The sequence below is a fragment of the Sorex araneus genome, chromosome 3 (genome assembly GCF_027595985.1).
Source record: "Sorex araneus isolate mSorAra2 chromosome 3, mSorAra2.pri, whole genome shotgun sequence".
Taxonomy (NCBI): Eukaryota; Metazoa; Chordata; class Mammalia; order Eulipotyphla; family Soricidae; genus Sorex; species Sorex araneus.
The window spans coordinates 197,824,444-198,363,680 of NC_073304.1; the positions used below are offsets into that span (position 1 = coordinate 197,824,444).

General features: G+C 45.9%; 4 protein-coding genes, 2 non-coding genes and 1 pseudogene across 9 annotated transcripts; 3 read left to right on the forward strand and 4 right to left on the reverse strand.

Moving 5' to 3' along the window:
* Positions 1–8,391: 8,391 nt before the first annotated feature.
* Positions 8,392–8,464, reverse strand: TRNAK-CUU (transfer RNA lysine (anticodon CUU)). The gene has a single exon. It is a non-coding gene; the product is annotated as a tRNA-Lys (tRNA).
* Positions 8,465–8,786: 322 nt separating this feature from the next.
* PSMD11 (proteasome 26S subunit, non-ATPase 11) lies at positions 8,787–55,473 on the forward strand. 2 transcript variants are annotated; one of them, XM_004608568.2, is made up of 14 exons: positions 8,787–8,935; positions 11,101–11,202; positions 20,753–20,877; positions 30,931–31,002; positions 31,437–31,494; positions 35,627–35,821; positions 42,476–42,620; positions 43,716–43,776; positions 48,467–48,529; positions 51,316–51,441; positions 51,912–51,947; positions 52,205–52,256; positions 52,558–52,700; positions 52,811–55,473. In XM_004608568.2, the coding sequence occupies exons 1-13, from the start codon at positions 8,845–8,847 to the stop codon at positions 52,698–52,700; spliced, it is 1,269 nt and encodes a 422-aa protein (XP_004608625.1). In that variant the 5' UTR covers positions 8,787–8,844; the 3' UTR covers positions 52,811–55,473. The 2 variants fall into 2 exon arrangements, with proteins under 2 accessions (XP_004608625.1, XP_054985986.1); XM_055130011.1 differs by lacking the exon at positions 20,753–20,877.
* Positions 28,367–28,472, reverse strand: LOC129403872 (U6 spliceosomal RNA). The gene has a single exon (XR_008629530.1). It is a non-coding gene; the product is annotated as a U6 spliceosomal RNA (small nuclear RNA).
* Positions 55,474–58,627: 3,154 nt separating the features above from the next.
* Positions 58,628–62,865, forward strand: CDK5R1 (cyclin dependent kinase 5 regulatory subunit 1). Its single transcript, XM_055130012.1, has 2 exons — positions 58,628–58,788; positions 59,020–62,865. The coding sequence occupies exon 2, from the start codon at positions 59,162–59,164 to the stop codon at positions 60,083–60,085; it is 924 nt and encodes a 307-aa protein (XP_054985987.1). The 5' UTR covers positions 58,628–58,788; positions 59,020–59,161; the 3' UTR covers positions 60,086–62,865.
* Positions 62,866–64,092: 1,227 nt separating this feature from the next.
* Positions 64,093–442,802, reverse strand: MYO1D (myosin ID). Of its 2 annotated transcripts, XM_055130005.1 has the most exons (22): positions 442,462–442,802; positions 343,449–343,657; positions 340,871–340,964; positions 338,473–338,638; positions 334,394–334,447; positions 332,230–332,325; positions 327,495–327,611; positions 324,390–324,593; positions 320,747–320,892; positions 320,558–320,672; positions 315,830–316,000; positions 309,854–309,924; positions 306,441–306,515; positions 299,018–299,150; positions 273,958–274,124; positions 268,994–269,201; positions 222,365–222,588; positions 216,297–216,441; positions 215,675–215,779; positions 204,296–204,409; positions 164,152–164,306; positions 64,093–66,005 (listed from the first exon to the last, which is right to left on the reverse strand). In XM_055130005.1, the coding sequence occupies exons 1-22, from the start codon at positions 442,554–442,556 to the stop codon at positions 65,849–65,851; spliced, it is 3,021 nt and encodes a 1,006-aa protein (XP_054985980.1). In that variant the 5' UTR covers positions 442,557–442,802; the 3' UTR covers positions 64,093–65,848. The 2 variants fall into 2 exon arrangements, with proteins under 2 accessions (XP_054985980.1, XP_054985981.1); XM_055130006.1 differs by lacking the exons at positions 64,093–66,005; positions 164,152–164,306; positions 204,296–204,409; ... (4 more) ...; positions 273,958–274,124; positions 299,018–299,150 and adding an exon at positions 306,770–306,936.
* LOC101544159 (cytochrome b-c1 complex subunit 7-like) lies at positions 327,025–327,358 on the reverse strand (annotated as a pseudogene).
* Positions 442,803–474,427: 31,625 nt separating the features above from the next.
* On the forward strand, positions 474,428–528,017 carry LOC101544415 (transmembrane protein 98). 2 transcript variants are annotated; one of them, XM_055132541.1, is made up of 10 exons: positions 474,428–474,520; positions 477,042–477,345; positions 478,608–478,739; positions 479,799–479,832; positions 482,440–482,555; positions 486,078–486,137; positions 521,649–521,878; positions 522,631–522,789; positions 523,441–523,519; positions 527,912–528,017. In XM_055132541.1, the coding sequence occupies exons 2-10, from the start codon at positions 477,215–477,217 to the stop codon at positions 527,976–527,978; spliced, it is 1,008 nt and encodes a 335-aa protein (XP_054988516.1). In that variant the 5' UTR covers positions 474,428–474,520; positions 477,042–477,214; the 3' UTR covers positions 527,979–528,017. The 2 variants fall into 2 exon arrangements, with proteins under 2 accessions (XP_054988516.1, XP_054988517.1); XM_055132542.1 differs by lacking the exons at positions 521,649–521,878; positions 522,631–522,789; positions 523,441–523,519; positions 527,912–528,017 and adding an exon at positions 487,818–489,138.
* Positions 528,018–539,237: the final 11,220 nt, after the last annotated feature.

Genomic DNA, 539,237 nt, shown 5'->3' on the forward strand with positions numbered 1-539,237 from the left:
TTTTGTGTGTTGCCTTTTAGTTGAGGAGGGGCCACACCGGGCAGTGCTTGGGGACTATTCTTGACTTGGTGCTTGGGGGACATGTAGAGTGGGTGATTAAACTCGGGCTGTCTACATTCAGTTTCAGGTTCCAGCCCCTTGAGCTCTCTCCCAGGGTCTGCCTGAGTGCTAGGTTTTATTAACCCTGTTTTCCAGATGAAAAAAAAAAGATTAAGAAAATTTTAAATGTGGGGCCAGAGTGGTAGTACAATGGGTAGGCTGTTTGCCTTGCCCACTGCTGCCCCAGTTTCGAACCCCTGGCATCCTATATGGTCCCTTGATCACCTCCAGGAGTAATTCCTGAGTGCAGAGGCAGGAGTAATTACCTCTGAGCACCTCTGGGTATGGCACCCTCTTCCCGCCAAATGTATTTAAGTTATAAGCCTTTAAGTGTTTGGCCTGAAATTTGAAAGCAAGGTTGACACTCCAAATATTACAAATTTTTCTTTCATTGCATTTTTTTTTTGTTTGGTTTTGAGGCCATACTCTAGTTACTTCTGGCTCTACATTTAGGAATCACTCCTGGCGGAGCTCGAGGGACTTTATGGGGAGCTGGTGATCGAACCCAGGTGAGCTGTATGCAAGGCAAGCATCTTACCTACTGTACCATCTCTCTAGTCCTTTATTGCATTTTTTTGTTTAATGTTGTATTTGGAAAGATTATGTAAAAGGATAATTCATAATCGGAGATCACTATTGAATTTGATGTAAAAATAGGAATCAGTGGGTGACCAGGAACACAATTGACAAAGTAAATCTATGAGACTTGTATCTATGAGGCTCTGGTTATTATAACAGTACCCTCCCCCAGCCCCACCCAAAGAGGAAATAATTAAGGGCAAATGAGGAAATGAACTGGGTAATAATCAAGTCTAATCTAGCTCCTGAATTCTTGTGTCTCCTAGGCAATCCCTACGTAGCTCCAAATTGCATAATCTAAATCTAAATCTCAAATTCAAAAAACCCTTTTTGTTATTTTTGGGCCACACCCTGTGCTCGCTCCACATCAGGGCTCACTCCTGGTCTGCATTTAGGGATGACTCCTGGTTCATGTCTTAGGCAAATCTAGGATTTTTTTTAAGTCATTTGGTGCTCTTGGTATACCAAAGTGGGTGCTAGTGATTGAATCTGGGTCAGGTGTGTTCTAAGGAAATGCACTACCCACTATACTGTCTCTCCAGTCCCTTCAACATCTTTATGGGCGGGGGGAGTGGAATAGGGCATGCCTGTTAGTGCCAAGGATCAAACCTGAGCTTCCTACATAAAAGCCCTCCCTATACCTAGACCTTGGAGCTGTCTCCCTGACCCCGGTTCAAAATATTTTAAAATGTGAGAAAATATTGGAAATTTAAAAAAAAAAATTTTTTTCTTTTTGGGTCACACCCAGCGATGCTCAGGGGCCACTCCTGGCTCTGCACTCAGGAATCACTCCTGGCAGTGCCTGGGGGAACCATATGGGATGCCGGGCATTGAACCTGGGTCGGCCGTGTGCAAGGCAAACGCCCTACCCGCTGTGCTATTGCTCCAGCCCCAATATTAGAAATTTTATTTTTCTTTTTTTATGGGGGAGCGGGATCCAGGAGAGGTTGGTGTGCACACCCATCAGTGCTCAAGGCTCACTCCTGACTCTGCAAGGCTCAGGGCACCATGTGGGGTGCTAGGGATCAAACATGCATTGGCTGGGGCTGTAGTGATAGCACAGCAGATAGGGCATTTGCCTTGCATGCGGCTGACCCAGATTCCATTCCCAGCATCCCATATGGTCCCCCAGCACCGCTAGGAGTAATTCCTGAGTGTAGAGCCAGGAGTAATCCCTGTGTATCGCTGGGTGTGATCTGAAAAGAATAAAACAAACAAAAAAAACACACATGCATTGGCTGTGTGGAAGGCAGATGTCCTACCTGCTGTTTTATCACTCTGGCTCGATATATGGAGTTTATAACTGAGAGACATTTTCAGGGATAAAAAATCAAATATTAATCCGTTATGAGGGCTGGGCTGGGAGGGTGGAAGAATCCCTTTGGATACCTGAGGAACTGAGGATGACGCTGTAACAGGTATGTTGAAGAACCTGATTTGGGTGAAAATGAAATTCATTTCCCTTGGATCTTTCTTTCTGTCCTGTGGATCATGTCTTAGGCAAATCTCACTTCGAAGTCATTGTGTAATGATTAAAAGTCCAGTCTTTCAGCTCAGTTTAGCTGTGGGTGTAAAGTTGCTTTAAATAATTCAGTTTAGCCTCAACCAAAGCTTTGTGCTTGGGTCCAAAGAGTGCTCAAAGGGCTGCCAGAAGTACCACACTGGGATCAGCCTCCTGCACCACTGCTCTTCAAAAATATATGCATATCTCAAGGATATGAGATATCCTAAGAGGTAGTAAAGAACAGCACGTTTAGGAATGTGCATTAGACTATGGGGGGGGGCGGGGGGAGCGCACACCCAGTGGTACTCAAGGCTTACTACTGGATTTACTCTTAGTGTGGTTTTATATATATATATATATATGTGTGTGTGTATACATATACATACATATATATACACATATATGTATATATATTAAATCACGAAGAGCATCAAACAAATCACAAAGAGCATCCAATTGATGCTCCAGGGATGAATGGAGACGTTACTGGCACCCGCTCGAGCAAATTGATAATCAACGGGATGACAAATGATACAAGTGATGAGATAAGTATATCTTAAATATTAATAAAAATACACATTTTACACACACACACACACACACGCACACATATATGGACTGGAGCAATAGCACAAGAGTATCCAGCCCACACAGTAGAGCCTGGCAAGCCACTCGTAGAGTATTCGATATGCTAAAAGTAGTAACGGGCTGGAGCAATAGCACAGCGGGTAGGGCCTTGCACCTGGTTGACCGGGGTTCGATTCCCAGAATCCCATATGGTCCCCTGAGCACCGCCAGGAGTAACTCCTGAGTGCAAAGCCAGGAGTAACCCCTGTGCATTGCTGGGTGTGACCCCCCCCAAAAAAAAAGCAAAAAAAAAAAAAGTAGTAACAAGTCTCACAATGGAGATGTTAATGGTGCCCGTTCGAGCAAATTGATGAACAATGGAATGACAGTGCTACAGTGCAGTGCTGTATATATATATATATATATATTTATACACGCACACACACACATATATATTAATGAGGCCAGAGACAAGCCAGTAGTACAGTGGATTAGGCATTTGCCCTGCATGTGGCCAACCCGGGATTGATATCTGGCATCCCATATGGTCCTCTGACCACAACCAGGAGAGATCCCTTAATGCAGAGTCAGGAGTAAATCCACAATGCAGTGTGACTCAAAAACCAAAACAGAACACAAAACAAGTCACAACAACAATAAGAAATATGAGGCCAGATAGATAATCAGGGATGTTGCTGACCCTAGCTATTATAATTCCTTACCCCAAGTTGATATACAAGCACCACTGGTAGCCACACCTGAACACAGAGCCAGGAGTGACCCCTGAATGAGCACTGCTGGGCATGTCTCAACACCTCCTCCAAAGCACCTTGATTTTATATCTTATTTAAACAGCTTTCTCTCTCCATCTCTCAGGCAATTTGTGATTAGAATCATGAGGTGACTTAGTGGGCACTTCCCAGCATTGTAGGTTCCCTAAGAACAGTCAGGTGTGCCCTGCCCTCCCACCCGTCCCCCCCACCCCCCGCAAAAAAAAATTGTGTTTTTTGTTTGGTTGGTTGGTTGGTTGGTTTTGGATCACACTTGGTCTACTCCTGGCTCTGTGCTCAGGAAGGAGCACCTTCTAAGAGGCTCGGGGACCATATGTAATGCAGGGATTAAATCCTGGTCAGCTGCATACAAGGCAAATGTTCTACCCAATGTACTCTCTCTCTGACCCTCACATTTCTGAGTGGCCTTTTCTATCTTTCTTTTCTTTCTCTTCCCACTGTGGTTCTCATATTTTGGGGTCTCATCTAGCATTTTTTTTTTGTGTGTGTGTGTAGTGTGTAGTGTGTGTGTATGCAGAGAAGTAGGGTGTGTAAACACACAGAAAAGAAGGGGGTACCACACCGGGCACAGGGCAGCAGCGCTCTATCTCTCCCAGCGCCCGCGTTCGGTAGTCTTCAGCTGCTTCCCCCCACCCCGGGGAGGTGGATGGCGATGATGAGGCAGGCGAAGGAAGGAATGAGGGCCAGGCTGGTTGGTCTCAGTTGCAGTTTATTCCATTCCCATCTCCATTCTCCTCTGATTCTCCTCCTGCTTCTTCCTCCCCCATGCTACTTCATTCTCCTCCTCTGGATCTGGATCTGGATCTAGCTTCTCCAGATCTGGCACTGGGACTGGCCCCAAGCCCACTCTTACAGCCTAGTTAAATCCCCAAGCATGAGGGTTGGGGCTTACACATAGGTGTGGTCACAATCAATAGGATAAAGTTCTTTCCCTCAGGGGATGCTTCTTCTAGGACAGATTTTCTTTCAGCAGGACACCCACCCAAGAGTGGAATCCCATGGGTGTGTTTCTCTTCTCCTTGTCCAACTATAAGTATTCATAATATTAATCATTTTGTATGGACACAGCAATAGATGCATTAAGCTTATAGAATTGCTCTCCTGGGGTCATCTCGATCTCAGACTACAGTGCTCAGGCCAGATTAGTCTTTCCTATCCCTAGCAGGGTCCTAGTCTCATCAATGCTTTTGGATCATGACAGCAGTTGTCCATGACCAAGCTCTTAACTTATGGTTAAGCATTAGGCACTTTGGCCAGTCCTATCTCGATGCTAGGGTAGCACATAACTCACCTCTTGCCCTGGGTCCATCCCATCCCTCGTCGGGACCCTGCCTTTGGGGGTGCTAGGAAGTAAGGGTAGCTGAGGCTTAAGTTGAGAAAGCAGATGCCTGGGAGTGAATAATATTCGAAGCCAATTAAATCCCATGTTACAAAAGCATATTAACAACTGTCTTTCTTTGCCCATACAAAAAGGACATTGCTTTAAAGTAAACTATTCAAAAGACACGAGGAGAGGAGAAAGGCAATATTAACTTACAATACAAGTTCAGTGTCCAAGAAAGGTCTGACCTTACATATTAACAGAGTCTGATTAGGGGGAAAAGCTGATTAACTGGTTGGGGAAGAGAGCATAGAAGTGGTTACAGATAGACAAAGGAATAGGAGTGACTCGGGAGCACTTTGATGGGTGTGACCCGATATACCTAAGCTTCTTGTGGCAAGGAGAACAGGGCATACCAATGTTGTCTTAAAATGTTTAGAGATTATTACCAGATAAGCCCAAACTCTGTGGCAAGGGAGAAAGGACAAATCAATGATATCCTACAGTAGGGATGATAAGAAAAGAAGGGGCTGGATAGATTGTTCAATATGCACCACAAATTTCCCTCACTGCCACTGTGCGTTACTCTGAAACAAGAAAATGGAAAAAGAAAAACAAGAAGAAATCAGCATCTATTTTGTGACCTATGCCAGTAGGGTTAGAAAGCCAGGTCCTGAGTGTGGCTGTTGTGCTGCATGTTTGTTTGTTTGTTTTGTGGCCACACCTTAAAGGGTTACTTCTGGCTCTGCACTCAGGAATTAGTCCCGCCAGTGCTTGGGCAACCATATGGAATGTGCAGGATAAAACGCAGGTTGACTTTGTGCAAGGCAAGTACCCTACCTGTTGTACTATCTTCTGGTCCGTTTATGCTGTGTTTCTGAATTCGCTGTAGACTCTCACTGCCAGTCTTGCTTACTCCAGCCATTGCTTCTGCCTCTTATTCCCAGATTTTACCTTGGAAACAGCCCAGATGAATAGTCCTGAGTAGTTTACCTGGGCATCATCACATGGCTCAGGGGGCAATGTGGGGTTCCGTGATTGAACCTGAGTTGGCCCTATGCAGGTTGGCCCTATGCAAGGCAAATGCTCTACCTACTGCACTATCACTCTGGCCCCTCACTACTTTTTTTTTTTTTTAATAAAGAAGATCAACATTGCCCTCCTCCTGGGTGATGGGTCCCTGTCCTCTTATCCTTCACCAGCGTCCTGGAAAGAAAATGCTATTTACTCACCTTCATCAATGAGAAAAAGGCGGGGAGCGTCTAAGTGACCTGGGGAGGTTTGCATCATAATTCTGAGATCTGGAAGTTAGGGGATATGCCATGCAAAATCTGAGTTGTTGATGGGGAATTGGATTCATTGGGTTATACACACATTCCTGAGGGATAGCGCATTCAGAGAGGGAGAGCAAAGGGCTGAGCACATGCTTTGCATGCAGGTCAGGGCTAAATCCTCAACACCACATAGTCCCCTGAACACTCTCTGGAATCATCCCCACTGGAATCAGGGATTAAGTAGCCTTTGACCATTACCAGGTGCTGCATAAATCCCACTGCAGTCCCCCAAAAGAGACATTCCAGGGCCTTGGGTGTGACTTGAGTGGAGGAGCACAGGCTTTGCAAAGTCTATGCAAGTTCTGGCTTTAATCCCTGGCCCTCTTTCTCCCAGTACCAACAGAACTGGTGCAGCGGTTTCCAGGGACAACCAGGCACAACACCTCCCAGAAAGTCTCCACAACAATTAAAACAAAACTTGGGACCATAACTGCCTGTGCTCAGGGCTTCCTCCTGGCTCTGTGCTCAGGAATCACTCCTGGAGGGGCTCAGGGACCATAGGGGAATGGGAATTGAACCTGGTCCAGCCACTTGCAAGGCAAACACCTAACCTGATGAACTATCTGTCCTGAAAAATTTTAAAAAGCCACACCTCCTCTTAAGGTTGATGTAAGATTAACATGTTGATTTAGAATTTTAACTATAGAATTTGAGATACAAAAACATGCCATAAGTAGCTTCATCTTCTGAAGAAGAGCTATCAGTGATTTCTCTAAAGAATTTAGTAAAAGTGGTTAGAGAGTTTTTTGTTTTTTTTGTTTTTTTTTGCTTTTTGGGTCACACCCGGCGATGCACAGGGGTTACTCCTGGCTCTGCACTCAGGAATTACTCCTGGCAGTGCTCAGGGGACCATATGGGATGCTGGGATTTGAACCCAGGTCAGCCGCGTGCAAGGCAAACACCCTACCCACTGTGCTATCACTCCAGCCCCGGTTAGAGGGTTTTTGGGGCAGGGTGAGGTGGGGTACACAATGAAGCAGTGCTTGCAGACCATGTGGTGCTGGAGGGATCTAGCCTGGGGTTCCTGCACAGACACTTCAAGCCTTTTTTTTTTTTGGCTTGCTTTTGGGTCACACGCAGCGATGCTCAGGGCTTACTCCTGGCTCTGCGCTCAGGAATTACTCCTGGCGGTGCTTGGGGGACCATATGGGATGTTGGGAATCAAATCCCAGTAGGCTGCGTGCAAGGCAAGCACCTTGCCCGCTGTGCTATTGCTCCAGCCCCACACTTCAGCCTTTGGACCATCTCCCTCGCTCTGTTGTGGGAGCGTAAAAGTGAACAGGAAGGAACAGAGAGATACTACAGAGAGGCACTCCCTTTGCTGTGTTTGATCCTTCAAAGGTGGACACAATATAACAAAAAACCAGGGATCCGAGTGATCGTGCAGCAGGCAGGACACTTGCCTTGCTCACAGCCGACCAAGTTCAATCCCCAGATGGTCACCTGAGACCACTAGGAGTGTCTGGGTTACTTCTGGGGGGGGGGCTACCACACGGATGCTGGGAATCCAACCCCACTCAAGGCAAGCACCCTGCCCTCGCGGGCCCAGAAAGCTCTTCCTTATATTGAGAATTGCTATACATCTTGAGCACCTTCTTTAAGCTCAACACAATTGTTCATACCGAATGTCTTTTTCCTTTCCCCTGGACAGACTTTCAGATATCCGATTTTACTTGAAGGAACTAGAAATGCTGGAAAGAAAAATTGATGTCATTGCCTTTTTTTTAAGCCAGGGAATTCCAGTAGCTGTTAAAATTTTTGCGCGACTCTCCCCTACCCGCTCGCTTTCGGAAAATGGATTTATTGAGTGACGTGGGCGAAGATATTTTCCTTTCAGAATAAATAGACCAGCTTTGTCTGACATTGTTTTCATCACAGGCTGGCTGGGATTCAGTAGGAGTGTAGTTGAGAGTGTGGGTGCGTGTGTCTCCCAAGGGTTAGTTACTTGACCCCCTGAACACATTTTGTTCTTGGACACCGCGTAGTTAGTTGTACCGAATGAATGAATGAATGCCTTCGTTTCGGTCCACACCTGGAAGTGGGTGTGAGATCTGGGTTCGGGAGACCACACTCAGTGCCGGCCGCGGATCGGACTTTAGGACAAGCTCCTCACTCTCTACGCGGTACACTAACTAACAGGGGCCCAAAAGAGCTTTTTTGCCTTTACGAAATCGCTTGCGAAGTAGACAAAACTCACGCCCAACGTGGGGCTCGAACCCACGACCCTGAGATTAAGAGTCTCATGCTCTACCGACTGAGCTAGCCGGGCAGTTGATGACTCAGCCGATCCCCATGAAAGTTACAGAGACTCTTTCCCCGAATCGCCGGCACTCAAAAAAAAAAAAAAAAAAGGCTGCAGAGTTTCTACTGGGGTGGGCGGGGACTGACTAGCCTTGGCGCCAAATTCTGGGCGCGGCCTCGTACGTCGTTCGCGCGCCAGTCGCTGGGTGGAGCTGGAGAGCTCGCCGCCCCCGGGGCAACGGGACGCCCCAAGTGCGGCCCCGCGGGGCGGCGGGACTACAACTCCCGTGGTGCTTCAGACTCGGAGGAGGTGGGGCCCCGGGCGAAGGCGGGACGCGAGGGCGGGCCTTCCGGGAGTGTGTTTCCGGCGTCGGAGGCCGCGGCCGGGCGCAGTGTGAGAGCGGTAAGATGGCGGCGGCGGCGGTGGTGGAGTTCCAGAGAGCGCAGTCCCTCCTCAGCACCGACCGGGAGGCCTCCATCGACATCCTGCACTCCATCGGTAACGGCCGCCGCGCCCCCTCCGCGGCCCCGGCGGCCCGGCCGCGCCCGTGCGGGTGGGCGGCGGCGCTGCGCGGCCGGGCTAGCCGGCTCCGCGGCTGCTGACTCACTGTGTGTGAGGGGGGCCGGGCCGGGGGCACACAGGCCGCCCGCCGCTCGGGGCAGCGGCCCGGGCCCCCCGCGCCGCCCGCCGGACGGCTGCTGACTCACGGCGCCGCGCTCCCCGGCCGCGGCGCGGGGGGCCCGCGCGCAGCCCCGCTCGGGACGCGGTTGCTTAGGGGCGCAGCCCGGGCCGGGCTCGTCTCCCGGCCGGAGTTTCCCTCCCTGCCGCTCAGGCGTCCCGGCGCCGCGGCGAGACGCGCCGGCCCGGCGGGCGGGCGGGCGGGGGCCGCCGGGGCCGAGCCGGGGGGCCGCCCGGGAGCGCGTGTGGATACGCCGCGGGGGGACGCGGGCGCGGCGCGGGGAAGCGCGGCCGGGCGCCCCGGCGGCTCCGCGGGGTGGCCGCCGTGCCGACGAGGGGCGCTTGGCTCCCGCGTCCCGGAGAGTTGAGTGCGGGCGCTGCCCCGCGCGCGTCCCGCCGGGCTGCCGCTCCGTGCACTTTGCCGGGGTGCCGGGCGGATCAACAAGTAGGGCGCGGGCGCCCGCGCGCGGGGGGCCGCCGGGACCGGGGCTCGGACGGTGACCCGTCCCTGAAGTTTGGTTCCTCCCCACGGGCCCGCACCGGAGCCCCGACGCGGCATCTCCGGGGGGTCCCGGCCGAGGGGCATGTGGGTGCTACCTGACCTCCGAAAGGCGGTTTGGTTTTGAAGTTAATGCTTCGGGCTTGGACAGTTCAAGTTCCAGAGCCAGTGACCTCTCAGTCACAGTGCGAAGTTAACCTCCGTGACTTTTGTTTTTTCTTTTTCCTGTTTTTGGGGTACATCCTGATCACTGGGAGAGTTAATGTGCGAGGCATGGATTTTGTGTGTGTGTGCGTGTGTGTGTGCGTGTGTGTGCGCGCGTGTGTGTGCGCGTGTGTGTGTGCGCGCGTGTGTGTGCGCGGGTGTGCATGCCTAGTATCTGTCTAGGCATATGTAAAAAGTGGAGATTTTGATACACATTACAACGAACCAGAGCTCTCTTGCATTCTTCCAGTGCTAGGGGAAAGTTCCCTCCGCTGTTAGAACGAGCTTGAGTCATGATGGTTGACAGCTTTACTTTTCTCGACTCCATCATGGAGTATCAAAATCTTGGTTTTTGTCAAGTCATGATGCTTTGTTAGAGAAGTCAGAACTAGTCATGCACACAGAAGTTATCACTGCAGACTTGGGGAGGATAGTCATTGTTTAAATATGGTAGAATAGTTTTAAACAGTGGAAAGTGGGAAAGAGCACAAAGTTCTTTTAGCAGGTCCCGGATTCCTGAAAAAGTGGCAATCCTTAGTGAGACTGAGTGGCGCTGTGACCGGTTGGCTTTGTGAAGCTCGTAGTCCAGCACACCCGTAGCTCAGACTTTCCAGACTTAAGATTCACTGAGGGTTGACTTTGCAGTCAGTAACTTTTTTGTTTGGTTTTTAGTTTGTGGCTGATGGTGTATACTCAGGCTTGTTTCTTTTTCTTTTTCTTTTTTTTTTTTTTGAGGGGCGATGGGGAGGGCCACACCTGCCTGATCTCAGGCATTATTCTTGCTCTGTGCTCAGGGGTCACTGGTGGAAAGCTTGGGGGAGCACATGGGGTGCTGGGGATTAAACCTGGGTCGACTGTGTGCAAGGCAAGCACCCTACCTGTTGTACTCTTTGACCCCATATTTGTTATTTTTGCATAAATTAGTGCTTAGCGTGGAAGATTTAAAAGCACAATTGTGAAGAACATATACATATATAATATATATATGTATGTATACAGTGTTGCTTTAATCCGGTGACTGCAACAAGAATTTCAGTGTACATAGGTAAGGGAAATTCTAATTGATAAAATGAAAAGGCACATTTACAGTCAGTGGGCAAAATCTCAGTGATTTACATAGGACTTGTCTAACAATCATTTTACTTTACCGGTTTTAGATTTAAGCTCTCTGGAAGTTGTCTTTGACTATGTTTTAGCTTGAAATTGAAGTTGGTCTTTTGAGGGAAAATGTCCTCTTTATTTTCTGCCAGAGTTTTAAGAGGGTTTACATTTCTCCCCCCAGTGAAACGTGACATTCAGGAGAATGATGAGGAGGCAGTGCAGGTCAAAGAGCAGAGCATCCTGGAACTGGGGTCTCTCCTGGCGAAGACTGGACAAGCTGCAGGTATGTGATTGTTTCCTCATTTGCCTGAAATGCTAGGTGAAATTTTGATTCTCCTGTTTCTTGGTGATAAAATTCAGTTTTATTTCCAGCCTGCTGAGTTTACTGAGCTTTAAGTTTTTTGTTTTGTTTGGACTATGCCAGGAATTAAGCCCAGGATTTCAACCATGTAAGTGCCCTACCATGGAGCTATATCCCAACCCCAAGTTTTGGATATTTCAGCATGAAGTTATGTTCCTTTAATCTCAGTTATTTTGTGGCAGAGTTTTCTCCTGTTGGTGAATATAGAGCTACTTCCTTCTAGTTTGAATATTCTGTTAAATACAGGCAGGAGGTCTTCACTACGCAGCAGTGATGTACGTAAGGTAGATTGTGATTGTAAGCCTGACTTGAAAATGACTAGGTATTTGTATCCAGGGAAGTGACTTGTCCTTTTTTCCCCATATATGGAATGAGTAAGACATGAAATGGAAATATTTCCAGGATTTCGCTGTTGGTACCTAGAACTTTGTGCATGTCATTCCCCAAACATTCTAGTAATTGAATCATTGACTTTCTTTGCTAAGATGAAAGTCTGAAGATGGGCAGTCCTTGGCATGAGAGAATCGTGCTTATCAGGAAGGACCTTTGGCCAGTAAAGTGATAATCATACTTTGAGAAAAATGCTTAAGCCCAAAATGGATGATTTTTGCCAATTTTAAAGTGAATTTAGAACTTTTCTGATTAGTGTGGATTTTAAATTTCTGTTAAGTAACCTCGTGAATTATTTTACCAGACCTTATGCTGTTATTTAAGAGAATGATGGGTTTAAGTAAGCTACACTTTGTGAACTTTGAGAATTAAGCTTTCCTAGTTTATAGTGACTTTTTTTTTTTTTTTTTTTTTTGCTTTTTGGGTCACACCAAGAGATGCTCAGGGGTTACTCCTGGCTTTGCACTCAGGAATTGCTCCTGGCAGTGCTTGGGGGACCATATGGGATGCCGGGGATCGAACCCAGGTCGGCCGCGTGCAAGGCAAACGCCCTACCCGCTGTGCTATCGCTCCGGCCCCTATAGTGACTTATTTTTAGGCTAATTAATAGGAAATTGAGCAAAAGATGTATGAACTTGGGACATATGTTTATATAGGTTGTATATTTTATTGTAGGGCTTGGGTGCTGAGAACTTGCTTCTGGACTATACATACAGGGATTACTCTTGGATCAAACCGGGGTTGACTGTTTTCAAGGCTAACATTTTTACCTGCTGTTCTCTATGGCCCAAGATGTCATATTAAAATACCTATAATTAGGGCCCAGAGAGAGTACAGTGGACAGGGCACTTGCTTTGCATGTGGTCAACCCAGGTTCAATTCCTGGCACTACATATGGTTTTCCCCCATGCCCTGCCTAACGTGACCCCAGAGCACAGAGCCAGGAGTAAGCCCTGAAGGTGTGGCTGCTCCCCCCTCAAAAAAAAAAAAAAGAAAAGAAAAAGCCTGTGATTAGAAAAACTATACCTGTTTTTCAGTGCTAGCTACAGACTTGTTACTATTTTGTTTTGTTATTTTAAGTTACTTCTGACTCAGTTCTGGAGGACACCATTGGGTGTGCTAAGGGGACCATGTTCATGTTCTGGGTTGCTTCCATATGCAAAGCATACGCTCCAACCCTTTGAGTTATCTCCCTGGCTCATAAGTATTTTTTTTTCCCCTTTCCCCTTTTGGGTCATGCCCAGTGATGCTCAAGGGTTACTCCTGGTTCTGCACTCAGGAGCTACTCCTGGCAGTGTTTGGGACATCATATGGGATTCTGGGGAATAGAATCCAAGTTGGCCATGTGCATCCGGGTTGGCCACATGCAAGGCAAATGCCCTCCCCATTGCACTCTCACTCTAGTCCCCCTGGCCCATAACTGTTGATTGTGTTATGCACAATTTTTTTTTAGTTTCCTTTTAGGGGGTACCATACCTGGCGGTGCTCAGGTCTTACTCCTGGCTTTACTCAGGAATCATTCTTTGGCAGGGTTTGTGAGGATCATAAAAGATTAAACCCAGATTAAACCCCTGGGTTAGTGTGTGCAAGGCAAGCACCTACCCTGCTGTACTATATATCCAGCCCCCAAAACAACTTGATAGGATAGATACTATTATCAAGTTTTGCACTTCAGGAAACTTAGCAAAGATGAATAAATTACCCAACGGCACTCAGCTGGTACGTAGTATACCTAGGATTTGAACCCATGGATATCTACTTCAGAATTCATGGCATGATGGATACTGTTTTCCATAGTTATCCACTTGTGGAGTCTAAGTGGGAGTTGGTATTCTCTTTTTCTTTTTCTTTTTTTTTAAACGTTAGACTGAGTTTGTTATATTATTATGGATTTCTCTTTGAATTAATTTATTTAATTTTTAGGGTTTTTTTTCTGCCACATCCTGTTTGGGTTTACTCCTGGTTCTGTGTTCAGGGGTCACTGCTGGCAGGCTCGGGGGACTGCATGGGGTGTCAGGGATTGAACTTGGGTCCGCCATGTGAGAGGCAAGTACTCTATCAGCTCTACTATTGCTCTGGCCTCTACGCTTTCAATTACTGTGAACCTAGAAGTTGTAGAATAGTTTTGAAAATTTATTCAAAAGGTAATAAGGCAAATTTCTAGAAACTTAAGAGAACCAAATAATGATTCAGAACTTTTCTATCAGATATCTAAATTTTTCTTGTATGTGTAATTAAAAACAGCATGTAGTATAGTATTATCTCAGAAAAATTACTCAAAAACATTAATTTGTTTAAAATTCCTGTTTTACGCTTTGGTATCACTGAAGTTGATTTTTTTTTTTCTTGAGGGTGGTGGGGGGCTATACTGGGTGGTGCTCAGGGATCACTGCCAGGGTTTGGGGGATCATGTGGGGTACTGGGAATCAAATTTGAATTGGTTGTGTGTAAGGCCTTACTTATTGTTCTGGCCCTATCACCTTTGTTTTTTTTTTTTTTTTTTTTGGTTTTTGGGTCACACCCGGCAATGCACAGGGGTTACTCCTGGCTCTTCACTCAGGAATTACCCCTGGCGGTGCTCAGGGGACCATATGGGATGCTGGGATTAGAACCTGGGTCGGCCGCGTGCAAGGCAAACGCCCTACCCGCTGTGCTATCGCTCCAGCCCATCACCTTTGTTTTTATCCTTACCTTCTAGTCAACAGTTAGAAGTATATACTTACTAACCTGTTGGAACTTGGCAGATATTCAGAAACTTTTCCAGTTTTATTACTGTTCTCTGAGAGTTTGATGAGTTTATATAGAAAACAGAAACTGGGAGGGGGGGTGCTGGAGCGATAGCACAGCGGGTAGGGCGTTTGCCTTGCACATAGCAGACCCGGTTCGATTTCCAGCATCCCATATGGTCCCCTGAGCATCGCCAGGAGTTAATTCCTGAGTGCAGAGCCAGGAGTAACCCCGTGCATCGCCGGGTGTGACCCAAAAAAGCAAAAAAAACCAAAAACCAAAAAACAAAAAAAAAACTGGGTTGGAGAGCTAGTAGGGTGTTTGCCTTGCATGCGGCCGACCTGAGTTTGATCCCCAGCAGTAATTCCTGAGTGCAGAGCCAAGAGTAATTCCTGAATGTACTTAGCTCATGTAGCCTGGTATAGCCCCCCAAAACAAAAAAACAAACAAAAAATAAAATAGAAATGTAAGCTAGTCTTTAGGCTTACTTTTTTATAAACCTGTTTTTGATAGGTTTTGTTGTTTCTTTGGATGTTAGGTTCCTGAGAATAGAAAATATTTTTGTTTCCTTAACCTTCGATTTTGTTCATTTATTTATTGTTCATTTATTACTGTAAACTAGTAGCAAGTCCCTACTAAAGTTTGGGGATTTAGTGCAGGGCATATGTCTGACCACTAGTTAAATCTCTGATACCACATGGCCTTCCTGGCACTACCAGTTGTGACCTTGGAGGTTCATGAGCACTGTTGGTGGACCCCTGCTTCTGCTGCGCCTGAGCAGTACTGCATCCTCAAGCCCTGGCACCGAACTGGCACTGAACTGCTGACCCGGGTCCCTGGAAGCGGTGCTGGGCTCCCTACGCACTGGTTAGGAAACTCCTCCTTTCTCTCCTCAAAAAGATGGTCCCTGACCGATGGTGGTCATTGGGATTTAGTGAATAAGATGTCTGGTGGATAATATTGATTGAAAGCAGTGCTGAGCATCATTGGATGCTTAGATTCAGGAGCTACTGTTTTCAAACCCTAATATTGAGACACTTAAAAGAATTATGTTGAGTTCTGTGAGGTTCTGAAAATCAAGTTTTCATTATATAATTTGGAAGTAATTCTAGTGAGAGGAGGAGTAAGACAGTATTATTTAATGGAAATTAAAAGGAACATTATTTTGTGTATAGATGGAAATAGAGAAGATAACTAAATATAAACAAAACCCCAAAACAGTAGTAGACTAAGATAAAAAAAAATGTAATTAATTCTTCTGAGAAGTGTGGCAGCTGAATGGTCTTTTGTTTTTGTTAGAGTAAAAAGACAACATTCAGTCCTTGAAGGAAATACTGTAATACCACCAGGTGCTAGAGAGAAAGGCAGACTGCTTAGCTCATGTTTCATTTCTGCCTTTTCCAGGAAGGAAAATGATATTCAAACTGAAAAAGATAGAAATAACGTCAGGAAAGAGAATTAAAGTCAACGTAGGTGAGAGAAGAAAGAGCAGAGAGTTCCTTAGATAAATTCAACTAGACTATGGTAATTACTCTTAATATTCTAAGAGTAGTTTTAGCAGATAATAATTTATAGAGCCACAATAATTCTGAGAAAAATAATGGAAGGTGGACAAGTTATAACAAAAAAAGTAACAAAATATGCCTTGATACTCAGGATAGGCAAACAATGCACCACCAGTTTTTGGGTTTTTGGATCACACTTGGCAGTGCTCTGGGATCTGGCTCTGTGCTCAGAGATCACTTCTGGCAGAACTCATGAGAACATATTTGGTGTGAAGAGGTGAGGCAGAGGGGGAGATGGAACACAGGTCCTGTGCAAGGCAAGCACCCTACCTGTTGTATTATCTCTGTGGCCCCTGTTGCTCCATTTTTTTAAAAATCAGATGAAAACAACTGATTTAGATACTATAAATTGTTAATCAATAGAAAAGTTCTTAAAGGCATTGTTTGGTAAATGGATATTATTCTCCTCTCCCTTGTCTTTAAGAAAAGTTCTTAAAGACATTGTTTGGTAAATGGATATTATTCTCCCCCCCTTTTAAAAAAATTTGTTTTTGAGCCATACCCAGTGGTATTTAGGGCATACTCCTGGCTCTGCACTTAGGGATCACTCCTGGCAGTGCTCTGGGAACTATATGGGGTGAGATGCCGAGGAATCAAATCTGTGTTGGACATGTGCAAGGCAAGCACCTTACCTGCTATATTGAAAATTCCTCTGGCACCTAAAGAGTGGGTTTCTGAACAGATTATTCTAAACTCATATCTCTTTAGTTACATTTGTAAGACTCATAGATTTGCAAGGTTCCATCATGCTCAGGGGTAACTCCTGGCTCTCCACTTAGGGGTCACTTCTGGCAGTGCTCAGAAGACCATATGTGGTGCCAGGGATTGAACCTGGCTTGGCCGGTGCGCGACAAGCACCCTACCTTTGTACTGCCTCTCCATTCCCTGCCTTCTGTTCTTGTAAGTGATGGTTTATAAAATAAAGCCACATTCACTTGTTTTCATGTTGTCTCTGACAGATTTTTACATTGCTATGGCAGAGTTAGGTACCTGCCACTGAGCCCAGTTAGTCCACAAACCCAAAAATGTTCACTTGTTTTCTTTATGGAACCTCTTAGAAAATGTTTTGGGCTAGAAGAATAATTTCATTTTATTTCTGACGTAATTGGAGTATTTGAACATTTGCCATGGCATTATTGTTAGATATGGATTGTGCTTCTCTAACAGCAAATAGATCATTTCTCATCCAGGAGGGATGCCTAGCATCGTGTCACAGGAATCTGCCCTTGCTCTGTTCAACACATCTGACATTATGACTAAAGTCCTTTCAGTAAATGTGCTTTTTTTTTTTTTGCTTTTTGGGTCACACCCAGTGATGCTCAGGGGTTACTCCTGGCTTTGCACTCAGGAACCACTTCTGGCGGTGCTTGGGGGACCATATGGGATGCCGGGGATTGAACCCGGGTCGGCCGTGTGCAAGGCAAACGCCCTACCCGCTGTGCTATCGCTCCGGCCCCAAATGTGCATATTTTTTAGAAGATTAGTGCAGTAATAAGTACAATAGAGGACACAATTACGAAAGTTTTTGCCAAAGCCAGCAAAGTTGAATTTGGTTGTGGTAAGGAGAGCCCGGCAAGCTACCAAGTATCTTGCCTGCATGGCAGAGCCTGGCAAGCTACCCATGGTGTATTCGATATGCCAAAAACAGTAACAAGTCTCACAATGGAGATGTTACTGGTGCCCGCTCGAGCAAATCTGTGAGCAACGGGATGACAGTGACAGTAGGATAAAGTTAGACCCTTAAAAGTATTTATCAAAACAAAGGAAGCTGGGGCAGAGATAATAGATAATAATAGAGATAATAGTGGGTAGGGTGCTTCCCTTGCAAGTGGCCAACCCAGGTTCAATCCCTTGTACCCCATATGTTTTCCCAAGCCTCACCAGGAGTGATAGCTGAGTACAGAGCCTGCAGTAAGCCCAACTAAAGGGGAATTACTTGTGTGTGTAAAAAAAAAAAAAAAACCTTAATATCTGACCAAAGAGTGCTATTAGAAAAAGCAAAGCATACTATCTTGTGTTACGTGTAGTCAGATTAAGAGAACTAAATCTCATATTTACTGGTCAGCACTACCTTGAGCATTATTTTCTTCCTAAGCTCAGAGTAGGTCAAATAAAATGATAAGAGAAAAAATAGATAACGAATCTAGAAACCAGAACTTTAGAAGATGTGTTGAAATAGAGAAGGCTTTTTTGTTTATTTGGGGCCATACCCTGTGATGCTCAGTGATTACTTCTGGTGCTACACTCAGGAATCACTCCTGGCAGTGCTCAGGGTATCATCTGGGGTTCCAAGGATTGAAGCTGGGTCGGCCATGTACAAGGCAAGTGCTCTACCTGTTGTACTATCACTCTGGCCTCAGCATTACACTGTGATTCTATCAGATAATTAAAATTTACATGACTGTAAAGTGATTTGAGGGCAGAAGTCAGTACAGCTTGGAGGTAGCATTGAAAGATTTCATAGGACTGTAATTGGATCTAAAAGAATATTTTGTATTTACATTTATTGAGAGCATGGAGAGAAATTCCACACGGAAATGCAGCATGAATGAATCATGAAAGCAGGAGTATATAGATCATGTAGAGGTAAATGGTGGCAGAATGGGAAACAATTTTTGGTTTTTTATTTTGGACCACACTTGACAGTGCTCAGAGCATTCTCCTACTTCTCTGTCCAGGGATCACTAGCTGTGCTGGGGAGAACATAGGGGTGCTGGGGAACCACCCTGGGTCTGCTGCATAGAAGGCAAGTGATTTCGCTGAACTCTGGCCCTGAATTAAGAGGTGTATTTTTTGTTTGTTTTGATTTTGGGGCCATACCTGGTGGTGCTCAGTGCTTACTCCTGGTTTTGCACTCAGGGATCACTTCTGGTGAGCTCAGGGTGCTGGGATTGAACCTGCGTTGGCTATGTCCAAGGCAAATGCCCTACCCATTGTACTATCCAGTTTGGCCCTGAATGAAGTTTTTATATAGTGATTCTGTAAGAATATTACTGGATAATACAAAAAAGGCTGGTAATAAAGTAAATCTTAATAGATTTATTTTTGGCTTTTGGGCCACACTTAGCTTTGCACTACTTGTGGGACTTTGGGGACCATATGGGGTGTAGGGGATCCAACCTGATTTGACTGCATGCAAGGCAAGTATCCTGCATGCTGTGCTGTACTATTTATCCCCCCCCCCCGCGGGTTCTAAATATTTATCTTAATTTTAATACATTTTTTACATTTTTTAAATGAATCAGCGTGGAGTACAGTTACAGACTTACGAACTTTTATGCTTACATTTCAGTTATACAGCGATCGAGTACTCATTCCTTCACCATTGCCCACCCCATCCCCTATACCCCACCCCGCCTCTGTGACAGGGCATTTCCTTTTGCTGTCTCTCTTTATGGGTGTTGTGGGTTGCAATAGAAGTGTTGAATTGCCATCATTCGGTCTGTAGTCTACTTTTAGCACGCATCTCCCATCCTGAGCGGGCCCAAGCACCCCATACTTGGTGTTCCCTTCTCTATTTGAGCTGCCATTTCCCCCTGCATGTGAGGCCGGCTTCCAAGCCGTGGAGCAATCCTCCTGGTATTCATCTCTACTATTCTTGGGTGTAAGTCTCCCATTCTGTTTCTTTATATTTCACAAATGAATGCAGTCTTTCTATGTCTGTTCCTCTCTTTCTGGCTCATTTCACTTAACATGATGCTCTCCATGCTGTACTGTTTCACTGGCCCCTGTGGTTATAGTTTAAGATAGATGATGCAAAATAAAAATTTTAAAAGGGTACAGAAGAGCTTTAAAGGGAAACTACCAGAACTTTTTTTTTTTTTCCTGACCATATGAAATGATACTCAGGGCTTACTCCTGGGTCTGTTCTAGGGATCACTCCTGGTGGTGCTTGTGGGACCATATGAGGTGCATGCAAGGCAAGTGCCCTAGCCATTGTACTATAGCTACTTTTACAGCCTCAGTATTGTAACTTTTTTTTTAATTCCTGGTGGTGCTCCGGGGATCATATGGGATGCTGGGAATCAAACCTAGGTTGGCCTCACGAAAGGCAAATACCCTACCCGCTGTGCTAGTGCTCCAGCCTCAGTACTGTAACTTTTATGTGTGAAGTTTCAGAGGTTCAAGGAAGTGAAAATGCTAAAATGCTAATTATACTGGATAGAGTTAAGTATTTTGGGAGGGGAAAAAAAGAGGGAATCTAGAACTGAAAAACTATTTTATTTATTTATTTTGTTTGTTTTTGAACCATAACTGGTAGTGCTCAGGGATTACTCCTGGCTCTGTGCTCAGGGATTACTCCTGGTGAGGCTTGGGGGACCATATGGGATGCTGTGGATCAAACCTAGGTTGTCCAGTGCAAGGCAAGTGCTCTATTTGCTGGAGTATTGACTAGAGGAAATTTTTTTTAATGTTTATAGCCTGATATTTGTTGGTTGTGGGAAGTTATGTTGTCCAAAGTGGGCAAACACAGCATATTTCATGATTCTTGAAACTTTTCTCTCAAAGTATGAGTAGCTTGATGTGTGTCTTTTATTAAGGTGGATATGTGAGTCAGAGAGCCAAGAGCCTTTTCCACACTCTTATGGTGGGGATATGAATCCATTGGTGGTATATATAACGTATTTGCTATTCTATTACCTGCTAGGAATGCTTTAATTTCCTGCTGTTTCATGTCGAGTGATTCCAGTGGCATGAATGTTTTTATGATCTTGGATCATTTTTCAGTGAGTATTTTTATCCCTAATATGGATATTTATTTTTCCTTGTCTGCATTGCCTCTCACACAGAGCTTGGAGGACTTCTGAAGTATGTGAGACCCTTCTTGAATTCCATCAGCAAGGCTAAAGCAGCTCGTTTGGTCAGATCTCTTCTTGATCTGTTTCTTGATATGGAAGCAGCTACAGGGCAGGAGGTAAGCTACTTATATGACAAATTGGAAAGAGTCTGCTTCAGGGAGAGAAGTACTTTTCTGCACTTTGGTGTTTAGTGTGGAAGCCACAGCTTGGAGGATAAGACAGCTCAGGACTGGAACATGTCAGTTTCTTTGTTACAGGGCATTTGATACTTTGGGTCTGTTCCAAGCTTTGCTTTGTAAGTGGAGATTGTCAGTGGTCCCTGGAATCCTCATTACATCAGGGTCACAGACTGATTCTTGTCTCTGAGGTGTTATATTGCTGCAGCTTTGTAATGTTTTCTGTGTCTATGGTACCTTTCATCCTGTATTACAAAGCTCCTTCTGAGTATAATTAAGTCTGTGGCATCTTTTCTTGGCTTATTTTGCACTGTGTGTATACCTTTTGTGTAGGATGAGCACTCAGCCATTTGTGTAGGGTCTTTTTTGGGGGGAAGAGCATACCCATTGGTGCTCGGGGGCTTACTTTTAGCTTTGTGTTCAGGGATCACACTGCTGGTGATGTTATGGGGACCATAGTTGATTCCAGGAATAGAACCTGGGTCTGCCATTTATAAGGCACATGCCCTACTTGGTGAACTCTCTCACCTGTCCCATCCATTTGTATCTTGCATACAAGGTAAATGTCTTTTGCAAGCACAGACTAGAATCGGAGGTCTAATATTAAAAGAGTGGTTTACCAGAATCAATGAACCACTTCCCATTTTTTCTAAGATAACTGTACTTTTGCAGTTAAGCATGTGATATTACCAAAGTTAAGAACCATTCTGGATTGGAGAGAGAGTTCTGGGGTTAAGGTGCTTGCTTTACACATGACAGATCCCAGTTAAATTCTTGCTACTGCTTATGGTCTGCTGAGCACTACCCTAAGCACAGAGGAGTAAACTCCCAGTATCTGGCAGATTTCAGCATAATAATGTTTCAGTTGTTGTTTCCTTGTTTTGGGGCCACACCCAGCAATGCTTAGGGGTTATACCTGGCTCTGCACTCAGGAATCAGTAGTGTTGGTGCTTAGGGACAATATGGAATGCCTGGGATCCAACCTGAGTTGTTTGTATGCAAGGCAAGCACCCTACCCACTATATCTCCGCCCCCCCCCTTTGTTTTAAATATTGTTTTGCACAAGTCTTTGATATATATAAAATAGATAATATTATTATTATTATTACTATTATTAGACTGGGAGAGGGTTTTTAAGAGCAGGATGAGGACCTAAGGGAACAAGGAAGAAGAAACACGAGCTATGCAAGGGTAGAGATAGTGGTAGGCCTACAGAGACAACTCTTATTCCATAGGTTGGTCTTTTTTTCTTTTTTTTTTGTGATACACCACATAGGACTGTACTCAGGGTTTACTTCTGGCTCCACTCTCAGGGATCACTTATTACAGTGCTTAGGGGCCGTATCAGGTCCTGGGATTGAAACTGGGTTGGCTGTGTGCAAGATGAGCAACCCACCTGTTGTATTAGTGGTCTCGCCTGTTTAGACACTTAGATGCCTGTTTTTCTTTTATTTTTGGAAGTGCTCAGGGATATCTCCTGATTTGTTGCTCGGGGATCAACCCTAGTGGTGCTTTGGGGACCATATTTAGTGCTGGGGACTAAATTAGGGTAAACTGTGTGCAAGGCAAGAATCTTAATCTCTGTACTGACTCTCTGGCCTTAGATGACTGCTTTCAAAACCAAAGCAGTGAAATTCTTTTTGTGAGCAATTTTTTTGTGTGGGGGAGGGGATCAGGGGCATACCTGGTGGTTCTCCTACCTGCTGTACTATCTGGCTCTTTGTGAACAATTTTTTTGGGGGTCACACCAGGCGATACACAGGTGTTATTCCTGGCTCTGCACTCAGGAATTACTCCTCAAGGGACCATATGGGATGCTAGGAATTGAACCCGAGTTGGCTGTGTGCAAGGCAAACACCCTACCCGCTGTGCTATTGCTCCAGCCCCAATTTGTGAGCAGTTTAAAGGAAAATGTGTTTTTTTGTTGTTGTTTTGACTGAGCCTCAGATTTATGGCATCAATACATGTGAAGCATGTGATACACCACTGAGCTATGTTTTTGGCCCTGAAGAAATGATTTTTGGGACTGCTACAGTGCTCAGGTATTACTCTTGGTTTGATCCTCAGGAATCACTCCTGGTAATGCTTGGGGGACCATATGTGGTGCCAGGAATCGAATCTAAATCAGTTGAATTCAAGGCAAGAGCCCTATGTTCTATACTATCTCTTTGGCTCCCCTAAAATAATTTTCTTTTATGGTTGTCTTACCTAACTTATTAAAAAAATTGTACTTTGTTTCGAACCCAGGTCCGATTCCTCCGTCCCTCTCGGAGAGCCTGGCAAGCTACCGAGAGTATCCCGCTCGTACGGTAGAGCCTGGCAAAGCTACCTGTGGCGTATTCGATATGCCAAGAAATAGTAACAACAAGTCTCACAATGGAGCCGTTACTGGTGCCTGCTCAAGCAAATCAATGAACAGCAGGACAACAGTGCTACAGTGCAGTGCTTATGTTTGACATGGCAACCTTAGATTGGCCTGACGTGGGGTCCAGGGCTGGAATGAGAGTTCAAAGGGTTCAACACAGTTTAGCATGTATGCAGACCTGGGTTTAGTCCCCCATCCCTCTACCTCCCCAAGGAGCACCTTTGGGAGAACCCCCATTCACAGAGCCAGCAATAGTGGCTCCTCCCTCCACCCCCAGCCCTCCTTGCTGGGTATGGCTCCAAATGAACAAAAATATTTAGAGACCTGAATAATAAATGCTAATTGAGATAAACTAGTAAATACTACCTGGAACTATTTTTTTGGGGGAAGGGTGAAGAGGGGACAGGTTTGGGGCCTCAGCCAGCAGTTCTTAGGGGCTTTCCCTTCCTTGATACTTGGGGTTGCTTCTGGTAGTGCTCTCGGGATATAGGGTGATGGGGATTGAACCCAAGCTTGCTGCATAAGAAAGTGTATTGAAATTAATTGAACTATCTCTCTGGCCTTTATCTAGGTCTTTATAAACAATTAATTCTGTAAGTCACTTCTTGGTACTCTGAGGTCTCTGGAATTTGTCTCTTCCCATAGAACTGACTTGGTGGGTAGAACGGCATTTATTTATTTATTTTATTTTATTTTATTTTATTTTATTTTATTTTATTTTTTCTTCTTTTTGGGTCACACCTGGCGATGCACAGGGGTTACTTCTGGCTCTGCACTCAGGAATCACCCCTGGCAGTGCTCAGAGGACCATATGGGATGCTGGGATTCGAACCTGGGTCGGCCGCGTGCAAGGCAAACGCCCTACCCGCTGTGCTATTCCTCCAGCCCCAGAACAGCATTTATTTTATGAACAACCAGTTTTTCTCCTTTTAGGAAGTCTAACCAGATCATGATTTTAAGTGTTCTGTAGTTGGTAGTTGGATTTGCTTCTACATGTGGGTCTGTCTGGTTAGGCCCTCCCTTTTTATTTTACTGTTGTACATTGCTCATATCATTTATTTATTTATTTATTTATTTATTTATTTATTTATTTATTTATTTATTTATTGGTGCTGGGGACCCAACCTAGGATCTCACACATGCAAGGCAAGTGCTCTTCCATTGAGCTACAATTCCAGCCCCTGTACAATCACCTTTTTTGTGAAGGAGGGTGTTTGGGTCCCAGCCAGTCACTTCTGGCTCTGTGCTCAGGGATATCTCCTAGTGGGTTCAGGGGACCATATAAGATGCTGGGTGTCAAACCCAAGTTAGCGTTCTTCTCTCTCTCTCTCTCTCTCTCTCTCTCTCTCTCTCTCTCTCTCTCTCTCTCTCTCTCTCTCTCTCTCTCTCTCTCTCTCTCTCTCTCTCTCTCTCTCTCTCTCTCTCTCTCTCTCTCTCTCTCTCTCTCTCTCGCATGATTGGTAGTTTTATCTTCTTACAAAAATTTCACCCTGCACTACTTCTTTCCCTCGCTTTTATTATTGCTGTGATGGTCTTCTTCTTTTTTTTTTTTTTTGCAGCTTTTTTGGGCCACAACCCACAATGCTCAGGGTTTCACTCCTGACTTTGCACTCAGGAATCACTCCTGGTGGTGCACGGGAGACCATATGGGATGTTGGCCATGTGCAAGGCAAGCGCCCTACTGCTGTACTGTTGTTCCAGCCCCATTTGGATTGGCTCACTTGGTTGAGATACTTGTGCATAATTGATTTCAGTACTTACCGGGAATCACATTTTTGCTTTGATATACTTCTGGTTGTCGTGCTCACTGGTAGACACGCAGTACTGCTTGGGTGGGGATTGCTTTTTTCCGTGTGGTGCTTGGTTATTTCGTTGCTGCATGCACACTTCTGTTGTGTTGCTTGGATTGTAACTCAGCATATGGGCTGTGCCTGGGTGTAACTCAGCATATGGGCTGTGCTTGGGTCAAACTCAATGGCTGTGTGTCTGTAAGGCCAGGTGCTCTGCTACATCTCTAGTCACCCAAGAGCTGATGTCTTCATCCATGTCTTCTTTTAATAGTATTTGTGAATTAAAGTAATTAGCTAATTTTGGGAGAAATTACAACTCATCTAAACTCTTCCATATTATACCTCAAACTGAACATAGCAAACCTCAGCATCCAATCACTTACTAAATTCTGTTATTCAGGTTCACCGTCTGTCTCTTTTTGGGGGTGGGGATAGGGCAGTGCTCAGGGATTTACTCCTGGTAGGATTCAGGGAACTATATGTAGTGCCAGAATTTAATCTGGGCCTCTTGCTGCAAAGGAAGCACCCTACTTGTTGTACTGTCTCTCCGGGCTCGCTCCTTCCTTCCTTCCTTCCTTCCTTCCTTCCTTCCTTCCTTCCTTCCTTCCTTCCTTCCTTCCTTCCTTCCTTCCTTCCTTCCTTCCTTCCTTCCTTCCTTCCTTCCTTCCTTCCTTCCTTCCTTCCTTCCTTCCTTCCTTCCTTCCTTCCTTCCTTCCTTCCTTCCTTCCCTCCCTCCCTCCGTCCCTCCCTCCCTCCCTTCCCACCTTCCTCCCTTTTTGGGTCACACCCAGCGATGCTCAGGGGTTCCTCCTGGTCTGCACTCAGGAATTACTCCTGGCGGTGCTTGGGATGCTGGGGATTTAACCCGGGTTGGCCAAGTGCAAGGCAAACACCCTACCTGCTGGACCATCGCTCCAGTCCATCCTTTGTTTCTTTGCAGCAGTAATAACTGGCCCTTTCCCCATAAGCTTTTATGTTTACGGGACATTTTCATGTTATCTTTGTTGTTCTCAGCCTTATACTAATAGGATTTTTTGGTTTTTTTGAGTCACACCCGGCAATGCACAGGGGTTACTCCTAGCTCTGCACTCAGGAGTTACCCCTGGCAGTGCTCAGGGGACCATATGGGATGCTGGGAATCAAACCCAGGTCGGCTGTGTGCAAGGCAAACGCCCTACCCGCTGTGCTATTGCTCCAGCCCCACTAATAGGATTTTTAAAATTATTATTATTTAAACTTATTTTTTAATTAGTGAGTCACAGTGAGGGTACAGTTACAGATTCACACATTTTCATGCTTGTTTTTCCCTCATGCAATGTTTGAGAGCCCATCCTTCCACCAGTGTCCATTCTCCACCAATGAACCCAGTATTCCTCCCACCCCCCAATAATAGGATTTTTTAAAAATATATATATTCAAGTCTTTGCTTACATTTCACTTTTTTTGAGTTCTTCATCTCTTTGAACTCCCAGGCTTTGTAGGGAGTGATTGCTGAATGCAGAGCCAGGAGTAATTCCCGAGAACAGCCAAGTGTGGCTCCAAAACAAAAACAACCCAGAAAACAGCTATGAAGTGAGCTTATGTATGTGGGAGTAAAGGAATGTGATGGGAGGAGTGGGAATGATGGTAGTTGCCAGTGGAAGTAGGGGAAGAGTTGGGATAAGTAGGGGAAAAAGAACATTGAATTAGATCCTTTCTAAATAGTGGTCTGAAATTTCAGAATTAAGCTTAACCTTCAGGAATCTTAGGGAGTTGCCCTGGGAAGCCATTTTTTTGGTTTAGTCTTTGCAACTAAAGCACAAAGCACATTTTAAGAAACCTATGTTGAAATTTTTGTTAGGGACCCTACAGGTTGGATAGGGTTGGGTTTGATCCCTGGTCCCTGGCCTTCTGAGCATCACTGGGTGCAGCCCTGGAGACCCCTGAGCACCATGGGGTGTGGTGCTGGAGGCTTCTTACAGGGTTGGAGCAGTGCTGTCTCCTCAGGCTTTATCACTGAACCCCCAGTCGGGTTCGCCAAGGGTCACAGGAGTGACCAGGCTCCTTGGGCAGCGTTTGGAAAAGAAAATTTTGTTTGAAATAGCATTTAAACAGAGAAGGGGGTTTGAGTAAATTGAGCCAGGAGTTTTGTTTGAAAGTACTAGAACACATGCTTCGTAGGAGCCCTTCGTTCCATACCTCAACCACATGGTTCCACAGTATCAAAAGTAGTAACTTGAACACTGCACCAGGAGTGACTCTAGTCCTGTTGTATGACACTCACCCAAGTAAAATTTCTTTTTTTTGGCGGCGGGGGGGGGGGGGTAGTGTTTGTGTGAAACTTGGCTGTCCTCAGGATCCTGGTGATGGATGCTTAGGGGACCATAAGCAGGACAGAGGATCTAACCAGAATCAGCAGCATGCAAGGCAAGCACCTTAATCTCTGTACTAACTTTGGCCCCAAATATCTATTTTTGTTTGTTTATTTGTTTTTGAGCCACACCCACTGTTGCTCAGGATTGCTTCTGGCTTTGCACTAAGGAATCAATCCTGGAGGGCTCGGGAGACTATATGGGGTTCCAGGGATCGAATTTGGGTTGGCTGTTGTTGGCAAGGCAAGTGCCAACCTGCTGTACTATCTCTTCAGCCCCAGGTATCTAGTTTTTGCTACAACCTTTTATTTATTTATTTATTTATTTAAGTAACACATTTTATTTAGAGGTTTTTTTGAGGGAAGGAGGAAGGGATAAGTGGGAGAGAGAATAGTAAGAGTAACGCGCTCGGCAGAACGAGGGCTTCTTCAAGGGTGCAGAGAGCTCTACACACATCTTAGCACTAGACACAAAACTATGAGAGTACACATCTCAAGAAGGGAGATGCGGGCGGACACATGGGCTCAGGCAGCAGATGTGCCACAACATTTTATATGCAAGGGCTTTCTCCAAAAGTATTTGCTTCTAATACATTTCTTTCTGTTTTTTTTTTTTTTTGGGTCACACCCAGCGATGCACAGGGGTTACTTCTGGCTCTGCACTCAGAAATCACCCATGGCGGTGCTCAGGGGACCATATGGGATGCTGGGAATCGAACCCGGGTTGGCCATGTGCAAGGCAAACACCCTACTCGCTGTGCTATTGCTCCAGCCCCCATTTCTTTCTGTTTTTTTTTTTTCTGGTTTTGTTTTTACTTATGATGTTGGTGGAGAGTTACACCTGACCATTCATGGGCTATTTTCAACTGGGACTCAAGGGAATGACTATATGTTGTTGTTTCTTCTTTTTTTAATATGGAGCATTAAAATCTGGAACACATCATGAATTTACATGCGTCATTCTTGTGCAGGGGCCATGCTAATCTCCCTATCATTCCATTTTTAGAATATGTGCTGCCAAAGTGAGCAGTTAGGGCCCTGTACAGTGTCAGGGATTGAATGCTGGCCTCTGGGATTGAATGCTGGCCTCTGACATCTCCCTGGTCTCTTACATATTCTATATTCTTTATCAGTCATTGTCATCATTAACAAAGCACAAAGACTCGCAAACAAAATAGCTGTTGTAGGCTTTAAATTTTTTTGTACGACCAAAGTGCTTTATTTAAAAAAATATATTTATCAATTAGTCTTAGATAATGCAAATCGTGTACTCTGTTACTGATAGTAGATACATAGTTGATTAAATTTTTATTTTCCTTGATAAAAATGTTTTTGCTTTAGGAGAAATTTTTTGCTAAGTTCAGTATGTTAAGGCTGGGTTGAGGTAGAAAGAGCATTGGAGGTAGGGTAGAGTTAGTTCCAGCAGCTGATACGTGATCTTAGGTGAGTCACTTTTCTGATTCTCAAATAATTGAAGGCAGGTGAAATTATGTAGTGTTTCATTAATAGGAATATACATCACATTGGCCAAGTTCTAATCTAGAGTTGAATCAGGAGCTTATACATATGTTTTTGTATTGATTGGAAAATTTCTCATGGGTTGGAGCAGTATTACAGTAGGTAGGGTGCTTGCCTTGCATGTAGCTGACCTAGGTTTGATACCTGTCATCACATATGTAACACCCCAGGACTACCAGGAGTGATCCTTGAGTGCAGAGCCAGGAGTAAGCACTGAATTCTGCTGGGTGTGTCTCTGTCTCACCCAAAAAGGGGAAAAAACTAATTAAAATAAAATTGGTGAACATGTTCGCTGTCAATAGACACTTGAGAGCAAAGACTTATATTTTCATTGCTAAAGGTTCTCAGCAAGGTGTTTTCAGTTCTAGTCTGCTGTGAGTTTGACTTTTCAGAAATAACCAAAAACACCTGAAATTGGCTTAATTTTAGTTTTTGTAGAATTTTTTTTTTTTTGAGGTCAGTTGAAAGTTGGAGATTAAGTAGCCACCAGAGGGCTCCAGTAGTAAAGATTTTACTGAATCTCTTACTGGCAGTGAGATTTCTACAAAGAAAATGTAGCATAGTTCTTGTATTGAAGATCGGCTCTTTAGACAGAAGACCTGTGAGTTTGGGATGTCTCTTTACAACATCTCTTGGAGAGCTTTGGATTTTCCTTTAAAAATTATTCTATTGCAGGCAGAGATAGTATAGAGGTTAAGCTGCTTACCTTGCATATAGTCATCTCCAGTTTGATTCTCATTATATAATGGTCCTTCCAGCACCACCAGGAGTGATTTCTGAGCACAAAGCTAGGAGTAAACCCTAACCCCCTTTTGCCTTTGAGCACTATTTGGGAGTCCTCCCTTTCCTCCCCCCCAAAAAACTACTGTTATATTTACAGTTACTTTTGGAGGCTGAAGAGATAGCACAGTGGGTAGGGGTTCTTGCCTTACACGCGGCTGACTTGGTTCTATCCCTGGCACCCCATATGGTCCCCCAAGTCCACCAGGAATGACCTCTGAGTGCAGAACTAGGGGTGAATTAGGTGTGGCCTAATCATGCACTATACTACTTGGATTATATTGACCTGGGAGTTCAGAGCACCTTTACATAATATTTTAAAGCTCTATTAAGGGTTAGCTAGTTTTAGTTACCTTTTAATTAACTTTTACCATTACTTATTTTTATTTATTTTATTTCATTTTATTTTTTGCTTTTTGGGTCACATTTAGCCATGCTCAGGGAACACACTTGGCAGACCCGGGGACCATATGGGTGCTGGGGTTTGAACCTGGGTCAACCATATGCAAGGAAAATGCCTTACTTCCTTTACCATCACTGAGCACAGAGACAGGAGTAAACCATGAGCACCACTGGATATGGCCCCCAAACAAAAACAAATCAAGCAAAAGAATACAATTTTAAGCACAGCTACTTTGTGTGTAAAAAGCCAAGTTATACTTCACTATGGTAAAACCATTTCACACTGAGATACTATGGCTCAAGACATGTCCCTTTGGGGCTGGAGCGATAGCACAGCAGGTAGGGCATTTGCCTTGCATGCAGCCAGCCCAGGTTCAATTCTCAGCTTCCCATATGGTCCCCTGAGCACCTCCAAGGGTAATTCCTGAGTGCAGAGCCAGGAGTAACCCTTGTGTATCGCCAGGTGTGACCCAAAAAGCAAAAAAAAAAAAATAAAAGACATGTCTCCCTGAGTTACTAAATAGACAACAATAGTACTGTATAAGGAAGAAATTAAAGCTGTTTTCCAAAATAAGGTGTTTTGGGGGAGGCTCAGTGGTGCCTGGGTCTATGCCTGCCTGGTTATTGGAATACTCCAGGCATTGCTCTGGGGAATTTGTGGTGCTGAGGATCAAATGAGACCTCTTACAGCCCTTTATTTATTTTGGGTCATACCTGGCAATGGAAGCAGGGTTTATGGAAGGAATGTGAGAACATAATGTTGCTTGTATTGTCTCTTTCTGGTGCAGGTCGAGTTGTGTTTAGAATGCATTGAATGGGCCAAATCAGAGAAAAGAACTTTCTTACGCCAAGCTTTGGAGGTATGTACCTAAATTAGTATTACTTCAGGTCTTGAGGAATTAGGTTTCCTGAATATAAGTGACATCCTGAGTGAACATGTTTTTAGTAGTTTTGTATTATCGAGGTACCCATAGGTTATTGAACAGTTTAGTTCCTTCATGGAAGTCTTGCTCTGGTTGAAATTTTGGGACAGAGCTGGTATTTGATTCAGAGGAGTAATCAGCAGTATGTTAATAATTATCTGCTAATGGATAAAGTTAATGATCTGTCTCTGGCCATGATTGGAGCTAATACTGTAGACTAGATCACTGTAGGCTGAATTTGATTCTATGATGAGGACTTCCACACTCACAGTTCTGTGACTGTCAAGCTTTGATTTCTTTCTTTGGCTCTCCTCCCCTACAACCCCCGCCCTCCCGCCCTTCCATCAGTCAATGCCTTTTCTCTTTCCTAGGCAAGACTGGTGTCTTTGTACTTTGATACCAAGAGGTACCAGGAAGCATTGCATTTGGGTAAGTAAGCTGGTAGAAATGAGTAAGTCATGGTTGCTGGTTAAATGAATATATTCTGAACTTGGCTCTTACTGCATATTAAGTTTTGCCCATTTCTAAGAATGGCTTAATGCTCTTAATATTTATTCAATATAGAGTCTAAGAGATAGAGATTAAGACCCTTACCTAGTTTAATTGCAGGTGCAAATGTGGTCCCCTGAGCATAGAGCTAGGAGTAAGCCTTGAGTTCTAGTATTGTGTGGCAATCTTCCCCCCTCCCCCCCAAACTCCCCCATATAATATTTATTCAGTCTGTCATGGAAAAAATGCCATTTAGGAATTCTAAGAACTAGGAGATTCAGAGGGTCAAATGCGAAGATTTTACCGAGTGTCACTGTAATTCATACCATAGTCCCAGTTTGATCCCTGGCACAACATAGTCATCCAATACTAGGAGCAACCTTGAGCACTGCCAGGTATGGCCCCAAAACACCTCCCCAAACCAGCCAACTAAAAACAAACCCATAAATCTATTCTAAAAATTAAGAACTTAAATGGATGGAAATATATGTAAGCTGGAGCGGGTTGACTAAAGGTTTTTCTCTTTTGTCTGTTGCTTTAAAAGATACATATTAATGAGTAAATCTAGGCTATTTACCTGAGATGTAAAAGCATAATTTAATTTTCATAAATTGAAAACAATTTTTTTTTTTTTTTTTTGCTTTTTGGGTCACACCCAGCGATGGATGCTCAGGGGTTACTCCTGGCTTTGCACTCAGGAATTACTCCTGGCGGCGCTTGGGGGACCATATGGGATGCCGGGGATCGAACCCGGGTCGGCTGCATGCAAGGCAAACACCCTACCCGCTGTGCTATCACTCTGGCCCCGAAAACAATTTTTTCACAGAGTGAAAAAATTTCCAGTACTTTGTATCCTGAAAATAAAAGTTTTATATAGTTCAAAAAGTATCTTTCAGGGGCTGGAGTGATAGCACAGTGGATAGGGTGTTTGCTTTGCACGCGACTGCCCTGGGTTCGATTCCCAGCATCCCATATGGTCCCCCGAGCACCACCAGGAGTAATTTCTGAGTGCAGAGCCAGGAATAACCCCTATATATCGCCGGGTGTGACCCAAAAAGCAAAAAAAAAAAAAAAAGCAAAAAAGAAAAAAAAGAAAAAAGTATTATTCAAGAAAAATATGATTTATATATTTTTGGCTATACTCAGAAGTACTCAGGGCTTAATCTTGTTGCTTTTAAAAAATATTTTAGGGGGCTGGAGCAATAACCTAGCGGATAGGCCGTTTGCCTTGCATGCGGCCGACCCGGGTTTCATTCCCAGCATCCCATATGGTCCCCTGAGCATTGCCAGTAGTGATTCCTGAATGCACCTCTGTGCATTGCTGAGTGTGAACCCCCCAAAAGGACACACACACACACCCCACCCACCCACCCACCCCACCCCTGAGATAGAAATACTTGACTCTCATAAGTTGAAAAATTTGTTATTACACTTATTATTTTCTGCAAAATAAGTTTTATGTGGTTCAAGTAGTAGCATTTTAAGAAAAAAATTTATTTGCGGGCTGTGTGCTCAGTGGTACTCAGGTCTTACTCTTGGATCAGGGATGATTCCTGATAGTGCTTGGTTGTGAGCTGTGTGTAAGGCAAGTGACCTACCTGCTATCCTATCTCTGGCCCCTTAAAAAAGTTTTGTTGAGGCATAATCCACAGACCTAAACATTCACTCATACTTTTTGTTTTAAATTGAAGCTTTAGTAACATATATGTATATGTAAAGCATTACTTTATATTCTCAACAAAATTTGATCTGATACTTAATTGAACCCAGGTTGGGTTCGACTTGCTTGCATGGCAGTTCCTTACCTGTTGTACTCTCTCTCCAGCTTTTGCATTTTTTATTTGAAAATACCTTTTGAATTTTTTTACTTCTATTTAGTCACTGCGAGTTACAAAGTTACTTATATTTGGGCTTTAAGGTGTACATCATTCAGCACTATTTCCTTTATTCGTGTCTACTGCCCTCTACCAATGTCCCCAGTTCCCCTCCCACCTCCCAACCTGTTTTTATGACAGGCACTTTAGTTACACATTTTAGGTAACACTTGAGGTAACTTTTTAGCATCCTCCTCCTCCGTGGTGACCACTTCCCTGTCCTATCTATCAACCACCATCGCCTTTCCACAGCAACAAAGTTCTGCTGAAGTCAGGTTCTTGTGTTCTTGGTTTCTGTGGGCTTTGGGCATTTGTTCTTTCTCAGCTATATTTCTTTATATCCCACAAATTAGTGAGATCTTTCTGTGTCGGTCTTTTTCCCTCTGACTAACTTCTATCAGCACGATACTCTCTGGATCCATCCATGTAGGAGTAAATCTGTTTTTATATCCATATAATATTCCATATGAATATGTACCATATACTATATTCTGTAATTTATTTGTCCAGTTATCTCTCTTTGGGCATTTGGGATTGTTTGCAGGTTTTGGCTACTTCGAATAGTGCTGCAGTACAAATGTACATAAGAGTACAGATGTCTCTTCTACATTGTTTTTGATTCCGTGAGGATATATTCCAAGAAGTGCAATTGCTGGGTCAAATGGGAGCTCAGTACTTAGTTTTAAGGTGTGTTCATATTTTTCCAGAAAGGCTGGACCAATCAACAGTCCTATCAGCAGGGAATAGTTGGTGATTTTTTAGTCACAGACATTTCAAAGGGTGTGAAGTAGCATTTTATTCTGGTTTTGATTTTTCATTTCCCTAATGATTAATGAGCACCTTCTGATGTGTTGAATATTTGGAGAAATGTCTTCAAGTCCTTGTTTACTTTTTAGGTTATTTGCATTTTGTTATTTGGAATATAAATCTGTTCATGAATCCTTGATTTTTGTATTTCTCCCATTCTGTAGATAGATTTTCTCATTTCCCTGATAGTATTCTTTGATGTACATTTAAATTTTGATTAAGTTCCATTTATCTTTTTTTTTCCTTTCTTTTGTTGCTTGTGTTTTTGTTATATCTAAGATATCATTGTGGTGAGATCAAGTGCCTGTCTGAGTTGTATAGATAATTTCAGAGTTTTCTGAATGGAAATCTTTACTTTATCTGTTTTTCTCTTTTTCTTTTTTTGTTTTTGTTTTTGTTTTGGGGCCACACCTGCCTATACCCTTGGCTCTGCACTCAGAAATCACTTCTTATAGTGCTTGGGGGACCATGTGGGATGTAGGGGATTGAATTGAATTGGCAGCATGTAATGGTAAGCACTCTACCTGCTGTACTATTGCTCCGGCCCCTGTATCTAATTCTTAGAAGTAATCATGTAGTGGACTGGAGCAATAGCACAGCGGATAGGGTGTTTGCCTTGCACACGGTCGACCCGGGTTCAATTCCTCTGTCCCTTTCAGAGAGCCCGGCAAGCTACTGAGAGTATTCCGCCCGCATGGCAGAGCTTGGCAAGCTACCCGTGGCATATTCAATATGCCAAAAACAGTAACAAAAAGTCTCACAATGGAGACGTTACTAGTGCCCACTCGAGAAAATCGATGAACAACGGGATGACAGTGCTACAGTGCAGTGCTAAGCGTGTAGTACTCTGTCTGTCTCTGTCTCTGTCTCTGTCTCTGTCTCTCTCTCTTCGCTTTTTGGGTCACACCTGGCGATGCACAGGGGTTACTCCTGGCTCATACAGGAATTACTCTTCACGGTGCTCAGGGGACGATATGAGATGCTGGGAATGGAACCTGGGTTGGCCACATGCAAGGCGAACACCCTACTTGCTGTGCTATTGCTCCAGCCCTGAAAATTTGATTCTTAAAAATAGAAAATCTCTAGGGTAGGTCGTTTGCCTTGCACGTGGCCAACTCAGGTTCGATTTCCATCATCCCATATGGTCCCCTAAGCACCGCCAGGGGTAATTCCTGAGTGCCAGGGGTAATTCCTGAGTGCAGAGCCAGGAGTGACCCCTGTGCATTGCTGGGTGTGACCTAAAAAAGGAAAAAAATAGAAAATCTCTTTCTCTCTTTTTCTTTCAGGTAAGTTTCTTCATTCTGAGCATTCTTATGAGGGTGTGAAATGAAATGTTATAATAAGGTAGTTAGATTGTGGATGACAAACTAGTATGTTATTCTCTTTTCCAGGTTCTCAGCTGTTGAGGGAGTTGAAAAAGATGGATGATAAAGCCCTTCTGGTGGAAGTACAGCTTTTAGAAAGCAAAACCTACCATGCTCTGAGCAATCTACCGAAAGCCCGAGCTGCCTTAACCTCTGCTCGAACCACAGCAAATGCCATCTACTGCCCCCCTAAATTGCAGGCCACTTTGGATATGCAGTCAGGTAACACTAAATATTTAGGAGTGTGGTGTTTTTTTTTTGCTTTTTGGGTCACACCTGGTGATGCACAGGGGTTACTCCTGTCTTTGCACTCAGGAATTACCCCTGGCCGTGCTCAGGGGACCATATGGGATGCTGGGATTTGGACCCGGGTCGGCCGCGTGCAAGGCAAACACCCTATGTGCTGTGCTATCTCTCCAGCCCCGGTATGGTGTTTTTGTAAATTTTTTTTTTGGTGGGACTTAGGGCAAGTTTGGGCTAAACACATGTTGCTCAGCAGCTACTCCTGGCTTTGTGCTCAGGAGTTATCCTGACCGTTAGCAGGGGACTACATGCAGCAGTGGTGATGGTGAAGGAGTTTGAACTGGGATTGGCTGTGTACAATAAGCCTGCCTTAACTCCTGTACTATTTTTTATTCTGCCCCATGAGTTTTTTTCACACCCATCTTACCTAATAAGTGGAAAGAATAAAGGTTATGTGGCTTGAAAATAAAATTGCCTGATTTAGCTCAAGCTTCTTTGGAGAAACTGTTTAGAAGGTTACCTAACTAGCAGTTCCTTCTCTATCAGTTTGTTAGTAGTTACCTGAAATATATTAAGAATGTGCTTTTTTGTGCTTGACTAGAACAGTGATTTTCAACCGCTTGTGCATGGACTTGTTCTGGTTTGCAGCTTGTAAAGGTTGAAAATCAGTGGGTTTGGCAACCTGATTATATTAGAGATGTGACTTTAGAGATGTCTCACTTAGGTTTCCAGAGGACCCACAACTTCTGCTTTAGTCACTTGGCAGTCTGATAGTCCTTCTCTCCAGCATTGGACTAACTCAGTCTGTTGTCACTTGGAGACCTCTGTAAACTGGACTTTTTCAAAGGTTCTCAGATTAGGAAGAATCCTCTCTTTCCAATTGTATTCATTTTATTGGGTTTGGGGACCATATCTGGCAGTGCTCAGGGGTCAGGGGGCCCATATGCAGTGTGGGGGATTGAACCAGGTTTGGCTATGTGCAAGACATGTGTCTTAACTGTCTCTCCAGCCTCTGTTTGCTTTATTTCGGGGGCCACAGCTCATGGGACATTCCCTATTGTGCTTGGGGTAACTGTATGGTGCTAGAGACTAAACCCTGGGCTTCTGTACATAGGCAATGCTACCAGCCTATGTGTCATTCTCCATTTTACTTGAGTTTATTGGCTAACCTTATGATGGAATGTTTGGGCTCGGAACCCATGTGTAGCAGAAGACCAGTAGATAGCTGTAGGTAGGTGTTTTTTTTAGTTAAAATATTTCATTACCATTATTGAAGAACACCAGAATTAAGGGAGATTTCTAATTTGAGCCATGGCATTACCTCTCTGCATACACCTGTATTAAAAATAGCAACTTCCTGGCCAGTTTGCCTCATGGATAAATTCTGAATATCAGAGTGGCATATTTTGTTATTCACAGGTTAAGAGCAGATGCTCTTGAACCATACTTTACTACTTTCTGCCAATTTTTAGCTGTGTGACTTTGAGCAGATTATTTAATCAATCTTTAATTAATCTATGAAAATGTGATAATTATACTTCCCCATAACACTGGTGAGGATTAAATGAAATTACGAATGTTAAGCTTTCATCTAAGTACCTTATATTAACCAAATATTTTCACTTTCTTTAGACTGCTATTCTTTACATCTTTCCTTCATGATCAAGAAATAAATTTGCCTCTTTAGAGAAAACTGAGCCCATTTTCCTGTGAACCTGTTTCTCTTTTCTTCTTTCTCGTTTTTGTTTGATTTTTGCTTCTTGAGTTACACCTGACAGTGTTCAGGGTTACTACTGGCTCTGCACTCAGGACTTATTCCTGGTGGTGCTTGGGGGACCATATAGGATGCTGGGAATCGAATCCAGGTTGACCAAGTGCAAAGCAAATGCCTTATCTGCTGTATTATCACTCCAGCTCCTTTAAAAAAATTTTTTTGTACCATACCCAGTGTTGCGCAGGGATCATTCCTGGCAGAACTTGGCGGTCTGTATGGGATTTGTAGATCAAACCCAGGTTGGCAAGAACCTGGCCTGCTGTACCTTCACTTCAGCCTCTCTACATCTGTTTTGGGGCCACACCAAGCTGTGCTCAGGGGTTAACTCCTGACTCTATTCAGTTTCACCGTTGGTGGGCTCAGGAGACCATATGTGGTAACAGGGATTGAACCCAGGTCAGCCATGTGGCAAGACAAATGCCTTACCTGCTACAGTATCTCTCGACTCCTCTACCCTTCTTTTCTCATCTACAGTCATTGCTCCAATGAAGGTTAGACCACTGGAGTAGTCTGTTACTGATGTAACTATCCGTAGTTACCCGTTTCCCACCATGCTGATTTTAGTCATGTTTAGGAACTATACATTTGGTTATGTAATCTCTTTGTTAAAAATTTTTCCATTGTTGGGGCAATTTTACATTTACTCTCTAGATTTTTTTGACTTATTTTTCCCTAGCTCTTTACTGGGAGGTATGGGAAAATGGATGTTGTCTTTTCTAGTTTTTGGTTTTGGGCCAAACATGAACATATCTAGGGCTTACTTCTGGCTCTGTAGTCAGGGATCTCTCCTGGCAGTTTTGGGGGGACCATTTTTGGTACTTGGATTGAACCGGGTTGGCTGCATGCAAAACAGGTGCCCTATCCACTGTACTATGACTCTAGCCCCTATCTTTATTTATTTATTTGATTTTTGTTTTTTTTGGTCACACCAGGCGATGCACAGGGGTTACTCCTGTCTCTGGACTCAGGAATTACCCCTAATGTTGCTCAGGGGACCATATGGGATGCTGGGAATCGAATCCAGGTTGGCCGCGTGCAAGCGAATGCCCTACCCGCTGTGCTATCACTCCAACCCCTCTAGCCCCAATCTCTTTTTTTTAAAATTTTTTTAAATTTTTTAATTAGTGAATTACTGTGAGGGTGCAGTTACAGATTTACACATTTTCGTGCTTGTGTTTCCGTCATACATTGTTTGAGAACCCATCCCTCCACCAGTGCCCATTCTCCACCACCATTGAACCCAGTATCCCTTCCACCCCCCAGTCCCATCCCCCCCACCCCATCCTGGCTCTGTGGCAGGATATTCCCTTTTGTTCTTTCTCTCCTTTTGGGTGTTGTGGTTTGCAATAGGGGTATTGGGTGGCCATCGTGTTCAGTCTATAATCTACTTTCAGCACGCATCTCCCTTCCCGAGCAGGTTCTCCAACCACATTTTACTTGGTTTTCCCTTTTCTCTCTGAGCTGCCTTTTCCCCCAGCATGTGAGGCCGGCTTCCAAGCCATGCAGCCAACTTCCTGGTACTTACTTCTACTATTCTTGGGTATTAGTCTCTTACTCTGTTATTTCATATTCCACAGATGAGGGCAATCTTTCTATGTCGGTCTCTCTCTGACTCACTTAGCATGATACTTTCCTTGTTGATCCACTTATATGCAAAGTTCATGGCTTCATCTTTTCGAACAGCTGCATAGTATTCCATTGTATAGATGTATCAAAGTTTCTTTAACCAGTCATCTGTTCTCGGGCACTCGGGTTTTTTCCAGATTCTTCTAGACCCAATCTTTAAAACTAGGGTAACAAAAAAAAAAAAGCTGGGGTAACAGTGTTAATTTGTTGAGGTGAGGACTTGGAAGATTGATATTCAGTGGCTTAAAATGTTGTTTGTCAAGTAAGAGGCCACGAGGTCAATCTTGGTGCCAGAAACATACCCTGAGCCGTCCTTCCAGTTCCACGTGTGGGAAGCCTACAAGGATCCAGAACATGGTTCAGTGACTTATGCAGTGTTCAGGGCAAGTGGACACTAATGTCACCACCTTAAATCCCTGGTGCTACATGTGGTCTGGAATCCCACAAGAGGGATTTTTTTTTTTTTTTTGAGTGGGCAGCAGAGTATTCATGAGGGAGCTCTTTTGTTCTTTTGGTGGTGTTTGGGATTAGACCCAGTGCCTCACATATGCAATGTAAGTGTTCTGCTGCTGAGCCATATCTCTGGCCATGTCATGAAATTCTTATTGCTGCCGCTAGGGTTGGATAATAGTAGTAGTGGGGTGCTGGAGCCATATTACACATGCCTTTCATGTGGCTTACCCGGGTAGGATTCCCGGGTAAGCCACATGGTCTTACATGGTCCCCTGAGGCCTGCCTGGGCAAGCCCTGAGCACCACTGGGTGTGGCCTTCCACCCTCAACCCTCCAAAAACAAAACACCAAACTTTGAGCCTTAGAGATAGTAGATTGGGTAGTGGGTCTGGTGTTTTTCTTGCACGTGGCCGAACTAGATTCAATACCTGCCATCTCAATGTGGTCTCCCTAGCCTGCCAGAAGGGTTCCAGAGTACAGGTCCAGGAGTAACCCAGTTACTGCTGAGTGCAGACCCAAAACAAAAACAGCATAAAGAACAGTAGGGAACTAGAGAGAGCCTCAGTAGAGTGAGAGTGCATGTTTTGCATGTCTGAGTCCTAGGTTTGACCCAAAGCCAGAGCACTGTATGTTTCTCTGAGTACAGGTATAAGTATATTTGAGTACAGATATAAGAGCTAGATATAAGTAACCCCTGTGCATCACCGGGTGTGACACACACACAAAAGAACAGAAAACCCTGAGTATTCCTGTGCCAGTGTGACCGAACCAGCTCTTATCCTCCTCCCAATAGTAGTAGAAGGATCTGATTGCTTCACTTTAAAAATTTGAGACTTCACTTTGAAATACTGGCACATATCACTCAGTAAATGGTTATTACATCAATTTCTCAGCCTGCATGTGAGGCATACAGTATGTGGAAGGTGGGTTAAAAGTGTGTCAAAACATTGGTCCATTGAGGTCATGAATAAGCATTTTTATCTTATATCCGGTGTTTTATTTTATTTTATTTTATTGTTTTTTGTGTCATACCTGGCGATGCACAGGGGTTACTTCTGGCTCATACCCTCAGGAATTATTCCTGGTGGTGTTTGGGGGACCATATGGGATGCTGGGAACCGAACTCGGTTGTCCGAGTGCAAGGCAAACGCCCTACCCACTGTGCTATTGCCCCAGCCCATATCTCAGTGTCCTAAATACTTGTATCCTGATGTTAAGAATATTTGGAAGCACTATGGTAAACAGATGGATGGGACTCAAGTTTATATAACATCAAAAGTAGCTAAGGTAAAGTTTGAACTGATATGTAGACTTTTATGATTTAAGTAACTCCCAACTTTGAAAGAGCTTATTTTTCTATTATCCCAAGTGATGGTATACAGGTTGGGAGTAATAGAGGAGCAGTGAAAGGTCAGCTCATTGTGAGCAACCCAGCTTCTAAGTAACTAGACAATTGGTTAGATGAACTGTAGGAATACTGCTTAACAGTTCACAGGTGTGCCATTATGTGCTATCTGTATACTTGACAGCATTTAGATGAAAGCAAGTACAATATATCTGAAATAAAAAATCTAAGCTGTTTTTTATTTCTTCTGTGAAAGTTGCTCACATACTGTCAAGCATAGAAAAGGTCTCAAGGAATTAGCTGATGGTTGATCTTATTAAGATAAACCATTCAGGCAGTTGTGGCACGTTTAGGTCAACTTCTTATCATAAAAGCTGTGTCATGGGGGCTGGAGCAATAGCACAGCGGACAGGGCGTTTGCCTTGCACGCGGCCGACCCGGGTTCGATTCCCAGCATCCCATATGGTCCCCCGAGCCCCGCCAGGAGTAATTCCTGAGTGCATGAGCCAGGAGTAACCCCTGTGCATCGCTGGGTGTGACCCAAAAACCGAAAAGAAAAAAAAAAAGAAAGCTGTGTCATGGATGGTAAACTGACCTTCGATAGTGACTCCAAAATATAGCAATACCGGGGCTGGAAAAAAAAAACAAAACCCAAAATATAGCAATACCAGTGCTGCATTGATAGTACGGGGGTAGGGCACTTTTCTTTCATGCTCCCTGGCCCTGGTGCCCAGCACCACATAGGTCTCCCGTACCGTCAAGTGGTCTCTGAGCACAGCCAGGGAAAAGCTCTGTGCACCACTGAATGTGGCCCAGAAACGAAAACAGGACTGGAGGGCTGGTGAGAAGGAAAGTGGTGCATCAGTGTGTTTTTTAGTGTCTTTTTGGGGTTTGCCCTTAAACTTCTTGGAATTTATATGGGTAAGAGGACAAAAATGACATTGAACTTGGGGATCCAAAGAATTGGGGTCTGAATTCTGCTTAGAATAAATTAGCGTGCCCCCCCCTTTTTTTTTAACCTTTTGAGTCATACCTAACATGACTCAGGAATTAATCCTGGCAGTACTTAGGGGGTTGAGGGAGCATATGGGATGCTGGAGATAGAACCCGGTCAGCTGTGTGCCAGGCAGACATCCTACCTGCTGTACTATTGCTCAGGCCCCCATAAGTTACCCTTTATCTTTTCTGATCTCATAAAGAAGTAAAGAAGTAAAAGCACTCAGGGCTTAGTCTTGGCTTTGTACTCAGGGAACATTTCTGGCAGGGATCATGAGGAGTGCCAGGGTTTGAACCTGGGTCGGCTATGTGCAAGGCAAGCATTCTCCCCACCATACTATTGCTCCAACCCCTGGGATAGATTTCTGAGAGCCTTCACAGTGCTGATTCTTTGTGTGTCTATTATTTCATACAGTTCTTAACTTCTTTTCATTGTCCAGGTATTATCCATGCAGCTGAGGAAAAGGATTGGAAAACCGCATACTCCTATTTCTATGAGGCTTTTGAAGGTTATGACTCTATTGATAGCCCCAAGGCAATTACATCTCTGAAGTACATGTTGCTGTGCAAAATCATGCTTAACACGTAGGTACTCATTAACTTAGGGTATGAGAACTCAAGTTCTTCATCTGAGTTGTGCTACAGTGGCAGAAATAGCTTAGCTTGGTGTTTGGCTAGAATAGCAGTAGCTGTCTCTGTGGGTGATTGAGGTAGGTGTGGAGGATCTTTGCTTGCTGTTCTTTTAGAACTGGGGAGACAGATTAGAACTCTCCTTTCCAGATTCTCTTGGATTGTTCTCCTTTTTTTTTTTCTTCTTTGTGGTATTTGGGCCATACTGGCGGTGCTCAGGGCTGACTCTGCTCTTAGGAATCACTCCTGGTGGGCTTGGGGAACCTTGTGGTGTGGTGCTGGAATCAAAGCCGGGTTGGCTGTGTGCAAGGCAAGCACCCTACCCACTGTACTATCGTTCCAGCCCCAGGACTGTTCCTCCTTTAACCAGCACAGGTGGCACTTTAATGAGACAAAACCAACTGTGCTGGGATCTGACTTTCATTCTGACTGTTGGAATACTTTTGGTAATCTTTTTGTTCACTTTTTGTTTTGTTTTGTATTTTTTCCCATATTTTTTGGGTCACTTCAGCAATATTCAGGGGTCACTACTGGCTTACACTCAGGAAATATTCCTGGCATTTCTTGGGGGACCATATGGGATGCTGGGGATTGAACCTGGGTTAGGCGTGTGCAAAGCAAGTGTTCTATCCACAATGCTATACCTCAAGCCCTGGTGAAGATTTTTTCTTTTTTGGCTTTCTTTTGAGCCACATTCCACAATGCCCAGGGCTTACTTCGGACTCTGCAGTCCAGAATTACTCCTGATTGTGCTTGGGAAGCCATATGGAATGCTGGGGATTGAAGATGGGTCGGCTGCCTTCCCTCCCAACTGTACTATTACTCCAGCCCTTCAGTTTTCTTTTGTATGTTGGTGTTCCCTCTTTTGGGCTGATTGGAAAAATCCTGGGGTCTGTAGTGTTTGACGCATGTGAGTTTAGGGGTGAGGATTGACAGCATCTTTGGGTAGAAATGTTCTCATCAGAATTTTGAGAAATAGAACTGTGCCTAAACATGTAATTAGAAATACAACATCCTGGAGCAGTTCACCAAGGATGTCTTTTTTTCTAGCCCAGAAGATGTCCAGGCTTTGGTGAGTGGGAAACTTGCACTTCGGTATGCTGGGAGGCAGGTAAGGAATATTTTGACTGCAGTTCTGATCTCTCCAGTCTCTGAGGCCAGCATGTTACATGTTAAGATCTCTGGTGATATCAGTGCTCTTCAGGCCTCTGTTATACTCATTGTTTCTCTCTTTTCTTTTCCTTAGGCCCATTCAGTGTACTATAGTTGCATATCATGTAATGTTTAGAGCTCACTGTAGCATTTACAGTAACTTAAGTTGCATGTAGCTTCATTCAGAAAATCATTCATGAGCTTGACAAGTTGAGCATGTGTAGAATATATGATTCTGGATCTTCTAAGAGTATGGATCCCTGTAAAATCTGGTACATGTGTGTTTTAGGGAGGTTGAATTTCTTGTTACAGAAACTAGGGTTTTTTTTTTTTGTTTTTTGTTTTTTTTTTTTAAACAGGAGAGGGTGACAGTTACAGTAAGAGACTTTGGCGATTAGTAAATCTATTTGGGTCCCTATTGTACTTGAATAGATATAGGTGTGATCTGTAAAAAGTAGATAGCTGGTTTTTATACATTGCTCGGTTATCACTAATAAAGTTTATTTATTTATTTATTTATTTATTATATATATATATATATATATATTTTTTTTTTTTTGCTTTTTGGGTCACACCTGGCGATGCACAGGGGTTACTCCTGGCTCTGCACTCAGGAATTACCCCTGGCTGTGCTCAGGGGACCATATGGGATGCTGGGATTTGAACCCGGGTCGGCCGCGTGCAAGGCAAACGCCCTACCCGCTGTGCTATCTCTCCAGCCCCTATCACTAATAAAGTTTAAAAAAATAAAATTTTATAATTTAAAATGTGTGCTGGAGCGATAGCACAGTGAGTAGGGCGTTTGCCTCGCACGTGGCCGACCCAGGTTTGATTCCTCTGTCCGTCTCAGAGAGCCCGGCAAGCTACCGAGAGCGACCCACCCGCATGGTAGAGCCTGGCGAGCTACCTGTGGCGTATTCGATATGCCAAAAACAGTAACAGCCAGTCTCGCAATGGAGACATTACTTGTGCCCGTTCGAACAAATTGATGAACAGTGGGATAACAGTGCTACAGTAGTTGTTTCCAAACAGACACATCGATTATCTTACTTTATCTTTAGAATGGACACAACAAATGATTTAATTCTTCTATCAGTACTCCTAATTAACTTTCATCAGAAAATGATTCAGATCAACTCCTGGTTTTGATTACAAGAGTATTTGTTAGGGCTGGAATGGTAGTATAGCAGGTTGGGTGCTTACTCTGCATTTAGGTTTGATCCCTGGGACTTCATATGATTTCCTGAGTGCAGAGCCAGGAGCAAGCCCTGGGTACTACTGAGTGTTCCCGTTGCCCAGCCCCAAACAAAACAAAGTAAAGCAAAACACCTTTGTTATTATAGGGCTGGAGAGATTCAGTACAGCGGGTAGAACGCTAGCCTTGCATGCAGCTGACCCAGGTTCGATCCTGGACACATATATGGTCACCTGAATGCCAAGCCAGGAGTCACTGCAGAGTATCCCCTAGTGTGGCTAAAAAAAAAACAAAACAAAAAAAACCCAAACCCCGCCTCACCTCCCAATAAACCGACCTTGTTATTATACTGAAAGACCCACTACTCTGTCTAGAGTCGGAGTTGAAGATTGGCCAAGACAGGTCAGATATTCGGGACAAGCCCAATTGACTAGTTAATGATGGGGCCAGACTTTAAATTTGGGGTATCTGAAGTTCTAGACTTCTCATAACATTTATTCTTCTGACTTGTCGAAAGGTGAAGATGAACTGCAATAATGATTTAGTTATATGTGCACCATTTTGACAGTCTGCTGTCAGACTATTATCTTTACTTAAGTATGTAAGGTATAAGAGGAACCTTTTCTAGTTCTTTGTGCTTTTCAAACAGGTGTCAGGCAGATATAGAATAATTTAGGTTTCTGGTGGCATTGAGACTTGAATTCTTGACCAGGTGCCTTTTATATCTAAATTAGAAGTTGCCCTCAACCATTGAGTGTACTTTCATCACTCAGTGTGTGGCTTTGACATTCAGTGTGATAAATAGGCTTTGCTACCTCAATCCTGATGACATTAGATCTTGGCAAGTGCCCTGTACCAAAAATAACAGTATGAGTCTTGTTATTTTTTTTTATTTTTATTTTTTTTTTTTTGGCTTTTTGGGTCACACCTGGCGATGCACAGGGGTTACTCCTGGCTCTGCACTCAGGAATTACTCCTGGCGGTGCTCAGGGGACCATATGGGATGCTGGGATTTGAACCCGGGTCGGCCGCGTGCAAGGCAAACGCCCTACCCGCTGTGCTATCTCTCCAGCCCCAGTATGAGTCTTGTTAAACAACAGGTATGATCAAGTTTAGGGAGTTTGTTTTTTTTGTTTTTGTTTTTGCTTTTTGGGTCACACCCGGCGATGCACAGGGGCTATTCCTGGCTTTGCACTCAGAAGTTACCCCTGGTGGTGCTCAGGGGACCATATGGGATGCTGGGAATCGAACCCGGGTTGGTTGCATGCAAGGCAAATGCCCTACCCACTGTGCTATTGCTCCAGTCCCAAGTTTAGGGAGTTTGAGAGTTGTGGGTATAAGGGAGTATTGGCAGAGGAGGAGAAATCAGCTGTCTTTTATTTTTTTCTCTCATCTTTGCAGAATGCTGGATCAGGGTCTTTGGGGGGGAGGAATATTTTCTATTTTCTGGTATTGTCTGGTAGGTTACTCCTTGAACAACATGTGTTTGAACTACTGGGTTCAAAATTAGATATAGATTTTTGTTTGTTCTGTTTCTTCTTGTTTTGCATTTGGGCCACATCTGGTGATTGTCAGGGGTTATTCCTCTCTGCACTCAGTAATTGTTCCCGTAGGGGACCATATGGGATGCTGGAGATTGAACCTAGGTCACCCATGTACAAGGCAGATGCCTTGCCCACTGTTCTGTTTTTTGTTTTTGCTCCCCATGCAGCGATGCTCAGGGCTTCGTCCTGGCTCGCCACTCAGGGATCATTCCTGGACTTGGGAGACCATATACGAATGGTGCTGGGGACCAAACTTGTGTCAACTGTGTGCATGGCAAGTGCTTTACCCTCTCTTCTGTCTCCTCACCCAGGCATAGATTTTTTTCCTTTTTTTTTTTTTTTTTTTTGGCCTTTTGGGTCACACCCGGCGATGCACAGGGGTTATTCCTGGCTCTGCACTCAGGACTTACTCCTGGCGGTGCTCAGGGGACCATATGGGATGCTGGGAATCGAACCTGGGTCGGCCACTTGCAAGGCAAATGCCCTACCCGCTGTGCTATTGCTCCAGCCCCGGATTTTTTTTCTAATAAAAATAGTTGGGTCTTCTTATCTTTGGGTTCCACATTCATATCATCAATCACCAGTAGATATCAGTTGGATGAATCTGTGGATACAGAATCATGGATATGGAAGTTAATAATGAGAGATTTAAACATTTGTGGATTTGGTATTCACAGAGGGGCCTGTAACCAATTGATTATAGTTATTTTATTTATTTATTTATTTTTTTCTTTTTGGGTCACACCTGACGATGCATAGGGGTTACTCCTGATTCTACACTCAGGAATTACTCCTGGCGGTGCTCAGGGGACCATATGGGATGCTGGGATTCGAACCTGGGTCGGCCGTGTGCAAGGAAAACGCCCTACCCGCTGTGCTATCACTCCAGCCCCAATATAGTTACTTTTTTAAATCATAAATTATGTGTGAATTTTCCATTGCAGGGGAAGGGGTCTCATTGTCATTTCACCTATTTTCCCTTCTGTTATCAAGGGGAGGTGGGTGGTTTTGGGTCACACTTGGCTGTGCTGAGGGCTTCCTCCCAGCTCTCTGCTCATGTTATCATCATTTCTGGCAGGCCTGAGAGACTACATGTGATGCCTGGGTATGAACCCAGGTTGGATGCGTGTAAGGCAAATTCCTTAGCTGCTGTACTTTCTCTCTGGCCTTGTCAGTTGTATTTTTATGTCATTCTAGATTTTTAAAAAAAAATGCTGCATGAAAGTCAGGCCCCCTACATGCTATACTATCTCTCTGGCACTAGAGTATTGATCTTAATAATTTTTAAAAGTTTAGTTTTGGACTGGAGCGATAGCACAGCGGGTAGAGCATTTGCCTTACACACAGCCAACCCAGCTTTGATTCCTCTGTCTCTCTCTGAGAGCCTGGCAAGCTACCAAGAGTATCCCGCCCTCATGGCAGAGGCTGGCAAACATATTTGATATGCCAAAAACAGTAACAACAAGTCTCACGATGGAAATGTTACTGGTACTCACTCGAGCAAATCGATGAACAATGTGATGACAGTACTACAGTGCTAGATTTTAAAGGAAAACTGATTGGCCCACAGTGGAATACTTCTTTTCCCCTCACTTGGAATTTTGGGTCACTGGCAGTGTTCAGGACTTACTCCTGACTTTGTGCTCAGGGTTCGTTCCTGGCTATTCTCAGAAGACCATATTTGGTGTCAGGGATTGATACTAGGTTGGAAGTGCGCAAAGCATGGGCTCTACTCGCCTTATTGCTCTGGCCCCAGCAGAGGTATTTATTTTTTAATAACTGGAGAACAATGGTGGGACAGGGTCTTCCTTATATCCAGTTATATGAATATAACATACTGCTTATGACACTTGTTAGTAGATTGTGACTGTGTAGAGTAGGTCATTCTCACTTTTTCTCTTTGTTTGTAGACAGAAGCATTAAAATGTGTTGCTCAAGCTAGCAAGAACAGATCACTGGCAGATTTTGAAAAGGTAAGCATGGTATTGTTTTATTGGGGAATTGGTGAAGGAGAGTAAACATTAAGTACTTTATTTTACTTTAGCTGTAACATTTTTGCATTATTTATAAGTGCAATTAGGCAAAAATCAGGAGTAATTTTTCAATATTGTTTGTAAACTCAAATTTTAAGATTCTTTGGAGCAAAACAGACTTGCAGACTTGCATAGTTTCTGAGTTGCATCAGTTCCTTCTTTTTTAAAAAAAATTTCCTATATCCACCTTCCCCAGTTTTTAAAGTAATTTTTAAATTTTATAAAGTAGTTCACAATATTTCGTTACATTTAATATTCAAACACCAATCCCACCACCATTACACTTTCCCGCCACCATATTTTGGGTGTTTTCATCCAAAACCCTAATCCTTGCCCCAAAGCAGAACTGAAATAATATAATTTGTATTGTTTGTTATGAAAAACCGCTGAAAATACTACAAAAAAAATCCTTAGAGGGGCCGGAACGATAGCACAGCGGGTAGGGCGTTCGCCTTGCATGCGGCCGACCTGGGTTCGATCCCCGGCATCCCATATGGTCCTCCAAGCACCGCCAGGAGTAATTCCTGAGTGCAGAGCCAGGAGTAACCCCTGAGCATCGCTGGGTGTGACCCAAAAAGCAAAAAAAAAAAAAAAATCCTTAGAGGAAAGAGGGTGAGAATTGTTGATTTCCACCCAGGGGCCATTAAACCCTTCTATAAGAGATCACTAACATGTTAGAAGTTGAGCCTTTTGTGTTTATATATATATATATATATATATATATATATACATATATATATATGTTAAGATTTTTAAAATATAAATATATAAATAAATACACACACACACACATACACATATACCTCTAAGGTTGGTTGCCTCCTACTTTGAACTCCGTCAAATGTGATGCGGTACTCTTTTTTTTGGGGGGAGAGGGGTTACTCCTGGCTCTGCACTCAGGAATCACCCCGGCAGTGCTCAGGGGACCATATGGGATGCTGGGAATCGAACCCTGGTTGGCCGAGTGCAAGGAAAATGCCCTACCCGCTGTGCTATTGCTCTAGCCCCCATGCGGTACTCTTAGAGTATGGGTAGGGAGGGTGTGTGGTATGAAGTGTTGTATAGCTGTGAATGTGTTTGCATGGTCCAGTAATATGTTCACTCGCAGGTGAAGCTCAGCCCAAGTGTGTGGAGAGCAGCCATGAGCGTGGCAGTGGTTGAGTTCTTGAGGTTTTCAGCTCCCGAGGCTGGGTCCCTTGGGGCGGGGAGGTTTTCACCCGCCCCCCGCAAGTGAAACAGCCTGATGCGGGGTCTGACAGCATGGTTCACCCTACTCCCCCTTTTTTTTCTTTGAGGTCACACCTGGTGATGCACAGGGGTTAAGTCCTGGCTCTGCACTCAGGAATTACTCCTGGCGGTGCTCGGGGGACCATATGGGATGTGGGGATCAAACCCAGGTTGGCTGCACTGCAGCAAGGCAAATACCCTACCCGTTGTACTATCACTCCAGCCCCTCCTTTTTATTTTTAAATAGTTTCAGGTCCAGCATGATAGTACAGAGGGTAAGAGTGTTTGTCCTGTACTCGGCCGACCGTGTTTAATCCTTAGCCTCTATATGGCACCCCAAGCCCTGTCAGGAGTGGTCCATAAGTACTGCTAGGTGTGGCTGCCCTTGTCTTCCACCAAATCAGTTCCACCGTATGGTAGAGTGATTCTATTTGCCATTCACCCAGTTTTTTCCAGTGGTTACATCATAATTACAGTGGACTATCAAAATCAGGAAGTAAACACTTCACAGTGAAATTTGCTGAGTTGTGGTATATAATATCTTTCAGTTTCAAAACATTTCTTGTCCTTTTTCCTTCAATTTTTTACAACAGATTGGTTTTCATTTGATGGTTGGAGAAATTGGCGTTTTCAGGCAAATAGAAAATGGATGCCTGAAATCACATAGTTAGTGTGTATAAGGGTTTGATTTCAGGCCTAGTGCTTGTTCACATCTTAGTTATTCCTTGAGCTCCAGAAGTGCTTTGACTTCTCATCCTTTGTAGTAAGAAGAGGTCTTGATGTGTCAGCATGTATGGAAAGGCACTTCCTTATGATGATGTTTTTACTTTGTTCCTTTTTGAGGGGCATTGTCACCTGCCAGTGTTCAGGGGTTACTCCTGTCTCTTCTCAGAGACCACTCCTGAAGAGGCATGGATGACTCTTGGTACCCGGGATAGAACCCGGGTCGACTGTGTGAAAGGCAAGTGCCCTATCAGCTAGCTGTTCTATCGGCCTCTACCCCAAATCTTATGATATTTATTGGAATTCTTCTCTTAGGGGTTCCTTGGGAAGCTGTTTTTGATATTTGAAAATTGCAGTGCTAAATAAAATCAGAATATTTATTTTTTTTTAACTGCAGGGTTGTATTATGTTTTTGTTCTTTACAAAACCCCATGAGCTAGCTGTGGAATTTAGCACTGCCCATTATTTAAGTTTGGAATATATTTTGATCCCCAGGGAGACTCTTCTGGGGAATAGCTTTTGTGAACTGCTTGAATAGTTCTTTGGATTCCAAGCTGAGCTACTCCTAGTTTGAGTTATCAACATGAGGCTTTAGGTGGAGAGATGGTGGTGCCTTAGTGTGTCTCTATTCTTTTAGTTCTTCATGTTTCTTATCCCTTTTTTCATGAGTTTTCTCTCAGAATCTCCCAGAACTTCATTGACCATGTAGCTCCACGCATCAGTGGATTTAGGAACTAGGAATAGCATGCCAATCTCTGTTACTTGCTTTTTGCTAGGCCCTGACAGATTACCGGGCAGAGCTCCGGGATGACCCTATCATCAGCACACACTTGGCCAAGTTGTATGATAACTTACTGGAACAGAATCTGATTCGAGTCATTGAACCCTTTTCCCGAGTACAGGTAAGACTCCTCCTGGGAACTCTAGCCCTTCTAGTGGGGGAGTTTCTGGCCAGGCATCCTCACTGTGACCCCCTTCCTTGCATCCCAAGTAGGAAATTGGTTTTTGTTTTCTGTGCCTGGTAGGAAGGAGGCCACCAAAAACTTGGGGTTTTCATGGCAGGGAACATGAATCAGATAGAGTGATGTGGTGGGCTTGAGACTGGTCTGTTGAGCCTAGTCTTCTAGAGTTTGTAGGTACTGAACTTAGAGTAAATATTTTCTGTTCTGGGTGGGTGGGACAAGAGTTTTTTTATTGTCCGTAGTGATGAAGCATAGCAGATGGACAGAGCTCAAGAGACCTGAGTACAGTCCAACTGAATCTGGTCCTATAGAGACATTCGCAGGATTGCAAGAGATACAGCAGTCTCCCCTCCCCCACATAGAAGGCAAAAGTAAAACTTTCAGTGTTGTTATCTCTACCTTTCTTGTAGATTGAACACATATCTAGCCTCATCAAACTCTCCAAGGTAAGGAGTCTTGAGCTTGTCTTGAGGGTAGTGAAGGGTCAGGGGGGTATGTGGCATGCCTGCTCTTCACACTGATGGATGTTGTTAGAAGCTCTCAAGCTTCTTGGGGACTGGGGACCCATGGGCTCAGCTGGGATTACATTGTTGCAGTTTTACTTGGAATCTGTTTTCCCTATGAGCCTTTTATACAGGGCCTTCCTGTCAGTGTATCCCTGTCAAGTGGATACTGGTCTCTTTAATCATGTCTTTACTTTTAGGCTGATGTGGAAAGGAAATTATCACAGATGATTCTTGACAAGAAATTTCATGGTGAGTAACAGTTATAACAGGGAGGGGGCTGGTGGTGGGGACTTAAGTGGCTGAGGAAGTATCACTCTTTGGTCTGTCTTGAAAGAAGAGGATCCATGTGTTTCACATGGCGGTTCCCTGGGATCCTTGCCCCTCTTCTCACTGTAGTGAGAGTATATGCTGCACATGCCCAGATGGAATGGGGAGACCTTCTTTCCCCCTCCTGCTGGGGAGAAGGAGGCAGTGAGGGAATGGACTGCTTCCCAGGTGTTCCTGTAGCTAATCATTTCTTTTACTTGGCTTGCCCTTTTGTTTCCTGCAGGGATCTTGGACCAGGGGGAGGGTGTCTTGATTATTTTTGATGAACCCCCAGTAGATAAAACTTACGAAGCTGCTCTGGAAACCATTCAGAACATGAGTAAAGTAGTGGATTCCCTCTACAACAAAGCCAAGAAACTGACATAGGTGAGTGCTGGCTCCAGGATCTGGGGCGGCGCTGTCTTCTGCCTCTCGAGACTGAAGCCTCCTGCTGGCCCCACGGTTCCCGATTGACATTGCTCTGTCTTCTCTTGCAGAGTTGGATCTGTAGCGGTCCTTTGGAGAGTGTGTGTGGCGGGCGAGTGAAACCTTTGGGGGAAAATGCTAGGAGATTCTTTTTTCTTTTTGTTCTACTTTTCGCTCGGAAAGTTTTTAAATCCTCATTTGGTGCATCTGTATTCCAGCCAATAGGTGTGCCAGTTTTCATGTAATCTTTACTGGCCCAACTTGGGAGTGGGGAAATTGCTTAAAAAAAAAAAAAGAAAAAGAAAAAAAAAAGGTTATACTAAATAAAAGGAAAAAAGGCTTACACTACCTAAAGCTGTGCTCTCTGCCTCTTGGGAGAGGGCCGCAAAGCCAGGCGACCGCCAGCCACTGGGGCACCTAATCCACCTGCTGGGCGTCACCTCTCCTCCTCTTCAGAATTGGGTGTTTGCCTGACCATCAAAGCAACGACTTTTTATTCTGTTTGTACTGAACCAAAACAAACAACTGTGTATAGACTGCTGTTTTCTTTTTTTATTTGAAATGAGGCGTTTCGGTGTTCTTTCCCCTGCCATATGGCCTGTCCACCCACCTTTCCCCTCAACAACGGCTCCAGCAGACTGGCCGAAGGTCCTGTCATCGCCGCAGCCGCAGCCGCACAGCTCCGCTTCGTCCTGTGAAGGAATGGGGACGAGGCCAGGAGCTGGTGTCCACCACGGCCACACGGGGAGCAGTGTGGGCCCTCATTGGGCCTGCTATGCATGTGGCTCTTTTTAACACAGTAAACTAGGTTAGACGTCAGTGTTTTAATTGCCCTCTCCTCTACTCTTTTCTCTCTCCCTTCTCTTTCCCCTTCTCAACCAGGAGACCATCCTTTGTCTCTTTCCCTTCTTCCCCCATGCCAGGGGAGTCCGACTCTGAAATCCAGCGCTCTCCCTTCCCCCCTCCTGCTGTCAGATGGATTTATTCCTTTTTTAAACAGTGAACATCGGAAATGAGACTGTGGGGTATTATTTTATTTTATTTTTTATTTTGTTTTTGCTTTTTGTTGTTGGGTGTTTTTTGAACAACCTCATGTATCCCTCCCAGGGAGCTTCTTTATTTACCTCTTAGAAATCAAAGGGACGGGAGGTAGAGCACTGTATTTCAGCATGCTTTGTTTTATGATGAGATTACATAGCAAGGCTTTCGTGCCATTTGGGCAGGTAAGCTTTTGCACCTTTGTTGTGCTCAACTATATTTCCTTCTTCCTCTCATCTCCTCTCGTCTCCTCTCTTTTCCCCTTCCCTTCCTCCGTACCGCCTTCCTGCTGGCCTCCTTTTGTCTTTCTTTCCCTTTCTCAGAATTATCCTTCCAGGTTTTCGTAATAAATTTATATTTTGTAAAAGAATTTTGTTGTACCAGGTTTTGCATCCCCACTGAATCCGACTGGCTTTTATTTTCCTTTCTAAAATCAGGTTTTTGTTTTCAACATCTCTCCCCATCATGTCCAGTCACTGTTTTGGTTTTGGCACCATCAATATCAAATGTACAAACGGTTCTTGCTAACCAACACCAGGTATATCTGATGTTCAGATGAGTTCCAATAAAAACAATTTTTTTTTCAAAAAGTGTCCTTTCTTGAGTGCTGGAGGACTCCTGACTAAGCCCAGGCAGCCTTGTGTAGCTCTCTAGACTCACCAATGCTCTACTGTTCACAGGCCTAGTGGGATCTTTTAGAAGTGTAGGGCTTCGGGTAAGAAAGTTGGTCTGTGGGGCTGGAGCCATATTGCAGTGGGTAGGGCACTTGCTTTGCACAGCCTGACCGAGTTCTGATCCCTGGCACTCGACACAGTTCCTCAGACACTGCCACTACACAATTCCTGAGTGTAGAACCAGGAATGACCCCTGAGCATCACTGGGTGTGGCACAAATGCTAAACAGAATAAAAAAGTTGGCTCTGTGAGGTTTGAAATGGAAAGTGGTTTTTAGATATTTTATTTTTCCAAATTATTGTAGCCCATTGAGGACATGGTGTCTGGGTTCTTTTCCTCAAGCACATTTTGAGAATGGTGCTGCTTTGGTAGGTAATTGTGTAGGGGTTATAGGAAGTTATTACAGCAAGTGCCTGGAGAATCCTGATATTCTGATGTGGTTGTTTTTATGTAGAATTTTCAGAAGCAGTTATTTTTCACAGTATGTCCCTCACCCCTCCCTGGGAGTAGTTTCGAGGGGGGCTATGGGGCTCAGACCCAGGGAATGAGTAGAACTGAGGACTCTGGGGCCACTTGGGAGGGTGAATTCCGGTTGTCTATTCCACTTCCATCCCAGCAGTACTGCTCTTCTCTGGTGTATGCAGAGTTTTACTTGCAGGAAGAGTTTTTGCTTCAGTGAAGGACTTCAAATAATATTCCAAAAAGATGTAGAACTGGAGCATAGGGGAGGACTTCCCCAAGCTGGGGAGAACCTGAGAAGCCAGATGGGGAGCAGCCGTCTCTGCTCCGGGACTCTGATGGATCCCTCGAAAACTGCACTGTCCACTAGGTAGCCACGTGTGGCTGTTTAGGCCTTGAAAGATGGCTAGTTCCAAACTGGGTTATTACTGCAAATGTAAACACAAAGCAAACTTTGAAGACAAAATGAAAAGAGAAAAAGAATGTAAAACAGCTTAACTTTTTAAGTATTTTGAAATATTTTAACCATATTGGGCTAAATAATAAAATGTTACTGAAGTTGATCTGCTTGTTCTTTTTTTTTTTTTCAATGTGGCTCCTAGGAATTACCTATGTGGCTTGCATCTGTCCTTTTTTTTTTAAAAAAAAAAAGTATATATATATATATTGGGGGCTGGAGCAATAGCACAGCGGGTAGGGCATTTGCCTTGCAAGCGGCCGACCCGGGTTCGATTCCCAGCATCCCATATGGTCCCCTGAGCACCGCCAGGAGTGATTCCTGAGTGCATGAGCCAGGAGTAACCCCTGTGCATCGCCAGGTGTGACCCAAAAAGCAAAAAAAAAAAAAAAAAAAGACTTAGTTATGATTGGGGCTAGAGCAATAGCACAGCGGGTAGGGCGTCTGCCTTGCACGCAGTCGACCTGGGTTCGATTCCCAGCATCCCATATGGTCCCCTGAGCACCGCCAGGAGTAATTCCTGAGTGCAGAGCCAGGAGTAACTCCTGTGCATCACCGGTGTGATCCAAAAAAAGCAAAATAAATAAATAAATAAAAATAAAATATATGGCTCCTAGGAATTAGTTCCTATGTGGCTTGCATTTCTGGCTCGTGTACTGTGTTTTTTGAACAGTGCTGCTCTAGAACCTTAGGCCTGTGTGTCTTTGTGGCCTCAAACAGTCCAGGCAGAGCTGAGGCAGGTTCTGGCTGTGGTGCTGGCCGTGTGTAGGGACCTTTCCTGATACCAGTTACGGTGCCAAGGGTTTGAGGGTTCATGAGACTCTGCTGGTGCTGGGAGCAGAGGCTGGGGCGCTGGCGCTTGGGCACTGCTGCATGCGTTATGTAATCTGTGCTGCCCAGAAGGGCCACTAGATGCTGCTCTGTGATCCCTGAAAGAACAAAGCACGACTTCCTCCAGAACCAGGGCTCAGCCCTACCACAGAACATTCTCTGGAAACTAGCGTGGCTTTCTTACAATGGCTCAGGGGGTGACACCTGGGCAGCCCACCCCTGCACTGCAGATAAAGCAGCAGTCTGCCTCTTCGACAGCCAGAGATAGGCTATAGGAGGAACAGGTTGACTGGGGGGTGGGTTTTGGGTATCTTCCCTGCAAGACAGCTCTATCAGCTGAATCTGCCTTCTGGATCATTGCTTCTCTATTTCCCCGCCCTTCTGCCCCACTTCTTTTCCCTTCCCTTCTCACCATGCTGTTCTGTGTGGGGCCTTGAAAATAGGGGTAGCACTGCAGTTCCTGAGGTATCAATGAGGTTGGGGTTGGGAGGGAGCAGTGACATCCCATTCATGCTCTGCTGCGTGTGTGACTGCTTTGACCAGTGTGAGGAGGAGATAATCCTGCCAATAGCTCTTTTGAAGGTGTTATGGAACGGCAGCTGAACTGGGCAAGAAAACACCAAACTGGTCAGGTTGTGAAGACCCAGGCAGATGGATGCTTTCTTGGTTTGAATGGATGAATTGCAGCTTGGTACTACCCACCATGAACTGAAGTAGCAATAAACTGAAATTCATAGAGCTAATTGAACCCCGATATGGTGGGTATATGCCTCCAAATCTCAGAAGTGCTTGGGGAAGCATTTTAACCTCTGCTCAGCAGAAGAATCTGAAGGGAACCTTGAGACGTAAGAAAGGCAGTGTTGGGGCTGGAGTGATAGCACAGTGGGTAGGATGTTTGCCTTGCACGCGGACGACCTGGGTTCAATTCCCAGCATCCTATATGGTCCCCTGAGCATTGCTGAGTGTAGCCCCCCTCCTTCCCCATCCACTGAGAAAAGGCAGTGTAGTCATGGGTTTACTTGGGCTACTTCATTAGGGACTGGTAAGAGGGGTCGTGGCAGGAGTTCATCTGTGCCTGGGAAATTCACTGCCCAGGGAGCACAGATACAACTTTGAAGGGGAGGAGAATAGGGACCACAGCAACCATACTCACGGGCCTCCTGGTTCTGGTCAGGACTAATCAATCCCTGATGGTGCTCAGGGGACTATGGTGCAGGGGATTTAACTGAGCTTGACCGTGTGTAAAGCAAGTGCCTTAATTTGTGCTACCTGAGGTGACTTCTTAAAGCTTACTGTAGGAGGAGGGTTGAGCATAGTTCTCTGAAGAGTCTCTGGACCCAGCGACATAAAGACAGGCATGTGCCGAGTTAGCTCTGGGCCTGCCTTTATGGAAATTGAGGATGGCTGCTGTGGCTGTTTCCCAAGGGCTATGGGAGAAGCTGCCCTTGGCCCAGAGCCCTGCTCCACTGGGTTGTCACGACACGCAATATATAGTGAGTGCCCCCACTGGGTGGCATCTCAGCTGTTAACAGCACACAAATTGTGGGAGAGGGCAGAGGCTGACCACCTGGGGTGCTCAGCCCCCTGGGAGTCATGTAAAGATCCTATGGCCTCTCTGGGTGCCACCGACTCCTTGACTCCTGTGTCTCTGGGCTTGCGAACGGAATCTTCAGAACCAAACACACGAAAGTGGCTTTTGTGAAGAACCGGGGTTTTTTTTTTGCTTGGCCGAGGAATAGTTCTTAGTAATAACCAGACTTTGACTCAGAATTGTGTAATTTTACTAGCACCCCGTCTCTATAAGTACCATGAGACACCCAGAGCATGAGAGGCCGCGGGAAGAGCCGCGACTCGGGTTGGGAGACTCTGGTCTCTGGGTACGTGAAGGCCGTGTTCGTGACGGGCCGGGGCCCTGGGTAGTGGCCAGACCCCGGTCTGGTCCCAGGTGTGGTGTGGGAAAGCCAGTCACCGAGGAACGGCCCAGAGCTTGCCTCCGCCTCTGCGGCCTGTATTTCTCCGCCCTGCCCCGGCCGCGGGCGTGGACCGGGGGCCGGGGGCGGTCGGGCCCTAGAATCCAGAAGCAGCCCCGTGGGGCCGCGCGCGTGGCCAGTGCGGGGCCGCGGGCGGGCGGGCGGGCGGCAGCTGCGAGCGGCGCGGCGGGAACAAAGGCAGCACGTGTCTGGGCGGGGCGGCGCCGGCCCCGCCCCCACCCCGCGCCCCGCCTGGCCCGGCCGGCCGCGCGGGTGCCCGGGACTCGGGCGAGCGCCCGCCGCCGCCGCCGCCGACCCCGGGTGCTGCGTGGGCCGCGGCGAGGAGGGGCGCCTCGGGCTCGGCAGCGCGGCCCTGCCCGCGGCGCGCGGCGTCGGCGGCGCGATCCCCGGCTCCCCGGGCGCGAGCAGCGCGCGCGGCCCCGCGGTGCGCGCCGGGCCGGGAGCGCGCGCGGCGGCGAAGGCGGCCGGGCGGGGGGCGGGGCCGGCGCCTGCAGAACCTTGGACAGAAGCTCCGGAGCCGCCGCCGCCGCCGCCGCCGCCGCGCGAGCCCCGCCGAGCCCCGCCGAGCGCCGCCGGGCGCGGGAGCCGCCTTCCGCCGGGTAAGCCTGGGCTTCGGGCCGCCGGCGTGCGGGACCGACCGTGCCGCGGCCTCGCGCTCCGCAGCGGCGGGGCCGGGCGGGGGGTTGCGCTGCGGCGGAGGCGGCCGCGCTGCGGCGCGGGGGCGCGGGTGGGGCCGCCGGGCCGAGGGCTCGGGGCCGGGGCGCAGAAGCCCGCACCGCCAGCCGCACTGCCCCGGCGGGGTGCTGAGAACCATCTTGTTTTCCACGCAGATCCGAAGGGGCCCGCCCGCATCCCGGGAGCGCCCCCGCCTCGTCCCCCGGGCCGCCGCGGGCTCGCTGAGCCGCTCCCTTCCTCCGGCCGGCAGGCTGGGCTCGCAGGGGCGCGGGTCCCCGCGCGGCGCGCAGCGGCACCATGGGCACGGTGCTGTCCCTGTCCCCCAGCTACCGGAAGGCCACGCTGTTTGAGGATGGCGCGGCCACGGTGGGCCACTACACGGCCGTGCAGAACAGCAAGAACGCCAAGGACAAGAACCTGAAGCGGCACTCCATCATCTCCGTGCTGCCCTGGAAGAGGATCGTGGCCGTGTCGGCCAAGAAGAAGAACTCCAAGAAGGTGCAGCCCAACAGTAGCTACCAGAATAACATCACGCACCTCAACAATGAGAACCTGAAGAAGTCGCTGTCGTGCGCCAACCTGTCCACCTTCGCCCAGCCCCCGCCAGCCCAGCCGCCCGCGCCGCCCGCCAGCCAGCTCTCGGGCTCCCAGACCGGGGTGTCGTCCTCCGTCAAGAAGGCCCCGCACCCCGCCGTCACCTCGGCAGGGACGCCCAAACGGGTCATCGTCCAGGCGTCCACCAGTGAGCTGCTGCGCTGCCTGGGCGAGTTCCTGTGCCGCCGGTGCTACCGCCTCAAGCACCTGTCCCCCACGGACCCTGTGCTCTGGCTGCGCAGCGTGGACCGCTCGCTGCTGCTGCAGGGCTGGCAGGACCAGGGCTTCATCACGCCTGCCAACGTGGTCTTCCTCTACATGCTCTGCAGGGATGTCATCTCCTCCGAGGTGGGCTCCGACCATGAGCTGCAGGCCGTCCTGCTGACCTGCCTATACCTGTCCTACTCCTACATGGGCAACGAGATCTCCTATCCGCTCAAGCCCTTCCTGGTGGAGAGCTGCAAGGAGGCCTTTTGGGACCGCTGCCTCTCGGTCATCAACCTCATGAGCTCCAAGATGCTGCAGATCAACGCGGACCCCCACTACTTCACACAGGTGTTCTCCGACCTGAAGAATGAGAGTGGCCAGGAGGACAAGAAGCGGCTCCTGCTCGGGCTCGATCGGTGAGCCCGGGAGCCTGCGTCCTGGCTCCAGGATTCAATTCATTTTAAGAAACAAAAAATTTATTACGATACCAATCAGATTTTGTGTACAGTATCCGTCTAGCGAAGCCGCCAAGGGCCTCTCTCCCTCCCCACCATCTCTCCCGGGGGGTTCTCTGCAGCCCTTGCCAAGAATTCCGGGCTCCGTTGTTGAACTCCCGCGAACCGTGTGCGAAACCCAGAAGATGTATACCCCAGCCGCTCAGGCCCCTGGCCTCGCCCTGCGGGGAGCTGGAAGGCGTGAGCCCCCCTGGCACCCCTGCACCCCTGCAGGCTGGAGAAGGGCCTCTGTCTGTTTGGGCCCCAGAGGAATGGGCCTTTCTGCGCGCAGGCCCTGCCCTGGCTCCTGTGTGGGGCTGCGTTCTCTCCCCGGGGAGCCAGCGCCCCTGACTGAGCCGCACCAGAGGCCCTCTGCACTCTTCAGCCCGGAGATGCCGGCCTGGGGCTGGGACTCTGTCCTGTTGTTGGGCTGCGCAGGACCCTGGTTTGCTCTTTTCTTTTTTAGGGAGAAGGGCTTTCCTTTAGTGGGGACGTGGACCATGCCCGACCCCACCCCACCTGGCCCCCCCATCCCCCCCCCCCGCCTGGTCCCTTTGTCCCCGCTACCAGCTGTGTTGGTAGTGTTGGTTAATGAGCTGGTTTGACTCATTAAGTTCTTTCATTTTGGGTCCCAGCTCAAGGGGTGGGGTGAAGCTGAGGACAGCTCCTTTCCTGGGTGAATCTGTCATTTGAATAATGCAGCTTAGTCATCCTGAGGGGAAGGCCAGGACAGCTGCAGGTGCCCATTATCGACAGCCCGCCTGCCTTCTGGGCGGGCGGGGGCGCCCTGCCTGCCTCTGAGCCGGGGCCTGTCTCAGGGCTCAGGCTTCTTGGTGGTGCACATGACAATTGTCCTGCAGACCTGGGGTGGGGGCGGGGTGGGAGGGAGCAGAATGGGGGCCCGGAGCAGGCATCACGGTGGTGTAATGCCAGAGCCCTCTGTCCACCCCTGCTCTCATTTAAGCTGTTTCCTAGCAGCTCAGTTTCATCTGATGGTGGAGCCTTTGCCCTGCAGGGTCCAGTGGGACGGCTGGGTGCTTGGAGACAATTCCTGCCAGCCCCGGGAATCCTGCGGATCCGACAGCTGCAGCTGCTGGCCTGGGCTTCCTCCTGGCCCCGGTGGCTGCACTGTACCTCGTCCCGTTTTCTTTCTGCTTCTCCCAAGATTGGTGGCTTGGGACTTGGGAGAACATCAGAAAGGAGCGAGTCTTCTCCATGGCCCATCACTCCAGTTTCGGGGAACAAAGACTAACGTGAAGATGCTACAGAGAATTCTCTCTTCCAGTGCCAATCCCCTGGGGCTGTGTCAGAATATGGGGGGGCGGGGGTGCTAGCTGGGGGTGGGAGCAGAGGGTGGTGGTTTTACATGGGTTTAGGTTCGAGGGGGCGGCTGGCTTCAGCACAAGCACTACTGAAACTCTCCTGAAAAAAAAGAGAAAGCTGTGAAATTGAGCTTCCGGTTTAAGAGGCCTGGAGCCGAGCTTGATGGCCTGAGCTGCTTCCCAGACTTAGGGAGGAGGGCCAGCCCCACTGAGCGCACTGGCCAGGGCCCACGCCCGGCCCGGACACACCTGGAGGTGCCCACCGAGCGCCCCGAGCAAGACTGGCAGCCAGTCTGCGACGGAGCTGGAAGGAGGCTGTGGCTGCTGGCGCAGACCTCACTGCGGAGCCTCTTCTCAGTTCAGATTCTGCTGCCACGTGTGACCTGAGGTAGGAGGGCCCTGGGGGCAGTGGCCCGGAGGCCCGGCCAGAAGCGGGAGGCTGGGGTGCTGAACTCCAGAGGAGGGGGGCACACATTTGTGCTCACACATGGCGCTGGCTGAAACTGCGGTGAAGTTGCACCCACAGGATTCCAGTTTTGCGTGTTTCCTTCTCTTTCTCCATATTTATTTTTTTAATCTTTCTGGAGGCGGTGCCCATGTCAGGAGTGGCTGGGGACTAAGGAGACGCCTAGTTCCATCAGCGGGAAGCCACGGCCGCCTATCCCCCATGCACTGGCCGTCAGTATTGTGTAAAGGAACAACCGATATACTTGAGTGTGCAAGCAATGATCCCATTTGACATGCTGCTATGAAGACTACTTTTAGAACAATTAAAAAAAAACGAAAAAAAAAAACAACGTACAAAAAACCCCCCACCTTATTCTTTAATTGTTGCTTTTACAGTGATATTGTGCATGCAAACCGGGAGCATTTTGTGTCTTAAGAAAAATACTCTTTAGAACAGATGGCTGTGAAAATTACACCCGTGCACAGAACAAGTCACAGGAATAATAGTTCAGGATTTGGTTTTTCTCTTTTCCTTGTAAACCTGAAGGGTTGGTATATTCTTTCCATGCAGTTCTTAGGATTTCGTTTTGTTCCAACAGTTGTTACACTTGCAATGAAAAGAAAATGTGCCATTTTTTTCACTTGGAATTATTCATAGCTGTATATTTGAAACTGCTAATTATACATGTGCGGTGTATGTTGGTTTTTTAGTGCAATTTCTTCCGTAGCTATTTTTTGACCAAACCGTGGGTATTGTTAAAATATTAATTTATCTTTGTCTCATTTTGTATGTGTGTGTAGCGTGTTTGTAGGTGTGTGTGGTTTATAATCTGACAAGGTCATGAAGCTCAGTTTGGCTGTAATTTAATTCCCCTTTCCTTATTTTTATTTATTTTTGTACTGTGCTGATTAAATAAAATGCACTGACCATCCATTACCTAGACTTCGTCCCTTTTTATAGATGATTCCTGCACTCAGAAGGTGATTGGATTTGTGCTTGGGGGAGGGGAGCGGCTTAGAGCCTCCCTAAGGTTAAGGTGATTAAGGATGCAGCCCAGGTCACGCCCGCTCTAGTGGAGCTGCTTGTGGGGAGGGGGCGGGCACCTCTGCTCCTCAGAGGTCCCCTTGATTTGTGGTGACTGAGGTTCCGGCAGAGGCGTGGCCTGGAAAGGCTCTACCGAGGGAGCCCCGGGCCGCTGCCCCATGTCTGGGCCTGGCCCTGCTCCCCACTCACTGCTTCGGGGTTCTCAGGGGACGGAGGTATCTGTGGCCCAATCCGGCCAAGTCAACTCTGAGCAGGTTTCCAACCCTGCTGCGCCCAGGTAAGCAGATGCCCAAGCCTGTAACTGTGATGAGGGTGGCACCCCCTACTGGTGGTCAGTACTGTGCAGTGCCCGCTCATGCCACCAGCCTAAGCCTCAGGAACCTGCAGGGCTGTAGGGACTTGGTTCTCCTGCAGGACCTGTGTCCCATGGCTGTAGGGACTTGGTTCTCCTGCAGGACCTGTGTCCCATGGCCCCGAGCTGCTCTGGGCACCAGGAAGGTGCTTCTGTACAGGCTTCCCCTTGGGAGCTGCCGGCCACCGTGTCAGGACTCTCCAGTTCTTCCCCATCAGTGGCCGGTGGTTGGGTGGCATCCTGTGGCTGCAAGTTCGTGCGTTCTGGGGGTGCCTGTCGCCTCTCAAGGGCCTGGCCTTGCTTGACTGCAATCCTCCACCTTGAGATACCCCAATTTCTTGTTGGCGCATCTCGCTTGCTACCCGCATTGTCCCCTAAATAGCCAGAGAGGTGCTGGGCTGCCGGCACTCAGGCCCCTCCCCAGGCTGCCGCCGCAGACTCAGGCTTTTCTTCTTAAGTACGTGCTTTGATTTCAGGAAGCAGGAGAGCGAGGCCCACTTCCGCCAGCATGCCAGTCTTAAAATGGTGGCAGAAAGGGTTTGGATTTAGATTTACACACACACACACACACACACACACACACACACACACACACACACACTTTATATTTGCGTTGGAAAGCTTTGGGGAAAATGAGCTTCCATTTCATTGTCTTTGCCTTAATGCTCCTTCCACCCTCTGGGAGAACAACTGGTTTTCTGCAAGCTACAATTCCATAATTAGAGGGGCTAGTTTTCAATTACAGATCAGCAGAACACCTTTAAAAATAAGATTTAATGCTTTATTGCTCTTGATGGTAAATCAAAATATGCTTTAGAAATAAAGTTAATTTAATGGAAAATAGGAATATATGCACCAAACCATAAAACTGCATTTAATTAAATCAAGAGAAACACTTCATTGCATACAATCACTGTGTCCTCTGGCTTCCCTCTCAGCACCCCGGAAAGCATTACTGCTTTCACACCCCAACTTCTTGGTCCAGCTTCAGTTGCCACGTGCTGTGACTTCTTTTTAGGACATCGTGAAAAAGTGCTTGTTGCCAGCCAGTCCCCGGCCCTCGGCTGGGAGGCCCCCCACACTGCGGGCCCCCGGCAGCCCCTCCTGTCCCAGAAAAGGCACTCATTTGGCATGTTCTGTTTTGGTGTGTCTAAGACAAACATCTGCGTGTCTAGTGCAAAGCGACATGTTTGGGGAAATAAAGTGACAGGAGAGGGATGGTTCCAGTTAGGTGGTTCCTCTAGTGTCTACCAGTGATTGGCAAAGTTCTACACGGTGGTGGCACCATTCACTGCACGGGCAGCTGGTTGAGCTTCGAGGACGTGAACTGGTAGGAGAAGATGCCAGTGGGAGTCTTTATTGCAAATGGCTGCAAGCTCTGGGGCCTGGGGAGTGGGGGTGGGCAAGGGCCAGGCTGCTGGTTGGCGGGCACTTGGCATGTTCTGCAGGGCCAAGCGCAGCTTCGGCAGAAAGTGAAGAGAGTGCCAGCCTGGCATCGCCACTGTTGCACCTGCCAGGCTGTTGCCCCTGTGCCTCCAGCCCCCAGCGGGCACCAACTCCTGTCCTCAAGGCTTCGGGGTATGGGCTCTCGGCTGAGGCTGGGGGTCGGTGGCCTTGGGAAGTGTCTGAAGTGCACGTGCTTTCTGCCCGGCGGAAACTGGCAAGACGGCAGTCTCTCCTGCCATGAACCCCAGCGCCCCAAGTTTGGGGGCTGGGGGAGTGCAGGCATCCTGGCCTGGCCTGCAGTGCCAGGACCCCACTTCGTTTCCCATCATTCCAGTACCCCCACTCCCTTGTGCCCGGCCCCGGGCCCAATCTAAAGGTCTGCACAGGAGCATGAAACCCAGGAGCTCCAAGGGGAAACTCAGGGGTCCTCGACATCCCCTAGCTCTCGCTGGGTGCTCCTGCTGTCGACGAGGGTGCAGTTCTGCTGGGGTCGGGGGCACAGGCGCACGTGGAGCCCTGCGGGTAGACCTGCTCACCTGGAGCTTTGATGTGTGTGTGTGGGGGGGGGGTGGCAAGGGAGTGGGGAGGGGCGCTGGGTTCACTTTTGGAGAATGGCCCATGGGTAGGGTTCATGGAGAGCAGGGGGCTGTATTCCCAGCTCCTCCCCAGCCCCCAGGGCAGCTCGTCTTTGGATGGGGCACTGCACCGGGCAGGTGCTGGGGACCAGGCACGTGGACTTGGCCTGGCCATCAAGGGGGGCCGGCCCCAGGGGCAGGTGCCTATAAGTTGGGGTGAGGGTGATCTGGATGTCAGCTGGGGGAGGCCTGGGGGGGACACCAGGGTCTTTGGTTTGTTGAGCGGGGACTGCAGAAAGTGGGGACAGAGAAAGACGGACACCAGAGGCAGAAAGCCAAGAAGTCGCCCCCCAGGGGTTAGGTGTCCCAGAGAAGGCGAAGAGGGGCACCTCCCCAGGGCCCTGGCAAGCTGATTCCTAGTGGGAGGGGGGCAGGGAGGTGGGGGAACAGGGAGCCCCCCAGTGGAGCGGGAGGATGGGGCCGGGGGCGGCTGGGCCTGCGCTCAGTTGCCCGGCACGCTGAGGATGAAGCCGGAGCGGTGCTTGGTGAAGTCCGGCTCGGGCTGGTTGAGGCGCGTCTCCACGGACACGGTGCATTTCTTCCCGTGCAGGCTGCACTGCACCGGGTTGGTGACATTGACTTGAAGGTGGCGCTTCTCACTGGGGGAGGCAAAGAGAGAGGGTGACCCGGCGGTTAGTAGGAGTCAGAACTGTCACCCCTGTCGCCCTCCTGGCGCCCCGTGCCAGCTCCCACAGGTCTCCAGGTTCCAGGGTGCCCAGGGGAGGCTGCAGAAGAGGCCACCCCAGGCTGCGGCTTAGAGACGGGCCGGAGCCCCAGGGCTGGCTCCAGAGACCCCGTGTACTGAGTGGTCCCGGCAGCGGAACCCCAAATCCCCACATCTCTGACCTGTGCTGCGGACCTCGCCGCTGCCCAAGCTCACATGGCCGCAGGGACCGGTGGTGGAGGGTCTTTCCTAATACTTAAGTGTGGGGTGGACAGGAGCCTCCCAGTGTCTGAGGGGTCAGTGTTCAGGCCCGTGGCAGGGCTCAGAGGCACCCCCCGGAGGTCGGGGCTGGGGGCTGAGCTGCTGGGGGGAAACTCAGGCTCCCTGCAGCTGAGACCTGTGCGCTCGCCCTGCCTGGCATGAGTTCCAGGCTCAGGGAGGGTCTGGCACCGACTGAGTTTTGTCACTGAGCCCCACAGCTCTGCTGTCACCCCAGATTTGAATCCAGGTGGAGACTGGGGCAGTGAGTGCTCACGGGGCGGGGACCTTGCCCATGTTGGTGCCGCAGCCCTGCACCTTAAGGAGCCACAAACCTTCGGCTGCTCTCACAGGCCACCCCAGCCCCACGCAGCACCTTGGCTCACTCCGAGGCCAGCTGGGGGGGTGGGGGGTCAAGTGCCCAGCATCAAGCTGCTCCCTGGGTGGAATGGCTGAGCCCTGCCAGACACGTGTCTTCCAGGTACCTGCTACCCCGAGAGCTGTCACCTCCGCTCTGTCCCCACAGACAGCCTGGGGCCGAGAAACTGCCAGAAGGGGACTCCACAGCAGTGACCCTGGGAGCCTTTGTGTTCACACAGGTCCCAGACCCCACGAGGACTGAGGACTAGGTCTGGGAAGGGCTGGGAGGTGTCCTGCAGGCCAGGCATCCCTGCTGTCCATCTGGTGCTTGCGTACGCGTGCACACATGTGTGCACGTACACACATGCACACACACACTTTTGCTTTTTGGGTCACACCAAGTAATACTCAGGGGTTATTTACTCCAGCATTCAGGAATTACTCCTGGTACGTGGGTCGGCCATGTGCAAGGCAAAACGCCCTATCCCTTGTACTACTGCTCTGGGCATCTTGAAGTCTTGTGAGCCACATCGAAAACCTGGCCTTCAACAATTTTTTTCCCCTCAGCCACACCCAGCAGTGCTCAGGGCCTTATTCCTGGCTCTGAGCTCAGGGATCAGCCCTGACAGGTGTTTGGGAACCGTATGGGATGCCAGGGGATAGAACCTGGGCCAGCTGCGTGTAAGGCGAAACATCCTCCCTGCTGTACTATCGAACCAGGCCCCATCCCGCCCAATAACTTTCTTTTGCTCTATTTTATTCCGCTTTGGTTTGGGCCCACGCCCAGTGGCCCTTGGTGGGGGTGAGGGGTCGCACCACGTGGGGCCAGGGCAGTGCATGTGCCGGGTGTTGGAGCTCTGGCAGCTATTTCTGAGCTGACTTGAACATAAAAATAGTCACGGCTGTCAGAGGCGTGACTCAGGCACTTCCCCACCTGACCGCATGCCTGTGGAAGCCGGCTGCTGTGCGGGACGGCGGGGGGGGGGTGCACAGTGTGGGCATGGGGCTCGGGGTGCGGGGCACCGGTGAGTGGGGTGGGGACACAGTGGGCGGGGCACGGGGTGCGGGGCACGGTGGGCATGGGCTTCCTGTAGCCCACTGCACTGACTTCCTGCTCTGCTGCCAGCACCTTCCCTGCGGGACCCAGAGCTGGGGTGGCCTCCCTCTGCCCTCTCTGCTCCACCTCGGCTCCTGCTGTGGGACCTGTGTGCCATGGAAACCCCCAGGGGTGCAGGGGAAGCTCCCCTCTGACCCCACAGGGGCCTGGTGGACGTGTCCTTCCACCCTGCAGCACTCGTGCCCATTCTGTGCAGCCTGCAGGGCGCTGGGGGGCCCCGGGGCCTTGGCCTCAGCAAAGGCTGCTGTAGGAGGGTCGCCATTCCCAGTCAGTCAGTCTAGAAAAACTCATGGGATGGGCCGGATGGGGATCACGAGTTCAGTCCCCACGCACGACGGCTCATGCTTAGACTACCCCCCTCAGCCAGGGGGACTGGCTATTTTCATGAGATTCCTTCCAAAATCAGGACCCCTTTCCAGCCACTGAGTGCTCCCTCTTTCTCCTCCTCTTGGACTCTGGGGCACTCCAGGACCTGCTCACGGTGGGGGGGTGCACTTTAGGCTGGGCGGGGGGAATGTTTGCAGGGATGTGAATGCTCTTCTGAAACGGCACCTCAGGATAACCAATCAGGAGCGGCTTTGCATCTAGGGGGGCCCTTGTTTCGTCCCCAGCACGACACAGTCCCCTAAGCATCTCCAACAGTGACCCCTGAGCACCACCAGTGTGACCCCCAAACACAAGCAAGATGTGAAGCATTCTATGTGGGGGCTATGTTGTACTCTCACTTCTTTTCGTAGGAGGGATTTCGCTGTGTTCTCAGTTAAATGCTCTGAAAGAGGCGGTGCAAGGCGGGTGGTGACCCCTGAAGCGCTTCCTGCAGATCGCCCCTTTCTGGCTTAGTTCATTAACCCGCAGGAGCGTGCTGGCTCTATCCCTGGCTGGGTGCTTCGAATCTCAGCTCCTCCTGTGGCTTTCGTGGTGCTGGTCTCCCTTCCCCTTCCCAGAGCCTACCTTCCCCGGGGGCACAGAGGGATCCTCCTCCTGTGTTCCTAGGCAGGAGTGTCCAGTCCCCTAAAGCTCCGGGCTTCTTCTTCTTTTTTTTTTTTTTGCTTTTTGGGTCACACCTGACGATGCACAAGGGTTGCTCCTAGCTCACACACTCAGGAATTACTCCTGGCAGTGCTCGGGGGACCATATGAGATGCTGGGAATTGAACCTGCGTCAGCTGCATGCAAGGCAAACGCCCTACCTGCTGTGCTATCGCTCCAGCCCTGGCTCCGGGCTTCTGCGGGGACTTCTGATAGGGCCTACATGCCAGGCTCTCCCAGCCCCGCACTCCCCTTGGGCGCCCCCGACTCACTGAGGCCTTGGAAGGAGCAAGACATGAGCATGCTCCCTGGGCCGCTGGACATGCCTGGGCCGTGGTGCTCATTCCAGAGGGCATACACGTGGCCATCAGCAGGGAAGGCGAAGGCAGAGACAGGCCTGCTCATTCGCAGAGGCAGACTCTGAATGGCCGCCTGAGGGGCCAGACCCAGCCCGCTCACCTGCTCTGTTCTGGCCCTGCGGCCCTGCCAGACACTTTTCAAGGATGAGGAGTGGCTGTGGGGTGTGGGCAGAAGAGGGGGCTGAGCAGCTACCTGTGCGGAGTTCACAAGAGAGTGAGGCGGGCTCGAAGCAGCAGTGCTGTCTGGTGGCCAGGGCAAGGCTAAGCCACTCTTGGCAGGAGCCTCGTCCAGACACAGAAGCAGAGGAAGTGCCGACACAGGAAGGCAGGGGTGAGGCCGGGGGGTACCTTAGCGAGCGCGATGTAGAAATATTGCCTGGTCCTGCAGCTGCACTCTGGGATAAACTCCCCGAGGAATCAAAAGCAGGTGCTCAGACAGAAACGACACAGGGATGTTTCTAGTAACTCAGGGACGTCCTGAGGAACTGTGGTATATCCATTCAACGAAGTACCATTTAGCCACGGAAACAGAAGGATATGCTGGCACCTGCTCCCATGGATGAAGCCGGACATAGAGACGCTCCATGAAGGAGGCTGGACACCAGAGCCCACAATCTGCATGGCCCCAGCTACTACATGAAATGTCTAAGGGAGCAGATCTGTGGTCTGGAAATAGGTAGGTGGTTGCCAGGGGAGTGGGGCTGTGGAGAGACTCTTGGATGGGTCAGGTCGCCTTGGGGGGTCTGCAGGCACCCTAGAGAGCGGCGGCTGCACCACACCGGGTGAGTTGTGTGAGACCAACAGTACATTTTCTGTTACTATGATTTTACGAGCATCACAAAGGGGACTGATCCAGGGCAGCGAGATTAACCTTTCAAGCCTGGGGCCTGGCACCTGTCCTCAATTCTGGACCCTGGAGGACCATGGACCAGCTCTGAGGAGCAAGGGGGCAGAGAGGTGGTTTCCAAGCCTCCTACACCCACGGGCCAGCAGCGGACAGTGCTGATCTAAAGGGGAAAAATAACTTGCTCTCAAATCAGAATTTCTTTTTTCCATTTCATGTTCACCCCCAATGATTATTTTTTTTTTGCTTTTGGGCCAAAAATCCTAGAGATGCTCAGGGGTTACTCCCTGGCAGGGCTCAGTGGATCATATGAGATGCCACTGAGTCCACTGCGTGCAAGGCAAGGGCCCTGCCTGCTGCATAATTTCTCCAGCTCTAGGCCCAGTGACTTTCAGAGCGACAGTGGGGTTCTGGTGCCCAGTGGGGTCTGTGGCAGCCATGGAGGCGAGGGGCCATTCAAATGCCATCCTTGCCTGCAGAGCTCTCTGGGAGCAGCTGTAGCTTTTTTTTTTTTTTTTTTTTTAAAGAAGAGAGCAGTATAGGGCCAGAGGGTCTCTCTCTCATCTGCCACAGCCCCTGCCAGCTGCCGGGGTGGGAGGGGGCTGGGGGTGGGGCTCTTCCTTCCCCGTCTACGGTTACAGGCTTTAGTGGCTCAGCAAACTGGAGTTTGGGGGCTTTCATCTTGCTTCATCTGTTCTGAGCCATCACAGCAGGCAAATGGCCTTTATCAAATTACCCTCCTTCATTTTTCACTCAGACACCAGTCCCTGGCTCCTGGGGGAGCGCTAGGGGTCAGGGCCAGGCGGGCTGGATGTGGACGACAGTCACAAGCTCGGCGCGGCGCCCTGTTAGGACCTGTGCAAAGTGGAGGTCCCAGGGGAGCCTGGGGGAACAAATGGCGCCTCCTGCAAACGGAGCCCAGGACCCTGGCCGGTGCTGGGAGAGCTACTGTCTGTTCTCCTGGCTCCCCTGCTGGGGGCCTGACTCAGGCTTCAAAGCGGGTGGGTGTACGTGCCCCCGGGAGAAGGGGAGCCTGGTGCAATGCTCCACGTTTACTCATAGGATGTGTGGGGGAGGGGCGCGCGGGGCCTCAGGCGCTGGGGCCAAACAGGTGCTTTTCAAAGCGAGGGCGATGAGATAAATGCATTCGGGGCACCGGGGGAAACCCCGAGGCCCAGGCCTGCTGCGCTTGGCAGCTGCCGTGGCCAGGGACTGGCTGTCGGGCGCGTGTCTGCCGCCCTTTCACTTCCCACAGGAAGCAGCTCCGCTCTTTCAAAATCCTGCCATAGGAAAGGCAACTTTCATCTAGGTCAGGGTCAAAAGGGCCCTTTCACCACAGCCCCTTTGAAAGCCACTGTGCAGGCCAGTCCCTGAGGGGGGTGGGGGAATGGGGCAGGTGGGAACATTGGGTCTTCCTGGCTGTTGATGATGGAGGGGCCACACTTTTGTTTAGAAAGATCAAGCTTTTTCGGGGCTGGAGTGATAGCACAGTGGGTAGGGCATTTGCCTTGCATGCGGCCAACCTGGGTTCGATTCCCAGCATCCCATATCATCCCATATGGTCCCCTGAGCACCGCCAGGAGTAATTCCTGAGTGCATGAGCCAGGAGTAATCCCTGTGCATCACCAGGTGTCACCCAAAAAGAAGGAAAAAAAAAGAAAAATCAAGCTTTTCTTACCATAGAACAGTTGTGGAACCAACCTCACTCATGAATCTGGCTCCCTGCTTCGCCTTCCCGACTCTGCTTGCAGCCTTTCAGCTGCCCCCTCCTCCCGTGGCTCTCCCCACCATCCCCTCAGCGCCCCTCTTTGCAGCTACTGGTAAGCACCTGGGCGAGGCTGGCCACGGGGAGCACTCCCAAGTTCACAGACAGCCCGTTACCAGCTTGTGATGGGCGAAGGAGCTGGGCGCGGGGGCAGAACTGCCTGTCCACACGGACAAGCGGCCAGCGGGAGCAGCAACGGGCCAGAGTTCTGGCTGGCCTTCAGCTTCTGCACTTTGCAGGATGTCTGTGTCCCACGGCTGTGGTGACACGCCTGTGGTCTACACAATCAGCGTCCCCTGTCCGGGCAGAGATTCCAATACCTGAAGCCCCTGTACCCTCACGGACAAGCAAGTCTTTGTGTGTCCCACATTGAGGTGGCTTCAGGCCTTCGTCCCCAGGCAGCTTCTGTCCCCCTGTGGCACCTGCTGAAGCCCGGACTCCCAGGACAGCCAGCACCCTTCCCTGGCACTGCCCAGTTCTGCTCTGCTTACTGCCTCTCTCCACAGCATAGAACCTGCCTTCTGTCTTTGGCTACCCACGGAGCCTCTTTGTTCTGCCTTGGTTTTCCACACTCTGCTCCAACCTGTCCTTCACTCTGTCATCAGAGACAGCTTTTGTGTTAAAGGTACCAGAAGATCCTGTTGTTCCCATACAAAAAATTCCTTCAGTCACTCCTCAGAACTTTCTCGAACCTCCCCATGCCCAAGTCTCCAGCCTGCCACAGGGCTGCCTGCTCCTCTGCCCTGGGTTCTCTCTTGACGGCTCTGAGTAGCCAATCCTCTTGGCCCAGCAGACGACACAGATGTGATGGGCTGGAGCAACAGTACAATGGGTAGGGCGCCTGCCTGGCGCGTGGCTGCCCTGGGTTCTATCTCTGGCATCCCATATGGTCCCTCAAGGCTGCCAGGAGTAATTCCTGAGCTCAGAGCCAGGAGCAAGCCCTGCGCACTGCTGGGTGTGGCCTTCAAAACAAAATAAAAGAACGCAGATTTGAACACTCCTGTTACACGGAGTCTTCATGCCACTCAACAATTAGACATTGCACATTATTCCCAAGTACATAAAGCAGACACAAGACCATAAAAGGAAAGTTCAGTAAATACCAAAGAATCAGCAGCAGACATACACTGTCTTCTCTGACTGTAACATAATACAAATAGAAATTAAACAAAAGGAGACTATAATAACAACAGGCAGAAAGCACACAGTGCCTCGTATTTTACACATGTTGAGCACCGAGGTGACCGCTGCTTCCAGAATAAAGCCCTGAGGGACTGGAGCCAGAGTACGGCTGGACTCTTGCCTTGCATGCAGGTGACAGGGGCTTTATCCCCGGCATCCCATAAGGAAACCCTGAACTCTGCCAGGAGAGATCCCTGAGCACAGAGCTAGGAGCAAGCCCTGTGGCCCCTAAACAAAAACAAACAAAAATAAAGACTTGAGAGGCCACACTGGGAGTTGGATCGGATATCTGGGCAGGATGTTAGATTTTAGTCTGAGGGTGGGGACAGGCCAACATCCAGAGACTATAAAACCAAGCTCCCGGAAGAGAGCGACAGAGTCTCTTGCCCCCATGCCTGGCTGTCTTCACCCGGTCCCCTCGGAGGGGGTGGGCTTCAGTTTCCCTCCCAGCCCCAAGCAGAGCCCCTGCAACTGAAGACCTCCGGAGCCCTGCCACCAACCATGCTCGAGGCCCCTCTCCACACGTTCAGACGAGCCTCATGCATGAAGGTACCGGCAGAGGAACCCAGGTGTGTGGGACTTGGGGCTGAGATCTCCAAGCCTGCTCGGATCGGGACTGGGCCTCTTCCGCCCAGATCCCCCATTTTCTAGTAGCTACACAGTCACACCCAGGGACTGCCCCGGCGCCGTGTAATCCCACCAATGGCCAACATCCAGAGACTATAAAACCAAGCTCCTGGAAACTTATAGCCTAGTTCTTCCTCTGGGAGAACCTTGCAAACTCCCGAATGGGAGAGCTTTGCAAACTCTCCATGGTGTATTCATATGCCAAAACCAGTAACAATGCTGGGTCTCATTCCCCTGACCCTGAAAGAGCCTCCAATGCGGCACCATTGGAAAGGACAAGTAAAGAGAGGCTTCTAAAATCTCAGGGCTAGGATGAATGGAAACATTACTGAGACAGCTCGAGAAATTCGACGATCAATGGGATGATGATGATGACGATGATGGTGGGGACAGGGATCGGCCTCACTCAGAGGTGCCACTCCTGGAAGTACTTGTGAAGTCCAGGTCGGCTGCATGCAAGGCCTATGCTGCATGCCTCATCCCTAGATGATCTTTCCTGGGAGGGAGTCTTGGCCTCCGTGAGACCTAGTCAAGCACTCCAAGTGTAGAATCTGCTTAAACTCGGATGGAGTTGCATCTATGTCTCTAGAAGGAAGACATTGATTCTCTTTATTTTTAATTTTTTGGTTTGTTTTTGGGCCATACCCAGCAATGCTCAGGGGTTACTTCCTTCTGGCTCTGCACTCAGGAATTACTCCTGATGGTGCTTAGGGGACCATCTGAGGTGCCAGGGATCAAACTAAAGAGTTAGCTGCATGCAAGCGGAGTGCCCTACCCACTGTTCTAACTCTTGCCCAGGGGGCACCATACGGGGTACTGAGGCTTGAGCCCAAGTCTTTCGTGTGCAAGGCCAGCGCCCTACTAGCTGTACTACTGCTCCAGCCCTGACTTGAAGCTTTTGAGTCAGAGAAAAAAAAGCATCTGGAAGTTGCCGTGGTGACACCGCGGACTGGGCATTCTCCCCTCCACCCACCACCACGCGTATTCACCCCTTGTGGATCTCTCTCCTGGACACTGGCTTTTTTCCTCATCCTGGTCTGGAAGACATCATTCAGAACGGGGTGCTCTCCCGGTGCTCAGAGAATACGTGCTTCTTTGGGACCACTCCCAGGGACCTGGTAGGGTGCTGACTTTCCAGCCAGCAGCCCTAGGATGGTTGCCCAACTGATCACCCCCTGACTGGAGAGGCCCCAGCAGTGCCGCACTTCCCCGCTACCAACGTCCGAGACAGAGGGAGCCAAAGGCACCACGCACCTTTACGTCGTTTTGGAATCCAGACTTTTTAAAGGCTAAATTGCTTTTGTCCCTCCTAGGATGTCCACACCAGTGCTCCATGCTCGGTATAATGAAACCTCTCAACCCCAAACCCATAGACAGCTCCCTCAAATACGAGCAAGAGTGAAACACAGAAGCAACACAGCAAAGCAAACCCAAACTCAGCTCTGAAACCAAAGGAATAGCGCCGGGAACTGGCTTCACCCCAGGGGCGGGGTGCTGGTGCCTCTTTAGAGGGAAGGGGCTGCCCAGGGGCTCTCGTTATCTCTAAGAAGAGGGAGTCCAAAGCCCCCTGGTAACTGAGTCCTTCCCTCTTCCTCTCTCTCTCTCTCTCTCTCTCTCTCTCTCCCTCTCTCTCTCTCTCTCTCTTAAAGTTTATTTGTTGGTCTTCTTCACCCTCTGCCTCTTTCTCTTCATGCCTCTCCCTCTCCCTTCTCCCCCTGTACTGTCTCATCTTGATGCTTTTACTCTAATGTCTTTGTGGCCAAAAATATCTGTTCAGGAGATTTTTCCTCTCTGCTGAGTTGAGCTGCTGCTTTTTCTTCTTTTCCTCCCCCTCCCCTTCTTTCTTTCTTTTTTAACATCTTGACTGTTTCCTGCTTACATTTCTGCTTCTCCTAGCTTGACACTGGTGTGAACAGCACCTCCAAAGTTAGCCCCATCTGTGAACACTGCTGTTTATTTTCTATTCACATCATTGATGAAGGTGCTAAGTAAGAACTGGATGGAACATGAACTGGGGTCCACACTTGCCTCAGAACAGATGATTTTCAGGGGTCTGTCTAAAACACCATTCTCGCTCCGCCTGATTCCCTCCCCGTTCTCAAGAGGGCCCTGAGCTTGGACCTGCGCGTGCCTGTGTGTCACTACAGAGAGACTAACCGGATCCCAGTGGCTGTCGGCTGAGGATGGAGGATGGAAGGCAGTTAACACCTACACACAAACACCCTGGGAATGTGTATAATAAAAAGAAAGTCATCCCAGGAATGCATAAATAAGGCTGATTATTTCCACTGACTCAGGGTTGGAGGACGAATTCTGTTTTTTTGGCTTCTGGGCCACCGATTGTGTTATTCCTGGGCCTGGTGCCTTGGGCTGGCTCCCCAATATATTCAGTGGGCCTAAGGGGTGCTGGGGATCAGATCTGGAGCTCCAGCATGCAAAACGTGTGTTCCAGTTCTTTGAGCTTTTTTCACAGTCTAGGATGATCTCTCTCTCTCTCTCTCTCTCTCTCTCTCTCTCTCTCTCTCTCTCTCTCTCTCTCTCTCTCTCTCTCTCTCTCTCTCTCTCTCTCTCTCCCTTTCTGACTTCTTTCCTTTATTTTGGGGGGGTAGGGTGGAGGGTGAGGCCCAGGGGTTCTCAGGACTTGCACTGATCTCAGGAATCATTCCTTGCAGTGTTCAGGGGACAATATGAGATACCAGGGATTGAACCCAGGTCAGCTACATCCAAGGCAAATGCCTTGCGTGCTGTGCTGTCTCTCCTGTAGCAGGATGATTATTTCTCAACAGAGCTGGAAACCGAGAAAAATAAATGTTGTCATGAGCTCCGGAATTGCTTGGCGCTTGGCTGTGTGTTCAAACGTGTTCTGCCTGGGGCTTTAGTGTTGAAGAGGCTGGTGAGAGAGCTCAAAGGGCAGAGCGCATCCTTGGCAGGGAGGATGCCCTGTCTCCCATCCCTGGCATTGCATACGGCCTCCCAAGCACTGACAGGGGTGATTCCTGAGCACCAAGTCAGGAATAGCCCCTAAGCACCACTGGGTGTGATTCCTAAACCATCCAAGAAATCACAACTCAAACATCCGAGTCTAAGGCTTTAAGATGTGAGAAAAATAACACAGCAGCCTCCATTCTTCAGGAGAGAGTTGCCTACTTGTCAACAATAGGTGGGAGAGATTTCAGTCAGCACCACTGAGGGGCTAGGGAAGAACCAGGCTGGGGCCGGAAGGGGGGGGCGCCACCCCTACAAGCAAAATGAGGGATCTTTTTGGCCACACCAGAGGAGGCTCAGGGATCACTTCTGGCAGAACCGTATGTGGCGCTGGGGATAGAAGCCAAGCCTGTCACATGCAAGGCAAGAGCCCTACATGCTGTGATATCCCTCTGGCCCCTGGAACTTCTTTCCTGCTGCTGACACGTCATCTGAGAAGGCTGGGCTCTCAGGCCCCGGGTCTAGATTCTCACGCCCAGATTTCTCTTCCTCCTGAGATTACCCAGACAGGAAAACACAGCACACTTGCCCGGTCATGCCCCTGGTCATCTCCCAGATGGAGGTCTGTTTTCTGATTATTGCTTGCTTGGGGGGTCAGGGGCCCGCGTGCTGCTCGGGCTTGAACCTGTGCCTCCCACCTGCAAAGCATGTGCCTGGCCTCTGTGGCCCCTCGCCTCCCTTCGGTGGTGAGTGAAGGCTGCAGGTCACAGAGGGAGTGCCGTAGGGAAGAGGGCCAAGGTGGGTCTAGGCTGAGAGGTAGTTCAGCGTAAGGATTCAGGAACCGGAGCACCTGTCCCCGTGCATCCAACCTGGGTTCGATTCCTAGCACCCCTTATAGTCCCCTGAGCCCCACCAGGAATGATCTGTGAGTCTAGAGCCAGGAGTAAGCCCTGAACACCGCTGGGTGTGGCCCCCAAACAAACAAGATAAAGTTTGAAGTGCTGCTGGTGTAAGAGCTCTGTGACAAGGCCCATGATTCAAGGTCCACGCGATGTCCCTACATTTCCTCCTGGGGCATGGAGAGAGACGGGTATGAGCTTGGCTTTACCCCACGTGGGTCCCGGCCCTCTCTGGAAAAGGATCCAAAGGGCCTCACTCCCCATACAGAGACTGTGCACACGAGTCCTTGCTGAACCCCAGGAACGAGACGCGCCACCCAGTAAGGTCTATCATAGAGCAAAGTGACTTCACGATATCCATTCTGTAAGCAAATGCGGTTGTAAAATTGATATTGATTGGGTGGTAAGGGAATAGGCCTGAGGGCCAGGGAGCCTGGCTCTCCGGGCAGGGATCCCTGCCTGGCATGCAGAAGGCTGGGAGCTGCCCCTGGACACTGCTGGGTGGGGCCCCAAACTCAGAAGAAAACAGGCAGGTCTGGAATGTGGAAATTTAACCTTGAAATGGCAAGGGCAGCAGTGTGCAAGCCGGTGTCGCGGGTTGCTCTGCCCCGTCACCCTTCCTCACTTCTTCCCACTCCTAAGTTTCCACTCATGGTCATTCTTCTATGCTTCTTTTTACACTCTTCAAGGCACTTTTCTTTTTTAACAGTCTCTGGAAAAATGTCGGGGTGGGGGTTGCCCACTTGGCAGTGCTCAGAGCTTACTCCTGGCTCTGCACACAGAGATCATTCCTGGTGGTGCTTAGGGGACCATATGGGGTGTTGGGGATCGAACTGAGGTCGGCCATATATAAGGCAAACATCCTACCTGTTGTACTATCACTCCAGCCCCTAAATTTTAAAGCAGTTGTATCTAAAAACCCCTAAACTTTTAAAGCAGTTTATTTTTTCTTTTTGGGTCACACTCGGTGATGCTCAGGGGTTACTCCTGGCTCTGCCTCAGGAATTACTCCTGGCAGTGCTCGGGGGACCATATGGGATGCTGGGAATCGAACCCAGGTCGGCCATGTGCAAGGCAAACATCCTACCCGCTGTGCCCTACCTGCTGTGCTATTGCTCCAGCCCAGTTTTCCTAGGGGGCTAGAGTGATGGTACAGCAGGTAGGGTGTTTGCCTTGCACATCTCACTCCTGAGTGCAGAGCCAGGAGTAACCCATGAGCATTGCTAGGTGTGACCCAAAAAACCAAAACCAACCAAACAAACCAATCAACCAGCCCCCCCCCCCCCCAAAAAAAAAGGCAGGGGAAAAAAAAAAGCAATAGCAGGAATTCCTAGCAGGAACCATGTAAATCAGTAGGAAAAAAAAAGTCGAATCTTCCTTTGCAAAGGGCAGGTCATGCTCTTCAATGCTGTGACACCCACAGGAATCTGGAAACAGGTCAAATGTCTCCTGACCACCAGCAAAGGGCAGAGGTTTACTGAAGAGTCCCGGCCTGGGCAGAGCCCGTGAACACATCACCCTGCTGGCCGGGGCTGGGGAAAGCGCTTTCTCCCGGGAGCTAAGCCGTCTTTCGGAACCTTGGCTCCCACACACCCAGGAGTCAGACATTCCAGCTGGCAGCAGCAGCAGGAAAGGGCTGGGGACTGGGGACTTCCAGGTTCTGTGTATTTCTAGGAACGCTGCTTAATTGAGACAGGAGACAATGTTGGGGAGAGAACCAGCAGGCCAGAGGTAGGTCCCAGTACGGCACCTCTGGGTGGCCCGTGGAGCCGCTGAGGTCCAGCTTCCTTAGCTGGGATGATGGACAGTGCCTACTTTCTCTTCTAGAGGGTTCGGGGAGAGTTCCAGGAGAAAACATGGGGACCCAGGAGAGAACTCAAAGGGTTGTGGTAAGGGCCGGACTGTGAAGGGCCCTGGGCGACGAGGCCTCCAGCCTTAAGGTACCATCAGGTGTGGCCCAGCTGAAGTCCCTCCCCGCTGCCTGAAGGAGCGCGCAGAGAGAGGCACAGAGGCTAGTGCAGTGTCTGCTCCCACTTAAGTGGCCATTAACATTTATTCCGGGGTAAAGCACTTGAATAAAGGAGGCTCTTATGTCGAGAACATCAGTTAAAAGAGTGATAAAAAGGCTAAAAGTGCCTGCCCTTGTGTCCCCAGGCCCCTGCCTTGGCCATGGAGAGCCCCTTAGGGAACCGCACTGTGTCACCTATACCGGCGTGAGCCCCCTCACTTTCCAGAGGCCCTTCCACCTGCTTCCGGCTACTTCAAATGCATTTCATCTGATAATGGATGAATGTTTACTTCTTGCATCGATGACACAGTTTTGTTGCTGTTGTTAAAAACATTCTTTTTTTTTTTCCAACTCACGTTCACTAAACCTTGTTGCTCATCTAGACAGCTATATGCCACCCACAGCAAAGAGTGTTTGATTAGGTAGCAAGCAAGCAACCAGGGGTGGTGGAAAAGGGAGAAGGTTGAAACGGAAGCTGCAATCTCAGTAAGCCAAGGCCAGAACAATGGGACAAGAAGAAACAAACTGCCTATTTTCTCCCACCTGTCTGAGAACAGAAGGCTCTGGACTGTTACCTTTGCTGAAAAAGCCCCCTCGCCTCCTTGCGGGAAAGAAGACTCTGCCACATGAATGCTCTTGATGGAAAAATCTATCCCCTGCTCCCAGCACCCTTTCATGCTGGCAACAACAGAGGCAGAGCGGGCCTCTCTATCAATATGTTCTGCACACTTCCTAGCTCTGCTCTTTCTATTCTGCATTTGCTATTTTAAGCGAGTACATAATGCATCAATTTTCAGACTCTTACTCAATGCCACTGCTACAGAACAGAGAACTCAGTAATCTTGTCAGGCAGCGCAGAACAATATTCCAACAGATGAAACATTCCAGGCAGCCTTATTTCCTTTCTCCCGGGAAGGGGCAGCTATTTCGGGCCCTCTAATGAGAGAGGAGCCAGTGGCCTTGGTCCAGTCCTCCTTGCTCAGGAATCCCACATCACAGAGAACTCTCACCAGGCGGCTGCCGCTCCACACATCAAAGGGCCCAGCGAGGTCTCGAGTCTACACAACTGCGCCCTTATTTTTCATTTTAAGTTTCCTGAGATGGGTCGTTTGGTTCGGGGCTGGAGCTGACAGGCTTAGCGACGAGAATGTGGGTTCTCCCGGGGCCACGCGGGTGCTCTGCCTGCCTGCCAGCCTGCCTGCCAAGAGGAGATCCCATTCTTCTCTTCCATGATCGCTAACTTGATTTCAAAGCCCAAGAGTAAACTTTATTTTATGCAACTCTCCCCGCCCGGTCTTCCATGAGATTTCACCAGATGTGTCCCTCTCCCTGCCCCCCTCCGCCCCCAACCCCGTGGCTCCCTGAGCACAGACACAGGGCTGCAAGCACATCCAATCGCATCGGGTACCTGGGTGGACAGTGGAGGCGGGGCTCCCTGCTGTGTGTTTATGGCTTTGGAGGTTTTCTAACCCAGACTTTATTTGCTGCCACAGTGTGACCTGGAAGACAGTAGAGCCGAACAATGCCAACACCTGGGGCTCATAAAGGGTCAGTCACATTGCCCAAAGACTGACTCATTCTACCTGGCTGGGTTCAACGGGTCGGACCACTTCCACCAAGCCCTTCTAGCTGCCGCTCCTTTTACCTCTATCAGTTAAAAAAAAAAAAAAAAAAAAAGCACAGCAAGTTAGACTTGAGTGAGTGTACAAGTGATTCTACTGAAAAGTGAATAATTCAATAATAACTACACCACTGTTTTCCGTCTAAAGAACGAATTCATTGCATCAAATGATTCAGCCACATCCCAATGGGGACCTTGAATTACTGGCTCAACTTCATTAGCATGAAAACAATCAAACCAAAGGCACTCTCCCTCGGGCTGGGAGTCAGACACCCTGAGTAATATTTAGGTCACTGCTGCATGGCACGTCTGGAAAGTGGTTTGTGCCCTGATTAAACAACATATATATTTGTTTCAAGAGACTGGCAGAGGAGGCGGCACTGCAGGCTTTCATTAATTTATATTTACTCTTCCAGGCAGGGAGAAGTCCTAGGGGCAGTACACAGACCGTTGGAAGTCACAGAGGCAAATGCTCTCTGTCTTAGCATCAGCTGGACAGCCAGAACTGACCGTCTGGCTTGGCTGAGCATCTTTCCACTTCCCCATCTCCCTTTCTGGAGCCACCTTTGATGGCTCATCCGAATTATCTGAGGAGTATCTGCGAACAGAGGTCCCAACAGTGGTCTGTTGCCACTCCCAGAAACAGACTCAATCCCTCTATGTGTGGTGTCTGGCGTGTGGGATCTGGGCTGCGGGGCCCTCCTCCCAGTGTTGGGAATCGCCTTTGAGAGGAATGGCTGGAAAACAGGCAGGCCCTGCTTTCCCTCAGCGAGTGCCACCATCAGTTGCTGGGAGACCTGGTTGGCAAAGGGCAGGGTTGTCCTTATCTTTTTAAACTTTACTCTGGAGGCTGGGGCCACACCCAGCTGTGCTCAGGACACCCTATTTCTTGTCCACTTCTCGTCTCTCTGCTCGACAGACAGAAGCACTGTGTGCTGGCCCCAGCGACAAACCGGGGTGTGTAGAGCCCTGTGCAGTCCCTGCGACTGAGGTGAGAGGGTGGGGTGCAGACTCATGTCAGCATAAATCACACCACACTCGTCTCGTTCTTCCATCAGTCTGTGACAAGCTCCACGGGTGAGAAACACAGTGTGCCATGGACTCAGGGCCAGGGAGTGGCAGAGATCACGCCTAGCATATACGAGGGCCCGAGTTTAATCCCTGGCACTGCAAAAATAAAAACAAAAAAAGCAGATGTATGTGCTTTAAAAATCACAAGACAGGGACTCTGATCCAGTCTCATCTGGGGGGCTACTGGGCACTTCCTTTTGGAAGCGATCTGAAAATGTGAATATTCAGGGCTGGAGAGATAGCAGAGAGGTTAAGGCTCTTGTTTTGCACATAACTGTGCAAAACAAATGCCTTATCACTTATCACTCCAGCATCAACTGGGTCTTTGGGTCCCAGCATCAACTAAAGTTCCTTGAGTACCACTAGGAGTGACTTTGAGCACAGAGCCAGGAGTAACTCCTGAGCACTGCTCAAAACACATATGGCTCAAAAACAAACAAAAAATGGAGGCAGTCACATAGGGAAGGAATCCTTGGCAAAGAAGATCATAAAGCCAAGACCTGATCAAATAAGGAGATAATTCTGCCTTGTCTCAGCCCGAGGCTCCCACCTTAAGATGACCCCTCAGGAAACAATTCAAGAGGATATACTGTTTGCTGGGCCACCTCTGTCTGGTGCCTGGGAGCTACACCTGCCTCAGAGCTCCCGAGCGGTTCCCTGTAGTGCTGGAGTACCATGCAGTAGTGGGGTTCTAACTGGGACTTCCTGCATGCAAAACATGTGCTCAGTCTACGGAGTAATCTCTACAGGCCCCGTGATAAGATTCTGAATGAAGACAACCCACTGGAGGTGAAAGTCATAGGTAACCTGGCAAAGAATTCTAGTTTTTTTTTTTTCCTTTTTGGGTCACACCCAGCAATGCTCAGGGGTTCCTTAGTCCTGGCTCTGTACTCAGGAATTACTCTTGGCGGTGCTCAGGGGACCATATGGGATGCTGGGAATCAAACCCGAGTTGACCGCGTGCAAAGCAAACGCCCTACCCGCTGTACTATCACTGCAGCCCCCACTGGCAAAGGATTCTTATCTGCATGGACAGACGTCGGGCCAAGGTGGCTTCCGCGAGCAAGTCCATGCAGGTCTTCCCAACACTGCATGGGGGCTCCTCCGCCTGAAGGAAGTCCAACGGGTCAACCGGAGGAAGCTGCTGCTTTACTTTATCGGAAGCTTTTCCCTTGCTCCTATGTCCTTAATAAAACGATTTTGCTTCACTAGCTTTTCTGGAAATTCTATTTCTGTTTCTGGTATTTTGGCCACACCTGGTAGTAACTCAGGACCCACTCCTGGCTCTGTGCTCAGGCAGTGATTGGGGGACTATCTGGGGTGGCAAGGATTGAACCCAGGCCAGCTTGTGCTAGGCAAAGCGCCTTGCCCTCTGGACTATCATGGAAGTTCTGTTCTGTGATGACAAAGAAGTGAAACAAGTAGAGATGGGAGATGATGACGTTTTTACATTTCCTGTAAAGAGCTTGACCTTGCCTCAAATTAAGATCCGTGATTCCCAGAGAACTTGGTGGTAGGGATGTAGGCCACGTAGATCAGGTAGGTCTCTAATCAACTACATCTCCGAGCCTCCCTCATATTTTAGTTTTCAAAAGCTGAGAAGGGGGAACCAGAGAAATAATACTGCAGGTAAGACTTTTTTTTTTCTTCTTCTTGGGTCACATCCGGCAATGCACAGGGGTTACTCCTGGCTCATGCACTCAGGAATTACTCCTGGCGGTGCTGGGGGGGACCATATGGAATGTTGAAAATCGAACCTGGGTTGGCCTTGTGCAAGGCACACGCCCTATCTACTGTGCTACTGTTCTAGCCCAGCAGGTAAGATTCTTGCCTTGCACGCAGCGGACCTGGGTTCAATTCCCAGCATCCCACATGGTCCCTCAAGCATTGCCAAGAGTGATTCCTAAATGAATGTGGCTGAACTGGGTTCAGTCCCCTGTGCCCTTTGTCCCCTGCCAGAAATGAACCCTGAGCCAGAATCAGGAGTCAGCCCTGAGCACTGCTGGCTGTGGCCCCCAAAACAAACAAACAAAAAAGTAAGTTTACCTGGAGTAACACTCAGTATTCCAGGGTCTCTATATCGAAAGTGAAGGTTTTCCCTGCACTGGTTTCCTCTGGCATTTGTTCTCCTCCCCACAAACAGCTCCCCAAGTATCAGCCCAGACAGTGCTCTGTGCGGATACAGCAAATATGTGTATTTACGGGTGGGGGCTAGGGGGAATGGCATGAAACTGGAAACTACGGCCCTTGGGCCCCACCTTAAGGGCCTACTTTTCATTTTTTCACATAGGCATGACAGCAACTGGAACCAAGAACGTCACTGCGGGGGCTGGAGCGATAGTACAGCGGGTAGGGCGTTTGCCTTGCACGCGGCCAACCCGGGTTCAATTCCCAGCATCCCATATGGTCCCCTGAGCACCTCTAGGAGTGATTCCTGAGTGCATGAGCCAGGAGTAGCCCCTGTGCATCGCCGGGTGTGACCCAAAAAAGAAAAAAAAAAAAAAAAAAGAACGTCACTGGGCAACACCTGGCTCGTGACACACGGCAGGTCAACACTGGCTGCTGCTCAGCATTTCTCCATTAAATATCAGATGTGACCTTCCAAAGCTTATATTTTGTTTGTTTGTTTGTTTCTGGGCCACACCCAGTGGTGCTTGGGCATCAGTCCTGGAGGGGTTCCGTGTCCAGTGCTGGGATTTGAACCTGGTTTGCTGCATCGAAGGCAACTGCTTAAACCTCTGTATTAGGTCTTACTTTTCACTGAAATGCCTCAGTGCTAGATATGGCTGGTATTTAGGAAGTGATTTTTAAAATTTTCTTTTTATTTTAAAAATCTAATTCAATCACTGTGTACTATTTGGGGGGGCACACCCAGCGGTGCTCCGGCCTTCCTCTTGGCTCTGCACTCAGGAATCACTCCTGGCGGTGCTGGGGTTGGGGGGGCACGAAGCTGGAAATGAGGTGCTGGAGATGGAACCCGTGTGGGCTGTGTGCAAGGCAAGTGCCTTATCCACTGTACTATTGCTCAGCTCCCCGTGTCTTTTATAATGCCTTTTTTTTTGGGGGGGGGGGAGGCATAGGGCCAACTAAACGTGACAGGCATTGCCATTAGCACTGTTTCACTCATCCCAGGACAAAGGCGGCTAACGGAGGGGTGCCCCTTAGTGATTCCGTTAGAGACCCTCCCTTCTATTCTACCAGTGTACCTGAACGGTAACAATGGCGCATTCTGCTTACATTGCAACCGTCCCGTCCCCTTCAATCAAGAGTCCCCAATCCTGAGGCCCTGAGAATTGTGATGTGGGGGCTGCTCCTGAACAGATGAGCCAGGGGAGGAGCTCAGCGCAGTATCTGCACTGTGGGGGCCCGCAAGGGGAACAGGGGCCGCGGGATGGGGGTCGGGGGGTCGGGCGGCCTCTGCGCGTCCTCTAGGGACACCACCAGGCCTGGAGCCCAGGGGCCTGGCCCTTCCACTCAATCCTCTTTCTCAGGAACTGGCTTCAGGGGAGACATCGGGGTGCTGAAGAATAACAAACAGGGCCGGGGGTGGGGGCTCTGCGGGCTTGATCCGGTTGGATGGGGAGGGGCTGGGTCCTGGGCATCCCCGCACCTGCAGCCGAGCAATGTCCCGGGGGTGCCCGGCGGGCAGCAGGCCCGGGCACGTGGGGGTGCGGGCGACAAAGGAGCGGAAGGAGGAGGAGAGCCTGGGGGAGGGGAGGGCGGCGCGGCGCGCGGAGACAAAGAGAACCCGCGCCTGCCCGGGGTGGGCTGCGGCGGGGGAGGCGGCACCCCGGCAGAAGCTGCCGCTTTTAGCCGTGCCGCCGCACCGCTCCTGCGGTCGCCAAGGCAACGGGGGCATTAGCAATTCCATCTGACACCGACACATCGCAGCAGCCGCGGGCCGGAGTGGGGGTGCCGTGGCCGGCTGGGAGGTAGGAAGGGACGCGCATCCCTGGAGATCCGGGTGTGCATCGCCCCAACCCGGGCAGGCGCGTATGCGCATCTCCCACCTCCCCCCAACCCGCCCCGATGCACATCCCTGCATCACCCCCCTCCCCCCCACGGAGTTTCCAGCCTGGGCGCGGCCCGCAGAGCCCCCAGCTGCCCACTCGGGCACTCCGATCCCGCCTCCCTCCTTCCGGCCCCTTTTGTTGGTCTTTCTAGAGAAAGTGATAATTTGCGGCTTAGGTCATCCGCTGGCATATTGACGGGCTCACCCGCGTTGCCGAAAAGAAACGGGAAGTAGGGCTAATCGATTTGGGTCAGCTACTATTGGTGATGACCAACAAGAAATATATGTATGTGTGCATATATATATATCACATTAAGACATGGAATATTTGAGAAAATAGCAGGCTTGCTTTCCCCCTTTTTTCCCCTTTTCAAACCCAGGAATATGTATTAGCCAGAAATCATTAAAAGGAAAGGGAGGGGGAGAGGGCTACCCCCGCAGACGTGTGAAACAAGATTAGCGGGAGCCCAAGACAGGCCGGTGGGGAGCCAGCCCAGCTCTGCCCCACGTGACAGCCTCCCCGCTCCCATTCGGGTTCCAGAAAAAGCAAAGCAATCTGTGCGCCTTCTCTCTCTGTCTTCCCTTTTGGCATTTGACGCCCAGTCTCATGGCTTTCTCTCCCCAACGCTTATTTCTGCGGGAACAGGGAAAGGGGTGAGAAGATGGGTGGACGCTTGTCCCTGTGCACCCAGGCCCGGGCGGGGCTCTCCCCACACCAGGTGAGAGGACTGGCCAGTGGAAAGCCACGGGACTTGCCAGGGGAGTCCCCATAGGCAACGGGGGCTGAGCCCAGAAACACTGCTGAGAAACCCAGGGGTGCAGCTGGGGAGTCCCTGAAAACTCCGTAAAAAGCAAACCCTGGGCAGGAACCTGTGTTTTCCCCCACTGCGGGGACCCTCGCCTTTCTGATGCATCTCTCCCAAGCCTGAGGGGTCTCAGGCAGGAGGGGAGGAGGCCGGTGAGTAAGAAACAGGTGACAGGCGCCTGTAGGGCGCTGGGGCTGGTGGAGTTCACCCTCCCCAAGCTCTGCTCACCTGCCTACCAGGAGGTGGCATTCCTTGAAGTGGGGGTGCCAGGCCCGACACCAGGGGCCACCTCTCCACAGCAGGCGGGTCCAATCCTCAAGTGCCCTTGGAGGGCTGCTCCCCAGTCCAGCATGCAGCGGCTTCCTCTTAACCAGGCCAGTGACAGAAACACGGAGAACCACTGAAAACATGGAGTGTTCGTGGCTCACTCTCCAGAACCTGTGAGCCGCTACGTCCACTTCCCGGCCTTCTTGGGAGAAGAGGCACGAGGAAGGTGAGCAGCCCTGGTAGGACCAGGGTCCTCTCGATCAGCTGAGCTTGATGGTGATGACTGCACTACCTTTCAGAAGGCTGTTTCTTGGCTTACACCCAGCGATGCTCAGGAATTGTTCCTGGTGGTGCTCAGGGGACTATATGGGATGCCAGAGATTGAATCCTGGTTGGCCGCATGCAAGGCAAGGGCCCTTACTTGCTGTGCTATCACTCTAGCCTGGCCCAAACAATTAACCCCTCCTGACCTCCTACACACACACCTGGCTGTGCTCAGGCCTTACTCTGGGCTCTACACTCAGGGATCACTCCTGGTGGACTCAGGGGACCAAATGGGGTGCCACGAATGGAACGTGGGTTGACTGTGTCTGACAAATGCCCTACCCACTATACTTTCCCTCCAGTCACTAAAAAGACTTTTTTTTTGGTCTTGTTTTTGTTTAGGGGCCATGCCCAGCTATGCTCAGGGCTTACTCCTCGTTCTGTGCTCAAGGATCACACTGAAGGCCTCTGGGTGCTGGGTGTGCAAGGCAAACACCCTAACCGCTGCACTAACCACTGCGCTCTCTCTCCAACCCCTCCTTTCAGAAGGTTTATCCAAAAGACCAAACCTCTGCTCTGGAAACTTTGAAGTCTATAGGCTGGATCCTGAGAGGGGAAGTGAACATGAATTGGGCTGTAACACAGTGGCACGTGTACCACCAGTGGCTCACACTTGAGTGGGGCCTAACGGGTACACGTTGCAGCAGCGGCATCCACAATGTGAAGCAGGGAACACATCTTTAAAAACTCTGTCCGGCAGGCTGTGTGTGTTTCCGGAAGACCTCTCCCTGGGGGACAGATGGCCAGGCTTCCCCCTCAAACTTCCTGCCTCCCGACAGTGAACTCCTAAAACCATGACAACCAACCTACTCCTTGGAAACACCTAAAATAGGGCTGAGAAGGCCCGAGTCCAGCACATCGCTTCTGTTGTCTAAAAGAGGAGAGCGGTGAATGTGAGCTGCATCAGCTGAGGGGGTGCAAAACGTCCCCCTGATTTCCACAATGATGACCAAATAAAAGACAAGGCCAGGGAGGGGAAAGGGGCATGTTCAATGCCTCATCTACACGCTCTGCTGCTTGGTATCCAGAATGTTAGAGTGTTCCAGCACAGAGCCTGCTGACTGCAACTACAAGGGAAAATGATTTGGGTGGGGGCGGCCGAGGGCTGGAGCACGTGCTTTGCATGTGGGAACCCCCACACCACTCCTGGCTCTGTGCTTAGCAGGGTCCCCTGGACACTACTAGGAGTGGTCCCCCTCCCCCACACTGCCGGTATGCCTCAAATAAACAAAACAAAACCAAAAAAAGGATTTGGGAAAACATTCACCTGCTGAAACCTGAGTGGCATTGGCTTCTCTGTCAAATGAGCCAACCTGGATTACATAAATGTCTCCCTGAAAAATCTGAAATATTTATGCCTGAAAAAAAAAATCTATGGATCCTCTAGGAGCAAACATCCTTTGATGTTCTGTGGTTAGAAGACCAAGTAAAAATAGTAAAGGTATCCAAGTCTCTTCCTGGGACATTCCCTGACTTCCATCTCAACACGGATGGCCAGGTATTATCTGCTAACTATGAGTAGAATTCCATCAGGGCGAGAGAGCCTTTGGACCCCAAACAGATGCCCAACTGGTAGCCAGAATGAAGGAATTCTGCCCCAAATCACCCTACTTTTTCTTTTGTTCTTGTGCCCAGTGGTGCTCAGGGCTCACTCTGTGCTCAGGAGTAAGTACTGGTGGGGCTTGGGGGACCATAGGCAGTACTGGGGGTCAAACCTGGGTGGGCTGCATGCAGGCAAGCGCCTTAGTCACTGTACTATCTTTCTGGCCCCTATTCTGTTTTTTTCAAGTCCTTCTTCAGTTTTGATGTGCTAAAGCCTTACAGTGCGTGAGGAGAAAGCCGGGACACAGAGCCAGGAAGATGTGATGCTAAGATGGGAAAGTCAGGAGGGGGTCAAGGTGTGAGCTAAGTACAAGGGCATGAATGATTAGGGGACCAAGGAAAAGCTGAAGCAGGCCCGAAAGCCCAGACAGACGTTTGCTATGCATCTGAGGAGGGCCAGCCCTGCTGGCCTGTCCAGCTCCTCATTATCTCAGAGTCACCCAACCCTGCAGACCACAGTGCACCATCATACTACTTCCCCTGCCCAGCTGCCATGTACAAGACAGAAGCCCAGTGCCCCACAAAGGCAGGGCCAGGGGCTTGCTGGTGGTCAGGAAGGGAAGGGAAGGGAGGTCCTTAGTAGCACAGGAGCAAACCTTTACTATAATCCCCCAACTTCATTTCACAGATAAGGGCTGGGGAGGCCGTGCATGATCACTCGGGTAGTTAGTGGCGGAAGTGAAACTCATCTACACTTCAGGTTTCTCGCTCGCACCCATTCATCTGGTTTGTGAAAGTAAAGGAAAGGGTAGAAGAACCAGAGATCACCAATAGTGAAAGAGCTAAATGCAAATGAAAAACAGAAACTCTCCACAGGAAACTCCTGCGACGTCACAAATCAGCTCCAGTTAGTCTTTGTGTCCAAGGAATAGGACCCCAGGCAGGTGGTAAGCAAGAGTATGTGTACAGCATTGGGGTGGGGGGATTTCTAAACCTCTCCAAACCTCAGTTTCCTCTTCCTGAAATGGGGGTAATTACATCAATCACATACAGAGTTTGTGAAGATCAAAAGATAACATTCCTTCTGGACCTGAGAGATGGCTCAGTAGGAGCCTGTCCAGGCTCCACCCCTGGTCCTGTATGGTCTCCCAGCACCATGGGGAGTGACCCTCAAGTACAGAATCAGGAATACCACCTGTGTACCACCAGGTACCAATTAGTCCCTGAGTACCACCAGGTATGGCTCCCCAGAAAGCAACCCCAAAAGGGGCATTTTGCAGAGAAATTGGGTGGGGCGACTCCTAACCTCTTCATTCATTTTTCGAACCTTTTATAAACCTCAAAGCTCCCTGGAGAGTATGTGTACAGCATTGGGGTGGGGGGATTTCTAAACCTCTCCAAACCTCAGTTTCCTCTTCCTGAAATGGGGGTAATTACATCAATCACATACAGAGTTTGTGAAGATCAAAAGATAACATTCCATGGCAAAGCGCTTTCTCAGCAAGTACTTGATAAACATTTGCTATTACTATAATGATGTTTACTGCATAGCTATTGTATTTACAACAAGGGATAAGTCTGTTTTCCTTACTAGAAAAATGCAGTAAAAAAATCTTGGTTGTTGCTTTGCTATGCATGGGAAACCACATCTATTTCTTTTTTTTCCCCCCAGATCTAAATGAGTGTGCAAATGTATATATATATATCTTCTTTGAATTTCACACAGTAATAAAAAAAAAGAATCTTTATGATCTTGTCTTTGGTGGCGTATGCTTCCTTCTGATGCCAATTTTACTTTTTCCCCTTTATTGGTGAGAAAGTCCCAGTCTCGGTTTCATAACTAAAAAAAGGTTCATTTCTTAGTAGAGCACCACAAACTCTCTTCATGGGCTCAGGCATGCAGTGGAAACAATGAAGTGACTTTCTTTCTCCATTTCATCACTTGTGTTTTCCTTAGGAAGTAAACTGGACATGTGTTAGGCCCAAGCTGGGGAATCTCCAAGGGGACAAGGTTATCCAGATGCTTTCGTATCATCTGTGAAAAAGGTACCACAAGGTACAGTTAACTGAGAATTTTACATGCAACAGTAGTGAAAGGTCTGATGGTAGAAACACCTGGCATATGGATGTACCGGGGTGAACGGAAAGGTGGTGCGGGCCAGAGGGATGATATAGCAGATAGGCATGTTGTTGACCTGGGGTTAATTCCCAGCATCCCATATGGTTTCTCCCCTAAATCTCTAGGAGTGATCCCTGAGCACAGAGCCAGGAATAAGCCCTGAGCACTACTGCTTATGACCCCAAAACTGAACCCCCCCAGAAAAATGCTGGGGTTGGGGACATGACTGGGTACATGCTTTGTATGCAGGAGGCTGGGTCTAAGATCCTGGTCCCACCTGGTCCCCAGGACCACTAAAACCCAGTCAGGAAGAGTCTCAGAGTGCTACAGGATGTGGCCCAAAAATTTCAAAAAAAAAAAAGAAAAAGAAAAAGAAAAAGAGCGAGCCTAAGGTTGCAGGATCCTGGCATTAGCCTGTCAGGGAGCATGAAGGCTGAGCCCCAGGGTCCAAAGACCCCCTCCCCACCCTCGGTCTTCCCCACAGGGCAGTCTGGGGGCAGCTCTTTCAGAGATCTGACTCCTGGGGAATTTGACATTCTTGGCTATTTTTAGCCTCATTGGGCTTAAAGGTTGAGCCTCAGCCGCCACATGGCGTGCAGCTGTGGAAGGCAGCTGCTGCTCGCTCCACCTGAGTCAGGGTTGTGGGACATTTCTCGCCAGGTGATTTCAGGTGATTTCTGCGATGCCTGTATTTCTCTCTGATGACCTTAGGAGTTTCCCGCCCATGACCCCTGTCGGACATGGGAGGTCCTTGCTTGGGGCGTGGGCTGGGGAGGCAGCAGAGCCCTGCTGGGAAGGTAGGTTATTTTATTTTTATTTTTTGGCTTTTTTGGGTCACACCCACCCCGCAGTGCTCAGGGGTTACTCTTGGCTCTGCACTCAGGAATTATTCCTGGTGGTGCTTGGGGGACTGAACCCATATTGGATGCTTCTGAGGCAGACACCCTACCCACTGTACCATCTCTCCAGCCTCTCTGTTTCTTGGGGCAGGACCATGCCCAGCGGTACGCAGAGCTCTCACCTGGCTCTGTGCTCAGGGATCACTTCTGGCAGGGCTGGGGGACTGTAAGGGGAGTTGGAGACGGAACCAGGCTTGGCCCTGTGCGATGTCTCTGGCTTCCTGCTTCCTTGCTGCTGTCCCCCCTCGGTCCCTATGCATGCTCACTAGCCCTGACAGGTCACACAGCTTCCTGGTCTTTTGGGTCACCCACCTATATGTATCTGCCACGAAGTGTTTTTGTGTTCACGCCTATTGCTTTTGGGCCTGAAAGACTCTTGCTCCCCATTCCAGATTGGCTGCTATTTGTCCTTTGGTTCTTAATACTGGCATCATGTTTGGGAGTCTGTCCTCATCAACTGTCTCCTCGATACACTGAAACACTGGGCTGGCATTACCTGTCTATGCCTGCAGTCCCTTCCCTAGGCTGTACGCTCCTGGGAGGGGCCTGGGGGCTGTTTGCTGTCCTCCCCCTGCTTCCGGCACCTGGTTGGTATTTGCTGGATAATGTTCCAGATGACCAGAAACTCCCTCCCCCTCAACCCCCATATGTTATAGGCCATATCAAACTGCGCTTGCTCCTTTCAGTTTTGGAACTACCCCTGGCGGTGCTCAGGGGACACTCCCATCACGGCGCCCAGGGATCACTCCTGGGGGGAGACCTGGCAACTGACGGGGATTGAGCCAGGGTTGGCATCGGCAAGGCAAGTGCCTAACCCCCGGGCTTTCTTTCTCTCCAGTTGACCTGCTGAACAATACAAAGCGTTTTCTCCTTCCTTTTTCTTTTCTCTCTCTTCCTCTCTTCCTCTCTCTCTCTCTCTCTCTCTCTCTCTCTCTCTCTCCTCGCTTTTTGGGTCACACCCGGCAATGCACAGGGGCCACACCTAGTTTTGCACTCAGGAATTACTCCTGGTGGTCCTCAGGGGACCATATGGGATGCTGGGAATCGAACCTGGGTCGACCGCGTGCAAGGCACACGCCCTACCTGCCGTGCTACTGCTTCAGCCCCTCTTTCTCTCTTTCTTATAGAACCCGAGGCCTCACACCTCTAAGACCAGTACGCCACCCTTTCCCAGGCCCACTTAACTCCTGTCATGGAGCATCGTTCCTAAGCAAGACACACCACCGTCCATGGGCCATCTGGAACTGTTTCCCAGGTCCTTTCAAGACAATCCTCCCAGCAGAGAGGAAGTTTCAGTTAGAGGCTCTCTCTGCGAGCGTCCCCACCCCCGTCTGCTGCTGGAAGCAGATAGGAGCCAGCGCCCAGCAGCAACGCAGACTTATCGGTGGTGACATGCAGCAGCCCCGCGCGCGCGCTTTTTCGTTCTTCCCTCAACCCTCTTGACACGGGGGGATTTGCTACTGCAGGATGTTACGTGCCTTTTGACACTTGGCCCCATCTTGGGCACCAGGGTCAACTTTCCGGGTTTTACAAGGGCCACGAGGTCTGCACCCAAACGTCAGTCTAGAGAATAACCCAATGTTGTCTGGTGCAGCCAAATCCTCCCTGGGTGTGGACGGGCAGCCGGCCATGTGGCTGTTGGGGTGTCTGCAGAAAGACAAGTGATGGCTGAGTGTGACGCTTGAGGGACGGGGGGCCTGGGCTGAGGCTCTGCTTTCTGAACAAGACACCTGTCCCAGTCACAGCTAAGCTTCTGGCCACAAAGCCTGGGACATGTTCTACTTGGGCACTTGAGGGGAACGGGACCCCCAGCATTACTTGAACAATCTACTATCTCCTCACCTGAAGTCTGTCTCATTACAGGTTTGTGGCTGTCCTGCCAGATTCTCATGGTGACAATTCTTTACATACCTGTCACCTAGGGTTTCTTTTTTTTTTTTTTTTTTTTTTTGCCTTTTGGGTCACACCCGGCGATGCACAGGGGTTACTCCTGGCTCATGCACTCAAGAATTACTCCTGGCGGTGCTCGGGATGCTGGGATTCGAACCCGGGCCAGCCCCATCCAAGGCAAACGCCCTACCCGCTGTGCTATTGCTCCAGCCCACCTAGGTTTGGTTTTGTAACCACATCCAAGACGTGCTCCGGGTACGCCATTCTCTGTGCTCAGGAATCACTCCTGGCAGGGATCCAGGACCATAGGTGGGGTAACGAGGACTGAACTGGGGTTGGCTACCTGCCAGGTAGGTGCCTTAACCCCCGGTCTATCTATCTCTGGGCCTGTGTCTGGATTGAAAAATTATTTCTGGAACCAGAGAGCTAGTATAATGGGTAGGGCACTTGCTTTGCCTGTGGCTGACCCTATATGGTTCCTGGCACCCTTTATGGTTCCCCAAGTCCTGCCAGGAGTGACCTCTGATTGCAGAACCAGGAGTAAGCCCTAAGTATCACTGGGCATGGCCCCTAACCAAAACTAAAACAAAATTCCATTTGGACAGGGAGATTGCTCTAGAGTGCATGCTTTGTACGCAGGAGGTCTGGCTTTCATCCCTGGCACCATGTGGTCCCAGAAAACTGAGCCAGGAGTGGTGTCTGAGAACCACTGGACGTGGCCCCCCCAACAAGGAAACACAAATCCACTTTTTTTTTTATTATTATTGTTGATGGGGAAGGGCGACTGGCATCAACGAGTGCTACGGGACACCTGATCCCGGGCCCCCATTCCAAACTTCAGCTGCTGCCTACAAGACTGCAGTCTTGCATCTCAGGGGGACAATGATCTGGACCCTGTTCCCTGACCTGCCTTCAGTCTAGGTGTGCACAACATGACCTAAAGGTGGCAATCTGCGGCTGCCCTTGGGGTCCATGTATTTTGGAAAAGGACATGGAAAAGGTTTCTCTTTCCTCTAGGTTGCCGTGCTGGCAAAATGCAAGCCTGTAGCTACCTGTGACCAAGCTTTTTTATCTTGCTGCAGAAAAAGGCTGGAGTAGGACAGAATGAGGCCAACACAGAGAGGGGAAGGGCTAGAGGGAGAGAGTGGGGTCAGTGGAAGAAAAAGAATCTGGACTCGATCAGTCCTTGATTCTGGTGCTGAAGTCCCCAGAGTCCTACAACACTCTCCTTCCGGGACAACCCATTTGGGGTTTAAACTGGTCACTTCATCCGGAAGAATTCTCATTTATATATTGAGTATTACTCTGCAATCCTAAATAAATATGAAGTGTGAATAAAAATATTGTTGGCAGATGGAGAGATAGTACAGGGATGAAGGAGTTTGTCAACCAACCCTAGTTCAATGCCCAGAACCACAGGAGTCACCTCTGGGAGTGACCCCCCCCCCCCCCCAATCACTACCAGGTGTGGAAACTCCAAGATATATTATTGGAAAATGATTCTACAAAGGACATTATATTTTCCGGGGTGGGATGGAGAGGTGGGAAGAATCAATTCAGAGATTAAAAAAAAAAATCCCCCAGTTTCTAAACCTGAATGAGCCTTAATAGCTTTCTCTACTAACCATACAGAAAGGTCATGTGTATGCATAATGATGAATAACCAGAAGCAACATTCAGCGAAGACTGAACTACTAGATTTTAACACCTGACAAGCATGATCAGCCTGGAGAAACAAATTCAAAATACAGAAAGATGATAATGATGAAACGTGCTGAAGAGTGATCTGGGATGACATTTAAGCTTCCAGAGTATTTAGTGTGAGTTATTAATTTTAATAGTTTGCTTACTGAACTGGAAAAACTCATGTCTCAACGGTAGTATCAGGAGTCACAGAATGATACTCGTTTAGAGGTCACTGCATTTTCAGCTCCTACTCAGTTCTTAATGGCTGCATCAGACTCTAGCTGCAGAACTTCATTAGCGAGCAGCCTGGTCTGATTTGGGGGTGGTGGTAAATCCACTGTGAGCCCACCAGCTAAGGCTCTTTTGAGGTCCTTCCAGGCTCCATATGGTCACTGAGCCTTTCATTGACAGCCTCCAATGTAAGCTGGGAGAAAGTCCACCGAAACACTTAGCAGAGACAAAGGAAGGATCAAATGTCCCTTCTGTGAATCCCTTTCTGATCACCATCTTCCTTTGATCTTTCAGTCAGAATGGATCTGCCTTTTGAATCTCTCTACAAGCTTCTATCTGATACTAATGGCCCCACTTTCGGCTCCCAGCTCAAAGGTGTGAATTCAGAAAGGAAAAGGGGTCCTGGCTCTAAGGCTGGAGTGCATGCTTGGTTTTTTTTTTTCTTTTTCTTTTTGGGTCACACCTGGTGATGCACAGGGGTTACTCCTGGCTCTGCACTTAGGAATTACCCCTGGCGGTGCTCAGGGGACCATATGGGATGCTGGGATTCGAACTCGGGTCGGCTGCGTAGGGCAGGGCAAACGCCCTACTCGCTATGCTATCGCTCCAGCCCCTCATGTACTTTACTCCTGAACTGGATCCTCAAACCCCAATTTAAGTGGTTTTTTTTTTGTTTTGTTTTGTTTTTGCTTTTTGGGTCACACCCTGGAATGCTCAGGGGTTACTCCTGGCTCTGCACTCAGGAATTACTCCTGGCAGTGCTCAGGGGACCATATGGGATACTGGGGATTGAATCCAGGTCAGCTGTGTGCAAGGCAAACGCCTCCCCGCTGTACTATCGCTCCGGTCCCAAAGTGAGAACTTTTAAGATCTATGCTCTCAGCAGTTTCCTCCAAGACTGCATTTTGTGTCTTTTTTCTTTTTTTCTCTTTGTGGTGCTGGAGACCAAAGCCAGGACCCCACACATGCAAAGCAAAAGCCTTCTACATCCCTGACCCCACATCTGATCTCTTGCTTGAAACTCACTACCCTCAAGAGAAAAATCTGAACTCTACCTGGTGTTTCTGTGATGTGCTTACCTCTCCAGTTTCCAGGCTTCTCCCTCCCTCCCAAACATCCTTTCCTTCAGTCCCACTCAGCGATTTTCAGTTCCTTCATGCCCCGTGTTTGCTGTTGCCCTTCCCTTCGCTAGCACACACTTTCCTCTTACCCCTTCCCTATTCTAAGTTTATCGCGGGAAACAATCTGAAATGCCAACACATATTTATTACAGATTCTCATTAGTGGACAAATTACATTAAGAAATCAAGCACTGTAGCATCGATTTGCTTAAGCGGGCACCAGTAATGTCTCCATTGTAAGACTTGTTACTGTTTTTGGCATATCAAATACGCCATGGGGAGCTTGCCAGGCTCTGCTGTGTGGGTGGGATACTCTCAGTAGCTTGCTGGGCTCTCCGAGAGGGACGGAGGAATTGAACCCGGTTGGCCACGTGCAAGGCAAATGCCCTACCCGCTGTGCTATCGCTCCAATCCTAAGAAACAAAAAAGTACCAAAAAGCCTGATAAATATAAACATTTTTTTGGGGGAGGGCAGAGGGCCAGAGTGATAGTACAGCATATAGGACACTTGCCTGCACATGGCTTACCTGGTTTGATCCCCAGCATCCCATATGGTTCCCCGGGCACCACCGGGAGTAATTCCTGAGTGTAGAGCCAGGAGTAACCCCTGAGCACTGTCAGGTATGGCTCCTAAACAATAAGCAAACAAAATTTGAGGATGGGGAGCTTGAGCCATACCCAGTGGTACTCAGGGGATATTATTTCTGGCTCTGTGTTCAGGAGTGAGTGACCGCTGGTGGTGCTCAGGAGGGATCATTATATGCTGCTGATGTTTCAAACAGGGGTGGGTTGGGTGTAAGGCAAGTGTCTTAACCACTGTCCTATTTCCCCAGCCCTCACAACTCCTTTTGGATTGCCCAAGAGGTGCGTAAGAGGCATGAGGATTCATCAGTGGTTCTCAGCCACCTGGTCTGGAGTTTGATGCAGGGTCCTGAGGATGTGGTTTGTTCAGGTCCTCAGAGATTGGTTGGGATTACTGAGGTGACCCCCGTGGTTCTCTGGGGATAATCAGGTGCTGGGGATTGAACTGGGAGCAGCTGAATGCAAGGAACACACCTTCCTTCACCCTTGTACATGTCTCTGGCTCTAAATACAAATCACAGGTGAGGGGCTGGAGCGATAGCACAGTGGGTAGGGCGTTTTTGCCTTGCACGTAGCTGACCCGGGTTCGAATCCCAGCATCCCATATGGTCCCCTGAGCACCGCCAGGAGTAATTCCTGAGTGCAGAGCCAGGAGTAACCCCTGTGCATCGTTCAGTGTGACCCAAAAAGCAAAAAAAAAAAATCACAGGTGACTAAAATTTTATGTTAATGGAAAATTATTCACAATGTTACATGAGATGATAAAGTTATGAAACTGTCACAACTTTACAGATACAAAATCAAGGTAGTAGTTATTTCTACATGGTAGAATTGAAGGTAATTAAAAAATTATTTTTGAGTCACATCCAGTTCAGAGTTTACTCCTGGCAGGGTTTGGGGACTGTATGTGGTGTTGGGAATTGAACCTGAGTCCGTGGCATGCAAGGAAAGTGCCCTACCTGCTGTACTATCTCTCTGGCCTGTGGATTAAAAAATTAAATAGGTTTTTTCCCCCCAAAGTTTCCCCATCAGCATGCTCATAGTAATTTCGTAACAAAATTTTTTTACATAATGAAGACCCCTGGCAAGGCACTATGAAGGCTGATGGAGAATAAACAGTAAAAATTCTAATTCTCAGGGAGAAAGGTTTTGTGTGGAAAGCTTAAATCTTTCACTGCAGGTGGTACAGTGAGTAGGGCATTTGCCTTGCATGTGGCTGACCTGGGTTCTATCCCTGACATTCATAAAGTCCCTTGAGCACTGCCAGGAGTGATTCCTGAGTGCAGTGTTGGGAGTTACCACTGAGCATCACTGAATATGACCCCCAAAAAAACAAAATGAAAAAAAAAAAACCCTTTCACTGGGGGACTGGAGAGACAGCAGTGAGTAGGGCACACACCTAGCATGCAGCTGAGTGGGGTTCGATCCCCAGTACCCACATGGTTTCCTGAGCCTGACCACGAGTGATCCCTGATCACAAAGCCAGGAGTAAGCCCTGAGCACTGACGGGTGTGGCCCCAGAACCAAACCAAACAAACAAAAATACCCCCGTGGGGGCTGGAGCGATAGCACAGCGGGTAGGACATTTGCCTTGCGGCCGACCTGGGTTCCCAGCATCCCATATGGTCCCCTGAGCACCTACAGGAGTAATTCCTGAGTGCAGAGCCAGGAGTAACCCCTGTGCATCGCCAGGTGTGACCCAAAAAGCAAAACAAAACAAAACACCCCTGCACCCTCCCTGCACCTCCAACCTTTCACGGGTCCCTAGAAACTGATCAGCAAGTTCTGTGATAACTGGACGCAAAGGGTGAAGGCAAGAAACAGCTGAGACGGGCGGGGAAATCACTCCTCTCCACTGACAAGCGCTCGGGCTAAAATTAAACTCCTCATTTGGGGATGTATGTTTCCATTACCAAATAGCCCCGTGCCCCTCTCCTCCCCCACCCCACCCCAGTGGATGTGGGCATATGCTGTGGTATTGCTGAGCCGGATGGGGCCAGGCGGAGGAACAGAGATGCGGGTTGGAGTCTGGTTTACTCTCCCCTGCCCCGCAGCTGCCGGGCTTGTCAGCGGGTACAACAGGTGCCACGCTCGTCAATCTCTGCACGCCACACGGGCGGAGAATGGAAAATGAGCCCGTGGAAGTTCTGTGCTGCAGAGAAATGAAAACCACTCAGCCGTGTCCACAGCAGTAGCCGGGGGCCCTGTGACAGGCGTCTGCGGCCTGGCAGGAGACCGTGAGCTCGGGCTCGGAGTCCTGCCCCGGGCAGGCACGGGCGCTCGCTGCACTCGGATGCTCCTTCCCGTGTTCATCAGAGTTAAAGTCGAGGGTCTGAGCAGAGGATGGCGTCCCTCTGGGCAAATGAGACTGAACTTTCAGCTTTCCTGGGAAAGCCTAAGATTACAGATACAACTCACCCTCTGCTCACTTGATTTGAGTTTTCACTTTGTGACCCAGCACATAGCATTGTGTTTTGGGCTGCTTTGCTCTGGGGGTGCTCCTGGCGGTGCTGGGGGGAGTACCACGCGGTGACTGAACCCAGGGCCTCACACATGCAAGGAAAATGTGCCCCTATGAAGCCACTGCCTTGGCCTAGCATTTGTTGCAAAGAATATATTGAACGACTAAGCAATCAAGTATCTAACTTATTTATTTCTGCTTTGGGGGCCTCACCCGGTGGTGCTCAGGGCTTACTCCTGACTCTGCACTCAGGAATCACTTTCAGCAGGGCCTGGGGTGCTGAGATTGAACCCAGGTTGGCTGTGTGCAAGGCAAAAGCCCTACCTGCTGTGCTCTCTCCAGCCCCTCAAGTACCCAATTTAATAATATGCATTTGGGGGCTGGAGCAATAGCACAGAGGGTAGGGTGTTTGCCTTGCATGTGGCTGACCCGGGTTCGATTCCCAGCATCCCATATGGTCCCTGAGCACCGCCAGGACTAATTCCTGAGTGCAAAGCCAGGAGTAACCCCTGTGCATCGTCAGGTGTGATATGGTATGCCAGGATGCCAGGGACTGAACCTTGGTCAGTCAAGTGCAAGGCAAACGTCCTACCTACTGCACTATCTCTCCAGCACCCTCTCTTCCCTCCCTTTATTTCCAAATACAATTGTTACACTTGAAAAAAAATCACACAACCAAACCATACCTTTAGATATCAAGATATCTTTTTAAGAGAAATAATGAATTACACTTACAAAATAGATACATAATACTCTAACGCTAAGACACTATCCTTTTCTTGGTGGGGGTATGCACACCTATGGGTGCTCAGGGTTTACTCCTGGCTCTGTGCTCAGGGGTCATTACTGGTGGGTTCAGGAAACCATATAGGGTGTTGGGGATCGAACCCAGGTTGGCTGTGTGCAAGGTAAGCGTCCTGTCTACAGTACTATTGCTCTGGCCCCAAAATGTGATCTCTGAGGATCACAGTGCTCCCTCAGTAGGAACAAGACTACAGCAACTGATGGAGAAGCGTCATTCTCTCTCCTGTTTAACTCGTGGGGAGTGAGAGGTGTCCCAGGCTTCCTGCCCACACATTCTGATTCCCACCGAAGAATGGAACAGGAAATCACAAGGCCTATCTTTACAGAAGTCAACAGGAGAAAGCAAAGGTGATACTATTGTGTCAGGGCAATTTTAAACTCCCAGCTGACTGTTATTATTAGAGCTGGCTAATGTGAGTTCTTATTGGGTTAGGTAAATACAATAAACTCTAAATATGACTGTTTGGGTTTCAGTACATGAGGTGTACTTAAAGTGTCCTGATTTTCAAGTGGATAATTCTAAAGGCAATGCCAATTTATTACTTTTTGAGAATTAAAACTAGGGGGTTGGGGGAAAATAGCATGAATAAGAAACATTATTCCATGTATATTTCATTTTAAAGCTTGAATTATTTCCTGGAATTTGATCTAGGTCATAATCTGTAGCAGTTTTCCATTTGACACCCTTCGACATTGGCGGCAGGCCAGCAATTGTTACTCCTTTTAAGCTTTGTTCGTTAGGATTTCATATTGGTAGCTTGAAAAAGAGTCCCATGAATTGCCTCCTTTCACACTTGGAAATTGAAGGGGTCACACTCCTTGTTGGCAGGAAGCAGAGGTTGGGAAGAATTCTATTTTTAGAGTTGAAAGGTCACCTCTGACCCAGAAATGTGTGGCTGGACAAAAGCCATTTTTCTGTTCTGTCTTATTTGATTTACCCAAGGAACGGAGAAATGCTGAGACTGCTGAGTCAGCACACCCGCTTCCTCCCAGGCTCTGTAACCCATCATCACCTTGTCTTAAGGATCTCAGACTTTCACGTTATTTTTTTGTTGGTTTTTCTGTTTGGGTCACACCGGGTGGTGCTCAGGGGTTACCCTTGCCTCTGCACTCAGGAATCACCCCTGGCAATCACGCCTGGCTCAGGGGACCATATGGAGCGTTGGGGATCAAATCTAGGTTGGCAAGGTAAGTGCCTACTCGCTGTACCCTATTCTCTGGCCCTGACTTCCACTTCCACAAACAAAAAGACTTTTGTTCTGGTCTGCTGTTGTTGTTGGGGCTGGGATATCAGGATCTACACCTGGCAGTGCTCAGCCTATTTGTCTGATGCTCAAAGATCACCCCTGGCAGTGCCGGGGTACGTCATGTGCTGCTGGCGTCTCAACCCTGGCCTCCTTTCATGCAAAGCCTGGCTCCCGCCCTCCGAGCCATCACCTCCCGGGTCCCTGTATTTACATCTTGCATGATCCACATCACAATCATTTGAATGTGGATCATTTAAAACCTTTCAAACAGAAATCTTGACTGGCTTCCATGATATGACGATTGTCTACGGCCATACCACCCTGAATTTGCCTGATCTTGTCAGAATTTATTCTAGATCAGGAGTTGGCCAACTAGGACCCTAGGGCCAGACCTCACTGGCCACCTGCCTCTGTGATTAAAATTTTAACGGAACACAGGCCTCTTTGTTCATTTGCATATACTGTCTATGAACGCTTTTGTCCCACAATACAGTACTTGGAACAGAGATTGGATGGTCCACAAAACCTAAAATGTTTACCATCTGGCTTATTATAGGGAATGATTGTTGATTCGAGGTCCAGATGATTTTTTTTTCTTTTTGGGTCACACCTGGCGATGCACAGGGGTTACTCCTGGCTCATGCACTTAGGAATTACTCCTGGCGGTACTCCACGTGAGATCCAGATGAGTAATCAAGGAACTAGTGAAAGGGTTACTGAAACAGTGATGTTAAAGAGAAGAAAAGAGAAGAGCTCAAAGCACAAACACCTAGTTTTTTTTGGGGGGGTTTCTAACTGCTCTGTTTCATTAGCACATATCATCAATGACAAAGATGTTAAAACTCTAATTATGACAAATACTCCGAACTGTGTGCCTTAACTTCTAAGGAACATAGGAGTCTGTGGAGAAGAAAATGAATCTTCAGAAAAGTAGAATGGTAATCTGAGTATACTCCTAGTCTTGGAAGAAAAATGATGTTTAGGACTGGAGTGATAGTACAGTGGGTAGGGCAGTCAACCTGAGTTCGATCCCCAGCATCCCATATGGTCCCCCAAGCACTGCCAGGAGTAATTCCTGAGTGCAGAGCCAGGAGTAACCCCTGAGCATTGCTGGGTGTGATCCAAAAAGCAAAAACAACAAGAACAAAGAAAAATGATGTTTATAAAATCTAGGCTGAAAAAGGGAGAGAGAGTAAGAGGGAATGTGCCTGACACAGAGACAGGGAGTGGGAAGTGGTGGGAGGGATACTGGGAACACTGGTGGTGGAGAATGGGCACTGGTGGAGGGATGAGTACCGGATCATAGTATGACTGAAATGTAAATCACGAAAGTTTGTAAGTTTGTAACTGTATCTCATGGTGACTCATTAAAAAAAACTTTTCTAAAAAAAAAGTGGGCTGAGAGACAGCAAAGGGGTTAAGGCACTCGCCTTGCACGCACTCAACCTGGGTTCCATCTCTCGCACCTCAGATGGTTCCCTGAGTCCCGCCAGGAAAGATCTGAGTGCAAAGCACTGCCCACTGGGTGAAGTCCCCCAATCAATCAAATCACAATTATCAGTTGTCAGCTTTAGAGTCAATCATCCATGTACAATATAAATATTAGCACTGACGTTGGTTGGAAAAGTAAAGATATGGGTGCTAAAGTTCACGTCTATATTCCTTCCAGATAGTGGTTAAGAAAGGGCACTGGGTGTTGACGGGGCATGGAGAAGAGAGGGTTAATTTTGTGTTTCATTGATGCCAAATTGACATTTCTCTATTTTTAGTATCTTTGGAACTGAAGCGTTCCTTACTCTGTAAAGAATATGAGTGACAGTCCTGTTTTTCTTTAGTAGAATATAAGATAATGGTGCATCTTCTGATAGTGGCATACTAGTTTGGAGCAGTAGACTCAGTTATGAAAGTAACCAATAACAAACCAAAGACAGTGGACACAGACCACAGCTGGAGGGAACAGGCTAGCATTTCCGACAGTCAAAGGTCAACAGATAATGTCTAGACACAATGTGTTTTATTAAAAAGCCGGAGTAAACCTGTTATTTATGTAACCTTTCATTTAAAACCATTCCGCTATTTGATTTCCCCCTCCCCCACATACATACACACATCCGCCCCCACAGCTCCAAAGTCACATCACATTCATTTCTGGTGACTGATGGGCTATGTGACTGAAAACATAGACACTGGGGCAAGTGATACAGCTTAACAGCCTGAGTGCATACCTTGCATGCAAGCCTGAGTTCAGTCCCTGGCACTGTACCTGAGCACTGCCAGGAGAGGGTTGCCCCTGCCCCCAGCACTGAGCTGGGAGTATGGCCTCCAAAACACAAAAAGCACATCAGAAATTTATCCTCATAGTCCTGGAGGCCAGAGGCCTCAAAGCAAGAGGCTGAAAGGCCCACACTCGTTCAGAAGCTCCAGGCCGCCCGGTCACTTCCAGTTTCACAATGGACCCGCATCTCCATCTTCACACCCCCCTCTTCAGTGTGTGGCAAATCCATCTCCCTCAAACTCTGGGACCTTCTTGGGACAGGGGCAGGCAGATTCCCCCTTCTGCCTGATACCCTCCGACACAGAAACAGTCCAGCTCCACAACTGAACCTCATCAAAGTGCCAAGACGCCAAATTGCCCCAGATCTGTAGTTCCTGGACCACGTGGCCACATAAGCATAAGTGGCCACAGGACCCTCCAAATTTCACAGTGCTGTCAGCTAGCAGGATCACACAAATCTGCTGGGAAAATTGCACAGAAGACCCCCAAGCTCAACGAGCCTCAAAAACACAGAAGGCTCAGCCAGCACCAACCAGCACAGCAGACCCTCAGACAATGACTTTATTACATCACTGTTGTAACGATTATCGTAAACTGATTCCTACTGATCTAAATTTTGATAATTCCATTTGTCTTTGTGTTGTCACAAATACTATGAAGTAAATTTGTACCTGCAAGGGGGCTGGCTGGGGTGGTGGGTGGAAAACTGGGGACACTGGCATAGGGAAGGGCACGCTGGTGGTGGGGATGGTGTTAGAACATTTAAAACAACTGTATTATGAACAACCTGGTAAATTAGAACAAACAAAAAAATTAAAAAAAAACTTAAAAAATCTATCTCCCTCATTTGTAATGGCGTTTAGAACCCACCTGGATAATCCAGGATAATCTCCTCACTTCAAGGTCCTTAGTTATATTTGTCAAGAACCCTTTTTCCCAAATAAGTGACATTTACTGGTTTGGGGATTAGGACATGGAAATATCTTTCTGAGCCGTTATCAGTCTACCCAGGCATTAGTCTGCTTTTTTTCCCCCGTCCTTAAATATAAATCTTAAGTCATTCTACCTGAAGTTCTTTAGTGGTTACTCAGAACTTCCCGGATCAAATAAAAAAATAGTCTCTAAACCAGAGGTTCCTAAAATTATTTGGTCTGCAGTCTCCTTTCCAGACAGCAAACAAACAAACAAACAAACGGCCACTCAGCAAACCCCTTTGTTTTCTTTAAGAAAACAAAGAGAAGCATCTCCACCCTGCACCAATTAGCCCAGTTAATCTAGTGCTCGGGTGGGGATATGCATGGTATCACCAACCTTTTTCTGGGCAGGGTACTGCCAGTGGTGCTCAGGACTTACCTCCTGGCTCTACACTCAGGGATCACTCCAGGTGGGCTTGGGGAACCATCTGGGATATGGGAAATCAAACCTAGGTTGACTACGGGCCAGGCAAACATCCTACCCACCGTACTATCACTCCAGCCCCATGTGTCATCCATCCACTTTGGGAAACAGAACTTTAAGCCAACAGCATCAGACACAAAAGAAAAACTGATTAACTGATCGAACTTCAAAAGTGAAAACCTGTACTTCAAAGGACACCATCAACACAGTGAAAAGACTCACAGAATAGGAGAAAATTGGGAGTGGGGAGATAGTACAGTGGGTAGGATACTTATATTGCACGAGGTCAACTGGGTTTGACTCTTGGCACTCCATATGGTCCCCTGAGCCCACCTGGAATGATCCCTGAGTGCAGAGCCAGGGGAAATTCCTGAGCACAGTGAGCTGTGACCCATAAAACAAACAATCCCCACCCCGAATTCCACCCCCACCCATAGCCCTTCTTCTTTGTCTTCAACAGATTAACTGCAAAACCATTAAAAAAGAGTAGGGAAAACTGTATCGAGATGATACAAAAACCTCTTAGAATTCAATACTAAAAGAGCAATAGAATTAAAATATGGGCAAAGGACTTTCTTTTAAAGAAGACATAAAATGGCCACTAAGCATATGTTCCACATCGCTTTTCTCAAGGGGCCCATATTTCAAGGGGGCCACAGGTGAAAAAAATCTCATCCATGGGGAGCCAGAGCCCAAGACTAGGAGAGCACCTGGTAGGACAGGAGGGCCCCAGGGAGGGGCCAATGTGGGAAGGGGGACATAGTCGGTGGAGGTGGAAACTGGTCTATGTCACTACTTGTTAGAGAAAATATAAATCAAAAGTACAACAGTTAGGATGACTGTGATAGAGACAAATGACAAGTTTGGCAAGGAATAGAGAAATGGGAGCCCTCATATGCTGCTAGTAGCAAAGAAGATGGGAAATAAAAGGACAATTCTTTAAAAAGCTAGACATGGAGTTACCATATGTCCAACAGTCTCACTCCTAGTTATATACAACCCAAGGAAAATGAGATAAGCCGACATGAAACTTAAACATGAATGCTCATAGCAGCATTATTCATGATCACCCCAGTGTGGAGACAACGCACGTGTCTGTTCACTGGTAGACGGACGAACAATGTGGGTTGTACCCTGAGCAGTGTGTCCACAGGTGAGCTTGGCATTGTGTGACTGTCCGCCGGCATCCACATTGACCTGGATGGTAAGACCTCTACAGGGGCCACCAGTGTGTTAAGCATCGCCAGGAACCAAAACGGCTTTAGAGGAGACAGCCTATGGTGGCGCATCCACACACTGGACTATTGTGTGGCGCTAAGAAGGAATGGGGTTCAGAGGCCAGCAATGACAGAACAGAGCCTCGAGAACATTCTGCAGAGTGAGAGGTGCCGGTTACAGAGGATGACCACTCCATCTTCCATGAGAAGGCCTGTCCAGAGCAGGTGACTCCACATGACAGATAGCTGATGACCAGGTGCTGCTGGTGGGGGAGGGATGTGAGGGAGTGGGGTAGTGACAAGGGGCCCAGGGCTTCTATCTGGGGTGATGCAAAGGCTCAAACTGTGGTGGAAGAAGCCAGAGCGGAAGTACAGTGGGTAGGACACTTGCCTTGCATGCAGCCGACCCAGGTCCTACCCCCAGCACCCCATACGGTCTCCTGAGCCCCACCAGGAGTAACACCTGAACACAGTCAGGACTAAGTGCTGAGCATCGATGGGTGTGGCCCCCAAACCAATACCAAACAAATAAACAAACAAACAAAAATGAAGTTAACTGTGGTGATGGCCGCAGGATTCTAACTATACTAAAAATCATAAGCTGTGGTGCTTGATTTGGGTGAATTGCAATGAATCGCACATGTCTCAATAAAGTTCACACTCTCTGGCTTGCTTCCCCATGAGACAGTCTATAAAATCAATCTTTTGGGGTGAGGGTCTCCACGTGGTGCTCGGAAGGTCTGGGGGTGCTGCCGGCTATTCTTGCACAATCAGGTGCGTGGATAGGGGGACCCTAGTCCCTGCGGTGCTGTGGGGACCCGGCCACCTTGGCACAGGGGGAGGGCCTGCTGGGCTGCACTCAGCAACACTCGGTGGACCGCGTGTGTGGTGCTGGGAATCGAACCCGCACCCGTGAAAGGCTGCTCCAGCTCCCGGCTGCCTGTGCTTGAGCCTGTACCTGGGCTCGCTCTGATGACTGACTTGGCGTTTGAGGCTTGGTGGGACTCAGAAAACAAGATGAAGGATTCAGTGTCCCCCTGGAAATCTACTTTAAGTGAACAAAAAGTGCACCCCCCCCCCCACTGTAACAGAGGTTACTTCTAGCCAACCCCCTCCACTGCTGTTGTGGGGAAGGGGCAGGAGGGGATGGAGAAATCCCTCCCTCCCACCATGAGCTCGTGTGGCTCTTGGCACATGCGCTGTGGACAGTACCGACACTGCTGCCTGCACATGTCCGTCGGCCTCAGGTCTGACCCATCCTTATCTGCCCAGTGGCCAGCACAGGAACAGAGGGAGGAGCCGGAAGTGTTGAACAAACCAGACCTGAAGACAATGAGTGTGGTACCTGGTGGGGGTGGGGAGGGGGGGAAGAGACAGAGAGAGAGAAAAAGAGACAGAGATAGAGAGACAGAGAGACACACAGACACACACAGAGGCCTTAGAGCCCCTCTCTGTCCAGATGGAGGCGCTTCTCTGTCCCTCTGGGAGCTGGGGGGTGCTGTTTGCCATCTTGGGTGTGCACACTGCCTGCCCGCCTCAGTCCCAATCCCCTTGGGATGTAGAGTGAGGAACTGCCTCCTCCCCTGGGCAAACCTTATTCCAGTCAGTTCGTTAGCTCCTTGCTGCTGCCCAGGCTCAGATCTGCACAGACAGAAAGGAAGGGACCCCTCGAGGGCAGAGCCTGCCTGGGCTCACACCTGCGGCCCACGGCACACACATCTGCAATCTCTGGGGGTGGTCGGGCTCCAGGGAGAGACAACAGCTTGGGAATAAGAAAGAAGCAGTCCAGGTATCACTCCTGGCGGTGCTTGGGGGACCATACGGGATGACGGGATGCCAGGGCCGAACCTGGGTCGGCCTCATGCAAGGCAAGTGCCCTCCCTGCTGTACTACGGCTCTGGCCACCCTCCCCCCCCCATTTCTGTTTGGTCAGACAACATGTCTGGAATCAGGATTCTGACACATGAGACTAAATGAAACATTCCTCAGAGGTGTCCTATCAGAGAAGCTGTTCTTCTCTATCTTTAGGAAAACAAGAAGGTACCACCCAGGCATGCGTGCACACAGACACACTCTTTACCCTGATAGCTCCTGAGCACAGAAAACGTACTGGCAGCCAGAGAGATAGCGCAGGGGTGAAGGAGCCTGGCTTGCATGAGGCTGACCCCGATCAATCCCCAGCACTGCATGTGTGGCCCCTGGGCACTGCTGGATGTGGCCCCTCAACACCTAAAACTATATCAGTAAAATACCCATCCTTTTAGCTGATCTGTAAAAATAGTTGGCAGAAGATAAAACGAATTTTCCTTTTTTAAAATTCAATCACCGTGAGATACACAACTAGTTACAAAGCTGTCCGTGCTTGAATTTCAGTGAGACAATGTTCCAACGCCCATCTCTTTACCAGTGTACATTTCCCACCACCAATGTTCCCAGTTTCCCTCCCCAGCTTCCCGTCCCCAGCCTGCCTCTACGGCAGACACTTTTCTTCTCTCATGAGATTTTTCTTTTCAGTGTTTTTTCTGTTTCCTCTCTTCCTTGTAACTGAGGCACACCTGTGGGATAGGGTCCCTGCTCAGTGAGAGGGAGCACGGACACCCACACTCTTAGGGGCCGATGGGGTCTTGGGTCTTGGCCCCCACCCCCACCCTGATACTATGGCCCCAGGGACCCACAGAGACCTACAGAGGTAAGAGAGCCAGAGGAGCGAGCACAGCCTGTGTGCAGTGGGTACCACTGGAAGGCGACACGGCCTCTCTGGGTCTCAATTTCCTCATCTGAAAAACGGGAGTGAACCTAGCTGTTAGGGTTCTCAGGAAATGTGTGATATAAAGAAACTTAATGGTGGAATAACGAATACCCAAAGACAACGGGAACAAAGATGATGAGAAATGGGCTTCAGTAGGAAACATGCCACTTGAGGGGGCTGGGGGACAGGACAGGACGGGACAATGACTGTGGTGGAGGGAAGCGTTCCACTGAAAGGAGCAGGGGCTGCTGAGAGGGTTTATGTAAAGTGTTAGGTATGAAACCCTATCAGAAACAGCACTGTAAACCACAGTGCAAAAACTTACATAATACATATATTTAAAAAGCGCTTCTCATAGAGGAAGGTGGGCAGGAGGCGAATGGGGTCTGGGAGCACTGGGGACACTGGTGAAGGTATGGCTGTTGAAACATTGATGCCTGAAACCCAACTGTGAATAACTTTGCAATTTCACAGTGACTACATTTGAGAGAGAGAGAGAGAGAGAGAGAGAGAGAGAGAGAGAGAGAGAGAGAGAGAGAGAGAGAGAGAGAACTACTGAGGTAAAGCAAAGCTAGAGCGTTGTGGTAGCTTTGGGCAGGCAGCCAATGAAAACAGCGGATTAGTTTCTTGTGTTATGCATCCTTCTGCACTGATTCTGTCTCACTAGCTTGCAAATACTCCAAGGGCTCCCATATTTATTCAACTGGGGGGCTTGGGGGAGGAAGGTGGGTGAGAGATGCCAAGTCCAATGCTTCCTAACAAAACAAAGCGCCTCAGAAGAATCATGATGCTGCCTTATTGCTGCTGCCCTACTGGCCCCAACTAATCCACTAAGAATTAGATAGCAGATTTTTCCTTAACAAAAACTGCAAGGTGGGATGGCCAGTTCAAGGTACCTTTTCTTTTCCTTTCTTTTTTTTTTTTTTTGCTTTCTGGGTCACATCTGCAGATGTTCAGGGGTTACTCCTGGCTATGTACTCAGGCATTACTCCTGGCGGTGCTCAGGGGACCTTATGGGATGCCGAGGATTGAACCTGAGTCGGCCGCATGCAAGGCAAACACCCTACCTGCTGTACTCTATGGTTACTTTTTCTATTTTTTGCCAGTGCTCATGCAGTCCGGGATTCACTCCTAGACTCCTAGAGACCTTCAGCTAACTGGGCCTGAGGCTCAGATGCAAAGGCTGGAGAATGGGGTGCTGCTGTGGGGACCACCCTGGCTGTGCTTCCTGTACCTGGCTATGCTTGAGGAACCACGTGGTGTGGGGCGGTCAACCTGGGCAGCCGCCTGCAAGGCATGTGGCTTAACCTCTGTGCTGTCTACACTGTGTCTCTGGTCAGTCAGGATATATTCTTATTGCACGACATAAACGTTTGGCTCAGATCTTAGAGTCAACTGACATTTGAAGGGCGTTCTGCTGATTCTGCAGAGCTCCAGATGACTCATCCTGAAGGGCCGCCATGTAAATGACTGTATTTTACTGAAAAATAGGAGCAGGGACACCCTTTTCCCCTTTCCTTCCCAGTGTATTTTATTTGAATTTGAGGTAAGCTTCTTCTATTGACTTTTTTTCCCCCTCAAGGTCTAGGATACTTGGGGCTCATCTCCTGTGATTATCAACAAGGGCTTCCAGGGGTGGCTCTTGTGACTCTTTCATGCTGCTCCTTGGGGACTTTCCAGACAGCGTGACTGTGTTGGCAGATCCAGGCCTGGGGTTCCTCCCCTCTGCACACCTGCCCTGAGGGGGCCCCAGGGGGCTTGTGTCACAGTCTCTGAGCAATGCTGAATATTGGAGCCCACTGCCTGGCTCTAAGGATCTGGCACTCTGAGGACGAACAGCAGCTCATCCACTCTGCAGTTTTTCTTTGGAATCCAGTAATGAACTCATTAAATCACCAACTTGTTGTGACAGGAAGTCATTCAGATGCTGATGCTATTGCCATGGAAACGGTCCCTCCGCAGGGAGCTCAGTGGGTCTCTGCGGTGGAGCACTCTGGCTCCGTAATTACTGTCATCCCCAAATCACACTGAGTGAGTCGGAGTGAGTCCAGGAGCAGGACAGAGACACCAGTTCTGCCTTCCCATGAATACTTGTGGATTTTTGGTATTTTTAGCATACATTTCTGTCTTGTACCAGTTGTCATTTTAAATTTCTACATGCTGGTGTCTTTTCAGCACCTTTCCTAGAGAAGCAGACAAAAGATTTTTTTTGGGGGGGCGGGGGAGAGTAACTGTCAGGGATGCTTGTTTAAAACGAACCTATTGTTCCCCCAAACCTATGTATGTATTTCTGAGTATGGAGAAATGAGTTTTGGCCTTTAAGAGAGACTCCAAGAATGAAGTCCCAGGTTCTGTTATCATCCATACCTATAAAACCTAAGGGCTTAAGGAGAGACCCAATCATGCCCCTCAACAAGTCAGAGATACATTTCAAAGCCACGTTTAAGGAATGTTTGCTCTATTTTGGGCGTGTTATCTAGGCTACTTCACAGTGCCAATATAAAGGTCCAACAAGTCACAAAAGAGAGGACTCATCCAAACAGCAATCAAGCCTTTTCTGTATATTGTAGCACCTGGTAGGCTGAGAATCTTAAACATAACTGTCACTTAGCACCTGACAGATACTGTACCAGGCATTTTACATTCTGTTTCATGATTTAAATTAATCTGCATGAAAATCCCACGTGGCAGGTATTTTTATCCCAATTTTTACAGCTAAGTAATGTGAAGCTCAGAGTGATTAGGTAAATTAAATAAATGCTTAGCTCCTTCATACTGCCTCGTAAAACATCCCAAGTGGCTGGCCTCCGCTTGAGCATCTCCAGTGATGGCGAATCTACTCGTAAAGGCCCTTAGGGCTTGGGCAGCCCGGCTTGAAAGCTGCTCTTGAGTTGGTCTTAAATGAAAAATGAACAATCATTGTTGGGGTTTCCACAAAGCCCTAAAGAGAGGAAATCTGTCTTTGGCAACAAATTTCCCCCTTAGAATATCTATGCTAGAAGGAAGAAGAGGGAAGTGAGAAGTGGGTCAGGTGAGTTGGCCGTGCTGGGGCTCAGAGAGACAGTACAAGGATTAAGGTGCCTGCTTTGCACGTGGCCCATCCTGTTTCATCCCTGGCACCACACTGTTCCCCTCAGTGCAGCGGGTGTGGCCCAAACCCCTCACCGTTACCCCTCCCCCCAAAAAAAAATCCAGGAGAGTCCCAAGAGATCATTGACTCTATGAACACTTACTCCTATAGAAAATAAACCTGTTTCCCGGGGCCAGAATGACACAGTTCAGCGGGTAGGGAGTTTGCCTTGCACACAGCCAACGTGGGTTTGATTCCTGGCACCCAACATGATTCCCTGAGCCCATCAGGAGTGATTTCTGAACACAGAGGCAGGAGTAAGCCCTGAGCATCACTGGGTATGGTCCAAAAACTGGGGTGGAAAACATAAAAAAGAAACGGTTTCCACCCCCTCCCCCCAATGCCAGTGTGAAAATTGCCATTCTGGGTGAGCCTCAAATGTAGGATGTCTGATCTTCTTATTCAGTTATCACTTTGCACACACAGACACAGACACAGTCATACTTAGACACACACACACACATACCGTGTGTATATACTTATGTAAGTATGTAATGTTTATACATATACATATTATATACTGCCGAAATACACACACACCACAGACTGCACACTTGTCTGCTAATGAACATAAATACCAACACTCAAAGATGTGCAGTAAGCAGAGATGCCTGGGTCACATTATGGGATGTTGGCGAGGTCCCAGGAAGGCTGTGACACTGGCTTTCTAGCTTTCTAGCTCCAGTCGGAGTGCTGGCAATTTCGTTTTATTCTTTCTTTTTTTTTTTTTGGGGGGGGGTCACACCTGGCGATGCACAGGGGTTACTCCTGGCTCTGCACTCAGGAATTACTCCTGGCGGTGCTCAGGGGACCATATGGGATGCTGGGAATCGAACCCGGGTCGGCCGCGTGCAAGGCAAACGCCCTACCCGCTGTGCTATCGCTCCAGCCCCAATTTCGTTTAATTCTTGAGAATGAAATTTACTCCTGTTGTTGCTGTTATAGGACCACACCCAACTGTGCTCAGGCCTTATTCCTGGCTCTGAGCTCGGGGATCACTCCTGGCAGAGACAGCACCTGGGTGGGCCGCATCCAACGCAAGCACCCTAGCTGTTGTACTATCTCTTTGGCCCTGAAATGTACTCTCTTCAATGTCCACTGGTTTCTGTTTCCAATCATGACTCTTTGGTGACAAGGTGTGGAATATATGCAGATGCCAGAGATCTGTGTGATTTGAGGAAAGTCTCTAATCCAAGAGTGCCACTTTTTCCTCTGCTGAAGGAAGGATAGTTAACGCTTTAATCTGCCTTGTAATTATGAAATAATATTGTGATGTTAAAGAATAGAGGAATACTCTTTGTTTTCTTTTGTTTTTTGGACCACACCTGGCATTCTTCAGGGCCTTATTCTTGGCTCTGTTCTCAGGGATCACTCTAGTCAGGGTTCAGGGGACAATACTGGGTGCTGGAGATCGATCCTGGGTTGGCTATGTGCAAGGCAAGTGCCCTACCTGCTGTACTATTGCTCCATCTTCTAGAGAAATAATGTTACGAAAAGTATCCAACCTACAAACATGTGCTTAGGTTAGTTACCTATGTATTAGATATTTAAAAATAAACAATTTATTTAAAAGTACAATATTAATTATATGTTATATTGTCTACAATTGCCATGAAAACAAAGCAATTTTCAAAGCTTTAAGCAATGACTCATTTACTTACTTTTTTTTTGGCCACACCAGGAGAATAATCACAGGGGATTAGTAAGACCTCTGTAACACTGCATCGTTAAAGATGAGCAGATCACAAACTTCAATGCCTTTTAACTCTGCAGTTGAAGCGATAGCACAGCGGGCAGGACTTTTGCCTTGCACGCAGCTGACCCCGGTTCGATTCCTCTGTCCCTCTTGGAGAGCCTGGCAAGCTACTGGGAGTATCCCACCCGTACAGCAGAGCCTGGCAAGCTACCTATGCCATATTCGATATGCCAAGAACAGTAACAACAAGTCTCACAATGGAGACTCTACTGGTGCCCGCTCGAGCAAATCAATGAACAATGGGATGACAGTACTACAGAGCTACAGTTTTAAAAAAAAGGCACTTGTGTATACATAGCATCCATTTCTGTGCTCAGGGGTCACTCCTGGTGGACTTGAGGGACAATAAAGGTATTGGGGATCGAACTCAAGTCTTCCACATGCAAGGCAGGTGCCTTGTGTCCTTAAGCCAGATACAAGCTATTTCTAAAGTGTTTGGGGGATAACCTGCAACTAGAGTGGTAGAAATAGGGTTGGAAAGAGGGTTCAGGGGTTAAAGCTGCCTGGCATGAGGCTGACCCTGGTTTGAATCTTGGCACGCCATATGGTTCCCCGGGCACCATTAGGAGTCATGCCTGAGCACTGTCAGGTATAGCCGCAACTGAGCACTGATCTATGGAACGGAGCTGACAATAGAAGTGAGATGCGGGGGGTGGGGGGGTAAGATGGGGATGTTGAGGTGGGGTATGTGTGTGTGTGAGAGGCCCTGAGACTGGTGGAAACAGGCACTCTGGTGGGAGGTGGGGAGAGAATTGTGTTGTCGAGATACCATATGCATGAAACCCTACCACTGATAGTATTGGAAAGCTGAAAATCACTGTGGCTAAAACAAGTCATCTTGCAACCATTTAAAAGAATAGATTTCAAAACATAGAAACAGTTATCTCAATATTATCGTGTTACAGTGTAACAACAGAAAATGCAGTCATTTGAAAATATTTTCATGGAATTCACAGTCATAACTGAGTTACAAAGGAGTTGTTACAGTTTCTGACTGGTAACATTGTATCTCCTGTGACTTCCCACAGCGCTGCTCATGCGTGGGGCGGGGTGGTCTGTGTCACAGCCCCAGCTGTGGACTACAGGAAAATGGACACGGTTGTGACTCTGTGAAGTGGACGGAGTCAGCGTGTGGCACAGGCCCGAGTGCAGGTCTGGTTTCATTGGGATGGAAGTGCCCGGCAGAGGTAGGAAAATCGTACAAAAGGGAAATGAGTCACTCACTGGAGACCAGAGATGCTCCGGCCTGCCAGCTATACACTCAGCCCTGTGTTTTCTGTTCCCGTTTCACTTCTGTATCCTTGAAATTACCGCCGAGCCCGAATCTCAGGAGAGAAGCGATCCCTGCCAGTGCACGCCCAGCATGTCCAGCCTTAAGTGGACACAGCTTCTTCTCCATGTCCCAGATGCACGCAGTGTTTCCAGAAGGCTTTGAAAGACGTAGCTTTCCCCCCCAACCCCCCGCAGCAGCCTTAACTCCATAATTCTGTTTGACCTAGACAAGCATTCCAATATTTTGCTCCTCCTGAGCGAGCATTAGTTGGCACAGTTCCTCGCTTCACTGGGGATGGTACCATCATACTGTCTGCGCCTCGACTTCCTGCTGGGTTAAAAGCACCGGAGCTATGCTTTGCTCACTCCCTGTGACAATGACTGGCACGTAGCTGGGACTCAACACCACTTTCTTCCTTTCTTCTTTTGTTTTTGGTGCCACGTTGAGCAGCGCGGGGGGTGGCTCCTGGCAGTATGTGAGGGCCACAGTGTGTTCCTCCTGCCTGCAAACTAAGTGCCAGACCACTGAACCACCTCTCTGGCCCCTCAACTAATATATCTTGAGTGGACTGAATAAATAATTTTATTCTCCTCTCTGCTAGGCTTTCTCATTTCCCTCCCCCATAGTCTAAGCATGCTTTAGTCTTTCCCTTAAATGAAAGGCCCTCCCACCCCCACCAAAAGTTTATAGTTTTCTTCTCCATTCTCTCGCAACTGCTCCTCCATCCTTCCATATTAAACTCTTTTTTTTTAATGCTTTTTGGGTCACACCCAGCGATGCTCGACGGTTGCTCCTGGCTCTGCACTCAGGAATTACTCCTGGCGGTGCTTGGAGAACCACATGGGATGCTGGGGATGGAACCTGGGTCGGCTGTGTGCAAGGCAAACGCCCTACCTGCTGTACTATCACTCTAGCCCCTTAAACTCTTGATACGGTGAGAGCCTCCCAGGCTTTCTCTCCTGCCAAGCCGTCTGTCCTGCCCATTCACCCTTTCCTCTTTCCATTTGCACACCCCCCTCCATTCACTCGCTATCCCCTTCTGTGCTCCTGTAAACGTGTGGAATACCTGTGACCCCACGTAGAAGAAAGTTGTTTGAGGTTGCATGTGAGCTGGTAGTTGACACATGTACGTCAAAATGTCTTAAACGGAGGTGCACCCCCCCAGACAGTCAGCCGTGTGCTACAGAAGTGAAGTGAAGGAATAAACATGGGTAAAGTTCCTGGAGAATCAGCTTTACTGCACAGTAAGTAACTGACACACTGAACACTCACATTAAAGTCCAGCCTTTAGAATGAGAGGATGAAACAGAAAAACTGTTCAAATAATACATAGGACTTGGGGGAAATGCCACAGATTGTTTCAGGAGACGGTCCAGTGAAGACCATGGGCTGGGGGCATTTCCTTAGAAAAGCCGGGAGAGAAGCCTGCAGAATAACCAACACATTCTGGGCTGGGACGGGCAGTCACCTTTCCAGGGGAGGTGCCCTTTGAGGTGGCTCCTGAAACACGCGGTGGCCCTGCTGGTGTGTCACGGGGGAGTGGTGGCAGAGAGGAGACAGTCACTGTCAGCAGAAGCCACAGGATAGACACTGACAGGCTTGGAGAGGAACGGGAGGCTAGCAGTAGCTGGAGGAAGAGGCACGGCCAAAGGTCCAGGGAACGTGCTAGAAAGTTCCAGAGCTGGAGACAGTTCTCCAGCTTGGCCCTTTCTTTGCCTCTGAGCTGTACCCTGGTGCTCCTGTTCCCCTCACACCTTCACCAAGTCTAATTCCCTGGGCTTTTCTTTCCCTCTGGAATGAAAGGAGCTCCCAGGGGGTCCTCCTCCTGTTCCACACTGCACTCTCACCCCAGACTTCCGCTCTGCCATTCCCCACTGCAGCCCTCTGGAGCCACCCTCCCCGCCTCGCCTGGGGCTCTCACCCTGAGCTGACCCCTCTCTCGAATGAATGAATGAATAATCCTGAACAGTCGCTGCCGCCTCCCCGGCTGAGGCTCTGACTCGGCGGCGGGTCTTTACAGTCTAGGGAAATGGAACCCAGACCCACCCAGGCACTGGCGGGCGATGAGCTCAGGAGAAACTGGGCAGGGCGCCTGGAAGCTGGGGCTTCCCCAGAGCTCTGCCGGCTCTGCATGTCCTCTCCTCTCCCCCCTGCCAGGGATACGCGGGCGTTCTCTGAGTCCTTCACCCCGGGGCATCACTGAATCACGCTAGGGAATGAGGTGGCTGAGGGGCATTCCTGCTGTGGGGCCGTAAAAAGAGATCAGGTGGGGTAGGAGAGACAGCACAAAGCTTCAGGCATCTGCCTTGCATGCCTCGACCTGGGTTCAATCCCTGGCACTACGTAGGGTCCCCTGAGTCGCACCAGTAGAAATCCCTGAGCATAGAGCCAGGAGTGACACTGCTAGGTGTGCCAGCAAAACAAAACAAAACAAACAAAAATCCGGGATCAGAATCACTGGCCCAGCTCTGGGCTTTTTGGCCATTTGCAGTGACTAATTACTTAGACTCTATGACATCAGCTCTTCTTCTTTTTTTTTTTTTTTCTGTAAAAAGACAGGTATATTTATTTATTGACTTTTTGGGTCACACTTAGGGATTGCTCCTGGCTCTGCACTCAGGAATTACCCCTGGCGGTGCTCAGGGGACCATATGGGATGCTGGACATGAACCCAGGTGGAATGCATGCAAGGCAAACGCCTTCCCTGCTGTACCATCTCTCCGGCTGATACCAGTTCTTTTGTCCTTAAAAACCTCTTCCACTACTCTGCAGTTGCCTTCTTAATAGAGAAAACAGATTAAAGATGAATGTTAAAGTTATAAAAGACAAAATGATTATAGAATGAGAAGGAAATATTAATGACTATGCCAGATTTTTGTAAAGGTACGCTTCTTCTATTCTTATTTGTCTTGGTGTTGGGACTATACCCAGCCCACTTAGGGGCTACGGTGATTTGGTGCTCAGGCTGTTATATGGCACCAAGGTCCCTGGGATTAAATTTGAGTGCTCTGCAAACAAAGCATGTGTTCAGCCCTTACAGTCACTTCTTCAGCTCTAGATAGATTTTTTTTATTTCCCCGGGGGGTGGGGGTGCAGGGTTACAGCCAGTGATGCTCAGGGATTACTTCTGGTGGTTCTCAAGGGACCATATGCAGTGATGGGGGTTAGATCAGGTCAGACTCATGTAAGGCAGGGCCTTCACCCCTGTACTATCTCTGGAGCCCTGCTAGATAGACCTTTTATAGCATTCGTACAAAGGCTAAAGGATTTGACCCCATAAAAACACATCCTGGCGCCATGGATGTGGCTCAGGCGGCAGAGCACCTGCCTTGCATCTGTCAGTCTCTAGGTTTGATTCCAGACACTGTAGGACCCCCCCCCACCCCCAGTACCATTTGGCGGCACCCACAACTAAAAGTTGTGCTGGAGAAGAATATGCGGATACAGGAATGAAAAACTGGATGTTCATTCAAGGAAGATAAAAAACATTAACACTGGTTGGAAGACAGGCTCACTGATCTTTTTCTTCTTTGTCCTTTACACATATCCTAATGTTTCCACATATATAGCTGCTTCTGTGATGAGGAAAAAAAATGGGAGGGGGCACACCTGGCAACGTTCAGGGGGCTTTGCAGTCAAGAATCACTCCTGGCAGGCCCAGAGGGGACCATAAGGGATGCTGGGGATTGAACCCGGGTCGGCTGCGTGCAAGGCAAAGGCCCTACCCACTGTACTCAGCACCCCGAGGGGAAAAAATGTAACCTAGAAACCAAATTCCCTAAATCCCCTAGTTTTGGCTGCTTGTTGTCTCCTGGATGAGACCAAAACAATCCTCTGCATCCAACCTGTCTCAGTCTGACTACCCCGTGGCACACTTATTTGTTCTTCCTTGTCACAGTCCAGACTTGGGTTCTACTGAGTCATGTGCCTGTCCACAACCAGCAAAGGCCCTCCTGGGGCAGCCAGGGGCAGCCACGCACCCCTTCCTTTCCCTTGACTCACAGGCTCAGTCAATTCCACATGCTGTGAAGACCTTCAGGTGTTTCCATTCCCTCCGCACACCAGGTACTTTTCTGCCTTTGCACTAACTATTCTCTTGCCTGGATTTTTTTTTTTTACATGATTCATTTCTTTTCATCTTTCAAACTTAATTTTTAATTTTACTTTTTGTTCTTGGGCCACATCTGGTGGTGCTCAGAGGTGGAGGTCACTCTCTGGGAGGAGGGGAGCTGCTTGAATCTGGAATTTTGCATGCAGAGCATGTGTGCTGGTGCCTTGAGCCATCTCCCTGGCTCTCAGATGGCATTTAAATGTCACCTCTTCATATGGTGTCCTGGGACCACTCTATTCAAAATCAGTCACTCAACTTCTGTCTCAGAGCCCTGATGTCCACGGTGGTGCATGTTATGTTGGAGAAATGTTTTTATTCCTTTGTTCACTGGGCTTTAATGTGTTTGTCCTGCTTGAGAGTAAGCTCTCGGTGACAAGGGCAGCAATCTGTTTAAACCAGGGCCTCACACAGTTATTTATGGAACTGACTGACAATTTAAAGGCCAGCTTTCCCCCCAGGACTTCCTCTGTGTTCCCCTGGGACGCATAAGTTCATCAGCACCACTTTTTTCTTTCCTACCTTTTCCTAACCATTCACTAGAGCTGTCCCTGAAATGGACTGTAGGGGGTTAGATCAGGGTCAAACTCATGCAAGGCTTCGAGATGGGAGAGAGGGTCAAGAGACAAGGCCAAGTAACCGGTAGGTGCCTAACAAGTGGGCTGAGGGAGTGTGTGTGTGTGCGCGTATAAATTGTGTGGTGGGGGTAAGGGGCACTGCCAAGGGGCTCCACATGGACTTTCTGTCCAGAGAAAGTCATTCTGGGACTGAACAGTTGAGATAATACACACATGATGAATCCTGAGGCCTTGGGGTCATTAGGAGAGGGAGGGGGTATGCTGGTGATGACTGTGGTCCTGGAATTACATGCATAAACAAATAAACTGGGGCTGGAGCAATAGTACATCAGGTAGGGCACTTACCTTGCAAGCAGCAGACCCTGCCTAGTTCAATCCCCGGCACCCCATGTGGTCCCCTGGGCATTGCCAGGAGTAATTCCTGAGTGCAGAGCCCTTGAGCATCACCAGGTATGACCACCACCCCTCCCACCTCCCACCAAAAATTTTGGTGTGGGGGCAGGAGTGATTGTACAGTGGATAGGGTGCTTGACTTGCATGTGGCTTAAATCCAGGTCTGATTTTTTTTTTTCTTTTTGGGTCACACCTGGCGATGCACAGGGGTTACTCCTGGCTCTGCACTCAGGAATTACCCCTGGCTGTGCTCAAGGGACCATATGGGAAGCTGGGATTTGAACCCGGGTCGGCTGCGTGCAAGGCAAACGCCCTACCCGCTGTGCTATCTCTCCAGCCCCAGGTCTGATTTCCTGTATATAGTCCCCTGAGCCCATCAGGAGTGATCCCTGAGTGCGGAGTCAGGAGTAAGCCCTGAGCAGCATCTCATGTGGCCCCAAAACAAAACAACAAAAAATTCTGTGATTTGATATCCCAATAAATCCACAGAAAATTGGGCAGACGAGAGGTTTAAGGCTATAAAAAGTTTCATTACATTTGAAAATAGATTATAATAGGGGCGAGAGGGTTTCAAGGTGCTTATCCTGCATGCGGCTGACCAGAGTTTCATCCTGGCCATAGCATATGGTTCCCTAAGCATCACTGGGGTGAACACAGCCAGGAGTAAGCCCTGAGCACCACTGTGTGTGGCCCAAGACACAAAGCAAAACAAACAACCCTCCAAAAAATAAACAAACAAACAAAAAAACCCAACAAACAAAAAAATTACCCCCCAAGCCCCACAGAATTGGGAAGATAGGTAGAGCAGAGAGCTCGGGGGTCTGTCAGATGAAAAAATTGTGCTCCATCCCTTAATTAAGAAATTTATGGGATCCTTGTAAAAACCACAAATGAATGCTCTCAGAGACCTCAAATGCTTTGCCAATAATAAAGGCAACCACGCACACCAGGGTAGCCTAAGCATGACATGATCAGATTTAAGCGTGATGAACGTAGAAAATGGTTCGAGACCTGTGGGAACCAAACGTCCAAGCGGAGCTTAGCAAACGTGGCCCCGCAGGGGTCTGAAGCATGGTGCTGCGACGAGCTGAGGGGGTGGCCAAGGTTTCCGGCAAGGAGTCAGATACTGAAGGTTTCTGTGTTGCAGGCTGCACCATCTGGGCTGCAGGCACTGGGCTCGAGCCTGGCCCCTGCGGTGTGGGCATAAAGGGACGGCCGTGCCGCCATACACTCTTTATCAATGGACAGTGGAATTGGGTCTCATCTCCTTTGCTGGTGTCACCAAATATTCTGTTGCTTCTGAATCCGCCCCCCCCTCTGCCCCACCCCAGCCCCGACCATTTGAACATGTGAAACCATCTCGGTGGGGAGCTAGACTGGATGGGTGGGCCAGTGTGCTGGGCTCGGTCTGTGTGCGCGGGCAGTTTGTGCGCTCGGGCAGCTAAGGGAGAGTGAAAAGAGACAGTGAGGGCCGGGGGGATGCTCAGGGCCACAGGCGCCGTCTGTGAGCGCGGCGGCGCAGGAAACAGGAGCGCCACACAGCTCCCGCTCATCCGCAGGCAGAGCAGGCGGCGGAAGTGCCTTCGCCCGCAGAGGTGAAGAGTATTCTCGGAAGCTTGATTAAGCGTTTGACTTCGCGCTTTCTGGAAGCGCATTCTATTAGTGCTTTCTTCCACGGCAGGATAAACAGAAAATAAGGGACGCGCCGCTACCATGACATGCCTGCACCTGTGGTTTCAAAGCCCAAACAAACCTCTCTCCCTTCAAGGGCTCATTGTCCCATAACCAGCTGCCGGTGGCAGGAGCCCCAGATGCAAGGAGAAAAAGGCTCCCTCCGCAATCCTGGCGAGTTTTACTCTACGGTGGGTTCCCGGGGAGATGAGAGGGATGTCATCAACAAGGGCCATCCCTCCTCGCCCCTCTCATTTCCCATTTTTTTCTTCAAAAAAGGGAATATACAATTTATTAAGTATTCAAACTTCATTAAGACATGTGCCACATGGCAATTTTATTTAGTAGGGGGGGTTTAACCCCACTAAAATAGGATTATTTGCTGGGGCTGAGCAGGGGGTCCTGTTCACACTTAGCACTAATACATTTTCTATTTAAAAAATGTGCTTCTCGTCTAAGCATTTCACCCCCTCTGTTCTGAACAGTGCCAGGGCCTTCCATCTGAGAGGCGGTCTAGTTTACAGATGCTGAGGCCAGACCAGATGGGCACTGGTCTGTGACTGATTAGCTGTGATCTGGAACAAGTTACATGATCTCTCTGTGCCTCAGTTTTCTCAGCATAAAATGGGACAATAACACTACTCACTTTCTAGAGCTGAGAGGTTGATAAGAATTAGCATATTTTTTTTTTTTTTGCTTTTTGGGTCACACCCAGCAATGCTCAGGGGTTACTCCTGGCTTTTCACTCAGGAATTACTCCTGGTGGTGCTTGGGGGACCATATGGGATGCCGGGGATCGAACCCTGATCGGCCGCGTGCAAGGCAAATGCCCTACCCGCTGTGCTATCGCTCCGGCCCAAGAATTAGCATATTTTTTAATGAGGGGGAGGACATGCTCACCCTCCCTTTCTCCCTGGACTCTCTGAACCTTTTTTTTTTTTTTTTTTAATGGGGAGATGCCATACCTGGCTGTGCCCAGGGCTTACTCTTGACTCTGTTCAGGGATCACTCTTGATGGCAGGCTCAGGGGACTCCTTGGGGAGTCGGGATCAAACCTGGGTTGGTGCATGCAAGGTAAGCGCCCTGCCCACTGTACTATCTCTCTGGTCCCTTAACCTGTTTCTTAGAGAAGATTCCTCTTTGCAGAAACAGGAGGCATCTGGATGCCTCCCGGTTTGTTTGTTTGTTTGTTTGTTTTGCTTTTTGGGTCACACCTGGCGATGCACAGGGGTTACTCCTGGCTCTGCACTCAGGAATTACCCCTGGCCGTGCTCAGGGGACCATATGGGATGCTGGGATTTGAACCCGGGTCGGCCGTGTGCAGGGCAAATGCCCTACCCGCTGTGCTATCTCTCCAGCCCCTTGTTTGTTTGTTTTTGTTGTTTTGGCCACTCTCTCGGGATGCTCAGGGGGACCATGTGGTGCCAAGACGGAATGTGATGTTCCCACATGCAAAATCTGCATTTAACCCATCTTTCTGTATGACAATGCACTTCGCACACCTGATTCTGCAAGACCTCAGCCCACAGAAGTCTGGAAACAAGATGAAGAGCAGCGACTCCGATTCTGGAATCTCTTCAGTCCCTGTCCCCTGTGCCTCATCCCATGGCTGCTACAGACACCCACCCATCCAGGGCGGAGCTGGGCCAGGCTCCCACCCAGCAGCCAACACTCCCACGTACTGACATGTTACCTGGGGCATCTGAATGGGAGTCCACTAAGCACACATGTCTTGGAGTTTGTTCATGATTATGATCAAACACATTCCATTTTTGTGGAGGAAAGCCATCCCTCCGAGATAAGCAATCCTGCGCTAGCCTCCTTAAATGTGCAATCATCATTACTGAGCACAAGACAAGTAGGAACACAAAGTCTGCCATATGAAATGATCACAGCTGTTGTGGAACCCCAAAAAATGTTACACTACCCCAAATTTTTTTTGCCTTGTCTTGCAAAGCAAAACTAGGGTGCTACTAGATGCCATTGGCATGAGAACTTATGGCCTGCTTGGGGAAGGGGCTAAGAAGGGTAGCACTGAAGCAGAAGCCTAAAAGAGCTGTGTGTGTGCGTGTGCATGTGTGTGTGTGCGTGTGTATGTGTGTAGAGTTCCCAGCATGGGGCACAGGATGTGTGTCAGGCAGAAGATGGGTGCATGTTTGTTTCACGGACAGGCAGGGGAGGACTGTGGTCCTGCATGTGAGTGAGAAGCAGAAGAAAAAAGCTGCTGGCCTTTGGGGGAGGCTAGTGGTAAAAGCATGGCGGACTCAACAGTGATTGAGGGTAAGGGGACGACACTGGGAAAGAATTTGATAGTGACAAAGCTCATAAAGAAGAGGTGAAGAGGCATGTGTCTGAGGACCCCACCATCAGGGATCTGGTTTATCTTGTTCAGGGCTATGCCCCTCATGCCGAGAACTCTGCCAGCATGTTCTATGTGCTCAAGAAATCTGTTGAACGAACGGATTTGTTTCTATCCCCTGTGGGGAGGGGGCGGCGAGCAGATTCTGTAATGATCACAGGGACAACAACCTTGAAATGAGCCACCATAGGCCATGTAGCTACAACACACCACGCAGGGCCTTGGCCAGACCAACCCAAATCCAACCAAATGCAGGGCAGGCAGTGCCATCCCTGTCTCACTGACACGAACGAGGGAAACATAAGAAGAAAAAGCCACCAAGGTCTCAGAGATGGACTCCGAGGCGGGCCAGCCCCCGTCTAAAGGCGCTGCTCTCTGCCCTGTGGGACTGCGGGGCGAGCAGCAGCATGCCAGGGCGTCTAAGGCTCCAGGCCCTTCCAGATGACGTGGCCACAGCCCCATGTCTCGCTGTTGTCCTGCTGAATCAGGAACAAGCACCCACCGGAAGTAAGTGACGGTGAGTCTGCAGGGAGAGCTCACACCTACGAGGCGCAGTTCCCGACAGCGCCCGGGTAACCAGGCTGTGCCACTCGGGTCCTGGTTACAGGCTCAGTCTCCGAGGCCCATGAGCTCAGCTCTGTGGCTTAGGGGCACACCCTGAGCCAACGCAGCCGGCTCGGAGATGCATTCACTAGTTTCAGAAAGGCTGGCTGGGAAGAGTGGGTGGTTGGAAAACCTGTTTGTGAGAGGGAGAGCGATTCAAAAGGCCTTGCTCAATAATAGGCAGCGGCTTCCTTCAAGGAGATCGTGTAATCCTCTGACCCAAACGGGGGTGATCAGAGCACCTGGACATTGCTAAGACCTCCTCTCCAAAGGAGTCAGGATGGCCCTCCTTCATCAATGATTCCCGCGGGGGTCACACCCAGCTGTGTCCAGGATTTACTCCTGGCTCTGTGCGCAGGGATCACTCATGGTGGGGCTCAGTGGACCATAAGGGATGCTGGGAATTGAACTGAGGTTGATATGGGATGCTGGGGATTGAACCCGGGTCAGCTGTGTGTAAGGCAAGTGCCTTATCTGCAGTATTACTGTTCAGACCCCAACCACCAATTTTCTTTTTTTTTTTTTTGGCTTTTTGGGTCACACCTGGCGATGCACAGGGGTTACTCCTGGCTCTGCACTCAGGAATTACCCCTGGCTGTGCTCAGGGGACCATATGGGATGCTGGGATTTGAACCCGGGTTGGCCGAGTGCAAGGCAAACGCCCTACCCGCTGAACCACCAATTTTCTTTATATTGCTGAACTATTGGTAACTCAAAAGGCAGCTTGGTAGACCTGTAGCCTGTATTATATCTAAAAAATAAATTACTAATACCTTAAAGCACGGAGAGACACTCTGAGAGTATATGCAACTCTGATGCTGCTCAAAATATTCCAACTGGCAACACATTTTTTATAACCAAACTTAGGCGAGCATGTATTTAGAACATGGTTACCCAATATATATTATTTTTCAAGACCAGTAGAGTCCAAGTCTTTTCTTTTTTGGGGGCAAAACTTTTTTACCTCTATAAATTGTTACCTCCTTGTGCTGCTAGTTATCGTCCCAGAATATGCTCCGTGGACCATATGGGGTGCCGGGGATGAACTACTTTTGAACACTTATTTTAATAAGGCCATAGAGGTACCCAGTGGGTAGGGTGCTTTGCCTTGCACACGACCAACCTGGGCTTGATCCCTGGTACTCTATGTGATCCCTGAGCAGAGGCCCAGGAGAAAGCCTTAAGCATTAAGCACTGCTGAGTGAGGCCTGAAAACAAACAAACATGGATCTTGAATACAAGGGTGGGTTTTTTTTTTTTTTATATCCTAATTGCTCAGTAAATGTTTGCTGCTAATGACTCGGTAAATTCCAGACAATCTGGAAACTTTTCTTTTTTAACTCCAAAGTTGACCGGTGAAGGGGCTTACAGGATGGGCAGCTGAGAGGCTTATGCCTGAGCCCCAGGGGTCGAGTGCAGGACAACACCATGGCCAGCCCCGAGAATCTGGGGGGGATCTTAAAGGACTGCATTGCTCTCTGGGCTGTAAATCAATGTTCGTGAGAGCACTGTTTTGTTCCAGGGCTCCTGACTGTCCTGGTATCACAGAAACTACGGTGGATTTCCACCTAAGTGAGCACGGGGAAAATCACATTCTATGAGCAATTTGTTTTCTTAGTGAAAACAGTCAGAGGTGTATTTCACTTCCGGCGTTGGCTGGGGACAGCCCTGCTCCAGGCCAAAATGCTGAACCTGCTGCGCAGTGACTAATCTGAGGCTCTGAGCTCTGCTCCGCCCGCCCGGAGGGGCACAGGCCTCCTCGACTTGGCTTTGCAAGTAGCACTGTGGCCCGCCACACCGGAACTTGGAGGCTGCAGAGAAGGCGTGGATGGAGGTTCCTGCACGGCTCTTCCCGGTCTAACTTGCTTCTTACAATGGAGAACAGAGTCCAGAGAAGCGAAAAGGAAGCACCCCAGACTGGGACTGGGAAAGTGTGTCTTCTCCCGTCTTTCCCCTCGTAGAGTGTGCATCCTGGAGGGCTGAGCGAGGACAGGGCCGCTCCTGTCTGGCCCACTCTGCATTTCCAGCTCCTCTATGGCCGCAGGAAGTCAGTGTAAGCCAGGAACCCACCACACCGCCCCCAACGGGCTTTCCAACTCCTGATGCTTTGTGCGGATAATGTGAACACATGAAAGAGCCAGAAAACAAGATCCATGAGTAAGGAAGAGTGAAATGGTCAGGAGACGAGCGGATGATGGTATCACTGGGCGAGTCATGGACGGTGACGGCTATTTCCCACACCCACTGAGAAGCAGAAGAAATCACAGCACCGGAAGTTTTCACCTTGGAAATGAGCACAATGCTTAAGATGACCCAATAAACCGCGCAGGGAGCTGTGGCCAGCACTCCTCTGCAGCCTGCAGAAAGGAGCAGCAAATAAGCAGTGAGAGGCTGGCTTGGCAGCAAGCTGACCACAGCCTTGAGCTGGCCGGACACTGTGAGCTCTTCCCATCCCTCCCGTCTCAGGAGACCCCACCAACGGCCTGTGAAAAAGGAGCAGAACTCAGAACCAGTGGGGCTTGAAGAACTTTTCAGATTTGCTCCCCATTAGCATGTAAGATGTTGTTTTTTGGGTATTAGTAAGGATGAAATGAAGTAATATCCTGAGTCTTCTATCATTTTCTCACCTTGGGCTGGGTTGGAGGGCGTATCTCAAAGGGTCGGCACACATACCTTGCAGGAGCGATTTCCAGGTTCTATCTCTGGCACTTCATGGTCCCCCAGCCACTGCCAGGTACGGGCCCCCTCCAAGCCAGATGAAACCAAATGAAACCACTGCCCCTTCCCCCACCAAACATACAAACGGAAAATTCTAAGACTTCTCATGGCTCTTGGCTTTAATTTTTCTTTTCCATACTTTTAAAGCCACTGTTTTAAGTTTCAAGAAAATCAAAGAGACTGGGTGAAATCTCAATTTGACATGATAGTCTGTGCACAATAGGATTCTAGTTGAATACAATTTTGAGAACCTGAGGGATGGAATTGGGATGAATTTTTCTCAGTTATGCTCAGGGAGCCTGGGAAGCTCCCTGTGGCGTACTGGATATGCCAAGCATAGTAACAATAACAGGCCTCATCCCCCTGACCCTGAAAGAAGCCTCCAATCATGTGGGGAAAATGAGTAAGGAGAGGCTGTTAAAATCTCAGGGCCCGGACAAACGGCGATGTTACCGGTGCCCGTTTGAGTACACTGATGAACAACGGGATGACAGTGATACAGTGATGCCCAGGCATCCCTCCTGGGGGGAGCTGGGAGGGAGCACATGCAGAGCGCATGATGAAGCCTGGGTTAAATGCAAGGCGACTGTCTAACCCGCTGTACCGTCTCGCTGGCCCCTGGATGGAGTTCTAAAACTCCATACTCGGGCTCCTCATGTAGGTACGTACAAATGTCCCCAGGTGTCTTTTAAGGGCATACCTATTCCTCCCTGAATACAGGCCACCTCCTGGCCATGTTTGCTGTTGGGGAAGAGGGAGGGGAAGAAATAGCACCAGCTCTAACCTGAGCTCATAAAGATGCTGCCACCAGGGAAAAAAGGGTCTGGGAGGGAAGAAATGGAACAGAAGGGGATGGGGAGCCCCAGGGCCAGTGGGGCTGTGCGGGGTCGGGGGAGGTAATGTGCACCCACAAGGCGATTCTCTGTGCTTGGATATCCCTGGGCAGAGGCCTACAGGAAAAGGCTCTCTCTCCCCTTCCGGAGACAATGGGGGAGCTGGCGTTGGCTGGTGGGGCTGGAGAGAGATTAGCAAGGCAGCAGGGAGCCAGGGTGGAGAGGCAGGGAGGTGGGGCAGGAACATCTTGTTCCCCAGCCCAGTGCAGACAAGAACATTTTGTTGACAGGTAAGAGCTCCATAAATTGACTATCGAGTTCAAGCTAAAATATATACGTGCTACACTGCATAGGTCACTCCCTCAGCTGTCACTCTTTTTTTGGGGGGGAGTGTGGACTCCCAAGTGATGCTCAGGGTGTAATGGGGTTGCTAGGGAAGAATGGCTGAACGCTGAGGGCTTGAGGGGATCTCTCTCTCTCTCTCTCTCTCTCTCTCTCTCTCTCTCTCTCTGCTTTTTAGGTTACACCCAGTGATGTTCAGGGGTCATTCCTAGCTCTACACTCAGGAATTACTCCTGGGGGTGCTCAGGGGATCATATGGGATGCTGGGAATCAAACCCAGGTCGGCCGCATGCAAGGCAAACGCCCTGTCCACTGTGCTACTGCTCTGCTCTCCTCACTGCGTCTTTCTTAAGCGGCTGTTCCTGTTGTTGTCAGCTCTGGCTGCTGCCTCCGCTTCCTGCCACACATCTCCCGTCCTTCCCCGGAACTCTGTATTCCATTCAGTTTGACAAACAGCCCAGAAAAACTGTGAATTCTGGGAAGGGAGAACGTGGCTTTCTAGGAAGCATGAGAGGAAACAGAACGGGGATGAAACTCAGATTAAAGCTAGAGACAGTCCAGGCGTGATGGTGCTTGCCATGAGCGTGGCTGACCTCGTTCCGTTCCTGACACTGCATTTAGCCCCCTAGCACTGCATGGACTGGCCTGCCTCAAGCACAATCCCTCCTCCCTCACAATAATAATGATAATAATGAAGCAAAATTTGAGTTGAGCTGACTTAGAAATGGTGATACTTCTCTCAGTGAAGAAAGGAACTTAGAACCAGTGAGTATGATACCTGGTAGCATACTCACTACCACCTTCTAGCACATTTAATTGTTTTCTTTTTGGTTTTTGGGTCACACCCTGTGATGCCCAGGGGTTACTCCTGGCTCTGTACTCAGAAATTACTCCTGGCAGGGCTCAGGGGACCATGTGGGATGATGGGGTTTGAACGCAGGCTGGCTGCCAGCAAGGCAAACCCTACCCACTGTACTATCTCTAGTACATATTAAAATGGAATAAACTCTTGATTTTGAAGACACAAGACTTCTAAACACATTCTCCGCTCCCCCACCCTGTCATTTAACTAATTTTGAAAAACCAAAACATGTTCATTCCACATGGATGGAGCTAAAAATATTGTCCTTTTATTTTTTAGTGTTTTTTTCTTCCCTCTTTTTCTTTTTTCCTTTTTGTTTCTGTGCCACATTTCAGCAGCAATTAGGGGACCACGCAGTGCCAGGGCTCAACCTGGGCTCCCCACCTGCAGTTAAGCATGAACTTCAGCTTTTTGAGTTATTTTACTGTCCCCTACCCTTTTATTCTTAACAAAGTAGCCCACACAGACGCTTAAGGATAAAAACAAAACAAAACAAAACAAAACAAAACAAAACAAAAAACAACCAGAGTACGTGCACCAGCCCCTTGATCCATCCCTCGATCCATGTTCCCTTATTTCAGACTTATGTTGAATAGCTTCTGTTATCAGTTCTTGGACAGTTAATTCCAGTCACTGAAAACATGATTCTACTGTCCTGTCTTAGTCTCTCTACCTTAGGTTTGGCTCACTGGCTTCCAACATTTTACATTTCTGTAATAACCTCTCTTCCTCACCCATGTCTCACCGGCCTGTTACTTTTGGTGGTTTTCATTACACTATGAAAGGTATGTGCAACCTTCGTTTTCTGGCCCACCGTCACCAAGCCATCTGTAGCACCCGCTGCAAAAGGAGAGATGATGACATCACCCTTCCTTTCAGCTCTCCCCTTCCTTCTTCCCTCCCCTCGAGGTTCAGTTACCTCTGTAACATCTCCCTCCCCAGGGCACCTGCACTGCCGGCCAGTGCTGCCCTGTTTACCAGCCAGAAACGAGTCCTTGCCCCTTCGTCCCACACCTGTCCTATTACTGCCGCCACAAAGAACCAACTCACTCTCTCCGCTGCTCAGACGCTAGTGCAAGTCATCTCCTCTTGCCGAACCAGCCACTCTTTCTCCTGCTCCAATGCGTTCTCTGGGAAATGGCCCGTGTATGCCTGCTGAGCTATACATCAGATCATATCACCTCCCTTGCCAAAGAGTCTGTCCCTGTGACCCTCGAGGGCCTTAACGACCCGAGTCGGCACTGCGAAGTTCCATTCTCCTGTGCTCTTACCCAGGCCCCCGTGTACCCCGTCACGGTTTTTGCTGGACAAGCCCCTTATCTTTTCGGCTTTTTTGTTTGTTTTTGCCTCGGGAGGCACACCTGGAAGTGCTCCGGGCTTACTTCAGTGTCTGTACTCAGGGATCACTCCTGGCAGAGTTTGGGGGGTTGGATGCTGTACCAGAGATAAAACAATGGCTGGCCGTGTGCCAGCCTCACCCCCTGCACATCTCTCCGGCCTGAGCCCTTATCTTTGATGGCCTCAAACTAATTCCTGTCTTAGGGCTTTTGCTTTGCTGCCTGGTAACGAATACCCCAGATCTTTTTTTCTCATCCTTTAAATCCTGATGTAAATGTTTCTCCCTCAAAGAGGCCTTTCCTGGCAGTGAAAGCACCTTTGATGCCTGGCGAGGGTCTGGCAGATCACTCTCAAAAAAACATTTAAAATTTCATTCGGGTTTATGTAACATGGCTGCAATGGTTTACGGTTTTAGTGTATAAAATTATTGCATCCCTCCCCCACCAAGGTGCCCGAGGCTGCCCGCCACGGTCTCCATGTCTCTCTCTCATTCCTGTCTCTATGTTGCTTCTCCGCCTTTCTAGAAGGGGAGCTCAGAGGGTGCCTTTGTCACTGCCTGCATGGCCGGGAACATACAGGCATGAAAACAAAATGCACTCAGATCCGCTTTGTGCTCTGGAACACACCTGAAGCTAAGATTATTTCTAAAAGCTTGGAATCAAGCAGTGTTTTTATTACTGCAAGCATGTAATTATTATTCACTAGTTAAGCAATATCGCCAGAATATGTTTTCTTAAATGTTTTCCCCACACCATGGAATTTGTAATTGCCTTTTCTCTTTCATGATCTAGCCTGCCTCTCTTTCTTTTTCCTTCCTTCCTTTCTTTCTTTCTTTCTTTCTTTCTTTCTTTCTTTCTTTCTTTCTTTCTTTCTTTCTTTCCTTTTTTTTTTTTTTTTTTTTTTTTGCTTTTTGGGTCACACCCAGCGATGCTCAGGGGTTACTCCTGGCTTTGCACTCAGGAGTTACTCCTGGCAGTGCTTGGGGGACCATATGGGATGCCGGGGATAGAACCGGGCGGCTGCGTGCAAGGCGAATGCCCTACCCGCTGTGATATCGCTCCAGCCCCCCTCCCTCCCTCCCTCCCTCCCTCCCTCCCTCCCTCCCTCCCTCCCTCCCTCCCTCCCTCCCTCCCCCTTACCTCCCCCCTTCCCTCCCTCCCTCCCTTTCTTTTTGGTAGTGGTGGGGCACACCAGGCAGTGCTCAGAGCTTCTTCCTGGCTCTGTGCTCAGGGCTCAATCCTGGTGGGCTTGGGGGGCTTGGGGGATTATATGGGGTGCTGGGGGATGAACCGGGCAGCAGTGTGCAAGGCAAGGGCCGTACCTGCCACACTATCCCTCTGGCCCCTCAGGGTCTGGACTTTTAAGGAGCCGGTGAAACCTCCTGAGCTGCCGCCCCTCTCCCCACAGATCTCTTCCCTCCTTACTTTGGGCGGACTGTTCCCCACTCGGGGAATAGCCTCTCCATTATCTTTTAACATCCTGTATAATCATGAAAAAACAATAGCGGGTCAAAAAATTCACACACACATGCACCCTTTCAGCTATGATTTTAACTTGATTTCCTAGAAAGGACATTCATAGGGTTGGCAACATGGCGCAAAGGGCTGGAGCGCAGCTTTGCATACAGGAGCCCGGGTGGGATTCCTGGGCCAGATTACCACTGCCCCTGCCCTCAGCTCGCTGGGAACAAGCCCAGAGCACAGGCCGGGGAGTGGTCCCCAGCACTGCTGGGAAGAACCCCCCCCCCAAAAAAAAACAAACCAGACAGGGGATGTTTATACTAGACAAAGAACACACAATTGTACTTGCAAAGACTGATTATTCAGATTGATGCTTGCTCGTTAAAAAATGTAAAACCGTGCTGATTCAAATTAAATGGATGAATTTAAAAGGCAGTATGTTAAGTAAAGAAATTCAATTTTATTTTTTCCAAATATAAGCAGAATCTCCACAAATTCAATTTTTGATCAAGCTGAATACTGAACAAAGGTTTCCTGAAAAACCTTTTCCTAACTGTTTTCACAGGTACCTTTTAGTTTACCTTCGTGGTTCTCAGAGCAATTTTACTTCCTTGTGTTTTTTTTGTTTTGGGCTACATTTGCTGGTGCTCAGGGACCACTCCTGGCAGTGCTGTGAGGCCATGTATGGTGCTGGGGATAAAACTGGGGTCAGTGGCATGCAAGGCAGGAGCCTTAACCCCTGCTCTATGTCTCAACCCCAAAGTCGCTGAGTTATCTCCCCTGGCTCATTTCTTGACTGTTTTTATTTGGGTTTGATTTTGGGGCCATACCAGCTATGCTCAGGGATCACTTCTGGCGGGCTCAGGAGACTACACAGGGTGCTGGGGAAAGAACCTAGGCTGGCCGCCCACTGCACTATCATTTTGGCTTTGTTTTTGATGGTCATAGGAACTGAACCCACATGAAGGCCATGTAGCTTTACTGCTAAGCTACATCTCCAGTCCCGTCTAAGATTAATTTGTAAATTTAGTCCGGTAAGGAAGTGTCTTGGGGTTGGACAGATAGTACAATGGATAGGATGGTTGCGCTGCATGCAGTCACCACTAGGTACCACAGGTACCACAAACGCTGAGCCCCACCAGGAATATCCCCTGAGAAGAGAGCCATGAGTAAGCCTTGAGCAGTGCTAGGTGAGATTCCAAAGCTCAAAAACAGATAAAAGAGCATCTTGCTTACTACTATAGTTCTGACACCCTGCTTTACTTACAGAAGGCCTGGCACCTTTTTTCTCCCCTGTTTATTTTTTCTTTTAGTCCTACCTGATGGTGTTCAGGGAACCATATAGTGGCAGGAATCAAACCCAGAGCTTCCACATACAAAGTATGTATTCTTTCCTTTGAAAATTCTTCCTGGTCCCTGACAGTTTACCAAAAAAATGGGCCCCAGCAGTGTTCAGGGAGGGGATACTGAGGGACACTTCTTGTGTTGGGTGGGCAGCAGGCTGGCGTTCAGTGCTTGAGCCCAGGGAGTCTGGGGGTTATCAAGGCTACACCCTTGGGTGCTTGGGGCTACTAGGTTCTACACTGGGCCACCAGTCCTTTAGGTACTGGGTACTCAGGGCCTCATGTACACATGGAATGAGCTCCACCCTCTTGAGCTGGTTCCTGGCCTCAGTTTGCTTTCTTAGGTTGAGGCAGGGCAAATGATATAGAAGGTGAGGAGAGTGAAAGCCCTCTGAGAGTCAAGAAGCGTGATCCAAATTGGAGCACTAGTACAGCAGGGCAGGGTCTTGCCTTGCATGAAGCTGACCCGGGCACCCCATATGGGTCTCTGGAGCACTGTCAGGAGTGATCCCCAAGCATTGTTGGGTGTGGCCCCCAAACAAACAAAAAATAAAACTGTTAAAATTTTTTTTGAAGAAGGATGTATGATTCTGTCTAGGCTTTTGGCTCCTAGTCCTAAGGTCAAGAGAGCGGTGTCCAGGGTCTGTGGGCTTGGGAGTCAGAGAAGCTGGGTTTGCATCTGACCCTGCTCCGCTATGTAATCTTGGGTGAATTACTTATAGCTGAAACCCAATTTCTTCACCCATAAAATGGGGATCAGAATGTCAACCTTGCAGCAGGAGACTGAAATCTAAGTCAGATAATTTATGTAAATACATGGGAACGACAGCAAGATCTCACAGAGTAGTTACATTATTATCATTAACAAAAGCAACACAACGTTGATGAAAAGAAATAAAACCCAAAGTATGAATTTTGATGGAAAAAATCTAGGCTTTCTATACTATGTCAGAAAAGAATCTAAGCACCATGAAAATATTCTAAAGCGAAATTGGATTAGCAAGAATCGAGGTCTGAGGCTCCTGTTGGTCCAGCCCGATGTCCTTCATGCTTCCTGCAGCTTCACCTGACCACAGCTGATTGATCTTGTCTCAATCCATTAAAAAATCGATAGGAGCCTCAGGCTAGTCTTGGATGCTGCTATCCTATTACTCACCGAGGAGTAATTCTGAATGAACAGAAATAGAAATGAGTAAGGTTTTATTATAAACCATACATTTATAATGCAATGAGAAACATGCACATGCAGTTTGGTAACAGAGGATGGGGAGGGGTTTTCGGTCTGACTTACAGAGAGCAGCTCATTACTTTGGTTCATTAGATGCAGCGAGTTCTCTGCTCAAATGCTCCTGCCGCTTCCTGATGCCATGGTGGCCATGCATCGTTCTCTCTGGGATGGGATTATCCCAGTTAACCTTTTCGGGGGGTGGGACTGGGCTACACATGTCTCAGGGGACCATATGGTGTCGGGGACTGAGTCTGCAGTTCCAGCATGAAGGATAAGCCAGCCCTACCTGTGTTTCTTTTTTTCTTTTTTTTTGCTTTTTGGGTCACACCTGGTGACGCACAGGGGTCACTCCTGGCTCTGCACTCAGGAATTACTCCTGGTGGTGCTCAGGGAGACCATATGGGATGCTGGGAATCGAACCCGGGTTGGCCGCATGCAAGGCAAACGCCCTACCCGCTGTGCTAATGCTCCAGCCCCCTACCTGTGTTTCTTATAGGGCCACACCTGGCCATGTAAGGGTGAAGGGGGCTGTACTACCAGTGATGGGGTTCAGGGCCACGTCCATGAGAGGTCTGAGCTTTATCACTTGAATTGTTTTCCCAAACCCACCTCCAGTACCTTTTCCCCTGTTTTTGTTTATTTTGGGTGGTAACTGGAACTGAACATGCAAAGCATTGCATTTCACTGCATAATTTTCTCAGATCACATGCCCTACCCACCCCCAACTTTTTTTTTTGGCAAAAAAGTGGAGTATGATCATTTTGTGTGTGTGTGTGTGTGTGTGTGTGTGTGTGTGGTGTAGTGTTCTGCGATTACTTTAAAAGAGGATGGAACGATTATGTGGTGAAATCAGGCAAGTGAGCCCATATACCTCTGGGCCATATCTCAGGCCTTTCCCTTCACTATCTTCTGGGGAATCCTGTTTTTTTTTTTTGACATACTGACATATTGCTCTTCCCAGCAAGAAATGGAAGCCTGAGAGTTGGGAATAAATCCACTGCACTGATGCCAGAGCTCTCAGGATGAGTCTCTGTTCGCCTGCCCCAGGTGTCCTGAGTATGCCATGTGGAGCACCCCCAAGGCAATGGATGAGGAAGCAGGACCTTAACATTTTTACATTTAATCGTTTTTGGTTTGGGGGTGCACTTCACTGTATTCAGGGCTTATCCTGATGGGGCTCTGGGCCCATATGTGGTACCAGGGACTGAGCTCGAGTTGGCTGCATGCAAGGCAAGTGCCCTGCCCAATGCACTATCTTTCCGGCCCTGAAAGCAGAACTTTTAATTTTTTAAAAATTTATTTGTGTGTATGTGTGTGTGTGTGTGGGAGGGCAGTTTTAGACCATATCTGGTGGTACTTAAGGGGACACTATGGGGTGTTGGGGATTGAACTTGGGTCAGCCACATGCAAGCTACAAGCCCTACCCACTGTACTATCTCTGGTCCAAAATAAGACTTTGTAAAGGTGGTTTTCTACTAAGCTTCTTACCATCAGGTAAGTATTTTTCTACTTTGGTCAGTCAATCCCCTCGTCTGTGAGTGATGGCGAGAGCAGAGGTGCAGAGAAACAAGGCAAACAGGAAGCTCCAATGCTGCAGTAAGCCTTGTATCTGACTGCATTTTACCTACCAAGGGGAATCCACTAATAGAATCTGAGAACAAAATTGCAATAAATTTAGCTCATTGTTAGGGAGATCGGGGTGAGTCAGGGAGGAGGAAAAGGAAGCATGTCAAAATACCTATTTTCCCAAATGTGCAAGACAAAGAACTCTGCAGAACTGGCAAGCTTGCTGTGCTGCCCTATTTGCTATTTAGGTTCCAAGTACTGTAACTGAGGACAAGGTTTTAAAACATAAGGCTGTATATTTAAAGCAACCTGGGTCTCCTGACCTTCTTACTAGGTCTATTGAGGATGGAAGCAACGAAGAGCAGAACATTTCAGAAATGTGCATTAGATGCTTCTACCGAGACTGACTTCCCAACTCGAGACTTTCATAAGGTGGGCCAGGGAGAAAGCTCAGAGGACTGAAGGGCATGTGGTGCCCTGGGGTTTGGATCTCCAACCCTGCATGGTCACCCAAGCAATTAAAAAAGCAAGATGAAGAGGTCTTCTGAACAGTGCATAGAGGAAGCTCCAGAATACACAAGGAAAATAACCTACACGTTGCTCAGAGCACTCACTAATCACCTAAATGTAATCAATGGTGGGGCAGTGGGGCATGGGCCTAAAAAAACGTGCTTCTGTGAGTTATCCTTCATATCCGCTCACCTGGTAAACATAAGCTTTCAGTTATTACTTCTTTTCTTCAAAAATGCATAGAGGGGACCGGAGAGACAGTACAGCAGGGAGGGCGCTTGCCTTGCATGTGATTGACCCAGGTTCAACTCCCAGCATTTCATATGGTCCCCTGAGAATTACCAAGAACAATTCCTGAGCATAGCTGAGTGTGGCCCCAAACCCCAAAAATAAATTAATAAAAAGATTATAGATTTGGAACACGGGCACTGTGTAACATGTAACAATGAGTTGGTGCCGGTCAGGTGCTCAGCTGTTCATAAACCTCCCTCTAGCCAAGGTATACTTTCAGTTTGAGTTCTGCTCTTCTGCACAAGGGGTTATCATTCAACTAAGAGCAATGCTGAGTATATTTACCAAGGGTTCATAGCAGATATGAATTTACTATGGATTCATAGTAAATTTAGCTTTACCTTTCATTAGTGAAAGCTGAAATGCAGGTTAAAGGGTCCAACAAATTGAACTTGGTTTGTTTTGGGTCATTCTGAGGGCCTACAGCTCTGTGCTGGAGGATGTGGGGTGGAGTTGCTGCCGGTAGGGTTCAGGGGACCAGGTAGTGCTGGGGATTGAATCTGGGGACTTCTGCATACCAGCTGTGTACTCAGCCCATTGGGTTATCTCTCCTGCCCTAAAGAATAGGATTTTAAAGATTCAGTACCAAGCATCGAAGAGTTCCTAGAATTAGCTATTAGAATGCTTAGGCATATAAAATGTAAGAAATGGCTGGCAGGGGGCTGGAGTGACAGTGGGTAGGGCTTTTGCCTTGCATGTGGTCAACCCAGGTTTGATCACCGGCATCCCATATGGTCCCCAGAGCACCTCCAAGAATGATTCCTAAGTGTAGAGCAGGGAGTAACCCCTGAATATTGCCAAGTATTCGCCGCCACACCAAAATAAATGGTTGGAAGGTATTTTATTTATATATATGTGCATTAATACACACCTATACACATACAATGTGGCAGTAAATGGCTTTGCAACCTTATATACATAAAATAAGTTACTTGGTACATGTATATATTACTAAGCTCTTTTTCAAACCTGTATGAGAGGTTCATTTAACTACCATCAAATAGCTGAGAGTCACAGGGCCAGGGAGATGGGCTACTGGAATCCCTATGTCCATAAGGCTTGAGAAAGTTGTCTCAGCCTCAGTCCTACGTCTCAGGGCTCACACTCAAGAGCTCAGCAAACTCTCGCGTGAGAACCTGGCTCACTGGGGATCAGCGTTAGCTGGCTGGGTGCAGAACAAACTGACAACTGGATTTTCAGGTTCCTACCTACAAACAGGTTATCTAGGAACTCGTTTTCTTAAATAAGTGTGGTAAAACCTAAATGCTGGAGTTTAGAATTACAGACCTTACAACAGAAAAAAGGTATGTTGATATTTTAAGGTATATTTTTAGTAAAATATATATATGTATATAATATACACACATACACACACACACACACACACACATATATATATATATACATATATACATATTTTGCAAGTGACTCAACTGACATCCTCAAAGGGGCTTTCAAAGGCCACCAAGTCAAATGGCACTTCCTGTTCTTAGTCTCCTTGCATCCTGAGGCATCTGACCACTTTTTCCTCCTTTTCCTGGGAGCTTTCTTCACTCCAGTCTCCTGCCTTTGACCTCCCATCCATGAGCCCAACCCAGCCTCCCTGTTCCATGTTCTCTGTTCTCCGCTGACTTCCTCTGGCTCTGGCATAAATTCCCACTCATCACGCTGCTTCCCGACAGTCTTGGTCAGACCTGCACACCTCTCTACTACTTCACACCCCTCCCTTCTGTTGTTTCTCACGGTGCTCAGAGGAGGGCCGGGAATTCCAAACGTGTCACTGATGGCTTCCTTTCTCCTGCTGTTTCCTTTTACCTCAAAGGCACTGGCTCTTCAGAGGCTCCCAGACTTATCTTGCTTACTTTCCCCTTTTTGGGGGGTAGGGAGGGAAACACACACACACACACACACACACACACACACACACACACACACACACACACACACATTACTCGGTGTCTCCTGGAAATCTGCCTTTTAAATAAGCAAACAAAGTGTGCCCTGGTTGTTCCTAAGGCTACTATCACTGTATCACTGTCATCCTGTTGTTCATCGATTTGCTCAAGCGAGCGCCAGTAACGTTTCCATTTGTTCCTGTCGCATGCTAGTGTAGCCCAATAGCATATTGGGGGCTCTTTCAGGATCAGGGGAATGAGGACCATCATTGTTACTGTTTTTGGCATATCGAGTATGCCATGGGTAGCTTGCCAAGCTCTGCCGTGCGAGGCTACTATAGCTCTTCTGAGTCATTCCAGTGCCCCAAGGGCAGGTGGTGTCTCGCACTTGGGGAAACACCGCCCCAGATTCTGGTCCCAAGCTTATGACATTATTGAGGCATCACTGATATATGATACACTGCACATATTCAAAATATACAGTGTGATAAGTTGGAGATGTGCAAATACTCATGAGATCATCTCCAAACTAAATATGCATGCATATACACACACATGTAGGCACATGTACACACACATACATATACATGTCTCATATATCATCCACTCCCCAAATTTTCTTGTACCCCTTGGGAGTCTTCTTCCTACCCTCTCTACCTATGATCTATTCCCAACCACGCATCTATTTCCTCTTACGTTATCTTGATTCTCTGTCATTCTGTATAAATGGAATCATACCGTATGTATACTTTCCAGCTGGATTTCTTTCACACGCAAAACTATTTTGGAATTTATTCGTGTGGCAGCGTGCATCAAACATTCGTTCTTTTTATTGCTGCGTAGGAGGCCACTGTATGGCTCTATCATAGTTTGCTTAACTTTCCACTTGTTCCTGAACATTTGGGCTGTTCCCAGCTGGGGAGTTGTAACAAAGCTGCGACATATATTTGCAAATGAGTCTTTGAAAAACAAAAATCTTTCCCTTCTCCCTTTTTGCTATTGTTCTTGTTGCAGTGACACCCTGGGGTATCCCTGGGCCTGGTGGTGGTGCTCAGTGGGGTTGGCACGCTTTAGCTGTACTCACAGGCCCTTGCTGCAGTGCAGACATTGCAACTCCCGTGCAGTGCCAGGCCCTCAAAAAGCAGCACATCCGGGGCCATGCTTGGCGTGTACAGACAGCAGCGGGAATCAAATGCCCGGCCTCAAGCATGCCAGGCAGGTGCTTTTACCACAAAACTATCTCTGTGCCCCTGAGAGCTCTGTTTTTCTTGGGTTTTGATTTGGGGCCACACCTGCCGGTACTTAGGGGCTACTTCTGGTGGTGCTGGGAGACCCTATGCAGGGCTGGGGCTCAAACCCTAGCTTCTGGCACGAAAAGCATGTGCTCTAACCCACTGAATTAGCTCTCAGATCCTGGTGTTTTCTTAGGTTGGAAATAATATGTTGCTGGAGGACTAGTACAGTGGGCAGAGCGCTTGCCTTGCATGTAGCCGACCGAGGTTCGATCCCTGGCATCCCATATGATCCCCCAAGGACTGCCAAGCACCACTGGGAGTGATTCCTGAGTGCAGAGCTGAAAGTAAGTACTAAGCATCATTAGGTGTGGCCCAAAACAAAAGCAAAAAAAAAAGAAAGAATGAAAGAAAGAAAGAAAGAAAGAGAGAAAGAGAGAGAGAAAGAGAGGAAGAAAGAAGGAAAGAAAGAAAGAAAGAAAGAAAGAGAGAAAGAGAGAAAGAAAAGAAATGTTAGATTTTGACAGACATTTCTCCTGCACAAATGGAGATGTCGCATGGCTTCCCTCTTATTTACATGGTGCACCCCATACAGTGACATTCCCGCTTCCCTTCTCTCTGTTGATGAAGAGAGGGGATGCAGTGGTGGGGCTTGGGGGGGCTCATCAGGGTTTCCACTGTAAGAAAGTTTTAAGAACAAATTCAAGGTATTTTTTTTTGTTTTTGTTCTTTAGACAGAGGCAGCTTGATCAGGTTTTTCTGTGAGCTTTGTTTGGTAGTGTGTGTCTTTCATGGTACTTTCAAACACGACTTGGCCGAGCACAAGGCAAGCGCCCTCTTCACTGTACTTTCTCCAGCCTACCCCCCCCATTTTTTTCTTACATGTTACTAATTTATTCTCTGATCTTTGTTTTCTTGTTTTCTGTGGCTTACTTTGCTCTAATTTTTCTAGTCTTGATGCAAATTCTGAAGTCTTCTATTGAATTTTTTTTTCTTTTTTTGGGTCACACAAGGGTTACTCCTGGCTCTGCACTCAGGAATCACCACTGGCAGTGCTCAGGACCATATGGGATGCTGGGAATCGAACCTGGGTCAGCTGCGTGCAAGGCAAACGCCCTACCCGCTGTACTATTGCTCCAGCCCCTTTTGTACTGGATTCTGTACATTCCCGCCTAGGATTACTTTAGTACCATTACACAAATTTTGATATGTAGTTTCTTAATTTCTGTGTAGTTCAAAACACTTTCAAGTTGTTCTTTTAAATTACTGCTTGACCCATGGATTACTATGAAGTGTGTTATTTATCTCCAAATTATACAGGTATTTTTTTCCAGAGATCCTTTTGTTATTAATTTTATTTCACAGTGGCTATCTTGAATGTTTTAAATGTGACTTATGCCATGGCCCTGAATATGGCCTATTTAGTAAATATACACTTGAAAATAATTTTAATGTGTATTTTGATGTTAGGTAGAATTTGTTCATTTTTGGGTCATGCTTGGCCGTGTTCAGGGCTTACTCAGTGTTCGTAGATCCTCTGTTTGGTGATCTGGGATCCAATCGGGTTAGCTGCATGCAAATCAAGCACTTTAGACCCTGTGCTATCTCCTTATCCCTAGAAGTTTAATATTAATAAATGAAAACTAGGTCAATTCAGTTGATACTGCTCAGGACTTCATATGCTTACAGGTCTCTGTTGACTTGTTCTACATATTATTGAGAGGTATTAAAATTTACAACTATAATTGTAAGATTTCTGATCTTCCTTGTTCATTAACCAGCTTTTTCCCCTAACATATATATATGTCACTATCACTGTCATCCCGTTGCTCATCGATTTGTTCGAGCGGGCACCAGTAACGTCTCTGACTGTGAGACTTATTGTTATTGTTTTTGTCATATCCAATACGCCACGGGTAGCTTGCCGGGCTCTGCCGCATGGGTGCGATACTCTCAGTAGCTTGCTTGGGGGTTTCCTAGAGGGGCGGAAGAGTTGAACACGGGTCGGCTACGTGAAAGGTGAGAACGCCCTACCGATGTGCTACATTTAAAAAAATTGTTTTTTGACCCATACTTTACTGTGCTCAGGGTTAACTCTTGGATCTGCACTCAGGGATCATTCCTGGAGGGCTTGGGGCACCAAAGGAGGTGTCAAGAATTGAACCTGAGTCAGATGTGTGCAAGGCCAGGCTCTGCACTATCACTCCAGCCCCTTCATCATATATTTGAAACACTATTATTATTATTATTTTTTGCTTTTTGGGTCACACCTGGCGATGCACAGGAGTTACTCCTGGCTCTGCATTCAGGAATTACTCCTTGTGGTGCTCAGGGGGCCATATGGGATGCTGGGAATCGAACCCGGGTTGGCCTCGTGCAAGGCAAACGCCCTACCCGCTGTGCTATCGCTCCAGCCCCTTGAAACACTAATATTGCAGACATAAATCCTTGGGTTTGTTATTTTCAGGAACTAACCTGTGTTAATTTTTCTTATTATTGATTTTTTTTTCAACATACCCAGCAGTGCTTGGAGGGTGTTCCTGGCAGTGCACAGGAACCATCAGGTGTCAGGGACTGAATTCAGGTCTGCAAGTGGCAAAGCATGCCATCAGCTCACCGAGCTATCTCTCTGGCCCTGTTACTATTCTTTTAAAAAAATTAACTTTTAAATAGAAGGAAAGACCCATAATCACCCATGCAGCAATTATTTCTAGTGATCTTTATTTGTAGAGATCTGTTTATCCACTAGGTATACATATATTTGCATGAAAGGACTTGCAGTACTGTACTGCATCTTGGAAATGAATTGTACCAGCTTCTATATGCCTGAAAAGTCAATGATTTACCTTGTTTGCTTCTTTCTTCTTCTTTTTCCTCTCTCTTCCTTTTTGCAGAGCAAATGATTGAACCCAGGGCCTCATACATGCAAGTCAAGTGCCCTACAGTTGAGCCATATGCCCAGACCTCACCTATGCTTTTGAAATCTGTTACTGGCTCGTATAGAATTGTAGACTGCACTTTTATTCTTCTCTTTCATTACTCTATGCTGCTGCTGCTCTGCTTTCTTACTTGTATTGTTTCTGGCAAGAAACAGGCCCTAACCCATATTCAGTCCTTTGCATAATACTGTATATTTCTCATAGAGATAATTTTAAGACCTTACTTATATCATTTTGAGAAGACTTCTGGGGACAGAGCTGGCTCCCAAGAGTGCTCAGAAAGCCCTCCTGGCAACTGGGCCAGTGGTACAATGTGAGGGGCTGAAGATGTGGTGCCACCGGGGCCCTGTGCTACCAGTGATTATGCCAGCTACTCTGGTGGTGCCAGGAGATTGAACTGGGATCAGCTGCATGCAAAGCATGTGTTGTAAACTCTGTATTATTTCTCTGACCAATTTTTGGGGGAGAATTTTGTGGTATATCTATAAACTTGTCACTGTCATCCTGGTGCTCATCGATTTGTTCGAGCAGGCACCAGTAACATCTCTCATTGAGAGACTTATTGTTACTGTTTTTGGCATATCCAATATGCACGGGTAGCTTGCCAGGCTCTGCCGGGCGAATAAACTTGTATTCAATCTTTTTGTTCCTATATTTCTGGCTGGGGATTTTATATTTACATACATTAGGTCACTTGAACTCATCTCACAGTTCACGAATGATCTGTTCCCTTGCCCCAAATTTCTTCTTCCCTCTGTGCTTCCTTCATATTGGCGTTTCTTTCTGGCCACACCCAGAGGTGCTCAGGGCTTACTCCTGGCTCCGGAGTCAGGAATCACTCCTGGAGATCTCGAGGGACTGTATATGGATGGGATTGGGGATTGAACCCGGGTAAGCCACGTGCAAGGCAAACACCCTACCTGCTGTACTATGGCTCCAGCCATCATTTTGGAGTTTCTATTGTTGTGTCTTCATCTTCATTGTCTCTCTGCATGCAGTGCCTAATAAACCGCAGACCTCATTCATTGTTCCTGTACTGGACGCAGTTGTTTTCATTTCTAGAAGTTTGGTTTGGGCCTTCTGGATATCTTTCATTTCTTTTACAGTAATTTAATGTCCTTGCTAGCCATTTCTAACATCTGTTAGATGTCTGCTCTGGGTTGACTTTGATTGATTCTTTGTCTTGTAATAGTTATATTTCCTGACTTCTTTGCAGGCCTGCTAATATTTAATTAAATGCCAGCCACGGTGAATTTCACCTACTCGAGTACTGGATGAATTTGCATTTCTATATATACTCTTGTGCTTTTTCTGGATTGCAGTTATTTGGAAAATTTTTGATCCTTCTGGGTCTTACTCTTCAGATCTGTGAGGGCGGTGCTCAGTCTAGGGCTAATAATCACCCGCCAGTACCGAAGCGGACCCTCTGGGATCCACACTCACTGCCCAGGAATGACATGGTTTTCCCATCTGGCGGCTGGAAACAGTCAAGATTCCTTACTCTCTCAGAGTGCCAAGACCTGCTTCCTTTCATCTTTCTGTCTTGCTCTTGTGTCCTCAGCAACTTTCCTCACATAATGTGCCTCTCAGGATTTAGAGGGACATGCAGCAGGGATGCTCGCTGGCCTCCTGGGTCCTCGGTGCGGCTCTCTTTCCATTACTCTGTCTTTCAGACTTGAGTGAAAATCGTCTCCCGAGCCCCTAGGGCTGAGACGCAGTGCCAGAGCCTGGATATTCTCTCCAGACAGTGAACCATGTCCCTCTGATGAGGCGCCCCCAGAACATTCCCCCTGCTTCTCACTTCTGTCTAAAGAGCTACTCTGAGCTTTAAGCCATTTTCCTCATATTTTTTTTAAACGTTATTATGAATCATGCAGTTTGTTTTCCCTTGATAGATCACAAGACTTCTGATGGGAGGAGGTAGGGCTTTGTATTTAAATGTGTAAGCTAATATCTCGCACATGAGTCAACCTCAAGATATATATATATTTCCCCTTGTATCCACACAGCTGATTAACCAATACTTTCATTCTTACCACCAGAACCATTTTTTCCCTCCTTTCTTTGGTCGCTCTTGTTGACCTTTGGGGACTGTTTCCTACAGTGCTCAGGGGGCCACATGGTGCTAGAGAGAAAACCTGGGGCTCCCACCTGCAGAGCATGTGGCTCCACCTTTCGGAGTGATCTTTCCAGCTCACCATCCTAACCATTTGCAAACCTACAAATTACTCAGTAGTACTAAGTATATTCCCACTGTCGTGAGACAAATTTCCGAAGCTATTTCATTATGCAAACAGAAATATATTTAAAAAACCAAACAAGCAAATTTAATGCAGCTTTTTAATCTTCAAGATAAATCAAGAAACCTCCCTCCCCCCCCCCCCATGTTGATTTGCTCAAGGGCTTACAGCTAGCTGTTGGTGGAGTTAGGATCAAAAGTCATCCTGTCTGTTTCTTATCAAATACTCATTTCTACTAAATCTGTTAATTCAATGCATATGCTCAAAAGAGGAGGCCAAGAATTGCCATGCATCAAAGAAGCCTCAGATGTGGAAAGTCAGAAGTTACTAATTCTGAATGGCATCATTTAACTAGTCTGGACTTGGACGTTTTTCATTTGTCTTGGTTAGCAAGCAATATAATATCCTTTAACAAATTGTTCCCTGATTTTTCTTTCTTTCTTTCCCCCTGAGATGGGGTTCTCTGAGTTATTCAGTATAGCAATGCTGCTCTTCCTTTCATATTTATACTGAGATTTCTTTTCTTCATCTACTCTCAGTCCAATCTTTTCATTGTCTAAGATCTCCAGGCCTGGTATCTTTATCCTAACAAATATAACTCTTTGCTGCGTTTAGTAAAGATTCTCTCTTACCAGGGATGGTTGCATAGACCGAGTTGGTTGTTTTCCACTATGAAAATTCCATGTTAATTTACTGGTTACTACTTTCTCTGTTTCTGGAAGAATAGATATTTAAAAATAATCTTGCAAAGCGAAACTCACAATCTAGAATCTTTTTATGTGATTATTTTTTTCCGGTTAAAAAATATGGAAATTATTGAAAACCTGGTATCCCAAATGTTGGAGAGGAGTTCAAGAAATCCAAAACAAAGGTATCAAATGCAAAAAACATTTTTTAAAACTATAAATGTCACCACAGCTATTTCTTTGTGGTCTGAAGATACAAAGAAACAGAAGCCTGGAACAATTTTTCTATATGTCAAAGAGAAGTCAGAGTAAGTTACCGATACTACTTTTTTGGGTTTTGTTCTTGCTTTGGTTTTTGGGTCAAACACAGTAGTATTCAGGGCTACCCACTCAGGCATCACTCCTGACAGGGACCAGGGAACCATATGGGATACTGGGAATTGGGTTGGTCGTATGCAAGACCAGAGCCCTACCCACTGTACTATCTTTTTAGCATCACCACCACTTTTTAAATTACTGGATGAATTTTGAATTAAAAAAAATTCCCTAGAGCTACCGAGGGGATGACCAGTAGATATACATGCGTATGTCTGTGTATGTATATACAAGTGGGAACAACTGAACAAAAACCAATAATTTGTTTTCTGAGGCTCTGTCAGCGTGCTGCGCTCTGGAAAGTACTTTGCCCTGCCTTCCGGAAGCTGAGGGCAGAAAGAGCTCCTAGCTGATCCCAACGCATGCTCAACCTCCAGTGATAACTTTACCTGCCCACTGGCACTGCCTGTGAGTGGGAGAGTTACAAACTCGAGTGTCCTGGGGACTCAGGTGGAGAGGCTTCTGATGGAGCCTATGTGCCAATGGCCTTCCGGACCCAAAGGCAGCACTTTCCACTTGTTTTATTGTGTGGTTCTTTCCTCATCAGTCTAAACTTGTCAATCTTCTAAATCCTGCGTCTGTCATCTGGAATCCCAAGCCAACCTTCCTGGGCTGACGTCCTATGCAAATCTGGTATGTCTTTATCCATGTCATTGTTTAAAGGAAACCATTGAAGGTTCATTTTATTCACTGTCTTTGCAGGGAGCTTAAGCTGTTTTTCCCATTTAGCCCCTATACATTATGGCCATTCATTTTAGAATTATGCTGATTTATACCTTAGCGAACAAAACTCATTTTTAGATATTTTCACACAGCTAGGCTTACCTTTACCTTATCTTTTCTTTTCTTTCTTTCTTTCTTTTTTTTTTTTTAAGGGAGCAGCATTTCAACCCTTCAAGGCTGCTCATGACCGAGGATGGACAGGGCTTCACATAGAGTGCTCTTGGCTCCCAAGTATGAGTTTCCTGACTGGGAGATTTGAACCTAAGAGCAGAAACTGTAGGTCTCAGAAGAGGAAACTGGGAAAAGAAGTCAACCAGTCTTCTTTCATTCCACCTGGGCTTTAACATCTCCCTAACGCTTATTTACTTTTAGACTTATTTCTTGATGTACAAAATGAAATTTTCTTCCACTAATATGATACTGCTTTTGGGGGCTGGAGACATAGTACAGGGGTTAAGGTGCTTGCTGTGCACACGGCTGATCCAAGGTTTGACCTGTGGTACCACATATGGTTCCCCAAGCCTACCCAAGAGTGATCCCTGAGTGCAGAGCCAGAAGTAAGCCCTGAGCAGAGCCAGGCGTGGCCCCCCAAATATGATACTGCTTCCCCCAACAATGACCTCTATTTCTTCTTGCTCAACCCCTCCTTCCTTTTGAAGTTTTGCTTTGGGGCCATGCCAGCTGGTGTCCTGAGTCACTTTTGGTAGAAAAGAGAACAGCTCCTGTGGTGTCAGCCATGGACCCTGGGCTTCCCACAGGCGCAGGCCCCTCGGGGCCCCTCGCTCTATCTCCCCGGCCCCATCTCCTCTCCTTCATTTCCAATATCCCTTCCCTCAAGACTCAGCTCATTTCTGATCAGTCTTCTTGACAGCCTTTGTACAGACAATTGCCATTTTTTTTTTTTATCATAGTGTTAGCTAATACCTTCCCCACCCCCTTCCTTGGTTTTCTTAAATCTGAGAAGGTTCTAGATTTAGCCTTACCAGTTTCTTTAATGTCTTCTGCTACTTGCTAAAATAAAGGTACAGAGATATGTCTAAGAAAACTTATTTCCTGAGCTGTTTTTTTTTTGAGTTTAGTTATGAATCAACATTTTATATTTTTGGTGTTAACAAAATCTACTCTCTGAAGTTCAAAATTTGGGAGAGAGCTTAAACGGGTGGAGTGCCTATTTGGCAAACTCAAGGCCCTGGGTTTGAAAACTGGCACCATAAATGTATTCTCACCCCAGATATAGCTCTGGAGGCTATATCAGAATCAACTGGACCTGAGCACTAAACTGTGAGTCCCCTGCCTAAGTATCATACCCTGAGCACTACTTGGAAGGCCTCTACCAATGCCTCAAAAAGTCAAGAGTTTGGGGCCAGAGAAATAGTACAGGGGTTAAGATACTTGCCTTGAAAGCAGCCTATCCGGTTAAATCCCTAGCATCACATATGGTCCACTAAACAATGCCAAAAGTAACCCCTGGACACAGAGCCAGGAGTGATCTCTGACTACAAAGCCAAGAGTAAGCCCTGAGCACAGCTGAGTATGGGTCAAACCCTCTTCTCACCCCATCTAAAAAAAATCCTGGAGTTTGGCTATCCTTAAATTTGCCTCATGTGCCATCACAAGATCTAAAACAAAGTAACTGTCTTAAAAAGGCTTTTATTTTACGTTTATTTAAAATTATTTTGATTTTACTCCATTTTTTGGGCAACACCTGGTGGTGCCTAGAGGAACCACTGGCCGGAGACTGAACCTGGGCCTCCTGCATGTCATTTAAAAAAAAGTTTCTAGGGGCCGGAGCGATAGCACAGCGGGTAGGGCATTTGCCTTGCACGTGGCCGACCCGGGTTCGATTCCTGGCATCCCATATGGTCCCCCAAGCACCGCCAGGAGTAATTCCTGAGTGCAAAGCCAGGAGTAACCCCTGAGCATCGCTGGGTGTGACCCAAAAAGCAAAAAAAAAAAAAAAATCTATAGGAGCCAATGCAATGTCAGGGATCAAACCCAAGGCCTCACATGCACTACACATGTGTACTACCACTTGAGCAATACCCCTGGCCTGACAGACTCGAAAATCTATTTCATTTCAATTAGATATTAAATTTTTTCATCCCTGAGGAAAAATGAAAATAATGCTGGAAAAAAATAATTTTAAGCAGGCAGATAATTGAAATTCTTTGCCTCTGGGTAGTGCTATTTCAGTAAAATAATATTTAAAAACCCCACAGAGAAAAGAGCTGGGGAAAAAAATTCAATTATATATGTTTGACAATGTTGACACTAATAGAACGATTAAAAATTCCAAGTCACCAGTGTCTTTGATTTTGATGCCCAGAGTCAAAGAAAAGATGACAACCTCCAGGGCCAGGGAGATGTTCAGAGTATCTGTCTTACATGTGCACTTTCCCGGGATTGGTCCCTGTCACTGCAAGCAACAAGCAGAAAACACCTCAACTTAACAACTGGCAGATTCTGAAGTTTTTGTTTAAGCATGTTCACAAAATCCATGAAGTCACACTGGATAAAATCCATGCTCTCAGGATTGACTTCATAAAGAACATGTTTCTCTCTCTCTCTCAAAGAAAAAAAAAGAACATGTTTAAATATAGAGTTCAACCCTCTATTCCTCTGAAAACTGAAGACTTCATTAAGATGTTAGAGGTAGCCAAAATTGGTATCTTTGGGGGGTAAACACTAAATTCTGGTACTCAAGCAGCATCGACCAGGTTCACTGAACCCCAGCAACCTTTGCTATCTTATTTATTGGTAGCTAAGACATGATCAGAGCTGCTGACTTAGAGGACTTGTTAGGATTCTTATGTAGTTGAGGACAGAAGCCCGATTCCCACTAGCCTAACGGAGCCAAGGCAACTTGCTATGGACTAGGACAATTCACCGATGAAGCGTTGAGTTGCCAAATGGGGAATTCTGCAAGGGACCAATCTGCTGAGTGACGAACCTGCCAAATACACCAAATTTGCATACTGAACACAGCTGCTTTCTGCTGACTGAAGTTTTACTGGGCGGCTTAGCAGGCCTTTACGTAGGGTTCTTGGGCCTTCAGATTTCCCCCCACTCCTCTTGGGTTCCTCTCTGTGGACTGGCAGCCAGGGGTACTGGATCCACCACACCCCATCTTCCATGCGCCCCTCTGCTCAGTGGCCAAGTGGCCGTTGCAGGTCCCAAGCTCGTCATTTTTTTTTTTTTTTTTTGCTTTTTGGGTCACACCCAGCGATGCTCAGGGGTTACTCCTGGTTTTGCACTCAGGAATTACTCCTGGCAGTGCTTGGGGGACCATATGGGATGCCGGGGATCGAACCCGGGTCGGCCGCGTGCAAGGCAAACGCCCTATCCGCTGTGCTATCGCTCCGGCCCCGAAGCTCGTCATTTTTTAACTGCTTCACAACCACTGTTGGGAAAATGGAGCAATCAAACCACATGGAAATTCTCAGAAGCCATCTCAGCTAATTTTATAAACTTAAAAAAAATTTTTTTTGATGGAAGCAAATATGATAAATATGATAAATCTGGCAGATCTGGTAAAGGAATACTATATGGCAAATAACTAAAGGAGGATCTGAAAAATTAGTCTAAACTAAAATTTCCCACAGGACACGCAAACACTGTAGAGGTTGATTCTTGCCATTTTAGGTATTGTTTTTGAGAGGCCCAGTGGGTAGGGCACTTGCCTTACGTGTGGCTGACCCAGGTTCAATCCCTGGAACTCTATATGGTTTCCTGAGCCCTGCCAGGAGTGATCCCTGAGCACAGAGCCAGAAGTATGTCCTGAGCACTCCCAGGTGTGGTCCAAACCGCACCCTCGTCCACCAAAAGGAAGAACTTATTTTGAAAGGTGTGTAGTGCTGGTTCTGAGGAAAAGTGTGGGTCAGGTTGTCCCCAATGCTGGCTGCCCGTTGCCCGTCGTGGCAGCTGCTTGGGAGACGCCTGTCTTTCCTCGGTGTCACGGGAGTTGTGTTTGCAGGGAAGAGCACCAGGCTGGCTGGTTTGCAGAAGCATCAGAGAACAGGCTGTCTTCTTTTGCTTGACATTTCCCTCCCCACCCAAGAGTTTTTCTTTGTGCCCCATTCTCTCTACTATCTTGTCAGCCCTCCATCCCTTTAAAAAAATATTTTACTTTTAGTTTTTATTTGAGGCAATGTGATTTATAGTACTATGAGTGCTAGGGTTTCATGCATCCAGCATCCCAACCACACCCTTCACCAGTGTCTACTTCCCTCCACCACTGACTTAGCGATGCCCTACGCTCCACCACCCCGAGGTGGCTTGATCCTTTGTAAAGAAATGCCAAACAACCTATCTCCGTTCAAGCACAGTCCATTTTTCTTTTTTCTTTTTTTTTGGGGGGGTCACACCCAGCAGTGCTCAGGGGTTACTCCTGGCTTTGCACTCAGGAATTACTCCTGGCAGTGCTTGGGGGACCACATGGGATGCTGGGGATTGAACCCGGGTCAGCCGTGTGCAAGGCAAACGCCCTACGCGCTGTGCTATCGCTCCAGCCCCAGCACGGTCCATTTTTCTGTGAGAATTAAAAATCCCGAACCAACCCCTGAGCCTCGGTTTCTTCAATCTGAACACGCCTTCAAAATGCTGCCAAGACGAATAATATTCCACACAACCAGTTTTTGGATAATTTGCCAATTTTGGCAGATCCAGTAAATTGGCCATTTGGCAAAAACTGGTTTTTGGCAAATAGATTTTTTTTTTGGACGGGTTGCAGTTTTAAGAAACAGAAGTCCCCCTCCAAATGCCACAACATAATATTCACCCTCCCAGCAAGTTCCATTTCCCAGCAATTTTGCTGTCAACGCTTGTCCACTGGGGAATGGACACTGGCCAACTGCCTGCTTCACACGAGGGAGGATTTTAGTCCCAAATGAAGCTGCACAGCTCAGAGCGCACATGGCAGCCAACCCTGCCGTTAGCGACCAGCAGGTCTCCATTGAGGCCACGTCTCTGCTTCCTGCTGGCGCCCGATGCTGCTCTTTCGGAGTCCAGCCTTCCAGTCTCGGACCTACAGCCCCCCAATGTCTGGTGAGACAGTGACATGCAGTGACATCCGAGGGCCAAATGGGCTGAGGAAGAGGAAAGAGGTTCCGTGTGCTTCTGGCGCCACCACACACGCCTCAGCCCTTCCCGGGAGGTGGGTGAGGGAAGGGCACGCCTGGGTGCAGGGACTTTGGGGATGGTGACCGGGAGACAAAGGGGGGCTGCGGGATGCCAAGCAGCTCCCCACCCCACAGTACCTCCTCGCTGCCTTTGGTATTCTCATCTCTCTCTCTAACATGGTAATCTTCCCACCTCACCAAAGCTGTTTGTGTTGTGGGGGGGTTCTCAGCCTCTTATTTGTTCCAAAAGGGAAAATTAAGAAAAACCAAAAACACCAAAACCCCAAATTAGGTCTTTTTCATCTCAGGAATTTGTATTGCGAATAGCTGTCTATTTGGGGTAGCCAACACAGAATACATCAGGCACGTAGAAAGGCTAAGGAATGTTGTTATAGCTCTCAGGGCCTTTGAGAACTTTTGATTTTATTAACCTTGACATCATTTGCTCTTTCTGTTTTGGGGGGTCTGGGGCCCACACCTGGCCATGCTCAGGGCTTCTCCTGGTTCTGCGGTCAGGGGAGCCTGCACAGTACCTGGGAGCTAACCAGGTTTTGTCTTACTAGACAGTTTGTGTGTAACCTAGAGGATAATATTCACATTAGCTGGTATGGGGGTATTTTTTTTGTTATTTGTTTTTTTTTTTTTTTGCTTTTTGGATCACACCTGGCAATACACAGGGGTCACTCCTGGCTCATGCACTCAGGAATTACTCCTGGAGGTGCTTGAAGGACCGTATGTGATGCTGGGAATTGAACCCGGGTCGGCCGCATGCAAGGCAAACGCCCTACCTGCTATGCTATCACTTCAGCCCCTGGTATGAGGGTTTTATAAGTCCTGACCTCAGTTACTTCAGCTTACCAAGGTTTTGGCATACTCTGCTGCCCATATTTGGAGGAAATCTTAGCCCCTCCCCATCTGATAGAACCTGAGCCATGCCAAGGACCCAGGTGGACGGCTCCCTGCCCTGTCAGAGCTTTCCAGACTTGTACATGGAGCCAGGTCACGTCCCACAACCTTCCAGGCTTTGTCCCTGGCTTTGTCCCATGCAGTGTCGGGGATCAAACCTGGGACACCCACACATGCAAAGCATGTACTAGTCTAGCCCTGGAAGCCATGTCCCCAGCCCAGTAATCATAATTTTTAAAATATAAGCTCCAGGGGCTGGAGGGATAGCACAGCGGATAGGGCGTTTGCCTTGCACGACTGGGTTCGAATCCCAGCATCCCATATGGTCCCCTGAGCACCGCCAGGAGTAACTCCTGAGTGCAGAGCCAGGAGTAACCCCTGTGCATCGCCAGGTGTGTCCCAAAAAGCAAAAAAAAAAAAAAAGCTCCGATGTTTCAATTTATTCTCTTCTTTAATTTTGGGCCACTCTGGCTGTGCTTAGAGCTTACTCCTGGCTCTGTGCTCAGTGATCATGCCTGGCAGTGCGCAAGAGACCAATAATATATGGGGCTAGGGACAAACCAGGGCCGACTGTGTGAAACCCAAGTGCCTTTCCTGCACTATCTCTCCTGCTTTTAAATTTTTTTTTTTTTTTTACACAAAAAGAAACTACTTTGATATCACTGGCTTCAGGAAAATGTCACATAAATACGTGTGGGCCAGAGCGATATGATTAAGATGCCCACTTTGCATGTGGCCAGCCGGGTTCAATCCCTAGCACCCCGCTCTCCTGGCAAACACAGCCAGGTGCTTGAAACAGAGACAGGGCACATACTCGGAGGAAGCTGCTACAGAAAGGAAGCCTGTCCTGGCCTTTCTCATGCCAGTTCATGGAATGGAAATATCAGAAAAGACTCTACTGCTTCTCTGGATGGTACAATCACCAGCTCTCCTCTTTTAGGAAATGCTGGTTCCACACACATCACTTCTACGATCCACTCACTGTTGCCTCTCCCTCTCCCCAGATGCGTTCTTCCCTCTGGGAACGGCAGCCCAGCGAACGTGGCCCTGAATTTCTTATCCTGTGGCTGGAGGAAGAGCCGTTGGAAGTTGTTATCAGACACTTCCAGCCACGCGGGGGAAGAAACTCTGAGAAAGTGAAGTTGCAAGCAAAGAGAAAGCAGAGACAAAGGAGGAGACCAGAGAGATTTGACTCACACAACTGTTCCTCTTCAAAGAACCCCCAGCAGTCGACTTTCTGAGGCTCTCTCTGAGCCTCCGGCCCTAGTCAGGCCCTGGTCTTTTCTCCTCCAAAGACTAAAGATGTGGCTCCACTGGATTCTGGCATTTACCACTGAGAACTGAGCCTCAGGCAAACCTTTTCTCCTTTTGGTTCCTTCCTTAAAGTCTTCCTACATTCCCTAAGTTGGGCTTTTTCGGTGTGTTGGTTCTTTGTCTATGTGTGTATTTTGGCGGGGAGTAGGGAGCCTCTGTGCCACACCCTACAGTGCTAAGGGGTTCTTTCCTGGCTCTGTGCTCAGAGTGAACCTTGGCAGTGCCCAGGGGACCATGTACAGTGCAGGGGACTGGGCAGATTTTTTTAAAAAGCAGGTACATTACATCTTCAGACATGTTACTATCAGGACAGGAAGATTTCCTCCTACTATGTTTGGAATGACAATATTTTATTGAATATGATGTTACCTTGAGCTGAAGCAATAGCACAGCAGGTAGGGTATTCGCCCTGCACGCGGCCGACCTGGGTTCGATTCCTTTACCCCTCTCAGAGAGCCCAGTAAGCTACCCGTGGCGTATTCAATATGCCAAAACAGTAACAAGTCTCACAATGGAGATGTTACTGGTGCCTGCTTGAGCAAATCGATGAGCAATGAGATGACAGTGATAGTGATAGTGACAGTGATGTTACCTTTGTAAGATGTCCCGGTATTCTGTATATTGCTGAAACTGGTGCTACCATCTTAACTATAAGAATTCATCAATTATAAATCATATTCCAATAAAGAGATACTAGCATTTAAAAAATGCATTTCGAATCAGTGAAATTGCCTGTTATATTTTCTGCTTGTTTCTTAAAAAAAACACCCCCAAACCCCAATAAGTTAAAGTAAACCATTTTAGTTCTTTATGTCTGTCAGTTCATTTGTCGTCATTCTCTTCCTTGGCTGACAGACCTTCTTAAGCAGCTTTTCCTCCAAATCAGTTCTATATTCTGCAATATTATTGTCATCTGCACATTTTATATTTGTTAATATCCTTTCTTCATTAAAATCACTGAACACTTCTATTTCTCAGCCCACACACCCTTCTCTGACCGCTCTGTAATATTTGTTCTGCGTATGTAGAACCTACGCTTTCTTGAATCGTATACAGAGTGCAGTTTCTTTAATGGAAATTTTGCTTGGGTCTTGCTCAAAAAATATGCTTTCCATTTTCTGTAGTTTGCTTCTTTCTTACGGTCATTATCTTTCTTCAGAGGTCTCAGAACTGAAGAGCCATCCTGAACTTTCACAGAGAATGGGGCTCTGGACCCCTCTGGGTTACCCCTTCCAGTCCACCTGTTTGTAGTTAGAATCTGCTTCTCTGCTTTGAAGACTGAGAGCCGGCCTATGTGCACAGCCTCTAGTTGTGGTTTTGAAGTCTCCTTCTTGTCATAAAGCTGCTGTCAAAGCAGGAACCCTGACATCTTATTTCTTTGACAGCTTACTGGGGGAGGAGTCTGAAATAGTTTATAGTTCTTTCATTGGTAATAAATAAATAAAAGGTAAACAAAAATGGCAACCCCTGGCACACAGCAAACTAAAGGGCTTCTTGCCCTTTTTTGTTGCTGATTTAATACCCTGACATAACTTTTGACTTCCATTCCCCAGAGCAGTGCACTACTTACAAGTGTGATTCTGGAACCGGTACAAAAATAGAGGCATCTGGGGGGAAGGTTTACTGTGGTTCTTGGTGGTAGAATATGTGCACTGGTGAAGGGATGGGTGTTTGAGCATTGTGTAACTGAGACTTGAGCCTGAAAGCTTTGTAACTTTCCACATGGTGATTCAATAAAAACAAACAAACAAAAAAATAGAGGCATCTGTAAAAGAAGACTGTAAAAGAGTGTTTCCCTTGCCCCCACACAGGACGGGGAACATATTCACCATTTTTGGGGTGGAGGGCAGGATGTATGTATCGGACAGGGAAGGGCTAGAAGCATCCTGTGGCACAAGGACCCCATTGGCTAGCCTCAGTATTCAACAGGTGTCTACTGGGTGTTTCACAAATGCCACGTGCTGTTCTGAATGGCAGGAAAACGGCAGCGAGTCACAGACACGAAGGTCTGTGAATGTAGAGCCTCTATTCCAATTAGCACACATGCAAGTAAGAACCGGTGACAGAGGGAGAGGCGAGAGCCATGTGCTAAAACTCATCAGGGTGGGGTGGCTGGGCGCAGAAAAGTCAGGTGGGCGGTGTGAGCAGACGGGCAAGTGTCCTGCTTGGTGGCCCCTGGTGGAGTTTAAGCTGTGGAAAGCTGGCCTCTCCGTCAGAAGGCAGAAGAAGATGAACTGCAGTCAGTCAGTATTCCGGCACCCCACATCAGATACCTTCAGTAACCATTAAACGGCCCAGGTATGCCACCAGGGATACCCTAATGTAATCAAACATTCCCATATACTCATCAGCTTTACTTTCCACCATCTTTATCTCACGTTACGTATTTTCAGTAGGAGTGTGAAGGATGATGAACAGCTGGGCATTCCAGGCCAGCAGTTTACGAACACAGATCAAGGCCAGCGAAAGATGTCTTGGGGGTCAGGGGTGGAGGAGCAGGAGCGATTCATGGGAGCTGCACGGAACACTGGACAGGGAGGGCAGGCAGTGGGGAAAGCTCGGAGTCGGCCACACCCCCCCGGCCCCCGCCTGGGTGTCCTGGGCCACACCCTGCCCATTGGTTGGAGCCCAAGTCTGGTTTTAAGTGTGAGTTAAAAAAGGGAACATACCTGGATTTCACTGCGTAATCAGCACACAGGTTTTATTACCATTATTATTAGTTTGGGTTTTGGGTCATATCCAGCTGCGCTCAGGGCTCACTCCTGATGGGGCCTGGGGGACCACGTGAGGTACTGGGTTTCAAACCTGGGTCCACCATATATAAGGCATATGTCCTCCCTACTGTACTATCTCTTCAGCCTCCCACAGTTTTTGTATCTATTATTGAATCACCGTGAGATACACAGTTACAAAGTTCATGATTGGGTTTTAGTTATATAATGTTCCAGCCCCAGTCCCTTCATCAGTGTAAATTTCCCACCACCAATGTCCTCAGTTTCCCTTCTGCTATGCCCCTTTATTTTTAATTTACCATTATTATTATTTTTAGGTTTTGGGATCACATCTGTGATGTTCAGGTGTTACTCCTGGGTCTGTGCTCAGGAATTTCTCCTGGTGAGCTCAGGAGAGCATATGGGGTACCAGGAATCAAACCCGGGTTGGACACATCCAATGTAAGTGACCTACCCACTGTGCTAACTCTCAGGCCCCAGTCCCCACACTGTGTTTTAAAATAATACCGGGGCACATGGGCAAACACTTAGAAATACACACACACACACACACACACATACACACACAGATGCACCACTTTTCACATAATAGTCACACATCACTTTAAAAAATAATTAAAAGGCATACAATCTGTGATAATTATGCAGTGAAATGCAGTAAGCAAACTACGACAGAAGCAGGTCAAATGCTCACTTAAATTCAGTAATAGTGTTCGTTTAACTAAGCAGATATTAAAGATACTTCTTATATAAAACAGCAACAGCAACAACAACAAGCAGATGGCAGAGACTTCTGGCTTTCATCCACAGAAACGGAACAGGGGGGGAAACAAAACAGGAAATTTCTAAGCCCGAGGTTGGGGTGATGCTGAGGTTTTCAGCATGCAGACAGGCACAGGCCTGGACAGCTGCTCAGGGCAGATGGGTCCTTTGACAGCTGAATATTGCAGCATCGCTGGTGACTCCGCAGTGAGGGCCGCGAATGGGAGGCCATCTGTCTGCTAGCGGGCAGCCACGCTCGCTACCAGCAGGTAGTCGCTGCGGAGAATGAGACACAGACCCAGTGTCGAGCCAGGCTCTTTCAAACCTCTGCAGAGCACGCGGGGCTGCCCGGCCCCAGCGGGCCCAGGAGAGGCTCACGGCGCGAGTCAGGGCCCGGCCGCCAGCACTGCAACTCGGGGCAGCCTTTGTTCAGAACGGTCAAATGCCCTGAAACAGACTGTTCGTGGAGAACGCTCTTTTTGTTCTTTTCTACTTACCTCAGCAGGAAATGGAAACAGTCCATGAATTCAGGATCATCTCTAATACACCTGAAACTAGTGGCCATTTATTACAGAAATATAAAAAAGATGGTAGATAAGTAACATATAATAGGTATTTTGTAGGTTAGTGAAATATGTTTGTTGTAAAAGGTTTATAGTGAGAAATAAATATATCTCCTTCCTGTCTCTGCCATCCAATTTCTTCTCTCCTGAGATAGTTGCTCATTTCTTTTTCTTTTTAAACAGATCTTATTTTATTTTAAATTACTATTACGATTATTTTTTGCCTTTTGGGGCATACCCAGCGATGCTCAGGGGTTACTCCTGGCTCGCACTTAGAACTTACTTCTGGCAGTGCTTGTGGGAACCATATGGGACACTGGGGATTGAACTTGGGTCAGCTGCGTGCAAGGCAAATGCCCTACCCACTGTGCTATAGCTCTGGCCCCAGTTACTCATTTCATACGGATCTTTCTACAGTCTATTATGTATTTAGTTGTGTGTGTGTGTGTGTGTGTGTGTACACGTTAGTAAAGGGGTCACACACAACCTGCATGTGTGAGGCCCTAGGTTTGATCTCTGGCATTGCATTGTCTTCAAGCATTGCAACAAAGATGTTATAAGGAGTGATAGATATATACTATATGGATAGTTATGATTTTCTTGAGGGGGGAATTTGCACACACCCAGCAGTGCTCAGAGTTACTCCCAGCTCAGTGTCTGGCGGCCCATGTGGTGCCAGGAGTCGGCAGGGATTCCTACATGCCACACCTGCACTCCAGCCTGTGGAGCTGGCCTCCTCAATTTTGCTCCCACTCTCTTTCCTTCCCTCACTTACGGCTATCGAAACCTGGGGTCACATGCTGTGGCTGTGGGGCTCACATACTTTGGCACTGTGCTCATACACCTTCATGGCCATCAGGGCCTGGGCTGGCAGTGTCGGAGACCATACACTGACGCCGTGCTGGGGTTCCCAGACGGGACAGCGCCCAGAGCTGTGCTTGGCCCAGGTGGGTGGCACCGGGATTTGAACTTCTGGCCTCAGGCTTGCTCTGCAGGTCCTTGTGGCCACTGAGCCATCTCCTGGGCCCCATATCCATATAACTTATTTTTTTATTGGTTGTACTTTAAATGAGCCAAGGCTTATTAAGGGCACTGAAAAACACTGCAGTTAAAAAAAAACAAAAAACCAGAAAACCTGGTTAACTTCATTACAAATCCTCAATGTATTTGACCCTAGGTGACCTCCTTTTTCTCTCTGATGTAATTTCTGATCTGTGGACTATGGCCCTGACTTGCTGTGGCGCTTCCACCCCCTCTCATCCTCAGAGGTTGTTGTGAGCAGCCCGTGAGCTCAAGTCTGGGAAGGACTGGCCCCAAGCTGGGCGCTTCAGGACATGGGGCTGCGTCCTTGGAGTGCAGGACCCTTTATCTGGACGAAACTTGGCCCTGGGCAGGGGTGGCTGAGGCCCTAGCTCCCGTGGCTCCTTCATGGACTCCAGGGAGAGGGTGAGGAAGGCTGCAGTCAGGAGGGAAGCCCCCTCATAGCTTTCATCATACCAATGGCCCAATTCCACTGCTTCACAGCTAGTCTCTACAGACAACAAACTGATGAAAATTCCAGGTACACAGGATTGCAGGCTGAGAACTCTGGGGTCTTCTGGGAGTGAGAGCAGGACCCCCCACCCCTCACACTTCTGGAAGCCTGGCAGCCACACCCACATCCCCCAGCTGCCACCACGTAAACTTATCAGCTCAGGTCTATGGATCCTGGAGTTCTCGACACCTCCAAATTCCACAACACTGACATCCCAACAGGAGCGCAGCAAGTTAAAGGACTAGTGACACAGACACCAGCTAAACTCAATAAACAAAAATAACAACAAAGACGGCTCAAGTATCAATAGTTTAGTAAAACCCTTAGATAAGGACTCAGTGAGAGATGTAACAATTTTCACAATTTTTCTATTTATACTAAAGTATAGCACTGTAGCACTGTCGTCCCGTTGTTCATCAATTTGCTCGAGTGGGCACCAGTAATGTCTCCATTGTGAGACTTGTTGCTGTTTTTGGCATATTGAATAAGCCACGGGTTGCTTGCCAGGCTCTGCCGTGTGGGCAGGGTACTCTCGGTAGCTTGCTGGACCCTCCGAGAGGGATGGAGGAATCGAACCCGGGTCGGCCTCCTGCAAGGCAAACACCCTACCTGCTGTGCTATCGCTATAATTCGATTAGCCACTTAGTTGAAACAAATAATATAAATTATTTTGTGCCTGCACAGGGGAAAGGCTTGGGGGTGGTTGGGAAAAGGGGGACAACATTGGAGGAAAGGTCACACTAGTGGTGGGATTGGTGTTGGAACACTGAATGCCCTTAACAATTGTATTATGAACAAGTTTGTAAACCATGGCACTTAAATAAAGTAAAAAAAAATTAAATAAAAACTTCTGCACCAAGTTGAATTGACCTATAATTTTCTTTTGTTTTTCTGGATTAATGGAATAGGTTTCTTTTTTTTTTTTTTTCCAAAATATTTACTCCCTTTGCTGTTTGGTTGAAATTTTGCTCATGCACTTTAAGTATTAAACCTTTCTCTTCATAAATTTTTTTGTGGTGCTAGGGATCAAACCCGGGCTCTGAGGTCCACTTTCTACAGCGAGCTACATCACTGCCAGTTTTTAATTACAGAACTTCTTAGGATGTATGCAAAGGACATTTTTCTAGAAGATGAAGAATTGGTCTGGAGTTGAGTACTTCACCTTCTGAATTTCCATAATTAACCCAGGCAAAAAATAAGATAATGTGTCACAGCATCATTCTTGCAAGACCTAAGTCATGCCAATGTTATGACACTTGAAAATAAGGGAAATTGCTAGAAGAAAAAATCAAATTAACCTTTCTCCAAGAAGTCAACAGCAAGGTGATGATTAGCACTCTGAGTCAGAACTCTAAGACTGAATTTTCTGGGGGTCAACCTCTAAACACAAGTATAAATTTAAAAAACAGCATTATGATAGCTTTCTTTTACTGCTATTTCTAAAACTAAAAGATATTTAGAATTCTTAGACACGCTAAAGATAGGAAGGATGCAACTGGGAATGTATCATGGAACACGCACATGAGGAACCAAAATGGCTGAAGGATTCCAGGACCATATCACCCATTCCTGTCACCCAGAGAGGTGTGGAATGATTGACACTTTAAACCCCCTCAACTTCCCAGGAAAAATGCATTGCGAATATGGGCACCCAGATTAAATATAAAAAACTAAAATTCCTTTATTTGTCCATACTTTGTACAAGAAAAATAAGTCTGGTTGGTTATTTGACTTAGAGACTTAATTGGAGTAATGCTTCTTCCAAGCCTTGTCCATCCATTCAAAACTCTTATTATTTCTCTTTGCTTTATAGTTATTTTGAAGACAAAAGAAATGTTTTCACATACATATACACACACACACCAATATATACTATATATAAAATATATATGTAGTTCCTTAAGAGTCTTAATTTTTTCTACCAGATGGATATTAGATACATTCAGTTAGAGAAGATGTTTATAAATAACTATTTTTCTAGAATATGAGGTTTAATAATATAAAACATACGGCCTGCACAACTCACCTCTAAAATTATATTTCAAACATTTGTCCTCAAAAAAGAATACAGTGGAATTAGATATGTGGTTATCAGATTCCATTTAGAGAAAGCAAAATCATATTTAAACTTGAGAAAATCCAGAGTACTAATAAGGAATGTATTGCAACCACTTGGGGTAGAGAGGAAAGTCCATTTGGCGGAAGGAAAGAATCAAAACTTTGGCCCATTCCTCCACCTCTGGGTTCTCATGAGTGCTCTCCAGCACCAAGGGGCAGGGGGCAGAGAAAGAGAGTACCACAAAGGGAAGACAGTCTCATGTTAGAGTCGGCGCAAACACCATGACCTCCTATGGGAAGACAAGCCCCATCTCTAGAACAATTCCAGTAAGTAATCAGAGGAAGGTTGCCTTTCCTTACAACTGCCATTGAATAGTCTCAGCATCGGCCTCCCTGTTCATAGCTCTCCCATCACTGCGCGCTGCACCACATACAAAAGTAGCCAGGTCATATTCACTACTACCCTGAAGTTCTCATGTTCCATAGGACTCCAGGTTTTTGTAGAGGATGCTGCTTCACATTCCTTTGCGTAATTCCAACACCCTTTGTAGAGGATGTCACTCCACTGAGTCTTCCTGAATCTACACATGCCTGTTCTAATTGGTTTAAATTCAGAGTAAGCACACAAACTGGTTCCTATTCAAACAGACGTACTCACTGGAGTGAGAAGCTGTGACGATAGGATTGTAAAGTAGTTTTTCTACAAATTTAATTATCTTTGGATTGGCTGCAAAGAGCCACCACTCAGGAAATCACTCATGGAAGCCAGAAAAGCAGAGGATTCTCTTTGGTTTTGAAACTAAGCCTGGAATTTACTTCTGCTCTCATGAAACAGATGATTTAAGTTCTCCTTATGAAGGAAAATAATTCAGATATTGCACAAAACAAGTTCACTGAGAATTATGTTAGAAGTTTCCAACCAATATATGTTACAAAAAGCAAACTTTACCTCTTGAAATGATTCGCTAGAACTCCAACAAGTTCTCCAATTCGACTCTCATTGGTTGGCTGTTTGCTGAAGAGGCAGACAATGAGGTCTTTGTTGTCTTTTGTGTGGAACACAACAAGTTGGTCCTTTCCATTGGAGACACTTAGACCCGTCAACTGCAAAGAAACAAAACATGGAAAATATCAGGGTGGTTCTCAAAAGAATTATGAATATACATAGTGCAATGGTTCTGCCCTGTAACTCTGATGACTCTGATCTTGATCAAAGTTTCATGGAATAGGGAGATAAAAGAGATAATCACTGTATAGCTGTATCACTGTCATCCTGTTGTTCATTAATTTGCTCAAGTGGGTGCCAGTAACGCCTTCATTCGTCCTAGCCCTGAGATTTTAGCAGCCTCTCTTTACTCGTCCTTCCCAAAACAAAGCTACCAGAAACGTGTGGCCATATGACCTCTTATTGTCTAGTTCTTCCTCTTGGAGAACCTGGCAAGCTACTGGGAGTATCCTGCCCACATGGCAGAGCCTGGCAAGCTACCCATGGTGTATTTGATATGCCCAAAACAGTAACAATGATGGGTCTCATTTCCCCTGACCCTGAAAGAGCCTCCACTGCGGCACTGTTGGGAAGGACAAATAAAAAAAAGAGATAATATGGAACAAAAATAATAAAACAAAAAGCAGGAAATAACAGGAAAAAAAATCAATAAAACATTGAAACACTTGAAACATTTGTTCTTAAGGTCAATAAAACTGCTAACTCTCCAGACTGAAGGAATGAAAAGGAGAAGGCATAACTAAATGACTAATTTTAGAAATGAAAGAGGAGGTATTACTACAGACCACACAGACATTAAGAAAATAATGATGGAATTAGAAAAATGCTATTTGCGACACCATGATTTTCAATATTATTAATGACAATATCTCATTCACACAATGTTCCAACACCTCACCTTCCACCAGAGGATTTGCTTCCCTCCACCAGTGTCTCCCGGCCCTACAGACTCCATTTAAGGAGTACTTTCAGTAACTTAGACAAAACCAAATAATTTCTTTTACTTTTTTTGCTTTTTGGGTCACACCCAGCAATGCTCAGGGGTTACTCCTGGCTCTGCACTCAGAAATCACTCCTGGCGGTGCTCAGGGGACCATATGGGGTGCTGGGAATCGAACCTGGGTCGGCCGTGTGCAAGGCAAATGCCCTACCCGCTGTGCTATCACTCCAGCCCCCCAAATGATTTCTTGAAAGTCACAGATTACCAAAACTCAACTGAGAAAATAGAATATCTGAATATAGTTACATCTATTACATCTGTAAACAAAAGCCATTCTTAAAAGAAAATGTCAGAGCCAGAAATTTCACTATAAAACCTACCAAATGCCTAAAGAATAAATAATAATTCTTCAAATCTCTGGTAGAAAACGGAAGAGAATGCAATAAGTAATTTTAGGACGTTAGCATTATTTTGACGCCCAAAATAGGCAAAGATAGTATAAGAAAAGTTAAAAATCATTATCTAACACTTCTTATAGAAGTGAATATAAGAATGTCAAAATATTACTAGGTTGAATAAAAAAATGTAAAGAAAATACACCATAACCAAGTAATTTTTTTTTCTGCTCAGGTGAAGAGTTAGGGGATCAAACATAGGACCTCACGCAGCAAGACCTGTTACTCTGCCACTAAGATACATCCCAGGGCCCTGAGAGCAGCTACTTAAGAAGTACAAAACCAATCAAGTATTAAAAAAAATTAAGCAATGTAATCTATCTTAGCAAGGGAATGATAAACATTATCATATAATTGATACAACAAAAGGTCTTGACAAGAGTTAGGGATACGATTCAAGTAGTGAGAGCACACGCTCAGCATGTGAGGCCCCGAGTTCAGGATCCAGCACCCCAGTGATCCCCTAAGGTCTGTTTGGGAGGCTCCGCAGGCCCCCCAGGCCCCTTAGAAAACCAATATTGGAAGAGAATGCAGCATAATAAGTGGCACATACAGAAACATCACTGACATTAAACTTAGTGGGAAAAGCTAGATGTTTTCTCCAAAGATGGAACATTAAGACAAAGCTTTCCATGCTCACTACTGCTCACACCATCCCTGTGGAAGTTCTAGCCAGCAAAGAAGGCAGCTTACTGAAATTAAAGGGCACACAGAGTCAATGGGAAGAGATTTAAAGGTGTCCATTTTCAAATTACATTGCCACATTGATAGAAAATCTCAAGGAATCTATAAAGTGGTGCTTAGAACTAATACACAGTTTAGCAAGATCACTGGCTACAAGGTCAACATACAAAACTACTTGCATATACTAGTAGTGAACAGTAAGAAACCAATAAATTTAAAAACAAAATCAATGGCAACAATTTCAAAGCCCAAAATCCCCTTCCCCCACCAAGTCCCATGGTGCTTGAGGCTCACTGCTGGCTCTGTGCTCGGATCACTAATCCTGGCAGGCTCTAGGGTGCCAGGGAGAGAGCCCGGGTTGGCTGTGTTCAAGGCAGCACCCTACGCGCTGTACTATCTCTTCAGCCCTAAAAGCAAAAGTGCTTTTATATTTATAGCTCTACATACACCTAATAAAACGTGTAGACTGGTATGTGGAAAATTAGGAAATGTTGATGAAAAGAATAAAAAAAACTTAATAAACAGAGAAATAATGTGTTCAGAGATGGGAATACTCAGAATTGTTAAAATGCTTATCTCCCCCAATTTGATGTGTAGATTTAATGCCATCCCAACTGAAATTCTAGCAGGATTTTTTTTTTTTTTTTTTTTTGCGGTAGATACCAACAATCTGATTCTAAAGTGTTTCTAGAAAGACAAAGGCACTGGAACGACCAACAACAATTTAAAAAATAATGAAACTGGAAAAAAAGTTGTTGATCTAACTACAAAGTATTTAAAATATTTCGACTACAAAAATGAAGCGACAGTGATCAAGACAATATATTGCTCTAAGGATAAAGTCAGATCAGTGGATCAGAATGGAAAGTCAAAGATGGCCCCACACAAATACTGCCAAAGTGATTTTTCACAGAAGTGCAAATGCAGTTCAGTGGAGAAAGAGTACTCTGAACATCTGAATAACCTGAAACCTTCGGACATCCTCATGCAAAAAAAAAAACCAAAAAAACCCCTTCAATCCAAAGCTCAAACCTAAGAAAAATTCATTCAAAATGGACCACAAAATCTAAATGTGAAATGTGAAACTAGCAAACTTTTAGAAGGAAACAGAACATCTCTATAACCTAAGATTGAAATAACACATAAGCACAATTAAGAGTCAAACAATGTTGGACTGAATTTGTTCAACATTTTTCTCTGAGAAAGTCAATAGGAATAGAAGGGAAAGACAGGCTAGCCACAGAGTAGGAGAAAATATCTGCAAGATAGCACTGTTGTCCATCAATTTGCTTGAGCGGGCACCAGCAACATCTCCATTGTGAGACTTGTTGTTACTGTTTTTGGCATATCGAATACGCCACGGGTGGCTTGCCAGGCTCTGTCGTGCGGGCAGGATACTCTTGGTAGCTTACCAGGCTCTCCGAGAGGGATGGAGGAATCAAACCTGGGCTGGCCGCATGCAAGGCAAATGCCCTACTTGCTATGCTAATGGGGGTTGGGGCCACCCCCAGATCAGGGTTTACTCTTGAGCCTGTGCTTAGAGATCACACCTGGCAGTGCTCTGGGATCCATATATAATGCCAGGGATTGAATCGGGGTTGGCCATGTGCAGGTTTGCATGTAGGGGGCCCAGGTTTGATCCCTAGTGATGCATGGTCTGTAACCACCACCAGGACTAATCTCCAAGTAGTCCCTGAGCACTACTGGGTGTGACCCCTCAAACAAAACCAAGAGCTACAGGACAAGGGGCCAGGGAGATGGTGCAAATGGTTAGAGCTCATGCAGGAGCACTGAGTTCAATCCCGGGTACCACACAGTCCCCCTTACTCCAGCACTGCGAGGTATGATCCAACACTGCTCTTCCCAGCCCCCCAGAAAGAAATGAATCACAGACTTGAGGTAACTTCACTTAAAAAAATCGTTATTAGGGTGGCAAATAAACACATAAAAAGATGCTGAACAAAACTAGCCATCAGAAAAAGGTATATTAAAATTATAATGAGTTTCCACCACACGTTTCAAAATGACCCAAAGCAAAGTTCAGCTAGAACCAAAGCTGTTCATTGCTACACAATAGCAAATACTGTTGAGGATACAGGTAAGTGGAACTCTCGTGTACAGTTGGTGGGAATGTAAAAATGCTACCTTCACGGGAAACCAGTTTGCTGCTACTCTGAAAGGTAGAATTATAGACCCTGCAATCTCTTTTATCATTGGAAAACAAGACCTTATGTAAACGTTTACGGATGTCCTACATACAAATGCCTCCCAGCTAGAAACCACTAGACTATCTACCAATAAGTGAATGGATAAAACTGAAGCAATAGAAAGGTCTTCAACAATAAGAAGAACGAACCAGTGTTAGAAGTGACTGATAAGTAATATCAAGGACCCATTTCAAAGGTTTTATGCTAAGTGAATGCCACCAATTCTAAAACACTGGATACTGTGGCTCCATGAGTGTGACATTCTCTAGAATGTCCAAAAGGGTAGTCAGGGTTTAGAGGAGGAGGTTTATGACACAAGGGAGTTTTTCAGGGTGAGGGAAGGACTATGGTGATTACAGTAGCATTAAAAAAAAATCTATGTGGGGGCTGGAGCAATAGCACAGCGGGTAGGGTGTTTGCTTTGCATGCAGCCAACCCAGGTTCGATTCCCAGCACCCCATATGGTCTTCCTGAGCACCGCCAGGAGTAATTCCTGAGTGCAGAGCCAGGAGTAACCCCTGTGCATCGCCAGGTGTAACCCAAAAAACAAAAACAAAAAAAATCTATGCATATGTCAAGAATCACAGACATGTATACCATCAATACCACCAAAAGTTACTTTTACTTTATAAAAAATTATCATTCAAAAACATGTAATTATTAAAAAAATTTTTTTAAGGAGTTACTCCTGGCTCTGCGTTCAGGAACTACTCTTGGCTGTGCTCAGGGGACCATACAGGAAGCTGGGGATTGAACTGGGGTCAGCTAGTTCCTGCTGTATTGTCTGGGCCCTAAAACCAACCAACCAACCTACCTTCCTTCCCTCTTTCCTTCCCGCCTACCCTCCTCCTACCCTCCTCCCTCCCTTCCTCCCTCCCTCCCTCTCTCCCTTCCTCCCTTCTTCCCTCCCTCCCTTCCTTCTTTCCTTCTACCCCCTCTCTCACCTTTCCCTCTCTCTCTCCTTCTCTCTCTCTCCCTCCCCCCCCTCTTCTCTTTCACAGCCAAAGGTGCTCAGTGCTTTCTCCTAACTCTGTGCTCAGGGATCCCTCCTGGTGGACTCAGGGACGATATGTGGTGCCGGGCTTCAAACTCAGGTCAGTCATATGCAAGGCAAGTGACTTATCTATTGTACATCACCCCAGCTCCTGTACTTTTACTCTTTATATGTAAACTTTAAAAAACAGAGCTCCTTGGACATTTTCATCCCTCAATATTCACTGTGGTCACTGAAGCCGCAGTCCCGATTATTTCTCATCCTTTGGTTGGCTCTACTGCAGAAAACACCAAGGTGCCACCTCCTGGCCACCACGGGCGCTGTCAGTTGGTCCAGCAACCAGCATGGACAATCCCCGCTTGGGGCACCTCTGAACATCCCACAGACGTTCAGAGGACAGACCCTGTCTTTCTGGGACTCAGATGTTTCTTAGGGGTTCACAGTCCTGCTGAATCAGTGGACGAGACAAACGGTAACATGAACACGTCACAGTTTACCCACTCGGGAAGCCTTTTCGCTCCGTGCACACATTTTATAGAGAAGGAAGCTGAAGTTCAAAGCGGTGAGCTGACTTGCAGACCTTTGGAAGTGGAATTCCGGCCTGCAGATGACCGGATTCATGTTCATTCTATCCCAACTGGCCTTTGCGGAGAGCAAGGACAATTGGCCATAAGCGGCATCAGAACCGCTCTATGCGAGTCTCCATAGGCAGTGAGTTTTTAGGGTGAACTCAAAGAGCACTTCGAAAACACGCTGGTGTGGGGACTGACCCTAGCCAGCAGGTGTCCGAAGTAGGAAGTCACAGTCTCTCTTATCCCGCTGAGAGCAATGGTTCCCCACTGCCAGTGTGCAGGAGGAAAACCCCCGGTTTCCAGAATGTAAGGTTCGGGCTGAGAGGACGCCTCACAGGGCTGGGGTCCTGCCGGGTATAACCCAAACAAAATAAGAATGCCAGGCTCAGTGATGATAAAGAGGAGAGAAATTTGAAATCATTTCACAAACCCACAATTGTAGACTTTCTGGGGCTTCTGTTAAAAGAATCTCACTTTTTTTTTGGGGGGGGGGCTGGAGCGATAGCACAGCGGTAGGGCGTTTGCCTTGCATGCGGCCGACCCGGGTTCAAATCCCAGCATCCCATATGGTCCCCTGAGCACCGCCAGGGGTGATTCCTGAGTGCATGAGCCAGGAGTGACCCCTGTGCATTGCCAGGTGTGATCCAAAAAGCAAAAAAAAAAAAAAAAGAGTCTCACTTTTTAAAAAATTAAATTAGAAGGGAGGTGCTCTTTAGAGATGCTGAGGAGGACCCAGGGTAATTCCTGGTGATTCTGGGACACCCATGTTGATGGCTTAATACTTGGGTCCTGCAGTGCTGGGTATTACTCAGGCTACCCCAGTGGCACCGGAGGGGGAGGGGGGCTCCAGGGCTATACTTGGAGAAGCAAGTGGGGGGCGCTCACCAGGGGCGAGGGACTAAACCAGGCTGAACTGCCTCCAAGGCATGTGCTTTAACCTCAGTACTATCTTTATCTGTCTTTCTGGGACTCAGATGTTTCTTATCCAAACAATTTTGTATAATTTAATTAGAGGTATCGTTTTTTTTAATTAAAAAAAATTTGCCTGAGATGTTTTCCCTTCACTTATTTGTTATGCAAAATTTGAAGTGTTATAAAGCACTTCAAAGGAGAATCCAATTTAAATCTAATATGGTGAGAAATGTGACAGTCGCCTGTCAGCACATGCCCGCATGCACATGAGCCGCAGGGGCTCAGGAGAAACAGATCCAGCAGTGGACCCCGAGGCCCTCAGTAAGGGGGGGGTGCTGCAGGATGCAGCTGGGCCAGAGGGAGGCACCTATGGCTCTTCTCAGACACTGTCCCACCTTCTGGCCGCTCCCTGTCCCGCCCCCCAGGGGAGGCCTCATGCTGCTGTGTCTGCCCAGACCTGCAGGCAGGCCAGGAAGAAAAGTGGGCGAGCACCACCCAGTTTCCCCTGCTCCAGGACACACACAGACAAGAAAACAAGCGATGAAATATATAATGGAAGATCAAGTCCCCCTGGCGGCCAAGGCAGGACAGACTGCATCCTGCACGTGCCCCTGTGTCCAGGGAGAGAGGAGGGAAGGGAAGGGACCAGCCCAGATGTTCATCGGAGACTCAGCCTCGCAATCTTTAATTGCTGAATTTCTGGGGATACTCTTTTTCTGCAAAGTCAGATCACAGTGGGTGGCTTGTCTTGAAGCAAGATGGTGGTAAAGATCAAACTGTCGCAAAGGAGGGGTGTCAAAGATAAATAGGCAAGACCCCTCCACTAACGAGGTTTCCATCCTCTGAGAGGCGATGCAGCCTGGTCTCTGGACAACTATCTGGCAGATCCAGGCGAGAGAAGAGGGCTGGGGCCAGGACGCGGCTGGCTGTCGGAAGGGGCCACAGCCCTGCTTATCTCACAAAGCCACAGCACACAAGCAAGTTTCTTTGAACTAAAGCGAAACTCCTTATCAAGGCTCCACCCTGAGAAGCTTTTTCTTTTTTTCTTTTGGCGTTTTGGGTGATACCTGGCAATGCTCACGGGTTACTCCTGGCTCTGCACTCAGGAATTACTCCTGTTGGTGCTTTGGGGCCATATGGTATGTTGGGGATCGAACCCTTCTCAGATGCCCTCCCTGCTACACTATTGCTCCAACCCCCAAGTGGCTTTCTTGTCTCATAATTTGCCCTTGTAGTGCTCCAGCCAATCTAAACCTTCCTTTTCTTTGGTTTCAGAGACTGGAACAGGGCAGATCCCATCCCTGACTGGATTCCATCTCATCTCCCCCAGGGCGCCCCTCCACTGGGAGGACTCACAGCACATTCTGAATCAGCAAAGACCTTCTCTCTGCACCCCTGCCCTGCTTCCCCCACCCCCCACATACACTTAATTTTCAAATTTACAACAGAGGTGGACTGGAGCGATAGCACAGCAGGTAGGGCATTTGCCTTGCACATGGCTGACCCGGGTTCGATTCCTCCGCCCCTCTCGGAGAGCCCAGCAAGTTACCGAGAGTATCCTGCCCGCATGGCAGAGCCTGGCAAGCTACCCGGGGCATATTCGATATGCTGAAAACAGTAACAACAAGTCTCACAATGGAGATGTTACCGGTGCCCACTCGAGCAAATCGATGAACAACAGGACGACAGTGCTACAGTGCTACAACAGAGGTGGCAAGACTGAGGACACAGGGCAGGGGCCCTCTGGACAGAGGCAGTACAAGCAAGCTGAGCAAACAAAGAGAGGAAATCTTTATTTTTGGGCCGCAGCTGGCAGTACTCAGGGATTACTCTTTGCTTTGTGCTCAGGGATCATTCCTGGCAGTGCCTGAAGGGGGCGGGGGCATATGTGGTGCAGGGACTGAAGCCCCAGGTTATTGGTGTGCAAAGCAAACAATCTTGACCATCTAATTTCTTGGCACACCTTCTCTTTTTCTGCAAAGTAAGATCGCAGTAGATGGCGTGTCTCTATACAAGACCTCACCACTGTACTATCTCTCCGGCCCACGAAAGGCCATCTTGAATCTTTATTCTCATCTGTAAATGTAAATGTAGAAAAGACTAATACTAGACAAAGAAATGTCTAAAAGACAGACGTGACAGATAACACAAGGGAGGCAGCAACAACACACTGAAGAAAAACAAAGACCAAAAAAGATGTCAGAAAGACGTGAATCTCTCGACAGAACAGCGTTACAGGTACCAGCCCTATTCAATCACCAGAGAAGCATACAGATATTTAGCTCAGAGAATTCAGAATTTTGCATGTCCACATCTGGTGGTGCTCAGGGCTCAGTCCTGGCTCTGTGCTCAGGGATCACTCCTAGTGGTGCTGGGGATTCAAACTTGGGTCTGCTACATGCACGGTAAGAGTCTTACCTGCTGTAGATTTCTCTGATCCCCCTGATCTTTTCTTTTCTTTTTCTTTTTATTTTTTTGCAATTGTTGTAGGGGCCACTCTCAGGGGTGCTGGGGCGGGTTGTGAGAGGTTGAAATGTAGTGCCTGGAATTGAGCCAGGGCCTTCTACCAAGCATTGAGTTATATTCCCACTCCCAGAGAAAAACTAAGTTATTTACAGAAAAATAAAACTCAGGTTACATATTCAAATTTTTTTGGTCTGAAAATGTAGGAAGGTGTCAGACAAGGAGACAAAGGAAACACGTTCATTTTTATAAGATTCCCAGTAGGAGATGAATGAGATCATTTTACTCTCAGTACTGATTAAAACAGAGCAGTCAAATTCTTTAAGAGTAACCAATATTTGAACTAAGAAAAATGTACATCTTCCTAATAATTTCTAAAAAGGTATCTTTGAGTTTTTTTTAAAGCAATTAGAATAAGAGAAAAAACAAAGAAGCATAAAAAAGCCTTTTAAATAACAATTAAACTTAGAAAAACATATTGTCAGTTTCTGTAAGAAATGCTAATGAAATGCAAGGTTCACAGGGTTGGCCAAGAACAAAATTTAGCTATACACAGTTAATAAAAGATGCATCTAAAACAAAAAGGCAGACAAGAGAGAGAGGACAGACAAAGATATAACCGGAAAGTGGAGGTGGGATTAGTAATAACAGATAAAATAAAATCCAGGGCAAGAACATGAAACTTCTTATTGTTTTATACTGACACAGTATAGCTTAAAATGAAAAACTATCAGTCTTCAAGGATCAAACACTGTGGTGCTGACACAAATAAAACAAAACCCACTTCTAATACGAGAAGAAATGGACTGAGTCATGATTTCAGTGGGTGACCCAGTCTCTGGTTTATGATGTAGACAAAAAAAAAAAAAAAGCAAATGAGTCTGAACAACCATGAGATCAAAATAGCAGCTTGTGGTATTTTAATATACATTGATAACATATGTATTATTTAACACATATATTATTTATTTACTTAATTTATCTCGGGGAGTCTTGGGGTCATATCTGGCTGTACTCCAGGACTATCCCTGGCTCTGTGCTCAGAAGTGACCCCCGGGCGGTGCTCGGGAAACCGTATAGGACTTGAGGACTCAAACTGGGGTCCGAGCATGCCAGCCAAGTGCCCCCACGTCTACCTTCCAGCCCCCATTCATTTGGCCATAATGTGACACTTCTCTTCCCAATTACAAAGAGTAGGATATGCATTATCATGGCTTGTAATCTCAGCACAAAAAAACAGAAGTAGGAAATTACGAAAGGTCAGTAACAACATTCCACTGTTATTTCTTTCTTTTTTAAAGTACCTAATTGGGTCGGTGAGATGGCTCAAAAGGCTGGAGTGCAGACTTGGCATCCATGAGCCCTGGGCTCAAAGACTGAAACTGCATGGTCCCCTGAGCACCAGCAGAAGCAACTGTGAGTACATAGGTGGGAGCAGACCCTACCACTGCCAGCAGGGCTGGGTGTGCCCCTCACTGAGCACGGGACTGGGAGCAGATGCCCTGGCCAAGCACTGCCAGGTATGGTCCCCAAATAAACAAACAAACATAAAAGCATTCCTTTAGTCACAATTATAGTTAACAGATAAATGAGAAAGAATCTACACATCAACATTTATGGATACATTTATTTTTAAATACTTTTATTTATGTATTTATTTTGGGGGGGTCACAACTGGCAGTGCTCAGGGGTTACTACTTAACTCTGTGCTGAGGGATCATTCCTGGTGGTGCTCGGGGGACCACATGGGATACTGAGGATGGGACCCAGGTCAGCTGCATGAAGGCAAGTGCCCTATCTGCTGTACTATCACTCCAGTCCCAAATACTTTTATTCTTAACTAAGAAAGAAGAGCACCATCTCAAAGAGCTATAAAACAAACATTGAAGACTAATTAAAATAAAAATAAATGAAAAGCACTTGAGAGGTCAGGGATGTGGCTGATCATCCATGGTATGATTTCTTAGCACAATAAGCTGATCAATATCACTGTATCACTGTCATCCCATTGCTCATCGATTTGCTCGAGCAGGCACCAGTAACGTCTCCATTGTGAAACTTGCTGTTACTGTTTTTGGCATATCAAATACTCCACGGGTAGCTTGCCAGGCTCTGCCGTGTGGGCGGATACTCTTGGTAGCTTGCCGGGCTCTATGAAAAGGGTGGAGGAATAGAACCCAGGTCTACTGCGTGCAAGGTAAACACCTTACCCCCTGTGCAGCTGATCAACAGGAACTTTCATTATTATTGCATCAGAATAATATTGATTTAAATATTTTGATAAACACCCTGTAATCTTTGGCAGCAAGCACTGTGGGAAGAAGAAAACAGACTTTCTCTTTTGTATAAATTATTATAGGACTGGGCTGCAGTGATAGCACAGTGGGCAGGGCATTTGCCTTGCATGCCGCCGACCTGGGTTTGATTCCCAGCATCCCATATGGTCCCCTGAGCACCACCAGGAGTAAATCCTAAGTGCAAAGTCAGGAGTAACCCCTGTGCATCGCCAGGTGTGAACCAAAAAGCAAAAAAAAAAAAAAAAAAATTATTATAGGACCAAAAAGAAGTGTCAGAGATTGAGTGTAGAGACTTTTCTTTTTTTTGAGTCTCTTTAGAGGTGCTTGGGGATTGCTTCCAGCAGTACATGGGGGACCTGTAGTGCTGAGGATTGAACTCGGGCTTTGAGCTGTCTCCATGGCCCTGCAAAGAGGCTTTTGATTGGGTCTTTTTCTTTTTTTTTTCTTTTTAGGTCACACCCAGAGATGCTCAGGGGTTACTCCTGGCTTTGCACTCAGAAATTATTCCTGGCGGTGCTAGGGGGACCACATGGGATGCTGGGGATTGAACCCGGGTCAGCCGTGTGCAAGGCAAACGCCCTACCCACTGTACTATTGCTCTGGCCCCAGATTGGGTCTTTTAATGCAATGAAAAGGAAAGTAACAACTAATATAATGTTAACAGATATCTCTACCTGTTAGTATTGTTTATAAATAGCATGGGGAAAGAAAGAATTAACTGGAGGTCTGGAGAGATAGCACCTGGGGTATTGCCTTGCTTGTGGCCAACCACGGTTTGACTCCTGGCACCACGCACAGTCCCCTGCAGTGACCCCTGAACAATGCCAAGAATAGTCCCTGAACACCACTGAATAGCACCCAAATACCTTTCCTCCCAAAGAATTAACTAAAAATTAAAATACACAATCCGGGGCTGGAGCAATAGTACAGCAGGTAAGGCGTTTGCCTTGCACTCGGCCGACCTGGGTTCGATTTCAGCATCCCATATGGTCCCCTGAGCACTGCCAGGGGTGATTCCTGAGTGCAGAGACAGGAATAACCTTTGTGCATCACCGGGTGTGACCCAAAAAGAAAAATAATACACAATCCTACTCCACCAAAATATTTTGTACAAATTGACCCATAAGTCAAACAGGAGTTAAGACATGGAGTTATAATGAAGATACAATAAAACTGCCATTTAAAACACAAAAGTAAGGTCTAACAGGTAATAAAATTCACATAGTTTAAAGTACAGACATGGATGATTTTTTTTTTGATCCAAAACAAGATATGGAACATTTCCATCATATCAGTTCTCTCTCATTGCTTGCTCTTTTAAAATCTTGGTTCTAAATCTGTAAGTCAAAATGGTATTTTTTTCTTTCAGCTTTTAAGAGCTAAGAAAGCCCACTGCTTAAGATGTAGAAATCTAGGGGTTCACTGTAAAACTGCAACTCCTGAACTTTCTATCTTTTCTCTGCTTTTGTGAGTTATAAGGATATTAGAAGAAACTGAGAAAGAAAATAACCTCTGAAAGTGACATTCTAGCCCCATGCTGTCTGAGTACCTTACAGGGACCATCAAAACCGAGGAACACAGTATTAAAAACTGCTTGAAATAGAAGGTTTAAGGTCCAACAGCTTTTGGTTACCTATATATATATATATATATATTTTTTTTTTGCTTTTTGGGTCACACCTGGCAATGCACAGGGGCTACTCCTGGCTCTGCACTCAGGAATCACCCCTGGCCATGCTCAGGGGACCATATGGGATGCTGGGATTTGAACCCGGGTCGGCCGCGTGCAAGGCAAACGCCCTACCCGCTGTGCTATCTCTCCAGCCCCCGATTACCTACATATTTTTAAAGTAAGATTCTTCATGGTTGAACCTGACTTCGATTTTTCTTATTTTGTGTTTGCGCCATACCCAGCAGTGCTCGAGGCTCTTCCTGGCCCTGTGGTTGGTCCTAGAGGTACTCAGGTACCAGGCAGTCTGGGCAATCCCCTCCGGGCCTTCTGCATGCTCTCAACCTGCTGTGCAATCTTTCTGGCCCCTCATTTGATTTTTATTAACAGACTGAGTTGGTTTCAATTTCCAATAATTAAATACAATTATTTTGAGACTACAGACTGTATGTCTAGAGTTGGAAAACTGCTATCTGAGGTCTCTCAAGGTCAGTGATGGGGTAAATACTCCCCCAAAGTATTTTTGCACTATAATTGTGTGCCATTTTGCTTGCTGTGGGTTTTTGGCTTCATATTTCTCTTTATTTCTGTGTCTGCCACCTATGCATATGCTTTGTCAATGTAAATTGTAGGGCCTGAAAATGCTAGCTGTAAATTTCAAGAACCCAAGCAATAATTTCAAGAACCTGCAGATTTCTCGAGAATGTGCAAATCACAAGAAGAGACTGACATTTTATGACAAAAGACTTCAATAATGTAAAAGGCCATGTGAATTCTCATTATTATTATTATTATTATTTTTTAAAAGGTTAATCTTAAGGGGCTGGAGCGATAGCACAGTGGGTAGGGCGTTTGCCTTGCACATGGCTGACCCGGATTCGACTCCCAGCATCCCATATGGTCCCCTGTGCATCACCAGGGGTAATTCCTGAATGCAGAACCAGGAGTAACCCCTATGCATTGTTGGGTGTGACCCAAAACACCAAAAAAAAAAAAAAAAAAAGGTTAATCTTAAAACGACGATCAACTCCCCTAAAACCATCCAGACTCCAGGGAGAAGGCACGCCTCCCTTCTAGAGCTGAGTCCAGGCCCCCTGGCCTTTTCTCCCACACTTCCTCCCAGGTCTTCCTGAAAGGGAAGAGGACTTCCCCTCTGTGGTCTGTGTGGTCTGTGTCACATCGAAAGGACTTCATTCACCTGAATGGTTTCTGCTAGACCGGAGATGTGCCATGAACTTAGAGTGGTCACTTCATATCTGCAGGCATCTGCTTATATTTTGATATATACACTTGGCCCAGAGTTACAATATTTATGCTCTTTCAATCTTAATTAACAAATTGATTTGGCTGCTCAAGGATGGGGAACATTCTGTTCATTCTGCTTTTTTTTTCATTCAGAAACTTGGGAGACAGATGCTCTGGCGTTTTGCAGCATGTCTGGGAACTTTCCTTTTTCATATTTTCTCTCTGTTCTCTGTTCATCTGTCTTTCCTAAGTACGCTCCTTCTTTTTCCCCTCTCCCTCACCCTCTACTCTCTCCTTTCCTTGACCTGTTGCCCTCATCATTGCCTTATTTATTTTATTTTATTTTATTTTTTTGAAATAAACAGATTTTATTTAGAGGCTTTGGAGGATAGGAGGAAGGGGTAAGAAAGAGGGAAGTAAGAGTAGCGCGTTCAAGAGAGAATTAGGGCTTCTCCAAGGGTGGAGGAAGCCCCTATACATAACCGAGCTTTAGACACAAAAGTATGAAAGCATGAAAGTACACATCTCAAGAGGGGAGATGCGGGAGACACGTGTGCTTGGGCGATACATGTGCTCGGCCTCGTGGGTGCAAGCAGCACATGGGCTCAGGCAGCATATGCGCCTTCATCGCCTTATTATTTTTTTTTTCTTTTTGGGTCACACCTGGCGATGCACAGGGGTTACTCCTGGCTCTGCACTCAGGAATTACCCCTGGCGGTGCTCAGGGGACCATATGGGATGCTGGGATTCGAACTCGGATCGGCCGCGTGCAAGGCAAACGCCCTACCCGCTGTGCTATCGCTCCAGCCCCTCATCGCCTTATTTTTAATCATCATCACCATCATCTAATTTTTAATCATCACCGTCTTATTTTTTGTTGTTGCTCTTGCCAGAAATTGAGCCCCAGGGCCTCAAACATGCAAGGCATATGCTTTACCAGTGAGGAATACTCTTTTGTTTTTTTTTTTCAAGTAAAACAAATTTTATTTAGAGGCTTTTTATTTACTTATTTATTTTCTTTTTGGGTCACATCCAGCAATGCACAGGGGTTACTCCTGGCTCATGCACTCAGGAATTACTCCTAGCGGTGCTCGGGGGACCATATGGGATGCTGGGAATTGAACCCGGATTGGCCGCATGCAAGACAAACACCCTATCCGCTGTGCTATCACTCCAGCTCCCATTTGGAGGGTTTTGAAGGTGAGGTGGGAGGGAAAGCAAGAGAAAAACACGCTCATGGGAGAATGTGGGCTTCTCCAAGGGCGGAGAGAGCCCCTGTACACACCCCAGCATTAGATAGGAAAGTACACATCTCAAGTGCTCGGGCACCACATGTGCTCAGATACGTGGACACAAGCAGCACATGGGCTCGGATAGCATATGCGCCTTGATGAGGAATACTTTCCTTTTTTTCTCTTTGAGTCACACTCAGCGATGCTCAGGGGTTACTCCTGGATCTGCTCTCAGGAATTACTCCTGGCAGTGCTTGGGGGACTATATGGGATGTTGGGGATCCATATGGGAACTTGGGTCAGTTGCATGCAAGGCAAACCCCTACTCGCTATACTATCACTCCAGCCCTTCCATGAGGAATATTCCTTTTTTTTTTTTTAATCAATCACTCTGAGACACAGTTACAGACTTACAAACTTTTGTGATTATAGTTCAATCATACAATGATCGAGTACCCATCCCTTCAATAGTGCCCATTCTCCACCACCAATGTTCCCAGTATCCCTCCCAGCACCCCTACCCCATTCCCTACCTGCGTCTGTGGCAGGCACATTCCCTTTTACTTTCTCTCTCTCTCTCCTTTTGGGTGTCACGGTTTGCAATACAGGTAGTAAGTGGCCATCATGTTTGATCTATAGTTTCTACTTTCAGCATGCATCTCCCATCCCAAGCGAGCCCTCCAGGCATCATTCATTTAGTGGTCCCTTCTCTATCCTAGGTGCCTTTTCCCCCAGCATGTGAGGCCGGCTTCCAAGTCGTGGAGCAATCCTCCTGGTCCTTATCTCTATTATTCTTGGGTGTTTGTCTCCCAGATGTTACTTTATATTCCACAAATGAGTGCAGTTGATGAGGAATAGTCTTGACCTCACCTTGTTCCCTGCTGGTCTTCAGGCACACTAGGTATAACTTAGAAATCCTAAGTGGGTGAGCGCATCATGGAAATAACCCCTGGTTTTAAATACAGTCAATACTTGAGAGCATGAACTTGTGTCCTGAACATCTATAGAATAGAAGCTGGGGCCCCCTGGCTACGAGGAAGCTCAGACTCTCAGAGGTCAGCTAGTAGATGTTCTGATCCCTTGTCCTGGTTGGTGTCCTCCCAGCCCTGGTGCCAGACCAGTGAGCCTGTGAGGCATCTACACTGTGTGACTCCTACACATCTACACGAAGTGACTCCAGGTCTCACTGTGCCCTTCGCAACTTCCCAGCCAGGGAGTGAATGAACATTGTAAGACTGTCTGATTTCCTGCAGGTTCTCTGTGGTGCCCCTGTTAGCCAGCAGCAGTCACTGGTATAAACATCCGGAAGGAGGGGCCAGGGATGAGGCTTGAAGATAGTGCATGTGTCTTACATGTGCAAGGCCCCAGGTTTGATCTCTGGCACCACAGGGCCCTCAGAGCATGCCCAGGTTTAGCCTGGTAGTTTCTGAGCAACTGATGGGTAAGGTACCTACAACAACGAAAAGCATTTTGGTAAAAGTGAGGCACTATTGTAACACACCCCTCAAACAGTTGGCATTGGCTTATGGAAGCAGGTAGATGCTGGGAGAACTTCGGAGAGACTGTGGGAGAAATCCAAATGGGGTATATGGAGGCCTCGAGTAGGACCTGGAGGAAAGCCAGAGAAATATTACTTCAAGCGGGGGTGTGTGGTGATGGTGGTGTGGTGGAAAGGGATCTTTGTTAGGAAGTGGCAGAAAATTTGATGACACTATTGCCTGGGGGGAAGGCAGAGAACAGAAACTGTACCGAACAAATCCAATAATCTAAATAAGGAAATTTCTAGACAAAATACTGAAAATGCCATCTGGCTTCTTGCTGTCTATGAAAAAAAAAAGTGAGAGGAAAGAAATGATCGTAATGTCCCATGTTCGTGCAGAATGCAAAAGATGATAAAAGGAAGTTTGAACTTGGGCTTGAAAATAAAACTTTCTTATTCCCAGCTTCTGTACATGGCAAATGATTCTTAAATTAAGAAATGGCTCAGCTGCACAAGCGTGAATCCAGACCCAGCAAAACCTCTTTCGGCGTGGGCAACTCCTCGCAGAATGTCTCCAGCCTGAGAACTAAGCCTCGGCCCCGTGCCCGCCCAGGAGGGGAAAGGTATTTCTCTCTCTCGCCTCTTTCTCTCCGGGGATGAAGGGCGCGGTGGCCGCCATATTAAGACGACCACAGATTGGGTTTTCAAGCCTGCAATTATCTAATATCTGGAAGAAATCTCCCTGGACTTCTTGTTAAAGTACAGAAATTCAAAACTGTGCGGCCGCTACTGCGGCCGCGCGACCTTATTTGTCTTCACAGTAGGTCTGAATCTAGTGGGGTACTCCTAACAACAATAGTGAGGTTTGTGTTGAAATATTGAATGTAACCAAAGTAAACAGAATGTAAAACGAAACTTATCAGTTACAAGGTAGGGGGTGGGTGGGCGGGATGGGAGGTGTACTGTGTGGGTTTTTTTTTTTTTTTTTGGTGGTGGTATATGGGCACTGGTGAAGGGATGGTTGTTTCAGCATTGTATAACTGAGACCTAAGCCCGAAAGCATTGTAATCTTCCACACGGTGATTTAATAAAATAAAAAAAAAAATTAAAAAAAAAAAAAGAAATGGCTCAGATCCGGAGTGGGACTCTAAAGCCCTTTGTCCACACCTCAGAGAGCTCTAAGGCACGCTACTTACTGCTGTCTAGACGGATGAGACCCTGGAGAAGAGTGTCTCTGAGTATCTCTGGAGTATGCTTTTTCCATTAAATAGGCTCTTAAGAGCTTTATGTGCCTTGCTCTATTGCAGCTCACAAGGAATCTAAGGGATGGAAGAACTTACCTGGTAGGAGTGTCTTTTGATCTAATGCAGGGGACTGAGGGGATTGTAAATGTATGGTGAATCCACCAACTTTTCAAATGAAAACTTTTCAGCAAAGGACCCAAAAGATCAGCTCTGAGAAAATGTGATAAGCCAAGAACTGAGTGTTGAAAGCAGGTAAAGTGATATACATGATAACCTTTTAGCATCTGTAATGCAAACCATCATGCCTAAAACGAGAGAGAGACACAGAGAGAGAGAGAGAGAGAGAGAGAGAGAGAGAGAGAGAGAGAGAGAGAGAGAGAGAGAGAGAGAGAAGAGGAGCCTGCCATAGAGGCAGGCTAGGATGGGGGGGTGGCTTGAAAGGGTGTGAGGGAAACTGGGGACACTGGTGCTGGGAAATTATACTGGTGAAGGATGTTGGATGTTGGAACACTGTATGACTGAAACAGAATTATGAACAATTCTGTAATGCTCGATCTCACAGTTATTCAATTAATAAAAAAAAGATGTGGTAAGGCATCTGAGCCCCCAGTCTTTGGTGACTTAGATGCAAAGGGATGGTCGGTGCTCTGTCTCCCGCACCCTTCTCTGGGCACAGAGAAGGGTCTCTATGGTAGCATCCTATCCTTGTGTCACCATTGTTTTTGATTTTGGGTCACACCTGGTGGTGCTCAGAGCTTATTTCTGGCTCCACATTAGGGATCACTCTTGGCAGGGCCATACATCAGATCAGATGTGGGGATCCAACTCAGGTTGGCTGTGTGCAAGTCAAACACCTAATCCACTGTACCACCTCTCTGGTACCACCCCCCGTGCCCCCTCCCGTCACAATATTATGTGGAGTATGTGAGACAGACAACTTGTCCTTTTATTTATTTATTTATTTTTAATTTTTTTTTTTTCTCTTTTGGGTCACACTTGGCGATGCACAGGGGTTACTCCTGGCTCTGCACTCAGGAATCACCCCTGTCGGTGCTCAGGGGACCATATGGAATGCTGGGAATTGAACCCGGGTTGGCTGCGTGCAAGGCAAATGCCCTACCTGCTGTGCCCTGTCCTTTTATTTTTTAAAAATTATTAAAATAATTTTGTTTTGGGGTTATGACACCCGGCATTGTTCCGGGTTTACTCATGCCTCTACAATTAGGGGACAAGAGGGAAGGTCAGCTGCGTGCAATGCAAATGCCCTACCTGTTGTACTATCACTCCAGTCCCTACAACTCGTCCGTTGAGTTCACTGGTTTTCAGACTGAAGGAGTTTGAGTTGAGAGAAATACGCATGGACTGACAGGACTCTGGACACCACACGGGAATGACACCTTCAGGCTATCTCAGGAGCAAATAACTGGGTTTTTCTGGGTCAGACTAACAGACTAACCTGGGCCTGAGGGCAGACGGGGAGGGTTTAAAATGGTCTTATACATTCTTTGTTGCTCCTCCTGCTGGCAGCAGGGGGTCTCTGTCTCCCCCTTTTATAGCTGGGCTAAGCATAGAACTTGCTTTCAGTCAGAAAATGCAGCAGAGTGGTGCTGAGTGGAGGGTCAGGTTAGTCCTGGAGGGATGTGGCCCCCGCGTGGCTCACTGGCTCACTTGTGCTGTGTGTGTGTCCTTTCAGTGACAAGGCTGACTGACAGGGGTCACCACAAAGGAGGAAGCAGCAGGGCTCTGAGGGGCTGACAGGCGAGGCTCCCCACTCAGCTGAATCAGTTCTCAGGGCCTTTAGCCACGCCCCTCATCTGTGGAAACAGCCTTCCAAAGTCACTGGCGACCCTGGAGTCTTCTCGGTAGATACCCCTGCTGGGGGAAAGCAGAGACAAGCCATCTGCTTCGCCCTCTCAGAATTCCTTTCCTAGAGGATCGATAGCCAGCAAGGGTTTCCGGTGCCACCCGGCATACTGAAAGAATTCTCTTTCTTAATTCAGAGGGTTACAGTGAACATTACTGAACAAATGGGTCTGAAAGCAGATGTAACTTGGAAGCTTCTGAATTTAGCTGACTGTATGGACGGACCCCAGACCACACATTTCAACAATGACACCAGTACATGTGTCACACCAGTACAGGCCATTTGATTGGTGACACAAAACCTCTGCTACAAAATGTGGGCCTTGAGCAGTACCAAAAAAAAAAAAAAAAAAAAAAATTCAAAATTTCTCTAACAGACTCCAAGCACCTAAATACTACTTACTGATCGATAATATCCAGGACAATAAATCAGGCGAATAAAGGAGTAAGTTGCTATCTCTGATGACTTTCAACCCAATACAAACTTGGTGAGTGCAACTCAGAAAAACTCTCCAATAGTTTAATATCCATTAACCTAATTGCACTAAATAAATGAACACCTCCATGTTCAACTTCAATTTCTTCTAAATATTACATCCTGATAGGGATCAAGGGCACCCTCAAGAGGAAAATTTAAAACCGAGATAATATTCTCATCGCAAATGAGCTTCATACTTTACAAAATGAAATACAAATTCCTCTAGAGAGAGACATGCAGAAAGCTAGGTCTGCAATAATCTCCTCCATGAATATTTTTTTTTTTTGTTTTTGGGTCACACGGCAATACACAGGGGTTAGTCCTGACTCTGAACTCAGGAATCACCCCCGGCAGTGCTCAGGGGACATATGGGATGCTGGGAATCAAACCCGGGTCGGCTGAGTGCAAGGCAAATGCTCTACCCACTATGCTATTGCTCCAGCCCCTCTCCTCCATTAATTTAAATGCTTGAATCATTTATTCCTTTTGTTGTGAACACCTCATTTATGACAAACCTGGCTTTTCAGAAAGGTGGTTAGCACCTCCGAGTTCATGGGTATCCGCTAAGTGGCTAACTGTTATTCCTTGCTAAAAATTGCAGATAGGTTTATTGGAGATCTTTCTTTGAATAGGTGGTAGTTTCTGGATTTGACTTGCAACGTGGAATTTAGGGGTTTTGCAGACACACACAAAAATTCAATTTGAATTCTAAGAAAGTCCTCTCTGAGGAAATAGCTAAAGAAATCACTTCAAGTTTTTAATACCAAGCCATCTAGTGAAATGGAAATAAATCTCCAGAGCCTCGCTGTACTTTCAGTTTTCATATATTGCAACTATCAACATGCCTGCCTCTAAGAGACGGACTCCCTTTTAATTACTGTGCCAGATTTATTGTGGTGGGCTTGGGAAACAGATAATCAAATTAATCACCAGAGTATGTGAAGCCAGACAAATGGCCCAAGAGGGCACTCCTGTAGACAGAGCAGGAACAATCCAGCTCACAGAACAGTCCTGTCTGTGTCGACGACTGAGAAGCTGTAAAAGTTCTCTGACTCAGAGACTCTATTTATCTTCTCTGGTCATTCAGGTCCCGTCTATCCGCCCTGGGTGCTTATTAAGGTCGCTGGCCATGTTCTGCAGTCTGGGGCCATGCCGGCACTTGGCCCTCTTCAGCGTTCTTCACTCGGAAGTGGTTCTGAGAGAGAGCACCTGCACTGCGGCATGAGGCTGAGCCTGATGCCTGGTCCTGCCCTGCAGGCTGAGCGCCAGACGGCACTGCCCCAAGTATGTCATTCTCCCCTACCCCCGGCAAAAAAAAAAAAAAGCCAGCAGTGGGTGAGCACGTTGGGTGCTGGATGTGACGGTGACTGGCTGTGGTATCTGTCCCCCTCTGAGGACTGCTTGGGCTGACCTGCCTGGGCAGGCAGCTGTCCCCTTCCTCCTTCACTGCGCTATGTGGAGCTGCGTGCGTGGCTGGAGAGGACGGCCTGGCCCAAGCAGAGACAGACCATTCCGGGGTTTGTGCTCCCCTGCTCGAACCTCCAAACCGGCGCTCACAACCAAGTGTGGGACTCCGCTGAGCCTCACAACCAAGTGTCCATACCTGTCACTGCGACATAAACAACAAAGGGGTAGCGATGGGGCAAAGAAGTATCAGGACCACTGACATAACTGGGGAAACTATTAAATAATTGGGTTCTAGAAAGCAAAGCTGTTATTTTACAAAGCTAATTGTTTTACTAATGGAATCATTTTATGCTACCAGCAAAATTTTTTTTTTCCTCCAGCAAAACCATCATTTTACAAAGTTAATTGTCTTACTAATTGAATCCATTCTATTATCATTTAAGATTTATATATATATATATATTTTCTTTCTTAAAATATCAACTTCATTAAATTGCTTTCCTTATAGACCTTTTCATTTGAGTTTTTCTTTTACTTTAACAAATCACTGATCATCTCAATATATAGAGAATATTCATTTCTTTAAAAAAAAATTGGCTTTGTGGGCCGCACTTGGTAGTGCTTAGGGGTGACTACTGGTGCTCAGGGGATCATGTATGATGCTGTGCATGAAACCAGAGTCGGGCACATGCAATGCAACTGCCCCCAGCCTTAGAATCTCTACAGCCTGAGAATATTCACTCTTCAGTTTAGATTTACTTTCTTTTTCCTACCTCTGTCCTCAAGTTGAATCTGTGCGCTGCAGCACTGTTCTATTTTAGGGAGATGATATCTGTCTTCTCTTGGTCATTTGGGATGCTGTGCTCTGAAACTCTGGGTCTCATTTAAAGACGGTGGCAGCTGCAGCAAACACGGTTCAGCAAGTAGGGAAGCACGATGGTTAGTGGGCAGGGTGGCACTTGGTCTCCAGAGACATTGCCCTGGGTGGGGGGGCAGGGGTACCGCTTTATCCCTGGGTGGGGTTTATGACTCCTCTTTGAGTCACCTTGACACCACATCTGCAGGGATGGGAGAAGGGGTCTTTTCCACTGCTAGCAAGAAGATAGGCCTGGGATGGCGGGAGATGGACGAGCCCACTCCCCCCTGATGCTTGTGCCTGTCTGGAGGTAAGTGTTTCCGGCTCACGAGGCTTCTGTCTGGCTGGGCTACTCAGGTCCTAGTCCTCTGTCAAAAGAGCAGGGCCTTCTTGTCTCTGCCTTGTCATATTTCTGGGCAACAGGGGCCTTACCAACACCCAACCTGGGATACAGAGGAGACCAAAAGGAAAGCAGGGAGCTCATGGCCGTGATGCTCTTTGAGTCCTGAGGTCCCTAGCTCATCCATCCTCTCTCCAGCAAAGGCATCTCCCAATGTTTGGTGCATAACACCAGGTCCAGAGCGTGCTGGCGCACTGAGTGAGAGGGAGAGGAAGGAACGCAACTGTTCCACCTTGCCCAGCGCTGGAGGCCCCACCTGGCTCTCTGAGACTGCGCCCAGATGAATGAGAACACGGTGATTTTCTCTGCAGGGAGCACAGAGTGCAGCTGTGGAGTCAGGAAGCCCACAGCACAGGGACGGGTAGCATGACGCTCACGGGGGCAAGGACTAAGAACTGCTCTCCTTCTCTCGGAGCCCTATTTCTTCTACTAAGTGTCACCTGTCCTGCTGTGTCCCGAGTCCCAAAGACAAGTCTTCCTGATCCTTCCCACTCATCCATTCTCAACCAGAGACAGCACAGAATGGCAAGGCACAGGCTCCAGGGCCAGGCTGCCTGGGCTCCAACCTGGGCACTGCCCCTAACTACCTTAGGCCCTTGGGGAACACCTACTAATGCACAGTGTCACAGTGTCTCCGTCCAAACTGGGATTAATGCTGGAGCGATAGCACAGTGGAGAGGGCATTTGCCCTGCACATGGCTGACCCGGGTTCAAGTTCTCCGTCCCTCTCGGAGAGGCCAGCAAGCTACCGAGAGTATCCCACCCACATGGCAGAGCCTGGTAAACTACCTGTGGTGTATTCGATATGCCAAAAACAGTAACAAGTCTCACAATGGAGATGTTACTGGTGCCTGCTTGAGCAAATCAATGAACAACAGGAGGACAGTGCTACAGTGCTACCTACCTCCCTGTTAAAAATAAGCTCTCCATTAATAAATGGAGAAAACCAAACTCGTGCTTGGTGCAGAGAACACATTTAACATTTGAAGGCAACCACTTACAACTTGCCTCTTCTATCTTGGGTGCCACTGTCTCTGCTGAGATCATTCCCTGAGAGGAATCTCTCTTCTCATTTCAGCCTATGCTTTGCAATACTGTCGGAATTAGCTTCCTGAAAGACAGACTTCATCACGCCACTTAAAAATCAGTTGCTTTGGTGTCTCCCTCCCCTCCTCCACTCGAAACGGAAAAAACAAAACAAAACAAAAAGAAAAAGGAAAATCTGTTGCTTTGTATGATGCCTAACGCAGCAGATCACACATTCATTTAAGAACCTGAAACAGCTGCCTGGGCTCAGTGCAAAAACACGCAGGCACGGGCCTATACTTAGGAACTCCTGAAACGCCTCCTCGTTCTGAGAAGCCATTTCCATCCTCCTCAAGCTCCTGCACAGCGACTGGTGCTGATCCGTGTTGGCGTTTAACAAGTGTGGCTTGGGCTGCCGGTTCTATTGGCTTCCCTCCCGAACACAAGGCCAGGTCTTCATTTCCGTCCCCCTAGCACAGGGCCAGATGACCACAGCAGAGAAGAGGTGAGCATATTTTACTGAATACACGGACAGCGTCATTAGAAGGTATCAGAAGGTCCTCCTGGCACAGAAAACTTTGATGGTTCCTCTGTGTTCCTGATTATCACGACAAAGCCCAGTTACAGCCTGATAAGCCTCGTGGTGGTGAACGTAGAGGTATTTCTCCTTTCTCTCCTTTCCCTCCTCCCTGGATGACCTAAGCCACTTTCATGGTTTCAACCATCCTACATGAACGGCTCTGAATCCTGAATCTATATCTCAATTCTAAATGATTCTTTAGACACTTCAGATAAAACCCATTTCGGATGACACTTGCTTATTCCACACCCTTCAACCACAGATCTACATTCCTGCTTCCCTCCAAACCCCCCTTCCCCCCACACACACCTTTTTCTATCTTGGTTAGAAACCAGCTGGGTGTGGACCAAAAACCAAAAAAGAAAAAAAAAGTAAAGGAAAACAACACAACAACAGCAACAATCCAAACCTCCAAAGTGGCAGGTTAACAATGAAAACACTCCTTTTTTTGTTTTTCCCTGGCCTGTACCTTTTCCTACATGTTTCTTCTTGGCTCAGACAGGATTGCAATTAAGAGAGAAACAGCTGTGCAAATAGAAATAGAAGGCGGCAGCTGTTTTCTAAGGAGCTGTGGCCTGCTTTCACCATCACCAAAAAGGAACAGATTTTCTTCTTTTGTAGCCCTAATAGTCTGTACCTTGAGAACCCTTAACATACAAAAACATGGCCCCCACCATGTACTAGCCTTTTTTTTTGTCTTTTGGGGTCACACCCAGCAATGCTCAGGGTTTTCTCCTGGCTCTGCATTCAAGAATTACTTTTGGAGGTGCTCAGGGGACCCTGTGGGATGCTGGGGATTGAACCTGGGACTGCCGCATGCAAGGCAAATGCCCTACCCGCTGCTTTATTGCTCCAGTCAAAACAAACTAGTCTCAACTATGCAGTTTTCAACAGACTCCAAAGGGACTACAAGTCATTTATTCCTCGAAAGGTTAAGATGAAATCCTATAGAAAGAGTTATATAAACAAGGGGAGGGAGGGAAAGGGAAAGAGAAAGAGGGGGAGACACACATATATACATATATACATATATGTGTGTGTATATATATACCTATGTATGTATATATATATATATATATAGAGAGAGAGAGAGAGAGAGAGAGAGAGATTGAGAACACATCATACAGGAATGAAGCCAGGAGGCGCCAAGTTTTCTGGTGCTCTTGGGCTCTTCTGGTGTTGTAGAAATCTTGCACTTTCCTGAGAAATCCCAATCTCCCTTCATTTATAAAACAATAACGAATTTCTTGAGGAAGACAAAAAAATGTAGACTATGTGCAAACCGCTCCATAGATGCCTGTTATTAGGAACACAACACATGTTGATATACTGTCATTTCAACAGGATGTCAGTGGTCTGTGTTCCTTGTTGTCACAGGGGACAGTGGGAGAAGTCACAGTTGGGTCTGTAATTTCAATGGTTCCAGGTCAGACAGGCTCAGGGCCCGTGAATGTACCGACCTTGGGAACTTATGCGCCTCAACCATGTTCTCTTGAGACAAAGGGTCTCCATCACCTGCACCAATATGGCTGCTATGGGGAGGGACCCAGGTGTCTGCTGCCCAGCCTCCTTCACTTCGATGCTTTCTCAAGGGCCTCAGGAGTCAGGACTGGGGGTGGATGGGAGGCAGCAAACTCTTCCCAGAGTAGGTCCAAAATGCTTGCTGCATGGAAGAGTGATCTGGCAGCACACTTAGGAGGAGCCCAAGCACCACCTTACCTTAGAGACATCTGTCTCTGCAAACGCAGAGATCGTTCTGGTCTGGTCTATTTTAAAAGGACTGTGTTTCTGGCAATCCGACCTCTGGATAAATACTGGGGTGCATGGATTTTTTTGTACTTTCATTTCTTAAAAAGCTCTTTGTTCTTTAATAAGGTATTTTGGTGGCGCCAGGCCTCAGACCCAGGATCTCATACTCCTGAAGCATACACTCTACCACTAGCCACATCCCTGGCCCCTAAGATAACTATTTTTTTTTTATTTGGGGGAGGGGGAGGTTACTCCCTGTGATGCTCAAGGGACAAAGTGGTGCCAGGAGTCAAACTCAGGACTTCTGCATGCAAAACATGTACTCCAGCCTCCTGAGAAACCTCCCTAGCCCCTAAAAGACTTTTCTCCCCAATGAGTTATAAATTGACTTAAAAAGAAAAAAGAATTAAATTTAAAAATAAACTGTATGATTACTGCTTCGGATACTGCTTTGCTAGATCTTTTACATCTGTAATTAAATTCCCAAGCACAGTACTCACGAAAATATATTCTACCTATGCCCTGAAAGCACTGATTTTTGATATTATAAACTGGTTTACTTACTACTGTTTAATACAAGCAGAGGCCCCTAACCAGTACAACAAAAGGCATTCACTTCTAAACATGTGAGAAAAATATTCTATAGGGTAGTTTGGAATTCTGATGTTTTTCTGTTAAAAAGAGAGAACGTGGCTACATGTTTTTGCACGGGGTGTGGTTCTGGGCCACATCTGGTGATGGTCAGGGCTTACTTACAGGGCTTACTCCTGGTTCTGCCCTCAAGGATCACTGCTGGTGAGCTTGGGGAACCTATGGGGTACTGGGGAATTGAACCCAGGTTGGCTGCAGGCAAAATAAGTGTCCTACCCTCTGTACTCTCTGCCTGGCCCCCTATAACTTCCTTAATTATAAAAAAAATTAAAATCAGTGAATGCTAAAACAAATTATAGAGTAGGTAGTTTCATTGCCAAAGTCATCAAAACAAAAAACTTTTCTGGAAAACACTCCAGAAAAGTTAAGCAAAAACCTTAACATTCATATCGCTTAAAAACCTTTCACTTAGGGGGCTGGAGTGATAGCACAGTGGGTAAGGCGTTTGCCTTGCACGAGGCCGACCCGGGTTCGATTTCCAGCATTCCATATAGTCCCCTGAGCACTGCCAGGAGTAATTCCTGAGTGCATGAGCCAGGAACAACCCCTGTGCATCGCTGGGTATGACCCAAAACAAAACAAAACAAAACAAAACAAAAAAAACCTTTCACTTAGGCGGCGTTTTTAGTTTTTAGGAACATGGCTCCCAAGTATTTAACATTGCTAAATATTTTTTTTTTGTTGCAACAGTCCAAATTATAAATGTGTGCACATGATATTCAAAAGAATAAAGCTTCCAGTAACTGCTGAACATTAATTAGGGAGGTGAATTTATGATCTAAATAAATAACCCCGAGTGCTACTCAGTGTCTGATGTTAAGGGTTATATACTTCCTATCACAGAGGACTAATAAATATAGTGTAAGGGCTTGAGGGAGGAGTGAGAGAGGGAGGGGAGGGCTGGAGCGAGCTAGCTCAGGCGGTGCCAGACATCAGCTGACCGCCTGCATTGAGATTACCATGGAAACACCTTCCCCTGGGACACTGCCATGAGGGTAGGAGCTTTGGCAATGGTGCTGCGGAGCAGAGCCGCCAGCGGCCGCCAGCTTTCAGCAGGATTCATCTGTGTACACCCTGCAAGGACAATCTATCATTCAAAGGAAATGATACCTTTCTCGAGAGCCGTGTCAGAGAGAGTCATAAAGCATGAAGCCTGACATAATTGCGATTCGTTTACCTCCACGGAACAGTTACATCGGTTCAGATAATTGTCTCTTTCTCTCTGCGGCTCGCTTTAGATTCGGCACAGAACTAAAGGAGGTATTTGTGTGGCTAATCGGCTACTTCCTGAGCCACCAAGCCCCCACAGATTAAAAAGGGGCCCTCTCAGACAACATTAGTGGGCAGAGTCAACATTCTCCAACACCATCAGGCTGAGATAACACAGAGCATAAACAAAAGGGCAAGAGGCATTCCAGCTGGGGGGGGGCGGGGGGGTCAGGTTCAAGGCTTCCGTTGATGTGGTCCCACTTCAAACCAGTGAACAGATTACATGTTTACGCAAATTACACTCAACCTTGGCAACTGGCTCGAGAGCGCTGGCGGGTGAGTGATGTCTGCGTGCGTGCCAAGGGCGGAGGCAGGCTGATCCAAACCCTGCATCTCAGCCTCGGGGCGCAGGCTTTCCCACCGACCCATAGGGGCCTCCAGGGGGATTTCCGGAGAGAAAGGACTGGCAATCGAAGTTTTAGGCATAGTGCTGCTAATTAGGCAGGTTGCAGCTCGTCTTTGTTCTTTTTATAGAGCCTCAGCCGCTGCAAGGCTCCAGGAAGTGGGGGGGGGGGCTTTGCAAAACAAATTTTAACTCTGCTCGACCCGGTAAAAATGTTAACGTGACAACTGCATTGGAATTAACACTTTAATTTTATACTACAACTTAGAAAGACAGTATACAGAGTGACTCAAGGGGGATTATACTCATTTGCAGCAGCACAGCTGGCTGGAGCCCTAACCTACCTCTGATCCCTACAGGGACAGTTACTTGAATGTTTCCTCCTCAGATGTTTACTGGATGGAGTCTCAAAGATCTGTCATGGGCTCCTGTTTTTCTTTTCTTTTCTTTTCTTTCTTTTTTTTTTTTTGTGAAGGGCAAGTGGAACCCTTGTTAAGTTATAAGTTATTAGAAAAATATTTGCTAAGAAGAAGGAAAAGATAGTGCTATACTTACCTTTTACTTATACAGTGCTTAGATTGACATAAAGATAAGTCTACCAGGGCACAAGTGGATTAATGCCAGAGAATGGAGGGCGGGGTCCTGTAGGTAACTGTGAATGGGGACGGTGGGGCTGGCTCAGTGGGCCGGGGTGCAGGCTGTGTGTGATGGAGTCTGAGTGTCCAGGAATGCCCTGTACCAAGCACACCAGGGGATGGCCCCCAAACAAAACCGAAAGATGGAACGGAGACCTCAGTGTGTGCTGAATTATATAGTTTAGGGCAACAGAAAAATACATGATACTGCCACATACTGGTTGAAATACTTTAAAAACCCCAACAATACCAAACTGGTGAAGATGCAAAGTAACAGGAGCTCTTTCATCCATGGCTGGACGAAATGCAAAAACGATATATCCACTTGGGATATAATTTGACAGTTCTTATAAAGTTAAAATTAGAGGGCACCCTCTGTTGGCTAGAAGGAATTCTGTCCAGTCAGTACATTATTTAATAAAATCAATGAAATCTTCGGGGAGAAAGTCTAAAATTTGTCTTATCACATGATCTGATAATTGCATTCATAGCTATGTGCCAAATGACTTGAAAACTTGTATCCTTGGACTGTAGACACAGTACAGTGGACGAAGTACCTGCCTTACATAGACTTGCCCTGAGCCTCACCAGGAGTGACCCCCTGAGCACCGAGCCAGGAGTTAGTCCTAAGCACCACCAGGTGAGGCACCAAAAGCCAAATCAAACAAAACGAAAAGATACCCCAAATTTGTGTCCATACAAAAACTCACAAGTGAAATACTCATAATTACTTAAAAACTGCAAAAAACTGGAAAATGGCCTTCAAGTAGGCAAATGCATATAGAAACTATGACACATTGATGCAACGGAATATTATTTAATGAGAAAAAGAAATGAGCTACAGAGTCATGGAAAAACCCTAAATAACCTATTTCTAAGCGAAAGAAGCATTATGAAAAGGCTCCAGTGCTGCGTGACCCTGGTTGTGTAACAGTGTAGGATAAAGACACAGCTGGAGAGACAGGAAAATGATTGGTGTCTGGGAGGAGAGGGGAAAGGCTGGCTACACCAGGAGATGCTCGGGATAGTCAGATTGCTGTGCGTGATGCTATAATACGGATACAGGACATGACGCAGGTGTCAAAGCCCACAGAGTTTTATACCAGAAGAGTGAATCTTAATCTTAAGCACCTAAAAACAAATCACTTAGAACTCTGAAAGATTCCAGAAAAGAACAGAGAATGTGAGAAGTGAATCTGACTATACTGAAACAGTCTGAAACGACCTCAGTCAGGGGGTGGGAAGAAAAGTTGCTGATTTAAGTAACACGGGAAACAAGAAGAGTCTGTGAGGTGAAAAGCAAAAGAATCTGCACATTAAGTTCTTGCCAACATTGTGTTCTACAGGGGTTCAGGGCAACAATTCTAGTACTGCTCTACATGGATACTGGAAATAAAAAATTAAGTAAATGGACAGCAAAGGGGGCAACCAGGTTTTATACTGTTGGATTGAGAATAAAAAAATATTCTCAAGGGAAGGTAAAGTGAGACTATTCCTATGTGATAAGGGATTAATCAGAGATGTCAGTATGAAGTCACATTTTAATTAAAACACACAATATAGTTCTACATGAACTATTTGTGGCGAGGTTGAACACAGGGACCAATGCACACATACACAGTTCCAACTGTACAGTTCCAACTGGGAGGACCTAAAAGAAACAGAGCTAGGACCACCGGAACTGACTTAATTCCAAAAATCAGGGTTCCTTGGAAAAGTGGGAAGTTCCAGGACTGGGGCATGAAATATATAATACCAATTTGGAATTTCCTGCAGTGGCAGGAGGAAATGCTAACCAACCACCCGAACACACCATATTCCCCTGTAAATGGGAGTGTTTTTAAGGAACACTCAAAGAGCTTCCAGTGGCCCAACCAGGAACAAGGTGAACAACTAAGGCAGTATTCGCTTAGGACTCAGATCACAAAAGAAACCTTTGTTCATCCTACTGACATAAATAAATGACTGACTAAACTAACAAGTGGGGCGGGGGCGGGGAGACAAACCGACCATGAGGAGGAAGGAACCCCTAACAATTCACACAAATCCACCTTTCCCAAGTGAATGGAGTCTATCTGACCCCTTTCCCAAGAGAACAACTTGGGAAGTAGAGTGAGAAGGAGGAGGAATCCCAGTGGAGAAACTTGCCAAGTGCTACCTCAGCCAGTGAACCAAGGTCAACAGGCAATAGCCAGAAGTCAGCTGGCAGGATGTATCCTGGATAGCATCTGGCGAAAAACATCACTTTCTCTCTGTGCTCTTCTGAGATTTCTGCAGTGGGCCCTCCAACAGGCCTCCCAACGATCAGTGTCATCAGAAAGAAGGAAATCTGAGAAAAAGCCACCATCAGGAAGCGAAAGGGGAAGAATAACTAAACTGAATCAACATAATATGGGATCCTGGGTGAGGAGGATGACATTAGCTAAAACCTAGGGATGTTTAGTAACAACATCAATACTGGTTCAACAATTATAATAAGCATACCATAAATTAAAGCAAAAATTTGTTAAACGGGGAAATTGATGTAGGATATAAGGGCACCCTTTATGCATTCAGTGTGGAGTTTCTGTAAATCACACATCTTGGGGGATCATGTGCTATACTGGGAGTGAAACCCAGGTCAGCCATGTGCAAGGCAAGTGCCCTACCTGCTGTACTATGGCTCCAGCCCTGGCCCCAAACAGTTTTCATGCTAAACTACTAAGAGTGTCAGGAAGATGGAGGGAAATCTAATCTACATGAACTTAGAAACAGGCTACCATAGGGGCAACATATGACATTGGCTACAATAAGATGACGTTTTCTGAAGATGATCCAGAAGATAGTCTTAGCTGTGTGTGTGCTGTTTTTGTTAAGATGCAAGGTATAATTTTATTAAGTATGTGGACGCGTACTAAACAAATAAAATTAAAACTTCTGATTTAACTTCCAGTTTACAGAAAATACAGGGGTAGAAGAATAAGTTAAATGAACCATGAGGAAACAATCAGACCGACCGAGATGAAACCAGTCCCAGACACTTAAAAAAAGTCAATGCTGCCTGCAGGCATAACTTGAGGGATTGTGTGCTCCCCCAATACCCTTGGGCCCCTCAAAACTGGTCTCTAAGCACTGCCAGGGGTGTGTCCCAGAAAAAATGAAGCGGTCACTGCGCAATGCAAAGTGTTGGTGGGGAAGCAGAGGATTTAACACTCGGATACTACACAGAATGTAAAATGGAACCGTTACCCTGGAAAGCCATTGGCAGTTTCTCACAAAGTTCAACAAGTGCTATATTATGGCAGCCACACTGCCTCCCCAAGAGAGATGACATGTGCCCCAAAGAAATCTGTGTGTGAGTGTATGTAACAGCTACACACCCATTAAAGCTGGAGAAATGCAATATAGCATTTCATGTCAAAGCATAGTCCATGGCAATGAAGCAAACTACTGGGATATGAAACAAGGATAAATCAGAAAAAAAATGGCATGATGTGGAGGCTAGATATGAAAAAAAAAAAACGAACTCAGCATGTGATTCCAAAATTATGAAATTTCTATAAGGGGTTGAACTATTGGGATGGAAAGAAGATCCATGACTGTCTAGAGCTGAAGCTGGGGTGGAGACGCATCATAAATGGGTATGAGAAAACTTTCTGGAGGAAATATTCTAGAAGTAGCTAAGATGATAAATGCACAGTTACATAAATTTACTCTCAATTACTGAACTGTACTTTCCAAGTGGTGAACTTTATAGTAAGTCAGTGTCTTTGTTTTCTAGGGCATACAAAGTACCATAGCGCTGGCTTAAGTAAACAGAAAATAATTTCACCACTGTTCTGGAGTCAGGGTCTAGGAATCAGTGAGTGGAGTGGTTAGCTTTTTCTCCATGGATGTTAAAAGGTTGCCTTTACATCTTCACACGGCCGTGTGTGTGTGTGTGTGTGTGTGTGTGTGTGTGTGTGTGTGTATGTGTGTGTGTGTGTGTGTGTGTGTGTGTGTGTATTTCCAATTGCCTTTTAAGGACACCATTCATAGGAATTGACCTCATTTTAACTTAATCACCTCATCAAGCCCCTATCTATGAATAGTCACATTTTGAAGTACTGGAGTTATGGGGCTGGAGCGATGGCACAGAGGGTAGGGCATTTGCCTTGCATGTGGCCAACCCAAGTTTGATTCCTCCGCCTCTCTCGGAGAGCCCGGCAAGCTACCGAGAGTATCTTGCCCGCTACGGCAGAGGCTGGCAAGCTACCAGCTACCCGTGGCGTATTCGATAGGTCAAAAACAGTGACAAGAAGTCTCACAACTCCATTGTGAGACATTACTGGTGCCCGCATGAGCAAACTGATGAACAACGGGATGACTGTGCTACAGTGCTGTGCTACTGGAGTTATGATACCAACAAATTGTGATTATACAAAGACAAGCATGTATGGTATCACTTAATATGTGGAATCTGAAAAGTCATATTCACAGAAATAGAAAGTACAGCAGTATTTACCATGGGACAGGGATGGGGAAATCAGGGTGGTTATTAGCTGAAATGTGCTGACTTCTAGTTATAGTGGAAGCTTGGATTAATGCAGAGCAGGGTTACTGCAGCTAGCACTGTATACCTGAAAACTGCTGAATAGATTTTAAATGTTCTTATAACAGAGATGGTAATAATGAGATGAGATGAAGATCTCAGCTAATACTACAAGGGATTATTTTGCTGTATACAAGTGAATAGAATCAATACATTGTACATGTTAATCACTAAAATGCTAAGTCAATTATATCTAAATAAAGCTGACAAAAGACCCCATAATGTCTAACTACCATATTCCTATAAGAGGAGCTAAAACCCTAAAATCTGTCAGTACTTTGTGTTGGACAGGAATTGGAGCAACTAAAACTTTCCTACCTTTTGAATGGAGTTATAAATCAGTACAATTACTATGGAAAACTGAGATTACCTACTAAAATTGAAGAACATTTTCACTTCAAGATATCAGTGAAGGGGCTAGAGCACAGCAGGTAGGGCATTTGCCTTGCACGTGGCTGATCCAGGTTAGACTCCCAGCATCCCATATGGTCTCCCAAGCACTGTCAGGAGTAAAATTCCTGAGTGCACAATCCAGGAGTAACCCCTGCGCAACGCCAGATGTGACCACAAAAGCAAAAATAAAAATTTAAAAAAGATTATCAGTAATGAATATACACAAACAACAAAAGACATGCAACAGAATGACTGAAAATTTCCACTTGTGAAAAAACAAATGTGGTACCTATTATCACAATGGAATGCTGCAAGCTGTGAGAATGATCAGGCTCAAATGATATGAGATAATAGATCAATCTTCAGATTTGTGCTTTTATTCTGCACCCAGAGCACATTTTAATAAAAATGCTGAAATACTCTCCCAGAAATGAGGTTGTACTGTATGTTAGTGAATTATTCCAAAGGCCTGGCAATCCAAAGATCTATTTCACTTAAAACCACCCCAACCATCACGAAAAAGTTTGAACATCATTATTCTAATGGGATGCTGTCAACCCCAAATGACTCCAATGGCAAAGACATATTAAGTTCTAGCTCAGAAACTCTTTTCTAAAAAGAAGTGGTGCTAGAAGTATCTTATTTATTTTCCTTCCTTTTGGTGTTGAACTAACTCAGCAGGACTTGGGGGTGACTCAAGACTCTATGTCTGGGGGGACGATGTGGTGGCAGAAATTGAATCTGGGCCTCCCACATGCAAAGCATGCTTTTGCTTTGCAGGCAGGCAGTCAATTGAGCTAGTTCCCTAACTCACTATTTTTTGCTTTTTAATTTTTCATTGCTGTGCATGGCATAATATTAGTGCTTGGGCGGGGACCAGAACCACACCCAGAGATGTGGGGGTTTGAGCATGTAGAACCAGGGATAGAACCCAGGACCGCACACATGCCATGGATCCGCTCTGCTATTTGAGCCACTTCTTGACCCTATTTTGTTTATTTATATGTCAACAGAAATACTGCTTTGACCTATGAGAATGGTGATGAGAGTAGACAACAGGAAGTGGTAAAAAGAGAAAGATTTCTAAGTCATAAAATGAATAGTTAATTTTTTTACTTTCTTTTGTCTTCAAACGTCCTCTTTTTTTTTTTTTTTAATTCTGCAATGTATTTTGCTCTTAACAGAAACTAGTCAGGATAATACAAGATAACAACCTGATAAATTCTTGTATTTAAAACACTATTTTAGACATAATGCCACAGCAATAGACTGTCAACTATAGGGTAACAGCTTCACGTGGGTATTACATAAATTAAAAAATATAAGTGAAACAAATACTGTCTCATAAGCAATACAGAACTAAAGTTTGTGGACTCTCCCCAGAATATATACAATATACATTGTAAACACATATGCAATACACTGAAAAACACATATACAATATACATATATGATACATGTATGCATGCACAGGCATGCACTATAAATTATTTTGCATATAGGACACAGTTTAATCCTGTTTGACAAAGACTGGGATTCCAGCCATTGGGATGATGACAGGTGAGAAGAGTTCAAGAAACTCTGATGTTGGATGAACTGGACCTATGTGAAGCTTTTTCCTCCTCCTATTCCTCCCACTGGGGGCACAACCACTCACCCCAATATTCATCACAATATTCAGCATGTTCTGTGAGACCATGTCCAATATAACCAGGGCCCAAGTGTGTCCTGGATCTAAGGACAGCTATCCCAAACTGTAGAGGGAAGAGGTCAATTATGCCTAAATAAACTGCACTAATTAACTACCATATTAGGAAACATCAGGAAAGACTGCATAGGTTTGAAAGTGTTTGATGAGGAAAGAACGCATCGGTCTGCATCACGCAGTACTGGAGGCTGTGGCTGAGGTCTTATCTGAGGCCCTGTGGATGAAACTCTGACTGTTTGTATGTAAGCTTGGCTGGTCTGGACCTCACTCCAGCGCTGTCTGCCAAGGAAGCTGACTGTGGGTAGAAGAGATACACAGAAGTAGAACCTGGGAGAAAGGCAGACATTTAGGTCATGTGAGTGCTCCCCTATCGTGCTAGAGAGGGAGCCAGAGATGACACGACTTCTCAGACATGCCTTTGAATAAAACGGGAACACTCCCTGGGTTCCTGTAAGCGTCCTCTCCATCACTACCACGTGCAGTCTTACTGAAAATAAAGCCAAAATGTTACCCAAGATGACATATAGTCACATCTGGCTCCTTGGAATCAGAGAAACCTAACTAAAACAGGAAGGCATCCCATGCAAAAGAATTTAAAGAGTAGAGACGTAAAGAACAGAGAAGGAGCCCCTTAATTATATGTTATTGATTAGATTTCTGAAAACTTTCCAATTGACTGTAAGATACAGTATTCCCAAAGTTCCTTTCCTTCCCAGAATAATTCATAACCTTATGGAACTGAAGAGACTAAAGCCCATTTAGCATATTAACAAAAGATGAGCAGTCACAGGGCCACGAAGAGACTTCCTTTCTATTCCATTTCTTTCAACGCTTCTCCTTCCCCACCATTAACCATGCATATTCTTGAATAATACACTCCTCCTCTCCCTCTACTCTCATAATTAACCTCTAATTATATATATATCCATCTTAAATTTTTATCTGAAAGGCTGAATTCTCCCCTGCTACAACATTAAGCTTCTAATTATCTATCAAATAAATATATATATTTAAATTTCACTAGCATCTGTAACTCAAAGTGGCTAAAATTGAAACTATTGTCCTTCACCCCTTCCCAGGTTCTTCATCACTATTATTAGGGTCATTTTATTTATCTTTTTGGGTCCTTGTGATGCTCAGGGGATACTCCTGGCTCAGTGCTCAGGATATCGTGAAATGCCAGAGAGTGAACCCAGGCCTTCCTCATGCAAAACATGTTTTCCCAACCTTTAAGCTGTCTCCTTGGCCTGGGGTCATGCTTTTTTAAAGCTTTAAAGTCTTACACTTTGTATCTGTGTGCTCAGGAATAACTCCTGGCAGTGCTCGGGGGTCCATATGGAATACTGGGGACTGAACCAGGCTTGGCTGCATGCAAGGCTTACCCACTGTACTATGGGCTCTGGCCCTCCAATTTTTCTTTTTATTTGCTTACTTTTTTGTTTTGCCATATCTGGCAGTGCTCAAGGTTTACTCCAACCTCTGAGCTCAGGGATCACTTCTGGCAGTGCTCGGGGGACCATATGGAGTACCAGTGATCGAATATGGGTAGACTATGCAAGGTAAGCACTCTACCCGTTGTACTGCTGCTCCAACTCATCAGTTTCAAAATATTTTAAGCAGACAAAAGTATGAAGTAACACCTTTGTATGTGCATTAAGCAGATTTCATGTATTGCCAGGCTTCCTACACACAAAAGCATTCCTGGAGACCCAGTTTTGAGTCTCTCACCCCCACTCAATTTGCTCTCCCGAGGGGAAGTCGCTCAGAAAGGAGGGCTGCTAAGCGAGAGCTGATCTAAGAACATCGAAGTCAGGAGACAGGGAGGGGGAGAAGGCAGCCAACGACCCATTCTCAAGCCAGGCAAATGCCCGATATGCTGCATGAGCTCTGTGGGCACCCACAGTTCTCTCCTGCAGAGCAGCTCCAGGAAACCAGGGAAAGCGACCTTGGAACTGTTCTGGCCAATGAGGGACGGAACTGGAACTTTGGGATTCCACGCCCACTCGCCCTGGCCGGGCAGTTGGTCCCTTCCTTGTGTGAGGGCAGACTGGGCTCTGGCAGGCCGAGGGCAGCTGGATGATGAGCATGTGGAGAGCTAATGTCTTGCTGGGAGGCAGAGAAATGAGAGGGAACATGAAGCAACACAGGCTGAACCATTACAGCATTTCTAAACGTTTGGCCATTCTGTTGACCTTAACTATCAATACTATTAAATATCATTAATCTTATTCTGTTACACATTACTGATACTGCCAACAATAATGATGGTGATGATAAAGGGGGACGCAACTATGAATATACACCTGTCAAAATGAAAAAGGGACGTGGTTTGGGAAAATATCAGTTCAAAGAGTTTCTTAACTACTTTCTGAATTTATATTATGCACCTGATTGAACTCTACTTAAGAGAAATAAAATGCATACCACAGTTTGTTCTTCTTGGGCCCCACACATTCACTGCAGGGTTATTAGACAGTAAGACTGTCACCAGTCATTGCAGACAAAATTATAAACAACTAAGAATGTCTTAGAATATCATTTCCTCTCTATTGAAAGGGGAAAAAAAGGGGTGGGCAGAGGACAGAGAAAATATGAGAGAGAAAGAAAGAGAAAGGAGAGAAAAAGAGGAGAGAGGGGAAAAAGAGAGGAGAGAAAAGGAGAGAAGGGAGAGAGAGGGGAGAGAAGAGAGAAAGATAGAGAGGATGGATAGAGAGGATAGAGAATGCGTGCACAGTTGAGTTAAATCTCAGTCTTAATCAGGACAAAGAGCTTGCAGGGATGCTACAAATCACTTAGTCAAAGGTCCTATTCTCTTTTGCGGAGATCAAAGGAAGTTATAACACTCCTTATAAATCCCACTATTGGACAAAACCCAGAACTCCCCCTTTAAGAACTAGCAGGGAAAGATCACCAACACGGGAAAAGGCCCACTAGTCCAGCAGAATATCTCTGAAGAGTCAGAAGTTACTTGTAAAGCAGATGAAGAAAAATTTAACTCTCCTACTGGAACTCAAGGAGACATCCACAAATGCACAGCAGGAAGGGCATCTGCCTTGCACCCGGCCGACCTGGGTTTGATTCCTCCGTCCCTTTCAGAGAGCCCGACAAGCTACAGAGAGTATCCGACCTACACGGCAGGGTCTGGCAAGCGCCCTGTGGCATATCTGATATGCCAAAAACAGTAACAAGTCTCACAATGGAGATGTTACTGGTGCCTGCTTGCACAAATTCATGAGCAATGGGATGACAGTGACAGTGATACAGTGATACATGACAGAACACAAAACCCTATGGAGACAGAACAACTGAGGAGAGTCAGAGACCACACAGCCAGTAGTTATGTGTGTGTAAACATTGGTAATCATAATTTCTAGAAATAGCATACATTTCACATTTAAAGGAGAGGTGATATTTTCCTAAGACAATTCTCTACAATTTTCTACCCGAGTGTATGAAAATAAAGAAGCAGCTCTATCCCTGGTCACCACATTTAAGTAGAGAGTTGGACAGAGAGAGAGAAAGGTCACTGAAAATAGAGAAAGAATGCCAAGTGCTTATATATATATATATATATATATATATATATTTAAAAATGCTTTCACTAATCTACTGAAAGCTTTTAATTATCCATATGGAAAACATTTGTATAAACTGTTCAACTGACCCAGAACTTCAGTAATTTGTGAATTTCCCAAGACCAGTGACTCACACATGGATGGTCACTGAGTAGCAGGGCAGGGACCCTGGAGAAGCAGAGACACTCACGTTATACAGAGGGATCGTCTTCATCACCTTATACTGCTTAGTGGGATCCATTTTATACAGGTGGCGATCAGTGACAAAAATTGCTCTGTCTTCCACCTTACTGAACCTATTCACCTGTAAGAAAACAAACCAACACATGGTCATGGAGTATCAACAAGGAAATCAAATTCTCTTGAAGCACATAAGGGTAGTAGGCAGCCCAAGGTCGAACTCTGTAATAGATGTACTATGGATGAGTACTTTAGGCAATGTAGATCAAAAATAAATAACAATGTTCTGATTTGTGAAACTGTGATTTCAGTTTTATAATGCTGAGAGAATAAAAACACAAGAATTAAAGGACTAGAAACACATAACCTAGATAATTGAAAGACAATCCACAAATCAGGTTTTTAAATTTTGTAAATCATATCTATAAAAGGAGTTGTACCTAAAATATATGCAGTATCTAAGCATGTGACTCAATAATAAATGCAAAAACTCAACTAAAAATGGGTAGACAATGTGCAAATTTCCAATAAGCACATGGAAAGATACCAGACACTGCTGGCCGGGAGGGAAGTATAAATCAGAAGTATAAGACGACATCACTTCATAGGCCCAGAGGAATAGTGAAGGGGCTCACAGCACCTTCCTTGCAAACATACAACCACAGGTTCAAATCTCCAGTGTTCCACATGCAGCAGTATAAACATCGTTAGTTACTACATTAAAAGATGACCGATCTTTTCTCTGAACTATTTCATACTTAACACTCAATATGATGGGGCTGGAGTGATAGCACAGCGGGTAGGGCATTTGCCTTGCACGTGGCCGACCCGGGTTCGATTCCCAGCATCCCATATGGTCCCCTGAGCATGGCCAGGGGTAATTCCTTAGTGCAGAGCCAGGAATGACTCCTGAGCATCGCTGGGTGTGACCCAAAAAGCAAAAAAAAAAAAAAAAAAAAAAAAAAAAAAAGACTCAATATGAGATGGCTCAAAGACTGAAAGACAAGTGTTGCGTGCAGGAGGCTTGGGTTCCATTCCTGTCACTGTGTGGTCTACTGAGCACTGCCAAGTGTGACCCCATGCTCAAATCAACATATATATATATATATATATATATATATATATATATACATATATACCTTTTACATATACATGCATGTAAGAAACAAATTAATGTTGAAACCAAAGGGCAGAGGTAGGTGTGTATGTGTGTGTTGTTTGTGTGTACAGTAGGAGGTACTGGATGAAGTGTTAGTGTCAAGCCGTGGATACATCATTGCTCTTTATTTGGAAAGAAAGGGAAGAAAACTGAATGAGGTTTATGAACACCAAGAAATTAAGTTACATCTAGATGTTATATTAATCTTCTCAATTCTAAAACTGAGTTACTATCTACATCTCTCTATTGAAAAGGCAAAACTTTTCATTTAATAACTGGTAAGTCTTGATAAATTTAAGTACAAATTGACCTGCAAGTTCTAGACTATGTATGTTTGCGATGAAAAAATACTTTGTTAAAACTGTTGTGTAGACACTGTGTTTTTTAACTTAGAGTTGATGCTATGTTCGGGGAAAGAGTGGTTGATTTTACTTATTAATTGTGTGGTAATTGACCTACTAACTATCGTCTTGCTAATCTAATTCTAATTAACGCAGCCAATATAAAACGTTATACAAGTCATCTTCAAATTGGTAGTACATTAAAAAACTGGTCTTTTTGAAAAATAGCTCCAAATAAAACTTATTAATAAATTGACTTGATAACAAATGAAAAATGTCATGTACAGATTTGATTCTTTTTTTCAAACCAAATTAATTATCTTAAGTCTCAAAAATAGGCTATGTGTGCTTTGCCCAAAATCTTGCCAAATTTTACAAAATCATGCTAATAGTAAACAGGTACTGAAAACTGACTTCTGAGTCTTGTGCACATATGCATACATGCACATATATACCCCTCTGTCAGTGTGGGAATGTACCACATTTATATACTCTCTTCCAGATTGTTTTTGGAGGCTATTACATTATAATAGCCTCCTATAATATACTCCCTCTCGGAGAGCCCAGCAAGCTACTAATCGTATCCTGCCCTCACGGCAGAGCCTGGCAAGCTACCCGTGGCATATTCGATATGCCCAAAACAGTAACAACAAGTCTCACAATGGAGACGTTACTGGTGCCTGCTCGAGCAAATCGATGAAAAATGGGATGACAGTGCTACAGTGCTATTACATTATAAACCCATCAAAGATTTTTTTCCCATCAAAGATTTTTAATTATTTAAATGTTGAAGTTTAATGTTTTAGTGTAGGATAAGTTAAGTCCTTACTTTTTCACTGTTTTAATATACAGCATTTGATTGATTTTTTTTTCTTTTTGGGCCACACCCGGTGATGCTCAGGGATTAGTTACTCCTGGCTTTGCACTCAGGAATCACTCCTGGTGGTGCTCAGGGGGACTATATGGGATGCTGGGAATTGAACCCAGGTCAGCATCGTGCAAGGCAAATGCCCTACCCACTGTGCTATCACTCCAGCTCTCTTTAATTAAAAAATTTTTTTAAAAAAAATTTAAATCTTGAAAGAGATCAAGAAGTTGCAGAGATGCTTCTGGACCCCACTCAGGCTTCCAGACCCTGTGCCAGGCTGAGTCATCAGGGGCACCCCAGAGGGGGATGTGGGTGAGCCCATCATCCACCCAAACAGAGCCCTGCAGCTGAAAACCTCCACACTCCATTATCACTGCCATGCTCATGGCCAGACTCCACTGCTTGGGATGAACCTCATCCAGAAATTGATCTGTTGAAAAAAATCAGGTATGAGGGTTTTGTGACTGAAACTTCAGGTGCTCAGAGAGTCAGGGATGGGCTACTTCCCCCTATCTCCTTGTTCTTCTGGAAGCCTTGGCAGTCAAAGCCCATGAACTGCCTCTGGTGCCAAATAAGCTCGTTAACTGCCATGATTCAAAGACTCGTAAATAAATCTCGAAAGAGCTGCAGAGACACATCTGTACTCCCTGCCAGGTTGAGTAATCAGGGACACCCAAAGTCACTATCCAGTTAAAAATTTAACTCCAGCTATATCATCCCATTCAGTTTTTGAATTCCTGGAGCATGCAGCTACATTTGAAGCCATACAACACCTCAGACTCTACACCACTGGTAAAACAGGAATAGTACATTACATTGGATGGAATGTAAAATAAAAGGCAACCAATCTCAATTGACAAAATGTAAACACACAAGGCTTAACCTGTAACAACATGTTAGTTGACAGGACTGTGACTTACAGCAGCGTGTGTGCTAGTCTACAGCCACTCAAGGATCTACTATATACCTGTATATACATCTTAATATAAACATGCAGACAAAACAATGGACGATCTCAAATACTCATGGCGGGTTTCTGCCTTATTCTGGAGGTAGAAAACCCAGAATGGAAGCTCTGTGGTGACAGTGCTGCAGTCTTGTACCTCAGAGCTCCAGCAGAGACGTGGGAAATACACAGCATTTCTCTTTGAATCGAACTCACAATAGGTTGACAAGACTATATATATATTTTAGGGTTACAACTTCGTAGTTTAAAAAGATGGTTTTGTTACTTGTTCTGATCTTGGATCACATCTGGCGGTGCTCAGGGCTTACTCCTGGCTCTGTCCTTAGGGGTCACTCGTGGTGGTGATTAGGGAACCACATGGGGTGCCAGGGGTTGAACTGCATGCAAGGCAAGCTGTCTACCTGCTGGAATATCTCCCTGGTGCCTTTTGTAAAATGTTATCCACACCATACCCACTACCAGACCTCTTCCTCCACAGTGCAGGGACTGCTTTGTCCCTCTGACCTCCTTCCCTGCCTTCCTTCCCCACTGAATAACCCTACTTCTGAATAATCACTTCACTGTCCAGTGATTTTTTTTCCTGTACTGTTGGTTCTCCCACCTTGCTTCTTGGTATCCCAAATCCCATATTCAACTTTCCCCTCTGGTTGACTTTGCTATGAAATCCAGTGTTTGTCTTTCTCCTACTAGCTTACTTAGTTCTATCTAGGTTGTTGCAGAAGACAAGATTTCATCCTTCCTCATAACTAAGCAGTAGTCCCTGTGTAGAGCAGATCTTTACCCACTCATCCTTATTGTGTATTTAGGTTGTTTCAGATCTTGGATATTTAAATAGCATTGCAATGAACACAAGTGTGCAAATTATTTTTTTCCAACTAGTATTTTTGTGTTCTTTGGACAGTTACCTAGGGGTGGAACTGAGAAATCATATGATAGATTATTCTTCTTATTATTATTTATTATCTTGAGAACTCTGTTTTTAATCTTATAGGATTACTTCCAAAATCTTCCTCCCCACACAAGACAGTGCTGCCGACAGGAATTCAGTGGGGCATGGTGGAAGAGGGTGGGAGCCACTAGGGAAGTCGCACCGTTTCCAAGTGGTGAATGAAAACACAGTTGCTTTGTCCAATTTGATCTTGGAAAAATTCCACTTCTGCACCAAAGAAAGTGTTCTTCTATATTCAGAGGCTAGAAGTGATTTTTTTAAGAACATTTTATGGCAAGTTCCCTAACAGCATGCACTTGCAATAGTGCATGGGTTACTGATTTGTGATGATTAATCCCCCCTGGCTAGGATCACTGAGATCGATTCACACATTTTTCTTTTCACTCACAGAGTTCCATTCCTGGGCAGAAATTTCTCCCCCGTAGGGTCAGACCTTCTTGAGCAGCTGGCGCACAGCGAGACCCCACACTCAGACTTCACAGCCCAATGAGAGGGATGAGGGGGTTGTGCCAGAGCCTGTCGGGTCGTATGATGTGCTCCTTTATAAGCTATAACCTTATAGCACAGACTCATAGCTCTGATTAAAAATGGCATCATTATAATCAGAAATTAGAATTTTTTTGAACTTTTTTTTTTGTTGTTGGGGCTGGACTGAGCTACCAGGGCGAGCCCATGTAGACTGTACCGTGCTACGGACAGGAACATAGGGACCCATGAAAATGGGCGAGACTTCTCGTGTGTCCTGACTGGTTTGGATGAAGCTGAACATTTTCCCCCTTCAAGCTGCCTTCAGAAAAATAATTTCAGAATACTGAAAAGAGCAGTTTTTCCTTCTCTCACAGAAGCCCGGCTGGTCTTTGACATGCAGATGGTGTTAGCCAGGCCTGACCTTTGATATTGTAAATTGTAGATTTCAGGTGCAAGCCCAGCTTTGTCTTTGGGATGTAAATCCAGGTGCCTGTAGAAGGTTTCAGTTTTGTATCTTTTCCTTCTCAGTTCTGTATTCTTTTCCCGAGGCTATAGGCCTACACATACAAGGAAACAATGTTTCCATTTTCTCAATGTTCTCCCTGTAACATTTTTTGATGCCTTTGGTGACGTCACTGTATTGTGCCCTTTAGAGGTACCATGATCAATAAAAGGAGGTCCACGAGGCTCTCTGCCTTTGCTAAGAGCCAGAGCGAGCCTTAGTCCTCCAATCAATGCATTTCTTCCGCGTTCCTATCTGAGCGCCTCCGATTGCACGAACGTTCACGCAACATTTTTTGGTCCACATCTAGTGGTGCTCAGGTGGGCTTACTCCTGGCTTTGTGCTTAGAGATCACCCCTGGCAGTGCCCAGGGACCTTATGGGGTGCAGGGGATCAAACCTGGCTCAGTGTGTAAGGAAAGTACCCTACCCACTGTCCTACTGCTCTGTCCCCTAAAGGTATCTCAGTTTTACACAAATGTAAATACTTAAATCAACGTACAGAGCACCAATGCCACAGTCATACTTCTCAGTGACTAGAAGAGACAAGAAAGCAAAGAAAAAACAAACACCAGGAAGCCTCTCTGAGCTAGGACTGGAGGGCTCTGTTAAGACCTATAAGTCCCCCAGTGCTGCTCCCAAAATCTTATTTCCAAGATGCAAACAAAGATAGTAGAAATGAATCTGAAAATACAGCTAGCTTTGGTGGGATACACAGCTAACTATATCTGGAGGGTAGCAGAGGGAGAAAATAGTAGTAAATATTGTTACAGGTGGGACACAGCAAACTAACATTCAAATTTGCATTTTTTTCTTTTGCCTCACATTTCCTTTATAATCAAAGTATATATTTCAGTCTTTAACTTGACAAAAAAATCATATCTGCGATTAAGAAGAGAGTTTATGTGTTGAAATAATTGTCAGTGATTATGTCACATAGCAGCAATTTTGCCCTAGAGAAGGGTCACAATCCCCAGACATCGAACCAGGAGTAGTCCCTGAACAGCAGTTGGCATGGCACAAAAAATATGGGATTGGCACTTGACACTTGTCATGGTATCGGAAACAATGTAGATTTGCTATATTTGCATTCTTTTCAGATTGTTTGACAAACACTACCTGCTAGTGAATCTTTGTGCAAGAAGGGGTTCCAAATCAAGTAGTTGGAGAACACCGCAAACCACAGCTGGAGTTCCCTACAGTGGTCACGGGCCACGATGTATTCAAGGTTCTCAGAATTCTGCACTTAAAGAGCATGTTTAATGGCTTAACTCACTGTTTTATCCCATTACAGTTAAATGTATTTCAAAAACTCACTGATATTTAACAAAACGCTGGTTTGTGAAACTACTGTTAGAGAACATTATCCTTTATGTTCATTTTAAACTATGGAGAATAAGACAGTATCAAACATGGAATATGAATAATAGGCAGTGCTCCTCACCCTTTGTAAAATCATACTGAGAAATACATGAGTGAGTTACAAAAGAATTTTGGGGAAAAAAAAGGTCGTGTTTCATCTTTTCACAAGTTCATCAAGATCTGGACAACAGGTGCCAGCAGTCAAGGGGGAACAGGGGCCTTTGTAGGGAGATTCACAAATTTATTTGGAAACCAACACCAACAACAACGAAACATCCTCCAAAACGGCAGTTTTAGCGGAGCTTTGCTCAGAAGCTAATTTCTAACGAGAACAGGTCCTGAGCAGTGCCACATGCCTGGGCCAAGAGCTGGTGGTGGATGGGGCCCTGGATCTTGGGAAGCTCCCCCACTTAACTGTGGCAAAAAAAAAAAGAACACCACAAAAACTATTAATCAAGTGAGGGGGAGGAAATCATAGACAAGGATAAGGGTTGAAAACTGCATAATTTAGCTCTATCAAAATGACAAAACGTTTATATGCATAAGTAAATTTGTATATCTCGGGTTAAAGTAACAATGGATAGAAATGCTATTTTTTCTTCCACTTAAATTCACAAAGAAACTTGCAAGGAAAAGAATCACTCAGTATTAGATTAGATCTCATCTTATTTCTTCTGTTTCCCAAGCTAAAATCCTCAATAACCCAAGACAAATTCCTAAAGAACCTGAGACAAATTGTTCTCCTCTAGCCTTTCCCAGGCCACTACTCGGAGTGATCTGTTTACAGGTTTAGTCAGCACCACGGGGTTGGGGATCAAGATTCCCTGCAGACTTAAGACCAGGAGAAAACACTTAAAGGCTGAGAGGAGCTCTCTGCACAAGTCTCTCACCTTGAAGGGCATTTAAAGCGAAGGGAATGGAAAGTGACTCTTTCAAAGGGAATCAAAACATAAAGGAAGGGCTTTACTGAAATTGTACGAAGTTTACCTTAGGACTGAAAAGTTTCTACAGAAGACACTATCTGAGCCACTGTCTTCCCGTTGCTTATTGATTTGCTCAAGTGGGCACCAGTAACATCTCCATTGTGAGACTTGTTGTTACTGTTTTTGGCATATTGAATACACCACGGGTAGCTTGCCAGGCTCTGCCGTGCGGGCGAGATACTCTTGGTAGCTTGCCAGGCTCTTGGAGGGGGTGGAGGAATTGAACCTGGGTTGGCCTCATGCAAGGCAAATGCCCTACCCACTGCACGATCGCTCTAGTCCATCTGAACCACAGGGGAAAGAAATTCTGTTTTGCCTTGAACCTGTAGATACAGGAGCTCCTGAGCCATCTATCTCAGGAGAAACATGCTGTTGAATATACAAATGTCATCCTGTAGAAGCAGAATCGGGGCCAGCAGGGTTCTCTATTTCAGAAGGCACAATTCACAAAATCATCCAACTTCCTTTGAGCAACAGTGCTGGCTCCTCATCTGACTTTGCAGATGGCCTGATGCAAAAAACAGGAAGCATTCTTCGGGAGGAGATCTGAGGGTTCACCAAGATGGTATAATTCTTTTATAAGTTTGCCCAGGGAAATTCTAGCCTCTAGAATTGGGTTGGCGTGTGGTTCTGGTTCACAAGCCATTTTTGGATGGTATAATCAACTCTAGATGCAATTCTAAACCAAAACCTGGAAACTGAGAATTTTACTCTGGACTTGGGTAACTTCCTCAAGATACTGCCAGTCAGCTTTAAATTAATGATGTTTATTTCATTCTAACTTTAATACAAGCGGTTCTTTATTTTGTTTAAAAGTCTATAATACACTGTCATGGTGCTCAATAAAATAAAATTTGGAAAAAATATTAAATGAACTTAACATCTTTTTTTATTCTTATTATTGAATTTTAATTTGTCTGAGTCACCTTCTTTGTCCAGAAATATATGTAGACAGAAAGAACAAAGTAAAAAAGGTAGTATGGCAAGAAGCTTGTATAGATGCACACAGATATTTTAGTGTCTCTAGCTCTCTTTAGTTCTTGTCTAGAATGGATGATTACTGTGTCATTTTATGTCCTTGTGGCAGTCCTTGCTATAAAGAGCTTAACAACTTTAAAAAATCATCTATAATACATTGAGTTGATCTCTTATTTCTTATGTGGGTAGCACACTAATTTTATAAAAAACTTTTTCACAGATAAAATTTAAAGTTCCTCTACAGTAATTTATGATCAGTCTGTCTAAGAGTTTGTAAAAGTTTTTGATCCTTTGTTGGGGTTGTTGTTTGGTTTTGTCCACACCCAGTGATGCTCAGGGGTTACTCCTGGCTTTGTGGTCAGGAATTATTTCCGGCAGTACTCAGGGGACAACATAGGATGCCAGGGATTGAACATGGATTGGCTGCGTGCAAGGCAAGTGCCCTATCTGCTGTGCTATGGCTCTGGCCTCTGTTTTCTTTTTTTTAAATCTTTAATTCCTCCCGCCATTGTTTTGTTTTCCTATTCTGCATTTTATTAATTTCTTCTCTAATTGTCAATATTTCTTCCTGCTTTCATCTGGGTTGAGTTCACTTGTTTCTCCAGTGTCTTAAAATGTTAAACTGGTTATTCATTTCTTGCAGGGAGAGGGGAGGATGCACTATATTTCCTTCTAAACACTGCTCGAGTTGCATCCCGTAAGGTTTGGTGTGTTGTTTGGAAAGGTCTCATTTCCACGTAGACCTTTCTTCTCCAACCACTAGTTACTCAGGAGCGGATTATCCAATTTTCACCTATTTGTGCAGTCTCCAAACTTCTCTCTGCTTCTCTCTAATTTCACTTCATTAAGTGGAGAACATACTATTCTACAGCTTAATTCTTTCAAGACTGAAGCTTGTTTTATTTTTACTTTTGTTTTTTTGGGCCACACCTGGCTGTGCTTGGGATTTATTCCTGGCTCTGTGCTCAGAGATCACTCTTGGCACTGCTGGGAGCCCGTCTGTGGTGCTGAGGCTCAAACGCGTGCTGGCTGCACGCAAGAGAAGCACCTTACTCACTGTGCTCGCGCGCCGACCTTGAGGCTTGCTTGATGACTAAGCATCTGCTCTTACTGGAGAACGGACATTTGAGAACAATTATTTTTTTCTCTTTTCTATTATTTATATTAATAATTTATATTGTAAATTATATATTAATAATGGACGGAGTGATAGCACAACGGGTAGGGCGTTTGCCTTGCATGCGGCCCACCTGGGTTTGATTCCTCCATCCCTCTCGGAGAGCCCGGCAAGCTACCGAGAGTATCTTGCCCCCATGGCAGAGCCTGGAAAGCTACCCGTGGCGTATTCGATATGCCAAAAACAGTAACAACAAGTCTCACAATGGAGACATTATTCGTGCCCGCTTGAGCAAATCAATGAATAATGGGACGACAGTGCTACATTAATAATATATTAGATTATATTATCTATATTGATATATTATATTTCTATTTATTATTCTAATCTAGGGCTGGAGCGATAGCACAGAGGGTAGGATGTTTGCCTTGTATGCGGCCGACTGGGTTCAATTTCTCTGTCCCCCTTGGAGAGCCTGGCAAGCTACCGAGAGTATCCTAACCGCACAGTAGAGTCTGGCAAGCTACCCGTGGTGTAATCAATATGCCAAAAACAGTAACAACAAGTCTCACAATGGAGACGTTACTGGTGCCCACTCAAGCAAAATCCATGAACAATGGGATGATTAATGCTACATTCTAATCTAAATTAGTTTTAATTTTATCTTTTACACCTAGGTTCTTTTTTTAGAGAGTGAGCACACACACTCGACAGTGCTCAGAGGCTATTTCTGGCTTGGAACTATGCAGCACAGGGAATAAAACCTGAGGCTCCCACATCAAAATATATGTGCCAGCCCTTTGAGCAACGTCCCCTTCGGCTAGTGTCTTTCTTCTTCTTTTGGTAGGGGGTTTGGCGTTAGGGCCACACTTGGCAGTTACAAGGGGCTAATCCTGGATCTGTCCTTAAGAGTGACCCCTGGAGCTTTTAGGGACAGAGCCAAAAAGAAAATCATCCCTGAGATGTGGAAGTCTACAGTCCCCATCGTGCACCAGAACTAAGTGGATAAGCATCAGGAACTCTAGTAACAGCAACAAGTAAGTTGTGGAATTTAATTAAGTAGTCTCAGCATTTAAGATTTTGATACATTTGCCAAATTGGCTGCTTAGAAGGACTGTTGTGTATTAAATACTCCTATCAATCCCATTTCTCTAAACCCTAGCAAACGCTTGGTTGTTGGTGACATTTTACAGTTTGCCAAATTCACACTTGAAAAAAATAATATCTAGTTATTTTGACCCTGTAGTTATGTAGGTTTTTTTTTTAAAGGTCTGAAGCATCTTCAAAATTGCCTAAACTTGGACCATTGTTATAAGGCAATTTTGTGATAATTCTCCTTTGGATACTGACAATAGTTCTGTGATATCACATTAGGCACTATTTTCCCTCAAATTCACTCATTTCACTGCCAGGTTATAAAGTTCGTGTATAAACAAATATATTCACTGCGTGTAATTCTTCCCTTCCCTGTGTATGTCCTCCTTTTCCCAAGCAAAGCTCTCCTTCCTCTGCCTCCTGGAGCCCGCAAGGCACTCTAACAAGCACTAAATGATCGGGAAATGGCAGCAGCGCTGGGGTGCATGGGAGACTCGGGGGGCCCTTTCATGGCCCCAGTCCTGCTGCAGGGCGGTCAGGCTGCGGTGGGTGGCATGAGAAACAGTCTTTTCTGAGGAGGCAGGATACAAGCAGGGCCTACCTTCCGGACATGACAGGAGAAGAGGATATTCATGTATTTGTCCTTCCGCTTCAATTCATTAGCCACGGGGACAAATGTGCCTGAGGTCTGCGGAGTATCTGGTTTCTGGAAGGAAAAGGGAATGTGGAAAATGAGTCTTCTTCTCGTCGTGGATGGAAAGGTAGCCTCCTGCCCAACTCTAGCTATACTCAAGGAGCTTCACACGTGGACCCCGTGTCTCCATTCCCAGAGGGCAAGTCACTCAAGGGCTATTTTGACGCCAAAGTGCCTTAACCAAGGAACAGGAGAGAGGGTGAAATGGAGCTCGGGTATAAGCAATGTAAAGGTGGTGGTAACTGAGTATAGTTTCTGAAGTTTGCAAGGGGAGATTTGAATGCCAGGTTGCAGAGTGTACCAAGAAAAAGAACCCTTTCTATGGGGAGCTGTAGAGCTGGAACAGGGGACGCCACATTTCTTAAACTTCGAAGCAGTCGAATCCTTCTGCTTAGTACCTCTCATAGAACTTTCCTTTCTGAAGACATCAGTCCTTACAGATGTTTTTTTCTTTTTTAAGAGAGAAAAGGTCTTCTCTTTCTTTGGAAAGGGAACAGGAATAGATTCCACTTGGTTCTCCTAGACTTACCGAAGCGAGATAGTTGCCTTCCCACGCCCTCTGGAGCCCAAGATCAGCCCTTTGGCCCTTCAGCATTTCCATGGCTGCAACTTTTGCCCTGACCTGGGGTAGGTCTGAGGCGGGTATGCTCTTGATGAGCTGGGCGGCTCTCCACCTAGAAGGAAATGAACAAGGCGATTAGATTTCAGTGTTTATCGTCTGCAGTGCTGGAGACTGAACCCCTGGCTTCACGCATGCAAGTCACACGTGCTAGGAGGCTTCAGAAACCCAATTACACACACACACACACACACACAACCCCTTCCCCCCAAAGCTGCCATTAATTAGAATTAGACCAAAGTACCTGTATGCCACCCTCAAAAAAAAAAAACAGTAAAATGCCTCCAAAATATGCACAGAAACTGCTAAATTACATATGGTTTTATGTGAACAGATGATTTTGTACAGCTTGCTTTGTGGTTGCTTTGAAAGCAATGAGGACTTGGTGAGCCGCAGGCACAGGACGTCAGGGCACAGGAATGCTGGCGGCATCATCCAATCACTCGACTAGGGGCACCTGCACACTCCGGGGGCTGCTCTGCACAGTGGCGGCACAGCAATTAGTGGGCCAATGAAGGCCCTTAGAGTGGAGGGAGCGGGGGGCCTCCACTTCAGTGGGACTCTGATGGCTGTGTGGAGACAGGTCAGGTGGGGTGGGATCAGGATGTCCCGAGAAGGCTCTTTCCATAAGGTGAAGGCCAGGTGTGTGTGGTGGGGGGTGAGGAGGGTGAAGACTGATGCTCGATCAGGCACGGGGAGCAGGTCTTGGTGCTGGATCTGTCCTCAGGTGGCCCATAAGGGGATACTGATGGATCAGAAGTGGGAGCCAGAGAACAAGGAGGATCTGAAGATGATACCAAGGATCTACCAGTCTTGTTCCGGAGACTCATAGACATACCTCGAAAGAGATCAACTAGCAGCAACAATCTCTTCAACTCCTGTTTCTGACTGAGACATCTGGGGCACTCTTGGAAGAAGCCCCACAAATCCACTGCCATGGTGGCACGCTTGCCACATGCCTCCAGTCGGACTTGCCTCAGGACTGAGCCTCACAGAGAACTAACCCTGCTGAGAAACTCAGGTACCTGGGTCACTGTGGTTGAAAACTCCAGGGCCTTCTCGGAGTATGGGTAGGCTACCTCTCCACATCGCCCTGTACTCCTGGGAGCCCCCACAACCACGTTCACGAACCACCTCCACCACCATGTAAGCTCATCTCCACTCTGTTCTGAGACTCATAAATCAATCTTGAAAGAGATCAACTATTTGCAAGAATTTCTCAGTCCAGTTAAAAATTTAACTCCAGCTGGGCTGCCCAGTTAAAAATTCTGGATTTTCTGGAAGGTATGGCTGCATTTATGGCCGCATGACATCTCCAAACTCCACAACACCAACAATGCAGTAGAAGCACACCAGACTGGATGGGGTACAATGTAGAAGCCAACTAATTTTGATTAACAAAAACATTAATACAGAAGGCTTAACTTGTAGCAACATCTTAGTAATCCCTCAGACAGCCTTAATGCCCCATGATGAGATACAATTTCCACAATTCCTCTTCTAGAGGAATGCTTTTTGATCATTCTGTTAAGCCATTTATTGGTATCAATAAATGTGGGCCTACTACAGGAGCAGGCCTGAGGGATGGTTGGGAAAATGGAGACAACGGTTGAGGGAAAGTGGGTAACAGTAGTGGTGGGATTGGTGTTGGAATACTGGATGCCTGGAACAAATCATTATGGATAACTTTGTAAACCACAGTGTTTAAATAAAGTGTGTGTGGGGTAAGGTGGGGAAAGAAGATGACACAAGATATTTTGGTCTATGGACCAGAAAGTATAAACTGGAAAAAAAATCTACTCCAAAATTAAAAAAAAAAGTAATAGGTCATTTAGACTTTTAGGGGCACCCAAACTCTATGGGAAGCTCTATAGGTAGAGCAGACAGAACTTTACTACATCAGAGTGGGAGAGTGGGTGGCTTTACTGCATCAGGGTGGGTGGCTTTACTGCATCAGAGTGGATGGCTTTCAAACTGCTTTCACAGAACACTAGCATGAGATGCAAGTACAGCGGAAAACTGGTGGTTGCTTCTCATTTAATGCATAAAATGTTACCAGATGCTCTTCTTATGATTTTCCTGAGACATGATGGTGACTTGCACCTAAGTATTTGATTTTCTCTCTTAAGTTCCTACCAAAGAGGGCCAGAGAGATGGTTCAAAGGGCTGGCACACCCACTCAGCATATGGGAGCCTCAGGTTCCAACGCAGCACTGCCTGGTCCCCTGAGCACTGTCAGGAGAAGCCCCCATGCACCACCAGGTGTAGCCTTCAAATATCCCCCAGGTTTCTATCAAATACATTTTACATAAATATATTTGCACATCATAGATTTATTTAAAAATTATCACCAAATACAGAGCGGCAGCGGGTAGGGCATTTGCCTTGCACGTAGCCAACCCGGCTTTGATTCCTCCGCCCATCTTGGAGAACCTGGCAAGCTACTGAGAGTATCTTGCCTGCACAGCAGAGCCTGGCAAGCTCCCCGTGGTATATTCTATATGCCAAAAACAGTAATAACAAGTCTCACGATGGAGATGTTACTGGTGCCCGCTTGAGCAAATTGATGAACAAAGAGATGGCAGTGACAGTGACATATAAGTAGTATAGGGACAGAATCTAGAATAGCGGCAGAGTAAGGATGAGGTCAAGGAGCTGGAAGGCGTGGAAGCTCTCTGGGAGAGAAGAGGCAGACGGGAGAAGCTGCAGGAAGAGCGGCTTGGTGCTGAGCAACTCAGCCAGCAGGGAGGTGGAGCTCCTGTGGCAGAGGGGGCCTGCATAGAGAGTCCGAGTGAGGTGCTCCACAGGGGGGAGCTGGCGCAGCCCCTGCACACAGTCTGGGAAAGGTGGGAACCTGCTGAGGCAGACTGGGTCAGTGTAGGAGACCACTGCAGCCACTGCTGACCAGGCTCCACCCAACAGCGAATCCCATGGCTCTATGTTAATGACCCCAGCAACACGCCAGTAACACAGACCGTCTGTAGAGCATTCCAGAAGCAGCTGGAAGAATGACATGCTGGGAGTCACTGGTGGTTGAGATCAGGACACAGGGCACCAGTGTCCCCAAGTGCCTTGCTGGGCAACCTGTCCGCTTGACCCTTGAGTCCAACTTTCCTTCCCGGTGTGGGGGAAATCTTGGCTCTGTCTGCTGGTGTCCAGCCCACGGATTGGGTCAATCTGAATCTCTTTCACTGTCCTGGTTCAGACTGGGTTCAGAGCTGACTATGCAGTGTGCCCAGGGACCCCAGGGGTAGACCACACAGACATGGGGCGTGCACAGCAGTCTCATCTGGACGGGGCTGACAACCCTGGCCACAGCTGTCACTGTCACTAGCCTTGACAACGTTTGCGGAGACAATGCAGGGGCGAGGCTCTCTGCACTCCCAGAACAAAAATCAAAAATGAGTTACGAGGAGGTCCGGGAGTGGCTCAAATACATTCTGAAATGTTAGAAACAAACAAGCCCAGAGTCATAGAAGTGGTTTTGTTTGTTTGTTTGTTTTTAAGTGCACTTGGCTCAGCAGTCCACAGACTACAAAACTTCAAGAAGAAATCAGGGAAGAGAGTGACTCCCTCAGGGTTGGTAAATTATAGCTGGGGCAAATCTGGCCCATGTCCTGATGTCACATGATGCTCTCTAGCTACAAATAGTTTTCATATGTGCAACGACAACAAAACAACACGAAACAAGTGACAAAAGCTATCTATATAGCCAACCAACCCTACAATATTTACTCTCTGGCCCTATACAGAACAAGGTCTGCCTGTGGATAAAATGAACTGATAAGATTCATCCAGTTTGTGTGTGTGTGTGTGTGTGTGTGTGTGTGTGTGTGTACATGTGTGCACCCAGTGAACAGCAGGTGTGCCCCTCAACACGCTCCTGTGACTAAGAGGCTGGCTCTAACCTGGCTCGTGAGCACAGCCCTTGGGACATAGCTTGGAAGATGCCTCACAGCAGGTGTGGAGTGAATCCACACTGAACAAATGAATGGAATTATACAGAGATTTGCTCTAGACGACAGAGGGGAAATCTTTGAAAACGAAATCTAAAAAGGTGATAAAGGCCACAGTGTAACAGCATCGAAACCAACTCTTTGTGTCCATTAACAGTATTACTTAGACCTGTGGGGCCGGAGAGATGGGATGGGGGTGAAGGTGAATGCGCTGGCGGCCAGCCTTGCACGTGGCAGCCTGGCAGCACACACGGTCTCCTGGGCACCGCTGGGTATGGATCTCCCGCTGCCCCCAGAAGGTGTTACCTAGTTCTTCCTGTATTGTCATGGTGCATCTTTAGACTTTATTTCTAAGTAAAGTCATAGAATCATACCTATAATCCTACCTGCGTGAAAGATAAGGGGAAAAAAGTCCAAGTATAGCTGACTGTGCGTGCAGACACACTCACAGTAGGAAGAAACATTTCTACAGTGTGGGGTATGCGGTAGGTACCATGGGAAGTACCTAACCTCATTCTTTCAATAGCCCTATGGGCTGACTTCTTAATAAGGCTGTTTCACAGAGAAGGAAGCGGAAATCGAAGAAGTTATGGATTATACTGTTTGGTACCAGAGTGAAAACAGAATTCTGGGTTTGTATTCCTTTTGCTGTTTTGGGGGTCATACCTGGAGGTGTTCAGGGGTCACTCCGAGGGGTGTGTGGAGTACCATATGTGGAACCAAGGATCAAACCAGTGTGGGCCACACATAGGGCAAACACCTTAATCTTTGAGCTAAAGGTTCATAACTTCCATCTCATACTGTCTTTTACACAGACACAGACTCAGAAGATCTGAGTATTTGATCTGAGAATTGAGACTTGAGGAATTCTTTACTTTTTTGATTCTTTCTTTTTAATGAGATGTCATTCTAAAAAAAGACAAATGAGACACATATTAAAAAATTCTCTTATGCATTGTCTTAGCTCTGATACCTGTCACTGATTATGCAGAACAAAATCTAAAGGGAGATAAGATCTTATTTTGCACAGAATTATAAATTAGTTCTTTTATATTCAGCATATCAATTACTTCATGATGTTCTTTGTGGAATACTGTGATGCCAAATGACCTCATATGAGAGCCATTAGCTTAGTTTACATGTCTGGGTGGCTTCATCGGAGGTACAGCTAAAAATAGCTGGTGTACACAGGCAATAAATAAACTGAAAAAATGAGGAGAAAGGAGCTATGCATAACTACAAACTCAGATTCAAGGTGGCTGTGAAAAAATGAAGGTCAGTTGGGAAGGTACTAAAATTTACATGGACTCTTATTTATGAAAATAAATCTTGCTCCTGAAATAGCAGTTTCTCCCTGGAACTTTAATAATCATGCAGACACTTTAGAAAGGACCGAAGCCTGGCCACCCCCCTACCCCCACCCCCACATCAGCTCTACTAAATAGAACATTCCAGAGATGGAACCTGGGCATCGGTATGCTTTATAAACTCCAGTGCGTTGTATGTTTTAGAAATTTTGTGATTCTAAGGCACAGCGGGACCAACACCGCTCTCCAATGAACAAATTTTCTAGTGAGAGATATACCTGATTTCAATAAATGTAATTAATATTCCTTCTTGCTAATTAAAGGGAGCAGAGATAGCGAGTCTCAAATAAGCTTCTCTTATGAGCTCTAAGAAAATAGCTTACCGCCATATGCCTTGCGCATGAGCTGTGGCACCATGATACCATCTAACGCAAGAAAGCTCCGTGGGCAGTTCCATTAGGACTGCTAACCTTGGGGGCGGGGGGAGGTGTCGGGGGTGGGGGTCACCCCCATGGGCTCAGGCAGGAGAAGCTCATACTCTCTTCCCAGGCACCACCACTCCGAGTGATTCTGAGCCGTCGACAGATGCGCTTTGAAAGGGAAATCTGCACCACACGGGCAGAAGGTGAAAAAAAGCAAACATCGAGACAGCAGCCTGGAATCTGTCCTGCACAGGCACCAGTCTTACCTGCTGAAGCACCCAGCAAGGTCTCACCTGTTGAAGATGGCCTGCAGGGCCTCCTCGAACCGGCGCAGCACCTTGGGAGGGGTGGGCCACTTGACGTGCTTGCCGTGGTCCCGCATGCTGCGGACGCCCTGGAAGCGCCGGGCCACCTCCTGGATGTAGGACTTGACTTTGTAGCGCCGGTACTGCCGGAGGATGGTCAGCGCCGCCTTGGTCCTCTTGTAGCGCATACGGGCCAGCGTGCCCCGCCACACCTTCACAAGGGCAGAGAGAGACGAAGAGGTTGCTGCGGGGGAGTGAAACGACCTGGGGGACCACAGAAGCGCTCCTGCTTCCGCCCGCTGGAAGAACTTCCCCGGGGCAACAAGGGAAACGCAGCCAGAGCCGAGGCCTGGGATTCCGGCGGTCACCTGGCCCGAGCTGCTGGACTGACCCTTCCCTATGCTGGCCTGGCATGTGCGGAAGCAGGAGGAACAGTCTGGCTTTACCTTTAGGGTCGCAAAACGAAACAAACAAAAGTACAAAACATCCCTGGAGAGGGGGCCAGAGAGACAGGAAAACGAGGAGGGCGTTTGCCTTGCATGTGGCTGACCCAGGTTTGATTCCCGGCATCTCATATGATCCCCCAAACATCTCCAGGAATGATTCCTGAGTGCAAAGCCAGAAGTAACCCCTGAGCATCACCAGGTGAGACCCAAAAAGCCAAATATATATATGTATATATACTTATATATACATATGTATATATATATGGATAAATATTTGAAGACTGTTGAAAGGAAGCAAGAGTTTTTCAAATCAAAAGGCATCACAACATATCATTCTCTTATTGAACCTCATTTTATACAGATGATACACTGGCCACTAGGGGAATGTCAGGGTGGATTTGCAAAGTGCTGAGCAGACCACCCTCCCTGCAGCTCTCTCCCCAAGTGCTATGTAAACTCCCAAGGATTTATTTGTATTCCTGAGGAAAGGATAGGAAAGATGATGAATATCATGTGAATCTTTTTTTTAAAGGCACTCAGAAATCAACAAGACAACATATAAGATTTCAGCGCTAAGCTTTAGCCAAATTTGGTGAAGTCAGAGATACTTATACGTTTCCAGGTACTTGTCTCAGCTTCTGGAACCTGGGGGTAATCGTCATCATGGGTTCTTTTCCTTTTAATTCCCCAGGACGAAGCCCTGTCCCTTCTTCTTAGCTGGGCCATCCTCCCAGACCCCGCAGATCTCCTCCTGCTCCCACAGACAGACACGCAGCACGCGTGGGTGGGCACTCGCAGCAGCTGCCTCACTGCCCTGAGCTTTCGGCCGGTGGGACGCTTCCCTCCCCGTCTCTGGCCTCCCAGGACAATAATCTCCAACCCTGAGCTCAAAGCCCACGGCAGGGGCTCTCTGGACTCCCTCCCCAGGCTCCTTTCATTTCTCCTTGCATCCCCATCTGCGCCCACTCATTTTCCAGAAAAGCGCACGCCGTGCCTCTTTGATTCGGTCACCTAAGGTCTGTCTTCACGCAGACTTGTAACTGGCACCGCGTGCTGGCACGGTTCTCCTTTCTCAGCCCACGGCACGAACAAAGATAGATCTGTTTGTACACTCCCCGGGAGGGGATCATTAAGGGGCCCCAAAGAGGATCAAGTGGGTCCAGGAAAACCATGGCACCAGAGGGAAACATGCCATACAGGCAGTTTGTATGTGTGTGCGGAGGGGGGCTAGCAATTGGTGAGGGGGACATAGACAAAGAATGTACAAAGGCAACGAGGCAGCAAGAGCCGGCTCACTCCCGCATGTGGCATCAGCACCACAGCCTTCTCGTCAGAACACCGCTTCCTTGTAGACGAGCCCATGGCGCAGATGGTTTCGTTCCGCCTCCACCCAAGTGCTAAATTAAAGGTCCCTTCTTTAGTATCTTAAAAAACCCAAAGAATACAATTAGAGGGTGGAAGTCTGTGATTCAATTTCTGAAACAAAACACATCTCTAAAGTTTCAAACCCTGCTTTTCTTTTTTTCTTTTTAATAAGAGGAAAGACATTAAGACCCCTCGGGGCCACATTTATATAGGAAATCAATCTTTAATTTTCAAGGAGTGTGTGAGAAAGGGAGATTTTATTGAAATGTTTTCAGTTAGAACCTTTCATCTTTGGAAAAAATTACTCAGCTTTTTTTTTTAATTGGGTAGGTTTTTTTTGTTTAAAATTTCAACTGTACAGCTGGTTTACTTTTGGTAGAGTCAAAAATTGTGTAATATTATATATGCGCTGTAGCACTGTCATCCCATTGTTCATCGCTTTGCTCAAGTGGGTATATATATATATATATGTATATATATATATATATACACACACACACACACATATTTGAAAGACGGCTGCGTTCCCCCTTGCTAACCCAAGCTCCCCTTTTTGTCCTGTGGTCTCATTTCACTAAGTGACAATTGCTTCTGGTATTTACTGTCACATTTATAGATAAGATACAGCATTGTTATTTCTTGATCCTTTTAAACACTATGCAAAATACAGAAATTGGTGACTAAGTCCTCAAACCATTATTCTTACCTCTCCTCCACATCTCAGAAATATTATCAGAAAATTCAAGGCTGATAGTATTGGTATTATTACAGAAATGGTTTCTATTACATCAAAATTTGGTTTATTGCTATGCTAAGGCATGGCATGGCTACCCTCCCTTTGCTTTGCCATGTAAATTTGTTTTCACCTGTTCTTGAAAAGTTTGCTTTATTTTCATTATGCCACCTGCAGATCTTTGCCAAATGGGCTTATGGCCCAATCAAGTTATAAGCAGTAATTCTCCCCGCTGTAAAGCGTAGGGAGGATGCTACGCGTTGCTTTGCTCTGCCCATGTCCTCAGGTGCTCACGCCCACTGCACATCTTCATTCTGGGTCTTGGTGATGAAACTTCCCTCATGGGCCCCCAGAAGCCTGAGCTGACAGTTTTCTTTTTTTCCCCTCTGGAAACTGCTGAGAAAGGGTATATGAACTTCTATTATCTTCAACTTTTCTTGAGTACAAAATAGTTTTTAAGTGGTATCTCTTTTGGGGGTACAGGAGCAGAAGAGTGGGGGTTCAGGAATGCCTGTGTTCAGATCCTGCCCTACCCTTGCTGGGCAAATCTGGAAAAGCTTCTTCACCCCCAAGCCTTAATCTTCTTATTAACTGGGGTGAGGAGGGTGCTTACCTTGCAGTTCCATGTTCTAGAAGCATCGGGGGCACCCACTATTTGTCACTCCTAGGTTATGTTATTGTTCTTTTCCAGGATATGCGCATTTTCTCCCCTTTGGCCCCATGTCATCGTGCCTCAGTAAGTCTCTCATGAATGTGTGTCATTTCTGCTCAGCCTGTCCCAGCGAGTGTTGGATACGGTACAATTCTCTTCTTCCATCGATAATGTACACTGGGTAGTCATGGTTCACGTGTCTTGTAGCTGGTCAAGAGGAGTGGGGACCCTGCTGTGGCTCTCGGGAGCTGCTGAGACCCATTTTTGTTGGGGGAGGGAGGAAGGGATTACTGGGTCACATCTGGCAGTACTTAAGGGTTACTCCTGGCTCTGTGCTCAGGGGGCTATACAAAGGCTTGGGATTTGACCCAGAGTCAGTGGCATGCAAACAAAGTGCCTTACCCCCGTACTATCTTTTTGCATTCCTTCATGGATGCAAATGAAATAGATGTAGCAGAAGTTTGTTTTATGACATTCTGGAATGTACTGTAGGTGTTTGGCTTGGACGGGAGACATGTTTATTGATTTGTTTTTGCTTCGCTTCTTGGGTCACACCAGCAATGCACAGGGATAACTCCTGGTGGTGTGGGGGGAAGGGGCAGGGAGGGAGGGGAACACCATACAGGATGCTGGGAATTGAAGTCAGGCCGGTCTTGTGCAAGGCAAATGCCCTACCTCCTATGCTATCGCTCCAGCCCTGAGACATGTTCTTTAGTCCATGTCTTATAGAGCTACTCTCGCCTTGGCTGTAACAGTTATTCCTAGAAGATGCTTCCTCTGTTCTCTGTCCACTTACTGGCATTTTAGGAGCAGGAAGAAGGTACCGTTTCTTGACCAGCCTGCCCCAGGGAAGCCTTCCCAGGGGCAGAAGGAGGCCAGCGGGGATGTGGGTTATTCCAAGCTCCCTCTGGTGTACTCTGTATTTAATGCAACACCTTCCCTAGTGGTGAGACGTGAGAATTCTTTCCAGCTTCTCCCCAGGTTCTATTCTTTGAAGAATATGTTCCATTTAGCTTCTGAGCATTTTTCTTTCAGTTTGGGTCATCTTTTCTTTTGGACTCAAATATGACTGCTCTCAGAGTTTATGGAATTGAGGCTGTATCTTTTCTTGGTTTCAGGATTTGATGGTGTGATATTCATTATTTTGAATTTTTGATAAATTTCAGGGCATGGGGAGAAACGGAGTCTTGTGAGCCTGCAGCTATACCAAGTAAGTTTACCAAGAGCTCCACCTGGGCTTGGTTTGCTTCACGGTAACAGAGAAAAGAGAGCCCTGAGAAGCTTCAGAGGAAATCATGCAACGTGGAAGCAGATATGTGGATCCTTCTGTCTGATCTAAGCACGTCTAAGCAGACAGGTTCCCACAAAAGTCTGTGTGTCTCTATGGTGGAAGGGTTGTTGCTGATCTCCCCCCCAAGGGTCTGCAGGCCGGAACTAAAGCTTTAAGGAAGATTGGTTTTTTTCCCATTTCCCTTCTGCTTGAAAGATGCTTAAAAATGGCCAGGTTTTCCAGGTGCCATGCAAAGCTTAATCTCTATGGCTCTGCTGCCTGATGATGGCGTGTCAGAGAGCAGAAAATTAAACGTTATATCCAATAAGCAAATGCCTAACACCATTTGCATGTGCCTTGAGAGGCTCAGTGGGCCAGGAGCCCAAACCTCCCCCCTCCCCTCTGCACAGAAATGATAATAACAGTTGGCGTGGAACCAATCAGCTCTGGTGCTCATGAGGGTGACAGCCAGGAATGGGAGGTGGCCTGCGGGGGAGCAGGAGTGGTCAGCAGGCAGTGGGCACATCGCTGAGGGGAGCTTGATAGGCCTGCCCGTAGGAGTCCCTAGTGAGAAAGGGTTGGAAGATGACTCTTGACTACAAACACTCCAAAGATAAGCGTGAGGTTCTGAGTGTAAACCCTGGTAATCCTAACAACCCTGGGGTCTGGGGCGCCTAATCACTGTCATCACTGTCATCCTGTTGCTCATCAATTTGCTTGAGGGGGCACCAGTAACGTCTGCATTGTGAGATTTGTTACTGTTTTTGGCACATCGAACTGGATAGCTTGCCAGGCTCTGCCGTGAGGGCAAGATACTCTTAGTAGCTTGCCAAGCTCTCTGAGAGGAGCGTAGGAATCGAATCCAGGTTGGCCGTGTGCAAGGCAAATGCCCTACCCGCTGTGCTATCGCTCCAGCCCAAGGCGCCTGATAAGGTAGAAAAATGAAAAAATTTACTTTTTTAACATTTTATTTTGGGTAAGGTGCTTGCTTTGCACACAGCTGATCCCAGTTTGATCCCCAGCAGGTCCCCTAGACACTGCCAAGAGTGACCCCTAAACACCAACAGATGTGACCCCCAAGTTCATTTGCCCCTTCACACCCCAAATTCACCCTGTCTCCACATACTTCTCTGCTTCTCCATCCTTCCTGTGATGCTATTTTCTCTCTTGCCTCCAGTACCTTCTATGGATTTACCCAATGCATGCTCATGGGTTGCTTATGTTCTGCCCCACGGGAACTGAAGCTCTCCTGGACCAGTGATCCCCACTGCTCCCCACTGCCTGGAGCCACTCTAAGGCCTCTGCAGCCGCTCGGCAGCCATTAGCCCTGTGAGTGTTTGTTCAGTTCCATCTTCCAAGCCTGACAGGGCATCTTCTGCCCCAGCTACTGATTTCCAGGTTTAGGAGCTGATCCCTGGTCCCTAATAATTCATTTAAAAGACTCCTGTTTTCTGAATGGAGCATCTTATCCTCTTGAGTGTGGAGTGCGTGGTTTGACTTTTTATTTTTTTTGCATAGCACACAATAATCCTGTCACCTCTGGTCTTTTGATCTGGAGGTGTAGGTGGGCATGTCTAGGGAGCCTCGGCTGCCTCCCTTGTTAGCGTGAAGTGCCTCTTGGAGGTTGCGTGTTTCGTGAATGGTGGACTTCCCTTCATCCCTCTCCATCCTGGGGGATGGCAGCTGTCCAGAGGATACCAGAATCCCTGCCTCTCTCTGGGGAACACAGGATCAAGCCTACGGAGCGTGCTCTTCCCCTGAGTCACACATCCTTGGCCCCAGAATGTCTTTGCTGTCTGAATTCTATGTGAAGGGGAACTTGGGTGGGGTGTGTGTGTGTGTGTGTGTGTGTGTGTGTGTGTGTGTGTGTGTGTGTGTGTGAGTGAAATCTTTAGTATCTAAATGTTTCCTTAACTCCCTTGGACTCAGTGGGGTGTGAGACTTCTCTCCTTCTCTGTCTCTGGCGTCCATCAGCCCAAGACTTGTAGAGTTTAATTTCCATTTTTCTACAAGACTGGTGCTGACTCAGCACTGGGAGGTCTGGGAGGCGACCTGCAGCCTAATTGCTCCTTACTGAGATTTCCAACCCGCCTCTTCCTTCCCTACAGGGCGAGCAGGTGTCGCTCAGGACTCTCCCTACAGTCATATCGGTTTCCACTCTCTCCCTTTATTCGGGGACTCACCACTTGCTCCCTTATTTCCAAAATTAGGTTGATGTTTCTTGTCTGCTGCTGTTTCCATTGTGGCTCTCTTTGTCCTTGTGGGTTTATCCCATTCTTATCCCTTTATTGCTCATGTAGGGATTTTCGAGGGAGTGGGTGTAAGCACTGTGGCTATAAACAGTCTGTCCTGTTTGACCAGATGTTCCATAACGCCTTCTTCATTCTGCCCTCCTTCCTCAGCTGCCTACTTCCCCCAGGGTCAAGAATTTCAAAGCAACATCTGGCAGCCATTAGCACAAGATACACTTTGTAAAAGATGTGGGATTCTAGGTTATACCCTATTAAGAAGTAGGTCAATTATATATTTCAGTTCAGTCTCAGAAATAATCACAGGTCAGCTTGCCACTTTTCCCTTTTCTAGGTATTGTGGGTGCCGAGGCCTTGCTGTTCTGAGCTCATACAGCTCTCCAGTGCCAGCAGTGGGCTGTTCTCTGGGTTTCTAGAACTGGAACCCTTCCAGCTTCCAGTTACTAAGGCACTGCACGCCTTGAGACAAGTTTCGGAGCAGCAACTTTCATGTATTTCGATTCCAAAGTTTTCCATCTTGCTATCCTGCAACCTTCTGACAGGTTCTGCTTATGCATGAGTCACCACAGAAATTATTTAGGTTGAACTCTAAACAAACTGTAAGCTCACCAAGTCTGTCATTGGCATTCAGGTGCCCCATCAAGTGCAGGATGTGGCAGCTGCATCCTATATGGGGTATTTCATGATTAATGAAGGTGCGGTACATTTTAGGAGTGATTTTCAAGGAAGATTCAAAGACATAAAAATTGTCCTGGGTGATTTATAATTTCAATTTAAATGTCTTGATAAGGGACAAAATGAATAAAAACTAGAGGTGCTATGTTTTAAATTACTATTTTGGCATTTTGGGTCATACATCTAAAAGTGCTTAGGGGCTACGCTGGGCAGTGTTCAGGAGACCATGCGGCTGGTACCCAGGTGTCATGTAGGAAGAGCATGCATTTTAGCCTTCCAAGCCATCACTCCAGAACCAGGACAGTATACCATTTTGGACCAAGAAAGTAGGACCATGTGTATATGATTTGTAGGTTCTTGTGCATAATGTTTTTTTTTTTTTTTTTTTTTGGCGGGGGCATGGTGCTCAAGGCTTACTCTTGATTTTGTGCTTAGGAATCACTTTTGATAGAGCTCAGGGGACTTACGGGTGCATGGGGTGGGTGTGTGCCTGGTGGTGTGTAACTTAGAAATGGTCACCCTGTGGGCAGACTTGCTGAGCGACATGACGTGTGAACCTCTCACTGAGGACTCATAAGCTCTTCATGTGACCCTGTCCAGACCTGTGAGCCGAGAAATGTTTTTCTGCACACACTGTTGCTCATTTTTCACTATGATGATATGATCTGACAACCTTGTACCTTCAGGAAATATATACTGAATTTGGGTCAATTACTGTTACAACTCATTATTAACTCTTATCAACCTGCAATTATTCTGTAGGCAAATGAAAACAAAATTTCTCCAACTAACAAGTGGATCCATTTGGATGGGCCTTTCAGGATTCAATGCGCTGTCGCACTGTTGTCCCGTTGTTCATTTATTTGCTTGAGCGGGCACCAGGAACATCTCCATTGTGAGAGTTATTGTTACTGTTTTTGGCATATCGAATACACCACAGGTAGCTTGCCAGGCTCTGCCATGTAGATGGGATACTCTCGGTAGCTTGCCGGGCTCTCCAAGAAGGACGGAGGAATTGAACCCAGGTCGGCCGCGTGCAAGGCAAATGCCCTACCCAATCTGCTATCACTCTAGTTAGGATTCAATCCTGGTAAAAAAGGAGGCACTCTGTGGAGCTATACTGAAGAGATTACTTTTTTTGATCAAGTGCTGGGGGCCTGGAGCAGACCCAAAGAGGCATCAGGGAACTTTTCAGTGCTCTCAATTGTGTCCACTGCCACCACCAACCCAGGTATGCTGAATGCTGATATGGCCCATTCTCTGGTCAGCAGACAGGCTGGGCTTTATACCATGTAACTAACGTGTTTGCTTTTATTCTGCAGGTCTACCAAAACATGTAAAACACCTTCAAAAATAACCCAGCACTGGGAATATGGCTCAACTGGTAGAGTACATGTCTGGCATGACCCGACCGAGAGTTCAATCCCTGGGACCTTATGCTACCTGAGCACAACAGGTGTGGCCTGGTGGTGCCCAAGCATCATGGCCTGAGCACTGAGGTGCCAAGGACGCACCCCTTGGCAGTGGCCCCCGTGACACAGATGAACCCAGTGCACCTTTGCCACAAATGTTTGCAAATGATCTGTTTTTAATGGCTTAATAGGTTACCCCAACTTCAGGTGACAATGAATATTTGAAAGGACCAGCCAAAGGTCTATCCTACATGTTCACTTCCACAGAATTCCAAAAGTGAATTCCAGATGACAGGGTCTGTAAGAACTCCCCAAGAAAAAACTTCCATTAAAAACAAAACAAAACATTTGGGAACACTATAATTCCTTTTCAGAGATTCATGAAATATATTAACATAGTGAAAACTCTATGTTCTATGTAAATAAGCCTAGCTTGACTTTTACTCAACAGAATTCACACAACATACTGGATGGCCAGCTCTTCTGCGACACCGATTAGACAGTCAAATGGAAGATCAAGATACGTCACTCCTAGAAGAATTTCCCCAAACTCAACATCATGTGAATGGTTTCTATCGGGAATGTACAGGAAAGCAGGACAGCCTAGGAAAAATATAAGGATGTCTATGAGATAATCAAGAAAGGACTGCAACAAGATCCTTAAAAAGCAAGGTCTGGTAGAAAGCCACAGTAATGGGACTCTCCGTGCAAGAAGCCTGCATGCCTCCTCCAGATGGAGGCTGCTGCAGGAAAGTCCAGCACTGAGGGAGGGACAGCTCCCTGCTGGCGGGCGAGGGTGGAGGGGAAGTCCTGGGCTGGAGGGAGAGGTGGTCCCAGGGACTGTGTTGTACCAGATGGTGTGTAAGAGCACACCTTGGTATTACACCATAAGGATGGATAATGACTGAAAGTTTTAAAATGTTATTTAAAAGATTCTTTGGCTGTTCAAAGTCCGTGTGCAACCAATAACCCCTAGCTCGAACTTTTATCTACTTACATCTACGGGAAGGAGAGAAAACATGGCATCATGATTAGGTGCCAGGACTTGTGCTCGACACTTGTCATACAACCAAAACAGGTATGTAAAAAGCATTTAGGTGTTTTTAAAAATTGAGCTCAGTTTTAATTTGTTTTTTGGGGGGGCACACCTGACAGTGCTTGGGGTTTACTGTTGGTTCTGCGCTCAAGGATCCATCCAGCAGGTCCAGGGGACCATATGAGGTGCCGGGGATATGACCCAGGCTGGAAGAGTGCAAGGCAAGTACCTTACCTGTTGGACCATCTCTCTGACCCCTTGATTTCTTATTTTTATGTTTGGTATTAGTTGACAATGCTATATCTAGTATTGTAAAGCTATGTAGTAAAAGTAGCATTGGAAAAGCCCTGATTTATGGCATACAGATGTGCTGGGCTGTTATTCTGCTCTTACTAATAATTCACTATAGAGAAGGCAGGGAAGGGAGAATGGGGGGGCAGGAAGATGCACTCTCATTCGGGACCGATACTACGATACGACAGTCTAGTTTACGTAGCGTACGTTGAACATTTTTTTTTTCACTTTTCACTTACTAATTTCATTATTTAACTTTTTTATTAGTCACTGTGAGAAACACAGTCACAAAGTTGTTCATGACTGAGTTTCAGTCATACAATGCTCCAACACCCTTCCCTTCACCAGTGCATATTTCCCACCATCAATGTCTTCAGTTTCCTGCCTGCCCCACCTCCCCACCTGCCTCTATGGCAGGCACTTCTCTCTGTCTCTGGATCTCTCTCTCCTGGATATTATGGTTTGCACTACAGGGGACTGATAGGCTATCATGTTTTCCCTCTATCTCTTTTCAGCACTCAGTTCTTTCTTTCTTTTTTTTAATTGAATCACTGAGAGATAGTTACAAGCTTTCATGTTTGGGTTACAATCACACAATGATCAAACACCCATCCCTCCACCAGTGCACATTCCCCACCACCAATAACCCTGGTATACCTCTCCTTTCCCACCCTCCCCCTGCCTCCATGGCAGACAATATTCCCCATACTCTCTCTCTACTTGTGGGCATTATAGCTTGCAACACAGACACTGAGAGGTCATCATGTTTGGTCCATTATCTACTTTCAGCATGCATCTCCCCTCCCAACTGGTTCCTCCAGCCATCATTTTCATAGTGATCCCTTCTCTATTCCATCTGCCTTCTCCCCTCCGCTCATAAAGCAGTCTTCCAGCTATGGGGCAATCCTCCTGGTCCTTGTATCTACTGTCCTTGGGTGTCAGACTCATGTGAGGTTATTCTCTACTCCACAAATGAGTGCAGTCCCTCTATGCCTGTCCCTCTCTTTCTGACTCATTTCACTTAGCATGATACTCTCCATGTCTATCCATTTATAAGCAAATTTCATGACTTCATCTCTCCTAGCAGCTGCATAGTATTCCATTGTGTAGATGTACCAACAGCACTCAGTTCTTACCCAGAGTGATTAGATCATATCCAACTATCACTGTCACAGTGATCCCTTATCAATCCTAACTGTCCTCCCACATTAAACATATTTTGAATCTAGAACTGTGAAGACTTGAGCTGATTATGACTCAGTTACAAAGAAGTGAAAAATATCCCCCAAATACAACGGAATTACTGGGTTCCTGATTTCTCAGAATCATGTGGGAGATGCACATGACTGGAGTTCATGCTGAAGTAACACTGTGGTGATATAGGACGAAATGTAGTATTTAGAGAAAAACGGATTTGTTCAGTGATGAGGATTCTACAAATATTTGCACACATTTGTATACAAATATGCACACATTTTAAAACACTTGTATACAACTCTTTTAACTATTTTTCTTACTGAAAATTACATCAATATGCAACCCTGTACCATATATCTGAAACATTCTATTATTTAAATCTATTTTTTCTAAGAAATGTTTTTAACATAATATTAAAAAATTACGGTTTCATAGTTATATACCAGCCAAGTAGAACACATTTCAGATGCCATTAACAAGAATATGATTTTTCAACTAACCTAGGACCTACTTAAAATTTGTACTTTACAGCCACTTTATTTTTTAAAAACTGCGTATTTCTGTTTTTTTCAATCCACTTCCCCTGGGCTGTCTTTTTATTGATTTCTGTATAAGCTCTTTATAAGTTATGAAAGCCCACCCTTTAGTTACTGGTTTTTAAGGGCTTTCCCCAATGTGCCAATGACATATTTGTGGTACACTACCATAGAAAAGTTAATTTAAGAGAACTATGTGGATGAGCATATTTTAATTTTTCCTCTTTGGTTCTGGGCCACGCCCAACAGTGCTCCAGGATCACTCCTGGCGGGGCTCAAGGGACCGTATGGGGTGCCAGGGATCATACCTGGGTCAGCTAAGGCAAGTAACCTATCCAGCTGAGCTGTATCTCCAGCTCTCTATTTTACTTTCTTTTATAGTTACATTAATAATTTGTACAAAACTGAGATCACAAAATAGTAAGAAAATCCTTTGCAATGCTTTTTATTTGATTCGCTGGACACATTTTCCAATTTGAGGTTAATTCTGCTACTGTTTCTGAGGAAGAAAATCTCACACTTTTCTGAAAGAATGTCCAAGAATTTATAGAAATGACTCCTTAAACATGGATTTAATTTCATTTGCTCACAAGCTGAATTTATTATTGCTATAAAAAAAACACAGCCAACTCAAAAAAAAAAAAAAACAACCACCAAAAACACATGGGTCATCCTGCTTCCACAAGGGGGAGCCAGACTTAGACTGAGATACTTCAAGAGGCCAATTAGAGAAGTTTCCTCTTGTTACTCTCTATTTTTTTCTCTTGCTCACTCTCACTCTCTTGCTCTCCAGATCCAGCAGTGAGGACCCAGGGAACTCTGCACTGCTAGGGCTCAAACCCAGGCTTCCTGCGTGCAGAACATGTGATCCAGCCCACTGAGCTCTCTCTCTGGTCCCTTGAACCACACTTTCTTTTCTCCTTGCTAACTGAACATACTGGAATACATTGATAAATATTTTTTGGAGAGTGAATTTTTAACTGTTTATGCAGGGAAGCCAACCCTTTTTACCCTTTACAAATTCTTTAGCTGTTAAACCTAGAATGGACTTTGTACATAACTTCAATCTACAGCCATTCCCCATACAATCCGAATACACCTGATCTTGTCTACATACACTTCAGCCAGAACAAACCACAACAAATGGCATATAGAGCAGATGAGAGTTGACCTGTCTTCTGATTTGCAAAGCTGGAAAGCATGCCTTTCTTAATGTGTTTTTTTTTCCCCATTGAAAGGATGATTTACTCTTAACACTAACACTAAAAGGAAGGCCTTCTCTCCCTTAAAATCAAATGGGTGCACGTAAGATGAATCTGTTAAAACATAAGCACTATGGGGCGGAAGTCACTCTGGGCGGGCAATTCATTTGACAATGGTTTCTTGGCTGGTAGGAGAGTGTGTCTGTTCTAGTAGATGACCCACCATTAAATGTTTGAAATGCCTATGAGGTTCTGGATTCTCTGAGCAAAATCTGTCAATAAATATAACTCTGTGTGTGTGTGTGTGTGTGTGTGTGAGAGAGAGAGAGAGAGAGAGAGAGAGAGAGAGAGAGAGAGAGAGAGAGAGATGGTTTCAAGGATTGAATCCACAGCCTCAAAGAGGTTAAGCATGTATTCCCGGGCTTCATTCTGGCCAAAAGAAAATGTATCTGTACCAAATTACATGAAAAGACTAAGTTAGCTCCCAGTTGGTCAGGCATTAAGGAGTGCTAAAAAGGGAAATCTTCTTGAGGATGTCACCTCTAAAACAGAGATGTAAAAAGCCACTGGGAAGTAATCATATATATATATGTGTGTGTGTGTGTGTGTGTGTGTATATACACACATATATAGACACATACATAATATACATGTATATGTGTGCATACACACACACACACACACCTCTCTGCACCCACAGAAACACAGCACAGAGACATGCACACACATTTCATGTGTAATTACTTGATTGCAAAAGGCACAGACTACAGTGAAAAGGGTATTTACTGTGAATTTTAATAGGGCAATCGCAATGAATCAGCTGCTTCATGCAGAGTCAGAACAAGCGTATCTTGAATTCAGAGAGCAAATGAGACTCTCCGAGGGCCCAGTAGCACTCTGCCTACCAGCTCTCCATCTGGGTGTGGCCTTGGGAGTGCTTTAGGGTCATTTAACTTCCCTTGCTCACGGCTTCTTTTCATGCACCTTGACTTGTGCGTAATGGCTATTTCATGGCCGCCTTTTGGTTGCCTTTCCAGAAAACAAAAACCCAGGTGACAGACATTTGTCCTGCTGCCCTAACCATTGCAGAAGTCAAGGAAAGTGACAGATGCAGAGATGTGGCAGCGATGCTGCCCAATCCTCTCAAATGTTCCTGAGGTGAGCCTGGTCCCTTCTGGAAGGGCAGCTGCTCTGCTGATTGCTTCCCCTTCCTTGACTCTTTTCTCCTTGAACTCTTTTTTTTTTTTCAATTTTGTCATTTTTTTTAAATTTATTTTTTTTATTGAATCACCATGTTGAAAGTTACAAAGCTTTCAGGCCTAAGTCTCAGTTACATAATGCTCAAACACTCATCCCTTCACCAGTGCATATATCCCACCACCAAGAACCACAGTAAACCTTCCCCCCACTCCCGCCCCCCAGCCCCCCACCCCGCCTGTGTAGTTGATAAATTTCACTTTACTTTCTCTTTACTTTGATTACATACAAACAAAAAAACTCACTATTATTGTTTGGAGTTTCCCCCCCAGAGTCGAACTTGCTGGAAAAGAAGCATTTGATAATTTATTTTCCATTGCTGAGAATGAGGAGATATGAGGTCGTGTGGCCACAGAAGGGGCTGTGAGGTTCTAGATTTCTGTATTTTAGTATTTTAGTGACTAAGTCCAGAGGGCTTTCTGCCAGAGGTTGCATCATTGCTAGCTTGTACCTCTCTGCTACTTTATATTCCACATATGAGTGCAATCTTTCTGTGTCTTTCTCTTTCTTTCTGACTCATTTCACTCAACATGATACTTTCCATGTTGATCCACTTATATGCAAATTTCATGACTTCATGCTTTCTAACAGCTGCATAATATTCCATTGTGTAGATGTACCAAAGTTTTTTTAGCCAGTCATCTGTTCTCGGGCATTCGGTTTTTTTTCCCAGATTCTGGCTATTGTAAACTATGATGCGATACAGGTGCAGATGTCATTTTGACTATACTTTTTTGCTTCTCCGGGGTATATTCCCAGGAGCGGTCTCCTTGAACTCTTCCTGCTGTCATATCCTTCCAATTTTTTAGGTCGCAGCTGAAGATCGCCTCTTCCTGAGACCTTCTCTGACCACTCTACCTACATGATGCACCAACTCTGCACTTCCTTTCCTTCTCTGAAATTATTTGTTGAATTATTTGCTGACTCGTAATTATCTGTTCACTTTTTTGTCTCACTCTTCCATTAGAATGTAGGTGCCATGAAGACAAAGACGATGTGCTTATTATGTTTTTGGTTTCTGGGCCCCACCAGGTGTTGCTCAGGACTTGCTTGTGGCTCTATGCTCAGGAGTCACTCTAGCAGGGTTCAGAGGACCTATGGGGTACCAGAGATTGAACCTGGCTGGCTGCTGGTAAGGCAGATCCCTCCCCATTGCACTCTCTCCTCAGCCCCAATTAGCTATCATAGTCATCGCTGTGACTAGACAGCACCTAGTAAAACAGATACATTTGGCAAGTGAATGCTTACTGACTTAAATAAATAAAATGTCTTTGTTGTAAGTTTAAAAGAAGACTGCAGATTTTTTTCAAGCCCCACGGAAGGCTTTACATCTAAAATTCTGGGTCTAGTACCCTGAGTTTGGAGCTTGCTTTCTAGAGCTCCTCCTGTTACACAACTGTGAAGATGCGCTCGGCAAATAAGAAAACATTTCTGGAAGAGAGACCTGGCAGCTGCCACACAGTCCCTGCGTCTTAAAGGGATTTCAGAAATCACTCGTGAAGGCTGGTAGTCCTAGAACAGTCTAGCGTGCATAGGCGCCAACTCGAAAACACTGCTGCCAGCTTGCCAAAGGGGGCATCTGACGAGTGAGAAAGTCTGGTTTCCAGCGAACATTCCCTCCGCACGTGAAGAACTTCACTAAAAACCATAAAATCATCTAAACTACTCTTGTTCTATCATGGCTACGGAAAAGTGGATGTTCGGTTCCAAAATAAGTTCCCACTCATGTGCACATCCCCCCCCCCTCTCTCTCTCTCTCTCTCTCTCTCTCTCTCTCTTTTTCTCTCTCTCTGTGTCTCTCTGTCTCTGTTTCTCTGTCTCTAACTCTCTCTCTGTCTCTCTCTCTGTCTCTGTCTCTCTTGTCTCGGTAGTGCAAGAGCCCATAAACTCTACTGTGCCGTAATGGGCCTGCGAAGAGGATGTGATTCCTCTCGCAGGATGAGACAGACTGGACAGGGAATCCAATCCAAATCTACAAATACTGCCTGCTGGTCTCAACAACTGGATTCCAATGAAAGTCTGAGGCACCAACTCGTGTGTGGTTAGCTGTGCTACTCCAGCTCACAGGCCCGAGAGACGTGACAAGGGCATGCCATCAACCGTATCTGCTGGGGCTTTGCCTTTTTTTTTTTTAATTTGTTTGTTTGCTTTTTGGGTCACACCCAGCGATGCTCAGGGGTTACTCTTGGCTTTGCACTCAGGAATTGCTCCTGGCAGTGCTTGGGGGACCATATGGGATGCCGGGGATCGAACCTGGATCGGCTGCGTGCAAGGCAAACGCCCTACCTGCTGTGCTATCGCTCCGGGCCCTGGGACTTTGCCTTTTTCTCAGCAAACCCTGGGCATGCTCTGCACTTGCCTCTTGTATAGAGGTCTGCCCAAATACTCCTTTTTCCCCCAAAGGGGCAGAAAGTCTTCATTTTCATTCCTCCAAGAAATCCACTGAGTCACAGTGCCAGGAATCAGGCATCCCAAATAAGTCTCAGGGTTTCCAGGTAAGTGGAGGTGTGTAACTTAAATTTAAAAAAGCAAAACTTGGTTGGGGGTGGGAATGGGGGCGGGGCGGGGCTAGAGCAATAGTACAGCAGTAGGGCCCTTTGCTTGCCACAGGGAGTCCTGTCTGAGCACAGAGCCAGAAGTCAGTCCTGAGTATCACTGGGCATGGCCCCCCAAACCAAAAAAAGCACAGAAAGAAAAACCCAGGCACATGTTTCCTACTGTCATCACTGAGATCACGATAGACAGAGCTCCTTGACTTAACCATCAAATGGGAATCACAGAAGACTGGCTTACACAAAACAGCTTTCCTTTTTCCTTTTTTTTTTTTTAATTTTAAAGAATATTTGCTTTAATCTGTCTATACCTTCTTCCTCTTCTTCCTCCTCCTCCTCCTCTTCCTCCTCCTTCTCTCTCTCTCTCTTTGTTTTGGTGTACAGGAAATTGAATTCAGGGTCTCAACCAGATTTAAGTGCTCCTCCTGCTGAGTCACATCCCAGCCCTCTTTGTATGCTTTTAATTACAGCCAAATTTATATAGGAAAATGCTGCCTCACCTACCATTCCCGCCCCCGCCCCTCCCCATATTCTTGTGCTGGTGTTGCAAGTTCTCTCTCTCTCTCTCTCTCTCTCACACACACACACACACACACTCTCTCTCTCTCTCTCTCTCTCTCTCTCTCTCTCTCTCACGCGCGCACGCTATTACTAAATTCTGACGATACACAGCAGTGTTCAGGGGCCACTACCACCTCTGCTCATGTCTGCTTCCTGCAGTGCTCAGGAATCAAGCGGTGCTGAGGATTGAACCTGAGCCTCCTGCGTGCAAAGCATGAGTCTAGCCTAGTGAGCTATTTCTTTGGCTAATTCTTTTTTTTTTCTTTTTGGGTCACACCTGGCGATGCACAGGGGTTACTCCTGGCTCATGCACTCAGGAATCACCCCTGGCGGTGCTCAGGGGACCATATGGGATGCTGGGATTCGAACCCGGGTTGGCCGTGTGCAAGGCAAACGCCCTACCCTCTGTGCTATCGCTCCAGCCCCATTTCTTTGGCTAATTCTCCTTGAAGTTTATCAAATGTACAGAAAAGGTCACAGATCATGGGAAGAGGTCAACAAACAACAACATGGGAAGAGTTCTATCCCAATGACCCTTATCATGCTCTCTACTATTACTAACTCAAGCAAAGCCCCTAGCCTGATGTCTAACATCATACATCTTATTTTGAACTCAGTGATAGCACTTCATTCTTCAAGATGAAAAAGAAAAAACCTATTAACTCTTTAGTGGAAGCTTATAAATTAAAACAGAAGGCAAGTACAAAAGTAACCAATGTCAAGACTGAGAAAAGAAACAGTATAAATGACACAAAATAAAGGTAATGAAAGAACATTATTTAAAATCCCAAATGGACAGTATGGCACATTATGTAAAAGGATGAAGTCTTACATTATAATAAAAACAAAATTTTAAAGAATACTCTAAAATGTCACTGTTGAAAAGCATTTTCAACAGAAGAACAAAATAAAAATAAAGAATAACATTATTTTCCCAGAAGAATAAAACAGAATTCAGAGACTCAGAATAGAATATACAAAATACTTAGGATATAATGTAAAATTCTTCAGTAAATGAAAGATTAAGACTGAGATTAAGTCTTATGATAAAGATTAAGACAATATGACCCATAAAAAAAATCCAAATCAATATAGACCAACTCTGTCTTGAGCCAAATGATGAAATGAGGAGAAAAATATCAAACATCTATTATAACTACATTCAATGATGGAATGGAAAATTGACAAAAACATATGAAATCTCACTAGAGAAATGAGATCTATTTTAAAAGAATCAAAGAGAAGTTCAGAACTCAAAAAAGATTATATGCTAGAATTAAAAGTTCTCTAAACAGGAGAATGGAGATAATTAGGAAAGAATCAGTAAACTAGAAAATAGAGACCTCATTATTATCCCTCTCCCACATTTTATAACACACGCCCAATCTCCGTAAGATGTTCTAGGCCCTGGACTCTGGGTATTACCCCATGCAGCAAAAAAAGTAACTTTGGGATGCGATTGGGTTAAAGCGTGAAGTGGGTATATTATCCTGGGTTATGTAACTGGATTCCAAATGCAGTCACGTATATCTCTGTAAAAGAGAAGCAGAGGGAGATCCAAAGACAGGCAGGAGGAGTCCGTGATAGCATGCAGGCAGGACTGACGCCAGGCAGGGGGTTCTGACAGCTGCCACAGTCTGGGAGAGGTAAGAATCGATTACTCCTGAAAGCCCAAGGAGCAAGGACTTGAGGACTCCTTGATTCTGACCTAGTGAAATAGACTTCAAACTTCTGGTCTCCAGAACGGGGAGTAAGAAAATTTGTGCTGTTGGAAACCCCACAATCTATGATGACTTACAGTGAACAAAGGAAACAAATATAAGTTATTTGTAGCAACAGTTAATAGACACAAACCCATATTAAAACCATACCAATGAGAATATCAGTATTAATAATATCAGAGTCAATAATAACAGCAAACACAGTATTAACTATTGTGTTAGGTGCTATTCCTAGCATGGGAAATATATTAATTTACTTAATATTAAAAATCACTCTCTAGGGGTGAATACTGCTTTATTTCTCTTTTCTGGAGAAGAAGACTGAAGCACAGAAACTCAGAGAGTATCATCCCTTAGTGATGGCACTGGGATTAGCAACCAAGTGCCTATGATTAACTGTACCCCAAAACTACTTGCTAATTAGGCAGCAGTGGAGTCTAGAAATTAACTTGAGTAGGGAGAATTTAACTCTGGCTATAGAGTTACAACTTAAAGATTTCTTTCCCAGTTGGGAATAACTCTTGTGCCTACTAATTACTACTTATTATTTGCTTGGTGGGGTGAAGGTGCCTCATTTAAGTGCACATGAACAGCTCATAGGCCTTAATAGATATCTTTGCTTTCACATATAGCGCAGCTAATAAGAAACTTTATGAGCCCCAGAGTGCCTAGGACTGAGTCATGTTAATATGATGGCATTTTTGACAAAATACCACCCAGTGCTTCTGCGTCACGAAGCCCTGCTAGGGAAGAAAACAAGTTCAAGAGTTGTGACTTCCTTCAACGGTTTTGAATCTTGTTGAGGAAATGAGATAAATGTGTGAGATGAACAGAGGATCCAGGACTTCATAAATCAAAGAGTTCAAAAGAGATTCTTTGCTTGTTTTTTGGGCCACACTCAGTGATGCTCAGGGGTTACTCCTGGCTTTGCACTCAGGAGTCACTCCCGGTGGCTCAGGGATCCATATGGAGTGCTGGGGATCTAACTGGGTCCCGTAAGCAAGGCCAGCACTGTGTCCACTGTACTACCGCTCAGGCTTCTCGAAGGAGATTTCTGAGTGAGGTCTTCCAAGCAATCCTGAGAAGTGCCAACAACAACCCTGCTGCCAGCACCCCTTACCTATCTACCCTATTTGCAGAGGTGGGGCAAACCCTGAGGCTTGCTTTCACACCCAACTCAAGATTTGGGTGTGATGCTTTATAGAAATAACCTCAAATCAGCTCTGCTTATAAGATAATTATCTTGTGTGACTTATCAGTGACAAGTTACTTATAACTGCATGCTTCATGTCACAGAGGTGCTCATGCCTGACCCTGTATATAATTTTACAGATAAAGAAAGTGAGGATGCCGGCCTTACCCAAACCTAACAAAGTGAAGAGTAGGCGCGTGGTCCCCGCCTCCCACTGAAGCAACACCTTAGAGGGCCAAACACTATATTAACTTAATATCCCGGTGAAAAAGACAAGAGACTCATGAACAATATATGCGGCTAGACAGGCTCCACACTTCCTAGCACGCAGTCTCCTGTGAGAGGAGGAGGGACCTAACCTGAAGATGACTAAAGGAAGCGCAAGCAGTGGGTGGAAAAACGTGCATGCAGACAACTGTCTTTGGGAGTGCAGTGGGATAGGGAAAGACCTTGCTGGCTGCATCTAGACTCAAAGATCTTGCCTTCGTTTTTGTGGGCAGCTCAAGGGCTTTCAATCAGTGCAACCTAAGACTGTGGGGGGACCAGAGAGATGGCTCAATGGGCTGAGCGTTGCTTAGGTTGTTCTTATTCATAATCCATTTAAGGCACAATAAAGCTTTAAAGTTGCAAACAAAGTACTTTATAAACCTATATTTAAGTGGAAGTTCCTCAAGGTTATTTGCCACCAACATATTTTCTGTGAATGTCTGGTTTCTCTGAGTGTTTGTATCCACACGAATACAATTAAAAAACCAACTCAGGACAGATGGCTGGTAAACATCTTATTTTGAAATTATATTTCCTTAAAAATGCAGACTCACTGTGGTACTAAATTTGAATAGACTAATGATGTTTGGCAACATCAAGACTTTATGACAAGAATCAGGAATATAAATAGTCTTAAATATTTTTGAGTTATGAATAAAGCTCCCCCCAAAAAAGAATGACTCACCAGTTCCTCCTTCGTTTATATAAGGGGTGTGCGTGTGCATGTCTCTGCACAAATATTTCTAGAATTAGCAGTCTGGTTACAAAGGAATCATACTGAACTTCTTGCTTTTTAGCATATTTTGACATTACATTTATCACAAACACTTCTGATTTCTTAAAGTTTTTTATATTGTTAATAGCTGCTTAGTTTTCTATTGTGCAGATATACCATTATTGATGTAACTAACTAAATTCTTACTGTTTTTTTCTCAGCTGTTTTCTTACTTTATGAAAAATTTACAATAAAATCCAAACACAAGTTTGTAAGAATTTCTTTTTTTTTTTTTTGCTTTTTGGGTCACACCTGGCGATGCACAGGGGTTACTCCTGGCTCTGCACTCAGGAATTACCCTGGCCGTGCTCAGGGGACCATATGGGATGCTGGGATTTGAACCCGGGTCGGCCGCGTGCAAGGCAAACGCCCTACCCGCTGTGCTATCTCTCCAGCCCAAGTTTGTAAGAATTTCTGAAGCATACATTTCTAGACATATAACTGCTAAATTAGAGGAAAACCGATTTAAAAAATATTCTTGACAACATCAAGTTAAAATACTCTCAAGAGAGTATCATGCTAAGTGAAATGAGTCAGAAAGAGCGGGACAGATATAGGAGGACTGCACTCATTTGTGGAATATAAAGTAACAGAATGGGAGACTAACACCCAGGGATAGTAGAGATGAGGACCAGGAGGATTGCTCCATGGCTTGGAAGCTGACCTCACATGCTCAGGGAAAAGGCAGCTCAGATGGAGAAGGGAACACCAAGTAAAGGATGTTTGGAGGGCCTGCTCAGGATGGGAAATGTGTGCTGAAAGTGGACTATAGACTGAGAATGATGACCACTTAATACCTGTATTGCAAACCACAACACTCAAAAGGAGAGAGAAAGTTTTAAAGGAAATGTGCCTGCCATAGAAGTGGGGGTGGGAGTGAGGTGGATGGTGGTGGTGAGAGGGATACTGGGAACATTGGTGGTAGAAAATGGGCACTGGTGGAGGGATGGGCACTCAATCATTGCATGATTGAAATGTAAGCGCAAAAGTTTGTAGGTCTGTAACTGCACCTCATGGTGATTCACTAAAAATAAATAAATAAATAAATAAATAAATAAATAAATAAATAAATAAATAAATAAATAAAATAGAGGGCAACCACCATCACCACCACCACCAAAAAATACTCTCAAGAAAGTTCTCTCCCCTTAAAAAAAAGGTTTCGGGGCCAGAGCGATAGCACAGCGGGTAGGGCATTTGCCTTGCACGTAGCCGACCCGGGTTCGATCCCCGGCATCTCATATGGTCCCCTGAGCACTGCCAGGAGTAATTCCTGAGTACAAAGCCAGGAGTAACCCCTGAGTATTGCTGGGTGTGACCCAAAAAGCAAAAAAAAAAGTTTCATTAATTTACTGTATGTTTTTTTTCCACATCTGGCAGTACTAAAGGGCTATTCCCAGCTTGGTGCTCAGACGGCCCTGTGATGCTGGGGGCCACAGGCCAGATTCCTGCAAGCAAAGCATGCATTCCATCACTGGGTTACCACTCCAGCCCCCAATTCTGACATCAGGAAGACCTCCCTTTTCAGGAAGAGGTGAAATAATTTTTTAAATATCTTGATTATTTGAGAGGAGGAGATAATTCACTGGTATTTTATTTTCTGGCAATTTTCATTCATGCACTTTTCAAAATGAACTGTTCATAACTTGACTTAATTTCCCAGTGTGATATTAATTTAATTTCTTTGTATGTCAAGGGTAATTATATTCTGCACTCTCTGAATTTTACAAATGAGACTAAGAATACTTTATATCTCCCCATAAAGAAAGTGAAGGCTCTAAGTATATGCAATAAAAAATGACCATGTCCCACAACATGTTGAATATTTTATAAACATTTTTTTGTTGTGAGCAGAACTTGTCCAAGCAGACTATGTTTAAATGTGCCATGACAAAGAGTCTGAGCAATTTCTGGCAGTTTATTATCTTAGTAGCGATCAATATTTGCAATAATAAGAATTAAATAAACTTTCACACTGTAGTACTCACATTTAAACCTTAACTATTCCATTACAAACCTAGACCTGCAGACACAATATAGTCTGTTACCCATTATGTTTCTTAGCTTAATAAAAATGGTACAGAGGTACAGCAGGTAGGACATTTGCCTTGCATGCAGCCAACCTGGGTTCACTCCCCGGCATCCCATATGGTCCCCCAGCATTGCCAGGAGTTATTCCTGAGTGCAGAGCATTGCTGGGTATAACTGAAAAAGCCCTCCCCCCCCCCCAAAAAAAAAGGTACAGAATTTTTTTTCTTTTTGGGTCACACCTGGTGATACACAGGGGTTGTTCCTGGCTTTGCACTCAGGAATTACCCCTGGCGGTGCTCAGGGGACCATATGGGATGCTGGGACTTGAACCTGGGCTGGCCGTGTGTAAGGCAAATGCCCTACCTGCTGTGCTAATGCTCCAGCCCCTGGTTTTATTTTTTTAAGAAAAATAAGGTGTGAAAAATCTTTACTGTTTGGGGGTGATATTTTACATTAAATGCTAGCATTGTCACTAAGTGGTAGATGCCCATGATAATAAAAATGTTTCATCATTCCCATATTTGCCACCCCATTATTTCCAAAGGATCAGAAGGAACACATAAAGTTGCTTTGGCAATAGATACAACCACGTAAGGGAGCTTGATCATGAGAAAAGGTGGGTGTGGGGTAGTGAGGAAGTCACCATAGAAATTCCAGCCAAGAAGGGATCCTGGGTTCGAGCACAAATCTAAGCCCCAGAACTTCTTGGTAGCTCTGGGAGATGGGGAACTTCATGAATTGCACAGCTTTCCTGAGGCTGATAGTTAAAGTAAATACTCCTAACACCCAAATACACTCTTTATTTACTGTTTGGTTCTAGGGTCACACCCGGCAATGTTCATTTACTCCTGGATTACTCCTGGCTCTGCACTCAGGAATTACTCCTGGCGCTGTTTGGAGGACTATGAGATGCTGGGGATCGAACCCGGGTTGGTCATGTGCAAGGCAAGCACCCTACCTGGTGCTGTACTGTATCTCCAGCCCCATATGCTATTTATTTTTAAGCAATAATTTCTGCTGCAAAGGAAGAAAAACAAATTGCTCAGCAGTGGTTCGAGGGCATTTTGGTTGGCTTGGCTCTGCACATCTGCATTACCTGTGTAACACGGTCTTCCTCCAGACAAGCGCCTGGCAACTCCACACCCCAGCTATATGAGCGGCCATTTGAGTCTGGGCTAACAATCCTCACTGAATTGTTCAGAAGTTGTTTTTTTTTTTTTTAATTTAATGTAAACATCTATTCACTAAATTGCTTCCCTTTCGCTAATTAATTCCTTACACAGAGTAAATCTCTTGAGCTTCCAGCAATTAAAAAAAAAAATTCAGTGAAAGGTTCCCCCCCCCTTACTGCCACCTATAGGGAGCAGAAAGGGTTGTCATGGAGACAACAGCTGCTGGGTTATGAGTGACAGGTCTCAAGAGAGAAGTGTCTTGGAAAGGGAACATCTCAAGTTCTAAAAAAAGTGGCAAGGGAGAAACCAACGCAAGCTTTTTTTTTTTTTTTACTAAGCATAGTGAGGGAGCTTGGTGGAAAGGTATATATTTAAGCTAGCAGAGAATGAAAGCAGTATTTTTTTCCCCCTTTCTTTCATCTAACAGAGGAAATGTTTTCTTTCCAAAAAGGAACAGATTTCTTTTAAGTAAATATCAAGCATATGTACATATCCTGGCATAATTACATCTTAAAATTGGGATTCACACTGATGCACCAAATTGGTTGCCTTAGTAATGAGATATCACCCAGGCAACAGATTTGCTGCTCTTTCAGGAGAGCAAATCATCTGCTTCCAACTTATGGGGGAGAGGGCTGGAGCAGAGGCGGCAGTGGAGTCTCACTGGCAGGAGACGAGAAAAGATAAATAAGAGACATTATTTTTGAAGTTACCATTATTTTTCAAACATGTTTTTCTTTTATATGTGTCAGCTGGCTGGGAGGAGGAAAAGAGGGGAGAAGAGAAAGGGAGAGACAGGTGCGAGGAAGAGAGAGAGGGGGAGAGGGAGGGAAGAGGCGAAGGGGGCAAGGGAGGAGAGAAAGAGTGTGTTTGGCTGGAGTGTTTGGCTGGAGGTGTGTTTGGCTGGAGTGATTTTTGGTATAAACGATCCTTGTGTTTGTCAACATGCAAATACTAAATGACATCAGCTATTGGCTTCCATTATAAATAATAATAGAAAAAATATTTTTCACAATAATAAAATCAATGACTTGAAAACACAGTAAATATTACTGTAATTGTGCTGCATTGTAATACACGTAGGGGCAATGCTCAGTGCTCAACAGCCATGTAACATCTGTCTTAGAGATGGCAAACATGCTTTGGTTTTTCAGTTGGTATATACAGCCTTGCCCCAAATGATTTCTATTAGCATGACACACCAACACTGGTATAGGATGCTTTTTCTCACAAAAGGGTGCTGATACCTGGAGTTCACCTTTTCCCAGATTCTGCTTATCTTCATGAACTTTAGTTATGATAAATCAATGAGTGCCTAATTATCAGATGAAGTAGACGCTCTATCTTATTTAGTTAGAAGTTTCAACAGTAATCTAAAAAATTTAATTTTCTTAATTGTAGTGCAAGTGATATGGCTACAGCATGTTTGTGGTTTTAACATAGTTATTGCACTGTCACCACCATCAAATACGACTTCTAATACTTCTTATGGGGAACTTGCTACTTTTTTGCTTCGTGTCTCCATCTGGTCATCTCACCTCGAACGTCACACAGATACACACTGAACACAGCGCATCCCAAACTGTTAATTTCCTCCATTCAAACTTGTTTCTACACCCTCTTTCTCCATTTCAGTGAGTCACAGGAATCGAAAACCAGGAACCCAAATTGGAAACACAAGCATTACTGATTCCTGCTTCTTCCTAGTCCCACACGCAAAGCGCTTTCAATGCCAACTTCTACCACCCAGTGGTTCTCAGATTTCTCCCCATCTCACCCTGCACTTTAATTTAGGTCCCTCTTAATTTTCCCCCACCTGCAGCCAGGGGTTACTCCTGGCTCTGCACTCAGGGAATCACTCCTGGTGGTGCTCAGGAGACTATATAGAATGCTGAGGATTGAATCTGGGTTGGCCACGTGCAAGGCAATAGCCTTACCGACTGTACTATCTCTCTGGCCCCATGGTTCCTCTTAGTTTTTTCCTGAGATTTTCCTTGGCCCTGCTACTTCCTTCCTAAATTTCCTGTGGCAAAGTTTTAAAACTTGAATACAGACTACATTACTTCTTTGAGTATGGCTGGAATCTGGCAAAAGGGTAACCTGATTATCCCTACCTGGGGAAAAGGGAACAAACACACCCCATGCACAGTTGAGCTTGCAGGGAAGGAACTCGTACCCTTAGGGATTAGGAGAAGGCTGGTCAGGAAGTAAAATTCTGACAAATAAATTTCCAAGAATTGGGAACAACAAACACTCTTGTACGTGGGCATACTATTATCTCTGGAGAGACGGCTGGGGCACACCCAGTAGTGCTCAAGTGTCATACCTGGCAGTGCCAAAGATTGAGCAAGCCAGGCAAGCACGTCAACCCCTGCACTATTTCTCCAGTCCCTCTTCTGGAAAACAGCCAGGAAAATTTCAGTCGCCTGACCCTGCAATGCAAACTCTGGTCTGTCGCCTACCCCAGCACAGCAGACATGGCCTGGAAGGCCACAGTCTAGGCGAGCTCCTTGGGGCAAAAACTAATGTATGAAAATGCCCACAAATTATTCTGTAATCTTTGACCTCTCACCAGTCTGGAGGGTTCCCGAGGGACCCGATCACCCTGCCAGCCAACAGAAAGTATGCTTGTATACTCTTGGATACTTTCTAGAATTTACCAAGGTGAGGGTCCTGAAAATTTGGGAACAGTCACTCCACAGAAACTTACTCATCTGTAGACATGGAAATGCATACGAATATTCATTACACTGAATAGCAGAATGTGGACAATGGAATCGTTATTAGGAAAATCACTTTGTGAAAATAATGTAAATACCACGATGAGATGAAATAAGCTTGTGAGTTGCAGCCGTGCTTCCCAACTGGGCCACGGATGAAATTATGGCCAGAACAATAGTACAGCAGGTAGGGGCACTTGCTTTGCACATGGCCAACCTGGATTTGATCTCTGGCATCCCATATGGTCCCTGGATCTAGTCTGGAGTGAACCCGAGTTCAGAGCCAGGAGTAGGCCCTGAGCACCACCATGTGCGGGCCCCCCTAACTTTCCCCCAAACCACCCCAAACTGTTGAATGGAAAACAAAATCAAGTCTCAGAACATTATACAATATGCAATGGAAACAGAATACTAATGTGAGCCACGACAAAAATGTTTAATCAAGTCAGAGGCTACCAGCCTCAAACAGCTGTGATTAATGAGGGGCCAGGACAGACCAGGAGTTTGTTGACCCAGCTGCTTGGGGGACGAAAGTCCCATTTGAGCTCTTCACATCTGGTTAGATAGCAAGAGAAAGGTCAGTAAATATTTACATGCTTGCTATGAAATTCAGGTTTGAGCTCACTCTGATCATCACTGTTACACCGCAGTCATAGGTTTTGCCTTTGGATGACCCACGTGGTTCTGTTCTAAGGACAAAGAACTTCCCTGTGATACCAACAAAGCTGCTTTATTAATTCCAAGGTCTGCTGTGGAAAACAACATTTGTCTGCATATTTCTATAGGAAATTCTGCTCTCTATATGTGTCACAGAAAGTTAATCACGCCCACAGACCTTAGTGGCAATTAACCCACTGTGCTGTCCCTGATTCAGCTGTGATAAGCTCAGCCTCCATAAATGGTTTATGAAATATGGATTAAGATCTGTTCTCCTGCTTGAATCTGACCGAGTGACACCCAAACACTTGGCACATCTTTTTCCCCCCACCTCACTCTGGAAGTCAGACCCTTCTGGGGACCCCCAAGAGCCACTGCCTACCCAAGAACCTCACAATGACCCCACCATAGGACCCCTCAGTAGTCATCTGAGTGCCAACACATTTTCCTCCCGAATGCCGCCAGCTTCTTCCTGTGGGACCCTGTTTTTATTCATCTGTTATCCTTATTCAGAAATGATGAGACAGATCCACATTTATGACTCATTTCAAAGTGCACATGAGCACGACTGTCCTATACAGCCACTTATCACAGAGTGCAAAAGAACACTTGCTACTTGTTCATTCTCACCATGTACTGAAAAGACATACAGTCAATGGCCAACATTGATGGAAGGCATGCCTTCCTTTCTTTCTCCCTCCTTATCTTTTTTTTTCTTTTTTGGGTCACACCCAGCAATACACAGGGGTCACTCATGGTTCTGCACTCAGGAATCACCCCTGGTGGTGCTCAGGAGACCATATGGGATGCTGGGAACCGAACCGAACCTGGGTCAGTCGCTTTCAAGGCAAACGCTCTACCTGCTGTGCTATTGCTCACAGCCCTGCTCTCCTCCTTATCTTTTTGACCATTAGTATTCCCCATGAAAATCAATCCTTCCTTCCTTCCTCCTTTCCTCCCTTCCTTCCTTCATCATCCCCCCCTCCCTCTGAAGCATCTCTTTTGACCATTAATATTCCCCACCAAGAAAGCTTTGTCTGGACTGACATTGGGACAACCTCTCATTGACTGCACATCAATGTCCTGTCCCCTCCTGTAATTGTTTATGCCTTGTCAATGGCAATTCAACATACCTTTTCTTATCAACTCATGGTCAAATCACTTTTACTAACACAGCACAAATATCTACTACTGGAGTAGATATTCTTAGTAAAAATACAGTCACTGCTGATTGATATTTTCAACATCAACAAGTGTTTCTTTGCAACTTAGTAAAAATGTATCTTAGTTCATATCCTTCGTAGAAAATAACTTTGACATCTACCGAGGTCATTCAATATAGGAATTTTGCCAACTGCCATTCTTCTCCCTCTGAGCAGGATGCCCTCACCCCCTTTGTGGTGGGCCTTATCAATTTCCCTCCAGCAGCATGCACCGATCTGTTTATCCTGCAGAGTCCCTCTGAACAATGCCACTGTGGTGTGAACGAACAGCATCTATGAATGTGTGTGGATGCACGCCTCAGCAAGCACTGCAGAAGTGCATGTGAGCAATGCAACAGACCTGTGACACTTCTGACCCCTTGTCATCCCAACAGCAAGAGATAATTGGGGAATAACAAAGAAAATTAAGTTTTGTTTTCAAAGGACCAGTGAAATATATTGGTGAAGGGATGGGATGGGTACTACTGGGACACTGTATGACTGAAACCCAATCATGAATAGCCTTGTAACTGTAGCTCACAATGACTCAATTTAAAAAAGAAAAAATTAAGTTTTGCTTTTAAAAGAATGTAGGCAGAGGGCAGATATTGCTGGGCTCAAATTCAGTAACTTGAATTTGAACAAATCCCAGAAACAATTCCATTCCTGGGCTGCATCATCTGGGACCTCCAGAGGTGACCCAGTGACTCAGGAATCCGTTCCCTTTCCTTGTAAACAAACAGTGATAAGACACCTAACCACGGGGCTCTTAATTAACAGATGTAACTCCGCTGGTTTCTCAATAAAGATGAGCTACATATTAATGCCTTTTTTTAAAATTTTAAAGGAAAAAGTAATCAATTTTATATGATCGTTATTTTGCTCTTAGTCTGAGAAATAAAATACTTGATTGGCTTCATTAAGAATCCCGTGTACTTTGTCTGAAAATGAGGACATGTGCACCCTCTGGCTTTATGCTATGACTTGACAGTTTTGCATTAAATAATACATCAGGGAACAGGGGCAAGTGATTAACTATACCAATAAAAGCCAATTTTCAAATAATGATTCTATTCGCACTTTTTATTTTGGCTGAGTTACAAAATTATTATGCTCATCTCTGTTAACTTTTGAGACTACTTAGATTAATAGCCATAATATTAGTACCAATTTCAAATTTTCACTGTATATTTGTGTTTCGATGAACCAATTTTAATCATTCACAAGATCTTGTAACTGGGGTTACAACCCCAAAATGAGGATGCAAGAGGCAAATTAAAAAAAATCAATACAAGAACATACACCCTAAAATTAAGTGGTTACTTAGGAAAAAATAATCAGGCAGTTCTTATGATATAGAATCTGTTTTTAAAATGTAAATTTAAAGATTTTTAATTAACTATTTTTGTCTTTGGGCCACACCTGGCAGTGCTCAGGGTTTACTCCTGGTCTGAAAGTGCTTGGGGACCGAGGTGATGGGCACTGAACCTATGCCGGCCATGTGCAGGGAAAGCACCTTGACCACTGCACTCTCCGGCGCTGTGTGAATGTTTTAAGGGCTGACATGATGCGCCATGGAAAACTACTGTTTATTAAATTAAAGACTAGGTGTTCTACCTGCAACAGGAATTCCAGAGCTCCAACCACCCCTGACCATCTGTGGAAATACATTTTGAAGTCAGCTGGGAATAGTAAACACAAACTGCATCAGGTAAGAATAATATTAATTGTACGTTGTATGATTATGACACACAAAAGCCCTCATAGAGATTATACTGGAATGCAAGGGCAAAATGATGAGACATCTGGGATTTCCTTTTAAATAAAAATCAAATAAAGCAAAGTGAGCAAGAGGCGGGAGCAACAGTACAGAGAGCAGAGTGCTCGCCTTGGACAAGGCCAACCCAAGTTCTATGCCTGCCACTCTGTATGCTTCCCTGAGCAAGGTCAGGAGTGATCCCTGGGTGCAGTCGGGAGGAAGCCCCCAAAGTGACTATGGGTGGTCGAAAAACAAAAAACAGGGCTGGAGAGATAGCACAGCGGGTAGGGCGTTTGCCTTGCACGCGGCCGACCTGGGTTCAAATCCCAGCATCCCATATGGTCCCCTGAGCATGGCCAGGGGTAATTCCTGAGTGCAGAGCCAGGAGTAACCCCTGTGCATCGCCAGGTGTGACCCAAAAAGCAAAAAAAAAAAAAGAAAAACAAAAAACAAAACAAAGTAACAAACCAAATCCAAACAACAACAAAAACCTCAGTGAACAAACCACACATAAAAACATGAGGTGAACACTAAAGAAAAAGAAATGGCAAAATGCTAATGATTACTAGAAATGGGAGATGGAAATATAGGGATTGATTATTCTTTCTACTTTTGAGAATACTTGCAACTTTTAATAATAAACATACCAAGAGTTAAAGATACCTTCTTTCAAGTTATACTAAACAAATGATTACTTAATAATTCCTCCAAATTCAGAAAAATCCAGAAGCTAGAAAGGATGTATTTAACATTTTATATTTATGATGCAGTAAAACATGAAGTAACAAAAATAGAAAATAAAACAAAATACATAAAATGTTTACCAATGGAAATGATTTTTTAAAAAATTAAAATATTTTTGGGAAAGCTAAACATAGTAAAATAATTAAATGGTAATGCATTGGGTTCTTATAGATATAGCTAAGTAATTTTCAGAATAAATTCCACTGTTCATCAGCAAAAATGTGAACGGAGGGAAAATTCTCTTTATGTCCCAAGAAAAGGAGAAGGAATTAACAAAGATAAAAAGCAAAAGCAGTATATTGGAAAGAAAAGAGATCTGGTTCTTTGAGAAATATTAAATGAGTGTGATTAAGAACAACAGTGTGCTCGAACACCCATCCCTTCACCAGTGCACATAACTGAGACTTAAGCTTGAAAGCTTTGTAACTTTCCACATGGTGATTCAATAAAAAAAATAAATAAATAAAATTTTTTTTTAAAAAAGAAGGGAAAACAACTAATAAACACATAAAAGCTTCATATTTGATTCTTGTAGATACTCTGGGAAGAACAAATAAATCAAGAAAAAGGGAACAGGAGCAAGTGAGAGTGTGTTTTGTAGAGTGGTCAGGTAAGGACTCGTGGTAAAGATATTTAAGCAGAGACCTGAGGAAGAGAGGTGGCCATCTGCATGTCTGGAGAATGATTGTGCAAGGAATAAAAGACAGTAAGAGCCAAGGCCCTGAAGTGGCACCATGTTTGCTGCTTATGTATTGAAGAACTAACCAGGAAAATGAGGATAGAATAATCAGAAGGTATAATAGAAGGAATATCAGAGAAGCTTCCAGATACCACCTCATTTTAGTCAAATAGACACCTTAAGAATAAAGATGTTTATCCTTAAGAAAGGAAAAAGCCATTTCAGAGTGAAGAAGAGGTTCGAGGTCTAATTGTTCTATTGAGAATGGAATACACAAGTTAAATCAGAAGAAACTTAAGAGGTAGTAGCAATAATACAGATAAGAGATCATGCTACATTGGACAAAGATGACAAAGGCAGAAATGTGAATGAATTTTAAATATGATTTCAAAATAGATGGAGTTTGCTTTTGGACTACATTTGGGGTTTGCAATGAAGGAATTAAGAATGATTATGTGATTTTTTAAAGCTTTTTTGGGTCACACCTGGCAATGCTCAGGGGTTACTCCTGGCTCTGCACTCAGGAATTCCTCCTGGTGGTGCTCAGGGGACCATATGGGATGCTGGAAATTGAACCCGGGTCAGCCGTGTGCAATGCAAACGCCCTACCCACTGTGCTATCACTCCATCCCGATTATGTGATTTTTAAGATAAAAGATAGGAAGGCAGGTAGGGACAGCCATGGGAGCACAACAGTGAGACAAGACTTTATGTCACAAGGCAAAGGAATCAGTTGATTATATAATCTAGAAATTTAGGTAAAAATATGGAATGGAGATATATGCTATATATCACTGGTGTATTAATTATATAACAACCATGAGTCTCAGAAACAAATCTCGGAACCCCGTGGCTTTTGGCAGAAATCCCTCCAGAGTTAATTACTAAAATTCCAGAATTCCAAATGACATCCTATGCTATCCATAATCAACAATAGAAAACAAAGTGTCTAATGTTGCCTTTTTGGCAGATCTAGGTGTTGGGAAAAAATCTCAAATAACAATGGCAGGGCTGGTGTCGAAATATTGAATGTAATCAAAGTAGAGAAAGAGTAATGTGGACATCATTTCTCCCTCTGGTAGGGGGAAGGTGTGGGATGGGGGTATACTGGGGTTGTTGGTGAAGGGATAGGTGTTTCATTATTGTATGACCGAGTCTTAAACCCGAAAGTTTTGTAACTGCTCTCACAGTGATTCAATAAATAAATTAAAAAAAAAAAACACCAAAAAAAAAAAAGAACAGTGTGAACATGAATCAAATATGCAAAATAAGCAATGAGGAGGAATGACTAAAGATACAAGGAAATGAACCAAAAAAATCATAGGAGGTGCTGGAGCAATAGCACAGCGGGTAGGGCGTTTGCCTTGCACACGGTCGATCCGGATTCGATTCCCAGCATCCCATATGGTCCCCTGAGCACTGCCAGGAGTAACCCCTGTGCATCACCAGGTGTGACCCAAAAAGCAAAAAAAAAAAAAATCATAGGAGTTTACTTTGATCAATTCTATTCAATTAAATTTGAGAACCTTGGTGATTCTCTAGGAGAATATGCTACTAATGCCAGTCCCACTAAGTTGCCATAGCAACTACACCAGGGAGTACAGAGTGCTGTTGAGCAGTTCTGTTCCCAAATGACCTCTTTCAGATGTCTTAGAGGGGGGATCAGCCTGGACAGACCAACTCATGCCGTTAGAACTATTTCAAAACAAGGAAAAAGAAGGAAGAGCATCTGTGCTACCTTGAGGCACAACGTAACTTTGATACTAAATTATGTAGTAGAAATCACTCAATTAATTGCTCAAAAGAGAAGAAAAATTACTTGAGCATTCTAATACTGCGAAAGTCAGTTTATTCTTTTTTTTTTCTTCTGCTTTTTGGGTCACACCTGGCGATGCACAGATACACAGAGGTTACTCCTGGCTCATGCATTCAGGAATCACTACTGGCAGTGCTCGGGGGATCATATGGGATGCTGGGAATCGAACCCGGGTTGATTGCGTGCAAGGCAAAAGCCCTACCCTCTGTACTATCGCTTTAGCCCTGGTTTATTCTTGATTTTAAAAGCACTCTGCAGACATAGAAGGATTGCACTCATTTGTGGAATATAAAGTAACAGAATGGGAGACTAACACCCAAGAATAGTAGAGATAAGTACCAGGAGGATTACTCCAGAGCTTAGAAGCTGGCCTCATATGCTGGGGGAAAAGGCGGTTCAGATAGAGAAGGGATCACCAAGTAAAGGGTACTAGGAGGACTCACTCGGGATGGGAGATGCATGCTGAAAGTAGACTATAGACCGAACATGATGGCCACTTAATACCTGTACTGCAAACCACAACACTCAAAAGCAGAGAGAGAGCAAAAAGGAATGCCCTGCCTCAGAGGTGGGTTGGGGTGGGGGGGACGGGGTGGGGGTGGTGAGAGGGATGCTGGCACCACTGGTGGTGGAAAATGGGCACTGGTGGAGGGATGGCTACTCGATCATTGTATGACTGAAACGCAAGCACAAAAGTTTGTAAGTCTGTAACTGTACCTCATGGTGATTCACTAATAAAAAAATAAAATGCATTCAGACTAAAATAAATAAATAAATAAATAAATAAATAAATAAATAAATAAATAGATAAATCGCACTGTCATTCCGTTGTTCTTCGATTTGCTCGAGTGGGCACCAGTAACTTAGTCGCCATTGTAAGACTTGTTGTTACTGTCTTTGGCATATCGAATATGCCATGGGGAGCTTGCCAGGCTCTGCCGTGCGGGCAGGATACTCTCGGTAGCTTGCCTGGCTCTCAGAGGGGCGGAGGAATCGAACCTGGGTCGGCTGCGTGCAAGGCAAACGCCCTACCCACTGGGCTATTGCTCAAATAGATAAATAAATAAATGAATAAAATAATTAAGCACTCTGCACACAACTGCACTAGATGGATATCCTGTTCACAGCCTCAAAAGCATTGGTCTCAGGATCGCACAGAACTAGAAACCACTAACCATGCTACCATTAAATTCAGGACCATTTCAAGAATGTCCCAGGTCACCAGTTTAGGACACTTCCCAAAGAGGCTTTGTAGCAGCATAAGCCCTCTCCCCATAATCTGGCAGCTGCGTTAAGGGCAGAGGACAGGAACAGTACAGCTAATCACAGTACAGGGACAGAAAAACCTTTCTCCATGGATCATCTCAAAAGAACACTGGGTCTACATGCCTCTGTTGACCAGTCGGTAAACATGCTGTGCTTGGGAGCACTGCCCACTCAGTGGCAGAACACGGCAGTCCTATTTTTGTGCCCTCTTCTTACCATAGTAGTCTGAAGCGTGAAATGTCAGATATCTATTATTTTGAATTTTCTGCCCTCCAGTTTCTGAACTCCACACACAACATGATAAACAACACTCCCACGTGGTTTTCAGCCCATATTCCGAATGGCTGGTTTCACCAGCTCAAGGTCTTCTCAAACTTCCTCACCTTCATTATCACCTTTGTTCCCTCCACACATTTCCCACGTTTTCATCTCTGTTCCTTTGTTCTCCCATATCCTGCTTTTGAGGTTGCAACAATTTTGCTAGGGCCTAATAATCAAACTTATATCAGGAAGCTGCCAGAGGAGCAAAAATTAAATTTTAGGAGCCAACTGACCTGAGGTGAGGTGGTCCACAGATATGCACACTTAGAGACCAGACTTCTCTATTTTTAAAAAAATATATAAAGAGAACTGCAATTTCATGCAACTACAATGACAACAAACTTTTGACTCAAGTTTCACTATGGACCCCAGAGTGCATAGGGTCATAGGTGTAAGAAGTTTCGAGTCCCCATCCAGTAATAAAACCTGTAAAACTCAGGGTATGAAGTGTGGAGCAGATTAGAGCGTGATTAAAATTTCCAAAGAGATGGAAACTTGTTGTTATGGAATTCATGAGCTATAACTATAATCCCAGGTACCCACCAATTGCCTGAAGATAAATGATTAGCACTGTAAGGTACGTTTTTAAGAAAGAAGGGTTGAAAAGATACTATAGGAAGTATCTGCTGCTCCTTGCATGCAGCAGACCTGGGGTAGATTCTCACACCCCCTATTTTTCCTTGAGCCCTACCAGGAGTAATCTCTAAGCACAGAACCAGAATTAAACCCTGAGATGTTTGGGTGCTGTCCCCCACCCCACACACACATACAAAGAATAACTAGGGGCTGGAGAGATAGTACAATGCATTGGGTGCTTGCTTTACATGGTACTAATCCTGGCATTGCATATGGTCCTCCAGTACCACCAGAAGTAAGCCCTGAGCTTTCTGGGCATAGAGGGAGAAAAGGAATGGAAGGAGGTCAGAAGGAAAGGAAGGGAGGGAGGGAGGAAGGAAGGGAGGAAGGAAGGAAGGGAGGGAGAGAGGAAGGAAGGAAGGGAGGAAGGAAGGAAGAAAGGAAGGGAGGGAGGGAGGGAGGAAGGAAGGGAGGGAGGGGGAGGAAGGAAAAAAGGAAGGGAGGTAGGGAGGAAAGAAAGAAGGGAGGGAGGGAGGGAGGAAGGAAGGAAGGAAGGAAGGAAGGAAGGAAGGAAGGAAGGAAGGAAGGAAGGAAGGAAGGAAGGAAGGAATGCCTGTACCTTCACCACACCAAAGTGCCCAAGCTTTTTCACCAGTATCTATATTAATTCTAGTCCATCTCTTCTTTTCCTCCTCACATTCTCCTCCCTCTGCCACTGCTTGGAATCTCAGTTTTGTAATCAAAGCACAAGGGTTAGTCATGATTCAACACTGTCTATTCCCTTGTTTTGTTTTCTGTATACCACAGATGAGTGAGACAGCCAGTATTTAGGACCTTGGCTTCTTAACTACACTTGGAAGGGGTAATCCCATTCTCAGAGCAAGTATATAATTTAGTGACCAATTAGGATCTGTCATTAATTAATATGGTTTTCCTTTAAGAGAGATAACTCACCTAAATAAAGACCCAGTTCCAAGCGAACCTACTTGTCTTATATAGGTCAAGAAAGCCACTTTTCAAATCCATCATCCTATTGCAAACTTGTCAATAACCACACAAAAGATAAACTCCCTTAATACTTTTCCACCTTCCTTTGAAAACTTATCTTTAGTATCACCTTACGTGACAATTATGAGCTTGACATGATTCTCTAGGATAAGAATACAAGTTTAAAGCTGCAGGCACAACAAGAAATGAAAAGAATATTTAAAAATGGAAAGAAAGAAAAAAAGGTTCTTTTTTCTTTGTTTGCTTTTGGGTCACCCCCATGTGGTGCTCAGGGTTTACTCCTGGCGATCCAGTCATGGATCACTCCTGGTGGGCTTGGGGTATCTTATGCAGCGCCAGAGATGAAATCCGGGCTGGCTGCATGCAAGGCAAGTGTCCTATCTGCTGTACTATCTCTCTGGCCTCAAAAGAATATTTCTTGAGAGATGACATCCCATTTTTCCTCCAACCAAAATATTTTAAAGTAAATATATACAGAATATTAGAGAATAGTTACTCTTTATAAAGTATTTGGTGCATTTTGATTAAACATCAATTATCAACTAGTAAGTGCTGACAGTTAAAACTGTATCTTTTAAGGATCTCTCCAGCTATGCAACATTCTAAGAGTCTTGTTTTTCAGGAATGAGTGGTGTATGACACAGAGAAGACAAATTATAAAGAAGTTAAAACCAGGAAGGTCCAGTTTGAAGATAAGAACTTTGAAGATGGACAGTTTGAAGATGGACAGAATCATTGTGGACAGAACTGCCACCAAAACACTTTAACTCAGTCGTGTGTGCTTGCAGATGAACTGATTTCCTGGTTTCTCAGCACCTCACTGCTTAAAGCTGTAATTCTGAAGACTTGAAATGGTTTTCTTTTGGTCCTGTCTAGAAATAGGATCTTATTTCTCATTAAAATGTACCATAAGGAGCACACATACAAACTCAAAAATGGAGGCTGGTAAGAGACGCAATTGTGTATTATGAAAGAAAGAGAAGAATGACCTTTAAAATGACCTCACTGGCTACGGGCACATTGCTTTCAATTTATTGAAGATGTGAATGCTAAACCAGGGCTTTTAATTAAATGATTCTTTCCAATATTTTGGCAAAGCATTCATGTTTTAGGTCATACAGAAGGCTGTTTATAAGTGCAAATGCCTGGAGTGAGACAAGTGCTTCCATACACCAGGGAGCTTAAATTGATTGGTACAATCTTTCAGGAGCCCATTTGAATATGGGTATAAAAAAATCCTGAGAATGAGTCATTTTTAACTATTTTGTGATTTTATGCCTGAGAATTGACTCTCAATAAGGAAAACAATAAGAGCATTTACAAATACTTTGTAGCCAGCAAAGGCCGAAGAAATGGCTCAGGGTTGGAACGTTGTACGTGGAAGCCCTAGGTTCCATTCCTGTACCACAAATTCACCTGTGCCCTTCAATGCCAGCAGGCCCCAAGCACTGCTGGGTGTGGCCCTCCCCCCCAACAGCAACCACAGCAGTAGCAGCAGTAATAACGGTAGCTAACATGTGTTGAACTTGGCAAGAGATACAGCTCTGGAGTAAACAGATGTGGACTGCAATTAAACCCTGGAACCTGTGGGAATGAAAAATTGGAAATAATCTAAACACTCAGCGAGAGTAGACTGAGGACACTCTAGGAAGTCATATCTAGGACTAAACCAGCCATATAAATATGCAACTAAATCTGTACACGAGTAGAGATAAAACAAATAAATAAAAAGCATTAGGAAGGAATGGTATGCTATAAGCTGAATTTATATATAAAAAAGATGAAGTTTTACTTTAAATGAAATTTAGCTATTTTTAAACTTTTGGACATGACCTTGCACTATTACTCCTATACTACAAAGCCAATTACATAGTTTGAAATCTAAATGGCTCTTTCTCCTCAGCCCCCAGTGTTACGAGGCCCCAGCACTGAGCCACCTGGCCCCGCTAGCAGCCCTGGGCACTGTTTGTGAGACTGAACATATAGAAGTAGAAAAGGTATGATTTCAATTTTGAGAAAGCAGTTAAAAAAATTAAACAGACAGAATAGCTGATTATTTACCTGAACTAAATAAACTGTGGTTGGAGAGATAGTACAGAGGGTAGAGCACTTGTCGTGCATATGGCTGATCTAATTTCAATGCCTGGTACCATGTATGGCCCCCTGAGCCCTGCCAAAGGTGATCCTTGACCACAGAGCCAGGAGTAGTAGGCCCTGAGCACCACTAGGTGTGGCCCCAAACCAACCAAACTACACACACACACACAAGTCATACAAAATAAAGTTGGACACCAAGTCACACTGTATAAAAATATATTACATATCTATAATGTTTAAAGAAAACTAAAAGCTAAGGGCTAGAATAATAGTGTTGGGTTGGGTTCATGCCTTGCATGCAGTCAACCTGAGCTCAATCCCTGGTATCCCATATGGTCCTCTGAGCCCAGGAATGATCCCTGAGCACACAGTCAGGAATAATCCCTGATCAAAACCCTACCGCCTCCACAAAAATAAAACCAAATGAAAAGATGAGATGTATTTCATTATATTCAGTGAGGAGTTTCATGTGGAAGAATATACGAAGACCTAAAGCCAACTGACTCATGATAGCTCCGGAAACACAACTGCAACACAAAAAAGTCAATTAATATACACTATATGGATGACAATCCCACAGATTCACAAAAAAATTTTGGTGGGGGTCAACAGAAAAATGGACCAAAGATAAGAAAAACAAATAGGAAAAGAGACCATCCAAAAGAATACCAGAGACAGCTCCACGAGTCATCACAGGAAATGAAATACTGGGGTGAAAATAGGCGCTATTTGTTACTAATAAGGACTGGGAGTTTCCGTGGTGGGGGGCAGTAGGCACGATGGTGGGTGAAAGTACAGTCCCTTTGCACCCCATGCCATAAAGGCACAAAACTACCGTCATCATTTTAGTGATCTAAACTACAATTTAAAAAAGAAAAGAATGGGAAGTTCAAGATCTCAGCCAGAAAATCACCATGGTTAGCAAATAAATAATTAGGGAAAAGAATTCTGTACATTGTGGACACAAACGTGAACCATTTGCTATTATAAACGCTTCAACCGCCGTGCTTGACCATGGGACTTCGTGCACGGGGAGGAAGGCACTATGGCTGTACTGAAAACGATGGGAAGCCTGACGTGTCTGGAGGAGTCAACGCACACAGCAGACCTGAGCCCGCCCTGCGGAGAAAGCCCCCTCCCTGCAAGGCTGGCCCTTGGCCGGGGGACTCAGCAGGAGAGCTGTTCCCTACTGTGCACAGAAGTTCCCGAGTGACCACAGAGGCCCAGTGGGTCAACACTGCTTGCACAAACCATGTGGTCTGTGCTGAACAGCTGGTTTCTGTCCGAGAGCCTGAGATCTGAGTGCGTGACGGCAAGAGGTGCCAACATGAGCAGTCTCGATAAACATGTTGGGACCAGCACGTGCGGACAGCACTCGGCAGCAGCTGTCTCGAGTCACGGTGGGAGGAAGCAAGCCTGTTCTGAGCTCTGCACAGGGGGAAGGCTCCGGGAAGCTTTCTTCAGTGGCTCCTCTGAATATCACCCCTGGGCCTGGCCCCCTTCTCTCACTTTGCACCCTGTGGGGGGGCATTCATCTCACTTGTGAGGACAGCGACAGGCCATGCGGGTCCTGTGAGTCCTTTCTGAGGATCCCTGAGGTGGGGAAGAGTGGGGGGGGGGGCAGATAAAGTGAGTGTGGGAAAGGGTGACGAAATATTGCAAATATAAGAGAAAGATGCCCAGGGAAGCCACAGGGGAGCTTCGGTCTCAGCCTCTTGGCAGTGGAGCCACAGAACGATCCGTGTGTACAGACATGCAGGGATGGACAGTGGGTTCTTGGGAGCGCCCCACAGGTCCTGCATGTGTTTCTATATTGTTTGACTTTGTTTTTACACTGAATCTGCTTTAATTAGAAAACCTGCTTTTTGGGTCACATCCAGCGATGCTCAGGGGTTACTCCTGGCTCATGCACTCAGGAATCACTCCTGGCGGTGCTTGGGGGACCATATGGGATGCTGGGAATTGAACCTGGGTTGGCCACATGCAAGGCAAAATGCCCTACCCGCTGTGCTATCGCTCCAGCCCTGAAACCACTATTTTTGATTTAAGAAGAAAAGAATCACCTGTCAATCTTTATTTAAAATCCCTTGTCCTACAACTTCGGAAGGAAAATGTGTGCCTGCCCCAGGCAGGGGGGCAGGAGGAAGACAGGGGACACTGGTAGAGGGTAGTGGACACCAGTGAAGGGACTGACATTGGAGCACTGTATGCTTGAAACTCAATCACATGTATCTTTGTAGCCTTATAATTCACGGTGATTCAATTATAAAATAAAACAATTAAAATGACCTTTCTGATGCTGCCTCTCCTTACATCCTATTTGCCCTAAAATGGACAGAGGAAGAGTGGAAACACATAGTCCACGGGAGGTTAGGTGACTGATGAGCTGCTCCCAGAAGCTGACAGGAATTTCCTCTCATTTTATGGCTTTCAGAGTTGGTCTAGAGAACATAATATGGAGATCACATCTGTCACTGCCTGCAGTGGTCAGGCTGACAACTGGGAGGAGGAACCTGATTTTCTACTTCACTGCCCAGAGGGTAAGAAATGCAAGCACTATAGGAGCAGACAGGACAGCTTTTGCTCCATGGCAAGTCGGGTTATTTTTTGTTTTTAAATTTTTTGGGTCCCACTTGGCGATGCTTAGGGGTTACTTCTGACTCTGCACTTGGAATCGCTCCTACGGTGGTGTGGGGAACCATATAGGGTGCTGGGGATCCTAGCACCTCAGATTGGATGTCTGCAAGGCAAGCTTTTAGGCTTTCTCTTCTCTAAGTAGAAACTACAACCTCTTACCAGAAAGCAAATAAGAGCACCGGAGAAAGGACTGAGAAGGTAGAGATACCTGGAATCATGCACTTTTATGTATGAGTTCAGCTGTGTTAAATACAGCTCCTCACATCTGACATGGGGCGTGGGTGAGGGGGCGGTGAGCAGGACTCTCTTTGGCTTGCAGACACGTGAGAGAATTCTGTGGCATACTGACAGCAAGAAGGCAGAAGGTGAATGCAGAGTAGGGTGCATTTAGCTGTATACAGATATTATTCATTATTCATTCATATTATTCATACTAGAACATCTTTTATTTGTTTGGGGGCCACACCTGGTAGTGCTCAGGGTTTACTCCTGGTTCTGCACTCAAGGGCTTGCTCCTGGGGTTCTCAGGGAAACCATATGAGCTAGTGGGGATGGAACCTGGATCAGACATGTGCAGAGCAAGCACCTGACTTATTGTACTATCACTCATGCCTCCACACTGGAACACTTGAGGGTGAAAGGGTTGTACTGATAGTTACAAGGAACAATGGTTATAAACCAGGACCAACCGTCTCAAGCAAACTAAGAGGTATGGTCACCGTGGTTCTAGGTCACACACTGAGTAAAGTCAACCTCTTGGGTAGATATAAGTGTCATTATCTTTTGGGGGGAGGGCGGGGTGAACCTGGTGTTGCTTAGGGCTTACTCCTGGTTCTGCAATTAGGAATCACTCCTGGCAGTGCTTGGGGACCATATGGAATGGGGATCGAACCCAGGTCGGGCCCGTGTAAGGCAGTGCCTTACCCACTGTACTATCGCTCCAGACCCATCATTATCTTTCTAAAGATAATTTCTGTTGTTGTTTTAAAACAACAACAAAGCAACCATAGGAAGTACTGAAAGGACTTGAATATACAGAAGAAAAGATGTATAAATATAACTTACTATGACAGCGATGCACCCTTCGAATTTACACGCTATCTTAAGGTACTGAATTAAAGCCTACAAAAGGTAATTAACAGGGGCCTGAGGATGTGGCTGAGCAGGGGCGTCCCATGTCTTTCATGTGTTCGGCCCTGGGTTCGATTCCCAGAAGGAGAAACTAAAACAAAACAATTGCTGAAGAAAGATGTTTCGGGAAGAAACACAATTTAGTCTTTCAATCCAAAAGATTTTTTCTGAGTTTCAGGCAGAATAAATGGAAGAATCCAACACCAACACGTCGGAAGTTGGAAGAGAAGAAAAATCTTAGAATCAACAAATATGAAGAAGAGTTTCATTCTGGGTACACGTAAACCAACACAAACCAATATAATTTCTCTGCACCAGCTCTGCCATGTAGAAAACATACTAAGAAATTAGTAGCTCTTGAAGCTAGAGAGATAGCTCCAAGGGTCGGGACATGCCTGGCACGTGGATGCCTGGAGTTCAATCTCCAGCACTGCATGGTTACCCGAACACCCCTGCCGGCCCCTGAGCACCGTCCTGGGTATGACCCTGATGGCTCCCAGGAAGGAGCACGAGGCCCAAGCAAGTTTTGTATTCACTGGGTCTGAACATTCAGCTGACACCCCAGTCCCCAGAGCACTGTTTGAGGTGCCCTCCCCCCCAAATCCATAGCAGCAACAAGAGCAATAAAATATGTAGGAATTAACCATGAATTCATAAGGACTCTTCATATCTAAGGACCAATGAAATAATTTAAAATAAACTCTTTTGTACTTTTAAGATGAGCTGTAAAATGTAATCACTGTAAAAAACTGCAAAAATGTAATCACTTCAAATTAATTGTAAAATTCAACGTATAAATACAATCCTAATAACAAATACTGTTGGATTTAATGAACTCAATAAATACATATAAAAATTTATATTGAAGAATGAAGTTTTACATATAGGTTAATCAATTTAATAAAGACCAAGTAGAAAAGATGGGTTCAACCTACCACTGAGTAAGACACACTGTAATAAAAACTATAGCTTCTATGCAAAACCAGGCAAATAAAAAATGGAAAGAAAAGAACATGCAGTAAAAAGACTGCAAGTGTGTGTGTGTGTGTGTGTATACACACCTGGGAATTAAATGACAAACATTGTAGGACAAGTCAATGGGAAAAGGAGTGGTTATTTAGTAGGTGACATTGAGACAATTCACCTTATTTAATAAAACAATACTGCATCATTATTTATTTAGTTATTGCTTTTAGGTCAAGCCCAGCTGTGCTTTGAGTTTATACCCGGCTGTGCACTCACGAATGACTCATGACAGTGCTCAGGGGGCCTACCGGTGCTAGGGAGAGAAACTGGGTCTCTGTGGCCCTCCATTCCTATCTAAAAACCACAATCATAGATGGATTCTAAAAGAACTAAAGACTCAGTGTGAGGGGCTGGAGTGATAGCACAGCGGGTAGGGTGTTTGCCTGCCGGGTTCGAATCCCAGCATTCCATATGGTCCCCCGAGCACCACCAGGAATAACCCCTATGCATTACCCAAAAAGAAAAAAAAATTCAGTGTGAGAGGCAAACTTGTAGAGTCCATAGAAGAAAATAAAAAACAGGATTTCTGTGATCTGTACTGTAGCACTATAGTATTGTCATCCCGTTGCTCATAGATTTGCTCGAGTGGGCACCAGTAACATCTCCATTGTGAGACTTGTTACTGTTTTTGGCATATTGAATACACCACGGGGAGCTTGCCAGGCTCTGCCGTGCGGGTGGGATAGTTTCGGTAGCTTGCTGGGCTCTCCGAGAGGGAGCCACGTGCAAGGCAAACGCCCACCTGCTGTGCTATCCTCCAGTCCTCTGTGATCTGACTAGAAAAATCCTCCTCACCAAAATTCCAAAGGACACATGTAAGGCAAAAATTGAATTCAATTGTGTCAAATTAAATGCTCTTCCTCAAAGCATATTATGGTTAAAGTACCTTAGAATGTCTGAGGAATAAGAAAATACACTTATAAACCTTAATGGATTAATTCTAAAATATTCAAGCAGTTCCTATAAGCAACCAGAAAATGATACTAACTCCGTTAGGAAAATGGACCCCAGTTATGAATAGGCAATTTACAGAAAAACCCTAAAAGCAAATACATATTAGATGCTCATACTCAATGGTGATCAGAAAAGTATAAGGTCGAAATGAGGGATAACCATAGCTGTTAGTCTGGTACTATAAACTATAAAGACAACTGTAGGAAACAGTGAAGGGCATGGGTACACTGTCACCCCATGCATAGCTGGTGATGAAGCAAATTGCAGGCATGCTAGAGAGGAAGCTGAGATAACTTAAGCCCTGTTATCCAGCAACTTTCCTCTTGGTTTATATCCCCACAGACATTTTCATAGATGCACATAATTTAGAAAAACATACAGATACTTGAAAAAAACATTAAAATGACTCGTATGAGAGCCAGGGAGGTAATATAGAAGGTAGGATGCTTTTCCTTGCACATGGCTGACCAGGGTTTGATGCCCAGCATTGCATATGGTTTCTGAGTATTGTCAGGGCTCACTCATGAACACAGAGCCGGAAACACTCCTAAGCATCACTAGATGTGGCCCAACACTTACAGCCCATTCACAGCCCCCACTCCCAAATAAAATGGTTCATATAATCGGTATGGAAACCAAAGTGGTGGAATGAATGAAATACAGAAAGGAGAATGAAATAAGGGGTTCTGAGCAGATCTGTGACGACAGACACCACCATCTAAAGAGCATCATTCAGTTCACACCTCAGTAAAATGCTGATGTGGAAAATGGTGGGTAAGGGAAGTGGTTTCTAACATGTTGCCCAAACTTTTGATACAAGATTAAAAAAAAAATGTACAATACATATTGTCCTGGGGGTGGGGATGGGGAACTCAGGCATCATTCCAAGTACCAAGAAACCAAAATGCTTTCTGAATGCAGAGTCTAAAATAACTGAGTTTATACAACTAAGTAAGTTTTCCATGTGAGAGGGCAAGGCTCTAAGATGTGCGCAGACACAGCAAGCATACCATTCTGAACACTCGAATCAAAGAAAGCACACAACCTAATTTTTGTGTACTAAGAGCATGCAGGGGAGAGACCTCAAAGGGCTGGAGGTCATGCACTGCATGTAGCAGCTCTGGGCCCAAATCCCGGCATCACCAGGAGTGACCAAGCACTGAACTGTGAGTAACTTCAGAGCACCTGCCAAGTGTGAAGCTCTCCTGCATCCCCCAACAAATAAAACATAAAAGCAAAGCCTGTCTTCGATTTTGGTTTGGGGCCACACCTTGGTGGCTCAGGGTGGCTATTAAGGCTTGGGGGGGGGGGTATGACATGATACTGGGAATTAAACCTGGGTTGGTTGCATGTAAGACCCGAATCCTGCCTGCTGTGCCAGCTCGCTGACCTCCTAGGACCTATCTTTAAACATAAAACGCGTCGTTACCTTTTGCAGAAAAAGGACAATCCTCTGGAGCATCTGGGAACGATGTTCTTCCAAGGTAAACAATGTTCGGGGTGTTCGGATGAAAATTTTGGTCTTGCCATAGGCCACATCATCCTGAAAGCCACAACCTTCAATCAGCTTTTTAACAGCCTCTTTGTCTGAGGGGAGGTCATGATTGGGCCAGGTGAACTCAGAGATCATCTTGTACCTGGGTGGGGAAAAAAAAATCAAGGATCAAATTATGGGAGTAAAACCACACAAACATGATAAAGGCAGAAAAGCTGTTCAGTAAAATTTAGGTAGCATCACAGAAAGAAAAGGACCAAAGCTTATGAAAAGACTAGAAATAGAAGTAAAATTTATTAGCCTGATGAGACATGAAGAAAAAGCTTTTAATAAGATGCAACACTCTTTAAAATAACTAAACTGGGAAACAAAGATACTATCTTAATTTAATAAAGTCTGTTTACCAAAAACTAATACAAATAGCATTTGTAAAGAAAGAGTAAAGGCTGGGAACATTCTCCTTTTTTAAAAAAAGATTATTATTTTTAAAATAAGTTTTATTGGAATAAAAAATTATTTTTTAATTGAGATTCTGTGGTTTACAATGGGGAACATTCTCGTCATAAACAGGAACAAGACAAGGATGCCTGTGTCAGAGAGACCAATAAACTAAGCGTTTAATGAGGGAGGAAGAACCTAAACTCACATTACTTGCCAACAAGATGACCGGCTTCAAGGAGATGACACAGATCTTCAGACAGATTATTAGAATTAAGAGAAAACTGAGAAGTTAATTTTGCATGGAGTAAAATTCTAAGCCTGAACTTTATTTTCCTTCACTGAATCTGTATAATGCTTTAGGCAGGATGATCATTTTAACAATGTTAATTGTTCTAATCTATGTACATGGAATATTTTTTCCATTTCTTTTTATCTTCTGTAATTTCTTTTAGCGGTGATTTATAGTTTTCACTAAATAAGTCCTTCACCTCATTTATTAACTCCTAGGTATTTGATTTAAAAATATAATTGTAAATGGGACTCAATTTTTTTCTTTCTCTGTTACATCATTATTTGCATATGGAAATGCAATAGATTTCTGTGTACAGATTTTGTAGTCTGCCATTTATAGGCTTATTGTTTATAGGTTTATTGTATTGGTTTATTGTTTCGGTTTAGGTTTTATCATACAGGTTTAGGTTTTATTGTATAGGTTTCATTGTATAGGTTTACTGTTTATAGGTTTATTGTTTATTGTACAGGTTTACTGTTTCTAGTAGTTTTCTGGGAGGAGTCTTTAGTGTCTTATATATAATAGGATGTGCGTATAATTGCAAAAAGCAGTAGGACTTCCACTATTATGTTTAATAATAGTGGTGGGAGTGGATAACCTTGTTTTGTGCTTGATCTTGAAGCAAAGACTCTGGTTTTCACCCCTGTGTTGGCTGTGGGTTTTTAATGGTCTTTATTTATTGATGTAGGTTCCTTCTATACCCATTCTGTGGAAGTGACTATTTTGTTAAAAAAAAAAAAAAGTTGGGGCCCGAGCGATAGCACAGCGGGTAGGGCGTTTGCCTTGCACGCGGCCGACCCAGGTTCGATCCCCGGCATCCCATATGGTCCCCCAAGCACCGCCAGGAGTAATTCCTGAGTGCAAAGCCAGGAGTAACCCCTGAGCATTGCTGGGTGTGACCCAAAAAGCAAAAAAAAAAAAAAAAAAGTTAAATATTTTAGTGTCTGGAGATGTGGTTCAGTGGTAGGTAGTCTGCTTTGCACACTTGAGACCATGGGTTTGATCCCCAGCCCCCCTTGCGCAGTCCTGAGAGGCTCTCTCCAGGCATGTGAAGCTCCTTTGAAATGCCTTGCTGGCACTAAACTCTCGCTTTTATCTTTCCTGACTGCACACCAACCTTTGATAAAGTAACTGCACATTTCCTCTTACAACACTTTCTTCTCCTGGTTTCTGTAACATCATACCTGTTTCTTTTGTTTGCCTTGGGGATTTGGGGGCCATACCCAGCTAGGCTCAGGGCTTCCTCCTGATTCCATGCTTGAGGATCACTCTGGGAGATGCTCTGGGGATATGTCATGCCAGGAATCGCACCCAGGTCAGGCATGAGCAAGGCAAGCACCTTACCTGCTGTACTGTCTCTCCAGCCCCCATAGTCCTCTTCTGATTCACCGGCTATTCATTCTCTTCCCTGATTTCTTCATGCCAGACCACAAGTCTGAATTTTGTTTTGTTTTGTTTTTTTTGCCACACAGAATGATCCTCAGGGTTTATTTGTGGCTCTGTGTTCAGGGATCACTCCTGGTGGGCTCAGAGAACCATATGGGGTGCTGGGATCGAATGTGGTTGCTGTGTGTGAGGCAAGTACTCTACCTGCTGTACTACTGCTCCAGCCCCTACAAACCTGAATGATTTTTATTATTTATTTAAAACTTTTACTTTTGATTAAATCACCGCGAGATGCACAGTTACAAAGTGTTCATGATTTGGTTTTGGTCATATAATGTTCCAACACCCATCCCTTCACCAGTGTAATTTCCCACCACCAAAGTCTCCAGTTTCTTTCTTCTTTTTTTTTTTTGCTTTTTTTTTGTGGGGGTGGTCACACCCAGTGATGCTCAGGGGTTACTCCTGGCTCTGCACTCAGGAGTTACTCCTGGTGGTGCTTGGGGGACCATATGGGATGCTGGGGATTGAACCTGGGTCTGCTGCATGCAAGGCAAATGCCCTACCCGCTGTACTATTGCTCTGGTCCCAAAGTCTCCAGTTTCCCTTCTTCCACCCTCCCACTCAGTCCACTTCTACAGCAGGCCCTCTCTCTGTCTCTGTCTCTGTCTCTCTGTCTCTGTCTCTTTCTCTCTTTCTCTCACACACACACACCTCCTTTTGGGCATGATCACAAATCTGACTGTTGACTCCAAAATTCAGTCTCTCTTTTCAACCTGAATTTCTCCCTAAAATTCCACGTCACTGTTACTGTCACTCCGCTGCTCATCAATTTGCTCAAGCGGGCACCAGTAATGTCTCCATTATGAGATTTGTTGTTCTTTTTTTTTTTTCCTACATATTGAATACGCCACGGGTAGCTTGCAGGCTCTGCCGTGCAGGCGAGATACTCTCAGTAGCTTGCTGGGCTCTCTGAGAGGGGTAGAGGAACCGAACCCGGGTCAGCTGCGTGCAAAACAAATGCCCTACCCACTGTGCTATCGCTCCAGCCCGAAATTCTACTTATGAAGATCAAATAGCTTACTTAAGATTTCTACCTAGCATTTAAGTAGGCATTGGTCAAGAGGCAAATCTTGATCCATCTCTACCCAGTTCCATCCATATCCCCTCCTCAAACTTCTCTTACCTCATGTGCCTTATTCTCAACATGAGTTTCATGCTTAATCTCATGCTCAAGCCAAAGTATACTGCCTTTCCTTCCATTCTTTCTACTCTTCTCTCATCGAGCCAATCCATAAGAAAGTCTTGTCAACTTGCCCCTAAAATGTACTTAAATCTATTCACTACTCTAAGATCCACAATAATCCCCATTTCTAAGCCACTAACGTTAAGTCATCTCCCCAGGATCCTCCTTGCCTTCTAGTCCCATAGCACACAAAGGAATCTCTCAAATATCCTCTCTCAAACATCAGGCTGCTACCTGACTAGAATCCGTGTCTGTCTAGCAGACTTCGCCAAAATCTAAACCATTTACGCTGGTTCACAAAGTTCAACATAATCTGCCCATCTCCAATCTTGTCATACCACTGCTCTGTCACTCAGCACTTCCGACTACACTACTAAGGATCGAAAATCCACTTTTCAAAAAAATAAAATCCACTCTTCTATTGCAAGACAGCCTTTCCCCTGTGCCTTGTCAGCTCATTTCTCTAATCTTCTGAGGCTAGAGAAACTGACTTTTTCCTGTCATTATTTTCTGTCATTATTCCTGTCCTTATTATCCCCTTAGAGACTATTCTTACCAACTAATCTATTTTAATTCCTGAATTTTCCAGGTTTTTTATTTTAAATGGGATCACTCGTATTTTATGTTCATTTAAGACACAGAAAATATTCTTAAATATTTAAAACAAATCAACAGATGGAATTTAAAACATTCATATACGTTGACAGTTATCATTATCACAAATAACAGCAATGATCTCTTAGGTGACTTCTACTTGACAGATACTATTATATCTGTATCTGTGCTTGTGCTTGTGTGCGCGTGTGTGTGTGTGTGTGTGTGTGTGTGTGTGTATGGTTTTGTTTTTCGTAGCCATACCAGCAGTGCTCAGAGCTTATACCTGGCTTGACACTCAGGAATCACTCCTGGCAGGGCTTAGGGGAGCACATGAGGTGCCACGGATTGAGCCTGGCTCAGCCACATGCAAGGCAAGTTCCCTAACTGCTGTGCATTCTTTTAGCCCTTCTAATTGCTTTTTATATTTATTAACTTATCTATTTCTCCAGCAACTTGCTAGGTAGTGACAATGATTATTCTTATTAAACAGATGAGGAAATTGCGGCACAGAAAGGCTTTGTGATTTGCTTAACCTCACAAACCAGGAAATGGCAAAGTCAGAATGCAAGCCAGGTAGATTTCAGTCTACACATCACCTATGCACATCTACAGTGTATTTTATTATTATAATCACTACTATTCATTGTGATAAGCAATATTAAATATCTATTATCTGCTAATCATTGAGGCTTTGAAGTTAGCTGAATTTAATCCTTACATTCACAGCTTCATGAGGGAGGTGTGTACCTACACTCAAAGTGAGAAGAGACTGGAAAAACTGAGTGAAATTGAGCCAAAGTAGTTCAATTTCTGGCCCAACCTGGCACAGGAAAGTCTTTCATATTGGCTGTCTTACCAGAATGAAAGTGCTGCTGTGTGCCCCTGCACGGGAGAACCCCATGCTTCTCAGCACACTTTCAGGCCTCCCTGGTTTCTTACCTGTGAAGAAACTTCTCGTACGGCTGACGGAAAGCAAAGCCTGCACGTCGCACCCTCACGTTTTCCAACAGTCCAAGATACTCGACTTGGTGTCGACAGCGCTCAGCATCAAATATCTGTGGGGATTTCTTGTCATTGGGTTTGATGCAACGCACGTAATATGGTTCCTAAAGAAATAAATCCGCAAATGGTTAAGTTTCCCCAGAGAAACAGCCGAGATTTGGGACACTAACATGAGGTGATAATTGTGTCACTTTAAATTTTCTGCCTCTAGCTTTCCAGGCATCAGAAAGCACCTGTGAACAATGCAATCTCCCTCTCTTTTCAGGCTGGAAGTTCTCATGCATTCATTCAGTTAAAATCTTATTGTTACACTCCAGGGTTCATCCGAATTAGCAGAAAGGGTATTAAACTAGGGAGGAAGTAAATATATAAATATCAAGTAGCTTTTTAAAATTTACAGAATCATGAATAAAAGTAATGGAAGAATAATTTAATAAGAAGAGATGGCAGCAGTGGTTAAGGATGAATCAGGATAATGAATGCAAAGTGTTAGGCATCTCTTTGGTACATAGTAAGTATCCAGATGTCATTATTGTTACCACTGCATTAATTTGTGCTTTTCAAAAAAGAGATGAAAACTTATGAGTAGTAAGAGAAGTTACAAAATCGCTGTAGGTGTTAGTGAATCAAAGGAAGACCCTAGGGCGGGAGAGATAGTACAGCACATAGGGTGCTTGCCTTGTATATGACTGACCTGGGTTACACCTTGACACCTCATCTGATCTTCCGAGCCCACCAGGGGTGATTACTGAATGTAGAGCCAAGAGTAACCCCTGAGTACCGGTGGGTGTGACTCAAAAACCAAAAAAACAGAAAAAGAAAGAAAGAAAGAAAGAAAGAAAGAAAGAAAGAAAGAAAGAAAGAAAGAAAGAAAGAAAGAAAGAAAGAAAGAAAGAAAAAAGAAAGAAAGGAAGAAAGAAAGAAAGAAAGAAAGAAAGAAAGAAAGAAAGAAAGAAAGAAAGAAAGAAAGAAAGAGAGAGAGAGAGAGGGAAGGAAGGAAGGAAGGAAGGAAGGAAGGAAGGAAGGAAGGAAGGAAGGAAGGAAGGAAGGAAGGAAGGAAGGGAAAGGAGAGAGGGAGGAAGAAAGAAAGGAAGGAGACCCTAGCATAAAATTCTTCCCTCTGTGCCAGTTAACTTCTGTACCATGCAGTAGGCTACAAGTCTTTTTCAAAATAAAACTGAACTTGGTATATATCCTGGTATAGTGATGATAACAAATTATCAATGAACGAACCACAGAGATCAAATGTATCTTATCAGAGTAATGAGTTATTGTGCCTTCTAGGAGTCACTTTAAGAGAATTCTCTGTTGTTAAATAAGGCAGTGTTGAGTTCCACTGGAGGTAAAAAAGGAATAGCACATAACTTGAGGAGGAGCAACTGACAGGTGAATAAACTTGCATCTTTAAGAGTACCCAGCAGCTAAGCAGCAAAGCTCATCCATCCACCTGTCATGCTGCCTTCCATGGTAGAAAGCAATACTGGGTTCTTTTTTCCCCCTCTGAGCCCTGCTATTTGCTGCTGGGACAGATTGCAGCGGATACAGTAGCTTAAAGTAAAGCAAATGTATTGCTAGACAGTTCTAAAATGAGTCTTCCTGGACTAAAAAATCAAGGTGTCTGCAGAACAGTTACTTCCTGGAGGCTCTTCAGGAGAAATAGTTTTTTTAAAAAAAAATCTTTTCTGGGTAGGAGAAGTGAGCTCAAAGGGCTGGATTGCCATACTTAATCTCTGCCACTGCAAGCTTCCCAGAGCACCCCTAGACATCCACCTAGGCAAAGAGTGCTTGGGCAATACCAAATGTGATCCCAAAGAAAAATGAAACAAATAAAATCCTTTTTTAGCTTCTGGACTGCCAGCATTCCTTGGCTAGTGACTTCCTTCTACCTTCAAAGCCAGCGATGAACATCTGAATCTTTCCCATGAAAACCTGGTTCTGACTCTTGAAAATCTCCTGAATTTGCACTGGGCTGACCAGAGCAGGCAGGCTAAGTTTCCATTTTAAAGGCAGCTGTTTAGCATCTTTAACTCCCATGTACCACTTTCATCTCACATCACCACGTAAGGTAACATGTTCATAGGATCTGAGGATTAGCAAACAGGACACCAGGAAAACCCCTTCATGTGATTAGAGGATGGAAACTTTCAGCTGCCTCATCTCTGCAGCCAGGTGGAGAATAATCCCCGGAGCAATGATTTAATCAATCAGGCTTATGTAACGGAACCCTACTAAGGCAGTCATGGCACCAAAAAGCATCCTGCTTTGGGATCATGATGTACTCTGACTCCGTGGGGACAGAAGCTCCGGCTCTTGGGAGCACCTAGGCCTTCCGGACTGTGCCACTCTGTGCACCTCTGTATCTGCTATCCTGAGTAGTGTCAGAACTGAACGGCAGGAGACCTAGCAGGTGACAAGAGAGCTGGAGGTGGGATGTACGGGTCATTAGCCGGCCTAGCACACTGACCTTATTCTTACTTTTTTTTTTTTTTTTTTTGCTTTTTGTGTCACACCTGGCGATGCACAGGGATTACTCCTGGCTCATGCACTCAGGAATTACTCCTGGTGGTGCTCGGGGACCATATGGGATGCTGGGAATCGAACCCGGGTTGGCCGCGTGCAAGGCAAACACCCTACCTGCTGTGCTATCTCTCCAGCCCCTTACCTTCTTCTTCTTCTTTTTTTTTTTTTAATGAAAAAAACATAACCACAACCATTTGTAGCACCTCCCCTCATGAGGAAGGCTTTCTACCCTTGTCCTTGAACACAGGCTGGCCTTGTGACTGTTTTTTTTTTTGGGGGGGGGGAATACTCAAAGGTTACACGTGACTCTGCAATCAGGAACCACTCCTGGTGGTGCTTCGGGGACCATATGAGATGCTGGAGATCAAACCCAGGTCAACTATATGCAAGGCAAATGCTCTACCTGCTGTATTATAGCTCAGGCTGCCCTTGTGACTGTTTTAATCAATAGAACCTTTAATTGAGTTACTTGTGGAGACTCAGCCGCGAGAGGCTTTGTCCCCTGGGAATACTTCTTCCATCGTGTGAAGAAACCTAGAACTGAAGTCTAAGATGAAGAAAGGCCACATATCTCAGCCATTCAGCCACTGTACAAGTTAAATGCCACTGCCCAGAGAGGTGAGCCCTAGTTAACAGCCAGTGACAGAACTGGACAATCAACTCAGCGAATCACGAGAAATGGTAAATTTGCTACCCTAAGCACTACATTTCAGAGGGCTTGTTATGCACTAAGAAGTTACAGATAATTCTTCCCTCTTCGGGAACATCAATTCTTGGCTTACAGATATCAAGCACATGTAGAACCTTAGTTTGGAAAATGGTAATGAATGATCAAACATCAACTAAAACCGTAAAAATTTTTAAATGGAACACTTATATGGGGACATTGTAGCACGTTACTTAAGAAGGGTTACTACGAATTTAATACAAACTTCATGATATGGGGAAATGAATGGTGGAGGATGTTCACTGAGGATTTTCCTTCAAGCTTCTTGGGCCAATAAGAGGGTCACTGGCTGGCAGAAGAAAGAAGCAGCACTGGGTACGTGAATGCTAAAATGCCACTAGATCTAGCCATTTGCTTTGGTACAGGTGTAACAGAATTAACACGACACAGAATTAGGATATTTGGGTCTTCGTTGTCTCTGCTCTTAATTAGCTACCATCAAGTCCCTGCGGACCCAATACTCTAATTTACGGAAGCAGGATATTAGGCCTTCACTTTACTAATGACAGACTCGGTAATTTGAACCAACAGTCATGCTGGGGAGATTTAGAATACACAAACAAGATACAGAAAACCTGTGTGTAAGGACATTTGAGCACTAACAAGCAGGTGGAGCATTAAAAAGCCAGAATTCAGGAGTGGAAGGAAGCTGTGGAGGAGCAGCTTGGGTTTGAGGTTATCTCCTGGGGGAATTTACTGACTCCTGGGGGGCGGGCTCCGTGTGGAGGCTTTGACAGTCTCATGGAACTAGCGGGGAACTATCGGGGAACTAAGACCTGACAAGGAGGAGGACACAGGCAAACCACTCTCCCTTGGGACCCCAAAAGGCTGCCAGTAGCAACATGGGTGAATCAGAACCAGGCAATTTGTCACAAGGGACCTCAGTTCAGCTTAAAATTACTTTCGTGCTTGGAATCAGAGTCACTGACTTAGAAGACTACTACTCCTAAGTGACTAAAAGCAGCACAGATAAATCTTCTCTGGAGAAAAAAAAAAAAGTTGCACCTACTATTGTTTCTAGAAATGTAGTACTTGGAACAAAGGAAAAAAATAACCAGACATATATGGAGCCAAGATAACTATCATTGTCACTGTCATCCCTGTTCATTGACTTACTCAAGCGGGCGCCAGTAACATCTCCATTCATCCCAGCCCTGAGATTTTAGCAGCTCCTCCTTACTCATTTTTCTCAACGATCGGAGGCTCTTTTCAGGGTCAGGGGAATGAGACCTGTTACTGTTACTGTATTTGGCATATGGGATATGCCACAGGGAGCTTTCCAGACTCTTCCCTAGTACTACCAGGAGTAATCCCTGGGCATCACCCAAAATCCAAAACACACAGCTGGAACGATTATTATAGTAGGTAGGCCATCTGCCTTGCACATGGCTGACTGAGGTTCAATTCCTGGCATCCCGTGATTCCTGTGGTCTGGACCTGGCACATGATAAGGCTTTTCATTGCCTATACTGTGTGACCTGCAAATGTTCTAACTATCCAAAGAGGGAGCTTGCGAGAAAGCACAGCAGGCAACACTCTTGCCTTGTACACAGTCAATGCAAATTAAACCCCAGCACCCCACAGGGTCCTGTACGTCCCCAGGAGTGAACCCTAAGCGCAAAGCCAAGAGAAAGCCCTGAGTACAGACAGGTGTGACCCCAATCAAAACAGGAAAACGTAGAGAAAACATACACATTCTTGAGTCTTTATTACTTAGATAATTAAAACCTAGCTTCAGTGCCTGCAAGACAGTACAAAGGACTGAACATTTGCTTTGCATGGATGAGGCTCAGTTCAATCTTTGACACTGCAGTGAACACCACCAGGAGTGACCCTGACCTCTGAGGTAGAGGTAGGCCCTGAACGCTGCTGGGTGTGTACAATAAACAAAAACAAAACAAAACAAAACTGCTTAGGACTTACTCCAGGCTCTGCACTCAGGGATCACTTCTGGAGAGGTTCACAGACCACCTGGGATTGATCTACCTATGAGGAAGGCAAACACCCTACCCCTGTCCTATTACTCTGACCCCTGACCTGTTAATTCTTTTATAGCTCCTCAGTTGTTGACTTGTGATGAGTAAAATAACAGTTTTCTAAAACTTTTTTATCCAGAAAATAATAACATATTAGGTCCATTTTTAGCAGTTTCAAAAAAAAAAATGGAGCCAAGATAACATGAATTAGAAACAGCAAAACAATCTACAAAATAGACAGATGTGCAGGGTCCAGGTCTTCTGGTTCTGAGAAAGTAATACTTACATATGTTTGCTAAGTTCAAGATGACAAAGAATAACATTAAGCAGTACAGAACTGGGGCTGGAGCGATAGCACATCAGGTAGGGCCTGGCCTTGCATTCGGCCAACCTGGGATCGAATCCCAGCATCCCATATGGTCCCCTGAGCACCACCAGGAGTAATTCCTGAGTGCAATGCCAGGAGTAACCCCTGTGCATCACCGGGTGTGATCCAAAAAGAAAAAAAAAAGTACAGAACTAGTAATGACACAAAAGAAACCAAACCAATGGGTCACTAGATGAGAAAAACTTGAAGGAAAAAAGGAAACGTGAGCGGTTTGTACAACCAGTCTGTGGATCACTGTGTAAACTGCAGGGATAGAAAGGTTCTAAAGCAACGGTAGTGAGTTGTGTGTTGAAACATGGAATATAATCGAGATAAGGCATAAACGAAGTGGAACTTATCATGTACAAGGGTGGGGACTGGGGAGGTGGGAGGGGGCGGCAGGTATACTGGGGGGGTTGGTGATGGGAGATGGGCACTGGTGAAGGGAAGGGTGTTTGAGAATTGTATAACTGACATAATCCTGAGAACTATGTAACCCTCCACATGGTGATTCAATAAAATTATTAAAAAAAAAAAAAAGAAAGGTTCTAAAGCACCATGTGACAGATTGGTAGCACTGCACTGTAGCACTGTCATCCCATTGTTCAATTTGCTCGAGCGGGCACCAGTAATGACTCCATTGTGAGACTTGTTGTTATGGTTTTTGGCATATTGAATACACCATGGGTAGCTTGCCAGGCTCTGCCGTGCGGGCGGGATACTCTCGGTAGCTTGCCGGCTCTCCAAGAGGCCGGAGGAACTGAACCAGGGTTGGCTGCGTGCAAGGCAAATACCCTACCCGTTGTGCTATCGCTCCAGTTTTTGGACTGGACCGGAACAGGTAAGAAAAAATTTATGGAATCAAGTTTGGTGAGGAAAAAAGAAAACAAGTGCAGTTTTAAGATGCACTGAAGACAGAAGCGCTGGAGAGAGAGCCCAGAGGTTATGGTGCCTGCTTTTTACGCAGCTGGCTCCGGTCGAATCTGCTGTGGGTGACTCTGATCTGTAGGATGTGGCTCAACTCCCCCTGTAACCCCCCCACCACACAGCTCACCTGAAATAACAGCAACAACAAAACATCCCAAAGAAAAAGCACAGAAGACACTGAGAGACAGATGATCCAAGTAACTGGAGTCCTGAACGTAACTGGCAGAAGCAAAACATGAGACCAAAGACCCAAGACCCTTCCAAAACTGATGAAAAAATAGTTGTCACCAACCGAATATACCTGACCAGTTCGATGCAGGACAAAATAAAACTGAGAACAAAGGAAAACAGCCAGAGAAAAGAAAATGCTTGGGGCCGGAGCGATAGCACAGCGGGTAGGGCGTTTGCCTTGCACGCGGCTGACCTGGGTTCGATCCCCGGCATCCCATATGGTCCCCCAAGCACCGCCAGGAGTAATTCCTGAGTGCAAAGCCAGGAGTAACCCCTGAGCAGCGCTGGGTGTGACCCAAAAAAGCAAAAAAAAAAATGCTTATAAAAGAATAAGTTTCTTTTGACTTCTCAAAAGAACAAGTATCTCTCTCTCTCTCTCTCTCTCTCTCTCTCTCTCTCTCTCTCTCAGAAACACATACACAGAAGAATAGGATTAATCTCTCTCTTTTTTGGGGGGACCACACCCCGCAGTGCTCATAATTTATTCCTGGCTCTGTGCTCAGGGATCACTCAGTTGGGCTTGCCAGACCATATGGGGTACCAGTGATTGAACCCGGGTTGGCAGCATGCAAGACAAAGGCCCTATCTACTGTACTATCACTCTGGCCCCAAGAGTCGTAGCTCTAGAGTGCTGAAAAAAAAAACCCAGTCTAGAGCTTTCCATAGAGAAGGCCGGGGTGGGGGGTGAAAAGTACTGAGTACAGGCTTTGAATGCAGGAGGGCGGGATTTAATCCCCAGCACCGCACTGTCCCCCAAGTACCACCAGGAATGATCCCCAATCACTAAGCTGGGAGAAAACTCTGAGTACTGCCAAATGTGGCCTCCGAACCAACAAGGAAAACAGGAAGGAATTTTACACAAGGGAAAAACATTCTTCAAGGATGCAAACAGTGGGGCCACAGAAACATCACAGAGGGCAGGTGCTGAACTTCCATGTGGCTGACCAGGGTTTGATCCCTGAGTGCAGAGCTAAGTCCTAAACACAGCTAGGTGTGGCCCCCGCAACACCCTCCCCCACAACGCAAACACTATACAATATATTCAGGTAAACAAAAGCAGAAGTTTGTCAACATCAGATCTCAAAAGTGCTCTCAGACATAGGAAGAGAGGAAAAATAGAATGATAAATGAAGAAATCTGACCAGATACTCACTATGTGCAATAGTACTAGTAGTGTCATCATTTTTTTGTTTAAATATGAAATGCAATACATATACATATTACATATGACACACGAGAAGCAGGCCCTCAAATATATCCTTTCATTCAATGTTGTTTTGTTATAAAACTGGTGAAAAAAAAAGAATTCTGGCCCCCAAACATTATATGAGGATTGCCTTTGATTATATATGATTTTGCTGAAAGTCACGATTTCCCAGAACCCATCACTTACCTTATGTGAGAACTAACTCTATAGTTGATTAAAACACATGACCAAAAATAAAGTTGGGAGGAAGGTGACAGAACTAAAAAAAAAAAAAGCTTTTATGATAGACTTTTTAATGAGCAGGAAAGAGGCAAAAACAGCAAATAATATCATATTTTTCCATTTAAAAATAAGATTGATCAAAAAATGAGAAGAAATGAACAGAAACTTCCTCAAAAAAGAAATTCAAATGGTCATAGGCACATAAAAATATGCTCTATATTGCTAATCATCAGGGAGATGCAAATCAAAACAACAATGTAGTATTATCTTATACCAGAGACTGGAACACATTAATAAGAACAAGAACAATCAGTGCTGGTGCAGATGCAAGGAGAAAGGGACTCTCATTCATTGTTGGTGGGAATGCTGACTGGTCCAGCCTTTTTGGAAAACAATATGGACATTCCTCCAAAAACTAGAAATTGAGTTTCCATATGACCCAGCAATAACACTCCTGGGAATATATCCCAGAGAGGCAAACAAACAAACAAAAAACAAACAAAAAACACAAACCCCCCCCCAAAAAAACCCCCCAAAAAAACCCCAAACAAACATAGTAGAAATGACATCTGCACTTGTTATATTTATTGCAGCACTGTTCACAATAGCCAGAATCTGGAAAAAACTTCAGTGCTCAAAAACAGATAACTGGTTAAAGAAACTATGGTATATCTACACTCTGGAATAATATGCAGCTATCAGAAGAGATGAAATCATGAAATATGCATATAGTTGGATGGACATGGAGAGTATCATGTTAAGTGAAATGAGTCAGAAAGAGAGAGACAGACATAAAATGAATGCACTCATTTGTGGAATATAAAGTAGCATAATATGAGACTAACACTTAAGGACAATAGAGATAAGGGTCAGGAGGATCACATCATGGTTTGGAAGCCGGCCCCACATGCTGGGGGAAAAAGCAGTTGGGATGGAGAAGGAACCACTAAGTAAATGATGACTGGAGGGATCACCTGGGATGGGAGATGTGTGCTGAAAGTAGAGCAGGGACCAAACATGATGGCCTTTCATTCTCTGTAATCTGTACTTCAAATCATAACACCCAAAACTAGAGAGAGAGTAAGAAGACTTGTACCTGCCACAGAGGCAGGGAGTGAGATGGCCTGGGGGTGGTAGGAAGGGTACTGGAAACAATGGTGGTGGAAAATGTGCACTGGTGGAGGGATGGGTGCTCAAGCATTGTATAACTCAAATGTAATCGTGCAAGTTTGTAACTGCATCTCACAGTGATCCAATAAAACTTATTAAAAAATAAGACTGAAATAACTCGAGTAACCACTAAAACAATATTAATAGACAAATCTTTCAAAATAGTGAAGGACTGACTGGAGAGATAGTACAGTGGGTAGGGTGCTTGTCTTGCATGAAGCCAAACTGGGTTGAATCCCCAGCACCTCAAATAGTCCCCTGAGTCCTGAGCACAGAGCCAAGAATAAGCCCCGAGCACTGCTGGATGAGCCCCCACCTCCCCCAAACACACACACTCTCTCCTAAATATAAAAATGGAAAATAATTAGCTTAAATTGCCCTACTGAATGGGGAAGTGAGAGAAAGAATTATTTCCACTAGGTTTCTATCTGAAGGTTTAAGAGCAATGCATATTCTTCCAAAAGACAATGACTGTCAGAATGGATAATAACCCCATTATCTAGCTAACTAGGTATCACTTAGAAGACATACTGAAGAAATCAGATGGAGAAGGACTGAATGCAAAAGGATGGGAAAATTACATTGTGTAAACCTAGCCCTCCCAAAAGCTATCTTATTTATGTAAGTCAGATTATGAAGGCAAAACCAGTATAGAGATAAAATAATAAAAGACATTTTGTACTGATCCATGACTCAAATGCAAGGAAGAAACAACAACTCTAACTTGAATAGGTCTATTATTCCCCAAATATTTAAACCAGAAATTGAAGGTTAAAAGGAGAAATAGACAAATTCAGAATTAAGGTGGACTTGTAATCAGTAAGACTGGGGGTATGGTGCTGTCATCAGGTCAACCTATACCTGGGGACAAGTGCATCAGCAGCCTGATGGTGCCTTCAGGCTTCCTGATACCCCAAAACTGCTGCTGTGCCTTTGGCCAGACCCCATCAACTTGGGGCCAAGTTTATTATGAAATTAAATGGCCAAAAAGTTAGAGCCCCTGGCAGCTGCTTGCTCCCACAATCCAAAATCGCTGCCATGCCCCTGGCCTGACTGTCTCAGGATATATCTCACCGAGACATAATCTGCTGAAAATTCGGAAATGTGGTGACTGAATCTCCAGGCTTTCTCGGGGTTAGGATGGGCTACCTCCCCCCAACTCCCTGTACTTCCTGAAGCCTTGGCAGTCACATCCACACTCCAAAGTGGCCACCTAATTGAAAAGCTACTCCAGCCTTACCATCCCAATAAAAATACTGAATGCCCTGAACAAACACCATGACCTCTTGGCACCTGTACTGCAAACCATAAAGCACAAAAGGAAAAGGAGAGAGAGAGCAAGAAGGAAAGTGCCTTCCATAGAGGGAGCCTGGGGATGGAGAGGGGGGAGCTGCGGGGTGGTGTGAGGGAAACAGGGGACATTGGTGGTGGGAAATGTACACTGGTGGAGGGATGGGTGCTGGATCAATGTATGACTGAAACCCAATTATGAACAGCTTCGTAATGGGCCATCTCACAGATATTCAATTAAAAAAATTTTGATAAGAAGTAATGTGGAGTTATGCCCAATTCAATCAGCTTAATCAATGGCTGAATAAATAGCAGTACTCTTACATTTAAAAAAAGTCAGTAAGACTGCAGAAAAACTGGAGAATATGATTAGCAAGCTTGATCCAATGGGCTTTTATGGAATATTAAATATAAATTACTTTTATATGTAAACAAAACATGGAGAAAATTTAACAAATTTCTTCTTCTTTTCTTTTTTTTCTTTTTGGGTCACACCCAGCAATGCACAGGGGTTACTCCTGGCTCTGCACTCAGGAATTACCCCTGACAGTGCTCAGGGGACCATATGGGATCCTGGGAATCGAACCCAGGTGGGCCGTGTGCAAGGCAAACGCCCTACCCGCTGTGCTATTGCTCCAGCCCCAATTTAACAAATTTCTAAGGACTGAAATATTGAGGAATATATTCTCCAATGAACATAAGCTAGAAACCTGGAGCAAAAAGGGAACTAGACACTTTTTTTTTGAGATTAAGTATACTTCTAATAATCCTTGGATAAAAAAAGAATTATAATGTAAAAATGTCTTGAACTCAGTAACTTTTTGCTTTTTGGGCCACAGCCAGTGAAGCTCAGGATTACTCCAGGAACTGAATTCTGGGATCACTTCTAGTGGGCTCCAGGATATGGGGTGCCAGGGATTGAACCTGGGTCCCCTGCATGCAAGGCAGATAGTCTACCCACGTACTATCTCTCCAGTCCCTTATACTTATAAAACAATTACTTACTACTTATAAAACAATGTATATAAGTAATCCCAGTACAAGCTACTGTTTGAATAATGTGACTAAACTAACAAAATACCAGCTGAATGGAATTTTACCAGTATGACTGATTATGCACAGGAAGTGGTAGCGCAGGGTTGACTCTTATGGCCAACTAAGGGGTGCAGGAAACCCTTTTCCTCTGTTTAGTAATATAATAACCTTCAGATAAGAAACCCAGTGGAAATACTTTCTCTGTATTTAATCAGCATTCTGCCTCAATTTATAAATGCCGCCTCCTCTCTTTTATAAATATCCACACTGACTCAACCTAAGAAATCCTACATCTGACAAACTGTGTGTGTCTAAAAAAGGTTAAATCACAAAAGCAACAGTGATCTTATTTTTCCGCACTACTTAACCTTGCTTCTCCCACTATTTTTGTGAAAAACAGCAGTCAGGATGTATCTCAGTCAGAAGACATTTAGATCTTCATCTATTAATCCACTTTGTTGTACAGGCAAAAACAAATTCAGGTTCATTTAATAATTTACTGGTTTGCTGTTTGAGTTATTTTACTGGGTTGTCAAAAGATTAAAATTAATAGCTCTCATTCTCTATATTTAAAAGACAATCTAGGCTTGGAGACTATACCTATTTTAAAAACACTGGGCTTTGGGTGGGCTAAGTGGCGCAGTGGTAGAGTGCCTGCCTTGTGCAGTGAAGCCCTGGGATCCATCCCTGGCACCAAAGCGCGGGGGGAAATCAACAAAAAACACTGGGTGGATTCTGAAGAAGTCAACAAGTGAGGAGTGGGGACTTCCAATTCTGGTGATGGGAACTAAAGAACTGCCATCAATCTTCCTGACGAAATCACTGAGATGAAGCACTGGACAAATTATTTATCAAAGTGCTAGGAACACAGCCATGATTGAGTAACACTAAAATATGGGCGTGTGTGTGGGGGTTATGGGGTATATATGTGTCAGCTTTCTGGGCTGTTTTCCTGTTATGGTTGGGTTTCATGAATATTAATGGTAAGATTTGTTCCTTTACTCTGAGTTGACATTTTTAATCTATTTACATTCAACGTAATTACTAACAGATTTATATTTATTTTACATCTGAATTTGTCTTCACTTTACATTGATATTCTTAGATAAAATGATATCTAGTTTCATTTTCCCATATCCCCTTGTCACAGTAATCTTATGAAGTAATCTGGACAATGGCCTGCCTTCTTCCCACCCTCTGAAACAGTTTCTTCGGCCTGGAAAGATAGTACAGCAGACAGGGTGCTTGGCTTGCATGCAGTTGACCTTGGCACCCCATATGGTACCCAAGTTTGCCAGAATTCCTGAGCACAGTGCCGAGGAGTAACACCTGAACATTACTGGACATGACCCAAAAATCTAAAAAAATTTTTTAAAAAGTGAGACAGTGGAGCTGGAGCGATAGCATAGCGGGTAGGGCATCTGCCTTGCATGCAGCCAACCCAGGTTCGATTCCCAGTATCCCATATGGTCCCCCAAGCACCGCCAGGAGTAATTCATGAGTGCAGAGCCAGGAGTAACCCCTGTGTATTGCTGGGTGTGACCCAAAAAGCAAAACAAAAAAAACAAAAAAAAACAATAAAAAGTGAAACAGTTTTTATACAATAGGGCTCTGAAGGCTTTGTAAAACACACACATGTCAAACCATCAGGGTCCTAACCTCTTTGGAAGAACAGGAGCAGGTGGCCTTCTGAATAGGGATTCAGAATTGTTCAAGTTACTGATTTGCTAAAGATTTCAGTCCTTCTTGAGTTTTGCTAACATTTCACTTATCTTCATTTTCAGGGTTTTTTTTCACACATTGCTCAGGGGTTCCAAGGACCCTTATCCCAATAGTACCAGGGGCTACCTTGGTGATATTTGGGGGACCATGAAATTGAACCCAGGGCATGCCAGGCTTGAGCTCCAAACCTTAGAGCTATCTCCCCCCGGCCCTGGTAATATTTATTTTTAGAAAATAAAAATTTAAAATTCAGTGGCATAATATTTATACCATTCTGGTACTTTTTAAATGTCTGTAATATATGAAGCATATTCCATCTTTTGTGCAGAATGGTTTTCACTTTAGATCGATTTTATTAAAAGCTTAAGATCCAATTGTTACCTTGAATATTTGCTTTTAAAAAGATAGTCTCCGGGGCTGGAGAGATAGCACAGCGGGTAGGGCGTTTGCCTTGCACGCGGCCGACCCGGGTTCAAATCCCAGCATCCCATATGGTCCCCTGAGCACGGCCAGGGGTAATTCATGAGTGCAGAGCCAGGAGTAACCCCTGTGCATCGCCAGGTGTGACCCAAAAAGCAAAAAATAAAAAAAAAAATAAAAAGATAGTCTCCTTACTTCTTAGGTTTTCTTTGAAGTTCTTTTTCTGGATTCTTGAGTTGGAGTTCAACCAAGTACCAATTCATTTTCAATTTTTTTTAACTTCACTTGAGAAAGCGTGTGTGTGTGTGTGTGTGTGTGTGTGTGTGTTACTCAATGCTTTTGCTCCTGGTTCTGCACTCAATGGACCTTACTGGCAGTGTCTTAGGGACCTTATGTGGTACCAGGGATTGAACAGGGTCAGCTGCAAGTAAGACAAGCAAGCCTTACTCTCTCCAGTCGAGAGTAAAGAAATTTTATAAAAAGGAAGAGAAAAAAAAAACATGCTCAAGAGAGAATGTGAGAAAGGAGAGAGACCCATGAGTCAAAGAAATTTCACTCTGGCTGGGATGCAGGTGGTTGCAGAGTTTCAGAGTGCAATGCCTCTCCCTTGATACCTTGATTAAGGCGAACCAACTGGTTACTTTAGCAGGATTTTACAAATTGTGATCAACTGCCTGTCATGCAGTTCAAGATACTGCATAACTGTCATTGTGGTTTCCTCCTTAACCCATCAGTTATTCAGAAAAGTAATTTTTTTTTAATTCTCAGACAAAAGGAAGCCCATCCCAAGCTTCTAAGGTTGATTTTTATTTTGCTTGCTGTAAAGACAGAGTGTCTCTGCTCAGACACTTGCTAAATGTTCCATGTACACATGAAAGGATTACTTCTGAATCCTCTAATGGGACTTCTTTTGATTATAAAAAAAAGATAAGGTTTAAATCTGGCTTTTAAAGTTCCTACATTCTTACTAAGTTTCTGTTTGATCCATCGGTTTTTGATACAGTTGGTTTAAAATCGGCTGTGGGCTGCAGGTTTGATCCCTCATCCTCCAATCAGGTTTGATCCCTGGAGCCACCCCAGGGCTGCTCTGTGAGTGTAGAGCAGGAGTAAGCCCTGAGCACTACTGGGCGTGACACCCCACCATCCCCCCAAATAATAAAATCTCCTGCTGTGATTCTGAATTTGCCACATTTTATTTTATTTTATTTTATTTTATTTTTAGGTCTATCTTTTTTTTTAAAATTTATTAATGAGTCACTGTGAGGTTACAGTTACAGAGTTTTGTGCTTGTGTTGCAGTCATACAATACTCGAGTACCCAACCCTCCACCAGTGCCCATTCTTCTCCACTGATGTCCCCAGGATCCCTCCCACCCCCCTATTCGGTCCCACCACCACCCCACCCCTGTGACGGGGTATTCCCTTTAGTTCTCTCCTTTTGGGTGTTGTGGTTTGTAATGAAGGTATTGGGTGGCCACCATGATCAATCTATAGTCTGCTTTCAACCTGCCTCTTCCATCCCGAACGGATCCTCCACCACACTTTGCTTGGTGTTCCCTTCTCTATCTGAGCTGCCTTTTCCCCCAGCATGTGAGGCTGGCTTCCAAGCCATGGAGCAAATCTCCTGGTACTTATTGCTACTATTCTTGGGTGTTAGTCTCCCATTCTGTTGTTTTATATTCCACAGATGAGTTCAATTTTTCTATGTCTGTCTCTTTCTTTCTGACTCATTTCAATTAGCATGATACTTTCCATGTTGATCCATTTATATGCAAAGTTCATGACTTCATCCTTTCTGACAGCTGCATAGTATTCCACTGTGTAGATGTACCAAAGTTTCTTTAACCAGTCATCTGTTCTCAGGCATTTGGTTTTTGTTCCAGATTCTGGCTATTGTAAACATTTTAAATTCAAACTTCTTTTTTTCCTCCCCGCTATAGAATTTGTGCATAATTATGACTATGTTGCTGTTGGGTATCTAGCTCCAAGTGGTTTTATTGTTTTGGGTGTCTTTGTTTTCACTTTTGGGCCACAACTTATGGTGCTCAGGGCTTACTGCTGGCTCTGAGTATGGGTGTCACTCCTGGTGAGGTTCAGGGGGACCATATGCAATGCCAGGAGTCAAACCCGTGCCTTCCTTATCCACTGTACTATTCCGACTTGGGTATTTTCATTTTATTGTTAAGAATTTCTTAACTAACTTAATACTTCTTTGCTAAATACAATATTCTCTCATGTTAATATTGCTTTTAATCATTTTTGAGAGAAGACTGATAAACTCTCATTCAGCACTTTTTTTTTTTGCTTTATGGGTCACACCTGGCGATGCAGAGTTACTCCTGACTCTGCACTCAGAAATTACTATGGAATTAGATTATTATTATTATATATATTATTATATATGTATATATATTATATGTATTATTAATTATATGGGATGCTGGGAATCGAACCCGGGTCAACCGCATGCAAGGCAAACGCCCTACCTGCTGTGCTACCTCTCCAGCTCCTGCTCTTTGTTTTCTAACCTTTCTGCATTGGTCAGTTGTCTCCAGAAATAGCTCAAGGATGGATTTCCTACCAATCTAGTCTGTTTAGACTACTTTGATGGTGAGCATACCACCCATTTAGATTCCCTTATGTGATAGTCTCTTGTATTTTCTAAACACAACATTTTCCCTTCCTTGTCCCTTTTGCTATTTTCTATTGAAATTTGTCTCCTTTTTAGCGCTCCCTGTCACTGCCTTCATTCATACCCACTCCCCAACCTTCATACACTTATGATTTGAAGAGTTATGCAGGGACAGCTGACTAGTTGTCTACCTCATATTCAGTTTTTCCCCCCCTACATTGAAATAGGTTTTTTGTTTGTTCTGGGGTCACACCCAGTGGTGCTTAGGACTTATTCCTGGCTCTGCACTCAGAGATCACTCTTGGCAGGGACCATGTGGGATGCCAGGGATTGAACCCACTTCTGCTGTGTGCAAGGCGAACACCCTAAGCACTGTGCTACTGCTCTGGCCCTGACGTAGAATTCTTGTTCCTAGCTTGGTGCAGCTCCTGACTAGTGTAAACATACCCTTGCCAGCTTCCCTGGCAAATAAGATACAGCAGAAGTGCTAGTTCTATCACCTAATCAGAGAGAGATCAAAAGGGAATGCCCGACCATAGTGGCAGTGTGGGGTGGGGGGAGATGGGACTGGGGAGGGTGGGAGAGATGCTGGGTTTACTGGTGGTAGAGAATGGGCACTGGTGAAGGGATGGGTTCTCGAACTTTGTATGGGGGAAACATGAGCACAAAAATGTATAAATCTGAAACTGTACCCTCACGTTGATTCACTAATTAAAAATAAATAATTTATTAAAAAAAAAGAAGTGCTAGTTCTAGGAAGTCACTTTTAAACGGAAGATGCTGCAGCTACCCTCTTGGACCAGGGGAAGGGAACATCAAACACTAGGACTGTGGAACAGAAAGACAGAAGGAACTTGGGTCCATAATAATCTCAAAGTAGCTATACCCATCTTGTGATAACTTCTACACCTCTTTTATAGGAAAAAAGGAATAAATGTCTCTTAGGCTCACGCTACTAATTAGGGTCTTTTGCTAGCAGCTGAGTGCAATTCCTGATACAGATAAAATACATGGTTCTAGAAATTTAATTTTATAGATATACATTCAATATCATTTAAAACCTAAATAGTCTCTGCTCCTCCCCAACTGCGCTGCCCCTGTCCTGCTGGTAATCAGCCCACCGTAAACTCCTCCTACTGGGCTTTGGACGGCTCTCACGCGGGCCCCACCTTTCCCGGCTCTCCCACGACCTCCCAGACCTGAGCACTGCCAGTGTCCCAAGTGGTTACTGTGGGCGTGGCCTGTATCTCAGGGGCGTGGTCTCAAGGGGGCGTGGCCTCCTGCCCGAGCGGCCGCAGTTATTATTACTTTTTTTTAGCATACTTTGTATAAACTGCTTCTTTGAAAAATATCCTGGCCATCTCAATCACTATGTCAGTAGTCTATTAGCTTATTCTAACTTCACAAAAACTATCCATGAACAATAGAAACTTTGCAAGGAGAGCATAGCCTTAAACCTTCACTAGAGGCCCCACATAAATCAGGATGAATGTTTGAGAGTAAGGAAAAATTCTAGAATAGGAACAAGGCTACCATTATCAATTTAGCGCAAACAGAGCCCCTCCTCCCACAGCAAGAGGGAATAGGGCTAGACAACTAGAACGTTCCAACTCTATACTTCCATACCAATATGAAGAAACTGAAAATCCCCTCCACGAAGAGTGGATGAAGAAATGATTCCGGAAACCTCAACAGGGGCTACCCACCTATATGACCTTTCAGAAAAAGAATTCAGAGACGAAATCTTGAGGAGAGTTGATGCACTCCAAGCAACCATGGAACATCTAAACATCCAATAAATTAAGGGAGGATATAAATAAAGTATTGGATCGGTCCACCAAGAAAATGCAGGAAGAAATGAGAGGAGAAATTTAAAAGCAATGAACGGAAGTCACACAAATAAAGGAATCGGTAGATGAATTAAAAATCTCAGTAGGAGCCCTCAACAGTAGAATGACTACAGCCGAAGACAGAATCAGCAAGCTTGAAGATGAGCTGCACAAAGCTTGCAGGCAACAACAAATAACGGCAAAAGATCTCAAAATGGCCCTTGAGTGAATCAAAGTCCTAGGGGATGACCTCAAGAGGAACAATATAAGAATCATTGGAGTACCAGAAGCACAGGGAAGTAATCCCAATGAAAAAAGCACAGTGAAAGACACCATTGCTAAGAAATTCCCAGAGCTGGAGAAGGCAGGCATCCAGATCCAAGGAACCCGAAGAGTACCAGCAAAAAGAGACCCGAATAAAAAGACTCCAAGGCACATCATAGTCAGAATGATGGATGCTGTGGATAGAGACACACTACTGCAAACAGCAAGATCAAACAAGGAAATCACATACAAAGGAGCACCCCTTAGATTTACAGCAGACCTATCAGAGGAAACCCTCCAAGCCCGAAGACAATGGTGGGACATAGTGGAAAAAACTCAACGAAATGAACGCATCACCAAGAATACTTTATCTGGCTAAACTCACACTCAAACTTGAAGGAACCATACACTATTTCTCAGATAAACAACAGCTCAGGAACTTCATAGACTCAAAACCAAACTAAAAAGAAGGACTAAAGGGGCTATTGTAAGACAAGGAAGAACCCCACAAGAACAACAAACCCCAAAGGAAGATGACACAAAACCCCATGACAATAATCTCTCTCAATGTCAATGGCCTAAATGCACCAATTAAGAGACACAGAGTGGCAAAATGGATCCAGAAACTAAACCCAACATTCTGCTGCCTTCAAGAAACACACCTGAACAATCAGAACAAACACAGACTCAAAGTCAAAGGATGGAAAACAATCCTGCAGGCAAATAACTCCCTCAAAAAAGCTGGGGTGGCCATACTAGTATCTGACAACATAGAGTTCAGGTTGAAAAAGAATAGAAGGAACAGTGAAGGTCATTTTCTATTTATCAAGGGATATGTACAACAGGAAGAAATCACACTCTTAAATGTATACGCACCTAATGAACGACCGGCTAAATACTTAAAACAACTCCTAACAGACTTTAAAGAGGACATCGCTAGCAGCACAATAATAGTTGGAGACTTCAACACTGCCTTATCACCTCTAGATAGATCGATAAGAACAAAACTCAGCAAGGAAACACTGACTCTGAAAGAAGAAATGGAAAAGAGAGGCCTAATAGACTTATACAGGGCTTTACAGCCCAAAAAGAAAGAATACACAATCTTTTCCACTGCACTTGGAACATTTTCCAAAATAGACCATGTACTGGGCCACAAAACATACCTCAATAGAATTGGAAAAACAGAAATTGTATCAACTATCTTTTCAGACCACGATGCGCTGAAGATAGAAGCTAACCACAAACAGACACGGAGAACCAAAGCAAATACCTGGAAATTAAAAAGCTCGGTGTTGAACAATGAGTAAGTCAGAAAGGATTTCAAGGAAGAAATCAAGAGATACTTCAAAACAAATGAGAATGGAGACACAAGCTACCAAAACCTATGGGACACAGCTAAAGCCATGTTAAGGGGAAAATTTATAGCTCTGCAAGCATTCCTTACGAAGGAAGAAAGGGCCTACATAGATAGCTTGACTTCACAGCTCCAGATCTTAGAAAAGGACCAGAAAAGGAACCCAAACCTGACCGAAGGAAAGAAATAATAAAACTTAGAGCAGATATTAATGACATGGAGACCCAGAAAACAATCTGAAAGGTCAATGATACCAAGAGCTGGTTCTTTGAGAAAATAAACAAGATTGATAAACCACTAGCAATACTCACAAAGAAAGAGAGAGAGAGAGAACCCTAATAAACCAAATCAGAAATGAAAAGGGGGACATCCGACAGAAGCCAAGGAGATTTAAAAGATCATCAGAGACTACTTTGAAAGTCTGTATGCCACGAAACAAGAGAACCTAAAAGAAATAGATGAATTCCTTGATTCCTACAATCTCCCAAGACTGAACCAAGAAGACCTGGAATACCTGAATAGACCCATTAATATCAAGGAAATCAAACTGTAATCAAAAATCTCCCCAAAAACAAAAGCCCAGGTCCAGACGGATTCACTGGCGAATTCTTCCAAACATTTAAAGAGGACCTGTTGCCAGTTCTCCTCAAGCTTTTCTAGGAAATTGAAAAAACAGGAACCCTCCCAAACAGTTACTATGAGGCACATATTTCCCTAATACCAAAAGAAAACAAAGACACCACAAAACTATAGATTAATATCCCTGATGAATACCGATGCGAGGATCCTCAACAAAATATTAGCAAATAGAATCCAACAAGTCATTAAAAAGATCATACACCATGACCAAGTGGGATTCATCCCAGGGATGCGAGGATGGTTTAACATTTGGAAATCAGTCAACATAATCCATCACATCAACAAAAGTAAAGATAAAAACCATATGATCACATCAATAGATTCAGAGAAAGCATTTGACAAGATCCAACATCCGTTCATGATGAAAACTCTCACCAAAATGGGGTTTGGAGGAATTTTCCTCAAGATAGTCAAAGCCATCTACCACAAACCCACGGCAAGCATTATCCTCAAAGGGGAAAAACTAAGGGCCTTTCCTCTAAGATCAGGGACAAGACAAGGATGCCCACTCTCACCACTGCTGTTCAATATAGTACTGTAAGTACTTGTAATAGCTGTCATGCAAGAAAGAGATATTAAGGGCATCCAGGTAGCAAAAGAAGAAATCAAACTCTCACTATTTGCAGATGATATGATACTATATCTAGAGAAGCCTAAAACCTCTACTAAGAAACTCTTAGAAGCAATAGGCTTGTACAGTAAATTCGCAGGCTATAAAATCAATACCCAAAAATCCATGGCCTTCCTATTTGCAAACAATGAGACAGAGGAAAGGGACATGAAAAAAGCAATCCCATTCCTAATCGTGCCCCAGAAAATCAAGTATCATGGAATAAGCTTAACTAAAGAAGGATCTCTGCAAAGAAAACTATAAAATGCTACTCCATGAAATAAAAGAGGACATGAGGAAATGGAAACATATCCCCTGCTCATGGATAAGGAGAATCAACATTGTCAAAATGGCAATACTCCCCAAAGCATTACACAGATTCAACGCGATCCCTATAAAAATACCCATGAAATTCTTCAAAGGAATGGACAAGCAATCCTGAAATTCATATGAAACAATAAATGCCCATGGATAGCTAAAACAATTCTTGGGAAAAAGATGATGGAAGGCATCACCCTCCTCAACCTCAAACCCTACTACAAAGTGGTAACAATTAAAACAGCATGGTATTGGAACAAAGGCAGAGCCGCAGACCAGTGGAACAAGGTGGAATATCCCTACAAACAACCTCAAATGTATGATCATCTAATCTTTGATAAGGGAGCAAGAAATGTGAAGTGGAACAAGGAAAGTCTCTTTAACAAATGGTGCTCGCATAACTGGACAACCACATACAAAAGAATGGGCTTAGACCTCGACCTGACACCATGCACAAAAATCAGATCAAAATGGATTAAAGACCTGAACATCAGACCACAATCCATAAGGTACATCGAAGACAAGGTCGGGAAAACCCTCCATAATATTGAAGCTACAGGTATCTTCAAAGATGACACGCAACTGATCAACCAAGTGGAAACAGAGATAAACAAGTGGGACTATATTAAACTAAGAAGCTTCTGCACCGCAAAAGATACAGTGACCAAAATACAAAGACAATCTACAGAATGGGAAAGGATATTCACCCAATACCCATCTGAAAAAGGATTGATATCAAGGGTATATAAAGCACTGGCTGAATTCTACAAGAAGAAAACATCCAACCCCATCAGAAAATGGGGCGAAGAAATGAACAGAAACTTTCCCAAGGAAGAGATACGAACGGCCAAAAGGCACATGAAATAATGCTATGCATCACTAATCATCAGGGAGATGCAGATCAAAACAACTATGAGATATCACCTCACACCACAGAGAATAGCATACATCCAAAAGAACAAAAGCAACTGCTGTTGGAGAGGATGTGGGGAGCAAGAGACCCTTCTACACAGCTGGTGGGAATGCTGACTGGTTCACACCTTTTGGAAAACAATATGGACGCTTCTCAAAAAATTAGAAATTGAGCTTCCATTTGATCCAGCAATACCACTTTTGGGAATATATCCCAGAGAAACAAAAAAGTATATTCAAAATGACATCTACACTTATATGTTCATCGCGGCACTGTTTACAATAGCCAGAATCTGAAAAAAATCCGAGTGCCCGAGAACAGATGACTGGTTAAAGAAACTTTGGTACATCTATACAATGAAATACTATGCAGCTGTTAGAAAAGATGAAGTCATGAACTTTGCACATAAGTGGATCAACATGAAAAATATCATGCTAAGTGAAATGAGTCAGAAAGAGAGGGATAGACATAGAAAGATTGCACTCATTTGTGGAATATAAGATAACAGAGTAGGAGACTAACACCCAAGAATAGTAGTATATAATACAAGGAGGTTGGCTCCATGGCTTGGAAGCTGGCCTCATAGGCTGGGGGAAAGGCAGCCCGGATAGAGAAGGGAACACCAAGTAAAATGTGGTTGGGGATCCCGCGCGAGAAGAGAGATGCGTGCTGAAAGTGGACTAGAGACTGAACACGATGGCCACTCAATACCCCTATCGCAAACCACAACACCAAAAAGGAGAGAGAACAAAATGGAATACCCTGCCACAGAGGCAGGGTGGGGTGGGGGGGGACAGGATTGGAGGGTGGAAGGGATACTGGGTTCATTGGTGGTGGAGAATGGACACTGGTGGAGGGATGGGTTCTCGAACACTGTATGAGGGAAACACAAGCACGAAGATGGGTAAATTTGTAACTAGCCTCCAGGTGACTCACTTATTTAAAAAAAAAACCTAATGATACTTGCCTAGCTATCAATGTATCACTGTCATCCTGTTGCTCATAGATTTGCTCAAGCGGGCTCCAGTAACATCTCCATTGTAAGAGTTGTTGTTACTGTTTTGGGCATATCAAATACGCCACGGGTAGCTTGTCAGGCTCTGCCATGCGGGTGAGATACTCTCGGTAGCTTGCTGGGCTCTCCGAGAGGGACAGAGGAATTGTACCCAGGTTGGTCACATGCAAAGCAAATGCCCTACCCACTGTGCTATACATCTAAAATATTTTGTACACATACATTTATATGTAATGTGATTTATTTATAAATATTTTATTAATAACATCTATTTACATAATTATGTGTTCAATTGCTTCTCATATCTAAACTTACTTTCCCTCTTACTGGATGAAGCTTCTTCATGTAGCTTCATGTCAGAGAACAGCTTACATCTAAGAGTCAAAATTCTAATGGTGCTCTAGTCATTGGTTCCTATGTCCCTACCCCTGCTTTTCTAGAGTCTCATTATGTAAGCCAAGAAACTGGCTTATCTCTTGTCACTTGAGGTCAAGGAATACTGGAAAAAGAAAGAGAAAAGCTACTGAATTGATATTGTGTGTGTGTGTGTGTGTATGTGTGTGTGTGGTGTCAGCCTAATTTAACCAGAGTGCAGTACCTAGATATAGTAGATTTAAACGTTTAGTCAGAAAGTTGATTTGGAAAGGGAAAAAGAGACAACAATTAAAAAAAAGTAGAAAGTAAAGAGAGCAAAAGTGAGACATAAAAATGAAGGAACTAAAAATAATGAGCTCCCAGAATGCTGCCTAGTTTATCAAGCTTGTCAACAGTAGCAGTTAAGAGCTGAAATCTGTTCTTTAAGGAAGAATAAAACAACCCAAGACTGACCTAAAGTTATCAGGCAGTATCACTGTCACTGTCATCCTGTTGTTCATCGATTTGCTCAAGCAGGCACCAGTAACGTCTCCATTGTGAGACTTGTTGTTACTGTTTTTGGCATAATGAATACGCCACGGGTGGCTTGCCAGGCTCTGCCATGTGGGCGAGATACTCTCGGTAGCTTGCCGAGCTCTCCGAGAGGGGTGGAGATTCAAACTCGGGTTGACCACGTGCAAGGCAAATGCCCTACCCGCTGCGCTATCGCTCCACCTCATCAGGCAGTAACAGGTCTTAAAGAAAAAATTAAAAAATACTAGACATAAAAATCTTTAAATACCCAAGGACAATACTTAAATATTTAACTTCTTAAAACTCTAGTTACTATGCATCTAATTACAATAAATGGATAGATGATTACAAACTGATTCACAATTATTTTTGAGGCTTGGCTGTCTTCAGAACAGGGCTGATGTTCACTTAGTCAGGCACAAGTCATATTTTATACATATGTATTTTAAAGATCAGAACTTTATCCTTGACTACAATAGCAGGATGAAAGTTCAAATTTAAGAAAAGCATTTCAACTGAAACACAATTATTTCACTTAGTTGCCAGTACACAACGTTTTTACTTAAAAAAGCCAGGAACAAATACAAATACTTTCATTTTCACTTTAAATACATATTCTTCAAGTAGATTTAGTTATCTTATAAACAAAATCAAACATTATATAATTATAAGAGAGGATCTGTGAATTAAAACAGGCATTTAGAAAAAAAAATAATTACCTTTGAAGCAAGGTTGTCTACTAATGCAATCATGGAATTCTTAAATAAGGTGGCAGCAGTCAGAGGTCGCTTGGTCACCTCTGTAATACTCAATTTGCCTTCAGGCCACATATTTTTCAGAACAGGATTTGAACTGAGAGGCAGAGAAAGAGAGAGCAATTTAAGTGTTACATTCAAAAAAGCTGAATAAAAACTGGTAGGCAATCCTTTATCCTGGCAGTCACAATTAGGTGGCAGTCACAGGCCAAATTGGAAAATTTACTCCATCCAGATATTATGCTGGAAGTAAAATGACAGATAATACACCCCAGATTGAGAAGATGTGTCCAAACTATTCAATATCTTAACACTGTATTTCCAAGTCTTGAACCTTTTTGAAAGTGATTTCCACATTATTATCATATAGGACCCTCAAATGGTTAATACGGCAGTATAAGTTATAAGAATGTAGGCAAAGCGCAAGTAGGGAAATGACCCCATTGTCCTAGCGGAAACCATGAAAGTGAAGATTTTCCTACTGAAACAAATATTCATGCAGACTAGGTAACACTACAAATCCCCAGCTCTTTCTAAAAATAGAGGAGTACAAAATGGCCAATTTTATTCTGTCTTAGAAAAATTCTTTTCTGCAGTTGAATTTATGAACACATTTATAAGTAGCTTTGGCAGTTACAGTATTTTACTGCTGAGACACTAAGACTTTTGTAGCCCAAATCTTAAAATGTATTTTAGGCCACTTTCCAGGCTGAATCAGATATTCTACTATTTGGTTCTTAAAAGCCATTTTAAAAAAATTTTGAAGATTAAAAAAAGTTCTTAATTGAGGGAACACTGGTTTGTGAAAGCACAAATATTCATACGCTTCAGCAGCACAGTGCCACCACACCCTCCCCACCACCAAAGTGCCAATACCCCGCCATACACATCCATCAGGGAAATTTTAAAATCGACGTCTGGTGACTTTTGCTCTGACTTCTGCTCTGACTTCCTTCCTGCTTCATAGCTGGTACTTTTGATTTTAAGTTAATTGAAGCTTGAAATATTCCTGGAAACTATACTCTTGTCTTATTTTTTTTTTAATTGGGGGTTTAAAAAGAGAAAGGAGCTAGCACGGATATTTCTTGCTAATTTTGCTTAGTACTGTCACCATATTGCCCACATTTCTTTCTGTGGTATAAAGATTGAAAAAAACTTATCTGGTTCTCCAAAATATCTAGTAAGTTTACATAGAGACTCAAGTAATAGCTGCAAAATGCCAGAGTGAATGACAAAGGAACACGGGAAGAAAAAGGGGGAGGACAATGAGTGGGCCACCGAATGATTCTCCCATCCCCCAGCAATGTCCACTAGCAGTGTCCACCAGCATTGAGAGTGCCTGTAAAGCAATGCAGTGACCTACGGCAGATGGACGCTATTACCTGAGATTCTCATCCTGAGACTTTTCAATGATACATAGAGAAACAAAGATAACCATACAACACACTGCTTTCTCTCTATGCTTCTATTCTAACCTTCAACAGAGGGAGAATTTAAGGCAATGGTTCCAATCTTTGGTGCACAGGATGCCTAGATGCTGTCTTTTCACCCACGAAGCAGAATTTCTATAAATCAGAGCATGTGTACTTGAGAAATTGTCACGCATGCTAAAGATTGAAAATCCCTGGTTTGGGGTCTATGTAGCTCCCTACCCAATATCTTCTTCCACCTTATCACTGTGGACCATATTTCCAGACTAGTCTGAACTCAAAAATATTCGAACATTTAATATACCAAAACTATCTTATTGAAAGGTAAGCTTATTAATCCATACACCCACCATGTATAATAGTGAGGCAGAACTTATTAACCTACTAAGAGAAGAAATCCATCCAAATAATATCTAGGAGGATGGTCTAATTCAAAATAATTTAAGGATTTCTGATGTCACTGAAAATGGAAATGTATAATAAGAATTATGTATGGACATATATAATTATGAAGTTATATATTTGTTATATATGAACTGTACAATAATAATTTTCTCTATATATAATAATGTATTATTAGACAGCTTCATATGTAATCAGTATCACTGTATCACTGTCATCCCATTGCTCATCAATTTGCTCCAGCAGGCACCCGTAACTTCTCTATTGTGAGACTTGTTGTTACTGTTTTTGGCATAATGAATATACCACGGATAGCTTGTCAGGTTCTGCCGTGTGGGCGAAATACTCTCGGTAGCTTGCTGGGCTCTCGGAGAGGGATGAAGAAACTGAACCCGGGTTGGCCACGTGCAAGTCAAACACCCTACTCACTGTGCTATCGCTCCAGCCTGTATAATCAGTAATATATATATATATATATATATATATATAAACATATATATATATAAATCTATATGTATATAACACATGCAATAAGTTGCAGCCAACAGATTTTTAAACTTTTATATCTTTGGTAAGACCATCCGTATTATAAAATAATTTCATCTTAGCCTGATGGCTTTAATGATTAGATTGATTTAAGTTCCATTGTCCTGATTCTGTGTTTACCAAGCAACTAAGCATTCTGGATTTTAGGGATAATATTTTTTCACTGTCAATTACTAAATTAGAATTCTCACTGCTATCTGACTTTCCAAGCATGCTTTCTAATAGAGAAAAATCTTGTAACAATGCCAGAATTCTCTCCATATGACTTACAATATTTTCCTTGGAAATAAATCCATAAGCTACTTGATTTCTCTCAGGCCTGTGAGCTTGGGCTACATGAATCCACCACTGAAAGGTGAAACTGTTCGGGGCTGGAGTGATAGCACAGTGGTAGGGCGTTTGCCTTGCACACGGCTGACCCGGGTTCGATTCCCAGCATCCCATATGGTCCTCTGAGCACTGCCAGGAGTAATTCCTGAGTGCAGAGCCAGGAATAACCCCTGTGCATTGCCGGGTGTGACCCAAAAAGAAAAAGAAAAAGGTGAAACTGTTCTCAGTGAGCTGTCCCAGCCATGATCGATTTATGAAAGTGATGAACACCATCTATGGAGTCTTCTGGTCCACAGCCTGCCCACCAGACCTGTCACACAGCCCGCGGCCAAATAAGGCAATAAGGCAATCTTTCCTATTACATTTTGTACATGGAATAGTGGTGGACTGTCATTTGTCCCACAGAATGGGTGCATGTGACAGATAAATCAAGCACAGATTTTTTTTTTGGGGGGGGGCGGGGACTGGGGGACAAACCCTGTGGTGCTCAGGGGTTACTCTTGGCTCTGCACTCAGGAATCGCTCCTGGTGGGATTCAGGGCATATGGGATGCTGGAGATTGAACCCAGGTCGACTGCATTGCAAGGCAAGAACCCTACCCGCTGTACTACCTCTCCAGCCCCAGAGAAATCAGGCACTGACACACCCTCAGAGTCCTTATGAGCAGCTCTCTCTCTTGATGGTGTTCTCAGCTGAGCTTGCAGTTACACTAACAGAACATTCTGCAGCAAAAATTAGAAGAACTGTTTAAGCACAATGTCTCCACATGCTCATTTTCTGTCTTCTCTTGAACCCACAGCAACCAGCTTCTCTCCGCAAGTCTAAAGGAACTGTGCTGCCATGAAGCCCTCTGAGCTGCACGTGAGCAACTCAACGTCTCCTTTACTTACTCTCCCCTCCTTGCTCGACTCTGAACTCTCAGGATTAGTCCTTTAACCTTTTCTCACTTTTATTTCTTCATCTTCGTTCACCTGGATAATTCCACCCAGTCATAGATTTCAATACTGGAAATATACAGATTGAGTGAGACTTGATGACTCTGGTTCCACCTTTATCCTCAGTTTCAGAGGCATCTTACAAACAATTGCCTACTTGGCTTTTTCTAACGGGATGTCCAACATGCACTTTTTTTTTTTTAATTTTATTGAATCACTGTGAGATAGTTACAAGCTTTCATGTTTGGGTTACAATCTCACAATGATCAAACACCCATCCCTCCACTAGTGCACATTCCCCACCACCAATATCCCAGGTATACCCCCCCCCCCTTTTCCACCCTCCCCCTGCCTCTATGGCAGACAATATTCCCCATACTCTCTCTCTACTTTTGGGCATTATGGCTTGCAACACAGACACTGAGAGGTCATCATGTTTGGTACATTATCTACTTTTGGCATCTCCCATCCCAACTGGTTCCTCTAGCCATCATTTTCTTAGTGATCCCTTCTCTATTCCATCTGCCTTCTCTTCTTCGCTCATGAAGGAGTCTTCCAGCTATGGGGCAATCCCCGTGGCCCTTGTATCTACCATCCTTGGGTGTCAGCCTCATGTGATGCTACCCTACACTCCACATATGAGTGAAATCTTACTATGCCTGTCCCTTTCTTTATGACTCATTTCACTTAGCATGATACTCTCCATGTCTATCCATTTTACAAGCTAATTTAATGACTTCATCTCTCCTAATAGCTGCATAGTATTCCATTGTGTAGATGTACCAAAGTTTCTTTAACCAGTCATCTGTTTTAGGGCACTCGGGTTGTTTCCATATTTTGGCTATTGTTGAACAGTGCTGCAATGAATATATAGGTACAGATGTTTTTTCTACTGTGCTCTTTTGCATCCTTGGGATATAGTCCCAGAAGTGGTATTGCGGGGTCATATGGAAGCTCAATTTCTAGTTTCTGAAAGACTGTTCATATTGTTATCTAGAAAGGCTGGACCAGTTGGCATTCCCACCAACAGTGAAGGTGCATCCCTTTTTCCCCACATCCACGCCAGCACTGGTTGCTTTTGTTCTTTTGAATGTGTGCCAGTCTCTGTGATGTGAGATGACATCTCATTATTGTTTTGATTTGCATCTCCCTGATGACTAGCAATGTAGAGCATTTTTTCATGCATGCATTTTAAACACCACATATCCCAAATAAAATTCTTGATTTCCCCAATAAATTACCTCTACCTGTAGTCTTCCTCACATTAAACATCCCTTCCTCACTGCTCAGGCATCACTGTGAATTGTTATTGTTTTTCTTTCATGACTACAGTCCTACCCATCAGCAAATCTTACTGGCCCTACTTTCAAAACAAGTACCTAATATAACCACTTTTCATAATCTTTGCCACTTCCCCCAGATCTCAACCTGGACCAGTAACTGAGCCTTCTGAATGACCTCCCTATTTCTACTCTTGCCTTTTGTGGCATGTGCTTTAACACTGCATTTGACACAGTGCCTTCTTTAGAATACACACTACGGCAGATAAAAGTCCAGTGACTCCCCGGCATTCTTCTCCTATACCTCGCCTCAAAGATTCTTACTAGTCCAGGCCCTGTCTAGTTCTCTAAATTCATCTGCCACCTGCTTCTCTGTCCTACAAAACTGTCCTCCAGGCCTCAGAACTCGTCATTCCTCTGCCTGGTATGCACCTTCTCCACCCATTCCTGGCTCACCCCCCAACTCTACTCAGGCCTCTGCTCCTGTGCCCCTTCTTTGAAGAGGCTCAATGGTGGAGTGGGTGAATGAAATGGGTGAGGCCTGGGAGATGGCATGTTCTCCCATGCACAGAACAGAATAGTGCGTTTCCATTAATAATGAACTGTACAAGGAAACTCAAGGCAGGTGCTCCTCATCCATAATGTCAGAGAAGGCAGTTGAAGGAAACAACTGAAGGAAAGGCTGGATGATGTTTTGGAAAAAAATCACTAAACCACTCATGACTAGTTTCAGTGGACGATATACAGTGGCTACCACTAGCGTTGTCCATGCCTGCAGATAATTTGTCCTCTTGAACAAAAAGACATTTGCACACCCCCGAGGACAGAGTGGAGGAGCCAACTTCCATCGCGAGGACTTTGTATTGCAATCCTATTAAACTCAGGATTTCAGCGCCTGCCTCCACCAGCTGAGAAGCAGCAGCCTTTCTGTGGAGAGTGATAATACCTGTATACAAAGCAGGAAAGGTCTACTTGTTTTAGACCTTTGTGACAACCTTTGTGTAGTAACTTATCTAAAGACGAAACAGTGAAGTCTTTCTGACCCCCACCCTGTGTGTAATGCTTCCCCACCCTTTTCTGCTCTGTCCACACCTCCCATTTCCTTATAGCACTGAAGTGTGTGATCCTCTGGAAGCTTGTTGATTATTACCGTCACCTTCATGAGAATAAAAAAACCCAGGAGGTTGGGACTTTCACACTTTTTTCAGAGTCATATGCCAGAGCCTCAGGTAATAAGTAACAAGGCCCTGGGCTGTGCAGGATGTTCTGGATGAGCTTCTGGCCATTGACTTGAGCAGAACGAATGGACGATAAATAACAGCACTGGAATTGAGAAGAAGCTGGCCAAGAATCATCTGTTCTTCCTCAGCCTTCTTTCCAAAACTCCGACTCTGACACTTGCCTGGTATCAACTCACCATAGTCTAGCCATATTTTCATTTTTCGCATCCTTCTGTCCCATAGTTTTCATGGGCGCAATGACTCAAGGTTCACACACACTTGGCTATGGTGCTTGCAGGGGTCACACACCTGGAGGCAGCGCTTGCACCTTCAGCTGGGTTGCACACTTCATTGAGGATGCTTGCGCACAGCTGGGCACTGAGGGGCACAGCCCCAGACAGCGGTGTTGCTATAACACTCGCTCGGTGGATGGGTAGATGGGGATGGATGCTAATACCACGATCAAACTCATGGCCTTATGCTTGCAACACAGATGGATTTGGCCCTTGTTCTTTTTTCACATATTCTTGGAAGGCTGAGAGTCCAGTTCACTAGGTCAGGATCTGTCGTCATGTTCATTATACATCACTATGTCATGAGAGTGATCTCTTAGTTGGGGACCAAGATACTGACATGGAACTCTACACCAAGCTTTCACTTGGGTTCTGAGTTATCTCACACCCTCTGCGCCCCCATGGCTTTTGGGCTAGCCTGTGGACACTAGTAGGGGTGCTGGGAGGATGGCAGCAGTAAACAGAGAAACCGAGACAACCCAAGTGAAATAAAGAGAAACAGTGTTAGAAGATGGTCTCTGCTCTAAGTTTATACATTTTTGTCATCATATAGGAATATTCTGGGCTGGAGCGATAGCACAGCGGGTAGGGCATTTGCCTTGCATGCTGCCAGCCCGGGTTCGATTCCTCCGCCCCTCTAGGAGAGCCCAGCAAGCTACCAAGAGTATCTCGCCTGCACGGCAGAGCCTGGCAAGCTACCCGTGGTGTATTCGATGTGCCAAAAACAGTAACAAGTCTCACAGTGGAGATGTTACTGCTCGAGCAAATCGATGAGCAACGGGATGACAGTGATGATACAGTGATATAGTGATAGGAATATTTTATTCATTAAGTATAATTTAATGGAACTAGAAAGTTTGCCATAAATTTATTAAATTATCACATAAAAACAACTATATGCATACATGTCAGAGGAGCTTAATGTAAAGATGATCTATATTTCATTCCTACCTGTTATACATGAGGCGCTTGAAATCTTGAAACAAGGTGTCTTTATTTTTGTCAATAAAACCAATGACAGAATAACTAAAATAAAATAGAAAAATGTATTATTCACAATGCAAGATACATTTACATTTTTCTAGAAATCTACAAGCCCTTCCAATGTCAAATATGCAACCAGTCATCTATAAAGCTCAGTGTCCACCTTGTTCTGTGCTATAAGATAGCAAATTTACCTGCTAAGGAGAACAGATGGTTCCTATTACTCAAAGGGAACACACATAGCAGTACCATAATTATGATGAAGAACAACATTTTTCTACTGGTTTGATGCTTACCTCCGGAAGAGATGACTTAAAAAGAGAGCTGTGCTTAACATTCGGCATCCCTAAGATCAAAGCAAAACAGCGGCGGACAGGAGCTAACAGTCTCAGCCGTAGGGAGGTCAAGTGGCTCGCCTAAGGTTCGCTCACTGGGTTCAGAGTGGGATAAAAGAATCCAAGAACTGCAAGGGATGGTAAGATTCAGATAAGCAGAGGCAAAAGGGAAGAACAGGTCACACAGGGAGACGTGAAATGAATGCTGGAAGCAGGCACATGCATGGGGTTACTGAGAGAAAAGAGAAAATGAGGAGCAAATGTTCTCGGTTTGGAGGAAAGGAGGAGAGTGAGGCGATGGAGTTCCAGATACAATTCCAGGGAGCATCCAGGAAGCGAGAGAGGTAGGGAGGGGAACCGTTCTGCTGCAGTGACTAGAGGAGTGAATTTGGGACTGGGAATAAAGGTGACTGAGGAGAGGCCAGGGAGCTGGGAGAGACAGGGCCCGGGGTTCAAGCCTGGTGCCTCAGGCCCTCCCAAGAACTGCCCATAGGTAGCCCTCACACTCCCCAGGACCCCTGGAAAAGGGCCCCTGCAAACAAAGTAATGAAAGTTTCTGTGTGACTGAGACAGGACTTAGGATGATGGGGAAACAGTCACTTTAGGTGGGGCTGTTCCTTCTAGCTCTGCTCGCTTACCTATGTATATTTTCATTCTTTCTGTTTTGGGGGGTCACACCTGGTTAGTCGTAGAGGCTTACTCCTAGTTCGATGCTCAGGAATCACTTCTTACAAAGCTCAAGGGGACTATATGGGGCGTTTGGGGTCAAACCCAGGTCAGCTGGTTGCAAGGCCAGCTCCCTGCCCATGGTACAATCTCTATGACTCCCTCCTTCCTTTCCTTTCTTCCTTCCCTCAGCACTGTGGTCATGGTTTACTCCTGGCTCTGTGCTCAGGGATGACTCCTGAGTCATCCTGCATTTGGAGGGGCCACATGGGGTACTGGGTCATCCTGCATTTGGAGGGGCCACATGGGGTACTGGGGATCTAAACCTGAATCGGCTGCATGCAAAGCAAGTTGCCCACCCACTGTACTATCACTCCAGCCCGTTTCCTTTCTTGATAATCACATCAATTTGAGGAATTCTCATCTCTTAAACCTTCATTCCAATCTGTTTGTCTCTCCCAGCTAAGCTCTCCTTCCTATTGCCTTTAAGACACCTCTGTTGGAAATTCTGAGTAACCTAATTCAATCTATTATAACCCCGAAGAATCAGACTTCAGGCTCCTCGTTTTGGCCCTCAAGACTCACTGTCTTCGATTTCAGTTTGCTTTTCCAGGTAAGGCTACTTTTTTTATGCTCTAAGAAAGAGACACTGCAGTCAAAATGGACCTAGTTGCTATTTCCTAAATATTTTTAGCATCCTTCCCACTTCTTCCTATGAAAATAATTCCTAGCATCTAAGAACCAGCCGCAGCCCTTTCCTGGGTTGATCACACATAGTTTAGAAGCAGTGTATCATTTGCTTATTTTGAATTCTGACACTTATTACTCATATGGCAATTATTTTATCTTATTGTTAGTTTTTAGCAAGGAGAGTCACTCCGGGCCATGCTCAAGGGACCACGTGGTGCCAAGGACATATCCTGGGGTTCCTGCAAGCAAAGCATGTGCTCCAGCCCTTTCGGCCACTTCCCTGGCCCTCCCCAAGAACCTGTGAACAAGATCTTTGGTGGGAAAAATATGCAGTTCTAGGAAGCATCTTCTGCAGAGAAGCCTGTTCTGTATTTAGAAAGCTCCTCAAGGCCCAAGGAGGGCAGTTTTAGGATGAGACCAAGGGAGATTTCACACAGACCCGCAGTGGGCAGCGGCACTGACCACAAGCGGAGGCGACAGCCAAGTAGCCATGAGTCAAGGCATGGCTCCGGCTTCCACAGAGTGGAGGAAAAGCAAGAACAGTCCTCCCCGAGAGCTTCTCAAAAACCCGGGATTCAGAAGAACTTGAGAATATATTTATTTCTCTTCCTTTGGGCCATGAACTTGTGGTAATTTATCATAGATAGTAGAATGGGGCCAAGGAGATGGCGCAAGGCGCATGCAAAGCTGGCTTTCCTTGCATGGCCCTAGAAATATGCACTGCTGCGCTGAGCGCGCTGAGCAGTAGCAAACTGCAACATCAAGAATTGCTGGGGATGGTTCTGGGGATCACCCCTCAAACAATTTGTTTTTTGGCCCATACCCAGAAGTGTTCAGGGTGCCATAGAGAGTGCCAGGAATGAAACCCAGGTCAGCTGTGTGCACAGCCAAGTATCTACCCACTGTGCTATCACTCCAGCCCTTCAATTTTTTTTTAAACCTCTAAGGTGTTTCTATTTTTAAGTTCAATTTTATTATCAATTTCTCCTTGTAATCAGAATATGTGACTGGCAAGAATTGTACTTTTTCAAATAATATTTGAAAAGTAACATGGGATAAGAGGTTTCTGCTTATATGGTTAACCCAGTTACTTGAAGTTCTTCACGTGGAGAAGTGATTTTTCCTCTTTGGGACTGGAGGCTGCTGTCTCTCACCTCTTCCCCTGCTTCTCTTCTTCATTTCCACTCCTGATTGAACCTCCTTCGCCCTCTGAACTCAGCGTGGGCATCCATTCCCCAGGAAGACTTCTCTGTACTCCTCATTCTGGTTGAATGATTCTGCATCAGTATTCCCCAAACAGCCTGTCCTTTCTTTTAGTGACTTACGATGTGTCCCTTTTGTATCCTTCCCTAAACCATGAGCTCCTGCAGGGGGAAGCCCATCTCACCCATATTTCTATCCCAGTCATTAATTTAAGTTCTTGTCTTACTTATTCGTCAGCTGGTTTTGACTGAATCCTAGAAAATGTGCACGGCCTCATCTTTTGTGCTCAATAAATGCTTGACAAGCAAGATATGAATGACACAATGCCCATTCTTTTTTCAGTGAAGAGATGAAAATAGATTGACATGCAAAATGACTGAATAATGCAGGCAAGCAGGAAAACAATTTAAACTTTCCCTGGTTATATTTTCCTGCAGTGAAGCTGCATGCCGGTCATCGTGTGAGGGGCTAAAATAAGATACTCACATGACATCACCTGCATAATGTCGGATCCGAAAATCTCGATCAAATTCCAGGATTTTGTCTGTGGCACAGAGCTAAGAAATCAAATAAGGAGATTGTTTTGAAAACAGACATTTTCACGGGCCAAAAAATATATTCCAACTTAATATAACATCAGAAATTATGGTATCAGTGTGGATGAAACATAGTGTGGGGGGCTTATTTAACTACCTGTTTTACATGGTAAAGACTAGAAGCAGTCCCTATAAACCCAATCAACCAGACTTCACTTCCCAGTAATCTCTGCAGTTGGATGTGGCCAAAATGACCAGGTTCTGGACAACACCAGGTAGGTGAAATGAATGAGGTGTGACTACCTCAGGTCAAAGCAAGTGATAAACTGACAATCTTCCTGATCCTTCCTTGCTCCTCCCATAAGCTGGAGGCACAGAGGATCATTTCTAAAAGGCAGAAGTGGTAGGGGATAGAAGAAGCCCCTGAGAGAGAAACAGACCTCTACTGTCTTATGGTACATAAAATCTTAACTGCATCTTAGAGAGCCCAGTTTTGCCCACCTGAGAGGTTCTTCTCCCTGTTGTCCCATTTAAGGAGAACCATATCAAGGGCTTTCTCTCTGCTAGGCACATAGCTCTCACTCACTCATAAAGGATATAGAAGAATTAAAGCTCTAAGGCCCTGGAAACAGCTCAAGGAGTGCATGCTTTGCATGCCTGAGTTCCAGATTTGATCCCTGGCACCACAAATGGTTCCCTGAGTACCACCAGGGGTGACTCTAGAGCTCTGAGCTGGGAGTAGGCCCTGAACACTACAGGGTGTGACTCAAAGGTCAAAAAACAGAAAGTAAAAAAATAAAAGAACTAAGTTTCTATTATGCATACAAGGGAACCGAGCCTCAAAGAGACTAGGTAGTTGGCCCAAGGACACAAAAATGTAAATATTTACAAAAATGTAAATAGTCCCTCTACAAAGAATTCCTAGGATAGAATATGATGTCTGGGCTCTCCCACACACATGACACTTGTCTTCTGCTAAGCTAGGACGTCGGGTGTCTCATTTCACAGAAGAATAACTTTCTGCCACTCTCTTCTCAATGCAGGGAAACACTTTATGGGAAAGACCGTTTCTATAAAACAGAATTGCACAGCTTTCTGCAGTTTCCCCTCTCACAGGAGCACCTAGCTCTCCTTTGTCTGTTCCATAAAGAACCATGTGATACTCTTCAGATTCTAAGTAGCCGCCCAAGAACCCATAAAGCATTAAGTGCTTAGGCTTTTAGTGTTAGATAACAACAACCCCAGTCTGGCTGGCTCTATAATGATAAGGAGATTGTCAAAAGATTAATTTGTCCATTAATCTAGTAGTTATTCGTGTATGAATGAACTGAGTAGTGAATAGTTCAGTATAGGAATTCAGAACTAACTTTCCCAGGTTCAAGTCCTGACTCTGGAATCAATTTGCTGTTTCCTTTATCAATGATTTCAGAGAGCTACTCTGAAGGTTAAACTATGGAGACCAAGTGTTTAACATACTAAGGAGTTTCCAGTATTTCCAAAATACTTAGCATCCCTCTCCTTTTCCTTCTATAAACTATTTTTTAAGGCACTTTTATCTAAAGCCTCCAAAGGAAAAGGACCCAAAAGATGGCCAATGGGTCATGCAAGGGTTTAATTCTGGCTCTGTGCTGGGGGGTACCTGGGGCACCAGTCTAGACCTGCTAGGGAACTCCAGTCCTTTGAACCATCTCCCTGGCCCATAACAATACTCTTTTGTTAGTTTCTTCACATGGATTGACCTTCTAATTCACGATGTTGAGTAATGAAAGGAAAACATAAAAGGATACATATGGTATTAGTTAAATTTTTAAAATTGGATTTAGATACTTGAGGTTTTCAGGGTGCTGGCAATGTCCTTGACAATGTCCTTGGCAGTCTCTTGACTTGGCTGGTGGTTAGACCAATGTTCATCTTACGATCATTAGTCGGTCTGAGCATTTGTATTCTATGTACTTCTCTATATATGTGCCCTACTTTTAATACACTATAAAACCGGAAGCTGACATGTTATAACCTAGTTCTCCCTCTCAGAGAACCTGGCAAGGTACCAAGAGTCTTCCTGCCTGCATGGGAGAGCTTGGCAAGCTCCCCATGGCATATTCATATGCCAAACACAGTAACAAAGATGGGTCTCATTCTCCTGACCCTGGAGAGCCTCTAATGCGGCACCATTGGGAAAGATGAGTAAAGAGAGGATCCTGAAATCTCAGGGCTGGAACAAATGGAGACGTTACTGGGCCTGCTCGAGCAAATTGAGGATCAATGGGATGATAGTGATAGACTTTTAATACACATTTTAAAAAAAGATTAAAGCAGCCTCTATTTTAACAGAGGCAATATCCTTATATTTAAAGACTGCAAAAATTCAACTGATCTGAATATAGGAGGCTTAATATTTTTCTTTTCTGTAATAGCAGTTTTATATTATCATTCATTCAATGGCACTGGAGCGATAGCACAGCGGGTAGGGCGTTTGCCTTGCATGTGACCAACCCGGGTTTGATTCCTCCGTCCCTCTTGGAGAGACCAGAAAGCTACCGAGAATATCCCGCCCACACGGCAGAGCCTGGCAAGCTACCCATGGCATATTCGATGTGCCAAAAACAGTAACAAGTCTCACAATGGACATGTTATTGGTGCCCGCTTGAGCAAATCGATGAACAATGGGATGACAGTGCTACAGTGCTACAGTGCATTATCATTCAACTTTAGATGTTAATATTTTATTCATTTACTTTTGGACTTCAGAAAGCAGTACTCAGAGGACCCAGGGGCACCTCCCGGTAATTTCCAGTCACCTGGGATGGCAGATTAATGTGAAGGCCCAAGGTTGAGGGTTGCTCAAGCCTCAGGTTGCTGAGGATTACTTAGGTTCCCTTGGAGGCCTGCAGGGTCAGTAGGGCCACACCTGATGGTTCTTGGGGGCCTCCAGGGTTGTGCCAAGGGATGCTCAGGAGACCAGGTGGTGCCAGGGATTGAATGGGGGTTGCGACATGCAAGGCATATGCCTTAACCTATCTGTCTGGCTCCACATGTCATTATTTCAAATAGTAATTTTATGACAGTTACATGATTCTCCATAACAATTTTAATACATAAGGAACAACTTAGCCCTTAAATAACAGTTACAAGCCACAAACCTCTAATTTAGCCTCAACAGCCCTATCTAATCCGAAGCCAACAACAAATAAAAACACCTGGCTTAGCATACGGGACAGTAACATTATTTGACAGAAAGATTCACAGTGGTTAAAATATCCTGACAGCTTGCTTATTTCATTCCTTTCCTTCATTAGGCAAAAATCCCAGAGAAAAACACACTTAGTATTCGTCTGGGGGACGATGCTGGAGGAAGGAGCCACCTGGCCTGAGAGTTCTGGAAACTCAAGCTCCCACATTAAAAAAAAAAAAAATCTCATTCCCACAGAAAAATTACTATTCAGCATCTCCTCACTGATGAGTAGCAACCTTTTTAAAGTACTAAGTACACTTGCTATCTTAAGAATGCGATCACAGGGAGACGGGAGGTACCGCATGCCTTGCAGCTCAAGTCTCCACCCTTTTCATCCCTAGCACCATATGCTCCCCGGAGCACAGCCAGGTGTAGCCCCATGGCATCAGCTGCACCCTGGGGCCTAAGCAGCACCCCCTCACTGGGCCCAGACATTGGAACTATCCACTCCACACAATCAGGTTGAGTGTCACAGGAAATCACCCCCAGAGGTTGTATTTCAAAACATGTGGTTAATTGAGAGGAGGTGGTACTGGAAGGGGGTAAGTGTGCATGAAGCTCTATCAGCAACAGGATTATAAACCACAGTGCGAAAACTTATTTTAAAAACAAAAAGCACCTCTCTTAGAAGCAGACTGGTGAGTGGGAGGCAAATTGAGGGGGTGGGGGCATGTGGACACGGGTGAAGGGATTGTTGTTGAAACACTGAATGCCTGAAAGTCAATCATGAAAAACTGTAATTTCACGGTGACTAATTTAAAATAAGGGGAAAAAAAGAGAGAAAAAATATTTGGCTGATAAACAATTCAGGTATGTAACTGGCCAAGATGAAACATATCAAAGTGAGGAGATTTTCTCATGTGAGCATCATAGTTATTTTTTTAAACAAAGTGTGTGTTTGTGTGTAGGGTTGGGGGAGGGGCAGGGGGATCACGCAAAGTGCTGGAGGACAAGCTTTGTTTGTTGAAGCAGCAGGTTCAATCCCCAGCACCAGCACCACGTGGTCCCCTGAGAACTTCCAGGTGTGGTTCCAAAACAAATATATCACAAATAAATAAATGAAGTAGAATCTTGCATGTTTCATTTAAAAATTCAATATTCCATTATTTGGCATGAATATGATCAATTTAATTCCATTTTACAAACACTCTTTGTCTGCCATCTGGTAGGCACAATGCTAGGCAAGGCTCCAAAACCTGAACTGTGCTTAGAAAAAGGGCATTTATAACCCATTTTTTAAAGATAGGACATTTACCAAACAATCAAATCATCTTTAAAAGCACTGCTTTGAATTATTAATGTTGCTTCTAACTTTGCTCACTGTTCTATCCACAAGTACCCAGGATGATGCCTGAAAAAATGAGAGGCATGCATTAAGAATTTGTATAATATGTGGGAAAAGAATGAAGGAATATCTTCAACCAGAGCCCTCAGGTCAAAGATCGGATTGCAGTGACTCAAAACTGACTGGTACTAGCGCTACAAGTCAACCTGCAGTGATATATGAAGGGGAACGTTTTAGAAAGAAACTGGCCTCAAATACTTATCAGTCAATAATCAATTTCTTGATGATTTGTGCTTTAACTAGCTAATGATGGAATCTTGTGGTTCTTATTACACAATTTCAAAGGGGATTTCAATGAGTAACAAAGCACTTATTTACACTAAACACTGGCAGAACTTCACAGATTTACTTGGAATTAGGGAGGAGCATCCATATCTGCCCTTTTCTCCAGGGAAGTAAGGGAATCTGAGGAATGCTTCTGTTTCAGCTTGTGGATGCCAGACCAACATAGATTTGCACAACACAGATTTGTACACAACACTCAGGGACAATGCTGTGCCCTTTCTAGGAGAAATAATAATAAACTAGATGCAAGGATCTGAACAGAGGTGTACTAACCACAGCTGTCTCCAATGATCTTAGAATGGTCAGGTATTTATACCTTTTTTTTGGTGGGGGGGGGGTGTTTGTTTTGGGGCTATAACCAGTGTGCTCAGGGCTTATTCCTGACTCTGCACTCAGGGATTATTCCTAGTGTGGACCATCTGGGGGAGCTGGGGACCGAACCCATACTGGCTGCATGCAAGGGAAGAGCCCTACCTACTATTGCTCAAGCCCCCATTTATAACACTTTTAGAATGCAAAAAAAAAAAAAAAGGGAGGGGAGTTAAAAGAATATTCAGACACTTAAGAAATGAATTATCTTGTAACAATTGGAATGTCAGCTTGAATTTCTCTGTTTTTGAGAAAGTCGTATAATCTCAAGAACTATAGTAGATCATACAAGCTACATTTTAGAACTGAGGATTATAGCAAAAAGTCAAGGACAAAAGCTATTTTCAGTGCCAGAATGATCAGGGATGCAGGAGCAGAATTCTAGCACATGAACAGGGACGCTGTACCTATTGGTTATAAATGACATCATGCTTTCGGAAGAGCCGTGTACATTTTCTCTTTTTCTAGTAAACTGTGCAGTCTGGAGCTCCCTCTCCTGGATATTATGAATTTTAGCATGAACCAGATAAGCAGTTTTTATTCACAACAATAAATCACTTAATGGGTGTTTGTGACCTCTTCTCCTTATGTCGAGTGCGCATTCTTTTTAACCTAACACACAAAGCCATTAGATTGTCACACCATGAAGAAAATCTTACAAATCACAATGAGAGGACATCTCACAGACTCATTACCTTCCGGCTGGAAAAATGGCCGTGCTTGCCCAACTTGCTGTTCAGTGCCTCCAAGAACATTTCATCGGTGACTTTGCCCACATTCATGCAGGCATCATCGAGGATGGCAATGATGCCTTTGTGCTGTTGTTCCACGAGGTCCACAATGATCTGATTGTTGAAGTAGTCAATCTGGAGGACACAGCAGGAAGCAAGCCCAGAAGACAGAGAACAGGCCAGGTAAACACCAATGCCTCCGAGGGGGGCAGAACTCTAGGTGAAGTGACTTTGATACCAACTATATAAATGACGCCCACAAGGTGCAATCCTAAGATGAGCACACATTCTATCAGAGGTTAATTCTTTTTCTTTGCTGATTTTATTCATTTCATGAAAATGTTTTCCTAGGTCAGTGATTTTCAACCACCAATCTGTAGTACAAAAACATTAAAGAAAAAAACTGTCTTAAATGATTATAGCTCAAGGGGAAAAAAAAAGGAAGGAAAGAAGGGGAAAAAAGCAAAGGAGGAAGTAAAGAAGGAAAGAGAAGAGAAGAGATAACCTTCCTCCCAACACTGATTCCTGTTTTGGCTTCTAAGCCATTTTAATACAGCCAAAGTTAGTACAAACTTTTTCTCTGACATCTATTTATTCTGATAGCCTGTAGCAACATATCAATGCACATAGGGAGCACGATACAGACCTAAGAGGAACACTCTTTGGAGAGGGGAAGTTTACTGTCAATTTTATCTGCCCTGGTGATATGCCCCATCTCGTTTTAAGTGATGCATAATCTGAGCGTTATATCCAGAACCTTTTCTGAGATCTCCACTGTCTTAGTAGACGATTCCAGTGATTCTTAAACTGTTCCACCCTATTGAAAACCCAGGGACTCATGCTGGTATTTATTTATGGCTTTCAGCTCCGTCCCTGAGTAGCTTTACTTTCTATCTATATTGGGGATTCTCAATAGAGGGTGACAGCAATTTTGCAACGTCTGCAGATATTTTTGAGGGTCACGACTTGGAGTGTTACTGCGTCCAGTGGGTAGAGGCCAGAATACTGCTGTACACCTAGTAATGCACAGGACAGTCCCCCCGCACCAACAAAGAATTCTCTGGTCCAACTTGCCAGTGATACAGAAATAGAGACATTCTGGTCTAAATTTTCACTTTTATCATAGGCATTTATTACACTTCTGATTATGAAGAAAAGCTGTTTCCATATTTGGAAAAAAATTCTTAAATTACTCAAAGGCAGTAACTATATTAATAGCTAAAATATTAGACCTAGTCTTTTATAACGAAAGTTTTGGGTTCCCTAAAATTGCAACTATATGACTGAAATTGATTAATCTTTGTTAAAGTGTTCAGTAATTTTCAATTTTCATGTCTAATGTTGCTTTAAAGTAGTGGATTTCAAACCAGGCTCTTTCAGCCCGCTGCCATCCCCACGAGGTGTCTAAAGGATTGAGGAGCCAGGAGAGATGTTACAGGGTAGACTGGGGCAAAGGGCTCTGGGATGCTCATTCTCTCTCCAAATAGAAGAGCTTTGCCTGAGAGAAAAGTTCACAGTAACTAACATGGCTGCTTTAAACTAAAGCAACAAAAACCTTTAAAAAGTGAAGAAAATTAGTTTTAGCTAAGAATAACGCAGTACCTGTTCATTAATTATAAAAATGCACCACCTCAATGGGAAAAGTTCGCAACAGGGTGAACTGTGTGTGCACGGGAGTCAGCCTAGAGGAACTATCTAGACTTTGAGTGTAAAATGTAACTTAAAATTGCTATTAAGTATAAGACTACCAAAACTTTTAGGTTGCATTATATAAGACTAAGAGTTGAATCACATTTAGAATCCTTAGGAGTAATGTTTAAAATGAAGTTTTACGGTCCATTTACTAAAAGAGAAAATGAAAAGTATCAGAATTGAAAATTCCTATGCTATTTTAACATTACAGAATTTATTCTAAATGTAATATTTTATTACTACAGAATTCACTCTTCAAATTTTCTTTAAATGAATCAATTAAGGAGACAATCAGACATCATATCCTGATGAAGTGAACATGTGTAACAAAGTGATGGACAGAAAAGTCTTGGTCCTAAATCTAGTTCAGCATCTCTAATTAAAATATAGGGCACACAAGGGACAGAGGAACACTGATGACATCCTGGGAATCTAGAGAACAAAATCTAGATGTAGGAAGTGATACTGAATAAAAAATTTGTTCTTTTCAACCAAAGATTTCAGGGGAGGAGAAAAATGAAGGAATGGAGAATGTCAATGTAAGAGACCTATAAGCCAACCATAATCTAAGGACCAGCTCTAAAACCCAATTCAAATGAACGAAACACCCTGGAAACTGAGAAAAGAGGGGAATAGGAGCATGAGCAGAGAGACTGTTGATAACAATAAGGAAACACTGTGTGTTCTCTTAGGTGCAATAATGGTAGTTTGTTATGGTTTCCGCATAAGTCCATCTCCTAGAAAAACTCAGCGAAATATTTACAGATGTAATGATGTGAGATTGGACACTGGGTATAGCAAGCTCCCTGTATCAGGATCTTTGCTCTCATGTATGTTTAAAAATTTTCACAAAGAGAAGGCAATTACTTAGTATATTTAAAAGTTGAGGTTTTAAAAGGAAATACCTAGAATAGAGATCCTAATTTGTGGGAGGGTGTGGGGGGAAGGGGCTGGCATGTAGTCAGTTACTATTACACTGGGGTCAGCTTTTCGCTCCTTCTATTTCTTGGCTTCACTAGAAATTTCAGTATTTTTAGGACTTTTGCTCCATGATCAAATGTTGATAACCTACAGCAATTGCTGATTTTTGCCTTTATCAGCTCTGCCTGTGGAATCTGCTGATTGCTAAGGACTATTTTTTACCATTATCTCGGAGTCACATCAGAATAACAAGTTTTATAATTAAATTTGCCACAAGAACCCAAACTTCAGTTATTTCATCTTACTTGGTTTTGGAGCCACCCCTGGCTGTGCTCAGGGATTACTCCTGGCAGTGCTCAGGGGACCAGATATGATACCAGAGATCCAGCCTGGGTGGGCTGTACGCAAGACAAGCACTTTACGAGCTCTATTATCTCTCTGGCTCTAAGCTTCAGTTATCACTATGAACTATATTATCCATTTTAAGAGAGCTTTATGTAAGTTTAAATGAATTACATTTTAAATGTGTTATGAAATTTCACTATTGAAAAAAAATTGCAACTAATCCTATTATAAAGTAACAACATATCCTTAGCTCATTTGTAACTAGGTAAAATCACTCTAATATACTTGAACTAATTTTTTTATGGTACATTAATGCCACATAATAGAAAGCAAAGATGCAATTTGAGGCAGGAATGTTATTTACTTGTCCATCATCCCCTTTTTCTAGATGGGAGAAGACTGAAAGTAGAAAGTTGGGGAGAAATATAAGATATTTAAAACTGTATTACCAGCCTTTCACTACTTTTGTGTTAGAAAAAAACAAATGTTAATTTTATTTCACGTCATACCTTACCACTTCTAAGAGTGGTAAATACAGGTTTATAATTACAGAAGAGAATTTCTTTCTTTCTTTTTTTTTTTTGCTTTTTGGGTCACACCTGGCAATGCACAGGGGTTTTACTCCTGGCTTTGCACTCAGGAATTACTCTTGACGGTGCTCAGGGGACCATACGGGATGCTGGGAATCGAACCTGGGTTGACCGCATGCAAGGCAAACGCTCTACCTGCTGTGCTATTGGTCTAGCCCCAGGATTTCACATTTTTAAGTCTGCTCTCAAAATTGTTTTTAAAATACCTATAAAATAGAAAAATTTCTGTCGCATTTCTATCCCGAACAGAAGATTCACTGCAGGGGACATGAACACCAAGCAGATCAGGTCTCTGGGGCTTGTCCCTGGATTTATTATACTTTCTGATTCTCTTCTTTTCTTCTTCTTCTTCTTTTTTTTTTTTTTTTTTTAGTGAATCACTGTGAGGTACAGTTACGAACTTACGAACACTCATTTTTTGTATTCATGTTTGTATTTCATTCATACAGTGATCGTTTTTCCCATCCCTCCACCAGGGCCCATTCTCCTCCACCAATGTTTCCGATTCTTTTGGACCAGAGTACTTTGAGCTGTTCTCTTGGACCAGACAACTTTGAGCTCTCAGACTGACTTGATATTTGTCAACAGTAAGTCCCAGGGGGAACCACAAAAAAGAGATGCATCAAATAAATGGGACCCAAAGGAAAATAAATGGAAATAAAAAGTCAAGACAGGTGTTCTCTTGCATGGGTTTCAGAAAACATAAACATTAACTGAAGACAGTTAAAAATGTTACTGAGTTTACAAAGCAGAAGACAATAGGGAAATTAAGAGGAGGAAAAGCAAAGGAAAGGAGGAAGGAGAAGAAATTAAATTTGGAAGCAAAAGGCAAAAGTTTCTGCTCTGAATAATGTATCAATAATAATAGCCTCTAACAGAAAGAGATGAACAAGAAAGCCCAGGTGGTAACAACCATAAAAGTGAAAATTTGAAATTTTCTGATTACTTCTGGGTAGCAATAAAGGAGTCTTATCAGATTAGAGAAATCCCTGTCAAGTCTGAAAATGAATTTTATCACATATTGCAAAAATGAAATCCAAGGTTTAAATGTTTTAACCATTTAAGATTTCCAAGGAACACCTATACAGCTAATATTTGCTACTGTGACTAATACGTGGACACAGGAAGCCGAGAGGCCACTCACATGCTTCCAGGGGATGCCTTCCCGCTGATACTCCTCTTGCTCTTGCTTAAGAACCAGCTGAATGAAGAGCTGCTGGAGCTTCTCATTGCAGTAATTGATGCAGAACTGTTCAAAGCTACCAGAAAAGAAATTAGTTAGGCTTAAACAAATACAAATAAATAAACAATAGGAGTTTAACTGTCTTATTACCTGTTGTTCTCAAAGATTTCAAAGCCATAGATATCCAAGACACCAATAACAGTGTTTTTCCCATGGACTGTGGTGTCATAATTCTTGACCTCAATGATATCATTGATGCGAGACACAATCCAACAAAAAAGGCGCTCATATATTGCCTGCGAAGAAAGTTACAGTGTAAATTCTTGCCCAATTAACAACGAGCCCTTTGCTTGGACCTGTGATGAGTTTTAAATTCCTACCTATCCTCTCCTTATTGCTTAGCCTAGCTGCTACTTATCGAAGCAAAAACAATTAAAATTGTGGATCCTTTTATAAAATAACTACCTGATGCAGCTAAAAGAAATAGGTCTACATTTTTAAAAGGTTACAGTAAGTCACTCTATGTATTGTACCCATTCAATACACCTGGTACATTCTGCACCCAGCTACAGCAACACTTCACCTACTTTCTTGTCGTTACTTTCTTTTTTAATTGTTAATTTCATCGACTATAAAAGGTGGGGAGGGATGAGTTACTATCTATGCTCCACTGAAGCTCTAAGGGTTCTAAAAATACACTGACTAAAACTGCTGAAGATCTCGGGTGAGGGCCAACGAGATGGCTCAAAGGGCTGGAGCACAAACTTTGCATACAGGAGCCCCGCTTTGATCCCTGGCATCCATCACATGGTCCTCCCTTGGGAGCACCCCCAGAGAACCTAGCTGGAGAGAATTCAGCCCCTGAGCATCACCAGGTGTGACCTGAAACCAAAACCAGTAAGAAGCACAACCCATAATCTGAGCTAAAAGGCCACAGTCTGAAATGTTTTGATGAAGGACTCATCAGTGCAGCAGGATACATTCACCAATAGACGTAACTACAAAGCTAACATGCATTCACATCCTGATAGAAACACATCCTGCACTGTCTTTAGCCCCTGCACCCCAACATCTCCTTCCAGGACCCCACTCTACATCCACACACGTCTACACTCATCTCTCTTCCTGCCCTTTCATCACTCTTCAATCCACTCCAGTCTTCTAACTCCCACGAATCCATTAAATGGTTCATCAAAGACCCCAAGGGATTCTAAGGGACATCTAATTTAGGCACACAGCATCATTCAGTTCAGTTTCTCACTCTTGAAACACTCCCTTTCTGGGATCGATGATGCTAGATTCTTTATTTTTCTCTTATTTCACTGCCAGCTCCTTAATGACCTCTGAGAAAGTCACCCATCTACCACTACCGTTAAAAGCTGAAGTTCCTCCTGGTGCTCTTCTAACACCTCTTCCCTTGAACATATCCAATGTTAAACAACAATAACATAAGAATATTCACCCAAGTATTAGTTCCACACGGGCCTCTCCTCTCTGAGCGCCAGACTCATGTCTGGCTGCCACATGGAGAGTGCTGCTGAGATGTTTCACAACCATCCCAAACTCATGTCCTGTCAAAACTCTGGATCGTCCCACTTCCTGGAACTGTTCATATCCTCATATTCTACTTTCACCATGAATAAATGACATCAGAAACATGGAAGTATACCTGTTCAGTCAACAAACACTTCACGAGCACTTACTGAGTATGCAGATTGCTGGGTATGTACTATTTAACATATTCTTGGCCTCAGTATCCAAGAAAATTAAGGAGTAGAGTGAAGGGAAAACACTCTCTCTCTCTCTCTCTCTCTCTCTCTCTCTCTCTCTCTCTCTCCACACACACACACACACACACACACACACACACACACACACTCACATATATGGTGTGGAGTCCTGAGGAGAATATTCAGAAAGGCTGGGAAGAGCCTCTTGAAGAAAGGGGGTTGAGGTCAGACAGACAAATAAGAGTTAAACAGGTGAGAAGGGAAGAAAAGACCAACGCAAGCAGAAGAAAAGGCAAGTGACAAGTCACTGTGGTTAGGAGGAGAGAGGGATAAGAACAGTCTGTGATTCCTGTAAGAAATTAATGTGTTGGAGTGAAAGAGGTAAAATGTATTCTTGCAGCGAGGCAAGAAGTCAGACTGGAGTCAGAGCTTGTAGAGCAACTATCCTTAGTCCTACCATTCCCTGACACTTCTGGTCCTATGGCCTGCATTTTCCAAATATAGCCTTTCAACTAATCCTCTTCTCCCCATTTTCAATGCTACTATCCTCGTTAAAGCTGTCATTTGTTGTGTCTCCTAGATTAGGGGATTATTGAAAACTCCCCCTAATTGGTCTCTGTGCTTCCCACTCATGCCCCACCCTCCATCCCCCATGAGATGCTCTGTACTCCATAGGGCAGAGTGACTTCTTTCAAAATTCAGATTTAATGTCATTAACCCTGCTTAAAATCCTCCAGTCTCAGCTGCACTTGGGACAGATTGAAATTCTATAAGAAATGAAAACCCAAGTCTGAGAATGACAAGAGTTAAAACTGGAATACAGAACTATCTAAGAAAGCAATAAAAGAAAATGTCAACTGTTAGAAACTGAAATTATTTGCCAAATGGGTAATAGTCAAAGGACTAAAGTTATGATTTCTTATGGACTGAAAATGAAAAGATAAGAAATTAAAATGTACAAAGAATATACCTAAATAGTTGGCAGAGTAGATTTTAATACCTTACCAAAATACCAAAAGATACTCAAATATCTAACAATGAAAATATATTTGAAAAAAGTTGAAAAAATACTCAAATAGCTAATAATAAAAGTAAAAATAAGCACGAAGTACTACTACACAATCATGAAATAAATAAATTCAAAGTTTAAAATCAGTGTGCCCTTTGACCCAGCAAGCTCATGACTGGGAGTCCGTCCAACTGAACTGAAAGCTCAGCAGCGTAAGGAAGAAGTTCAATATCCTACAACATTACCGGTAAAAGTAACAAGGCGAGTGACTTAAGAAACAGATGATGGCACAACTGAGTGTTTAAGAACAGATGACTGGGTAAAGAAACCGGTCCATATAAACAAAGGAATAGAACTCAGCTCCAGGAAAGGACAAAATCATGTAATTTGCTTTTATGTGGATGGAACTGAGGTTATGGTGCTGAATGGAATCAAAAAGGAGAGAAGCATACAAAGAATGCTCACTCATCGACGTGGGACAGAAGAACACAAGAGGGGAATAACAAGTGTCCAAAGACAATGGAGCTTCGAAGCTGCTCTGCGGCACTGAGACCGCCTCGGGTGGAGGACAGGGGCGGGGGAGGGTGGGCAGCCACTCCGGTGGAAGTGTGTGTGGTGTTGGAACACTGCGTGCATCAAGCCCTGCCATGAACAGCAGTGTAAATCATGGTGCCTAAAATGTAAAACAAAGAGCATGTGGCTAAGAAACTATGGCACCGTCATCACACAGAGATGTTCACAGAGATGTTCAAAAGAATCAGAACAGTCAGCTGACTCAGTGGAGATCTCCGCAAAGCATCGCTGAGTGAGACGGGCAAAATGGAATCCATGAAAGGACACACCATGTGAGGGGCCCTGAGGAGTGGTGGCCCTGGCTCACCCGCCAGGCGGCACTCACTTTGCTCAGCCTGTTCATAGCCACGGGGATACACCGAGACAAGGATGACCAAAGAGCACCATTCTGGTTTCTAAAAGCCTCAACCTACTTAAAAGGAACATCTGAACAGACCTTCAGAGAACCTGAATTTAAATACCACGCCAGCGAGAACCCCACCTTAGCAAAGGCATCTCTGCCGTAGCTGGCTTCTTGTTCCGTGTGCTGCTTGTCGATGATGTCCCGGCCGGTGGCCACAGTCCGGTAGAGAAGGGTCTTCTCAACTATCTCGGTCTTGGTAGAGAGCAGCTCCGCTATGATCGATACAACCTTGCTGTTTTCAATGAGGGGCGTGTCACCATCCACGACAAATTTTAAATTCCCCTATATCAAAAGTGAAAAGACCAGGTAAGTTCCACTGAGGTTCTTCAACATTATGTCAGGGATAGAGCTGCCAATTAAAAACATCCTTCATGTAACCCTGTGCAGCACACGCTTTCCTAAACATATTACGTGTTTCAAGAGACAAAAGCCTAGAACTTCATCTAATTTTTCCTCTCCTCCCAGACACTCATCTATTCTTAATTTTCAGTATATGCTTTTGATGGACAGCATCTTACATTTTCATGCAGTAAAAATTGATCAATCTTTTGCTTTAGGGGTTTTCTTTCTTTGACACACCATTCTTAGTCCAAATATCTTATGATTAATATTTTCTTCAAATGTTGACACATCATTTTTTCACTTTTAACCCACCTAGAATTTATTTAGTACGTATTGCAAAGCAAGAACATAACTACTTTTTCAGATGGCTGGTTGCTCCAACAGCATGTATCAAATAGCCAATCGTTTCACCTGATTTAAAATATTAATTCGATTATAATAATAAATTCCCCCAAGCTTTTAGTCTATTTTTTGATTCAAAAACAATGTTCAAGTCCCTGCTCACACTCGCCATCTTGCTGGCAGAGAAATGGCCCAGCGTCACATCTCCAAAATACCATGATATCATCAAATCTCCCCCAGGAGGACTGGTCTGGGCTGAGAACTCTGGGCTTCTCAGAACTGGGGCAGGCAGAGTCCCCTTTCTGCCTTAAGGCACAGCAGCGCACAGCCACATCTGACACCCTCCAACACAGAAAGAGCCCAGCTCCACAAACTGCCAAGTCACCAAATTGTTCCAGGTCTATAGCTTCTGCATGGCCACACAGCACTGTCCGCCCAGAGGGTCACAGCAAGTCTGATGGGAAAGTTGCACAGAAGACCACCAAGCTCTTTGATCCTCAACAGTAACACAGAAAGAAGGCTCAACTCGAACGAACCAGCGCGGGAGAGCCTCAGACAATGACCCCAGGAACAGAACTGAGAGATCTAACAATTACCACAAATTGACTCATTGATCTAAATTTTGGTAATTCTATATGCCTTTGTATTGTGGCAAACAATATGAAGTAAATTTATTTGTGTCTGCAATGGGGCAGGCCAGGGTGGTGGGTGGGAAACTGGGGACACTGGCTGAGGGAAGGGCAGACATTCTGCTGGCGCAATTGGTGGGGTGTCACTGAATGCTTGAAACGACTGTATTGTGAACAACTTGGTAAATCAAGGTGTTATAATACAAATTTGAAAATAAAACCAGAAACAATACTCACTTACCCTCTACAAAGTGCCCAGCATATCAAACAACTTGTTGATTAATCTTGTGCTGAATATGTATGAATCAAGAGTCATTTTTACTGACATTTCACATCTGGTAGAACTGAGTCTCCTTGCCTTCATTTCCCTACCCTGCTTCTCTAAACACAGTTTCTCTGCCCTTTCTATGAACTTGAAAACAAAATTTCTGTTTGGATTCTGGAATACTTAAGACATTATTTATACTTCCATATGATATTTTTATAGGGGTTCTACATGTTTTCTTTTAGCTAGGTCTTACTAAAAGAAAAAGTGAAAAGTAATTTTTAATCTATTTGAAATCGTTATTTATTGTAAGGTTACATATCTCTTATATTTTAAATTATTTTTTAAAATTCTAAATATATAAGCAGTAATAAAAGAAGTACAACACATCTTTATTTCTTCTGAACTTGATGTGATATAAAAAATAACTGGGGGCTGGAGCGATAGCATAGCGGGTAGGGCGTTTGCCTTGCATGCGGCCGACCCGGGTTCAATTCCCAGCATCCCATATGGTCCCCTGAGCACCGCAAGGGGGTAATTCCTGACTGCAGAGCTAGGAGTGACCCCTGTGCATCACCGGGTGTGACCCCCAAAAAAGAATAACTGGACTGTAAGCCAGACAATTTATCTACAGTGTTGGCTGCCATTAACTGCCATTAATTGTAGGTGGTTATGTCTATTTAGTGCAACCTCAAGAATACTTTTTCCCTGACCTATTAACATGAGATGATCAATAATCTAGTATTAACAATGTATGTTCCTGCACTTCAAATGCTGTTCAGAATATTTTATCTACAGCATTAGCAGACACATCACTGCAGAATTCTGTTATCCTTGAAATTAACTAGTTTAAAAGTCTGACAAAATAAAAGTCTGACATATTAGTAAGAAAATCAACTAAAGCCATAAGTGTCAAACTTAAAGGCTTAGAAAATACTCCACTAAAATGATGGGGAAAACCATGATAGAATCATTTCTTTAAAATGTGCAAAAAAATTTTTCCCAAAAAATTACAACAAATATTTATTTAAAGCAATGTATTCATTTGTAGCTTTAATCACTTCACACCTGAACATTTCAGTTTTAACCAGACTTTATAAAAAGACTTTGAGGACAGCTGCATCCAGATATGTGATTATTTCTTTGCCCGTTCTTCTCTTTCTTTTCTTTCCTGAATAATCTCTTTCAGATATGGTCAAGGTAGAATTTATCCTCCTTGTGTTTTGTCCACTGCTCCTCAGGCAAAAACTGCACCCTCCTGGCCAAGTCCAGGGCTCTCTTAATGTGCAACATTCTGCTGTTATGCAGGTTCTCGGGGAGCCTCTTCCTGGCTTGTTTTACGCCCCCATCCCCACTGATCGTATCATCAAGCACTAACCCCAGTTTATTGAAGCCCACAGCCTTATAGTATATTTCTGAAGACCTTCCAGCCACCAGCCCCAGGCTGCAACTGTCTGCCTGCCCACCATGTTGACCCCACATACGAGAGAAATTTTCTTGACATAAATAACATTTTAAGTCACTGGGGTGGGGGGCAAAAATCTAAAAGATGTCCTGTCTCCCCAGGGAGACAGACAATGTAATCGGAAAGGCATCCCCACTCACCAAGTGAAGAATAGAAGCCAGAATCTTATACACTGTTTGAATCTCCTCCGGTTTGAAGCCAATTACTTTCATGGCGTCAGCTACAACTTTGAATTCTGCAGCATCATTGATAGAAGACTAGGAGTGAAAAATGGAAAATATTAGTCACAGACACTTCATCTGAGCATTAGAATCCAACAATTTCGCGTTTATGGAAGATCAATGAGGAACTGGTGAGTTTCCAGGGAAAATAAAACTTATTTCAGCGGTAGAAATATCACTCACAGCACACTCAATGCCCACAGGTGTGTAGAGCTAGTCACCCACAGTAAGCACCACATGTTTCTAGAACCTTCCGTGAGGAAGTAAATTCAGAACTGGCTCTGAGAAGGTGATTTCTGCCCTGTGGTGAGTGAAGGAAGTAGCCTGGGATGTGAGATCACAAATGGAAACTCTGACTATGGCCGTCTCTCAGACACATGCCTGGCGATTGTGGCCTGTGGTTTTTGCTCCATAATCAGTCTGGGACAGGTTGGGAATGCTGCTGCCACATCCCTCTGGTCAGGCTTTGTACTTCCCAGGTGAGGAAAAGCAGGCGCCCAAAGCAAGGCAGCCCGCTTCAATCTGCCAGCAAGCTATTAAATGGGCTGGGACTGCCCTTTCAATTTCTCGCTATTCAATAAATATTCACTGAACCAGATGTTCTAATGGGTACCGGTACAGACTGAATAGCTGTGCCACCACCTCTGCCCCTGTCCAGAAGCCAAAGTCTAGCCTCCCACCGTCTACTCTACCGTGTTCATCGGCAGACTCTGCGGCAATTAAGTTAAGAGGACAGTCCTCAGAAGTGGGATGAGTGCCCCTGAGGAAAGAGCCCCGAGTCGCTGTGTGACGCCCGCCCCATGAGGTGCAGGAAGCAGCCCCCCTCCACATGGGGAGCAGGCCCTGCCCAGTCTGGCTCTGCAGGTGCCTAGACCTCAGGCTGTTCCCTGAAGAACACACCTCTGGTCTGGCCAAGCTACTGTCTTTCGTGTTTTTGCTGCAGACTAAGACAAGAGTTCAAAGAGAAGTCCCCTCCTTTAAGGAGTGGTAACTGTTCGGCTGGAAATACAAATGCGTCGACTGGGACGCGAAGTCAAGCAGTGTGTAGTTGCCCTGGAAGTTTCCCCAAAGCAGCACCCATGAGGGTGATGCCCCTTTCCCTGGAGAGTGTATCCTTTGTCCAGGAGGAGACCTGGCCTGCTGCTAACCCACTGTGAGCACATCTGCCTGACCAGCATGTGGTCTCTCAGAGTCCAGGACACAGCCAGGCAAGCTTCTCACCTCTATTCCTCTGACCTTGGCCAAGACACTTAACCTTCATGGACCTTTATTCCTTACAGCAATATGGGACCCATGATACATTCCTCAGAGGGTGGCCATGAGCACTGAATAAGAATTTATTTATATAGGGCTGGGCAACACCATAGTGGGTAGGGCTCTTGACTTGCATGTGAAGGACCCAGGTTCAATCCCCAGTATCCCATAAGGTCCCCTGATCACCGCCAGGAGTGATTCCTTAGCACAAAGTCAGAAGTAAGATGTGTCCCCCAAACATACATACATATACACATATACATACATATTTATACATGGACATATATTTTATACATTAGACATATACACATCAATGTTAGAAATATACAATATGTGTATACACACAGAGCATCTACCTTGTTCCTAACACATAGCTGTTTGACCAGTTTCAGATATTATAAGCTGTTATTATAAGCTACAACCAAAGGAAATGGACCAGGACCAAAGAGACAGTACAGTGGGCAGGGCGCCTTCCTTGCATGCAGCTGACCTTGGTTCAAACTCCAGCATCCCAGTATCTCCTGAGTCCAGCCAGGAGTGATCCCCGAGCACAGAATCAGAAGTAAGTCCTGAGCACCGCCAGGTGTGGGAAGGAAGGAAAGGAAGGAGGGCAGGAGGGAAGGAGACAGGGAGGGAGGGAGAAACACTTATCAGCGTAACAGGGTTACTTAGCCAGGATACATTGTATGATTTCACTTATATTTTATATATATATTCCACATATATATGTATATACATATATACGCACATACACATAGACTGTGTTATTAATATATTTTTAAAAATTTTCTGGTAGGGTTGTCTTTGGACTATTCCTGGCTCTGTGCTCAAGAGTGATCCCCAACAATGTTTGAGGAACCATATGTAGTGCCAGGGATTTGAACCAAAGTCAGCCAGATGCAAAGCAAGTGTATTAACCCCTGTACTATTTTTCTGCCCCATCAATGATTTCTGAGTGGTAAGTATTAGGGTACTTTTGTTTCCTTTTGATTCATTACTATCCGGGGTATTTATTATGAAATTAAATTATTTCTTTGTTTTCCTTAGGAAAGGGAGAACAAAAAAGCATGTGTTTTTGAGAACAGGAATGGAAAACATTAATAAAAAGGAAACCTAAACCAACTTAAATTTATATCACAGAAAAAGCTAGGTGTCAATTTAATATTTGCTTTCTTGGGGGTACTACATGATTTGACTAAAAGTAATCTGGTTGATAAGACAATTTGACAAGAAAAGAGTATTTCTGGTGAGATGGTACTTTGGTGTTGATTTTAAAATCCTTTATGAATCTTTGGGCTGGAGCGATAGCACAGTGGGTAGGGCGTTTGCCTACCCGGGTTCGATTCCTCCACCCCTCTCAGAGACCCCGGCAAGCTACCAAGAGTATCTCACCCACAAAACAGAGTCTGGCAAGCTACCTGTGGCATATTCGATATGCCCGAAACAGTAATAACAAGTCTCACAATGGAGACATTGCTGGTACCCGCTTGAGCAAATCGATGAGTACAAATTGTACAAATTTAGATCAATTATATATATTTTTCCATATAGAATACAGAACAATTGTTTTTATATATTTCCTAAGTGTTTATTCATATCTTAACTATTTACACATCTTTCTTCCAATAGAATGAGATACTAGATATGACAGTGATACAGTTATTATGATTCTTTAGGTACCTGTGGCTTATTCTCAGAGAATTGGAGTGTTATTCTCTATTGTTTTGTTTGCAATTACTTTCTAAGAAAAAAATCTTGCTCTCAGAAAATTATAAAAAAAGTTTGAGCAACCTGGGGCTGGAGCAATAGCACAGCAGGTAGGGCCAACCAAGCATCCCGTATGGTCCCCTGAGCACCGCCAGGGTTAATTCCTGAGTGCAGAGCCAGGAGTAACCCCTGTGCATCGCCGGGTGTGACCCAAAGAGAAAAAAAAAAAGTTTGAGCAACCAGAATGTAAACTAAAAAATTAGCAGTAAAACTTTAAAAGTATATTTTGTTCATGAAAATGCAAATATAACTAAACTATTTTATAGTTAAAGACAAATAATAGAATTGGTGGGGGAAGGGACCATACCTGGGGGTGCTCAAGGTTTATTCCTGGCTCTGCATCAGGAATTATTCCTGGTGCTCAGGGGACCATATGGGTTGCCGGGTGTCAAGCCTGGTTGGCCGCAAGCAAGGCAAATGACCCATACATTATATTATCTCTCCAGCCCCAATAATAGAATTTTTTAAAAAGATACAACTTCCTCATCTTAGATCCTTTCCTTCTGCAGTTTTTTTTCCTTTTCCCCAAACATATAAGTAATGCACACATATTACAGAAGAAATTTTAAACAGGGAAAAGCGAAAGAACACAAGAAATATCTACCATACCCTCCATTTAAACAATTATATATTCCTCTAACATAGAATATATATCCACTGTATATATTATACAAATTTAGATCAATTATATATATATTTCCATATAGAATACAGACCAATTGCTTTTATATATTTCCTAAGTATTTATGCATATCTTAACTATTTACACATCTTTCTTCCAATAGAATGAGATACTAGATAACACTGTCATGTTTTATAATCTACCATCAACAAACTACTGTCCTATTCAGAGTCAGAGTCATTATTAAAATGACTGGCAGAAAACAAGTTAGAAGTAAAAGAGCAAAAATAATCATATAATGTTTGTGCAAGGGCTCACATACAAGGGAAGGAGGAAACTGGGAAAAAGAAAAGGCGGCTAGAAATGGTCACAAAATGATTTCTAAAATACAGCAAACTCAAAGTGAAAGGACAGTGGATGGAGAGCCTTGATATTCATATTCAACCACAGTGCTTTTAAATTTTCTTTTGTCTTATCTACTTGCCTTGACCAAATCGTATTCTCTTCTTTTGAGGTAAATTTTCTAATTATATCCATGCAGTGTCCAAGGGTCCCAGGGACCACTCCTGGCCATACTCAGGTCCAGTGCTGCTTGGGTCCAGCAGGGCTGGCAGCAACCAGGGACATCCCAGGGATGATCAAGGGATGGTACAGTGCCAGGAGTGCCAGGAAATGAAACCAAGGCCGCCACAGACCAGGCACGCATACCACCCCTTTGAGTCATCTCTCTGGCCCTCAATATTTTTGTAGTGTAAAATAAAATAAACAGGATTAAAACTTAAAAGAAAGCACAAGATCACACAAGAGAAACTTTCCTATCATAGGGTGATAAAAGAGAGTAATGAGGTTATTAAACGAAGTTGTTGAGTCAATAATGTATCTCTGCTCCTAAAAATTTTTCAATTATTGACCTAAGGGGAGCAGGCTTGATCACATAATTAATGTTCCTTCTGATTTTTTTTAAATGTTCCTGATTCTATAGCTAAGCAATCTTAAAGAGGCAACTCTTACCTTTAGTTGAGCTCCTACACGAATATAGTTGTAGGATGAAAGAGATTTCTGGAGATGCAGTGAGCGTAGTATTTGCTCTGAACCTCCTTGGAGTAGCTGAAAAATATTTAATTAAAAATAAATAGTCCAAGCACACAGAGAACTAAAACACCAAATGTTCTAGCTTGACAGTCATTTAGCTTCTATTCACTTCTTGGGCTTCATTCATGTAAGTCCCCCTAGTTCTAGCTCTGGAGAATGTTTTATTTTTTTAACTTGAAGGCAAATGGCTTTGGTTCATCAGTTATGGAAAATGTTATGCAGTCAGGAAGAAGACACATATGAAGCAACCTTAGCTCTTTTCACAACCCAGGTGACATAAAAGGTGCTTGCTTTATCTGTGCTTCTGTACAGCAGGAGCCCCGAAACTGGAGCAATCACTTGCTTTAGCAGCCCACGACTTAGACAGGATAGAGTTGTGCTTCAGAATTTAGAAAATAAAATCAATACCATTCCAGAAATAAGAGCTTGCAGTTACAAAATATGTTTGCTTATTCTTAACCCATTTCTGCATTTCAGGGAAGGACAATTGGATAACTGTGACTGCAGTGTTGGACAAAGACAATTTTCAATACTTTCACCCAACTGGGAGAAGTACTGGGGGAAAACTAAGAGTTTTTAAAAAATAAACAGAATTCTTTTCCATTTGATAGAAAGGTTTTAGAAAGAATGGAAAATTGTCAACAAAAACAGCTCTAACATGGCTAACATGGGTAGCCCTTTTATACAGCATATGATTTAATGAAGGCATTATGTTTAACTCTCATCATTAAACTCATTAAATTGTATGCTTTGCTTTATTTTAAAAATTCCACTATTAACTTTTTATTTTTTAGCAGAATTGCAAGGGCTCAAACCAGCACCCTCTGACAAAGCATATAGTTAACCATTGAATGATGTCTCTGACCAAATTTAAAATTTTTAAATTGATTTGTAAAACCAAAATATACCAGAACTTGTATATAATAATGGATACTGCCATTAAGTCAGTTGCCCAGAAAAACATGAATGTGGATAAAATTTGTTCCCATTTTTGGGTCACACCCAGAAATGCTCAAGACTTACTCCTGGCTCTGTACTCTCCAGGTGGGACCTCAGTGGACCATACAGTGCTACAGGTTTTTGTTTGTTTGTTTTAGTAATTACATTGCTTTATTATTTCTATAAAGAAAATTCACTGATTTTGATTTCCCATTTCTGGAGCTCTTTTTAAAAAAAATTTTTTTTATTAGTGAATCACCGTGAGGTACAGTTACAGACTTATAAACTTCTGTGCTTACATTTCAGTCATATAATGGTCAAATACCCATCCCTCCACCAGTGCCCATTTTCTACCACCAATGGTCCCAGCATCCCTCCCACCATCCCTACCCCATTCTCTCTCCTCCCACCCCGCCTCTGTGGTAGGGCATTTCCTTTCGCTCTCTCTCTCCTTTTGGATGTTGTGGTTTGCAATAGAGGTACTGAGTGGCCATCATGTTTGGTCTATAGTCTGCTTTCAGGGTGCCTCTCCCATCCCGAGCAGATTTTCCTAGCACCATTTACTTGGTGATCCCTTCTCTAACTGAACTGCCTTTATTTCTGGAGCTCTTAAATACTGGAACAACAGCTTCAATTAAAAATAAAATTAGGCTTACTCTTCAAGCCCATGTTTCTCCCTTGACTACATATCTCGCTTGCTTGTCCTGATGTTTCTTTGCCTCTGGAGAAGACTGTGTTCTCTCTTGAATATGCACTTCTCCCTTTCCCCTGACATCTTTCTAAATAAGTTTCAATAAAAACTTTCTTGCTTCACCAAAAAATAAAAATAAACCCCCAAAAAACCCAACAACAAAATTAATATACTTAGAATATACCATTTCAAAAAATTTAATAATTATTAAGAATCTATGTTGCAAGGAAATGTAGGTAATGTTCAACCAAGGTGATCAGACTCTGTGTGTGTGTGTGTGTGTGTGTGTGTGTGTGTGTGTGTGTGTGTGTGTGTGTGCGCCCATGTTTAATGTCTCCTGGTCAATGGAGGCAGGAAGGCATAGAATTCTGAGTGACTTCCAATATTAAAACCATTCCTTTCTGCAGTTGAGCAATTAATCCATTTCCTTTCAGAAAATAGCAGAGTACTAACCTGGTAGAAAGAATGGAAGCTTCGTTCTCCTGGCTGCTGCACAATCACTCGAGACTAGGGAAAAAAAAAACACACACACACACGAAGATCATTCCTCTGAAAATGTACTCCTAACTCATAAACAAAAGCCACTTTCTCAGGGATCCTGCATTCCATTCAACAGAGCCAGCAGACTGTACTCTAACCCACTAAAATGACACATTCTCCGTGGGCTTTTCTGTGTAATTCCTCTCGTCCTTCATTTAAAAATTTAATTTTTTTATTGCTTTCTCATTAGTTTATAATATTGTAGGGACCCAGGGGTTAAATTTTACACTTCTGTGCGCACATTTGATCCTCACGGCTCCTATCACCAAGGTTCCAGCATGGTGCAATATTTTGATGGTCCATTTTACTATTTACTACTTAAAATAGGGTTCTGAAACATTAAGAAATTTTGCTTTTTCAATTTTTTAACCTGGAACTTAAAGAGAAAATTCTTTTTTAGGTGTTGTGTGGGGGAATGGGATGAACTAGTCATGGGAAGAGTAAAGTAGGAAGAAACATTAGGGGGGAATCTCTTCAGCATCCCTTCTGCAGAACCTTGCTGGCATTTCAAAGAGCAGAGCCTTATACCCTTTAATAAAACAGTCAAACAATAATGTTTGAAGGGACCCCTGCCTTAAAGGGCTTCAAAAAATTGCAATTAAGAGAGGCCTCAAAAAAGGTAATTTATTCCAAAGACTATTTGCGGGGTGGGGGGGTGGGTACAGGGGGCTTCAAAGGCAGGGCTCAGGAGGGCTGGGGGCCTGACCAGTGATTTTTTTTTTAATCTTTTTTTAAAAAATTTATTGAATCACTGTGAGATAGTTGCAAGCTTTCATGTTGGGGTTACAATCACACAATGATCAAACACCCACCCTTCCACCAGTGCACATTCCCCACCACCAATATCCCCAGTATACCCCCCTTTCCCACCCTCCCCCTGCCTCCATGGCAGACAATATTCCCCATACTCTCTACTTTTGGGCATTATGGCTTGCAACACAGACACTGAGAGGTCATCATGTTTGGTCCATTATCTACTTTCGGCACACATCTCCCATCCCAACTGGTTCCTCCAGCCATCATTTTCTTAGTGATCCCTTCTCGATTCCATCTGCCTTCTCCCCTCCGTTCATGAAGCAGGCTTCCAGCTATGGGGCAATCCTCCTGGCCCTTGTATCTACTGTCCTTGGGTGTCAGCTGCATGTGATGTTATTCTATACTCCACAAATGAGTTCAGTCCTTCTATGTCTGTCCCTCTCTTTCTGATTCATTTCACTTAGCATGATACTTTCCATGTCTATCCATTTATAGGCAAATTTCATGACTTCATCTCTCCTAACAGTTGCATAGTATTCCATTGTGTAGATGTACCAGAGTTTCTTTAACCAGTCATCTGTTCTAGGGCACTTGGATTGCAGAAGTGGTATTGTGGGGTCATATGGAAGCTTAATTTCTAGTTTTTAAAGGATTCTGACCAGTGATTTCTCTGCCAACTGAGGCTGGGATCCATGCAAGATGCCAAAAATGAGATGCACAGTACCACAGTGCTGGGGACCTCCCAGGCTACACCTGGTGATGCTCAGGGAAGCAGCTGGTGCTGGGAATCAAACCCGGTGGGGTACATACCCGGGCCCCTGCAAAGATTCCTTTTGATTACTAACTCTGCATAAAGTCAACTCTAATGAAACTTCTGGGGGAAAAGACAAATAAGCTGGTATTTCATGCTGATTTTCAAGTGACTTCAGTAAATACTTTCTGAAAAGCCTAACTTCAATTTAATAAGCAAAAAAAAAAAAAGATTAGGGTTAAGATGTGGCTTAGTGGCACAACATCTGCCTTATGGTGTTCGATTCTTTGCACAGGACCTATGTGTGCACTGCCACTGTGGTCTTCAGGGCCACAAGTGTGTGGTTTTCTGTACACGGCAACCAATTGTGCAGCCCTATGTACTGTAACAGCAACAACCAAGGGTGGGGAAGTGAGGATAAACTCATTCCACCATATTCTATCATCACGCTGGAGGCGACAGGGGAATGGAGTAGAAAATCCAAAGCCGACTAGGCAAGTGGATTCAGAACTGAATTCAATTCAAGGTGGAGACTTGGGGAAGGACCATCTTAACTACAAAACCCAGGTGAATGGACTCATGTACCCTCCTTCAGTCATGTTCAGGGATAATTAAGATTAATTAGGACACAGCCTCCCTGGCACTCCCAAGAGCAAAGTTTTAATTGGAATCTTCTACAGGCCCAACAATCACGTAGGCAGATAAAAACATACACTTCGTGTTTTCACTGACCGAATACAGTATGTTTTGCGATTAGACTACAAGATCATAAAACACATCTGTTAAAAAGCAGTGGAAAAATTGAAAGTTGAAGGAAATAGGATTTCAATGAGCTTAAATTAAAACCTATGAGAGTTGGTGACATGTGAGGAGATGATTAGTCCTGGACTGATTCTTGTTAAACTTTCTCAGGAGTTGGCCCACTTTCACATACACCCTCCCCCACTTTCTCCATTTCGCTGCTTTTATCTACAAAGTTCATAACTTCGCAAGTGCTAATAAGAGAATACAAAAGGAGAATGCTTGCCATAGAAAGTTAGCTGGAGAGCAGGAAGGGAGGAAGAATGGGAGTAAATGCTACTATGAAGAAAAAAAATCCTCTGAAGGGTGGGACATTGTTTGGATGACTTCTCTACATACTCTGTAAAGCTTCGAATTTGAGAGAGTGTGGGTGAGTGTTTGCAAACCACCTTGGAACACTTCCCCTTTAGTATCAGAAAGCAAAACATATACGAACAAAAGCACATATAGAGAAACAAAGGAAAGGAAGAGACAATATCCAAGAAAAATAAACCCTGACCACAGAGCCGAGGCTCTGGAGTTAGGGTGGAGGAGAGCTGAAAGGGCACAGGGGCCCCATGAGTTGGCATCTGGAGTTAGGGTGGAGGAGAGCCGAAAGGGCACAGGGGCCCCATGGGTTGGCACTTCAGGAGTGGAAGGGGCAGTATGGTGCCCTAAACACAGAAACAATTACTCTTGTGAACCAAGGCTACTTCAGTCAATATTAACTTTAAATAAGTAGAAATAAGTAAAAGCACAGTCAAGGCTGGCAACCCCCAGGTGCCGCCTTGGTCCAGTGAGCCTTGTCACCAACAGAACAGGGAACCATAAGACTGAGTGCTCCTCTTGGGTGGGGGGTGGGGAGGGTGGTGTGTGTGTGTGTGTGTGTGTGTGTGTGTGTGTGTGTGTGTTTGAGAGAGAGAACCGAGAAGACTGAGTGCTCCTCTGGGTGTGTGTGTGTGTGTGTGTGTGTGTGTGTGAACCAAGAAGACTGAGTGCTCCTCTGGGGTGTGTGTGTGTGTGTGTGTGTGCGTGTATGTGTGTGTATGTTGTGTGCTCCTGGGGCAGAAATGAGTCTACTCCTACTGAACTTTCGTTTCAGTGTCTTTTGCTTCCACAAAGACCCTAGAGCCTCCTGACAAAGGCCAGGGTTTTCCCTATTTCCTGCCAGTCTCCCCTAAAGGAAATTTCAAAAACTTACCTTTTCCCTGGGGTCTTAAAGGAAAAACAGGTTTCTGGTTCACACTGTGGCTCCTAGTAATCTCAGGTCTTTGATGTGATCACTTTTCAAATTTAAAAGATCCAGAGAGAATTATTCTTATACAAGACTGGTAATTATTCTACAAACTCCCTGAATTCTTAACACTGCTATTATTTTAGGATAAGTGGTGGCTTTTTTCTTTCCATGCCTTTGATCTGCTTTTCTTCTGCTCCTATACTATGCCACCCAATTTTGTGAAGAGGGTAGTATGTGACTTTTGTACAAATATGTTTCTCATTGTGTTGTTTATTTTGGGTAAAATAAGGGAAGGAGTTTCAAAAGATTAAAGGAAATTGATTACGAAGATCTAATCGCCCTCTTTTTCAGTGAATAAATAGAACACCATTTCCAGGGAGTAAGAAGAAATTCTATAAATATAACCAGATTTTAGAAAAACATTCAGCATTTGCAAACACGCCCCTCAGAAATGTATGCTCATCTTACCTTCTCCAATAAGTAATTATTGATATGACCACCGATAGGATCGCCCTTGAAATCAAAGTTGATATCCATGTATTTCCCAAACCTGCTTGAGTTGTCATTGCGGTTGGTCTTGGCATTTCCAAAAGCCTCCAAAACACAGTTAGATTTAAGCAGCATATTCTTCACTCTTTAATAGAAACAAATTAAAGTCATCATAAGTCTTTGAATTTTTAAAAGCTTAATTTTGCTTAAAAAGGCAAAGATTTCCTCAGAGACCCTGACTGTAGGCATGTTACACACACGCACATATTCATACACACAAAAAATATAAAAAATGTTGTTCACTGAAGTAACCTGATAGAGCAGATCCACTGCTCCTTCCACTGTTACTGCAAGTGACCCAACACCTCATGTCACGAGACAAAGTGCACTTTGACATGGTGAGGAAACGGCTGGTTGTTTTTTGGGGGGGGTGGGAGAGAATTTTGGACCATGCTTGGCGGTGCTCAGAGGCCGTTCCTGGCAGTACTCCAGGGACCACCTGTGGTGCCGGGAATTCAAACCTGGTCCTACCTACACAGTCACATGCAAGTCCTTCCTGCACTCTCCCGCCCCAAACTGCTAGTGTTTGGTAAAAAATGGAAACTTTCTGAAAAAAACTATGGTAAGAATGCCTGTAAAAGACAAGTACTGCAGGGGCTAGAGAGATAGCACAGCGGGTAGGGCGTTTGCCTTGCACACGGCCGACCCGGGTTCAAATCCCAGCATCCCATATGGTCCCCTGAGCACGGCCAGGGGTAATTCCTGAGTGCAGAGCCAGGAGTAACCCCTGTGCATCGCCAGGTGTGACCCAAAAAGCAAAAAAAAAAAAAAAAAGACGAGTACTGCATACATATGCCGCTATTTACTATAACAGGGTTTTAGAACTAAAATTTACTTCTCATAAGGTTAACAGAACTGTGGTCTTAAGGAGGGAAGGGACCTTGGGACGGTGGTGGGAAGAAAGGTCCTGCCACTCTGACGGGGAGTCTGGCAGAGCAGCACCACAGTGTCAAATACTGATATTGTACTACCAAAGAAAAGTCAAATGAAATTTAAAAAATATTAGTTCTCAGCTACTGTCCTGAGTTCTCAAGGAAATTAAGAAAACCTACTCATATTCTTGTCCTTGTACTGTTAGATAGAAAAATCAAAATAAAAAGAGTGACCTGCCTCTTTTGACCTGACAATACAGCCCAAGAGGGTTGAAAAATAAAAAGGCCAACATAATGCCCTTCCCATCCACACAGTGAAAGGCAGACAGCGATGATGCGTACACAGAGTGCGATGCTCCGCTAGAGGAACAGTAAGCTTCAAGGTAGCAACTCTGAAAACATCGTCTTTTCAAAGAACCTATACTACAGGGCCAGAGAGTGCAGCAGAGAGGGCGCTCGCCTTGCACACGGTTAACTGGGGTTCGAATAGCACTTCATAAGAGTCACCTGCCAGGAGTGATCCCTGAGCACAGCCAGGTATGACTCCAACGCCAAACCAAACCAAAAAAAGAAAATAAATAAAATAACCCAAACCCCCAAAGACTGATATGAAAATGTTATGCCACTTGACCCCCCACATTTCTTTCTCTCTTTGAAAAAAACCTTCCATTCCTTCCCTTCACATTCATTACATGACTGCAACGTGCCAGGCGCCCAGCCCAGGGCTGAGCCCCAGAGAGTGCGCACCACCGGCTCTTACTCACTGGCTGCAGCCTTTAGAAAAGGACTCCAGTCTGGCCGGAGAGAGAGGACAGTGCACAGGGCGCCTGCCTTGCATGCAGCTGACTCAGGTTCCATCCCTGGCATCCCGTACGGTCCCCCTAGCACCTTCAGGAGTAATCCCTGAGCACAGAATCTGGAGGAAACCTGAGCACCGTTGGGCTCAGAGGAAGAAAAAGAAAAGGAATCCTATCTAGAATGCCTAATTCCAGAGGCTTTGTTTAAAAATGGGTAAGAGCAGATTTATCTAGAGAACTGAGTTGCCCTCCAGAGCCTAAAAAGATATTTTTTGCATATCAGCAAAAAGTCAGGTGTCCATGAGGGCTTGAACAATAAATCTGACCAATGTAAATAAAAGTATCTCTGCTGCTCACATATAACACTTAAGGCAATATGAACTAGCATAGGGATGTTTTCTCCAGTTTCAAATAATTTTATTGGCTCTGATTTTTTGTTAAAACTCACCCTGTAGTAAGCTTTTTTCTATTCAAAAAACAACTATAAAAATAAAGTGACAGGAATGAAATGTACAGACATTTGGCAAAAATGAGAGGGAAACAACCATCAATAAATGCTCAAAGCACCTTCGAGTAGAGGTGTGGTTAAACTGGCACATGAAAAGGAAGTGCTACCCAGACAGGGAACAGTTCCTTGTCCCCGCTTACCTTTCGATCTCAGCTCTCTGACTGGGATTGGTGATGGCCGCAATATAATGCATGATGTACTTACTGGCTTCAGTCTTCCCAGCTCCACTTTCCCCTGGGAGAAAAACAGTGCAAACTTAAGACTGCAGCTTAAGCCAAGAGTTATATGATTATTAATCAAATCATTACAACTGTTGATGCTATTTAAATTCCTTGCTTCACCATTTGCTTTTTTTTTTTTTTTTTTTAGTTAATTCACCTATTTAGATATGGTATTAACTCAAACAGATCTGGCGATGTGAGAAACATAAAACTACTATGTAAGCAAAACAAACGAACTATAAATCAAGATTTACTTAGAAAAAAGTAAACAGGATTAAAATGTATTAATCAATTCCTTACATCTTAATACTTGGTGGTGACTCCTAGGTAGAGTAGAAAAGGGACAGGATAGTGATTCTAACAGTGACCAGAGATACATTCGCAGAACCTCATTTTCTACAGTAGGATGTCTTTTTATGGGTGCGAAGTAATTCCAAGTTAGAGGTATCTACTCACAGTCAAAAATGTGCATAGGGTGAGAGCGATAGTACAGCAGATAAGGCATTTTGCCTTGCATGCACCGGACCCAGGTTTCATCCCTGGCATCCCATATGGTTCCTAGAGTATTGCCAGGTGTGACTCAAAAAAGAAAAACAACGTGTATGTCCTCTGGCCTATAAGTTCCACTAATAACAAGTTAAGTTATGGACATACGAAACACACGGAACAGTAATCTTCAGAGATTCTAAGGATATTTCTGCAAACTATACATTATGTGTTATAGCTAAAACCTGAAACTAATATGCCCATTAGTAGAGCACTGGGTGCATTACAATTCAACTGTTTAATGGAATTTTACACAATTGTTAAGGAGATTCATTAGTTCTTTAGTACTCTAAGGAAAAATGCCCCAATACACGGTTAAATGGAAAAAACAAGTTATGTAATAGTCAATTATATAATCACATGTGCACAGGTGGCTATATTAATTTGCACATGCAGAGTAAATGTATGAAATAATACATGTTAGATCGCTCATAGCTGTTACTTCTGGGCTCTGGTAGTGGGGAGAAGAAGGGACTCAAGGTCAGGGCTTGTTTCTTCCTTCCTTTGCACATTTACATAATTGTTTGCCTCTATTCCCCGCCCACCCTGCCCTTTTAGAATCAGGCAATACAGCTTTTCTAATTTGCTTGTTTATTTTTGGATTGTGAGCAACACCCAGCTGTGTGTGGGGCTTAAACCTGGCTCTGTTCTCAGGGATCATCCCAGCAGTGCTCAGAGGACCTTATATATGTGCCGGGGATTGAACCCAGGTCAGCTGTGTGCGAGGCAGGCACCTTATCTGCTGTGCTATCTCTCCAACCACTTTTCTAATTTATTTTAATAGTCTCAAGATGGGCTGGAGCGATAGCACAGCAGGTAGGGCATTTGTCTTGCACGCAGCCAACCCAGGTTCGATTCCTCCATCCCCTCAGAGAGCCCGGCAAGCTATCGAGAGTATCTCGCCCGCACAGCGGATCCTGGCAAGCTACCCGTGCCATATTCAATATGCCAAAAACAGTAACAAGTCTTACAATGAAGATGTTACTGGTGCCCGCTGGAACAAACTGATGAACAATGGGATGACAGTGACAGTCTCAAGACACAATTCTCTAACTTTAGCACTAAATTCAGTTGCTCAATTCCTCTGACCCTTAGTATTATCAGCTATAAACTAGAAACAAAACCATTCTAGATAATTTTCAGAGTTGATAGCCAGACTAGAACAAAGGTCATCAAAGTGTATAATAATACATATGTGAGGGGTTGTTACCGACACCAGAAGAAACTCCTCTGTTTTGGGACAAATCATTTAGGGTTAAGAAGCAGATATTTTTCTTTTTCATTTTATTCCCCAAGACTGCTGGAAGATAGAAAGCTCAGTTCTTAGTTCTTCAGCACACGGGGTCTGCGGCCAAGCTCCCTCTCAGAAGTCAAGGCTGCGGCCCCTCTCTCTGAGGCCCAACTCCAAGCCCCTGCCCTGCAGGTCCCTGGACACTGGCTCCATCCACCAATCTGATATTCCTATGGGTTTTTTTTTTTTTTGCTTGGCTTCATTCTGTACCATTTAAAATATTTTTCTTATGTTTCATCTGGTGCTATTTTATTTTTATGTCGGAGGGACAGGAGCCTAGGAGACTGCACAGCAGCTAGAGTTCTGGATTCAATCTCCGAACCCCCAGGCCCGCCAGGAATGATCCCTGAGCGCAGAATCAGGAGTAAGCCCTGAGCACCGCCAGGTGTGGCCCCCAAACAAACAAACAAAACTGGGGTGACAATTTCCATGCCAGCTCAAACTACAAAACTGATCAGAAACCCATCCCAATGAAATATGTATTTGTAAATGAACCAAGACTAGATGATCAGAATGAATACAAATGATTGGACATTTAACGTTCACAATATTTTTCAGCCGCACCAAACTGAAGTTTCTACTTCAAAAATAAATCTGATCCTTTGGAGCCTTGAGTACCAACTAAGTTAAATAATTTTGAACACTGATAGCACTGAATACCTGATATCATGATACAGGTGTCTTTTGAGCGCCTCTTCATGGCCTTGTAAGCAGCATCGGCGATGGCGAACAGGTGAGGCGGTTTCTCATAGAGCTCTCGCCCTTTATACTGCTCGATGGTGTCTCTCTCGTAGATGTTCAGAGGCTTGTAAGGGTTCACAGAAACGACGACTTCGCCGATGAAAGTGTAGATGCGCCCTTTTTCAAATCTGTACAGAAGCAAAAAGAGAAAAGGCAGCTGTGGTTACAGTAAAACGTGATTTCTTTCCCCAGGCTCTTGGGGAATCCAAATATTCCAGACACAATTTCTTTTTCTTTTCTTTTTGTTTTCTTTTTTTGGATCACACCCGGCGATGCACAGGGGTTACTCCTGGCTCTACACTCAGGAATTACCCCTGGCGGTGCTCAGGGGACCATATGGGATGCTGGGAATAGAACCTGGGTCGGCCGCGTGCAAGGCAAACGCCCTACCTGCTGTGTTATTGCTCCAGCCCCCAGACACAATTTCTAAACTGAAATTTCATTGACCATGAGTTGTAGAGAAAATGCCGAAGGCTATAATCCCTTCAACTGCTAGTGGTGGAAAAGAACAGGGGTTGGAAGTCAAGGAAGAAGAATACATTCGTTTTTTTGGTGGTGATTGGGAGGGATTTCCTATTTCTATAATAATGAAGGGAAAGTATGTATGTGTGATATAACTCATATATAGACTGTCACTGTATCACTATATCACTGTCATCCCGTTGCTCATCAATTTGCTCGAGCAGGCACCAATAACGTCTCCACTGTTAGACTTGTTACTGTTTTTGGCATATCGAATACTAAGAAAGGGAAATGTGTGAGTGTGAGTGTGAGTGTGTGTGTGTGTGTGTGTGTGTGTGTGTGTGTGTGTGTGTATGCATCTATGCATACTCTAGGAGAAAAAGAAACTGAAGTTAAAGCAAGTCTTGAAATCCACTTGACCAAAATTTCAATGATAAAGAAAACTGTCTACATATATTTCTTCTGTTTCTTCAAGTCCCACTGAGATGTCAATTAAAAAATAAAAACAGTTGGGGGCTGGAGCGATAGCACAGCGGGTAAGGCGTTTGCCTTGCACGCGGCCGACCCGGGTTCGAATCCCAGCATCCCATATGGTCCCCTGAGCATGGCCAGGGGTGATTCCTGAGTGCAGAGCCAGGAGTAACCCCTGTGCATCGCCAGGTGTGACCCAAAAAGAAAAAAAAAAAAAATTAAAAAAAAAAAATAAAAAATAAAAACAGCAAAATCCACAACAGAAAAAATGGTTCAGAAGACTATAAGTATAAATTTAAATTATTTTTTAAATGACTACCTAAACTTCCACAGGGTAGCTCTATCACTGCTTAGTCCATCATTCACCTTCCTTCCTGCTATGGACAATACTGGAAAAAATATGAAAACACCTAGACTGACAAATAAGTGCTTTTATTTATATGGGACAGAGTACTAAGTGTGAGATGGCTGGCTGAGTGGTACTTATGTACATAAAACAAACAAACAGGTGCAGAGTGTGCTGCTAAAATATTTGATGTCTAAAACCCTACTAATAACAGTTTGTAAGTCACGGTAGTTAAATAAAATTTATCACACCTTAAATATGTGAAGCCACTTCATCTCTTTTACTTGCTTACGGCTGTGTATGTTTAACTGATTTAATAACCCATGTGATCTAAGCACCTTGTTTTATTCTGTAAGTCTCGGTTCTTGGGTCTCCTGGATAGCTCATCTTTATATCCATAAGTACACTGACTTCTTCAGAAAAGGGGTGCTCCCCAGTGGTGCTCGGGGGACCAGGTGCCACTCCCAGCACTCTGAGCCCCACAGTGAGGGGGCTGATGGTTCATTCCGTGCTCAGGCCTGGTGCTGCAGTACCACCTGGGCCCCATGGTGCTCAGGGAGCCATGCAGTGACTTAGACTCAGGCATGGCACGTGCCAGGGGTATGCTCCACCAACTCTAAGCAACCATCCAAGCCTGAAGTGTCTCTTTGCAACTGTATTTTCCCTCCCCCTTTCGATGGTCACTGAAGTTGCAATGACTGGGGGGCAGGGGGTGGTGTCGCACAATCACACAACGAGCTGGCTGTGGTGTTCACACACTCAGGGGCCGTGCTTGCTGGAATCACACACTTCAAATGCATTCCTCATCCACACTCAGTTGTGGTTCAACGGTGACCGAACGCTTGTTGAATCACATTGGCAGTGCACTTCAATGACTCGGGGCCCTGCGAGGTGTCAAAGCTGGGGGGCAGAGGCTCCACCACGGAGTCACACCCCTGGACCCTACACATAAATTGCAACAGCAACAGCACTGAAGGGGAAGGCAAGAGGGAGGAAAAAGATATTGTGAAGAAATATGATGCCAGCTTCTCCCCACAAAAGCAGAGGCAAAAGTACCAGCCTATAGACAAATGGCACTGGAGCGATAGCACAGCGGGGAAGGCGTTTGCCTTGCACACGGCCAACCTAGGTTCGATTCCTCTGTCCCTCTTGGAGAGCCCAGCAAGCTACTGAGAGTATCCCGTGCACAGGGCAGAGCCTGGCAAGCTACCTGTGGAGTATTCGATATGCCAAAAACAGTAACAAGAAGTCTCACAATGGAGACGGTGCCCACTCGAGCAATCGATGAACAATGGGACACAGTGCTACAGTGCTACAGTACACAAATACATATTAAGACTATGATCAGCACAGGAAAATGTCAAGGGCTACATTCTTCTGCTTTATGCATCCTTTCACATAGTTAATAGGATGATGAGAAGAAATGTCATAGGAGTAATTAGAAGGAAGTCAAAGGAAAATACGTACAGAATAAACCCCAGCATATATGATATGATTATAATAGTGCAAAATTGTGTTTTTATTTATAATAAAAAACTCAAATATAAATATTAAAGACCTATAGAAGTTCATTTTTTATATAGTAACTCACATACAAATGTGTGAATCATTAGTAGGCCAACACCCAAACAGATTTTTTTCTTTTTTTTTTGCTTTTTGGGTCACACCCGTTGATGCTCAGGGGTTACTCCTGGCTCTGTACTCAGGAATCACTCCTGGCGGTGCTCAGGGGACCATAAAGGATGCCAGGGATTAACCCCAGGATGGCCGTGTGCAAGATAAACACCCTACCCACTGTACTATCGCTCCGGCCCCTGCAAACAAATGTTTTCACACAAGTGGTCGCCACCACTCCACATGCTGAGAGCAGCAGGTGGCCCTAGGGCCCAATGTCCAGAACTAACTGGAGCACTGACACGGGCAAAATGCTGGTCTGCAGACATCAGCCAAGTCTCTGATTACTCTTCTGGACCATCAGTGGGGCAGGGAAAGAACTAAGCCCTTGGGACCCCAAGGCCAGAGCCTTAAACCTCTTTGACACTGAATGAACGCCGCCAGCTATAATTTGGTGTAGAAACAAACATGCCAGTAATGCCAACAATAAAACAGAACCAAGACTTTTATCATGCAGCTGGTATATAAGTAAGCATTAAGCACTGTGAGGTCTTTCCCGCTTCCTCCCAGGAAAAGCACCGACTCTGGAGTCCCGCACAGCTGGGGCCCAACACACACGGTGTAAAAGTAACAGTAGGACTTTGTGAAAGCTGCTCAACCACCTCCTGTACTTTAGCTTCTTCAGCTATAAAACGGTGATAATTATATCCCTCTCTCTCACTGGCATTAAGTACTTAGGGAAAAAAAGGGCACCTATTTCTTTGCTTCCAATTATATGGCACAGGAAGGAGATCTTTAATAAAATGCCTTATTTTATTAACACTGCTACTTAAATCACGGCAATCATTTCATACAAGGCAATAATTCTACGAACACACAATTTCCTGCCTCTCCTGTCAATCACAGCAGAGTGTTGTGTTCAAAGACCCCACAGAAGTAAAGGAAAGCTGTGATCACCACACGAGGCTTCCAGATTTAACCTGCACAGGAAGTACAGCGCGGGAGAAAGGGATACACTGTTAGAAGCTCGCTGGGTTTGAAACGCTGAGTCTAATTATTATAAAGATGCAGTTTTCAATCTGGCCAGGTCTTAAATTTGCCACTAGATGGTGCCAGTGTACACCTTAACACTCAGCCAGCCTTTCCATTTGCTCCCGGTATGAAGAAAGACCTGGCCGGCAGGGGTCACCTGCTCGGCTGGCTCCAGGAGTCACTGAGGAAATGATCCTAGATGACAAATGGGGCAGTACGTTTAGGGAACGAGATCAACCAAGGCATTGCTATGATCCCTCTGTGGAAACCTCGCCTGACAAACTTTTCCTAATTCCTTCTTCAAATATTTATTCTAGCTCTAATTCCTGCCAGACACTGGGCCTGGCTTTGGAAAATCTAAACAGGGCTAAAGAACTGGGAGGCTTTGTTAATAAATAATAACAGGAAAGAAAGTGTGCTAGGTAAGAAAGGGAAAGCACGACTGTGGCGGCAAAATCACCGCCACAAGGCCTTTCTTCCAGTGGGGAAGAAAGAGTGGCAGCACGGATGTCTGACACAGAGGTCAGAGAGAGAGAGAAAGAGGGCAGCACCTTCCGTGTTCTGGTCTCCAGAGTGTGTGTGTGTGTGTGTGTGTGTGTGCGCGCGCGTGTGTCTGTGTGTGTGTGTGTCTGTGTGTGTTGGTGTGTGTGTCTGTCTGTGTGTGTGTCTGTGTGTCTGTGTCTCCCGGCTCTGTGCTCAGGGGTAATATATGATATTACCGTATACAGTACCAGGGGCTGGAGCAATAGCACAGAGGGTAGGGCGTTTGCCTTGCACGAGGCCGACCCGGGTTCTAATCCTAGCATCCCATATGGTCCCCTGAGCACCGCCAGGGATAATTCCTGAGTGAAGAGCCAGGAGTAACCCCTGTGCATCGCCAGGTGTGACCCAAAAACCAAAAAAAAAAAAAATAATAACGTATACAGTACCAGTAACCAAGCCGAGGTTGGCCGTGTGCAAGGTGAGTGTCCCACCCACTGCACTATCTCCCAGACCCTAAACAAAAATTTTTTTTCTTAACTGAAGTAACATTGACCTGACAGGTTTCAGGCATGTGGCATATCCAGCCGGCCCCTGAGTAACACAGGGCAGAGGGGAGCTGTCTGTGGCCCACCACCACCCCCACCCTGACCAATAAAGCTGGCATTTGATTTCTAACTTTCCCCCCAAACTTTTCTATGGTAGTTGCTTGGCCTCTACGTGGTCTGGTTTCAGCACAGTCCCCCTTCTCTCACCCCCACCCCCCGGCCCCATGCCAAGTTCTGTGGCTCCTAAGTCCCTCTCGTCGACCCTCAGTCTCTGGGGCTGAAACAGCTACTGCGCCCTTCCCATCATATACAGACTTTGTATTCTGTCCCCCAGGAAGAATGCTTCCAGGGGGAAGGGTCAGCACGTGCGAAACAATACTGGGAGACAATAAAGTGCTGATTATGAAAGTGAACTTCACATGAACTTAGGCATGAAGGCAGAGCATGTGGCAAGATTAGGACAGGAAGGAGGTTGGCCTAATGATGGCCAAAAATTTTTTTCTGGGAAATGCCAGCAACCAGTTGCAACTGCGGGAGGGAGTCAGATTGGATTTGATAGGATACAGGCTTTGGAAACAGGCCAAGGAGGCTTAAATTTAATGTGACCAAAAACTAGGAATGAAAAAAAAAAACTGGGAATTGGTGATGCTAAAAAGAGCAATGAGGAGAATAGCAGAAGAAACGAAAGAATGGGCAGATCTAAATACTAACTGAAAATGAAGGACAAAATGTATTTTAACTTTGAGCTGGACAGAGGGAATTTTCTTCACAAGGGTGAGATTTCAAGTGTATTCTAGAAACCTCTACATTTGAAACCTCATCCACTAATGGGATTCATTCAGTGTTATCCCTGATTGATTTATAATACTTTAAGGAGTCCATTTTTAAGGAAAAAATTCTAGGCGAACAGCCTTCTATCTATTTAATAAAATATTCAGAAATATTACTATTTCATGAGAACATACATTTTCATGAAGGGATTACTTAATCACATTGGGTCAGCCTTTTCAACCAAATGACATCTTCAGTTGCTCTGAGCATTCAGATTTCTTGAGAGAGGTGTTCATTTACACATACCATCTTCTGTCTTTATTTTCTCAGCCAACTCCAGCCTGGGTTCTATATCAGCACTTCAGTCTATACTGGTCCAACTTGCTGAAGAAATCACTAAGTTCACTGGCTGATACTGACCTTGAGCTACTTGGTCTCTCCACCACACTGAGCCGGTTCCCATTTCCTCAAGACACTTCTCCTTTCGTTGGGTGAGGCCATTCTCTAGATTTCCCCCTCAGCCTCTTTTCGGAATGCTTAGGCTAAATATTTAGGCTCTCTAGAGATGGGCTCGGCTGCAACTTCAAGTATCACCACGTAAGGAGGACAGGGTAGGGGCTGGAGAGAGCGCCCAGCAGGCAGGCAGGTTTGCTCATCACACAGCTGACCTGGGTTCAATCCCCTGCACTGCATACGGGAGAGGTCAAAGAGCTAGAGCATGAGCTTTGGATGCAGGAGGCCCAGGTCTTTGGTATAGCAAGGACCCCTGAACACTGCCAGATGTGGTCAAAACCAAAAGAGAAAACAAAAATACTGGGGCTGGAGCTATAGTATGGTAGATAGGGCGTTTGCCTTACACACAGCCAACCGGGGTTCAATCCCCAGCACCCCATATGGTCCCCTGAGCACCAGTGGGAATAATTCCTGAGTGCAGAGCCAGAAGTAACTCCTGTGCATCCCCGAGTGTGACCCCCCAAAAAAGCAAAAAGCAAACAAACATATTAGTGAAACAAACACAGGATTATTCTGAAACACTGATGAAGAAAGCCAGCTATCAGTATGATAAGGCAAAAAGAGAAAAGGTGAGTGTAGCTACACTGTAGCAGTTGATACTCCTACTCCAAACCCCTCACCGAAACCTTACTGGTGCCAGATAGACAGTGCAGTGGGCAAGGTGCCTACATTGCATGCAAGCCAAACTGAGTTCGATCCCCTGCACCAATATGCTCCCCTGAGCACTGACAGGAGGGAGCCCTGAGAACAGAATCAGGAATAAGCCCTGAGTACTGACAGGTATGGCTCCCCCAAACACACAAAATGTCCTGGGACATATATAGGACTTGCCTGCCAATCAGGCAAAATTTTGTCATTTTTTTTCAGGGCATAGTGTTTGGAAAGATCCCAAACTGTGAATATATAATGGAATTAGTCTTTCCACATACTTTCAACCACCAACAAATACAGAACGAACATCAAGTACTCAAAGACAGGAATGATCAGAAGTGGACCAGAATGGTTCCTGTGGTAAGGTATTTACAAGAAAAATGAAGGTAAAGAATTTGACAGATAAACGGATGACAGGATTACCCTTCCTGTAAAAGTGTTATGAAGTAGTAAAATGATAGGGAAATACTTCTGCATGAAAATGAAGAATGTAAAGAAGCCTTTAAAACCAAGAGATCAAAGGAAACATTTTTCTTTTTTGTAAAAATGAGAAATCATGTTTAACACTAGCTTTTTAAAAAAGATGAAAAGTTGGAAGAACTCAAGGGCATAACAAAAAGGGCTAGAGATATGGCCCAAGCAGTAAAGCGAGGCCCCGGGCCTATCCTCAGCACTGTGGAGAGTGGTGCCAGGCTCCCAAGCTCCCTTTCACACGGCACTGGTGTGGCCTCGTGACATTTAAAAAAGAAAAAATATATATACAGAGACGATGAAGAAGGAAATGGACACTGCTGGGAATCAGAAGGGCAAAGAAGGTAGAGAAAGGCAAGCAAAAGGAAATAGAAAAACAAAGCCAACATTAAGAAGAAGCTTATGAAAGTAGAAAATAATAGAGAAGACATCACTGGTATTCCTAAAGCCTTCAGTATAGGACAACGGGAAGCATTTCAAAATTCAAATAAATCCACTAATACTGTCACCAGAAATACATGCCAACAAAGTGTTTGGAAGTGGGTAAAGGTCAAAAAAGATGGCATAGGGGTTAAGGTGCTTGTCCTGCATGTGGTCAACTTGGGTTCAATCCAGTACTACATATGGCTCCCTGAACAGTGCCAGGAGCGATACCTGAGCATTGTTAGGTGGGACCCCACCTCCCCCTCCCAACACCCCCAGCAAATGGGCTAGCCACACAGAAAAACAAAACAATCCCCCAAACATCATTTATGTGTTGAATTGGGTGCTCAAAGAGAAATACGGACTCTCTATGCCCTTGAACCTGTCAGTGGGACCGTATATGAAATAGGGTATTTAGAATTCCCGGCCCGATTTCAATGTGTGACAGTAACTGGTCCAATCCAGCAGACGGTCCTACAATTCAATGCATTCTGACAGGATGCGCCCATCAGAGTCCACAGGCAGAGGGCTCAGTCCTAGAAAACCACCATCCCTCACCCCCAATCTTCAGATACCGAAAGCAAGCCCTGTCTGCCTCTGACCAACCACTCACAGCCCGGAGTGTCCACCATCCGCTCCCTTGGACTTCACATGTCACCTGCATGCGCGGGCTAGATAACTACTAACTGGCTACCAGCAGAGGTTTCCACCCTGGTTCCTTGGGTTTGACTGACTTATTAGACAGGCTCAGGGAATGCAGGACTGTTTTACTTAGGGGTGTACCGGTTTAGTCAAGAAGCCCAGGCTGTAGAACAGGCAGCCCACCTCATCATCAGCCTATACTATCAGCTGGACAGAAGAGGGGCATAGGACCAGTAAGCAGGAAAAGGAGTCGACACCCACTATCCCATCATCACCCTGTGCTCACCAATCGGGAAGGCTCTCCGAATCCGGTCCCTTAGGGGGCTGTTATGGAGGCTTCCTTATGTAGACATGGCTTATCAGCCAATGACTGGCAACCAATTCAGTCTCCAGCCTCTCTCCCCTCCCTGGAGGTTGGGGGCAGGGTGGAAAGTTCTTTGAATCACATCTCCTGGCAAGCATCCCTATTCTTGGCTAAAGTCCCCAAATTACCTCACAACCAGAACAAAATACACCTTTATTGCTCTCTGCCCTTAGGAAATCCCCAGGGTCTTAGGAAATCTGGTCAGAAATTGGGATAAAGACCAAATATACAGATAGACTAATCATAATATCACATAGGAGTACTGCTCTGGTCAGAAAGGGTGATGGTGCATATATACAAATAAATATACAGGCAAATGCATATACATGTAAATATATATATATATATATATATATATATATATGCACCCATCTATCTAAATCAGATTGTCATACAGGAGTTAGATGAGGCCATACAGCCGACCCCAGCCAGTATGACTGGTGTCCTTGTAAGACGAGGAAAATCCCCACCCTTACTGAGGCAGAAAGGGAGGAGTTCATACATGAACAGGCAGATGAGGTAACAGCCAGGGAGCATCACCACAAGGGAAACCAGCGGTAAAGAAGGATGTCTCTCCTGCAAGTGTCAGAGGAGCATGGCCTTGCTGACATCTTCACTTTCAACTCCTGGCTTTCAAACTGTGAGACAATACATTTCTGTTGTTTTAAGCCATGTAGTTTTTTTTTTTTTTTTTGCTTTTTGGGTCACACCCAGCAATGCTCAGGGGTTACTCCTGGCTTTGCACTCAGGAATTACTCCTGGCGGTGCTTGGGGGACCATATGGGATGCCGGGGATCGAACCTGGGTCGGCCGCGTGCAAGGCAAACGCCCTACCCGCTGTACTATCGCTCCAGCCCCTAAGCCATGTAGTTTATAGTAGTTACATCCACTCCAGGAAATGAACACAACTTGGTTATACCAAATTTAGTCCATGAAAAAAAAATAGTTTCTCTCCCCTACATTCAAATAATCCCAAATAAAATCAACAACATGAAATGACTTTTCATCTACAGGTCAAGATTTTTGATGGTTCACAATGTTAGTGTGAACCTGAAATGACATCATGACTTCCTTTTAATCCATTCCAACCATTTCAGAAGAGCAGGACACGGATCTTAGCCTTACACAGAACATGTAAGGCTCATCTTAGCCTTACAGAGAATATGCAAGGCTCATTACATAGAATATAAATCTATGTAAGGCTCTGGGCTTGATCTCTGGCACCAAAATGAAATCTAATTGCTCGTTCCTATCCTTAAACCTTTTCGATAGTAAGCTTCAATGTCAAGTCAAAAGCCCAGGTATTTGCTCATCTAATGCCACCTACTCGTCACTTGCTGTGGGCTCTGACACAGAATGAACCACGGGCTTTCCCAGCCAAACTGCTTCCACCCCCATCATCCCACTCTTTTCCTTTATATAGCAGTTACCACAAGTAGTTTCTTGTTTACTTGTTTATTGTCTTTCTCCTGAAGAACAGAGACCACATTTGTCTGGTTCCCTTGCTGTATCTTCAGCATGCAATAGAAGGGCCTGGAAAGTAGTGGGTGGTTAAACATTTGATGAATGGTGGAACTGGAGAGATAGTACAGGTGTTAAAGGCACTTATCTTGCACTCAGCTGACCCTGGCTCAGTCCCAAGGACCCCATGTGGTTTCCTGAGCCCTGGCTGAGCACAGAGCCAGGAATTAAGACCTAAGCACAGCCAGGAACATTCAGAACCAAAGGGGAGAGTGGGAATGAAACAAAACAAACATGCACTTGATGAATGAAATAATAATAAAAGAATGAACGTCTTTTGCTAAACTCCCTTCTTTTAGAAAATGGTTTCACATCCTATGTATATATACATATAAAAAAATTCAGTCCAATGTCCATGAAAGATTTAAAGTAACATTTTCCCCTCTATTTATGTGCCTAGTTTTATTTCTCTTTTATCTGGTGGCTCTTATAACTTTCCTAAATAGGGCAGAGAAAATGGCACCTATTTCTTAAACTTTAAAATTTTTTTAAAATTTTGGGCTGGGGCAATAGCACAGAAGGTAGGGCGTTTGCCTTGCGGCCGACCCGGGTTCGATTCCCAGCATCCCATATGGTCCCCTGAGCACTGCCAGGAGTGATTCCTGAGTGCAGATCCAGAAGTAACCCCTGTGTATCACCAGGTGTGACTCAAAAAGCAAAATAAATAAATAAATAAATTTTTTTTGGTAATTTGATATTTTTTGCTCTAAATATGCACATATATGTACATATGTGTGTATATTGTACATATACACACATGTATGTGTACAAATATACAAATATATATAAACTATCCACAACAATTATAATTCTCAATTTTGCAGTTGATACTTATCATTAACTTTACTATCTGCCCCCGTCACCCCCCCAGCAGTCTCCTGACCCCGAGCCTAGCTGTCTTCACTGGGGCCCCTTGGAGAGGGGCGGGTTGAGATTCCCTCCCCATCCTGAGCAGAGCCCCAACAGCCAAAGACCTCCGGAACCCAGCCATAGCCATGCTCAAGGTCCCCCTCCACACGTTCAGACTAGCCTCACGCATGAAAGAACCGGCAGAGGAACCCAGGTGTTGATCTGGGTTCAACCCCCGGGACCTGGGGCTGAGCTCAGATCAGATCGGGACTGGACTGGGCCTCCTCCACACAGATCCTCCTCCCCCTCCCCCACATCGTGTAATCCCACCAATGGCCAAGATCCAGAGATTATAAAAGAAAGCTCCTGGAAGACCTCTTATTGTCTAGTTCTCCCTCTCGGATCAAGCTTCCGAGAGTATCCTGCCCGCGTGGCAGTGCCTGGCAAGCTCTCCATAGTGTATTCAGTATGCCAAAAACAGTAACAATGATGGGTCTCATTCCCCTGACCCTGAAAGAGCCTCCAATGCGGCACCATTGAGAAGGATGAACATTAACATAAATAATGTCAGTGACATTACAGTCCATTGAGTAAAATAGGAACCTATAAATAAAAGAAAAAGTTTCATCCAATGTATGTTTGTTTGGTTTGTTTGGCTTCATTTCTTTTGGTTTTGGGTGTTCCTACCTGTGCTCAGGTCATAACCCCTGGCTCTGTGCTCAGGGATTACTCCTGGCAGGGCTCAGGGAACCATATAGGATGCTCTGGATTGAACTTCGGTCAGCTGAGTGCAATACAAGTGCTTTAACATTTCTTAAAATGTCAATTAATAAATAGAGAGGGGGTAAGAGCTAGTACAGGACTTAAGGCGCTTGCCATGCATGCTGCCAATCATAGGTCAATCATAGTCCCTCAAACCAGGAGTGTGCCCCAGCACTGCAGGGAGTGGCCCCCTCCCCCCAGTCAAAAAAATAAAACTAGAAACATAGAATAATGTAAGTTAAAAAAGAATAAGTACATGCAAAAACACGCCTCTGAAACTCTGCACAGAAATGATATTTACAAAGCCTTAAAGGACCTTCCTACAAGTTGCTAGTTAGAAAGGGAAAAGGTGTCCAATCTAAGCTTCTATCTCTAATACCAAAGATATATTCACATGCAAGACAAATACATATATATTGGTTACTTTTGTGAGTTAATTTGACTGGGCCACGGGTGCCCAGATATTTGATCTGAGAGTTTTTTAAAACTGGGGGTGGGGTCACATCCATCAGTGCTCAGGACTTCTGGCTCTGTCCTCAGGGATCACTCCCATAGGGCACAGAGAGCCATATGTGGCTCCAGGGATCTAATCCAGATCACAGCATGCAAGGCAAGTGCTCTGCCCTCTGTAGTATCTCTCTGGCTCTTTTTCTGAGGGATGAGGAGGTGATTCAAAGGGCCAAGTGTCAGCTTTGCATGTAGGAGCCAGGTTTGATCCCTGACACTGGCACCACATGGTCTCCAAGCATGATGGTCTCAGGCTTTGAATCAGGATTGAACAATCATTGCTTGGATTTTTCTTGAGTCTCAAGTTTGCTGATTGCGGATCTTAAGCGTTTCAGTTTACACAACTGCATGAGTCAAAAATTCTCTCCACACACACACCCCCCACCCCCCCAACACACACAGTCGCTGGAGCTATAGTACAGTGGGTAGGGCTTTTGCCTTGCCCATGACATACTTGGGTTTGATTCCTGGCACCCCATGTAGTTCCCAGGGCACCACCATGAGTGCAGAACCTGGAGTAAGCCCTAAGCACTGCCGGGTGTGGCCCCAAAACAAAACCCAAAGCAAACAAGCCAAAACAAAAAACCACATACATGACTGATTTCTGTTTTCTTTGGAGAATCCAACCTATTAGGATACTATTCTGATACCAAGAGTGGTTCTAGAGGAACAGTATTTTAAGGATAAGTTTTCTGGATTGTCTGAGTTTTCCAGAATTCTTTAATCTGATTCTACTTAAATTTTGTGCCTGCCCAGGGGGCAAGTTTATGTAGCGGGTGGAAAACTGGGTACAGTGATGGAGGGAAGGTCACAATGGTGGTGGAAGGGTGCTGAAATACTGAATGCCGAAAGCAACTGTATTATGAAGAACTTTGTAAACATGGCACTCAAATCATTATAAGAAAATGCAAAGGTGCTTATAAAAATCCAACTACCAATCATCTATGTATTCCATACTTATTAATGTTTTTAAAAAGGCCAATACAGACTAGTAAAAAAGATTCAACAGGTGAAATCAAACAAATAATCAGTGTTTCCTTTTCCCCACAATTTCCTTCATCAGGCAAAACAGCGAATTCTTCCCATAGTCTATGCATGCATAAGCATACATGCAAATAGCTTCTAAGATAAATGGCTTTTCCCCTCATTAAAACAGGTATCTCACTGCCATGACTGAGGCTCACCTGGACGAGCACGTGCTCAGCATGAGCAAGAAGTGGTCCCAGCACCACATGCCCTCACCAAGCATCACAGCGGGAAATGGTTCACACAGCAATGGAAAAAGAAACAAACAACAAGCCCACAAAAACATAGACATCATGTGAATTTCTCATGGAAGTAGAGAAAAGCCATTTTACATAATGGCTGCATCACACTTCATTTCATGGGTGAATACACAAGAATACATTGACGCAGTCCCTGTCGAACATTTACGCTATCACAAATCTTCTGTTCCTATGAACAACGCCACCATGTCACTTCTGTCACTATGAACAAATATATGTCTTTGTGCAGATGTGCACACATGCGTTCTTGGGAATGCATGCCTGTAGAATACATAGAACTGAATTTGCTCGTTCAAATGATATGTGCAATTTGGGGGGTTTGTTTTCGAGCCACACCTGACTGTGCTCAGGGTTTCTCCTGACTCTGTCTGAGCTCAGAGATCGCTCCGTGGTGGGACATTACAGGGTTCAATCCCAGGTCAGAAGGTCAAAGCCTTTCCCGCAGTCCTATTTCTCCAGCTCCTGAGATGTGCAATTTAAATGTGAATTATCAGTAAATTATTCTCCAAAGAGCCTAAACCTCTTTGGTGGTTCAAACAAAGCTAAGGGTCTGTTTTCTGGGACTGTATTAAAAATTCATTTGGGGGACATCCCAAGCACTGCTCAGGAGGGGCTAGAGCCCACTCCCAGCAATACTCTGCCGAGCTGTGTCAAGGTCACCAGCATCACATCGGGTGGTGCTCATGGGACCCTGCAGGGCTGAGGATGGAACTCAGGGCCTCTGCATACCAGACATGTGCCCCAGTCCTTGAGCTATCCCGTCCCAAGCCGGGGTAAGGTCTTCTGACCAATAATGCTGGCCCATTTCAAAGGGGTGGCCCATATCATAATTTTATTTTCAAAGTACGAAAGACTTTGACGCGTTTCTTTGCTGATGGACCGACAACACACAATGTTCATTAGCTTACTGCCAGCTTCTCACAGGGCTCACTTCCCCTTGCCCAGTTCTTAGAAGTCTCATCCAACGACAAGGGCAGCCTGGGGCTTCTGCTTTATCAGACAAAATGGTCGTTACTTTATGGGACACATTCCTTTTATCACCTCTTAAGACTGTGACTTTCTGACTCTGAGTAGGGTCTGAGTGTCAGAAAGACTGTGAGCTTTAACAGACACACAGCCCTGGAGCCTGGGGTGTGAACCTTGGTGCTGCTAGTTACTGACTGTGTACATTCATAAGCATTTGAGTAATAAGTGTCATAGGCCAGGCACGGCACCAAGGGTCTGGGTTACAAAGAACAAAGAATGGTATTACTGTACTCAAAGGTACATAAAAAGACAATGCCACGCAGTAAGCACAATGATAGAGAGTTTACACACATACACACACACACACACAATGCTGTTTCATAAAACACTTAAGACAATAACAAAGACTCAAAGGGACCTAGGGCATGGGGTTAGAGCAATAGTACAGCTAGTAGAGAGTCAGCCTTGTATGCAGTCAATTCCGGTTTGGTCCCCAGCACATGAGTCCCATGAGCTCACCGGGAGTGATTCCTGAGCACAGAGCCAAGAATAAATCCCTGAGCACTGCTGGGTGTGGCCCCAAAACAAAACAAAACAACAACAACAACAGGAAGATAAAAGAAGAATACCCAACAGTTTCAGGAGTTTCTTGGCAGAATTATTTAAATGATGACACGTCTCCATTCAGCCAGTTCTAGGCACTTATTGGCTTCCACTGCCTTTAGAACATCCACAGTGGGACACTTGGTTCTGATCCGGCATTAATTACCACACTGACGCCTGGGGAGAGGAATCTTGAGATGCACTACCAGCACCACCAGTTTGCAAGCAGATGGGCCCCAAGAGGCAGAAGAACGGGTGCAGAGAGAAAGTTTGCAAACAGATGGGCCTCAAGAGGCAGAGGAAAGGGTGCAGAGAGAAAGTGCTCTCGGGCTGGGGCTCAGAGGAAGAGTCTCTCTGCACTTGTGAGGCATGAGTTCCATCTCTGGCACCCCTTGACACTGCCCAGTGCCTTCCCTGGCCCCACCAACGAACTGTATGCCACCTTTGGCACACAGCAACCAAATGTGCAGTTCTCAGCACACCCGCAACAATGATGGGAAGTTTTTTAAAAAGGGCACAAAGGGGGTACTCTCTACTGACTGCAAAGTAGCCTCTTTGTTCCCCTGTTTCTCCACTGGAAACATGGGTCACTAGTGTCTCAGGGAGGATTGTAAGACACCTGCAACCACCATTCCCCCACTCACCCCCCACTGCCCACCATCACTGGACCACTCGGAACCCCACTGGCATGGGGGGCTGAGGGAAATAATCCCATGTCCCATTTTTTTCTTAGGAGCACAGAAGCTGCCCAAGGGCAGGAAGCATCCTTCCTCTGCCCTGCCCCTATTTCCCTTTGCCGTGCACCTGGGCCCTTCTGCCTGTCATCACAGACAGAGACTGGCAGGTGAATAGGAAAAGCATCATTCCTTCAGAGGTTCATAAGGACCCTGGAAAGTCAGGGTCTGGCTTTCCACGTGACAAAAAAAAAAACTAATGAGGACTGCTGGCAGGGGCTTTAATTAATTTCCCAAACCCGTCTCTGGGTTTTCTTCTCTAACTAGCTAACCAGGAAGTGTGGTCAGGAGATGCAGCGCTGAATTATTTCCCCTTGTCAAAAATATTTTTTTTTTCCTGCAGAGGGAAGCAATCTGTTTAGTCACTTCAAGGTAATGATGAGCTTTTACAAAACACAGCGATATTATATATTACATAGGAAGTTATGCCTTCAAGAGAAATATTAACTAAAGGCTTTTACTTGAAACCACAGATAAGCAGTGAATTGAATTGCTAAAGTTCAGATTCAGATCATAGGAGAGGAAAAGGAGGATAAAATAGCACAGGGCTGGGGACATGGCTCAAAGGGCCAAGCACCACCAGGTGGGGTCAGCTATGGCCCCAAACATACAGTCCTGCACCTTCCCCCCAAACAAAGAAGAACAAAATGTAACATTGCAAAATTAACTTGCTTGGGGACTTATTCTAGAGCAACAGTTCTAAGTGCCATCATGGGCTCACTATGATTCTTCAGACCCTATAAAGGGTCCCAGAGGCCAGAAGTATTTTCATAATAAACTGAAATTCTGTTTCCTCCGTTCTCTCTCATTCTCTTACAATAGTCCTATAGAGTATCCCGGAGGCTCTACCAGGTGTGAGATCGTAAAAAGCTAAATGGAGAAGCAAGTCTAAGAAGCACAATGTCTTCTCTAAGTCAGACAATAAATCTGTTGAAAATGTAAAACAAAGCCACTCATAGTTTTGTTTTTAAAAACACAGTCATTTCTCATGAGAATATTCCATTTGTGTCAATGTTCAAATTACTACTTATTTTTTAAAATTAATTAATTATTTTTTTTTGAGGGGAACATACCCAGCAGTGAGGCTTATTTCTGGCTCTGCACTCAGGGATCACTCCTGGAGGGGCTTGGGGGGCTATGTAGGGTGCTGAGGATGAAATCTGGATGGGCTGTGTGCAATGCAACACCCTATACATTGTACTATCTCGTGACCCTAAAAAATATTTTATTTTTTGATGATGGGCCATGCCCAGCAATGCTCAGGAGCTACTGCTGGTGGTGCTCAGGGAACTATTCGGGATGCTGAAGATTAAACCCAGGTCAGTCACATGCCAGACAAGCACCCTACCTGCTGTACTATCTCTTTGGCCCCCTAAAAAGTTACTTTTAAATGTCTCCATATAGAATCTAATGCAAGATACAACCCACATTAACAAAAGCTCTGGGGGATGAGGGCCTTCCCAGTCCTGTTTAAGCAAGGGTCCTGAGGGAAAAAAAAAACATTTGAGGGCTATCGTACAGCACTGAATTGCAGGTTCATTTTCAGAAATGTGAAACCTGAATGTTCTTGTTACGGTCTTTCATTGTATGTGCAGACATCTGTCTGTTCATTCAAGCAGCCGTGAGCACCCGTGTTCCAAGCACTGTGAGAAGGAGGGCACTGGCAGGTCCCTCTTACCCTGATGCCAGGAGGTGGGCACAGATCCTTAGCCGAGGCCCCTGCAAAGGGCCACAGGAAGGGCAGGGCACAGGCAAGAGGAGAGAACACGTGTCTGAGGAACCTGCAGCAGGACAATGTGGCTCCCTGAGAGTGAGGGCAAGACCAGAGTGGGTGGCGTGTTAGGCGGAAGTCAGAGAAGGCAGGGCCCGGCCCTGGCTTGATGAGCTTTGAACTTTATTTGAAGGGCAATATTTTAAGTAATCATATCTGTATTTAAAAAAAAATTGGGGGCAGGGCTGGAGAGACGATACAAAGTGAGGCAGCTGATTCCACTGCAATCCCCAGCACCACATATGGCTCCCACAAACATGGCCAGGAGTGAACCCTGAACACAGAGCCTGGAGTAAACTCTGAGCAAAGCCTGTGGGGTCTAAACTCACCCACCCCCCACCCCCTAAATGGGAGAAAACACCTGGCAGAGCTCAGGGGCTACGCTCAGCTCAGTGCCTGTGGGGTGTTCCTGGCAGTGCTTTCTGGGGATCTTGGTTCTGGGGATCAGACAGGGGCTCCTGCCTGCAAAGCATGCCTTCCACCCACTGAGCTCTCGGAGGGCCATATACTTTTTCTGCTTGTTTTATTTTTTTCCCCATTTTTTGGTGCCAGTAATCGAGCCCCGAGTCTCAGCATGCAAAGCCTGATCTCTGCCACTGAGCCACACCCCCTGCCACTAGCTGTGTCTTTGAAAGGCCCCTCTGGTCACAGGCTACAGACGCCTGAGTGGCCAGTGCTGGTGTGGTGAGGAGGCTGCGGTGCTCACACCAGGAAGGGCTGGTGGGGTCGAGGTAGAACGGACACGGCAGGATCGCTTACAGATGTGAGCACTGACACGGACAGGGATGGGGTGTCACGACTCCCACAGTTTCCCCACAGGCTGTGCCGAGCCTGAGGGAGCACCAAGCGAGGAGGCGCCTCCTTCTCTCTTCTCTTGCCACACAGTTAAACCTGATCCTTCAGACACCAAGTGAACACACGGCGAACGGCCAGCGCAGAGCACCAGAGGACAAGCAGGAATCCTTATCTGTCTGGGGTGAGCAGACGCTACGCATTTCACATACTCCACAGCCACATTTGAAAGCAAGCAAAAGATTCTAAAAAGATAGTGGTTATCTGCATTCTTTCTCTTTTTTAAACTAACTGAACTTGGTCATGTCGAGTTGCTCAATAATTCAGCCTTACTGGTGTGCAGGAACAGCAGAAGCAACCCCATCTGCCCATGAAAGACTGCCTACTAAAGGTCCAAGGCACTGCCGCTCACCTGATGATGTTTTATTTCTTTCTTTATTGGTTGTTGGGCCACACCCAACAGCGCTCAGAGGCACAAGTGCTCAAAGGTTACCTGAACGCTTGCCTTCGGATTTATCTAGCTAGTCAACTTGGCAAGGTGGTTAAACACTTAAACAGCAACAAAACATGCCCAGCTTTCAGTCTATTCACGGTCTAAACCTCTTGACCAAAAGAAGACACTTTAACGGACTATCACAAAGCATTTATCTAGGAACACGCCCCCGAACGCTGTACAGTATACTCCAGTGGGAACAAGGCACGTCTCCAGGACGTGAGGAGGGGCCTGATGACGCAGCCCAGCAAAGCCTGCCGGCCGCTCTGGCACCTGTGAGCAGAGTGCGGCTCCTCGGCTGTGTCGTCTGCTGGTCTTATCTATCTGCAGAGGATTCAAATTTCACGTCTGACCTGCTGCAAGAGAGACCCAGGCCACTTGGCCACTCAGAGGGGGACTCAGTCGACCCCTCAGGGTACCATGAATGAGTCCGAGTTCCTGCTATGTGAGGACCCCTTTCACGAGGGAGAGTCGCACCCTCAGGGTGGAGCATGAGTCCTGAGCGGTGATGCTGCTCTTTCCAGAGAAGGAGTCCCCTGGGGCCTCGCAGGGCCAGGCACTTCTTGGGAGCCCTCAGGGTTCACCAGGGCCACACCTGGCAGTGGTGTCTGCAGGGTCAGTCCATGCCCAGGACCACACTCAGGGTTTCACACATGCTCCTCCCGGTGTGCTCTACCACTTGAGTCACCTCCCTGGCCTGGTTAATGTTTGACTCTTGAGAGAAAAGCTATACTTACCGGGAAACGATCAAAGGTGTGTAAGCTTCTCAGCTCACTGCACGGAAAGAATATGGCCTGTCTAGGTCATCATTTGCTATCCTACAGTTTTTAAATTGTTCTCTAATTACTTAATTGACTGATTTTGCTATCATCCTAGTAGTGAAGATGCAGAGATCTGGGACCTGGACCAGAAGAGAGTCTCCTGGGACTGTACAAGTCCTCAGAAACTACAGCCCCTGAGATCAACAGGTGGACGTTCAAATATTCACACTCTTTTAAAGGCAGTTTATAAATATGTTATATGCTGCACGTCACCGCATGCTAAATCACAACTGTATTGTTTAGCTATGAAATGTTGAGTGCTTATTGCCAGGCATAAGACTTGGATCAAAATATAAGAAACTTTCCCTTTAATACTGTTTTCTTTTATAATCAGTGGGCAATAAATATAACTGCTTAAACGTAAGAATCCATTTGTAGAATTTTCTTTTTTATTACCACACCCAGATCTTACTGCTGGTTTTGCGTTCAGGGACCACTCCTGGCAGTGCTTGAGGGACCATATGTGGTGCTGGGGATTGAACTTAGGTCGATCTTATGCAAGGCCAGAGCCCTGCCTGCTGTCTATCTCTCCAGCCCCACCAACTTGCGTATTTGTTCTTTCTCATCCATTTTACTTTCAAGTGATTTCTCATTATAGTAATCAGTTAGCTGCTAAATCAATACTGCACAGAAAAAATGAAAAACACCTGGAGCTAGAAAACGCTTGGGCAGGAATGCCCAATTATCTGAACTGGTAACAATTAGGCACTGCATTTTTTATTTATTTATTTAGCCACTCCTGACTCTGTGTTCAGGGACCACCCTGGAGATGCTCTGGGGACTATCTGCAGGACTATCAAACCAGGGTCAACTGCAAGCACAGCAAGTGCCTTAACCATTATACTCACTCTCTGTCCCCATAATTAGATGCTTTAAATAAAACTATAAACCTGCGCTGCAGTATCAAATACAACTAAAAATTAAACTAAGGGGCAGAGGGGAGTTCCACTGGTAGAGCACTTGTCTTATAGGCGACGAGGCAGAGAGTCTGACCCCAAAGACTGAGATCAAATAGCTCCTATGATCCCCGGGACAAGCGCCAAGCGTGGCACCTCTGCACACAGAAACTCAGTAAGATGTGAGCACCACAGCCAAATGTGAGACCCAACTGAGCAATGCACACAAAATGTATGTGTGCATGTATGTGTGTGTGTGTGTGCATGTGCACAAACACACCTCCGCTGAAGTGTGGGACTCCCTGTGAGCACTGTAACTGGAGTGTGTGGCCAGGTGAACACCAGAGCCAAGTGTGTGCAATTCTCGTCACTGAAACAACAATAAAGAGCAGGTAGGTAACAGATCCCACAGATCTCTGAAGACTGACCATGAACGGGGTGTGTAGACCTTCTTTTCCCATCCACCTTCGATTTTATCCAGGTGGGAAGGAAGCCTCGTACCTGCACACTGAACTCAGACATGCACTCTCTGAGGCTCTCCTGATGACAAGAAACCACGGGGTAAGTACCCTGTCACTTATTTGGGGTTAGGGCTGTGCTGAGGGGTCACTCCGGCGGTGCTCCAGAGACCATATGTGGTTCTGGGGGTTGAACTGAGGCAACCGTGTGTATGGAGAATGCCTTGACCCCTGTACTATCTCTCCAACTCCCCTGACACTTTTTAACCATGCCCCAAAGACCACATCTCTTCTTTGTGGCCTATTCCAATATTCATGAGGCTTTGCTATAGTTACAGCAAGGTTCCCCAGGGTTACTAAGTCTTGGTGTCACCAGAAAGGCAGCCCTGGTTTCAGGATGGGTAGTCACTCTCCCAGGAGCCACTGAGGAGAAATAAGTGGTTGAGTGGTCAGATGAATGGATTATTTACATCCATTTTAGTTACTGTGATGATACCTCTTTTGAATTCAGTAAACAAGCCCACCCTAAACTAATATTTATTGTGCACCTGCTATACCAAGGCCCACATGTTTTCTTGTGTATGCTGCTAAACATAAGTTTATTAAATATGAATAAAAAATCATCCCAAATCTTAGTCTGTGAACATCATGTGCCAAGTTATGGGTAAGGAGTAAAATGACTGCTGACATAAATCAATGACCTAACCAGGGTCTCTGCTTACAGAACTCTAAATTACAAAGCAGTTTTCCCTTGCCAGAGAGGAAGAGCTGTATCTTCTGCAAAATAAAATGGGCAAGAAAGGGGAAACTGGAAAGTCCCCCCAAGCATTCCGAAATATATTTGGTGATTGTTTCTGTGAGGATGAACTAATAGCTACCACAGAACGGAGGGAAGGATCTTAAAACCAGCAAGAAACAGTTACTGCGGGAGTGACTAAACTTCAAGATCCCATACTGGCTGATTCTCCTTGGCTTACCTTGCCAGGAGCTTACAACATCCATGGAGACCACACTTCCTCCTGGAAAGCGTGCTGGGTTCCATTACCCCGTACTTTTTTCTAGGCAGCATTTTCCTTTGGCTTGGTGTTTGTTGCTGTCCTTCTGTTCTGTTTCAGCAACCTTTCTTGTGTCTAAGCTAGAGCAAGGAAACAATTTGCTTTCTCCGATCAGGCAAGGAGGTAGTCTTGCTTGGGGACTGCGGACAGCAGCCACGGGGAAGGAAGGAGATTAAATGAACACACTTTGTGTTCAGGATTGGGAGTCTCAGGACCAGCAGCATTTTCACAGCACTGATCTAGTGATGCTGTCACTCTTCTAACAAGAAGGGTCCCCACCATAATCTCAGGTCATCAGACAGCACCCTCACGTGAAAGGGTCAGAAGCACCCAGCCACTCAACAATGGCTGCCCCCTGTAAGACAGAGCTAGCATCACGAAGAGTTGGACTTGGTAGGACACGATGATGCCAGTGCTGCAATTTGTGTCAGTTAAACCAATTCAATTGTGAGCCACAGGTGTCCCTGTGATTTTTAAAAGATGAAAAGGTGAAGGATATCAACCAAAAAACCACTCTGCAAAGAGTTTTCATCTTCACCTGACATCCGACATTGCATTTTATAGGTTGACTCCTATGTGGTTCAAGATTCCTAAGAAATGATAAGTCAAGGGGCCGGAGTGATAGCACAGTGGATAGGGTGTTTGCCTTGCACACGGCCCCGGATTCAATCCTCGGCACTCCATATGGTTCCCCAGGCACCACCAGGAGTAATTCCTGAGTGCAGAGCCAGAAATAAGCCCTGGAGCATCACTGGGTATGACCCAAAAAGAAAAAAAAAAACGGTGAGTCAACTCTATTTTAAGTTCATTTTTACTTAATCCTAGCACACTGCAGCGCAACGAAGGAGACTTGTACTAAGAGAAGAGGAACTTGGCTCATTATAAAATCTCAGGGTTGAATCAGAGCCATAATACATTGGGGAGGGTTCTTGCCATGCATGCAGCAGTTCAATCCCAGACATCACATATGATCCCCAAAGATCTATCAGGAGTAAACCCTGAACACCACCAGGTGTGACAAAAAACAAAACAAAACCCCACAAATCTCAGCTCTTCAAGGCAATTATAGTTAGTGATTTTGAAAAGATCCATATACAAAAAAGATACCAAGGATCTGGATAAACTACTTGTCTTTTTCCAGTTTGTCCTTCTTGACTAGTGAAAAGGACCCAGTGTTGTGTCTGCTCCAGAACACCAGACATCAGGAAGTGAACTAAGAGAGGAAGAATGTGGTGGCAAAGAAAAGAGTCAAAAATGAAAAACGGATCAAATACATCAGGAAATGGAAAAAACAAATAATTCCCCCAATTTTTTTTCTTAGTTCCTAAAACAGAAATTAAATCTTTTTTATTGCTAGGTCAAACGAAGACAGGAATTTATATGTAAGTAGATTGGTTTGCCAACTTAAGAAAAATTCTATATATTTTTTTCATTTGTCACCCCAGCAGTGACTAAATTGAGAACTTCATAAGCCAACATTTCTAGCTGACCCAGAAAGCAGTTGCTCTTTAATTCAACCTTGCTCATTTAAGCACCACTTTCTCAAAATGTCTGTTAATATTACAATTCTAAAAATAAAAAGTAAAAAGCTTACACTTAAGTTGCACTGCATCCTAAGTTTTAATTTTACTTAAAATTTCAAGTCTTGCTATTTTCTGTGACTAAAAATTAAAGCTAAATTTCTAACAGAATAAACAAAAATATTAATATTCCTAATTTATGATTTCAGGAAATGCTTTGTCTGATTTTTTTAAATTTATTTCTGCTTAAAATCCTTCTAAGTTCTAAAAGTCATGGGTTTGGCCAGCCTGGCTAGGATGTTCGCCAAAGGCAGTGGCTGAGGCCTGGCGGCTCATTTGGCATGAGAGGTGGGTCAGTATGAGGGTCTCCTAAGCGCGGCTGGGGTGCTGAGGAGGAGAGGGGTGGAGGAGGTGGCTTGTAAAGTGGGGGAGTCGGTACATATGGTGGGGAGCTTGAGAAACCAAGGAAATAGTGTGGATGAGGGGAGCAGGTTTCTCTCTGCTGCAGAAGGAAATTAAAAACATAGAAGAGAAAAGGTTCAACGAGTTCCGAGTTCTCAATATTTGATATAAAGAAAGAAACAGAAGCAGGGTGTGTGTGTGTGTGTGTGTGTGTGTGTGTGTGTGTGTGTGTGTGTGTGTGTGTGTGTGTGTGCGCGCATGCGCGCGTGCGTGCATTCCTCAACCCCTTGCTGCACTGGGGAGATACTGACTGACCTGGGACTTACTTACTGAGCCACAGTATTAGGAAGCTCGGAAAGGACAGGGGCATGTCAGAAGGACACTGCAGTCAGTTGTAAGACGCTTCTGCTATCCACATCTGCGGCAGGCCAAGCTGAACCGGGAAAGGCTGAAGGATGGATTTAGCTGCAGGCTTCTGCCCTGTGTTGTGACAGTGTGAGCTACAGCTTTTATCCTGACCATCCTTCTAGGATGCACTCAGCACTGCCTGGACCATGTGGGACTAACCTGATCTGAATTCATCACCACAGGCAAACAAAGAACTCCAATTTGCACCCTGTTGGCAATCTGGCTGCTTGTTTGAAATAGCTAATGTGTGGATGCCTATACAAAAACAAATATTTAATCTTTGCTAATCAGATTCTTCTTTAGCCACAGAAAGGCAATGCAGTTAAGTTTTGAGTATTTTCATATGTCAAGGTACGATGAGTTAGATGTAAACTGCTTTCATTGCTAAAGTACATAAAATAATTTTTTTTTTTTTTTTTTGCTTTTTTGGGTCACACCCAGCGATGCACAGGGGTCACTCCTGGCTCATGCACTCAGGAATTACTCCTGGCGGTGCTCGGGGGACCATATGGGATGCTGGGATTCGAACCCGGGTCGGCCGCGTGCAAGGCAAACGCCCTACCCGCTGTGCTATCACTCCAGCCCCATAAAATAATTTTTTCTTAAATTTTACGACTAAGGTCATAAAGAAAATTTCTGGAAAATAGCTTATGGTATTATTTAGGTTGATCTCAAATGTTCCTTTTTTGTAAATTCTGACTAGACGATTAATCATTCAGGAGTAGAAATCTTGCTTACTGATGACAAATCTCTGGCTGAGTTAGCTCTGACTCTTCTTCCCCCAATCCCACCCCTTTCTTCCTTTTTTCATTTAACAGGACTGTAGCACTGGCCTCCCGTTGTTCATCGATTTGCTCGAGCAGGCATCAGTAACATCTCCCTTGTGAGACTTGTTACTGTTTTTGGCGTATCGAATACGCCACAGCTTGCCAGGCTCTGCCGTGTGGGTGGGATACTCTCGGTAGCTTACTCTCAAGAGGGATGAAGAATCAAACCCAGGTCGGGGACGAGAAATGTACTCTAACACTGAGCCACATCCCAAGCCCCAGCTCCGAGTTTTTAAAATGATGTTCACATTGAAATAATCTCATACTCAGGCATGAACATCAGAGACATGCCTTACTGGCACGAGGACCCAAGTTTGATCCCCAGGTTGATGCTCAGTGTTGGTGGGTCCAACTGTCTGTTCGGGTATGGTTGGGAGTGGGTCCTGGCCACTTCTCTCCCCCGAAAAGAGAGAATTTTGAAGCTAAAATCTGTGAGAAGTGCATTTTAGAAACTTTCCAAATATCTTTCACTTGGTTGATTCCCAAATGATGAACAATGGGGCTGGAGTGATAGCACAGCAGGTAGGGCATTTGCCTTGCATGCGGCATACCCGGGTTCGATTCCCAGCATCCCATATGGTCCCCTGAGCACAGCCAGGGGTAGTTCCTGAGTGCAGAGCCAGGAGTAACCCCTGTGCATTGCTGGGTGTGACCCAAAAAGCAAAAAAAAAAAAAAAAGATGAACAAATTTCATCATGCTCATCACTTAAATATGATGAACAAATTTAAGTCTCACATCCATATATTTACATACTGATATGGATGCATTACAGTATTTTTAATTTAATCATAAAGATGATAATAATCTATTTCTGAGATCAACTTATTTTGAATCATGAAATTACTTACATTTTGTTCTTCAAATCATACCTAATACAAGGTAAGAAAAGTCATAGATGGTGCTGGAAAAGCAGAAGACTCGGCCTGGGCGTGCGTTGGGGGTTGGTGGGTAAGTCCCACCTTTAGGCACTAGGTTGGTAATGAAGCTAAGCTGTCCATGGAAGGGAAGCCGGGCAGAGCCTGAGCACAGAGTGGCTGGATGCCCACGGACCTAGGAGCAGCTGTCACTACTGAGATGGGTCCGGGTTTCAAATGTGGGCTGAGATGGGCCAGAACTTGATTTTTCAAGATAACAAAATAAAGATTATTTTTCCCCAAAGAACATTACTATATTTTTACATGGGACTCATGTTTAAAATAATAAAACCAGGATGGGGGGGCATTCTTTGCTTGTGGAAGCTCTAGGTCTGGTTTGACACCACAGGTCTGCAGAGCACTGTGCCAGGAGTAGCCCCTGCCCATGTGTTCTCCCAAATTGACAACCAAACAAATAGAAAAAACTGGTTTGGGCAAAGGAAGATACTCATCTTTCACTCGGATGCAGCTCACCACATTGCCAGCTGCCAGGTGTGATAATAATTCTCACTTAACTTCTAACAAATGACGAACAGAAAGTTCAAGTGCCATAAATAGGTAATACACATTGTATGAAACAATGACCAAAAATTACCCTACGCTAGGATCCTGTAGTCAATTCTCTTGCAAAGGAAGTGATGCAATATAAACTACACACAGTACAAATAAGAAAGGAAGACTGAGCTGGCAAGTGCCGACCCCACATTACAAAACAACATCTGCAAAACAGAGCTTTTTAAAGGAACTGGACTAAGGATTCCCACTTAATTAAGAATCTGGTTTAAACACAGTAATTACCCAGAAATTTGCAATGATTCAAAAGCACAAAGACGTTTCTTTTTAATGCTTTTTAATATTCTAAAAAGAACAAGCAAGTTCCCTTTGCCTCCAAAGGCTAACTTTAAAATATAGGTAGCAAAATCAATATTTATATGTCACTATCTACTGTGATTAATGTTTGATTTAAAAAATAATTTATCTATTAGGATGCTACAGTTATTCATGAAGCTGATCCAATACTATATGTGTATGTACACACACACATATACACACATTATATATGCATAGTTCATTTTATTGAGGGGCCACACCTAGCAGTTCTCAAGAACTACCCCTGGCCTTCAGCTCAGGGGTTATGCAATGTAGCACTAGGAGACCCTATAATGTGCTGGGGATCAAGCCCAGGCTTCCTGCATGCATGGACCCTAGCCTATTCAGCTACCTCCCTAACCCCTGGAAAGCCTTTTTTCCCCCTGCTAAGTGGACCCACCGGAAGGACCGAATAATGATGATGAAAGCAGGTTGGAGACATGTGGTGTGGACAGGAGTTCACACCAGGTTTCATGTGGAGGTATGCTGCCTGGTGCTGCGGCTGGTTCGGGAGTCAAAACTGAGGGTGAGGTATGTTACCAGCAGAGATGACTAAAGCAACAGAACCAGCAAAGGCAAGGAAGCACCCACATGTGAAACATAAAGAAATCTCAAAACCAAAAGAACTCCTTAAAGGAAAAGTACTGATTTTTAAAACTGACCTATGCAGACTTGTCTAACCCCAGGGAACACAGCTTATTGAAACACCAAGGTACAGGGACTGGAGCGATAGCACAGTGGGTAGGGCGTTTGCCTTGCACGCGGCCGACCCGGGTTCAAATCCCAGCATCCCATATGGTCCCCTGAGCACCGCCAGGAGTAATTCCTGAGTGCAGAGCCAGGAGTAACCCCTCTGCATCGCCAGGTGTGACCCAAAAAGCAAAAAAAAAAAAAAAAAAAAGAAAGAAAGAAAGAAACTCCAAGGTGCAAAGAAACATCAGTCTTGAGCGCAGGCTGGGAAAACCTATTTAGCGGCGGTGTGCACACTCCAGGGGTCTCAGAGACCCTCTCTGACAGACACAGGATTCTCCCCTTGCACTTTCCAGGCCACATGCAGTTCCAGCAATCAAAGTGTTCTCTGCCTTATGAGGGACTGAAGATCCTGAGGGCAAGGCCACCTCTGCCCCCCACACCTCCCCTTCAGTGAGAGCTTACAAGGTGTCTTAAAAGTAGGCTTAATCTACACCCCACTGGGAAGTGAGAATATCTGGCTTTGTGAAAAGAGGGGATTGGCCTCCAAAAGCAAACCTTCCTATTTGGAATGCCTAGAGAGATCCATACACTTTAAAAATATTTCTCTGAGGAGAAAGATCATGTCATCTGTTCCTGTATTTTATAGCTCACCGGCTGTTTGGCTTTCCAAGGAAAAGCTCTGCAGTTCGTGCGGGTTCACCATGAATGAAGTGCTTATTTCTTTGCTTGCCCTTGAGTTTCAGAACGTTCAGGAAAGGAGTGGTACAAGGTAAACGGTGAATGGCATTTCCCATTTTCTAAAACTGGGAATACGTAAGACTTAACAAAATAACATAAGGAGGTACAAATATAGGTAGTTACTGCATTTTCTCTGCTCTAAACATATCATATGACCACATATACAGTTTCACATAAATAAAATTGATTTACAGACTAACTGGTTTAATTCCAATTTCTCAAAAGCTCTGAAGAGTAGTTTAGTAATTATTCTCATGAAAGGTTTCATGGACTGAATTTAAAATACAAAATTTTAAATATATATATATAAACACACACACATTTATTCCACTGTTTTAAAATAAAACAGAAGGCAAAGACAGTGTGTAAAGCAGCTTAAACATTTTGTTAGGCTGAAAATATAAAAAATAATGACAAAATTATTCAAGTAGGGTAACCTTAATCTCATTCTCAAAAGGCTTCTAAATTAATCACTTATTTAGCATCCTACCAGAAGATTTTCTAGGCCTAGTACACATGTGCACATACTTTAAAAATAAAATTATATGTGCCAGGGAGATACCTCAAAGGGCTGAAATTGCATGCTCTGCATGCTAAAACCCTCATTTCAATTCTGGCACCATACAGCCCTCTAAGCACCGCAGGAATGGCCCCCTCTGAGCACCCAGTCAAGCATTGTTTAGTGTGGTCCACAAGCCAAAAATAGAACAAAATTATATATGCATTAACTATATAGGATATATATAGGCTATATATATAGGCTATATATAGCCTATAATAATATGATCTATATGTTGCTTTGTATATGTGTATATATATATGTGTGTGTGTATATACATACATGTGTGTGTGTGTGTATCACTGTCATCCCATTGATCATCGATTTGCTCGAGCGGGCCCAGTAACGTCTCCGTTCATCCTAGCCCTGAGATTTTAGAAGCCTCTCTTTACTCGTCCTTCCCAGTGGTGCCGCATTAGAGGCTCTTTCAGGGTCAGGGGAATGAGACCCATCTTTGTTACTGTATTTGGCATATGAATACACCACAGGGAGCTTGCCAGGCTCTCCCCCGTGTGGGTAGTAAACCCTTGGTAGCTTGCAAGGTTCTCTAAGAGGGAGAACAAGGCTATCAGATGTCATACACACACACACACACACACACACACACACACACACACACACACACACACACACACACACACACCCTAAATATATATCCCAAACATGAGCTGTTTTCTCACCTTTCCAATCCCCTCTTTTTTTTGTTTTTGGCTACTTTCAAGGTACTAGGGGTTATTCCTGGCAGTGCTGGGAGGGAGTGCTGGGCATCCTGGATGCTGTTCCACTGAGCCATCTCTCCAGCCCCCAGCCCCTTCTATGGTTGTGTTATCAATCCTGGCTCATGGGCCGTGGGCCCCACTTGGTCCTGAGCAAAGCCGGGAGAGCTGGCGTGTTCATTGCTGTGTGACGAAGGATGTTCTTTCTGTGTGGAGGATGGCAGAGTCACAAGACCAAGCAGTCTGAGTGCTCAGTGGCTGCCTGAGCAGTGTCCTGGACCCCTGGGTGCAATCATGTGAGAAACTTTTGTTACACTAAGCAGCTGAGCCTAGCCTGTGGCTTATGACTGCAGCGGAATCCTACATGGACAGTTGTTCGTCCCAGCCTGTCTGCACACCTCAGTGTTCCAAACAGTAGCACAGATATGCCACAATGGATGCACCAGCTCTGACTTTTAAGTTGCTACCAGCTTTGTTGGCAGTTGTTAATTTTTACTACAAGCTATATTATTGCTAATATTATCAGACACAAAAATTTCACGAGGTTTTTTTTTTGTGTGTGGGGGGGGGGAATTCCTCGAAGCAGAAGTACCAGGAATATTAGTACATTTAAGTTCTTTTATGATTCTTTTATTTAGTGGTGGTGGGATGGAACCCAGGGCCAAATACATGTAAGGCAGTTCCCTTCCACTGAGTCACATCCCCAGCCCCTTAAGCAATGTTCAGTTGCCCATTTTAAGATACTGATGATCCAAAACTACAAGTTACACAAGGAGTGAGGCAAAAAAGTCTCTTGTGATCACACTCTATGTCACAACTCCCAGAGCCTTCCTCTGACTATAACCAATGCTCACAATTTCCTGTCTTTTGAGAAATATTACATGTACTTTAAATTTTATCTTTTTATGTGTCAATGTAAAAATTACTCTGTATGTGTACGTACAAATATACACACGAATATGCATATTTAAGGTAGTTTCTGAGAGATATTTCTAAATTGCCTCTGAGAGAGTACCTTTCCCCCATACCCTCCTGTGGACAGTTTTAAAATAAGAGGAATTCATGCAATGCTTCTGCTCAGCAGCAGTAATAGCCACTAATATTTGGGCTGGCCTTTCTTGTTATCTCAATAGAGGTTCAACTAACAGTCAGGTGAGCTCATCATCTCTGCAGGACAGCTGGCCCTTGCACAAGCAGGGCTTAGACGTGCAGTCAAAGACTCACACAAAATGGGGCTGGAGCAATAGCACAGCAGGTAGGGCGTTTGCTTTGCACGAGGCTGACCCGGGTTCGATTCCCAGCATCCCATATGGTCCCCCAAGCACCGCCAGGAGTAATTCCTGAGTGCATGCGCCAGGAGGAACCTCTGTGCATCGCCAAGTGTGACCCAAAAAGCAAAAAAAAAAAAAAAAAAAAAAAAGATTCACACAAATGGGGGCTGGAGAAACAGCACAGTGGGGAGGGCACTAGCTTTGCATGTGGCCAACCTGGGTTTTAACCCCCACCACCCCATATGGTCCTCTGAGCAGGGCCAGGAGTAATTCCTGAGCATCGCTGGTGTGGCCCCAAAACAACAACAGAAAAGATTCATAGAGAGCTCAGAGTCCATTCTCTGTGCACGAGGGTTGTCACCCACTTTCAGCCAGTCTCCTGTGGTGAGTCGAATTCAATGAACGTGGAACCCGCAGAGAGGAAAAACAACAAAATCCGTGACCTGCACAGTTCAAACCCCTTAGGTTCCAGGGTCAACTCTTTGCAGAACAAACTCACAGTAACCAAGCTTCCTCGGGGAGGTGAACTGAAGCCGGCCCATGTGCCCTCTAAGCCAGAAGAGAGCGGGAATGGGCTAAGAGACCAGGCTAGGGAGCAGGTCAGGGGGGAGGAGCAGGGAGAAGCAGGAGCAGTGGGGTGGGGGCGGGGTGAGCAGAGCGCTCTAGCAGCGAGGAGCCTGGTGCGGCCACTGGGCGTCTGCAAAAGCCCGCCGCAGAGTAGTGGTAGAAGGGTGACTGCCCTGACCAAGGTCAGGGAGCAACGGGACACGGACAGCATGTAAAGGGCGAGGAAGCAGGAGAGCAGCGCCCAGGAGCCGAAGTGAGGCGGAGGAAGGAAGGGCTGGGAGGGGCTGGCAGGAGAAACAGAAGGGAGGATACAAACTGCTGATAAGTAACTCTGAAGGTCAGCGGCCCCCGAGCTGGCACAGCTGGAGAGGGGCGAGGCGGCCTGCCTCAGAATGTGCTGAAGGAGTGTCCCAGGTCACCAAGGTCTAAAGAGCAGACTGAAAGGGAGCATTTGTCATGATATTTAATGCTTATAACTGGGTGGTGGGGGAGTAAAGGGGGGCCTAGGGGGGAGGTGGAGTGTGGGGGGGCAAGGTGGGCAGGGAGGGGTGGATAGAAGACTTGGGACTTTTAAGAACTTTGCCTGCTTTGAAATAACTGCTCAAGGACCACAATTTCCTGGGTCTGAGGGTGAAAGCAGAAGCCAGGAAGTTCCTAAGAAGACAAGGCCCTCCCTCCCCTTCCCCCCTGCCCCTTTCTCTCGGACCAGGTTTCATGCGTGAGGGGCACGTGCCTCCCCATGCACAACAGAGGCTCTCAGAGCTGCTTCTCAGACACAATGTTCCTATTCCACTCAATGAGAGACGTTAATCACTGGTGCCCGCTCGGACAAATCGATGAGCAACGAGATGACGGTGACAGTGACAGTGACAGTCTTGTAAGTATGAAATATTTTAAGGTCAGAGTGTACCATCTACCCAAAGCCATCCCCGGCCCTCCTGTGCCAACAGGTCTCGGATTCTGCTCAGGCTGCTGCCCTCTCCACCACCCCACACCCCTTCCTCCGCACATGTACCAGCTCGGAAAATGGGTTTTTACCTTTAGCACCACAAGAACAGATCTTGATCAATCCAAGCTAGAATTGGGAGTTTCAACTCTTGTTAGTGATGAGATTAGGAAAGCTCCCTTGATCTGAATGAAAATGAGGGGAGAATCCTCTAGAATCGTCACCTGGACACAGAGTACCAGGATTGATCCTTTAGGAAAGCAGAACTAGCCTTAAACAGTTAAAAGGCTGGGAAAGAACCTGGGTCCTTGAGAACCAAGCAACTGGATTATCCAACCTCACCCTACTTCTAGATTGGTAAGAAGAGAAATATCTTGTCCCTTGCTGTTTAAGCCATTTTTTTTTAATTTGGGTTTTTCTGTGATCTGTAGACATAGCATTCTGCTTCAGAGAAAAGCTGATAAGCTTAGTTTTGAATACCAAAACTGAACTATGAGATATCCAAGTGAAAACCAGACCGAAGAGAAGAGATGAGAAGTCAAGCGTGGAGAGGAGCAATGTGCAGGGAATAGACAGAGTGATATTTAGTTACATAGAGTGTCATAAAAATAAGTAGAGGGGCTGGAGCAATAGCACAGTGGGTAGGGCGTTTGCCTTGCACGCGGCCGACCCGGGTTCGATTCCCAGCATCCCATATGGTCCCCTGAGCACCGCCAGGAGTCATTCCTGAGTGCAGAGCCAGGAGTAACCCCTGTGCATCGCCAGGTGTGACCCAAAAGGCAAAAAAAAAAAAATAGGTAGAATTATGGCTAATGATAACTAACAATCAGTTTTTTTTATGTGCTAAGTATCATTCCAGATGTGCTAACATAGTATACGTCCTCTACACCCATCACTCTAGATGGGTGCTGGAGCGATAGCACAGCAAGTAGGGCATTTGCCTTGCACGCGGCCGACCCGGTTTCGATTCCTCCATCCCTCTCAGAGAGCCTGGCAAGCTACTAAGAGTATCCCGCCCACACGGCAGAGCCTGGCAAGCTAATGTGGCATAGTGGATATGCCAGAAGTAGTAACAACAGGTCTCACAATGGAGATGTTACTGGTGTCCACTTGAGCAAATCGATGAACAATGGGACGACGGTTCTACAGTACTACACCCATCACACTAAGTGCTCTCAATCCTACTTTAGCATAGCAGTAATGAGTCCTAGAAAGATTCAGTAACTTGTCACAGTTCACCAAGGTTGTGGATTAAAGCACCATGATTTAAAGCCAGGAGGCTGGCAACAGTCAACACTCTTTACTTCAAAGAAAGAGAAAGTAGCAGGATGATCAATACAAGTATTCAGGGAAGTAGAGGCAAAGTACAAACTTTCTAGCAAGGGGACAAAAACAAGAGCTGATTCACCTGGAGGGAAAGAATGACGTGTGAGAAACATACTCTATAAACACCAGGGAACCAGAGGGACCATCAGAATACAAGTTTCCAACCACCACCTGCACGGTGCCAGGCAGCAGGTCTCAAGACACTGGAAACACAGAACAAGAGTATCAGATGAGGGCCAGGTTCTGGCCCCCAGGCAGACCCCCTTGTTCTGTATCAGACTAGGAAGAGAGTTGCAGAGGTGCCAGCTGAGCCTGGGCACCCATCCCCCCACTCCACAGTCTCACCTAGGCCCCTGGGAACAGCAGCATGTGACAATGTGTTGTGCTTTCGTGTCCTAACCAGATATTAAGTCACTTATCAACAGGAAAGCAAAACTCATTGAAGTATCTACAAAACGCGAAGTCCTCTGCTTGCCAGGAACTATACACGTATATTATGTTCTTCACAATGAACATAATCTTCACAATGACCTTAACCATAACTGTGTCACCATCTTTTCACGCACAATTTCACCAAGCAAATGTAATTTATAATCGTGGCATCATCCATATCCATTAGCGCACACTATTAGTTCCACTTTCAAAATACAATCATTTCTGTAGATGGCTCTTGGCACTTGTGATTTCCCATTAGTTGGAAAGATATTCTGGTGCTGACCTTCATCTTCCTTAATGTAGCCTCAAATATCACTTGTGAACAAATCCGATAAAAGACTGGCTTTTACCCATCCTAGCACTCACTTCCAGCAAGTATTGACTGTGTGAAGCAATGCACTGAGGCCTCAGACACACCAAGTTGGAATGTAGTAATGGGAAGAGATGCTTCAAACAGTCCAGCAAGGGATTCAGACCAGAAACAGGGAAATACAGTACAGCGGCCACTATGGTAGAAGAAATACAGGGTACAGACCTCTGGTGGCAACTGCAGAAGTAACACAGAAGTGAGAATGAGAAGACAAGCAGCAATTACAGAGGCCCCAAGGGGGCATCGAGAGCAAAGGGAATCCACACACAGATCACAACAGGTAGAGTGGTAAGGGGGAGCAAGGTGAATTTCCTAAAAAAAGTCCTGGGAAGCTGGACATGGAACCTTGAGCCCAGTGTCAGGGTGAAGGGAAGGAAAGAAACAGAGGGAGAACTGTTTCTTTCCTTCGTGGTTCGTGGTGCTGGGCTTTACCATTGAAGAAAATTTTGGCTCTACCCAAAAAGCAAGGGGAACTCTCTGAAGGACTTCAGAGGGAGGCGAGCAGGTCTGGTCTGTGACTCTCAGGAAGTGAATTCTACAGTAGACGCAGGGAGAGGAGTTGGGTGATGGATGTAGCTGTGGAGCCATCACTGGGAGCCAAACCAGAACCTGGCAGGAGTCACACTCAGAGATCATTAACAAACTGGGCTGACCTCATCTGGCGACTGACCAGACGAAGCTGCAGATGAAGAGGAGAGAAAGGCGGGCGTCAAGAACAACTCGATTCCTGCCTTGGGTGGGAGGCAGACGGCAAGACAGCAGAGTTTCCCCACCCGGTGAATTTCTCAAGGCAGCAACAGTTTTTAGGCAAGTGACCTATCAAAGTCAGGGTCGGTCACATAAAAAAAATACCTTAGTGTTGACATCTAAAATGTCCTTCTCTTTTTTTCCTACTGCACTTATGAAGGAAAGCAAATGCTCTCTGGATCTGTAAACACTGAATGTGACCTTATAAATGGAGGGGGGAGGGCAGGAGGATAAACAGGGCTACTTAATCAAGCAGCTATTAGCCGGCTGTTTCAGGAAAAGTCAAGTAATTTAGAATAATGAAAGTAAGAATAAGAATTAACAGGCCATTTAAAATAAAATCATTATTCCTTCTAAGTGAGATGCATGACAAATTATATTATAAATCAATCATTCTTGAAAATTTAAATATTTACTCTGGGATTGCTGAGAGGACTATTTGTTATCCACACACAGTCTAACACCAGTGTTTCTGGGGTGAAGGCAAGGAGAGTCTTTGTTCTAATGACCCTTTGGAAAGAAACTTCCATCCTCAACCACCACTTCCCAGTCGATCGTGCTGTGGATAACCAGCCCGCAGAGGGGTGCAGAGAAGGAAGAAATACAGGCAGGGCATCCTTATGACGAGGCCCAGAAACAACTGAACCTCAAAAGCTCCACTAAGGAACACTCAAGCCACGTCACATATGAACTTGCAGGGGAAGGTGTGGCCCAGGAGGAGAGGAAGCCAGGTTTGGTAAACAGATGAGGACATTCTAAGGACACATTATGTGACATGTTCATCTTTGCAGAGCCTAATATTCAAATTCTATTGAAAATAGAACGTATGGAAGAAATTTCTCTTCTTTTTTTAAAAATTTATTTATTTTATTGAATCACCATGTGGAAAGTTACAAAGCTTTCAGGCTTATGTCTCAGTTATACAATGCTCGAACACCCATCCCTTCACCGGTGCACATATTCCACCACCAAAAACCCCAGTATACCTTCCACCCCCCGCCCCCCTCCACACCCACCTGCGTAGCTGATAAATTTCACTTCACTTTCTCTTTACCTTGATTACATTCTATATTTCAACACAAAACTCACTATTATTGTTGGACTTTCCCCAAAAAAACAGCCCTGCTGAAAAGGAAGCATTTGATAATTAGTTTTCCATTGCTGAGAATGAAGAGATATGAAGTCGTGTGGCCACAATAGCGGCCGCGCAGTTTGGGATTTCTGTATTTTAGTATTTTAGTAACTAAGTCCAGGGAGATTTATGTCAGAAATTGCATCATTTTCCTTCCTGGGGCAGCATGGGGCTATGGCTTAGTTCACAGTCTAGAGATATTTCTGCAAGGAGCTGCTGGTACAAAAAGTAGTCTTGCTGGCCTCCAGATCGTGGTCGGTCAGCAGCAGGGCGGCTGCACACACATGCGACCACCCGGGTTGCATCTCGGCAGAGAGCATGCCGGTATCGCCCCTGTCCCGAGATCACCCACGCGACCTGCCAAGAAATTTCCCTTCTAAGATCCACAGTATGGCATAAGTTTCTACTAAAAGATTCATAAAGAGATGCATAAAGTAAAAGAATACAGAAAAATATAAGATAGTTCTAAGACCTTGATTTTAAGAAGTTCCTCTTTTCAAGTTGAATTTTCTTTATGAATACTACTTTTCTAAAGTATTACAATACCTTAGTTAGTACACAGAAATCACTTAATATTTAAAATTTTCATGTGTTAGTTCTTGTTCTCCTAATTTGTATGTATTGCTATAACTTTATGGAGTTTAATCTTAGGGAGACAAAGATGATGCAAATATAGAGATTCTCCCCAGGAAAGAGCCTCAGTATTTATCATTTGCTTCTTTGAATGGACATCTATGAATCAAAGAAAAAGTTCCCTACTTTTAAATCAGAATGGTACTAGTGAGGCGAGATAACAAGTGAGTTCCAGGAATCCCATATAACTAACACAGCAAAGATCTTTGCTCAGGTAAGCCCAGTGCTGGTCAGGCAGTCCTCTCCATCTTGTCTACAAAGGAGCATGGAGCTTACAAAGTTACTATGGCAAGGAGAAAGAAACAAAGAAAACATTTCTAGGCCCCCTAGTTTTATTTTTGTTATTCTCGAGAGAGACGGAACCCAGGGTCTGACAGAAGCAAGGCAAATGTGCTGCCACTGAAACTCATCCCAGCCGGTAAGCAAGTCTTAAAGACCTCAGCACCAAAGGGACACTCTGCTCAAGGTTCAGTGACCAGTCCTGTAGTCCCAACCTAATGGCAGGTGAGGCTGGGAAACATACAAGGCTCCTCAAAGTCAACAAGGTTACTGATCACACCTACAGAACACACCAATACCAAGTTCTGAGGGATACTGCCTAGTGTACATTTATTTAATTTTGGAGGCCACACCCAGCTGTGCTCAGGGGTTACTCCTGGAGGTGCTCAGGGGCCAGACACAGGGCTGGAGATCAATCCCAGGTTGGCTATGTGCAAGGTAAGCACCTAAATCCCTTGTACTATCTCTTCAACTCTGTCTACAATAAATTTATAAGCTGTATTCTGGATTCAAAATTAACTTCCTATGTTTACTTAACAGTATCAATGAATCTGTGTCAATGGTATAATAAATCAATTTTTTTTCTTTTTGGGTCATACCCAGCGATGCTCAGGGGTTACTCCTGGCTTTGTACTCAGGAATTACTCCTGATGGTGCTTGGGGAACCATATGGGATGCTAGGGATTGAACCCGGGTCAGCCGCGTGCAAGGCAAACGCCCTACCCGCTGTGCTATCGCTCCGGCCCCAAAATCAAATTAATTTCTGTGCTTATAAACGTATATAGATCTTTGACTTGATGAGTAGTGTCATTCATCATGCCTGAAGCCCCAGGTAAAGTGGCCAGTTAATATCCCTTAACATCTTTCTGCTACTACATCCTAAATTCTAAAGGAATTATACAACAGATAATAACTACTAATTGAGGGTGCCTTCAGCATGATTTTGAGACCGAGGATATAGCTGTGAAAATAAAAGATGTATTTAGACCCTACCTTGACAGACCTCTTCATCAACAGTTTGGTCACCACACTGTTATAATCCAGAGAAACTGGAGATACGCAGGAGGAGAGCAGAAAGCTAACACAGTATTGAGGGTGAGACCTAACCCTTCAGGGATTTCACTGAGAGGTCTGGAGGAGAGGGAAGGGTTGGAGAGGGAGCGAGGGACTGTCAAAACTGTTCCAAATGCTGGGCCCCGGACAGACTGCTGGGAGGGACTGGAAAATTAGTCTAATACTTCTTACTCTGTCTGGTCTTCAGCTTTAAAGACGTTAATAGTTTTGGCTTTCCCCCCACCTGACAGCTGCAGAGGTCCAAGGACAGTGCAGAGGCAAAGCAAGAGGCAGCGAGTTCAACGCACGGCATAGCTCCCGTTGGCCTGCGGGAGCCTGTCATGCTGGTGTTCAGGAGCCCCCACCCCACGCCACAAGACAATGCACATCTCCACGGCTCTGCAACCACGCCCCTGAGGCCCCAACTTGACAGCGACAGGAAGGGATGGGAAGGGAAATTTTTTAAACAATTTAATCTGATCTGAACTCATCAAGGTTGCAAAAGACTGTGATTTCTTTAGCAAATATTCAAATGCCGGAAGGAAGAGAAAAACACAAATTTTCTTTGAAAATGCTTCTGCCATTTATTTGTAACTAGTAAATCATGAGAAGCTTCACTCTTTAATTGTATATAAGTGGTCTAAATCTAATAGATGATCTTAAACTCTTACTGCAGATGTGGCAAATACTTCTTAGAAGGCAACATTAAGGATGAGTTTAAAATTCAATAGTTGGGGCTGGAGTGATAGTACAGCGGGGAGGGTGTTTGCCTTGCACACAGTCAACCCGCGTTTGATTCCCAGCATCCCATATGGTCCCCTGAGCACTGCCAGGAGCAAAGCCAGGAGTGACCCAAAAAGCAATAAACAAACAAATAAATAAATTCAATAGTTAAGCTCTAATTTGTCTTTTTGTAAAATCTGGATTTAGCTATTGTTTTAAATGCTCTAGATAATCCCTTTTTGATAAGTTTTTTAAAGTAGCTTTTAAAATTAGTAATTTTAGGGTCAGAGAGCTAGTTCCACAGGCTGAGTAGAAGATCTACGCAGAGGATGCCCAGTTACCTCCAAGGCACCCCATGGACCCCAGGCTGCAGAGTGACCCTGTGATGGCACAGGACCTTGAGCAAATGCCCCAGAGCACCACAGGGTGTGGCCAAGTTTTTTAATTAAAAAAAGATGAGTAATTTTCATCAAAAAGAGAGAAGACAAATGCTAAGAAAAACCACTGTAAAGCTTTTTGGTTAGGGAAAATCTTACTCTAACTCATTTAGGCAACTTAGACAAGTAACTATTGTCTCTCAGTTTTCTACTTAATGAGGCTCTTGTCAGAATAACCTCTAAATTTCCTTTCAACTTATTAAAATTCTAAATGCATGGGATGTTTTTTTGTACCTTCAAATGACAGTGCCAAATTTATATATAATTCTGCCTAAGATAATCATCTAATAATAAATTATACATTGCTGTATGTTGCTGTATGTTGTAACTTTGTATGCTATGTACATTGTACAGTAATAAATTGTATGGAGGTATAATACATATAATAATTGATGATATTCTGTGCAAACCAAGTATTTCATTGTGCATGGAAATGTCTAGGACATCTTGGGACCAAGTTCACCAAGAAATGAACCTGCCAACTGGGGGCTGGAGTGATAGCATCCCATATGGTCCCCTGAGCACCGCCATGAGTAATTCCTGAGCACAGAGCCAGGAGTAACCCCTGTGCATTGCTGGGTGTGACCCAAAAAGCAAAAAAAAAAAAAAAAAGAGAGAGAGAGAGAGAGAGGGAAAAAAAAAAAGAAATGAACCTGCCAAAAATTTTGGTATGTGGGTCTTTGTGACTGAAATCACCAGACCTTCTCAAAGTGGGGATGGGCTACCTCCCCCCACCTCCCTGAATTTCCAGAAGCCCTGGCAGTCATGCCAAGGGACCAACCTCCTTAGTATTCAGACACTCACTATGGCTGAGAGGTCCAGGGCACTCTGGGGGAGGGGAGCAGGTCAGCCTAGCACCCACCCAAACGAGCCCAGGTAGCCACTTTCTTCCACACTCCAAAACTGTCACCATGCCTCCAGCCCGACTCCATCTCAGAATAGAATTCACCGAGAACAAAGATAACCTGCCAAAAATTTAGGCTATTGGCTCAAGAAACAAGTAAAATCTTTGAATAAGAACTGAGTACTGAAAGTAGGTAAAGGGAAAAACATGATAACCTTTCACTACCTGTAATACAAATCATAATGCCCAAAAAGAGAGGAAGAGAAAGAAAGCAAGAGAGAAAGAAAAAAATCCCTGACACAGAGGCAGTCTGGGGGAGGAGGGGAGGTGAGAAGAGGGTGGCAGGAGGAAAACTGGGGACATTAGTGGTGGGAATTGTACAATGGTGAAGGGACGGGTCCTGGAACATTGTATGGCTGAAACCCAATCATAAACAACTTTGTAACTGTGCTTCTCATAGTGATTCAATTAAAAAAGAAAGAAAGAATTTTAAAAAAAGATGTCTTGGAAATCTAAAAAATTGCTATGTTCTTAAATAAATTATATGAGAACAAACATATTTGAAAGTTACTCATCTGGGCACCAGAAGAGAATTTAAAGTTATTGTTTAAAATTAAATATTGGTATGTTGTTATAAATAAAATAGTATTCACCTCTTAGCTACTTTACAGTAATGTAAAAATGCAATAAAAAAATCTATAAACTTTTTGCAATCCTAGAGATATAGAACTAAAACTTCTTTATTCTGCTAAGAAACAGAAAAACTGCTACATTATTGATCAGTTTTAGCAACAAAAAAAAACTTGGAATAGGATATATTTCTACCTCTCTTCACTATAGTCATAAAATCACTTTTTTTTTTTCTGAATTCTGGACCTAATTTTTTGGTTTTGGTTTTGGGCCATATCCCGGCAATGCGCAGGAGTTACTCCTTGCCCTGCACTCAAGTGATCACTCCTGGCAGGCGAGGGGTACCATATGGGTTTCTGGGGACTGAACCTGGGTCAGCTGCATGCAAGCAAAGTGCCTTACCTGCAATACTATCTATCCAGTCCCAAACCTCATTTTTACAATAAAAAAAAATGACCTCAGTTTTAAAAACTGGTCTGTCTTGTCAGCTAAACACAGGAATTACCATTTTCAAGGAAAGTAATCCTTCTCAGCTAAAAAAAAAAAAAAAGCCTATAAAGTTACGACTTGTATTCAGCTCAAAAGCTTTTTAAAAAATGAAGCAAGATAAAGGAGAATTCTAGTAAGGGATTGACTTCACCTAGTCTTTCCAGACCACTTTCAAATAGTATAATCACCAACATTTTCTGAGCATTATTGTGTTATGGTTTTTACATGATTTCATAAAAGGCTCACAAAAATCCAATGTATTACAGACTTCTTATATTACAGATAAAGAACTGAGAGTTAGTAGGTTCTTGTCTAAGGTCACAGCATTAAACAGAAGACTTGGAATTCACCCACCTGGTGTACTACTAACCTATGATCTTAACCATGCCTTCATCCTGCAAAAACCCTCAAACAGATATTATTATTGAAATAATAATACACTGCCTCCCCTGCAGTCTCTGATCATCCTCCCTACCCTGCCTAGTTGTGGTTCTAAGAGAAAGCATTTGCTGGAAGGAAGCTAAACCGTAATTCTGGCTTAGTGGCGGTGGTGTCTAGTTGGTGCTATGTTGCTATGGAAGAATAATATGCACTGAAGATCCTTTTGCTCAAGAGTCAAAAAGTGGGGCTTGAGGGACGGAGAGAGTACAGGGAGAAGGGTCTTTGTTTTCCACACCATTGGCCCTTATCCCCATCCCCGGCACCACATATGGTCCCTGAGCACCCCCCAAGGACTCACTCCTGAGCACAGGGCCAGGAAAGGCCCCTGAGCACTGCTTGGTATGGCCCCAACAGCCTCCTTATCGAACCTTCCCAGCAAACCCCTCCAAAACAGAGGGGCTGGTATGCCTTCCAGTCTCCTTTTCTAGACAAGATGTTGAAAGAAAAAATAATGCCGGTAGGAAAAGCTACAAAATAAAAACCCCCCACTTCTCTAACCAGCGTTCTGAAGTCAATGGAGGCATTACGGCATGTGCATTGCAGTCGGAAAGATCAGAGATGAAACCCAAAGTTCCATCACTCATTGACTTTGATCTTGGGCAGTTAGTCATTCTAAACCTGTTTCCTCATCTGTAAAGGAAGTGTATAACATCAAGTGAGGCTTGTGTAGGTACTAATACAAGACAGAACATTCAATATAATATTGGGGTCTAATTTCCTTTATAGCTGAATGAAAAGGTATCGTTCCAACTATATTCCTGCCTCATTTTCAGCCCAACTGCTTTAATTACCAAAGTTTTAAAAGATTTCTACTAAAGAGGTTGATATTACCTCTGTTTTTTTTTCTCAACTAGAGTATGAAAAAAAATAGGATATCCTGGAAAGCATTCAACCTACAAAAAAAAAGGAAGTTAGCATTTGTTGAAAAATAACTGCAGCTGGTTATTCACTTTATTCTAAAAGTATTAGCGGCTGATATAATCACAAAACAGGAAAGCTTCATAATGTTGGCTAAATGCAATCTGAAATGACACAGCAATAATTCCTCATCATGCAAAAACCAACTTCATCACTGACTTCAACTGGATAATTTGGTTGCAAAGCTGAGTGCTGTGCCAGCTTGGTTATGACCAGGAAAGTTGTCCAATGCAAGAAGGAGATAAGTGGGAGTCTCAGAAGGCTCCTGTGGGGGAGAAATCATGGGATCCTGAACTGGTCACATGCTTTTCTCTTCCCATTCAAGTCTTTCTCTTCCCCTTCCTGAAATAGAGCCTTCTGTGTAGACGAAAACTCTGGTCCTTCATAAACTTGATGTGCAAAACTTTGGTTTGCGATGGCCCCTTCCCCGCATCTTCAGCCTCTGGTTTGCTGCATGTTCATATTAGCATGTGTACTTTCCTTCAGGGAATGATTTCACATATCATCAGATTCCTTAAAGGGAGTCAGGGCTGCCATTCTAGCTCCTGACATTCCAGCTTTAGTTTCTACTAGACATTCTCTTAGATTCTCGAATTACTAATTTCTAATAATAATGGGAATGATTTGATATATATACTATTACTAATATAAAAGTTAATTAATAATAGTGATTTAGTTAATAGCTCATTGTTAATAATAATTAATGGCTATCACTTATGGCATTTTTACAAGCCAGAAACTGCTACAAAGACCTTATATGGATTAACTATCTCAAAATATTATACTGGACCTACTATCTTATAGAAAAGAACCTGAGTGAGTTTGAATTTGAACCTAGATAATATAGATAACCTTTTAAATTTTGGGGAGGAGATGCTGGGGATCAAATCCATATATGCAAGAAGAGTGTCCTGCCCCTGAGATAGGTCCTCGTCCTCTTGAACCTAGACAATATAAGGAGGACTTAAAAATGGAGTTAATCTTCCCGATTCAAACCACAGGTTGTGGGTAAGACCACAGACTAGAGCTGAATCAAGGTCTAGCCCATCTGTAGCTCAGTGACTGCTGGGCAGTGCCACAGTGAAGAGGATCTCTTAAAAGAGGTATGGCAGTCAAGCATACTTAATTATTACTATGTCCAGCACAACAATTACTGTCTTTGTCTTCTAAGACTATTTAAAAAATCAACTAAATAAAACTTGAGAATTATAAGTATCATTTCTGTGGCAGAGAAATAAGGGTGTCCAGGACCCTGCTAGGTGAGATAGTAAAAGTCACACACAGACACAGACACACACACACACAGCATGTACAGCATGTATACATGAACTCACATGTACACATGAATTCACCCTGATTGGGGCTTCCCTAATGTTTCAGCAAGATCAAGTTCTGAATTTCCATGGGGCAGATCTAAACTTAAACTCCCAGAACTTTATTCTATAAAATAAATATTACTTTATTCCCCCTACTTCTAACATATAAACAGTCCACCAGGGAAAAGACTACTCTTACTTATAAACAAACAGAACTATTTCTAGAAGAGTACTAGAGAGAGGCTCCTCAAGCCTGTGTTCTCCCTTGAACACGTATCTCGCCTGCCTCTATGCTGCTCTGCAGAGAAGCCTGTGCTCTCCCTTGAACGTCTTCCCCTCTTCCACTTCTCTCACATCTTTCTAAGCAAGCTTCATTCAATAAAAACTACCCTGCTTGACTAAAAAGAAAGTACTAGAAAGGAGGAAAGGCAGGGAAGGAGGGAGAATGAGAATATAAATATTGAATATATATATATATCAAGATAATTTTCTCAATCCTGGTAAGAGTAATGATCAAAGCCATTATTTATTTAAAGGTTTTTGAAGCCACACCCATTAGTGCACAGGGGCTATTCCTGGCTGTTCTCAGAGTCACTCCCACTGGTATTAAGGGTGAAACCCACCGGTTTTGGGGGGACCATATACAGTACCAGGAATTGAATCATGGTTGGCCACATGCAAAGAAAGTTATTAATATGAATACAATATTACTTAAAGATGTTAACTTGGGCTCAGGACAGCAAATTCTCTTCTCCTCATTCCTTTATCTTTCTTCGTTATTAACAGGAGCCCAGTTTGGTTTAGGAAGGCAATGCCCCCAGTTAAAAAGTTATTCTGGGGGTCAGGAACACAGCTCAGTGGTAAAGCACAGGGCTGCATGTATGAGGCTCTGGGTTGACTCCTAAGCAACTTTCCCAGCTATTGATGACATCTCAGAGTCACAATGTAATCTCATTTTGCTCCAAGAGATGTAAGTCATGGGTTTCTAGGTGAGCTTTGCTTTCTTAATAGTTCTGCTTTCTGTTTCCTCTTTCTGTTGCTGTCTAGGATACATATGGAGGAGGAGCACCCCTTATGAGCTTGAGTCAGAAGCCCTGGACAGCCACACGGGGGAGATCAGGGACAGGGGAGGGGCAAGGCTGGGACTGACTGGGTGCTGCTGTGAATCCATCTGCTGGGCCACCGGATTCAGGGAGGAAAAGAAACACTATCTGGCTAGGCCAAAGATTTTGGCAGTCTCTTCCAAGAGAGCCAAACCTAGTCTCAACTGAAATGCCACTAGAAAAATACTATTCTTATAATTAATCAAAAACTGGGTGATAAAAGGGGAAAAAGGAAAATAAAGTTGCAGTTACAAGGGCAACCACTGGATAAACACCCTGTAAACTAACTGTGAGAGCTTGAATCATGAAAGGGAAAATGTATGTAAAACAAAGCAAGACAAAACAGAGCTGTTAGGGAGTATTAGGGACAAAAAAATTACACAACGTACAATAAAGTAAGTGGGATGCATTGTCCATTTGTGAGTTGCACTGTCCAATTATTGTCACATTAAAAGACTGTTACATAAAATCCTTTAAATCAAGATTTTAAATGATCACAAAACCCAATCAAATTATATAAAGACCAGGGGCTGGAGCAGTAGCACAGTGGGTAGGGCATTTGCCTTGCACGTGGCCGACCTGGGTTTGATTCCCAGCATCCCATATGGTCCCACGAGCACCATCAGGAGCAATTCCTAAGTGCATGAGCTGGCATAACTCCTGTGCATTGTCGAGTGTGACCCAAAATGTTTATATATATGTTTATATATATATATGCATATATATAAAATATGAAGACCAGAGATCTGATATCAATTCTCAAAAAACTAAACTTACAAACATGCAATCATTCTCTATTAAGTACATGTGGGAGTGTGATCTGCAGTGCTGGGAATTGAATCTAGAACCTTGCACATACAAACAAAGCTATTCCTGGCTCATGCTCAAGTATCACTCCTAGATATACATGGGGAACATGTAACACTGGGCATTGAACACTGATCTCCTGCAGAGCAAGATTCCAGCCTGCCGCGCACTCTCTCTGGCCTGGAGATTTTCTTTCCTTTGTTTTTGGATCACTTGCAGTACTGCTCGGGAGCTACTCCCAGTTCAGTGCTCAGAGATCATTGCTAAGTGCTCGGGGAACCATGCAGTGTCTGTGCATTGAACCTGGGCTTCCTGCATGTAAAGCATGCTCTCGGCCCTTTAAGTTATCTCTCTGACCCCCATATTCAGAATCTTAAGAAGATTTCACTTTGGAATTTAAACAGTTAGGTTAGAAGTCCTACTTTAGAAAAGTAAAGGTGAATGAAACAGATTACTGTCTCTTCACACAGCGAAACAAAGGGAGAGGGACGGAGTCATCACAGGGGCCCTAAATGGCTACTACTTGCCAAGACCTTGGCACTGGCCTCCATAACTCACACGCATCACTTCCCCTCACTCTCCCAACTGCAAAGGTGCTGGTATTACTCCTGCCTTCTACATGGCAGCTCAGGGGCCACAACACAGGGACAGGAGATGTGACAGGGCTCTTCCTCCTGAGGTCTGCTCTGGTTAACTCATCACACAAACCTGCCCCTCACCGAGACAACAAACTCCAGGAAACACTATGCAAGACCCCTGTTCATCTGAGAAGCACGCGACCAAGGTGGTCTTCCGAAATAACAAGTCAAGAATAGATTACTCAGTAGATGGCCTTGGGCAAACTGAATCTCTATTCGGAAACCAAGTAAAGTTTGATCTCTACCCTTGTACCTTACAGGAAGAAGAGACTCCACATGCTCTTACAATTGAACATAACAAAAATTAACATATTTTCATAATCTTGAATTTGGATCTTTATCATTATGATGCCAAAACTCAGAGGACATAAAGGATAAAAAGTTGACTGACAGGGGCTGGAGTGATAGCACAGCGGGTAGGGCATTTGCCTTGCACGCGGCCGACCCGGGTTCGATTCCCAGCATCCCATATGGTCCCCTGAGCACCGCCAGGGGTAATTCCTGAGTGCAGAGCCAGGAGTGACCCTTGTGCATCGCCAGGTGTGACCCAAAAAAAAAAAAAAAAAAAAAAAAAGCAAAAAAAAAAAAAGTTGACTGACAGGGGTTGGAGCAATAGCACAGCAGGTAGGGCGTTTGCCTTGCACGCAGCCGACCTGGGGTTCAATTCCCGGCATCCCATATGGTCCCCCGAGTACCGCCAGGAGTAATTCCTGAGCGCATGAGCCAGGAGTAACCCCTGAGCATCACCAGGTATGACCCAAAAAGGAAAAAAAAGTTGACTGACAAAACAAAAACTAAAAACTTTTACTTAGTGAAAGTTACTACAAAGTTTAAAGAAAAAAAATTTAAAAACATCTCCTTTAATAGAAGTAGAGTTGTTAAAGTCAAAGTCTAATTAAAAAGTAGGCACTCTGGAACGTAAAAATAGCTCACACATCTAAAGAAAGGTACTCAACCTTACTAGCAGTACAGTAATGCTCAAATAATGGCATGCATATTTCTCATGCTGAAAGAACAAAGACTATTTACAGTGGCAAAATCTAGTGTCAGAGAGGGCTTTTGGTTAACGGATACAAACATTTGAGAGAGCAATGTGGTAAAAAGCCTTTTAATGAGGAGCATGTACAAAAGCACGTACATGCACAGCGGTTTGTAACGCCAAAATATCATAAAAACACCAATATTTCTATGACTATGCGAATGGTTATATACAATGAAATAGAAAACAGAGACATAATTCAATATGCTAACATGGAACAAGATTAAGTAGATAATACACAAAATGGAAAAGAAAAACCATGCTGTAAGTATAGAACATTATTATGGCAAGATTCCTTTTGAAAAACACTCCTACCCTCTCCTCTTCTTCCTTCCTACACTCTCTCTCCTCTCTATAACCAGTTGGTTTTCCAAATGCCTCTATGCTCCAGAACAGAAATACCAAACTTTCTATGTTTACTTTGGGGGAGGAAACTGGTGGAGGGGCAGGGAGGAAAATTCACTTTTCATTTCATTTACGTCTGGTTATTTGGAAGTTACTAACCTGCTTTCCTCTAATAATTAAAAACAATATGGATGTTTAAAAGTAAACCAGATTATAGTAATGAAATGTTAAAAGTTAATTAGAATAAGAGAGTTTTATTCGAACAACAGCATATCTTTGTTTTCTCAGTAGTGGCTTATTTAGAAACCACATCAGAATTATCTGTCTAAGCCTGTTCAGTTTTGTGTAGAACATTTTTACATATAAATTAAATTCTATTAAAACAAAAATATCCCAAAGCAGATTTCTTTACTGCAGTAATTTTTCATTTTGTACATTTATTTTCCTCAAGTGAGGTGACATGCTCACGTGCTTTGTTTTCAAACTACTGGTCATTTGAATTGTCTGGACATGATGGGAAATACCCATTGCTCCTTATCAGAGTGCTCTGTCCACAAAGAAGAGATAATGCTCACGTGGTAGAAAAATGCCCATCACTGGGCCTGGGATTCAGCCATCCTGGTGAGAAAACACTTCCCAAAGGACGTGGAGGCATTTTAGGGATGTGATGATACATGTTCCCCACCTGTCCAAATCTTTATTAGCTTGCCCCCTCTCGCCCACTTCCCAAACACTCTGCACTCTTTCCTTCTCACAGAGTCACCAGACTCTCCTGGACTCTGTTCACATATCTATAACCACCACCCCACCCCTACGCAGTCAGCACAGGCCCGGCCGCAGAGCGGGCCAATGAAAGCTTACTGATGGAAAGAAATACTTCTACATGCATGTTTTTAAAAATGATAAAGATGCTTAATATAGAGCAACCAGGGAGAAAGAGCCTTTGCTTGACCAAACTTATGGTGCTGGACCCTCTCTTGGGCCTTGTAAAGTCTACTTTGAGGCAGGGGGTGGTTTAACTCCCTCCAGGCTTACTTCTGGCTCTGTGCTCAGAAATCACTCCTGGAAGTGCGTGGGGGACCATATCAGGTGCTGGGGATCAGACCTGGGTCGGTCACATGCAAAGCAAGTGCCTTCTGGGCTGTGGCGATCACTCTAGCCCCTGTAAAGTCTATTTTTTAACAAAGTCCCATTAAGTCAGTTTAGCAAGCGTTGCCCCTGTCGGCATCTGTTCACCGTCCATTCTGACCAGGCCTATCCTTCCACATCAATTCCAGGTAGAGGTCAGATCACTCGGATCTGCCTGCATCAGAACGCCACTGAATGGGCTTCTGCAGACACTGCTCACTGCCAAGGCCCCTCTTAGAACTCTCCATCCACTCACGCCAACTCTGCTCCCAGGCCGTGGACTTCCACTCGCCCAAGCTGGAGCCAGGGTTTTCTCTCCTTTGCTGAAAAACCCCACTGCAGGGGAAAGTGGGGGGCAGGGGGGGTGGGTGTGCCCTACAGCTATCATAAGAAGTTAGTTGCTCCACCCCATAAAGTTTTCCTTCTGGTGTTTTAACGAGTTTGACCGATTTTATTATCTCAGAAATAAGAGGTTATTATTTAGTGGCAAATGGGCAACCATGGTTTGAAAAGCCATCATCTGTGGAAAACAGGCACCCTTCAGAGATGTCCTTTTGTTAATAATAATATCTGAGATCTAGGCTAGGAATGGGTTCGGTGATGGAGCACTTGTCTTGCCTTTGTGAGACTCTTCCTTTGATCCCTGGTACTGCAAAAATAAAACTGAACAAAAACCTGAAACCTGCTGAAACTTGATATTTAATCAAGCTGAGCACAAAGTAAGCTAGAGAGGTAATGTCACACACCAAAAACTGGCCTGCTTTAGGACACAGTAGACACTAGCCCTCCCTGCTATCATCATAGTGGACATATTATACTCAACAGAAGAATACCTGGTCTGAAGTTATGCAAATTCACTGTGCATAAAATCATCTTGAGAAAACATGGGAGAAAGTGTGACATCTGTGTATTTCTCATGCCACCTCATGAGTTCATGTCAAATTCTGATAACACCATACTTTAGGAGCTATCTATTTGGAGCACATGCCTTGCAGATTCGAGGATCTGAGTTCAACCCACTTGGAACCACCCCTTGGAGCCACCCCAGCAACTCTGGGTCTGAGCACTAAACCTTCTGGCCAGCACTGTGAGGCAGAGTTCCTTTGGGAAGTGGGTCCTGGCCCTTCCCAGCACTGCCCCTACAGAAACAAAGACAATACATGTAAATTTATTGGAAAGCATGGGAATGCAAAAGTCACTATGGAAAACAGTATGGTGGTTTCTTAAAGCTTTAACATAAAATCACCACAGTAGAGCTAGAAAGATAATATAGCAGGTAGGGCACTTGCCTTGTATGCAGCTGACCCTGATTAGATTTCGATACACATATAGTCCCCTGATAGGAGTGATCCCTGGGTGAAAAGCCAGGAGTAAGTCCTGAGGGTGTGGTCCCAAAATTTTTTTGAATTACCACATTATCCAGCAATTTTACTGCTAGGTATACACACCCATGCTCTTCCAATGGCGAAACACTTCCAGGAATGGCCCTTATTTCTTTTTTTAAAGGAACTTCTGGGCTGTAGAGTTAGCACAGAGATTAAAGTGTCTTCCTGGCACACAACCACCCCAGTAGTTCACTCCCAGACACCATATATGGTCTCCCGAGCACTGCCAGGAATAGTCCCTTAGCACTACTGGGTGGGGCACCCAAAACAAAAAAAAATTAATAATATAAAAGGAAAACTTTGGGGGCTGGAGAGATAGCACAGCGGGTAGGGCATTTGCCTTGCACGCGGCCGACCCGGGTTCAAATCCCAGCATCCCATATGGTCCCCTGAGCACGGCCAGGGGTAATTCCTGAGTGCAGAGCCAGGAGTAACCCCTGTGCATTGCCAGGTGTGACCCAAAAAGCAAAAAAAAAAAAAAAAAAAAAAAAAGGAAAACTTTGATACATGCTATAACCTGGAGAACCTAAAAGAAAAATTAGCTGAGTTAAACCAGGCACAATAGTACTAATACTATGTGATCTCACCTATAATGAGTCACCTGCAAGAACCAAATTCATTGAGAAAGTAGAGCCAAGAGTGGGGGTGGCGTGAGAAGTTAGTGTTCACTGGGGTACAGAGCTCCAATTCAGTATGATGAATTCGCTTGGCGGCCACCCTGAAGTCTATATGACAAAATGAATATATTTAAGGCCACTAAACGCCACTCCACTCAAACCCGGCAAAATGGCAAATGCTATCTTTATTTACCATTAAAAAAAACAAATAAGAAGCATTTCATACTTTTAATGAATATTTTTCACGTCTCTATATTTTGAAACTGATTCATCAACCAACAGGCACCCCAAAAAGAAAAAAAAAAACCAAAACACCAGTAAGGGTAAAAAGACACTAAAGACAAACTCAAGAATCCAAAGGCCACAAACAGATGGTCAGGGGCTATATTGTCTTATTGTTTTTTTATGCCAAAGAGGGGAAGAAATAAACCTTAAACTCTCATTAGATGAATATTCTCAAAATATTTTCAGAAATCTGAGTTAGCAGCAAATTAGGATGCCTACCTTTGAAACTTAATAACCACATTTTCACTGTGGAGAAAGGGATAACATTGTGAAATAGCAAAAGAATAATGCTTACCAAGTCTGAACCACCCGCTGGCCAGAGCCCAGGATCACTAACCGCTAAATACCGGGCCCAGAGCAAACAGTGAGCAAGGGAGAGGCTCAGCGCGCCCTAACAAACGAGTCACATGAAGGCCTCTGTGGCTCGAGCTGAGAGCCAGAGACACAAATGGCAGGCAATGCTTTCCAGAAGGATCCAGGGAGCATGAGCACTTCAATAAATCAGGTATAATTTGAACCCGTCTCCTGTGATTTGAAGGGGCAGCTGAATGGGGCTGGAGATGGAGTCCATTGGTAAAACTCTCTGCGTGTGTGATGCCCTGGGTTCAGTCAGTCCCTGGCACCACAAAAATTCACAAATGAATAAACTGTAAGAGGGAGAAGATGGGGGCTGGAATAGAGAGACAGCACCGCAATTAAGGAGCTGCCTAGCAAGCAGCTAGTTCGAATCCTGAGCATTGCCGAGCCAGACAGACACAGCGTCTGTCAGACACTATCGGGCGTGTCCCTCTCAACAACCCCCGCTAAGTACATCAGGAGACAGGAGGTGGGTGTGTATGTGCAGGAATCTGTCATGGGGTGCCACGGGTGTAAGAATGAGCTGGAACCAGTGGGGAGGGAGCAGAAGGCAAACCACTGGGCAAAACCCATGACTTCACACTATTGAAAAGACCAAGAGGGGTGCTGATGAGAGCCAGGTGCCACTCTATGTCCGCTTTACTCACTGAGACATCACACCAACAACGCTCAGCATGTGTGTTCTGTACAGTGGACTTTGTTGACTTGGCATGCTTATATTCCTGTTTTTCTGCAGAGGTAGGAGAGAGGGAAACTGAGGAACACCAGGTGGAGGGCTGTGCCTGAAGCCACGCTATTAGCCCGCGACCTCAGACCCGACTGAAGTGCTCAGGGCTGCCTGAACCACACAGCCTCAGTTCCAGACAGACAGGAGAAAAGTCCGTTAAGTACAAAAATGGAAACGAAAGAAACAAACTATGCCAGGGGAAGGCCAAGATAAACGATGAAACATTTACTTTTAAGATGGTCTTGAAATAGTGGTACGAAACAGTCCACCTCTCTGGGAAGGGCTGGGCGGGCATCAGAACGGGGACGGGACCGAGTGAGGGAAGCAGTGAACGGGGTGGAGTCGGGGCTCTGCCAGCCCCTGCCCCTCTGGGCTCCGCCTTTATGTGAACACCAAGCACTCCCATTTTCAAACAGATGAGAATCCATGGGGCCCAATGAAAAGCCATTTGTTTCCACTTCACAAATACACTGCCTCAGCCTCCGTCCGAGAGGCTGGACCCTGAGCTGTTCCCGACCTGATGCGCCCGGTCAACCTTGCAGCTCCTGTGTGTATGTTTTGGTTCCATATCCAGGAAATTCAAGGGCTCATTTATTGACAAGCAAAGATGAAAATATTTAACATATAAATGTTCATTTAGGTGTTTTTGTCTCATTTGGGGGGCCACATCCAAGTGGTGCTGCTCAGAGCTCACTTTGGCTCTGTACTCAGGGGTCACTCCTGGCGGTGTGGGGGCAACTATTTTAGCTGCTGTACTATCTCACTGTACTATCTCATTTAGCTGGAGTTTTGGAGTTTTCTTTCTTTTTTCTTCTTCCATTTTGGGTCACACCCGGCGATGCCCAGGGGTTACTCCTGGCTCTGCACTCAGGAATTACTCCTGGCGGTGCTGGAGGAACCATATGGGATGCCAGGGACTGAATTCAGGTCAGCTGCATGCAAAGGAAACGCCCCTTCCCACTGTGCTATCGCTCCAGCCCCTAGTTTTGGAGTTTTCAATCCTGGATGCTATTTTTACATTTCAACAATTTACTTTTAACATTTAGTTCTATACACGTTTACTGCAGTATCATAGATTACAATAGTATTGAAGTCGTTCGTGCAGCTCATGTTCTTAGAACAAGGAAATGAAAGAGGCAGAGATGCAGTCAGTGGAACACTAGTCAAAAGTCCCTCCGCACAGGCCTGCCATCATAGGTTCCTCCACCCCTTTAACAAGCAACCAAACAACTTCTAAGAATAAATGAGTTGACCTAGTAGGTGTAGTCATTTAAATGAGGACTCCAGCAACTTCCCCAGGGCTTTGAAGCTCACTCTAAGAATCAGAGATGATGAGAAAGAGGGAAGAACTCCACCTGAAGGCGCCTCTATGAATAGAGCAGGTTGCTTTCAACAGAAATTTCAGGGTTTGCATGTAATTGATGGGGGGGGGGTTCAATTGTGTTCTGAATGACAAGAGCGATTTTTCTTAAGTGATAATATTTAAAGCAAGGTAACATTTAAATCCTAAAAAGCAAAACCTGCCCCCATCCAGTGAAACTTGCTTTTATCACAATGTAATTCGAGTTGTGCCAGAGGGAATCGCTACCTGGCTTAGGCGGGCGGGAAGGGGGGGGGCTCGGCTCGGAGGTGCTGGGGGCTGACAAGGTCACAGCACTGAGAAGGGGGTATGGAGCAGGCTTCCTGCATGTGTCAGACCCTGGGTTCCCCTGGTACTGCATGGGATCCAGCACACTGCTCAGTACGGACCTGGGAGCACCCGGCACTGCTAAGTGTGGTCACATGCCCCCCCGCCCCCCCCACACACACACAGCGTCCCAGGCACCAAACTGATAGACCCACAGGACCAGGTGGCACGCCATCCAGGCTCCCCCACGCCACACCCCAACACGACTGAGAAAAAGAAGATAATGAAATGAATGTAAAAGAAAACTGCGAAAGACACGGCTTTTATAAATATATCACTGACTTATGATCAATAGAAGAAATAGTGTCATGGATTAAAAAGAAAATGGAATTCAGCGCAGAACCCGGCAGCAATTTTGACAGAGTGCTAATCTAATCAGAAAATGCTTTCAAAATTCTGCTGATAAAAAGATTTCTTTTTTTCCAAAGCTCATAACATTCTCTTGGAGGAAGAAGAAATTGCTTTTTGATTCGTTTTGCTGGGTTAGTTCACGCTGAGTTTGAATGCGGGAACTCTATGGAAATTGCCCTCTGCTATGGGCAACCCAGGTAGCTCCTCACAGATGGAATTCATTTCTCTTTTGTTCTAACTAATTTGTGAGCCTTGCTTCGCAGAACCCACGCTGATAGAGCATTAAGTGCTTTCAGATAATGAAATACTTAGTAATCCCATTAAAATATCTGTCTAAGGAGGAATGTGATCATCAGGTTTCTACTAATTTGATTTTAAAATGAAGTCTTAAGTTCAATTACAAAGTAACATATGCTGAAATATCAATAAATAAGGTAAAAAAGGTAATTATTGGTGCAACACTGGCATTGTGTGTAGCAAAAAATAAAAATACTTCATTTATTAGCTCTGTTGGTGACCCAGAAAATTTGATTGCTTTCTTAAAATTTGATTACTTTCATGATGCTAAAGTTAATGTATGTGGGGCCAGAGGAGGTAGGGTACTTGCACACAACCAATCCACGTTCAATCCCCAACACCCCATATGGTCCTCTGAGACCCACCAAGAGTGACCCCTGAGAGCTAAGTCCTCAGCACAGCCGGGTGTGGCTCAAAAAAAAAACACAAAAAAGTAATAATAATATATATCAGGGTGTTTGTTTTTAGGTTTACATATTATTCTTAAACAAATAGTTGAATAAGTTCACACGGACCTGCTGGCTTTCTTTTCCTGAAATTTGAATTGCCTGCTCAGGTAACCTGGCTAGCCACTGCCATTGCTCATAAATGTGACAAGCCTTCAAGGTGAGGCAAGGCAGGGCGTGGACTTTGAGTGCGACTGGGCCCTCGGCTCGGCTCTGCCACGCACACACGAGCTGCGTGACCATGGGGTTATGGCCTGCTCTCGATCCTGCAGCCTCCTGTGTTAAGATGGGGGGACTGAATGTCCTCTATGTGGGGCTACAAGGATTCAGCAGCGCCATAGATCCCAGACATCAATCAGCACAGTGGCGGGCAGGAAAGGAGTGCTGGGAAAAGGGACCCTGAGCTGGGTGAAACCCTGGCGCTCTCCAGTATCGGCTCTGTGCACTGAAGCCAGACAAAGTCCTTATATCCACGTGGCAGCCGCCCAGAGGCAACACGGAGGAGAACTCTGCTCCCAGAGGGTCAGCTCCCGTCCTTCGGCCAGCAAGCAGAGCGAGGGTTCCGTGGCGCCCTCCTGATGCCTGCTGGCTCCAGGCTGCTCTGTCGGAATGCCAGGGTTAAACTGTGTCCACTGTCACCCGAATTCTCTTGGGCTCCTCTACTTCTCACACTCGGAGAGAAAAGGAAATGCCTGAAAGGGAGTACGCTGTCCGGAAGAACGAAGATCCAGCACTTCTCTGATTCAGCCTCTGGATTTGTCTTTTTCAAGGTGACTGTCCCAACCTCCCAGGCCAAATGCTTTCTATGACACAGGATTCTTAGTAAATGCTGTTAATCATGTTTATACAGTTGAACAGTTAAAGAAGAAGATACGGTTTTAACAACTAATATATCTCCATTTCATACCACTCTGCACAGAAGCTTTTTTCTGTACTTATTAAAGTAAGTAACAGTCAGGATCTTCAAAGTAATGGAAAAGTAGAGTATCACTGGTTATATTTTATAGAGTGTCTAGGTATAAAAATGCTTCAATATAACATACCTCACAATCTTCTCATAGATATTATTCCATAAATCAGAGGATAAGTCTGTACGCTCTGCATTATTTCCTGCTCATATTTTGCATTTATTAAAAATATCCTGCAATTTGAAATAACACATCATGCGGAGAGCAAAGCAAGCTAAGGAATGAATTCATGCTTAAAAGCAGCCACGGTACAAAATGTCAGCTGCAACAATTTCACTGACTTGAGGATGAGAGGTGTTGTTTCGTTTCTTGTTTGTTTATAGGGACCACACCCGGCAATGCTCAACCTGATGGTACAGGCTCTGACCCACAAGTGTTTGGGAGGCCACCAGGATAATACCTGGGGGTCCTCGTGAGTCAGTGTCAGGGAACATACTTGGGACCATGCATGTGCTAGGTATGTGCTCTACCACACAAGTCTATACCAGCCCTGGATGTCATATTTCTTATTTTTGAAGTAAATCTGAAAAAAAAAAGTACAGAACATAAATGATGTGTGATTTAAAATCCACAGTCCTTTAAAAGTAATTTAAATTTGACTGGAGTACAAATTAGCAGCTTTTCATTTATTTGATCTATAAAATCTTTGTGTGCCCATAAAAACAATCTGAAATCACGCCAAGGGGATCTGTACCTGATTCCCTGTAATCTGTACAGGGCATTCCCCCCACGCCTCAAATGTTCACATCATCAATTCTGCTCAGAGTAACAAGTTCTCTCAGAACGAGCTGGTGTCTCTGTCTAAACGTCTCCCCAGCCCTCCAGACAGTATAGCGAATGGCCTAGTTCGCCTCTGCACTCAGACGTCTACTGGTATTCCAAACATAACCACTGCCAACTGAACTCCTGCTACTCTCCCCCAAATCAGAGCCTGCTCTCTACGCCCCGTCTTATATGTCGGTCACCCCTGCCTACACTCTGGGCCCAGACTTCTCCCCACCCTCCCGGGCTAAGCCACACACAGCCTCCCACAGGGCTGCTGGCCTCTGCCCTTGCTCCCTCTTCAGTTTACTCTCTGAATAGCAGCCAGGCCCATTTGGTTACCATCGGAAGTCAGACCAGGGCACTCGGAGGGAGAAACGCCACATCTTTTCCATCAGCCCTCGGGACTCCAATCCACCCGCAGCCCTGACCGCATCTCCTCCGTCCCCCCCCCCCCCCCACGTAGCTCCAGGCTCACTGGCCTCCTCCTGGCTCCTCCAAACGCACCAAGCAAGCTCCCACCCACAGGTCTCTGCATCTGCTTCTCCTTCTGCTTGGAATTCTCTCCTCTTTGCTGTCTGCATGGCTCATTTCCTCCCTTCCTCCAAGTCTTTATTCAAATGTCACCTTGTCTCCACCAGACCTTCCCTGACCAGCACACAGGAGATCGCAAACCACACACCCCAACAGTCTCACCCCACTCTGCTCTCGTCCCCCACAGCATGGATCAATATCTGACGTGCTATTTTGCCTCTATATCACTATGCCTCCCATCACTAGAAAAAAACCTTCATGTAGGTTTAGACTTTCTTCTCATTTGTTTGCTTTTCTTGCTTTCCCTCCCCCACCCTAAAATCAAGAATTTTATAGTCCTTTACTAGTATATAGTAATTTACTCGGCTGGAGCAATAGCGCAGTGGGTACGGCGTTCGCCTTGCACACAGCCGATCCGGGTTTGATTCCTCCGCCCCTCTCGGAGAGCCCGGCAAGCTACTGAGAGTATCTTGCCCGCACGGCAGAGCCTGGCAAGCTATCCATGGCGTATTTGGTATGCCAAAAACAGTAACAACAAGTCTCATGATGGAGACATTACTGGTGCCCGCTCCAGCAAATCACTGAGCAACGGGATGACAGTGACAGTGATAGTAATTTACTAGTATATACTAAGTAATCAGTTTTTGTTGGGCAAATAACTTAATGTTCTTCCAAACTTAATGATCTTTGATATTGTGATTAGCCTTATCACATTAAATAAGTACCAAAGACTGAAGTCCAAGAACCCATCAGATTAATAAGATACTTTGGGAGGGAGGGGTGGCAAATCTTTCAGAGTTGGGGGTATAGCTCAGTGGCAGAATGCAGACCTCACATGTGTGAGGCCCTGGGTTCAATTCCTGGACTGCAAAACAAGCAACAACAACCCCCCCCACCACTCTTTGTTCAGTGAATTATCCAGTGTGTGTGTGTGGGTGTGTGTGTGTGTGTGTAGGGGTGCTGGGGGAGGAGGTGTGCAAGCTGGGGAGAGGAGAACCAGCAGTATGGAAGTTGACATAAATCCTGTCAAATGAAGGTGCTTAATCTACCATTTCTCCACAACCACGACCAAAAGAAATGGAAGGGAAAGATGAAGAGAAGCAGGTTCTCCGTTTACCAAGCTAGCAACCAGGGAATCACCCTCAATTCTTTTCTCTCCCTTTCCTTCTAAGCCAAGAAACCAACCTGTCCTAAAGACCCTCTGCAGTCTGCCCAGGAAACGTATCCAATGCATCAACTCCCCTGACTCCACAAGCACTCACTTCCCTCTCACCTGTCACTTGAGACCCGTGGTAAACTCAACTAGCTTCCTCCCACCTCCTCCCCACGCAGCCTGTCATAGCCTGTGGCTCCTGCAGCTGCAGCTGCCTCCTTCAAATGACCGTTCTCTGTCCCACATTTCTTCAGTCGCTTCCTACTGGCTTCAAAAGGCTAGGGAGCATCCTGCACTACCTGGAACCCCCTTGAAAGGTTCACCAAACCCATCTGGTTTTTCACTCTGGTTAAGTCCATGCCTGCCTTAGTCAATATGCATCTAAAATGTTATCTCCTCCAGTTTCCTGCAGAAGTAGTACTTCCTTTTCTGGTCTCGTAACATTTTGTTCTTACATCTATCACAGCACTCAACATGTTCTGCCTCATTGCAAAACTTCCCCGGTCACTATACACGCTCACTGAAGGAATCATGCCTTAGTTTCTGAACTCTGCTTTGCAGGGTACCTACAACAGGTTTCTGTTAAATTATTAAGTCTTTTTCTTCCGTGGTATTTTGAGGGGGAGGCATACCGGCAGTGCTCAGGAGATACTCTCTGGTCTGTGCTCAGGGACACTCCTGGAGGTACTTAGGGGATCATAAGGTATTGGGGCTTGAATCTGGGCCGTCTGCATGCAAAGCATGTGCCCTTTTGGGTTATCTCTCTGGTCCCTGTACTATTGTTTCAATTTTATTGCATTTACTGTCATATTTTCCCAGGATATGTTTTTACACAGTTGAATCTATAATGCCAGCCATGCTTAGGAAAAAAACTTTTTTGGTATGTGTAATATTGTCCTTTCAGTATTCCCTATAAATATGAGTATTTCTTTATACTCAAATCCATTTTCTTTTTTTTTGCTGATTTGCTACTGTTTATTCAATCCATTTTCTTTTTTGGAGGTTAGGAATTCCCAAGAAGTGTTTGAGGGAACTCAGGGCTTTTGCATGCCAGTCAAGTACTCCAGGCCTTCGAGCTATCTCCCCGGCCGCTTAGGAAAACACTTAGAGCAGAAAAGAATACATTCCGTGCATGTGTAATATCCTAGGCTCGACCCCTGGCATTACCAAAAAATAAAATAAGTTCGTACTTTATCTTAAGGGCAAGGTAAGCTCTGAAGAGTTTGCTCAGGGAGCAAAGTGTTCAGAAACACATTCAGAAGACAATTTTGGCTATAATAAAATGAAACATAATTCATTAGAGGAAGACAAAAGTATGGTTAGAGAGCCTACAGGGAGGATGAGTAATAAATAAGAGTATGTACACTCAATACTTTTCTTTGTGAACCTTTGCTTGTATTATATATTTTCTTTCTAGGTTGATCGTCTATTATTTAATCAATTTTCCTTCTATCCACCTGACTTTAATCCCCTCCCAATTTTGTGACTTTGCTTTGAATTTGAAATTTTAAGCTTATTTCTAAAGAATTATAACAAGTAGATAAAAGATTTTCCCTGATGTTGTTGTTTTTTCATCGTGTGCTTTTACAAAGATAATGTTTTTAGCAAAACAAAAGCAGCAGGAATAAAAGCAGAAGCAAGAAAGCACAGGAGAGGCCTTGGAGCTCTCAAAGTTTAGAAAAATGTCAAAAACCAAAGAAACGGAAAAGCAATTTGGACTAAGATTTAAAACAAGGCGTTAGATCAAGCTGTTTGGAGAGATCCATAGGGATCATCTTAAATTCTGGTGTTAAATAGTGTTAAGCCTAGCTCCCGATAAAGAGCTAAGCTATTTTTCTAAAAGTCAAAGTGAATAAAGAGAAACTTTTATCAGAAGACAAAGCAAGCAGAAATACTACCAAAATAACTATAAACCATCATCATCGTATCCAAAGACCAAAAGGTGTGAAAAGACAGGCAAAGAGGTTTCAGGGTCAGGGCCAGGCGAAGTGACCAGTAACCACGTAGGCCCCACCTCATTGGGCATGGTCTGGTTTCTCTCACACCAAAGGGAAGTGAAGCAGAGCCTGAAGATGTAGTGCCAGGCAGCAAACCAGGGTCAAGAGCTAGTCCAGAGAAAGGAAAAAAGCGAGAAAGGAAACTCACCCTCCTAAGAAATTACTCTTCCTCGTATTCTTCCACATTGAAAAGTAACAACAAACACACTTCTGCCAATGGACAGAGAAACTGCGAGTACTGGTATGTTTATATTTATTCACAGATTTGAAGGCACTTCTTTCCCTCCCCTGATTTTTTTTATTCTGAAAATGGCTGAGTCTTACTTTTCAATATAACTACTGATATACCTAACACTAGTGAAAAATGTGAGAAACCTAAAGATTGAATGGTCCGATAAAATGCGTAGATAACAGATAAGCAAAGAATATATAGTTCTCATGCACTTTCCTCTCCAGGGCTTACTTTCAAAATTATTACCTTTAGGGGCCGGGGCAATAGCACAGCGGGTAGGGCGTTTGCCTTGCATGCGGCTGACCCGGGTTTGATCCCCAGCATCCCATAGGGTCCCCCAAGCACTGCCAGGAGTAATTCCTGAGTGCAAAGCCAGGAGTAACCCCTGAGCATCACTGGGTGTGACCCAAAAAGAAAAAAAAAATTATTACCTTTAGGAAATAAAGCACATCTACATACGGATGGGAATGTGCTTCAACCAGTAAATTCAGAATCTGAACTCAAATTCTTGAATTCAGAAGACCTGGGTTTAACACTCAAGAATTGCCAAAAAAAAAAAAATTTACACATAAAACTTTGTTCCAATGACAATGCTTTTTTTTTTTTAGGGGGGAAAGGGGGAGACTCGGGCCACACCCGCAATACTCAGGGTTTACTCCCAGCTGTGAGTTCATGGATTACTCCCGGTGGAGCTCAGGGAACCCTAAGTGGTGCCCAGGATGACACTGGAGTCAGCTGTGGGGAAGGCAAGAACCTTAACCCCTGCGCAATCTCTCGGGCCTCTATAATTTTCTTCCTAATTAAAGCCTAATTCCCTCATTCAGGATGTGCGCACCACACCCCAGACACGAGGCTCTAATGATGAAAAAGCAGGTGTGCTTCCTGCCCTCCTGGGGTTCACAGTGCAACTGGGGCACAGACAAATAACGAGATAAATGTTGGGTTCTGGGGAACCACTGCAATACACGGGCAAGCAGCCGAGACATCCAGAAGGTGGCTCACAGGAAGTGGCATGAATGGAAAACAGGTGGGAATCTCACCCAACTCAGGGACTAGGAGCCAAGCTAAGAACTGGAACCAGATCCTAGCACTGGGCAAGCCCAACCGAGCGCAGGTTACAGGTGTGCTCTTCCCAAACACAGCCAGGTAGTTCCCAACCCTTTGTTGAGATTGTTTGTGGTGCCCACAAGCCTTGCCCATGGCAGTACGGACATGATTATCTGTGTGGGTCATGACATGAGGAAGATGGGGAAGGACTATTTGTGAAAAACTCAGGAAATACTGTTTTTGCCTCTCAGCTCAAATTCATTCACATGAGTCCACTTATGTTCTGATTCCACTCTTCCCCCGTCTCTTCATTCTCTCCCTAGTATTTTTTTTTCCTACTCCTCCATCCTCATGAAAACTTTACTCTCAACAGACCCCAAACTGGGCTGGGAAGAGGGTCAAAGAACTGGAGCACATGCTTTGCAAGAGGAGATCTGAATTCGATTTCTGACACTGCCAGGGTCGGGCGGGGTGGGGAACAGCTATGAGCCCCAGAGTTACTATTTAATAGGTTGGACGAAGAGATACTGATAAGACAAAACAACAGGTGGCCACTATAAGGTGTGAGAGTGCAAGGGAAGGATCCAGGAGAGAGGACAAAGATGAAGATACCAAAGAGCAAGAAGATAATTGAAAGATGTCCCTGTCCCAGTCAGAACAAGCAGGTTCTGCACACTGGCTTGATGGGTTCTCTGGGACCTTATCAGAAGTATTGAGTTATCCCCCAATCTTTACATGCTTTATACTTTAAGAGGTCCTCCAACTACATGCACTCTCTCTCAGGCCATGCAATCAACCCCATCTGAGAAAGCGCCACTTCATTCCCAGTATGGTGCTGGCCCAGGGCTTTCACCCTAACGTTTTTCTACCACAATGTCTTCTTCCCACACTCAGCATGTGCTTCCTGCTCGATGAACCCGGATTCAGAGTCCAACTCCAACACTTAGGCAAAAGTCCAACCTCTTCTAGAAGTCTACCTGACCCAGGTCACCATTTCTTTGAATATACAGAGAACTGTCATATGTTTTACTTCCAATTGCACTGTAGCACTGTCCACCCATTGTTCATCAATTTGCTCGAGTGGGCACCAGTAATGACCCCATTGTGAGCCTGGTTGTTACACCACGGGTAGCTTGCCAGGCTCTGCCATGCAGGTGGGATATTCTTGGTAGCTTGCCGGGCTCTTCGAGAGGTACAGAGGAGTTAAACCCGGATCGGCCAAATACAAGGCAAATGCCCTACCCGCTGTGCTATCACTCCATTTAAATATTACAAAAAAGGATTCTCCTTATGATTTTTAACTCTTCTGCCTATTCCTTAAAAAAAGTAAAGTCTATGATGGGAAGGAAGAGAAAAAACAGAAAAGAAAAGAAAAGGAAAGAAAAGAAAAGAAAAGAAAGAAAACTCTTAATTATGTAGGATGAAGCTATATAGAATATTTACCTCAGTCTGTGTACTCTTGCTGAATTCCTTAAAATGCTATCAAGACTCCAGAACAGCAAGAATGGAAGTCAAGCATTCCACTGAGAGCAACAAAGGATACTACTTCTAATTAAGAACAGGGATCTTCCTAATTTCGATTTTTTTAAGTCAAAGTGTGTGTTTGCACAGTTAGCGCCTCAATAGAACTCATTTACAGTGGTTAGTTAGTGGGCTTCCCAAGCAGCACTCTGGGGGCCTGCAGACCACGCCTAGCTGTGTGGGCTGTGATGCAGTACTGCTTGGGGCAGCTGTGCTAGGGACCACCAGGATCACGGTCAGCAGTGCCTGGTGGGGAACATGCAGAGTCAGTGGTAAAACTGGGGGCTTTGTGCGAATCTTATATGCACTTCAGCACTTATTTTGAGTGGTGAAATCTCCGAAGCAGGATGGGGGGCTCAGAGGCCATTCCTGTAGCTACTCATCCAACTGGACAAATGACTCAATGCCTGAGGACATGGTGTTGTCCAGGTCTCTCTGGTCATTCCCAGAAGTACCTGAGGAACTCCAGGACTTCATCGAGTAGTACTGAGGGGTCCAGGTCTGACGCATGCCAGGGATCACCCCAGGGCCCCATGAGTTCAAAACAAGACCAGACTGAGGATCTGTCTAGCACAATCCCCTGTGACTAATACGAAAATGGAAAAGGGTGTTTCTGTTTCATAAACATATTCAAAGATGCCCCCAAACCTGCCAGAGTAGCAATGGAATTTTGAATGAATCAAATGAAATATTTAGTACTACCAGCTTTATGTCTCTTAGTCACTAAATCATGTTCTCTACTGTGGTATTTCAAGAAAATCCAAAGTCACCAAGTTTTTTTATTCCCCTGCCTTTTAAAGGAATAGAAAATATGGAAATAAGGAGGAAGAAGTAGGTCATACATCCAGTAGTCAGGACTGAAGGAAAGACAGTGCTGTTAACCAATGGGTATCTACAATTCCCTACAAACGTGTATGTATAAATTCATCCAGCTATGTCAGAAGAAACTCTATTACCAACGGCAAATGTATTTCCTCCAAATAAACGTGGCAATACGCATTGTTAAGTAACTCCCATGCTCCTTGAATTAATACAAGCTTTATGTTTCATTCTGTTTTTGTTTGGAGGCCATATCTAGCTAAGCTCAAGGCTTACCCCTGGCTTTGCACTCACAGATCACTACTGATGGGGCTCAGGAAATTACGCTGTGGGCACAGTAGTAGGGAACCTGCCTTGTCTGCAGCGGACGGGTTTCTACCCATAGCCTCACAAAAGAGTACGCATAGTGTGGCCTGTAGCACTGTAGCACTGTCTTCCCGCTGTTCATCAATTTGCTCGAGTGGGCACCAGTAACGTCTTCATTGTGAGACTTGTTGTTACTGTTTCTGGCATATTGGATATGCCACAGGTAGCTTGCCAGGCTCTGCCGTGTGGGCGGGATATTCTTGGCAGCTTGCCGGGCTCTCAGAGAGGGATGGAGGAATCAAACCCAGGTTGGCCACGTTGCAAGGCAAACACAGCCCTACCCGCTGTGCTATCGCTCCACTCCGTAGTGTGGTCTAGCTTTTAAAAATATTTTTAACTGACATTGATATGTTTGTGCACATATATGTATGTGTACATACACCAAACAAAATCACAATGAATGTGAAGGTTTTGGGAAACTGTCTCTTTGTATATTTAGTACTTGTGTAATACTTAAATTTTGTATATCTGTGTTTCATGTACATAACTAGGATTCTATACATATTTTGAAGTACTTGCATATCTGTGCTAAATTTTTATGTTTAATTATGTATATATATTAAATGGAAAATGAGGTTAAAGCAGCATATTTCTGTATTTGTGGCTTTTACTTACACATGCACCAGAAGAAATCTCGAAGGAAACATTGACAATGGCTACTCTGGCTGGTGAGGTTTTATGTCACTTTACTTTCCTCTTTGTACATTCTTTCTTGACCCCGTATTTTTAAAACGGGGACATTAGAACTTCGGGGTAGCTCAGAGACAAAAAGCTAGAAATTGTGAGTTTGATGCCCAGCATCAACCCACAGGCACCAATTTCCACAGCACTGCCATTTGGAATTCCCTGATGGCATTTTACATGCATAATGTTATATGATTTTTAAGTCTATGCAGTAGGCAGGGCAAGGGTAATCCTTTTTTTCTTTATTTTTTAAGATAAATTGAGTCAAGAGAGGTTGAGTGATAGGTCCAGAGTCTCAGCTGATATAACACTAAGTTATAATGTTAGCTTGCAATAGTCCAATAAGGCAGCCACTATGTGTGACTACTTAATGTCTAATTAAAAAGATATAAAGAGAGTGCTAGCAAGCTGAGCACATGCCTTGTGGGCAGGAGGCCTGATCCCCCACACTGCCATTGTCCCCAAGTAACTGCTGGAAATGACACCCAGCACCCAGCCAGTAGTCCCGAGGTGCTGCTGGGTGTGGCCCCCAAACAAAACACAAAACAGAAGCATCAGGAAAGAAAACTGTCATGTGCTTTTCAGTGGAAAAAAAACTTGGTAAGGTGCTGAAAGATTCCGTCCTCACATGCACATGCTGTTCTCCAGACAATAGGGGCCATGTACAGAAACTGAACGGATGGCCTTAAGAAGGATGGTGAACACTTGTCACCTCTCCTCTCTCAAAGACAAACTACAGCTCACACTCTGGATCTGTCAGATCAAGAATTTACACAGAACACTCCAAGGAGGGTGGAGTGGAAGCCAACACGTGTCAGAAAGACGGCCCAAAACACAAAAAACCTAAACTTTCCATTCCATATACTAAGTTCAACTTGGTACCTAAGAGTATCAATATGCTAAGATTCATTAAGAACTAATGGATGCTGGCAAAGAAAGTCATTTACCTGCTGAATAAAAAAAGCACTAATAAGCCAATAGAATGCAAGTATTTCCTTTGTGAGATCTGTTATGTGAGAGTGTCTGCCAGTTTGTTTCAGACAAGATACCAAAATGGATATGCATGCAATGAAAGTGCAGTGGAAAATATACCATTCCAAACTCACTCCTATCAGTCCATTCATTTTGAAATAAAATGGGCCAAACACACGTGAAAGGGGTCCTGTATGGGGCAGGGAAAGAAGGGCAGCTAAAATAGACACTACTGGAGGGAATGGGAAAATCTAAATATGGACTTTATACAGGATACTTATCTGATCAAATGTAAATTTTCCTTCCTCTGATAACTGTACTGTGGTTGTATAAGAACCGCTCCTTGCTCTTAGGAAATACACAAAGTATTAGGGGTTAAGGGACATAATATCATCAATTTACTCTCAGATACTAATAAGGAAGGTGATAAAACAACTGACAAGAAATCAAGTTAAAAAAGCATGGAAGTTACTATAACTTTTTGAAAATATATATGTATTTTTTCAGCTTTTTGGGTCACACCCAGCAATGCACAGGGATTACTCCTGGCTCATGCACTCAGGAATTACTCCTGGCGGTGCTCAGGGGAACCATATGGGATGCTGGGAATCGAACCTGGGTCTGCCTGGTGCAAGACAAACACCTTACCCGCTGTGCTATTGCTCCAGCCCCACTTTTTGAAAATATTTAATTGTGTCAATGTAAACCGTTGCCAAAAAAAAAAATCACTGATCTCCCTCTCTTTACATTTTCAGGAAATCAAGTCCACAATGATAAGAACGAGGAATGTTCCAGAGACCTTTAGTTTGCATGAAGAGTCACCTGGTTACCTCTGTCATTGGCTGACAGGGGTGCAGGATCAGGGGATCACTGGATTACTCCTTACCCGGCACACTCTGGTGCGGCATCAAGGGATGACCATGTCTGGCAGATTTGCTGGTGCATTTACTCTCTGAGCAACGTCTCCAGACCCTTTATGTTACCGTATTTACTTGGTTCATTCAATACAGCAATCCCAAATCTCATATTGGTTGTTTAAAATATATGTTTTCAGAGAATAGCTCTGTAATAGTGAGGCTCACAGATGATCATTTCAAAGACAATGTTAAGTCCCATCACATTCCTAAGTACCAATGCACAGCCATATGCATACATAATAGAAGAGGAGACACAAACTAATGGAAATAAACATTATGTAGTAGGACACAGACACTTGAGACAAGCAGCCCCTTAAAGATCCAGTGTGCTCATCTTACAGCTGCACAAACATGCTCAAGACTGAGTTCCACAGACTTGCTACCATTTAAAACAAAACACAGAAGGAAGTACACTCTACTATCATGACATGTCATCCACAAATTACATGTCTACCCCTTCAGCTTATTTTAGAAACTCTCCTCACTAATTTGCCTGTGTTTTGGAATAGCAAGTAATATGTTTTCAATCATGAAAGGTTACAGGGAAATTCTTGTGGTAAAAACTTAGCCTTCCACTGGCACAAAAATTATCAGTTTAACTGCAGTCCTTTGGGAAATAACATTTTTTTTTCATCATTGTCAAGCAGCTTTCAAATCAATTTAACAGCTACTGTTCCCAAGAATAGTTGTTTACATCCACTGAAAACTGATGTCACACCAAACCATGAAAGAAAAAAAAGATAATAAGTTGGATAAAGAAATTACTATTTCACTATGATATTTTAAGAGAACTGAACTATGTGAACTTTCCTCATAAAAATGATAATCATTCACTGATGTTTAAATGGACAATTGTCCATCCTCCACACAAATTAGCCATAAACTATTATATTGTTCTTTTACCGTTTGCACTATAATATTATTGAAGAATGTAGTCATTTTACTTTGGAATAAAATTGTATTTGATGTTAATTTTTCTAAAAGTATTCTTCACATAAAATGTCTGGTTAGTTTAAAAAATCTAATTGGCTTTTGTAAAGTCTCTATTTGCCTTCTCTTTCACTGTTGCTCTAAGTCTTCCAGTGACTTAAAAAAAAAAAGCATTGTATTTACAATATCATTCCATCATTTTGCACAGGAATACACAGTAAGACTGTCATTTTTTTTCATCTTTCCCATACCTCAATCTTAAGTATCCTGTCTTCCATCTGTTTAAGTTTCATCTTACAATGCTAAACCAACTTCCCTATAACTTAATTATAAGCATTAATAAATTCAAAGGAATGAGAAATATATGGTCTGGCCAGAGTCTGATCATTATTTTACAATGTGAGTCAACCTGTTCCTTTTTTCTCATTTATGAGAGACTAAAACTCCCTGTATTTTGAAGCTAAGTAATCTTGTAAAGCTGCTTAATGGGTGGCTGGGGAAATAACTCAAGTGGACCATGTGCCTAGCATGTGTGAGGCCCTGAGTTCGATCCCCAGAATAGCAGAGCCTTCATATATTGCCAGATATAGCTCCAATCCAAAAAATTAAAATGGGGTACAGGGGCAGAGAGATAGTACAGCAGACTGCAGGCAGGACGCTCGCCTTCAAACAACAACCTATGTTTGATCCCAGCACCCCCATGCACTGCTGGGGTGACTCCTGAGCACAGAGCCAGGAGTGAGTCCTGAGCATTGCTAGGTGTGGCCTTAAAATAAACAAACAAAAAATATTCAGAAAGAAAAACATCAAGACTTAATGGTTTTCTTTGAGAATGAGGTTTAAAGTATATATGAATTTTGGGGCTGGAGTGATAGCACAGCAGGTAGGGCATTTGCCTTGCACGCGGCCAACCAGGGTTCAAATCCCAGCATCCCATACGGTCCCCTGAGCACCACCAGGAGTAATTCCTGAGTGCATGAGCCAGGAGTAACCCCTGTGTATTGCTGGGTGTGACCAAAAAAAGCAAAAAAAAAAAAAAAGTATGTGTGAATTTTATTTCTGTATTTTCCAACTTTTCCATTAGAATCATTTATGAGCACATAGAAAACTTTAATTTTATCATTCACCTATCATCAGTTTACAATATTATGGAATTTCAAGGGTTAAACTTCACACCTCTATATATGTGTAATTCTCACTACTTCCTTCACCAAAGTTCCAAAACCACCAAAAGTATTCCATTACTCATTTTCCCCACTATTGTCCCCTTTTTCTCTAATAGTCATGAGTTTTCACCAAATCTAGGAGTTAGTGTTATTTTTTGCCAGTTACTGTTAGTAATTCAGAGCCCACATATGTATGAAACTATCCAATAATTGTCTTTTACTTATTTATTTCACTACTTAGCACAATCACTTCCAACTTCACCTATTTTGTCCCAAAGGGCATGCACAACTTCATCTTTTTAATGACAGACTTTTTAATGACATTGAAAGAGAGAGAGAGAGAGAGAGAGAGAGAGTATACAACCTCATAGCTTCTTTACCTAGTCACCTATCAGTAGAAATTTAGGTAGAGTCCATGTTTTGTCAATTGTAAATAACATTGCTATGAACACAGGGGTGAGCACATCCTTTGGAATTAGTATTTTGATGAGAGAAAAATATCATAAGAAACAAATACAATACTAAAACAGGCTTTGAAAGGTAGTAATTGTCATTGCTTGTCACTCTACACACCCAAGAAGCATCTCATGCACTCTAGAAGCATCAGCTGTCACCATATGTAGACAATTCTGACACCTATGTCCCTGGTACAAATTACTCTTCAAAGCTTCAGAACTGTGCCTTAGGGTGGTCTCTAGACAATTCCATGTGATGACTCACAAGAAACAGATTCAACTTTGTATCTGACTCTCCACTTTATACATCAACTGTCCTTTACTTCAGTCGTGGTAAACAGCACCACCATCTCCAAATTCCTATCTGGGTAACTGCCTATGACCTCAATATAAACAAAAACTACATCCCCTTCTCTTGGTCTAGACCAGTCTTACCTCTATGTTTTCAGAAATTTCCTAACTGGTCTTCCTATCTCGGGATTCAGGCATGTGGCAACTTACCCCTTCCTAGTACCACAATCACTTCTCCAGACATAAATCCAATCAATCAATTTCCTGCTTAAAACTCTTTGACAACTTCTTGTCACAATGCAATAAAAAAATCTGAGTGTCAACTTCATGAAATAATTTTTATTCTCTACACGGCAATTTGTCAGTTTCCTAGCCATTCTTCTCAAATGTATTCTGTGAAACCTTCCCCAAAATAGTTAGATAAATCCTCTTTTGACATCCTGTAGCATAATCCACTTCTTTCTCACTGAGATTATGCCATGTTTGTTCATTTCATCACAGTCTCTTTCCTCTAGATGTGAGTTAAACATAAGAGGACACAGGATTCTAGTCATCTTTCTATCTATAAAACACAGTATATAGTTTGTTGGTGAACAAATAAACGTGCCAAATGTTTAAAGACTGTTTAAATGTTTAAAGAAATGAATAATATGGCTCACAACAAAGACACATATTATGAACTAATGAAAGCTTTTGTTTCTTATTAGTCTTGTTTCTTGTTAATTAGCTTCTTGTTAGGTTTGGTTCTAGAGTATAGAATGAATACTCTACAAATCAATACATGCTAACAGTAAATTCACCCAATTTACCCAACTGTAATAAGTAATATGTTTACTATTATGAAATGTGGTACCTGCTTCAAGTTTAAATTCCTATCTTATATTGATATTTAAAACACACAAATTTTAAACTTAAGTTGTAATATTCAGGGCTGGAGCGATAGCACAGCGGGTAGGGCGTTTGCCTGGCATGTCGCCAACCTGGGTTTGATTCTCAGCATCCCATATGGTCCCCTGAGCACTGCCAGGAGTAATTCCTGAGTGCATGAGCCAGGAGTAATCCCTGTGCATCTCCGGGTGTGACCCAAAAAGCAAAAAAAATTTTAAAAATTGTAATATTCTTCTCCCAACTTTTCATTTTTCTTACTGAGGCACATGAGAGTTGCTTTTCATAGCTACTGTTTTCAAATTAAAGCAAAAATTATCTTAGTTCCTAAAAGTAGAAAAAAGTCAAATACTCTTTACTAATAATGTCAACAACTAGAAACATACTGGAATCAGTCCAAACTAAAGGAAAGTATTCTATTCATGGAAAGTTTATTTTCCATTCATTCCAAACACATGCAATAGGTAATGTATGAGAATTTTAGTTTATTAATCAAAATTATCATGAAGATACGCCCATAAGAGATTAAAGAAATAAAAAAAGAAGGTGGCAGAGTAGAGACTAGTGAAAAATTATAAAACTCTGAAAAAACAGATCCCTTCCTTGTTTAACTATTCAAAATTCTTCACAAGTGAGTCACCCTCTTCCAAAAAAGGCAAAAAGGAAAGAGCCAAGTTCCACCTGAAAGAAACCTAAATATGAAGAAGCTTGCACATTGCTTGTTGACCCAAGGATATCAACTTAAGTTATTTTCTGGCATATAAAGAACAAAATCACTGATGAAGCCCACTGCAAACAATAAATAATCCAAAAACTATTACTGCTTTACACTGAGATACACTACATACTTCTAAAAAGTGGTGACAGTTTTAATTTTATTTGACAAACTAAAATGTCTAAATTAGGTTCTACTTCCTGCATACAAATCTACCAAGCTAGTTAAGCAGGACCTGAGATTGAAAACATTCCCCAAATGTGCAGTTTTTTAAGGCATCTGAGACTCAAACAAAATCAAAGCAATTTGAAAAAGTAACAAAACATAGGATAAAGGTAAAATAGGCAAAGGTAAAATAGGCAAAGGTAAATATGTCTGTAAACATAGGGGCTGGAGTGGTAGCACAGCAGGTAAGGCATTTGCCTTGCAAGCGGCTGACCCGGGTTCGATTCCCAGCATCCCATATGGTCCCCTGAGCACCGCCAGGGGTGATTTCTGAGTGCAGAGCCAGAAGTAACCCCTGTGCATGGCCAGGTGTGACCCAAAAAGCATAAAAAAAAAGCCTGTAAACATAGCCACATAAATTGGGAGGTATGTCCTGGAATATTTTGGCTGATACGTAGAGCACTGACTGATTCCACACCGAGTAGCTGTACTGTGGTCCCTTTGAGACGCCAACATATGATACCCAAATATGTATGTGTGAATGCTTCCTCATATTCCATATTTGGCAGCTGCCCTTCCAAATAACAAATGCACTAGCATCATAACATACCTTCCGTTGGCATTAACAGAATCACTGGTTAATCCTCATTGACTACAGTAAGTTTTATGATGTGATTCATAAGGTAAAAGGACTTCTACCGATGCTCAATGGTTTGCAAAGTTTTATACTGTTTTCTCAACCATTTCCTTGATACCCTTTGCTGCATTTTTCAAAACACGGTTTACTGAAGTATAATATGCCCACATGAAAGTGCATAAATCAGGGGCTTGAGGTCCAGTTTAGTTGTAAAGTGTGTGGTTCTTGTCACGAGACTTTGTGTTGGATCACTAGTACAGCCCCACCCAAATTTTAAGTGAAGAGATGATGAACTACCAAAGTGAATATGCCAGGCAACGTGGCAGTATCAGGAAGACTGTTACCAACAGCCCACGAAGCCCTCCTGCAGTCTCCCCCCTCTCCTGCAGACCTACTCATCATCCTAACTTCTAACCACACGCCAGTGTGGCTTAAACCCGAGTGTGACACAGACAGAGGCATCGTTGGTGTTGCTTTGGATCTGCCTTCTTCACTCAGTACTAGGACTGAGAAACTAACTCATGCCGACATGTGCCGCAGTAGCTCATTTTCGTTGTTATCTAGCGATTTTACTATATGAATATATTATTTCTACTGGCGGAAACCTGTTCCTCCTCAGTCTTGACTCTACTGCTGTATATGAACATCTAACATAGCATAGCAGGTCTGCATATCTAGCCTTGGGGATGTGGGTTTATTTGGGGTTTTGCGGGTTTGGTTGTTTTTTTGTTTGTTTGTTTGTTTGTTTGTTTGTTTTATTCTAAGGGTTCTTTTTAAATGCTTCATGTCACTTATTCAAAAAAATTGTCAACTGAACTAAAAATTTTTTAAGAAGCGAATTATTCATTTGGGGGATGTCAACAGTTACAGGCCAAAACCCAAATTAAATAGCAGAAAAAGAGGTCAGGACAGAGTAAACAACACATGTCGAAAGGCAGATTCAGCTTGAAAAGTGTGGCATAGACCAGTGGTTTTCAACCTTTTTAAACTTGCAGACTTAAGAAAAAGTGAGCACTCTTTCATGAACCACTAAGGGAGAAATAAAAAATATACATATTCAGTTTTCAATATCGTTATAAAATAAAACTTTTATTCAGAGGTACTACATGCTGACTTTTTATGAACCAGGAGAAAAATTTCCACAGCCGTGGCTGGCCTAGTCCTCTGTGGGAGTGACGGGTGGAGGCTCTGACCCTCTCACTCGTGCTCCGCAGCTTCTGTGGGCGCATTCTCTAACCCCGTCCACGACGCTGTAGAGAACACATTTCAGAATAGATGGTATTATGGAGACTGCCTGGCTTGCACAGTGTCCACTGAAGTTGCTGCCACTGTAGTGATGTGTGGGGACACACAGCTAGCCTTTGGTGGTTTGGGGGAGTGGTGCCATGTGACCAGACAGCAATACATATATCAAGGAGATGACCCTGTGCACAAGTCTTTGGGTACGTAACGCACAGAGACCCGGGTAAGCCAGAGAGCACAGATGACACCTTCCTGCCCGCTGGGCACGGAGTGCTCCTCTGGGATGGTAGTGCAGCAAAGTCCTTTCTCCAACCCCTCTCCCCATGGCCACTGCCACTGACCCATGACAACTCTAGCCTTCAAGATAACAGAAAAAGAAAAACCCAGCTACAACCTTCGACAGTAATGGAGTGATGGCTTTCTCCAACTCAGGGAAACAACAACAACAACAAAAAGGTCCTTTGTTTTGCTTTGCTTGCCACACCTGGCAGTGCTCAGGGACCATTCAGGGAACCACGAGATGCAGGGGACAGACCAGGTCTCCCACGTGTGATGTACGTGCTCCGCCCAGTGTGTTATTTCACCGAGCAAAAAATGGAAGTCTAGGAGCTGGAGTGATAGCACAGCGGGTAGGGCGTTTGCCTTGCACGAGGCCGACCCGGGTTCTAATCCCAGCATCCCATATGGTCCCCTGAGCACCGCCAGGGTTAATTCCTGAGTGCAGAGCCAGGAGTAACCCCTGTGCATCGCCGGGTGTGACCCAAAAAGCCAAAAAAAAAAAAAAAAAGGAAGTCTATAAGAGTCTTTTCACCCTGAATAAAACTAGTTGTTTCCCCTAGCGCCCCTCGCCCCACCGCGCCCCCAATATTGGCTTGCTCTTCTAGCCTATGTTCTCCCTTGAACATGTGTCTCGCTGGCTTGTCTCTCTGCTTGCTTTTTACGCTCTGGAGAAGCCTGTGTTCTCTCTTGAACAGATAACCCCTCTCTCCTCACATCTTCCTAAGCAAAAATTTCATTCAATAGAAAAATGCTGCTTCACACACACACCCTTCTCAGCACTCACTATTCTAGTTTTCACCTCCCTGCTGCTTTTCAGTCCAGCCCACGACTGCTGTTCTCCACCCAAAACCCCTCATTCGAGTCACCAGTGCTCTCTTGCTGTTGCACCTACCGAACATTTCCCTCATCCCGATCTTTCTCCATCCCTCTTGAGTGTCCAACTTTGCCCATCGCAAGTCTCTGTTGACTTCTGCAGCATCAGATCTCCAGTTGTCTCCCAATCAGTCCCTAGATGTTCCCTTTCAGGATCCTTCTGACTACCCTTAAAATAAAGCTATTTTGTGGGAGACCCACATTGGCCCTTTCCTCAGACGCATTTTTCTGCAAAAGTGAGTCCCACAGGTACGTCTCATGGCACCTTCATCTGATCATGAGCAAAGCGTACAGAACGCGCAGACACTCTCCGTGGCTGACAGTCTCCACACATAGTCAGGGCTGTATCCTTCTGTTCCCTTCCGTATGCAAGGAGGAGTAGTGGGCTTTGAAATTCTGCCAAACTCCTTTCAAATTCAAATGTGTCTCTAAATTAGCTGTGTGACTTTGAGAAAGTCACAGTATCCCTCTGAATACCTGTCTCACTTCTCTACAAGGAGTATAACCCCCACCTCAGAAGACTGAATAGATTAAAAGATACAAGTTTCTGACAGATTTCTGACAGATTCAATCCCATTTAACATGGTATCTGATGTCTGGTAGACATCCCAGGAACCAGCTTCCTCCTCATTTTCCCTTTTATGGAAGCTCATCCTGTCTCCCTAACTGAAGTTAAAGCGCTACTCCCCTGTATCAACCCTCTGAGCCTGTCGGACTAGTCTTCCCTGTGTCCCAAACACGTCATGGTCATTTACACAGGCACCTACCTCTGCATGGAATGTTCTCCCATGCCAGTCTTACCTCATGCATACCTAAGTCTTACTCATACTCCACCATTACCCAACCCAATTCCATACATTTATAAAGTATTTTTTCTTTTCTATTTTTTTTTAGACCATACCAGGTAGTGCTCAGGAGGCCACTCCAAGCTCAGTGATTGGGGCTCATGCTCAATCAAGTTTGGGGGACCACCTGGTAGCAGGGATAAAAGTTGACCTTCTACATGAAAAATATGCACTCCCGTCCACTGAGCCATCACTCTGGCCTTGTAAAGTCTTTTACTGGGATCGTGGGGAGTGGGAAGGGAGGGATGGCATACCGAGCTGTGCTTAGGGTTTACTCCTGGCTCCGTAGCTCTGCACTCCGGGATCACTCCAGCCAGGCTTGGAGGAACCATACAACGGGTTTCCAGGGAGCAAGCCTGGGTCAGCGGCATGCAAGGCAAGTTCCCTCTACCCACTGTACTATTTCTCCATCTCCTATAAAGTCTTTCTTTCATCAACAAAGTTCACAATAAAATCCTGCTATGAATTGCAAATGACTGCAACCATCCAGCATTTGTTATATAACTCTAATGATGCCATGCATGATTTTACCCAATTCTAACATTAATTTTTTATGGGCTATTACAGCTGGCCATTAATACACAGCAAAACGTGGTATAAGAGCTCAATCTCCTTTGGTTTATAATGAGGCACAAAAATATCACTAACCCACTAGTTTTAAATAGACATAGACCAGGAATTTAGGGGCCATTTAGACCTATCTTCCAGATTGACCACATTCCTTCATAAAAGGGTCAGTGAGAGAACATCTAACTTCTGTTTCCATCAGTCCCCATGACCAGGAATCACTACTTCCTTTGGAAACTCATGTGATGGCTACAGAACTACTATGTTTTATTTTTAAAGCAATGGAAAACTTACAGAAAGAAAGAAAGAAAGAAAGAAAGAAAGAAAGAAAGAAAGAAAGAAAGAAAGAAAGAAAGAAAGAAAGAAAGAAAGAAAGAAAGAAAAAGGAAGGAAGGAAGGAAGGAAGGAAGGAAGGAAGGAAGGAAGGAAGGAAGGAAGGAAGGAAGGAAGAGAGAAAGAGGGAAGGAGGGAGGAAGGAAGGAAGGAAGGAAGGAAGAGAGAAAGAGGGAAGGAGGGAGGAAGGAAGGAAGGAAGGAAGGAAGGAAGGAAGGAAGGAAGGAAGGAAGGAAGGAAGGAAGGAAGGAAGGAAGGAACTTTTTTCTAGAGGGTTGGTGTGTAGTTTTTTGTTTGTTTTGCAGGGGAGGAGGGGACTGTTTGGGGATCACACCCAGGAGCTAATCCCATTTGATGTATGGGGTGGCAATATTAAAAGGACTGTGGAGCTCCTGCATGCATGTGCTCAGTCCTCTGAGGACTCACCAGCCTTAGGAAATCAACATATGACACATACACTAACGAAGATTGTCAAAGTCCATTTAAAATTCTACCACTGTCCCAATATTATCTTTAATAGCCAAAAACGTAGTTCAGAATCACACTTGACCTTCTTTTCCATTCTAAAATACTTCCTCAGTTGTTCTTTGATTTTCACTGACATTACAGACAATGACAACTGCTTTTGTAGACTCCTTTGATTTTTTTTTTTTTTTTTGCTTTTTGGGTCACACCTGGCGATGCACAAGGGTCACTCCTGGCTCTGCACTCAGGAATTACCCCTGGCGGTGCTCAGGGGACCATATGGGATGCTGGGAATCGAACCCGGGTCGGCCGCGTGCAAGGCAAACGCCCTACCCGCTGTGCTATCACTCCAGCCCCCACTCCTTTGATTTTAAGCTGCATGATGCTTTATCTCCTCAGATCCAGGTTAGGTATTTAACAAGAATGTCACAGAAGCAAAGCTATGTCCTCACTGCATGTATTCACATGATCTACAATCTAATTTGCCCCAGGAAAGAAGGAGAGATAGCACAGGGGTTAAGATGCTTACACTGCTACTGCAGGAGTGGCTCTGAGCACAGACTTGAAGTCCCTAAGCTAGTGAGGGTGTCCCAACCTCTCTACCCCCACAAATAAATAAAGCAGGAACATATCTTATATCATGGCACACAACTGGGCAAACCATACACAGCCTTTTCCTTCTGGTTTAATCTATAATACTACATAGATAAATAAAAATTCACTTGTTCAGGATGCTGCTCCATCCAGGCTATTCATCTATGTATTTTATAGCAAACTGGAAAACTTACAGCAGTGTTTCATGTTGTTCTGTGGTCCGAGTGGCAATTTATTTAATCCAACCAGAGGAAGGGGTCCCTGAAGGCTCCAATTTAACACTGGCTGGTCAGAAGGTGATGCCCTGGTCTAAGGCGGGGGTGGGGAGGCAATCCTGCGGGAGAGAACTGGGACTGAATCTGACACTGCCTATGAAGACGATGCCAGAGTTTTTGCACTCTAAATCTGTGATACACCCAGCCAGTGTTTCTCTGCTGAGGAATGGAGAACTGCTGTGTGGCGTGGAAACACGCACCAGTTATGTCCTTTGACTCTCTCCTTCGGTCTCCTTACAAGACAGCTAAGTGCCCTCATCATACTGATCATTCTTGTCTGAGGGGGCACTGTCCTGTCTGCAGGGCCTGTAAAAGGGCACAGGGAAGGCACTCTCGGTTGCCTAACCAATGTCCTGCTCTCTCCCTAAAATTAATTCTTCCCTAACAAAAGTGTGTTTTGTCCAAGGATCTACTCCCTTCCATAGAGCCACCGGCTTCAGGAAAAGTGAACTCTACCCTCCTGGGGCTGTTCCAAGTCACTCGTGATAACCACGGTCTTCAGAACCAATCATGGGCCTTGCAATGAGCACGTGAATAAACTGCCAAGCAATAAACAAGTGAGAATTTGGGGCTTCCTAGGAACGAAGCACGGAAGCAGAGGGGCCCCCTCTGAACTGAGCCCTGCAACCAGGAGATGTGGAGAACTGCTGGCAGCATCTTCCTCCAGGTTGAGGCAGGAGACCATCACCGGGGAGGACAGGGCTAAGAACAGCCCAGCAGAGGCTTATCACCAGGCTTCTTGTTATGTGACTGGACACACGCAGGCTAGTTGAGTCATATTTGCTTTCAGCTGCAGCCAACAACACTAACGGATATAGACTTGCCCCTCTAAGACAGCAGCAGATGAGCCAGGGTAAAACTTTCAAGTTTTTGTATTTCTTCTCTTAGAAGTCAGGACAATGTTGACACAAAATATAAACTGCTAAAACTATCTATTTCAAGATGTTATTTTGTACTTATATTGTTGCCCTCCTATAGAAAATAAGTGGCTTCTTAGATACATTGTAATCATTGTCATTGTTTCAACTTGCTTAGACAAGTTAAAATAAGTTTATCTCAATAAGAAATGATAAAGGAGGTTTAAAAATTACACTTTCAAAGAGAGAGGAAGAGCAGAAAAAAAATGGGAACAGTATAAGAAGATTTGCGGCAGTAACTGTGTCACTGCACAAGGGAAGATTTCTGGACAAATCACTAGTTTTCTGTGTTCTTAACTTCATGTATCTATCTCTACATCAGGGAGATAATCTCAAGGTTACTTTCTGACATTAAAAATTTTATGACTCAGAGACATCAACAGGGAATTTATGACTCAGGGTCATAAATTGCTTAAGGTAAAATCAGGGGGGAAAAAAGTGACCAGGATATAAAGACACCCCACAGACTGGGAGAAAATATTTACCCACCACTCATCTGACAAAGAGTAACATTCATGACATATAAAGCTGGCAGAACTTTACAAGAAAAAAAGCCACTAACTCAATCAAAATATGGAGGGTGGGGTCAAGGGGAGAGATGGCCAGAACCTTCCTCAAAGAATTACACAGATAGCTAATAGGCATATGAAAAAATTCTCTGCCTCACTTATCAGGAAAAGCAATTTCAAACCATGAGATCTCTCCTCAAACCAGTCAGACTGGCACATACCACAAAGAATAAAAACAACCAGTGTTGGCAGAGATGTGGGGGGAAAGGGACCCCCATTCACTGCAGATGGGGATGGCAACTTGTTCAAGCTTTATGGAAAACAATATGGGCACGTCTCAAAAAAACTAGGAATTGAACTTGCATGTGATCTGGCAACTCTAAATTTTTTTAAAACTCTTTTTTATTGAATCACTGTGCTACAAAGCTGTTCATGATCAACTCCCCTTCTTGACATCTAATCCAAGGGCCCAAAAATGCTATTCAGAAAAGATATCTGAATTCCTATGTTCAGTGCAGCACTATTCACAATAACAAAAATCTGGAAATAACCCAAGTGCCCAAGAACAGATGAGTGGGGCCAGAGCAATAGTACAGCAGATAGGGTGTTTGCCTTGCAAGGGGCCGACCCGGGTTCAATCCCCAGGTCCCATATGGTTCAATCCCATATGGTCTCCCAAGCACCGCCAAGAGTAATTCCTGAGTGCAGTGCCAGGAATAACCCCTAAGCATCACTGGGTGTGACCCAAAAAAGCAAAAACAAAACAAAAAAAAAAAACAAGGAACAGATGAGTGGATAATGAAACTATGGTTTATTATCAGAATACACAATAGAATGCTACTCCACTGTAAGAATAGATGGAATCACACAATTTGGTGTTATGTGATGAATAAAAAGAATTATCATGCTGAATGAAATTAGAAGGAAAGGAACAAGTACAGAATGATCTCTTTCATATGTGGGATATAAAGAAACAGAGTAAGAAAATCAACGCTCAAAGGCAACAGAAACTCAGAACTGGTCTTCAGCAGGAAGCACTGCAGGGGAGTTGAGGGGAGCACTCGGGGACAATGGTGGGAGGAAGCTGACAGTGTGGTGGAAACTGTGGTGCTGGAATGTCTCATGCATGAAACTCTGCCATTCATTGTAAATCATGGTGCCTAAAATAAAATTTAAAAATACAAAAAATTCAGGAAAAGGTCCTGAAAACCGGTTGTAAGCTATTGTCACTGCAGAGATTCATTTATTTCAAATCAGCAAACCAGAGTTCTTGGAATTCCTACTTTAAGAACCAACTTGGAACACACAAAAATTAACAACAAATGAAAGTCAATAATCCCATCAAAAATGGGGAGAGGAAATGAACAGACACTTCCCGGAGAAGACAGAGGCCTGGCCAGTAGGCATATGAAAAACATGTTTCTCATCACTTGTTATCAGGGAAATGCAAGTCAAAACACCAATGAGATATGAGATACCTCACACTTGTGAGAATGGCCTGTAACCAAAAAAGTAGAAATAACCAGTGCTGTCACATATGTGTGGAAAAATAACCCTCATCCACTGTTGGTGGGAATGTTGTCTGGTTCCACTTTTATGGAAAAAAGAGTATGGAGATTACTCCAAAAAACTAAAAATACAGCTTCCTCTGGACACTCTGACAAGAATTGACTCACGGATTCCAGTTCTTGGCAACTATTCCAGGAATGCAAAAGCGGTAGCCTGAAAAAGATATGAACACACATATGTTCACTGCAGCACTAAGAGTAACAGCTAGCATGTGGAAACACCCAAATGAGTGGGAAGTTGAACAGAATACTATGCAGCCACAAGAAAAGATAAAACCTTGGGCTGGAGCAATAGTGCAATGGGTAGGTCATTTGCCATGCAAATGGTCAGCCTGGGTTTGACCCCTGGTTTTCCATATGGTTCCCAGGCATGGCTGGGAGTAAACCTGAGCATCACTGGATGTGACCCCAAAACAAAACAAAACAAAAGATAAAATCTTGCAAAGCATTATGCCTTGGAAGAAACTGGATAGTACCGTAAGTGAAATAAATCAAGAGGACAAACATTGAATTATCGGGCTGGAGCGATAGTACAGCAGGTAGGGAGTTTGCCTTGCATGCAGCTGTCCCGGGTTCGATCCCTGGCATCCCATATGGTCCCCCAAGCACCGCCAGGAGTAATTCCTAAGTGCAAAGCCAGGAGTAACCCCTGAGGATTGCTGGGTGTGACCCAAAAAGAAAAAAGAAACAATGAATTATCTTGGGGGACAAACAGTACTGAATATGACAAACCCCTGACCTTGGATTACAAAACTGAGATTAGTAAGTAGCAGGGCAGGGTGAGGGGAAGTGAGAGGAAGTGACCGTGGTAGAAGGTCTCAGGCACTTCGGTGGTATTGAGGTGCAGTAATCACAGGCATCAAGGCCGTAAACACTACTGTCACCACGTGTCTGAATTCAATATTCTAAAACAGACTTATTATACTAGAGCTGTATCTGGGTGTGCTAGAGGCACAGGGGAACTGCAGGAAACCATTGCCAAAACTGCAATCCCCTCGCCCATTTGAAAAACTGAAACATCCGGAACAGCCACCGGACCTAGGGGCAGCTGGCAGCTCCCCTGAAGGAGGACCAGAGGCTCACACACGCTCCATCCCAGAGTGACGGTGAGGGGTGTGAAGTCTTCAGTCACCTCACAGGGAAGCTCAAGTCCGTTTGCCTAGGCTCAAACCCCCTTTGCCTAGGCCTTGGCACAGGGTGCCCCGAGGAGGGCTTCTTCACCGCTGCTCGCCTCACTGGGTACACTCAAGTTTCTGAAGCAACCAAGCGTTTCCTTGTCAACATCTCCTCCCTCATACTTTCCCTCCCTTCCTCACAACTCTGCCTGGCCTGCATCCCTGTCGTTGTGAGCGCAACCCCCCCTTCCCATGGCCTCATCCCCCATACACATTCCCCGTGTTCCAACCTGACATGAAGCCCACTTCCTCACAAAATGCCTCCTTTGTGGCATGCCCACAGGAAGCACACACACACCATGGCCGTGTCCCCACAGAGCAGCCTAGGCTCTTCCTGTAGGACAAGCACAAGGCCCTGTCTGGGTCCTTTTGCTGTGCACAGGGCAGCTTGGCCCTGCCACTCTGGCATCTCCCAGGAGCAGACCCATGACCAAAGCCCAATAAGACACATGACTGCCACCAGGCTAAGTTTACTGGAATGACACAGAAAAAAGTTAATATACCAGTTAGAAGAAAAGGCTATTTATATAATCCTACCATAGCTTGTGCAAACAGGCATGTCAAAAATTTAAACATATGCATATGTACAAGGGTAAAAATATATCAAACATTTTTTATCACACATTGTATGCCTATACTTTTGTATAAAGTGAGAGAGAGAAATCTGTTCCCTAAAATGTTAACACTCAATAGTAACCACAGAGCAAGAAAACAGAAACTTGCTAAGGATGAAGAATTAACTGAGCTTATAACTATTTAGACAATTTAAATAAAGTCAACCCTAATTTAAAGAGCAAATACCTTTTAAACAGCAAATAAGCAGAACAGCCACTGACTCTAAGGAAAGACGGAAGCTCACACACGCTCCTCCCCAGAGCAACTGTGAAAAGCCTTCAGTCACTTCACAGGGAAGATCAAGTCCATACCCGCCTTTGCCCAGGCCTTTGCACAGGGTGACCCTGAGGAGGGCTTCTTCACCACTGTCCACCTCACTGGATACACTGGGAGGCTAGGATACATCTGTGAACGTGACATTCAGCTCCCACGACAGTCCCATCCCTGTTAGCTGCCACAGAACACAACTGTGGGTGAAATGGCAGCAGCCAGGGCAGCTGAGCACGAGCTACCACCGCTCAATAAATGAGGCGCAGTGAGCCAGACTCTTGGGAGGTTTCAATTAAATGGGTAATTCTGACACAAAGCCAAAGTTTGGAACCACCAGTCTGGGATAAATCGAGAAGTTAAAGGTGAGGTTTCTTCTTCTGTAAAGGTTCAGATGAAAGCGGAAACACAAACAGCAATAAGATTCAGTCAATAGCCGCTATTTGCCAAACAAAATAGGCGGGGGCTGGGGAAATGGTTCAAAGGACTGGAGCGCATGCCTAGAGCACAAGCTGACCTCAAAGTCCAGGGCCTCGGGGGTCCCTGAGAGCATAATGGGAAATGATGCCCAGTACTGAGCAGGAGAAGCACTAGCTCACTGGGTGTGTCCCCAAATAAAACAATCTTATGAACAACCCGAACAATTGAAAGGGAGAAAAAAATCCCAGCATGCAATCAGAGCACACAGTGTGGCAACCCCACTGCCCACCACATGTGTTTCAGTTTTGCTCAATCACACACATATACCAAATACCAAAGACAGTCATGTTTTAGGGTCTTGCCTAAAGAGCTCAGTAAGGTCTCCACACCTTTCTGGGCCAATACAACAAACCAAAATAAAATAAGATGCCCGCTGAGCAGAGACGAGAGTTCTTCCAGGCTTGATAGAGAGCTCAAAATGCAAGCGAGCTTCACATGCTGGAGCCCAGCTTCTATACCTGACACGTGTGGTCTCCTAAGCACTTTGAGACACCAGAACAAAAACAAAAAAACAAACACAATGCCAGATGTTTCCAGACTCGTTCTCTTGGACTGACATACCCCAAACAACGCAATGCCTCTCTTCTTTAGAAAGCATTTGCTTCTTCTCTACCAGACCCTGAGTGAGCTCACCCTGGCAGGTTAGGTCTGTAAATTAAAAGAGGAGTAAAAATATTCAGGTACCCTCTAAAGAAACTATAGAAACTTAGTCACGTATGCTAAACTATTAACTTGCTTAGATCCATTTGGTATGAAACAAAACATGATCCCAAGGGCAATCAAACCACTGTCCATACCCATGATCACAATCTAAGTTATTTAAAAAATTTAACATAGTTTTCTTTTTATTTGTTTAAGGAGCAGAAAGAGAGACCATTAACAGCTGAGCACCCTCCATGTGTCAGGAACAATAAACAACCCACGTATGATTTCATTTGATGAAAGGATCTTGTAATGGAAGGATCAGTCTCATTCGAAGACTGGACATTCAGTTCTGCGAGCTGAGGCTGCTCAAGTGACCCAGCACACAGTACAGTCATCTTTAATGGTGGAGAGTTATTGGGCAGCTGGAAGGTTTTCTTAGTGCACTGTGGCGTCACTCTTAAAAAACCATTTTAGTTGGGGATCTATCTAACTTTGTATGTGTGAGTGCGCAGGGATAAGTCCATCTGGAAAACAACTGCGTACAACAGTAGCTTGAAAACTGTTTTTATCGATGTACTGGCATGTCTTTCCAAACAAAGCAGGCCTGTGGAATCCAACTTGGAGCTGCAGAGCTGCTCTGACGAGAGCTGGAGCCCAGTGAGGGGCCAGGCAGTGCTGGGGATACAACACGGGCCTCCTGCAGGCAAAGCATACACTCCAGTCCAACCTCTGCTCCTAGGATGGAGGTTTGGTTTGGTTTTGATTTAGGGGTATGATTTGGGGCTTACTCCTTGCCCCTGCACTCAGGGATCGCTCCTGGTGGTGATCCCAAGACCAAAAGTTGCTGGGAATCATAATACCCCGACTGACCAGGGACAAAGCAAACCAACACCTTACCCACTGTACTATCATTCCAGCCCCAGAGGTCCCGGGGGCTTTTTCATTTGTTTTAGGTTGGTTTGGCACTTGACAATGCTCAGGGCTTGCTCCTGATCTGACTTCAGAGAGCACTCTGGTGGGGATCAGAGGAGCATATCAGGTGCCGGTGACTGAGCCCAGGTTGGCCGTGTGCAAGGCAAACAGCCTCCCCACTGTACTATGCTCTAGCAGGAGGGGGCCAGGGGGTGGGAGGATGACAATGGAGGAGTTAAAGCCCAATTGAAACTTAGTTCTGAATTTGCTATATAAAAAGGACACTACTTTGAGACACTGAACAAATTATACAAAAGCTAAATAAAGGCACTGTAACATTAGCCAAAAATGTGGCCAATTTGCTAAGGTAAGCAATACCACAAACACCACAAGATGATGTATCACTGAAGTATGCTTTTCTCCCATGTGGGATGAGATTAGGCGTCACAAGTCCTAATTCTACAAGTCTTTTAAAAGACAAAAAAAAAAAAAAAAAAGCCCAGAGTGATGGAACAGCAGGTAGGATGCTGGGAATCAAACAAGCGCAGCTGCATGCAGGCTGGTAGGTGCCTTAAGCCCAGTTCTATTCCTCAAGTGCTGACCCGGTATTAATTTTTAGTGGTTTTTCTTTTCCCTGCTGAATGGTAGTTTCATTTTGCTACCATCCCAAAGACCAGAGTAAGAATTACAAGACTCAGATGATGCCGTTCTGTAAAATACAATAAATACATGGCTTAGGTACGAATCCAAGATGCACAAACATTATGCATTCCTTTATTCTTTTCATTGATATAGGTGAAAGTATTTTGGCCTTATTGCCTGGAGATAAAGAAGACTTTGCCCTGCTCTCAGGAACAAGAGGCTTCAGGGAGGAGCTGAAAGGGCAGATTAAAGGTCGGAAGAAACTCCCCACAATTGTACTGGCACCAAAGCTACTAGAGAGATACCATCATTATAACTTTTTCCCTTTTCTTAATGTAAGATTTTTTGTAATTTTTTATTAGTGAGTTACAAGCTTATGAACTTCCATGTTTTCATTTCAGTCATACATTGATCATTTACCCATCCCTCCACCAGTGCCCATTCTCCTCCACCAATGTTCCCAGTATCCTTCCCACCACCCCCACCCCAAGACTTTCTTCTTTTTTTTTTTTTTTTTGCTTTTTGGGTCACACCCGGCAATGCACAGGGGTCATTCCTGGATCATGCACTCAGGAATTACCCCTGGCAGTGCTCAGGGGACCATATGGGATGCTGGGATTTGAACCCGGGTCGGCCGCGTGTAAGGCAAACGCCCTACCCGCTGTGCTATCACTCCAGCCCCAAGACTTTCTTCTTAATAACAAGTAACACTGGCTAGGGTGGCAGAATCAGACTAAGTCAAACTCATTATGGAGGACTTATTAATTTTTTTAAATTTTCATTTATTTTTGGCTTTTGGGGTCATATCCAGTGATGTTAAAAAGTTACCTCTGGCTCTGCACTCAGGAATTACTCCTGGAGGTGCTCAAGAGAGCATATGGGATTCTGGGGATCAAACCCAGGTTGACCACATGCAAAGCAAAAGCCCTACCATTATACTATCACGTGAGCCCCGTACTCCCTTTGTTTTTTAGTGAAGTAAAATAGCTTTATTTAAAGAATTTTACTGAGGGACTGGAGAGATAGTACAGCAGGTAGGGCATTTGCCTTGCATGTGGCTGACCTGGGTTCAACCCCCAGCATCCCATATGGTCCCCCAAACACTGCCAGGAGCAATTCCTGAGTGCATGAGCCAAAAGTAAACCCTGTGCATCACCAGGTGTAACGAAAAAAATTTTTTTTCAGTTCAAACCCAGTGGTCCTCAGGATTTGTTCCTGGCTCTGTGCCCAAAGAGCAAGTTTGGGGGAGCACACGGGGTGCTGGGGATCAAACCTGGCTTGGCCACATACAAGGCAAGTGCCCTACCCACAGTGCTATAATTCTGACCCATGAAGTTTTTTTTTTCTTAATGGAGTTTTACCAGATTTTTTTATTGGCTATAAAATTTCTCTTCATTTTACATTGAACACAGAGCAGTGGTTTGAGAGCAAGCCAAATTGGGATGGCCCTGACCCTCACTGCAGACCATCTTCTATTGTACAAGTGAGTCAAAGCAGACTTTGTGGCCAGAGGAGGGGGAACTGTTCGAGTGTCTCTGTTTGCTTCATTGTTTTACATAAAACCATTTTCTGACTAATTCATCTGCTTCTTGCATTTATGCATCCCTTGTGTCAGTGGCAATTCCCTCTTCCCAGATCTTAGTAACATGCTGCAGGACACACAGAGAGAGGAGGGATGAAGCAGAGTTGTGTTTGCTCCTCGATTTATGGGCCCATGGCTCTCTGGGGACAAGCTGTACGTTCAGAAGAAAACATCCTTTTGACTAAAGCAAAATAGCATTACTGGTGTTGGTAGTTTAATCTCATTCAGGTGAAATCCATAGCGCTGCTGTGTGCCCAGGAGCAGCAGGGGGCGGAGAGGGGGCATCTTGTTCAGACTTAACAGTAACTAGGCCCAGGTGAGCAGCTGCCTGACCCAGACACTGGCAGTGCTTTGGCGATGAGGCTGGGGAAATGAGGAGCCAGGAAGGTGGGTGACGAACTGACAAAGAACCAGCTCCGGTAAAGTGATGTGCGTGATACCCTTTCAGGAACAGCACTGCAAACCACAGTGCCTAAAAGGAAAGAAGGGAAATGAGACGGAAAGAAGGTGAGAGGAAGAAGAGGAAGAGGAGAGGGGAGAGAGAGAGAGAGAGAGAGAGAGAGAGAGAGAGAGAGAGAGAGAGAGAGAGAGAGAATACCTTCCATAAGATATTGTGAGGGCGGGATGGAAACAGGTGACATTGGTGGTGAGAAATGTGCACTGGTAAAGGAGAAAGAGAGCAAAAGGGAATGCTCTGCCACAGAAGTGGGTTGGGGTGGGGGGGATACTGGGATCACTGGTGGTGGAGAATGGGCATTGGTGGAGGGATGGGTACTTGATCATTGTATGACTGAAACATAAGCACTAAAGTTTGTAACTGTACCTCATGGTGATTCATTTAAAAATTAATTTAAAAAATTAAGTAAAAAAAAAAAAGAAATGTGCACTGGTGAAGGGATGGGAAATCATGTTGGAACACTGTGTGACCAAAACTCCGTTGTGAACAACTTTGTAACTGTGTATCTCATGGTGATTCAATTAAAACTTAAAAACAAACAAACAAATAAAACCCAGCTCCCGCTCTGCAATATGCAATCACTTCTCTACTTGAAGCCACTTATCAGAACGCCCCACTCTTAAATGGTCGGCCTGCCCTCTATTTCCCCAAGAAACATGGACTGTCAAGATCGGATTCATGAGCTGGCTCATACACCTCACTTGCAATGAAGGGACCCCAGCATTCACCATGCTTTGTCTTAGAAGTACTTTGTCTTAGAAGTTCTCTAATTAGTCACAGGAAGAAACTTTTAAAATCTCTATTCCCTCTTCTAGCCCTAAAGATAAACCAGAACTTTTTATTGCTCTTAAAAAAATATGAGCCATGTTTTCTCCAGCACCTTCCTTTGCCAGCGAAAACTGGCAAAACTCTACTACATCTTGGCCATCCTTCCCCAGCAGAGCCCATGTCTGCCTTACTCCTGCTCATTATCCATAGGCTGCAAGATTCCTCCTCAGAAATTAAACTCTCAGCCCCTCCTAGACCTGACCTCACCTAGGCACGAGAAGATCCAGATCAAGTGAATTTACATCAAGGTGCCCACAGGCAGCAGAAATTATCTTTTGCCTTTTTAATTGGGGCTGCTCCCAAGAGTGCTCCCAGACCACCTGAATGACACCCAGGGGTGCTCAGGGAGCCACAGGGTGTGGGGGAGGAAATGCCTCCATGCCACCACCACTTTGAGTCCTCTCTCCATTTCTCAGTATTTGATTAATATTTTTCAAAAGAGAAGTCTTTCAAAACACACAGAGAGAGAGAGAGAGAGAGAGAGAGAGAGAGAGAGAGAGAGAGAGAAATCTATCAACCTAACTCAGTCTCTGGCCAGGCCATGGAAGATGGGCATGGGAAAGAGTGCAGACCACTCAGGGGAAGGACTTCTGAGCCACAGAGGTACAACGGGCAGTGTGGCAGCTGCTCCTTCTCAGAGCAGGTGTCTCGGGGAGGAGAGACATGCGCAGTGGCGTGACTTTGAGACTAACAAGGCTCCGCCCACTACTTCCAGCTCCTTCCACAAAGCACTTTCTACCTACCACAGCCCCCTTCTTTCTCTCTCTCTCCCTTTGGGTCTTTAGAACATAAAATACAGCTTTTAGCTGTCTGACCATCAGGTTCTCTTTTTAAAAAACTAAAATATGGTACACTGATCCGTCCTTAGCCTGCCCTGTTTATTTTGACTCAGTCATATGCTACTTAGCATTGATCCACTTCCTAAGGTACCTAGTACTCCCATCCAAAGAGAGGTGTCCTCACTCTATCCATACTCCAAGAGTACCGCACGACACTTGATGGGATTCAAAGTAGGAGGCAACCAACCTTAGAGGGAAATATTATTTAGGTTCTGCCTTGGGGCAGGATTGGGGTTTGAGTTTGGGATGGAAGCACCCAAAATATGGTGGTGGGAAGGTATAATGGTGGTGGGATTGGTGTTGGAATATAAAATGTAATCAAATATTGTGAACACTTTATAAAATAAAACAAAAAAATTTAAAGAGGGGTGTCCTTTGTTATTTTGGGGTTTTTTTGTCAAAAATAGGGGATGCTTCTGGTGATACTCTGCCCTGGTAGTGTGAAGCTAGGTGCAGAGACAGGAACAGGGCCATACTTGGGGGGACGGGACATGCAATGCTGGGGATCAAACCCAGGGCCATGAACATGTTAGGCTTATGCTCTACTACTTGAGCAATCTCCTCAACCCCATGAGCGACTTCAAAAAAGTAATCCCCACCAAAGCACTCAACAACGTTGAAAAGCACACAGCAAACTTTTAGGGAGTGACTAGTTTAAAGCCAGGAGGCGGTTTACAGTTTAAAAGGAAATAAATTGATTATTTTGAAGAAATGAACTAGAGATTTGAAGACCTGGTGCTTAATTAAAGTGCATCACTTTTGCTACAGTGCCTAAGATTTCGGCGTCCTAACCTTCTTCAAGGCAGACATGCAAAATAAACGTGTTATAAGTTTGGTGTTTTGGTTTTTTTTTTTTGCTTTTTTTGGGGAGGGGTCACATCCAGCGATGCACAGGGGTTACTCCTGGCTCTGCACTCAGGAATTACCCCTGGCAGTGCTCAGGGGCCTATATGGGATGCTGGGAATCGAACCTGGGTCGGCCGCGTGAAAGGCAAATGCTCTACCCACTGTGCTATCACTCCAGCCCCACATGTTAGAAGTTTTAGAACGAACAATCCATCTTTTAAGTTTAAAACCACTTTCAAAAATTAAACAAGGAGTGACACCCCTACTCTCCCCTCCAGCCCTCAGGAAGCAGGATAAAGAAGGTGATTTGTAGGGCCACACTGATATGGGAAACACTGAAAAGGAAAACAGAGGAGCGCTTGGTCCACAGGGTACTGTGAGGAGACAGAAAAGCACCTGCTGAGCGCCTGCTGCAGGCAGCACACGGGGTGTCTGAAAGGCACTGGAATCCTTCCAGATGAAGAAGCCCTGCCTCAGGGGTACCGCGTGATCTGCCCGAGGCCAGGTAGGTAATGGTGAGTGGACAGAAGAAGCATCATGGCCCTGATCCACCTCCAGTGCTCTTGCTCTCTCTAAATAACTGGAACATTTTTTTCATCCTTGCCCTTTCTCCCCTCAGCAAAATCAAAAGAGCAAATTTAGGATAGTAAAGAAGGAAGAGAACAGTTACATAGTGACATAGTTAGGGCGGGGGAGAGGTCACCGGGAAGGGTTCAGGAAGAGTAACATTAATTGAGTGGGATTTCCTTACCAAGCACCAATCAGGCTCCTTTTGCACATTTTGTGATTTCATCCCAATAAACCTAAAAGGTGATCGATCAGTTTATACACAAGGAAATAGAGACTTAGGGCAGTGAACCCACCCTAAGTCATAATGCTGAGGAGAGTAAAAGTGAAGCTGGGATTTAAACCTGGGCAGTCACATCTCAAAGTGTGTGCTCTTTCCACTACTCCCTCTCCCTTCTTCCCATAAATGCCAAAGCCAGAGTTTGGAAACACTATTCTCGCCAGTAATTACACAGCAGTTGAACTGAAAGGAGCCTGCTTCCCATAGGAAATAAAACTGTCACCCAACCAAGGAACTTAACAGATGAAAAGGGAGAGGCTTACATTATGTATTTCAAAGTGCTGTTAACCTCTGAACCTACTTGCATAACTGTCGTTTTTACAGACCATGCTGGTGAGACTCAGCTATAGGTGACCTATCCTATAGTGCCAAATCTACTGCTCATAGCAGAATTCCCCAGTCCGTCAACTCAACTGTGGATGGCAAATGACACAGTGACTAATACAGTAAACACAGCAATGAATGCAAGAGAATCATAAAACAGGACCAGTCCTTGAGATAGAACAGGTTTTGTTGAGCTGGCTCAGACTTAAGAGAAAGTCAATGACACCTCTCCACACTGGCACAACTCATAATGCAGGTAACATGCACAAATATCCCAAAACACAATTCTCTCCATTCCACATCCACCATCTTTGTCTCCAAGCAAAACCAAAAAATCCAAAGCTCTATCAGCTGAGCAGATAAGTAGACCTTTTCAGAACCTGCAATGAAACAAGTCAGTAGCAGCTTCTAAATACTTAGTTCCACTCACATCTGGCTCTATTTGGGAGCTAAATTCAGCAGAAGTCTCCAGGGTCAACAAATGACCCTGAATAAAAATAGTCTTGGAAATCTGTCACAAAGTAGGAAAGGAAGCAAGACGGCAGGGTGATTCACTCCAAATGGCAGCTCCCAAACCCAGATCCTCATTTTTGTACCAATACAAAGCCAATGTGCAAAACAGGCACAGAGCAAACTGTCCTTTTCCGAAGGCCTCTAAAAGTGGTTGCCAAAGAATTTCACATGGAAGCCAAAAGATTTAGTGTGCCATGCACCTCTCCCATAAATCTAAGGAGAGCTACTTTTAAGCAGAACTCCAAACTGATTCACACTTTGCTTGAAGATCACCCCGGCTATCTAAGGCTCCCAGCCTGGCGAGCAGGAAGGACCTTTGGCCCCACCAAATATTCCACAGGGCCAAGGAGACAGCACAGAGGCTGAGGGGTGAGTGTCCGAGCATGCCTACCCGCCACCTTGCTTCTAATTCTGCACCTCGCTCCTCCCACCCGGCAGGAGCCAAGTTCTACTGCAAACAAGTATATTTTGAGAAGCTTGTGTGTTTTCTTAGAATTAGGGATTCTAGGGGCCAGGGAGAGAGCTCAAGTGCTAGCCAACCTGAGTTTGATCCGGGCTCCTTATGTTCCCCAATGCCAGGCCCTCTGGGTGCTGCCCTGGTGGCCCCTGAGCACTGGTGGTGGCACCAACCCAGGGCTGCACTGCCAGGCCAAGCATTATATTTATAGGAGGAGGAGGAAGGAGAAGAAAGGAAGGAGAAGGGAGGAAGGAAGGGAGGAAGGAAGGAAGGGAGGAAGGAAGGGAGGAAGGAAGGGAGGAAGGAAGGGAGGAAGGAAGGGACGAAGGAAGGGAGGAAGGAAGGGAGGAAGGAAGGAAGGAAGGAAAAAGGAAGGAAGGAAGGAAGGAAGGAAGGAAGGAAGGAAGGAAGGAAGGAAGGAAGGAAGGAAGGAAGGAGGAAGGGAGGGAGGGAGGAAGGGAGGGAGGGAGAGAGGGAAGAGGAAGGGAGGGAGGGAGGGAGGGAGGGAGAGAGGGAAGAGGAAGGGAGGCAAGGAGGCGGAGAAGGAGAAGAAGACAAAGACGACAACGATGATGATGATGACGATGATGACAAGGAGTAGCTTGTCATCAAAGGGCTAGTGGAACCAAAGGGCTGTAGGAACCCCAGGTTTGACTCCCCAGCACCACACAGTCCTCTAAGTGCCACAGGGAGTAACCCCCAAACAAGATGCTGGGAGCAGTCCCTGAGCACCAAGAAAAGAATTTCACTGGCTGAAGATCAGACAACATCTGACGGTTCAGTTCAGTTTATGAATGGAAGGCACAGGTGGCACATGTGGCCACCATCCTGAAAGGCCCCAACCGTGGGTTTGCTCCATCACTACTTGCCTGCATGACCCTCCCAGCGCCCCCTCCCTCTCTTGTCACTCACCATGCACATACTTTTTCTTAAGGCTGCCCCTGCCATTCCAGTGACATGTCACCGGACACAGGACCCCAAAATCTGGATCCTCCTCCGGAGAGGCTGTCTCAGAGGAACTCACGGTTTGCCAGGGGGCAGATATGCATCTCACAAATTCCCTGCCAGTAATGAGCCAGCGTCCAGGTATCCTGGCAGCGGGGGGAGAGTATCATTAAGCCTGCCATGGAGGATTGGGAAAGACTTCTCCCAACTGGTCGCGGAGGATGAGTAAGAGTGAGGCAGGCAAGGAATGAGGAAGAGAGGTGTTCGATTAGGGAGAAGAACCTACAGTGCTGCTCAACTGCACACATTTGGCAATGTCTGGGAACATTTTCTGGTGACCATAAATAGAAGAGGAACAAGTCTACTGGCATCTGGAGGGGAGAGGCGAGGCATGTCACTAACCATTTACAAGGCACAGGACCGCCTTGGTGGCAAAGCAGGATCTAGCCCAATGTCAACAGTGCCATGGCGGAGAGACCTGGCTAAGCGAAGATAAAGACTTGCATTGTCAGGCTGCGAGTGAGAAGTGGCACGGAGCACTGGCAAACAGGGTGCTACAAATGACCGCTTTGATGGAAGAGAAAATCCGGTAGGAGGGGAGGAAAATTTAAATTTCCTAGTTGAGACATAAGGCAGAGCAGACGCGTTATTCTCCGAAGAAAGAACCAGCCACCACCAACCTGAGAGACACTGGACCCCTGGAAGCCGCGTGCACATTTCACTGTCCAGTGAAATGAAGAGCACGGACGCTGCCCTGGGTTCAAGCCCACTCCTGAGCCATGGCTTTTCTTTTACTGGACGGCTAAGAGAGGAGTTTAGATGCTCAGTGAGGACCAGATGTCGCATTACAGCTCCCCGTGGTGGGACTCTCGATTAGAGAGTGAGTGCAAAGCTGGTGTCAGTGCTGGAAGAATTGGCCCGAGCAAGAAGAAAAGCTCCAGGTCCAAAAAGGAAGTGGCTACAAAGAAAGCAGAATACAGTGGGGATGCCGTGGTTGGGGCTGCAAGTGGTCATTAGGGGTGCTGGCAGGAACCAGGCCAAACCATGAAGGCAGGAGATGCCCCTGCAGGAATCTCACTGTGGGCACAGAACCTTCAGAAATGGAGCGAGGTGCTTATGACCCCCGACAATTCCACCAGGACCTCTACTCCTCACCCCGCCCCCACCGCCACCAAAAGAGGCAGAAAAATGCCCCCAGCCAGACACCTGCTTCCAGGAGGTGTCTTGCTGAGGGCAGTCTCTGGATATGAGCAACTAAGGCAAGAAACAAAGGCAACAAACACAAGTCAAAACTTCAGACATACAAATTCATGCTAAACCAGAGCACCCTGTTCACTCTGCTTCATTCTGGCACACAGACACAGCCATTCCCCCGTACAATTTTGTTGTTTGTGCTGGAATTAGAATCCAGGAACTCACTGAGGCATGTGTTTTAACATGGAGCCATATGCCCAGCCCCTAATTTTTAGTTTTTAAACAACAACAACAAATTACATCATTTGCAGCAGATGTCTAAGAATCAAGCTTTGGCTGCAAGAGGTGAAAAAGCAATAATAGTGGCCAATATAAATAAATAAATAAGATAGTCCTAGTAATAAAAACAAAGAGCTGGTCTTCCATAGAAAGCTTGCCACTCAGTGGGGGCGGGGATAGGCCAGGGACAGGAGCAGTAAGAAGAGGTGGAAGGAAAGCGGGCCAGCCATAGAGGCAGGCTGGGGGCGGGGGGAGGGGGCGGCGGTGGGCAGGACTGGTGAAGGGATGAGTACTGGAACATCATAAACCTGACACTTAATCATGAATAACTTTGTGGCTTTGTAATTCAGAGTGATTCCATTTTTATAAAAGAGGGAAAAAAAAGATAGTTCTAATATATAGTATTACAAATGGCCCCCTGAGAACCCCCCAGCAACCTCCAATACCACCAGTCTGGAGGGCAATAACTGCTGGGAGAGACCCCAGACCCCAACACTGTCAGCTATGGCCTCTATCAATAAACTGCTTTTTCCCAAGGAATGTTCTGTGTGACAAGCATTATACTGGTTGTTGCTGATGCTGCTGCTGGAAAAATTAAATTTCCGTTTGGACGGCACAGGTCTTGAAGCAATGACCTGTGAGAGCAAATGGAATATAAGCACTGAAAACCCCTGGAGCATCTCATTAGAGTACGGCAGACAGGTGGGAAACTTAGGGGTGTGTGCCTGCTCCACAGTCCACCGTGAGACAAAATACACTCACATGTCCCCTGTGTGCAGCCACAAACACCTGGTACAGTCCAAGCAGGCACTTTCCGGGAGATGACAGCACGACGGATTGGCTAACAGCAACAGCACCTCGGGAAGGTATCCAGCCAAATCCAAATGCCCCCCACCCCCCCGCCGCCTCCAGGACTTGAGAGCCTGTGCCTCGAAGCTCCTACAACCAAGCACTCTGAGATGGTCTGGAGGACCTCAGGGATGAACAAAAACCTCTACGAGAGAGTAAGCTGCTCCCTGCACTCTTCAAGTTGTGTCGAGTTTTCAGCTGGGCAAGTCCTGTTACCCAGGATAAGACACTGCACTCTCAGATGCCCAACTTCTAAGTCAATCATGGGCCACTCCTTTAAGCAGTTCTAGAGTTGTCAAGTCTACACTGAGGAGACACACAAATACAACCGCATGTCTTAACTTCCCAGCTTCTTGAGCAACTAGGTGGCTGGGTGTGAATGTAAGCCTAGAAAACTGGGCTTTAGTCAAGGGTCAAGCTAATGTGACCGGGTAATCCTACCCACTTTTGCAATCTCCTTCCTCTTATGATGTTTCTGGGCCAGCCTAAGGCATCTCCCTCTTCAGAACCTCCTTCACAATTAGTTTATACAATACTTGGCAAAGAATCACCTGGGCTCGATAAGGCTTAAAATTCTTCTGTTTTTCTCCTAAGCACTACTAAACTCAGTAGAAAATTTCAGCTTTAATTGTCACAAGTCGGGGGAAAGGGCAGTTAGGAGAGAAGAGACCACTATGACAATGACAGTTGGAAATTATCACTCTGGACAAGAATTGAGCCCTGAAAATAGGGAAAGGGATATACAGAACCTTACGGTATCTGTTGGACTGGAGCAATACCACAGTAAGTAGGGCATTTGCCTTGCATGCAACCGACCCAAGGTCAATTTCTCTATCCCTCTTGGAGAGCCCGACAAGCTACTGAGAGTATCCCACCTGCATAGAGAGCCAAGCTACCCGTGGCATATTTAATATGCCAAAAACAGTAACAAGTTTCACAATGGAGACGTTACTGGTGCCCACTCGAGCAAATCGATGAACAATGGGACAACAGTGCTACGGAATCTGTACTGCAAAACTTAGTTTCCAAAAGGAAAGCAAGAGAGAGAAGAAAAGTGCTTGCCATAGAGGCAGACTAAGGATAGAGGGATGGAAGGAGGGAAACTGGGGACATCGGTAGTGGGAAACGTACACTGGTGGAGGGAAAGGTATTGGAGCATTGTACAACTGGAACCCAATCATGGACAACTTTGTAACTGTGTATCCCATGGTGATTTAATTTTTAAAATTCTTAAAGAAATAAAATGAAGAAAATTTCAGCTTCCTCCCTGTCTTCATTGTCATACCACCCCTCTGAGAAGGTAATGAACACATCTAAGAATTCCTGGAAACCTCCCACTTTCCCTCCTAGATTGTCACTTCTTAGAAAATCATGGGTTCTAACCCCTCAAGGGATTGTGTCAGGTCACTGACTGGGGGTTGGGGGGTCACAAAAGATTAGGCAACAAGCAAAAGTTGTAAAAACATCCAAAAATTAATTCAAAGCCAACCACTCCGTGAACCCCAGGTGTTTCTGGCAGCTCTTGGCCACCTTGTATTTCTCAGGCCAAAAGGGGCTGCAAGAGGGAAATAGTTAAGAAGCCTTGGGCTGGCGTATCTGGCACAAAACAGAAGTGAACTTTAAAGTCTTCTGCGCACACAGAAGTTAAGTGAGGTTCATTTTAATAAGCTTCCTTAATAGCCAAGCTTCACACTTAGTGATACGTGAGAGCGAACCAAACGAACCACACTGAGAAATCCGAGTGTGTCAAGAATGTGTGCAGCCACTCCACGATCAGGAATGGGAGGAAGACAGGCAGAGAGCTGAAGACTCTGAAGACTGGCAATTTGAAAGATTAAAACAGTTTTTAAGTCGTTAAAGTTAATTTAAGAATAAATTAATGCTGAGCACCCAAAACAAAAATATGATCTTCCCTTTATAAGTAACAGAGTGATATTATCTATAAACCTTGTAAGAAGTTGGGTTAAAATTTCAGGATGACGTTCTGAACACAGGCGCGCACACACACAAACACACAAACTTACTTTGAAACTCCATTTGCTACAACGATCTTTTTTCTTTAAAAAGTAAACTACTCCAGAGATCTGCTTACACATTACTGTCAGGAATGAAATAATCACACAGAGAAGACATTCTAAAACAAAATCGTATCGGGAAGCCCATTTGGGGGCGCTGAGTTGTGACTATACTTTTCAAAGATGTCAGTAACACAAGGGCTCCATCCATAACTCCTCGAAAAAAAACCGAAACCATGAATGCCTTGTCAAATTCAGACAGTTTATCTTGGCACGGGCAAGCAGAGCCGTCTCTTCAATGTCTGGAAACGTGTCTAATTACGTTTTGGGGAGTAAGTTTAAAAAGAAAAAGAAAAAGAAAAAATAGCCAGAGTCCGGGAAGAGACAGCTCAGAGATCACGCCAGAGCATCCTGGAGGACAGGATGGAACCGCGCCAGGAGATGAAATTTTAAAAAGAGAGGGAGGGAAAGCAGAGCCGCACGTGTGAAACCCGGGATGCGCCCCGAGCCATTTTCCAAAGCCACCTGCAGGCTTCCGAGGGCCTCGGAGACGCTCCCTAAAGCTCCTTCCCCTTCCTTCAGTTTCCATTAGGTAACCCGGCCCGCCCACGGCGCTCACCTGGGGCCGCGCGGACAGCGCCCAGGTAGCCCCAGCCCCGCGCCCGGGCCGAGCTCAGCCTGTCCCGGGGGCGCCCACCCGCGCGCACTCCGCGCCCCGCCCCCGCCCCCGGGGCTCGGCGGGACCCCCCGGGCCGCCACCCCCCGCGCGAGCGCCCCCTCCCGGCCACGGGCCGCGGCGCACGCGGGCTCCGCCCTCACCTGAGCCGGAGGTTGGCCATGAACTCGGGCATGGACACGGTGTCCATCAGCACGAAGTCCGCCTTGCCGAACTCCAGGCTCTCCTGCTCCGCCATGGCGCCGGCGCGCGGGCTTCAGGTGGGCGCCGACGGGCTCAGGTGGGCGCTCTGCGGGCCGGGAAGGCGCGGCGGGGGCCGGGGCGCCGCTCGGCGGGTCTGGACTGACGGAGGCCGCCCCGCTGCTCCTCGGCGCGCTCGCAGTTTCCGCTCCTCCCGCGGCGGCTGCCTGGCGCGGTGGGGGACGGGACACCGAGACGGAGACGGCGGCGGCTGGTCCCGCCTCTGGCCTGGGTCTGGCCTGGGCCCCCGCGGCCGCCGCGCCCCGCCCCGCCCCGCCCCGCCCCGGCCGGGCCTCCCCGGCTCCGCCCCCCACCGAGGGCCCGCCCACGGCCGTCTGGCCACGCCCCCTCACCTGGGCGGCGCGCGCGGGGCGCGGGGCGCGGGGCGGGAGCGCGCGCCAGCCGCGGCTGCGGCGGCTGGGCGGCAGCGCCCCCTAGGGCCGGGCGCGGGGATCGCGCCGGGCGGTGCCGAGGAACCAGGACGTAGCCGGGTGGGTGGAATCAGGTTTCCGGTTTGCCACCGCCCTCCTTTGCCCGGTAGAAGCCAGCAAAGTCACCCAAGTGGCGCGGGTGGAGCCTTTTTTTTTTTTCATTCTGTTTTGCCGTCCTGCGGAGAATCCCCGTACTGGCCCTGGGCTCGTGTCCTCTCCATCCTTGAATTGCCGGTGGTTCTTACTCAGAACCAGCGAACAGCTAAAAATGCTCTGGCTAGAACAATGACCTCAATGAAAGCTGAAGTAACTTGCAGCATGACTAGGAAGTGAGGACACTGCAGTTTCCTCCAGGCCGTTTGCCTTAGGATCCCCAGGTTTAGCCCAGGGCAGCCAGCTTTGCTTCTCCAGTTTCCCATGACCCAGCTTCTCTTCCTCCCATCCAAGTATGCCCACAAGCATCATTTTATAGTATTGTTATTGCATATTGCATAGATATGTATCATCTTCCTAGAACTATTGTAAGCTTCTTGAGTCCGGGGCTGTGTCCTGTAGTTCTTGATAGCTCCCCTGGCACCCACCAAGCAGATATTGTATTCTCTTGCACCGGCAGATATGATAGTCACGCTGGTTCGATGGAGTGGGATCAGTTCTAAGTGGTCTCTAGTGGATAATACATTGGTTGAGCTCGGAAAGTTCTTTTGAAACTGCATTTTCCCCATGAAAATTTATTATAAATGGATTTCTAGGACAGCTACATCTCCCCCTTGTGTACTTCCTTTGAGAAGTTCTAAAGTTCCTTTAGAATCATCTTTGATGGCAAAATCTACTTGGAAATCTCCAGTCTCCCAAAGGTCTGACCAGGTTCCAGCTCGGTGGCTGAATTTGAGATGTGTGAACCCCAGGACCCTGCTCAAGTCCTGTTTCTGCTGCCAGCAAGAGAGCAGCTGTGCCAGCTTGGCAAGAGAGTAGGGAATGAAGCTTGACAGTTGCTCAGTTGAGTTGCTCTGCCATAGAAAGCTTCCCTGGTCCAGGTGGGCCTGGGCTGCAGCCTAGTTGCCGTTAGCATCTCTCCTTCTTCAGGTGATAGCTCTCTGCAGCTCAGTGTCCTCATTTGAGAATTAGGTACTCCTCTACTAGATACTTACCAAAGAAAATTGGGGTTTTTTTTGGGGGGGGGAACATTGATTGATTGAGGTTCTGTGATTTACAATACTGTTAATCTATTGTTAATGGTGGTTTCCTTTACACATAATTCCAACACCACACCCATCATGTTTCCCATCTCTTTCCTCCCCAGGACCTCAGTTCCCCTCCCTTTCAAACTCCTGCCCCCATACACACACACACACACATTCAGGTGTACAGATCAGTTTTCCAAGTTGTATTGCCTTTGGCCCTTTGTTGCTACTTTGATGTGTGTCTTTAAGACTTATGAGACTAGGGGCTGGAGAGATAGCACAGCGGGTAGGGCATTTGCCTTGCAAGTGGCTGACCCGGGTTCAAATCCCAGCATCCCATATGGTCCCCTGAGCACAGCCAGGGGTAATTCCTGAGTGCAGAGCCAGGAGTAACCCCTGTGCATCGCCAGGTGTGACTCAAAAAGCCAAAAAAAAAAAAAAAAGACTTATGAGACTATCCCTTTTCTTCTGACTGGAGGTCAGTTCTTTTTAATTCTCAATTTTAGGTGGAACACACACCTGATGCTTTGGGGATCATGTGGTGCCAGGGATCAAATCCTAGGCTCTCGTGTGCAAAGCATGTGTACCAGCCCTCTGAGCCATCTTGCCAGCCCTGTAAGTTAGAAATTTATTGGCATGTTTGTGTGGCTCGGTCCTTGGCAAAGCGGGAGATGACATAAAGTGTGGTGTACCGCCGAGATGTGATCCCGGGGGCCGCACACATGTGCGGCCTCTCCGCAGCTGCACAAGCGTGAATCCAGACCCAGCAAAACCTCTTTCGGCGTGGGCAACTCCTCGCAGAATGTCTCCAGCCTGAAAACTGAGCCTCGGCCCCGTGCCCGCCCAGGAGGGGAAAGGTATTTCTCTCTCTCGCCTCTTTCTCTCCGGGGATGAAGGGTGCGGTGGCCGCCATATTAAGACGACCACAGATTGGGTTTTCAAGCCTGCAATTATCTAATATCTGGAAGAAATCTCCCTGGACTTCTTGTTAAAGTACAGAAATTCAAAACCGCACGACCATATTTGTCTTCACAGTAGGTCTGAATCTAGTGGGGTACTCCTAACAACAATAGTGAGGTTTGTGTTGAAATATTGAATGTAACCAAAGTAAACAGAATGTAAAATGAAACTTATCAGTTACAAGGTAGGGGGTGGGGGGGCGGGATGGGAGGTGTACTGTGTGGGTTGTTTTTTTTTTTTTTTTTGGTGGTGGTATATGGGCACTGGTGAAGGGATGGTTGTTTCAGCATTGTATAACTGAGACCTAAGCCCGAAAGCATTGTAATCTTCCACACGGTGATTTAATAAAATAAAATTAAAAAAAAATAAAGTGTGGTGTATATTCCTAATATGTTGGTGTTGGAACACTTTAGCACAGTGGGACTAAATTTCAGAGGAAAAAAAATGGAAAGAAATCTCTCATTGTGTACAGCTTGGATCAACCAGGGACCGTATTCTGTGACTCAGAAGAAAATGGATATACATGTAATCTCTCTTCTCCAGGGTTATGAGAACAAAAGTGATTGTACAATGGGATACAGCTGTGGTTCTCAAATGGCCAGAGTAAGAGAACTCTTGTTTTAATTAATATCTCATACTGAGCCAAACATACAAAACATATACACAACATATGCAAAGAATAATTTATCATATAAACCCAAATTAGTATAAAATCAGGCATTGAGAACAACCAGACTCTTTTGATGAATCCAAATCTGTCTAAAAGGTCTCATCATCACCTGAAATCATCCCGGGATTCCAGTTTATCATGAACTGTTGTTTTGGCGATATTGAGAAAATTCTGACTTACATGGCTAGCAGTAATGCTTTTGTCATGCAGTTTACATTCAGCCTTTTAAAGGCCAATGCACAGCTCAAGTCTTTTTAATCAATGACATTTACGAAGAGTTTCAATATATACAGAGATGCCAGAATAAACTAAACATTGGTGTCTACACCCCAGGGGATGATGTAAAGCAAATAAGCTCATTATTAGTCTCCTTTGTAGTAAAATTTAAATAGAAACACATTCTAATAATCGTCTTTGTGTTACAACTGACAAGTACTAAAAACTAAAATAAAGAGTTAGATCACCCAGGAGGCACCCTGACATCATGAATGATGCCACGAGCCAGGATGAAGACTTAGTGTGCCTTGCTGAAAATGTGCCCGATGATCTAATTATGAAGAACACCAAACAAGCCCACGTTAAGAGGCAGTTTCACAAAGCAATTGGCTAGAAACTGTTAAAAATATCAAAGGCATGAAAGAGAAAGAAAAGGGGAGACCCCAGACCCAGAGACACAAAAGAGAGACACCCACCCTAGTTAAAGGTAGTATGTGCCCAGCCTAAATCTAGAGACCAAAATACAAAAAGGATATTTTTGGTAATTGCTGAAATGCAAAATAGGGGCCAGAGAAATAGATAAATAGTAAGTACAATGGCTAAGGTTAAGTACAAAGCCAACCAGGGTTCGATCCCTGGCATCCCATATGATGCTCTGAGCATGACCAGCAGTAATTCCTGAGTACAGAATGAGGAGAAACCCCTGAGCATTGCCAGGTATGTCCCCTAAATATATACTTTTTTTAATTTTTATTTTATGCTGTAGTTCACAATATTTGATTACATTTAATATTCAAGCACCAATCCCAGCCATTTACACCTTACCACCCCCATATTTCACATCTTTCCATCCCAAACCCCATCCCTTGCCCCAAATCAGAACCAGGATACTATAATATTTCCCTCTAAGGTTGGTTGCATCCTACTTTGAGTCCCATCAAATGTGGTGCGGTACTCTGGGAAGTATGGGTAGGATGTGCTCTAGGAAGTGTCACGCAGCCACAAATGCAGCCACGCAGTCCAGGAAAAGGTTCACTCATGGGTATCACTCGGCCCAAATGCGTGGAGAGCAGCCATGAGTATGGTGGCAGTAGAGTTCTGGAGGTTTTAGGCTGCCAGAGCTTGGTCCCTTGGGGCCGGGAAGGGTCCCACCCACCCCCCTCTGGGGATCCCCAAGTGAAACAGCCTGGCACAGGATCTGGCGGCATGGTTATGGTGAGCATTATGTTATGCTCCCTTCCAGGAGAGATGGACATGCAATATGGAGCTCCCCAAATATTTTAAATAAATCTCAAAATAAAGGTTATGTATTAGATAGATGTGTAGCATATGAGTTCTTTTTCCTGAGTTTGATGGCCAGATTGTGATTCCCTTAGAGAATATTCTTATTCTTAGGAGTTTTAAAGTATTTAGCAGTAAAAGTTATGTGTGTTTGGAAAAAATAATGATGATGATAGACCGGAGAGATAGTACAGGGTTAAGATACATGCTTTGCATGCAACTGACCCTGATTCCATCACCGACATCCCATATGGTCCCCTGAGCATCACCAGGGGTCACTTCTGAGCACAGAGCCAGGAACAGCCCTGAGAACCACTGGCTATGACCCCCAAACCCACCCACCCAAATGACATATTTTAAAACATTTTGGGGCTGGAGTGATATAGCACAGCGGGTAGGGCGTTTACCTTGCACATGGCCAACCCAGGTTCGATTCCCAGCATCCCATATGGTCCCTCAAGCACCTCCAGGAGTAATTCCTGAGTGCAAAGCCAAGAGTAACCCCAGAACATTGCTGGGTGTGACCCAAAAAGCAAATAAAATAAAATAAAAATAAAAAATAAAAACATTTTTAAAATACCTTTTTAAAAATAATGATGATGATAACGATGATAGATATACATAGATGAAGCAAACATAAGAAAATATGAAACACTGGTGAGGAATATAAGGACCAATTTTTGTACTAGGCTTGCAACTTTTATGTTTGAAATTGAAATAATAAAGACACATTAAATAACAATCTAAAATTGTTTTAAATTTATTTTAAGAAACCAAACAAAGCCTTGGCATAAAAGTCACATCAGAACTTTGCAGGAGTTCTGGAACTGAAACCCAGCACCCAGTTAGAAACCCCCAGCATAGTATTAAACCCCCAGCATATTAGCCCTGGTTACCTTTGGTGTGCTGGGGAATGATAAACCCTGAGCACATGATAGTAAAAACAAAATTAACATTGTGTTTACCTTAGTTGTCATGTATGGCCATCTGCCCAGCAAGGGCACATCCTGGAATCTGTCTGAAATTCTCTTTCCTATTGTCCCTCTGGACTGGAGCGATAGCCCAGTGGGTAGGGCTTTTGCCTTGCACACGGCCGACCTGGGTTCGGTTCCTCTGCCCCTCTTGGAGAGCCCAGCAAGCTACCGAGAGTATCTCTCGCCCCCATAGCAGAGCCTGGCAAGCTACCCGTGGCGTATTTGATATGCCAAAAACAGTAACAACAAGTCTCACAATGGAGATGTTACTGGTGCTCGCTCGAGCAAATTGATGAGCAACGGGATAACAGTGACAGTGACAGAGTGTCCCCCTGTCATCTCTGCAATCTAGCTAACCTCTGATCATTACCAGTCTCTCAGCCTAAGTGTCCCTTATTCAAGAAGGTTCAAGGATCTCCTGGGTCAGGTCGCTGGTCCCTCCCTGTGTCTGTCCCTTCTGCAGGCCGGATATACTTCCCAATGCCAACCCTCAGGGGACTTCCTTATGTACAGGCCACGAGGGCTGGGCCAGGTCTGTTCTGGTTTGGAGCGAACCACAGGGCTGGCTCGGTGAAGGTGTGTGAGGTGCCTTATAAATGCTCATGGAGAGGGGATGGAGCAATAGCACAGTGGGTAGGGCATTTGCCTTGCACTTGACCGACCCGGGTTCAATTCCCAGCATCCTATATGGTCCCCCGAGCACCACCAGGAGTAATTCCTGAGTGCAGGAGCCAGGACTAACGTCTGTGCATTGCCAGGTGTGACCCCCAAAAATAATAAATGCTTATGGAGAAATGAACATGGAAAGCTCTGTAAGTCAGTGGGTTCTATCATTGAAGCTGTGAATCCACCCTGCTGGTAGATTTTCTGCCAAAAGACTCAATTCTGTGCAGTACCCATCTCATCTCCAGCCCCAGGAAGCAGATCTCAGGCCCACATGCTCCTGCCCCCAGGGCCTCACCTGCACATGGCACATGCACCCTGAAGGCAGACAGTTCTGAAGAGCCTTCCGCAGTGACAGCTTCGGCCAAGCATCTGCTCCAGGTTATCTGGAAAAATCAACTCTGAATTTTTCCACAGCAAATATTTGCTCCCGGGTCTACTTTCCCAGAATGCTTCGGGGCTGCCCCGCCCTCCCCCTCTTTGCCAGGTGCTCCTCTCAGCTGCCTGCTGCCAGGGAGAAGCAGGACCGACAGCCAGGAAAAACATCACGGAACATTTTCAAAGGGCACAGCACATAATTTGTTCTAGAGCAGAAGCGGAGACAAATTTACGCTGCAGATTAACTTCCCAGCACACACTGGCCACCATATGGAAATGATGCAGGACACGCTGCCGCAGACAGTTACTGCAACCTTCTTCCTTCTCTTCTATGCAGAAGACCGGGAAGCAATGAAGAACGGTCAGGAAGGAGAGGCACTCTCCAGTCCCCTGAAGTTTTGAAAAGAGAAAGAGCAACTGCAGATGCCTGCTTGGTGTTGCTGATGTTCCGTCTGTCTGTGGACCCCACTCTCACTCAGCACCCCACCCCACACTAACCCGGTGATACATCCCACCAGACAAACGGAAAGGGTTTCACAGCCAATGTAACAGTCCTAACCACTCGGAAAGCCCAGAAAGTGAGCTTTCCTCTTTGGCTATTGAAGACAGCAGACTGCATGTGGCTAAGTCGAACAGGGTCCCTGAGGCGGAGGGAGAAGAGCAATGGGGTAAGGAGGGCTGACAAGCAATGCTCATGCAGCGTCTTTATTGAACAAGCAACAGACTTTTATAGATCTCTAGAAGGAAACGTACATTGAAAAAATATACAGGAATGTTCAGGATACATAAGTTTAGAATGTACTGGGCTTCTAGACATCAATGATGTTTGTCTATAACTACATAGTTTCCATGATATTTTCCTTGGTTATATATTGATACACCTTAGCAACATGTTCTGCCACAAGAATGGGGAAAGAGCCTGCTAGAAAAATAAGAAAGTCAGCCCTTAGAATGTGTAACCCCAAGACAATAGTTTCTAATAAACCAGCCTTTAGACAACACGTCCCCAGGACAAGATCTTTCTTAATATTAACTAGCACAGACTCCCAACAGCAGACCATTTAGCCAAAATTTTGCTCACCTCATCTTGAGGTTCTAGAGACTTTCTCCTTCCAATCCCTCCCCATTCCTGCAACCCAGCTGTGCTCATTTGCAACAGAATTGAATTGAGTCGGGGACAGAGTGCATTCCTTTCTTTAGTATGGCTAATGTTGCAGGGAGCTCCTTTTCACATCATTAAAATGTGGAGAGAGGGGCTGGAGCCATAGCACAGCGGGGAGGGCGTTTGCCTTGCATGCGGCCGACCCGGGTTCCATTCCTGGCACCCTATATGGTCCCCTGAGCACCACCAGGGGTAATTCCTGAGTGCAGAGCCAGGAGTAACCCCTGTGCATTGCCGGGTGTGACCCAAAAAGCAAAAAAAAAAAAAAACTGAGGGGAGAAAGTTAGGTGGTCGCAACTAACGAGGAGGAAAGATGGAGGAAGAAGAGAAGAGACTGCTGTTAGTTAGGGGGCTCAGGTAATAGATGCTAGGCCTCAGGGCATTTTTTGGAGGGAGGGGAATGCCTGGCAGTATTCAGGGGTCTCTCCCAGCAGTGTTGTGGGAGGACCATGCACGGGCAGGGATCAAGCCCAGATCTCCGTGCCCAGCATGTGCTGTGACATGTTGAGCTATTCCTCTGGCTCTGGCTTTCAGTTTTTTGGCTTCACCATCCTTTGATAAAAACATGTGAGCTTTCTCTCCCAAGACAGCTGAAGAGTGAGCATACCCAGAAAACACTGGGTGTGTGGGCCCCTTCATCCCTACCCCAAATAACCTGTCCACAAATCCCAAGAACCCCTGAGCTAAGGGAAAATTAATCCCAATGGTCCTTATCACGGGCACAGGTAAGAATTTAGTTAGCCATCACTGTCAGTGTCTGCTTTGAGACAAAGGACAGGGATGGTCCTGGGAGCAAGGTACCCTCTTTGGGCAGAGGAACCCCAGAGATAAGGCCACAGGAAAGAGAAACAGAAGAGGTAGACACAGCCTGCGAGGGCTTAGAGAACTTTTCCTGTGTGTGACAATATTGCTTCAGACTACAAACATTTCACTGGGAGGTAGCCTTTTCGCTAGTTGCAGAAGGTCTTGTCATGCTGAGCTGAAATTGGCTTTCAGGCCTGTGTCTAAACTCTTGGGGACAGGAGTCATGTCCTACTCTTCCTTTCATCTTCAACACTCTTGAACCTTTTTTGGATAATGGGCTTTGGGGTGCCCCCATACGTGCTTCTTGACTAGAGGGAGTTAAATCAGCAAGGTAACTTGTTAGGGAATGGGCTATGCAGCTGTTGCACTACAGTTCCCCAAACAGTGCGTAGCTCTCAGCTCCACAGAGACAATCACTGAGCTGTTCTGGCCATTGGAAGTACTTGTGAAGCTAGAAATTTTGTGAGTGATAGGAACTCATCAAAGAGGAGAAATGGCACATCTGCAACCAGTTCCTGGATGATGACTTAAGGAGGTGTTTCAAACTATTTAGGTTTTTTTTGTTTGTTTGGGAGCCACCTCTGGAGGTAGCACTTAGGGCTTATTCCTGACACTGTGTTCAGGCACCACTCCTGGTAGGGCTTGTGGGATCATATGTGGTTCCAAGGGTCAAACCAAGGATGTTTCAAACTTTAAAGCAGTGTTTCTTACCTGGGACCATATAACTCCCTATGGCTCCCAAGGGAGCCACAGGTGAAAATCCCTATAAATGGACATCCATAGCACAAGACTACGGGTCAACCAATAAGGTGGTGGCCACAAGTATACAAGGTCAGAAGAGGCCACAGTCAGAAAAGGACTGACGAACACTGATTTAATGTGTCTATGAATCTCAGGGCTGGAGAGATAGTGTAGCAGGTAGAACAATCGCATTGTACATGGCCAATCCAGGTTCCCCGAGCTCTGCTAGGAGTAATTCCTGAGCAGAGAGCCAGTAAGCTCTGAGCTGGGCATGGCCCACTCCCACAAACACTCCCCCCACAAAGAAAAGGGAAAAAGGAAGGAAAGAAAGGGAGGAAGGAAGGAAGGAAGGAAGGAAGGAAGGAAGGAAGGAAGGAAGGAAGGAAGGAAGGAAGGAAGGAAGGAAAGAAGAAAGGAAGGTACTAGGGGGACTGCTCAGGAGGTGCCACAGAATTGCTCAGAAGACCATATGCAGTGCTGAAAAGTTGTCAAAGATTTGAAAGTAAAGTGGAGGTGGGACTGGGGGCGCTGGGGATGTGGCTTAGAACACATGCCTGGCACGTGTCAGGCTCCAAGTTCTAGCCTTGGTACTGCCCTGCCATTGCTGAGTAGGACACTTAGGGCCACAAACAAGTAGCAAAAAATACATAAAAAAATAAAATGGAAGCAAAATCTGCAATAGCTTGGGAGAACTCAAAGGTGCTGTAACCCATGTCACACTCGATGCCTAAATGCCCTCCACGATGTACTATGAGGTCTGAGCCTTTTTGCACCATTTGCCCACCCCATGGGTAGGAGCAATAGTATAGTGGTTAGGGTGCTTGTCTCGCACTCAGCCAAGCAGGGTTCAATTCCCTATCCCCTATGATTCCCTGAGCACCTCCAGGAGTACTTCCTGAGTGCCAAGCTAGGACTAACCGCTAAACATTTCCAGGTGTGGCCCCAAGACAACAAACAAACAAAGAATTTACCCACCCCACACCCCATAGACATGTCTACCTTAAAGCGTGCTTCCAGCTCCCTTCCCGTCACTCTCACTCCTGAACCACTGACCAGACTCACCCTGTATACTTCCTGCACGCAACCCAGCCCCCAACTCTCTCCTCTCATTATCCATTATCTTTGTTTATGAGCTTGGTTTGTCCTTTGGATCAATCTGATAGTCCTCTGAGATAAGACTCAGCTGAAGTAAATCGTGACCAAGGGGGGAGCCAAGGTCATGGCCAGTTAAGAAAGAACCTCCTTTTTTCACTTGAGTTGACCTCCCCACAACAGAGTTGGGTCATGCCCTGCTGTGCCCAGGGATTACTCCTGGCTCAGTGCTCAGGGGTGACTCTTGGCAATGCTCTGGGACCATCTGTGGTTTGGGAAAATGAACCCAGGTCAGCCACATGCAAGGCAAGTACCTTCCTTGCTGTTCTATCTCTTTGACCCTGACCTTCCTCTTAGAGTTTCTGTCCACGGAAACCTAACTCTCTTCTTGCTGACCTCTTTCAAGTCTCCTCCCAGTATCTAAGGTGCATATCTGACTGTGCTCTTATTGTAGCCACTTCACAATCACTTTCTCCAAGGTCAGCGTCTCTTGGCCCAGAGTCATGTGGTCTCCAGTAGACCCCCAGGGTATTACAAGAGGACCACAGGTAAAAATTTGACCAAGGGGTCAACTGGTAGGATGCGGGGGCACGGGAAGGTAATACAGTTGTAAGAGGACCACTGTAAAACTGTCCTAGGGTTCTCAGCCTTTCTAAGTCTCTAACACTTTTGAGTAGAATCCAATAGGATTCAGTTTAGAGCAACATTTTTTCCATATTCTGAAGGCGGCATGCCAAACTCTAGATACCTGTGCACAGAGGCATAAAACAGGGATGAAGGTTTCATTTTCCTGAGGTACCTCGGAAATCCTGCTGCATGTGGGTGGGGGTGCGAGGGGTGATCTAACGTGCAGAGATGTTGATGGAAACTTGACCATCGGATACACCAGAGTTCACTTCCTAACTCTGTAACTGAACTATCCATACGACTTTGATCCACTTTGATCCACATTAGCTTCCTCACCTTTGTTAAGGAGATGATGGCACCCCATTCTGAGCATTAAACCCATGAAATGAGACGAACAGCTACAGAATATTTTGTATAGTGTGAGGCAGAGGGGGAAGCACTCAAGAAATAAAGGTAGCATTTCTATTAGTGAAACTGCTTGCTTTTGCTCTAGGACAGGGAAATTATTCCCAGGTAATTTGTTGCATGTCCTTTGCAGTGGGCTGAGTTTTCTAATAGATGACTCTTCTGATCAACCTATGAATTTCCTCCATGCAAGTCTTGTCATGCCGCTTGATCACTGGTCATCATTTCCTGGGACTGGCACTTAGTAGGAGATGAAAATTGTCTGAGTGGGACGAAAGAGATAGCTCAAAGGGCTGGTGTGCATGCCTCAAATGTGGAGAACCTGGGTTTGATCCCCAGACTTGGTTCCTTTTGGGTTAAACTGCTGGGTATAAGCCTGATGCCCTCTCCAAGCACCTTAGGGCACCCGAGCTCTGCTTGGGAGCCCCCATTCTCCCAAAGAGGTGCTATAAAATTTGCAAAATAGTTTGGGATGAAGACACAGCCAGGTCTTCTGTGCTGCACGTCACGGCTCTTCTTCCCTGACTCAACTGTTCTGCAGTGGTCTCTGCAACTATAGCACTGCTGCAGTTCCTTCCTGACCAGACCCTCACCAGTGCCCCCCTATCCAGGAGAGTGATGTCATCAGGAGCCTGGAAGATCCCCGCCAGGGAGTCTATTTACTTCAATGCATTAAAATTTCCAACACCTTTTATTACATCACGGCTGTTCCGTGCACAGATTACCTTTTAAAACAGAGACATAAGACTGGAACTATAGTACAGCAGATAGGGCATTTACCTTTGCACGCGGCTGACCCTGGTTCAATCCCCAGCATCTCATACGGTCTCTGGAGCACTGCCAGGAATAATTCTTGAGTCCAGAGTCAGGAGTAACCCCTGCGCTTTGCCAGGTGTGACCCAAAAAGCACCCCCCCAAAAAAATTTTAAAATAAAACATATAATGAAATGGAGCTGTTGAGATGAGTGCAGGGATTAGGGTAGTGGACTTTGGTAACCAGGTCATAGGGATCCACTTTTTTCTTTCATTGAAAAGTTAGGTTTAGCTTCTGTTGTGGTGCTTTTTGTTATCAATGTATTGACTCGACAGTGAGTCTGCATATCAATGTTCTCTTCCAAGTTCTCCATCAGTGAATAAATACAGGTAGCAGCTACACAACGCAATGCTGTAACTGCACGAATTATAGGATTTTGGTGTTCCTGCGTGGACGGTGGCAGAGTATGGGACTAGAAGCAGATGCTTAGGACCCTGATTGGTCACTCAGATGCTGTATATGTCGCTGGAAAAATAACTAAAATTCTCCGTGACAGTCTCCTGTCAAATGAGAGTACGCTAGGATCCTACCTCCTGGTGCTGCAATGACAAACATACGAGATGGAGTATGCTAGGCACTTAGCATGAGGGGGTACAGAGTTAGAGCTCCATTCCTATGAGCTGACAGTACTTGGAAGGACATCCCCCCCCATCCCTGGCCCATCCAGTGGGGCTTTTACATGAATCGGGATGGTTCGGAGCACAGGAAAGAGCGTTTCTGCTGACCTGGTTCTTTCCTCTTGACAGCCTGTTTCTCTAGCCGCCTCTTATCTGTTGGTTAATGCCAAGCTGGTCACTTCCTTGTAGCTGAGCTGAGTCACTAATTCTCAGCTCACGGCTCTCAAAGTTCAGTCCTGAGGGTACAGGCTCTTCATGGCTTCCCTGTCAGGCCTCACCACCCGAGTTCCTGATGACTCCTGCATAACTGGCTAGTCCTTGTCTGCCAGGAACTGTACTTCTCTCCAAGGCAAATAGAAACACCGGGGGCATAAGCATAACCTCTATGGAGAGCTTCTCCTTTGCCCACCTCAAATTTTGGGTAGTTATTTTGGGAATGATGTTTCTAGATCAAGGAATTCAAAATCTACCTGGTCATTAGATTTACCTGGGTTCATCTAGAAACATACAGCTTCTAGAATCTCATTCCCAGCCCAGTCGTGTGTGTGTGTGTATGTGTGTGTATGTGTGTGTATGTGTGTGTGTGTGTGTGTGTATTTGGACTACACCCAGTGGTTGTCAGGGATTACTCCTGGTTTTACACTCAGGAATCACTCCTGTTAGGCTCAGGGGACCAGAGGACCATATGCCAGGAATCAAAAGCAGGTTGGACACGGTGCAAGCAAGGCAAGCTCCTTACCCTCTGTACTATCTCTGCAATCCCTTATTCCTAATCGTTTTAGGAGAGACAGGGCATACCTGGCAGTGCTCAGGATTATTCTTGGCTCAGTGTTTGGGGGTCACTCTTTTTGTGTGTGTGTGCTTTTTGGATCACACTTGGCCATGCACAGGGGTTACTCCTGGCTCATGCACTCAGGAATCACTCCTGGCAGTGCCCAAGGGATCATATGGGATGTTGGGAATCAAACCCGGGTCGGCTGTGTGCAAGGCAAATGCCCTACCCACTGTGCTCTCGCTCCAGCCCCTTGGAGGCCGCTCTCAATGGTGCAGAGCAGCTGTGTGATGCCAGGACTGGAGTCTAGAACTCCTGCATGCAGAGCATGTGCGCCAGCCCTGGAGCTCTCTCTCCAGCCCTCCCAGTCCTTTGGAATTTGAGACTTTGTGGCTAAGAATCACAGTCATGGGAGGACGTGGAGTCAGAACGAATGGCTCCTGCTGTGAATGTTGCCTGCTCAGCTTATGGCCTGATATAGTGTGTCCACCAGACCAGTTTGATGGACATACTATCGCTCAGGGCATAGAGCAGGAGAGCGCATCAGAGTGTTTGCAGCTTCCCAAGCAGTGTTCCCGGGGCTATTCCCACTGATATCCAGCCATCTGGACTGTTCCATGCTAGGGTCTACGTTACCACACAGGCCCTACATTACCACATAGGCCCTGGAGTGCCAGGAGCTGCCAGCACCTCCCTAGCAGTGCTTGGTGGGCCCCAGACTTGCATCCAGCAATGCCAGGATGGTGGTCTTGGGGAACTAGTGATCAAATCAGGGTCCTCCTGGCCCAGGCTAAGCACATGCCCCATCGGCCCTGTGCTTTCTCCCCTGCTGAAGGCTTTAGTGTTTCTGTTTCTCCATGTACATTCCTCTTAGGCATCTGTCGAAAAGGCTATCTCTTAGGGACTCTCAGAGCCTTTATTTTCTTCAGGTGCAACCACTGTTTTTTGGTTTTTTTTTTTGAGGAGATAAAAAGCGTCCAGGGGCTGGAGCGATCACACAGCAGGGAGGGTGTTTTGCCTTGCACGTGGCCGACCCGGGTTCAACGCCCAGCATCCCATATGGTCCCCCGAGCACCGCCAGGGGTAATTCCTGAGTGCATGAGCCAGGAGTAAACCCTGTGCATCACCGGGTGTGACCCAAAAAGTACTGTAGCACCATCGTCCCATTGTTCATCGATTTGCTCAAGTGGGCACCAGTAACGTCTCCACTGTGAGACTTGTTACTGTTTTTGGCACATCAAATACGCCGTGGGTAGCTTGCCAGACTCAAAAAGAAAAAAAAAGTGTCCAGCTTTCCCTATAGAAGCCTGCAGCGCAGGCCCTGGCCTACAGGCCGTGCTCAAAATGCCGAGTCTGAGGGTGGCGTTTCCCTACAGATGCCATGCACTCGCCCTGCCTGAGATTCCCAGAGAAGATGACAATGCATTCTATCCCAGTGAAAAAGATGAGTTGAGGGCACCAGCTCAGCCTTGGGGAGAAGAGGAGGAAGGAGGTCTAATTCACGCAGGGAAAATCCTAAAGCAAATGAGCTGGGACTCTCTATGGAAGCTTGATATGGCCATGGCCAAGGCAAAAGGCAGGAATGTGATCATGACTGTGACTTCTGCTGACAGAGGGGATCCTCCACTCATTGAGTTCCAGGAGATTTTGTGTGCAAATGACTTCTTTCTGCGAGCTTGGCTGGTGCCCATTATCTTTTCCTATTAGTAGCAGCTTGGAACACCTGAGCTTTACTTACTCTCTCTCTCTCTCTCTCACTCTCTCTCTCTCTCTCTCTCTCTCTCCCATCTCTCTCATCTGTTGACACACTGTAAGCTGACTTTCCAGTGGCCTCCCTTTCCCTGGAGTAAGGGAGTTCACCACTGAGCTATCCTATCACTGAAGGACCATGAGAGTAAGGCTCTTCTTCAATGCTTATTCCTTCCTCTGTCCACCCAGCCCCACTCCAGAGCATCCCAGTTGCAGGAAACTAACCCAGAAAAGTGTATCCCCTTCCAAAGAAGTGACAGAGAAGGGGAAGGAGGAGGGAGGAGGGAGGAGGAGTAGGAGGATTATGGGGAAGGTGCCAAAGTTTGATGCTGGACTTTGCTTCACGAGCACGAAGCGAGGTCTTTGTACTTGTGGCAAAACCACCCATATTCCCGTACTATCATTTGAAACCTGGTGCTTGTCATGGGATAAGGAGAAAATGGGGTGAAGGAAAGATGGGAGAAGGAGAAAAAGGTATGAACTGGAGCAGAGTTTCCCGACTACAGCATGAGTGGCACTAGGGGCCTGCATCGTTGCTGGGGGTTGGAGAAGGAGTTGTCGTCTCTGTAGTGTAGGTTGCTGAGCAGCCGTCCTGGCCTTTGCCCACTAGATATGGGCAGCCCTCGCCCTCCAAGGTGTGGCAGGCAGAAATGTGCACGGACATGGCCCGGCATCACCTGGAGACCAAGGTCATGCACTGTTGCTGAAGAGTCTGTATTTGTCTGGAAGGGCATTTCATGGATGTTCCAATGAAGCAGTCCTCAGCTGACTCAGCTTCAATCCCCAACACCCCTGAGCTCCAGCAGGAGTGATCTCTGAGTGCAGAGCCAGGAGTAAGTCCTAAACACTGCTGGGTGTGACCCCAAAGCCAGAAAATGGAAGGAAGGAAGGAAGGAAGGAAGGAAGGAAGGAAGGAAGGAAGGAAGGAAGGAAGGAAGGAAGGAAGGAAGGAAGGAAGGAAGGAAGGAAAGAAGGAAGGAAGGAAGGAAGGAAGGAAGGAAGGAAGGAAGGAAGGAAGGAAGGAAGGAGGGAGGGAGGGAGGGAGGGAGGGAGGGAGGGAGGGAGGGAAGGAGGGAGGGAGAAAGGGAAAGAGAGAAAGAGAGAAAGAGAGAAAGAGAGAAAGAAAGAAAGAAAGAAAGAAAGAAAGAAAGAAAGAAAGAAAGAAAGAAAGAAAGAAAGAAAGAAAGAAAGAAAGAAAGAAAGAAAGAAAGAAAGAAAGAAAGAAAGAACTTTCTTTCTTGTTGCTCTTTACGGAGTCTGGCAGGTCAGCCTCTGCTTTGGGCCTTCCCAGAAGCAGCTCTGAGCCTTGAGGCCTCTTAGCAGGACGTTGGGGAGCTGGGTGTAATGAGTGTCTCAGCATCCTGCTGACACCCACACCATCTCAAGGTAAAGGGTCCACCGACAGGCAGGCAGGGACAGAGACTGAGAAAATGCTCCTGCATTACTAGAACCTGAAGAATCTTTTTTTGTGTGTGGGTGGAGGGGGGGTGGACCTTTTAGATCCCACTTCCAGGAGGCAAAGAGATAGTAGAGAGGGTGAGGAGTTTGCCTCACATGTTGCTGACCCCACTTTGATTCCAGCCACTGCACAGCCCTGAGCACCACCTAGAGGTTGTCCCTGAGACAGAGCCCAGAGGAAGCCCCAAGCATCCAAGGGGAGTAGACCCAAAATTTAACAAATAACGCTTCCAGATACTAAATAGAAACCGAGGCCCAATGTGACAATATGAGTCTCTTACATAACGTCTCTGGTCCAGAGAGAGCTAGGATCCAGCACCCTCAGTGCAGAATGCTGCTGACAGATCCGAATGCCTCTCCATCTATGGGCGAGGGCCCTCGTGCCTCCATGGGGCAGAGTGTGATACAGCTCTCAGAGTGCCAGGCTGGACCTAGAGGAGGTGGGACCCTGGCAGGCAGACTGTGTGCAATGTAGATAAGCAGGAGGTGGCCTTTGGGGGAAGGCGCCTAGGGGACGGAGTGTTTGAAAGGTGGGGTGCAGGCAGGCTAGGTCAAGGTTGAGGCGACAGATAAAAAGTGGCATCTGAGACTGGAAAATGGGGGCTTGCCCCTCTGAGAAAGAGCAAGTTTCCCAGCTTTCCTGGAGAGACCCTCTTGGCACAAGGAAATGAGGCTGGAAATTGCCAGAAATTGCTGGAAATTGAAGTAAATTGTTCAGATGATGGTGGAAAAGCATCCGCCACACAAACATGATAGTTTTTCTAGCAAAAGTAGGAAAACTATTATTTCCCAAAGAGTTGAGCACCCCTCCCCAACCAAAATTGAGTGCACATTCTTCTCCCATGCACACAGACCAATCTCCAAGATAGACCACATGCGGGGCCACAACACAGATCTCCATAAAATCAAGAAGATGGAAATCATATCCGCTATCGTCTCAGATCATGGTGCCTTGAAACTGGAAATTAATCACAAATAGAAATGGGGCTAGAGAAATAGCACAGCGGGTAGGGCGTTCGCCTTGCACGCGGCCGATCTGGGTTCGATTCCCAGCATCCCATATGATTCCTGAGTGCATGAGCCAGAAGTAATGCCTGTGCATCACCGGGTGTGACCCAAAAAAGCAAAATTAATTAATTAAATAATTAAATAAATAAATAAATAAAAAGAAATGAGGAAACTCAAATACTTGGAAATTAAATAAAATAGGATTTTCTGAATTTTTTTTTCTTTTTGGTTTTTGCTTTTTGGGTCACACCCGGCAATGCACAGGGGTTACTCCTGGCTCTGCACTCAGGAATTATTCCTGGCGGTGCTCAGGGAACCATATGGGATGCTGGGAATCGAACCCGGGTGGGCCACATGCAAGGCAAATACCCTACCCGCTGTGCTATCGCTCCAACCCTGGATTTTCTGAACTTTAAAAACATACCTTTGGAAAACAAAATCTCTGAAAAAAAAAGAAAAGAAAGTCCCCCAATCAGAAAACAACAAATAGCTAGAGGGAACAGATTTGGAGAGTTGGATGGCAGAACTGAAGTTACAGGGGGTGGGGGCGGTCGTGGGAGGGACTTGGGGACATTGGTGGAGAGAAGCCAGCAGTCTGGTGGCGGGTGTGGTGCTGGAGCCAGGTATGCATGAAACTCTCATGGATGGCGTTGTAAATTATGGTGCCTCAATAAAAATGGGAGGAAAAGCAATGGTAGCTTCCATCTTCAGAAGGTTGGATGCTAACTTTGCTTCTGTCCAGAAAACCTGAGGTACCAAAGTCAGCCAGAGTTAGCTTAGGTTTTCTAGGCAAGAGTTATCTTTCTTCAGACTGAGAGCACAGGGGTTAAGGCACTTGCCTTGCACACAACCAACCCGTTTGATTCCTGGCACTTGCATAGGGTCCCCGGAGCCTCCAGATGTGCCCCCCCTACAGACACACACACACACACACACACACAGAGCTCATCTTTTTCAAGGCTGGTGAGATAGTAAGGTGGGTAGGGGTCTTGCCTTGCACCGGACTCGGTCTCCAAGTACACTAGACGTGACCCCTGAGCACAGAGCTAGGAATAGCCCCTGAGCATTGCAGGGTGTGGCCCAGTGACTTCCCCAAAGTTATCTTCCTCACCAGCTCCAAGCCCGCTCCCTCCTCCTCAGAGACAGTTAATAGGCACAGCGGCCGCCTTCTGCTCTACACGTGCCCCCCTGAGTCTCTCTGGGAAGTCTCTCTGGGAATTCTGGGCACAGGAACTGTGCCGGACCAGAAGTGCCCGTGGTGGACACTCTCGGGGAAGCTCCCCTGTGCTTCTCCTCTCCCAGATCACCTGACTGTGCTCTCTAGAGGCAGCAGGTGAGCCTGGAGGAGGGTCATCTGTCCTGTCCAACCCCAGAGAGAGTCTCTGTCACTGGCAGAACAAGCCTGTTAGGTCATCCTGCAGAGATCCTCTCCCAAGAGCTTTTGAATAAATGAAGTGGTTCTGAAGTGGCCGTATTGTGGGGATGAGGGCACTGGTCCAAAAAAAAAAAAAAGACTATGGGGCGGGAGAGATTGTACAGAAGCTAAAGTGCTTCCCTAGCATGCAGTGGGCCTGGATTTTTTTTTTTTTTTTTTTTTTTTTTGCTTTTTGGGTCACACCCAGCAATGCTCAGAGGTTACTCCTGGCTTTGCACTCAGGAATTACTCTTGGTGGTGCTTGGGGGACCATATGGGATGCCAGGGATCGAACCTGGGTTGGTCGCATGCAAGACAAACGCCCTACCCGCTGTGCTATCGCTCCGGCCCCTGGGCCTGGATTTAATTCTTGGCACCTCACATTCCTCCAGGGGAGCCATGGGGAACCACCCAGAGCACAAAGCTAAGAGCAGCCCCTGAGCACTGTTGGATGTGTGCCACCTCTCCCCACTCCCCCACACTGGGTATGTCATGGGGATGGACTGGAAGACAGGCTATCTGAGACAGAGCCACAGCATCAGGCATCTTGGTGCTAAACACCTGGTCTCGGACACCTGGGCTTTTAGCTTCCGGTCTTGTAAAAAGATCAGACATTCCCCATGATAGTTTGTTTTATTCTTATTGTCTGTGGCACTTAAATTTGTCTTAACTTGTTTGTTTGATTTGGGGGTCACACCCAGTGGTGTGCAGTGTTACTCCTGGCGCTGCACTCAGGAATTATTCCTGGTAGTGCATGGGGGACATTATGGGATGCTGGGGATCAAACGTTTGCAAGGCAAATGCCCTAGCCACTTTCTATTGCTCCAGCCTCTGTATTAACATGTTTTTTTTTAAATCAATTGACTTAACTTAGTGTTAAAGTATGTGGTGTTGACATTATGTGTGTGATAAACCATTACTGGTAGTATTGTAAACCACAGAATCTTAATAAAAAATAGTAAGAGTGTGAAAGAAATGCTAAAAATAATAAAAATTATCAAAAAAATCGTGTTAAAGCTCACTGATTTCTTTTTGTCTAATAAATTTTTAAAATTTAGGCAACGCGTATAATTGTGTTCACATTAGAGTTTCAGGCATACAGTATTCCTATCACTAATTCCCACCACTAATGTTGCCTTCCTTCCACCAGTGTCCCCAGGTTCCCTTCTGCCCACACAGCCTACCTTCTCAACAGGAACACTTTTAGATTAATTATTGTAGTTTGGGTCTCCCGCTTCATTTGTGATGGCTCTGTGATTTAGATATATACACTAACCTCACCTCTGCACCACCGATATAACCAGGACTCTGCCCACTGCCCTTATTACTTCATGCCCACCTCTTCTTACTTTTCCCTGCATGTCTTTCCTTCCTTGGCCTTTTCACACTGTCATCTAGGGCCAAGGGTTTTCCCCACTTTGGCACCTTGCCTACCCTTGCCTTGTTCTCCTATATACCACAGATGAGATCATTTGGTGTTTGACTGTCTTCTGACTTACTTCACTTGACCTGAAACCTCAGTGATCCTGAAGGTACACATAATTGATTTACGAATATGACTAGTCATAAGGAAATATAACTGTCTAAGTCTTTTGCTCTGAATTCACTGTATCACTGTATCACTGTCATCCCGTTGTTCATCAATTTGCTTGAGCGGGCACCAGTAATGTCTCCATTCATCCCAGCCCTGAGATTTTAGCAGCCTCTCCTTACTCGTCTTTCCCAATGATTGGAGGATATTTCAGGGTCAGGGGAATGAGACCTGTTATTGTTACTGTATTTGGCATATCGAATATGCCACAGGGAGCTTGCAAGGCTCTTCCATGACTTCAAATAAATACAGAATACTATATAACTGACTTACAGAGTTCACATGGGGATCTGGTGCTGCCAGCAGGTCCACCAGTATTCGTGGGGCAATCACATCAGCAGCCTGATGGAGCCTCCAGGCTTCCTGATACCCCAAAACTGCCACTGTACCTCTGGCAAGACCCCAACAACTCAGGGCCAAGTTTCCCAAGAAATTAAATGGCCAAAAGTTAGATATATGGGAACCACACCCACAAACTACCTCCAGCTCAGCTATGTAAGCTTATTTATCGACCTTGCTTCAGAAATTCGTAAATAAATGTCAAAAGAGATCAAAAGCCTCAGTTAACCATGCAATACTGAAGAGACCAGGGTAAACTGAAGGGGGGCAGGTCAGCCGGGGGCAGGTCAGCCTTGGACACGTCCAAGCAGAGGCCCTGGCAGCCACTTGTTTCCACAATCCAAAATTGCCACCATGCCCCAGCTGGACTACACCATCTCAGGATGAACCTCACCGAGATACAGCTTGTTGAAAACTCAGACATGCAGGTTTTGTGACTGTAGTCTCCAAGCTTTCTTGGGGTTGGGATGGGCTACCCTCCCCACTCCCCCCACACTTCTGGAAGCCTCAACAGTTGCATCCATACCCCAAAGCTGCCACCCAGTTAAAAAAGCCACTCCAGTCTTACATTCCCAATAAAAATACTGAACACCCTGAAAAAACATGATTACTATCATAAAGTCCCTTTTTTTCCCCCTTCCACCCCAGATAGTGTTGTGGCTCAAATAATTCATAATGCAAAGAAACTTGGCTCACAAAATGTGATTTTTATAGGGGGGGAATTGTTGTAGATACACAACTCTGGTTTTTAGCTCACCTGTTGTCTTTTGGGGGGCACAAGACCCGGAACGCTGTGCTCTTGCTTCTTTCTCTGCTCCAGCCTCAGCATAGAGTTCAGCACTAGAAAGAACAGGGAAATTTTTGTTTTATTGTGGATTTTTGGTGGAATTGTTGCACAGGGTTGACTTCTGGCTCTGCACCCAGGGAATCACTCCTGGTGGGGCTCAGGGGACCACACAGGGTACTAGGGATTGAATCCAGGTCATCCACATACACTGCAAGAACTTTGCCTGTTGTATTATCTCACCAGCTCCTTTAGGGGGATTATTTATTTATTTAGCTTTTTTGGCGATGCACAGGGGTTACTCCTGGCTCTGCACTCAGGAACTACTCCTGGTGGTGCTCTGGGGACTATATGGGATGCTGGGAACCGAACCTGGGTACATCGCGTGCAAGGCAAATGCCTCCTCACTACAGTATAGTGATACTGTAGTTCCAGCCCCAGGGGATTTATTTTTGAGGTGCCAGGGAGTCATACGCAGAGCTCACTCAAGACAGGTACTCTATGCTGAGGTACATCCCACACCTCTAAAGTAACATATTTTTTGCTTGTCTTTTGGGCCAAGCCTGACAGCACTCAGGGCTTACTTCTGGCCCTGCACTCAGGGATCACTCCTGGCAGGGCTCGGAGAACCATCTGGGGTGCCAAGAATTGAACCCAGGTCAGCTATACGCAAGGCAGGTGCCTTCCCCAATGTGCTATCTTCCCAGCCCCCAAATCATGTAGTTTGGTTTTGTTTTGCTTTAGAGTCACACCTGACAGGACCTAGGGGCTACTCGCAGTCTGATGCTTGAGGCTGGCTTCCCCTGGAGCTCAGAGGACAGATAACGCAGTGCCAGGGATCAAAGTCCCAGGCACCTGGGTCTCCTGCATGCAAAGCACAGGCCCTAATCTGGTAAACTGTCTCTCTGGGCCTGGTATGATTTTTTTAAATTAATATTATTTTTTGCAGTGTTAGGGACCAGAGCTTGACACATGTAATCCCAGTACCCTACCACTGAGATACATCTCTGAACCCAGATATCTGCGTTTCTGTGTTTTGCTGGGACATTTTCAAGTATTTAGGGGACCATGCAGTGCAGAGGGAAACTGGGACTCTGGCATACAAAACTTGCACTTCAGCACTATGAATTGTGCTGAAGAGTGCACTCCCAGCCTCTGAACTGATCAAAAACAAAAAAAAATCACCCACTTTGATTTATAGAAATGCAAATATCAAATGCAGTGGATTTTCACCTATAAGGTTCACAGTTATCTAAGGGATGGAATTATGGTACAGTGGATAGAGTGCTTGCCTTGCATGTGGCTGACCTGGATTTGATCCCTGGCATCTCACATGGTCCCCCCAGCACCACCAGGAGTGATTCCTGAGTGCAGAGGCAGGAGTAACCCCTGAGCATCAACAAGTGGGACCCAAAAACAAAAACAAAACAAAAATAAACAGAAGACTCAGGGTTATCTATGTAGGGCTTAGCATAATAGCATAGATGTGAAGAGTTAAGTGTTAAAGCTGATCTCACCTCAGAGGCATATTTAATGATTCAACTCTGTTGGCAAGGACAAAAGCAAAAATGAAACCGATTGGACTACAGCAATCTAAAAAGCTTCTGCATGGCAATAGAAACTTTAAAGTAAAATAGAAAATGAAACCAAAAAAAAATCTTACAGAAAGGAGTAAACATTCACATTATAACCTGATCAACGGCTAATACCCAAAATATACAAAGCTTTCACAGAGCTTAACAATAGCAACCACAAAAATAACCCCATCAGAAAAATTTTGGGGAAAGGAGATGAACAGACACTTCCCTGAAGAGGTCATAGAGATGGCCAGAAAGCATATGAAACCTGTTCATAATCACTTGTTTTCAGGGAAATGAAACTCAAAACAATACTGAGCTGAGGCCAGAGTGATAGTACAGCAGGTAGGGCATTTGCCTTGCACACACCAACCTGGGTTTAATCCCCAGCATCCCAGATCCAGGTCCCCCAACCCACCAGGAGTGAAACCAGAGCCAGGAGTAAGCCCTAAGTACTGCCTGGTGTGGCCCCCAAACCAAAAACTAAACCAAAGCAAAACAAGAGTGAGATATCACATACCTGTGGAAATGGCCTATATGAATAAAACTGGAAACATCCAGTTTGGCAGGGACATAGTGAAAAAGGACCCCTCAAGTGCTATTGGAGGAATGTCATTTGGTATAATCTCTATGGAAAACAAAATTAGCAAAAAAAGTAAGATTAGCAACCCCATGTGATCCAGAGATTTCACTGCTTGGTATCTATACTCTAAGCACAAAAACATTAATTCAAAAAGACACAGGCACCTCTATGCTCTTGGTAGCACTAGCGACAATAGCCAGGATACAGAAACAACCCAAATACCAGTGACAGATGAATGCATCAAGAAGTCATGGTATATACACAATGGGATATTAGGTAGCTATCAAGAAAAGATGCAGTCTTGCAGTTTGCTGCAACTTGAATGAAACTGAAGGGTAGGACACTAAGCAAACAAGTTGAAGTTTGCTGGATAAATACCGGCTGATCTCACACATCTGTGGTATATAAGAAAGGCAAAGCAAGGGTATAGAAGCAGCAAATGATGACAAATCCTTGGCCATAGATTGCAAAACTGAGGTTACCAAGAGGTGGTGGGGCGTGTGGGGGGGTGGGGCAGAGAAGGCTTTGGGGTGGGGGAAGAGGTGGATTAGAAATCACATGAGAGACGCATATGCTGCCTGAGCCCATGTGCTGTTTGTGCCCACGTGGCCAAGCACATGTGTCACCTGAGCACATGTGTGGCCCGCATCTCCCCCCTTGAGATGTGTACTTTCATGCTTTCATACTTTTGTATCTAAAGCTCGGTTATGTGTAGGGGCTTTCTCCACCTTTGGAGAAGCCGTGTTCTCTCTTGAGCGCGTTACTTTTACTATTTTCTCTTCCACTTATCCCTTCCTCCTTCCCTCAGAAACCTCCAAATAAAATCTATTTACTTCAAAAAAAAAAAAAAGAAATCACATGAGAGGGTCTTGGAGTGATAGCACAGTGGGTAGGGCGTTTGCCTTACACATGGCCGACCTGGATTCAATCCCCAGCATCCCATATGGTTACTCGAGCACCACCATGAGTAATTCCTGAGCACAGAGCCAGGAGTAACCTCTGAGCACTGCTGGATATGACCCTAAAAGCCAAAAAAAAATTACACGAGGATAGTAGTGGTGGAAGATCTTGAACACTTCAGTGATGGTGAAGTTGCAGTAACTTTGTATATCAAAACCATAAGCACTAACTCTACTGCAGCCTTTTAACTTAAACTACAAATTTTTTCTTGGGGAGGGGGCACAACTGGTGTTGCTCAGGGATTACTCCTGACTCTGTGCTATGGGATCACTCCTGGCTGGCTCAAGGGACTAATGAAGTGCTAGATAAGCGCTCTGTCTACTGTGCTATCTCTCCAGTTTTACCTAAATTACAAAACAAAACCAAAATCAAGTAAAAACTGGTGCCAACTGGGGAACAATCATAATTGTATTGTGCCAATACACTGTAGCACTGTCGTCCCATTGTTCATTGATTTGCTTGAGCGGGCTCCAGTAATTCTCCTGTAGTCCTAGCCCTGAGATTTTAGCAGCCTCTCTTTACTCATCCTTCCCAATGTTGCTGCATTGGAGGCTCTTTCAGGGTCAGGGGAATGAGACCCATCATTGTTAGTTTTTGGCATATCGAATACACCACGGGGAGCTTGCCAGGCTCTGCCATGTGGGCAGGATACTCTTGGTAGTTTGTCGGGTTCTCCGAGAGGGAGAACCAGACAATAAGAAGTCGCACAGCCGCAAATACACTAGGAACAGAAAAAATGAATGCTATACCTTTGATTGTGGGAAAGTCTGGGTAAGGGACTTGTGAAGAAGGTCCTCAGCATGGGGAAGTATTCTGTGCTAAGAGAACAGACTGAGCAGAAGTCCTGAGGCAGCTACGGATGCTTTTAGCATGTTTGAGGAACTAAAGGAAAGTCAGGCAGCTGCATTCCAGCAAGCGATCCTGCAGGGCTGGAGTTTAGGACACTGCGCAGAGGCTCAGGGATTTGAATTTGGAAGCTGACATCTTGTTTAGTTTCTCGTTTGTGGCTGAGGTGCAGGCTGCAGAAAGGTGACCTAGCTAGTATCCCCCCAGATGAAGTGACTTTATGTGACTTTTTACATAAAGTCACACCCAGATTAAGACCTAGAGTATTTCTATCATTGTTGCTACTTCACCAGGAATGAATCTGAGCATGTGGGCATGGTGAAGTCCACTAGGCAAGTTTTGTGGGAGTTTAGTCCAGATAAAGGGGAAGGAGTGGGTCTGCTACAGGGTTGTGGGCAGTCGTCATTCGAGGAACAAGAGAAGTGACTTGAAGTGAATTTGAGGCAGAATCAGAGAACTTGCTAATAGAATGTGAAGCGTGAGAAGAAAAGTGCTGCTTCCGAGGCAGGAGATTGTGAGTGTGGGTGGACAGTGCATCCAGGGATGGAAAAGGCAAAAGGAAGGATAGGAAAGTGGAGGGGGAGTAAGTTGAGAATTCTCTCCGGGATGCATTAGGTTCCAAATACCCATGAAATGCGCATGTCAGAAAGAGATGCGCCTCTACTGGGAGTCCTGAACATAAGAAGTGAGCTAAACCTCAGCAGGGAAGTGTGATTACCAAGGAAGTGGGGTGAAAAGGCCAGGAGAAGCTCTTGCAAGATTATGAGCAAAGAAGTCTACTACTTCAAAGCAGAGAGCAGAGAGCAAATGAGGGAGGAGGGATGAGCAAGGAGGAAGGTTGGCGTGGGGGAAGAGAGGAGGGGGGAAGGTGGTCTGGCGCTCTGAACCCAGGCCTTGGGAGAGGTGACAATAGACACCTTCCTCCACTGTATTTGTCCTCTTGGGTACTGGTCATTTGGTAGAGGGCAGGGAGCAGTCCATTTGCATAGGCTGAAGAGTAGTTGGGAGGTGGACAGTTGCTAGAAACAATTTGTCATTGTCCTGGTGGGTGTCTGGGGTCCCACTGCTGGCACCAGGGACCGCCCCCGTGATGATGGGGCAGGACCAGGGATCAAACTCCCTGCCTCAGGCATGTGAAGAAGCAGGGGCTCTGCTCCTGTGCCACATTCCTGGGGCCCCTGGGCACTTTGACATTGAGACTAAAGGAGGCATTGAGTGCTGAGAGGCTCAGTCACAAGGCCGGGAGCCCAACAGTCCCCTGGCATAAGGAGAGAGATGTTTCAGATGACAGACACTCGAGCTGAATTGTTTGGTGATGGGAATGCTCCAGGGGAGAGGGAGATATGAATCCAAAAGAAAGTCGAGAAAGTCACAGAATCGGGGGCAGAGTTTCCCAAGGGGGGCAGGGTGTGTGGTGGTGGCGGTGGTGGGAGGAGATGATGGAACCATGAGGGGTGATAAGAGCCTCAAGTGCAACTGGGGGATGCATTTTCTGTTCTTTCATTTAGAGAAGGTAAATTTCTAGGGGGTTGTCAAGGGCTTTTTTTTTTTTTTGAAAAGGTGTGGTAGACCTGATAAATTTGGAAACTCTGCCCCTGGCCCTTGAGAAGTGGTGAGGCGAATGAAATGCAGAGCAGATGTGTAGGAATGTTGGTAAGCCTGGAGAAACGGTGATAAGAAGGTGAGGGAGTTAGTGCCTGCTGCTTTTCATTCTTTCTTTCTTCGTTTTTGAAAGAAACAAGTGAAAGTTGAGGAAGAGCATGGGCAGTTGAGATAAGGCAGGAAGTAAGAATGACACTTGGGGTGCTGGAGAGATAGTACAGTGGGTAAAGTGTTTGCTTTGCATGTGGCCAAACTGGATTCGATTCCTGGCATCCCATGTGGTCCCCTGAGCACTACCAGGAGTGGTTCCTGAGTGTAGAGCCAAGAGTAACTCCTGAGAACTGCTGAGTGTGGCCTGAGAAACAAAAACGAACAAACCAACAAGAGACTTAGGACAGGGAGGTAGATCAGAGGGCTGGAGCCAGGCCTGGCATGCAGAGGGCCCTTTGGTACCACCCCAGTACAGCATGGCCTCCCTAGCATCTTGGGACCCCCAGAATGCTGGGGGGCCCTTCCCTCCAAAGTAAGGTCTGCCTTGAATGCATAGGCACAGACAGCCTGCAGGAATGGGCGCTTGCGAGAGGCTGGTGCCCATGAATTATAAACAGTACTGACCGGAAGAGTGCAGAGTTGGGTTCTGCTGACCACATCCACAGTGGAGGGCCATGGAGCATGAGGTCCAGGCCAGCCCGGAGGGAGAGGTGAGTACTGGATCACGAAATTTGTAGAAGGCTCCGTATCAGGCCCATCAACTGAGTCTTGAGAAGGACTTTTCCCTCTCTCCAGCACCCTTTTACCAGAGCTCACCCAGAAAGGCACCTGTGTAAGAAACAGTGGTGACACCCAGTGACTGCTTCTTGAAGTGCACTGCCCCGGAAGTCCCCAAGAGCCTGGTCTGAGATGATCAGGGGGTGTTCTGCCCCTCAAGAGGGACACTCCAGCCCTCTATGTGCTCTCCGTAACTGTCGCAGCAGGATTCAGTACCTCAGGCTTGGGCTTTCAAAGGGGTTGACGGGTGCCTCAATGGGGATCACAGACGGCCAATCGAGGCACACTTGAGTACCCTTGAGGCTCCCAGACCTGGACGTTTTGCAAGGCTCCCTCTAAGATGGAGGACAAGTGTGTTAGGATGACCTTGGCCTGCCCGGAACATCACCAGGCTATGTGATGTTCAGCTATAAACAAATGCTAGGGAGTGAACCTAAGTCTTTTGCAGCCCCATGGCTGTCTTCAGAGAATTAAGTCCTGAGCGAGAAGACCCCACTCTCCGCTGCCTCCCCAGAGTCAATGGTCTTCAGCGATAGGACAGGGTCCTAATGCCTCTGACTCTATGTCACCACATTGCTCCCCCTAAGTACTGGGACTCATGAATACTGGGCTGGACTTATGGGTCCAGAAGTTGCTGTCCCTTCATCATTGGCTGTTCCACCCAGGGGAAATAAAAAGAGGGGTGAGATGGGACATTGCAATGACCTAGGTATTTTTCTGCAGTGGGGTAAGGGGAGTGCAGAGGCTTGATTCCTGGCCAGCATGCAGAGCTTACAGTCCAGCCCTTTGAGCTATCTCTGTCTTACCCCCCACACCTACCCCCCCCCCCCATGGATACTTTTGTTGTTCTGGCCACTTTTCTCTAGGACCTGCCGTTTCTCTTTTACTTTAAGAGGTAAGAAGTTGGGTGATCAGTGCATGAGGGTGTCAGTGTGTCCCCGAAGCATGAACCCTGGAATGGCGGGGTGGGGGTGGTGCTGAAGATGCTTTCTCGGGTGGGTAAGACACGAAGGAAGACTGTCCAATGTATTTCACACACAAAACTCCACAAGCGGTAGATTGACGGTTAATCCGATCTGCCGAACCGCGTACCTCTGGAGACGCCAACAAATTTTCTTTATTGACAGCATTCAACTCATTCTTGGACCCCCCTCGTCTAGATGAAGTAACATGTGGGATGTCATTTCCCTCCACACACTCCTTGGCCCTCCCTCCGCAGTGGAGTTTCATGGGCTCTAGAGAGGAGTAGAATGGGCAAGAGGGAAAAAACTCTGCCATCTGTCTCAGGGGCTCTTCCAGAAAAAGTCTTTTGGTTTTGGGGCCACACCGTTCTGTACTCAGGAATCACTCCTGGAGATGCTCAACGGACCATATGTGGCACCAGGGCTCAAGCCTTGATTGGCTGAGAGCAAGGCAGACACCTTCAGCCCTGTACTAACTCCCGGGCTCCTCAGAATAGCCTTTTGAAAGCTGCTTTCACTGTGTTTCTTTGCACCCCTCCCCTTATGGCCCAGACGTGCTGCCGTAGTGTCCCCTGGGGAAATCTCTGTGCTGGGTCTCTGTGAGCCCTGGGCCAGTTGTCTTGACGCTGAGGAAGTTTCAGAGGAAATGCCCTTGTGCCACCGGCGGCCTGCCAGTCTCTTCCAGCTGGCTTGGAGCTTCCTGTTCTGTTCCAGTCTGGAGCAGTCCCGGCGGCTCCCTCTCTGCTGGCTTTTGCTCTGGCCAGGGGGACTGGCCACACCTCGCCTCTGTCCACGCCCAGAGCTCAGGGGCCTGCCCAGTGTGTACACAAGCCCTGCCCAGCAGGTCTCACTCTCCTTGCAAAGTTGTGGACGTGGCCATTGAAAACAAGTGAGGACTCAGCATTTCAGCCATGTCCCTTCACGCCAACTCACCTGCTGGTGTCCCCAGGGCTCGGCCCCCTGCATTTTGCCTCCCCATGGCTGCCAGCAACCCAGAACTGAGCATGCCAGGAATGGGAGTGGGGGAGAACGACTGCCCTCCCCCCTGCACTCCTGGCACAGAGGTGGCCTCCCTCACTCCCAGCACTGCTCTGGGTACCATATGGGGCCAGAATCAAACCCAGGGCTCCTGTACGCAGCTCTTTGAATCATCTTCCCTGCCCTTAAGGTGACTGTTTCTTTTTTTAGTTTTTTGGGGGGGCACACTCAGCGGCGCTCAGGAGCTTTATCCTGGCTCTGCACTCAGGGATCACGCCTGGCAGTGCTCAGAGGACCATATGGGGTGCTGGGGATTGAGCTGGGTCAGCCACCGGCAAGGCAAGCACCTTATCTGTTGAAATATCTCTCCAACCCCCCTTTAAAAAGAAAAATCAAAGACTGTAAGTCAACCCAACAAAACAAGCAAGAAGGAAAACAGGGCTGGAGAGATAGCACAGCGGGTAGGGTGTTTACCTTGCATGCGGCCAACCTGGGTTCGATTCCCAGCATCCCATATGGTCCCCTGAACACCGCCAGGGATGATTCCTGAGTGCAGAGCCAGGAGTAACCCCTGTGCATCGCCGGGTGTGACCCAAAAAGCTAAAAAAAAAAAAAAGGAAGGAAAACAAAACCCTCTGTGGGCAGGATGTGGTCTCAAGGGCTATGAGGCTTTAAGCTGCGGAGACCCGGCTTGCATCCGATGAACCGAGTTAGTGAGACTTTAGAAGGCCCTGCTCAGCCCTCTCTTCCCTGGGCTCCCGAGGAGCTCTGGGGCGTCAGGGGGCCCAAGCCTCCCGCTAGACGGACCAAACTCCTGCAGGCTGCATTCCCGGGGATCCCCGTGCCAGGAGCGCGGCGGCAGCATCCTCCCGAGCCTGGGCCTCTCCAGCCCGGAGGGAGGTCCGAGGGAAAGTGATTGCACGGGGCGGGGTGTCCTCCGGACTGCACGGAGTCCCCTTCGCGCGGGAAAGGCCAGCGTGTGAGCAGAGAGCCGGCTCTATCCGCTTTGACTTCTGGAAAGGCGATGGTCAGCGTGGACCGGCCTGTCCAGTGGGAGCGTTAATCCTCAGAGCTGCCCTCCTGGCAGGCTTGCCCCTGCAATGCCTGCACACCTCGGACCACGACCCCCTTCTGCCAACCCCGAGGGCTGCTGCTGGTACAGAGCCGGGACAGAAAAGGGCACCGTTCAGGGCCAGTGCGTGGCCCGGCCAGGACGCAGAGCCGCAGCGGGGAGCCGGCCACTCGCCTGGCGGGAACTTGCTGCCCCCGGGTTCCCCCGAGGCCCCTCGGCCGGCCCCGTCGGGTGGGGGTCGTGGGGGCAGGGCCCCGGGCTGGCGGGCGCGGGGCCGGGCGCGGCCGGCGGCGCCTGGCAGCGGGGGGATCTGGAGGCGGCTCCCCCTCCCGGGCCCGGGGGGCTGGGCCGGCCGCCGGGGGGCCTTTATCTGGATTCCTGCGGCCGGCGCTTCCCGGCATGCCCCGCTCGCAGAGCCGCCCGGACGCCCGGACTTTGCCTTCGGCGGGGGGCCGGGGGTGCGCGCTGGAGCCGCAGCCGGAGGTGGGTGCGCCGGGACGGCGGGCGAGGGGTTCCCGACGGCGCCAGGGCGCGAGGGCACGGGGCGGGGGGGCGCGCGGGAGGGAGGGGTGCGGCCCGCGGCGACCCACAAGTGGCACCGAGTTGAAGCGGCGCGCCCCCCCCTCCCCGCGCCCCGGAGCAGCTCCCGGAGGTCGGGGGGTGCGGGGGGGCTGCGTCCCGGCGGTGCCCGGGAGGCCTTCCTGCGTGCCGGGTGTTGGGGTGCGGGGCCCCCGCTAGGCAGGCGACGGGAGAGCCGGGCGGAATGTGGGGGGTTGTATTGGTCTGGTTTGTTCTCCGAGTGCTGGGAACCCCCTTGGAGGAAAAGTCGCCCGGAGGGGGAAAGACCCAGAAGGGCGTCTGCAGAGACCAGCCAGACGCAAAACCCTCCCCAGCTCCGGTAACTTGCAAAGAAAGAGAAAAATCACCGACGGACACGCCCGCCGCGGAGAGACGCAGCAAAGGCTCAGAGAAAGCCGGAGCGCGCCGGGCTCCTAGCGCAGGGGAAGGAGCGGAAACAAAGCGGGTGGTCCGGGGGGTGCGGGGGGCCGGGGCCGGGGCAGGGGGAGGGGAAGGAAATGCTGGGAAGGGGAGACACGGGCTGGGTGGGGAGGTGTTAGAGGAGGAAGGGGGACGACGGAGCAGAGGGAGGAAATGGAGACAGGGAGGGAGGAGAAAAGGCAGAAGAGTGAGGCTTTGAGGAGCACGAATAGCGGCGCAGAGGTGAAACGGACTCCAGATTTCTCAACGGGGTGCGCAAGTGGAGCTCCGACGGGGTGCAAAGTTCCGAGACCTACCTCTTAAAAACATTGATTAATTATTTTTTAATTGAATGACAGATACACAGTTTTCCAAGTTGTTTATGATTGCGTTTCAGTCATACGATGTTCCAACACCCGTCCCTTCACCAGTGTATGCTTCCCACCACCAGTGTCCCGTTTCCCTCCCGGTCCCACTCCCCCTATGACAAGTACTTTTCTTCTTTCTCTCTCAACTCTTTGAGACCCTAGTTGAGAACAAACTCCTTGGCACTTGAAGCCAAACAGGTGTCCATCTTGCCCACCTACGTCACCCTGCTCATCCTTCCAAACCCTCCTCAAGCTGCCCTGTGTCCTGTGAAGGAGGCTCTCCCCAGTGAGCCAGCCGCCTGCAAACACTTCCTTTTTCCTTCTTCTGCCTACGGCTGGAATTGCAAGAGGGTGGTGATTCAGTTGACCTCTTCCCTAGTCTCTCAAAGTTGGAGGTCCATGTAATTTCTCTAGTTTTTGAAAGACAGTCGTTGCTTGACATATAGTAGATGATGTTGCTTGACATATAGTAGATGATCAATGATTTTTTTTGAGGGATTTTTTTTGGGTCATACTCAGGGCTTACTTCTGGTTCTTTGCTCAGGGATCACTCCTGGTCATCACCAAGGCACCATATGGAGTGCTGGATGTAACTGGAATTGGCCACGTGCAAGTCAAGCACCTTACCCTCCCTGCATTATCTCTCTGGCCCTGACCCTGAATTTTTATAATCGTTTCCTTTTTGGTAAGGGAAAGGAGGAACTGGAGAGAGAATTCACCAGGCTGAGCACAGGCTTTGCATGCTTGAGTACCCCACTCTAACTCCACCTGGTCCTCTGGGAACCCCAGGGAGGGACCCCTGAGCACGGAGTTTGAAGTATTCCCCAAACATCACTGGGTCTAATCCAAAAACAAAACAATAAAAAAAAAAGAAAGGAAAAGGAAAGCAAATATTCTTCTTAGCTACGTAAACTTGGACAAATTACTTAACTTCCATGAACTTTAGTTTTTGCTACTGTAAATGGGAAAACTGGCTAACTCCTAGGGTTGTTAAAAGCGTTAACACATACAAAACGCATAGCACAGACTCTCAGACAGTAGAATCTTGCCTTCACAGGTAGGAATACCTTTATTCTTTTCATATGGTTGTGAAAATAACAGTGGCAATGAAAAAGCAATTTGTTGTTGCTAGTCAGGATGTAAAAACCTTTCTTGTCCCTGCTTCCTGGGAAGCAAAATTCTTCCAGTCCCATAATTTGTCCAGTCTCTTAACTGTTCCACGAAGCCTTTGCAAGTAGGCTTGCCCTCCAGATGTGTCTAATCACATTGATTTGTTTTTATTTCAAAGTTAGCCACCGCACATCAGAGCTTGTCATGATTGGGTTTCTGGCAGTCTTTGTGCCAGCATCAGTCCTTTTGCTGGTACCCACAGTTTCCCTCCCACCCTCCAGGCTGCCTCCAGGACAGGCACTTTTTTCCTCGGTTTTTCATTTTGGGCACCATATGTAGTTTACAGCACTGTTAAGATTTCCCAGGATCAAGCAATGAGCAATGAGTTGAGCTTCTTAGCACCTACCCCATTGGTTGTTGCGCATAAATGAACAGGGAACTCTGGAGTGGAGCTAAGGTGGAGCTAGTCCTGTCCTTGTCCGCAGCGGTGGGGGGGGGGGGGGAAGGGGGGACCTGGAATCCAGCTGCTGATCTGTCCCTCTCCGCAGGTGGCTGCAGGTGATCCAGCTGCTGATCTGTCCCTGTCTGCAGGTCGCTGCGGGGGACCCAGGATCAGGCTCAGTCTCTGCAGCCCCGCTGTCTGCTGTGCCTTTCCCTGCTTGCTTCCAAGCTTTAACCGTGTGCAGGGAATGTGACCGGGATTGAGCGTGTCCCCGGAAGCATGGAGACCGTGGTGATTGTGGCCATCGGGGTGCTGGCCACCATCTTTCTGGCCTCCTTCGCGGCCTTGGTGGTGGTGTGCCGACAGCGCTACTGCCGGCCTCGGGACCTGCTACAGCGCTATGATTCCAAGTGAGTGTGCCCAGGGCGTGCCCAGGGAGGGGGACATGGGCTCCACCTTGGGGTTCCCGCAGAAGACAGAAAGACTGCAGACAGTGTGGTCCTTTGAGCACTCCCGGGAGTGATGACCCCCCAAACCATGCTCTGGGAGTAACTCCTGATCAGCACCAGGTGTGGCTCCCAAACAAACAGCACCAGCGGTAGAGCACTAGCACTGTGTTGCTGACCCCTGGCACCACTAAAACCAAAAAGCTCCTGAGCGCTGTCTTTCCCTAGAAAGACCTCAGAGTGTAAGAATGTTGCTTGGGCCAGAGATAGTTTAGGGGTTAAGATGCCTGGTTTGAGCCTGGCTCTCCATAGGCGGGAGTAAGCCCTGAGCTCTGCCCAGTGTGGCCCACGCCCCACTCTCCATAAAAAGAATGTTTCTCAAGAGGCTGGGGAGATAGCTTGTTGGTAAGAGGAGCACGCACTTGCCGTGCATAGGTGAGACCCTGAGTCCTAGCCACACTTCTGTCATATGATTAGTAAATGTCTGTTTATTTATCGAGGCAAGCTCTCCATTTCAGGGACTGCTCTGGGTATGGAGATGTAGCTCAGTGGCAGGGCGCTTCCCTGGCATGTATGCGATCCTGGGTTTGATCCTGGGCACCACCAGATCCGGAGCACAGAGCCAGAAGTAAGCCCTGAGCCCTGCTAGGTGTGGCCCAAAAACTGAAAGAAAGAGGAAGGAAGAAGGAAAGAAAGGGAAGAAAGAATAGGATGGAAGAAAGGAAGAACAAAGGAAGGAAGGCAGGAAAGAAAGGAAAAAAGGTTTCTATTGTAGATGTGTTTCACTTTTCCCACCCCTCCAGGATATAGGAGGGAGTGGACCAAGGTGCTCCCTGAAGACAAAATGGGGGGGACAGGTAGATTTGGGTATCAGAAGCCTTCCCTGCTATAACCGAGGTGGGCTTGAAGGGAAGAAACGTTACGAAAGGATATTATTTTGTCCTGATGACTCGTGGTGGTATCTAAAGTGAGAGTCCTGCTCCTTCCCTTGCTCTGCACCCCTTTCCTCTGGTTTTATGCCCTCACTGCTCTCCTAGTCCCCCAGACCAGCCATGGGCCCTGCCCACAGCTGCGTTCATTCCCACCAGGCTTAGCTCAGCTCTGGGACAAGAGGCCTTGCTCTGACTTACCAGCTCCTTTGCATGTGGGAGATGCGGGGCTCCAGGAGGAGAGGACCAGCTGGGGTCCCTCAGCAAGAAACCACTCACTGGGGCTCTTGCTTCTAGGCCCATTGTGGACCTCATTGGTGCCATGGAGACCCAGTCTGAGCCCTCGGAGTTGGAACTGGACGATGTGGTCATCACCAACCCCCACATCGAGGCCATTCTGGAGAACGAGGATTGGATTGAAGACGCTTCGTAAGGCCTGCGGGGACTGCGGGCTCTCCTCACAGCCCAGGGGCTGGCGGGCTGGACTTCCCTTGCCAGGGCTGTTACCTGGGCGTTGGGAGCCAAGGGCTGCTTACTGTCATTTCCTTTGGCCTCCGGGTTTGGTGGTGGCAGTGGGGAGGGAGGAATCAGAATATAACAGGAGAGACAGGGTTGGTCCTTTCTCCACGCATCCCCGTTCTGTGGCTCTGAGCACTGGGACCTGTGGGTGTGGAGCGAAAAGTTATTATTAAGCCACCAGATGATGGGGGCTGGAGTGATAGCACAGCGGGCAGGGCGTTTGCCTTGCACACGGCCAACCCAGGTTCAATTCCCAACACCCCATATGGTCCCCTGAACACCACCAGAATTCCTGAGTGCATGAGCCAGGAGTAACCCCTGTGCATCACTGGGTGTGACCCCCCAAAAAAAGCCCCCGGATGTGCTTATTTTATCCCTGAGGGGTCCATGAACTTAACACCCAGGCTCCTGACCCTTAGAGAGCCCTACCTCCCAAGGTGCTGGGTCGTGCCTGCTGGGCCATGCCCCAGAGCACCTTGGCAGCTGTATAAGGCCTCTGTGCAGGGTGCGTGGCCAGTCCTGTGGGGTGAGATCTGGTGGGAGAGGCAGGATGCTGCCGGCTATAAGAGGGGCTTCCATGCCCAGAGTTGTGGACCCGCGGGCCAAGGCCGGTCTGCATGTGACCTGGAACAGGGATGGAGAGTGGCTTCAGGAAGGAGAGCACAGAGTTGGCACATTTTATTTTGGGGCTTTATTTTGGGTTCACCAGGCAGAGTGTCCAGGGTGAGGATTGCCTGGGCAGAGAGAAGTGTCAGAAGCTCAGCTACAAAACTCCATGGCTCTCTTCACGGGGACAGCGTTGACTGGAAGCGTGGATTGGGTGTGGGGGAAGGACCAGAAGGGACTTGCTCCTTGGGCCGAGGACTTGTCCAGTGCTGCATGAAGCCCCAATGTCCTGCCCCGAGAAGCAAGGGAGGGAGGTGGGCTTCTCCAGAGAATTGCTGACCGGTTCCTTTTTTGTCTCCCCAGGGGTCTCATGTCCCACTGCATTGCCATCTTGAAGGTAATACTCTTTGATTTCCCCTCGAGACGGAAGAGGGTCCCTGGTGCAAGTCTAGCGCTGGTGCTGCGTTGGCGCTGGTGCGGGACCCACATTGTGGGCCCCACACCTTTGTGCACATGTGCACCTGGGCGCTTCTGCTCTGGCCTGCGGCTCTCACGGGGACGCTTGCTGTGCTCCGACCCGAGCCCCTTCCAGGGGCTGCACTTCACCTGGTCCTTAAAGGACACTGGCCTGTGCAGAAGATGCATGGGAGGTCACAGCTGCCATATCACCCTCCCGGGGCAAAGGCGTGTGTCCCCCAGTAGAGCTGGTGACCAGGAGATGGGGCTTCCCAGCTTGGCCCAGAGCACGTTCCTCTGTGAGCAGAGTTCAGCCTTGGTACACGTCTTCCCCCACACCAGAAAGGCCTTGACCCACCCTCTGTGCTGTAACAAACAGGACCACCAGCGTTAAAATATACAAACAACAAGGACTTCAAATTGAAGGCAGGTTGCCTTTTCTTTTATTAAAAAAAATTTTTTTTGTTTTGTTTTTAGGGCCAGAGCGATAGTACAGCAATAGGGTGTTTGCCTTGAACGTGGCCAACCTGGGTTGGATCCCGGCCTCCCATGTGGCCCCACGAGCAGCCGGGTGTAATTCCCGAGTGCAGAGCCAGGAGTGACCCCGGAGTGACCCCTGAGCATTGCCGAATGTGGCCCCTGAACAAAATTTAAAAATTGCTTTTGGGCCACATCTGGCAGTGCGTGGGAGCCACTTCGTTCTCTGGGTCACTTCCAGCCATGTTCAGGGTCACTCTCAACCGTGTTCAGGGGACCACCAAGTGTTGGGGATGGAACCCAAACGCCTGTGTGTGGAGCAGGTGCTCAGCATGTGCAATCCAAAGGCCTCAAGGATTGGCTGGGGAATTGCATTCAGTTTGGATTTGGGATACTTTTATAGTTTTAAGTAATATTTATAGTTTTCAATTTTTGCCTGGTACTATTCTTCCTAATAGAATAATAATAGTATTTTAAAAAGATCTGGCCATTGGCACATACTGTCAGTTTCTGTTCAGTAACCTGGGAAACCACACATATATCTCTTTGTCTACTAATTATTCAAGATTAAGGGGTGAAAAAGAAAGAGACAGCCTTTTCTTTACTTCAGTATCATCTGCCAGAAGATATTGAAATGTCTTTTATCCTACCTCTTTTTTAGCTGTCTTACTTGAGGGACAAGAAGAAAGAAAGAAAGAAAAAAGCCTAGTAAGAAATTGCTCTCAGAGAGTCCAGCCTGATTATGTGGTTGCAATAGGCTATTTGGGCGTAGGAAAGGCTATAGACAGAGACAGCTAAGCATTGCACAGAGCGATAATGCCGTATTAGCTCTCCCTTCTGCCAGCCAGGATGGATCCTGGCATGGGCTTTGTCCCTTGCCCCTGTCCATTATAGCAGGAAATAAATGGCCCAGGAGATAAGGGGTGACTCAGCTGAAGGATTTTTCTGGGATTACACTTCATCTTGGGGATCTCAGATCAAAGGAGACACTTTAGGGGTGAGAGAGACAGAGAGAGACAGAGAAAGACACAGAGGTAGAGACAGAGACAGAGAGAGACAGAGAAAGACACAGAGGTAGAGACAGAGACAGAGACAGAGAGGGGTGGTGGGGAGAGGGAGAGGAAGAGAGATGGATTTGGTTCCAGGGGGACCAAGAGGCTCGAGCACATGCTTTGCATGGCAGAGGCACTGCAATGTTTCCCTGAGCACTGGCCAGGAGTCACCCCTGAGCATAGAACCGGAAATAATCCCTGAGTTCTGCCAGATGTGGTCCCCCAAACCAAAAATCAACGGGATCACTTTAGACCTTCCCCTTGGGATTTCAGGGCCCTGCTGTCCTGGAATTCCCCACTTCTACCCCCATGACCGGGACTCCGTGGAGGGGATCAGGTACTCCAGGGTGGGGGCGGGGAATGCAATTTGGGCTACTTTCTGCTCTCTGCTTTCCAGCCCCATGCACAAGGCAGAGATGGGGGTTTTCTGCTAGGTTTGGACAAACATCTGGGTTCCGGCCTAGGGGAGCCTGGAAGAGGGTGAAGCGGAGCAAGGGCAGCTGCTCACTCTGCTGGGTGGGACCCTGGGAGACCAGGTGCGGTTTGCGGTCTCTTTCCTGCTCTTCCACCTGCTATCTTATCAGATCTGCAAATCTAGGAGAGACTGTTGATGAGATAATTGCCACTTTGTGCGGAGACTGTGTTTCCAGGAAACCCTTTGTCCAGGGCCATGTTTATGAGGGCACCGCGCACCCCGCACCCCCCAGATACAGAAAAAGTCGCTGTTCCCCTACAGAGAGGAGGTGGAATCCACTAAACCGAGCACATGATTTTTCTGAGCAGATTGTTTTGTGCTTCTCAGCAGATCCGTGGGACTCACGGCTTTCTCCGTTCCAGGCGCCTTCACCCTCACCCCTTCCATCTTCTCTCCTCTCTGTCCACTGTTTCCTTCCACCTGTCCGTGGAGTGAGGGGGAGACCTTAAGCAGAGACTCTTGCCTTGCTGGGGGTGGCCAAAGTCCTTGGAGGGAGCTGGATCGTCCCCTCACCCCCCCACCCCTCTCTTTCCGGCCATGTTAGATCTGTCACACGCTGACGGAGAAACTTGTGGCCATGACGATGGGCTCGGGGGCCAAGATGAAGACATCCGCCAGCGTGGGTGACATCATTGTGGTGGCCAAGAGGATCAGCCCGAGGTGAGCGAGGATGGGGTGGGGGGGTGGGGCTCCCAGGGGGCCCTCATGCCTGGGGAGGGGTAGGAAGGGTTGGTTGGCAGCTGAGGGGACAGCAGGGCCGGGCTCTTCCAGGAGGCTGCCCGGCGCTGTGAGCTGCTTGTGACTGTGGACAGAGTGTCCTGAGGGTGTAAGTCTTTCTAGTGGGGGTAATCTGACTCAGGTCACTCCTCCCTCACAGCCAGCTGCTGTCCTCCACCTACAGGCTTTCTTTATGGGGTGGGGAATTCCAGCTGTGAATTTCCTCTCTGCCTCTGGGTCTCTGCCTCGTTTTGCACTCTTCCTCCTTATAAGCATTTTTTTTTTTTTTGGCTTGTTGGGTCACACCTGGTGATGCTCAGTTGCTCCTGGCTCAGCACTCAGGAATTACTCCTGGCGGTGCTCAGGGGACCATATGGGATGCTGGGGATCGAACCCGGGTTGGCCGCGTGCAAGGCAAACGCCCTCCCCGCTGTGCTATCACTCCATTCCCTCGTCATAAGCACCTCTCCTGCTGCTGCATATGCCCTGTCCCCAGCCTGCATCTGTATTAGAGACTCTGGGACCCTCTCTTGCCCCCAAGTGTCCCTCACCGCCCCCGTCCCTGGTCCAACCAATCACCTCCAGGGCTCTGTGGGAGGTGAAGCCACCCCTCCTCTACATCTCCCAGATTCCAGGCTGCCTGAGAAGTCGCATGTGGGAGGCGGCCGGGGAAACGAGGCCTTTTTTTCCCCAAAGGCCCGGGCTGGGCGCCCGCTACTGGGCCGGCTGCCCCCTGGTGGCTGGAATGTGGCGGCGCGGGCGCTGTCTTCCGTCTAGGATGTTTTCCTAATTAGCAGCCAGGCTGGGCCGCCCCTGCAGGCGCCCTTCCAATTCCTGGGGCTGGGGGAGCGGTGACGTCCTGACTTTCCCAGAACCCCCACCCTCTTTGTTGCGCATCATGAGGAGCCAGCCTTCTGAGGAGGGAGGACCGAGTTGATGGCCTTGAATACTCAGCCAGTTGAGAAAGTGGGAGGGGGAGAATCAGGGCGGTTCCTGCTGGAATAGTCTGGGGTGTTCAGTACTCTCCTGGGGGGATGGGGGTGGGGGGGGAGTGTTGTTGCTCCAGGCCACCGCCAGCCTTTCTGTTGGATCCCCTTGTTAGTAGCAAGTGCTTTGCTCCCGTTCACCAGGTGCCTTCATGTTTTTTTCTGGCACTTGTGGGGTTTTTTTGTTGTTGTTGTTTTGCTTTTCGGTCACACCAGGAGATGCCCAGAGGCTTCTCCTAGTATGCCGGGGATCAAACCCACGCCAGCCGTGTGCAAGGCAAACACCCACCGTACTTGCTCTCTGCCCCGCATCCTAGCACTTCTGGGCTGCCAGGCCCATCCATGAGAGGTTGGTTGCCCGGGAAAGGGCCAGGGCAGGGAGGAAGCCGAGATCCTTGAGGATGATGAAGGCCTGGGACGTTAGGGCTAGTAGGGGTGTTGCCATGCTGAGGGCAGGAGTGAGGAGGGAAGGGCATGGACAGCCTAGGGTGCATCTTAGAAGCCCTGCCGAACATCGTTCTCTATCTAAATTCACTTGGGCATCTTCTTTGCATTCACATTTCATTCTCCCCGTCTAGTCTGGCTATTTTTTTCTCCTGCCCCGTTGTTTTCTTGCTCCATTTATTCCGCATTGTATGGTAATGGCACATTAGTTCCAAGGAGAGTGGCTTCTGCTCCAGGGCACTCCAGAGAAAGGGCTGGCTGAGACAGACCCTGAGAACCACTTACCTCTGCCTTTGCCCGTGGCCTCTCAGCCCTGGACAAGAATGTTTAAGGACATCTGTTTTCTTGTGCACTTAGAAATCTGAAAGCATACCCGCACAGAAACACAAACATCAGTTTTTCTTCCTTCCTCTTAAGTGGTATAAGAGCAAGAATTTGAAACCAGAATTTACATCATTCCAATCAGAAGGAACCGTAGTTTCTTTCTTAACTTGATTAAAAGAAATTAACCTTGAGGGGGCCGTAATGGTGGTGGGAAGGTGTAATGGTGGTGGGATTGGTGTTGAAATGTTGAATATAAACATTATTGTGAACAAGTTTATGAACATAAAATTAAAAAATTTTAAAGATAAGTAATGTAGAATTTGTGCCTGCTTTAGTCCACCTAATCAGTGGCTGAATAAATAGCAGTACTCCTACATTAAAATAAAATAAATTGGGGCTAGAGCGATAGCACAGTGGGTAGGGCGTTTGTCTTACACGCGGCTGACCCGGGTTCAATTCCCAGCATCCCATATGGTCCCCTGAACACCGCCAGGAGTAATTCCTGAGTGTGCAGAACCAGGAGTAATCCTGGGCATTGCCGGATGTGACCCCCCCAAAAAATGCCAAAAATAAATAAATAAAATAAACTGTAGCACTATAGCACTGTCATCCTGTTGTTCATCGATTTGCTCGAGCGGGCACCAGTAATGTCTCCATAAAGTAATAGCTTTGTTTAAAAAAAAAAGAAATAAAGAAGGATAGTAGAGCTGGTAAGGTGCTTGCCTTGCATGCAGCCTACCTGGGTTTGGTCCCTGGCTCTCCAGATGGTCCCCCAAGCAGCCAGGAGTGATCCCCGAGGGTAGAGCACGGAGGAAGCACTAAGTACAGCTTGGTGTGGCTCCCAAATTAGTCAATCAACAATTAACCTCGAACTGTACCACATGTTAAATCAAAGTAGCAATTTGAACTCAAACATGTACACTTCCCCTCCTTAACCATGGCTTTTTAAAAATTTCTTTTAAAACATAATGAATAAACACTAATAAAAGCTAAAAAAAGTTTGCAAAATTAGATTGAATGGAAAATAAAATTCCTCTCTGTTCTATCCATCTGAGTTCCTGGTGATGGATGCTATTGACTGGTGAGGTTTTTTTTTTTTTTTTGCGCTTTTTGGGTCACACCTGGCAATGCACAGGGGTTACTCCTGGCTCATGCACTCAGGAATTACTCCTGGCGGCGCTCAGGGGACCATATGGGGTGCTGGGAATCGAACCTGGGTCGGCCGCATGCAAAGCAAACACCCTACCCGCTGTGCTATCGCTCCAGCCCCTTGACTGGTGAGTTTTATTCCACTCTGCCCTCTGCCTTTCATAGCTGCTCTTTTTTTTCTTGTGAATGATAACAGAGTCCACACACGGGCTGCCATTTCTCCTTGGAATTTAGTGGTATATCTTGAGCATCATTCCACAGGTGTGAACTTACACTTCCTAAGGCATTGAGCTAAAACAAAACCAGAAGACAAAATGTTCTCCACTCCAGAGTCTTCTGGCCTTGAGGCTGGATCTTAAATCACTGGTGGACTGGAATGTAGCATGAGGGGAAGGGAGGGAGGAGGCGGTATGTGTGTGTGTGTGCTATGCGTGTGTGCTATGCATGTGTGTGCATGCGTGTGTGTGTGTGTACACGTGTGTGCGCGTGCACGTGCATGTGTGTGTGTGTGTGCGTGTGTGTGTGTAGAGCCATCTACTGAAGCTCTTCTGTCTCCCTTCAGAGTGGATGATGTGGTCAAGTCCATGTACCCGCCGCTGGACCCCAAACTCCTGGATGCACGGTGAGTGGGAGATGGGGATTCCACGCAGGACCTGCAGGGGATTCTCTCTTCACTGCACTCTGGGAGGTGGGCTGTCCGGGTTGTGGGAAAAAGTGTTGTGCTGTGGGGTCCTGAGGCAGTAACCTGGGAACCATTGAAGTTGATGTGAACTGTCGGTCCCCCAGGGAGCCTGAGACTGGAGCAAAGAAAGAAGTCATCTTGGCTTTAAATTTTATTTGATTTGGACTACACCTGGCAGTGCTCAGGACTTACTTCTGGCTCTGCACTAAGGGATCACTCCTGGTGGGGCTCAGGGACCTATCTGCGAATTGAGCCTGGGTTGGCTGTGTGCACAGCAAGCTCCTCACCCACTGCTGTATTATCTCCAGCCCCACTTGGCATTTCTTAAAAATTACATATCTGGCCCTAGTAAGTTCTGTCTCCCCCCCCTTCCTGTATCTCCCCTCCCCTCCCCTTTCCTTTCTTTCTCCTGTTACTCTCTCTGCCTTTCCACCCCAGAAGCTGACACGTCTTCACAGTCCCCCCAGATGGGGGTGGTAGTGGACAGAGCGAAAAGAGTAGAAATAACCAAGTCAGCTACAGCTGGGCTCACCTGCCCGGGAACCCCAGAAAGCTCTCCACCATGATTTTGCGTGACACGCAGACCACATCGAGCCTTTTGAAGTGTGTTCTTGCACCAGATGCAAGCCTGTTTGTGAAAGTCCAGATTCTTCTGCATTTATGTGGCTGTTTCACAGAAGCACAGTTGCTAGTAGGTCACAGGCTCACCACCCAGCCAGTGACTTCTTGCTTTCAGCCCAGTGCTGTTCTGGGGCTGGAAATTGAGTGTATTTCCAGAGAGAGAGAGAGAGAGAGAGAGAGAGAGAGAGAGAGAGAGAGAGAGAAGAGAGAGACGGAGGGAGTGGGAGGGATGGAGGAAGGGAGGGGGAGGGAGGGAGGGAGAGAGAGAGGGAGGGAGAGAGAGGGGGAGGGAGGGAGATGCAGTAACCCAATCCTGAAAAAGGATCCTCTGCCTCTGGTTTTCAATTAAAAAAATTAAGAGTAGGGATTAAACCAGCCTGGGGTTATGTTGATTCAGAATCAATGAGGGATGCTCAATCTATCTTTGGGGGAGAGATTAAGAGATAGACTGCTGAATTCGGGGAAATTGAGTGTATTTCCAAACACACAGACACACACACACACACACACACACACACACACACAGAGAGTCAGGCAGTGATGCTTTCAGTACTGAAAAAGAGAACCTCTGCCTCTGGTTTTCAATCAAAAAAATTAAGAGTAGGGACTAAACCAGCCTGGGGTCATGTTGATTCAGAATCAATGAGGGTTGCTCTGTCTTTGGGGGAGAGATTAAGAGATAGACTACTGGACTCGGGTCCCCACTGGCTTAACTACATTCCTGAGACAGCGGATATGCTGTGTATCATGCACAACTCAGGCCCCGAGAAATACTTCAGTGCGCCTTGCTTAACCCGGCTACGAGCACTTTTGAGTGCAGAACCTTTTTAGGGAGGGTTTACTGGGCCACCCTCAGTGATGCTCAGGGCCCACCAGCTCGGGTCTCCTACGGTACAGGGGGGTGGCCCCCCGGGCTCCCGCAGGTGCCCTTTGAAGCAGCGCGGGGCCTGGAGCCCCCTCTCAGGGGCATATTCACAACTTTGTCCTTGCCTCTCCCAGGACCACGGCCCTGCTGCTGTCTGTGAGTCACTTGGTGCTGGTGACCCGGAATGCCTGCCACCTGACGGGGGGCCTGGATTGGATAGACCAGTCCCTGTCTGCAGCCGAGGAGCACTTGCAAGTCCTGCGGGAGGCGGCCCTGGCCTCGGAGCCAGAGAAAGGCCTCCTGGGCCCTGAAGGCTTCCTGCAGGAGCAGTCGGCCATTTAGGGCTCGGCTGCCCACAGCGCCCCTAAACTCCATCCTTCCCCCTGGCTAGTGAGTCCCACGGCCAGTGAGCAGCGGCTGGAGGGGCTGCTGCGGGACCTCTCAGTTGCAGTTGCGAATGGTGGCCACTGAGGGCGACCTAACACCACAGTTAGGGGGGCTGACACTGCACAGTTTGGGAACCGGTGGCACGCCTGGGGCAGTGCCCCTCTAGGAGCCAGTTTCACCCTAATAGCAGAATTTCTTTCATTTAAAAAAAATTTATGGGGAGGGGGCGGCATTGGGCCAGACCATACCGCACTCAGGGGATCTTCCTGGCTCTGTGCCCAGGAGTGACCTCTGAGGCTGCTCAGGGGAACTGGAGACGGTGCAGATTTGAACTGGGGTCAGCCGAGTACAAGGCAAGTGACTTCACCTCTGGACTGCCTCTTGGGCCCCCAAATCAGAACTTCTGGTTTCTTTTTTTCTTTTTTTTGCTTTTTGTGTCACACCCAGTGATGCTCAGGGGTTACTCCTGGCTCTGCACTCAGGAATTACTCCTGGCAGTGCTCAGGCGACCATGTGGGATGCTGGGAATTGATTCTGGGTCAGCCGCGTGCAAGGCAAACACCCTCCCCACTGTGCTATCGCTCCATCCCCATAGAACTTATGTTTTCTTATGGCAATTCGAGTAACGCTGCCTTTTTTTTTTTTTTTTTTGCTTTTTGGGGTCACATCTGGCAATGGACAGGGGTTACTCCTGGCTCTGCACTCAGGAATCACCCCTAGCGGTGCTCAGAAGACCATATGGGCTGCTGGGAATCGAACCCAGGTCGGCGTGTGCAAGGCAAACGCCCTACCCACTGTGCTATGGCTCCAGTCCCCGGATAACGCATTTCTAAAAGGAGACTGTCACCTGGGGCTAGGGCTTTTCTGTTTAGCCAAGATCTGACTTCCCTCACCTCAACCGTCCTGTTCATTTGTGGCACCTACCTGGTAATACCTGTTCCCTGGTCCCTGACGCATCTGCAGTCGGCCTCCCTGTCACAGGTGGGGGTGAAGGTGAGCTGGTTGCAGTTGATTGTTCCCTTGTTATTTGCCTGCAATTTCACCTTGCTGCCACTAGGAGGATAGTAAACATCCCTCCCTTTCCCTCGTGTGCAGTGGAGTCTCATTCACTTCGGCGGTCTTGGGGGGGACGTTGTCTGAGAAGCCATAAGGCGGGAGAGAGACTGAGGGTCCCGAGTAGGCCTCCTTGAGTGGATGACTCAAGGCAAAACGTTCCCAAACTCCCCTGGGGTTCAGGCAGCGGTGTGGAGGGTGATGCTCCCGTCCACGTCAGCTTGCGTCCTGGAAGGGAGATGTCCCCTTCGATGGCTCTGCGTTATTCTCTTGGCCGCTGTTGAAGCACGAGCTGGTTCTTAGGACCTGAGACCTTTGTGAGACCCCGTTCACAGTCACGTCATCCAGACCCGCATCCGGTTGGTTGCAAAGCCTGGAGACTGCTGCCTCCCAGGGCCTCGGGGCTAACCTCCCTCTGTGGGCGAGGGCCCTGGAAGGTTGGGGTTCATGGCCTGTGCCGAGGAGCACAGAGGGAACCCCGTCTCTGTTCCTCACTTACCTTCTCCGCTCTCCCTCGCTTGTGCACCCCGTGGCCTGATTGTCGAGACCCAGGAACCCAGACCTCAGCCTCAGGATCGGCGCCCTGTGTGGCATGGAAACAGGTCACTGGGTTTGTGTCATGCTCTCAGAGAACTGGTGAGTGGTGGGAGGACAGGACCACCGGGGCTCAGCGCCTGTGGACCGAGGGACAGATCCACCATCACAGGAGACCCCTCGCTGCCGTGTCTATTTTGTGTTAGCTTGAGTCCGGTCTTGGCAATATTTTCTTGTCTCTCTGGCAAGCTTTGAATTGTCCACAAAAGTCACTTTGGTTTCACTTGCGACCTCCCCCACAGGATGTTCACAGTGCTCCTGTGTCGGTCCTTCGACAAGCCTCCTTTCCCGAGTGACGGGACACCACCCAGGCCTGCCATGCTGTACACACACCCACCTTGTCACCTGGACCAGAGATCAAGGCAAAGGACAGCATCCTTTCCTCCCATCCACTGAAGCTGGGGCTGGAGGAGGGTCGTGTCCAGCACCCTGCAGCGATGCCCCCAGTGGCTTTCCTTCAGCAGGGCCTGTTGGGTCCCTGCCCGGTGACTTCCTGAAACCCTGAAATGTCACCTTTCAGCCACGGCAGGGGCGGGTGGCCACACACAAAAGACATGCAAGAGACTTGTGATTTTTCAGCCTGGTGTTCCCCGGTTGCTGAGACCAGTTGGGATCTGTGTCTCTGGGTCTCTGGGTGAGGTGGGTACTGTCGTGGCAGTGCAGCCCCAGTGCCCTAGGTCCCCGACGAGTCCGCTGGAGTTAGCCGCCTCCCTCAGAAGCACTGGTTGGGAGAGGGTTAGGGGAGCGTCCAGCTGGAGGGGGGATCTGCCCCCAGCCCCGAGTTCCCTGGTGTCTGTTTGTCCACGTAGAGCAAGCTTGTTCTCCCAGGATTTTCCTTCATCCTATAGTCAAACCATACATCAGCCTCGGTCCCCAGGAGCCCCTCAGGGAGAGAAAATGAGTGTGAGAAAAAGTCAGATCTGGGTTCAAGTTCTGGGCTCAGTCATTGTCATTGAAGGGTCAGTGACAATGGTCCCTGGCCTCTGGTCCCTGGCCCTCATTCGGGCCATCAAAGCTGCCTCCTCACTGGGCTGGCAGAGACGCTCATCAGGCAAGCCGGCGTGTGACCTGCGTGTGGTGTGTGTCTGGTGCTGAGTAGTTCTGGTGTCAACAGTCTTCCTCCTCTCTCTGGGTAGCGTGTGCTGGGGCGGCTGACTCCGATGGTGTCACTCTCATTACTGTGGCGGGGGCCCAGCAGGGGCTCCTGGCCAAGCAGCCCCCAGTCGGGACCCTCTGCAGCGGAGAACGGCCCAGCCTCGCCGCTGCTACACCCCAGTGTGTGCACTACGTGGTGCCAAAGCTCTTGGCACCCCCTTATCAGCGCATCGGGGTGAATTGCTCAAGCTCCCATTCTTCGTCCGGGGACGCTGCTCCAGCTTGTGAAATCACCCAGACAGAACAGACGGTGCTGGCATCTGCAGCCTTGACCCTGACCCGCCGCATTCCAGAAGTTCCTGCTCCCCGGAGACCTGCGTGGGCGCCCCCAGGAGCCTGAACTTTAGATAATGATATCGCGGTTTAAAGCCCCCAGAGGCTGTGAGGCTGAGACATTTGGGGGACGGTGCCAAATGAAGAATGGCTCTCTCTGCCCTCCTCTCTCCCTCTGCCCCCCTCTCTCTCCTATCTCAATTCTCGCCCACCGAGTCCTCTTTCCCTCTTACAAACATACTGTGTGTGTGTGTGTGTGTATGTGTGTGTGTGTGTGTGTGTGTGTGTGTGTGTGTGTTTTGCTAAGTGTCTGGGATATGGACCACAAGGCACAAGTCCTGTCTAGGAAGCAAGAGACAAATGAGCGGCTGTTTAGCCCACAGCTGTGGCCAGGGAGGCAATGGGGTGGGGGAGGGGGGTGGAGCCTAGGAGGGGCACAGAGGAGGCACAATGCAGGCAGAGGGGCAAGACAGTTCTGGAAGAAACCTGGGGGGGACCCAACCTCTAGGACTTAACAAAGGAGGTCAGAGGTCCGAGAGCAAGGGAAGGAAGGGGCCGAACCCGGAGAGCCTGGCTTGTCCGAGGTATACAGATGATGGGGAGGGCTGAGTCGGGGGGCAGGGAGGGAGTGGGTGTGTTGGCAGGGCACCCAGATCTGTTCAGTAATGCCAGGGACCTGCAGCTTTGTCTTCGACATAATGGAGGCATACAAAGTCTTGGGGAGTAGGGTGTTGCTACTCAGAGTTTGTAGGCTGGAGTGCTTGTACAGCTGGTAGGGCATTTGCCTTGCACGTGGCTGACCCAGGTTTGATCCCTGGCATCCCACAGGGTCTCCTGAGCATTGCTAGGAGTGATCCCTGAGTAGAGAGACAGGAGTAAGTCCTGAGCAATGCCAGGTGTGGCCCAACCTGACACCTGACCCTTCCTCTCCTCTACTTTCTTTTGTGTGTGTGTGTGTGTGTGTGTGTGAGTCTCTGGATCATGACCTTTAATGCCCCAGAGGCAGTTTGTGGGCATGACAGCCAGGACCCCGTAGCAGTGGGGAGATGGGAAGGAGAGGCCTATCCCCGATCCCCTGAGGCCTGGAGTTTGCAGCCACTGGTTTTGCATACCTGGGTTTTTCATTGGGTTCTGGAGGTTTGTGGCTGCCAGGATTCACAGGGGGCAGGTGAAGGGACGACGCCTGCTTCCTTTTGAGGCAACCCGGTGAAATTGACCTGGCACAAGGTCTGGAGACATCTTTGCTTGTTGCTGCTCAATTCCAAGATTCATTTGTGAGTCTCTGGATCATGGCTGTTAAATGGCACCCGGAGACCCACCCCTTTCCCCTGAAAAAAGGGAGTTGTTTGCTTCATACCATGTGTTATGGAGGCTTCAGGCCTTCGTGCTGGATGCCACTGGCCATGTTACCCCTCTCTCCCCAAGCCTTCCAGCTCACTCCTCCAGAGTTTGGAAAACAGAATTGGAAGCTAATCAAAAAGGCAGATGAGTGGGTCTGGGCATGGGGCTAGGAAATGTAGGGGTGAGCCTGGGGTTCTGGTTTTCTGGGTCGGCTTCAGGAGGTCTTCAGCATGTTCAGAATGTCTGTTCCAAACAGCTGATGAGCAGTAGTTTGAACATTTGAAGTGGATCTGGGTCTTTATCTTGTTTCTTCTTCTCATTTCACCCATAAACCTAGAGTGAGGGGTCTCTTTCAGGCCTTCACCAGAACCAAGGCGGGCACTTCTCCTGTTCTCAGCCGCCACTCCTGGCAACTTGGGGTTGCTGGGTGGGCAACCTGTCATGGGAAGGAAACAACACATACAAGGACCATTTCATCTCCTTATAGTCCTGATAAGTTCCACTGAAAGTAAGTGGTGGCTCTGACCCATAAATTAACTTCGTGGCCCAGTAATGAGTTACAATCCACAGGCTGGCAAAACATGGATCCTAAAATGAGGGCCTAAAATGAGGGCCTGGACAGGGCGTGAGGGAGGATTTTTCTCTCCCTCCAAAATGACTTAATTTTATGCACTGTAAGTGAAACCTGCATTTACCAGAATAGTGAAAATTTGTGGTGCAAAATGAAATAATTAATTCATCACATGTCTTAGTTCAAGTGACCTGTTGAATATCTGTATGGGACCGAGTCCTGGGACAGATGAATGAATAGATATATAATGCCTCTCTGGTGCATATAACTAAGCTAATGAACCTCTCAATCCCTGACTTTTCAAACAATATGTTCCCTGTCCAGATGTGACATTAGATAGAAACACAAACTTTTAGCATGTCCAGAACCAAATAGAAACTTAGGAGGTTCTGTTACTCTTTATAAGTCTTTTCAGAATGACATGTGTTTGGGGTTTTGCCGGTAACCACTTACTACGGAACCTATGCCTTGGATCTCATGTGAGAAATTGGGTTTAAGTTGGTAGCCTGTTCTTGGGGTGGAAGGTGCCACTGTCAGCTAATTGAAGGGGGCACTTTGTGCCAAGTTAATTCTAGTCCTTCTCAGAAGAGTTTGATTGAAGATGCCCCCAATCTATAACAGTTTTACCTATGTGTAAATTTGGGACCTTTCACAGGGTCTTCGCCAAACCACCTGGGTAAGCTCAGCACTTGATCTTCTCAGATAAGAAACCAGAAAGTGTTGCTTTCAACGATGTGACAAGTGCCAAGTTACGGAATATGCACAGAGCAGGGGCAGCTAATCCAGCTCACAGGAGTTTGCCAAAGTGAGGGGATAGCTCAGTGGTATTGCCACAGAGCAGGGGGAACCAGAAGGGAGATGGGACATGTCGAAGGCGGAGGTGGAGGAGGGCAGCCAGCACAGCAGGGCCTTCCAGACTGAGCTGGGGGAATGACCACCACCTTGCTAGGTGGGAGGTGGAGCCTGGGGCAGGTGTGGGTGAGGTGAGACAGGAGGGTAAGATGGGGACCAGATCGTGGACTTTTCTTCATGGTAGGTAATAGGAAACTAACTAGTCTCTCCTCCTACATCCCCGAGCTTTAATGAGCTGTGATTGATGCATAACATTGCATACATTTAAAGTGTGTGTTGATTAGATTTATTTATAAATTGAAAACGATGATTCTTATAGTATTAGCTGCCATCTCCATCCCGTTACATAATTACTGCTTCATTTTTGGGTGGAGAGAGCATTTAAGATCTCTTTGGGCCACATCCAGGACTCTGAACAGTATTGTTATCTAGAGTCACTAAGCTGCATATCAGATCCCCAAATCTCTGAGGATTAATCTCTGTTGAGCTTTTTAACCATAAATGTGAGCCTTTTGATCACCATCTCCCCGCTGACCCCCAACTTTTGGCAAACATCATTCTACTCCCTGTTTGTCCCAGTTTGTGTATTCTTTAGACTCTAACTATAAGTGATATCATGCAGTATTTATCTTTCTCTGACTTGTGTCATTGAGCATAAATGTCCTCAAAGTCCAGCCAAATGGTCACACATGGCAGATGGTTCAATAAAATTCATCTATCTAAATCTGTATCAATATCTCGTATCTTCACTACCCATTTATTGGCAGACATTTAGATGTTTATTTTTGTCTTGGCTATTGTAACCAATGCTGCAGTGAATAGGGAGTGCAGCTATCGCTGTGAGATCTGATTTCAGTTCTGGATATAGACCCAGAAGTGGAATAACTGTTTCACTTGCAGAGGCACGTCCATACTGCTTTCCATAGTGGCTGCCCTGATTTTCACTCCCATCCACCGTGCCTAAGGTTCCCCTTCCTTCACACACTCAGCACCGTTTTTGTCTCATGCTCTTGATCATAGCAGTTCTCTAAGGGCATGGTTCTATTGTGGATTTGATTTGCGTTTCCTTGATGATTAGTGATGTGGAGAATCGTTTTATATACCTGTTGCCAATTTGTAAGTCTTTGGAAAGACAGTGTTATCTGTTTTCCAATGCGTTTTAGAAATAGGGTAGTTGGGTGTTGTTTATTTGTTTCTGCCATTGAGTTGTATGAGTCCTCTATGTATTTTGGGGCTATTGAAAGTAGGGAGCTATTGAAAACTGAAAGAGCTCTTGTCTTCAAAATAATCACTGCACCCTCACCAACCTTTAATTTTACCCTAATTTAGTAGGTGAGCAATTGCTTTAATTTGCATTTGCCTGACTGCTGGTGAAGTTAAGTATTTTTCATGTGCTTATTAACTATTTGTACTTCTTCATGTCCTTTGCCCTTTTTCTACCGGGCTCTTAACTATTTTTCTTATCGATTTATGTGACCTCTTTATGCATATTAAGGATAACAACTGTCTGTCATTTTTAGTGCATATATTTCCCTCCACCTTGTCATTTGCCTTTTAGTTTTGTTTAGAATGGTTTCTGACATTCAGAAGTTTTAAATTTGGTATAGTCAAATGTATTGATTTTCTTTCCCTTAGTGATTTCTTCTATTGCTTTTATGCTTAGAAAATCCTTTCTCATCCAGAGAGCAAATAAATATCATTGAAATGTTTGAAGCAGTGGAATGCCATGGGTGGATGATTAATAATAAAACTCGCAGGTTTGATGTATTGGCAGGAAAAATAAACAGGGTGGAAGAAATCAAACCTTCCTCTCTCCCCCACACATTCAGTCCAAGGTGAAATTAGGAAGAATTTACATCAAAGAGATGAATGGCGGGGGGGGGGGGGAAGAGCTGGGGGCAGGGTCTTGGAAGAGGGGTGAGAGGTGGTCAGCCAGGCAGGGAGGGTGGCACGGGACAGGGGAAGCTTGTCCTGAGGGAGGGTCTGCAGGAACACAGCATGTTTGATTACAGATGAGAAGCAGCAGTAAGGAGAGGGGCTGAGGGAGTCAGAGAATGTCAAGGAAGGGCAGGACTTTCATCACAGAACAGTGGTGAGCCATCACAGTGACAAACCTCGAGTTCTTGGTGCTTTTTGGAGTAAATCTGCGCAGAATTCATCCGAAAGAGTAACAGCCTCGCAGTCAAAAGTATTAAGAAGGTAAGGCAAGGTCCAAATTCCACTGACAGTGGTTTTGATCTGAACTCTCAGTTGCCTTTTCTTGTTCTTTTCTTAGGGGGCTAGGTTTTGGGGTCATACCTGGTGGTGCTCGGGAGTCTCTCCTGGCTCTGTGCTCAGGGATCCCTTCTGGCAATGCTTGGGGGACCATATGAGGTCCTGGGGATAAAACTGAGCTCAGTGGCTGCAAGGCAAGTGCCTTAATCCCTGTACTGCCTCTCAGCCCAGGGGGTCGATTCTTTTCAACTGGACCAGATAGTGGGGAGAAGGAGGCCATATATTCTCCCACCCCCTCCCTGCATCCCTCTCTCTCTGTGCCTTGGTGCTGGGGAAGAGTGCAGGCTTTAAGAGTGGTACAGAGCTAACTTTCTCTTTACTTAACCTCCTTTTCTATCTGCCTGCTTCCCTTCTCTTTACAAATTCCACTGGACACACTGTTATATCGCCTGGGTAGAGATGAATCACATCATTTCTGTGTTTATGGTATTATAGAGTATAAGGCAAGACAGATATGAAGAAAATAATTGCCTCAATAACTCTAACATTTAATGTTTTAAAGTATCTTTTTATTAAGGCACTGTGATTTACAAAGTTGTTCATAACCGAGTTTCTAGGCATAAAATGTGCCAGCTCCAATCCCATCACTAGTGTCAACTTCTTTCCACCAGTGTCCCTGGATTCTTTCCCACACCCCCCAGCCCCCAGTTTTAAAATGTTTTAAGAAAAGGGAATAAGCCTTAGATTTTACACATATGATTGGAGAACCTGATCCATCAAGATGTCAAGGCAGTTTGCCTGAAAGAGATGGGCTCTCTGGAGAGTAAGGCGGAGCACAGAGGCGGAGGACTCCGGACATGAGGGAGGGTGTGTGCAGAGATCTGTGGGGATGAGGCCAAGACTTGGAATAGTGTCATCGTGATTGAAGAGTGGACAGGGAGGAAGGCAAAGGTGACAGTGAGGCAGGACGTCCAGTTGCTCCTGTCCTTGCAGGCCATGCAAAGGACTCTCTTGTCTGACAAGCAATGGGAATGCACTCAAATGGTTTACTCGAAGCTAGTGAGGTTGGCGTGGTTGGAGGTAAGGACACAATCAGATTTGCTGTTTTGAAAAGATCCTTCGGGATCCTAGGTGGAGGATGAGTTGAGGGGGCCAGAGTGGGCCACGGAGAGCCAGGTGTATTGCACTGGCCCAGGCAAGAAAGGCTGATAGCTTGGTCTAGGCTGAGAGATGGAGACAATGTTAGGGGACTAGACACACGGCAGATATTTAGGAAGTGCAAAAGGATTTGTGGTATGTTGGAAATTGGTTATGGGACAAGTGATATGAAAGTGGGGTGTCCGGAAAGACTCCAAAATGCTGGGCATGAGGATCACTGAGGAAGCACTTGCCTTGCGTGCCTGAGACTCTGGTTTCATCCCTGGCACCTCATACACACTACAAACAGAAAGATTCCAAGTCTTCAGATTTCCACACCCACTGAGGGGGGAAGTTCGGGGACAGTGGTCAGTGATATGGGAAATATCAGGAGGATGGGATTTGGGGGTGAGGTTGAGACCATTCACTTGAAAAAGTTGAAGTGTATGTGAAATGCCTGAACTAAGTTAAATATAATGGCAGACACACAGAGAAGATTGGGCTAAATGGGGTTTTCCCTTTTTCTTCTTTAACAAAAGATTGTTATTCTAAGGTTTGGGGATCATGCTAGGCAAAGAGAATGAAGTGAAATAGATGAGGCCATGAAGAATTCTAACATTTCATAGGAGCCCGGGCCAGTCTAAAGGCGGTTGAGTCACACCCGGCAATGCTCAGAAGTTACTCCTGGCTCTGGACTCAGGAATTATTCCTGGTGGTGCTCAGGGAACAAACTGGGATGCCGGGGATCGAACCTGGGTCAGTCACATGCAAGGCAAACACCCTACCCGCTGTACTATCACTCCTGTCCAAGGTGAAGCTATTTAGATAATTAAATACCATATGCCCGGTGCGTGGCAAAAAGTAAGGACAAAGAACACCAACCATATCTCCCATCTCTCTTTTTAACTGCTCCCTTTTGCATTCTCCTTTATATGTATTACAATCAGAGATGGAAACATTTCTTCTAATTTGGTCCCAAGGTACCAGTGTCTTGGGACAAACCCTGGCCCCCTCGAGCCTCCATCCTCTCCCCAGAGACTTCTCTGCCCTGACGCTCTGAAAGGATCTCTGGGCGCTTGGAGCCTCTGTGCCCTAACCAGTGTCCAACACTGGGGCAGCCAGTGTTTTGAGCTCCCACAACCACCTCTACCTTAGACCGATTATCACGTCATTTCGAATTTCCAGAATGTTTTGTCTTTTTTATTTCCACAGCATTTCCACAACCCTGATCTCAGTTGTACATCACAAGAATTTTCATTATGAAACACATTTGCATATTTTATTTACCTATCAGCCTTCCCCCCACTGCTAAAACAATAACATTTTGAGCCAAACCACATGCTGATGACTTATGCACCCACTCTTCTCTCATTTCCAAGCTGGCATTCTCTGCGCTCTCATTTTATTTTTAAATCAGGCATCTCGTCGTGCTGGCCGAGTCCTGTCCCATGTCCTGGTGGCTCTCCAGAAGAGCCCAATTCTGTTTCTTCTCCTCCTTCGTGGCCTCTGCCCTCTCCATCTCCTCTTTCTAATTCCCAGGCTCCCAGGCCCTACAGCTTATTGTTCTGGCACGCTCAGAAATCCACGTGTTTAACTCCCCTTCACCTCATTTCTCTCAGAAGCAGGTGCTGTTTACTCTGCATCGAAGCTTCATATTAGCTTTAACTGGAGATTTGTTATGCAGGACAACCTCACGATTGCAGAGCCGCGTCCAAGTTCTGCCTTTGCCCCTGGCATCTTAAAGATTCTTCGTGGCTTCTCATTTCAGATTATTCCTCTTCCCCCGCCCCCAGCTTCTAGCCAGTACTCTCCTTTATTTTCTCTTCTGCGTTTTTTTCCAATCTCGGGGGAAGGGAGGGTGTCCCAAACAGTACTCAAGGGGTCCTGGTACCATTCCAGGCAACATCCACTCCAAAGGTTTGGTGCTCAGGGATGCAGTGGTATTGGGGGTCATGGGAGCCACCCCGGTGGTGGTGCTTGAGAGGCCACTGGGGCCACACCCCACAGTGCTCCGAGAGTTAGGTGGTGCTGGGGTTGTCATCTGCTCTCTGTGGCCATCCTCTCATGAAGCATGGGTCAGGCACCATCACCGGGATCTGCTGGAATTGTGGGAGCATGTGCTTCAGACCCACGACCTTGACCTTGGACCTCGAAGGATGCAGGGTCAGCAAAGTGGATTGTCAATACTGCAGCACACTTGAGCTACTTTCAAAGTTAGATGTGAGAGGCTGGAGTGACAGTGTAGAGGGTAAGGAGCTTGCCTTGCAGGCGGCCAAGCTGTGTTGGATCCCCAGCATCCCATATGGTCCCCTGAGCACCGCCAGGAGTGATTCCTGAGTGCAGAGCCTGGAGTAACCCCTAAGCTTCACTGGATGTGGCCTCAAAACCTCTGTGTGTGTGTGTGTGTGGAGAGAGAGAGAGAGAGAGAGAGAGAGAGAGAGAGAGAGAGAGAGAGAGAGAGAGAGAGAGAGAGAGAGAGTGCAGGGGTTGGGGCCTTTGCCATGCATGTGGCTGCCTCAGTTGCAGCCCTAATTTGATTTTTTTTTGCTTTTTGGGTCACACCTGGCTATGCACAGGGGTTACTCCTGGCTCTGCACTCAGGAATTACTCCTGGTGGTGCTCAGGGGACCATATGGGATGCTGGGAATCGAACCCGGGTCGGCCGCGTGCAAGGCAAACGCCCTCCCTGCTCTGCTTGCTCCAGCCCCTGCAGCCCTAATTTGAATCCCTGGTGCTTTTGATGGTTCCCCAAGCATGGCCAGGGGTCAGTCCTGAGTGCAGAGCTGGGAGCAGTCATTAAGAGCAGCTGTGTCCCCCAAATGAGCGTGTGCGAGTGCATGTGTGAGTGTGTGCATGAGTGTGTGTATGTGTGCTAAAGTTCTAGCCCTAGAGATTCTGATTTAATTGGTCTTGAGGAGGGCCCAGGAATTGCTATTTTCAAAACCAGAATCTAACATGCAGGCAGGAATGGGAAGCAGTCACGGCACGAATGGAGGAGACAGGTGCCCAAGCAGGCAGATGCTTCTGCACAGAGTGAAGCGGAGGTAAGCCAGGGTTCAGAGGAGACTGGGAGGAGCCCGTTGTTCAGCCAGGGCACTGAGGAAGGAGGGATGGGAGCTCAGAGGCAGAGGGAGAGGGGCTGGAGCAATAGTACAAGCACACAGCCAACCTGGATTCGATCCCCAGCACCCTATATAGAGCCCAGAGCACTGCCAGGAGTGATCCCCGAGCACAGAGCCAGGAGTAACCGCTGCACATTGCTGGATATTGTTTCCCCCCCCATCCCCCAAGATACACACATAAAGGCTAGTAAGGAAAAACCTATGCTGTTGGGCAGAGGAAACATCCTCTCCCCTTTCTTTAGAAATTCCATTCAATGTTCTCCTGGGATGGAGGTGTGTGAGGATACAGAGTAAGTCACTTTGCTGTTCTCTGCTCCAGCCCAGACAGAGGGATGTCCAGAGTGACTGGACTGAGGCTGATGTTGAAGGGGTGTGCCTAAGGACCTGCTTAAGAAACCAGGCCCTCGACTCCCCTGCCCTGCCCCTGCCCTGCCACTCTCCCTCCTGCTGTCCCAGGGAAGAGTTCTGGGCCTCATCAGCACTACCCAGAAAGCTGGATTCTTGTCTGCATCCCCTCCTCGGAAGGCCAGATCACGTCTCTGCAGTAAGCTTCATAGTGTGCCTGAGGGAGGCGTTCTAGTATCTCAGTTTGGGCATTGGGAAGCCCTGATCTGAATTCAGACACTCTCAGCCTGATCTGAATTCGGTGACACCAATTATGGGAAAGTGTGTGGCTGGAGAGTAGGAATGTACCAGAGTGAATGAATCAACTTGATACTTGCTTCCTATCTAGCTTATAGCCCTGCGCATGGCTGCCATTGATGGAATCTCATTGGAGCTTGGGACATGCTAGCGACACCTGTCATTGAGTGATTGGTGTGATAAAAGCCAGGCAAGCCAGACAGTGTGAAAACATTCAGATGGAAACTCATTAGGTCCCGAGACACAGAGCTGGGAGGTGGCTCAAAGGGGTAGTGCGCATGCTTGGCCAGTGGGAGCCCTGGGTCTGATCCTTAAGACCACATGGTCTCCTGGGGCACCACCAGGGGTGACCCCCCTGAGCAAAGAGTCGTCTCCATGGCCTCCAAACCAAAAAAGAAAACACAAGGTGTTCGGAGGGCAATAAAGATCCAAGCCACTAGTGGTCTCTCCACTCTCAGAACTCATCATCCGGGTGAGAGGAGCCCCAGGAAGGCACAGGCAAGGAGGGGCCCCCGTCTGCAGGAGGGAAGCTGTCAGAAATCCTTACAAAGTGGGGCCTTGCAGCTAGTGGACCGTTGACAAGAGGGGCTTCACTCTACCCGTTGACGGGGGCTCTGAAAGATGACCACACCAGTCCTGGAGTCACTTAGTCCCATTGGGACTAGGGTTCAAGTCTCTCCAGCCCCACTTTCAGAGGCTGCCTTCCATGTCTGGCTAGCACTGATTTCAAGCAAACGGGCTTTGGGTCCCTGCCCGGTGATTCCAGTTTATTACTTTACATAATTTTGGCATACCATGACTAAATTCTTTTTGTTTATTTTTTAAATTTTATTTTATTAAAGCACCGTCAGTTACAAAGCTATTCATAGTTGGGTTTTTGACATACAATATTCCATTCCTGATCCCACCACCAGTGTAATTTTCCCTCCACAAGGGTTCCCAGGTTCCCTCTCCTATTCCCACCCCAACCTCAGCCTGACATCTTGGCAGGCATCTTTTAAGTTTGGTCATCAAATTTGAGTCTCGTGATTTCAGCATTGTTGATTCTGTTTTGGATATTTTGCTCTATCTTTAATGCCACCAATGTATATATCTCCCCTGACTCCTGTTCTGGTTGCTTCTCATCTATCTCTTCTCCCCAATCCCTTCACTCTATTTCATTCCTTCTCCTCCCTGTACTCTGGGACCAGAGGTGATCTAGGCATCCTTGCCTTTAAATAATTGCATTTCCTCATCCAGTTACTCTAAATACCGCACATAAATGATATCACCATGTATCCTTCTAGTTTACTTTGATTAAAATGATCTCTTCCAGTTCCATCCATGTTGCAGCAAACTGCATGATTTCATCATTCCTTACAGCTGTGTAGTATTCCATTGTGTATATAGACCACATCTTCATGATTCATGGATCTGTTGCTGGACATCTGGGTTGATTCCAAATCTTAGGTATTGAACCAAATGCTGCAGTAAATAATGGTTTGCATATGTCCTTTTGAATGAATGTTCTTCTGTCCTGGGAGTAGATATCCAAAAGTAAAATTGCTGGGTTATATGATAGCTCAGTTTTATTTTATTTTTTAAATTTTATTGAATCACCATGAGATAGTTACAAGCTTTCATGTTTGGGTTACAATCTCACGATGATCAAACACCCATCCTTCCACCAGTGCACATTCCCCACTACCAATATCCCTGGTATACCCCCCCTTTCCCACCCTCCCCTGCCTCTATGACAGACAATATTCCCCATACTCTCTTTCTACTTTTGGGCATTATGGCTTGCAACACAGACACTGAGAGGTCATCATGTTTGGTCCATTATCTACTTTTGGCATGCATCTCCCATCCCAACTGGTTCCTCTAGCCATCATTTTCTTAGTGATCCCTTCTCCATTCCATCTGCCTTCTCCCCTCTGCTCATGAAGCAGTCTTCCAGCTATGGGACAATCCTCCTGGCCCTTGTATCCACTGTCCTTGGGTGTCAGCCTCATGTAATGTTACTCTATAACTCCACAAATGAGTGAAGTACTTCTATGTCTGTCCCTCTCTTTCTGACTCATTTCACCTAGCATGATACTCTCCATGGCTATCCATTTATAAGCAAATTTCATGAATTCATCTGATAGCTCAGTTTTAAGCTTAATGAGAACCCTCCATACTGCTTTCCATCGGTGTTGAATCAAACAAAGCTAACATCAAAGTATGGGTGGGGCCAGAGTAATAGTACAGCAGATAAGGCATTCACCTTGCATGCAATCGATGCAAGTTCAATTCTTGGCATCTCATATGATTCTCCAATCTCTGTTGAGAGTGATCTCTGAGAGCAGAGTGAAGAGTAAGCTCTGAGCACTGCTGAGTGTGGTCATAAAACAAAGAAACAAAACAAAAAGTATCAGCTAGGGGCTGGAGCGATAGCACAGTGGGTAGGGCGTTTGCCTTGCATGCAGCTGACCCCGGTTCGATTCCCAGCATACCACATGGTCCCCTGAGCACCGCTGGGTGATTTCTGAGTACAAAGCCAGGAGTGACCCCTGAGCATCGCTGGGTGTGACCCAAAAAGCAAAAAAAAAAGTATCAGCTAGACAATATTCTCTTATGGAGACTTAAGGGGGAAAATATACTTCTTTTTTTTTTTTTAAATTTTATCACCAAGTGGAAAGTTACAGAGTTCTCAGGTTTATGTCTCAGTTATACTGTATTCAAACACCATCTCTTCACCAGTGCCCATATTCCACCACCAAAATCCCCGGTATACCCCCCACCCCCCACCCCAACTGTATAACTGATGAACCTCACTTTATTTTCTCTTCACCTTGATTACGTTCCATATTTCAACACAAAACTCACTATTGTTGTGGGAGTTATACCCCCAAACAAGATAACCGTAATAAGGAGGCATTTGATAATTAGTTTTCCATTCAAAGATTGTATGTTTTCAGGTTTTAGAAAAGGTTGCGCGGCCGAGTTAGCGGCCGCGCGGCTCGGATCTGTCCCAGTCCCGAATCCTGGAGCCGTGTTAGTTGCTCAGTGTCGCCAGGGTTCCATCTGGAGAAGGTGTGCAGGCGGCACCTCCTCCCTCCGGCCCCCCAGTGTTGCTGGCCCCGATTCGGGTCCGGAGCATTGTCCGGGCCGCGTTGCTCACCAGAATGCCTCGAAAATATACTTCTAAATTAATTTTTACTCTTGACCCATGGGCTTCCTAGCAATTGTAAGACTGAAAATCCTTTTTCCTGGCTGGCTTTTACCTCTCTCTGCTCCTACAAACCACTAAAAATTGAAATGTGAATTTCTTCCACCGGTAAGTCAGTGCCAAATTCTTAATAGTTGCTTTTAATTGGGCATGTTGGTAAAGAAGAGGCAGCGGGGAGGTGACTCCATGGCTAAAGTACCTCCTTGAAAGTGGGAGGGTCTGATCCTTCCTTCTGCATACTCAGCAGGACCCCAGAAACCCCATGGCTGGGATTCCCGTGCAGCAATGTTAATAGCCCACGGCAGTCAGTTCGTTGTGATGAGCTTCACAACTAAAAAGTATCCCCTCCCCACCCCTGCACCTCTTTCCCCTCGAGCACCTCAACCAAAACCATGTGCCAGCACCATATCCAGGAATGTCACCCTGGTGAGCAGCAGAAGGAAAGGTGTGAGCCTTGCAGCCAGGTGTGTGCCTAAGTGCAGTCGTCATCACAATGACATGAAGGGGGAGTTTCAAGACAGAGATAAGAGTGTAAGCTTTGTGTGCAGGGGCCCAGTCTCCAGAGGGTTACCCCAAGCACTCCCAGGAGCAACTCCAGAGCACTGGGCTAGGAGTAGCCCCTGGGCAATCCTGAATATGACCTCCCAAAAAAGAAGAGATTAATTAAATGAATAAATGTTGCATTTTAGGTGCCATTGTTATTTCCGTTTTGAAAATGGAGAGAGAGGGAGAGAGGAGAGAGAGAGACAGACAGAGACAGAGAGAGGGAGAGAAAGAGACGAGGTTACTTGTCCAGTGTTACAGTATTTTTCAGTGGCAGATCTGAGAGTGTATTCATGTCTGTTTCCCAACAGAACGTGGCCGCATGGTATAAGGAAGAAGCATGGACTGGGTTCCAGTGGCTTCTTTTGACTCAGGGAATAATGAATTAGATGAACAGAAAGCTTAGGAGGCCAGGTCTGGAAAGGATCTTAGGACCAAGCCCAGCTCATCAGCAGAAGGACAAGGAAGTGACACGGATCTAGGGCTCCAGGGTACAGCATTTGGGTGACTCTGGCAGAGGGCAAGTTGCCTTCACTAAATTGTATCCCCCAATTACTGGGTAATAGAAAACCTGGGTTATATTTTTAAATTTGTTTTTGGTTTTGGGGCCACACCTGATGGTGCTTAGGGCTTACTCTTTTTTTAAAAATTTTTTTCTTTTATTAAATCACCATGTGGAAAGTTACAAAGCTTTCAGGTTTAAGTCTCAGTTATACAATGCTTGAACACCCATCCCTTCATCAGTGCACATATTCCACCACCAAAAATCACAGTATACCTCTTTCTCCACCCCCCACCTCTCTATCCCACCACCCCGCCTGTGTAACTGATAAATTTCACTTTCACTTTCTTTGATTACATTCAATATTTCAACAAAAAACTCACTATTATTGTTTGGAGTTTCTCCTCCCAAAGTCGGACCTGCTGAAAAGGAAGTATTTGATAATTTGTTTTCCATTGCTGAGAATGAAGAGATACGAGGTTAAGCGGCCGTACTAGTGGCCGCGCAGTTTTGAATTTCTTTGTATTTTAGTATTTTAATAACTAAGTACAGAGAAATTTCTGCCAGAAATTGCATCATTGCAAGCTTGTACCTCTCTGCTATTTTATATTCCACATATGAGTGCAATCTTTCTATGTCTGTCTCTTTCTTTCTGACTCATTTCACTCAACATGATACTTTCCATGTTGATCCACCTATATGCAAATTTCATGACTTCATGTTTTCTGACAGCTGCATAGTATTCCATTGTGTAGATGTACCAGAGTTTCTTTAACCAGTCATCTGTTTTGGGGCACTCTGGTTTTTTCCAGATTGTGGCTATTGTAAACAGCTTAACTAAGGAGGTAAAGGACTTATATAATGAAAATTACAAAATGCTACTTCAGGAAATAAAAGAGGACACGAGGAAATGGAAAGACATCCCCTGCTCATGGATTGGAAGAATTAATATTGTCAAAATGGCAATACTCCCCAAAGCATTGTACAAATTCAATGCGATCCCTATAAGGATACCCTTGACATTCTTCAAAGAAATGGAGCAAGTGCTCTTGAAATTCATATGGAACTATAAGCTTAGGGTTTACTCTTGACTCTGAGCTGAGGAATCACTCCTGGCTGGCTTGGACGACCATATGGGGTGCTGGGGATCAGGCCCGGGTCAACCACAGCCAAGGCAAGGGCCCTAGTGTGGTACTATCACTCTGGAACTGAAAGTTTTAAGTGAATAGATCTGTGGTCTGCTTTTATGACTAAGAAAATTCATCTTTTTTAAAAATTGCATCATTATATACTCTAAATAAGAAAAATCATTTTGTATGACTAAGAAAATTCATCTATTTTTATTGACATCATTATAAGCTCTTGATAAGAATAAATCGTTTTTTATTTTCCTAACAATCATCTGAAGAATAGCAGAAATAAATGCAAAAGAAACTGGAAAGAAAGAGGGAAAGAAAGAAAGGAATAAAGAAGAGAAAGAAAGAAATCAAGAAAGAGAGAGAGAAAAAGAGAGAGATAGCAAACCTGGGTTTTATTTATTTATTTATATTTTAAATTTTTAAAAAGACGAATGGAGACTTTACTGGCACCCACTTGAGTAAATCGATGAACAACGGGATGACAGTGATACAGTGAAAGTAGTTGACAATATTTTATTTCATCTAATATTCAAATACCAATTCCACCACCATTCCACCTTCCCACCACCATATTTTGGGTGTTTCCATCCTAAACCCCATCCATGCCTCAAAGCAGAACCAAAATAATGTAACATTTCTCTCTAAGGTTGTTTGCCTCCTACTTTGAATCCCATCAAATATGGTGCAGTACGGGTAGGGTGTGTCCTACGAAGTGTCACGCGGCTATGAACGTGGCCATGTGGTCCAGGAAAAGGTTCACTTGTGGGTGAGGCTCAGCCCGAGTGCATGGAGAGCAGCCACGAGCAGGGCAGTGGTTGAGCTCTGGAGGTTTTTGGCTGCTGCAGCCGGGTCCCTTGGGGCGGGGCAGGGTCTCACCCATCCCCCTCTGGGGTGCCCTGAGTGAAACAGCCTGGCGCCAGGTCCCGTGGCATGGTTATAAGCCTGGGTTTCAGCTGGGTCTGTGCCTTCTCAGACAAAATGGACTGTCCTAGCTTTCCTCGGTGTGAATGTGGCCATTTGGTTCTGTGCTGGCTGAGGCAACGTGAGTCTTTTCTGAAAACTCCTTTGAAATAATGGAAGCAGGCATCCTTCTCCTTTCTGCCATCTTTCCACTTGGAAGTTCTCTCTGATAACTGGAGTTCTTCTTGGAGCAGAAGATAAGGCACACTCAGACATGGTACTTTCCCTCACCCCTGAGTGATCGACCTTGGGGTTCATTTCCTCTGAGGCAGAAATAAATCTCTGTGTTGTTTAAGTCACCGTCAAAGCAGCCAGTGTTCCCATGACTGTCAGTTCCACCTAATCCTAATTGACATCAGTGAATATGAACTAGAGCTCAAGCCAATAAATGTTTGTTGAATTGACGGTGAAGCCCTGACAGAAGCTTGGCCTGTCTTGGATTCTCTGCAGGTGTTGAGGAGAGAGCATGGGGTTTTCACAAGGAAGCATCTGGAAACCCTGAGATGATAGCCTGTGTCTCAGGGGTGCGGGCAGGCTCGCCTCTGATAGGTGGGCTCTAACTGGACTGGTTCTCAGGCGTGTCTGTCAGTCTTTCTTCTCCAGCCACAGAGGGACAAACCCCCACCCTGCAGTTCTGAATGTGGGACTTTGGGCAGGAGAGACTAAGAAAGCCCAGAAGGGCCCTGAGGCAGCTGGTGTCTCTCCTGCTTTACCTGTTGTTGTTGTTGTTGTTGTTACTGTCATGTTTTGATGTAGGTTTGTTTTTTTCTCATTTTTGAATTCTTAAGAAATGTATTCCTCTCTTTGCTTTCCTCTCATCCTGGAATTAATTTCATCATGAAGTATTTCAAAGATCAGACAAGAATAGAAAAGAGCATAATGAATAGCTATTTACCCAGCATTATGCTTTATCGGATCTTAACATTGTGTCATATTGGCTTCAGGTCTCATTGAAAGAAATAAAACATGCTGACAGAAGGGCTGTTTCCTGTGTGTTCCCACCCCTTCCCGTCTCTGTCCTCCTCAGAGAAAGCTGTTCTCTTGAATTAGGAGATTGTGTACTTGTATATTGTTGCACTTTTACATATATATATATATATCCATCAATCCAATATATAGTTTTTGACTTTTATTTGTAAATCACAACATATTTTATTGTCATCAGGTATTCCACTATAGCGATCTGCCTTAATTCATAGCTCCATTTCCTTGTGGATGAATGTTTGGTTGTTTCCATTTTATTTAGTTTTTTTTTTTAATAAAAAATTAGGGGATCAGAGATGTGGCTTAGTTAGGTGGACGACCTGCTTCTCATGTGAGTCCTGGGATTTGGTACCTGGTACCCTTCAAAATTTAATTTTTAAAAATCACAGTAAACTGTGCATTGCCTCACAGGACCCTTTTATAGAGGACAGGTAAGTGGCAAGGAGGACATTCACATCATTGTATGTCCATCCTCACTGCCATCCACAGAGCCTCTTTATCTCCCCAGCCTGAGACACTGTATTCCTTCCCCAGTAGGTCCAACTTTGTTATCCCAGCATAATTCTTTTGGTCTCTGTGGATTTGCCTTCTCTACTCAGATGACTGATATCATATAACATTTGTCTTTTCGCAACTTATTTCGCTGATCACAATGCCTTTAATGTTCTCTATGTCATAACATGAGCTAGACTTTCTTTTAAGGTAGAATACTATTCCATTGTGTATAGATAATCACACTTTATCCATTCACTTAATGGACACGTGGATTCTATGCTTTTAGTGGTTAAAAAGAATATTTCAAAATAGCTAAGATGTGGAAACAACCCAAATGTCCAAAAACGATTTAGTGGATAAAGAAATGATGGCATATACATACATATATATATAGTGGACTACTACTTAGCTATAAAAAATATAAAAATAATACAATGTGAATGGAACTGGAGGGTATCATGCTGAATGAAGTAAGTCTGAAGGAAAGGGATCAACACAGAATAATCTCTCTCATATGTGAGATATAGAGCCAGGAGGGGAATAACAAATGGCCAAAGTCAACATAGTTTGAGAACTGATCTACAAAATAGAGCTTACCAAGGGGGTGAGTGGGGGACAGAACCGTGGGTCAGTGTGGAGAGAAGTGACACACTGTTGTAGGGTGTGGTGACGGAACATTGTGCACATGAAACTCTACCATTGACAGTATTGTAAACCATGGTCCTAACATTAAAAGAATATTTGTGATACATAAAAATGATATGACATTCAAGTTTCGGTGCCTCTTGACACATTTATTGGAACATAGACACAGGCTTTTGTTCAAATGTTGTCTAGAGCTGCTTTCATCTAAAGGAGCAGTTTTGAGGAATTGTGAGAGAGAACAGTCTGAACACCTGAAATATTTATCTTCTGGCTCTTTATAGAAAAAGATTTCCAATCTCTGCTTGTTGGTATGTGATTATCTAGAGGTAGGAGAGTTGAAAGGTAAAGTATGTCTCCTAGAAACTGTGAACATGTTCTTTTCTCCAAAATGATAGAACCAAGTAGTATTTGAGTTTTCTGTAAGTGTTTAAAAAACATTTTTTTTACAACCAGACTTTTAAAATGAAGGTGCTAGAAGGATACTTAAAAGATGCTGTGTACTTGATTAGGGTATTGCAGAGTAAGCAGATTTCAAATTTCAATAGCTTACAGCAAGTATTAACTTTGGTCTTACTAGCCTGCAAGTTGGCAAGGTTTGGCTACATGGGTCTACACATATGGAGGGTACCATATGTGGTGCCAGGGATGGATTCCAGGTCAGCCCTTTAGACGGAGAGGGCTGTAGAAGTCAGCAACCCCCATGTCTCTCTACTTATTTGCTCTCTGGTTAGCTCCTACAGATGCCCATGAAGGAAGTTCAAATGCTCACGTGAGCAAGATGACTCCAAACTGCAGGCTGTTGGGATGGCTCTGGGTGGCCCCACCAGGTGGCAGGGCCAGCCACGTCTTGGGGGCTCCGAAGTTCCTGTTGCAGCCACTTGCTTCAGTAGTCATGTTTACCCCTTCACAACGCTGACCCTGAGCTGGATGGGGGCTCCTTGTCCACGTGAGAGTCCTATCTCATCGCTGTTAATGCTTTCTGTCCTTCACACCGTGGCAGCTTCTGGACTTTTATTCTTGGCACCCAATTAAAGTTAGCTCCTCTATGAAAAATGGCTCTGAGAAGTTTCTAGAAAAAACTGTGTCTTCATTACTCATTCACCTCGGGCAAGGTGGAGGCAAGGAGGTGAGTTTTCTTGGTTTCTGTAGAGGCACTGCTGTGTATCTATTTACCTAGTATTTACTAACCATCTCCTGAGAACCAGAGCTGGGGTTAGGCACTGGAAAGACAGTGGGGGCTGGACGATGGCTCCAAGTGCTGACTGCAGGCGTGGCATGTGGGAGAGCCAGATTCAATCCCTACCACCCCGTGAACCCCCAGCACTCCTGAGAACCACCCCCAAGTGCTGAGCTGTGAGTACTTCTGAGCACTGCCAGGAGCAATCCAAAAACAAAAAACAACAACCAAAAGGAAACTAGGGAAGTCCCTGAGGTCTTTGAGGGTCTGAGTTTTCTGAGACTGATTCCATCCCTCTAACTTCGACTGCTGTGAGACCTCTACTGAGTGGCCCCCTCTCACCAGCCACCTACCACTTTCTTTCACCCTGGGTCTCACCTTGTCCGCTGCAACCTGCACCTTCATCTTTAAGGGATCCCCTGCAAAGACCCCAGGAGCTGAAGGTCTCATCCCCCCATCATGTTTTAACTCTCTCCTGGCTTTTTCTCAGGGGCAGGTGCTTTCTGGGTCTGGTGTGGTATTCCTCTACTATATAATTCAGAAGCAGAATCTCACACGGCAGATCCTGGCAAGCTCCCCGTGGCATATTCATATGCTAAAAACAGTAACAATAACGGGTCTCATTCTCCTGACCCTGAAAGAGCCTCCAATACGGCACCGTTGGGAAGGACGAGTAGAGAGGCTGCTAAAATCTCAGGACTGGGACGAATGGAGACTTTACTGGCGCCGGCTCGAGCAAATCGTTGAACAACGGGATGACAGTGATACAGTGATAAAATTCAGGAGAAGCCTCAAAATCACTCCACTGCCTTTGTATGGATGGACTTGCTTTGGAGAGGAAATAGCAACAGTGAAAGCCCTGGAGAAATGGCAAAGCCTACTTCCACTCTTGCTCTTAGAAAACACTGCCCCTCATTCCCTTGCAGAGCCACTGTCCTGTTCATCTCCTATGTCTCCTGGTCTCTGCTAGCCAGACTCTAGGCTGGCCCTTGGCATTTCGGAGGAGCAAGCTGTGGTTTTGAGTGGCCCTTGGGATTTGCATCACCTTGTATTTTTGAAAGTTTTTTGTTTCGTTTTTGTTTTTTGCCACCAAGGCGGTGCTCAGGGCTTACTCCTGGCCCTTCACTCAGAAATCACTCCTGGTGGTGCAAGGGAATCACATGGGGTGCTAGGGATCCAAGCTAAGTTGGCTGTATGCAAGGCAAGCACCCTATCGGCTGTGCTATCTCTCAGGCTCTCCACATAGCTTCACTTATCTTCCTTCCTATGGACCTTTAATTGATTAAAATTGGTTTAGATTCAACCATGGGACAGGGTGTGTATCAAAGACTTAGTTAAAATTTTTTTTAATTGATTGAAATTCTGTGGTTTACAATACTATTCATATAATGGTTTCTCATGCACGTAATTTCAACACCACACCTATCACCAATGTATTCACCTCCCTCTTTCAAGGACCGTCACACCCCTACTTCCTAAAGTCCCCGCCCCACACAAATTAATTGTGTGGATCAGTTCTCCCGTTGTGTTGTCTTTCACCCTTTGTTGCTATCTTGCATATGTGAGACATCACTCTGTTATCTCTCCCTTCCTTCTGACTGACTTCACTCAACCTGGTATCCTCAAATTCCATTGATATTGCTGCAATTTGCGTACTTTATTGACTGACACTCAAGGGGTCAGGAAGGGCTGTCCTGCCTGAAACAGGCAGGAGTCTGTCATCTTAGTCCTCTTCTACTTGCATGTTCTTGGGGCTGCAGTAGAAGGTGGGAGATTCAAAGTTCCTATGGACCAAGGAGATGGCTCAAAAGACTGGAAAGTTCTATATACAGGGTCCCCAAGGGCAGTTCCTGCCACCTAATATTTCCTCAAACCCCACCGAAGTGTCTCTGGGTACCAAGCTAGGTGTGACTCAACCTCCCCACACCCTAAGAAAGTTTATAGGCTACATTACCCAGACCCTCATCTTGTCAATGGTTCATGATTAGCTGGTTCATATGTAAAATGATGTGTGTGTGTGTGCAAAACATACACTCCAAGCCTCTGAAGACACTTTGCCAGACCAATAACTGGGATTTGGGAATTCTAATAATTTACCCTAAAATTATACCATGATCCAGTAGCACAGTAGAGAGGGCATTTGTCTTGCATGCAGCTGACCCAGGTTCTATCCCTGGCATCCCATATGGTCCTCTGAGACCACCAGGAGTGATTCCTGAGTTCAGAGCCAGGGGTAACCCCTAGGCACATCTGGGTGTCACCCCAAAACAAAACAAAACAAAAAATTGTGCCATGAGCTATCAAACAAAATAAAATGGATCACAAGTTAAGCTTCCCTGGATGTGCTCTTGATACACTTTTTGTTCTAACATACATTTACCTTATTGGGTGCTAGGAGAGTCATTCCTGGTGGCATATCTTTATGCTTCACCAAAGCAGAACAGTGGCCTTTGGCTGAGCTGCAGAAAAGGGCAGAAGGCCTCTGACATAAATTGAAGTTGGCTTATTGAGATGAACCAAAGAGCCACCTTTTTGAAAACTTCCAAGAGGCAGCAATGGATGGATCTCAGGCTTTGCATTCAAAGAACTTGGGTTTTGGAGTCAGACTTGGTTTCAAGTCCCCCCTTCCAGAATGTAGACTCTTGGGTAGGTTTTCTTTCACCTCCCTCTTGGTCTATGAAATATATGATTCATAGCCACTTCTCAAGCTTGTTTTAGGAGTGAGTAAGGGAAGTGGGGTTTGGGAGAGTGCTTGAAGACCATAGGCCTGATGAGGAGGTTATGTCCCCTGGTAAAGAGCTGGAACTTGTCTCCATCAGCAGGGGAAAATGCTTGTAGGCCAAAGTAATATGATAGTACTTACTTGCTGGTAGGATCACTAGTGGCGATTGACAGTGAGGTGCAGGGGGCTATGACTTTGATGGTGGCAGCAGAAATGCAGGAGAGAGACGGCTTGCAAGTCGAATAGACTTTCAGTCAACTGATTAGTGGGTATCGAGATGGGAGGAGAGAGCAGAAATGACAATATGCCTGTTAACAAACCCTTCTGCCCAGGTCCTCCCACCTCGACGTAATTTTATTAGCGAGATAAAATGATCATTTCATATATCAGGAAACCTATGAGGAGGTTAAGCTCAGGGACTGAGGTGCACAATCGGAAACTCCAAACGTTGACCTTTGTTCCCTGATTCAATTCTCTCTGCTCACACTGACTTTCAGCACCCTGAGTGTGGTCCTCAGAGGAGAACAGGCAGCCTGGATCTGGGGCTGGCTGTTGCTCAGCTTCTGCCATTTCCCGGGTTGCTAGGAGTCGCTGATAATTACAGCCCCCAGGTTGCTAGGCGACGTGAGTTGCTAAGAATCTTAGTTTATTATAGGTCTTGTGTGGTTAGAAGCCCCGGGTTATCCAATTTTTCAATTTATCACAGACTTTATGGTCCTCTAAGACCCCAAGTTATTGGGGACATTAGTTAGCAGGGGCCCTGGGCTCTGTGGCTCTGGGCTTTTAGAGTCATGGGGTTGTTTACCACCCTGGTTGCCAGGAAGCTCAATTTAAAATGGATCCTGGAAACCTTAAGATTCTAAAGCTGTCAGCTGACAAGGAAGCTTAATTCTGAGCACTCCCAGCTTGGGAGGATCCCCGTGTGGCTAGAGATGGGGACGGGGACCTTGTGGTCCATGATGTCCCCAAGGCCCAGGGTAGACATACAGAGAGCAGGGTGCTCTCTCCATGCGGCCTCTGGTGATGTCGGATAGTAGAACCTTATCACCTTGGGTGACCTTGGCCCGCTAGTTCTGCACCCTCTCTATGTAGAATGCTCCTGAGCAGTGCTCCCATGTCCAGAGGTACCAGGGCTAAGGTCTTTCCAAGAGAAACTTCTCCCAGTTCTAAGCCAGGTGGGAAAGTATATCCAGGCTAGGCTTTGCTCTAGTCATTCACTCTCTCTCTCTCCAATTCATATTCATTTTTTTGTATGTTTTTGTTTCTGGGACACATCCAGCAGTGCTCAGGGCTTACTCCTGGCTCTGTGCTTAGGGATCACTCTGGGTGGTGCTTGGGAAACCATATAGGGGTACCAGGGATCCAATCTGGGCCACCTGCCTGCAAGATAAAGCAAACATCCTATCTGCTGTACTGTCTCTCTCTGGTGCCCGGTGTTAAATCATCTAAATGAGACTTCAGGAAAAATTCCACACTTCATGGCCGCTTATTTACACTTATTTTATTAGGTGAGTCCATACAGTAAAACAAGGCAGTGTGTTTCCCTTTTATAAAAACATTTTATTTTCAAACAAGTATAGATTCACAGAGAATTTCAAAAATAAAATAGAGAGCTACTGTGCTTCCTTCCTCTCTGCCAATGTAACAGCCAATGTTAAGATAAGGTAAGAGATCAACATTGTTACTTGTGTGTGTGTGTGTGTGTGTGTGTGTGTGTGTGTGTATTGCAGTGCTGGGGAATGAACCCAAGGCTTCATACATGGGAGTTATTTGCTTTTAGCAGTGAGCCACATCCCCACCCCTAACCAACTATTATGTTTTGAAATGCTCTCATCTAAGATTTATTCAGTGCCTTCTGTGGGCTTCACCCACTAATAGGTCAAGGAAATTGAGATAAATATTACATACTTTTTGCTCTGAAAGAGCTCAAACACAGGGGTTACAGCCACACACCATAAATTATGGCATAGCCTGGTAATTCTGTGAGAGAGAGTTAAGCAAGGTGCAGGGGCAAGAAAATAGGATATTTGGGAGGGTAGGGAGTGTTAGGTGCACATTTTCTGCAAAAGTTGCCATGCAGCGCTGCTACTACAGGGCCAAATGGAGTTGCCTGGTAGCTGATGAGATATGGGCATGAAAGTATGTGGGGCAAAGGTAGATCAGAACCTCTGCAGCCCAGGGGATGATGACGGGGGGAGGGAAGGAGGAGTTGAGAGGGGAGGCTGAGAGGTGGGGCTAGGCTGGCTGCAGGGATCTCCTCGGGCTGCTGGACTGAAGTGAGTTGAGCTAGTCCCGCAAGTAAGGGCCATGCGTGAGGGGCTGAGGCACGGGGACTGGTGTCTTTAACTCTCTCCCCGAGATGGAGCAAGGCAGTTAGGCAATGCCTAGTCCAGAGAAGAGACTTCTGCCTCCGGCAGTGGTGGTGGTGGGGGGACTACGGTGGAGGGGTGCAGAGAGGTTCAGGAGGCTCATTTCTGACCTCTGAAGGACATCCAACTGGAAGGAGGGGTGCAGCAGGGATGAGCCAGCACTTTCCCCAAGATGGATGTTCGCCTTTTCCTTTGGACTGTATCAGTTTCCCTGAGAGCAAATCCCCAGGATCTAAGTCTGAGAAGATGAATGTCAGTGGAGTAATTCCGCGCTTATCCCCAGATCTTGTGACTTCAGGGAGGCCAGCACAGCCCAAAACGTGGATGAGAAAAAGGCCTGCGATCAGCTGAAACAAGCTCACGTTCTTCGCAATATCCTGCGGCATCTTTACTCAGAACCATTTTTCCCCCCTTTGGCAGGGGGTGAGGGGGACAACTTAAATCAGTTCTGAAAAGTATGATTTCTTTTCCTCCCAAAATAACAAAATTATGGACTTCCCTGGGCTCTTGGTGTTCCTCAGCACCCCCAAAGATGTGCACACTGAGATTATTGCTGTGTCTCAGTTGTCCTGGAATTGCTGAGCGTATGTGAAGGTTACGGGACCCTGCCAGGGAAGGAGATGCTGAACTGAAGTTAGCTGAGCTAGAGGCTGGGTGGTAAGGGGCCAGGCTGACTGCATGGAAGGCAAGTGAATGAATAGCCACAGACCATTGTATGCTTGTTCCAGCATTTGGGGTGGTAGACTTGTGCCTTAGGTGGACTTATGCCTCAGACATATGCCTTAGGAACTTTTTATCCATTCACCTTTGATAGCTTTCCGGGCTCTCCAAGAGGGGTGGAGGAATCGAACACGGGTTGGCTGTGTGAAAGGCAAGCGCCCTACCACTGTGCTATCGCTCCAGCCCGCAAGCTACTGAGAGTATTGCGCACACACAGCAGAGCTGTGGCCAAAAACAGTAGCAATAAGTCTCACAATGAGAGACATTACTGGTGCCCACTCAAACAAATCTATGAGCAATGGGATGACAGTGACAGTGACACCTTTGATAGGCTGGTTTTTGTTACAGTTCGTCTAGCCAGAAGCTAACTTTCTCAGAACTTACTGACCTTGTGAAGTGAGTATACTTAAGATACAGGATTGTGTGGATGTGTGGGTACACAGTGCAGAGAGTCTCTATGAGAAGGAATGATGAAGGCAGGAAAGTTCAATACAGGCAAGGTGGGTGGGCAAGTACAGACCCGAGACAGTCAATGGTAAACCCTGGACGATGCAAGGATGGTTTGAGACGCAGGAAGAGCAGAAATTTCAGTTTGAATGCAAAACAGGGCAAAGAGAAAAAGTCTTGGATTGAACATGAGCAAGAAAGATTCCTTGTCCTCGGGAGAGTCCATCCTTGTGTCCTATTCTTCATCTGGTTGGACGGGACCCACCCACATTAGGGAGAGTTATCTGCTTTGCTCTATTGAGTCAAATGTTAATCTTGGGCTGGGAAGATAACCCAGGTGACAGGACACATGTCTAACGTGGGCTGAAACCCTGAGTCCTATCACTGGTACCACATGGATCCCTCTCACTCCTGAGTACCACTAGTTATAGCCCTGTTGGCCCCTGAGCACCACCTGAGGAGACCCTATGAAAAAAAAGTGAGTCCCACTCAGAAACACCTCACAGACTAGTGCTTGGAAGAATGGGTGAGTGTCTGGGTGCTCCGTGGCCTCGTCAACTATCACATGAATGATTCCTCCTCACATGGACAACAGAACATTATTGGAGACACAAAATGAAAAGAGTAGGCTGACAGGAGATGTGTAGGAGGAAGTGATGCACCTCGCCTCCATCCTTGTGATAATCATATCTGCCACTACAGCAGCAGATGGAATTATAGTGTGGTTACTCTGTAGCTGCCTCCACAGTGCTGGACCTACAGGGATCCAAGCCATGGAGAAGCTTTATTCGGCTTTCAGTGGACCAAGTTTGGTCACTTGGGAGAAGCACTTTTTCTGTGGGAGCACGATGCTCTCCATACTTGTAGCCAGAGACAAACTCACTCTTCCTTGTTGCATGACCCTAGCCTACATATTGGGATAGCCTTAGACTCCTCTGGGAAAGGTTCAGAGGTATCCACCAAGATGATTACCATTTATTTCTTGACTCAGCATAAAAAAAAAGTTTTGGTATCAACACCGGAACAACAAACTTGAGACTCTTTTAGTCTGGTAGGAAAGGTAGAGAAGGAAGATACAATATGGTGGGGAATAGATGCTGACATGCAAATGAGCACTGGATCCTGTTTGAGAATAAAAAACTCTGAACCCAGCCTGAGAGGTCCTGTGGAGGAAGATCAACTTCATGGATGTTTTCTGGGAAATGAGAAGCTAGCTAGAGGGAAAAGCTATCTTGGGGCTGAAATGATAGAGTTGACAGACAGAATGGCACCTTTTAACAGCAGAGAACATATGGAGGCAAACATTTAGGGAAGTGTATAGTTTGGTTAGGGGGCCAGATATGTGGGTCAGTGGTGAGAGCACTTGTTTTGCTTGTCTGAGGTCCTGGGTTCAATTCCCAGCAGCACACAGGCACATGCGCAATGTTTCTCAGCTCTAGCAGCACTTTAGCATTACCAGAAAAAAGTATTTTAAAAAATTTGCATGCCCAGACCATGCCTGACTTTAACCCCCCGAAATGTTAATGTCACTGTCCCACAGAGGTACCAAGGCATTGATGCTTTTTCTGTAAAGTGCTGCCAGGATGTAAGAGAGGTTTTTGGAGAATGTAAACTTGGAGGGGCCTGGTGTGTGAGTATGCCAGGGTGGGGGTATTCTTCCTAGCATGTGGCCCGGAATCAGGACTGGCTTTGCGGAAGGAGAAAAGATGCATGTGGAGCTCAACAGACACTCACTGGTCCCCCAGCTGGGCCCGCCGCTGCCCTCTTAACTGTTCCTTTTGAGCTGTTGTTTCTTATTTCCCTTTCAAAAGTAAAACCCAAGTGGGAAATAACAAAACATACAACAAAAGAGATAAACTGAGAGATTACTCAATAAAAAGAAATGATAGAATAGTAAACACAGTCGCATGCAGTTAAGGCTTCAAAATTCATCCAAGAGAATCAGCTGCATTTGTAAGGGCCTTGGTTGAAAGGGAGGAATGCTGGGGTTCTTGCGGAGAGGGAGGCGGATGCACTGATAATGGGACGAGGGGTGTGGCCATCGCTGCCGAGACGCAGTGCCCAAACACAGTAGCTGAAGTGTACCCATCGAAAGAGCAAGGGGGCATTGCCATTTTACAGAGGAGCAAAATGACGCCTGAGAAAAGGGAAGTCAGAGGCTGGCAGGTGGCATAGGGTAACATCTTCATTTTGTAGATGAGAATATGGAGGTTTCGCGTCTAGTCATGAAACTCCGGCTTCCTAACTCTTTCCAGGGCCCAGACCTCTTTCTTCTAATGCCAAATTCTTGACGAAATGCAAACGGCCAATATGTCTATCTGCACACGCATCCACCTTAATCACTTATGGTTACAAATCCTCAGAGAAGTGCCAATCAAAACCAGAGTGAGATATCACCTTGCGACTGTTATAATGGCTGTTATAAACAAAACAAAACAAAAGATGGCAACTATCGGCGAGACTGTAGAGGAATTAGACCCACTGTTGGTACAGACACAGAATGAAACAGCTGCTTTGAAGAACAGGATGGAGGTTGCTCAGGACATTAAAATTCTAACCCCCAATAATTCAGTGATCCCGTCTCTGTTTACTTATTTAAATTCTAAATAGGATCTCAAAAAAGATATTAGTACCCTTATATTCATTGCAACAAGACTCACAATACCAAATATGTGGAAACAATCAAAGTCTCCACTGACAGATGAATGAAAAATAGGAATATGGTATGTAAACATAATGGTTTATTATTCAGCCTTAGGGCTGGAGCGATAGCATGGTGGGTAGGGCGTTTGCCTTGCACGTGACCGACCTGGGTTCAATTCCTTCATCCCTCTCAGAGAGCCCAGCAAGTTACCGAGAGTATCTCGCCCGCACAGCAGAGCCTGGAAAACTACCTGTGGCGTATTCAATATGCCAGAAATGGTAACAAGTCTCGCAATGGAGACGTTACTGGTGCCCGCTGGAGCAAATAGATGAACAATGGGGATGACAGTGATACAGTGATTCAGCCTTAAAAACAAAAACAAAACCTAGGAAATCCTGCAACATGCTCCACCATAGATGAAACTCGGAACATGTACTGAGTGAAATAAACTCCACGATTCCCTCATCTGAGGAAGTGGAAATGGTCAAGTTCATTGAATCGACAATGGTTGCTAGGGACTGGTGCTGGCAGGGGAAGGGGGGAGTTGGGGATGGAAAGGTGCGAATCACTGGGCATAAAGTTTCAGCAAATTAAGTTCAATTAGTTCTAGAGACCTGTTGGACAATATACCTAGAGTCAACGGTGCTTAACTGCACAGATGCCAAAGACCCTCTCTCACTATTGTGCTGAGGGCCTCCAGGAAAGAGTTCCTGTGGAGTGTGGACTGTGTCATGTGTCCTTTCTCACTTTTCTGTCCCTCCGACACAGAGTCATCAACATCACCTTGGTACCAGGTCTGTCCTCAGGGAACTGTCAACATCAGAGAGAGATCCTGGGGGTGGCTTTACCTCAGCACCGAAGAAGAATTTTCTTTCTTTTCTTCTTCTTCTTCTTTTTTGTTTTCTGGATCATACCTTGGGCGGAAATGGTGATGGGTGATGCACAGGGGTTACTCCTGGCTCATGCACTCAGGAATTACTCCTGGTGGTGCTCAGGGGACCATATGGGATGCTGGGAATTGAACCCTGGTTGGCCACGTGCAAAGAAAATGCCCTACCTGCTGTGCTATAGCTCCAGTCCTGAAGGAGAATTTTTTATCAGTGAGAAGAATTCAGCAGAGAAGGGCTACTGGGAGTGGCGGTTACGTGTGAGTCATGTCATGTGGGGAGAAGAGTGAGTATATGTGTGTGTGTGTGTGTGTGTGTGTGTGTGTGTGTGTGTGTGTGTGTGTGTGTAGCTGTTGAGCTCAGTCACTCCTTCCAAGTCCTCAGATGCTGAAACGGAGATGCCCAGGTGGGCCCGTCAAAGCTCAGAGGGTGGAAATGGTTCTAGAAGGTGAGCTCACAGAACGGAGGAGTTCCAGAAGGCCCTAGGCCATTCTAGAGCCTGCCTCCCCAATCTTCCTCCACGTCAGGTGCCAGCGTCCATCTTAAGCTAAAGCAGAGTTTGCCTTTCTCTGTGGCTGGAAGGCCCAGTGGGGTTGGAGGCCTCCTGTCAGTAGGGACACCCATGTGTGACCTTGGGTGACTTGTGAAGGTCAAGGGCAAGGGTGGAGACTGTCTAGAGAGCCAGTGATCAGCTGGGTGGAGGCAAACCAACGGGCTGAAGGGAGTTTCTGGGGAGCAGAGGAGCCTGTGCGGGGAGATGCAGCCGGAAGTGGCAGCTCAGCCTTGTGTGAGGGGAAAAAGCAGCTAACACTGAGGGGTCTGGGGGCTGGTTTGGGGGAGATTGTTCAGGCCTGGAGGAAGGAGCGTGTAGAAGAGAGAGGGTCCCGTATGGGGTTTGGGCTGGCCCCGGCCCACTGGGTGGCTTTGGAGTCACTTACACTTAGGGCTCCCTGCTGGCAGGGCCCTCTGGGGGTCTCGACAATCGATGGCACCAAACAGGGGTCTCTGCATGGTTCCTTTTCCCCCCAACTGGGGCAGGTGCTTCTAACGTGGGATGGTGGGAGAAGAAGGGTCTCTCAGGGAAGTTCACCCAGGAGCACCGGGGCCGAGGTGTCCGTCCATCCTCCCGGCCACAGTGCCGCTCCTCCTCCTGTGTCCCCCGGAACACTGAGGCCCCGTTTCTCTGCTTCTCTCAAGGGAGCGTGGACTGAGCCGCCGGGCCTCTCAGTGTGGCTGGGGCTCGGCATCGCCCACACGCATGGACGCCCGGAGCTGGGCTCCCCGGAGGTCGAGATACCCACTGGGCATCCTGCTGCTGGCCTCTCTGCTCGCCTCCTGTCAGGCCAAGGTCTACAGCCGCTGTGCTCTGGCCAGAGTGCTGCAGGATTTCGGCCTCGAGGGATACCGGGGGTATAGCCTGGCTGATTGTGAGCACCCCTGCCCCTTCCCCTCCACCCCACCCCGGGGAAGGGGGAGGGCTCAGGCACCCTCCCAGCCCCCCCTTCCCTCTTCACTCAAGGTCAGACCCTGGGGGCACTCTGAAGTCCCCTGAGCACCGTTTCCCCTTTAAGGCAAAGACAAGAGAGGCTGTGCCCCCTTCCTGCCCCCAGTTACTTATAGAGTTGGGGGTACCACGCTGGTGAAGCAGGATGACCCCTTTCCTGTTCCCCACGGGGCAAAGTGGGGAGCCAGAGGAATGGCCCAGTTTGACACCCTGGTCTGGGTGCAGCTGTTTGGGGCCACCCCAGAAAACCAGCAGCTCCCAACTCCTGGAGCTGATGGTGGTGGCTTCCAGAAGCTTCAGGGGGAGTATTGCCACTTGTCACTCCCTCTTTCTCCAGGCCTGTCCCCTCCAAGGGTGCCAGCCTTACCTTCCTCACTTCACTGAGCTCTGCCTGCCCACCCCAATATTTACAGGGCTCTGCTGGGCGCTGTCCAGGCCAGAGTGGGGAAAATTAAGGGAGGGGCCATAGGAGTCAGTCTTGACTCTTGCTCTTCGTACATGACCTTGAATGAGCCACCTGGCCCTTCCAGGGGCTTCTGGGTGACAGGTGGGAGGCGCTTGGTGAAGCTGCGGGCACTGAGGTGTGCAGAGGGCCAAGGGCCTGTGTGCAAGCACTCTCTCGGCAGTGAGCCCGCACTCTCTCCGACCCATGTGCTGTGTCTCCATCTTATGCAGGGGTCTGCCTTGCTTATTACACAAGTGGCTTCAATACAGCTGCCGTGGACCACGAGGCCGACGGAAGCACCAACAATGGCCTCTTCCAGATCAACAGCCGAAAGTGGTGCAAAACTCTCAATTCCGAGCTCCCCAACTTGTGCCAGATATACTGCACGGGTAGACTGCTCCTTGTTCTGTCCTGCCTTTGCTTCTGAGTGCAGGTCCCCCACGGTTTCTGGGATCTGTCGAGGGAGGGGGCAAGTCATGAGAGTGGGTCCCCCACGGGTCTGATTTGGGGTTCTGTCCTAAGTGAGACCTCAGGGGATGGAGGATGGGGTTGGGGTTACCTCTAATAGGGGAGTGCGAGAGTCATGGCGAGATGCCAGGGCTCAACAGGGTCGGGAGAGAAGACCAGGTTTGGCATGGAGGAGGGTGTGTGTGTGTGTGTGTGTGTGTGTGTGTGTGTGTGTGCGCGTACACGCATATGCATACACATGTGTTTGTGAGTACAGGTTCATATGTGTACAGGTGCACATATGTGTTTATTGTGCATGTGTATGCCTCAGCACTGTGAGTATGCATATGCATACGTGCATGTGCATATGGTATGCATATGTGCATTGTGTACATGCATGCATATACGTGTGTGTATGCATGCATGCACACATGCATAACATATGCACGCCTGTATATGAGCATATGTATACATATATGTATGTACGTGTGTATGCATGCCTATGCACACATGTATGCATGTGCATGTGTGTACACACGCACCCCAGCTCTGCCCTCTGCTCCCTCACCAAGTTTCTCTGCCTTCCACTACAGAACTGTTGAATCCTAATCTCAAGGACTCTGTTATCTGTGCCATGAAGATAGTTCAACAACCCTCGGGATTGGGCTCCTGGTAAGTCATTCAGGGAGCAGTGCCCACCCTCAGGGGGGTGGCGAAGGGTGGGGTGGTGCTGTAGCTGGGAAGGAAGCCTCCCGCTCCCTTTGTCCCAGGCACCACAGCCGGCTTCACAGTGTTGGGAGCATGAAGCTGCGGGACTGGGGCCAGGAGCGCAGGCCGGCTCCCCTCAGTGCCTCGGGGAGGGGGTCCCACTGCTGAGGCCCGACCTGGTCTGGCTCTTCCCCCACTTGCCTGAGCTGCAGGCTGCCTCTGCCCGGGGTCCTATGGGCCCCTGTGGGACCCCAGGATAGTACAAGGGGCCACAGGTGACAATCATGTGAATGGGGGGCAATGCCATGAGACCAGGGACCCAAGTGGTAGAATGGGGGTGGGGACCCCAAGAAAGAAACAAGGTTGAAGGGGCCATGGTTGGAGAAAGGCTGAGAAAAAGCAAAGCTGTGGAGCAAAGCGGATTAAACTCTTTCTCCTGAGGACCATATGTCCCCTGAGAAATTTTTGCTTGTCCCCAGCTTTATAGATATGCATACAGGCATATGCACCAATTACTGATAATAGATCATTCAGAAATCCATTTCAAAGTAACCTTTCAAAAGAGTTATATGACCTTCTATGGTTTAAGAAGCTAAACTCTAGATCAGGTTCTTTCTTTCTCTCTCTCTTTCTTCCTTTTCTCTCTCTTTCTTTCTTTCTTTCTTTCTTTCTTTCTTTCTTTCTTTCTTTCTTTCTTTCTTTCTTTCTTTCTTTCTCTCTTTCTTTCTTTCTCTCTTTCTTTTGAATTAAATTTTATTTTTGAGTTGTTCACAATAACTTATTGCATTCAATATTCCAACACAATCCTGACACCATTACACAGTCCCACTATGATTTTATTTTAAATTTTCCCACCACCGCTCCAACCTGCTCCCAAAGCACATACAAAATAAGTTATTTTGTATTGCTTGTTTTGAGTAATCTGCTACAATGATCCAGAAAAGTTTCTTTAGAGGAAAGTGTGTGAAGAGAATTGTATCTCACCCTGGAGCCATTAAGCTCTTGTACAACAGATTACTAACATGCTGTTTCAGGCTGCCTCCTCTGAGCTAATACACACATACACACATATCGAAACAGGTTGCCTTTTACATTACACCCCATCAAATGTGGTGTGCTACATCAAATGTGGTGCATCGGTGGGACAGACTATGAGATGTCTTGCAGATGCTCCAGGAATTCCACAATTTTAAATAGGGTGTAGATCAGGCTGTTTCGTGTGTGCTTTTAACAGTGGTACCATTGTCGAAACTAAATTTCATAGAACGCCCAAGACAGGGCACTTGGGAGATGACTCAGCTGTCAGGGGCCAAGATCTGCATGTGCCGGGGCCTGAGCCCATCCCCGGCCCTTCAAGGCTCCTGAGCATCACCGGGTGCAACCCCAAGGGCCATGAGAACTGCTGGGGTAACCCTGGTGGCCCCCGTGAGAAGCACCACATTCTCAGACCCTCGCATTGAACCAGGGTCTGGTTGGCTGGACACTAGTGTGCCATCAGTTCATGTTTGGGTCCCTGAAGTTTCTGCCCTCTTTTGTTGTTTTTTTTTTTCTACTTGGGTCACACCCGGTGATGCTCAGGGGTTACTCCTGGCTCTGCACTTAGGAATTACTCCTGGCGGTGCTCAGGGGACCATATGGGATGCTGGGAATAGAACCCGGGTCGGTCGTGTGCTAGGCAAATGCCCTACCTGCTGTGCTATCGCTCCAGCACTCTTTTGTTGTTTTTGATGTTCTTAGGACATGCCCAATGTGGGTGCTCCTGACCACTGCAGGCAGTGCTCGGGGAACCGTGAGGTGTCGGGGATGGGACCTGTCTCCCCCGCATGCAGAGCCTGTGCTCCAGCCCTTTGAGAGTTCCTGGCGGGGCCGGAGCGATAGCACAGCGGGTAGGGCGGTTGCCTTGCACGCGGCCGACCCGGGTTCGATCCCCGGCATCCCATATGGTCCCCCAAGCACCGCCAGGAGTAATTCCTGAGTGCAAAGCCAGGAGTAACCCCTGAGCATCGCTGGGTGTGACCCAAAAAGCAAAAAAAAAAAAAAAAAAAAGAATGAGAGTTCCTGGCGTCCAGGCTCTTCTCATGGGATTTTCACTACTCAGTGTCTCAGACCTTGACCAGAACACGGCGGGCAGGGAGGGCAGAATGTGGGGAGGGTCAAATATTCTAGGTGGCCAGAGAACCCAGTTGTGGACAGATGTGCTGGTGACAAGGACAGCAAGGTACCTGGGAAGCACTCATGATCAGCCCAGGAGCAAAAGGCAGGGAAAGTACTGGCGGAAGGGAGGAGTCATGAGGAAGGCTTTGCAGGAGTCTGCTAAGACATACCTGGGGGACTGGAGCAATAGTACAGTGGGTAGGACGTTGTTTGCCTTGCATGCGGCCGACTCTGGTTTGGTCCCCGGATCCCATATGGTCCTCTGAGCACTTCCAGGAGTAATTCCTGAGTACAGAGCCAGGAGTAACACCTGAGCATTTGCAAGTGTGACACCAAAACCCCAAAATAAACAAATAAATATAAAATAAGCCATACCCTGAGGGAGAGGGTAGTTGGAGTAGAGAAGGGACCATTACGACAATTATGGTTGGAAGGATCGCTCTGGATGGGAGATGTGTGCTGAAAGTGAGCAAAGGAACTAACATGATGGCCTCTCAGTATCTTTATTACAAACCATAGTGCCCAGTGGGGTGATAGGAGGGGGGGAAGGAGAGGGAGGAGAGAGAGACAGAGACAGAGACAGAGGGACAGTGACAGAGACAGAGACAGAGAGACACAGAGAGACAGAGACAGAGATAGAGTCAGAGACAGAGAGACAGAGACTGGGAGAAAGAAACAGAGAGACAGGGAGAGGAGGGGAGAGGAGGAGGAGAAGGAGAGAGAGAGAGAGGGAGAGAGAGGAAAAGTGCCTAGTATAGAGGCAGGCTGCGGGGGGGGGGCAGGGGGCAGGGTGGGAGAGCAGGAGGGATATTGGTGGTGGGAAATGTACACTGATAGAGGGATGAAATCACGAAATCAATGAAATCATGATTTCAATCATGAAAGCTCTGTAAACTGTTTCTCATGGTGATCAAAAAAAAAAGCCATCCCGGAATAGGCTGCATGTATGCTTGGCAGGACACACGGCCCAGCCCTCAAGGCAGGAAGGGTGAACGCAGGCTCAGGCATGCATCAGGGGTTGGAGGCTCAGGGGCAACACCCAAGGTTTAAGAAACAGGTCCTTTGTGGCGAAGTCAAAGACAGCACTCGTCTGCACACTGGGGGTGAACTCCTGGGCCGCAGCCCCCACCCCCTCTGCTGAGAGGAGACAGACTGGCAGTCGAAGTGCTTCCAGAAGGCAACAGGGGTGCCAAGGCTCCCTGCCACCTGGATGCATGAAGAGCTGTCCCTGACAGGCTGGACTCTGAGGTGCTGGACCTCAGAGATGGGTGACACCAAAGTCTCCGCCCTAAATATCTGCAGGAAGGGATGGACAAGGCCAACTCCTCCTGGCTGGCAGATCTAAGGAGGCCCACATTTGGTCATGGGGCTTTTGACCTCCATACCCAGGAGGATTCTCATCATCCACGGTTACTCAGGGATGGGGCCCTCAAGATGGTAAGCCTTTGCTTACCTTTCTCCACTCCTAAGTGCACGGCTGATACAAGGGCATGATACCGAGAGGGCCTGTAAACTAGGGCTTCCTACCACGGAGAGACCCAGATTGGTGGCCAAGGCCCAGCTGGGCATGGGGGCACGTGGCCACTCCTTGACTGTGGACCTGGGACCAGCCACTGCTCACTGCGGTCTGTTTTCACTTGAAGTATCGTGAAGGCAGTGCCTGCTCCCAAGGGCTCTGTCGGGCGGTGAGTGAGGACAGGGCACTGGATGCGATGGAATTATGCAAATTACCTCATGGGCACAGCCCTTCACAGTTTGCATGATTCTGATATGAAGGACTGTGCCCACAGGAGGCAGCATTACTGCCACAAAAGCTGCATGGCGAAGGGAAAGAGCCTGGAACTGGGGTGTGGGGGCGGGGCTGGACTTTGGGGCCCCAGGACTTTTGCGCCTGCCCTCTGGGAGCACTGAAGCAGAGGACTGTGTCTCCAAGGGTAGAATAAGGAGACTCTGGTGCCATTCTTTGCCCTTCTGATTTCTTTAGCGGGGGAGGGTGTGTGTGTGTGTGTGTGTGTGTGTGTGTGTGTGTGTGTGTGTGTGTGTGTGTGTGTTGGCTACTGAACCTAGTTTCCTCAACTCTCCTGCTGCTGGGACTTTTGCACCCCAACCTCCAGTTTGCAGCCCAAGCTCCTTCCTGTCCTCCGAGCAGGCACTGACAGTGACTCTGACTGTTCTCTCTCCTTCCCCACCTTCCATCCTCAGGGAGACCTGGCGCCATCACTGCCAGGGCAAGGACCTCAGCGACTGGGTGGACGGCTGTGACGTCTAGGACCCGCTCTGCATGAGCCCGGCCACACAGCGAGCTGAGAGATGCAATGTGGCGCCTTATCCGGGCTTGGGAAGACAAGCCAACCAAATAAAGTCTAGTTTGTCAGCAGTGGGGTGCTTGGACATTGCTGCTTCCCATTGGGGTGCTGGAGTCGGAACACCTTCATATCTTTCTCCTCTACCCACTCAGACTGGATGAAAATCCTGCCCAGGAATGCTTGCCTCCATTCCTGGAGATCTATGTGAAGGGAAGGAACTGTCAGGCCTTCCTTGCCCATACATGGCAGAGTTTTCTAGACCTTTCACATGGATCTGTGCTTTTTTTAATACCATTTTTTTTATTTTATTGAATCACCATGAGACAGAGAATTACAAAGTTGTCCATGGTTGGGTTTCAGTCATGCAATGTTCCAACACCCATCCTTCCGCCCGTATTCCCAGCACCAATGTTCCCAGTTTCCCTCCCATTCCCCCAAACCAACCCCCACCCCAGTCTGTCTTTATGGAAGGCATCGATCAAATCTATGTTTGCCAGAAAGAGCAAAACTAACAAAATGATGATCACAACAAAAAAAAAGGAGCCTGGACTTATATTTGGTTTCTGATGCACAGCAACATACGTTTTATTATGAAGATGTCTCAAGCATTGCACGTTAATATAAATGTTCACAGTCTATTGAAAGATGAGTTGCTGAGCTGAGGAGCTAGCTCAAAAGGAAGAGGCAGGATATACAGGCGCAAGGTTCTGAGCGCTGCTGGAACCTTGAAAAGGCTGGAACATAAGAAAATGAGTTGTGGTTCACCTCCAGCACATAATGCCAGTGGCCACTAGGGGGCGGTGCTGGGCGCCGGGAGAGATACCCAGCGTAGGAAATTCGGATGCTGCAGAAGAGACTCAGGTACCACGAACCAGGGATGGAGGCAGCTACATGTGGGAAAAGGTATCTAGCATCTGCACTGGCAAACACTGCACTGGGGATGGAGGAGGCGGTGGGTGGGCTCCTGTGGCCCACAGGGAGCAAACTGCTGTTCTCTGCCGGCCTCAGGCTGTGTCTTCCGCAGCCTAGAGTTCACGGGGCCCAGGTCTGGGGATGCCCTGAAGAAGGAGGGCAAGTCTAGGGAGTCCCACGGATGTGGCCGGCAGGAGCAGCAGCAGAGGGGCCTGGGGGTGGATCAATGATAGTCAGCCTTGCAAGCATGAGGCTGGCGAGCTGCAAGTTGGGTCCCCACCATGGTCCCCCGTGTGTGAGTGCCTTCGTCACATCTGTGCTGTTGTTTGCAGTCCCAGAGCCATGACTGTGTGGTATCAGGGTCTCTGCAATCAAACGTGTGGGACCCCCACGGTTGTCATAGAAACAATAAAGGGAAGGGGAAGGACTCCAAAGGCAGCCGCAGCAAATGGGGGTGTGTGAGAGGCTGAGTCTTTGCCAAGTGCCACTGGCCAGCAGTCAGCTGTGTGACGTGGGACCTGGTGGGCCCCTTTCCTTCCACCGTTGGCCTGCAGTGGCCTATTCTCAGGGCCCGGGACTTCCAGGAAACACCTTTGTGTTCCCTATGGGGTTTGGCTCTGCCTGGGGCTCCTGCTTAGAGTCAGGCTGATGATAACATTTAAGGGCTGTCCAGTTTGTGGACAGTGGGGGGAGAATCAGCTTTTGCTGGCTTCGGGCCTGACGGGGAGCTGGCAGGACTGGGGGCAACCCGGTTTTTCACTTGCAGGGTACTGGGGGCAGGGAGGATGACATGGTACAGGCAATGCCATGCGGGGTTTCCCATGTGCTCTACCCTTGAGCTACCTCTCAGGGCCCTGGGTCCATTCTTGACTCATAGGGACTTACCAGCTTTTGTTTTTTGGGTTTTTTTAGGGCCACACCTTAGGAGCTGTTCCTGGCTCATTAATCCAGGGTTGCCAGTGCTCAGGGGATCAAACCTGGTTTTCCCACATGCAAGGTATATGCTTCAGCCCCCTTAGCTATACCCGCCCTCACCACCTCTCTCGTGTTTATTATTAAAGCCAACACTGGGGTCTAGCATGGGCCATGAGTGCTCTGATTGAAACCCTAGAACAATACCCACAGAGGCTTCATTGTCTGCCTCACTCCACAGATAAGGAAACGGGCTGAGGGAGATAAGTGTGTATCTGAGCCAATAGCCATATGTCACCACCTTATCGGGGCACCTGCTATTTCATTTATTTATTTTTCAATCGTAATGGAACACTTTACTTTTAAGTTTCAGGAAGTTGGAGAGAGAATTCCAAGAGCTATGGAACATGCTTTGTATGCAGGCTCTCCGGTGTGAAGACCCTGACACCTCGTACTCCTCAGAGCATTACAGGATGGAGTGAGACCTCCAGGCAACTTCCCAGGAGTAGTCTCTGAACATTGCAGGGAGTGGCCCCCAAACCAAAGACTCACATAGTGGTCGCACAACCCCACACTGTTTTGGATTAGTTTAGGGCCACAGCCGGTGGTGCTCAGGGCTGACTCCTGGCTCTGCACTCATGAATCACTCTTGATGGGGCCCAGGGGACCATATGGGATGTTGGGGATTGAACCTGGGTCAATTGCGTGCAAGGCAAACACCTACCTGCTGTACTATCTCTTTGATCCCAGCAACCCACTTTATTTTTTTTTTTGCAGAACAAGCTTGGACAAAAGTCCGTGATGACGATGTGTTGAAAGGTGCGAGAGCCCACGAGTGCCTTTCTCATTGCACTCGGCTGAGAGGTGCCCGTCCTGGCCGCTGCCGTGCTCTCCGTGCCTGGGCAGGGAGCCCTCACCTCTCCTTACGCATTGATGCCCCCAATTTCACTGCAGACTTGTGTTGCGCCAGGGGCCAGGCGGCTTCCCCGGGCCCCAGGCTCAGGTGGGAAGGGTGGGGTTCTTGGCACCGCAGTGAGAGCAGCGCAAAGGCTCAGGGAAGGCAGGACAGCTTTGGGCTGCAGAGCTGGACAAGGGCTTCTGAAGGTCTGCCTGGGTGAAAGGGATGCAGGGGTAAGAGCGAAGGAGTATCCAGGGGCTGAGTCTTGGCCAATCCAGTGGGGCCTCACTTGTGCCTGCTCTGGGGTGTGTAGCCCCCCCCAGGACTGAAGGCAGAGGGGACACTGGCACTCAGTGGGGGGGTGTGTTTCAGAATCTCCAGGCGTGTCTGCTGTCTTCCTCTCGCTCTGCCACACCCCCACCCAGATCCCAAACCGGTGACTGTGTCCCACTTTACCTTTGATTGTTTTACTTATCCGAACCCCCCATTTGTATTGAGGTACCACTGTTTATAATACCATTCGTTTTAGTTTCACGCAGACATCATGCCAACACCACACACACCACCAGAGTGCTCACCTCTTTCCCAAGCACCCTTCCCATGCCCCACCCCCAAACCCAGTTTGTAAGCCAACTCTGCAGTTCAGCTGCCTTTACAGTGCTCAGAGATCCCTCCTGCCATTGCTGGGGTACCAGGTACTGACCCTGGGTCTGCAGCATGCAAGGCAAGCACCTTACCTGCTGCACTCTCTCTATTCCTGCCGTTGGTTGGTTGTTGTTCCCTAACTATGTTTCTTTAGAGCTCACGTATGAGAGAGACCCTTCTCTGGATCATGGAGGTGACTGCCATACATAAACAAAAAATAAAGCTAAACTTCTGTGATTCCACAAAACTGTAACTTAATGATAAGTTGAAAAAAAACCTTTTTCTTTGTCTAAAACTCAGCTATGAGTAACTTTGTAAAGCACAGTGCTTTAACCAAACCTTTTTTTTTTTTTTTTTTTTTTTTTGCTTTTTGGGTCACCTGGCAATGCACAGGGGTCACTCCTGGCTCTGCACTCAGGAATAACTCCTGGTGGTGCTCAGGGGACCATATGGAATGCTGGGATTCGAACCCAGGTTGGCTGCGTGCAAAGCAAATGCCCTATCTGCTGTGCTATCGCTCCAGTCCCTTAACCAAACTTTTAAAAAAAGAAATTAAATTTTTTTCAAAAACTCTTTTTTTTACACACATTAAACTAAAAATAGTATGAATAATTAGGTGCTAACACATTTTAAAGTTTACATGAAGCAGTATATCCTAAAAATGTAGCAAGAGTGATGAAAAAATGTTAAACTCTTGGGGCTTGAGCAACAGCACAGCGGGTAGGGCATTTGCCTTGCATGTGGCCAACCTGAGTCCAAATCCCAGCATCCCATATGGTCCCCTGAACACCGCCAGGAGTAATTCCTGAGTGCAGAGCCAGGACTAACCCCTGTGCATTGCCCAGTGTGACCCAAAAAGCACTGTCACTGTCATCCCGTTGCTCATCGATTTGTTCGAGCAGGCACCAGTAACGTCTCTCATTGTGAGACTTATTGTTACTGTTTTTGGCATATCCAATATGACACAGGTAGCTTGCCAGGCTCTGCTGTGCGGGTGCGATACTCTCGGTAGCTTGCTGGGCTCTCCGAGAGGGGTGGAGGAATCGAACACAGGTCGGCCTCGTAAAAGGCAACCGCCCTACCGCTGTGCTATGGCTCCAGCCCCACCCAAAAAGCAAAAAAAAAAAAATTTTTTTTAACTCTTAAAGGAAAATCTGAATAGGCCTATAGAAGTAGAAAAGTGTGTTTTATTCTGAAAAAGGTAATATTGATTTTATTTAATATTGAAAATCTGAATAGGCCTGTAGAAGTAGAAAAGTGTGTTTTATTCTGAAAAAAGGTAATATTGATTAAGGGTTAGTGATTTTATGTTAGAAAATAACATTTTACCATTGTAATAACTCTGGAAGCTGTCCCTCTTAATCCCATAAACTATTGCTTTAATTATTAATTTCTGTTTGATTTTTGAGGGGCCACACCTTGCGGTGCTCAGGGGTTACTCCTGGCTCTGCACTCAGGAATTACACTTGGCGGTGCTTAGAGGACCACATGGGATGCCAGAGATGGAACCCGGGTCAGCCACAGGCAAGGCAAACGTGCTACCAGCTGTACTATCTCTCTGACCCCCTTGTCAATACCTTAATAAAAAAATGGATTTTTTGGTGTATGTTTGGGCCATGTCCAGCTCGGCATTCGGGGACTTCTCACCAGGCTCAGAGGGATGACATGGTGCTGGGGATTGAACCCGGATCCCCTACAAGTGAAGAATGAACTCAGTCCATTGAGGCTTCTCTGTGAGGACCCCACACACCCAGTGCAGTTTTCTCCATCCGTGTCTCTACCATACAGACACCATTTTCTCTGTCATGAAGTCACACCTCCATTTGTCTGTGTCATTGGGAGGAGGGGCTCCCACTGACCATAGCACGTCATTGAGGGTCACCTCCCAATCAGTCATCTCCATCATTGTACCCAACCAGTGCTTGTCCCCTCCAGCTGGTCCTCACTGCAGGCAGGGAATGGGCTTCTCCCTGTCCTGCATCTCCATGGGGTTAGGGGTAAGGGCTAGGGGTTGGGGTTAGGGGTTAGGGGTAAGGGCTAGGGGTTGGGGTTAGGGGTTAGGGGTAAGGACTAGGGATTGGGGTTGGGGTTAGGGGTAAAGGTTAGGGGTTGGGGTTTGGATTAGGGGTAAGGGCTAGGGATTGAGGTTGGGGTTAGGGGTAAAGGTTAGGGGTTGGGGTTGGGATTAGGGGTAAGGGTTAGGGGTTGGGGTTGGGTTAGGGGTAAGGGCTAGGGTTTGGGGTTGGGGTTAGGGGTTGGGGTTCGGGTGAGGGGTTGGGGTTAGGGGTAAGGGTTAGAGTTGGGATTGGGGTTAGGGGTTGGGGTTAGGGGTTGGGGTTGGGGTTAGGGGTTGGGGTTAAGGGTTGGGGTTAGTAGTTGGGGTTGGGGTTAGGGGTTGGGGTTAGTGGTTGGGGTTGGGGTTAGGGGTTGAGGTTAGTGGTTAGGGTTGGGGTTGGGGTTGGGGTTAGGGGTAAGGGTTAGGGTTGGGGGTTGGGGTTGGGGTTGGGGTTGGGGTTAGGGTTTGAGGTTAGTGGTTGGTGTTGGGGGTGGGGTTAGGGGTTGAGGTTAGTGATGGGGGCTGAGGTTGGGGTTAGGGGTTGGGGTAGGGGTTGGCGTAGCAGTTGGGGTTAGGGCTAAGGGTTAGGGTTGGCGTAGCAGTTGGGGTTAGGGGTTGGGGTTAGGGGTTGAGGTTAGTGATTGGGGCTGAGGTTGGAGTTAGGGGCAAGGGTTAGGGGTTGGGGTTATTTGGATAGTCTTGCAAGATTCCAGAACTTGGCGCTCCTCAGCAGCTGGTAGAACTGCTTGCCAGATCCCTGGGAGGGCAGGCACCGAGGAGGGAGGGCGGAGGGGACAGTGCTTCTCTTGCAGGGCTCAGGCCTTTACACGGGCTCTGTACGTACTCTGCCTTCAGGCCTGTGTCCAGCTCACCTTCCCAGCGCGCCCACTCATTGCTTATGGCTATTCTGTCACTCCTGCTCCCCTTCAGCCCAGCAGACAGGCCACGGGGGTGCTGTACTACTGAGTGCTGTGGGCTCCTGCACTGCAACTCCCACTGTGTGTGTCTGTGTGTGTGGTATGTATAGGTGGTATATGTGTGGGATGTGTATATGTGTGTGCATGATGTGTGTACATGTGTTGTGCATGTATATGTATGGTGTGAACATCTGTGTGCATGGTGTATTTGGGATGTGTGGTGCTTGTATATGTGTGGTGTGTATATATATGTTGTGTGTCTATGTGTGGTGTGTTTATGTGTGTTGTGTGTCTATGTGTGTGGTGTGTCTACATGGTGTATCTATGTGTGGTGTGTGTATGTATGTGTGGTGTCTATGTGTGGTGTGTCTATGTGTGTTGTGTGTATATATGTGTGGTGTATCTATGTGTGGTGTGTCTAGTGTGTCTATGTGTGGTGTGTGTCTATGTGTGTTGTGTGTCTACATGTGTGGCATGTCTGTGTGTGGTGTGTCTATGTGTGGTGTGTGTATGTATGGTGTGTCTATGTGTGTGGTGTGTGTGTGGTGTTGTCTACCACCGTCTGACCAGACAGAGCTCCCCGAGGTCCAGTTCTTGCTATGCGAGCCCCAGGGCAGGCACGGCATGGACACCCAGCACAAGCTCTTGGAGGAGGGAGTGTGGGCAGAGTCCCCTGCCTGGCATGGGACAGCCTCTCCCTGATGCTCCATCCCTCCCCCAACACGGGCTGTGTCTGGGGCCCTCTTCCACGTGGGTCTAATTCCTTTTGAAAACCACCAAGTCTGAGTCACACCAAGACTAGATGGGGATGCGCTGGCCAGATGAGCTGCTGCTTCTGAGGCAGCGGCATGGCTAGCAGCTCGGAGCTGGCAAGACGTCCAATGCCCAGTCCCAACGCATCACTCATGGCTGTGATCAGGGACAGATTTCCCAGACGAAGCCCACTGTTGCTGTCCTGCTTGGAAACGGATGTCAGCTTTGGTGTGTGCCGTGAGGCTGCTCGTGGCCGGAGCCCACGGCGCCTGCATGCTGCCCACAGGGCACGCTGGAGCTGCACGCTCTTTCAGCGCAGACCTGGGTGTTTGCGGTGCCACAGGTGCTGGTTCCCACAGACACAGGTGTCCTGGGCTCTCACCCGAACTGCGCCCCTCACACAACTCTATCAGTGCATCTCTGGGCTCTCTGCTCATCGTTGCTTTCTGCTCCCTCATTCACCGGACCAGCTGCGAGGCCCACCAGCATGCATGCCGGTGCAGGTGCCAGAACTTTGCAAACAATGGAAGGCCTGGACACGGAGCCCGTCCTGTTTGTCCACTTCTGTGAGTTGGAACCTGATGGTCATGGTATCATTTCATGGGAAGGAATGTGGGGCTCCCTGGGGGGTGCTGTGGTGTTCTTTGGAAGAGAGGTGAGCCTTTTCTAGACCATAGAGACCTCAGAATCCATCATGCTCCGAAAATCATATGCAAAAAATGCTCTGTCTATGTGATTAGGTGCCTTTGATTTCTTTATTATTTTTTTGTGGCGAGGCTTTTATTGGGCCACACCCAGAAGTGCTAGGCTTACTCGTGGCTCTACGCTCAGACATCAATCCTGGAGGGACTCAGAGGACCATATGGGGTGGCCTGGTTCAAATCCGGGTTGGCCATGTGCAAGGCAAGTGCCTTACCCACTGTCCTCTGGCCTTTTGGGTCCGCACACACTCAGCTCATTAGTCTCAGAAATACAAACACATGGATGTGCCAAGACTCTCAAACAAACGGGGAGAAAGCCATTAGCTAAATCCATAAATCACCTCTTGGCTCGGGAAATAGTTCCATAGACAGTAAGAGAGAGAGGGGAGGCAGCTGGAAGGACTTTGGTCCAACATGGTGCTCCTTCATCTGTGACACCTGCCTGTCCACCTCTCAGGGGTACGCTTCCCCCTTCCACCTCCATGCTGGGATTGCCGGCGCTACACCTCCCCCAGCCTCCTGGCTCCCTTCTCTCATAGTCCCTCACTCCCATAGATCTGGTGATAAATTCCTTGAGGGCCAGAGCTGGAACAGCAGAGACAGTCGTCAACATGCTGAAATGATGGCAGGCTCGTCAGTGCTTCATGCACGGTGCCTCTCCCCGCCTCTGACTGGCCAGGAGGTTTGTTCTGTACAGCAGAAGGCTTGCCCTGGCTATGTGAGGGTCCCCCCGAGTGACTCCCTGACCTCCCGGCTCCATCTCTTCTCCACTCAAAGAACAAGAGCTTCTTTTGACGCTTGTACACTGGCACCTCCAGAAGCCCCATCTCCGTGAGATCTCAAAGTGCAATCTCTGAACTGCCGAGGGCGAGGTTGGCTTCCTCCCTGAGCCTGGGCAATTTTACTCCAGGAACTCAGTTCTCCTCCTTTTTCGGCTGCCAAAGTACTTTCCCCCAGAGACCCTGCATGGACTCTCTCCCACCAGGCACCGTCATGGCTAAAAAATGGACGAAGACATGTCAAGCTGGAAAGAGGGAAATGAAAGAACTCTGGCCTCTCAGTCCAGTGGAAGTAGCCAGCTGTGTCTGGGCTCAGTTGCCCATGGGCTAGGGACCACTGCCTCTGTGTCTAATGGCTGATGATTGATTTCAATCTGATTGATGAATTGGTTAATTGGTTGACTTTTATGACCCCCAAAGGGCACCGAGTTTCATTCTATGCTTTGGGCACTGTCCAGACTCCTGGCCTTTGGGCCACTCTGGAAAATAGGCCACAGCCCAGCTGTTTCCCAGGCCTCTCCAGATTACATGAAGGGCATGTCTCTACACTCAGCTCTCTGTCAGAAACGGTGATAACAAAAATGTTGTCATTTCCAGTCCATTAGGCAGACAGCAGTGCTTCTGGTTTTCCATTTAACAGGACTCAGTTTGTGGCTATTATTCTGGTTTGTTTGGTTTTAGGGCCACACTTGGTGGTGCTCGGGGATTACTTCTGACTCTGTGCTCAGGGATCAGTCTTGGAGGGGCTCAGAGGACCATATGGGGTGCCGGAGATTGAACCTAGGTCAGCTGCATGCAAGGCAAGTGCTACCTACCCACTGTACTATGTTCCCAGCACCCTGTTGGTTCTTTTTTTAAAATTTGCTGGGTAAGGTGCTTGCCTTGCTCGTTGCAGACCAGGGTTCGATCCCCGCCATCCCATATGGTCCCCTGAGCACCACTAGCATTGATTCCTGATGTGGAGTCAGGAGTAACTCCTGAGCATCACCAGGTGTGGCACAAAAACCAAAACAAAAAATAAATTAAAAAAAAAATTTCTTCTTTTTTTCCTGTAAGGAGACCAGGTATCTAGATCTGCTCCAAGATGAACTGAGCTGGAAATACCCGCCCCCCACCCCTGCAATCAGGGATATATATGCATGAAGGCCTGAAGCATTCGAAACCTGTTAGAATAGTCTTTGCTCCCTGACAGACTAATATGGGTCTTCCCCCACCCTCTTTTAAAAAAGTAATCTAGAAACGAAATGAAGTAGTTCAAATTGCAAAATAAGTTAAAGATTCAAAAAAAATATTTAGGGAAGTTGAGTTGGAACAAGGTCAAAACATCTAATAGAGAGCATATTGGCCAGACATATCATTTGGTCCCCACTGGCCCTAGAGCAATCGGCGGCACTCCCCGGTCCTCTGATCTCTCCAGTCCTGCTGCCAACAGACTGGCCATGGGGAGAACATCTTCTTGACTGACCGAGGAGGAGGGAGTTGGCCTCACGGAAGGGACTTCTGGGCCTTGGCAAAGTCTGGAGAAGGGGTCACTCTCAGTTTCTCTTGCTGCGTTTAAGTGACTCATCTTGGTGAGAATACAAATAAAATTGAGCCTGGGAGCATAAAGAACAGTGTTGGCCTTGCCACTCACTTACTCTGCGGTCCCCCTTCTCGCCTTTAGTGACTGCGCCTTTGGCAAATGGGGGCCGAAGGCTGTGTAGCCCAGTGGGACTTTGTTGGGTTAAATTATGGCTCCAGATATGTTTACGTTCCCATTCTAGAATCTGTATGTCACAGCTAAAGAGACTTTGAAGATGTGGTCGCCTCCTCGCCATGAGATGAGAGGACTGATTATCTCAGGGGTCCTTTACAGGGGGGAGAGAGGCCATAGTGACGGCTCCAAGGGCCGGAGTATGCGCTTTGCGTGCTGGAGGCCCACCTTCATTTCCCAGCATGGCCTGGTCCCCTGAGTGCCCCTGGGCATGGTTTCCAAATCAACCATCCCCCAAACTCAAACCCAACCACACAAGCCAAAGTGTGGGAAGGAGAGGCAGGAGGGGATCCCAGGCCGAGGGAGATGCAACTCTGGGAGAGGCTTCCTGTTGTGTGAGTGAGGGCTCAGTCCCTCAGTGGCTGGCTTTGAGGATGAAAGACGAGGATGTCAGCCCAGCTGTAGTCCGGACTTCTGCCCTGGGAACGGTAAGCTCAGACACAGGTGCCTTGTGAAGTCTCTTCGTGGCAATTTGCTACAGCTGCACTGGAAAACGAAAGGGGGGTACCTCCAGCAACTTTGCCCCCGTTTCTGAGAAGTTAAGCCCACTTTTGCCTGTAGTTGTGAGTGAGAGAGAGCCCTGGGACCCTGGGACAAGGATGCGTGGTCCCGGCTGCCTCCAGGGGGGGCGCTGTGAGGGACTGGGTGAGGTCTTCATTTCACCTGATGGAAGGAACCGACCCAGACAGCTGCAGGGTTTCACCCCACCGTCCTATGGTTCGAGAACCCCGGGAGGTTGGAGCTCTCCTCACTAGCGGTGTGGGGTGCTCAGCACTCATGCTCTGGGCATGCCTGTTCCTGTTAGAGGGCGGAGGGGGTGCAGAGGAGTGGGGAGAGAGATACTGAATGGCAGAACCGGACAAACGGAAAAGCCCCTGGGCCTTCCCGTGCCTCTG

Bases quoted from the DNA above. Each gene is read 5' to 3' on its own strand.
- PSMD11 (XM_004608568.2), top strand. From the start codon at position 8,845: ATGGCGGCGGCGGCGGTGGTGGAGTTCCAGAGAGCGCAGTCCCTCCTC. The intron at 11,203-20,752 runs GTATGTGATTGT...CCTCTCACACAG, and splicing joins GAAGACTGGACAAGCTGCAG to AGCTTGGAGGACTTCTGAAG. The intron at 35,822-42,475 runs GTAACACTAAAT...TTCATTGTCCAG, and splicing joins CACTTTGGATATGCAGTCAG to GTATTATCCATGCAGCTGAG.
- CDK5R1 (XM_055130012.1), top strand. From the start codon at position 59,162: ATGGGCACGGTGCTGTCCCTGTCCCCCAGCTACCGGAAGGCCACGCTG.
- MYO1D (XM_055130005.1), bottom strand. From the start codon at position 442,556: ATGGCGGAGCAGGAGAGCCTGGAGTTCGGCAAGGCGGACTTCGTGCTG. The intron at 164,307-204,295 runs GTGAGTGTCTCT...GTTTCTTTGCAG, and splicing joins AGACGATCCCTCTGTATAAC to TTGACGGGTCTAAGTGTCTC. The intron at 66,006-164,151 runs GTAAAGTTTGCT...TGCCTCCCCCAG, and splicing joins CTAGCGAATCATTTCAAGAG to TGAGAAGCGCCACCTTCAAG.
- LOC101544415 (XM_055132541.1), top strand. From the start codon at position 477,215: ATGGAGACCGTGGTGATTGTGGCCATCGGGGTGCTGGCCACCATCTTT. The intron at 486,138-521,648 runs GTGAGTGGGAGA...GCTTCTCTCAAG, and splicing joins CCCAAACTCCTGGATGCACG to GGAGCGTGGACTGAGCCGCC. The intron at 523,520-527,911 runs GTAAGTCATTCA...TTCCATCCTCAG, and splicing joins CCCTCGGGATTGGGCTCCTG to GGAGACCTGGCGCCATCACT.